Raw genomic sequence first — 539,807 nt, 5'->3', positions numbered from 1 at the left:
GGGCAAAAGCCTGGAAGTAGGGGGATGCATGGTATATCTTCAGAGAATTGTGGGTAATTTCAGTGTGGCTATGTTGGGGCTGGGTGGAGAAGCAGCAAGAGGAATGCTGTATTAGGTCTAATAGTCCATCTACATGGGCAAAAAAGGTATTTGTTTGCTTATGTTACTTAACAGTCTAGGGGGTCTAACTGCAGGTATGGCTGGATCTAGGCAGCAGGCCACCTCATCTGCTTTTTTCAGTGCAAGTTTCATCCAGTGGTTTCATCTAGTAGGTGCTCCATGATGGTAGAGCTGACTTCAGCTGTTCCAAGCTTTCATCCCCAGCTTAAATTCTGCAGTAGGAAGTTCCTCATGGCCAACTTCCAGCAAAAGTCCCAAGACAGACTCTCACTGGTTCAGACAAGTCATGTCATCATGCCTGAACCAACCACTGTGACTGGAGTGGCCAGGACTCCTCCTAGAGTTGGGACAGGACTCTACTTAGAGGAGTATCCCCAGAAGAGAGTCAAGATGTGAGGAGAAAGGAAACGGAAGCTCAACAGGCTTAGAGAGTAGAGGGCTGTCCAGTACAGAAGGGTGGGGCTTGTTCACTCAGGGCCTTGGGGGCCAAAGTGAGCAAGCTGGCCTTTCATCCAAAGGCACTGGAGCCATGGAAGGCTGTGTGCAGGGAAGAGGCTTAGTCAGGACTGAGCCCTAAGCTGAGGCATGGTAGCTTCAACCCTTGTCTTCTTCGTGGGACTGATAGAAATGTCAAATGAGAAATGAAGGGTGATAAAGAGTGAGTGTTCCGTGTTGAAAAATTCAGGGTCTGGGACAGAAATGCGTTCCTGTCACAGAGTGAGGCCAGAGCAGAGATCTGCTAAAAGGTGTTTATAGTTGAGAGGGCAGAAAAAGGTGGAGGGAACCAACCCTGTCTCAAAATTTCCATCCCTGAGGGCTTCCTCTGCCCTCATGGGGCTCACAGCCCAGCGAAAGAGGCAGCTGCAACCTCAGTGATGGTCCAGAGGTTGGGGAGGTCTAGAGGAGGAATGTGCCCCAGCCAGGGAGGGCTTCCTGGAGGAGTTGGCGCTAGCTAGACCTGCAGGGTAGGGCGTGTGTTCTAGGCAAAGGGAGCAGCATTTACCACGGCTGGGAAGCAAGAGCACCTGCCCTTCAGCAAATGGCATATGATTCATGGTCCATATAGAGCCACTGGGAGAGATGAGGCTGGAGATGCCAGCAGGACCTTGAAGGTCATGGAGGGAGGCAGAGGACATTGAGGAGCTGTGGCAAGGTCGTGAACATGGGAGAGGCAGGCGCACGTTGTGCTGTAAGGGAGGGAAGGAGGTCAAAAGAGCAGGGAAGTCAGGGACAGAAGGTGGGGAGAAAAGGATGGATTTAAGGCTTATGAGGTAAAATTAACAGGCAGGATAGCAGCTGACGGGTGCTCAGACCATCTCTCTAGCGTGGTCTGTGTGGCCTCGGAGGGTGGAGCTGGGATTAACGATGAGATCTTCAATTTGGGGGCAGTATTGTAGGATAACCCAATGTCTGACAGGTCCTGCATGCTTTGACCTTTGGGGTCTCTTCCAGCCTTCCTGTTTCAATAATGTCTCTGGGAACCCTTGGAGACATCCCTGGGCCTCGATTTCTCCCTCTTCTAAACGGAGAGATTCCTTGATCCCAAAAGTCTTTTTCTTTACCTGTGTTAAGGTTTGGAAAAGTGCCTCCTCCAGGTCCGAGAGTTCTGTCTTCTCTGCTCTGCTTACGTTGGCCTTCTGAAACCTTTGTCTTCTGGGTGCCCATCTGCAATGCGCTTGGATGGAGACCTCAGCCTATTGGTCGAGTAGGGATGATTGACGTGGCCAGCACGCAATACATGCTTTTTGAAGTCTTGCAGGCTCCTCCCACTCCCCCCCACCGCCCCTTCCTGCTCCTTCAGGAGACCAAGCTCTCAAACAGACCAGTTCCTAAAATTTTCGTGGGGATTCTCTGACCCAATCCCCAATTTGGAGGAGAAAACAGCTTGGACAAAGACATTAAGGTGGAAACTGCAGTGTGTTAGGAGCACAAGAATATATTGAGGAATAATAGGAAAAGAACTAGAAAGATGAGCTTTCAGCAAATGGTATAGATTTCAATTTGGTTAAAGAATGGCAAATAATAGGAGTGCGTCCTAGGAGATGTGGGGAGCCATGGCAGTTTCTTGAGTAAAGGAAGTTGAAGACTGGCAAAGAAGGAGGCCAGAGAGCAGCATACTGAGCTATGTGTGATGGGAGGTCTCAAACTCTAGCCCGGCGAGCCAAATTCAAATCTCACGGTTTGGCGTGTGTTTCTCCCCCTTGCGTGGACTCTGTGTTTGAGATCTGAACATGAGTGATGGGAAGCCAAGGCCCCAAGCTTGGCTATGTAACACAGGGCCACACCTCTCCGGGTCTCAGATTCCCCATAAGACCTTATCGGTTTTGAACTAGACTCCATAACCTCACTTTGCCTCGTTTTAAAGATGGGATAGAACATTCCTAGTACATGCCGAAAGAGAGCAAGACACTTCGAGGTCTCACAACGGTCAATTGTAAAAGTCCCGTCTTCTCTCAGATAACAAGCGCACACAAAGCTAAGGCCACCATTGCTTTTACTTGTTGCTTTGAGTGGAGAAAAGGCATGAGCTCCAGATGTGCTGGGGACCTTTCAGAGGAAGACTTGAGGGAAGTTTTTCATTGGCCAGAACCCAGAGGATGGATCCCATTGGTTGGAACTCTGATTGGAATTGGAACTCCGAGAAGGGTGGCTAGAGCCCCAGGTGATGGAACCTGAATAGGTGGCACTCCCAACCCTGGAAAGAAGGCGGGGCAAGGGTGGAGGGGTGGGCCTCCGCGGGGCCGGGTCTTCCCTTTGGCTGGGGCTCCAGCGGTCGGCGACGGGCAGGCTGGGCGCCTACTTCTGGGCGGGGATCATGTCGTCGATGGACTGGCCCTTTTCCAGCTTCTTCTCCATCTCCACCATGAGCTTCACCCCGTCCACCACCAGCTGCACCTGTTCTACCTCTGATGAGCCCAGCCGATCGGCGTTGGAGACATCGAACACCGAGCCCACGGCAGCCGTATCCACGCCACCTGCGGTAGTAAGAGGCATGGGCGTAAGGAGGGAGCAGAGGTGGGGAGCAGGGACCCAGGACGCGACCCTTTGCCAACTGCGACCGCGGCTTGTGTTGAGTGCTTACTGTAAAATTGAAGGCCTCCTACATGTCTCTCTATTCATGAGCCCACGTCTCCGGCTTAGTTACCTCACCCTTCAACCATCCAACATAAAAATCTAGCATGGTGGTTAAGAGTCTGGAACCGGCTGCTTGGGGTCGAGTCTTGCCCACCTTCCCCTTCACAGATGGAAAACTGAGGCCTCTAGGGGGCCGGAGACATACCCAATGTGTATTACGTAACCATGATGATATCATCTCCTATGAGATAAAGCCTGTTGATGCCCATTTACAGAGGAAGAAACAGGCTCACAGAGGGGGAGCCCTTGCCGGCCCCCAGAACTCGCGGGGATGCCCCACCTCCCCTTCCGCCTTCTCCGAGGGCCCGCCCCGGACGCCGCGATGTGGGGATGCGAGGGCAGCACCTGTGCCCCGCTTCTGCAGGCGCAGACGCTTGAGGATCTCCTCGAACTTGGGATGCTTGCTCAGGTGCCCCAGCTTCACATGCACACCTCCACGCAGCCCGGTGCCCAAGTTGGACGGGCAGGTGAGCACGTAGCCCAGGTGCTCGTTCCACATGAAGGGGTGGCCGGCTTTCTTGAAGATTTCCTCAATCTGAGGTAGGGGGAGAAGACCAGGGTCAGCACCAGCGGACGCCCCAAAATACGCCCGCAGTCTGGACCGGACTGTGAAGGACAGGGCATGAGGACGTGGGTGGGGGTGGGGCTCCTAGGGAGCAGGGCTGGAAAACCGAAGGTTGAGATTTTGAGGACACAGGTGGCAGCAGAATTCTCAGGGAACTGGGCTTGAGGGCGCTTTGGAGGCGGATAATTTCAGAGACGCGGTTTGGGCATAGGGGTGGAGGCAGGCCTCCCGGAGACCGGGCCTTGGAAAGTGGGCGGAGGTTTAGTTTGGGGAGGAGCCGACTCACGAGGGGCGGGGCCTTGTGAAGTGGGTGGGGCGCGTTTTAGGGGCGGGGCCTTGTGAAGTGGGTGGGGCGTTCGTGAGGAGTCAGAACTCAGCCGCTAGAGGTCGACTACCCACCTTCTGCAGCCCCACGCAGAAGCGGCGGAAAACCTCCTTCATATTGCCCCCTTTCTGCATGGAGATGACTCGGAGGTGGTCCTCCTCGTTCACCCACACCAGGAAGGTCTTGTTATCATTGTGCCTAGGGTGTGGCGCCGCAAGACGCGGAAGAATCAGTTCCGCGTTAAAACCCCGTTCCCACCCGCTCGCAAACACCCACCGCCAGAGGACAGCGGGACTGAGGAGCATAAGGTGCGGCTGTGGGATTCCTCAGAGCCGCCGAAGCTTAACACCTGTAACTCGAACGTCACAGGGTCTGTGAAATCTCCAGTCCTGGGATCAAGGACTCTCAGGGTCACACAGCTACCAAATGCCAGAGCTGGGATTTGAATCCAGGGAGTCTGGTACCAGTCCAAGTTCCTCACCGCCACTCCTCTGGTCCAAGTTCCCCAAAATGTAGGCAACACAGACCACAGGGTCTGCAGGGGTGGAGTATGAGATCATCTTCTGGGTACTTGGAAACGTAATTGTTTGTACAGTATTGATTTTCATGGAGAAGTGCAGATGGTCATGGGAGGAGGGGCAGGGGGGCCTCACCAGATGCCGCGGGCGTCCGGCCAGTCGCGGGCCATGCCTGAGGCGAGCAGCAGTGGGGACACGGGCTTGTCGAACAGGAAGTGATCATCGATAAGCTGCTGCTGCTCCTGCTCTGTCATGCTCTTCAGAGGGTAGTATTTCCCCTTGAACTCGTCTGTCAAGCTGTTGAGGGCTGGAGGGCCGCACGAGAGAGTGGTCAACAGCCTGGCCCACCTCAACCCAGGCCTGGGTCTTGGCCTCGTGCGTGTCTTAAAGTTGCCTGCACACTTGTCCCAAATTCATAACTTCTGCCCAAAGTGGGCCCCTCCCCCGTCTGCCCAGGGTCCAAGGTCTAGCCACACTGTGGGCTCAGTGGCAGCAACAGTATGCCAGCATCCCTCCTACTGGCTGGCAAGACAGATGGACAGTCTCAGAAATTTGAGGAGCCATCAGCAAAGAGCATTATAATGTAATATATATAGTATTTGTATATGTTCATATGTAGAAGAAATATATTATGTATATTTGTATGTACATTTGTATGTACATATGATATATATGTATGTAATGTATTTATGTTTATATGCATTTCTGTTACATAATTTACTGTGTAATATGTTATATATCACATCCTATATACTATATTATATTATGAAAATAATGTAGATAAACTTACAATTAAATTATATTTAAAACAAAGGTAATAACTCAAAACCATCACTGCCTAATTATTTTACATTTACTATTATCTGTGTTCTTGAGGTTATTTTCATCTATTGTCTGTGTGGGGGAAATATTATATAATGATGTGTTACTATGCATCTCTTCCCGTTTCTGTATGATGTCATGTTGATAGCTAAAATTGGCCAGCGCAGGAGAATTTACACCACAGAAACTGGCAGTCACTGCAAATCAGGGCTTTTTTGCAAGCTGGTTGTTAAACATTTACTGGAACAACACAGCTTGCAAGCCCTGATCAAACCTCCCAAATATACGTCTTCCCCTTCTTCCCATCCCACTGCCTACCCCTCACCCCTTGCCTGGACCATTGCACTTGTCTCCTCATAGTTTCTCTGCCCCCACCTTTGCCCACAGTCTGTACCCCTCTCAGCAGGCAAAGGGCCCAATGTAAGTCTGAACCTCTCCCTCTCCTGCTCACCACCCTCCTATGATTTCCATCCTCCCCCAGAGTCAAAGTCAAAGCCAAAGCCCTCCCAGCTGCCAGGAGGTTCTGCACAAACTGGCCCCCCATGCCCCTCCGCTCTCATTCCTCCCCTGTACCCCATGCCCACTTGGCTCCAGCCACACTGGTTTCCCCCAACACACTTACCCACCTCAGGGCCTTTGCACCTGCTTGTTCCACCTGCCTGGAATTCTTCCAGGTTCCTTCTTGTCAATCAACTCCTCCTTTCTAAGGGAGCTCTCCTAGTCATTCTGTGCCACACCCCTTATTTCTTGGCTTTATGGCATTTTGGAATTATCTTGTTCTTTTGTTCATGTCTGTTTCCTCTTATGTCCCCACCAGGCTGAGTGCTTTATGACAGCAGTGAGCTTGTCTATCTCATCCATCCTGGGAGCATTAGCTCCCCACACGAGACCAGAGCAACCATACATGTTGCTGGATGGATGGGTTGATAGAAGAGTGGATGAAGGTCAGGACCCTGGTGAAATTGGATGTCAGCATGGATCTGCTCAGGGCACCTACACTCTTGACAGTCCCCCAGACTTCAGCAGGGGCAATGACGCCAGCTGCCACTCCCCAAGTACCCGTGATGTATCAAGCTCTTTATATGTTTTGGAAAGTGGGGCCCAGGGGACCCAGGGACCTGCTCATGGAGAAGCAAAGCCAGAGCTGGGTGACCCTTCCACCCTTCTCACCTTCCACGGAGAGTTTCTCCACCGCTCGGCGCTCGGCGCGGGAGCAGTGCGGGGGCAGCGTGAAGCCCTTGATGCTACGGCCGGTGCGGACGCGGCTGCTGAGCACGTAGTTAGGGTCCAGGTCGTCTCCACCCTGGAGGGCGGGTGCGGGTCAGGACCCGCCGACCCTCCAGCGCGCCCGCGGCCCCTCCCCAGAACGTGCCCCACCCAACCTCCCGCCCCTCTGGGGCGCCCGCTGCTTGCTTAGGCCCCTCCCTCCGCACCTGCCGCCCAGCTCTCCTCCTCCCATCTGACACTCCATCCTCTCTGTGCCTGTTTCTCCCTTACCTCATGTCTGCTTTGTGCCGTCCCCCTCTCTTCCCACTCTGTCCCTTGCTGTCTTCTTTGCCCTTCTGTCCGTCTCTCTCTCTTCGCATCTCCCTGGGTGTGTGTCTCTCCACTGCCGTCCTTCTGTCCCTCTCCGCCTCTGTCCTCCCGCCCTCCTCGCCCTTCTGCCCCCTCCCCGATGCCCCCACCCCCGCCCCAGACAGCTGACCTTGAGGTTCTCATGGTTGAGGTCGGTCTTATGCTTGTCGGTGGGTTTGTAGCCCCCGTGCCGGTCCTGGATGATGGGGTCGAAGAGATCCTTGAACACCACGTAGCACTCCTCGTCACCGGCCACGCAGCCCACGGTCATGATGAAGGGGTGACCTGGGGGTCGAGGTGAGGTCAGCGGTGCTGGTCCCCAGCGAGGAAGGCCCGGGCCCCTGATCCGGGGTGGACTCTACGTGTGTGTGTCCCCGCAGGGGTTCATTCAAGCCCTGAGAAGGCTGTGAGTTGGTAGGGATGGGGAGGGGAGGCTGGGAGAGGCCAAGGTGGCTTCTGGGCTGAGGCAATGCTGGGGGCAGGGCAGAGGAGAGAGGAGAGTCTCACAGGGCCTGTTACAAGGCACTAAAAGTACTGCCACTTGAGTCCCAAAGTCATGGAATCTTCCCCCAGAACTTCTCAGAACCTTAGACTATCAGCTCCCGAGATTATAAGAGACCCGAATGCCTCTCTTACTTCCTAGATGGGCCAACAGAGGCGCAGGGAGCGGGGCTGGACGCCTGGCAGGCACCTCCAGAGCCCCCACTCCAGGTGCCTGTAATGCTCCACCTCAGAGGCTTACCTGGGTTGTCCACACCTGTCTGGATGATGTCGTCCAGAGTGAAGCCAGATGGGGTCTCCTTGTCCCGCAGCTTCTTGTAGAGGTCAATGGTCAGCACCTTGGCCATGTGGTTGTTGTGTTTGCTGAGGTCTGGGTACTCCTCATCAGGCTTGTAGTTCAGCTTGAATTTGTTGTGGGTGTTACCGAACGGCATGGTGGCAGTGTGGGGGGCCTGGGGGGAAGGCGATGGGGGAGGGTTAGTTGTCATCCAGCAGAGACCAGCAAGGGAACAGAGCGAGGCTTCAGTGTCAGGCAGGCCTGACCGCCAGTCCTGACTTCTGCCCAGAGGGGTCCCCTCTCCGAGCCTCTGCATCTTGACAGGATGCATCAGGGGTCTTGGGTTAGGATCCTGGCTCTCCCACACCCTGACAGGTGACCCTGGACTAGTAACCTTGCTAGAGACTCGGTTTCCCCAGCTGGAAAATGGAGGCGGGAACCTCTGAGCCAGAGAAGTGATTGTGGCATGGATAAGAGTGTAGGTTCTGGAATCAGACAACCTGAGTTTGAATCCCAGCTCTGCCGCTTACAACAAGCTGTGTGACCTTGGGCAAATGCTTAACTTCTCTGTGCTTCAAATTACTCCTTTGTAAAATGGGAGTCAAAATAGCAGTCACCTCATGGCGATGTTGGGAGGATTAAAGGGATTAATTTATGTACAGCACTTGGAATAGTGCCTGGCGCACAGTAAGCATTATTTTGCTTAGTTATTTTTAGAATGATTGTTATTATTTTAAAGGTCTAAGTGAGGAGCCGGTGAGAAGGTGAGGGTGTTGCTAGGAATGAGTGTGTGAGCAGAGAAAGGACATTCTCTCCATGAAGGTTCTTGGGTGCTCAGCCCAAGGAAGAGGGGCAGGGTGGAAAGAAGGGCTGGGTGGCTGTCCCCATCTCTGTTTTCCAATGGCTCTCCCACAGGACTCAGTTGAGAACAATCCAATAGACCTGGGTTCAAATCCCACTTAATGCCATGTCCCTGCTGGGTGACCCCAGCCCAGTTGCTCAGCCTCTCTGAGCCTCTGTCTCCTATGAACTGAGCCTTCCGCATGGGGTGTGCCAGGAGGATTCTTCGAGTTCAGGCATGTGGCCGGCTGAGCACGTGCCCTGGCATGGACTGGGGACATGATACCTAAAGAGGTGTCTGCTATGATTGTTTTTATTACTTCTATTCCCAAGACCCAGAAAGCAGGGATCCTTCAATAGTAAGAATGCAGACACCCACTCCCAGCTCCAAGAATGGAAACCAGTAGAATGTGTGAAGGAAATGGGGACCAGGACAAGCTGAAGCCTGAGGCAACAGCCCAGGAGATGGGAACCCACCAAAAACCTCTGGAGCTGCTGTCCAGGGCTGAGGATTATTAATAGAGTCTGGCAGATGCCTCCTCCCCACCCCCAGCTGCCACCCCCCCACCCTACCCCCCACATTCCAGGGGCTCGGCTTGCACAAAGTCAGCAGGCTAGAGACAGGTGGGCCAGGGGGGCTGGGAGGACACGCACTGGGGTTCAAGAACTTCTAGCCCAGAAACCCCCCTCCAGAGGGCATCCAGCCCCCATCCTGCTAGGAACAGGCCAGGGTTGGGCACTGAGGCAAGGTGGGCGAGTCCAAGAGAGACACAAACAGAAATAGCCCCAGAACTACAAACACACACACACACACACACACACACACAAACACAAACACATACACACACCCCTACCATGAACCCCCAGATCCCACTGCGAACGGAGTTACCCCCATGCACCTCCATGCTCAGGAGCATACCCAGGATATAAGCACCCAAGCGGGAACCACAGAAAATCAGACACAAGGTCACACTATTGTGGGACACAACAGGAACCCACACGTGACAAACACAAAGATCCCCCGGTGCCTGCTCTCACAGCCCTGACAAGTGACACACAGATACCTCCCATGGCTGGTGAAACCCAGTTCTGGTAACAAACCCTCACAAACACAGGCCAGCCCTGCAGCTCCTTGCAAGAGATGACAGCTGGCAGCTGTCAAGATTCCTTCCCTCTCTGGGATCCCTCCCGACGACCCTGGGCCACAGAGATCACAAGTTCCAGTGGGCCCCAGGGAGCTCGCAGATGGGGGGACTCCCAGACACAAGGTCTATCTTCCCATACACTGAGCCACCTATATGTAGGAGGATGGGGGTAGACACACGAAGCCCCTTCCAAAGCCAGGTGGGCTGCTGGCACCATGAGGACCCCCACCTGACTCTGAACCCCACCCGGATTCCCGCCCCAGGAGGTACCTGGCCGGGCTGCGCTGAAAGGGGCTGTCTGTATCCTGGAGGCAACACTGACCCAAGGGAAGGGCCCGCAGCCCTGGTCTTATATGGGGGGGCCGGGCTGGGCTACTGGCTGGGAGGGGCTGCCCCCAGGGAGGGTGGCTGGATGGCAGCTGAAACTCTCACCTCGCTGCCTGGGCATCATGCCCACCCTGAACCCAGGCATGCCTTGCACCCAGCCCCATGGCCTTGTATGGGCCTCCCCAGGCCTCCCCCACCAAGCTGATCCCCCGACTAAGTGCTGAGCTGGGCTGGTAGGTTACAGCTGGCCCCCCGCCGGGGACACGGGACAGTGTCAGGGAATGTCCCAGGCACGTAGAAGCCACCCTACCCCGGCCCTCCTGTGCCCAGGCCTCTCCTCAACCCCCAGTGGCCTTGACCCCAGCAAAAGCAGGTCCTGAGCCCTGCCCCTCAGGAAACCTTACACAGCCCCTGGAGGGCCAGGTATCTGGTTTTCCAGAGAAGGAAACACGTCCAGAGACTTGCCCGCTGTCACACAGCTGTGGGGAACGCATGACCAAAGCCAGGGCTGGAAGCAGGGCAGCCGAACCCCGGAAGCCTGTGCTTAGATTCATTTTCCTCCTGAGGAGTGACTGGGAGAGAAACTGAGGCTTGTCTGGGTTGAGGGGCTTCATCAACTTCGAGACCTGAGTTGGAGGTGGTGGTCGCCGTCCCCACTCTGTCCATAGGGGAGACCCTGGGAGACACCGGCAGCGGGGGCCACAGGCAGGCACTGAGCCTGAAGGGGAGTTTATTTTTAGAGCACGCTTTGCTGTCTCCTCTGCAGAGACCTAGACCCGGAGCGCTGGGGATAGAGGGGCACGGGGACAGGTGTTGGGGGGGGTCGCCACGTGTCCGGGTTAATTATAACCAGGCGGCTCTGCAGTCCCCGTTGCGTCCTTACAAGGGAAGCGCGGCCTGGAGGCTGTCCCCGCCCACAGGGGACGGGGCTGGGCCGCAACTGGGTCAGAGTGCCCAACTCTGCAGATCCCGGCAGAGCAGGAGCTCCGGGCACCTCCGCTGTGACGGGGACCCCAAGGACTGAGGAGGGGATCCTGTGGAGGGGAGCATGCATAGAGGAAGCAGCTTCCTTCTGGAAGGTGCCAGGATTGCAGGACGAGCTGGCACATCCGGGAAGCAGGAGGACGCCAGGATTGTGACTGAGGACATTCCAGTCCTACAGTTCGGCCCTCCTCCATCTTTTTTGGTGTCCTTTTATCGCCCCCCACTTCTTCCCAGACAGATGGGGACTGACCTAGGGTAAATGGGCCCTCTCTGCCTCTCCCCAGATTTCTGGGAGGGAGGGGGCTCCTTAAAAACCCTTTCCTTGGGACCCAGCCCCTGATCTCTCCATCCACTGTCCCTTCCCAGCAAAGTCAGAGTGGAAAAGTTCTCCTTTGTGGTCAGGGAAATTGAGGCCCAGAGAACTAGAAGGAATCGGTCTAGAATTGTTATGCATTTATCATTTTAACAATTATTTATTATGCACTTACTAAGGACACAGCAGAAAACCACTAAAAACCCTGCCCTCACGGAGGTGACATTTCAGTGAGAGTGAAATGTCAGGTGTGATAGGGATTCAAAGGAAAATGGAAGCCAGTAGGGATGAGAGTGATGGTACAGCGGGGAAGTCAGGTCAGGACTCTCTAGGGGAGGTGACATCTGAGCAGAGGCCTGAGGGAGAGGAGGGAGCCAGCCAGGTGGGGATCTGGAAGGGGCAGAGCAAGTGCAAAGGCCCTGAGGTGGGAGTGACTTGGCAGAGCTGAGAGGCAGGGAGGAGGCTGGGGGCTGGAGCAGATGGGGCAGAGGGGAGAGTGTGAGGAAGAAGATGAGGTAGGAGACAGGACAGGAGCAGTCCCGAAGGGACCCTAGAGGAGTTTCCATCCCACTGCGAGAGGGATGGGAGCCTGGCAGTTGTGAGCAGGGGAGGACAGGATCCAGCCATTCATGTACCTGGTAGGTGGCACAGCTCAGCTCCCTAGACCCTGTAGCAGCCCCCTATGGGGGCATTGATATTCTTATTGGCCACACAGCGTCAGAAGCCCTTTCTCTGAGTGGGGAGTTCCCCAGCATGTGACAGCTGCCCTTGAAGAAGCCAAAAATGTCAGAAACTCAGCTTCCTAGAATCCTTTGCTGTAAGAGTCCAGTCACATGACCTGGGCTGAGCCAGTCAGACACTCCAGCAGGACCTTGTGTCCTGAGTTCTACCTGCTTTATCATCTTTGAGTATCCTAGGAACAGTTGGCCTTGGGGAGCACTATAGCCCCCACCATCTATCTTCATCGCACCCCACAACCCAGAGCCTGTCAGTCTCCAAGGCCTGCCCATCTTTCCTCCTACCCTAGCTCCAGATCTCCTCCACATTCCCCCCTGCCCTAGCCTCCTCCCTAGCCCTAGTCTTGTCCCTCCCACCCACTCCCTACCTGGTGACCTCTCCTGCTCAGAACCTGCCATGGCTCCCCAGTGCCCTCAGAATAAATGAGTATTCGTTGGCTAAATAAATAATAGTAGATTTACCACTCAATTGGAAATAGCAGGTTTACCACTCCATCCAGTTAAGCAGAAAGTGCTTTGCTACCATATGTTAGGTGCTTACAAAATCACTGGGAAGGCTGAAGGAACAGGCTGTAGGCTAGGCCTCCAGGAATACCTCTCACCCCCAGAATTACACTCTCTCTGGGAAACAGGATGTGCTAGAAGGAGGTTAGCACAGAGGCTGAGTGGCCACTCCATAGTCCCCACTTGAACAGTTAACTCCTATGGAGCATGCTTATAAGTCAAATAATATGCTAAGTGCTTTACATATATTAACTCATTTAACACTCCCAAAAATAAGGCTCAGAGAGGATAAGTGGCTTGCCCAAGATCACAGAGCTGGGAAGTGGAAGAGCTGGAATCAAACTGGCACAGGGCTGCTGAGAGTAAGTTCAGGATTTGCTGGAAATAATTTTTAGGCCTCTCAGGAAGGCCATACTATATTGTCAGTCCAGAGCCCCTGTCCAAGTCTTTAGGCCCTGATAATTCATATCCACTTCCCCATGCCTCCATCACCCCAGCAGTCTGGCTTCAGGGTCCAAGCACTTTATGTGTATTAACCAATTTCATTCTCCAACAGTCCTATGAGGTAGGTACTGCAAAGTTTGCAAATCAGAAAAGTGAAACCCAGAGAGGTTGAGTCACTTGTCCAAAGTCACACTGCTGGGAAGTAGTGTGGACCAGGTAGTCAATCCCAGGCCTTATATTCCTAATCCCTTTCTGATACCACCTTTCATGCCAAAGCCCCATTTTACAGATGGATGCTGAGGCTGAAAAGGGGCAAGGGAACGATCCTGTCACTGGCAGTGACAGCCAATACTCTGGAATTCCAGAGCCTGCATGCTTTCCCTTCACCCTCAAGCCCTGGCATTGCACAGCAGCCCTGCTCCCGACCCCTCCCTTTCTCTCCCCCACCTCCCCTGTCCCTGTCCCTTCCCTGTCGATGAGGCTGCCACCTCCACCCCTATGGCCCACCACTCCAGAATGCTTTCCTCACACAGCACCGAATGTCCTCTCCCAGTCCTGGCGGTATATGATTCATGGAGGGCAAGTTGTGAATCAAAGCCAGCTGCAGAACTGACCGTTAAGGACCTGCCCACCCCTTTTTGTTCCCCAAGAGCAGGGCCAGGCCTGCAGTAGCTGTGTAGCCGACTGGGTGTCAGGCCCACATGGTGGGGTGGCAGGGAAAGACAGGCAAATAGGATAGTCTTTCATGGCTCCCCTACTGTCCCTCCCCAGTCCCTCCAAACTGATAGTTACTAATGTAACTATACATTTTCTTCTAGGTGCTGCTTTAGCTGCATCTCAGGGTTTTTTGTGTGTGTCTTTTTGGTTATTTATTTTTACATTCTGTTATCATTTCAAATTTTTTTTTTACACTGAGAATGTTATATTTGGAGTGTGTAGATGGTCATTTTTGTTCACATTTTAGTTTCTTAAACTTACCTTTTTATTGAGGTATAACTTATTTTCAGCAAAACACCCTAATCTTAAGATCAAATAACTTTCATTTATGTGTACATCTGAGTAACCACCACCAAGACCAGAAACCTTGAAAGGCTCTCTATGTCCCCTCCCAGCCAGTGTCCCCTCTCTTCTCCAAAGGAACCCCTATCCTGGATTTTAACACCATTAGTATAGCTTTGCCTGTTATTCGACTTCATATAAAAAGAATCACACAGGTGTGCTCAACCTTCTGTCTGTTAAGATTCATTCATATCATCACAGACAATAGATTTCTCTTTAGCAGTTGTTGCTATGTAGTAAATTTTATAATTTGTTATGATTCCTTCTTTGTCTTATGAATGGCTTTCAAAAAATCTTTTTATTAATGAATAAAAGATGAGACATCACCTACTGGAATAATATGCACCTGTTAAAAAGAATGAGGCTAATCTATAGGTACTACTTTGAAAAAACTGCCAAGTGTCTTAGTCCATTCAGGCTGCTATAATGCAGACTGGATGGCTTACAAACAACAGAAATACACTGAGCACAGTTCTGAAGATCTGGGTCCAGCCTAGGTGGGTGAGGGTCTTCCTCTTATCTGACTTCTTGTCTCCTTATGTGGCAGAAAGGACGAGAGAACTCTGTGGGGTCTCTTTCAGAAGGTCACTAATCCTATTTACAAGGGCTGTCCCTCATGACCTAATCACCTCCTAAAGGCCCCAAATCCTAATACCATCACCTTTGAGGGTTAGGATTTCAACATATGAATTTGTGGGGGGAGACACAAACATTGAGACCATAGCCAAGTGGGGAAAAAAATAAATATATACTTATACTTAGTCACAAAAATACCATGAAACACACCACCTCTAAATGTAGCAGCTTTAAAATGGATGTGGGGGTCAGCTGAGAGTTGGCTATCTAGGTCGGGCTCAGCTGGGAAGCTCTGCTCCATACTGTTACAAATAAGACAACAGGACCCAAATGGAGTCCTTTATGCAAAGCCCCATGTCATCAAACTGACTTAATGACAGTTTCAGCTCTTGCAGAAACGAAATCTTAAACCAGACAATAGGAATTGCCTGATCAGCCCTAGTTAGGTAATCTGCCTGGTAGACCCTGCCATTTCCTGATAAAAAAGTAGCCTTGCAATAACCATCCCACCTGCTTTTTTACCTAGTATAACTTTCTTGTTCCTGCTCCCTTCCAGCTATAGAAACCTTCCATTTTTCACAGCTCCTTGGAGCTCTGTTCTGTCTGCTGGATTGGATGCTGCCTGAATTAAACAGATTTTGGCTCATGTTAACTCTTAAAATTCATAATATGACTCAGTTTATCCTTTAGCATTGTTGGTGTGGGCCAAAGGGATGGCAGCCATGCAAGGGAAGCCTTTCTCATGCCTACGTCAGGATGCAAAAGAAAACGTTCAGAGCCTCTTAGGTTAAAGCTCAGAACTGGTACGACAGTCACCTGGGCTCCTGTGTGATTGGCCAAAATCACATGATGTCACCCAAAGTCAAGGCCATCATTCAGTCTACTTCCATGAGCAAGGTGTTTTTCCATTTGTGTTTTTCTTAAATAGGCACTCACACTCATACATCCACACACAATTGATACCCATGGAACATCTCTGGAAGGATTTGAGAAACTGGTAATCAGGTTTGCTCCTGTGAAGGGAATCTGGCAATAAGAAGAGACAAACCTGTTTTTCACCTAAGTCTTTTATTCTCTGGGGACATTGTTTCTGACAGAGTGTAACTTTTTTAATCAAAAAAAGAGGGTGCTTGCCATTCTTTCTTTGCCCCTGGCACCTGCTAGCAAGCCGGCTGTCCCTGCCATTGCTGCAGACCAGCCAGAGAGCAGCCCCGCCTACAACAAACACACAGCTTAACACAGAAGCTTCTCCCTGCATGCAGCTAACGGGCTCAGACCCAGAGGCTGCTCCCTGCATGCAGTTGACCAGCACAGACGGTGGACACAGGCGCAGAGTCCGGGAGGCATGAAGGGGCTCCGTTCTCATGACAGAACACATGCTGCTCGCTTGCAACCCCCACCAGTGCCCTAGTTCATCCTGAGGGCCACCCTGCCTGCAGCAGCCTAGGGGATTAACCCAGAGGCTGCTACCTGCACATGGTAGAAGGCACAGACAGAGGAGATGGGCTTGGAGACCAGAAGGCATGAAGGGGCCTTGTCCTTGCAGCAGACACACATTCTGCTGGCCTGTGAACCCTACCAGTGCCCTAGGCCATCCCAAGGGCTACCCTGCCCACGGCAGCCTAGAGGATTAACCCAGATGATCCCTGTGTGTGGTTAACTGGCAAAAACAGCGGAGACAGGCAAGGCGACCGGCAAGCAGGAAGGGAGTTTGTTCTCCCAGCTGACATGCACCACTTCCCAATGACCACTCCCATTGCCATGAAAAGGCAGAATAACCTTGTTCAGTCCAAAATCCCTCAAACACCAGAGAGAGGGCTTGGTGAGATTTAAATCACCAATCTTCCAGAAAAATAATTCAAAATAAAAGTCATAAGCATGCTGATGGGGCTACAGAGAAATATTCAAGAGCTAAAAGATGAATTCAGGAGGGAGAATACAGAAATGAAACAATGGAAGGATTTAAGAGCAGACTGGATGAGGTGGAAGAGACTGTTGATGGAATAGAAATCAGAAAACAGGAATACAGATAAACTGAGGCAGAGAGAAAAAAAAAGGATCTCTAGGAATGAAAGAACATTAAGAGAACTGTGTGGCCAATCCAAATGGAACAATATTCACATTATAGGGCTACCAGGAGAAGAAGAGAGAGAAAAAGGGATAGAAAGTATCTTTGAAGAAATAATTGCTGAAAACTTCCCCAATCTTCGGTAGGAAATTGTCTCTCAGGCCATGGAAGTCCACGGATCTCCCAACACAAGGGACCCAAGGAGGACAACACCAAGACATATAATTATTAAAATGGCAAAGATCTAAGAAAATGACAGAGTATTAAAAGCAGCCAGAGAGAGAAAAAAGATCACCTACAAAGTAAAACCCATCAGGCTATCATCAGACTTCTCAGCAGAAATCTTACAGGCAAGAAGGGAATGGCATGATATATTCAATGCAATGACACAGAAGGGCCTTGAATCAAGAATACTCTATCCAGAGAGACTATCATTTAAATTTGAAGGAGAGATTAAACAATTTCCAGATAAGCAAAAGTTGAGGGAATTTACCTCCCACAAACTACCTCTACAGTGTATTTTAAAGGGACAGCTCTAGATGGAAGTATGCCTTAGACTAAATAGCTGTCACCAGAGAAAATAAAACCATAGCAAAGGAAGTAGACCAACTAAATACTAACTAATTGCAAAATAAAATCAGTTATCCACAAAGTCAGTCAAGGGAAACACAAAGAGTACAGAATAAAACACCTAACATATAACATGTGGAGGGGGAAGAAAAAGAAGGGAGAGAAGTAATCATTAGACTGTGTTTATAATAGCATAATAAGTGAGTTAAGATAGATAGTTAGATAGTAAAGAAACTGCCCTTGAACCTTTGGTAACCACAAATCAAAAGCCTGCAGTGGCAATAAGTACATATCTATTGCTAATCACCCTAAATGTAAATGGATTGAATGCACGAATCAAAAGACACAGAGTTACAGAATGGATAAAAAAACAAGACCCATCTATATGCTGCTTACAAGAGACTCACTTCAAACCCAAAGACATACACAGACTAAAAGTAAAGGGATGGAAAAAGATATTTCATGAAAACAATAGGGAGAAAAAAGCAGGTGTTGCAGTACTTGTATCAAACAAAATAAACGTCAAAAAAAGAAAGTCACAAGAGACAAAGAAGGACATTACATAATGATAAAGGGGTCAGTCCAACAAGATGATATAACCATTATAAATATCTATGCACCCAACACAGGAGCACCTACATATGTGAAACAAATACTAACAGAATTAAGGGAGGAAATAGAATGCAATGCATTCATTTTAGGAGACTTCAACACACCACTCACTCCAAAGGACAGATCAACCAGACAGAAAATAAGTAAGGACACAGAGGCACTGAACAACACATTGGAATAAATGGACCTAACAGACATCTATACAACATTTCACCCAAAAGCAGCTGGATACACATTCTTCTCAAGTGCACATGGAACATTTTCAAGAATAGACCACATACTAGGCCACAAAAAGAGCCTCAGTAAATTCAAAAAGATTGAAATTCTACCAACCAACTTCTCAGATCACAAAGGTATAAAACTAGAAAGAAAACCAAAAGGCCCACAAGCACATGGAGGCTTAACAACATGCTCCTAAATAATCAATGGATCAATGACCAAATTAAAACAGAGATCAAGCAATAAATGGATACAAATGAAAACAACAGCGCAAAGCCCCAGCTTCTGTGGGACACAGTGAAGGCAGTTCTAAGAGGAAAGTATATACAATCCAGGCCTATTTAAAGAAGGAAGAACAATCCCAAATGAATAGTCTAAAGTCACAATTATTGAAACTGGAAAAAGAAGAACAACTGAGGCCCAATGTCAGTAGAAGGAGGGGCATAATAAAGATCAGAGAGAAATAAATAAAATTGAGAAGAATGAAACAATAGAAAAAAATCAACAAAACCAAGAGCTGGTTCTTTGAGAAAATAAACAAAATAGATAAACACCTAGCCAGACTTGTTAAGAAAAAAAGAGAATCTACACACATAAACAGAATCAGAAATGAGAAAGGAAAAATCACTATGGACCCCACAGAAATACAAATAATTATTAGAGAATACTATGAGAATTTATATGCTAACAAGCAGGAAAACCCAGAAGAAATGGAAAACTTCCTAGAAAAATACAACTTTCCAAGACTGACCAAGGAAGAAACAGAAAATCTAAACAGACCAATTACTAGCAATGAAATTGAAGGGGTAATCAAAAAACTACCCAAGAACAAAACCCCCAGGCCAGATGGATTTACCTCGGAATTTTATCAGACATACAGAGAAGACATAATACCCATCCTCCTTAAAGTTTTCCAAAAAATAGAAGAGGAGGGAATACTCCTAAACTCATTCTATGAAGCCAGCATCACTCTAATACCAAAACCAGGCAAAGACCCCACCAAAAAATAAAACTACAGAGCAATATCCCTGATGAACATAGATGCAAAAAATATTCAATAAAATATTAGCAAACTGAATTCAAAAATAAATTAAGAGGCTTGTACACCATGCTCAAGTGGGATTCATCCCAGGTATGCAAGGATGGTACAACATTCGAAAATCCATCAACATCATCCACCACATGAACAAAAAGAAGGACAAAAACCACATGATCATTTCCATAGATGCTGAAAAAGCATTTGACAAAATTCAACATCCATTCATGATAAAAACTCTCAACAAAATGGGTATAGAGGGCAGGTACCTCAACATAATAAAGGCCATATATGACAAACCCACAGCCAATATCATACTTAACAGCGAGAAGCTGAAAGCTTTTCCTTTAAAATCAGAAACAAGGTAAGGATGCCCACTATCTCCACTTTTATTAAACGTAGTACTGGAGGTCCTAGCCATGGCAATCAGACAACACAAAGAAATAAAAGGCATCCAGATTGGTAAGGAAGAAGTCAAACTGTCATTGTTTACAGATGACATGATATTGTACATAAAAACCCTAAAGAATCCACTCCAAAACTGCTAGATCTAATATCTGTATTCAGCAAAGTTGCAGGATACAAAATTAATACACAAAAATCTGTTGCATTCCTATACACTAATGATGAACTAGCAGAAAGAGAAATCAGGAAAACAATTCCATTCAGAATTGCATCAAAAAGAATAAAATACCTAGGAATAAACCTAACCAAGGAAGTGAAAGACCTATACTCTGAAAACTACAAGACCTTCACGAGAGAAATTAAAGAAGATACCAATAAATGGAAACACATCCCGCGCTCATGGATAGGAAGAATTAATATTGTCAAAATGCCCATCCTGCCTAAAGCAATCTACAGATTCAAGGCAATCCCTATCAAAATACCAACAGCATTCTTCAACAAACTGGAACAAATAGTTCTAAAATTCATATGGAACCACAAAATACCCCGAACAGCCAAAGCAATCCTGAGAAGGAAAAATAAAGCTGGGGAGATTATGCTTCCCAACTTCAAGCTCTACTACAAAGCCACAGTAATCAAGACAATTTGGTATTGGCACAAGGACAGACCCATAGACCAGTGGAACAGAATAGAGAGTCCAGATATTAACCCAAGCATATATGGTCAATTAATATATGATAAAGGAGCCGTGGATATACAGTGGGGAGATGACAGCCTCTTCAACAGCTGGTGTTGGGAAACTGGACAGCTACATGTAAGAGAATAAAACTGGATTATTGTCTAACCCCATACACAAAAGTAAACTCAAAATGGATCAAAGACCTGAATATAAGTCATGAATCCATAAAACTCTTAGAAGAAAAATAGGCAAAACTCTCTTGAACATAAACATGAGCAACTTCTTCATGAACATATCTCCCTGGGCAAGGGAAACAAAAGCAAAAATTAACAACTGGGACTATATCAAACTAAAAACTTCTGTACAGCAAAGGACACCATCAGCAGAACAAAAAGACATCTTACAGTATGGGAGAATATATTCATAAATGACACATCCGATAAGGGGTTGACATCCAAAATATATAAAGAGCGCATGCACCTTGACAAACAAAAAGCAAATAATCCAATTAAACAATGGGCAGAGGATCTGAAGAGACAGTTCTCCAAAGAAGAAATTCAGATGGCCAACAGACACATGAAAAGATGCTCCAAATCCCTAATCATCAGAGAAATGCAAATTAGAACCACAATGAGATATTACCTCACACCAGTTAGGATGGCCAACATCCAAAAGACAAACAACAACAAATGTTGGCGAGGATGCGGAGAAAGGAGAACCCTCCTACACTGCTGGTGGGAATGTAAATTAGTTCAACCATTGTGGAAAGCAGTATGGAAGTTCCTTAAAAAAATCTCAAAATAGAAATACCATATGACCTGGGAATTCCACTCCTAGGAATTTACCCTAAGAATGCTGCAGCCCAGTTTGAAAAAGACATATGCACCCCTATGTTTATCACAGCACTATTTACAATAGCCAAGATATGGAAGCAACCTAAGTGTCCATCAGTAGATGAATGGATAAAGAAGATGTGGTACATATACACAATGGAATATTATTCAGCCATAAGAAGAAAACAAATCCTACCATTTGCAACAACATGGATGGAGCTAGAGGGTATTATGCTCAGTGAAATAAGCCAGGCGGAGAAAGACAAATACCAAATTATTTCACTCATCTGTGGAGTATAAGAATAAAGAAAAACTGAAGGAACAAAACAGCAGCAGACTCACAGAACCCAAGAATGGACTAACAGTTACCAAAGGGAAAGGGATTGGGGAAGATGGGTGGGAAAGGAGTGATAAGGGGAAAAAGGGGCATTACAATTAGCACACATAATGTAGGGGGCGGGGGCACGGGGAAGGCAGTATAGCAGAGAGAAGACAAGTAGTGACTCTACAGCATCTTACTAAGCTGATGGACAGTGACTGTACTGGAGTATGTGGTGGGGACTTGATAGTGGGGGGAATCTAGTAACCACAGTGTTGCTCATGTGATTGTATATTAATGATACCAAAATTTTAAAAAAAGAGGGTGCTTTTTTGAACACTCTGGCCAAGAGGTGAAAATAGGAAAGCCCCCAACCCACCACCCATTTTCCTGACATGGCAAACTGAGGCCTTGACTGATGATTTTATTGAGTGATGATTTATCTTGGCTGTGGTCCTGGGCAAGGGATTTGTCTTCACTGAAGTCAGTTTCCTCATCTTTAGATGGGGCTAGAAAGAGTGCCTACCTCAGAGTGTGGCTGTATGAATTCAGGGGCTTTGCTACGTCTTGGCTGTGTGACCTTGGATGAGTCACTTAACTTCTCCATACCTCATCTTCTTCACCTGTGAAATGGAGATAATCAGAGCACCCACCTCATCAACCCTTCCCACCCACCCTCTCCAGTCCCTTTCCCTTTGGTAACTGTTAGGGAGTGAGGTTGGAGTTAGGACTAACAGAGTTAATTTACAAGACTTGGCATTGAACCCATCCTGGGTAAGAACTCAGAAATGCCAGCCCTCTTTGGTGCTTTTTGTGCAATAGGGCCTGTGTTTGGCATAGGGCCAGTCTAAAGAAATGACTGCCTTAGTTAACACATTTTTCCTTCAGCCCTTTATCTCATTTAATCCACACCACTATGCTGTGTGGTAAGCGTGCTTATCCTGGTTTTATAGATGAGGAAACAGGTGCTCAGAAAATCATTGCTTGCCCCAGGTTACATGGAAAGGAAATGGCAAGACCAGGGTTTGAACTCAGATCTACCTGGCCCAAGTCCCCAACCACCAAAACACACACACATCTCATTCACCATGTGTTCTAAGCCTTTTAGGGATTACTCATCAATCCCAGCAACCACCTCACAAACTAGGTTACCCTGTGAGTCCCGTTCTACAGACCAGGAACCTGAGGTGCAGAGAGGTTTGTTCCTGGCTCAGGGTCACACAGCCAGGAAATAACGGAGCTGGGACTTGCACCCAGGCTGCCTGGCTCCAGTCCCTGCACTGCCTCACAGTGTGTGGCAGACCCAGAACCCAAGTCTAATATCCAGAGGCAAAAACTGACGTTGGGAAGGGGTTCTACCGCACTCTCTTCTTCCCTAAGTGTCCATCAGTAGATGAATGGATAAAGAAGCAAATAATCCAATTAAACAATGGGCAGAGGATCTGAAGAGACACTTCTCCAAAGAAGAAATTCAGATGGCCAACAGACACATGAAAAGATGCTCCAAATCCCTAATCATCAGAGAAATGCAAATTAGAACCACAATGAGATATTACCTCATTGTGAGAAATACCTGGAGAAGTTAGAACAGGAGTTTGAGTTTTATTTTCCATCGTTCACTCAACACGCATGCTCCTGAGTGCCTCCCCTGTGCTCAGCCTGCGGTGGGCGGCCGTCGGGACCCAGTGACTGACTGACACTGCCTTGGTTCCGTGGTCCCCTCCTGGAGTTCACAGTCCAGTGTGAGAAACAGACCTGTCCTCAAGGCAATGATGACCCAGAGTGGGCAGGGCTGGGATTTGGGAGCGCAGGAGGCCGCGGGAGCCTGGAAGGGTCATCTCATCAGGCCTGTGTGGCGGGGTGGTGATCAGAGAGGGCCTCCTAGAGGGGGCATCAGCGCTGGGGCTCAGAGAACCGAGTAGCAGGCAGGCTGAGACACTGAGGGAAGGTTTGGAGCTCCTCCGGTGTCTGGGGCCTGGTCCATGAGCCAGCAGCGCCCCCTGCTGGAATTATTCTATAGAGCAGTGACCGGGCACTGAAGAGGTTTGAACCAGATTCTATGTTGAACCAAAGTTGAACCAAATTCTATGATATGATGCGGGAATCATGTTGTGCCCCAAGCTATGGCCAACTTATGCTTCTAGAACTTGACTAATTTAGTCAGTCTCTCAACAAATATTTATGGAGCGCCTACTTTGCTTCAAGCTCTGTTCTAGTTTTAAAGATACATTGCTGAAAATACAGAGCCCTGTCCTCGGGAGCTGGCATTCCTGCGAGAGAGAAAAAAGAACCAATAATTTCATAGAATCACTCGCCAATATTTGCTAAATGCTTCCTGCCCATATATTAAGTCATTCAATCTTCGCAGTCTTTGACTATCCCCATTTTGTAGATTAGGAAAAATGAGGCACAGAGAGGTTAAGCTACTTGTCCAAGGCCAACACAGCCAGTAAGTGCTGAAAGCAAGTTTGAACCCAGCCCCGTGACATTTGCTTTTAGTCATTTTAGCCACCACATTACTTCGCCAATAATGTGATGTAACATAACAATAATGTGGTATAATAGTGCATTAAATAATTTTACACCCTGAAAATTTTATGAACAAAATCAAGCTGGGTAGTGAGACAGTATTTTGGTGGGAGTGTGTAATTTAGAAGGTGTCATCAGGGAAGGCCTCTCGTAGGAAGCAGCCTTTGGGAAGAGACCAGACAAACGGACGGGATATGTGGGTAGACAGGTGCAAGCAGGGAGCACAGCCAAGGCTAAGGCCCGGAGGCAGGCACTGTAAGAATGGTCATCGGTCTGGGATCCAAAGTTTCCAAGGTTCCGAGTTGATCCAGGATTCCAGCTTTGCCGAAGCCCGCGTTTCCGGACCTCGGGTGAGCTGGAAACGTCCCGTGATTCGACGTGTCCTGGAAGCTGCGAGCTCGGTTGCGAGCTGGGCGTCGGGGTTCTGCTATTCTGGCGGGTCCTGGGACGCTGGGCTAAACCGGCCTCGGGCGGTGGGCGGGACCGGCCTCACCTGCAGGGGCGGGGCTCCTGGCGCCCCGCCCCTCAGGGGAAACGCCCGCGGCCCGAGACGCGGACGCAGCTGGGAGCGGCGGGGCGTACGGGACGCTGCCGGGAGCAGCGGGGCAGAGCGGGTCCCGGAGCCGGCCGCGGTCAGGTGGGCGCCGGGAGTGCCGGGCGGGAGTCCCCGGGGCCGCAAGGATGGGTTGGGGGAGAGCTGGGCCTGGCGCACCCCTGGGCCCCTGGCCTAGCAACGGGACCAGCCTCGGGGCCCCTGGAGGTCCCCTGCCCCGCCCTGGGGCTCCCCAGGGTCTGGAGACCCAGGTGGGACCGCGCCCCCTCCCCGTGCGCAGGTAAACAGGAGCGAGGACTGGGCGGGGCCTAGGGTGTGGGAGGGGGCCCCTGTGTTCGCGAAGCCCGGGTGCGCGGGGCTGCGCGGCCCCGCCTGGGTTAAGTTGTGTGGTTTGAGGGGCTTCCATAATGCGGGCCTCCTGCCTGCCGGGTGTGTGTGTATGTGTGTGTGGAGATGACATGTGCGTGTGTATGAGAGATGATGGGCGAAGCTCAGGTGTGTGTGTGATGGTGTAGGAAGCTCATGGGTGCATGTGATGGTGTCAGGCTGTGGGTATGGGTGTAAAAGGGAGATGAACTGGCCTGTAACCCTGCAGGGACTCAAGAGGCACTGTGTGAATTGCTTCAGTAAATGAAAATGTGGGCGACCTCTGTGGGTCCGCGATGTTCTGTGTGTGTCTGTTTTTGGGCGTTGAACTGTTTATAGAATTAAGTGTGGATGTGACCAAGAGGTGTGCGGCTGTGGTTGTCTGCCTGTAAGATGGGGTGGGTCTTAGGGAGGTGGGCATTGTGTGTGGCACAGGAAGGATGGGGGGAACGGATTACATTGTCAGCTGTGTGGGGCTGAGGACATGGAGGGGGTTAGCTGCCTGCAGGCCGTACAGGGGCGCGAGCTGCTGCGTGTAGAAGCAGTCTGAGTGTTGGGCAGCTGTGATCTAACTGTACGTGTCATGAGACTGTTACTGGGTTGTTGGTATGGCTGTGGCTGGTGGGTGCGAGGCTGTGTCTGGAGCATTCAGCTCAGCTGTATAAGATGGGGTGTGCGGTGGGAAGGTTCTTCACGTTGGCAAAGTTGTGTGAATAATGGTTGCAGCTGTCAGGATGACTCAGTGAAACTTCTGTGATTGTGAGTTTGACACATTATAGGGCTTGTGTGTGTAGGTATGATACACATATGTATACATATGTACATGGAGAGAGAGCAGTTGATTACATGCCTGCATCACTGCCTGAACATAAAAGATTGTGAGCATTCAATGAGCAGGTGCCAAAACCTCTCGGCTGCTTATGGTGGACACAGTAGCTTGAGTAAAGTAGGCCTGACAGGGTGGGTGTGGGAACCCTGGAACTGCCGATGTGTGTCACCAGAGCTGTCTGTGCTGTGGTGTCTATGACACCCACTTGTGACGGCATAACTTAGTCTGACTTCAGGGGTATTTGCACAGCCGTGATTGAACTCTATAGGTGTGTCTATGTGGATGCCACATACAGGCGTGTGGATGCCACAAGCATGCGTGTGAATCCCTGGCTGGCTTGGCACAGTGGGGGACAGCGGAGCAAGTGGGGAAGGTGGTTTCAGGTCCACAGTGAGTCGTGGGAGTGTGCGCAGGCTTGGAGGTGGCGGTGGGCGGTGGGGTGAGGGCTGAGTGTGGGTGGAGAGGGCATGCGTTGTGGGGGAGGTACAGGCGGTCTGCCTGCGAGTGATTGGGGATTTGGTTGTATTTTCACAGGTGACAGGATGAGGGGGAGAGCTAGTTTCTGTGTGTGTTGGCTTTTATTTCTGAGGAAAACGTATCTAGGTGTTGGGCTGTGTTTCCAAGAAGGGAGTGTAGATGTGTGTCTCTGAAAGAAGGGTAGGTGTGTGTCCCCCTGAGTTGGCAGGCTGCATTAGGTTGTATTTTGAAAGGCAGATATGCATGTGTGAGTGTGCATATTTTTATTTTTTAGAATTGAAAGAGTGTGTCCAGAGTGTGTTGTGTTTCTGAGTGTTTCATTGTTATTTCTAAGAGACAGAGCATATTAAGTTGTATTCAGAGAGGGGCATATGTGTGTATTTCATTGTATTTGAAAGAAGAGCATGTGTATTTTTGAAAATATGTATTGTGTTTTTAAGAAGGAGGGTGTGTTTCTGAGAGGGGAGTGTGTGCATGCCTGTGTGTGTGTGTGTGTGTGTTGTACAAGGGCTCCAGGGGAACCATGAGCTGTTCATTGACTTTGTCACCCACATACAACCACACAAAGTCCCATATGTGAGACCCCCACCCCTTATAATCTTGGCCTCAGACCCTCAGCTGTTGCATGGCCAGTGTGACATCCATGGGCCACACCTGCCACACCTGTGTCCCAGCATGCCTTGGGCTGACTGGGCCTGTCTGCAGTGAAGGGTGGAGATCCTTTAACTTCGGGATCTGTCAGCTCCTCAGGCCCTGGGAGCCAACACGTGGGGTTCCCTCCCTAGCCCCCCAATCTAGCACCTCCTTGCTTCCAGCAACCCAGCCCCTTGGGCTCTCATCCCCGCCCCAGCCCCAGTGGTCTGACTGGTTCCCAACAAAAACACCCTAAGAATGAGCTCACAGAGAGGCTGCTGCCTCCACATGCCCCACCCCACTCACCCAGCAGGGGAGGGCACCTGCAGTCCAGGTCACACGGCCGGGAGGTCTGGCCAGGGTATCTGGGGTCCTTGGGGTGGGGAGGATTGACCAGGTGAGCTGAGGACAGGTGGGACCACAAGACAGCTGTCTACCCTCTTTTGATTAGTTATACACAGGGTTTTGGAGTTGCCCTCAGGGCAGAGCCCTGCGCTGAGGACAGGAAAGGTGGCCTAGACTGTGCTGGCTGGGATGCTGGCTGTGGGACAGGATGCTGGCTGGAGTGAGGAGGGCACGAGGCAGAGGGCTGGCAGAGATGGCTGGAGAGGAAGACAGCTGGGAGAGGTCCTGCTGGCAGAAATGGCATGGAGACTGAAGGGTTGGCTCTTCTGGCCCCAGCAGTGATTCCCCAATCCTGGCCACCCTCAGGAGCAGCCATGTCTGTCCAGGTGGCAGCCCCTGGAGGCACAGGGCTGGGCCCAGAGCGCTTGAGCCCTGAGGAGCTGGTGCGGCAGACGCGACAAGTGGTGCAGGGGCTGGAGGCCCTGCGGGCCGAGCACCACGGCCTGGCCAGGCATCTGGCTGAGGCCCTGGCAGGACAGGGCCTGGTGGCTGGCTTGGAACTGCTGGAAGAAAAGCAGCAGGTGGTGAGCCACTCACTGGAGGCCATCGAGCTGGGGCTAGGCGAGGCCCAGGTATGAGCAGCCGCGTATGCAGGGAGGCAGGCCTGGAGGGGAGGCCGAGCGGGGCCAGGCCAGAGATGGGCCCTGGGCAGCACTGGGGGCAGGGGGTGGGAGGGGGGCTCGTGTGTGACAGGGAACCCTGAACCAGGTGGGGTCCTTCTGTAGAACCGTGGGTCCTGGACAGACTTTGGGGTGGCACGGGTGGAGTATGAGGAGTCCCTGCACGTAATTTATGTGCCTGGGTGAGGTGAGAAGGGTGCCTGGGCAGGATTTGGGATACCCCTGGGAGCCTCTTCACATCCTTAGAGTCACACTGGAGGGGTTGCTGCCGACTCTAGGGGAATCCTGATAGAATGGGGGTGCTTTGAGATCTTGGGCTGGACTTGAGACTCCCAAGCCCCGGCAGGTGCTGCTGGCCTTGTCAGCGCATGTGGGGGCGCTGGAGGCCGAGAAGCAGCGGCTGCGAGCACAGGCCCGGCGGCTGGCCCAGGAGAACTCGTGGCTGCGGGAGGAGCTGGAGGAGACGCAGAGGCGGCTGCGGGCCAGTGAGGAAGCCGTGGCCCAGCTGGAGGAGGAGAAGGGCCACCTGGAATTCCTGGGGCAGCTGCGGCAGTATGACCCACCTGCAGAGGGCCAGGTGCCCTGGGGGCCGCCCCTCCTTAGAGGCCTCACAGCCCCCAACCCTCCGCAGAGCCCCAGAGCCCTAGACAACCCAAGAACCCCAACCCTCTGCAGCGCCCCATGACCCCAGACCCACTAGGACTTCTGCAGAAGCCCCCATTTCCACAAAGCTCCAGATCCTCCCCAAACCCTCAGGAGACCCCTGGGGTCAGGACCACTACCACCCTGAGATTCAAGACCCTGGTCTCTGAAAAAGGTCCCCAACACTTATGACTCCCCACTCCCCTGTCCTTGCAGCCAGAAGCCCCCCTTCGCCGAGACAGCCTGGTCTCCTTGTTCCCCAGTGAGGAGGAGGAGAGGAAAGGTGGGTGTGGGGGAGCCCATCATTGTGGGGTGCTCAGCCATGGAGGACAAAAGGGCAAGGCTGGGGAGAGACTGCTGGACCCCAAAGTCTCCGAGCAGGAGATGGGGGAGGGCAGGGTGTCAGAAGCATGAAGCAAGTGGCTATGGTAGCCAGGTGGGCCCTGATGTTCATATCCCACAGGCCAGTATGCCTGTGACTCTGGTCTCAGAGGTCAGCGGGGGGTTCCAGGGGCCAGTTGGGCAAGGCAGTGGTAGCTCCCAGGTGTGTGTCCCCCCACGTGGGGCTGCAGAGGTAGGAGGCCTGTGTGACTCATGCCCACCACTCCCAGGTCCTGAGGCAGCGGGGGCTGCGGCTGCTCAGCAGGGTGGCTACGAGATCCCGGCCCGCCTTCGGACCCTGCACAACCTTGTGATCCAGTACGCGGGACAGGGCCGCTATGAAGTCGCCGTGCCACTGTGCCGCCAGGCCCTGGAGGATCTGGAGCGGAGCTCAGGCCACTGCCACCCTGATGTGGCCACCATGCTCAACATCTTGGCACTGGTATACAGGTGAGGGCTGTAGCCACTGGGGCTGTGAGGGGCAGTAGGGTAGGGACTGCTGGGCAGAGGCAGGGGGGATCCTGATACTCTGCCAATGTGCCTGGACTGGTGGTGGGGAGAACAGGGGTCTGGGGAGGCCACCGTGACCTAGGCAATGAGGAGTCAAAGAATATGGGTAACAGAGACCCCAACAGAATAGGGGAGACCTGGGGTGGCCAGAGGCTTGGCAGTGATCTGGGGGTATAGAGACCCTGTGCTGGGCTTGGGAGGTGTGGGGAGACCCAGAGGGGACCCCTGAAGGGTGCCACCAATGTGGTTCTGCCAGGCCCCTGGGCCTGCTGGGATAAGCCGAGCCATGGCCCAGCCAGGCTGACCCCCTCCATCCTTGGGGTCCCCCACAGGGACCAGAACAAATACAAAGAGGCCACGGACCTTCTGCATGATGCCCTGCAGATCCGGGAGCAGACGCTGGGCCCTGAGCACCCTGCAGTGAGTGACAGCCCAGGAGGTGGGGCTGTGGGGCGGTGCCTCCCACCCTGACCTGCCTCCCTGAACTCCACAGGTGGCTGCCACCCTCAACAACCTGGCTGTCCTCTACGGGAAGCGTGGGCGCTACCGGGAGGCGGAGCCCCTGTGCCAGCGTGCCCTGGAGATCCGGGAAAAGGTGCCACCCATTGGCCAGCCCCAGAGTCCCTTGTCCTCTGTGGCCCTTGTCACTTGGTCCTGAGGGTTCAGTTCCAAGGCTCTCATACCATCATCCTACGATGTCCTGCCCATCTGACCTGAACCCAACTTGAGCAGATTACCCAATCCCTTGACCTTCTGTGAGCTGTTTTGTCTCCTGACTCTGACCCCTCCTCATAACTCATCTCATATACCCCCCAACCCTGCCCTTTCTAACCCCATGTGACCACCAGTATAACCCTGACCTTGATCTACCCTTTCATCCCTGGTACCTGAGTTTCTGGACCACCTGACCTGATTAATCCCAGTTTGCCACTGTAACTTCTGCTCCCCAACCTCATGTTCTCTCCACTCTGATCCTATAACCCTAACTTACGGTCCTGCTATAGTGACTGGCACCAATGGCCCACCAGTCCCAGTGACCCTAATGGCTTGTGACCCCATGACACCTAGGTCCTGGGCGCTGACCACCCAGACGTGGCCAAGCAGCTCAACAACCTGGCGCTGCTCTGCCAGAACCAGGGCAAGTTCGAGGAGGTGGAACAGCACTACGCCCGAGCCCTGAGCATCTATGAAGCCCTGGGCGGGCCCCACGACCCGAACGTGGCCAAAACCAAGAACAACCTGGTGAGGGAACAGACCGGCAGGGGCCTACACGGGGCAGGCACCCAGTGGCTTGCGAGTGGGAATCTTTGGGCCCTTAAGAAAGGGGTCCCTTAAGACTCGGCCTCCAAGCTGGGCCCTGACTGGTGACATCACTTAGCACACAGGACACGGACACATCAGGAAACCTGCAAGTTGGTGGCCGGAGAATAGCTCCAGTGAAAAAAGCTAGAGACTGACCAGGAGCAGATGACAGCAACAGTATTTATTGAGCTCTAGCCCCCAGCCCCACTTCCTTGTATGCTTCCTGTGTCATCCATTTCTTAAAGGACCCTATGAGGCAGGTGCTCCTATCGGCCCATTTTTGCAGATGAGGGAACTAAGGCACAAAGAGGTTGTGTCACTGGCCCAAGGCCCTGAAGTCACCTGCCCTCGGTCCCCCAGGCTGGAAGTGGGGGACAGGCTCCAGACCCATTCTGCTGCAGCGCAAGGCCGTGAGTGCAGGGTTCCCAGATTTGCGCCTAGATCACCCAGGCCACGCCCTCCCCACAGGCCTCAGCCTACCTGAAACAGAACAAGTACCAGCAGGCAGAAGAGCTGTACAAGGAAATCCTCCGCAGGGAGGACCTGCCGGCCCCTCTCGGTGAGCCCCAGCTTCTCCCCCACCCCAGGAGGCTTCTCAGTGTCCTCATGGGTGTCCCCTTCCTGTTCCTCAGGAGCCCCCAACCCAGGCACAGCTGGCGATGCAGGACAACAGGTGAGGATGGGCTTTGCGTCTCTCAGGGTGGGGATGGGGGTACGGGACTGATTAGTGTCCCTGGTACCCTCCCCAGACCCTTCGTCGGAGCAGCTCATTCTCCAAGCTTCGTGAGTCCATCCGGCGTGGAAGCGAGAAGCTGGTCTCCCGTCTCCGAGGCGAGGGGCTGGTGGGGGCAGCTGGGTGAGTGTTGGATCAGAGCAGCAAAGAGCCCTGACGGCTGCAGCCCACCCCTGCCCCGGTCCTGCCATGGTGCCCACCTGGTGCTGGAGAGGTCTCCCCCAGAGTGGAAGCTAGCCACTCCTGGACTCACCTGACCTCACACCCCTTGCAGGATGAAGAGAGCTGTGTCACTCAGTGTGCTGAACACAGACAGCCCAGGGGCTGCTGGGATCCAGGTGACGGGGGACAGGGAAACCTGGGCCAAGGGTCCAGGTGGGGGGACCACACTGGCATGTTGATGTGGGAATGGACCCAAGGACAGGGGGATGGATGGGTAAGGCTGGATGTGGGGACAGGCAGATGAGCAGTAAGGCCAGTGGGAAGAACAAGCTGGCAGGCAGGATGCCGGGGGTGCCCGAGTACAAACGGGACAGCACTGCTCTGCCCCTCACCCACCCATCAACCCCCCCATGCCTGTCCCCAGGTCTCCAATCGGCACCTGGGCGAGGCCTCGCGGACCCTCAGCACCAGCACCCAAGACCTGGGTCCCAGCTGAAGGTGACAGACCACGAGGCTGCAGCTCCCAGGGGGGCTGAGGAGAGCTGTGGGGGAGTGGAGTGGCTTCCCCAGTACCATCTCCTGAGATTAAAGGCCTTGGCTCTGGTGGTCAGGAGTATCTGCCTGAGGTTTCCTGCAAGGACCTTCAAGTACTTTCCCCGAGGCCCCACGGTGCCTGGGCCCAGGGTCAGGCGAGACTCAGGAGTCGTGAGAACACCTTCACGGCCCTGCCCCCACCTCACACTACAGCTGCTGGGCGATCTGCTCTATCCTCTGCAGCGTCTCCTCCGATTCCAGCTGCTCCAGGCTGAGCAGGGACAGGCCCAGCTGATCCTCCTGGGGGAGGGGGAGGGGGAGGCGTCAGACCAGGGGATCCAAGACTCGAGGGCCAGTAGTGTATGGGCTACAAGACAGGATGCTCGACTTTGGAAACACCCGTACAATGCGAAGACAAGCCTGAGGGAGGCAGCAGCCTGACAGCTGTGTCTAAGCCAGGAGAGGATCAGCTTTCTGGAGGCCCTGCCTCCATGGTGTCCCCTGCACCTGCCCATCTGTAGCCCTCAACTCTCCCCAGGCCTGGCACACGGTGCACACAGTCAGCTTTGTTAAGGCCAAGGAGCCCTGGGGAGATAGGCCAGGGGATCTTCCTGGAAGAGGAGCTTAGCCTGGAAGGGTGAAGGGAAGCAAGGACAGGCCCCATTGGGCTCACCCGGTGGAAGGGCTGCGCCATCTGCCTCAGGAAGTATTTGGCGACCTGGACCCCCTCATCGACGGTCAAGTTGAGGTTGGCATCTGTGAGGTGCTCCTGGATCCAGCGGGGCAGTTTCCCCCGCTTGTCTGCCCGGGCAAACCGCTTTGAGTGGGAGAGAGGCAGGGTGTCAGGCCCCTGGTTTGAGGCGCCCAGGCCCTCCCCACCCGGACAACCACTGGGGGAACAGCCTGGATAGCGGAAGCCCCTGAACCTGCACCTTGTCCGCGAAAACCATGAGGCCATAGTCTGTCTTGCCCCTGATGGCCCGACCCACACATTGAGCAGCGTGGCGCATGGCGTCGAAGGTGAGAAAATCGTTCTCTCGAATCTGAAACTGGTCCCGCAGGTACTCCAGCCGTGCCTGTGGGTGAGGTGAGGGCACGGTCTCAGCCTGGCCACCCCTTCCCACTCCACACAAGGCCCAGGTGGGGGAGGGCCCAAGAGACGTGGCCCCAGGTGCAGCTCACCTTGAGAATGCGGCTCTGGGTGTAGACATAGGGGACACCGAACATGATCACAGCCCGTCCGTAGTGGTGCACTGAGGAGGTGGAGACAGGTGATCGTGTGGGTGGCCGCAGGGGCCAACCCTGTGGGGCCCAGGAGGCCATGCTGTTTGATGGGTGTGCTCGGAGGGCCCCACCAGGCACTCAGAGGGAATGGAAGGCCCGAGTGCACCCAGGCCACAGGTGGGTGGTCCCCTAGAAAGCAGAAATGGCCAGAGCCAGTGCTTGTGGAGGGGAGAGCCCAGTCCACTCACCGAAGTCGATTCCCTCGGATACTTTGCCTCGAGCCACCGAGAGCAGGATGGCCCCACGGCCATTCTCGCAGGCCTGGGAGGCCAAGACAGGAGATGGGTCCGCTCAGAGCTGCCTTGTTTGGCCTGTCTGCACACTGGTCTTTCCGCATCTCCCACCCCACCCACTCTCACCTCCTGGTACTTCTCCAGGGCGACGCTGGTCTCAGCTCCATCTTGGGTCTCGATAAAAAGCAGCTTGTTCCTCTGAATGTTTTCAAGGATGCCCTAGGGAAGGACACCAGGCAGGCCGTGGTGTGGGTTGGCAGAAGGTGGATTAAGGACACGGGTGTTCTGGCTACACTCAACTCTGCCCTGGATGTCCATATGGGAAAATGAACCTCAGCTCTGACCTTACACCAAGATGAACCTGGGGTACCTCACAGACCCAGATGTGAAGGCTAAAGCTATAGGGCTTCTAGAAGGAAGTGTGAGAGACTATCTTTGTGGCCTTGGGGTAGGCAAAGCTTTCTTAAATAGGATACACAAGGCACTCAGGATGTGGGGCTCACATGATCAGCAGCCACCCTTCCCACAGTGTGGAAAGAGCCCTTTTGAGGATAAGACCAAGGTCTTGGCTGGAAATGGATGTGGCCCCTGTCCGCTACCCCCTCCTTTCCCTGATGCTTGGATTAGCCAGGTTCCTCACTGCCCACCCTGAGTATCTGCTTTAACCTACCCCAGAGCTGGGCTCAGAAGCAGGAGACACAGCGGCCCCCTCCCCGACCCGCTCCTGCCGGCCCCAGGGCCCAGCTGTGGCGAGCCCCACTTCTGGAATGCTCCAGGAGCTCGCCCCACACTCCCCAGCAGGGCTCCTGAAGACTCCGCCTGAATCACTGCCCAACCTTAATTCTCCAGAACCTTCCTCTAATGGCACAGCACCCAGTTAGTCACTCCTGTTATCCAGTGTCTCTACATCCAGCCACATGTGCTAGGACAGTCATGAGTAACCCCAAGAACACCAAGGGAACAAGGAACTCAAAAGGTCAGGTACAGTCACCTCTCCTGGGAAGGAAGGCCCCACGGATGCTGCTAACGTCTGAGTTCTTCACCTGGACGTGGAGGGGGCACAGCAGTACACACTGCTTAAACCGTTCACATGTATTTTATACGCTGTCCTGTCACCTATGATGCGCACCACCATTTAAAACACACAAATGAAGCCAACACACAGGAAGAAAGCCAAGAGCTGACGAGGGGCCGTCCCGAGGAGTGGGCGGCCGGGCGTACCTGCTCATACCAGGAGGCCACGGTGCTCTCCATGTACTGGTAGCTGGTGAAGAAGGCCACAATGCCGTCAGGGACCACCGCGGACATCTCTAGCAGGAGGTTTCCGTAGTTCCGGATCACCGCTGGGAGGGGTCAGAGGTTAGGCCTCTCCTGGCCCGGGTCCTCCTCCCCATCCTGATGGGCGCTTTCCTGTCTAATGCCCTGTCTTTGACTTTAGGTTCCTAGAAACTCCCCTGAGGTCATCTGTGGGGTTGTTCACACACATCCCGCTTCTCCTTCCAGGCCCCTGGGAGGACCACCCCACCCCAGCCCCCAAAGTTGTTTCCATGTGACTTTCCCTGGCCAATGAAATGGCTGCAGAAGTGGCCATGTGCCACGTCCAGGTGAGCAACTTTATGGGGCACTGCGCAAGCCACCACAATCCCTCCTGTCTCATTCCACCACTGCAATGTGTCCAACAGTGAGAGGGACCTGGGGCAGGCCCCCGCCAACCCAGAGTGGCCCACACCGCAGGCAAGAAGTAACCGCTGGTGCCCAAGCCACTTTGACTTGGGGATGTTTGTTAGCGCAGTGTGACTCAGCCCGCTCTGACGCGCCTCCCCTCGGGGGCCCACGCAAACCAGCCCCACGGGCAGCATACCGATATCTTCCCGGGTCTCAAATTTGGAGCTGATAGCCACCTGGTCATTGCCGCGGCCAATGATCTGAGAGGGAGAGAGGTGGTAACAAGCAGAGCCACAGCCACGGCCCCGACACTCAGTGCCGCCTGCCTGCTAGCGCTGTCCTAGGCTGCTTACAGACCCTGTCACTGAGCCCTCAGCTACCCTGTTATCTGTGCTACACAGATGAATGACCTGGAGCTCAGGAAGGTGAGCTGCCTGCCCAAGGTCACATGGCAAATAAACAGCAAAGACGTTAGTGAACCCAAGTTTGTCCATGTTTGTAACCAGCAGTGCCCTCTGGCCAGCCCCAGCCTCCGTGCCAGCTGCTTCCAGGAGGGACGCTCCTCACAACCTCCACAGCCTCTGATGTGTTCCTACCGGCACCCATGATGCCGTGCACGGCCACCACCAGCCCGCAGCCCCTGAAGGGCAATTCCAAAACACTCTGCAAGCCCCAGGTGTTTGAGTCGGGCACAGACTCATACAGTTGCCGAAACTTCCCTGCCCTGAGTCTACTCAGAATCCTGACCTACCTCCCTCAGTCTGACCCTTCAAAACATTTTGCCGCAGAAATACAATATGACTTTCACTGGAGGGTGTTGGACAGACCCTGCTGGGAGTGCTACATACCCACAGCATATCCCTTGCTTCTAAGGTCTGGAAAATTCTGAATTACATTTGACCCAAGGGCTTCCGGAATAGACCGAGGGCCCATGCTGTGATGCCCATTTTACAGAGAAAGAGACTGAGGCAAAGCAGAAGGGTCGCCTGCCAAGGTCACAGCCAGAGGGTGAACTGAGCAAAACCATGCTAGCCAAGATGCTGACTGAGCCAGGCCTTGGACCACATAGGCATTTTACACCCATTACTCCACTAAATCCCCTCGGCCACCTGTGAGATCAGGGAGATGCATTCCCACCTTACAGATGAGGAAACCGAGGCTTGGGGAGTCATGCCCCCAGGGAGAAGCAGCACCGAGCCCAGGACTGTCTGAAACCAGAATCCGTGCCTTTTGCTGTAAAGCTCTCCTTCCTCGGGCACTGGCGGGAGTGGCGGGAAGAAAGGCTGCCCCGCCCCCCACCCTTCTACGCACCATGGGGCACAGGCAGACCCGGGCCAGCGTCATGGTGAAGGTGGCCAAGGTGACGGGGTGGAAGTCCAGAATCTTCGGGTAGATGTCCAGCGGGGACAGTGTCTGTAGTAGGGACAGCAGGAGGCATCTTAGCAGGACGGGGGCAGGAGCACAGTAGAGGGCTAGGGGCCGGGGAAGGGTCCTCACCCCAGACGTGATGATGACAGACTGAAAGCGCTCAAACACGGGTTTGATGGCCAGCGAGGCGTCCATGCAGCTGCAGGAAACAGATGGTGGGGTGAGGGCCAGGCCAGGGGGCGGGATCCCCATGGCCCATTCACACCCCCACTGGGATCAGGTCTCACACCCCTACTGGGATCAGGTCTCACCTAAAGTGAAGGATGGGGTTGGTGATGGTTGGGGTCCTGTCATCAAAGGGCTCGATGATGATGGTGAAACCTGCAGGGGCCAGTAGGGTTCCCCAGCACCAGTCAAAGCCATAAGCCCTCGGCCACCCCCTTACCCGCTCCCTCCTCCCAACCAGTTAGTGAATGGGACCAGCCACCAGCCACCCAAGCCTAAAACCAAGGCATCTGATTTCGAAATACACCTCGACCTGCGTACCTGGCCCCAGGGCTGACACCTGGGAAAAGGTGTGCATGCGGAGGATCCTGAGCAGGGAGCCCCAGAAGCTCCTCAGACCCCCATCCCACCCCTCACCCAAGCCTGGGCCCTCTCCCCTGACCTTTGTGTCTAAGCCATCAGGAGGATGGCCAGCTCTGCCACCAAAGTCTGTGGTCTGCCCACTTCTCCATCCCTCCCAGTCCAGCTGCCACCACTTCCTGACCAGACCACTGCAGTTGGCCCCTCACTGGACTCCCAGTTCCCACCCCTGTTCCCTTCCTGGCAGCCAGAGGAACCCTGGGAAATCCTGAGTCAAGACACATCCCTCCCCTGCTCAAAAACCCTCCACGGCTTCCCATACCCCTCCCAGGGCCCAGAATCATCTGTAGGACCCTGCTTCGCTGACCCCATTTCCTCCTTGCTCATGGACCTCCTGCCTAACTTTTAAAAACCACCAGGTTCACTCTACCCAAGGGCCTTTGCACTTGCTGACTCCACTGCCTGGAAAGCTCCCTAAGCTGGGTCTCTCTGGTCATTTGGGACTCAGCTCCTGTGTCAGCTCCTTAGAGAGGCCTGCCCGGGCCACTGCAGGAATGCTCCAACACAGCAACATATTTATTTCTTGTGAAAACCATTTCTTCCTAGAATTATCTTTATTTATTTGCATCTTTGCAGTCTCCCCCTCTAGAATATAAATTCCAGGAGGTCAGGAGTGGCGTCTCTCTTGGTTCCTACTTTTTCCCTAGTGCTGGATCTGGCATATTTATTGAACAAATAGATGAATGAATAAAATCACATATTCAATTTCACTTAAAAAAAAAAAGGGTCATCAATTCTTGCTGGGGTCATATCAGTGAGAAGGTCTGGCCCTGTCTTCTTGGGGTTCACAGTACAGTGATAGGGACACAGACTTGTCCCCAGAGAGTGACCACTCAGAATGGACAGGACTGGGATGAGGGAGTGCAGAGGAAAGGGCCTGATATGGCCTGGGGGTCAGGGAGGGCTTCCTGGAGGAGGGGACATTTCCACTGGGCCAAGAACTGAAGGAAGAGGGGCTAGTTGGGCTGAGGTAGCTAGCTGGGGAAAGATGTTCCAGGTAAATGAATGTGAAGTGCTGGTAGATGGGAAGAGAAAAGAGAAAGCCAGCCCCAGAGGGAAGATGGGACAGGACAGAGGGATGGACACAGAAGGAAGCATCCAGCAAGACTTGCTGCTGATGCTGGAGTCGGGAGATGGGCTCTCTGTCCTGCTGGGCCAGCCCAGCCGCAGGATGTCGGGCAGGCCTGACCTGGTTTCCTGGACAGAGGAGTAATCCCTGGGGATCGGGCTGAGCCCTTGGCCCACTTTAAGCCGAGGAAGGGGAGGGGACGCTGACTGGCAAAGCCTCCAGAACACTCTGCCCTCTCCCTGAGCTTCTCTCTCAACTCCTCCCTCCCGTGTCCCCCACACCCAGGCACCGAGTCACCACCTCTACCCCCCAGCTCTCTCTAACACCTCCCTTTCTCTTGTTCCACAGTGGCCCAGGCTCCTCCTCTCCCACCCCAGACCCTGCCAGAACAATCTGTCTAAAGCACAAATCTGCCCCTGCCCCCCGCTTGCTCAGAACCTGCAGTGACTCCCCACTGCCCTCACAAACAAAGCCCCAATCCTGAGCCCAGCCCTGCAAGGTTTTGAGTGTTCCAGTCTCAGGGATAACCCTCTGGACTCCACTGGGATCCTGACTGCAGCTGCTAGGGGGTCGGTCCAGCAGAAACAGGAAGAGGTGAGCTTACCCTTGGCATAGGTGCTGACGAGGGTGGCGAAGTTGGCGAGCAGGGTGAGTGGAGAGAAGTCGGCAAGGTCAGCGATCTCCAAGGTGTGCAGGAGGGAGCGGAGGCGTTCGGCGCAGAATCTGGAGCAGAGGTGAGATGGGTCAGGGGGTAGCAGCAGGTGTCACAGGACCAGCAGCCCCCTCCTCCACCATGAGAGCATGTGGCCACTCATCTGTGTCCCCAGGTGACTGGGTGAGCCCTGCCCCAGAAGGGCAGGCGCTGGGGACATTTCAGTCACCTCTGTCCCCACACTGTACAAATGCACATCACACACAGTTGCACAATGGCACACAGAGACAACCATACACTCCAGAGTCACGTGATGCCGTCACAGGTGGTCACACAATCCCATACACAGGTTCTCAGACAAAACAGGACCCACACAACCACACCCAGAACCCGGCAGCCACATGAATCTTGCACAGCTGCAGTCATACACACTCATGCCAAGAGTCTCTCCTACTGTCCGTCACACTTGGCCACCCTGGTGCAACACAGCATCAGTGTCCCCACATGCTCAGAGAGGACAACCTCACACACTCCTGCAGTCTCACACACACGCCAGGCCACCCAGTCCCGAACACTGGCAGTCAGGCTTGAGGCTCTCACCCCTCCGACAGGTCGTGGAGCAGGAGCACCTGGCTTTGGAGCCAGATGGACAGAGTTTAAAACCTGCCCCCTGAACGCCATTTCTTCAAGTCTGCCTTCTCTACCAGCCCCCGCTGGATGGCGTGCCGGCTCTGGGTTCCCCCAGCCCAGCCTTGCCCACTCTGGTCATCCCTGCCTGGGGACAGGTGCACCTCCCCTGCTAGACTGTGTGCCCTGGGAGGGCACGGCCAGGGCTGTTGTGGTCATTGCTGGGTCCCCAGCACCGCCCAGCACAGGGCTGCACGATGGAGAGGTGCGCAAGGAATGCACATTAGATGAATAAACACAGGAGGAAAGTCTGGACAGCCTGGGCCTTCTCACAGGTGGCCCATCTCCTCACGTCCCCTCCAGGGACTGTCCCATCTCTGGGCCCTGATCTCAATCGCATATTCAATGTCTCTTCTCCCAGTTCCCACCATGTTGGTGGGGTGGGACGACCTCACCCTCGCTCCCACTGCACCCCCTGCCAGAGGCCAGCTTTCCGGACCCTAGGCTGGACGAGGCGCTCTCTCTGTGCTGCGAGCCCTCGGGCCTCCCCCATTCTAGCCCTGCCCACTCTGGTCATCCCGGGTGGTGAGTCCCCGGACAGCAGGGCCCGAGCTTTCTGTCACCACAGTGTCCCCAGCAGAGCAGGCACTCGGGGAACATGGGTTGGTTGGCTAAGATCCACCTCTGTCCTCTCAAGACTCCCATCTGGGAGTCAGGCGGGGCCACACTGAGGGTCACCCCACCCCCGCAGAGGCAGAGCAGCCAGCGGCTTGGAGTCCTGCCGGCCTGGCTTCACACAACGACGCCACGCATGGGCAGTGGCCCCCACCCCTGGGGCCGCAGCGTCCTCCCTGCAGCTCAGGGACACCGCACTGAGATTCCCTGAGATGGGGAACGTGAAGTGCTCAAGACTAGCTAAGTCACTTGTGTCACTGCTTCTCATTTAACCACTCCAGAAATCTGAGAGGCAAGGTGATGACCCCTACCCATTTTATAAAGGAGAAAACTGAGGTTCAGAGAAGACCAATGACTTAACCGAAACAGCAAAGGAAAAGTGTAGAAAGCCTCACCCCGAGTCCCGGGTCCACTCTGCCTGCTCTGCCCCAGGGAGGTGCCGCACCCCCAGACTGCATCGTTGGGGAGGCAGTGACAGGCACTGGTGGGAGGAGACAGGGGCTCAGAGGACTGTGGCATTTCCCCCTGGCTCCTACCCTGCTGGTCAAGAACCCCTCTCCAGAGCTGCACCCTCCCCTGCCCCTGTGGCCTGGGGTGGAAATCTCTGTGAGCTCTAGCAAGTGTCCAGGGCCCTTGTCACCCCATCAGCCTCCCTGCCCTTCCCACCTGCTCTGTAAAGTCCATCAAACCTTCTTCAGGTAAATTATCTGATCAAGCCATGTGTGTGGCCAGGCCCCCGCCCACCACAAGGACCCAAGACCAGCTCTGACCTTGCCCATGGACCTGCCTGGTCTACCTACCGCCATCACACACGCTCCCTCCACATTCCTCGCTTACTCCTGATGCTGGCAACATGGTGCCTGCAAGCCGAGGCGTGCGGGACAAGGCTCAAGAGGCACTCGGGGCCTGCCCACCCCCCCATCCCCGGAATGCCTCCCCCAGCCGTGTGGGGCCACACCTGAGGGGCTTACGCTGGATGCACACACGCTGGGCCAGGCCGCTCAGGAAGGCGGGGGGGCTCTCCTGCACCACGTGCTGCACACGTAGCCGCCACTTGACATATTCCAGCAGCCGCCGCAGGAAGCCCAGGAAGTGCTCAGCCGTGCGGATGGAGCCGGGCACTGCCTCTGCAGGGACGAGGAGTCAACCGCCAGGCGGGGGAGTGGGACAGGGAGCAGGTGGCGGTGGGGCAGCAGCTCACCCTGCAGCACCTCATCGGGCAGCACAGGGTTAGCCAGATGGGCGTCGGTCTCCCGGGCTGCACTGGCCTCCCGCAGCCCCTCTACCAGGCGCCGGTACTCATCCCGCAGACGCTGCTCGTCCGTCTCCTTGATCCTGCAGGGAGACAGGGGGTGTGAAGAGCAGGGGACCCCTGTGGGTACCAGGATGGGGCTGGCATCCCAGGGGGCAGGTCAGAAAGAGAACAGGGGTCCAGGAGAGGCACCGAGGTCTGCCAGCCACCCGCGCCCCCTGCCTGAGCACTGTCTTCTGCAGGGTCTCCAGGTTGCCCTGGCACCGGTCCAGAGTCCGACGGGTGATGTTGACACTCATGGAGTCGATGCAGACATTGTCTAGAAAGGACAAGGGTGAGGGCTGGGCTCAGTCAGGAAGACACAGTGGCAGCCCGAGAGCCTGGCATACCTTGCCGCCCTGGCTTCCTCCTCACCAATGTTGTGGGCCTCGTCAAAGACTACGACAGCCTTGCGGGCCAGCTCCTTGGATACCAGGTCTGCAATCTTGGGGTCCAGGAGGTAGTGGTAGCTATAAACCACCACATTGGCGTGCAGGATCTGGGGGGCAAGGAGGACAGGGTTACCCCAGGCTGCCTGCCTCCCCATCCATGCCATAGCCCATCATCCCCTCACAGGCCCATGGAGGCAGGCATGGCACAAATATAAGCCAATGAATAGACAGACTGATAGACAGACATATGGTACAGACCAATCAGGAGATGCAGGCGGACAAACAGATGGGCAGGCAGTCTGTATCCCCCTCCGCGCATACCCGCCAGCCTCCTCACCGAGTAGCGGGCAAGGAAATAGGGGCACCAGCCCTGGCGCTGCCCCAGGGCCTTTAGGTCATCCAGGTTGTAGATACCAGCAGGGAGGGGCACCTGGCGCCCATGGATGTCAAACTCCTGGGGTGAGAAGACACCTGGGGGTCAGGAAAGTTGGCTGTCGCAAGTGGTCTCGCCCTTCCTCCTTCACCTGGCTGGGTAGGCACCTCATAGAAGCGGCAGTTGGGAAGGCTGGGGTCCTGTTGGTACTGTGCCCGCATGTAGGAGGCCGTGAGGCTGTGGCATTTCCCATCGACATCCTTCCCAAAGCGCAAGGGCATCACCTGGGGGGCCAGAGGGCATCTTAGCATCCAGAGAGGCTGAGGAGCCCAACCGCTTCTTGAACGTGAGGCTCTACATCCCCTGGTTAGGTGGGATGGGATGCTGTTCGGTCCTTTATCCGGTGAGACTCAGGGATTTTTGGAAAACTTGAACTTCAGTCTGTTTCAATATTACACAGTTAAGATACTTGAGAACTTAATGCGTGGATGCAAGAGTGGTAAACTTGCTAGACTCAGGTTATTATTTTTAAAACATTAAGCCCTATTTACAATGGAATATTACTCAGCCATAAAAAAGAATGAAATCTTGCCAATTGTGACAATATGGATGGACTTCAAGGACATTATACTAAGTCCAATAAGTCAAAGACAATACTGTATGATCTCACTTATATGTGGAATCTTAAAAAAAAACAAAAAAATCTCAGCTCATTGATACAGAGAACAGACTTATAGTTTCCAGAGGCAGGGGACGGGGAGTGAGAGAAATAGGTGAATGGATGAATGGGTAAAAAGGTACAAACATCTAATTAGCAGATAAATAAAGCATAGCACGGATATAAAGCATAGTGTGGTGACGATAGCTAACAATACTGTATTATATCTTTGAAAGTTGCTAAAAAAGATCTTAAAAGCCCTTATCACAATAAAAGCATTTGTAACTACATATGGTGACAGAGGTTAAATAGAGTTATGAGATCATTTTGCAAGTACACAAATATTAAATCATTATACTATACACACCTAAAACTAATATAATGTTGTATGTCAAATATACCTCAATGAAAAAAAAAAAATTAAGCCTTGAAAATCTTTAGTGTGTAGATTAAGGGTAAATGCTTTATCTTTTAAAACGCTGAAACTCCAGAACCTTGCAAGGTCTAGGAATTAGAAGAGGTTGTGATTGCCCAGTTTGAGACCCCGCCTTGCCCGCCGTCCTACTCTGCAGCTCTGTTGGTGGTAACAGCACAGGCTGCCTCTCCTCAGAGCAAAACCTTTTCCTTCACCAAAGGGAAGGCTCTAAGTTGCCGACCCTTCCTTCTCCCTTTTCCACTTAGCAGTCACCAAGGCATATGCTACTTCTGACTTTCATCTATCATATCTATAATTTATCATATATTCTTACAGAAATGCTACATATGTTTCATGAGTTACTACATAAAGCGCTTAGAATAGTGCCTGACAAACAGAGAGCCCAATGGTTTTGTAACAATTTAAAAATAACTCATGCTCTATTTGTCATGTGTTATTATATACAGTAATATAATGACAACTTCTAACACTATTTTAGCTCTTTGTACATGACAAGGGCTGTACATGATCTTTCTTGCCCCGTTTTTTTAATTATTGAGATACAATTGACACATAACATCATATTAGTTTCAGGTGTACAACATGATTCAATACTTGTATATATCGTGAAATGATCACAGTAAGTACCATAGTCACAATTTTTTTCTTATGATAAGAACTTTCAAGATCTACTCTCTTAGCAACTTTCAAATATACAACAGTATTATTAACTACAGTCACCATGCTGTACGTTACATCCCATGACCTATTTACAACTGAAAGATGGTACTTTTTTACCCCCTTCCCCCATTTCACCCACCTCTGAGCTCCTTGCCCCATCATACAAATGTATGAAGCAACTGACTCATTATCCCCATTTTACAGAAAGAAAGATAGACACCGAACTAACAAGTTTCAGAGCCAGGAAACCAGGCCTGCCAGATTCCAGGAACTGCCTTTTTAGCTACTCTCAAACTGGGAGAAAGTAGGAAGGCTCCCTGGACGAGGCATGCTTGCCTGGAACACAGTGAATCAGAATTTGAAGGGTCACAAGAGAATCCAGTGTGTGGTCCCTCTATGTCTCCCAGAGAGGTCTGGTCTGGGGATCTAGGACTCCTGGTGGGAGGGCAGAGTTTCCTCAACCCTGGGGCTTAGGGAGAGGGCGGAATGGGTGCTTACCTCAGGGTGAATACACAGGTTCTTCCGTGAGCTCAGAGCCAGCCCCAAAAATGGCAGCTTCTCACCCTCCTGCTTCTCATAGAAGTTGACCAACTTGCGTAGCTCTTCAATCACCTGTTCCAGTCGAGGAGGTGGGGGGACACTCGGCCTCGTTTGCAGCACAAGCCCCTGACCAGGCAGGCCCATCACCTTCCCCAGATCCCCAAACACCCCCCAAAGCTGTGATGGCAACCACCAGGAGTGCAGGGAGCATGGGGGACACCAGGACAGGCCCTGGCTCACCTTCTCAATTTCAGGCACGGTTCTCGAGCAGTAGATGAGTTTAGTCACCTCCAGCGGATACGCCTGCCGACGACAAGGGGCTCAAACCTTGCCTGGTCCCTTCCCTCTTCCCCCTCCATGGGCCCAGTCAGGGGGTCACTCACCCGCTGGTATGCCATGATCAGGGCCAACAGGGACACTGTCTTCCCAGTGCCGGAGGGCATCTCCAGGACTCCATGGCCCTGTGTGTTAAGGGCAAGAGGGACAAGACACAGGGTCTCAGAACCTCAGAGACACAAACTCTAGGGACCACCTCCCTCCAGAATGCCACCATCTTGGAACAACAGTTAAAAGTCTGTGCCCCAGTGGGTTTGAACCCCACTTCTGCTGCTGCTTTGTTGAGTGGTCTTAGGCAAGTACGTTCACCTCTCTGACCTTAGTATCCTCATCTTTTAAATGGGTCTAAGAAGCACTTCTACAAAGCCTGACTGAGGAATATCGAGAAACTGCAGGGGGCTTAAATATTTAGCATGGTATCCGAAATACAGTGACTCTTTTTTCTTGTAATTTAGTAAACACTTCTCTAGCACTTCCTCTGTGCCTGGCACTATTTACTAAGTGTCTTACATCAGGGTTTTTCGACCTCAGCTCTATTGACGTTTTGGGATTGGATAATATTTGGTTGTGGAGGGCTGTCCTGTGCACTGTGGGGTGTTCGGCGGCATCCGTGGCTTCCACCTACTAGATTCCAGCAGCAACCCCACGTACACTAGTATATCAACCAGGAATATCTCCAGACATCACCAACTATCCTCTGGGGACAAAATTGGCCCCATTTGAGAAACGCTACCTTCCTTGGTGAATTAACTCATATAACCCTCACGTGAATTTCCGAGGTAGATAGTATTACTATCCCCATTTTGCAGAGCCGAAAACTGTTGAACGGGGAGATTAAGTGGTTTTCCCAAAGGCACACAACTGTGGATCCAGGAGTGCAACCTGGGTGGCCGACTGCAAAGTCTATATATGGCAGCCTTTGATAAATACATGTTAGCTGCTATTATTAACCATTATTTTAGATAACAGGTTTGGGAGTGCTAGCTTCCCAAGGACCTGATTTCTAAAATCCGGACACCCTCCAATCTCAGTCTGAGACGCACGTGTGGCGGCCCCACCTCTCAGATGGGGCGCGGCGGGCCAGGCCCACCCACCTTGGCGTCCAGCGTGCGTTTGAGCTCCAGCATGTAGGAGAATTGCTCCGGGTAGATGTAGTCGTACGGGAAGTAGACCAGCACCCCGTCCACGTTGAGCCTGGAGGTGGGGGCTGCCGGGTCAGTCCCCGGTCCCCTCAGCCCCTCTCCAGCTCCCACACTTCCCCGTCGTCCGGCCCAGTGGGTTACCTGCCGGGCACCGGCCCGCCAGTTCCCCCGGAGCCTCCCGGTCCCCCCGGCTTCTCCTCAGACCATCCCCGTTACCGCCCTGTGGGTCCTGCGGCTGTCCCCACCCCACCCCTTGACCTCCCCAGGCGCGCCCACCGGTACCCCCATTTTCCGGACCCCTGTAACCCATCCCGTGCTGCAGACCCAAACCCCTCTCACTTCATGGCGCCCGCCGCTGCGTAAAGCTGAGTCGACCCGCCTCCCTCATAAACATTCAGTAGAGGCAGGATCCGTGGGCGATCTTGAGGTGCCGCTCCGCCTTTTTCACGAAGCCATTGGCTGATCTCGCCCGTCACTCCTCTGGGGCGGAGCGAATAGAGATGGCGCGCTTGCGCACAGCAATGCGGGGGCGGGCTCCCGAGAGGGGATCGCCGAATACGAATACCAAGAACAAAACATGGAAGGAAGAGAACCGAGAGAATCGATTCATTCATTTGGATTTGGTCTTCCTGCATCTGCCCAGATTATCCGAGCATCGAAAAGAGACTAAAGGAAAATATCAGGGAAATTGGGGGCCCCTTTGGGGCCTACGATTTAGGAATGGCTTCCCCGTACCAGACAAACAGGCACTTCAAAAATGCCTGCTATGTGTGTCCTAGACTTCTCTGGGATAAATACTCCTCCCACTTATTTAACTCCTGCTATTTGCCAGATACTGTCTTAATCAGGCAGTAATGGAAAGGCACTGTGGTTTGGTGGTTAAGATGTAAGTAGACTTTGGAACCAGAATGCATGGGTCCAAATCCTGGTCCCACTGTCTTATTAGCTGTGTAACCTTGATCAATTTACTTTAATTCCCTGGAGTTCCATTTTCTCATAGAGACAATGAGATTATCTACGTACAATGTAGACGATGCTGAAATTAACCCACATAAAGCAGTTAAAACTGGGCCTAACTAATACTGAGCATTTAATAAATGCTACTAACTTTTATGTACTCATTCAACATATAGCTATGTGGTATCTACTGTGCTAGGCCTGAGGACACGAAGGTGACGAAGACAGCCCTGTTCCTGTCCTCAAAGACCAGATATTAAACCTACAAATAAATATATAATTACAAGTAGGACAAGTGCTGTGAAGGGAAAATTCAGGCTACCATAAGCACTACTATGTACAGGAAGCCTGCTGTCAACTGTGGGGGTGAGTGAGTGTTGGCCAGCATGGAGTGGTCAGGAAAGGCTTCCTTGAAATAATGAGGTTTGAGTAGAAACCAGCCAAAGGGGACAGATGAGAGAAGTGGAAAGGGTGTTCCAAGTAGAGGGAACACTACAGACAAAAGCTCTGAGGCGAGAAAAAGCTAATGCATCAACGTGCTGGAAGGAGTTTTGTGTGGTGGGATTCAAAAGCAAGAACAGAGTAGAGAGAATGCAGCTGGCTAGGAGGGCAGGGCCAGACCAAAAATCTTTATGGTGGCCTACAGAATACTCTCTGACTAGCTTGACCACTCATCACCTCTACCCCAAACCACCTTACCTTTCTCTAATCTCCTGTCTCCCCCAGCTCATTCTGTTTCAACCATGTTATTTTACTTACTGTTCCCAAAACACAACAGGCACATCCTACCTCAGGGCCTTTGCATCTGCTTTTCCTTCTGCCTGGGGAGCTCTTTCCCCTGATGTCCACATGGCTGACTTCCTCACACCCTCCAGCTCTTTTTTCAAGTGTCACCTTCTCAGGGAGGCCTTCCCTTAGCACCAAATTAAACTCAAGCCCCCACCGCCACACACACACCACTGTATCTCCCTTTCCTGCTTTCTTTTTCTTCAGACCCGGTATGACATACTGAATATTTGACTTATTTATTTTGTTTAAAAGGTTACCTCCATAAGGACAGAGATATTATCCATATTATGTACAACTGTATCTGCAGTGCCAGCTACTGGACCCAGTACACAGCAGGGACTCAACAAGTATTTATTGAAGGAGTGAATCATCAGGGGAGTGAAATGGTCAAATTTCGTTCTGAACCCCTAAGTCACTTAGGGTGCCCTGTGACACATGAACTGGGGGGACTAAGACTGGCAAACAGGGGCTAGTCGGTGGCTAAGGCTGGGATAGTGGAGAAAAGAGTTATGTCATTTTAAAAAAAATAAACTTTATTTAATTTTTTATTAAGGTATGATTGATATACACTCTTATGAAGGTTTCACATGAAAAAAACAATGTGGTTACTACATTCACCCATATTATCAAGTCCCCACCCACACCCCAGTGCAGTCACTGTCCACCAGTGCAGCAAGATGCCACAGATCCACTATGTCCCTTCTCTGTGCTACACTGTTCTCCCTGTGATCCCCCCACACCATGTGTACTAAACATAATACCCCTCAGTCCCCTTCTCCCTCCCTCCCCACTCACCCTCCCACACCCCTCCCCTTTGGTAACCACTAGTTCATTCTTGGAGTCTCTGAGTCTGCTGCTGTTTTGTTCCTTCAGTTTTGCTTCACTGCTATACTCTCCAAATGAGGGAAATCATTTGGCACTTGTCTTTCTCTGCCTGGCTTATTTCACTGAGCATAATGTCCTCCAGCTCCATCCATGTTGTTGCAAATGGTAGGATTTGTTTATTTCTTATGGCTGAATAATATTCCGTTGTGTATTTGGACCACCTCTTCTTTATCCATTCACCTACTGATGGACACTTAGGTTGCTTCCATATCTTGGCTATTGTAAAAAGTGCTGCGATAAACATAGGGGTGCATATGTCTTTTTGAATCGAGAAGTTGTATTATTTGGGTAAATTCCAAGGAGTGGGATTCCCAGGGCAAATGGTATTTCTATTTTTAGTTTTTTGAGGAACCTCCATATTGCTTTCCACAATGGTTGAACTAACATTCCCACCAGCAGTGTAGGAGGGTTCCCCTTTCTCTGCATCTTCGCCAGCATTTGTTGTTCTAAAAGTTATGTCATTTAATCCTCAAACCAGCCCTATAAATCACATGCTTTTATCATCCCCATTTTACAGATGAAAAGCAGGCTCAGGTGAGATGAGTTGCCCACATCCCGTTTTATTCTAGTTTCTGTGTGTCCCCGTCTGTGTGCATGGTAGTTTCTGGAGTTGTTCTGGGCAGAGAAGGAGAGTGTCACTCTATTCCCTGTTCAGCAGGGATTAGGGAAAAGAGCCTGAAACAACCACAGGACTTAGTGGAAAAGGCAGGAGGGCCATGCCGGGGTTGTGACTTCCTTCATAATCCCTCACTTTCTTTCATTCATTCATTCATTAGATATTCCCTGAGCCCCTGCTCTGTGCACGCCCTGTGCTGGTGGCAAAAGGCACACAGCAATGACCGAGGTAGCACCAGCCCTGCCCTCCTAGGGTGCACAGTCCAGTGCAGGGGACAGAACCATCCCCAGACACTGAGGACCCAGAGTGGACAGGGCTGGGATGGAGAGCAGCACCTGACCTAGCCATAAAGCCTTGGCCAAGTCTTTCTCAGAGACTCCATTTCCCCACCTCTAAAGTAAAGATAATGAAATTTACATCAACACATGACATTGTACAGTCATAGAAATGAGACTATACTTCCGAAGTTAGACTTACACTCTGAAAATAGGCCCTAGGGGGCCTGTAGAACTCATAATGGTGATGATGGTGTGGGTGGGCATCAAGTCAGTTAGTGAGGTTGTTGACATGACCCTGAGCCCTAATCAAAGCCACACACACAGAGACACTCTTGCAGTGCCACATACAAGGAGAATGAACTGGGAAGGGCAACCACACATGACATCAGATGGTTGGAAGAAAAGCATGGTGATGCCCTCCATTTTGGAGGAGCTTGCATTCCACATGCTGCATTCTAGCCCCCTTGCTGCTTACTCCTCTGCTCTCTACTTGCCTCCAGTGGCATCTTCTTTGCCTGAAGTGTGGCCTTCCCCATCTTAGCCTGCCTCACTCCTACTCCTCACTTTCAGGTCTCAAAGAGACATCTCCTCCTCCTGGAAGCCCTCCCTGACTCCCCAGGCTGGGTCAGTCACCCTCTGGGCTCCTCCATCCCAGCCCCAGTTACTTTATTAAAGTAGGTGGAAGGGAGGGGAGACATCTTAACACCAAGTACATAATAAAATGAAGTTGGGAATTGGACTTACTCATGCCAGGCATTGGGCTAAGCATCCTGTCACCTTCTGACGTCATCTCCCACTCTTCTCCCCCAGCCCACTCCTACCAGCCACACTTGGCCTCCTGGCTCTCCCGCCCAGGCACGGGGTCTGTGTTAGTCAGCTAATCTGTGCAACAAATCACCACCAACTGTAATGGTCAAGAACAACTGTATTTATTATCTCACAGTTTCTATAGATCAGGAATTGAACACAGCTGTAGTCATGCCAGTGCATCTGGGAAATGATCCACCGCTAAGCTGATCAGGTGGCTGCTGGCAGGACTCATTTCTTTGCTGGCTGTTGGCCAGGGACTGCCCTCAAGCTCCTGCCACGTGGGCCTCTCTGAGGGCAGCTGGCTTCATCAAAGCAAGAGGAGCCAGAGAGAGAGGCAAGCAAGATGGAACTCACTGTTTCTTATAATGTCAGAAGTGACAGGCCATCACTTTTTTAAATTATTTAATTAATTGATTGATTTTTATATCATTAATGTACAATTACTTGAACAACATTATGGTTACTAAACTCCCCCTATTATCAAGTCCCCCCCACATACCCCATTACAGTCACTGTCCATCAGCGTAGTAAGATGCTATACAATCATTTCTTGTCTTCTCTGTATATACTGCCTTTCCCATGTCCCCACCTGCTACATTATGTGTGCTAATTGTAATGCTCGTTTTTCCCCCTTCTCCCTCCCTTCCCACCCATCCTCCCCAGTCCCTTTCCCTTTGGTAACTGTTAGTCCATTCTTGGGTTCTGTGAGTCTGCTGCTGTTTTGTTCCTTCAGTTTTTACTTTGTTCTTATGCTCCACAGATGAGTGAAATCATTTGATACTTGTCTTTCTCCAGACAGGCCATCACTTTTGCTGTACTGCATGCCTTAGAATGCATCACTACATCCAGCCCACGGTCAAGGGGAGAAGTCATTCAAGGGTGTGCATACCAGAAGGCAGGGATGACTGGGAGCCTTCTTAGAATGATGGCCGTCTGTGCCCTCCCAGCCTTTGTAGCCACCTCTCCCTCTGTCTGGAAGGCCCTTCCTTCAGATCTGAGTGGCTTCCTCCTCACCTCTCTCAAGCCTTCCCCAGAGGTCCTTCCTTCAGTGGGGCCTTCCCTGACTGTTCTACTTAAATTGCAATACTCCCTAGGGAGGCTGAATAATGGTCCCCAAAGATCCTCAGGCCCAGATCTCCAGAACCTGTTCCCTTCGTAGGTGTGATGGAGTTAAGGCTCTTGAGATATCCAAGTGCACCCTACCTGTAATCACAAATGTCCTGGTAAGAGGGAGATTCAATAGCAGGACAAAACAGGCAATGTGACACTGAAGCAAGATGCTGGCGCAGCAGGCTTTGAAGACACAGGAAGGAGGCAGAGCCAAGGAATGCAAGGAATGCGTTCCAGAAGCTGGAAAGGGCAAGAAAGCTGATTCTCCCCTAGAGCCTCCAGAGGGAATGTGGCCCTGCCAACACCTGAATTTCAGCCCAGTGAGTCTGATTTCGGACGTCTGACCTCCAGAACTATAAGACAATATGTGTGCTGTTTTAAGCCACTGAATTTGGGGACATTTGTTACAGCAGCCATAGGGAACAAATACACCTCCCAATCAGATGCAATATACCCACCTCTCCTGCTTAGTTTTTACCATAACAGTGATCAGCATCTGATGCATTTTTTTGCTTATTATTTTGCCTGTCTTTTCCACTACAATGTCAGCTCAGCAAAATCAGGGACATTTTATAACTGTTCATTAAGGACAATGTCAAATGGACACAAAAGTTGAGAGAATATATAATGAAGCCCCATGTACGCTAAGCTTCATCAGTTTTCAACTCAGGGCCGACCATGCTTCCTGTACTTCAACCACTTTCCTGTTGATTATTTTCAAGCCAACCCCAGATACCATTATCATTTCATCTGTAAATATTTCAGAATGTATCTCTAAAAGCAAAAAGTCTTTATTAAAACATAACAAAAATAGCATTAGCACACCTCCAAAGAAGTACTAATGATTGCTTACTATTATCAAAGGCCCAGTGTTTGAATTTGAGAGCAGAGACTTCTGTCTCCTGTTCACTTATTCTCCTTCGCTACCTTACGTGGCAAAAAAGATGATGCAAATTTGATGACCACTAAGGATCCTGAAATACGGAAATTATCCTGGATGAGCTGGGTTGGCCTGATGTCACCAAAAAGGTCTTTGTAAGTGAAAGAGGGAGGCAGGCATGTTAGAACCAGAGGAGGCAGGCAGTGGGCAGTGGAAGCAAGAGATGGGGGTGGTGCCAGTGCTGGCTTGGAAGACGGAAGGGGCCATAAGCCAAGGAATGCAGGCAGCTTCCAGAAGCTGGAAAAGGCAAGGGCTTCTTTCCTGCAATCTCCAGAAAGGATCTCAGCCATGCTGACACCTTGATTTTAGTTCAGTAAGACCCATGTCAGATGTCTGACATCTGACATAAGATAATACATTTGTATTAATTAAGCTTCCAAGTTTGTGAAGCAGGAATCCTTATCCACTAGGGTTATGTTCCAAGACCCCCAGTGGATGCACTGAAATTCTGGATATATATATAAAAATAATCTATCTATAAATATAAATGATATATATATATAAAATATCTATCTATAGGGAACCCTGTTTTTTCCTGTGTGTACATACCTATGATAGTTTCATTTATAAATTTCATTATAAATTAGGCCAGTAGCAAATACTAATAGAACAATTATCATGATATACTATAATAAAAGTTATGTGAATGTGTTCTCTCAAAATATCTTATTGTTGTATGCACACTTCTTGTGATGATGTCAGATGAGAAAATGCCCACATGATGGGATGAAGTGAGGTGAAAGACGTAGGCGTTGGGATGTGGTATTGGGCTACCACTGACCTGACAATTTGTCAGAAGGGAGATCCTCTGCTTCAGGACCACCTTGAAAAGTAGCTAATGTGAACTGAACCCTTAGTTTTTATTTAATTTTAATTAATTTAGATTTAAATATCCACAGAAGGTTGGTGGCTATTATATTGGACATTTCAGACCATGACAGTGCTGTAGCTTTTCTGATTTGTCAAAAGATACACTGAAGAGACATATACTTGTGTTTTGTCAAAAATTCAAGGAGCAGTTTAGGAAATAAAGTGGGGCAGAAGCAAAGGAAAATCACTCTTCAAGGTCGTATCCTCAACAAGACCACATGGATTTCTGGTAGATAAAGCCTTGTTGAAGACGAGCTCACAGTTGGTAATTTCAACACACGTGAGGAAGCGATCCACCATGAGTGAGAACCAGCAGGCAACATTTACAGAGGTAGATGACGGAATTATCAGACATATATTATCAAATAAGTTCAAATGCTTAAAGACATAAAAGAAGAATCCATAAAATGAAAAAACGATCAAGATAATACCAAAACAAACAAAGACAGGCATATTGGAAAGAGGAAGGACTGAAATTACATGAGGGAAATCCTTCAGAAAGGGGTTACTTTCACACTGGTATGCCAAAAACAGAAACAATGATGAGCAATTACAAAGTCAGAATGGAATCCAAAGAGAAGGAAGTCAATTTCTGTGCAAACTACCTTTATTTATAAAGAAAAACTTCTCCATTTGGTTATGAAACCAGTGCTGTGTGAAGGCACTTGATGGGGGAGAGGTGGGGCAGGGATCCTGGGAGAGACCAATGTCCCTCACCTGGCGCCCCACGGCTGCTGGGAGACATGGGGGAAAGGCAACTCTTAGGGGAATCCAGTGGAGGCGACCCGTCCTAGATGCCTCTGGGGTAGTGGGTTGGCTTGCTTTTGGGTGGGTGGGTGGGGGTTGGCAGTAGGAGTGGGAGGCACTTTGGATGGGATCTGATTTGGCAAATGGGGGGGTCTCTCTTGCTCCCAGTGATTTCTAGCCCCACCATGACCTCCCATGGCTAAGGCAGGTTTCTAAACTTAAGGCTGGGCTTCTCCTCCTCGGGGAAGCAGAGGGCTGGTGGCAAGGACCTCACCCCTGCAGGGGTGGGGGTACAGAGAGATGCAACAATCTTGGAAGGGAGGTCTGGAGCAAAGGCAGGGGTGCTTCCTGCTGCCTCCCGTGGAAATGTCCTCCTCTCCAGCTAGACCTTATTCCTCTGAGGCTTCACCCTGGGGAAGAGCTGAGGGAAGACGGAATCTTCAGACACCAGGAGCTCCCACCCACAAATTTAATGGAGTCATTTGACCCACCCCAACCATGCAGACTGTTTCCATCCTTCCATCCTTCCTAACGGACTCTCTCAGCATCTCCTAAACCACTCCTGAGTGCCTGAGTCCCCTGTCACCTCCAAGCACCAGATGGAGCCTTCCAATCAGCAGCACAATAAGTGAAATGGAAAATTCGGAGTCTCCCATACTGCCAAGTAGGAAACACCTGCCTCTACATGCCACTGCCATGGCTGTCTGGTGGGGACCCACTTCCACCGCTGCCCAAATTAAAAGAATCTCTTCTAGGAACACAACGGGATCTTCCTCGTCTCCTCCCCTATCCTAGTAGAATCTGCCTCCCTCCTAGTGTAACTTTATTAATGGATTCTTCGGCGCCATGCATGCCCAATGCAGTATAACTAAAGCTTCCTCACCATAATGCCTGTAATATAAAATCCTTTAACTTTCCCCCCGTGACCAAAATGGGATTCCTTGTCACTCCTCTTAGCTAAAATACCTTCTTCTTTACCTGCCCATTCGTATGATTAGGGATGAGAAAAAATGTATTTGAGCATGAACCAAATAACCAGCAGGCAGTTCTGATGACTACCCCACGAAGTTCCATCGGTAAGGGCCTCGCCCTCACACCCTCCATTACTGTAATGGCCTTTGCCTTACCTCCCACAGCCGATAAGGGACTCCTGAACCCGCCCCCTCCCAGCACCACCAATATAACGGGCTGTCCCTCTAGCCCCTGTTTTCCTGTGGGATCATCCCTTTCCCCAAACAGCCATCAAGAGGCTAGCACAATCTCTCCTCGGGGCTCACCCCGAAGTAGTTACGCGGCACGTAGCCCTCTTGGCCATGCAGAGCGGCCCACCACCAGTCGGTCTCTTCCGGCCCGTCCCTGCGCAGCACGGTGACCGACTCGCCCTCGCGGAAGGACAGCTCGTCTCCGAACTCAGCGCTGTAGTCCCAGAGGGCATACACGGCCCCGCTGTGCATCAGCCCCATGCTCTGCTCCACGTCTGCAACACGAACCATCAGGGATCCTGAGCGACTGCTCCAGGGGGGCCAGGAACGCTCGGGGACGCGAGACACGCAAGGGACAAGGACAGGCCCTGGGACTTGGCGCCTGGCCTAGCTGGGGGCCGAGCCACCTGAAAAGTTACATACCCCTATCTGGGGAGGGGCGCCTGAGCTCTAGTCAGCTGCCAGACTCTTAACATGCGAGAACACTGGAACGCATCAGACTGGGTACGGCACCCCCCGAGGCAGGGTCGGGGTCCCCTTTCCCTCTTGTACAGTTAAGTCCCTGTGTCACTCCCCGCTTAAGCGGTACAGTCTCCGCAGAGCACTCAATCCCTCCCTCAGAGGGTACAGCCCTCCGCCCCGTCCTCCCCCGAAGTGGGCCCACATCTCCCCTTCCAGACAGTGCAATCCATCCCTTCCCGAGTGCGAAGGTCTCCAAAGAGCTTGTAATAACTTCTGCAGATGGTACAGCCCACCAGAACCTCCCCCTTCCATCAGGTGATAAAATTCCCACCAAGGACTGAACCCCCTTTTCACGATGGTAGCGTCCACCCTGCTCCCTTTCCGTAGTGGTTCAGTCCACTGCGTCCAGTTTCTCCTCCCCTCCCGGCCAGGTGCGCTGTCCCAGGTCTACTTTCCCCTCACAAAACTCTCCGCCACCCAGGCAAGTAGGACAGTACCGCCGTCACATCTCACTGCCTCCACCTACCTGTGACAGGTGTAACGGCCCCGTCTCCCCCCAAAAGGTTATAGCACTTGCCCCTCTTCAGGGGGAGGTCCCAGGGGCCCAGTCTGTGTGAGACCCTGCTCGCCCTGCTCCCCTGCAAGGCAGGTGTCACAGCACCAGGTTCTCATGCACTTTCTGCTCTTAGGGGCACAACAGGCGCAGCTAGGTGTCCGGTAGGCTCGCCTCTAAAATACATTGCCCCACCCCCAGGTCCTAAGGCCTGCCTTATCCCAGCTCTGTGAAGTTCCCAATCCAGCCCTGACACAATTCCCCCTCCAGGTGGGCTATGCAGACCCTACGCACACCCCCATGGTAACTAGCCTGCCCCTCCTTGGGATATATGGTACAGCCTTGTAAGGGGAGGGGTCCGCAAGCTCCTCCCCAGAAGCCACGGCCGGCTCCTATGCCAGCCACGTGGTACTGCTCCTCCCATAGGTAGCACAGGCCGTCCGCCCAGCCCTCTGCCACACTCTTCTCCCCTGCAGGTGTCCAGCTTGCACATCAGGCCCCAGTGTTTCCCTCACCCTCAAAGATGGCACAGTCTGCTCCCCCCACACACCCTGCTTGCACCTGTCACCTGGGTGGCCCGGTCCCCACGATCGCCCCCTCCAGGGGTGGCCCATCCAGCCCGCCCACCGGGGCGCACCAGCCCCGTCTCGAACCTGCCAGGTAAGTGGCGCAGTCAGCGTAACCCTCGCGGTAGGGGTCGCACTTCTCGATGGCTGTGGCGCCATCGCTAAGCGTGGTGGCAAAGATTGCCGCGCCGTGCTGCACCAGCGCCGTGCAGATGGCCGTGTCGTTGCACGAGGCGGCGCAGTGCAGCGGTGTCCTAGGCGTGGGAGGTAAGCATGAGAGGCGGCGCGCTCGCCCGCAGGTGCCCAGGCCCCGAGCACCGTCCCCGCCCCACGCCCGCCGCGCACAGGTCAGGGCTCACCAGCCGTGGCTGTCGGGGGAGTTGACGTTGGCGCCGGCCGCGATGAGAAAGTCCACGATGGGGTAGTTGGCACCGCAGATGGCGTTGTGCAGGGCTGTGATGCCCTCCTCGTTGGGCTGGCTCGGGTCATTCATCTGCGTGGACGGTGGAAGGGTAGGGATGCGGGGGCTCAGTCCCGCAGCTGCCATCCCGCGTCCAGCGCCCCCACCCCGCCTGCCCTGCTGTTTGGCAGCACTCACTTCCTTCACCGCCTGCTGCACCACTTCCAGCTCCCCGGTTAGCGCGGCGTCCAGCAGTAGCACCAGCGGGTTGAGACGCGCGTGGCGAGCCTTGCGCGGGGAGCCCACCTTCCGCAGCACAGAGCGCATCTCCTGGGGGGACAGGGCAGAGGATTGTTTATATGCTCATTACTCGGAGTGGGATTTGGAGGTTCAGGGACCGGGAGGCAGCCACCGCAGAGCAACTAAACAGAGGCAGAGCCAGGGCTGGAACCCAGGGAGGCACAGAGCCTGAGTCCAGGGAGGACCGTCGTGGGTGCGTGTGCCTCAGTTCTACAGCCTCTGGTTCCCTGCAAGAATCAAGAGAATCGGGTCATTTGGGGAATCCCTGAGACCTGGTAGGGAGCTGGAAACCCAAGTCGATGACTGTGGGAGCCAGATAGTCAACATACAGTCTCACTTCTTTTATTTAAAAAATGCTATGAAGCACACAGAACAAAATGTCACCGTTAGTTTCAGATGTTTGGAATTAGAGTATTTATATTATTCCTTGTGCTTTAGTTTGATCTTCCAGTGTCCTGCAAGATTCACTTATTCTAAGCATGTGGCATTTGTGATTCTGGTCTTCGATGTCAATTATTTCAAGAGTCTGGAATTTGTAGATCCCAAGAGCCACTGCTTCAAGATTCTCTGATGCTGTTATTTCACATCCAGTATAATGTGAATCCAGAAATTCTAACCTGCACTAAATTGCTGGGGACTGAGAACATTGCATCCCAGGGTTCTATGACTGAGAACTTTAATGTTTTACAGTTAGGATTTCATTCCGAAAGATTGGAAGCGAATACTCCAAGTGTTAATCGTGGTTCTGAGTGCTGTGATTTGGGCTTCTTTATTCTACTTTTATCCACTTCCTCCTAGTTTCTATGGTGTTTGTGTATTGTTGATTTAAAATATAATTCTGTAGGACAACATACTAGTGATCTGTGATTTTATGATTTGAATGATAAAAGAATCTCTGATTTTCAGCTTTGGTGACTTCCACCATCAGTAATAACGAGGATTTGTGCTAATAACTTTGAAAATAAGACCTGTTCTTCAAACCTTCAGGGCTCTAGGATTCCGAAATTTCACTGTTCTACTGAGATTATGCTTCCAGAATTTAATTATTGAATTCTGGGAGTTTTCAAGTTTCTTTGTGGCCAGGACTTTGTGATTCTACAATGACCATTTCAAGATGTTGGTGTTCTTCCGTTCTTCATTTCAAGATCCTGAGCCTCAGCATTTCTGGCTTCACTCTCAGGAGGATCCGGGAATAGGCATTTTTTGGGGGTGTCCACCTGGTCTCCACTTCTTCCTTGGGATTTGATCCCATCCCTGTCTACCCACACCGAGCAATCAGGACTCGTCATGTTACTATTCTCCCTGACCCCAACCCTCATCCAAGATGTAGGGACTGGATCAACATCAGCAGGAGACCATCCCCTGCTCAAATTATATCATACAATATTAGCAGTTAAGTGCCAGCTACTATTCTAAGCACTATATTAATGTACTTAATCCTCAGAGCATCCCTATGGTTTTTCTCATCCCCGTTTTACAGATGAGGAGTCTGAGGCCCTGAGAGGCTAAGTATCTTGCCCACAGTTGCACAGCTGATAAGAGCCACGGGGCTGGTTTTCAGACCCAGGCAGCTTAGCACTGCAGCTGGTGTACTGACCCACCACACCCACAGCCTCAGAGACCAGAGACTTGCTCTGGAAAATGGGGATGTAAGAAGCTTCAAGTAGGGTCACAGAACACTATGGACTCGAACTGGGAAGTCATTTGGAGGCAGGGCTAGGTGGGCCATTTCTAGCCATGGAACCAGCTTGCTGGGGTATTAGAGGAGAGAGCAGATTCATTCCCAGAGACAGCAGACACAAGAGACTGTGTGGCAACCAGGGAGAGAAATGGTGACTGCCTTGATTCAGGCAGGTCTTTCAGGAACCAGAATAAACCCATTGTTGTACCAAGACACTCATTGCCAGGTTGTATGACTCTGAGATTCTGAAGGGATGCCCCCAGGAGCCAGCTTATTAAAGAGAAGCAGAGAAAGTCTCCGTGGCCAAGACGTCTGGATGCCCCTCCATATACATTTTTCCCTTCTTCTGAACACATGCATACTTAGATTAAAAACTACATTTCCCATCTTCCCTTGCAACTGGGTGCCCTGCCAGAGAGATGCAGAATATGTGGTGTGCAATTTCCAGGTTCTGTCCTAAAAGAGAAGGGGCACTGCCATATGCTGATTAATATACCCCAGTCTCCTCCATCTGACTTACCATGCTCTGTGGCTGCTCTGGTGGGCTGCTCTGGGGTGGGGCCACGGGTGGTATGGGAGCTGGTGGGGCAGGAGCAGGGGGCCCTGCCCTGGCCTCAGATCCCTCAGTGATGGAGGTCAGCTCGGGCTCAGGCCCCCCTGGCCCCACAGGCCCACTGTGACGATGGAAGAGGCGGCTGATGATCTGTTGGTACTGTTTCTTATGGGTGGGGGGTAGGGCTACAGCTGGGCTCTGTTCCATGGAGCCCCTGCGTTTGAGGGGTCGTGGAATCTCTGCCAGCACCCGTGCCACCTCCTCCAGTTCGGGGACTGACTGAGCCTCAGGTGGCAGTGCAGGCTGCAACCGTGTGGGGCTGAGGGGCCGAGTTACAGCGCCTTCATCTGCATCACCAGCCTCCAGTGCTGGTGTCAGCAGCCCCTCCAGCTCCGGCTCCAGCTCAGTGGGGGGCTTGGGGGGTCCTATGGAATAAAGCCCTGTCAGAGGAAGGGTCCCAGAGTGATCCCCAAGACTCCCTCCCCTACAACTTCCAGGACCAATAACCAGCACCTGATTTGCTGTGTGACCTTAGGTAAATTCCTTGCTCTTTCTGGGCTACACTTTCCTCAGACTGTGAATAATATACAATTATGCCATCTCTCATTTGTCAAGCACTTGGCATGTGCCTGGCACTTTACACACGTTTTATTGAATTCTCACCACTACCCTGTGAGGCACATATAGCTATCATCTCCTTATTACAGAAAGAGAAACTGAGTCTTGGAGAGAGCAAATTGGTTGCCCAAAGCGACACAAGATGGGATTTAAACTCAGTTCTAACTCCAGAATCTGTGCTCCTACCATCACGATAGACTTGACATTGTAAGATTCCAAGAATTTCCTCTCCTCGTAACTCAGGCAGAAAACTGACTAGCATTCTGGTGCTTACAGTCTCTTCTTCCTTATTCCTCTCTATCAGAGCTTCTAAAGAAGTCAGAAATAACAATGATTACTCTCTATGCATTACTTCATTGAATGTTCATCACAATCTATGAGGCTGATGTTATTACTCTCTCTTCACAGATGTGAAAATGGAAGCTCAGATAGTGTAACTGATTTTTCCTGTAAGTCTATGGTGGACAGGGGCTCAAAACCCACTCTGCTTTAAATCCAGGCCCTGCACTGGGCTCATACCCAAAAACATTAATAATAATTATACCTAATATGATACTTATTGAGGGCCTACTATATACTAGGCCCTATTTTAAGGACTTTATATGGATTAAATAAGCTAATACCATACCTCAGTAAGGTAGTTTCTATCATTATTCACCTTTTAAACTCAAGGAAATTGAGGTCCAGAGAAGTTAAGTGACAGCCCAAGGTCACACAGCATGGAGTCAGGGTCAGGGCCCATGCTACTCCTAGCTCCTAAGCAAATTCCCAAGCTCATCTGGCCTACTCCTCTGCAGGGACAGTGTCTGGAAATAGGTGCTTGGCTGTGATGGCTCCCCGAGCTGGTCAGGTTCCCAGACATTTGTCCTCCCTTTACCCAGCACTCTGGGACACCCCCACCACCCCCACACTGCCAACTTACCTTCACTCACAGGGGGCCAAGTCTGTTGCGGAGGCTGGGGGACTTGGGCAGGGGGTTGAGGAGGAGGCAGGAGCTGTGGTTGAGGCTGGGGGTGCAGCTGGGGCTGGAGGGGTGCCTGGGGCTGGGGAGGCAGCTTAGGTGGGGGAGCTCGAGAGAAGACAGGGGAGCCGGGATGCATGGCCCTGCTGGCCCCCTGCTCCCAGAAGGCATTCTGCAGCTTGAATATCATGCTGAGGGGGATAGGGCGCTGGCGGGGTGCACTGCGGGGCTGGGGGCTGGAAGGAGGCATGGGGATGCGGCTGACTGGCTGCCAGCTTCGGGGCAAAGTGCCTGATGGCCCCGCGGAACCTAGTGATCGGCGATAGCTGCCCACATCGGATCGCCTGTCGTTGGCCAGAGGGGAGACCTTGTAATTTCGGGGCAGAGTGGCGCTGGTGAGATTGTCCTGGGGGTGAAAGAGGGAAGGAGGGAAGGTAAAAAGGGGCTCAGGCGTGAGGAACACGGGTAAGGGAACCATAGGTTGGAGAGGGAAGGGCAGAAGGTGGTAAGTGAGAGAAGGTGAGAGAAGCCAGAGGGAGTGAGGGAGCGGAAGGAAGGGAGAGGAAAGAGGGTGAAGGAGGGGTGGAATCCAGTAAGAAGGGGGGAGGAGGGGCAGGAGAGCGGAAGCGTGAGACTGGTTCTGCCGCGGCTCCCCGCCCGCGCCCATCAACTCCCTCTCCGGCGGCCCCTCACCTTGCCCGTGGCCCCCAGCCCGTCCAGGCTGCTCTCTCTCCAAGGCAGCAGCTGCGGGCCTGGCGAGGCCGGCCGCGCGAAGACGTCCAGGCCTGAGGGGGGATAATCACTAGGGTCTGCGGGACACCGCTTCGGCACCCACGTCCCCGGCTCCCATCACTTACGTTCGTAGCTGGCTGTCTGTGAAGGCTTCTTCTCGTATGCCACGTCCAAGTCAGACTCATTCCAGGCTTTGGGAGGCCGCCGGCGCAGCATCAGGTCGTCTGGGGAGAGGGTGTGAATGGGGATGTGGGGAGCGGCTGGTCGCGGGTCCCGCACGCCTCCCGCCCGCCCAGTTCAGCCCCTAGTTCACCTTGAGAGCGCAGAGGCGGGGCAAAGGCGCTGCCGCCAGCGCCCAGCAGGGGGCTCCCAAATGCAGCCGGAGCGTCGTAGGCTGCGGTCTGGGGGCGCGGCGAGGGGACGCGCTCTGGAAAGAAGGCCTGGGGGCCCTCAACCAGAGGGCTGGCACGTGGAGAGCCGGCCCGGCCCAGGTAATCGAAGGGCGTGGGGGGACCCTGCTGGCGGTGCGGGCCTGATCCGGGCCGCGGGGAGGGCGCACGGCCGAGGGGGCTTCCTGCGCCATCGAAGGCGCGGGGCCGGGGTGATGGCGCACGGTCCAGGCTACTGTAGGCGTCCGGCTGCAGGTAGAGCGGGGTGCGCGGTGACGACGGCCGGCCCTTAGGGGACAGGGGACTGTAGGGAAGCAGAGCCGGGGCGCTCTCAGAGCGTCCGAACGAGGTGTCTGCGCCATCGGTGGCCACCTTCCGAAGGGACCCGCGGCTGCCTGAGTGTTCGGGAACCGGGCTGGAGCTGTACCGGGACTGCTGTGGGGAGGGCAGGGCATTAAGGGGCAAAGGAGACATTAGTAGTGGGGTTGATAAAAGGTCAAAAGAGGCCAACCAAAATCAACCCAGGGGAGTTGGACGGAAGCTGGGAGACTCAGGCACGGGGAGCCTAGGTGAGGAGTGTTGGGGAGCCAGCCCTGCAATCAGGGCCGAGGCTAGCTAGCCGCGGTGAACTTATGCCACTTAGAAAAAGACCCTTTTCCTTCTGGAATTCCTGTTAAATGTCCACTTCCCCTGGTCCTCTCTTTCAAGTACCCTTCTATAGCCCACAACCTGTACAGCCGTATGCCTGAACTCCAGGCTCACCCTAGCGGGAGCTCCGGCCTGCGAACCAGGAGGAGTCGGCGAGTCTGACCACAGCGACTCCAGCTGCTTGGTCAGTTCGTCCACCTTGGCCGCCGCCGTATCCAGCTCCATCTGCTTCAGGTCCATGTGCTTCATGGCCAGAGCTGGGCAGCGGGGGAGTGGCAGTAAGGTCAAGGGACTCGCCCCCGAGAGCCCCCCAGGCAAGCCCCGCCCCCACCCCAGCTCACACTGGAAGTTCAGGTCCAGTAGGTCCTGCGCACTTGGGAATGCCTCGCTGTCCATGGTGCCGACCGCAGCGGGGCGCCTGCGGGAATTGGGAAAGAGGGGCGGGGAGCCTTCTTAGACCCCGCCCGCAGGGGCCCTGAGGAGCCCATAGCGCCTCTCCTTTCCTCGTTCCTTCCACTGGAAGCGCTATGCCCCTCCACTTTCTGGCCGGGAAAATGCCAACTCCTTCAAAGTTGTCCTGGAAGGCTTGGGACAATTCACTCTCTTTACGTGGCTCTTTGTCCGTCTCTCTATCTCAGCCCTAAGAAGACTTGAAGGATTCCTTCAACAGTTATCCACTGATCACCTACTATGTGCTAGGCATTACAGAGAACAGAAGATGAAGTAATATCAATTACTGAGTGCCTGTTAGAACCAGAAAACACTACGTGACAGGCTGGAGATATTTTTTAAAATAATAATTGTGCTGCCTGCTGTGTGCCAGGCCCCATGCTAGTTGTCTGAGGGTATAATGAAATATAACCATTTTTTTTGAAAGGCCACTGCCTCCTAGAATTGTGCCAAGTACTGTGAACCCAATACCCCATTTGATGGTCAAACTCACCATAGCAGTCTAGAAAGTGGAGCTCAAAAACATTTGTTCAGGGTCACCCTGCAAGAACTTGGGAGTACTAGGTTTCACATCTGGATCTAACTTGTTATTTTGGGTCATTTCCACCAGACTAGAAAAGTCCCAGAAGGCATGGACCACTCAGCTTCCTCTCACCACAAAAAGTCCCCACACAAAAAAGACCTGGTTCACAGGGACCCAGTATTAACAGGAAGAACAGGGAAGCGGCCAGGAGCAGCCAGGCTGCTGTGGTCACCAGCGCAGTGGGAGGGAGCCAGACCACCAGGAACCGGTCAGGCCAGCACCATCCACATCCCCCTGGTAGCCGCCACACCCACCAGCTCTGCCGCCTCCCCGGGCTGCACTGAATGCTTAACTGGTGGTGCAGACACGGGCAGCAGGGCAGGCCGGGACATGCTGATTCCAGCCTCTGTCTGGGAAGCCCTGGAACAGAACCTGTTGGAGCAGGTGGCTCGTTTGGGTGTACTGGCAGTGTGTGTGTGACCTTAGGTGGTGAGTCCCTTTCACTCCTCCAGCCTCAGTTGCCCCAATAGTGAAAGAAGGAGACAAAGCTATTCTGAGAGGCCTTTTCTATCTCTCAGAGGCCTAGATTCTGAAACTGTAAGGACCTTGGGGCTGTAATTAAAGTTCTACAGAGCCTAAAACCCTCAGATTAAGAACACATTGTTGGAAAGTTCTGAGTCCAAGATTCTATCTTTGGAGCATCCTAGAACTCCTCAATTTTGCCAGCCTAGATTTTTCCATCTTCCTGCACTACTGTTCTCTCTCTCCTAGAATCCCGCTGTCCTAAAAGTCTAGGCGAATGCATGGTATAGTGGAGTAAGGAGCCAGTCTTCCAGGGTTCTGGAGGTACCACTGTTGGACCCAGACAAGAGTGCCTCTTGATCTGTAAAGTGAGGATATACTGCGGATCTAATTGGCCAGAACGTGCAAGAGGCTCTGAGTACTCAGGCCTCAGAAAGCAGGGACTACAGGAATCAGAATTCAGGGCTTTTAGAATCTCAGAAATACACAGGATAATGGTGTGTTAAAATATAAAATAGTCTGTTAAAATATAAAAATGAACAATTCTTTGCGTCCTCCAGTGCCAGCATTCTAGCAGCGAGAGGTTCTTTTGGGGATTTCACGATTCCCAAATTTCTAAGACTCTCAGACCCCATGCCGACATCCTCTGGCTCTAAGGAAATGCCAAGGCTGGGCGTGGGGCCGTCCTCGGGTTGGTGCGCGAGCTGGTGGAGGGAGTGTCGGGGCCGCCAGGGGGCGCTCGGGGTTACGGCCCGACCCTCGCAAGGCCGCGGGCAGCGCCTGAGCTCACATCCCCGGAATGCGCTACGGGCCCGGGCAGGTGCTCACCTCCCGCGGCTGGGGAGAGGGGGCCGGGCTGCGCAAAAGTGGCGCACGCCGCGCCTCTGCTTCCAGACCCCTGCTCTCCACTCCAACCGCAATCCCCTTCTCCCTTCTGCGGGCTCTAACCCACCCCCAGGTACCCTTCCCCGGGTTTCCCTCCAACTTCAGCTTCCTCTTTCCCCCTACACCCCACCGTTAGCTCTCTTAACCCCAGCCTCCTCTGCTGCGTGCAGCCAGATTCTTTCGGGTTAAGGATCCTGGGATCTTCCCGGAGGAATCATCCCCAGAAAGAACCAGGTCAGGCCAGGCTGGGCTGGGAATACCCTGGTTAGAATCCTACAGCTCTGTCGGACAGACTGACGCTGGGAGAGACCCCACGCTCTCTGGGACTTGGTTTCCCCCCTTGTGGACATTTGTGGAACGGGTTAGAGCCTTCCCCTAAGTCTCTACCTTGGGCTATTTAGCTTCTCTGCGCGTCAGTTTCCTCGTGTGTATAATGGGGTAATTAATACCTTCATCTCAAAAACAGTGTGAGCTTTGAGTGACACAACTTATGTACAGTGTTTAGAACAGCAGGGCATCAAATAAAGTTCATATATATCCTTCTTTGGCTGTTCCTTAAGACAACACAGAGTCCCACACAGTGTGAGGGCTCAAGACCCAGAGTAATATTTTTTTCCCAAAAGGGCCCTTTCAACTCTTCCTGAGATTGTAAAAGCTTAGGTTTTGATTTCTGGAGTTGCAACCTCCTGGGCCCTAAATTCTTCCCGTACATTCTTGAGTTACGGCCAGTGATCATCTCCAGAAATTTAGGCACAGGGGCATGAGGAGCCCTGGAAGATTCCAAACATAAAGTGGCCAAAGCCCAGAGTGTGGTCTGTGCCTGTTCTGTAGCCTCAGTTTCCCCACTAGAGTAGGGAGAAGTTAGTCCCTTGGGTGGAGCCACAAAGCAAACCTCACTGGGAGTGACACCTTTGGGTGGCTGCCTAAGGCTTCTGTAGACAGTGGGAACCATCCTGTCCACCTGCCAGTCCAGAGCCTGGCACGCTGTGAGCTTTGGCTTGGCAGCCACAGTTATTTTTTTTTTTAATTTCATTTCAGGCTATCACCAAAAGCCTTTCAAGCCAGAGCATTGGGAAGTTCTCTCTCTCATCAGACCCCAGGCCTCCCCCACCCGCTAGTTTAACCCCCTCACATGACCCATGGGGGTGGAGACCAGGAGGCAGACAGAGGGAGGCATCAGTCCCTGCCCTCCCCCAGCGTCAAGGACAGATACACACCTCCAGAATTAGCCTCTATTCCTCCCTTATCTCCCACACTACCTAAGGTCAAACAGATGGGGGTGGAGGTGACAATTTTCTCCTCAGGGTCAGGGCCAGAAGCCCCAGGAGGGAGAAGGTTAGTCAGAAAATCTGGTGAGAATGCATGGAATCCCATCCCCAGAGAGCTGTGGAAGAAAGGAAAAGCCACAGCCTGCCCCCAACCCTGCTGGGTGTGACCTCTAAGCCTCAGTTTACCCTTGTCTTCTCTGTAATGTCTGCGTAGTGTCCAGCCATGCAAACTTTCCAGAATCCAACCCCACTTTCTGAATTCTGCCCTGGGTACTAGAACGCCCTCTGCAAACCCCAGATATTCCCCACATCAATGGGGCAATGAGGGGCCTCGCCCCCGGTAGGGGGCGCCTTGGGGCAGAGGTCCCTCCTCTGGTTAGGCAGGTCTAACGCCCCGGTTAATGACATGTTGGGGATCGCACAGAGGCACAGAGGAGTTTGGAGAGCTGCCCCAGTCCCCCACCCCCTACTGGCCCCCACCCCAGAGCAGGAAAGTGGGGGAGAGCGCCGGAACAGTCTCCAGAGAGACCCTGGGGGCTTGTCCTGCTACATTTCAGGGACTCAGATTCCACTATCCCCACCCCACCCCTAATTCTACCCGAAGACCTAGAGGCTTGTGGAGAAGGCAGCTGGAGGGCGGCAGGGATGGCCTCCCATTCCACTCCAGAAGCCCGAGCCTCGCATTTCTGCCCAAATCTCAGGCCTCCGATACCCCAATTTTAATTAAGGTCTCAGGCTTCCGAGAGCCCTAAATTTGAGGGACTTAGAAGTCTCAGCTCCAACGTCCCCCCGGAACCAAGGCGTCCGAGCCCCCCATTCCAAGAACCCAGGCATCCAAGTCCCCTTTCCTTTTGCCCAGTAAATCAGGATCCGAGGTTTCTCTCCTTCGAAGGACCCTAGCATCTGTTCACCCCCCTATTCCGCTCTCGGACCCAGGGTCCGAGTCCCCTCCCAGTCCTCCCAGGGACGCGAGAGTCGGGCTCCTCCAGAGCCGCTGGACCCCACGGGGGTGGAACTCACGGATCCGGGGCAGATCCTGGCGCCGGGGGACTTCCTCCGGCTCCGGCTCGGGCTTCGGGGAGCGGAGGACGGGGCGGGGCAGGCGCCGTGAACAGGTTAGACGACGTGACTCCGGCTGGAGGGAGGCGGGTCCCGGAGGGGAGGGGGAGATGGGGTCGCTTCGAGCACCTTGGGACTTGTAGTCCCAGAGGGACAGGACGCATACTGAGACTTCCCATTTGGATTGAACCCAAAGTCCATTTCACAGACTGGAAGGGCGAGGTCCAGAAGCCGAGGGTGACCTGGCCCTGTAGATAGAGTCCAGACTCCTACCTCGCAGTGGCTGCAGGAGACAGACTCCTGAGTCCCTGACCCACTTCTCCAGGAGCGTTTCCCCCTTCTTGAATAAAGATTTGGACGCCACTAATAGACGCAGAAGGTTAGAAGCTGGGGGAGATTCACATGTGGCGAGAGGCCCACCCCTAAGGCGAGAAGAGGACCTCACTAAAGCAGTGCGCCCTCAGGTCTCTGAGCTTCGATCTCCCCGTCTGTAAAAAGACCAGGATGAATCTTCACAGAATTTCCCATCAACAGCGCTCAAAGTCGGAGGCTAGGACTACAATCCCCAGAAGCTTCCGCGAAGGACGTCGGGTGCCTCCCTGCCTCGCGTCCTCTGGGAATTGTAGTCCTGGAGCCTTTAGGGGCGGTGCCCCAGTGTTTCTCCCTCCGTGGGAAACTGCCAGGCGGTTCCAGGCGAAGGTCCTTTCCCCTGACCCTCCCTGGGAAGCCTCTCACCCTGAGAAGAAGGGCGCCCCAATTTTGCACTAGGATCCGAAATCTCGGCCGAGGGCGAGGGAAGCGGCGCTGACACACCGGTCAGGAATGCAGTCGGGTCGCCCTGTCTGGCCGCCGTCCTGCGACTCCGCCCGCCGCCCCACGCGGTGCGGTTCCTGCGGGAAGGGGCGTGGACGCGTCCCCCCCCCATATCTGCGTCCACGTGCCGCTGTTTACAAATGCCCAGGGGCAGGGAAGAGGAGCTGGGCAGGGCTTGTACTCCCTTTTCCTTTCTCAGAGCCTTGGATAATGTCTCCCACGCACTAGACCAAGTCTTCAGGGGCATCTACAGGTCTCATTTGATCCACAAGCCCCACCCCTTAGCCTGCATGGACCCCTGCATGTCTCGACGGAACGTCTGGAGGCTCCGCCCCAGGACACACCGGCTCCTCCCCCCGTGTTTCCCGCTACCCTGGAGTCCAGAAGCCCCGCCCCTGGCTGGTACTTCAGTCCCTCGGGAGGAATTACCTACATTCCTCCATTTTTCTACTGCTCCCACTCAAATTCTGAACTTCCTATGCACCTGAACCTCCCTGGAAGGGGCTGAACAATGAAAGCACAGCCCTGCCAACGAAGACTCTTACCTGTCTCTTTAAGAATTTCAGACCAATTGAGCTCCCTGTCTCTTTAAGAGTTGGGGTCCTCCCAATGTGGCCGCCCCTTTAAGAAGACGTTGGATCAAATAATGTCTGAGAGGCTGGGGTGATAGCCGCCGGGACCCGGTGAGGCTCTAACTCCCGCCAAGCAGCAAATGGCTGATTTCTGGAGCAGATTTTCGGGAAAAAAAACTTCTTCTCGGTTGTCTGCTCTGCACACGTGGAAATTTCTCCCAATTCTGCTCATAGAGCTAGCGGGTTCGCAGCGACACCCCCGCGCTTCCGTGCCACCTGGGCGCTCCCGGATGAGGCCCCACCCCTTTGGCTCCACGTGGTCGGCAGCGGGGCCGGAGCTACTGTGGCCGCTGGGTCCGTGTGAGCGGTGGGCCCCGGAATGGCGGAGGCCCTGTCCGAGGGTGCGTTGTTTCAGGGGGGGGCTGACGCGGTGCAGAGAGTTGGCTGGCGGGAGGAGAGGGAAGCACCCGGGAGATTTCGGACGAAAGAAGGGACATCCCCAGAAACAGGACTGCGGAGTGCATCCCAGGGAGACGGGGGACTTCGGACGCAGAGAGGGTACCCTGGGGGTGGGGGGAAAGGGCGCCCCCAGCGGTTGGACCGGTGGAGATAGGGGCGCCTCTGGAGAACAGGCGGGGAGAAACCGGGTGAAGGGGTTGGGGCGCTCAAGCGGTTGAGACCAGTGGACCGCTGCGGGCCTTGGAGGACTGGACCAGCAGGGAAGTGTCAGCAGACGCCCATTTCCCCTTCTGCAGGTGCTGCTCGGTTCTCTTGTCCGCCCAACTTTACCGCGACGCCTCCAGCCCCGGAGCCCACTCATTTCTCCTTGGAGGTGTTGACGGGCCCGGCAACGGAACTGTGGCTTATCCAGGCCCCTGTAGACTTCGCCCCAGACTGGTGAGTCCCAGGTGGTCCCAGGACACCTCCCGGGAACGTGCCCCACCCCAGTGGCTGAGCTTGGGAGACATTTAGAGGGGTTTTTTCAAGGAACCCAGAAATGCTGCTGCTCAGCTCCTTCCCCAGTTTCACCAAAAATCTACCCAAGCTTCTGCCTTTCCCCTTCTCCTTTCAGCCTAAATGGACGGCTTGTGCCTCTCTCTGGCTCCCAGATTGTGAAGGGCAAGTCGGCAGGCAAGCGGCACCGCTACCGGGTCCTCAGTAACAGTGGCCCCCAGACTGGAGAAGCAACCTTGCTGGCTCCCTCAGCAGAGGCAGGAGGAGGACTCACCTGTGCCCCAGCCCCCCAGGGCTGCCTAAGGATCTTTGAGGGTCCCCGAAAATCCTTATCAGGATTATCCTTGCAGCCTGTTCCAGCAAGGCTCCCACCAGAGATCCCCCCTGGCCTGAGGCCTCGCTTCCGTGCCTTTGGTGGAAGCCCACCGGTCACAGGGCCTGGGTCAGCCTGGGCACTGAAGTCACCAGCCTCAGGGAAGAAGAAAAAGAAGAGGCATATGCCCGAGGTATCAGTTCCTCAGGAGGCAGTGAATGGTGGGCATGGTGCCCTGGAACTAGACACAGCTTTGGGGTCCCCAGAGATGGATATACGGAAGAAGATAAAGCAGGAGCTGTGGGAACTGAAGGTGATGGAGCCAGTGACCACGGAGCCTGCAGCTGAGCTCTGGGAACCTGCTGGCGAGGTGTTCCCATCCACCCCCAAGAAGAGGAAAAAGAAGCCCAAAGAGGCAGAAATGGGGAGGCTGGAGCCAGAAGAAAAGCCAGTGAAGCTGGAATTCAAGGTTAAAACCGAGCCTGTGGAAGAGACAGCCCTCTCCCCAACCAGGAAAAGGAAGAGGCAGAAGGGGACAGAAGGGAAGGAGCCAGCGGAAGGGATGATGGTTGAATCTCAGCTGCAGGTGAAAATGGAGCCACAGGAGGAAGCCATCCCACTGCCATCCTTGAAGAAGAAAAAAAGAGAAAAGGGGTGCAAAGTGGTGACAGAGCCAGGGACTGGGGCTGCAGAGCCAGGTATGAGACCTCTGGAGCTCCAAGGGGAGACGGTGGTGCCTGAACGGCCACAGGAAGTGGAGCCCCAGGCTGAGGTAGCTCTGGTATCTGCCAAGAAGAAGAGGAAGAAAGAAAAATGGCAAAACACAATGATGGCACCAGGGACAGAGGTGATGGAGCCACAAGAAAAGGTGATGGAGCCTGAGCTGCCAGGTGGCCTTGGGCCACAGTCAGCTCTAGCATCCACCAAGAAGAAGAAAGAAAGAGGCTGCAAAGCGCCAGCGCCAGAGATGATTGACCCACAAAGTGAGATGATGGAGCTTAAGCTGCCAGAGGAGGGTGAGCCTGAGGCCCAGGCGCATCCACCATCCACCAAGAAGAAGAGGAAGCGGGCCCGGGAAAGTGGGGCGCCAGAGACAGCACCCCAGGACGAGATGCCAGAGGTACCCCTGAAGCTAGAGTCGGGGAAGGTGGCTCCCACAAGACAGGAGAAGCAGCAGCAGAAGAAACTGCAGCAGGATTCTGTGTAGTCTCCTTTGGGGACACTGATGGCTGTGCCTGAGACAAGCGGAAGGTGGCCCCGGGACACCACAAGGCAGGCAGAGGAGCCTCCTCCCATGACCACACCAGCAGGAGTCTGGACTAGAAAAATGCTTTATTAACACACTGCAGGCTTTCCTTCCAGTTGGGGTCATTGGGGCACCTTCAAGAAGGGCTCGTGTAGGACATCAAATAGCCTCCGGGCCTGGGTGGGAGGGAAAAGAACAAGGACCCGGTCATTAAATCAGCCATGTGTTTGATGCAACCTGAAGGAGCTTCTGGCCCTTTTACTCCCAGCTCGGAGGGGGCTCTGGTGGTTAGGGGAGAAGTAGCCCAATCTGAATTCCATCCCAGACACTGTGTGAGGCTGGGCTGGTTCTTACCCTCTCTGGGCCTTGGTTTTCCCCATCTGTAGGGGAAGTATGTTGGACCTTCCCAAACCTTAGAACTTGGGGATCTAAGATCCCACTTATTTGGGGCTCCCTCCTTCCACTGACCCATCAAGCTCATTCTTACCTTCTGGGGCCCCAGGCCCGGGCACAAGGCCAGATCTTCTCGCGACGCAGCTATAAGCTGTTCCAGAGACTAAGGAAGGTGGGAGTAAAGGCTCAGGGGAGGTGAACTCAGAACTCTGCCCTGCCCGGGCTGATCAGAAGTCTGAGGTGGTCCTGCAAGGAGTTGAGGTCCTGTGGGTGGGGTGGGGGGAGGGGAGGGAAGGATGGAGGCAGGCAGGAAGGTGGAGGGAAATGGGGCTTCTCTGAAATGCTTGTTGCGACAAGGGAATGTTCCATTTTTTTACCCCAAAAGTAGCCAGGAGGGTCTGACTGTCTGTTTTGTTGACAGACTTCACGGTGGTCAAACATTCAGTCACCTGGAAGGGGAGGCAGAGGCAGAGGTGTATTGGGAGAACAAAGGAGGACTGAGTGGTGAGGGCAGCGCTGGGTCCCTGCAGGGTCCCTAGACTGTCCTGCATGCAGGAGATGCCGAATAAATGCCTGTGGGTTTTTTCGATTGGTTAAAAGATTATCTCAGAGTGATGCCCAATTAGCTGAGATGGTGTCAGTAAGGTTATGAGAAATGCTGTTTATCGTGAGCTAGTTCTGCCCAGGTGAAGACTAGGCTTGGGAGTCAGGCACAGGTTCAAAACCAGGCCCCACTGCTTACTCCCTGTGAGACCCTGGGCAAGGGAATACCTTTCTGGTCCTACTTTCGGGTAAACGGGTATTCTAATACTACCCACCTTGTGGTGGCTGTGGACATCCACTGTTACTCTATCATTGGAGCCCAGATTTAGCAATTCACTCAGCAGAGGCTCCCTGAGCTCCCACTGAGGGTTGGGTGATGCTGGAGACAAAACAGGGACTGAGGCAGCCTGGGGCTCCCAGTCCACTGCAGGAGACAAATCTGCTCCAGACAGGTAGGGCTGGGGGAGCCCAGAGGGGCACTTGACCTGGTCTGGGATATGGGAGAACTTCCCAGAGGAGGGGGCATCAGAGCTGAGCTGTGACTGCTGGGATTAGGCAGGTAATGAGGCAGAGGGGAGAGAACTGGCACACAGAGGGGTGAGCTAGGCCTGGGAGATGTGACAGAATGCAAGGCCAGGGGGCAAACAGGGCTGTCAGACCAAAAAGGCTGGGCCTCAGAGAGCATGGGAAGGCAGCTAGGCTTCCCCTGAGGGCCCTGGGGGGGCCAGGATCTGCTGTGTGGGTGGGAGAGGGGTGACTGGAAGCTGAGGCTGGAAATGTGGCAAAGAGATCTTACTTGAGATCAGAACTGAAGCTCAGGCACCCAGGAGGGAGCTAGGGGAGGCCCAGGAGGGAGGTGAGGGGGCCTTACCCGGGACACAAAGTCCTGCTCCAGCTTCTCCATCAGCAGGTCTGCTGGCTTCTGCTCGTAGGCCTTGTAGGTCTCCAGGTATCTTCCGGCCTCCTCGGGGCTGGGGTGAGGGGGGTCATGATTTAGATTCATTTCATTGTGGCAATATAATTGCAGGTGTTAACAATTCCAAACTTTATTACAGAGGAAAATGACCGTTCTCAGCCATCCCCTTACCCACTGGTGGTAACCCCTGCTAGGCACATCTTTACACATCTTTCTGGCTAATGGCCAGAGCTTGGGAGCCTGACCAGTTGGATTCAGGTTCCATTTCCCACCTGAGTGACCTGGACCGGTGATTTTTCTCTCTCTGGGCCTCAGTTTTCTCATCTGTAAGGAGGAGTGGGTGGTAGAACTACGACAATTAAATGAGTCAACTAAGTGTTCAGAATCTGGCATGCCAATTAGAAGCCTGTTTAAGGAATGTTCGCTGTTCAAGTCGGGAAGTCAGCACACAGCATTCGTACAGCATTTGAGAGAGAAAAAAACAGAAACGCTTTTCCCAATAGCAGGAAGACAACCTTAAGAGGCATTCAGCTCCCACCACCAGGAGAGCTGGCGCTTCCAAAGGGGTTTAATACGGCACCCTCAAGAGAAAAACTAGGGGTGCTTACTTCTGAATCTTATGTAGCAACTAATATAATTTAGTAATCGCCATTAATTTCCACACAAGGCACTGTTTCTTGACATGTAATCGGCTGTTTCAAAAGTAGTTGAAACAACTGAATCATAAAGGTCTGCAGAGTAAATGTGTGCAGAGGAAAGTAACTCAGTTTATTGGCCCCTGGCAAAAGCTGGCCTGTCTCTTTGGAACTTGAGAATAGGGAACTGAGTTGAAGTAAATAAAGTATTTGTCTTGAGGCATTTTCTTAGCCATCAAAGTTCAGCTAGCAAGCAATTTTTGTTGATTAAATGACAATTTATGTTCTTGAAAGAAACACTGATTTTTCTAATTCTATTTTTCCCTATACGATAGGCTTTACCACATCTCTCACTGCGGAAGGGGCCATTGTTGTTGTTGTTATTAGCCATTTTTTCAGGACTCAAGTTAGCACACTACGTCCAGTTCCACAATTGTTCACCTTTGTGCCATGCAATATGATTGGGACATCTTTCCACATCCACAGATGGAGCTTCACTTCATTTATTTAAAGGTTGCAAAATATTCCATAGTTCGATGTAAAGACAGAAAATATTTCCTTTGTGGGGCCACTGTCCTAACGCTTTATGTTCAGAAGGTTCTGGACTCCCCCGAGAGATCCTATAAGGCAGTTACTATGTTCCAACTATTATACAGAAGGGGAAACAGACCAGCAGGGTTGAGCCACTTGCCCAAGATCACACAGCTGGCGAAGAGGAGGGACAACACCCTCAGTGGTCTGTTTCAACCAGCCAGGCTTGTAACGCTGCACTGTGCTACTTCCCACAGAAAAGAGTAATTTTAACACTTGCTTTTGTTTTAATATACAAGTAATACCTAAGTACATTCTTTCAAATAGTCAAACAGTTGAGAGGTACACACACCGAGGGAGGGCACAGATTTACAAAGACATTTACCCTTTGGCCTGAAATCCCACTCCTAGAGCTCAGAGCAGGAGCGGGAGGGTGGCTGGCCACAGTGAAAGACAGGAAGCTACCCAAGGGCCCACCGACGGCCTAGTGACCTGCTCCACCCACACGACGGTATCTGCTGAAAAGGAACGTGGATCCAAACAGTGGGATTATTCAGCAATACAAAATGAGCTACCGAGTCATGAAAAGGCTGGGAGGAACCTAAAAGCATTATCACTGAGTGAGTGGGGCCAATGTGCAAAGGCTATTGGGAGATAATAGAAAATACTGGTATTTTGTGGTCTCTGACACTGGTTCCTGGTAGAGCTCTTGAAACCCTCATAAATTCCTAGGTGATGAGAGCATTATGAGCATCTTTTGTTCTATGGAGGTGACTCTGTGAGCTCCTGCGTGACTCCTGGATGGGGGCTGATAATCAGAAAGTCCAAGTCATGATTAGGAGCCTGGAATTTTCAGCCCCACCTACCCAACCTTCAGAGAGGGAAGAGGGGCTGGAAATGGAGGTAATAATCGATCATGCCTCTGTAAGGAAGCCTCCATAAAATCCCAATTGTACGGGGCTGGGAGAGCTTCCAGGCCAGTGCATACATCCACACTGCAAGGGTGACACACCCCAGCTCCGCAGGGACAGGAGTGCCTGTGCTCAGGAGCCTCCCAGGCCTCGCCCTGTGTCTCTCTTCACCTAGTTGTTCACTGTATCCTTTATCATAGCATTCAGTAAACTAATAAACCCAAGTGTTTCCCTAAGTGCTGTGGGTCACTCTAGCAAATTAATGGAACTTGAGAAGGGGTCACTGGCACCTCCGATCAGCCAGGGGACAAGCAGCTCGGGTGGCAATTGCCTGGCTTGCGATGTGAAGTGTGTGCGGTGCGGCCGTCCTGTGGGACTGAGCCCTTCACCTGTGGGATCTGACGCCATCTCCAGGTAGACAGTGCCAAAATTTATGTAGGACACCCAGCTGGTGTTGCAGAATTGCTTGGTATGAGGGGGAGAAAGAAGACAGTGGGGGGCCAGAAGTGAAATGTTTTGTGTGAGTAGTCAAGGAGACTCCCTGGACAAAGAGCCCCAGTGGGGAAGAAGGGCTCTTCCCTGCACACAAGGGTTCTTCTGTCTCAGCTACAGACACCATGACTCCAACCTTATGATATTCTGGAAAAGGCAAAACTCTGGGGACAGTAAAGAGATCAGTGGTTGCCAGGAGTTAGAGGGAAGGAGGGAAGAATTCTGCAGGGCAGTGAAATGATTCTGCATAATACAGTAATCATGGACACGCCATGCCTCCCTTTGTGTCAAGCCCCATAGAGTGTACAACACAAAAAGTGAACCCTAATGTAAACTATGGACTTCAGTTAATAATAGTAATAATCATCTATCCATATTGGTTCATCAGCTGTAACAAATGTACCACACTAATTAGTGCAAGATAGGAATAACAGGAGAGGCTATGCAGGGGATGAAGGGGTATGTGGGAACTCTCTGTATTTTTCCATCAATTTTTCTATAAACTTAAACCCCCCCCCAAAAAAAACCCTTAAAGCTCTAAAAAAAAAGTCTGTTAAGTTTTTTTTAAATGGAGACACTATATTGGAATTCTACATAACTGTAAAAAAAGATGGGGGCTGCTCTCTATACTGATAAAAAATTTACTCCCTTCCTGATAAGTTATATGATTGATAATATTTTCCAGTGTTTTGGGAACCTGCCTTACATTATTTTCAACAACGCAAGGCGCCAAACAGTATATACAATATGCTTACTTCTAAGAAAGGAAGAAAAATTAGATGTTTTCACACACACTGGGCTTTATAAAAACATTGGGAGGTAACAAAAAAACAACAACAGTAGTTGGGGGAGCGGAGCTGGAGAGAAGGAGTAGAAGAGAGACTTCTTGGTGCGTATGCTGCTGTCTACCTTCAGTCAGAAATCCACGTATAATTTTGGACTCCCCCAAAAATGTAACTACCAACAGCCTACTGTTGACCAGAAGCCCCACCAGTAACATAGTTAACATATTTTTTTGTATGTTATATGTACTACATATTGTACTCTTATGTTAAAGAAAACTAGAGAAAAAAATGCTTTTTCAAATTGTCACAAGTCTCAACAAAAATCTACTATTACATGTACATATGTTAAATGTACTTATAAAATACATACTAAATATAAAAATCTGCATGTAAGTGGACCTGCACAGTTCAAACCTGTTGTTGGAGGGCCGTTTTTATATTCTGATTTTTGAACTACAGAACATCTTACTTCTTCTTCAATGAAACCATTTTATATTCAGAAGAAAAACAGAAGCACAGAGAGTAAAAGCCCCCGCCTCTCGGTGCTTACTCCTCATACCCGCCCCAGAGGTCGTTTCCCGGAGCCTGGAGCCTATGCACACCCCACGCGGCTGATCCAGGTACTATCTGTTCGTAAACACGTTCGTTTTCCTCCCTTTTACATATAAATAAACATAGGCTGCCGTTTGGTTCTGCAACTTACTGGCTCTCCCGAATCCATGCTGCAGTGCCGGCCCACAGCTTGGGGGGTTTGCTTATACAAGCAGAGAAAATCGAAAAGGAGAAATTCCCTTCCGTGTCAAAGAGCCGTGTCTATTTTCTGTTTTACTGGCCAATCAAGTCTCCCCTCCCAGCCAAACATGCAGGCATCCACTTCATATGAACTATCCTGACGTTTCCACCAATCAATGGGTGAAAACTGACACGTGCTTTTTTAAAATGTACCTTTTTCCTGATAAGCTATATGCTCAATAATTTTTTCAGGCATTTTTGACAACCTGCATGAGAATTTTTAAATTGGGCTATCTTTTTCTTACTGACTTGTAGGAGGTTCTTAATATGTATAAATATATAATATATATGTTTAAATAAATTCAAATGAATATAAGCATTGAAATATATTTCTACTGTATTATTTATATATATATATATATATACAAATTAGGGATCTTAAGTCTTTGTTAAACATAGCAAGTGCTTTTTTTTTTCTTAGTTTTCTCACTTGTCTTTAACTTTATTTACAGTATCTTAGCATCCAGAAGTTTTAAAATTTTAATGTTCTCAGTGGCTTCTGGGTGTTGGGTCTTGCTTTAGAAGACTTCCTATCCCAAGATTATAAAAAATAGTCTCCTGTAAGATTTCTTGGAACACTTTTACTGTTCTTCTTTATATGTTTATCATTTTGTAGTACTTTTTACAGTGTGAGGAAGGGATGTCTTTTTTTCCAATTAGGGAGCCCATCTAACAGTCCTTAGAAACCTAGACATGGGATTTATTATTCAGCCAGACTTTATATCAAACACATAAGTGCCTAGGTTCTGGGAATTTGATCTACATCACCTGCTTTTGTGCCTACGAGCCTACAAGAGGATAGTAAAACCCCATTTTATGGAAGAAGAAATTGAGAGCCCAGGGAGAGGCAGTACCTGGACCGGGCCGGGCTCACAGAGGGAGTTCACGGAAGGAGGAGGGGAGGGCTGGAAAGTGGGGAGGAGGTGGGGAGCTGACACCCAGGATAGAGCCGACCTGGGCAGGGAGCCTCGATCTCACCTCCAGGCAAGGACTAGGGTGCAGTCAGCCAGGATGCACATCTTGGCCAGCTCCTTGAGGGCCTGCTGAGGATCTTTCTGGGTGAAGAAGAAAATCAGAATCAGAGCTCTGGAAGAAAGCAAGGATGTAGCTTAGGATGCCAAGAGCCTTCCACTCAACTGACACTCTGTAAGCTCCAACTGAGTGCCTGGCCTGTGCTGGGTAATGTCGAGACCCAGCAATAACCCAGACAGCCCAGGCTCTGCCCTCTGGGGCTCACAGTCTGATGAGAGGGACAGACCTGTCCCCAGACAGTGATGACCCAGAGTGGCCAGGGCTGCAGCGGGGGAGGCTGAGGAACATCTGACCTGTCTGGGGGATCAAGGAAAGCTTCCTGGAGGAGGAGACATCTGAGCTGAGATCTGAAGGAAGTTGAGGAGTGAAGGAGACAAAAGGGAGCAGAAAAGGCAATTCCAGACATCAGGAACAGCATGTGCAAAGGATGGGAGGGGAAAGAAGGCTTGAGGGATTGTAGCTTACTCAACATCAGAAGGAGGATGTAAAAGAAAATATGACCACATGGAACCTTAGAAATGAACCCAGAAAAAAAAACAAAACAAAGAAATGAACCCAGAGAGTTAGGCAGGGCCTCATGGGCCACGGAGGGCACTGAGGAGCCACGGAGGTGTTTGGGCACCAGATCTGTGCTTTAGAAGACTTTCTGGCTGCAGTAGGATGGGAGTGTCCTACTAGACGGAGTTCAGGAGATAAGGCAAGAGGGTGGAGCAGGGGACAAGGGGGAGCGGAGGGGGCCTGGATTGGGGCTGGGCTGTGAGAGAAAACAGATTCAAGTAATATTAGGTGGCCGAGGGCTGGGATTAGCCACAAAGGAGGTGTAGAAGGTGGAGATGGATAAAATCTTGCCCTCTCACCTCCTTGCCAACACTGGGTGTCAATCTCAGATGTGAAAAACGGTTCCTCACTGAGGTTCAATTTGCATTTCTCCTTGGAAGGGATTCAACAGTCCCCTTGGCTAATGCTCCCCATTTCACAGATGGGGACACTGAAGCTGGCGGGGAAGTGACCCCTGCTTACCACGTCCACCTGGACGAGCAGGACCCGCAGGGCGAAGCTCTTCCCCAGGCTCTGCAGCCGCTCATGGATGTAATCTGGGTGGAGGTTGTGGTAGCGGAGGCTGGGGGGCAGGGGAGAGGCAGGGATTGAGAGGCCTCTGTCTCCCCAGGAGCCCAGGAGCCCTTCTTCACTCTCATCGGGACGCAGAGGGATTGGGAGGCACGGAGGACAGCTTGGCCAGGACCTGAGGCTCAGAGAACTTGAGACTTGCCCAAGTTCATCCTTCAAGGAAGGGGCACAGCAGGGATTGGCAGCGACTGCTGCCTGGCTCTGGCTCTGGGACGGTGGACCCCAGGTTCTTCACTGAGGAGGGGAGGCTTGGGCTTCTGGTGCAGAACAGGAGGACCAGCGCTCTAGGGTGTGTTCTGGGGGACGCTGCACAGCGGGGCTTGGGAAGCGGGGCCCATTCCTAGGCCTGTCGGCTTTGGCCTCAGAGGGCGCTACAAGGGAAGGGTAGAGTGGCTTCTGCACCCGAGGAACTAGGAGACACCTCTGCCCAGCAGCCACCAGCTCTCATACCCTGCAGGGAGGGCAGGCACTTCGAAGTTTCACTTCCCCCATCTGGCTCTGTCTAGGCAAGGGCCCCAAGAGTGGAGAAGGAATTTATTTAAATGGACTGAAGATAAAAGAAATCCTGGCTCTTGTCAACCCCAGCCCTGAATGTCTGGGACACGAGTTACCCAGGCCCCAGTTCAGCCCAACCCGGGAGTCCAGGCTCCCAGCGTCTCCTCCCTCACACCCAGGGGCTGGGTGCTCGGGGCACCTCCAGACCCAGGCCTCTTCCTCCCACTAGGAGGTGCAGCCAGAGCCATGCCAGAGGTCTCCTGCCGCATGGCCCAGAAAGCCTCCAGGCCTGTCTGGAGGGGGGCCGGCCGCCAGAGCTCACCTGAGGAAGAGCGCACAGGTGCTCTGGCCCAGCACGTAGTCGGGGAGAACGTCACCAAATTCCCAGGGCACGTTGCGCACAAACTTCAGCACAGGATTGCCCCTCTGGGGATGAAGTTAGGGCTGAAGCCATTAACAGGAACTTGGAGGCCCCTGCTGCCCCAGGGCCACCCTCCTGACCTCTCTCAGCGCCTCCCTGCCCCCTCCTGCCTCGCACCTGGGCCTTCTGCAGGCAGCTTCGCTCTGCTATTCTCCCAGCCTCCTCCTCAGCCTGGAGGGTCCTGGACGCTCCGGCTCCGTCCCAGGCCCTTTCCCACTGGCCCGGAATAACTAAAGGGTCCGTGGGTGTGTCTCCAGCTCAGCCTCTCACCCCGCCCCACAGAGGCCCTGGGTGTCCTTTGGTCCACTGGACACCTCCCCTGGGACGCACCTAAGGCTTCCCAACTGCCCTCAGCTCTGGCCCCCACACTGCTCCTCCTCCTGGCCCCAGCTCAGGTTCAGCCTCACCACCCAGAGACTGGGGGTGCACACTCCCTCACCCCCTGGTCCTCCACAGGGGATGCCTGCCATCTAAGCATCTTCCATGAGTGTCTCCCTCTCCACTGCCATAGCCCCAGGCCCCTACCCCACCTCCGCCTGGTCTCCTGCGCCAGTGGTGTTCCCTCCTGGCCACCCTCCAAACAGTAACCAGAGGGCTCTTCCTAAAGCACAAACCTGTCCCCTCTCCTGCTCTAAACCCAGTGCCTGTGGGGGGAAGCTTCAACATGGCCTGTGACCCTCCACAGGTCAGGTTCCCCCCAGCCTGGTGTCTGTTTTGCAGCCTCATTTCTTTCACCCTCTACGTTGAACAGACCCTGTAGCCCAAGACCAAAATTCTCTGAGCAAGTCAAGCTCTAATCCAGCAAATAAGTACTTACTGAGCACCTACTGTGTGTCTAGGCACTGGAGACACAGAAGTGATCAAGGCAAACAAAAATCCCTTACCCCATGGGGGACACAGACATTAAGCAAAATCTAAGGAATGAGTATGTCATCACCAAGTGAAGTGGAATTTGGTTCTACTAAGACGGTGGGACCTGCTCTCATAACGGGATGTGGGTTGGTCAGAGCAGCTGAGGCAGGAAGGGTTTGCAGGGCCTGAGCCATCTGACCTGGGCACCAGGGAGCCAAGGAAGGACTTTGAGCAAAGGAGAGGCAGGATGCTACTTTAATTTTTTTTTTTTCAACAAGAAAAAGGTGCTTTATTGCCAGGGTGGAGTGTTTGGGATTTTTGTTTGTTTGTTTGTTTGTTTTGAGAGGGCATCTCTCATATTTATTCATCAAATGGTTGTTAACAACAATAAAATTCTGTATAGGGGACTCAATGCACAATCATGAATCAACCCCAAGCCTAATTCTCAACAATCTCCAATCTTCTGAAGCATAACGAACAAGTTCTTCCATGGTGAACAAGTTCTTCCATGGTGAACAGTACAAGGGCAGTCATCACAGAAACTTTCGGTTTTGATCACACATTATGAACTATAAACAATCAGGTCAAATATGAATATTCGTTTGATTTTTATACTTGATTTATATGTGGATCCCACATTTCTCCCTTATTTTTTTTTTTTTTAGTAAAATGCTGAAGTGGTAGGTAGATGCAAGATAAAGGTAGAATAGATAATTTAGTGCTGTTACTTTAATTTTCAAAGGACTATTTTGTCCACTTCACACCCACTAGAATGGCCAGAATCATAAAGACAGATGATGACAGGTGGTGAGGATATACAGAAATTGTACCTTCACGTACTGCTGGTGGGATTGTAAGATGACACAGCATTTTAGAAAACAGTGTGGGGGTTTCTGCAAAAGTTTAACATGGAGTTGCCACATGACCCAGCAAATTCACTGTGAGGTACATACCCAAAAGCGAAAGCATGTATGTACACAAAAACCTGTCCACAGACGCTGACAGCAGCGTTTTCACAGTGACCCAAAAGTACAAACAACCCAGCAGATTGTCCATAGCGGAGAAACAAAATGTGGCGCATTGCCCAGCAGAATACTATTCAGCAATGAAGCAGCGAGAGATACTACAATGTGGAGAAGCCGAGAAAGCACCTTGCTGAGTGAAAAACAGCCACACGCCGGCGGATAAGACATTTGATTTGTTCCCACTTTGTGGTACTGTGAATAATGCTGCTGTGATCACATGTGTATTGGATTTTGTGTGGACGCATATTTTCCTTTTTCTTGGATGGACACCTAGGAGTGGACTTGCTAGGGCATATGGCAACTGCTTAAACGTTTGAAGAACTGCCAGACCATTTTCCAAAAGGGCTGTAACCGTTTCCCTTCCCACCAGCGGGGTAGGAGGTTTCCCATTTGTTCAGAGCCTTGAACGCCTTGTGCTGTCTGTGCCTTGGAATCCAGCCATAGTACTAGCCAGGTGGGAAGTAGTGTCTCATTGTGGTTGTGATTTTTTTTTTTTTTTGCATTGTGGTTTTGATTTGCCTTTTCCTGATGGCTGATGATCCTGAGGATCTTTTCCCATTCTTGGGTCCTATTCTTAGCTTTGTATACTGCGGCTCCTCCCAGCTCCGTCGATGGCAGACTATCAGTTTCCCTCTCCTCTACTGCCAGAGCCTAGGCCACCACCTGACAACCTCTGACCATAAAACGAAACCCCATTTTAAAGGCACAGATGGGCTACGCCACTTGCCCAAGATCATGCCGCTACTGTGTGGCAGAGCAGAATTTGAACTCTGGCCTGTGTTCAATAGTTTTCGAATGAATGAACAGACCTGGGGCCAGGAGCCAGGAAACTGAACTGCACTAACACAGGCATACCCTCAGCAAGAAGAGTCAGGGTGTCACGGACTGAGTGTCTGTGTCCCCCGAAAAGTCACATGCCAAAATCCGAGTCCCTAATGGCTTTAGCTGGTGAGGGGAGGTGATAAGGTCATGAGATCAAAGCTTCATGAATGGGATTAGTGCCCTCATAAAAGAGACCCCAGAGAGCTCCCCTGCCCCTTCCTTCACTATAAGGACACAGTGAGAAGACAGTGGTTTATGATCCTCCCTAACACCCAATCTGCTGGAGCTTTGATCTTGGATTTCCCAGCCTCCAGGACTGTAAGAATGGAATGTTTGTTGTTTAAGTGCCCCAGTCCATGGTATTTTTGTTATAACAAAATAAAAAGACAGGGACACCCCTCAGCCCACACAGGTTGACTGGATGAGTGTAAGAACATCACAGCCAAGAACACAGCTGGAACTCAGACCTCCTTCAGCTGCCCACTGGAAAGCCATCCCCATCACCACATCTCCCACCAGAAACCTCAAAGCCCCACTTCTCCAGCCCTCCTCACCTGCCGGGGGCTCACAATGATGCTGTTGGATTTTGCCCCCGGTTTGGGGGCTTGGTGAGGGGTCTCTCCTGCCACGGGTTCTCGGCCGGACTGATGCATGGCTCCAGCCCCTCCTGGAGGTCCCGAGATGGCATACTCAGCGTAGGTCTGAGGCACTGTCTGAGGGCAGGTCTCCCTGGTAGGAAGGCTCCGTGTGGATTTGAATAAGGGTTTTGCCTGTGGGGAGAGAAGGGTGAGGTGGGGGATCAAAATCTGAACCAGCCGCTTCTACCCCACTCCTCAGCCGCTACCCTGGTCCCAGCCACCATCCTCTCTCCCTTGGGCCCCTGTAGTCACCTCACCATCTCCCTGCCTACACTTACCCCCGGTCTGTCCCACATTGTCACACCATGTCCCTCCTCTGCTCAGAGCCATTAGGTGGCTCCTGCCATAGAGTAAAAGCCAAAGCTGTCACCACAGCCCTAGAGGCTCTAGGCCTGTCCCCACCTCCTTGCCTCAGGGACCTTTCCTCCTATTTCTCCCCCTTTCCTTTCTCTATCAGCCCCACTGGCCTTTTTGCTGCTCTCACATTTCTCAGGCTCTTTCTGATCCCAGGGCCTTTGGACTGTCTGTTCCCTCTCCCCACAATAGCTCATTCCCTCACCTCCTTCACGTAGCTGCCAAGATGTCACCTCCTCAGAGAAGCAGTCCCTCAATCATCCTACCTAAGGTAGTGCCTCACCCCATCACACCCTATATCCTCAGCCCACTTTCTTTCTCTTCATAGCAGATAGGTAGATGCCAGGACTCAGTGCCAGCCAACTGTTTTTCTGCAGAAATGAGATCTCAATGTTGCCAGATCCTTCTATTTGCCAAAAGATGTCAAAAACGCACTTCTTTTTCAATTTGCAAAACCTTCCAATTCTAAAGTGTTAGCAATAAATTCATGCCTTGCAAAACCAGGGTGCTGGCTGCACAGAAGACACTCGCTGGTGGCCAGTTTATGGCCTCTGCCCTGGTCCTCTCTTAGAACCACCATGACATGTACGGATAGGGAAACAGACCTGCAGAGAGGAAAGGAGTGTTCTCCCAAAGCGACCCAGGCCCCAACACTTCCTAACCCACACGGTCCCTTCCCGACAAAACCGCCAGCCTCGCGGTGGTTCCCCCCATCTCCTTGTCCTACCCCGGGAGGAGGGACCTCATCTTCGTCCAATGGTATGTGGAATTTCTTTCTTGAGGGTGGCCCAGCGGGCTGCCGCACTCTCTCTGCGTCCATCCCAAGGTTCTTCTGGGGTCTGAAAATGAAGACGCGGCGGCAAGGAGGGAGGGAGACCTCAGCGTCTGCATTCCCGCCCCCGCAGCACGAAGCCCCGCACACGGTCACACCCCCTCCCAAAAAAACCCAGGGCTCCGTAGCATCAGGCTCCAAACACCCAGTTCCTCCCCCTTTGGCTCGCCCCGCCCCTTACCTGTTCTCACCTTCCCCCTCGGGCCCCTTGTTCTAATTCGCCCCGCCCTCACTGTTCCCAACCACCATTTGCCCCGCCCTACCACCCCTCTGTTCTCCCCGTGCAGCAGTGGCACCCGATGCCCTCCCCTTGCTCCATCTCGTCCATAGCTCAGATACTGCAGTGATTGATTGGCTTCCCCGGCTGCCAGTCGCCACTGGTGGTCTCCACCCCCGACCTCTCTCGCACCTCCGAGCACCAGCCAACACCCCGGGAGAAACACTGGAGAGGGATCGAGGCGTCCTACCGTCCGCGCAGCCAGCGAGGCCCCAGGCTAACCGCACTTCCGGCCTCTCTAGCCCTCGAGTCCGCCCCCACCGTTCCCCAGAGGAGTAGAGCATCGAGAGGGGCTGGCCCGCGCAGTTCTCTATGGTCTTGGAGGACTGCCGAGTTATGGGTTGTAGAGAACTGTCGGTCTACCGGCCTGAGTTCCTCTGGCTGCCAAGATATTCAACAGCAGTTCTCTTACTGAGCGCCTTGTGTGCATCGCCCCCGGACAGGGTCCTGTGAAGAAGAAATGGTGGGCGATCAAACTAAGTCCCTTCTCTCAGTACAGACTTGGGTTTGAATACCAGTTCTGCCATTGGCTTGGCGTCGGTTTCCTCATTCATTCATTCATTCGTTCAGTTCATTTATTCCACACACATTCCTCTTGAGCCTCCGTTCCCGGCCCTGTGCGGTGCAGTGCTAGTGACACAGAGGTGACCGATGTTAACGATAGCCCTATGATGCCCTCCTGGAGCTCACAGACCACTGGAGAGACAGAGACCCCTTCCCAAACAGTGACGACCCAGAGTGGGCAGGACTGGAATAAGAGACCCCAGAGGGTAAAGGAAGGTATTGAGGGAGAGGGCACCTTACGCAGCCCGAGGGTTAGGAAGGGCTTCTTTGGAGAAAGGGACATCTGAGCAGAGACCTGGTTGATGCGTTAGTATTAGTCATTTCCTGAAAGGATAATATCACGCTGTTCTAACCTGCAACTCTCTGATTACTAAGGAGAGAGAACATCTTTTTACGAGTTTATTGGTCTTATATAGTATGTCTTCGGGGAATTGCTTGCTCATATCCTTTGTCCATTTTTAAAATGGGATTATATGCCTTTTTTATTAATATTAATTTGTAAGAGTACTTTACAGATTAGGATTCTACTTAGTCAGTTACATATATTCCAAATAGTTCCTCCTGATTTGTACTTTGTATTTTAATTTTACATCACACAGAAGTTCTCAGTGTTTATTCACACCTATTTATCAATCTATTCTGTCCTGACTTGCTTTAGGTGTGTTGTTTAAGAGGCCTACCATACCCTCAAGGTGATAAATATATTCCATCATTATGTTTATACTTCCTAAATCTTTATTTTGTTTGTCTTTAATACATACGAAGCTTATTTTTGAAAATGCATTAAGGTAGGAATTTATGATGGATGTAGCCAGTTGTCTAAATGCCATTTATTTTCAACTTTCCCCAGTTTTGATATTTATCCTTATCATGTACTAAATTCCCATATATAGAAAAGTCTATCTTGGACATTGCTATTGTGTTTCATTGATCTCTGTGTGTGTTCCGTGCTTCTATGCCATATTGTTTATTTTATTTTTATATGTCTTGATCGCACATCAGGCAAATCCCCCCTTTGTTCAATTTCCAATCTCTTTACCATTCTTGTACCTTTTCTCCTCTAGATGGATTTTAGCAGCTGCTTTTCTACTTCCATGAAAAATCTAGTTGAGGTTGAGATTGAGATTGGAATTGCATTGAACTGATTCATTAATTACAGGAAGGTTGACATTTTTTTCATATCTGTGAATATATTATCTCACCAGTGACTGTGGCTTTTGGTAGGAGCCTACTGTAAATATTTTTTTCTAAATAATTTTTATTTATTCAGCTGATTCACTAACACATTTTTGTACTAGTCTCCTAGGACTTCTGTAACAAAGTACCAAAAACCGGGTGCCCTAAACAACAGAAATTTATTGTCTCACAGTTCTGAAGCATAGAAGTCCAAAGTCAAGTTGTTGGCATGGCTCTGTTCCCTCTCAATGAACAAGGGAAGGATCTCTTCTAGGCCTCTCTCCCAGCTTCTGGTAGCCCCAGACATTCCTTGACTAGGAATGGCCTAGTAAATGGCCACCTTCCCCAGGTCCTTTCACATCATTTTCCCTCTGTGTGTGTCTCTTTGTCCAAATTTTCCCATTTCACAGGGACACCAGTCATATTGGATTAGGGCCCACTCTAATGACCTTGTTTTAACTTGATTAGCTCTATAAAGACCTTGTTTCCAAATAAGGTCACATTCTGAAGTACTGGGAGTTAGGACTTCAACATATCTTTTTTGGGGAGACACGATTCAACCCATAACAATTCTGTTACTTTTTATAACCTTCTTCCTTCTGAATTCATCTTACTTCTTGCCAGAGTGCATTCTCTTTTAATTCTTTCAGAGAGCATTGGGGATGATAACTTTCAGAGTCTTACTCATCTGAAAATACCCTTACTTCAATCTCATAATTGGAATCTCGAATTCTGGGTTCCTAGTTATATTTCTTGCAAAGTGAGAAGATACTAGTTCTCTATCTCCCCAGCTTCTTGGTCACTGATGAGAAGTCTACCATGCCCCTGACTCTCCTTCCTTCATAAACAGTCCCATCCCTGGGTGCAATTTTCTCCCATGGTCACTTATTGACAGTATAGACTTGTGCCAGCAATTCAGCTTGTCTGTGTGCGTCAGTTTTCTCACCTCTAAAATGGACATAACAATCCTATAATTATTAGGAGGATGGCATGAGTTAAGTGTAAAGTATCTAAAACAGTACTTGGTATACAGTAGGTGCTATATTTGGGTTTGTCATATGAATAAAATAGCCCTTTGAGCAAGTTCTGGGCAAGCAGGGGCTGAAGCTACTGTGGCCACAGCTGGATCACAGTGGCCCCCAAACAGAAGGGGCTGCCAAACTGTGCATTGTATGAAAGAACAGCAAGAGACTTCACCGCTGGGAGCCTCAGTTTCCCCATCTGTAACTGCTGAGGTCGTGAGGAGTCAGTAAGACCAGAGAGAGATGGTTCACGCTTTCTTTGAATAACCACATATTGAGCTCTTAGTATGTGCCGGGCACTGGGGACATAGCTCTGGGCAAATTAGGCCAGGTCCCTGCCCCGTGGAGCTGATGGTCTCAGGGGGGACAGACCATAAGAAAGAAACACACAAATAAGAGAGGTATATGTCTCCCAACCCAAGGGCAGAGAGCGTTTCTAGAAGGAGGCCAACCTGGGCCGGACTCAGTTTCTCCTACTGGGGAACGGAATTGCCAAACAAACCTGCAACTCACACCTTTTCCGCCAGGGGGCGATGGCGCCCCGCGAGGATTTGGGGTGTATGGGGCCAGGAGGGGCTCCGCCAGATCCACCCCGGGCAAGACCTCCGAGAGGGCGGTGGGGCGGCCCCCTTCGCGCCTTCCGATTGGTTTCTTTCTCGCAAAAGTGGGGCAAAGGCACCGCCGCAGGCAATTAAAGTAAATCAGCTTTTTACATTGATTAAGGAGTCGGGGGGCAGTTGCCCTCGGTTCTACATTTTCAACTTTGATTTCTGTACTTGAATTCCAAAACTGAACTTTCAAATCCCGAATTGGAGCCTTCCTGGCTCTCAAAGTTGCAAGTTCGAATCTTTCCGCTGTCCGCACTCCCGATTCCGCGTCCTTCTTCCAAACAAACTCTCCAAGTTCAAATTCCAGCCGCGTCCCGAGCTCCCGGCGACTCCTCGAGGCCGGACCTGCTCCCCTCCCAAACCTTCCCCTAATCCCAATTTAGTTTCCTCTGCGCCTCGGAAGGACTGCAATGGGGACGGAGAACATGGGGACCCCTGGGGACCCCGTCCCTTATTTCTCCGGCCGGCTCTGGGCCGGGGGCGGAAAGCCGCCGGGCCGAAAGCTCTGGAAGCGGGGGCGCGGCCGAGGGGCGCAGTGACCAGGCCCGCGTCCCCACCCGCCTCTAAACTTAGCCGCGGTGACGCGCGGCCCGGCGATCGCGGCGGGGCCGGGGACGCAGGGGGGCCTGAGCGGAGCGGGGCGGCTCCGCTCGCCGAGCCTCTATTTATAGCGCCCGGAGCCCGAAATAGCGCGGAGCGGAGCGGCCTGGATGACGCGGGAGCCGCCGGGGGCTGACTCACCCGGCCCCGAGCAGCGGCCCCCGGATGAGGGGCAGTGGACACTTCTGGCTGCGACCCCATGCCATCCCGGGCACCTTGTCTGCTGGGACGTCCCGAGTTTCCTCCGGTCACTGTGGATGGATATGCAGCAAAAGGGACGGGTTGCAGCATGAGAGGCTAAGGTCAGATCAGAGGTGGGACTTCCCCTAAGGTGCCCAGAATTGAGGAACTAACTTTATACAAGAAGAGGGGAAGGAGGGAAATGAACCACATACACATGCCTATTTTTTCATCAGCAATAGGACTGAGGCGTCTTAGGGGCAGAGAAAGGGACACAATAACCTGGCCAGTCAACAGGCCAGAGCTATCCCCCTCTCCACTTACCATGGTTCCTTGCACGCTGTTCCCATTCCCTAGAATGACCTTCTCTGCCTCCTCAGTCTCAAGAACTCATGTTCTGCAGGGACCTGGCACCAAGGGCAATCCCTGACAAATGAAAACTCTGTGACCCACTGGACTGGTAGCCCGATGAGGGCAGGGCCAGGCCCTTCTCCAACATCACCATGTCCCCAGCACTGCCCAGCACAAGACAGGCCCATGGAGAAATGAGCTGCATGAATAAAATGCTGGTAATAAAAATAAGATGACGTTTTCCACATTACAACAGCAAATGTTCGTTGTATACTACATTACAGGCACGATTTGGAGAGTTATTTCCTATGGGTCTCACTACAACTCTAAGAGGGAGGCGTTCTTATTTTTTTAATCATCATCATTCCCATGTTTGAAATGAAGAAACCGAGCTTCACAGGAGTCCAGTTGGCCCCAAAGGTGCTCAGCCTGTAGGTCCTTCAGCACCCAAAGCTAAGGAACGATTATCAAAGTGGCGTCCACGGAACTCTGGGGAGTTTCCTCAGCGCTGTTTCAAAACGTCTAAGAGGTCAGAATAATTATCATTAGATTAAGACACTCACCTGCCTTTTTCACTTTCATTCTCTCCTGAGTGTACAGTGCAGTCTGCAGAATATCACAACAGCCTGAACACAGAAGAAGATGTGAGAACCTAGCTGTCTTCTGTGGAACCAGATACTTATTTATTTTTATTTTAGTATCATTAATATACAATTACATGAGCACCATTGTGGTTATTAGATTCCCCCCATTACCAGGTCCCCACCATATACCCCAATACAGTCACTGTCCATCAGCCATAGTAAGATGCAGTAGAATCACTGCTTGTCTTCTCTGTGCTATGGAACCAAATACTTTTTTGCAAAAATTTGAACCCTCATCTCACTAAATTTTGGTTTTGTTTTGGAAAATACGGTTACTTTTAATTTAAAAGTATATTAATCTTAACATGAAATTGATTTTTTATTTGTAAACGAATCAACTATTTCTTAAATTCCCCAGTTTTATTTTCTAATACAGTGAGTGAGCATTGATAGATATAATCTACATCAACAAATACTCTTTATAGAGTCCTCAATCATTTTTAAGAACATAAGAGATTCTGAGACTGAAGAGTTTAAGAAGCACTGAACTAATAATCATACATATACCTGGTAAGTGTTATACGAAGGGCAAGAATGTGGAACATCATTGTAAATGGGGATGGGTAAAGGGAGGGCTAGAGAAGTCTCTCTGTCAAAGGAGCATTTAAAAGGAGATCTAAAGGATGACTGGGAATTTTGCTACATGAAGGAAGGGAGAGCTTTCAAGGCAGTGGGAATAACTTGCGGAAAGGCCCTGTGGTAGGAAATTGCTAGGTGAGAAACATAAAGAAAGCCCGTTAGCTGGAACACAGGGAGCAGTGGGGAAAGCGGCAAGAAATAAGACTGGGCAATCAGGGGACCATATCATGTAAGGCCTTGAAGACCATGTAAGTATTTTGGATTTTATCCCGAGTGGAGAATAGACTGTAGGAGAGTTAGGATGGAAGCCGGAAGCCCGGTGAGGAAGTGATTGCAGTTGACAAGAAAGATCAAGTGGTAGCCTGGACTATGGTGATAGGGAGTCAAAAGCAATGTTTAAGTGTGAAGGGCTCGCAGTAACATGAACCAAAAAAGCAGACTGGGGAAGAGATAGAGAATTTTGACCAAGACCCTTAGGCATGGAGAGACTTGCAGGACATCTTGGTGGGAATGTCAAGTAGGCAGGATGAAATTCAGGGCTCAGGATTGAATCTGACAGTCACAAGTGTACATGTAGGTGGTATTTTTCTAGTTTATTAACTCCTTATTGCTGTTATAACTTCTGGTTGGTGAATGCTATTTATTGTTGATTGACCTTCTAACAGGCAACCTAGCCAAATTCTCATATTAAAATAGTTTGTTAGTTCTCTTAGTTTTTCCTTGAAAACGATCCAAATGGCAGTGTTCTGTCTTACCTTATGATCTTTTTATTTTTCTTGTTCTATAGCATTTTCAAAGACTTCCAGGACTATATCCATCAGTAAAGTTGATTGATTCTCATACACTGCACATTACAACCCTGAGATAACTTATTTCATTATCCCATTTCATAGAGAAACTGAAGTTCAGAGAGGTTAGTCTCTTGCCCAAGGTCACAAAGCACATAAGCAACAAAATCAGGACTCCAACCAGCTTGTGTTTTCAACCTCTGCCTTAAAAGAAACTCAACAAGCATTCTATATTTTTCCAACAGGCAAAATACTCTGCAAGCTCCCACAGAGACCCCTGGGTCTTGGATGAGAAGCTGGGGGCCTGAGAACTGGCTCTGGCTCCACCCTCTCTCAGAGCTTCAGTTTTCCTCCTGTGAGGAAAACTGGAAGAGAGCATCTGAAAGCCACAGAAACTGCCTTCAGGGCAAAGGAAACAGGCCCCAAACAGATTGTATGCATTTCCTGCGGCTGCCAACAAACTACCACAAACTTGGTGACTGAAAAAAAACTGAAATTTATCCTTTCACAGTTTCGGCGGCCAGAAATCCAAAATCAAGGTGTTGGCAGGGCTGCACTCCCATTGAAGTTTCTAGTTAACAATCTTTCCTTGCCTCTGCCAGCTTCTGGTGGCTCCAGGCCTTCCTGGGCTGTGGCCCCATCACTCTGATCTCTGCCTCAGTGGTCCCACGGCCTTCTCCTCGATTATGTCCGATTACCTCTGCCTTTCCTTAATCACGACACTTGCTGTTGTGTTTAGGACCCACACAGATAATCCAGGATGATCTCATCCCAACATCTTTCATTACATTTCCAAATAAGCTTACATTCACAAGTCTCAGGTGGATTTGGGAGGGGCGGGGTGCACCATTCAACCCATTACACAGATCAAAACAGAAAAATGAGAACGCAGACTTACATGGCAGAGTTTAGATTGGGAGGTGTGGAAAGCTTTGTGACTGCACATGCCCATCCCAGCACAGAATGTCGGAGAGCTTACCCCAGAGAACCCAGTGGTCTTCATGCTCTACACGTGGCCGAGAAGTTGTGGGCTCCCCCTGTGCTCCTGGACATCTTCCACTTTGAGGGTGGGAAGTCTTAGGGAGAGTTTTCCATTCTTCAATTGTTCATTGGAGCTGAGGAATTTTCTCTTTCACAAAACTCCAAGTAACAATAAAAGCCAACACTCATACAGTACTTAATATAGGCCAGACCCTGTTCGAAGTGTATCAGTGTTTAGTACCTGTTAATCCATTTAATCCTCACAAAATCCCTATGGAGTCTTGTTGGTGATTCCCCTATTAGGACGAATAAACTAAGGTAGAGAGAGGTTGAGGTCACAGTTTGGAAGTTCCAGAGCTAATCTTTGAACCCCACAGTCTAGGGTCTTGGCCATAAACCATGCTCTCTAATGGAGGCAGCTGTTACCTGTTAAATCTGGACTTTGAGGAATCCACACTCCCAGATCCATGGACGGGCCACCATCCACTGCAGCCCCGCTGGACATGGCAGCCACTGGCCACATGTGGCTCTTAAGCACTTGAAATATGGCTAGTCCACAAAAATCTCATGGACATAAACATGAGTGACTTCTTCATGAACATATCTCCCCGGGAAAGGGAAACAAAGGCAAAAATGAACAAGTGGGACTATATGAAGCTAAAAAGCTTCTGTACAGCAAAGAACACCATCAATAGAACAAAAAGGTATCCTACAGTATGGGAGAACATATTCATAAATGACAGATCCGATAAAGGATTGACATCCAAAATATATAAAGAGCTCACACACCTCAACAAACAAAAAGCAAATAATCCAATTAAAAAATGGGCAGAGGAGCTGAATAGACAGTTCTCTAAAGAAGAAATTCAGATGGCCAACAGGCACATGAAAAGATGCTCCACAACGCTAATCATCAGAGAAATGCAAATTAAAACCACAGTGAGTTATCACCTCACACCAGTAAGGATCGCCATCATCGAAAAGACAGACAACAACAAATGTTGGCGAGGCTGTGGAGAAAGGGGAACCCTCCTACACTGCTGGTGGGAATGTAAACTAGTTCAACCATTGTGGAAAGCAGTATGGAGGTTCCTCAGAATGCTCAAAATAGAAATACCATTTGACCCAGGAATTCTACTTCTAGGAATTTACCCTAAGAATGGAGCACTCCAGTTTGAAAAAGACAGATGCACCCCTATGTTTATCGCTATTTACAATAGCCAAGAAATGGAAGCAACCTAAATGTCCATCAGTAGATGAATGGATAAAGAAGATGTGGTACATATACACAATGGAATATTACTAAGCCATAAGAAAAAAACAGATCCTACCATTCGCAAAAACATGGATGGAGCTTGAGGGTATTATGCTCAGTGAAATAAGCCAGGCAGAGAAAGACAAGTACCAAATGATTTCACTCATACGTGGAGTATAAGAACAAAGGAAAACTGAAGGAACAAAACAGCAGCAGAATCACAAAACCCAAGAATGGACTAATAGTTACCAAAGGGAAAGGGACTGGGGAGGATGGGTGGGAAGGGAGGGATAAGAGTGGGGAAAAAGAAAGGGGGCATTACAATTAGCATGTATAGTGCATGGGTGGCACGGGGAGGGCTGTGCAACACAGAGAAGACAAGTAGTGATTTTACAGCATCTTACAATGCAGATGGACAGTGACTGTGAAGGGGTATGTGGGGGGGACTTGGTGAAGCGGGGAGCCTAGTAAACATAATGTTCTTCATGTAATTGTAGATTAATGATACCAAAATAAAAAAATAAAAAATAAATAGACAGATAAATAGATAAATAAATAAATAAAAAGAAAAAAAGAAATATGACCAGTCCAAAAGGAGATGCTCCACTCGTATAAAATCTACACCAGATTTCAAAGACTTAATGCAATAAAAAATCACATAAAATGCTGATATTGAGTATGTGTTCAAATAATATTTTGCCTATATATGGTTAAATAATATACATGAAACAAAATCATTTTCACCTGTTTCACTTGACTTTTTTTAGGGTGGCTACTAGCGCATTTAAAGCTACACACATGGCTCACATCATATTTCCCCTGAACGGTCCTGGTCCATGGAATATGCCATCACCATATTCTCCCTCTGGGAGGGCATGAGATGCTGGCGTACCATTTTTTGTGGAGCCATTGAGCGTTGAGACTTCTTTTTTTTTTATTAAGGTATCATTGATATACCCTCTTATGAAGGTTTCACATCAAAAACATTGTGGTTAGTACATTCACCCATATTATCAAGTCCCCTCCATATCCCATTGCAGTCACTGTCCATCAGTGCAGGCAAGATGCCACAGATGCACTATTTGCTTTCTCTGTGCTACACTTTCTTCCCCATAACTCCCCACACCATGTGTACTAAACATAATACCCCTCAATTCACTTCCCCCTCCCTCCTCACCCACCCTCCCACATCCCTCCCCTTTGGTAACCGCTAGTCCCTTCTTGGAGTCTGTGAGTCTGCTGCTGTTTTGTTCCTTCAGTTTTGCTTCGTTGTTATACTCCACAAATGATGGAAATCATTTGGTACTTGTCTTTCTCTGCCTGACTTATTTCACTGAACATAATACCCTCCAGCTCCATCCATGTTGTTGCAAATGGTAGGATTTGTTTTCTTCTTATGGTTGAATAGTATTCCATTGTGTATATGTACCACTGCTTCTTTATTGATTCATCTACTGATGGACACTTAGGTTGCTTCCATATCTTGGCTATTGTAAAAAGTGCTGCAATAAACATAGGGGTGCATATGTCTTTTTGAATCTGAGAACTTGTTTTCTTTGGGTAAATTCCTAGGAATGGAATTTCTGGGTCAAATGGTATTTCTATTTTTAGTTTTTTGAGGAACCTCTGAATTGCTTTCCACAATGGTTGAGCTAGCTTACATTCCCACCAGCAGTGTAGGAGGGTTCCCCTTTCTCACATCCTCTCCAGCATTTGTAGTTTCTAGTCTTTTCTATGTTGGCCATCCTAACTGGTGTGAGGTGACATCTCATTGTGGTTTTAATTTGCATTCCCCTGATAATTAGTGATGTGGAGCATCTTTTCATGTGCCTGTTGGCCATCTGAATTTCTTCTTTGGAGATTTGTCTGCTCATATCCTCCACCCATTTTTTAATGGGGTTATTTGCTTTTTGGGTGTTGAGAGCCTCGAGACTTCTTGTGATGTTCTGGAACAATTCACGTCAGCACCATATTCACACAGAATGACTGATGCTCGTGTCAAAATTTGGCCTCTAAAAGATGCTCTGAAATCCCTGCCCTGACTATGCCCAAAGGAAAAAGCTACTGAACTGAGAGAGACCACACATAGGACCTTGTGGCCACCTGGTATAGGGAGTTTATTTTTTATTCATAAGCTATATATAGATGTGTGCTTCTATTGAGAATGTTATAATATGAAAACTTAGAAAGCAGAGGAGATAAATCCTGAACATAACTGGATGAGCCTGGTTGCAGCGGTTGCAGTGAGGTTCCGAGTTCAAATCCTGATGCCGTCCCTTCCCTGACTCTGATTCCTTTGGTGAATAATTTGTTCTCACTGGGCCTCAGTTTCTTCATCTAAAGTGTTTGTTCCTGTTCCCTGAGGGTTGCTGGGGAAATTCAATGAGATTGTGTGTGCAAAGGGCCCAGGAGCAGATGAGCTGCACTAACCAATTTCTAGAGAGGAGGGGGCCCACCTCAGGTGGAAGGTTTCTCTGTGGAGGGGATGGTTGAGTTGGACCTTGAAGGATAGAGAAATATTCAGTAGGTGGAGAAGGACGGGAAAGGTATTCCTGGCAGAGGGAACCGAATGCTTAAGGCTGGGAGGCATGCTGGGGCAGGATATTTGGGAAAAGGCAAGCAGTTCGGGTATTATTTGAAAGCAGAGTGGATGTGTGTTGGGAAAACGGGGAGAGGCAAAATATGGGGTTGAAGAAGATAGCAGCATTCATCCCACTGAGGGTCTCATAGGCCGGGAGACTGGAGCACGAAGGAGCCACAGCAGGCTCTGAGCAGGGCAAAGACTGACAGGGGCAGGTTTACGGTTTAACAAGATCCTTCTGGACAGAGGGGGCAGGACTGGACAGGAGAGCAGGGAGCACGGCAGGATGAAGTGGGCTTGGGGATCGGGGATCGGGTATGGAGCGGGGAGAGGGAAATCATATGACATCTTTCTAAAGCTACAATGGAGAGGAATGAGAAGACATGGGAAATAAGAGGAGGAAGGCATCCAAGATAAGACACAGGCCTCTGGTCCAGGAAACAGGCTCAGTGTGGGATGATGCCTGAGCTGGGGACCAGGGAGGAGGACGCACAGGAAAGAAGCTGTTGAGGTCAGGTGAAATCCTGTGGGATATCCAGGAGGAGGCATCCTAGAGTTGCTAGACACTTGGGTCTAGAGTGCAGAAGAGATGGTGGGCTGAGACGGGGATCCTCAGAGCTCGGACAGGGCTGAAATCCTGATGGTGGAAGGTGGAATGTACAGCAAGGTAAATTTGCCTTCAGCCACTGTTGACTATGGACAATGCCCAGGAAAGCAGCCTTGGTCCCCAGGTTCTTAACCCAGTTGATGCGTGGGGACATGGAGATAAGCAGACCCAGAGCCCCCACAGGAGTGCCTGCTCAGTGGGGGAGCCCAGATGCACACAGCAGACTGTGCTTCCACCCCGCCAGGGCAGTGTGTGATGAAGGGGGGCTTCAGGAGATACACTGATCCATTCATTCCCAAAGACTAGGGACATAGCGGCAGTGGAAAGTGTTCAAACCAGTTTGTGGGAGTGGGGGCGGTCTTGGAGAGAGAAAGTGAATTAATCAGGAATTTCTCAGTTTCAGATGCAAACTGGTTTAGGGAAATGTCTAAAAAGGGTTAAGGGGCTTCTACTGGCTTCAGTCACAGCTTGATCCAGAACCTCAAATTAATATGAAGTCACTATCCAATCTCTGGATTCCATGTATCTCTGATGTTTTCCTTGTGGTAGCAAACCTGGCCCCAGCAGCTCTGGGCTCACCTCCCACCTTCTCAGTGACCCCAGAAGGAAGAAAGGTCTCCTACCAAATGGTTCCATCCCTCACAGGTGGGGCTGAGTCATATGCCCACCCCTGAGCCAATCACTATCATCAGAGGGCAGAAGAGCTGGAATGCTCTGAATAGCTGGGCCTGGGTCATGTTCCCTTCCTGGGAAAGGGAGATTGGGGTGAGCCCCAAGACAAACAGATGAACTGAAATTTAGAAAGGATAGTTTCCCAAAGAACAAGCAGAAGACCAGCAAAGCTGTAGATGCCCATTGGCGGGGACGAAAGGGAAGTGGGGAAACAGGTCTCCTCATCTGTTAATTGGGCATGGGAATAGTACCTCACCGCCTCGGTGAAGGGTGAGGATTCGGTGAAATAATGCAGGTGAGCATTTGGCAGACTACTTGGCAAAGACTAGGTGCTGGATAAATGGTAACTATTATTTTTTAAATAGTAATGAATATTACTACCACCGATGATGAATGACATCTATATTCCGGGAGGTAATGAGCTCCCAGGCACAGGATGAGATCAACCTGAAGCTGAACAATCACACAGCGGAAGCTTATGCAATCTGTATCCGGCAAGCTCAGTTCCCAGCTGGCTCCTTTTCAGGGTTCTGTCTCCAGATCTATGAAATGGGATGAGAGGATTGAATGAAACCAGAAATTCGTTTCAGATGCCCCTTCTCATCGTTCAAGTTGCCGTTAAGTGTCACCTCCTCAAAGAAAGGCCTTTCCTGACTACTCTTACCAAAATATCCCCCTTTATTTAAATATATCATCCCATTTTACATTCTTTACAGTGCTTAACACAATATGGAATCATCTTATTTATTTACTGTCTGTCTCCCTCATTAGATCATCAGCCCCACGAGGGCAGGGATCTCTGTCATGTTCACTGCTGTGTGCTGATCACAGTGGCTGGCACACAGCCGAGCCTTGATAAGTATCTGTTGAATTTCTAGATACCTATTACTAAAAAAAAATACAGTGCCTAGTAGTCTCACAGGCAGTGAGTTCTCCATCAAGAGAGGTGTCCAAGATGAAGCTGAACGATCGCACCTTGCAATTCATACTGCTAGGCCCCAAATAGTTCCTCTCCCAGCCTCAGTTTCCTCATTTATAAAATGGGACTGTGGCGAGAGGGACTCCTGGCGTCTGCTATCCCCGCGGGGTCCGCCAGGAGGCGCAGCGCCTCTGCCCAAAAGTCCGCCATCAGCCGCTCGAGCCCTGGTGAACGCGTCCCGACGTTCCTGGAATATTCTGAGCGCCGCTGGCCTCCAGGCGCTCAGGAGCCCGAGAGGCTCGAGCGGATGCGAAGTGTCCCGGCCGACGCTACGCGCTCGGCGCCGCGCAGGAGGCGGAGGGAGGGCGGTGACTCAGGCGCGCGCCCCCGGCCCCCAGTTCTTGCGAGGGGCCGCGCACGGCTCGGGAACCCGCGCGGCGCCGAGTCCATTTTTACCCGAGCGCGGCTAAAAATAGTAGCCGCACTGGGAGCCGAGCCTGAAATAGCGGTCCCCAGATAAGGCAGGACGACTCAGCGCTTCCGGGGAGCGGAAGAGGGGGGCAGCGGGGGCCGGGAGGGGGGTGCTGGGCTCCGCTGGGCCTCGCCGCGCAGCCCCGGCCGGCCGGCCGGGCGGACGCCGCCGGCCCTACCCGCACCCCCGCGGCCTGGCGTCCGCCCTGCCCCCAACCAGACCTCAACCCGCATCCCGCAACCTGTCACCAGCCTCGCTTCATCCCTCTGCTTTCCCCGCTACCCACCACCTTCCCCATCTCCTGTCTCCCACCGCAGCATCAGCTTCCCCTCCATGCCTCATTCCAGACCATTAACCCTCTCCCCTTTCCCCACTCTAATCTTTGTTCCCTGCCTCCCCAGCTGTGTGTGAACTGGTCTTCATCCCCACCCCGAAGCCCTTTCCCTATTCCCGCTACACATAGCCCCAACGTCTTGCCTGTCCGGATCTGTCCCCCACCCCTATATCCCCCGTCGCAATCCCATCCCAGTGCTCAGCCCAACCTCTGGTTGCGGTTAGCATGGAGAGGTCACAGAAAGTCAGACAGGCAGAGGGCTGGGGGCAGGGGGCGAGACTTCGTGGTTTGTTTCTACAGTGCACGGGGTGCGCTGAGGTCTGGATGTGGGTTTGGGCCCGTTTCCTCAGTCCTGTGCCCAGGGTTGGGATTGGGGTTCAGGCTGAGGACAGAAGCAGATCTTCCATTACCAAGGTTGGGGGCTCTGTATCACTAGAGTCAGGGCACAGCCTGGCACCCCCTGTTTTGTTCGCCAGTCCCAATTTCACTACAGTTCTTTCCTCCCTTGCAAGTCAGTGATTAGACACGACAGGTCCAGGCAGTGGGAACAGCTGGAAACCCGCTCTCTGGGCCTAAGTGGAATGCCCCTTGGCACCTCAGATCTTCTAAGACACCTTCCCATTCTGATACCTGTGACTCGGTGCCTACTCCAAGAATCAGCCTCAAGGGTCTTACACTTTTCCATCCAACGGTTCAAGGGCAACACTGTTTACAGCTTCTAGTCTCTGAAATATCACAGCACAGAGGGACTGTCCTGTCTTGTGTGGCCCCAAGGAGCAGAGTGTAATAGACAAGACATTGTTTTAGGCAGAGCTGCCTGGCTGTGGAAGGGAGGCAGCCTAAAGTGGTGGTGAGGTCCCTTGTCTCTAGTGGACACCAAGCTTCAGCCAGGTGTCCAGTTATATTGTCCGAATGGCTGGGGGACTCAACTACCAAGCAAAGAGATTGAGCTGGAAGCATCTTTTAAAGAGAATCATGTATTTGGGATCAAGGAATTAGGTGGCTGCCAAAGTCAGCAAGGACTGGACCAAACTGAGCCCAATGGGCAGGGGTGAGGAGCCTGTACTGCTCCCCCAAGGGCACTGGGGAGCCATGGCAGGTTCTGAGCAGAGGTGGAACAGAGGCAGGTTTATGCTTTAGTAAGACCTTTCTGGCTGTCTTGTAGGGGTAGACTGAGGAAGGGAGGTGGGAGAGAAGGGGTCTGGACCTAGGAAGGAGGGAGAGGAGGAGAAGGAGGAGAGGGCCGATATGAGAGACAGTGAGGAGGCAGGAAGGCCCGCACTTGGAGGCTGAGAGACTGTGAGGGAGAGCAGCACCGGGGGTGAGGACCAGTCCCACCCAGGTGGCAGGGTAGATGATGGGGTCATCCCTGAGCTGAGGCCCCAGGGGGAGGAAGGAGCCCAGGTAAGTTTCAAAGGCATTCCAGAGATAGTAAGTTTTAAATAATTAAAAAAATATTTTTAATTTTTAGAAAATGTATTGACGAATACAAAGGCTATACCTTGAAAAAGTACTTTCCCCCCCTCCCTCTAATGTCCATTTCTCACTGTTGTCTATCTCTTGGGTATCTTTGCCAGTAGGATTCATTGAGCCCTCACAATGTCCCCAACCTGTGCTAAACCTATCCCAGAAGTGACCTCACCCAAATCATTCACCACCCAGTGTGTGGGCCGGACGCCATTGCTATGCCCATTTTAGAGAGGTGAGAACTGAGGCTTGGAGAAATGCAGGAATGGCTTTGAAAGATTTTCAAAATTGAGACATGGGGGAAGCAGGTGAGATCAGAGAGGGAAGGTCCAAAAGGCCAGAGGCCGGAGCCCTTGGGAACTGGAGGGGGCCAGCCAGCAGTTCAAGGAAGGCTGTCTGGAGGAGGAGTGAGGGTAGCCAGGAAGGTGCCTTCCAGAGCCTTCTGATGAAGGGTTTGGATGTAAGTAAGTCACTCCCTCTTGGGGAGCTGGGGGTGTGGGGTGGTCTAAGGTACCTCTGGCAGCAGGGCAGCCAATGAGGAGGGGTTCTTCTCAGGCCTGCAGGACCCCAGAGGTTTATAGGAGGAGACTGATGCTGCCTGACGACATTTCAGGGACACAGTGATAGCACAGCGGGCTGTTATGACGTCTGAGTGATTCGCCAACTGCCTGTTACGACCAGCATCTCTAGTCATGCCCCGTGGGGGGGGGATGTGGATAGGAGGAAGTGACAGGCCATGGGTGGGGGTGGAGGCAAAAGGGATGCAGTCATGCAAAGACCAGAGACTCAGGCGCTGAGAGAGGTGTTCTGTCCCCTGCACTGTGCAAGGGTTTTCCAGAGCATCCATCTTTTGGGTCTGTGCCTAGTGGCTGGGATGGATTCCTACTGGGCTCAGAATCAGGTGTTAGCCCAGCGTCTGCTGAGACCAGGGACTAATGTTTTGTTCACTGCTGTGTCCCCATCATGTAGGATGGTAACTGGCACACAGTAGGGGTTCAATACATCTTTATTGAATGAATGAATCAAATGAAAAGGGACTCAGCACTCTGTGGGACTCAGTTTACCCTCTTGCCTAACAGCATGGTCAGGCCTCCTCAGCCAATGGTGTGACTAGGGATATTCCTCCCCAGGCGGAATCTCAGATCCCAGACCTGGCTTCTCCTGTGGGGTCGGAGTGAGCAAGGAAACTAGCTAGCGCCTCTGGTGGGCTCCCTCCGCTTTTGATGTCATAGGCCTCTAGGTGATCCGGACCCTTGTCCCTCCCTTGGGATGGGGCGTGGAGAGGAGCCCGGGAGTCCTGACTCCGGCCCCTCCCCCGGGCCGGGCAGTGAGTGTTACACAACCCGACGTCGCGTCCCCAGGGATGTCGCCGGACGTCCTGGCCAGGCCAGGGACAATGGGCAGGGGGGACCCCTCCCGCCAGGATCTGGAAGTGGCTAGGGCGCCCCCTCCTCTGATTCACCTCTGTTTCCGGCCCGTTTCAACCTCCAACTTCTCAGGGATCCCTATCTCCCCCAAACTCTCTACCCTCATTTCTCGTATCCCCTATAATTCAGCTCTTCCCGCGACCCTGCAAATATCTGTTCTCTACACCCTGCCTTTCCAAAACACTCTGCTCTCACATCCGACACTGGTGATTCCCGAAAACCCTGAACTTCCTTCCAGTTTCCCTGCCTGCCTTCACTCACCCATCCCGGGCCCCTCTTCCGGCTCCCACAAACAACGCCCCACCTGCGAACCCCCGCCCTCTTGATCTCCTCCCTTGGCTCCTCCAAGATCTCCAAGCCCCTCTCCACTTCCCTCAAACTAACCCTAATACTCTTTCTCAATACCTATTCCCAGCCCCCCAAGTCTCCTCTTGTCTCCCCAAACTGCCCCAATGTCCCTACCTCATCCCCCACAACGCGCCCGCCCCAGGGCCCGGGCTGGCCGCGCCCCTCCCTCGCCCGCTCCCACGCCCGGCGCGCGTTCCCAGGCCGCCCTCCCGCGGTGGCCCAGAGACCCAGTTTGCGGCGGCAAAACATTGGTCTCCGGGCAACAGGCCCCGCCCGCCCCAGGGCCGCCCAGTGCGAGCTCAGCCGCCGGGGCAGGGCGGTCCCGAGGCAGCCGGGCAGAGACAGAGCGCGGAGGCGGGGCGGGTGCCCCGAACCCGGGGTCCTCACCCCCGAGGTCTGCGGGGCGCGGAGACCCGGAGACTGAGAGATAGAGACTCGGTCATCTTCAGGGACACGGAGTAAGAAACTCAGACAAAGTCGTGGCGGCTGAAACCACAGACAGCTGTCTAGATCGCAGTGGTGAAAGAGATCACGCGATAAAGCGAGCAAAGAAAAGACAGGGGCCCGAAATAAACACAGAGATTAAACACAGACAAACCCGGGCGAGCAGGGACGCCCCTGAAGGCAGGATAAATCCATCAGGACCTTCGCACTTCGGTCAAAGCAATTTCTCCTCTCTCCACTTCTAAGTCTGTAAAATGGGTAACACTTAGCAAATAAGGTTGTTGTGATGATTCAGTGAATTCACCTGTGTGAATAGCAGGATTCCCTGCACATGCCATTCATCATTCATTCATTCAACAGATATTGAGCACCAATTATGCGCCAGGCATTTTGGTAAATGCTGGGTATAATAACAGTGAACAAGACAAAGATCTCTGTCCTGGGAGCTTACACATTGGGAGTGAGGAAGGAGGTGATGAACAATACATAAATATATATAAGTAAATTTTAGAGCACATTGGAAAGAAATTAAGTGCTGAGGTTAGAGGATTGGGGTTGCCGTTTTAAATAGGGTGGGGGAATGGCCTACCTGAGAAGGTGTATTTAAGTAAAGACCGGAGTTGGTGAGGAAGAAGCCACACAGATCTCTGGGCTAAGAGCATCCCAGTTAGAGAGAGCAGCGAGTGCAAAGGCCATAAGGTGGAAACACGTCTGGCCTGTTGAAGGAACAGGGAGGAGGCCAGTGTGGCTGGAGCAGAGAGAACAGGGGTGGGGAGTGGCAGAGATGAGATTAAAGAGTGAGGGCAGATTGCGCAGGGCCTAATGGCCATCACCAGGCCTTTGACTTTTACTTTGAGTCAGGAGCCTTAGGAGGGTTTTGAACTGATTTGGGGACATGAACTGATTTTGATTTTAACATCATCCCTCTGGCTGTATGTGGGAAGTAGACTATAGGGGGCAAGGGTGGAGGCAGGGTGACAGGTGAGGAGCCCAGGGCAATGGTCCAGGCAAGAGGTGCTGGTGACTTGGACTGGGGGTAACAGGGATCAGATTCCAGAAGTTTTAGAACTTAGAGTTGCAGAATTTGCTGGCAAGCATATTCACAGCAAGTCCTCAATAGATGGCAGCAGTTACCACCACGTTAGGTGGTACTCAATACATTCCTTTAGAAGTCATTATCCCCATTTTATAGGTGCAGAAACTGAGGCTCAAAGAGGTCACTGGACCTGCCCAAGGACTCACAGTCAGTCTGGCTTCAAAAATGGTGTTTCTCTTTTAGGGTGGCTATTCCAGGGTCTATAACAACCTCAGTGCCTAGAGCCACACTCAAACTCTTATCCATGTGGGCCCCAGGATCCCAGAGCAATATCTTCATCGGCCACACCCAATGGGCGTGGAAAGTGGTGGCCTGATGGGAGAATGTTACCTGACTGGTGTTCAGGTTGTCAGGCAGTCACCTAGGCTGGCCCGGGACACTTGCTTACAGGCAGGCAGGTACACGTAGAGGGGGCCCACCCAGAACCTCCCAGCGCAGCACCTGCCTCCCACACTCAGTCCCAGCACTGGACCCGACACACCCCAGTGCTGCCTGCAGCAACCTGTTAAACAGTCACACACTCGCACGCAGGTTGGGGATGCGGCACTTTGATGTGGAGGTGCATTTTCAGGCAGTATGCAGAAAACACTATTTCTGTCTTTTTTTGTGTTTCCGTATCTCTCTGCCTCTGTATCTTTTTGTCTCTATCCTGTCTCCTATCTCTCTCTGTCTTGCTGCTGTTGTCTCTGGCCTGTCCCCACCCTCACTCCAGCTCTGTCTCTGTTACTCCTGCACACTCAGAGTCTTCTCCCTGAGGTGGAAAGCACTCTTGTCCCTGGCCATGTGTCTCCATAGAACCTCATCTATTATGTAGCATCAGAACCTGGCATGGGGACAAGTGTGTAGAGGCTCCAGGCCAGCAGTTCTAGCTGGCTGTTCAGAATCACCTGGTGGGGATCTCATATTATAATCTCTGCCACCTCTTTCTTTGAGATTCTGATCCACAACTTTTAGGTGTGGGACTGAGAGATCTACCTTTTAAAAGCTCCCCAGGGTGATCTTGACCCCTGTTGGCTCAAGCTAGTTACTCCACCTAATTTTGCACAGGGAAGAGCACAGGTCCGGAGAACAAAGGACCCATCCCATATCACACAAAAGTGAGCTGTATAGGGCTGTCCAGAATTGGTGGAATCCTTTTGGGAGTTATATTAAATAAATAAGAATCACAGAAAGACCCAGAAATGGCTAGAGACTCAGCCATTCTAGTCAGAGAAAGGGGGTCAGAGGGAGGCAAAGACCCAGAAAAAGACTCGGAAAAGAGAAAAAGAGTGACAGAGATGCACAGAAATGGTGAAGACAGAGACAGAGATAGGGGTCAGAAGGATGCAGAGAGAGACACATTAAGCAGCAGAAACTGAGAAAGGCAGGGATTTTTATCACTATATCCCATTTAGGGGGATAGAGAGATTCCCCAGAGAGGCACATTTTCTTTTCATTGAGGCAGTATACATATAGCCTACAATTTATAGGCCCTTCTTCCTAGAAGCAGCCAGTGCCATAAGTTGGCAATTGCAGGCTTACAGAGCCAGGTCCCCTCCCCTGGCCCGACATCCCATATGTAGCATGCACATTAAACACGTTTATATAACCTGCCCTCTGTGCAGGATCTAGGAGCTTTACATAACAGCCCTGTGAGTCATGCTGCAGACATGGGGCACTGACCTGACACACCCAGCAAGAGGGGACCCCTCACTCAGACCATTACCGGAAGTGACTCTGTGACTGTGAGGGATCACGGGTTTCACTGAGAAGGAACAGAGGGTCAGAGAGAGCAAGGCACTTGCTCTGGTCACATAGCCAGTAGGATAAGTATTTCAACCCCATCTGCCTGATTCCATAGCATTTGCACCCCAAGACACCAACGAAGACAATGATGCCCATGCCCTATCATATTCTCCTTTCCTGAGTGAAGAAAATAATAAAAATGCTGATAATAATACAACAGCCCCCATGTATTGAGTGCACTGTGCTTCAGTAAGTACTTTACACACATCATCTCAAGTATTTCAAAACCCAGTGAGGTTAAGCTGTTGAATAACATAATTATATGCATTATGTACTGAGCACTTACAATGTACTAAGTATTGAAAAGGGCTTCATACAGCCGTAATTCTAGAAATGGGTGATGTTATCTCTCCTATTTCAGGAAGGAAAGAGGCTCAGAGAAAGGAAGCCACAGGCGAAGGTCGCAGAGCGGGTATTTGAACCCAGGTCTCTCTAGCGTTTTTTTTTTTTTGCCACCCATTTCCCCTTGGATGTGCTCACAAGTTCACCTATGCACACGTGCAATCAATCTAAAATCTAACACATTTCAGACACTTCAGTTCAAATACCAACAGCTCCCGCCTCATATTCTTTCGCTACTCCAAGGGCCTAATGCAGTCTCCTACGCTTGGGGAGCGACCATCTTTTCTCCCCGCAGCGCCTCAGTCCGGCGGTGCGGCCAGAGACGGGGCCAATAAAACGTTCCTGCCACTTTAAGAGAACCAACAGTCGGCCGTCGTTGCCCAGCAGCGCGGCGGCGGTTGCCAGGCAACATCAACAAACGCCGCTGCCGCCGTCTCGTGCGCTCCCCCTCCCGCCCGCGCAGACGCGGTGACGCTACGGGCTGTGGAACGCCATCTCCTAGCAACGTGTAGGCTGTTTATCCACGGTCGGGCCGCGCGGCCGCACAGGGCGCAACCAGAACCGGCCCGGGCGGACAGACGGGCCGACCGGGAGCCCGGGGTGGGGGTGCTGCGGTGATGGGAGCGGGGGAGAACCGGGTCTCCAAATTACCGGTTTCCCTTTAGACAGCCGCCGTCTGCTGGTCGCCCGCTCCTCCTGTCTGACCCGGGACCGCCTCCGCTTGGGTATCTGTCCGTCTGCGCCCCGTCCTCCCCAGCATGTCTGTCTGTCCAGTTTCTCCCGCGCCGTGACTGTCTCATATTCCCTCAAACAATAACAACCAAAATAGATGTAACAACACTTCTCTGGCCTGCTGCTTTTGCCTCAGACTCCTGGGCTTCTGGGTGCACTGCTGCGACTGGGGTCCCAATCAGTGGAGTCAGACTCACAGTGAACAATCTGTGCACATACACACCCTCGGAGCTGCAGCCCGGGAGCTCCCTCCCATTCCTTTCCCTGCGCCCCTCGGGTTCTCTTGCCTGTTTTTCTTGAGCCTTCTTCATCAGACAGGCACCCCAGCGATCCTTCTATCCTGTGTCTGGGAAGTTGTCCACAGCTGGGAGGCTCTAATAACTCATCCCCAACACACACACCCAGCACCCCCCCCCCCATCTGGCAGCTTCATGTGACCAGGGCTGGGGCGAATCTCCAAGCAGAGAGAAAAAACTGAGAGTGTGACAGGGTGAATGGATGTGACGGTAGGTGAGTGGCTCTGCCGGTGACAGTATGGACATCTGGTGTTTCCTGTGTGAAAGTGTGATTATTAGAGCTTCTTCCTTGGTGTATGAGAGAGCAACTGCCGGACTGAGTGGTTTCCCTGGTATGCCTTTGCGTATCTGGATGTATGGGTATTTGGAGCCCTGCTGACTGTGTAGCTGTGTGTGTATAGTTGTGAGTCTCTCTGTGTGGTCATATGTGAAACAATGAGTATGTAAGTACCTATGGATGTGTATGGTTTTGCCTCTAGCTTGCATTTCTAGTTCTCTGTGTGGTTCTGGATCTCTGTGTATGTCATCTGTTGTACTGTTGTGTGATGAGGCAGGTACCTGTGTTTGTGAACAGATTATCTCTCATGATTCTCTTTATAGCCTGTGTCACAATCTCTAATAATATACATGTTTGTTTATCTACTGTCTGTCTTCCCCACCAGCTTGCGTGCCCCATGAAGGCAGGGCCCAAGGTCATTGTGGTCACCACTGGGTCCCCAGCACTGTCCTGCACACAGTGGGTACTCAGTGATTATTTGTTGAGTAAATAAATTAATGACTCGTGTGTCCATGTCAAGCGCACACGTCTGCGTAACTGTGTGAATGGTTCTGTTCTTCTGGGTGGTGGTCTCCTGTGTGTGCCTTGCAGCTTTGTGGGATGGGGCACAGGAGGATGTTGGTAGTTGTGTCTGGTTGTGTAGCTCTAATTTCAGTACCCACCACACTGTGTGCCACACAGAAGGGCTTCAGTCAATATTTGTAGAATTGAACTGGATGATTCTCTCTGTATTAGTATTAGGCTATCTATGTATCTCAGTTTTCTCACTGTCAAATGGGGATAATAATTGTACCCACTCATGAGACCCTTGTGGGGAGTAAATGAATTCATATAGAGAGTGTTTAGAAAGTGCCTGGCACAAAATAAACATTTATAAAATACCACTTGTGATTGTCAACAGTATTATTACTTCCTGTTTTGTGTGCCTGTATGCATGTGTCCAGAACACAAGTTACAGTCTCAGGTGTTAGCTATGTGGTCCTGAGCAACTGGTTACCAAAGTCCTTCTGAGTGTCAGGCTCCTTCTTGTAAAATGAGCATGATGACAGACCTCCTCTGGGGTGGCTGTGAACAAATGAAGCTGTATCTGTGAGTCTGTCTGCAAGGCCCAATCATGGTCATCACTGTGAAGCCCAGGTTCTGGGGAAGGCAGATAAGGGGTGCGAGTTTGGGAGCATAGGTTCAGATCATTCATGGGACCGGGAATGTGGACATTTGAAGAGGGAAGAAAGGGCACCTGCTGAAGCAGGTTGGTTGAAGGTCAGATTCCAGGAAGGACTTCCTCCAAGGACTCTTTGGTGGCTAAGGATTGAAAGAAGCCAGAACTGTTTGGATTGCTGTCTGGAGGAACAGAAACCAGCCTGTTCTGCAAGCTGGTGGAATCTGGGGAGAGGGTAACAACAGCAATAATAATAAGGTGCAATGTGCAAACTCTGGTAGGGACGACTATATGAGGAATTTGTTTGTCTTGTTGCCAGCTCTGTCTCCAGTACCTAGAGTGTCTGACACAGGGGAAGTGCTGAGGAGATGTGTTTGAATAAGCTGATTGAATGAATGAATGAATGAATGAACGAATGAATGAATGAATGAATGAATGAATTTCATCCCACAACAATGTGTGAGGCCTTCTCTTGCCGAGGGGTGGGGAGGGCCTGGGTGGCTGCCAGGACTGGCATGCAGCCCTAACCTCTGGGACCTGTCTGTGCCTGTCCCTCAGCCTGCTGTTCCCATAGCTCAGGGCTGCAGAGGGTGTGGAGGTGGCCTGGAAGGGAGCATCAGGCGGCCGTCCGCCGCCTGCCCTGGACAGATGCCCAGAGTGTCTGCAGGAGGAAATGGGTAGCTCAGGCGCCTGAGTCACCTAGGAGAAACCCCGGCCACCGCATACCTGGCCGCTGACATCACCCTGCCAGGGCACCCCCGGCAGCCCAGACAAGCCTACTGAATCACAGGCGGAATTCAGCACTGCGGGCGCGGGCACGTGGCCCTCTATGACCCCCTCGACACCCCCGCGTGGCCGTCTGGCTGCGGGGGCCGGGCAGGCCTCACTGGGGTCAGTGAGGGGGCATGGGGCCTGAGTCAGGCATGGGGAGGCTACAACCCGAGACCACCCAGCCGCAGGCGTCAAGGTGCGGGATGGAGCATTTGGAGAGGAGGGCCGGCGGGGAGGCCCCGGGCTGGAAGGAGGAAGCCCGAGTGGGTGTGACCGGGAGGCTGTGGGTTGCGGGCAGGCTGGATGACCCGCTGGGGATGGGCTGGGGTCTGAGTGTTTACGCAGAGCACCATGGGCTCGGGGAACAATGGAATCGCTATACTACGCGCTCCTGCACGCACTCACCTACTCACACCCATACACGCAGGCACGCTCAGAACACCTGTGTGGGGGGCCCTGCCTCCGTCCACTCAGGGACCCGCCATTCTGGTTGGCATTCGGGTCCCATTTCACTCAAGCCTGCAGGTCGGGCACAGTCCCTAAGGACACACCAGCCTCAGTTTCCTTACCTGTTGAATGCGGATAATAATAATCCTTTTTGCCCTAACAGCTTACACTTACAGGGAACATACTTTCTGCCAGGCGCTGTTCTAGGCATTTTACATATAAATTCATTTACAACTCAAAACAACGCTAGGAAGGAGGTACTGTTACTAAGTTACTTGCCCAAGGTCGCACAGCGCATGCCCTCTTTATAATGTCATTGGTAGAGTTAAACAAGAAAATATGGTGGGTCTGTATGATGTAGCACCTGGCACCTGGTTAATTTTCTCAAATAACTGTCAACTCTATTATTAATACTAGACATGTTTTCTCACCTTAAGACCAGCTGGAAAGGTTTCCAAAAGTCATCTTCACTACCTTGGTTTGGTCTTTCCTCTTAGCTTCCCACATTCTCTCCTGCTTCCTCTTCTTCAGTCTCACATGTCCACATTAGGAAGAGAGTGTTTCCAGGTTCTCCTTCCTTATCTAAATCTTGTCAGCACTTGACAATGGTTGTCCAGACCCACCTCTACCAGGAAGTCCTCCTGGCTTGCTCCAGCCTCACTGAGCATTCCTGCCACCCAATGCCTGGAGTGGGTAAAGCCAGTGGCACACCATCACACTGTGTGGGTCTGGGTTGTGCTGGGTAAGAAGCTGGCCCCCATAGGAAAGGGGTCTACAGCACCCAGGGCCCAGGGCCTGAGACAAAGCTGGCATCCGACAGTGGCCTCTGCTTAGCCATGTCTGCATGTCCACATATGTGAAACTGTGTGTGTGTGTGGTAAGCAATCACAAGAATCTTCACAGTAACGGGAACCCGGTGTGGGATTCTGTAGATTTGTGTGCCTTCTTCTGTGGGTTTTTATGCAACTCCAAGCAAGTCTCACTGTGCCAGTATGACTAAAGGTGGACCTCCATACAGATGTTCAAATATCTATGAAACTTTGTGAATCCACAGCTCTGGCGGTCTCACTGTGGGTGGGTGGCTGGGCCTGGCTCTGCCAGTGTGTGTGTGTGGAGTTGTGTCTGTGCAAAGGAGTGTGCCTGTCGGGATCTGTGCGGTTTGGTGTGTGCACACCTTTGTGTGTGTGTTTAGCTCTGTTTATGTGATTGTGCATTTGCTTAGTTATCCACATGTGCAGAGGGGAAAGATGTGTGGCTATACATCTGTATTTGTCTACATGCACATTTGTCTTTCTGTCTCCACAGTTTGGATTTTGTAACCCAAGACTCCTTCTTCCCACTCTTGACAAGTGTATCCACCCACCACACCCCTGGGAAGACCCAGGGTCCCCAGATCAACTCAGTTTCTCCTTGGGGACAAGCAGGAAGGACAGGCGGGCTGGCTATCCATCAACACCGGACCCAGGCCCCAACACCAATCACAGCCTTCCTGACCAGCCTGCCAACTGGTCTATCACATCTTCCTCCTGTGATCAATGCAATGGCAAAGGAACAGAGAGGCTCAGCTATGCTTCTGTCTGAATTTATGGATGAATAAATAAGTGAATGCTGAAGATTCATTTAATCAGCAAACATTTATTGAGCACCTACTGAGTGCCCAAACTGTGCTGGGGACATGGCAGTGGGCCTCAGCTCAGGCCTCAATAATAACCCAGCTCAGTGGGAAGAGATATGCCCTCAGACAGTGGTGAACCCAGGTAGGCAGAGCTCGAAGGAGGCTTCCAGTGGAGGGGTCCTGACCCAGGGAGGGCTTCCTGGAGGAGGGGATATAGGAGCTGAGACCTGGAGGAAGAGTAGGAGATAAAGGGAGCAAAAAGGAGGAGTGCTCCATGCAGAGGGAAGAACATGTACAAAGATCTGAAGACAAGGGAGAGAGACCATGGCACCTGGAACATGAAGAGGACTACAGAGAGGTGAAACAGGGGTGGCTGTGTACAGGTCAGTCATGCTGGCCTCATGAGCCATGGTGAGCTAGGAGTTTGAATGTGGATTGCAGGGATATTTGGAGGGTCCAGTGAGGAATCCCCAATCCAGACCACTCTGCTTCCCTAAAAACCAGAGACATCCCCTCCAAGAGGCCTCCAGGATTGCTCAGTGGAGAGCTGGCTCAGCCAGCCACTAACACTCACCATCCAGTATTGGGCACTGAGGAGCCAGCAGTTACAACCAGCCTGGCAGCCTGGCAACTATCCTCTCATGCCTCAGAAACACTCGCAGAACTGTCTCTTGGAGCTAAAATCTTGGCCTCATCCAGGGACTTGCTGGAAATGCAAAAGACTGCACCAGACCTGCTGCATAACCAGATTCCCCAGGTGATTCATGATCACATTAACAGCTGGGAAGCATCGGTCTCAGGCTTCACCTCCCTGTGCCTCAGTTTCCTTCTCTGTACAATGGGGATAACAACAGAGCCTACACTGGGGGCTGCTGTGGTGTCAAGGCACTGAGCACAGCTTGCTAAGCATTTGCTCTCAGCGTCCTCCTCCTCCTCCTCCTCACTTTTATATTAAATTTAAGAGCCCCAAAAGAATTTCAGAGCCTGCTGACATCCAACCTTCTTACTTGGGGAAATGAGCCCCACGCCATGCTCTGTGGGCAAGGTGTGTATGTCTGTGTGTGCTTTTGAGTGAGACTCTGTGTGTGTGTGTGTGTGTGTGTGTGTGTGTGTGTGTGTGTGTGTGTGTGTGTGTGTGTCTCCAGGACCAACTTTTCCTGTAGGCACAGAGGTCATGCTACTAGGACCTATGGTAATTTTAGGGGCCCACAAAAATTTTTAACTTATTTAAAATTAAAAGACATAACTGAACTTCTAGGTAAAAGAAAAAGTTTTAATACAAAATATTATTTGTCTTAATACCAATGCAGTTGTGAAATAGAATTTTAAAAATATCTGTATGGAGGGAGAGGCCCACAAAGACAAGAATGCCCAGGGCTCATGAGAGTAAGGCAGTCTGTGTGTCTTTGCTGCTGGGTGATGTCTCTAGGAGGGCCTTTGTCTGCAAAGGTCAGGATGGCTTTCTTTTAATAACAAAGTAAGTCCCTACAATGTGCCAGGCATGTTCTAAGAGCTTTACTGATACACTGTGTAATCCTCCCAGTAGCCTCATGAGCTAGCTGCTATTCCTGTCCTCCTTTGCCAGGTAAGGAAACAGGCTCCAGACATCACTAGCTCAAGTTCACCCCTTTACTAAGTAGCAGGGCCAAGTATGTAAGCCCAGGATGCCTAGATTCTGGGTCTGCCTGTCGCAGGCGAATAACTCGACAAACATAATTCATTTAATGATCATTAAAAGCACAGGCTCTATAGTCCACATGCTGCATTTGTATCCCAGCTCTGTCACAAATTCGCTGTGTGACTCTAGGCAAGTGACTTCACCTCTCTGGGCCTCCGTTTCCTTGCCTGTAAAACACTAGTTCCTACCTCATAGGAGTGTTGTGAGCATTAAATAATATGAGTGCTCAGGAAGAATTAGCTTTTGTTATCATTGTGTAAAAGGCATCCATGTGAATCTGTAGTGAAGGTGTGTCATGTGTTGATGGTCATGTGATGGTGTGCGTGGGTGTGTGTGTGAGGCTGTTTTTGTCTGTGGCCCTGTATGTTGCTGCTTGTGGATGAATGAATGACCAAGTGTGACCCTCTGAGCAGAAGCTGGTGGCTGTGTGGATATATGGGCACCTGTGTTGGGGCATGGAGGTCTTTGGGCAGCCAGGTAGGTATCTGTGTGTCTCCTTTATTCCATGGAGTGAGGGGGCACTCCCTGTCTGATGCTGGGGCCTAGTCACCTCCCTGCTGGTGGTTGCTGTGTCATCTCCCAGTCCCTGTCCCTACTTCCAGACTGATGGCAGACAGAGGGGGCGTGAGGGAACAAGGTGGAGGGCAGGCTTGAGGCTAGGCTTTTGTCTGGAAACCTCAACCTGCCTGTATTGCCCCCAGTTCCCTCCAGCCTTCCACATCTCCCTACTCCCTCCCTGCTATTGGGGCAGGGAATCAAGACTCTCCCAGGAATCAGGAACCGCCCACCTACTCCTGCTTAGCCTCGACCCACTATGTGATCCAGAGCCAGGGCCTCCCTATCTGTGGGCCTCAACAGTTACAAAGTGCTTCTCCCTCTATGTCCTACGCTGGGCCAGCCTCTGTACTGGGAGGAAAGTACTGAGATCTCTGACATTTGTGAAGGAGCTAGTTGGACCCTTCCCAGTGCATGCTTAAGAGTTGGGGGCTATAGCAACTGAAATACCCGAAGTAGACTCTCAAACCCCATTTCCTAACTGGCCAGCCTCAGGTAAGCAGCTTTACCCCTCTAGCCTGGGTTACAATAGTGTATACTGTGAGTAGACAGGGGTGGGTCTGCAAGGCTTATAGCTCCCAGGAATGGAAGCTGCTACCAGGTTTTTCAGGGAGTGTCACTGAACTAGGACTTTCAGAAATCAGGAAGAGAGTAGGAGCTCTGGAGTTTCACAATCCTGGGTTTGCATTTTTTGCAATGGGGCCTTGGCAGGGCACTTAACCTCTCCAAGTATCTTTCTCCTCTTTCATAAAATGAAGTTTCGTCCCTTAACCTTTAAGAGCTGTTGTAAGGATTACACACCGTATATTGAAAGGCTTAGTTCAGGAGCTGGTGCTTGGTAACTTAAAATACATGACACCAATTATTATTATTGTTGTTGTTGTTAATTATCTCCACCACCACACACACCCTTTCTGTCTACAGGCAGGACTTTAAAGCGGGAAGAAGTTGCTGACACCATCAGTAGGGACACTTCACCCTGTTTCGTTCCCCATTCCCTCGAAACCTCATACCTAAAAGCGCCGGACTGCGAGGCCAGCACACACATCCAATACGCACACACGTCCTTTGTCCAGCTCGGAAAACAGAAGCTAAAGCTCAGAGAGGGAAACATTTCCCGAGTTCGCACAGCGAGTCAGGGCAGAAGTTGCGAAGAACCTCGGGACTCCACCCCCACCTCCACTTTCACCTGGGGCGTCGGAGTCTCTCTCACCCTGCTCGGGACTCAATTTCCCCGCCTACGTGAACACCACACTAGCCAGGGTCTCCTTTTGGAGTTCTGGCCTTCCTCTCGAGTGGGGGCGCTGCACCACCGAGAGAATTGGGAGGGGCTGCCAAAGGTGAGGGGAACCCGCTTACTGGGGTCTTCCCATTCCAAGCCCTACCCGGGACCTTCCCGGGGTTAGTCTAATAGCCTATTAATACCAGCCCCTGGGACGGCGCAGCACTGCGCAGGCGCCGGTGGGTTCCGCAGGCGCGCAGGGTGCGCGCGCAAGCGAGCGAGGGATTCCCTCTGACGTAATTGCTAGGATACCAAACAAACACTCCGCCGCGCCGGCCGAGCTCCTTATATGGCTAATTGCGTCACAGGAACTCCGGGGAGGCGGGGCCGGGATCTCCTCCCGCCGAGAGCTCCGGGGGGGAACGCAGCCCCTGAGACCCCCAGGGCTGCTAGAGTGATGCAGGTGACCAGATCGAGGGTAGGGTAGACCTCTTGCAGGAGGGCGCGGGGCTGGGTACCGCAGGGCGGGAGATTTTGGGAAGTTTGTGAAGCGCGGGACGGGTGACGTAAGCAGAGGGGCCGGTCCGGGCATATAAATACAGGCTGGCGGTTCTGGGCTTCATTCATAAGACTGAGAGCTACTGCCGCGGCAGGGACACGCGGAGCTGGGACTTGGATTCCTGATTGTTATGGTTCTTCTTGGGGGTTGTGGAATTGTTTATTATTTTTTTTCGGAAAGAAAGTTCTGGGAAGTATTCTTCTAGATAATTCTACATTTTATTAAGGAGGACCGACTTACTTTTTTCATCTTCTTTATCACTCTCCTTCCTCCGTGGGACCCGCCGGACGAGTGGAGAAAGACCGCACCCGAAGCAGATTCTGTACATCAGGACCACGCTTTCGCCTCTGGGGGAGAGATCCCCCACGTCCCTGGGTCCTACTGAAGCCTGGACTTTCAGGAGGCACAGCGGCATCTTGTGGGGACCAGGGCACAACAGAGGAATTGCACAGAAACTTTGCCATTGTTGGAGCTGGACGCTGCTCTCACCCCGAGTTTCCTCGGAGAGAGCGCTTTGGGGACGCGCTAAGCCTCACCTCGGACTCGCACCTTCCTTTCTCCACCCGGCCATAGCCTTGGCTTCCCGGCGACCTCAGCGTGGTCACAGGGGCCCCCCTGTGCCCAGGGAAATGTTTCAAGCTTTTCCCGGAGACTACGACTCCGGCTCCCGGTGCAGCTCCTCACCCTCCGCCGAGTCTCAGTATCTGTCTTCGGTGGACTCCTTCGGCAGTCCACCTACCGCCGCCGCCTCCCAGGTAAGTTCTAGAGAGTTGGGGTGCTGCTCTGTGGGTTTTAATATTTTAAGTCAAGGGTGGAGCCAACAAGCCTCACATTCCCAAAGAAAGACGCGTCAAAACCCAGGTTCTGAGAGGGAATAGGCTCACTGCACACTTTGCAAACTGCAAAGTTGGGAGTCGTTTGCAGTTGGTTGTGTGCGTGGAGCTAAGGGAGAGAACACAGAGGGATAAGTTTGGGGGTGGGGAGAATGAGCGGGCAAGTGCAACGTGTATGCGGTAGCAGGGCTGAGAACTTTTAACCGGCTCCGGGACTGTTCCCGACTTGGTCCCCATAATGAAGCTAGCGCTTAGGCAGGTAAGGGAAATCCCGGGGAAGCTTCCTGTAGCTTGGAAGAAGCTAATTCCCTTTTCCTCCTCCAAACGAGCGCCTACTCCAGCGTCCGGCTGCGCTCGATCCTGTGGGAAAGCGGGCCTCGAACTCTAGGTTGGAGGCACTGCCTCCACCTCCTGCGCGGAGACGTAACGGGGGACCCGTGCGTAACGGCTGACGCGCTGGAATCCTCCGTCTGACGCGGGGCACGCACGGCGCGCGGCGCCCCCTTCGTCCGCCCCGCCCCTGACGTCCCGGGAGCGTTCTATTTTGGAACGCCGGGGCCACGTTGCTAAGGGAGGGGGCAGTCCGGCGTTCCTATTGGTCGTCGAGGTGTGGGCTTTGGCCAATCAAGTTTCTCTTCCTATTTGTAGGGCGCAATTCCCTCCCCCTCCTGGTCCCCGGAACTCATGGTTCCTCGGGTCTTTAGCGACAGAGCGAGGGGATTCCTGTCGCCACAGGAGCGACCCTCTGCAACCCCATGGGTCTGTGAGGACCTTTCGGCGATCCGTTCCCTCCGCTCTCAGGGGCCGAGGGTGTCTATTTGTGTGCTGGGGTTTCTTCGGGAGACATGGTGACCATCACCCCCTTCTCCAGGCATACGCAGACACACCCCCACTCCACCTGCTCCGGACACGCAGTCCCTCCGGAGTGTCCGAAGACAGAGCTAGAACCGCTAACCCTAGAGAAACCAGCCAGGTGGTCTCCAGGAACCCCGCCCCCTCTGGGCTTCCAGGACGCTGATTGGCCGGCCAGCCAGCCCATCCCTCACCACGCCCCCTGAGAGAGTAGTTAAGCTTTCCAAGCAGTTCCAGCGTTCCATTTGAGGGTGGGGGGAGATGAGCGCTCCCCGGCCTCGGGGCCTCAGGACGTACGCTATTCCCACTCCGCGGCAGTCTGAGAGAGCCTGAGTTGTCCCTTTTCTCTACCTGTCCGTCCACCCTAACATGTCACTCGTCAGTCTCTGTGGAGAGACAATTACTCGAAACGTTTGTTTTAAACTCCTAGGCCCGTCCCCAACACCCTTCAAACTGGCAGCCTCTACCCCTGCACGGGGGTCTCACGGACCCTCCAATTCACTCATCCCCTCGCTCAGAGGGGTGTGTGTATGTGTGTGAGTGTAGAGGGAGGCTTGGCCCAAGGCCTCTCCCTCTCCCTCCCCTTGCCTCTGGGGTGGGGGTGGGGTGTTGTGGCTGTGTGTGTGGCTGTGACTCCGTCCCGGGGGTTCTGTCACCCGGCTGTGTCCAGCCTCCTCCCCACCCCCCCACACCTAAGAGTCACCAACCCGGGGTGTGATTCACCACCCGCTGGAACTGTGCAACCTTTCCCCGAAGAAGAAGGAGGAGGTAGAAGCCAGTTGAGCAGAAATCCTCTCATTAACCACTGCGTCACGGTGTAGTGGAAGGGTGGGTGTTGTGGCTTTTTGCCTGTGACACACATATCCACACCTGCTCACCCTGTGCTCACTCACGGGGTCGGTGTGTGCATGTGTGTTGGGTGTGTGTGTGTCGGTTTCTCTGTTTGTGTGTCTACGCCTGTGTGTGTATGTGTCACCCCGTAGGAGTGCGCCGGTCTCGGGGAAATGCCCGGTTCCTTCGTGCCCACGGTCACCGCGATCACAACCAGCCAGGACCTCCAGTGGCTCGTGCAACCCACCCTCATCTCTTCCATGGCCCAGTCCCAGGGGCAGCCACTGGCCTCCCAGCCCCCAGCCATCGACCCCTACGACATGCCGGGAACCAGTTACTCCACGCCAGGCATTAGTGGCTACAGCAGTGGCGGAGCTAGTGGCAGTGGTGGGCCTTCCACAAGCGGAACCACCAGTGGACCTGGGCCTGCCCGCCCAGCCCGAGCCCGGCCTAGGAGACCCCGAGAAGAGACGGTGAGTAAGGGGCATCAGAACTAGGTCTGGTGGGAGGAAGGGGGAGAGGCAGGAACTTTCTCATTATTGGAGTGAGGGACCACTAGGGCTTTAGTGCTGCAGAAACCCTATCATCCTTGCCACACTCAGTGAGGACTAGAGGAGCCTTTTCTGGCTCCTGGGGGTCTGGAAGAAGAAGAGGTTTGGGATGGATGGAGGAGGTGCACCATGTCCCCAGACCTCATGGCCACTATCTCCTATACTCAGCTTACCCCGGAGGAGGAGGAGAAGAGAAGGGTTCGCCGGGAACGAAACAAACTGGCAGCAGCTAAGTGTAGGAACCGTCGGAGGGAGCTGACTGACCGACTCCAGGCGGTAAGGATGGTCCCTGGGGTGGAGAAAGGGTACCCTGAAGGGGGTTCTCTCCCCATCTTCGGTGCCCCCCCCACACCCCCACCACCTGTGCCCTCATCCTGAGCTGAGAACCAGAGGTTCCTCATAGGGAACTTGGTACAGGTGTGGCCAGACCGAGTAACCCTGTGCACACACAGACCCTCACATACTCCTGCCCTGGCTAACACCCCCCACCACCACACACACACACATACACACCACTCCCCTGGCCTTCACTTCTCCTGAGGGCACAGATGAGGGACCTTTAAGAGAAACAAGCTCCAGTCCTTTCTCCCTTTGGGGTTTGGCCAAGTAACAACCCATTTTTGACTCAGTTTCTCCCCCTCTTCAACCCCTCATCAAATCTCCCAGGTTCCTTCTAACTTTAACATTCTGGAGCTTCTGTACATGAAATATGTTTACCCTCTATCAATTCCCAGCCACCCATAGTGCTCAGACTGTGGGCTGGTGGCATCCATCAAGGCCCCTCTGTTTTTCTGCTCTACCTCAGTCTGAGAGTTTCCTACTTTGTGCTTGCAGGATGACCTGCTGCCCCTAGAGGAAATCGGGGAAATCCTGTGCTTTCCTGTGCTATGTGGTGTCTTCCCTGAGAGACAAGGGGGGAAGGGTAACAGGAGAATAGGTGGCATTAAAAACAAAAGTTGTTCATTCATTTAACAAACCTCTGAGTGCTTTCTGCAACCAGAGACTTCCATGTGCACCTAGCCACTTACCAACCATCCACTGCACAGATGGGGAAACTGAGGCCTCTAGAAGGCAAAAATCTTGCCTCAAGTCCCATAGCACACCAAGACTCCATCTGAGGGGGTCTTACTTCTCAGTCTGGAGCTTGCTTCCAGCCCTGGGCCTCAGGGACAAGATTAGGAGAGACAGTTTCAGCCCTAACCCACCTTCTCCAGTTGCTCACGGCCTGTTCTTTTTCCTCCCCCTCTTCCATGACCTGGCTTCGGGGCCTCAGGAGACAGATCAGCTGGAGGAAGAAAAGGCGGAGCTGGAGTCGGAGATTGCTGAGCTCCAAAAGGAGAAGGAGCGCCTGGAGTTTGTGCTGGTGGCCCACAAACCGGGCTGCAAGATCCCCTACGAAGAGGGGCCCGGGCCGGGCCCGCTGGCGGAGGTGAGAGATTTGCCGGGGTCAGCATCCACTAAGGAAGATGGTTTCAGCTGGCTGCTGCCGCCCCCGCCACCACCGCCCCTGCCCTTCCAGACCAGCCAAGACGCACACCCCAACCTGACAGCTTCTCTCTTTACACACAGTGAAGTTCAAGTCCTCGGCGACCCCTTCCCCGTTGTTAACCCTTCGTACACTTCCTCGTTTGTCCTCACCTGCCCGGAGGTCTCCGCGTTCGCCGGCGCCCAACGCACCAGCGGCAGTGACCAGCCTTCCGACCCCCTGAACTCGCCCTCCCTTCTTGCTCTGTGAACTCTCTAGACACAAAACAAACAAACACACAAGGGAGAGAGATTTGGAAGAGGAGGAGGAGGAGAGAGGGGAAGAGACATAGCGGGTGTGTGGCCTCCCTGCCTCTTCTGTTTGACCCTCTGCGCCGCTGCCATCAGACAGGAGGACATCCTTGTGTTTTGTGCCGCCTCTTGTTTCTGTGGCCCGGCGAGGCCAGAAAGCTGGTGACTTTGGGGGCAGGGAGTGGGGAGGGGATGGATGCCCCAGCTGCCTGTTCAACCCAACCTCTGGTGACGGGTGGGTGGGGGGATGATGCCCACCCTTGGGCTGGAGGGACAGGGCTGCTGGCAGTGGGCCGTGGGGTGGGCTAGAGTCCTCTCCAGAGAGGCCCAACAAGGAAATGCCACAGACACCCCCCACCCCCCGCAACAATGCCTCCCACACCCACCCTTCGGTGGTTCTCCCCGCGCCCCCCGCCCCTCGCCGCCCGACCTTAGCTTATTTATCCAACATTTCCATGTGGTCAGACCCTACTCTGAATTGAGCCCCCTTTTAGAGGGAAATTGATGCCCTCTATGATAATCTTCCCCCAACCCAGACTTAGTCTGAAATGTGAACCTCCCTCCCTGACCTTCCGGCCGCTCCCTCCCAGCAAAACTGACTCGGATCTGCATTCCTCGCCTCCTGAGGACTCCCCCCACCCCTTCAGCCCCAGCCCTCTTTTCTGATTACAGTGTTATGCATTCCAAGCCTCCCCCTCCTTCAGCCTCCCTCCTGGCCTTCCTCGTTGGGCCTCTCTGATTCAGGCAGCAGGGGGCGTTATAATGCCCGCCCTGCTGGAGCGCTTTATACTGTGAAATGAGTTGGTCAGATTTGGGGGTGGCGGGGAGCCCGGTAGGACAAAACACTTCCGGAGGGATTGTGCCCCCACTCCTCAAAGCCTTTCCTTGGTCTCCCCTGCCCCGATTCCTCCTCCTTCCTCCCGTCGACAGTGAGTTAGACTGAAGGGGGTGACAGAATTAAGAGGGGTGACAGTTACCCACTCGAGTGGCCTCTTTCCTCAGGACCCCTAGTCCCAAGCCCTGGCCTTTTTTTTTTAAGGCCTCTCACTCTATCCCGGCCTAGGACGCCAACTTCTCCCTCCCCTTGGCACCTCCAAATCCTTTCTAGAAAGGAAGCAAGGGGAGGTTGCCAAGGGTCTCCACATTTTTCCGGAGAAGATTTTAAGGCTGAGGCTTTGACCCCCAACCCCCAATGTTTTCGGACTGGCAAACTCGAAGAGGCTGGGCTCTCGAGATTCCGGCTTCCCTGCCCCTCACCCCCCAGCCCCAAATCTCGGTTTCGGCTCCCTCATCCCGCCTTTCCTTTGTGCTTCACCTCGTGAGAAGTTTATCATGAGGCAAATTGATATTTTTTAACTTCGGGTGGGCCACGCTGCCCTCCGTGCTGCATGGAGAACATTCCACGTGCCCCAACCCGCGCCTCTGCCCATAACCCAGGCCTTCCTGTAGCTATTTATCCCCTTCCTGGTTTCCGAAAGGCACTTATATCTATTATGTATAAATAAATATATTATATATGGGTGTGTGTGTGTGTGTGTGTGTGCGCGCGCGTGAGTGTGTGCGCACTTCTGCAACCTCGGCCTAGGTCACTTGGCCCCCAAAGCTGTGCCGTTGAATTGGAAACACTGCTTCTGGAAACTCTGAGTTGGCCGGTTTCTGGCTGTTTCTAGCCGTCTCTCTTCTGGACCCCTCTGGTTGTTTCTGGCACTCTCTGTCTGTCTCTGTCCTGAGTGTCTCTCCCCTTATTCCATCTTTCCTCTGCCTGTTTTTATCTGACCATTTCCATCTGTTTCCTTCCTGACTGTCCCTGACCCTCCAGCTGTCTTCTGACTCTGGGTTCACTGGGGACATGAGATTTTATTTTTGTGAGTAAGCTTGAAGGATCATAGATTTTTAAAATCTGTGTCTTTGAAGATTGTGGCTGTGAGTGTGAGACTGTGAGCAGGGCCTGCCCCTGCCGACCACAATTTATTGAAGCGCCAATCCCCCACCCTATGCTGTATTTGTGATTCCCTTTTTGTATTTTGCACCTGACCCTGGGGGGTTGGGGCTGTCTGGCACTGGGCCGCTGCCCTTCCCCTATGGTTCTGCACTGTCGCCAATAAAAAGCTCTTTAAAATGCATCCACCGAACCTCAGGATCTGTTTTCACCTGACAGTCATCACCTGGCTTCCTTTCAGCGTGAGGGAGTGAGGTTAGATTGTTGAGGGGATTATGCACACACATACACACACACTGGGACTCCTTCCAGTGAGTTAACCTGCAGCAGGATGGAGGGAGGCTAGACCATCAAAAGGACTCCCCATACATACAGTGTGTGCCTCCTAGAAAAAATGAGGCAGAATATAAGGTATGAGGTGCATGGTATTGAAATGCTGAAAGGTCACCAAGGCTTCCTTGTGAGGAAGGAACTTATACTGGACCCTGTATGCTCTGGGATGGACTGAATAAAAGCTACAGAGATAGAGAAGCTTGAAGTCATACATCCCAAATTATTAAAGATCACTTAGGTAGGGTTTTGGAAATCCTCAGAGTTATACAGACCACAAAAATGTGGATCACTTTACACTGGAGATGAGTTTCCTTTTGCCTTTTTACATGACCACCTTTTCTGGGTTAAGAACATACTGGGGCCAACCTAAAATTAATTAAACCAGAAATATTGCCACTTTCTCTGCCCAAAGATACGCTGAGCCATCTCCATGACAAAATTCAAGCACTGTCTTATTTGCATAGCAGCAAGTACTCTGAAAATTAAATTGATGATCCAGGGGTCATTCAGATGCGCTAGTAAATGAATAAGCAGGGGAAATTGTGATGAAATCACATAATTTGTTAATTAATTTTAAAACTTTGCTAAGCACCTGCCCTGTGTCCAAGCCTGTGCTAGGCAGTGTTGGGGCCACTGCAGGGACTGAAACAGCCCGGGCTCTCCCTTCCTATGATTCTCAGTCCAGTGGGGATAGAGACCTGTCCCCAGTCAGGGACAACCTGAAGTGGACACAGTTGGGGGAGTCCATGGAGTTGGGGGATCCCAGCTGGGCACCTAAACTGATCTGGGAGTCAGGAAATACTTCCTGGAGGTGGAACAACTGAGCTGAGTCCTAACAGCTAAACAGAGGCTGAGACCAACACAGTCATGAGTGCAAAGAGCTGTTGGTGGGGATAGGGCTTGAGACATCAAGGGAGTTAGAAGTCCATTCACCGTGGAGAGAGAGGTTAGCAGGGACCAGATTGGGCAGGCTAAAATTCCAGGCTAAGAGTTTAGATCTTCTCTTGAGGGCACTGGAAAGCTATGGCAGGTTTTGAGCATAACAAGGGCAGGGGCATGTTTGCACTTTAGAAAGACTCCTCTCGCTGCAGGGTTGAGGGCAACTGGGAGAGAAAAGATCAAGATGGGGCAGGAGACCAGAGAAGAGACTGGGGTGGAGACACTGGGGTGTGTCTTGAGGGGTGGGGTGGAACTGGAACAAGGCTAGGGCTGAGGGATAGCGGGGAGGGGAAGGACTGAAAAGACATTAGGAGGCAGAACAGACAGGACTTGATGAGAAGCTAGCTTGGGAAAGACAGCGCTGAAAGTGGAAAATAGAATGGTCCAGGGGTCCAAGAGCTCTGGGACTGGAGGCCTACCACAGCTGCTTGATCTTGCACAAGAGACATCATCTCTCTGAACCTCAGTCTCCTCAGCTGCATGCGACTATGAGGAGTCAGTGAGCATGCGCTTGCCAATGCTGAGTGCAGAGTGAAGGTGCAATTATCGCCATGCTCATTGTCACTGGGGCCACCCTGATATCCCCACCCCCTTCTGCTGACCAGTACCCTTGTATCCTTCAGGTATCTGCTCAAATGCTACCCTGACATCCCACCTGAACTCAGATCTCCTTATTAGATGACCTCGTATGTTCTGTACTTGCCATCCCAGGAGTATCACCTTTGCAGTTAATTAAGTGTGTAATTAATGATTGCTTTAATGTTTACTGCCTCTGTTGGATTGTGAGCTCCGTGAGTCCAGGGCCTGGGATTGTCATCACCACTGTGTCCCCAGCACCATCCAGTGCAGGACTCAGCACCAAGCAACTGCTCAGCAAATACTTGTTGAATGTGTAAATGAATAAATGAATAAGTATTTGATTAATAAATGCGTGAGTGATTAAATATATAAGTAAGCAAGTGAAATGAATGAGCAAACGAGGAGGGAGATTCAGAGTAATTCTTATATTGTGAACATCTTACAAGTGATTTTTTCCTCTGATAGGTGCATCCTCCCAAGAAGTACACACTCTAATAATAATTTTGAAGAGAATAAAAGAACGCCGCCCGAAAGGTGGAATTGAACCACTCTGTCGCTAGACAGCTACAGGTTTGAAGCCTGCACCCCAGACCACTGAGGATCATCCGGGCAGAGTAAGCGTCTCCTCTCACAGCTATATAAAGGCAAAGAATTTATTTCATTTTACAGTTATGACTACATACTTTAGGAAAGTGTGAAATGGTTGATATTTTAAATACTTATAAATTCTATTTATTGCAGGTCATGTCTTTCCAATGTTTTACCTTTGCCTCTCAAGGCATGAATCATCCTATCTTTGAAAAATCCTCTTATTTGCATAGCGCCGCGCATTCTGGGAAGCGGCGACCCAGGACGGGGCACACTAGCCTGAAGCTGTTAAAGAACCAGAAGCCCCCTTTTCCAAATGAGAAGTCAATTTTTTAAGAAGAGGAACTCATAATTCGGTATCCAGAAGACACTTCCCTGAAAAACGCGAATCCGAGGGAGCGAGTTCCTGCTAAAGTCGAATTTGGTCCAGCCGCGGAGGCTCCGGGTAGGCAGTTATAGGAATGGTACGACACCTGCTGTTCATTTTTGGAACTTCAACGAGCCCGCTGTTCAGTCAAATATTTGAGCGCCCAGAGTCCCAGGCACTGTGCTAGGTGCTGGGGATGACAGAAATTCTGACCGCACTGAGCTCAGACACAGAGATGATCAATTCTGCACCTGATTTTTTTTGTATCATTCATATACAATCACACGAGCAACATTGTGGTTACTAGATTCCCCCCATTATCAAGTCCCCACCGCATACCCCATTACAGTCACTGTCCATCAGTGTAGTAAGATGCTATAGAGTCACTATTCGTCTTCTCTGTGCTATACCGCTTTCCCCGTGCACCCCCTACATTATGTGTGATAATCGTAATGCCCCTTATTCCCCTTCTCCCTCCCTTCCCACCCATCCTCCCCAGTTCCTTTCCCTTTGGTAACTGTTAGTCCATTCTTGGGTTCTGTGAGTCTGCTGCTGTTTTGTTCCTTCAGTTTTTGGTTTGTTCTTATGCTCCACAGATGAGTGAAATCATTTGGCACCTGTCCGCCTCTGCCCTCTCACCTCACTGGGCATAATACCCTCTAGCTCCATCCATGTTGTTGCAAATGGTAGGATTTGTTTTCTTCTTATGGCTGAATAATATTCCATTGTGTATATGTACCACATCTTCTTTATCCACTCATCTACCGATGGACACTTAGGTTGCTTCCATATCTTGGCTATTGTGCTGCGATAAACATAGGAGTGCATATGTCTTTTTGAAACTGGGATCCTGCATTCTTAGGGTAAATTCCTAGGAGTGAAATTCCTGGGTCAAATGGTATTTCTATTTTTAGTTTTTTGAGGAACCTCCATACTGCTTTCCACAATAGCTGAACTAGTTTACATTCCCACCAGCACTGTAGGAGGGTTCCCCTTTCTCCGCATCCTCTGCACCTGCATTTTTTGGCCTAGGAAACTGAGGCTTAGAAACGGATAGGACCATACCGCAGTCCACACAGCCCATTCACTTAGAAAAATTGAACCTGTAGCATCATCATTTTTATTACATAAAAAGTGGTCCTTTTATAATCTAAGTCGTTGATCCCTTGAGAATAATATCATCCCTCCACATGAAACCTTTCCATGCCTCTCACCTCAGAGTCAAAGTCAAAGTTCTTACCACAGCCTTAAAAATCCCTGTATTCTAGCTCCTTTCACTCCTCCAACCCCATCTCCTACTCTTCTCTCCTCCTATACCTGGCTTCTGGCCTACGGAGCTCCTGCGGCACCTGTCAGGCAGGCTCCCTTCTCAGGGCTGTTGTATGTGCTGCGCCCCCTGCCGGAATCTCCTTTCCTCCGCATGTCCACATGACTCACTGCCTCCCTTCACTCTGGCCTCTGCTCCAGCATCACCCCTTAGTGAGGCCTTCTCTGCCACCCAGTTTAAAATAGCACATTCTGTCACTCTATCGCCTTATCCTGCTGGACATTTCTCCATCACCCTGATCGCCACCTACCATATTCTATGTCTATTTGCTTATTGTCGGGCTGCTCCCACTAGAATATCACTTCCACGACACTGATTCATTTCTGTGTCCCTAATGCCTGAAGAGTGCTTGAGCACACAGCAGATGTTCAGTAAATGCTGGTAGGATGAATGAGAGAATATGAGCACTATCCTTCTTTGGACCTCTGTTTTCCCACTGGACTAGTACAAATGCCTTCACTGGAGGAACCATAATGAGTAGATGGATATAAAAGTTTGGCACAGGGCCAGGCAACTGGAGGCACTCAATAAAAGCTGTTTCAATCTCCAGCTGGTTTCCTGCCTCCAGTGGGCATGCCAAGGATGGGCTTGGGAGCTTTAGCCATTTTGGAGCCCATAATTTTACCCAGTCCCTCTTCCTCCATTCTTAAATATGAACAACAGAACACTTGTCTCACAGAAATCTTTAGGAAATTTTGCTAATTTTTTAATTTGGAAATTAAAAACACTGTCTCTGCTTGGCAAGTCTAGATTCAAGAGAAGGCACCTTAGGCTGTCTTTCTTTTCTGGGCAACCCCTGTATACAAATACTGGGCTGAAACTGTTACTCCTACAACATCATTATCAGGCTCCTAAAATGTGACATGCATCGCTAGAGGCAGTGAGATAATTTTAGGTGATGCACGAACAAACATTTTAAATGTTAATAGTTTTGTATTTATTTTTACTGTTAACCACTTCTATTTCTGGCAAGTTATACTGATTTCCTTGGTGGTGGAATTACATTTCCTTTTAAAAGACATTTGTTTTATTTTTCATAAAGTAGTTTTTTTTTTTTACTGTTTTCTTTTTTTGTTTGTTTTTTAATTTTTTATTAAGGTATGGTTGATATACACTCTTATGAAGGTTTCACATGAAAAAACAATGCAGTTACTACATTTACCCATATTATCGAGTCCCCACCCATACCCCAGTGCAGTCACTGTCCATCAGTATAGCAAGATGCCACAGATCCTCTATGTACCTTCTCTGTGCTACACTGTTCTCCCCGTGATCCCCCACACCATGTGTACTAAATATAATACCCCTCAATCCCCTTCTCCCTCTCTCCCCACCTGCCCTCCCACACCCTTCCCCTTTGGTAATCACTAGTTCATTCTCGGAGTCTCTGAATCTGCATCCATTTTGTTCCTTCAGTTTTGCTTCATTGTTATACTCCACAAATGAGGGAAACCATTTGGCACTTGTCTTTCTCCACCTGGCTTATTTCACTGAGCATAATGGCCTCCAGCTCCATCCATGCTGTTGCAAGTAGTAGGATTTGTTTCTTTCTTATGGCTGAATAGTATTCCATTGTGTATATGTACCACCTCTTCTTAATCCATTTATATACTGATGGACACTTAGGTTGGTTCCATATCTTGGCTATTGTAAAAAGTGTTGTGATAAACATAGGGGTGCATGTGTGTTTTTGAATCTGAGAAGTTGTATTCTTTGAGTAAATTCCAAGGAGTGGGATTCCTGGGTCAAATGGTATTTCTATTTTTAGTTTTTTGAGGAACCTCCATACTGCTTTCCACAATGGTTGAATTAGCTTACATTCCCACCAGCAGTGCAGGAGGGTTCCCCTTTCTCTGCATCCTCGCCAGCATTTGTTGTTCTTAGTCTTTTTGATGCTGGCCATCCTTACTGGTGTAAAGTGATATCTCATTGTGGTTTTAATTTGCATTTCCCTGATAATTAGTGATGTGGAGCATCTTTTCATGTGTCTGTTGGCCATCTGAATTTCTTCTTTGGAGAACTGTCTCTTCATATCCTCTGCCCATTTGTTAATCGGGTTATTTGCTTTTTGATGTTGAAGCGTGCAAGTTCTTTATATATTTTGAATGTTAACCCCTTGTTGGATATGTCATTTACAAATATATTCTCCCATACTGTAGAATGCCTTCTTGTTTTGTTGATGATGTCCTCTGCCATACAAAACCTTTTTAGTTTGATGTAGTCCCATGAGTTCATTTTTGCTTTTGTTTCCCTTGCTCAAGGAGATGCGTTCAAGAAGAAGTTGCTCATGCTTCTATTCAGGAGATGTTTGCCTATGTTGTCTTCTAAGAGTTTTATGGTTCCATGACTTGCATTCGGGGCTTTGATCCATTTCAAGTTTACTTTTGTGTATGGGGATAGACAATAATCCAGTTTCATTCTCTTGCATGCAGCTGTCCAGTTTTGCCAACACCAGCTGTTAAAGAGGCTGTCATTTCCCTATTGTATGTCCATGGCTCCTTTATCATATATTAATTGACCATATATGGTTGGGTTTATATCAGGGTTCTCTAGTCTGTTCCATTGTTCTATGGTCTGTTCTTGTGCCAGTACCAAACTGTCCTGATTACTGTGGCTTTGTAGTAGAGCTTGAAGAATAAATCCCCCCTGTTTTATTCTCCCTTCTCAGGATTGCTTTGGCTATTCAAGGTCTTTTGTGGCTCCATATGAATTTTAGGACGATTTTCTCTAGTTCGTTGAAGAATGCTGTTGGTATTTTGATGGGAATTGCATTGAATCTATAGATTGCTTTAGGCAGGATGGCCATTTTGACAATATTAATTCTTTTTATCCACGAGCATAGGATGAGTTTCCATTTATTGGTATCTTCTTTAATTTCTCTTATGAGTGTCTTATAGTTTTCAGAGTATAGGTCTTTCACTTACTTGGTTAGGTTTATTCCTAGGTATTTTATTCTTTTTGATGCAACTGTGAATGGAATTGTTTTCCTGATTTCTCTCTATACTAGTTCATTGTTAGTGTATAGGAATGCCACAGATTTCTGTGTATTAATTTTGTATCCTGCAACTTTGCTGAATTCAGATATTAGGTCTAGTAGTTTTGGAGTGGATTCTTTAGGGTTTTTTATGTACAATATCAAGTCATCTGCAAACAGGGACAGCTTAACTTCTTCCTTGCCAATCTGAATGCCTTTTATTTCTTTGTGTTGTCTGATTGCCATGGCTAGGACCTGCAGTACTATGTTGAGTAGAAGTGGGGAAAGTGGGCATCCTTGTCTTGTTCCCAATCTTAAAGGAACAGCTTTCAGCTTCTCACTGTTAACATAATCGGCTGTGGGTTTGTCATATATGGCCTTTATTATGTTGTGGTACTTGCCCTCCATACCCATTTTGTTGAGTTATCATGAATGGGTGTTGAATTTTGTTGAATGCTTTTTCACCATCTATGGAGATAATCATGTGGTTTTTGTCCTTCTTTTTGTTGATGTGGTGGATGATGTTGATGGATTTTCTAATGTTGTACCATCCTTGCATCCCTGGGATGAATCCTACTTGGTCATGGTGGATGATCTTTTTGATGTATTTTTTAATTTGGTTTGCTAACATTTTGTTGAGTATTTTTGCATCTATATTCATCAGGGATATTGGTCTGTAGTTTTCTTTTTTTTGTGGTGTCTTTGCCTGGTTTTGGTATTAGAGTGATGCTGGCCTCATAGAATGAGTTTGAAAGTATTTCCTCTTCTTCTACTCTTTGGAAAACTTTAAGGAGGATGGGTATTAGGTCTTCACTAAATGTTTTATAAATTCAGTGGTGAAGCCATCTGCTCCAGAGATTTTGTTCTTAGGTAGGTTTTTGATTACCAGTTCAATTTTGTTGCTGGTAATTGGTCTGTTCAGATTTTCTGTTTCTTTCTTGGTCAGCCTTGGAAGATTGTATTTTTCTATAAAGTTGTCCATTTCTTCTAGGTTATCCAGTTTGTTAACATATAGATTTTCATAGTATTCTCTAATAATTCTTTGTATTTCTGTGGTGTCCATAGTGATTTTTCCTTTCCCATTTCTGATTCTGTTTATGTGTGTAGACTCTCTTTTTTTCTTGATAAGTCTGGCTAGGGTTTATCTGTTTTGTTTATTTTCTCAAAGAACCAGCTCTAGCTTTCATTGATTCTTTCTATTGTTTTATTCTTCTCAATTTTATTTATTTCTGTTCTAATCTTTATTATGTTCCTCCTTCTACTGACTTTGGGCCTCATTTGTCTTCTTTTTCTAGTTTCATTAATTGTGAGTTTAGACTGCTTATATGGGATTGTTCTTCTTTCCTGAGGTAGGCCTGTATTGCAATATACTTTCCTCTTAGCACAGCCTTGGCGGTGTCCCACAGATTTTGCAGTGTTTAATTATTGTTGTCATTTGTCTCCATATATTGATTGATCTCTGTTTTTATTTGGTCATTGATCCATTGGTTATTTAGGAGCATGTTGTAAAGCCTCCATGTGTTTGTGGGATTTTTCATTTTCTTTGTGTAATTTATTTCTAGTTTCATACCTTTGTGGTCTGAAAAACTGGTTGGTATAACTTCAATCTTTTTGAATTTACTGAGGCTCTTTTTGTGGCCTAGTATATGATCTATTCTTGAAAATGTTCCATGTGCACTTGAGAAGAATGTGTATCCTGCTGCTTTTGGGTGTAGAGTTCTGTAGATGTCTGTTAGGTCCATCTGTTCTAATGTGTTGTTCAGTGCCTCTGTGTCCTTACTTATTTTCTGTCTGGTTGATCTGTCCTTGAGAGTGAGTGGAGTGTTGAAGTCTCCTAGAATGAATGCATTGCATTCTATTTCCCCTTTTAATTCAGTTAGTATTTGTTTTACATATGTAGGTGCTCCTGTGTTTGGAGCATAAATATTTACAATGGTTATATCTTCTTGTTGGATTGACCTCTTTATCACTGTGTAATGTCCTAGTCTCTTGTGACTTTCTTTGTTTTGAAGTCTATTTTTTTTGATACAAGTACTGCAACTCCTGCTTTTTTTCTATTAGTTGCATGAAATATCTTTTTTCATCCCTTGACTTTTAGTCTGTGCATGTCTTTAGGTTTGAGGTGAGTCTCTTGTAAGCAGCATATAGATGGGTCTTGTTTTTTAATCCATTCAGTGACTCTATGTCTTTTGATTGGTACATTCAGTTTATTTACATTTAGGGTGATTATTGATAGGTATGTACTTATTGCCATTGCAGGCTTTAGGTTTGTGGTTACCAAAGGTTCAAGGTTAACTTCCTTACTATCTAAGAGTCTAACTTAACTCACTTAATATGCTCTTACAAACACAATCTAAAGGTTCTTTTTTTTTTCCTCCTTTTTCTTTCTCCTCCATTCTTTATGTATCAGGTGGCATATTCTGTACTCTTTGTCTATCCCTTGATTGACTTTGGGAATAGTTAGTTTAATTTTGCATTTGCTTAGTGATTAGCTGTTCTGCTTTCTTTACTGTGGTTTTATTACCTCTGGTGGAAGCTATTCCACCTTAGCAACACTTCCATCTATAGCAGTCCCTCCAAAATAGACTGTAGAGATAGTTTGTGGGAGGTAAATTCTCTCAGCTTTTGCTTATCTGGAAAATTTTAATCCCTCCTTCAAATTTAAATGATAATCTTGCCAGATAAAGTAATCTTGGTTCGAGGCCCTTCTGCTTCATTGCATTAAATACATCATGCCACTCCCTTCTGGCCTGTAAGGTTTCTGCTGAGAAGTCTGATGTTAGCCTGATGGGCTTTCCTTTGTATGTGATCTTATTTCTCTCTCTGGCTGCTTTTAATAGTCTGTCCTTATCTTTGACCTTTGCCATTTTAATTACTGTATGTCTTGGTGTTGTCTTCCTTGGGTCCCTTGTGTTGGGCGATCTGTGCACCTCCATAGCCTGAGAGACTATCTCCTTGCCAAGACTGGGGACATTTTCAGCAATTACCTCCTCAAAGACACTTTCTATCCCTTTTCATAAAGCAATTTAAAGAAAAATATTAGGTAAATAGCAGAACAGATGATACAAAGATCATGAAGGTCATGAGGGAATGACTCAAGTTTGGGCAATGTCACAGCTAACAGTCGCAGCTTCTATTTACTAGTCATTTACTATACACCAGGCCCTGTGCCAAGGACTTTACATGTAGGTATGGCTATAGTGGTAGTTTTCCATTTGAGGAAACTGAGGCCCGAAGGAGTGAAGTTACTTTATCAAGGTCACTCAGACAAAAGGTAGTGAAGCTGGGATTCAAATCCATGTCAGTGCATCTTTAGACCTGTTTTTTGGGCCTCAGTTTACAGTTTTGGAACCTGAGGTCCAGAGATGCCATGAGGCCCTGCACTTTGTTTCAAGTCAATTGGAATGGAGAAAAGTGATTGGATGAGAGACATTTGAGAGAGAAAATATTAATGGCTTCCTGCTAATTAGATGTGGGGGGTGAGGAAATAGGAGTCCAAGGGCCATACCTAGGTCTCTAGCCTGGTTGACAGCATGGCAGAGAGGATGCCCCTGAACTGGAAACCAGGTAGGACAAGGAAGAGGTTTGGATGTTTCTTGGGGGAGTCTGTTTCCTGGAATGACAGTTTATCTTTGAGTGAGTTATGTATGTGCATGTGCGTGGTTAGGGGTTGGACACATGGGTTTGGGACTTCGGTTGCCCAGCTGGCAGAGTGCAGGGGATGACTAGGGATGTCTGCCTAGAGCACAGGCGTGGAAAGCGTCTATCAAGGCTTGGCTATTCCTGGGATTGGTGGTCTCTCAGCATTCTCCCCTCAATCAGTTCATAAACAGACGGTAAAGGCTTCTTTCCTGGAGACAGGGAAGGCTCCTCCTTGAGTTCCCACTTAGCTGCTTTCAGTACAGGAAGGTGAGGGCTGAGTGGACTGGAAGCACAGGAGGCCTTGAGTTTTTCACAAGTCTTTATTACAATGTAAATCCAAGCTCAGGCCTCCCCTGGGCCCCATGCAAAGCCCCAGCGCGGGGCCTAGTGGCGTCCAGGAGACACCAACCCCTCCCGGCGTCTCCAGGGGCGGAGAGCCCTATCTAGGCAGGCCCAGCGGCCAAGGTGCTTCGCCTTTCCTTGACTCTTGGAGCAGAGCCTCTTGGGAAATGTAGTCCGGGCCACTCAGACAATGGAGCAAATTCCCAGGTTCGAGTGATCCTGACACCCACTGGGAAATGGCTCGGGGGGAGGCGGGGAGAGGGTTGGGATGGAAGGAAGACGGAGTGGGGTGGAAGGCTGCAGGGGATTGGGGCAGGCATCCCGCGGGCAGAGACACCCCTTTCATTCGGCTTTGGCTTTGGGTCCGGAGACTGCGGCTGGTGCCGAGGCAAGGGCTCCGGAGCCTGGGATCTTCGCTCGGATCCTGAGGGAGAAACAGGTAGAGTCATGACGTATGGCAAGAAACTGGGTAGGTATCTAAGAACTAAAGGGAAAACTGAAAGTGGGGGACGAGCTGAAAGCCCAAAGCCAGCTCCCGCTCTCCACCTAGTGGCCAGCATTGGAACTGTCTGTCACCCTTTTAAGAAGGGCGCATTCAGCTCCAGTAGATTTAGAGACAGGGAATATGGGGCCACTGGATGTGTGTGTGGGGGGGGGGTTCCCAAGCTTACCCCTGCCCCATCCCATGTATTTCCACCCCATGCCCTTACTTAGCTTTGATGTGGCTCAACTGATTGGTCACCAATCCCACATACTGGTCCATCTGGGCCTGAAGAGACCAAGAAATGGTCAAAGGAGAGTTCCCATTGCAGGGGGTTCTTCTTCCTAATTCATTCAGGAGGCTGCTTCCTCCTCCACCTCAAAAGTAGGATTTGGGGGCGTGGCCCACCACTCCACCTTCAACTCTAAACCTCATAAAATACCCTTGGAAGTTAGACATCCAAGTTGAAGTGTCTGTCAGTTGGCCCCCTCTGTGTGGGGAGTGATGTCAAGTAGACACAAGAATGTGCCAGTGAGTCTGTTTCCTGGGATAACAGTTTATCTTTGAGTGAGTTATGTATGTGCGTGTGCGTGTGGTTAGGAGTAGGGTGGTTAGAGGGCACTGGTGTTGGTTGTCAAGTCCTTGAGTGCATTACTTTAAATACTAGTTTAATTTACAGTTAGTTGACTTTGAGTCTTGGTGATTCCGGCATGTGAAGGAGTTGGGGCTATCTCTCTGACAGAGACATGTCATTTGGTTCTCAGCTGTGCTGCAGAAGGGCATGTCAGCCCATCTGCCTGTCTCTGGATGGGATATATGTCAGTCTGCCTGTCTCTGGATGGGATATATGTCAGTTGGCCTTGGTTCTGTCAATCTTCTGGGTAATAGTCATCCCACCCACCTGAGGTTGACTGAGATGTCGTTCCCTAGCAGTTTCAGGCAATGGGAGCATCAGTCAGTCCACTTGTTTGGTTGGGCTGTTGAAATGTATGTTAGACTCTAGCTGCATTGTGGAGGGGCAGCAGGCAGACCACCTGTGCCTGGTGAGGACATTTGTCCATTCATTCCTGACTCTTTCAGGAGTGGAAGTACCAGTTGGTCCTCCTATCTCCCACTGGGACATCTGTCAGTAAGACCCTGGCTGTAAAGGGTGGGACAGTCAGATGACTTGTGTTTGGCTGGGATGCTGCCAACTGAGGACCTGTCACACTCACCTGGTGCTGCCGATAGAGCAGGGGGATGGTGAATAAACAGATCACTCCTGTGGGCACAGAGATGGGGGTCAGGTTCTCCCAAGGGGTTTCCATCTAGATCCCTGCCCTCAGCAAACCCCAACAACCCACGTGCCCCCACAGCCTTCCCAGCTCACCCATAATGAGAAGAGTCAAGCCATTGAAGACGGCACCCACGAAGGTCAAGATGTAGAAGAGAAGGGCCAGCTGGGGGTGAGGGTCAGGGTCAGCAGATTCTACAGGGCACTCCCCAGGATGTGACCTTACCCAGCATCGGTCCTTCTACCCCCAGGGGCAGGAAGGTGAATGTTAGGAACCCAGGAGGGAGTGGGGGCTTCAGGGCACCTTGAGGGAGTCCACAAGGTCTTCTACCAGGAAATAATGCCGCAGCTGGATGGCTGCAGAGATCACTTGGGAAGCAATCTGCTGGGACAAACGTTCCATCTGCTCCTGAGTGAGGGTCAGATCCACATCCAGATAGGCCCTGAGAGGACCAAGAGGTGAGAGGTGACTCAATGGATGGATAGGGCCCAGGCTGAGGGGTGTGACTGGGACAAGACAAGAACTGGGAGTTGGGGAGCAGGCCTGGTGTAGAGGGCTAATGTCAAAGTCGAAGTCAGGAGACAGGATCAAAGATTAAGGGTAAGGGTTAGGATCAGAGGGTAAGGCTGGAAGTCAAGGGTCAGAGCCTAGTTTAAAGTCAGTGTCTGGGTCAAGTTGGAGTCAGAAACAGGAATAGAATTAGTCAGGGCCAGGGTGAGAAGTTATTTAATTTTGAATGCCATAGACATTGAGTTGGTGCCTGACTTGAGGCCATGGGTCATGACTTACAGTCAGTGTTAGGTTCTGGACAGAGGTCAGGGTTAGGGGCTGGGGGTTCTCACTGGAAGGGGTTGGCGCCATCCCCCCGGTGCACGGCCTGCAGCACTTTTCGGTAAACCCTGAGAGAGATGGTGGCGCAGAGCAGCAACAGGGCCACATGGGAAGTCACAGACACGATGCTAAAGTGCAGGAGGCAGAGCAGGGAGACCACGAGGCCTGTGAAGACCACGCCTGACGTCCTTGTGTCCTTCCAGTACAGCAGGTCCGCCACTGTGGAGGAGGGCCATCGGATTGGGGTTTGGACCTAGCCTGCCTGTCCTCTTGACTGCCCATTTCCTGTCTCAGGGCTGAACCATGACCTCTAGACACACCTGTCTGAGCTTTCACCTAATTTCCAAATTCTTAGTTTTTTTCTTTTATTCCTTACTTGCTTTCCCTCGTCTCCTTCTGGAAAACCCAAAGCAACCAACTAGCAAGTCCCCTGAATCTTACTCCTGCCTACAGACACAATTTTTGGTCATTATTATGAAAAATGGAATCACATAGACACTTTTCCTGCATCATGCATCTCTCACTTTACTTTCCCTCCTAGAGTCCCCTCCTAGTCAACTAGAATGGCTCTTCATTCATTCTTTTTAAGGACTCCACCATATTCTATAGTGTGGCTGCACCATCATTAATTTTATTTAACCATATATCTGAGAGTGGTTCATTTTGTTTCCTACCCTCCCCCATCCTCTACAAATATTCTTACCTCCCAGAGGTTCTATTTCTGAGACAGAATCCCAGGGGTGGAATGGCTGGGTGGACTAGTAATGTATTTTTGATTGTCTTAAGTATTGTCAAATTCCTTACTAGCAAGACTCTAACAATTTTTATTTCCATGAGCAACATGAGAGTGATCTTACCCTGCATCCTGCCCAGCACTGGGTGTCACTGTTCTTTTTATTTTCTGCCAACCTGACAGGTGTAAGGTGATATCTGCTTGGTACCCCTGCTAACACGTTTTTCTAAGTCCTAAATGTATTAACAATACCATCCTCCTTCCTAAGCCCTAGCTCAAATTTCTGACCCCTTTCTGAGACCCTAAACTCACCTCCCAAGCCCAACCTGAGCCCTGACCGTGACCTCTGGACTCCAGTGTTTCATCTCACCCACCTAAACCTTAACAGCTCTTCCGCTAATCCCATCCCATTGGAGTGCAGACTGGGAGCCAAATACCCTTCCATTGGCTCCCAGACCTTCTCCATCCCCCCACCCGCTCTCCAGTCAAACTCTGACCCATCCGGACTGGTCCCCCTCAGAGTCTGATTCTTCTCACTTCACTTCTGCATTCCCACACACGTCTTCCCATCTACTTCTAACTAGGGCAGGCCTCCCCTCACCCCCAAAGCAGGGCGCTTTCCGGCAGGTAGCCCGAGGCCGGAGCCAGCGGGTGGGGGGAGGGGCCGGGTCGCCTGAGGCGGGGGCTAAGTTTAGGCACGCTGGGGGGAGGGGGCCTCGCCCGCAGCTGTGCTGGCCTGTCCAGCTCCTGAGTGACAGCGCCGCCTGGGCCTGCGGTTGGGGGAGGGGGCCTCCCTGCTCTTGGGCCCCAAAGCGCCGGCTTGGGGGAGAGGGGACCCCACGTTCTCTCCACGCCCTTCCTGGACATTCCCTCAGCACCCCTGGCCCCAGCCTGCAACTCTGATGAATCTGGGACCAATAGGAAACACCCCCCCCCCCCAGACTTAGGGAGAAGGGCGAACCTGGACCCCTTTCCGCCGTCCTCCAGCCCGCATCCCACCGGCCCGCCCTGCAAGCTCACCTTTACTCCCCATCTCCGCTCCGAGTGAGAGGCTGCGGACACTGCTGCTTCTCGGGGATTTTGTCCACTTCAGTGGAACCCGGAGGGAGGGGATAGAGGGGCGGGGCCCCTTTGAACACAGCCAATGACTCTCCACAGAGGTGTGGACAATTCTCTAAAGGGGTGGCTTTTCTCTTTGCAAACGGCCCAAAGCAGTGATGTCTGTAACCAACCTATGGCCCTTCGCGGAGGCTGGGCATATTTTAAAGGAGGGCGGGGTGTATTTACAACTGGCCAATGGATGTGGTCAAGGAAGAGGAGAGTTTTTAAGAGGCATAGAGTTAACTTATAAATGTAGCATCGCCACCATCTAAAAGAGCCTAATTTTTTCAGGGATACGGCCTTTCCAAAATCAGCCTCTAGGGGGAGTACTCCAAAAGAGAAATTGTTTTTTAGCAATCAGCCAATCCTAATGCTCGAAGGATGGCTAACTTCTCAAAGCAGGAGGGAGAACTATATGAACAGAGCCCCTGGCAATCTTAGATAACGGGAGTACTTTTTTAAAGGACGGAGTCAGTGCCCAATAGCAACACCTCCTCCCTTCTCCACTCTGTTCCTTCGCGAGGTTGGTCCCTTTAAGTTCCAATCCTCCCACCCTTGCTGAATGCCAAAGGAGCTCCTCACACAGATTACCTAGGTGTGGTTCCAATGGGGATTCTGATTGGTCCATGCTATCGAAGCACTGCCCCACGATTGGCTCCCGCTCCAGTTGCCCGCACAGCTCTTCCTCCTTCGGGTCCAGCGAGGGATCATGAGGCCAAGAGTTCGAATCCCGGGAGCGAGAAGGGGATGGGGTTTGGGCCTGGGGGATTCCACAGCCGGGGCTGGGCTGTGGAGTCAAGACTTCGGGCGGTGAGGACTGAGAGAGTCCGAGTGGTAGGTCCAGTTCTGGCGTGTTAGAGAGACAAGGTATGAGCTTCCTCCTTGGAGGTGCCCTGAGAAAAGACCGACCACCCGCCCCTTGTGGCTTTGGTCCCAGCACCTCCAACATCTCACCTTTCCCAGCCTCTCCAGAATCTGATCCGTCGGGTTCCTCGTCTTCCAGAGGGGTGGAGCTACTCGTGGCAGAGTCCTCCCCCGAACCCGCTCTCCGGGCCGCCCAGCCCAGTTGGTCCAGTTGGAGTCCCAGGTCCTCCAGGGAGCGCTCGGCCGGAGGGGCAGTGTCGGGGTCACCACGGCGCCCAGGCTCTGGGGATTGGCTCAGGCTTGGGATGCTCTCCAAACTGTCTCCCAAGCCAGGCTGAGAAGGCAGGTCCCGCGGCTCTGAGACTGAGCGGCCCTGGGGCCTGGGGCGGCGGACAGCTGAATCCCGGCGAGCCCCGGAGCCCACTACGCCGTCAAAGGCGATGTAGGAGAAGGTCAGCTCCCGGGGGGTGCCCCAGTCCTGCGAAGTGGTCTCTTCCTCGTCGTCCTCCGAGAATTCCCGGGCTGTGTGCAGCTCCCGAAAATCCGAGTCGTCGTTCCCTCCTGCAGGCAAAGGAGGGTGTGAGCTCCCTAACCAGGACCCTGACCCGCTCTCCTCAGTCTCCGCAGCTGTGAGCCCACTTCAAGTCCTGCTCTCCCATATGGCCTTCCACTTACCTTCTGTGGAGTCAGGGGTAGAGGAGGCTGTAGATGGAGCTTCTTCTGCGGGAAGGTAAGAATCAAAGATTTAGTCACTTAGATTGTCCGAATCACAGAAGTTTACCAGTTCTGGAAACTTGGATGGCCCAAATTGAGGAATCTTAGAATAAATACTTGAATCACAGGCCCTTTAGAACATTCTGCATACATACAGACTGTAAAACCTTACTGTCACTGCTACTGAAAGTTTAAATCCAAGAATCTTAATCTCAGGAATTTCAAATTAAGAATTTTAGGAGATTTCAATTCTTTCATTCTTTCAACAACCATTTATCAACTGTCTACTATGTAGCAGGCACTGTTTTAACCCTAAGGATAGATACAACTGAACAAAACAGACAAACCCCACCCTCCTGAGGCTTACACTCTATGGGGAAGAGGGACAACAAGTATATGATGTTGGATGCTAAGTGTGTGCAGAAAAATAAAGCAGGGAAAGGGAGGAGAAAATGAGAGGGTGCTATTTCAGACAGGGTGGTCAGGAAGAGTTCTCTGATAAAATGACATCTGAGCAGAGACCTAATTGAAGTGAGGAAGACATGCAAATATCCAGGGAGGAGTCCTCCAGGAAGAGGGAGAAGCCCAGTGCAAAGGCCCTGAGGCAGGCACTGTGTTTGACATATTTGAGGAACAGCGAGGTGTGAAGGTATGACAAACAGTGAGTGAGAGAGAGTGGTGAGAGATGAGGCCAGAGAGGTAAGAGGTGGGGGGAGATCATGCAGGGCCTTCCTTTGCAGGCCGAGGTAAGGACAAGATCTTACAGTCTTATTCTAGAATGTTGAAATAACAAATTCTTAGAATCTTGGCATCTGGACTCCCAAGACATGCAAGTGGCTGGATCTGAGAGTGTTAAAATCCCCAGCTGTCAGAACCACTGCGCGGTGGGGCAGAGAATGTTAGACAAGGACCACAAGAGCCCTGGGCTCAAAGATCTTGAGGATCAGACAAGGCATTTTCAGTTGGGGACTCTTGCCCCTCAGAGCTAGCTTGGGGCTTTGCCTACAGGAGATGGTCAATACCATTTGGAAATTGAAATTGGAAGCCCTCCCCCTCCCCACCCCCACCTTGTTTCCTCAGCTGGGGAATTGGGAGGCTGGGAATCAGAGGCCCAGAGCAGAGTGGGTCTCTTCCAGGGTTACTACTACTCAGTGGTAAAGCCCACTAGGGACCCAGGAGTCCTGGCCCCAACCCAGGGATAGCTGTTTTCCCGGGACAAGAGGTTGGACCATTTGGGTGAGGTCGGGGCTGCCTCTGAGTCTAGGCAGAAAACAGAGGTGGATGCAAAGATGGGTGATTGGGGGTCAGACCCTTCTCTATCCTGGGTCTACTTCTCCATTCAGCTCCCTTCCCCGCCGGCTGCAGCCAGCACCAGGGCGAGGGGACAGCTCCCAGAGAGCTTCATCCCTGGGTGGGGCCAGGAGACATTCCGGCGCCTAGGGCGGCAGCCCCCAAACCATCTCAGTGCCCCCCACCTCCGCCTGCCCCTCAGGTCCTTCGGGTCAGGTCGCCCCGTAGTAGCTAAAACGCAGGGGGAGGGGAGAGCTTCCTTTGTCTCCTTCGCCTCATTCTCCATCCCGGCTCTCCCGCGGCCCGGCGCCGGGGGGCTACCGGGGGGCTACTGGGGAGGAGTCCACCCGGGCCTCTGGGCCCCATACCAGGCCTGACCCTCCCCTACTCACTGCAGTGGGCGAAGACCGGCAGGACCTGCCCCATGGCCCTCCTCGGGCCTGCATCAGGACCCCCGCCCACTCCGGCCACGCCGCCCTGGGCCTGGGGCCGCGGGCGCTCATCTCCGCCGCGCCCACGCCGCCGCCGCCATCCTCGCCACCTCCTCCGCCCCCGCCGCTCAGCTGCCTCGGCCTGCCGCCGCCGCCGCCGCCGCCGCCCTCTGCTCAGCTCGGCGGGGGCGGGCGGGGCCGCGGGGGAGAAAGCACTGCAGCGCGGGACTGGAGGCGGGGCCAGGGGCCGGGCTGGGCGGAACCTGAGGGACGGCGGGGAAGGGGGCGGGGAAATAACAAGGGGACGGGGAGAGGCGTGTATCTTCTACTAGAGGGGCGGGACTAGGAAGATAGGCCACGTGGGAGAGGAGTGGAAGGATGGGGTTTAGGCGGACGGGGGCGCGGCTTTTAGGGAAAGGGGCGGAGTTTGGGGTAGGGTGAGGGGCTCCGGAGAGAATGGTGAGGGAATCTGAAGGAGAGGATGGGGGGCGTGGATCTCAAAGAGGGTTGGGGTGGAGCTAGGGGTGGCATTCAGGAGAGGTTATTAAAGATTCTAAGGCTCTGAAGTAGGATCTGAGGGAAAAGGGGAGGGAAGAAAGAACTCAAAGTTTTGAGGCAAGGGGAGGATCTCGGACATGGGTGGGGCTTAAGCCAATTTAGAATTATTCGGATAGTTGGCGGGGCGGGGTGCTTCAGAAACACAGGCGCTAGAGGCGTAGGCGAGAGGGAACAGGAAAGGACAGGCAGGGGAGGGCGCGCGGCCCAAAAGGTGGGCGTAAACAGGAAAGAGGAGGCCAGCATTGGCTAGCCAGAGTGTGGGGGCTGGGCCTGCATGTAGGAGGCGGGGCTAGAGGCGGGGCCAGGCTGCGAATATTAGAAGCTTGTGAGGTAACGGGCTTGAATGGATGGGCAGGACCCGGAAAAGAAGCAAGACGAGACCCAGAATGGGACGAGTCAAGTAAAAAACAACGGATTTAAAGATTATGGAAATGTAGGCGGGACCACTGGGGTGGGTGGAGCTTGGACAAAGCGGGGTTTGTGCCGACCGGAGGCCAAGAGTGTAGTGTTAAGAGGGATTCTAGAGTTTGTTTCCCTGCAACGCCGTTTACTTCTACGATTCAGTTTCCTCGTCGGTAAAATCAGCTGTGATTGAAAAATAACGTGTATCATATGGTAAGTGTTAGTTTGCTACTGTTATTTTTCCCGGAGCCAGATTCCAAATCTCGCTTTAAAGGTGCGGGAGAGAACATCGGGGAGTCAAATCCCTTCTATAGTAACTCGACTTGGTTGCACGTCAAGGGCATCGGGAAGGAGATTTCGGTGGTTTAAAATCTTACAGTCGAGGGGATTAATAGAGTGAGGGAGCAGATCTAGAGGGTGGAGCCTCTTTCCGATCCCCGGGTCGATGGCGGCTCTTGCCCGCCTGCTGGAGCGTCTTCTCTGTCCAGCTAGCAAGGAAGATGGGGCGGAGGACGAAGAGGAAAAGGAAGAAGAGGGGCGCGGGACTCGAGAGGGGCCTCAGTTTATCCTGGACACGCCGCGATGCGCCCAGCGGCCGCACGGGGGTGTGGCGGCCTCTTGGGGACTGCGTTTCGAGGCAAGCGCCGCGCAGGGCTGGCGCCGCACATGGAGGACGCTCATTGCGCTTGGCTCGCGCAATCCGGGCTGCCCCCAGGTTGGGCTTTCTTCGCAGTCCTCGACGGCCACGGCGGGGCGCGAGCTGCCCTTTTCGGCGCGCGACACCTGCCCGGCCACGTGCTTGAGGCGCTGGGCCAGGCACCTGGCGAGCCTGAGGGCGTGTGCCGGGCGCTGCGCCGCGCCTTCCTGAGTGCAGACGCACGCCTGCACGAGCTCTGGCCCCGCGGCGAGCCAGGTGGCTCCACCGCTGTGGCGTTGCTTGTCTCCCGGCGCTTTCTATACCTGGCACACTGCGGTGATTCCCGCGCGGTGCTGAGTCGCGCCAGTGCTGTGGTTTTCAGCACCGAGGACCATCGGCCCCTCCGGCCCCGGGAACGTGAGCGCATCCAAGACGCAGGCGGCACCATCCGCCGCAGGCGCCTCGAGGGCTCTCTGGCAGTGTCGCGAGCACTGGGCGACTTTGCTCACAAAGAGGCTCCAGTACGGCCCCCTGAGCTACAGCTCGTTTCCGCAGAGCCTGAGGTGACCGCCCTATCACGCCGGGCTGAAGACGAATTCATGCTCCTGGCCTCCGATGGAGTGTGGGACGCGATGTCTGGCGTTGCCCTGGCAGGACTGGTGGCATCGCGCCTCTGCTTGGGCCTGACCCCGGAGCTTCTCTGCGCGCAGCTGTTGGACACGTGTCTTTGCAAGGTCCAGCGGGCCGCTCGCAGAATCATTGAGGGGAAGAACCTAAAGGATATAGCGAGTAGGGGCTTGAATGGAGGGGCTTTGAGTAAAACTAGAGGAGGGGCTGGGGCTCCGCTAAAGAACGTGGCCTGCTGGAAGAGGTCAGGACCAAAATACGGAGTGGGCGGAAACTGAGGGATGCCTTGAGGTAAGATGGAAGAATAGTAGCGCTAGGATGATCAGTGGTAGAGATTTAAGAGAAGGGGAGTGGTCTTTTGGAGGGAACGGCTGTGGCACAGAAGAGTGGATCCCGAGATATGATTAGTGTCTGACGAAGATAGAGCAATTAGACAGCGGGGTGGGAGAAGCTTCAGAGAGGGGGCGTCACTCTCCTTGTTAGGGCAGGACCAGAACAGTGAGGGGGCCTGGTTTAGACTGGCAGGTGTCTCAGACCTGATAGGGGCATAACCAGATTGAGGAGGAGGGCACTGAAATGCGGAACTGGTCGGGAAGCTCTGTTTCCAAGGGCACAGAGTTGTACCATGTTCCACCGGGCTCTCTTTTCTCCACCTTCTCCAGGGCAGCCTGGACAACATGACCTGCATCCTGGTCTGTTTCCCAGGGGCTCCCAGGCCTTGTGAGGAGGCGATCAGGAAGGAGCCAGCACTGGATGCAGCCCTGGGCCGCAGGGTGACTGGTGAGCAGGCGCCGGAGCTCAGTGGGAGGGGTGGTCGGCCAACAAGGACACTCCTCATAACCCTTGCCTCCTTCGCAGAGCTGTGTTCGTCTGCCCAGGAACCCCCCAGTATGAACACGGTTTTCAGGATTCTGGTCTCAGAGGACATCCCGAATTTACCATCCCGGAGGACTCTACTGCAAGTGAGTTGGGGTGGGGAATGGAAGGTGGGGAGCAGTGGACCGAAGAGAGTACCCACCTGACGACCTCTCTGCTCTCCAGAGCCACAGTCATCGCTGAAGCTTATTCTCAGTTCTGCCAAGCCTCAGGAAAGTGCTGGGAGGTAAGGACCCTAAGTTCTTGAAATTTTCTCTAGGAAGCATGTAATACACCACCCCCACCACCACTTCCTTTAGTGATGGGGAAATTGAGACCAATGGGGAAATTAAGTCAAGAGACTCATCTGATATAATAAATTCTCACTCATCGCCCTGAGGCATTGTGCTAGGCATTATGAAGGGGATGCAAAAGCAGCAGAGAAGAGACTGCTTCCTCTTCAAGAAATGGGCCCCCTGCATTGCTCTGTAATGCACCATCATCCCAAGCACCACCCCCCTTTATCCAGGAACGAGGCAGAAATATTCAAGGAATGTTGATGACCAATCCCAAGTCCTGGATGTGCTGCAGAGACCACCAGAACATCTCTGAGAATGATCTTTCATGAGAGAGGTTGCAAATTGGGCCCAGATAACTCAGAAGAATTTGGAGATGTCCCAAGAGGTGGTGGGTGGAGCCACAAAAACTAAGGCAGGGGTTGAGGGTCAGGGAGGAAGTGGGAGCAAGGAAGCTGGGGCCAGAGCTCGAAGTCCTTTGCATGGCAGAGAAGGGAGTTTGATTATTACCACCTAGAGGAGGAGGGATTGTTAATAGTTTCTCAGCAGCAGAAGAAGGTATTTGTCAGGATCGTTTGAACTGTGAGTGACAGAAACCTAATTCAACCTGGGAAAGCAAGACAGGGAATTTACTGGATTATGTAATTGAACAGTTCAGGGATTTAAGGCATGACTGCATGCATTTGTCAGATGATGTGGTCAGGAACCGTCTCTGAGCTGGTTTCGTTTCCAGGCAGTTTCCGCATGAGGTCACAAAGTTGCAACTCCAGCCTAACATCCCCAGCGCACGGAGTCCACCATTTTCCCGAGTAGTTGCGGCCTTGGTTCCAAAGCCGGCTCTCATTGGCCACAGTGGGTCACGTGTCTGCCCGCTCCCTGTCTCTGATTGGCCAGGCTGGGTCAGATGTTCAAGAGCTTAGGGCTGGGGTCCACTCCGCCCAAACCTCTTGTATTAAATAGTGGGGAATGATGGCTTTCCAAGAAAACTAGGAGCAGTGCTTCTAGAAGAGCGGGAAGTAGATACTGAGAGGCAGAAAGAGGTTCCTAGTCACTGTCTCCCATGTTTTGTGTTGCAGAAGGGACAGAACGGGGCTGGGAAGCCCACTGGCACCCATGCAAGCGCTGCCGTGGACTTGGAGACCTAACAGCTCTCCTCCTTTGGCCACCCTTTGCCCAGGTGTGGCCTCAAGAGAACCGAGGAAGAAAACTCCCTTTCTCCAGTTTCGCAGGCCAGCGGAAGGAAGACAAGCGGATGGAGGATTCTCAGAATGCTTATTTCCCCTTCTCCTACTTCCCTCACACAGAAAGTCCAGAGAGTCTTCAGAGGAGAAATTCCATCTGCCATCTAGACTAAAAAGACCAGAAAATAAAAAAATCAAATGCTTTTTGAACTATTTAGAGCTGAATCACCAAATTCAGGAACTTTCTCTTCCAATTTCTCACCTGTTTTGGCGGGATGTAGTGGGAAGAGTTTATTAAACTTTAACTACATAATTCAAAATACATTTTTCTTGTAGATAAAAACCCTAGTCATTTGGCAGATATGATCGGCACCTGCTGTGTGCAAGGCTCTGCTCACAGCCATCAACCAGATAGAACCACAGAAATTTCTGCCCCCTTGGGACCTACCTCTTAGTGTGTGGGTGGACACATCAAACAAGAGAACTGATAAATAAGGTCATCTCAGACACTGACAAGTATCTGGAGGAAAATAAAGTGGGGACATGATAAGAAAGTGTCTAAGGAAGCTAACTTGGGTTTTTTTAATTGTTACTCTTTTTTTTTTTAATGGAGAAGTTCGCTTGGTTCAAAATTCAAAGAATACAGAATGGTGTACGATGAAAAGTCTTTTTCCATCCCCCATCCCTCAGCCACTCAATTTTCCACTTGAAGACTGTTATGTTACACACATCAGGGAAACTCTCGGAGGAGGGGACAAATGAGCAGAGACTGACAGAGAAGGAGCCAGCCATGCAAATATCCCAGGGAAGAGTGTCCCAAGGCAGAAGGAAGAGCCAGTATAAAAGCCCCTGTACTCTGCATGCCCATTCGGTATATGATACCTCAGGTGCTTCCTCGACTTTTTTCATGCCGTATGTATCATTTGGCAGTTTGCTTTTTTTCCACTCAATAATAGGTTGGAGACTTCTTTCATGCTATTTATACATCCCATTCTTTTTTAGCTGCTGCCCAATACTTCAGATAAGGGATATGCAATGATTTCTCTATCCATCCTCCTCTTGATGGGCATACAGGTTATTTCCAGTTTCTTGTTCTCACATAATTGCTGCCAGACAAATCCTTGATCAGGCTCCTAGTGTATATTTGCAAGAGTTTATCTCCTATAGGGTCTTGCTGCTTGTTTTGTACAGTACTTGAGCTAAGAATGGTTTTTACATTTTTTAAGAGTTGTGGGGAAAGAACCCTATGTCTAAAATGCCTAACATATTTACTATTTGGACCTTTACAGAAAAAGTTTGCTGGCTGTAGTGCAGGTGGCACACACAAGTGCCACCCCTCCCATTTCAGAGATGAGAAAGCAGAAACTCAGAGGAGAAAGGACTTGCCCAAGGTCACACAGAACTGGGTAAATGTGTCTTGAGACGCTGTTCTGGGCCTGACTGGGTTGAGTGAGGCACAAAAGTTGATCCAGTCTACCCCTGCCCCCAAAGGACTCACAGCCTGAGGAGACACCCAGAGAAATAATTATAACCTAAGTGGATGAGGGCTCAAGATCTCCACAGAGTAGGGTAGAGATGGGGAGAGGATTACTGAATTCTTCAGAGAAGAATAAATGTGAGAGCATGGCCTAAAATGAGGTGAAGGAGGCCAGAACAGCATTCAGGAAATAGGACTGGCCTTGTTTGTACAAAAGCTAATTAGGTTGCCTTCCTCACCTGGTTAGCTGGGCCCTGAAGATGGGTGGTTTTACATGCATACCTTGGGTACACCAATGGGGTTCTGGGGGCTCAGGAAAGAGGACTATAGCCCATATTTATTCCCAATTCAGGCCTCAGTTTGCCCATTTGTAAACATCGAACTAATTATTTCCCAGGCTCCTGCCCCTAGCACTTTACCCGAGCCAGGTGGCGCTCTACGGGAGGGGCGTAACCACAGAGCAACGTCACATGGGGCGTGTCCTGCGGGTCCCGCTGCGGAAACTTCGGAGGGTCAGGGTTCTGACCCAGGGTGGCGCGTGGGGGAAGGGGCTTCCGGGAGCCGGCACTAAGGGAGGGTCTCCCCCGCTTCCGTGCCCCCCGATTGCTGGATGATCCCGCCATACTCTGCAGGCGAAACTGAGTCAACGGCGGGGCCTGCGTGCGTAGGGTCCAGGGGCTTTATCCACCCAGGAACCTAGAGTCCCCTCCCCACCCAGGTTCAGCTCCTCATCCTCCCGCCCCTGCGGCTGTGATTCAGCGGCGGGCCGCTCCCCTTTGGCCCACTTCCTCCTCACCTTCCCTGGACGGGCGGGGGCAGTGAGAGGGGTGGGGCCCCCTGGGGCCCTCCCCACCCATCCCCCCACTTCTGTGCAAGGTAGCGGATTCACCCCTTACTAACCCCTCATAAATTGGCCAAGAAGAGAGACATTAGGAGGGTCTGAAAGTAGGATTTAAGGGAGAAAATATGAAAGAATCTATGCTTAATCAGAGGGCCTTCCTTGCCCCACCCCAAATTGAGCAGAATGTAAAGAAATGGAGAAGTCGATGGGGTGAGAAATTCTGCCATAGGAATCCCCCTAAGAATATCCATCGTGGGAGAGGACGAAGGATCGAGGAAGGAGCCTTTCTCCTCCAAGCTTCTCCCTCTAATTTGGGGGTGATCACCTCCCGCGTGCATCGCTATGCAATCACTTGGAGAGGGAGGTAGCGGAAGCCTAGGGTTCCGTGTTGCCCCTTTAAGCGCCCTCCACCCCCCCCACCCCAACTCATAGAGGTGTCCACGGCCCCTTTAAGGCGCAGGGCATTGTGGGTGCGGGGAGTGGAATTTTGGAATCAAATGTAGCGAAGAGAAGTACAGTAGTAAGAGTAACATTGTAGCCGCCGCCGGTGAAGGGGGCGCGCCGGAGACGGGACGTCGCACCCCCCTTCTGCCACAGGGACCCCCTGATCAAATCCCCAGAGGGAAGAGGCGCCCGAGGACCCGCCCCGGCCCCGTCCACGTTCCCTCCAGGAAGCCAGACTCTATGGGGCGGGACCCTGGGGGAGACTGAGCAGAACCTGGAGCCAGCCCCGAACCCCTGAACCTACAGCCAGGGGCGCCCCGGGAGCACCCACCCGTGGGCGCGCCGCCCGCCCGCCAAGCAGCCATGAGGTGAGCCTCGAACTGCCTCCAGACCCTTCCCCGCCTGGCGCGGGCTTCCCGCCCCGCCTTTGTCCCCCTCCCCCCCAGCTTGCTCCGGGCTGGAATTTGGGGACAGGGCACTGGGAGCCTCGGATTTGAGACGAGCTTCAAGTATTGACCACTTCCCCATGACTCGCAAGGCTGGGAATGGTGCCGGTGAGATCCTCCGGGAGCCCTCAGATTTGGGGGCGCTCCGAGGACTCCCGAATTTTTTAAAGACTTTTTGAGAGGATCTCGAAGTTGGCAGATGGTCCCCACAGGGAGGCCAGGATTTGGACCGGGTTCAGACTCCCCCCGACATCTCAACTCAGGCTCCGGGAAGGATTGTGGGGGTCTGGTCTGGGGGGTCCCTGGGACCTGGGAGATTGAGACGTAAGCCTTGGTTTGCAGGGCCCCACTATACAGAGCACTGGTAAGTCTTCCCAAGTGGGACCTCGCTCCCTCACTTAGGGGGTACGTAACCCCCTAAATTTGGGGGCTGTCATCCTCCTGTGGAAGAGGTGCATGCGGACCGACCCACCGACCTAGACGCAGTCTCCCGGGTCTGGCTGGGACTCCCCTCCCCTTCTCCTTACCCACCCCATCTGCGCAAACGGGCAGTGCCTAGGACCGAGCGAGCGCTCTTTGCGGAGGGCGGCTCCCCGGCCCCGGGCGAGAAGGGCGGCCCCTCTCCCCCACCTGCGCGGCCCTGGGGAAGGAGGGGGCGCGGCAGCTGGGGAAAGGGGGCCTTTGTCTTCCTGACTCACCTGTCGAGACAGCTGCTCGGGGGGGTGCTGGCAAGGAGCGCTGTGGGCCGGCTGCTCTCCCCACCGCGGCGCCTCCCCCTTCTCTCCCTAGTGTCCCCCGCCACCACCCACCTCAGCCGACCGGAGCTGTGGGGTTGGAGGAGGGGGCGCCGGAAAGCTTCAAGGTCATAGCCCTCCCCCAGGCTTCCCACATAGTTCCAGCTATCTTACCAGGAATTTAACTCTAGGGTTGGGGGGCCCAAAGGACCCAGAGATTTTGTCTTTCCCAGGCGTGCCTCAAAACTCCCGGGCTCACCTGAAGGTGGGACCGTTGTGGGCTGGGGGACTGGACTAGGCCCCCCCCATTTCTCCCCTCCTCGTCGCCCCCCATAATCTCTCCCTTGGGGCGTGAGCCTGACAATACTATCTCCCTTCCTCCACTCTGAGGGACTTCCTGCCCCAAAGCCCCCAGCTTGAGGGGGAGGCCCCTGGGGACGACTGGGGATTAACCCCCTAGGGCCCACATTCTCCCACTACCCCCCCATTCTCCATTCCCCTGCCCTCTGACCTCAGGGTGGCATTCCATTTTTGACGAGTACAGAATCGCCCTCCCGCATGCATTTCTTCCTTCTGATGTGAAGGAGACTGTTGGAAAACTGGGGGCAGGGGGGCACCCATAGACACCCTCAAGACTTATGCGTATCTTTTCCCCCTTATGGTAATATCTCTTAAAGGGGGATGCCCTGAAGAGGGGACACTTTTCGGGAGCCAGGCCCTCTTCCTTCACGCCGTCCCCCGGGGCTCTCCTCTCCCGTGGCCCCAGCCCCGCCCCCGCCTCCCCCTCGCGTTTCCGGTCCCAGGCCCGGTGGAAGGCGGATGGCGGATGTCCGAGTTAGTGCTGCCTCACTCACTGTGAGACCGTAAAAGGGCAGGAGCAATGTCTGGGCCAGCCTCCTGCCCCCCCCTCCCGCAGTCCCGGGGGCTCTGGGCCTCCCGCAGGGCCCCCTACCGCTGGCCATGTCCAAACCTCCCACCTCCTGGGGGGTGGGCAGCAAGTCGAACTGATGCCTGTCCCACCGGAGGGCTCCCACCTCGAGAGGTCTTCCCTGCCACAGGCTGCACCCCCCACTCACTGGGCTGTGCCCTTCTCCCAGGACTGCTAGGATTAATAAAGACCCATGCCCCTGTATGTGGGCAGCTGGGGAAACTGAGTCTAAGAGAAAAGCCTGGCCCAGGATCCCTCAGAAATTCCTAGGTGGTGTAGACGGAAGGAGAGGACTGTCATCCTCTGATTTCTGGCTGGTTTGGCTGGGGACAGTCTCTGGGGCAGTAGGAAGAGAGGATGTTAAGATGGAAAATTACAAGATGCCGTTCTTTTTCTCCCAGTTTGACAAATATTTGTAGAGTGTCTGCTGTGTCTGGGACTGTGAGCTGGGATTCTGGGAAGGCCAGGAAGGAGGGGCAGAGGTCTGAGAATCTCAGGGCAGAAGGGTCTCAGGAAGAATTTAGATTGGTTTCTTTATTCTTCCCAATAGTAGTAATTATTATCTCTTTCTTTTTTAATTACAGAGCCCATTTGATCAAAGTGCATAGTTTGTGCCAGGCACTGTACTAGGTGCCTGATTGAGTTTACTCCTCAAAGCAGTTCTAAAAGATTGATACTATTGACCATTTCCCTCATGGGAAAACTGAGACAGAGAAATTAAGAACGTTGCCTGTTAAAAGTCAGTTCGGAAGTGGGCAAGCCAAATTGAACCCAGGGCCATCTCTGGATTATTATGCTATTAGAGCAAAAGTAAAATAAAGCCATAATGGTCTTTGGAAAAAAAAAAACAGGTAATATGCTTTCATTGTAGAAACACTTCAGATAATGCAGATAAGCAAAAAGTAACCCAGGTGGGAATTTACCTTCTGGTTCACTTACAGGAAACAGGCCCCATGGGGGCAGAGGAACTATAGAGTAACCCCACACAAGCCCCACTGACCCTAGACACGGTTCCCTATCCAGGGTTGCTTCAAAGATTTGTAATTTGGAAGGGTTGTGTGGGTTGGGGGTGGATCATAAGTTTTATGGTTTAAGGAAGCTATTTGGTAAATCTTGGAGCAGGCAAGAAGGGGTGAAGGAAAAGGCAAGCCTCTGCTCTGGAAGTCTGAATAAACCAGAATGACTGTGCTTGATTGCCTCCAGTGATGAGAAGCTCCCTTGTTTGGAGCCTGTGCCAAGTTTCAGGTTCTGAGCTTTTCTTATCTCTTGAATGCCTTACAACAAACCCAGTGTGCAATAGTTTCCACTGCTGGAAACTGAGGCTCTGAGGGATGAAGCCACACAGCAGGGGGATTACTTGAACCCTCTGTCATCCACCACATGCTAGAGGTTTCCAGAATGTGAGCGCTTGTGGAGAGAGGGATAGATCCTGGGCCGGTTGAGGATTAAGGCTCTTCTATATCAAATGGAGGGTGGGAGACAACGGTAGACCACTGGAGTTAAGCACATCCTATTTCAAGCCCAGTCCCTGATTACTGGCTGTGGGATTTTCTATTTCAATTTTTGCCTAGTTTATGGTGTTTCTAGTTGTTTTTGGAGTAATGAATTAGTTTTTTATAGGTAATACCAGCCTATGGTTAAAAAAAAGAAAATAAATAAGCAATACAAAAGGGTAGACCATATGAAATGTGGCCGTGTCCTCTCTCCTTCCTCAGGCCCCCCCCGCCCCTCCTGCAGGGCAGCCATGGTTAAGTCTCCTGAGAACCAAGCTTTGCATAAATCATCACTTTGTGTGCAGATGTATTTATATCCTCCCCACCTTTTTTTTAAGCCTCTGATCATACCACTTTATACCTTGCCTTTAAAAAAATGCAGCTTAGCTGTTTGCTCATCTTTAAATGTGGTTAAGAACTTAGGTGGCCTTGGGTTCGAATATGAGACCCTCTACTTACTTGCTATGTTACCTGGGACAAGTGTGTTCACCTCTCTGTGCCGACAGTTCCTCATCTGTAAAAAGGGCAAGCACCAGAGTCTATTTCATGAGGTCATTGCAAAGTTAATTGAGAGAATTGGAGCTCATTACCTAGAATGCTGTCTGGTCACAGGCTAACCAAGAAATATCAGATGGCTAATTTAACAACTTTTGAGTACCTACTATATGGTGGACACCATTTTAGATTCTGGGGACACAGCAGTGAACAGAAAGGACTACAGACCCTACCCCCACAGTCCTGACGTTTTGGTAGGAGAGACAAGGATCTGTCAGACAGGGATCCCTGCTGTAAATGTGGGATGCGAGGGAGAAGAGCTCTTCCAGCTAAGATAGTCAGGGAGGGCTTCTTGGAAGAGGCGGCTTCTAATTGGAGATGGAAGATGAGAATCCAGGTTGAACAAGTGTACAGGCCTGAAGCAGAAATTTGTCTGGCACATTGAAGGAGCAGAATGGAGGCCAGTGGGGCTGGAACAGTGAGCTCGGGGGAAGGAAGAGATGACATCACATAGATCACACAGATCAAGAAGGCCCTGGAGAGAATTTGTCTTTTACTCTGAGAAGAGGAGCGTCGTGATCCAACTTGTGTTTTAACAGGATCCTTCTGCTGTAATGGGGACGCTGTAGCCTGGAGTGGGGAGGACCAGCCTGGTCATTCAGCAGGCACCCCATTCCCTAGCTAGGCCAGAGACACAGCAGGGCAGGGCCACTTAGGAGAGCAAAGTGCACCCAGGGAGGGGTAGCAACAGCAGTGCTGGGCACCTGGCCAGAGTGGGACCTGGGCGTGGGTTGCAGGTGTGGGCAAGACCTTAACCCTGTCCGGCCACAGACAGTGGGAGCCAGAAACAGCCCCTGAGGCTGCACTTGTCTGGAAACAGCAGCTGCTGTTTGGGTAGGGCCCACACTGTCCCTGGTGGTTAAGACTGTGTACTGGGGAGCCAGATGGCCAGGGTTCAAATTTTATTCTGTTTAGTAGCTGTGTGACCTTGGGCAAGTCACACAGCCTCTCTGGGCCTCCATTTGCAGTCCTGACTTGCAAAATGAGAATGAAATAGTGCCCATCTTGAAGGGCTACAGTGAGAATAAAGTGAGTAACTCTGAGAAAAGGGCTAAGGGCACTTGACCAGCTGAAGTGCCTGCTAAGAGGGAGATGACACGATTATGTAAACATTGGGGGGCTGGGGCTCAGCCTCTGGGCCTAGGAACCCAGAGCCGGGTCTGCAGAGGGACTTTCCCTGCCTGTCAGGTCAGTGTCACACCCCAGCCCCCAGCCCCCAGCCCTGGTAGAGGCAGAGCCACTGTGGGGCAGAATTTCTCTCCCCGGAAATCTCTGACCACCAACTTCCTCTTTTCAGGAAAAAGTCTGCTGGGGGTGGGGTGGGGACTTAGTGCTTCCCCCTAGTCTGTATGTGACCTTGGGCAAGTCAGTTCCTGTCTGGGAGCCTGAGCTTCCTCATTCCGAGAGAGGGTATTGAACCCCTCCCCAGGAGGACTGGTGGGGTTCCGGAGGTACCTCCCAGCCCAGGGCCCCAGTGCTATCTCTTCGGGGTGCCCAGGGAAGGGATGCTGACAGATACTAAGCACATGATAACATGCCAGGTGCCGTGCCAAGCAACTTAGATGCCCAGGCTCATTTATCCTGGGGACAAACATTTCCCCCACTTGCAGGCGAGGAAGATGAGTTCTCAGGAGGAAGGTTGCTTGCCTGAGTCCCATGGAGTAGGTGTCTCAGCGAGGATTTGAACCCAGGTCTGCAGATGTCAAATCCGGAACTCTGAACCGGTTTCCTGACTCCTCCCCAAAGGCTGTCAGATGTGACTTCCTGGAGGAAGCCCTCTCTGATCTCCAGGCCAGGGCAGGTGTTCCTGGGCACCCTGGCTTGGCCCTGGGTTGTCAAAGTCAGGGGATGGCACTCTCTCCTGCACTGGAGGGTGGGGCTGGTGCTGTCTGGGTCACTGACCTAGACATGGGCCGGACAAAGCAGGGAGTGTGTACTAATGGCCATTGGTGCCCGGAGGGCCAGATGGACAGGGTGGCAGCAGGAGGCGGAAGAGCCTGGGATCTCGCTTTAGTCTCCACTGTCGGCCTCACCCTTCCCTTCACTAAGCCTCAGCTTCCTCCTCTGACCTGAGCAGGGGGTGGGGTGGGAGGAGGTCCAGGCGCCTTGGCAGATAGGGAAACTGAGGCTGTGAGAGAGCCAGGCAGGGACAGACTGCAGTGCTGCCTGGGCCCCCGTCCTGTTTCTCCCGGGTCCCTGCTCTAGCTCACACTGCTTACCTGCCTCTCTCTGACTCTGCCTAGCGGTCCCTCTGTCCAAATGTCTTTTTTTCTCCATCTTCCTGTCTCTCCCTCCTTACTTCTTCCAGTGCCTGTCTGTCCCTGCCTTTCCATCTGTCTCCCTACCAGTCCCTTGTCTGTCTGTCTTTCTGCTGATCTGTCTCTTCTTTGTCAGCCTGACTCTCCCTTTCTCACCCACCTTTCCATCCGTCTGTATGTCTTTCCCTTCCAGTCTGTCTATGTGACTCTTTCCCCATCTCTCTGTCTCCCTCTTCTGCCTCAGATTCCCAGTTTATCTGTCTGTCTCCCAGTCTGTCTGTGTCCCACCTGTCTGTTGGTCTCTCCCATTCTGTTTCTCTGTGTTTCCTGTCTCCCTGTGCTCCTTGGTGTGTGTCTCTCTCCTCCTCACACCCTTGGTCTCTTCAATCTCCTGGGGAGACCCAGGTGGAGAAGGTGACTGGCCCCTGGATGGCGGGTTGTATTCCCTCAGCTCACTGACTGCTTTTCCTTTCTCCCCCTCCGGCAGTGAGACGGTTATCTGCTCCAGCTGGGCCACTGTGATGCTCTATGATGACAGCAACAAGCGATGGGTACCTGCCGGCACGGGCCCCCAGGCCTTCAGCCGTGTGCAGATCTACCACAACCCCACGGCCAATTCCTTCCGGGTAGTGGGCTGGAAGATGCAGCCAGAACAGCAGGTGAAGACGCCCTCTCCTCTCCCTCTGCAGCCTGCACCCCTCCACCGTGCGCCCACCAGCCCTCACCCACCTTTCCCCTCCTGCCAGGTGGTCATCAACTGTGCCATTGTCCGGGGTATCAAGTACAACCAGGCCACCCCCAGTTTCCACCAGTGGCGCGACGCCCGCCAGGTCTGGGGCCTCAACTTCGGGAGCAAAGAGGACGCAGCGCAGTTTGCTGCTGGCATGGCCAGCGCCCTAGAGGCACTGGAAGGTTAGAAACAGTGGTGGAGGGGACCACCGAGCCCTGCCGCGTAGCCTTGGGCTGCCTCTCACCACTCTGGGCCTTAATTTACTCATCTGAAAATGGGGCTAATTCACTGCTACTGAGGAAAATTATTCTGAGGATTTCTGTGAGGTCCTGTAGGACCCCTGTTCATGCACATGTAAAACACATGATTCCTAAGAGTACAGGATGCTCCATGAATTTTTACACATGCACACTCCCCTGTGACTGCCCCCCAGATGTAGGTACAGATACTCCCAGCCTTGAGAAGGCTCGTTGTGCCCTTTCACCAGGTAGCCATTGTACCGACTTACATCACCATCAGTAAGTTTTTAGGCGTTGCTATTAAGAAAGAAATCTCCAGTTGTGCGCACAAATCATCTGGGTGAGACAGATTCCAGTTCAATTAGACCGGGGTGGGGCCCAAGTCTCTGCATTTCTAACAAGCCCCCTGGTGATGCTGAGGCTGCCAATCCTAGGGGCAGTACTTTGAGGAGCAGGACAGACAATTTGAGGAACTTCAGATCACCAAATGGCAGAGGTGTTTGTTTCCCAGAGTGCCGCCAGTACCCATGGGAAAGGGCTTGCTTGTCTGGGGGCCTTCCCCAGGGGTTCTCAGGCTGGGGGTCTGAGTGGCGGTGATGGTGGTTAAACGCCTGGACACTGGAGTCAGCCTGAATTCGAGTCGTGTTCCTGCAAGTTCTGGTCTGCAGGACTGGGGGCAAGCGACTGTCGCATCTGGGCCTTGGCCGTCCCACCTGTAATTTGGGCATCCCTGCAGTCCCCTGCTCATGCCAGCTCAGTCAGGGAAGTGGGTGTTTACCCTCATCCCAGAAATTCGGCCAGGTACCCCCACCCTAGCCGGGAGTGTCAGGGCGTGGAGGAAGGAATGAACGCCCCTGGGCAGGATTCCTGGGAGGCCTGGGAGCTGCGGGAAAGGGCCAAGGGGTGGGGCGGAGTTCTGGGTTGACTCATCCCCTCTGCTCTCACCTTCCAGGAGGTGGACCTCCGCCCCCGGCTCCGCCCCCAGCAGCACCTCCGACCTGGTCTGCCCAGAACGGTCCCTCTCCAGAGGAGGTGGAGCAGCAGAAAAGGTGGGGCCAGTCCCTCGGTGGGGGCTCACCACTGCTGGAGTTCCAAGATGTTCCAGAACCCCTGATTCCTCTAGTTCAGAACGCCCCACTTTCAGTTTCCAGAATGTTCCAACTCCCAGGGGATTAGAAATGAACAGCTTTCAGAAACTCCTGCCTCCTGGAATCTGAGACACTGCCGACTTCCAGACCTGTAGAACCTTCTGACCCCTCAAATCCTGGTCTCTGGATTCTCAGGGTCTAGAATTTGGTTGTTAAAAGGATGTTGGGCATTTTGTAATTCAAATGTTCTTGACAGTCTGCTGGCTAGGACGGTGGCATTTTGCTGTCACTGTGCCCCTGCCCTCCCTCTTAGTCCATTCCTGGGCTCCTGGGGAAGGAAGGCTCAGGTGGGAGTTAGGAGCCTGTCTCACTGGAGGCCTCAGAGGAAATGTGAGGTGGTGGCCATCCGGGGGCCCCGAGTGATGGCAGCTCCGTCACCCCACTCAGGCAGCAGCCAAGCCAGCCGGAGCATATGGAGCGTGAGCGCCGCGTCTCCAATGCAGGTGACTGCGAAAACGGCCGGGATGGGGGTTAGGGGGTGGGGGCTGGGGCCCTCCCCAGAGGGGGGCGAGGGCCAGCTGGACAACAAAGAATGCTGCTCTCTTTTAACACCCCTCTTTTGTGTTTCAGGGGGCCCACCTGCTCCCCCAGCGGGGGGACCACCCCCACCTCCAGGACCTCCCCCTCCTCCTGGTCCACCCCCTCCTCCTGGTCTGCCCCCCTCAGGGGTCTCAGCTGCAGGGCACGGAGCAGGGGGACCCCCACCCCCTGCACCACCTCTCCCCACAGCACAAGGCCCCAGTGGTGGAGGGGCTGGGGCCCCTGGGCTGGCTGCAGCCATTGCCGGGGCCAAACTCAGGAAAGTCAGCAAGGTGAGGGGGCCGGGGTGGGGGGTGGGGTGATGGAGGGATGGGATGGGCCAGAGCTGGCTGGAGGTGGGGATGTCCTAGGGGGCCCATCCATAAAACCCCTTTGTGTAATTTCTCCAGCAGGAGGAAGCCTCAGGGCCCCCCCCTGCCCCCAAAACCGAGAGCAGTAGAAGCACAGGTGGGGGGCTCATGGAAGAGATGAATGCCATGCTGGCCCGGAGGTGAGCCTGAGCCTGGAGTCCTCAATGCCTATGGAAAGCTCTAGGGACAAAACCCTCCACCCAGTAGTTATCTCCTGGAGATTCTAGTCTCGTAGGACCAGGCTGAGTGGAGGGCTCAGATTCCCATTTTTGTTTCTTTGGGTCAAAGCTCCCCTTTGATAGCCAGGTTTGGGATATGATGCTGGGAATTGCATTCTCCTCAGATCTAAGACAAGAGCCTTCCACCCTTTGCATTTTGTGATTCTCAAATGTGAGAATTGTAAAACCCTCCCCCAATTCGAGCACAATATTCTCTTTGACTCCTAATACTAAAGTTTTCGTAGCCTTCATCTATTCCAGAACTCTGCACCCTAGAATGCACCTTTCTAGAATCGGGGAAGGGAAATTGTTGCGTGACCAAGAGATGGCTGAAGGCTGGGGGTTTTTTTGCCTTTCCCTCCTGCAGAAGGAAAGCCACACAGGTTGGAGAGAAACCCTCCAAAGATGAATCTGCCAATGTGAGTGCCTTCTTCCTGACATACACACCTTAGGCTGTACCACTGGCGTAGGGATACTGGGGAGGCTGGTATGACAGGCCCCGGCTGGGTTTTGAAGCTGGAGGAGGAAAATGAGCAGAGGTGCGGCAGGGGCTGGCTCATGACAATTTTATTTTCTACCAGCAGGAGGAGCCAGAGGCCCGAGTCCCAGCCCCTAGTGGTGGTGAGTGGTCTGCCTGGCCCTTAGGAACTACGAGTCCCAGGATGCCTTGTTCTTATTATAACACCCTCATGGGAGAATATGTGCAAATAATGGGGATTGTAATACCTGAGATGGTCCTTTGACCAAGAGCGGTTAATACTCAGGGAGAAAGATCGAGTCAGGGCATTCCTGACCTTTCGGCTTTGTTGCCTGTCCCCCAGAATCTGTGCGGAGACCCTGGGAGAAGAACAGCACAACGTTGCCAAGGTGGGCCACCCTCCGTAAAAGTTGGTTTTGCTAATTTTATAAGGAGGAATATAACCTAACCCCTGGAACGGGAGGCAGGGGAGGAGGCAGGTCCTCCTAACCTTATTTCTGTCCCCAAAATACCAACTCTCCCAGGATGAAGTCGTCTTCTTCAGTGACCACTTCCGATGCCCACCCCTCTACATCCAGCTCCAGTGAGGAGTCAGACTTGGAGAGAGTGAAGCAGGTAGCTTGGGGGTAAGGTTTTAGGGCTAGGAAGGGAAGAAAGATCTGGATCCAAACTCTGCCACTGACTTACTCTGTAATTCTAGAAGAGGCCTCAGAAACGTCAATTTTCTAATCTGAGGAATGAGATTGCATCGGGTCAGGGATGACACGGACACCACAACCTCCTTTTCTAGTGGCCGTGACAGACCTTACTAATCTATCACTACACTCACTCCTGATGAGTACCCAGAATCCTTTGCAGCACATTGCTGCAGACATCCATCACCACTTGGAGTTGGCAGAGGACTGGCATATATTTGCCAGCCCTGTTACTGGATGGTCTCCAGTACTTTTCTTCTGGCCCCAAAGAATTCTCCCCTAGAATTCTCTAGTCATTCTCTGGCCTTGTTAGTGATGTCATGGTACGTGTGTTTCGATGGTGGGGGTGGGAGTGGGTCTTGAACCTCTTTCCTCAGGCCGTGTAGTCATTGAAAGGGAGGGTTCATTTCTGCAAGTCCAGGCACCCTTCCTGATTGGTTGCACCCCATTATTTTCAGGAGCTTCTGGAAGAGGTGAGGAAGGAATTGCAGAAAATGAAAGAGGAAATAATTGAAGGTGAGGTTTTTTATTTTAAACATTTAACTTGTTTTGGAGGCACTGTGTCTCTCGAAAAAAGTTTTGGAAGGGAAGGGGAAAGAGGCTCTGCCTCTGACCTCTGCCCCTTGTTTCCTTCCAGCCTTTGTCCAGGAGCTGAGGAAACGGGGTTCCCCCTGACCATAGGGCCCCAGAAGATCCCATTTTCCTTTCTAGCACACCCTGCCTGTTACCTTGCTTTCCTTGCCTCACTCGACTTGGAATTGGCCTAAGACTACACAGGAATGCGTCTTACCCACTCCCCAACCCACTTGGAAAGTTCCAAGGGGGTGTGGCTTCCCTGGCACCATGCCCACACCCATACTGGCTGCTGATTGGCTGGGGAGGCCCCCACCCTTTACTCCCTTTGGTCCTTCCCCTCTGCCATCCCCTTGGGGCTGGTTCCTCTGTTGGGGATGTACCAATTAACCCCACAGTAAGGGGGAAGGAAGGAGGGAATTTCACATTCCCTTGTTCTAGATTCACTTTAATGCTTAATGCCTTCGATTTTTTTTTTTTTTTTTTTTTTTAAGAAAAAAGATATATATATATATATTTAGGTTTGGGGGGAAAGGGAAATTTTTTTTTCTCTTTGGTTTTGATAAAATGGGGAGTGGGGAGTTTTTAAATGCTGTGCCCCAGGCTTTTCCCATGTGGGACAGCTATTTAAGGGGGGAATGTCCCACCAGGCTAGGGGTGCCTCCCCCACCCCAAGGACCACCCTTCCCTGTGGCTCCTTCCCCTTTTCTATGAGGAATTAAGATGCTGTAACTTTTTGGAACCTCAAGTTTTTTGGTTTTTTAATTTAGGTAGGTTTTGGGGTCTGTGCCATTTTTAGCTCTTGAGGGAAATGAGATGAGGGAGAAAGGAAAAGGGGAGGAAACCTTCCTTCTCCCGCCATGTTCACCTTTAGCTTATTGAAAATGGGCCCTGAAGAATAAATCTGCCAGTTTTTATAAACGCTATGATTTCTGGAGTGACTTGTAGGGCTGTTCTGATGAGGGTGGGGGGTGTATGTTCTTCCTCCATTAGTCTGCCTTCCCCTTAACCTCTTCCTTCCCACCCTGCCCTGTTCCAGGTCCCTCAGGCTCCTGTGGCCAGGTGGTCTCTGTCCCCTCACAGCCTCCCTGCCTCCCTCATGACCCTTACCAGGCAGCTTCCATACCGCCCGTCTCAAACTAATTCACCACCCTAGAGAAAGCCAGGGGCAGTCCCTTACTGGGTGGCCCTGGGAAAGTCCTTTTGCTTCCCCTGGGCCTGAGTTTCCCCATGTGGGAAAGGGCTCATAGGATGACTCTTAGCCCCCTACCCATCAGAACCCTTTCAGCTCTTTTTAATGAGTCTTATACCCATTTTGCAGAGGTACATCATGATTCTCACATTCTTAAAATGACTTCTTTACCCAAAGCTCCTTTAATTATATAACAGTTAACAGTCTAAAAAATAGACTTCGTAAGTCACAGAGCTCATACATACCCCCTTCAGTGGTTCAGTGGACTGGTAGGGGGTAGGTGGGGTAGGAGACACTTGCCTGGTAGAATATTCCTTTTGGATGGGGTGGGGAACCTCTGGGATGAGGGGCAGGTGGTCCCACTGGAAGAAGTCTTTTCATGAAGGAGGGCCAGAGGGACTGGGTAACAAAAGCCAAAATGCAAGGTAGAGGTTATATCCCTGAGTACTCTGGAGAGCAGGTTTGGATGAAAGATGGAGGATGTGACAGTGACCCATTTAGTAGGGGAGCAGGTGGGTCCCTATGAGAGGCCAGCAGAAGAGGATGGTGGGAAGGGAGAGCAGTAGGCCAAGAACCCTGAGACAGGTAAATGGGGTTTGACCAGAGCAGAAGGTTCAGCCCAGGGCAGGACCAATTTTTCCACCCCAAAAGGCCACATCATGCTAGAATAGACCACAGGAAGGGCAAGGGGAGATCTGGTGGGACGGTCTAGGAAGACTGCACGGAGTTCCCAGTGGCTTATGCCATAGGTTAAGGGTGTGTGTATGGGGGGGAACCATCCACTTGCGGAGAGGAGACTAACGGTGGGAGCAAAGGGGTGACCCTGCAGCTGGCGTATCCCAAGACCCATCCTCTTCCCTGCCCCTAAAAAGAGTGAGGTAGATGGAAGGTGCTGGTGTCAGGAATGCACTGAAGTTCCTGCGTTGTCATAACGGTCTTTACCCATGAAGAAGGGCAGGGCAGGGGTGTTCTGGGTAATGGGGTGGGGAGGGGAGGCCCACTCTTCAGGGAAGTGAAGGTGTGAGTGACAGAGTTGGCTGGGTCCACGTGGGGGTAGGATGGAAGACACCGCCGTTCCATTCCAAAGTCCTAAACCAGTGGGCTGGGGGAGGGACGTCCCTGTCGGAACGTTCCACCAGTGGGAGGGAGAGCACAGCGGACGGTACCACTGGCAGGTTAGTAGGGAGGCGACCGGAAGCCTGGCTGGACCAGCCTGAGTCTGGGATCCCTTTTGCCCGTAAAAGGGACCCGGTGGTATTAGCTGGGTCAGTTCAGGAAAGGACAGTGCGGACAGAGTACCGTGTCGGAGAGAAGACCAGGACCCTGAGGCCTCATACTCCACCAGCGTGGGCTCAGTTTGGGGCGCAGACGGCTGGTCCCTGGCACAGCTGGGTACGCACCTCCTGCATCTGCGCGTGCAGCTCCTCCAGGGCGCTCGGCGGCAGCGCCGCCTGCACCTGCGCCTGCAGGGCCTTGAGCGCCAGCGCCAGGTGGTCCACCTCATCCCGCATAGTGTCCCAGGAGGCGAGCCGCTCCCACTCCTTGCGATGCTGGTGCGCCTGGTGGCGCCGGTACTCCATCACAAGGTAGCTGCAGGCAACCACGAAGATGGTGGCCTCACCCAGCAGCTCTGCGCCCAGCTCGGCAGCTGCCTCCTCATTCAGGGGCTTGATGGATGCCGCATTGAAGCCCATGATGTGCATCTTGGCCCGCACCTCCACCCAGTGGTACACTGTGGGGGAAGAGGAGTAAAGGATCTCTTGCTGGGCAGCCCCCTGCAAGCCCTGCCTCTGGACTCCTCAGTGTCCTGGACAGAGCAATGGGGACGCAGCAGCCAGAACTGCCAGCGTTAGGGAGTGAACGCCTTAAAGAAAACCTGCGCAGAACCTCATACACGAATGCCGTGCCAAGTTAGTGAGTGATCTGGCCTGGTGTGGTCCAGAGGGCATCTTTTGAAAACGTCCAGAAGATTCTGGTGAGCAGGCAGGGATGAGAAATGCTGCCCTGGAGGGGAGGTCCTGAGTGGAGGAGGTTGCACCTCTGTGGGGCTCACGAGTCCAGGGCCGGTGGGAGGCTTGCTCCCTCAGCTCCTCGCATAACCCACCGCAGGGCCAGCCAGGCGCCCTCCCTCTCCGGCTGAAGGTGGCGCTGACGGCTTCTGAGCTGCCCAACGGTGTTCGCTTTAGGGCGTGGGGCTTGGAAGGAGCACAGGGCTTCAGCCACGCAGCTCTAATGACAACCCCTTTACCTGGTCACTTAATTCACCTGAACAAGGATTATCAGCATTGCCATGGTTTATAAATGCAACAGAAGCATAAAGTTGATGCTGTGACCTCACTCCATTAATAATATTCATCCACAGATAATATGAACTTAAGGGGAAAATAAAGCACCTTACACCCATTGAGATGAATTTCAAACACTTCATACTTAACCCCTTCCAACCATTCTTCACAGCAACCAGACTAACCTAATTACCTTTTCTGCCTTTTGGTTAAAAGAATTACATATGCCATGGGGGGAATTATTTAGACTACGTAGAAGGGGGTTCATTGAAAAAGAAGTCCACCTTCCCACCTCCAGCTTTTAGTCCTACTCCTCAAAGATTAGCTAGTTTTTACCTTTTCTGCATTTATTTCTTCCATTTCAACCCTATGAGACCAAATAACAAGCTTGCATCTTTATTACTTGATCTACTAAATTGAATTTTTAGATACATTATGGTTTCATTTTCTACTGCCACCCTCCCATTGTGTGACTTTATTACATATTCTATATCCATTCCTTCCTCCTCTCAATTTTTACAAGTGATTCTTATTTTATTTGTTAACCATTTATTGGTAACCTTTGTAATTAAAAATAATTATACCTCTTGCCAGCATTTAGGATGTCTGCAGCATAAGAAGGGAGCACTTGGCCAGACATCCTAAATGCTGGCTAAGGAGGCAAAGACACAATGACAGCACATTCCTTTCTTTACAAAACAAAATCTGTTGAGTGGTTAAAGGTATCTTTTACATTTTTAGGATACAATTTTATTCGATGATTTTTATCACAATTAAAAAAAAATCAAATTCTCTATTACCTCCAAAATCTAAACAGTCCCTTAAACGTAAAGGTTCAAAAGAGAAACTTAGTCTTAAATTGATAAAGGACTTGTATCCAGCACATATAAAGAGCTCTTAAAACTGAACAATAGGAAGATCAGTAACTCAAAATGGTCAAATGGTTGGAAGAGACTTTTCACCAAAGGAGATATTCAGATAACCAATAAGCACATGAAAAGATGCTCAGCACGTTAGTCTTAGAAAAATACAAATCAAGACCACAGTGAGATGCCATTTCACACCCAGTAGAATAACTTCAATCAAAACAACAAACAGTTCCACTTATGAAAGGAATTCTCATATCCCACTGGTGGAGATGTAGTGATGCACCTCACTTTGGAGAGAAGTTTGGAAGTTTCTTAAATAGTTACACATAAATTTACCATATGATTCAACAACCTCAGTCTTAGGTACGTACCCTAGAGAAATAAATACAATCACACAGTTGTGCATAAACATTCACAGTAGCCCCAAAGTGGAAACAACCCACATGTCCATTAATTGGTGACTGGATAAACAGAATCTGATACAATTATATGTGGAGTGTTATTAATATATAAAAAGGAATGAGGCACTGGTGTGGGCTACAACATGGGTGAACCTTGAAAACATTATGCTGAATGAAAGAAGCCAGACATAAAAGGCCACAGAGTATATGATGCCTTTTATATGAAAGGTTCAGAACAGGGAAATCTGTAGAGACAGAAAGTAGATCAGTGGTTGACAGGGATGGGGAGGGACTGCTTGTGGGCATGAGGGAGTTCTTAGAGTGATGGAAATGTTCTAAAATTGGATTGTGGTAATGGTTACACAACTATGGACATTTGCTAAAAATAAATTGTCTACCTAAAACAGGAATTTTATGGCATGCAGATTATACCTCAACAAAGCCATTTAAACAAGCAAAACACACCACCAGAGTTGTGGAGTGTCACCTGATGAAACTGGCAGGCTGATGGCAGAGACTCCCTGCCAAGCCTAAGTGGGTCCCCGCCAAACAGCAGTGACCTCAGGAACGAGTGCTTGTATTTGTGGGGAGTCCAATTTTCCAAAATCGAAACCCCTCTCTTGGGCTGGGGAACCCGCTGCTGCCAGCCAGGAACAGCAGCACGTACCAGAAAGGAGCATCCTATGGCTTCCCACAGGGGGATTACCCTTCTTCTACAACCACACGGCTCGCAGCCAGCAGCCAGGCCTGCCATGGTGGCCACATGATGACACCAGGGACCCTGGCTGCTCCTCTTTCAGCCTTACCTTCCTTAGTGAGGTGCCTTAAGCCCCTTGCCTCAAAGATGCCTGCTGTCCCTCTGGGCATCATATGCTCCTCCTTGGCAGGAAACAAGGGCAGGTGTGGTCAAAAAGCATGTGCATCTGATCTGTCCCTTCTTATGAAGCCACTGGATTTCAGGAAAACCCCATGGAGTAGATTTCCCTACATGTCATGTGGCCGCCCTTCACTGCAGGGGAGTCAAACATCCATGGTGGAGAAGATGGAAAGAATGGTGACTTGGCACAAGACTGTCTTCCAAGAGGACCTCACCTCCCTCTACAGCCACCAAAAAGACCCTGCTGCTCTCCCTCCCTGGCAACCAGCTCTCAGGCTTGTGGGCCAGGCTTGGTCATCTTGCTCCCTTCTGGGAACCTGGAATCTTGAGCAAGTCTTCAGTGATGCAAGGAGTGCCTAGGAGTCATGCAGGAGCAGGGATGGCACGGCCAGGGCAGATGTGGGGATGGTACCACGGTGCTGGCAGCCCTCTGACCTCGGGAGTCCACCGGTGCCTTGTGCTCACTTCAACCTGGTATAGACTACATGCTGCAAGGTGTCCACCCAGCCAGGGACTTCCCGGTGCCTCTTGCAGATAGGTGTGGCCAGGGTGTTGAGTCCTGGCAAGGCTAATCGAGCTGAAGTGAATCAAGCACCACCTCCAGTCATGGTCTGTAAACCTGGGCTATGCTCCTTCAGCGTCTTTACATGTTTCTCTGGCTGGAGTGGACATGACCCAGGATGACCTGGAAATGCATGTGCTGAAGAAGGCAGGGCTGCATCAGCCAGATGGACTGCATGGGGAAGGAGGGCTGCCTTGCCAAACGATTCTGCTGCCAGTACCGCTATATAAGCAAGAAAGGAACTCCGGTTCCAGGCACCATTACACATTTTGGGTCTCTTGGTGACAGGATTGGCATCCCCAACTTTGCACCTGGCAATTTCCTTAGCCATGGCCTCTGGTGAGCTACCTGATATCCTCCCAAAATATTTTTTTCTGCTTCAGTTGGCCCAGGATGGTTTTTGTTGTTGAAAATACAGGTTCTTTGTGGCTGATGACAAAATGCAACATTTTGCAACAGAATGTTTACTCTGTGCTAGGTGCCTACCTAAGTGTTTGCATGTATTAATCGCTTCGTTGCCACTTTAATCCCATAAAGGAAGTTATCAGGCACAGAGACATCCAGTCACTGGAGCTCACCCATCTGGTAGGAGGCACTAGGGCTTGAGTCCAGGAATCTTGGGGGTCAGAGCCCATGTTCTTCTCCATGATGCTCCATTGCCCTCCAGACAGACTCTGAGCCAGAAAAGATGGCAAATTACATGCACGTTCATACAGTAACCATAAGGTGGAAAGAACTCAAATGTTCATCAACAGATGTACAGATAAATTGAGGTCTATCCACACAATGGAATATTACTCAGCCATAAAAAGGAATGGAGCACTGATCCATGACACAACATGGATGACCCTTGAAAACATTATGCTGAGTGAAAGAAGCCAGAGACAAAAGGTCACATGTTGTATGGTTCCATTCATATAAAATGTCCAGAATAGGCCAATCATAGAGACAGAAATCAGATTGTGGTTTCCAGGAGCTGGTGGGGGAGGTGGGAGGGATGGCGAGTGGCCACCTGAAGTAACAAGTTTATTTGGGGGCTGATGAAAATGCTTTGGAACTAGAGGTGAAGGTTGTACAAGATTGTGAAATTTTGAAATTATTAATAATCTTAGTGTATAATGGTTTTCAGATTATGTGCAAAAAAGTCCTTATTCTTAGAAGACTCATGCTTAAGTTTTTAACGATGAAGTACCATGGCAGCTGCAAATTATTTTCAAGTGATTCAGCAAAAAAAAAAAAAAAATCTGCATATGTATAGAGACATAGATGCAGATGTAAACTGTTATGGACCTAACGTTTGTGTGCCTCCAAAATCCATATGCTGGAGCCCTAATTTCTAATGTGATGGTACTTGGACATGAGACCTTTGGGTGGAACTAGGTTTCAATGATGGGATTAGTGTCCTTATAAGAAGAGGCAGCGATACCAGGGCTTTCTTTCTGTCGTCCACGGGAGGTCATGTCAAGAAGGAAGCCATCTGCAAGCCAGGAAGAGGGACCTCACCAGGACCCACCAGCATCTTGATCTTGGACTTTCCAGCCTCCGGAATTGTGAGTAAATACATTTGTTTAGGCCCCCCAGCCTATGGTATTTTGTTAGAGTAGCTTGATCGAAGACATAAACATAGGTGTGGATGCAGATCCAGACACCTGAAGGGTATAAATGGCGCGCTGGGAACAGGTAGTGAATCCAGTAAGGGCATCTGGGTGTTCATTGTATAGTTCTTTCCATTTTTCTGTAGGTTTGGAAATTGTCCAAATAAAATGTTGGGGAAAACTAAAATACAAAAAAAGTAAAGAGTATATAAAGAGAATACACCAAAAGGGAAGTGCTGATTATTTCTGGAAGTTAGGTATTGGGAGGGTCTTGATGTTAAAATTTTTCTCCCATGAATACTGATGACTTGTTCAGTTAAATAAGAAGCAAATTCAAAAGGCATGCATGCTCAGATCCAGCAGCATCATTCCAGGAATCTCTCTTAAGAGAGCAATGATGGCAGGCACAAAGACTTAGCCCTGGCTCCCTGAGGACACACGACTGTCCCGTGTAGCTCTTTGGGGAGGTCCTTTCCTTCTAATCTCGAGGTGCTCTCCAGGGCAAGTAGGGGCTGTCTGGCGTGTGATGTGTCCATCTACTAAGCTTAAACCTAAAAACTCATGGAAAACTCGGAGGGGTGGGTGGCAAACACTGTCTCCTGGAGGGTTTCCATGAGATTAAGCCCCAGTTGGCTGTAGAAGTAACCTGCTCACCTCCTAAGGCTTCCTCCATTTCCCATTTCGCTTCCTTCCAAAAGAACATCTTGTAGCTTTTCATCAAAGAGTAAAGGGATAGCAGTAACTCCTTTGCCCTTTAACTACAGGGGTATAAAAGGGACCCTCCTTGTAGCAACAGAAAGTAACTTGATTGTTGAAGAGGCACAGAGTTTCCATTTAGAATGACAAAGAAGTTCTAGAAGTAGATGGTGGTGATGTTTGCACAGCACTGTGAATTGTACTTAACTGCATGCACACATAAAATGGTTAAAATAATAAATTTTATGTTATGTATATTTTGTCAAAACTTTAAAGAGAAGAGGTAACTTGGTAATGAGAAATTAATCTGTTTTATTCCCAACTGGTCAGTATCAGCTGGGTGGTTACTGCCATACAGTCTGGCGATAATAACCCAGAGCTAGGGAGACCCCACAGGTCAGGGCTCAGTCCCTCAGGGCTGCTGCCACTCCAGAGACCAGCTGCAAGTGGGGTTCCAAGCTACTTGCACTTCTGACTGACTGGCTATAAATTTGGGGGCTCCCACAAATCCCCTCAGGCTCCAAACTTCACTAGAATGAATTGCTGAATGGCCTGAAAATGCTACACTTACTTTTACAGTTTCATTATAAAGATACACAGAGGGGCAGGTCTAGGAGGGATGATGGAGCTTCCACGTGAATCATAAGGCTTCTCCCTCTGGCGTTTCAAATGTGGAGGCCGGCCCGGAAGTGCCTCTGTCTCACTGAGTGGGTAAGAGTGATGCAATCCCTGGCCCCGTGGTTGAACTCAATCTCGGGAGCCCCTCCTCTCCCAGAGTATCAGGCTGTTTAAGGTCACAACCCTAATCTTACCCTAGGTCTTTCTGGTCATCACCCCAACCCTGAATCACCTCATTAGCATAACAAAGATACACTTACACATGGATGTTTATAAAGGATTTTGAAGCTATGTGCTTGAAATGGTAAAACTGGGAAACAGGTGTATTCTTTATCATACTGCAAGTATTAAGGGAGTTACTCAATACATAGGCATTGAGAGGTGACTGGCTGAGCCTGGCGTCCTGAAGATATAAACTGTCCTCCTCTGGTGCTGTGGCCTCCACGACATGCACTGACCAGGGGCAGCCAGGGGCAGGCCAGGGTCCAGGACCCTGCCGGGAGCCCCAACTTCTCTTCTCAGGTTCGGGCCACCCACCACCTGCCCGCTCTGGCTGGCTCCCCAACCCTCACACCTCGCACCTCTCTCCCCTGCAGCTCCCATTCGCACAGGGAAGGGCCCATCCCTCCGAAGGTGAGCCTGGGCCTGGAGGAGGCCGGCAGCAATGGGGGCAGAGGATGGAAAGGGCTTTCTGGGCACAACTGGGAGGCAAATATCAAATATCAGCCGCTGCAATCGAGACACTGAGTGGTGAGCTAAGCCCCAATTTCTGAAGGAGTTGGGGGCCCTGAGCAACGACTGAGGGCTCCAGGCCCCTCAGAATCACGGCCACACCTTTGGACGGTGCTCTGCAGGGTCCCCACCCCCACGACTGCAGGTAAGTCACGGAAGCATCAGGGGACAGGCGGAGACCCTTGGGGCTTTCATACACTGGGATTCTGCAAACTCCAAATGAAAACTGTAAAGGCAGAGAGGCCCTAGGCCCGAGTTGCCGTTTTGTGCACCACCCTCAGCCCAGAGTGCCCCCGGACAGGGAAGGCAGCTGGTACAGGACGGAGCCCAGAGAGGAAGGGCCGCGTACCAGTAGGGGGAGCCGGACTGCCAGCTCCGTGTTCCTGCTCAGTGGCCGGCGGCCACAGCGGGGAACGCTGACCCACACCCCAGCCCCTGTGGGCCTGCGGTAGCCTCCGTGAGAATCCCGCATGCCAGCCCCTTGGGCTCAGTGTGGGTGCTGGGGGGCAGGGAGCCATTACCAGGAGGGAGCAGAGGTGGGGCATCTGCTGGGCTGGGAGGGTGCAGGGCAGCGATCAGCTGGGTCAACAGTCAAAGTCAAGAGCTCCTTCCTACCACCGGCCCAGCTGGTGAAGGTTTTCTATTAAAACTCCCTTATTTCAACCCCACATGGCACCTAATAACTGACAGTCGCTTTGAACCTTTGTGGCATCCTGAAGCTGAAAATCGCATCTTAGAGAATGGAAATGTGTGGCTCAGAGAGGTGAAGTTCATCCTCCTAGGCCACACAACAGGTGAGGGGGAGGACGGGCTTGAACCCTGACCCCAGCTGTGAGTCCTCTCCTACTTTTCTAATCAAATTCCTAACATGATGTGACACTGTTTCCAGCCCTAACAGGAGCCCCAGGCCCAGATAAGTGCAGGGGCTGTGGGGTGAGAAGAATGTGAGCAATAAGGCAAAGGAGGAAAGACAAGTGCCAAGTCCGGGGGCTGAGGACCCTGCTGCTCTGGGACATGTCAGGCCAAAGGAGGGCAGGGAAACGTGTCTCCCAGCTCTGAAGCCCGCGGGCCTGCCCCACAGTGGACGCAGTTGGCCTGCTGAAAGATGCTGACCTCTTGCCTGTCCGGCTTAAGTTGCTCTCCCTCCAGGGGCATAGGGGTGTCGCACCCAACTCCCCCAGTGCCCTGGCCCAGCATCGGCCTGACCATCTTGACCATTCTGCAAGGGCGCCCAGGGCCATGTGCCCATACTGGTCTTCTGTGACCTGAGAGAAGCGGATCATCCGTGTCCGACCGCTGGCTGCCTGCACTCCCTTGGCTGATGTAGAGCCCAAGGTGAGTGGTCAGCAACCATGCCCACGGGGTTAGAAGCCCACTGTGGGCCTGAGCGCCCAATGCAGACCACGTGCCTTGGGCCAGATGGAAAGGAGGCAGCCAGAGGAAGGCAGCAGCCCTGCTCTGGGGACAGAGGCAAATGGGACCTTGGACATAAGTGCTGGATAAAAGATGAATGGAAGCAGGAAAATGCAAATCAAAACCACAAGGAGATACCACTTCACATCCGCTGGGATGGCAGTCTATAATCAGAAAGTCAGATAAGAAGTATTGGCAAGGATGCAGAGAAATCAGCACTCTTGTGCACTGGGGTGGGAATGGAAAAGGGCACCATCAGCACCCAGAAAAGGCCAATCTATGGAGACTGCGCGTAGATGAGTGGTTCCCTAGGCCTAGGCGCGTGGGGAGGCTGGGAGGAAAGGGGGAGTCACAGCCAGTGGACCCGGGGTTTCTATTTAGGATAATGGAAATGTTCTAAAATTGACTGCAGTGATTGCATACTCCTGTAAATATGCTAAAACCATTGAATTGTACACTTTCAATGAGTGCATTATATGATGTGTTAATTCTATCTTAATAAAGGTTCTTAAGGTCAAATAGAAGATGCAACGGCAATAAAGGGGGGGAGAGAGCAGAGGCCCTCAGTCCAAGCTGGCCACGACTCAGGCTGAGCTGTGTCTGTCCCCCAGGTGAGGTGCTGGAGGTGAGAAAGGAGAGGTGGCAACTTTGCAGCAGCGTGGCCCTGGACCCCAGAGACCACAAGTGGAGCTGCTGCAGAGACATCTACCCCTTCCACCGCCTCACGCAGAGGTGATACCAAACCTGGGTTTGTAATCATCCCCATGGACCCCAAGAAGTCAGAGGCTGAAGACTGCAGGACATACACCCAGGAAACTCTAGGTAGGTCTTGGCTGTGCTGGCAGCCTCCCCTTCTGGTTCTCCTGTGCTCTGGGGGCCACTGAGACCCTTTTCTCTCTCCTTCCTTCCTGGGAGCTCTGCCCTCCATGGAGGGGCTTGTCTGCTGCCAGACAGGGGTCTGTGCCAATAACTTAGCTGTGTCCCAGCTTCCCATTGTGTGACCTTGATAAATGTCCTGCCTTCTCTGAGCCCATCTACTGTCACCAGGTGAGGGGTATGCATAAAAACTTCTCATCCAAAGACAGGGGGCTGGGGCCTCTGTGGTCCCTTCCCACAGCTCAGGAAGTGACACGCCCAGGGAGGGGTGTAGGAGTGGGGGTGAAGGCAAAGAAAAGGGGCTCATCTCCTGGTTGCTGGAAGTCATGAGCAGGTGGAAATCACCTGAAGCTCACCACCAGGCAGTGGCACCTGCAGCTACCTTCCAAGGTCAGGAGACAACCTGTTTCTGAACCTGGGCTGGTGGTGACCTAGCATTTGGTTTCTTCTTCTCTATATACTGCAGAAGAGAATGAAAATTGATTAGATTTATGTGTATTCTCATGCAAGGATTTCATCAATGGAACAGTGTGCTACTGAAGGGCATATATTATGACCTGGTTTTGATGAAAAGCAAATAATACTATTCACAGGCTAGAAATATGGGTCTTTCTTCTTTTCCTACCAGCTGATTGTATTTTAAATGAGCAGATGTTACAGAAGCAGGAAAAAATAAGAATGATCTTGTTTCTGAGGAGTGGAACCTCCATGGGTCCAAAAGTGAAAACCTCTCCTGGGGGCCTGAGCTCCACCCACCTGGTGGGAGGAGACCCAGGAACTGCGCCCTAACTCACAGTCCAGTGCATACTCTACCCACAGGGCAGCCCATCTGTCCACTTTCTGGGGGGCTACTGCTCCCCAAAGCCGCACTTGGGAAAGGAGGCAGAAACCTTGGAACCACCTGATGCTCTGAGTGTGACTCTCCAAGCCCCAGACACTGGCTCCCAAACTGCAAGATCACACGAGGTAAGTGGGGGAGGCTGGCCTTAAACATCGCGGCGCAAACAAAACTAACGGGAGAGGTTCTGCTCCCGAGGGCACTACTTAGGTGAGTGGTTGGTGTTGGGGGTCCTGGTCTCATGCTCCCCTGGAGACCCAGGGAACGCTGGAGCTGGAACACTCCCCTAAGCCCCCAGACCTGCTCTCCACTCTGGCCAGTCCTTTTCTGTTCCCAGGAGGCTTAACGCAGGATGGCATCACCCCCACCCTTGCCCTCTGTTTTCTGGCAGGCAGGGACTTTGGGCAAGGAGGGGATGGGAGAAAGTAGAGGGGGGCCATGTGCCCGCTGCTCCTGCTCTGCCTTGGCTGGGCCGCACAGCCGTGCCCTTGACCCAAGGCTGCAGCTTTTGCACCTGGCCATCTGGGACCAGCTCCTATGCCCTTCCAAAATCTTGGGGTAGTATCAGCTCTGCTTGTCCAGTCCCTGGGGGTCTCAGCATCCCTCCATAGAGCCCTTCAGCCTACCACACCTGCCCTGCCCACACTACTGTCCCACCCCAGACAATCTTCAGTAAACAAAACTAACACAGCAGACAAACAGGAAAACCTAGCACAGTCCCCAGGGCTCTAGGCTGTTAGCCTGGCCCTTGAGGTCCTGCCCAAACAAGCCCTTGCCAAGTCATCCCCAGCCCCCTGCCCTGCTCCAGCAGCTCTGACCACTCTCTGCAGCAGCTGGGGCTTTGCATGTGCGTGAGCTTTACTAGGGCACCTCCCCACTGCAACTGCTGCTTAAGCTGAAGTTCCTCTGGAGAGCAGCTCTTAAATCCACCCTCACCCAGCCAAAGGTGATGCCCTCGCCCCCAAGGCCCATACTGATCACTTAAACAACGGGCACAGAACACTCTGTAGACTGCTTCCCACTTCGCACATGTGTGTATCTGTCAACCCACATGCCATGCATACCTCTTTCTGCTATGTGCACACACACATTTAAGACATGAACACAGTGAAAAGCTAACAATGATCATCTCTGGGAAGGGGGCTTCCAGATAACTTTTTCATTCCAATTTATGTTTTCAGCATTGCTGAATTTTCTGTAGTAAGCCTGCTGTGCCTTGAAATTTAATATAGAAAATAATGATTGGGAAATGAAGAAATGACCAGAATAGACTTTTTTCTGAACTGACTTCTTCAACTACAGGCTGCCCAGGCCCTGAGCTCTCAGGTCACCCAGCCCTGCCTCTGCCCCATTATGCTGTGCTCAGCCCCAGGACTGGGGCATTTAAACAAATGATTTTGCACATACCCTTCTCTGGGCCTTTGCATATGGTGTCCTGCCTGCACCTGCCTTTCTGTGATTTTGATTTTAATCTGTAATAAGTAATAACACGAGTATATCAGCCTTTCTGAGTCCTTGTGAGTCTGTCTAGCACATCACTGAGACTGAGCATGGTTTTGGGGATCCCCAACACAAGGGAATTCAAGGATTCAAAGATACAATTCTTGAAAATCCTTCACACAGTGCCAGGAACCTAAGAAATGTGAAACGGGAGATTCAGTTCCTCCGTGACTCAGTTTCCCCCTCTGCAAAATGGGGGTCATAATCACCCTGCACTCTTAGGGTGGGGGTGTTTATAACCTGGAGCAATGAAACTCTTCCCAAACAAGGGAGGAAGAGGAAGAGCCATAAATGAAAAGATGGGAAAATCCGGTTTATTATAATTGACGAACTTTTGCTGGATGAAAGCACCGCAATCAATCATGGACGACAATTAATGTGGGCATTCCTCACAGGAAATCCAAATGTCTAACAAACAGCGGTAAATGTGTTCAATCCGCTAGGGATCGGCAGGGAAGCACAGACACACTCTCCAAGCCACTCTTCCTACTCCACGGCTCCAGTGAGCGGTCTGCCATGGGGTATCCCCATCTCAGACCAAGCGGTGGTATATGCAGATTCTATGAGGAGCACCTACAAATCACTTGGAGAAAGACTGACCAGCCTCCAAAAAGTGAATGTGGTTCATTAAATAATGGCCCCCACATACATCCACATTCCAAACCTTAGAACCACTGACTTCATACGGCAAAAGGGGCTTTGCAAATGTGACGAAGTGGAGGATCCTGAGACGGGAAGACGATCGTGGATTCTCCAGGCAGGCCCTAAATGCTATCAAAAGTGTCCTTGGCAGAGGGAGGCCGGGGGAGATCTGGTCATTGTAGGAGGTTGAAGGGTGGCCCCAGAAAGAAATGTCCGCATCCAACTCCCCGGATCATGTGAATGTCTCCCTATTTGGCACAAGGGTCTTTGGAGATATAATGAATTTAAGGATCTCAAGACGAGATCATCCTGGATTATGGGCTCTAAATCCAGTGACAAGTGTCCTCATAGAGAAACAGGAGAGGAGAAGACACAGACACACAGAGGCGAAGGCCACGTGCAGCTGGAGCCAGAGATTGGAGGGTGGCAGCCACCAGCTCAGGGAGGCCTGGAGCCTCCAGAAGCTGGAAGAGGCAGAAGCCTCCTCCCCGCAAGCCTTTGGAGGGGCACAGTCCTGCCAGCAACTTGGTTTTGGTCCAGTGATAACTGATTTCTCTTCTCTGGCCTCTCGAACTGTAAGTGAATAAATGTGCATCGTTTTAAGCCAAGTGTGGGTAATTTGTTACAGCAGCCACAGGAAACTAATACAATGGATAAAAGCCCTGAGAAGATGTGAAAAGAAGCACATACAAAGATGCTTGATATCATGGCTCATTAGAGAAAGATAAATGAAAACCACAATAAGATACCACTGACATATATACTACAATGGTTAAAATTAAAAAGAGAAAAAGAGGAAAAAGAAAAGACTGTCAATATGGACCACTGCCAGGGACGTGCAGCTGCTGAACTTTCATTTGAAGTCGGGGTGGGGGCAAGGGAGGGGGCGGGAAGAGAATGTCGTACCTTACGGTTGCATTCCAAAAACTGGAAGTTTCTCTGAGGGTAAACACACATTTGTCCTATGACCCAGCAATCCGACTCCTAATATTCCCAAGGCACACTGAACCTTGTGCCTGGGCGGCCTGAGCAGCTTTGCTCATTAAATTCATGCCAACTAAAAAAAAAGTAGACGAAAGGGGAAACATCTAGTGAGGAAAATGACCCAAGGATAGAAACAGAGCTCTGACAATCTGGAAAAAATAAACTGCTCAATAAAATATGAGCTAATAAAGGTATGATTTTACTCTTTCAAAGTACGACTTAAATTTGCTGTCAAACTACCCATGTCCACAGTTTGAGAAATTATTTTTTCTCCCATGCAACATAGCAGAAAGCCATGAGAAATCTCTGGAAAATCCTTCCACACCCCCAGCAAGGTGGAGTAGGCACGTTCTTCCTTTGAGAGGTCAGAGCTACTCAGCACGAGCCATCAGAGAGAGACTGCGGGAGTGTATTAGTCTCCAGCTATAACATAGTACCACGAACTCGATGGCTTATAACAGAAATTTATTCTCTCACACTTCTGGAGGACAGAAGTCCAAAATCTGCATCACGGGGCTGAAATCAGGGTGGGGCAGGGGGTGATGACTAGGTAGAGCACAGGGGTTTTTAGGGCAATGAAACCAGTCTGTGATACTATACGGTGGATGCATGTCATTATACATTTGTCCAAGCCCACAGAACGTTCAACACCAAAAGTGAACCCTAATGTAATTACGGACTTTAGTCAGTATTGAGGCATCGATTGTAGTAAATGTAACCACTAATGCAAATGTTAATAATAGGGCAACTAAGTATGTGTGAGGTGGAAGGGGATATATGGAGATTCTCTTTCTGCCCAGTTTTTCTGTAAACCCAAAACTGCTCCCCAAGAAAGTATTAAATTTTTTTTCCCCCAAGAGGGGTACAGTGTTCCCCGAGGCACTGCAATACCAAATCGATGTATGGAGGGGACAGAGCAAGCTCCTACTCTACTTCCTGGCTCCCAAAACCCACTTAATATATTGTCCTTGGGTAGAGGATGTATCGGATGTTAAACTGATAGGAACAGATTCTACACTTGATCTTAGCCAAAAGGCCGAGAAGCAATCAGAAAGTACTAACTTAAAAAAAAATGCATTATCGAGAGCAGAGGCACAACCACTCAGATATGAGAATAAGAACGGGACTGCCAGGTTGCCTAGAAGAGACCAAAATACATTTTCAAACTCTTGTCATTCAAAAAGCAATGGTGCTGACACAGGCAGACAAGCGGACAACCGAACAGGACTGAGAAAGCAGTGCCCATGTGGAGGGGACGCAGTGGCTGCTGCTGCTCAGCCCCAGGTGAGAAGCGGAGGGCCCGACTGTTCCACACACTTTCAAACATCAGCCGCCCATTCACTTGAAAGTGAAGAAAACTGATCCTGGCTTTACACTCATCAAAAACAAAACAAAACAAAACACGATGATTAATCTTAATGAATGACTTAGACACAAAGAAAACTTGAATAAAAATATGAGAGGAAAATAGAGTCAAAGATATAAATCTGTGAGGCAGAGGAACCCTTCTCAAATAAAGACAGCAAAAAACAAATGCCTGAAAAAAAAAGGTTAATAGATTTGGTTACTTGAAAATGAAAAACCTCAATAGGATAAAACACACCAGAAACAAACATCAAAGGGACAGACAGTGAAAACGGGCTTTTTTCAAAAGCACACCAATGTCTTAATAAATGGCTGAAAAGATGCCCAACCTACAGGTAAGTAAGAAAATGCAAATCACAAGAACCATGAAATCCCACCACACACAATGGCTTGAAAAATTGAAAAGTTTCATAGCTACAAGTGTTGACAGTTTCCCTGCCAGTCCACGGAGCTTTTAGGGGGCATTTTTGTAGTAACTACAAACATTTTTAATGCATTTCGTTCTTTAAGCTCTTGCTATCTGCCTAAGGAAATGCTCTCGCTGGCTGGAAAGGCACACGCAGGTGCTCAGTGCTGCGAGAGGAGAGGAGTGGGCAGCATCGATGCCCATACACGGGGGATCTTAAGGGATCCTCGCATGACCAGACCATCCCTAAAAGGGGTCTGCGGAAGTTCCCCCGAACTGTAGACAGGTTTCCTTTCAGGGAAGGGACTTCGGTTTCTCTGAAATGGCTGGATTTTTATGAAGAGACCGTGCAATTTAGAAAGAATAAATATCAAGGCCCAGGACATGCCCTTTGTGGGAGGGGGGTCATCACATCTTGGATGTGATGGAAAGCCCACTGTGACCCCCCCAGGTCCACTTCACCCTTACTTGGTGGAGGCTGGCCTGGGCACTGCCATTCCAGGGGTGAGGGGAGCCCTAAGGGTCCCAAGTCCAAGCCCACCACTTCCATTTGCCGACTTCCTCCAGGATGTCCAGTGGATATCAGGGGTGTCCCCTGATGGAGGAGTCAGCCAGACACAGAACGTCAGTTACCAGGCATGAAAAGGAGCTCGGTGATGTCACACAGTGGTAAAGACAGAAAGGGCTGTCTCTCCAGCTCCTGGAGGTACACTGAGTACAAATAACAAAAGCCTGCAGAGGGTGCTCAAGTCTGAGGCAACCAGGGGCTGGGGAAGGGCAGGGCGATCACTATCTCCCCACACCTGGTTCTGCGGCAGCCTCACCATCGCAGGATGGGCCAACATTTCCCTTCTAGGTGCACAGAGCAAAAACCCTGAAGCCATCAATGACTCCCCACATCTCATCGTCCAGCAAATCCTGTCTGCTTCACTTTTGAAATATTAACAAGCTTGGAATCCCGCTTCTTCCTACCTCCACTGTCTCTGCCTGGTCCAGCCACCATCACTTCCTGCCTGGACAGTCAGTCTTCACTGGGCTGGCAGCTTCCAGCTTCACCTCCCCCAGTCTGTCAGGGGGTCCTGATAACACTAAGTCAGCTCATGTCCCTCCTCCGCTCAGAGCCCTGCCACGGCTCCCACGTCACCCAGAGTAAAAGCTGAAGTCTTCACCGTGGCCCAAGGCAGCCCACTTTATGTAGGTTTGCATAATACATACACATGTATATACTTATGACATACAGTAAAGAGAATAGAAAATAACAGAGTGTTTTGGGTATGGTAAGGGCAATTACTGTTTGGTGAAAATTCTGTTCTAACAATATATATAATAGGCTGTATGAGATTTACATACATGTGTTCTATAATACAGGTAATGGGTTTTATGTTTATAATACAATTAGGTATATATGATTCACACGTATCTGTAGGTTTTCTTCATGAGATGGAATATAGGGAAGCATCAGACTGCACTGCACATATTAAGCATAATTAGTGAAACTTGCATTCCAATGATACACACACACACACTTAAGATACAATGTTATCGTCCGTATTACATATTTTCATATTCCATTATATATCATGAGTTATGAACTATGTGGTGATTATAACATGAATTATAATTCTAATGCATATAGTGTGAATTGTGATTATATAAACATGTATAGAACGGATTATATAAACTATGCTTCTTACTGGTTTGCTGCCACAGACTGGGATAAAGTCTGAGATCTGCGTGCAGAAGGGTCACCGCAGAGGCTCAGGGGAGCAGCTTCTGTGGGTGCGGAGTGGAGGAAACAGGCCTGGCGGGGAGAAGCTGAAGCACAATGCGGTCACAATCCTACGGGGCTCCCGGAGCTGCTGCGACCCTCCAGAGCTGTGCCAGCTGAGGCAACGCGGCCAGGCTTTCTCCCCCAGCCCCCCCAGCCACCCCTCTCCCCTTGCTCACTCTATTCCAGGGGTTGGAAAACTTTTTTTGTAAAGGGCCATACAGTAAATATTTTCATCTTCGAAGGCTGTGTGATGTCTACCGCAAATACTCAAGCCGGCCATTGCAGTACAAAAGCAGCCATAAACAACATAAAAACAAATGAGTGTGGCTGTGTTCCAACAAATCTTTACTTACAAAGACAGCAGGCAGCTGGATTTGGCCCAGCGACCTTAGTCCCCAAACCCCTGCTCTTTCTGAGAGCCATAACCTCTTGCTGTCCCAGAAACAGGCCAACCCCTCACCTGCCTTAGGGCCTTTAGTTACCGATAACCCTTGCCTGCTCCCTGGAAGCTGCCTTCAGGGCTCATCTCCGACCACCTGCCCTCAATCAGCCGTCCCCACTACTCCTGAACTCCGACACTGGATTAGCTCTGTCTCCTGCAGGTGTCGGCTCATGGTGGTGGGGACCTTGTCTCGCTGCTGGCTGATTCCAAGCTACGAGAATTGGGGCAAGGCACGCAGCAGGCACTTAGTAAACATTGTCTAGTGAGTGGGTGCATGGTGCCCACTCAGTTCTCCTTTGGACATGCTTCTCCTCTCCCTCCTTTGTCCACCGGGGCTGGGACCCAGGCCTGACCACACAGAGACACAGTGGCTAGCACAGGGATGGCTGTATGGGCCAGTGGGTCAGGCAGGGGCTTTATGAAGTCCATTTTCACCTGGGTGGCTCTCTCCAGGCAAGGGCCTACCCAACAGGGAAACCAACAGAGGGGACAAAGGCCTGCCAGGAGATGGGGATGCGGTTTGGGGCTTTTGCGAGCCTGTGGATGGGTTTCGGTTCCTTAGGCCCTAGTCCTGATTCCCTCATGGGGGGAGGAGTCTGGATTCAGCCCAGCCCCTTCCCAAACAACTGTTGAGACAGGCAGTAACACCGGAAGAGAAACGTCTGATTGCACCTGTCTGCCGGCTGACGGTGAGCCCTTGAGGGCAGGTTGGGGCTGTCTGGCTCCTGGCTGGGACCCCAGCACAGCGCAGAATGGGGCGGGACACATAATAGGCACATAAAAATGAATGTTTATTGAATGAAAGAATAAACAAAGGACATTTTCTTAAGGTTAACAGGGATTTTTTTAATATGAAAAAAAAGCATCACCTTGAAGACAACCTCATTTACAAATTTATTCTAACCCCTCTCCCCAAGTTGCAAATGTATACAACATTTTAGCTGGTGGGACACCACGGCGATGAACTGTCCTCCTGGCCTTGTGCGTGGTGAGGGGATTCCCCCCACTTCCACACGCTGACCCCACCCTGTGCCCTCGCCCGGCGGGTGAAACTGATGCAGTCTCAGGTCTGGCACATATGAGGACATGTCAGGGCTGTTCTGAGTCTGGGAGATGGGAGGGCCATGCCACGTTAGGGTCAGGATGGCGCAGGGGTTAGGCGTTTAGGCTCTGGCCCAGACTGCCCATCTTTACGTCCCTCCTCTGCTTCTTCCCTGTGTGACCTTGAGCAGGTGACATTCCCTCTCTGTGCCTGTTTCCTCATAAATGAAATGAAGAAATTAACATTATAGCAGCTATTTATTGACATGATGAGCAGGGAGAGGGGAGGCAGTTAGAATCCCTGGCCTCCAGCAACTGCTGCTCCAGAGAGGCGTCGGGGCCAGAGTGGACCCCAGGAGTAACTGTGGAAACGAGGCACTGTGCCTGCTCACCGGGCCCCATCTGTTACCCCTTCGTGCAGTGCTGTCTCCCTAGCCTTCTTCCCCCCATCACTTATCCACTCAGGTCACTTCCAATTTTAAGGGCAGCCCCGCACAGCATCCACCTCAGCTCCGTCTGTATCAGCTTCTCCCCTTTTTCCAGAAGGAATTCAGTTGATGTTTAGAACCTGTTTCTTGGTTTTCTGTCTGGGTGGGTCTTGTGTCCAGATCCTGTTTACCCCTTAGGGAAGGGAAGTGAAGCAGAACGGAAGTGAGAGAACGCCCGCCACCCCCCCTCCGCATCTTTGCCTGTAGCTGCTTAGAAACGGGCCCAGGTGGAATGGATCTAACCATGTACTAAATGCTGAGATGTGGGGCTGCTCTGATGGGGACTGAAGGCCCCCTCCTCTCCACACTACCTCTGGGCTGCCTTGGGTCTCTGCATATTCCTGCCCCGCCCCGTGATCAGCTCCCACCCTCCTGCTCCTCCTCGCCCTGCTCCGGTGCTCTCGGGCACCCTGCACCCCTTCTCCACCCCCTCCCTGTGCTCCCACTCTGCTCATACCACTTCACCACCTTGGATGGCCAGTCCCCCTTTGGCTCCTTAGCCTCGGGCAAGTCCCCTTGCTTCCCCTGGGCCTCGATGCCCCATCTGGGAGAGAGTTCATAGGCTGACTCCGCCCACTCAGAACCCTCTCAGCTTCTCTCCTAATTTTAATGGGATTTGTACCCACTTTGGAGATCCACGTCATGGTTCTCAGATACATCCTTAAGATGTCTTTCTCACCTGGGGCTCTTATAAAATTAGGAAACATCTACAGCCTGAAATATAAGAACGCAGAATGGTGGGACCCACAGCCCTCCTGCATCACTAACGATTCCTGGAAGAGAAACTACAGTGAAGGTGGTTGCTGGACTGTTCCTCTCACCCTCACGGGGAAGGCCGAGTGTCCCGGTGGCTGGCAGAAGTCCCAGCATACTCTTGGGGTAGGAGGTGTAGTGGGTTAAGTGGCAGTTCCCCAAAAGATATGTCCACATCGTAACTCTTTGGAACCTGTGAATGTGCACTTACTTGGATAAAGCATCTTTATAGGTGTAATTAAGGATCTTGAAATGAAACCATCCTAGATTTAGGGTGGGCCCTAAATGCAATGACAGGTGTCTTACAAGAGACAGAAGAGAAGGCCACATAAAGACAGAGGCAGAGGCTGGAGATATGCAAGCCAAGGAGTGCCTGAAGCCACCAGGAGCTGGAGGAGGCCCGGAAGGTTTCCCCCCCACTGGAGCTCCAGCGGGAGCACGGCATGCCAACACCTTGATTTTAGATCTCTGGCCCCAGAACTGTGAGACAGTAGTTCCTGTTGCTTTAGGTCACCAAGTCTGTGGTCATTTGTTACGACAGCCCCAGGAAACTGATGAAGAGGGTAAGATGAACTGACAGCCTAGTCTTCTGGGAGTGAGTAGGTTTGGGGCTCAGGGGGCAGGAGGAAACCACTGTATGAAGGGACTGCTGACCAGCCCAGAGCCCCAGGATAGGAGGGCAACAGCACACAGATCCACAGATGTGGATGGAAACTGGGGCTGTGACCATATAATCCATGGCTGACAGTCTCCTGAGAGAGGCCACTGGAGAAGACAGTCGGGAAGGTGGGTAAGCACACAGGTCAGGAAAGGCCCAAGGACTCTGAGGGCAGGTAAGTGGGGGGCCAAGGCTAAAAGACAGGCTGGACCAGCTGTAGACAGGGTCAAATTTTCCACCACAAAGGTGGGTTGGGAGGGCACTGCCCCACCATTCCAGTGGGTTGTGCCACAGACTGAAGGGTGAGGAGGGTTCTGCTAGAATATTCCACTTGGCGTCTCAGGGTAAGACATCACAGATCAGGCTGAGAGGGGAGACTGAACATTCCGTGACCAAGCCAGCACACCTTTTATCCCCCTCCGGAGAGCAGTGATGTCCCAGTAAGAGCCCACCTTAGAAGCTGAGGGGGATGGAGTTCGCTGAGAGGCACGGGAGCTCCTCATGATGGTCTGCACCCACTGACCGGGGGAAGCGCGAGTTCCTGGGTGAAGGATGAGCGTCTGGGGAAAGGTAACACTGGTCAGGTAAAGAAAGGGGTGTCAGGTCGATTACGCTGTAGTCCAGGTCCCACATTTTTCTTCTGCCAGAAGAGTGAGCACGTCTTGCAGGCTGGGACCTTGTGGTTTGCCGAGGGAGGAGATGAGCCCTGTGGGCTGCACCAGTGAGCTGAAGGCTGGAGGGGGCTATGCTGAATGCCTCACCTACTGGAGGCTGGTCCCAGCGGAAGGCAGGTACCACTGGTCAGTAAGGGGCAACCGGATCCAAGTTCCATCAAGATCCAGGTGGTTTCCTCTGGATCAGCACAGGCAAGGGCAGTTCAGGGAGAAGGCCACATCAGTCATGTCCAAGTTCAGGCTTCCGCAGGCTCCTATTCTTTGGACGGGGACACTGCTCGGGGCGTGGACCTGGCCTCCTCGGTGCGGAGCTGGGCGCGCACCTCCTGCATCTGTGCCTGAAGCTCCTCCAGGGCGCTCAGTGGGGGCACCGCCTGCACCTGAGCCTGCAGGGCCTCGAGCGCCAGCACCAGGTGGCCCACCTCGTCCTGCATTGCGTCCCAGGCGGCGCGCTGCTCCTCCTCCTTGCGGCGCTGTTGGGCCTGGTGGCGCCAGTACTCCAGCACCAGGCAGCCGCCCCCCACGATGAAGATGGTGGCCTCGCCCAGCAGCTCAGCGCCCAGCTCGGCAGCTGCCTCCTCATTCAGCGGTTTGATGACTGTGCCCCGGAAGCCCATGATGCGCATCTTGGTCCGCATCTCCACCCAGTGGTATACTGCAGGGGGAGAGAGGGGTCAGGTTGCATTGCTGGGAGCCCCTGCGAGCCCCACCCCTCCATGCCTTGGTGTCCACAAGCCAGAATCACCCGGGGCGCTTTAAACAAGACCGGCACCAGGCCTTGGCTGGGTGACACCAAGTCACCTACGTGGAGTGACCCCCGAGGCATCTTTTTAAACCACCCAGAAGGATTCTACAAGCAGCCAGGAATGAGAAACCCTACCCTGGAGGGGGTATCCTCAGACTGAGGGGCCACGACCCTGGAGGGTGACAGGGGCTCCCAGAGCACAAAGTGCCAGGTAACTGTAGGGACTCAGTTGCCAGAGCTTAGCTCCCTCCATTCCTCCCTCAAGCCTCCAGCCAGCCTGCTGGGCGTCCTCCCGCTCCCGGGCTCTGTCGCCCCCTGCCCATTTGCCAGGGGAAAGGCAGACTCCCTTTGTTTCTGAATCTTCCCCAAATGCAGTTAGAGCTGCAGCAGAGGGGGACCTTCTGAATCCAAAGAAAGCGCAGCTGAAATGCTAAGCGACTGTGAGCATGTGACCAACGGATCTCTTTGCAAGTCTGGTGGCTCCAGTCCTAGACTTCATCATCCCTGAAGATGGACCTAACAGCTGTGAGCTCCTCACGGTGAGGTTTTGGGCATATACCTTGGAAGAAGCTCAAGACCTGGCTGGTGCTGCTGGAACAGAAAGTTCCTTGCCTAGCTGCTTCTTTGTGGACGAAGGTTCTCAGTATTTGAATCTTAAACACCAAGGCAGAATTGATGCTGAATGCTCACTCCTGCAATAATTAATATTCGTCCAACAATACATGAAATGATTGGCGATGCTCTGTCTAGCTCATTTGGAGATTCATTTCCAACATATCAGTTTCCTTTTAATGTTTAACTGTTTTCCATGACAATGGATAATATATGAAATGTTTTAAATTAACTGTTCATTAATAACTTTAAAGGTAACTCAATCCAGAAGAAAATATTTTAACATTTAGAATTATGGTCACAGGAAACTATACAAAATTAAAATTTGTATTTTACTTGCTGTTACATAATTCATTAGACAGAGTTCTGGAAAGGAATTGTAAATACAAGTTCAAAGACAAAAAGCAACAATATAAAATTTCTGACTGTAAAAGAAGAGTTTATTTATTTTTCTTTTAAACTGGACATTGGCAGACACCAAATCACGAGAGTACGTGGACTGCATTAGATACTTCAAAGGACGGATGCACCAGCTGTTTGAAACTATCAGTATTCATAACATACCCAAAATTATGTCCTTTGCACCTACTTGAACTTGTGGGAAGTTTTAGCTGTCAACCTGAAAGTGCACTAGAAGTATACAACTTTTCATTTTTTTAAAGGGGTAGCAAACATGTCTGAGGAGCTCTGCTTGGAGCTGGCAGTAAAATCCAAGGAGGGTACCCAGGGCCCTCTCAGCGACTGCCAGCTGCTGCGGCCACTCTTACTACTTTGTAACCCAGGCCCTGGTGTTTCTGGGCACTGGGGCCCAAGCTGTGGAGACCAAGCTGAGGTCCACCTGGGGCTCAGCCACTTACTGCCTGGACAATGCCAATCCACTCTGAGCTGCCTTGTGAAATGGGATGTGATGACCACACACAGCCCTGGTGCTAGGCCGGGCACCGGGCGCCTAACTGACACCAGCTCCTTCACGTCAGGACTGCAGAGCACAGGGGCCAGAGCACGGCAAGGAGAGAGAGACAGGACCAGCTTCTGCTGGCATCCCTGGGGGAATGTGCTGGTGTCTCGGTGTAGACCAAGCACGGGGACCTGGGCAGTAGGTGGGTCTGGGAATGGGCACCCGGGGGCAGCACACATCCAGGGCAAAAGTAATTGTATGTGTGTGTGTGGCAGGGATACTTTTCAGAACAGGAGTTAAGAGCAGTCTCTCTTGGTCTGGTAGCGAGATTTGGGGTTCAGGAACAAGGATGGTGTGGGAATGGAGGGCTAGAAAGAAGAGGTGGCTGAGTGCAGCCAGGCCGGGACAGGACTGAGGACTGCACACCTGGGTGTCCACAGGCCCCCGGACATCTCCCAGACATAACACACGCACTGCATCCAATCTGAAGCCGCTGCCCCCCGCCCACAGTGGTTCCTCCTGCTGGGGCCATACTGTCACCAGGCCAGAGACCTGGGACTCAAGTGTTCCCCTCCACTACAGCCTCTCAGCCCTGTGTCTTGCCCATTCTGCCTCCTGTGTGTCTCTCTCAGACTGTTCCCACTGCGCTGGTCTGGGCTCCGTCTCAGCTCTGACCAACGTCCCCTCCCTGACCTCCCTAAGCAGGGACCCCCTGCCCTTCCTCTCATTCTGTGTATTCCCTTCGGAACACCTATCACAACTGGGAATGACCCTGTCATCCAGGCACTTGCTTCTACTCTGTCTCCTGCACTGGACTGTGAGCCCCATGAGGGTGGGGCCCAGGGCTGTCCCAATCACTCCTGTGTCCCCCGCACTGTCCTGCACCAGGCCAGGCACACAGGTGGTACTCAGTATCTTGCTGAATGTGTCCATGGGTCGCTGCCCGGCTTCCTCCCCGTCCACTGGCTGCAGCCTCACGCCCTGCAGCTGTACTCCATGCGGCAGTCGGAGTCTAGCTAAAAAACAACAAAAACCGAAAGCCTACCATTTTATGTGCTACATACTACCTCAGACATGCCCCCTAATCGTGCCCTAATCAACCTTTGTCCCCCAGCCTCATCCCCCTGACATCCGATAATAAGTGTCCATTCTCATCTCTATTTCAGAGATCTTCAACGGGAAGTCAGCTTGTATTTTACACAATTATTTTCTATTGACCCCCAGCCCCACTATGAAAGACGAACACTGTCTCATGCAGCTTGTCTTTCCTCTACCTTCCCATTTTTAAAGGTGACTTGTACACATTCCATATTCCTGTATCACAATCTTTTCAGTGCCTCCCTGCCCCCGCCACCCCCATCCCTCCCCCACCCCCGTCCTCTCCCACCCTCTCTAGGCCATAACATTCTATTACACTACCAGGGTATAACACAGGCTGTTTGGTGACCCCATGCGCTCTGTGAGAAGTTACACAGCAAAAATAAACAGCAGATACAACGTGATGGTCACGGAAACACTGTTGGGTGTGACATGACTAGGCCAAAAAGAGCACCTCGCATGCTGAGTCATGAAGGGGGCGGCCTGGAGGACAGCGGCCTCCAGGGGAAGGTCGGACAGCTTCCCTTCTCCGACATCCCAGCATGGCGCTTAGAACCCCACATGTATCAGTTTGCTCTGAGCTGGACAATTGTCTTCTAGAATGACTTGGTCATCCCTCATGTGCTATTTCTAAAACTGCAGGTCTTGTCCCATTTGTGAGTCATGAAGTCAATTTAGTTGCACAAACCAGCATTAAAAATGTTGTCAACATAATGGAAAATATTAGATGGACCTTGAGGGCATTAAGCTAAGTGAAGTTAAGTCAAAAAAAAGAGAGTGACAAATACAGTATAATCTTACTTATATGTGGGATTAAAAAACAATAAAACCAAGGTCACAGATATCAAAAAAAGGAAAGAGAAAGAATAGAAAACATCAAAGCAATATGGAGTTTCCTTAAAAAACTAAAAATAGAAATACCATTTGACCCTGGAATCCCACTCCTTGGAATTTACCCAAAGAATACAACTTCTCAGATTCAAAAAGACATATGCAGCCCTATGTTTATAGCAGCATTTTTTACAATAGCCAAGATACGGAAGCAACCTAAGTGTCCATCAGTAGACGAATGGATAAAGAAGAGGTGGTACATATACACAATGGAATACTATTCAGCCATAAGAAAGAAACAAATCCTACCATTTGCAACAACATGGATGGAGCTGGAGGACATTATGCTCAGTGAAATAAGCCAGGCGGAGAAAGACAAATGCCAAATGATTTCCCTCATTTGTGGAGTGTAACAACGAAGCAAAACTAAAGGAACAAAATGGCAGCAGACTCAGAGATTCCAAAAATGAACTAGTGGTTATCAAAGGGGAGGGGAGGGCGGGTGAGGAGGGAGGGAGAAGGGGACTGAGGGGTATTATGTTTAGTACACATGGTGTGGGGGGATCACAGGGAGAACAGTGTAGCACAGAGAAGGCACATAGTGAATCTGTGGCATCTTGCTGCACTGATGGACAGTGACTGCACTGGGGTATGGGTGGGGACTTGGTAATATGGCTAAATGTAGTAACCACATTGTTTTTTCATGTGAATCCTTCGTAAGAGTGTATATTAATCGTACCGTAATAAAAAATTAAACAAATAAATAATAATTTTAAAAAAGGTAATTGAAACCAAGTGTTAGTTCTTTGAAAAGATAAACAAAATTGACAAATAGTTGGCTAGATTTCCCAAGAAAAAGAAAGGACTCTAATAAATAAAACCAAAACTGAAAGTGGAGACAATACAACTGATACAACAGGAATAGAAAGGATCATAAGAGACTGTTATGAAAAATTATATGCCAACAAATTGGACAACCTAGAAAGAATGGATAAATTCCTAGAAATAGACAACCTTCCAAGACTGAATCATGAATAAACAGAAAACCTGAAAAGATTGATAATCAGTAAGAAAACTAAATCAGTAGTCAACAACCTCCCAACAAACAAAAGTCCAGGGTCAGATGGCTTCCCTGGTGAATTCTACCCAAGATTCAAAAAATCAACACCAATCCTTTTTAAACTCTTCTAAAACATAAAAGAGAAGGGAACATGTCTAAACTAATTTTATGAGGCTGCATGCCCTGATACCAAAACCAGATAAGAACACCAGAAGAAAATTACTGGCCAATATCCCTGATAAACATAGATACAAAATTCCTCAACAAAATAGTAGCAAACCAAATTCAACAGTACATTAAAAGGGTCATACACCACAATCAAGTGGGATTTCTTGCAGGGATTCAACGACAAGTCAACCTCTACAAATCTATTAACAAGATGAAGGATTAAAAATCATACAATCACCTAAATAGATGCAGAAAAAGCATTTAACAGACTTCAACATCCATTAATGATAAAAACTCTCAACAAAGTGGGTACAGAGAGAATGTACCACAACATACTAAAGGGCATATATGACAAACCCCCAGTTAACATAACACTCAACGGTGAAAAGCTGAAAACTTTTCCCTGAGATCAGGAAGAAGACAAGGATGCCCACTCTTGCCACTTTCATTTCAGCATTTCATTTCATTTCATTTCATTTCATTTCATTATTTCATTTCATTTTATTTTATTTTATTTATTATTTTAGTATTTTATTTTATATATTGGAAGTCTAGCCAGAGCAATTAGGTATGAAAAAGAAATAAATCCTAGAAAATGCAAACTAGTCTCTAGCAGGCAGTTACTGGCAATTGCAAAGTGGCGGGGGGGGGGCATGGGTGGGGGAGGCACTGGGCTTCCGAGGGGCCCAAGGATACCCTGGAGGCGGTGGATATGTTCACTCTCCAGGTCATGGTGAGGGTTTCACAGCTGTACGTGTCTATTAAAACACCAGATTGTATACTTTAAATATGTTCAGCTTATTGTATGTCAATTCTACCTCATAAAGCCATGCAAAATAAAACAGAAGAGAATAAAACAGAACAGGATAGACTAAGCCAGCCACGAAGGAACAGTAGTGGGCTCTAGCCTGGTGAACGGATGAACCCAGGGGAGATAAAGGGCAGCTCCCAGAAGGGAGATAAAAGCTGAACTAAAGTGAGGAGGGGACGGGTCCCAAGGCAGCCCCAGCCTGGGAACCCTGCCTCCCAGCTCTCTCCAGGCCCAGGCTGGGCTGTTTCTGACTCCCCAGTGACATGCTGGTGACCCAAGGGGAGGCCTGGAGATGCTGTGGCATTATGGCCTTGGTGTCCAAGGACAGCATGTGGAACTGCTGTGAGCTCTGCTGCCCCTTCCTCCATCAAGGTCCCCAGAGGTGCTGCTCAACTGAGAAGGGGTTCCTGGTAATCCGCAAGGCAATGCCAAGTTAGAATATGACAACCACAGGAAATACAACAGGAAGAACATCCAGGCCCTGGGAAGCATCCTCCCCTGCCCCCGACCCCCCAGACTTTCCTCCCAGGCCTTTCACTTCTGAGGATTTGGTATTCACCTAGGGAGTCTTAGAAGTTATGGGTCACAGGTTCCCATGGCGTGACCTTGGAAAGAGGCTTGAATGCAACAGCTGAACTAAGCAGCTGTCTTGGCCCTAGCTGGGACTCAGCACGGGAGAGAAATCTCTTCCCGTCTTCCCGAGGAGCCGAGGCAGAACTGGGGCAATGCTAAGGAAAGGCTCCAAGAATAGGGGCCTTAAGAGTCACCGGGTCTCTAACTCCCCGCAGTGGCCAGAGATGAAGGTGCCATCACTCCCTCAGGCTCCCTCCTGCAGGAGAACCTGCTGGTTAAGACAGGCTTCAGGGCATGCCAGGCTGAAGTCCCTACTGTGCTCCCTCTCCAGCCTCAGTTTCCTCCTTTATGAGATGGGTTTAATAATCCTTACCAAGAGCGTGTGTGAGATCCAAAAGACTATGCCTGGCTCCATCGGAAGATTTCAGTACAGAGCAGCCATTGTTGTTATAATTACGCCCAGGCAGCGGCCACTGACTCTCAAAACTTAAAAGCTTTCATCTAGTCGGCAAGATGACAGAAAATATACTGGGATGTGCTGCGAAAAGGCTGGGAGGCAAGGTCCCAGTTAACAATCCCCAGAGGGTCCTCTTTCCTCCTGTGACTCCAAGACCACAGCCTGGAGACAGGCGGGGCCAGATTCAGACCCAATCCACTTCCTCCATGAACCCCGTTTCCCTCATCAGTAGAATGAGTGGTAAAACAACTCGCAAGAAGACAGGATCAGTCTTCAGACAGTAAGTAACCTTTCAATTACGACGTGGAGAAGGACAGGAAGAAAGAGAGAATCACCGTCAGGCAACCACTGTTAACCACAAGGGCTGCAGACAAGATCCCCCCTGAATGCTAAAATGAGTGGCAAAAGTTTGAAAGAAACAGATACACACAGAGTCTCAAAGTGTCTTCTACAAGATATTTGTGAACTACAAAGGGGAAAACAGTAGCTTCAGAATGGACGCACCTAACAGACACCACCAAAGACTCGTGGCCAAGGCCAGTACGACCAGAAATAAGACCTTTCGATGTCAGGAACCCCCTGACGGGGTCCACTGAGAAGGATACATCTTTTCTGTGGTATTCTTGCCAAAAATGCAAAATCTCTTTCCAATCAAGAGAAAGCATCAGACAAACTCAAATTGAAGGACAGTCTGCAAAAGAAGTAACCTTCAGAAGGGTCAAGGTCATGAAAGAAAGACAAAGACCGAGAAACTGTCACAGATTCTTGGGGACTAAAGAGACATGATGACTAAATGCAACGTGGGTAAGATCCTGGGACAGAAAAAGGACATGGGTGGAAAAACCGGTACAGTGTGAATGAGGACTGCAGCTGCACGAGCAGCGGCGGCCCCTGCTCATTTCCTGGGTTTGTTCTCCGTGCCAGGTTTATATACGATGCTGTCATCGGGGGCAGCGGAGTGAAAGTATGCAGGAACTCTCTGTTCTGTTTTTACAACTTCTCTGTAAATCTAAACTTAGTTCAAAGTAAAGAGATTAAAAAAAAAAAAAAGAAAGCTTCCAGGTGGCAAGACTGAAGAAACAGACCTCTCGAACCCCTGCTGTTGCCAGTGTAACTCTGCTGCGCGGACACCCTGGCGGCAGTCATTCGGCCTCCTGTAACCGCTGCCAGATTCAGCCGCCCCCGGGTATGCGAAAGGCTCGCCTGGCACGTTAGTCCTGCAGCACTGCTTATAATAACAATCAGAAAGCTGGGGTCAAGACTCGACCAGACCCTCTACAGCCTTATAAATGACGGTCATTCTGTCAGCAGCTGAAAAGGAGTGTGGAAGTTTTTATGAGCTGACAGATAATTCCCTCCAGAGGAACACGGTCAGTGAAGGCAGTGAGGACTACCACGGTGTATGTTGCTTGCCTGGGATTCATGGGAAAAAGGGGATATCTGTATTGGCATTTGTTGGGAAATGCAGTTTCTTGGGTTTATTTCTAGAAAATATACAAGACGACAGTGGTTGCTTCTGTGGAGGGGAACAAGTGCCTGGAGAGTAGAAATGGAGGGAGACTTTTCCCTACACACTCTTTTGAACCTTAAACCATGAGAACTTATTACTTATTATGAAAAAGAAGTACATAATTAAAACTTTTTTCTAAAGAATCATAAACAAGGTGCCCCAGCACTTAGGACTCCAGGTTAAACCTGTTAAGACTGAAACTGCTCGAGCCCAAGCCCCACTTTTAAGGCAGTCAGGTGGAAGGGAGCCAGACGCCACAGCAACAGCGGGAACTGGAGGGAAGGGAGAAGGGACAGGGACAGGAGCCACGGACAGCTGGGGGAGGGGGTCGGGGCAGGGCCAGGGGCCACGGACGGCTGGGGGAGGGGGTCGGGGCAGGGCCAGGGGACACTGACGGCTGGGGGAGGGGGTCGGGGCAGGGCCAGGGGACACGGAGGGCTGGGGGAGGGGGAAGAGGCAGGGCCAGGGGACATGGAGGGCTGGGGGAGGGGGGAGGGACAGGGCCAGGGGACACGGACGGCTGGGGGGGTACTGGCTGGACCAGCAGGGAGGCTGACCTAGGTCCCCATGGATGGCATGTGGCAGAGGGCAAGAGGCAGCTGAAAGGAGAGACAACTATATGTGACAGGTCACTCAGCTGGGTGAACTGAGGACCCCCAGGACCCCTTCCCAGTCTGACAGGAGATTGCAGTGGGTGAACCCGGGGAAGCGAGGCACAGCCTGGGGGCCAGGTGCCATGCTCAAACATGCCCACCTCTCTGGCATGGGGCTGGTGGCCACTGCAGAGGTCAAGAGTCCGTTCGTCCTTGGCCTTGAACCCCGGTGACCTTGGATAGAGGTGCTGGGGGTAAAATCATACCCTCTACTGAGATACAGAAAGGGGCTCTCCTCAACCATGAGCCTCAGTCATCCCGGATGGGAAGGATCTCGGCCAAGGACACCCCAGAGGCTCCCAGACCCCTGCACTCTCTCTCCAAAGCCACTGTGAAGTAAGTATCTGTTGGTTTTGCTGGTCCGGCATCTACCTCCTTTCTCTGGAAACTGCCCCGGTGCTCCTTTGGGGGAGCCCCTCCCCCACTGTGCCTCCATGTTGTTCAGGGAAGACCAACCCCCACACCCAGCTTCAGGTGCTGGCATTCAGCCTGGGGATTTTTCCTCAAATTTCAGAAACAAGGCCTTTACTTTCCAACTAAGGGTTGCTTAGTGAGCGGGATGTGAACCTTGGGCTACTGAGGCCATTTTGTCCCCCAAAACAGAGTGCTTGCCTAAGAAAGAAGACAGTACAGAGAATCACAGGGCCCAGGGATGGGATGGTGACTTCCAGGCATTGTCTGAGTTCTGGGATCTAGCTGAGCCTAAGGCTGTATACTTTGGAAGCTTTTATGCATCTGCCCATTAGAGTAGGTTTCTGTCCTTTGCAAGCAAGAGCTGAAGGGAAGAGCCAGGGTGAGGTCATCACCCCTTCTTGACAAACAATAAGAGAGGAGCTGCACTGCAGGGGAGCTTCCCAGATGGGTGTGTACCCAGGAGTGTGTGTACAGAACAGGGCACCAACATCACAGGAAAAAGCCTAGGACATACATGGATAGGTCTTCTGCCTGAGCAAGTGTTACTTTTATGAGCAGAAATTAAGTTTCTTTGAAAAATACAAAGTAAATTAACTCCTTTCTGTCCTTGGTTTCTTTTGTGACCATGACACAGGGTCCTTGCTGCCCTCCAGATCAAGTCCCAATGTGTTGATGTGGCCCTGTCATTGTCCCTAGATGGCTGCCCAGTCTCTCTCTCATCACATTAGGTCTCACTGTCTCCATCTCAGCCATGTCGGCTTCCTGTAAGTGCCCCCTGTTCACACCTTGACCTCTGCACATGCTGTTACCTGTGCCTCCATCTTTCCACTGTCTGGCTCACTTCCCCTTGAGCTCCGAGCCATTCCTGTCTCCTGGAAGCCCTCCATAGAAAAAAAGTCAATGAAACTAGGAGCTGGTTCTTTGAGAAAATAAACTAGATAAACCCTAGCCAGACTTATCAAGAAAAAAAGAGTGTACATACATAAGCCGAATCAGAAATGAAGAGGTAATAATCACAACAGATACAGCAGACATACAAAGAATTATTAGAGTATACTATGAAAAAGTATATGCCAATAAATTGGACAACCTAGAAGAAATGGACAACTTCCAAGAAAATATAACCTTCCAAGACTGACCCAGGGAGAAACAAAATCTGAACAGACCAATTACCAACAATGAAATCAAATTGGTAATCCAAAAACTACCTAACAGCAAAACACCAGGTCCAGATGACTTCACAGCCAAATTCTACCAAATGTTTAAAGAAGAGCTAATACCCATCCATCTTAAAGTATTCCAAAAAGTAGAAGAGGAGGGAATACTTTCAAACTCATTCTATGAGGCCAGCATCACTCTAATACCAAAACCAGACAAGAACACCACAAAAAAAGGAAATTATACACCAATATCCCTAATGAATATAGACGCAAAAATCCTCAACAAAATATTAGCAGATCAAATTCAAAACTATATTGAAAAGATCATTCATCATGACCACGTGGGAGTTCTTCCAGGGATGCAACGATGGTACAATATTCATAAATCGATCACATTAACAAAAAGGATAAAAATCACATGATCATCTCAATAGATACTAAAAAAGCATTTGACAAAATTTTCCATTCATGATAAAAACTCTTAACAAAATGGGTATAGAGTGTATGTACTTCAACATAATAAAGTGAAGACCACAGATGACAAAGAATTTCCTTAAAACTCTCCATGTTGGAGTGCAGGGGGTTGGGTGGACATGGGGCACATGTACCTTGGCATAAAGGCCATCTGTCAAGTGACACAAAGGCTGGCAGCATTCTTTGGGAGAGCATAACCCAGAAAAAAGCTAAATATCCACCGACAAGCGTGTGGTACATCCACACTGTACCAACTGTTAAGAAAAAGAATATGGGATGGATTTTCAAAGTATGCTGCTAAGAGAAAAAATATTGGGCATAGAACAGGTGGATAGTATACTACTATTTATGCAAATTAAACACATGCATGCCTACAATAGCTTGATTATGCACAGAACACCTCTGGAAGGTGGCTAGGGGTGACCTTTGATGGTTCTCTCTGACCTCTGACTTCCCACTCTCACACACCCCCTCTGCCCCAGCCACACCAGTCTCTCCATTGTTCCTGGAAACCAGCAGGCATGCTCTGGCCTGAAGGCCTTTACCTTCACTATGCCTTATGCCTGAAACACATTTCTTCAAGTATCTACACTTCCTCACTTTATTCAAGCCTCTAACCGAACATTCACTTCTTCAGTGAGTCCTTCCTGAACCTAACCTAAGATAGAACACACTTTCTCCTATTATATACCTAATCCTTCTTTCCTGCTTCATTTTTTCCTTATTACCACTGCTAACCTTAAAAATAAAGCTGTCAGTCGGGTAAGATTCCTCAAGGGAGGAACAACCTAAGACAGGCACAGTCGCAGGGGGCCATCAGGTGAGAAATCGGGAGAACAACGGTGGTAAAACTTAGAACCTCACCCCCCTCCTGTTTTGAGAGAAAGCTTCTGCATCCGTGGATGTTTTAGTGCCCTTGTCTAGCTCGGATTAGCACATAGTCTACAGGCACACACCTGATCATCTACATTTGCCCTCTTACAGCACTAAACTATGTTTTCTAACTTTATCTTGCATCTACCTACCACTTCAGCATTTTATTGAAAATAAAAATAATAATAATAATAAAGGGAGAAATGTGGGATCCACATATAAATCAAGTATAAAAATCAAACGAATATTCATATTTGACCTGATTGTTTATAGTTCATAATGCGTGATCAAAACCGAAAGCTTCTGTGATGACTGCCCTTGTACTGTTCACCATATAAGAACTTATTCACTATGTAAGAATTCATTCACCATGTAAGAACTTGTTCGTTATGCTTCAGAAGATTGGAGACTGACGAGAATTAGGCTTGAGATGGATTAATGATTGTGCATTGAGCATTGACCCCTCTCACTATGTAAGAATTCATTCACCATGTAAGAACTTGTTCGTTATGCTTCAGAAGATTGGAGACAGGAGAATTAGGCTTGAGATGGATTAATGATTGTGCATTGAGCATTGACCCCTCTATACAGAATTTTATTGTTGTTAACAACCATTTGATCAATAAATATGAGAGATGCCCTCTCAAAAAAATAAAATAAAATAAAATAAAGCTGTCAGTTATTTTATTATCAGCAAAATGGTCTTATTCAGAACTAGCACAGAACTGCAGTTTGGAACAAGCTATGGCAAAACCACATGTATGTCCTGGAAAACAAAGGAGAAGATGCTCTTTTCCAGAAGAAAGGGGAAGAGTTGGGGGACTGTACTAAGCATATGGTCCACTGGAGGAAACTGGGAGTCCCATGTGTTGTGGCAGCTCATTGGCTGAGTTGTAACAGTCCTTCATTGGCTGGGCTATTACCTGTCTGTTGCTGGGGGAGGCAGAAACTCTTCCCTCCTGCTACTGGGTTGTAAAGTAACCAAAATAGTAGAGCAGCAAGGTGTCCTCTTCCTGTGGGGTCTGCAACTGACCAGGAGTGGTGGGCATGGGTGCTCCCCCTGCAGGCCTGACATGTCAGTGAAGTTTCCCTTTATCAATTTTCACACCACCTAACAGCATATATTTTACTTTCTTTTTTATGGTGTGTCTCCTGTCAGGAGACTCTCAACTCTACAAGGGCCACAGAGACTCTCTTTTCAAACAGCTGTATCCTGGGCACCTGGCAAGTAGTAGGCATTCAGTAAATATTTTTTAATGAACAAAGAAAAGAAGAAAGACCATCAGGCAGGCAAGCAGGTAGGCAGGGATGGGAAACATTTACTTTTCATCACATTCCCTTTTGTGTCATCTGAGTTTTTCTATCATGTGTATTATTACTGATCATAATGGAATTAAATTAGAAATCAATAATATGAAATCTAAAAAAGTCCCAATATTTGGAAATTAGACAACGCACTTCTAAAATAATCCATTCATTGAAGAAGAAATCACAGGAGAAACTAGAAAATTTACAGAACTGAATGACAATGAAGACACAACATATCAAATTTTGCTGAATACATCTAAAGTAGTACATAAGATAAATTTATATTTAAATGCATATATAAGAGGAGAGTTAAAAAATAAAATAAAATAAATATACATGTAAAATAAATAAATAAAATGAAAAGAAGAGGAGAGTTTAAAAACAATAATCTAAGATTCTATCTTACTAAAAAAGAGCAAGTTAAACCCAAAATAAATAGGATAAAACAATAAGGGTAAGAGCAGAAATAAGTGAGATAGAAAATAAACAAATAAGAGGAAATAAAAAAGCCAAAAGGTGATTCTTTGAAACATATATTGATAAAGAATATCAAGAACAGCAGGACTAATGATCAAGAATAAAGAAAAAATATATATAAATTAACCACTGTCCAGAATGAAAGAGGGGACACCATTATAGAGCCTACAAATACTAAAAGGACACCAAAGGAATATTATGAAAAACTTTATACCAAATAAATTCAATAACTTTTATGAAATAACATATACTTTGAAAAACATAACTTACTAAAATTAAGACAAATAGAAAATCTGAATAGCCGTATAACTACTAAGGAAATGGAATCTGTTATTAAAAACCTTCCCTTAAAGAAAACCACAAGCCTAGATGGACATTTATATCAAATATTTAAGGAAGAAACAATTTCAATATTATACAAAACCTTGCAGAAAATAGAGAATGAGGGAACATTTTCCCAATTGTTTTATGAAGGTGGCAAAATCATGGTATTAAGACCTGTCAAAGACATTCCAAGAAAATAAAATTACAGTATATGTCACTCATGACCTCAGATCTAAAAATCTTTATAAAAATATTAGCAAATCATGAAGAGCAATAGGTAAAATGGATAATATACCATGACCAAGTGGTACTTATCCAGGAATACAAGATTGATTTAAAATTCTCTTAAAAATCGGTAATTTTAATTCACGGTAGTAATAGAATTGCAGCAGTCAGACTCCAAGATGGCATCCAATTGTCTGTCTCCCGGTATTTACAGCCCTGTATAGTCTCTTCCCACATTACCCTAGGGTTGATCTGTATGACCAATAGGTAACAGCGAAAGTGATGGTATGTCACTTCCAAAGTTACGTTATAAAGACCATGACTCTTCAGTCTTGGTCACTTTCACTCCTGGTAAACCCTTTTTGGAGGAAGCCAGCTGCCAGGTCATGAGTAGCCTAAAAAGAGGTCCATGTGAAGAGCAACTGAGTTCTCTGGCCAACAGCCAGTAAAGAACTGAGACCTCTACCAAGAACCACATTAGTGAGTGATTTCGGAAGCAGACCCTCCAATACCAGGCAAGCCTTCTGTTTGAAAGACTGATCCTAAAGAAGCCACTCCTGAATTTTGGGTTCTCAGGAATTGTGTGACATAATAAATGTTTGTTTATCATCACATGAAAAAGTACTCAACATTGCCACTCGCCAGGGAAAAACTAACAGTTGCTGTCTTGCCTGATGGTTTCAGCCCCGGGGAAGTTTACTATGGACTTGGTGAGATTGAGAAATAAAAATGGAACTTTCTTGGGGTAAAAGGGTTTATACTCGGCTTTATTCTCTAGGCACCTGGGTGAATAAACCCATAGGTTGAGCATTAGAATCGTGTCTGCACCCAGCAGTCTGCAGGTCTGTAATCCACTTCGGTCTCTACCTCCGCCCAGAGCACTGGGTAGAGCTCTTTATATAGTGACTCAGTCAGTAATAGCTTATTGCCTTTGGGTGTGGAAGTATTAGCCTAGTAGTAGGTGAATTACATCATCAAGTAGTTTAGGGTCAGGTGAGGATCCCGGCCATGGGAATTTTCATTTCCCCTGCAGTTGCCATTTTACACCAACTGAAATAGCTAAAATTAAACTATGAAAACACTAAATATTGGCAAGGATGTGGAGCAACGAGACCCACAATGGAAAACTCTTTGGTAGCTTCCTATACAATTAAGAATACCTTTATTTTTACCATGTAACCCAGAAATTTTACTCCTAAGTATTTGCCCAAAATAAGTGAAAACACACACCCACATAGAGACTTGAACAAGAATGTTAACAGCAGCTTCACTAGTAATAACCCAAAAAACTGGCAACCCAGATGTCCATCCTTAAGAGAGTAGATAAAAAAACAGCATATTCATATACTAGAATAAAAGAATACACACTAAAAGCAGTAAAAGACATGAACTATATGCAGCAACAAGCAAATACCTTAAAATATGTGAACAAAAGTTAGAATAAAGTTCATACTGCATGACTCCATTTATATGAAGTTTATCAGCAGGTAAAATGGATCTACAGTGAGATAAGTCACATAGGGTGACAGAAAAAGGAAGGAAGGAATTTCCCGGGGTAATGGAAATGTTTTATATCTTGTAAGTGCTTATACACAGATATATGCATTTATCAATACTCACTAAACTATACACTTTAGATCTGTATGCTACATTGTATAGATGTTGTACTTCAATAGAGAATATGCAAAAAATCTAATATAATAACTAAATATAAGAGGAGTTTGAGAAACCAAGGGGCTTGATTTCTTATTCTGTGTTGCTTCAGGGAACCTGCTTCTTCCTCTTAGGTATTTCCCCACTCATAAAGCCAAGATGACCCTGTAAACTCCCTAAATAAGGAGGTTATTATCATTTGTTGAGATCACAGAAGACACAACAAAGAAAAACCGTTATTACCTATTAAGAAGCCCTGTCTCCCCATCCGGGGGCCAAAGGACTTAACCCCGCCCCTCACACTGGCCAATCAGAGCACTGCACTCCCTGGGCCACAGACTGGTTCAATGATGAGGTGTGACCTGAGCTGGACCACTGAGATTCAGCCTGGGAATTTGGGTAGTACTGGAAGGAGGACCCCTCAGTGCCCCTGGAGTCACTAATACTCTCAAACGGTGAGCTCCATGAGAACAGGGCGTTTCGTGTGTTTTGCTGACTACTGAGTTAGTCATACTCCTAGAACAGTTTCTGGCACACAGCAGGCACGAAGCAAAGATTTGTTGAGTGGGTGAATTGTGCAGCCCCTTAATAGACTGAAGCATGTCCTTGTCTCAGAATATAATCCCACCTCTACTCCCTGCCCAGAGCTGGAGAGATCACCTGACTTAATCCAGATGGCATTTGGGAATTTAAGAGGTACAAGCGAAGCAGCTAGCAGAGAGGTTAAGAGACGACTGTGCTCTGTAGACTGGTGGGCCTGAGTTCAAGTCCTGGGGCTATTTGCTGTTTAATATTGGGCAAGTTTCTCAACCTCTTTGCATCTCCATTTCCTCTTTTCAAAATGGGGATTATGGCCCCTGTTTTGCAGGGATGTTGGTGCATTCAAGTCCTGTGCGTAAATTGATGTCAGGTTACTTAACAGCTCTGCTCAGTTTCATCTGTTAAAGTAATGTTAATCATGGTAATCTACCTCATGGGGTATGGTGAGAACAAATCAGTAAGTGTAAAGACTATAACAGCCTTAATGTTTACAATTATTAATGCTACTTTATGTTATTTTTTACTGTTTCATCAACAACATCCACCCATGCCATTAGAGTCTAGAAGTGATATTTACCACCCTGACCTCCGCTTTAGCAGTATATGACTCAATTCTGGCCGGTTGGCATTGAGGGGGTGATTTCTGAGGGCTTCTGGGAAAAGATTTTTTTTCTCCTCCAAGACTTGCCTTTATTTCCCTGGGTCCTTCCATCCCCCATACATATACACACACATGCACACAAAGTCCCTCTCTTTGGACACTTGCAGTCTGGAGCCCCAGCAGTCCCCTTTGAGGTCTTGAGAAGAGTTACTGTCTGAACACAGAGATGGTTGAGCCAGAAAAAATCTTCAGGTACCTAATGACATTCCTAAGCCATCAAACCAACCACAGAGCCACCTTTCTCCACCAACAATGAACATTTTTAAAATTTAAGTTTGGTAAAGATTTACTGGCTGAGTTTTAATCTCAGATGAGTATAAACTGATCTGTACCTTGCTTCACAATAAGCATATAACACTTCCATAAGTTTAGTAGATCCCTCCAAAAAACTTTGAAGGAAAAAGCCCCTAAAACCCAGAAGTAAAATTTGATTAATTTTTAAAAGAAAATATGGCAAACATAAAAATGGCAAACATAGTCAGCACACAGTTTGGCACACCAGCCCTCAGTAGAGGGTAGCTGCTGCGGCTGTATGCTCGTCAAAGGCAGAACCGGAGGACAGCTTAGGAAAGAGGGGAGGGAGGGAGGTCTGCGGACATCACCGGCTATACGCAGGCTCCGGGGTCTGAGGTGGGACCAGCTAGAGCCCAGAGAGCAGGAAGAGCGAGGAAGCCAAGAAACTGGAAGTGGGGAGAAGACCCCAGTTAGGAACAGGAGCACATCCTAGGGGCCCAGGACATTGCGGGCCTCTAAGGAATTGACCACGGAGCCTCAAGAAGGGGTGGACAAAGGGACGTGGACAAGGTGTTTCTTTGAGGCAACAGGAAGAAAATATGAGAACTCATGGTTATGTTTTGTTTTGAAGTAGGAGGGAAGGAAAGGGAGAGGAAGGAAAAGGAAAGAAAGGAAGAAGAGATGGGGAGGGGAAGGAGAAGAAACTAAGCTCTCCTAGGCGTACAGACCCCGAGGTCCTCTGCAGAGATGGCCTCCGGCGCTTCCCAGGGTACCCGACCAGGATGCCCAAAGGGCGACGATGGCGCCCTCTTGTGTCCATTTAGCATACTGCGGCCCAGGCTAACATTCCTCAGGACAGTCTCAGGTTGCAAATCCACCAGCCCTCATACCAGGGCTTCTTAAAACGACCACTGCGCAGAAACCACAGGTTGAAGATTTAACAATGCGAGCATAAGCCAATTCCAACAAACGTCTCTGCGTATTAAGAGGGGGATTGAAAAATAAGAAGTGGGACTAAATGCGGGCGAGGCACACTTCTCTCATTTAGATCTCTGTGCCTTAGGTCTTTGTCAGCTGTGACAGCTGTACACAGAGAATGTCAAAACTAGACTCTCACAGAGGGTTACACCAAGAGTTTTCAAATGCATTTAACAATGCCTGTATATGAAAACATTTTTAGGGAGAGCAAAAATATTTGGGGGGCCATGGACACATTAAACATAAATCTTATTTTTAAAATTGTAATTTCATCCCTTCCAATTTTTGAATGTGTTCAAATGCACATAATATATTCACAGCATTATATGTCAGCACTATACACGACTGCTAAGTAAATACACACACACACACACACACACACACATTCCAGGAGAGAATGCTCAAAATGTTTCCTTAGTAAGAGAGCATAATAAACACATTTGGAGGTCACCAGCAGCGGCCTGCTGTCCTGTAACATAACTGATGTGGTGCTCTGGAGATTATAAATAGACTCCAGGGAAGTGATTTTCAAACGCTCATGCACAGGTTCATGTAACTCAGAAGAATGTTAAAAATATCCAGGTGACACTCCTGGACAGCTGAGGAGAGTGGGTTTTGTAAAAGTGGTCCCCTGCCTAGCTTTCTCACAGATAGGAGACAGGATATATTCACACACAGGACACATTTAGCCTCTGGACAATAATACCCACATATGCTAAGAACAGATTCTACATGTGCCCCTAGGACTAACAACCAGATACATATGCTCTAGGCCAGGCCTTAATATCCACTGCCTCCTGGATCCTCACAAGAATCCTGAGAGGTGAGTTCTATCATTACCCTCATTTGATAAATATGGAAATGGAGGCTCAGGGAGGTCAAGCTGCTTGCCCAAAGTCACACAGCTAGTAAGTGGTGCCGAAATTCAAACCCGAGAGTGTCTACTCTGGGGTGGACTGCCTTTGGGGACCCTCCATATCAGGCCCTGTGCGGCCTCCTCCCACACTTACTTTGGTCAGTGCAAGAGCTGCTTTGACGGATAACATGGGTTGGAAATGACACTGTGCAGTTCCAGGCCTTGCCCTTCAACTGCCTGCAGCTTCTGCTTCTTCCCTCATGGAAATATGGCTTTTGGGAGCCATGAGCAACCGTGCAAGAAGTTCAGCTACTTTGCTGGAGAGACCACACGGAGAAGAGAGGTCCCAAGACAGTACTAAGGCACAGAGAGGGAACTGGCCATTCCAGCGACCCAGTCGAGCCTCCTCATGACTTCAGGCCTCTGGCTGAAACCCCATGAAACATCACCAAGTAAGACTGACTGAGGAATTGTCCAGTTGAACCCAGTCAAGCCACAAAATTGTGGGAGAAAATAAAACAGTGACTGTTCTAAGCCACTCAAACTCTGGGTCAGATTGCTACATAGCAACAGAAAACTGAAACCAACTCCAAGCCCTAATTTCTAAGAATGACCACAGAGCTAAAGTCTTCTGAAAAATTTCTCCCAGCAATCTGAAACAATTATGTGGCATACTGGTTTCCCATTGCTCCTGTAACAAATGACCATGAACATAATGGCTTAAAATAGCATAAATGTATCTATAGTTTCCAGAAGTCGGTCAGGAGTCAGAAACAGGTGTCTCACCAGGCTAAACTCAAGGTGTCAGCTGGGGAGAGTCCCTGTGCAGAGGCTCTAGAGCAGAATCCATTTCCTTGCCTTTTCCAGTGTCTACAGGCCGCTTTCATTGTCGGCTAGGGGCTCCCAATCTACCTTCAGGGCCAACCGGGTGGCATCTTCAAATGGGTCCTTTCCTGTCTTCCTCTCTCATTTATAAGAACCCTGTGATTACACTGGGCTCATCTGGATAATCCAGGATACTTCTGTAATCCCCAAATCCTTGATTTAACCACAGGTGTAAAGTCCCCTTTGTCTCCAAGTTCACACAGTCAGTAGGTTCCTGGAATCAGGGTGTGGACATCCTCAGGGGCCTCTACTCTGCCCACCGTGAATAGTAAACTAGAAAAATGGCCAGCAGAGTCTAAAGGAAGAAGTAGCAACGACCTGGAACTGTCCCACTGCCCAGATATCCCGCAGCTCCCCCGGACGCGTCAGCAGTGTACTTTGCAAAAGTGGCCCTGGCCTGCGTGTTATCACTAACCCCTTGTATTTTTTCTCCCTCAGAAATCTTGGTTTAAAAAGATCTCTGCCTCCCCAGCATTGTGCATCCTGGATGATTTATGCTTCTCATGACTCATGCATTTTCTGTTCTTCCCTCAGGCAGACACACCTACTGCTCCAGCCTCTACTCTGAGAAGACCAACAGCCAGGCTTACCCTGCTGAGTCGGAAGAACCTCAGCCAAAGGCACAGACGCGGGATGTGCTGGTCAGCTCGGGAGGCCCAACTCGGGAGAACGCACAGCCGCTATCGGCTCTGCGAAATTCCAATAGCACAGGCTGAGGTCCAGGGCAAAGGGCAATCAGCAGCGTGAAGACAACACCACAGTTAAAAAAGTGTAAGTATAAGAAGTCACTGCACACCAATATCTAACAGCATCTCCAATGAAACTTGTTCCTGCTCCTTTCTGTCCAGCCTGCCCCTCCTCCACTCTGCCATGTCACACCCACTTCATGGGAAATCCTGCCCGGTGCTACCTTCCAAACAATCTACTGGTTATTCATTATTAAAGGGAAAAGGAAAGGTTCTTTTAGTGGTCCCACCTAATCAAGGGATCCAAGTTACCATCACAAATGACGGAACAAACAGCCATCAGCCCCCTGAGGTGATGTCCTGGGGACACCATCACATCTGTGGCATTCCTGCCAAGGATGCTCAATGTGAATCAAATCAGAGGAAGCGATCAGAAAATTCCAGACTGTGGGACACTACAGGACAACTGGCTTGTACTCTTCCAAATGTCAATGTCATGAATAACAAGAAAGGACAGGGATCCTACTATAGAGCAAAATCAGTAAACCTTTTTCTGTAAAGGGCCACAGAGTAAATATGTTAAAGTGAAGACAAAACAAATTTGTCAGAGGATAATAACTGATGAACTAGGTGGTGAAGGTTATATAACTGGTAACTATACCGTTCTTTCAACTGCTCTGAGGGTTTGATGTTTTAAAAAGAAGTTGGGAGAAAAATACCTCCCAAAATCTGACCCCTCCTCCCCACTCACCTCCCACCTGGACCACTGTAGTCACCTTCTACCTGCATCCACCCTTGCCTTATGATTGCCAAAAGGATCCAATTAAAATATAACTCAGACCCCGTCCCTCCTCTGCTCATACCCTCCAGTGAGTCCCATCCTCTCAGAGTAAAGCCAAGGCATCTGCAGTGGCGCACAGGCCCTGCTTGATCTGTCCCTTTCCACTATCAGTTTCCCCTCTGCCTTCAGTCTCTATTCAGTCTCTTTGCTGGGCCACACTGGCCTTCCTGCTGTTCATCACCTCAGGGCCCTTACATGTGCAGAACCTTTGGGCCAGAATGCTCTTCGCAAGATGCCCGGACTGCCTGCTCCCTCCTCTCCTCATATTTTCAGCAAGGTCTCCCAGATTACCCTATCTAAACTTACAACCTCACCCCAACACCCCTCCTTCTGCATCCCCAATGTTTTCTCCACAGCAGTTACTGCTAATATACTTCATATTTTAAGTATTTATGTCATTGGCTAGCTGGGTCCCTGTCCTCCCTGCAGTGTAGGGTTCCTGAGGACAAGAATTTTCCATTTTCTTCTCTGCTGTGCTGCACAAGAGCCCTAATTCACTGCACAAGTGCCACACACTGACTTAACATTGTCTATCTACTTCTCACAATGTAAGTATCGTTTATGCCATAAATGTATATGCACAAAATGGGAATAATAACAGAGAAAATAATAATGAGAAAATATTTCTCATAATAATTTGTGAGAATTTAATGCTAGGCCTGTGAAGTGCTTAGCACACTGCTTGGCACAAGTGAGTGCCTACTAAATATTGCTATTATATAATGCCCACTGTACTGAAGAGGAAACTGAAACTCAGAGGGGTTAAGCGACCTGTCCAAAGCCACCCCGCTGGGAAGGCCTGGGGCTCAGACTGGAACCCATGTCCATTTGACTCAAGAAGCCACTTTCAAAACCACAATGCTAAGACAGAACAGTTTGGAAGAAAGGCAGTGGCAGCCAGCTCTGGAAATGCAGAGGGTAGGATTTAAGGCCTGCCTCTGGCACAAACTCCATGTATGGTCCCAGCAATTCACTTCTGCTCTCAAAGCCTGTTTGTTCATCTGTAAACTGAGGAAGCCATTTCCCCATGGGGAAAAAGAGTGTGAAGGTCAAATGAAATAGCTGGTATGAGAACACTTTGCTAACTGAAACCCTACTTCTCCATTCTAAGACCTACACTCTGGGAGAGGCCTCACCAAACACCAAAGAACCAGGAATTCCAGGCCCTGGTAAAGCAAGCCCCTTAACCATCTGGCCTTTGCACATGCCCCTTCCTCTCCCTCATTATCCCTGTTCCCATGTCGTCTGGTGAGATTCTCCTCACCTTTCAGGTTCTAGCCCAGAGTTCTCCTCCGCCAGGAAGCCCTCCTTGAACCCAATGCCAATTCAGGCATCCAGTGGGCTCCCCCAACCCAACTCTGCCCATTCGGGGTCGTCACTCCTGCAGGATGGGTCTCTCCCCACTGGACTGTAAGCTCCTTGAAGGCACTGCCTGGGGCTGGCTTGATAGCTGCTGTTTCACCATTATTGCCTAGCACAAGGCCATGCACAGAGCAGATGCTCAGAAAATATCAACTAAATGAGTAATGTATGTTTGAACGTATTAATGGTAGTTCGCTGACCCAGCAAATTACATTAAATTTCTTTATTTAATGCTCCCACAAGCCTATAACACACAGATCATCTTTTTAAAGTAGCTTATATTTTGAGCGTTTACCATGCCCCTCATATCTCAGTTCAGGTGGCCATCCTCTAGACAGCCTTTCTGACCCCAAGCACCTGGATCAGAGGCCTCTCTGAGCTCTGGAATTCCCACCACTCTGGGTTGACATGACGGATCACGTGTATGTCTCCCAGTGCCCAACAGTAAGCCAGCACGGTCTGTCTACTGAACGAAATGGACGAACAAACACGGTTAATGAACAGACGGATGAATACCCACTTAGGTCACAATCACTCCTTTGCCAGATTCGCAGACCACGTCCCCAGACTCTAGACTTCTCCCCCGAGCCACGTCCGTAGCCCAGACCTATTTCCCGGAGTTAAGTTGGGGCAAACCGATGTCTTAAACGTACATGTCCCAGAAGGGGAGAGAAACGAAGCACAAAGTGGAGTTTTGGAAGCGAAGCCGCTTCCAAAGGATGGCCAAAAGACAGCGGCGGTTCTCTCCTCGGCCCCGCCCCTACCCCCGGTACTGGAATATCCCGCCCAAATTACTCAAGTCCCCAACACTATTGGCTCGCCTGAACATCAGTCTTCAACATTCTCTTCTCCTATTGGCTAGTATTTCTAAAACGAGTGCTGGCCGTGCGCCAGCCCTCACCCAAGCCAGTTCTATTGGGCTATCTGCATGCCCCTCTCCCAGAAGCTCTCCCTATTGGCTGCTGGACTTTGCCGGTTCGAGCTGTGATTGGTCGTGAACAGAAGCCCATCCCTTGAGCAACCACCTGAGAGGGGTTAAGAGAATGGAAAGGTTGGAGGGACGTAGGGTCAGACTCACGTTGAGCCGGCGGGAGGCAGACATAGGTCTTGAAGAACTCGCTTCGACGGGCGGCTTCCTTAATGCGGTTGGCCAGTGGCTTGCTGACCTGCCGGATGCCCAGGTATAGCAGCTTCGCCATAGGGAATGCGCCCACTACCATCTTTGCGGTTGCACGGGGCACGCGCAACCTCGCTGACAGGGCGAGGCGCCTCGAACATGCCCTCCTCCCTGTGCGTGCGCGCACTCGGAGGGAAAAACTGCCGGGACGCTCCCTAACGTCACCGCGTCGACGCTGACGCCCCGACGACCGTCGCTGAATATGCAAATAAAGCGGAAGTGAGGCAGGCAGAGGGCGGTGCGGTTAAGCGGCTGTGCTGAAGAGCGTGGTTAGATTCCCACGCCCGCCTCCACTTATGTCACCGCGCTCCTTCGTGACGTCACGTACCTAGGTGGCTTCTTCGCCCAAGGCTTTTAATTAGTCCTAATTAGGACTAATCAGTCCCAAATACACCTTACGCCGTCCGTTTAGCGCTCTCACTCGGAATAAGAAGAAACTGGGCATGTAGTCATATAGACTTGGGGTGGGATCCCAGCTCCACTGTTTACATGCTGGGTGATACTAGGCAGGTGACTTAACCTCTCTGGTTATCCATATTCCTGTCCACAAAATGGGAATCATAATAGCAACTTACCTTGTGGGGAGTTGTGGGGCTTGCATGTGAATCTTAAATGTAAAAACATAGTGAACCATGTTAAATGCTTAGAATGGTGCCAGTCACATACTAAACACTCCATAAACAGACCCAATTCCAGGACCTATACAGGTGTTAGTAGTAGTATTGCTTACTCCAGCGTGAGGGTGCATTTCATCTCCAGAAGCAGCTAATCCAACACTTTGCCAAGTAACTTACAAGTTGATACCCAGAGAGGGGGCAGAGAGCTGACACAAGGTCTCCTCAGCCAGCATCTTGGCTATTAAAATCATACCCGTTCTCAAGCATCCCCACTTCCTCCACTGGGGGGTGAGGTCCCGAGGGAGATGGCTCAAGAAGGAGTTTAAGGACATGTCCCAGACTGTACTCCTTTACCCAGTGGGGAGCAAAACCATATAAACAAGGTCAGGAAGGGGTTGAGAGAAATTCCTGGGTGATGAAGTGCTGATGGGTAATAGAGATTCTAGGAGAACCCGAGGGAGAAGGGAAGACAGAGGAACAAGAGTTGTGGTGTGTAGGAAAGGACCATTTGGGACGCAGTCAGGATACATGGGCTTTCCTCACTGACTCCCTGAGCATCCTCTGTCAAATACCTGGCACCAACAGACCTGTTTCTGTAATTATGATGATACTGGTATGCTTGACCTCAGGTAGTCTAAATTACTAAGAATGTCAAGACTCCGTAAAAACAACCCTGCCCTGGATCCCTTCTAGACTGAAGGTGTGACAGAGCTTGGGGCCTGTTCAATATCCATTATCTCCTTGGTACCAACCCCCTTCCCATTTTATAGATGGCTAGCCAAGGCCTGCAGATGAAAATAATTTATCCAGAGATCCTGGGGTAATCAGGATGGAGCTCAGATTGGGATTTCTTGCATCCCAACCAAGAGTCTTCTGATCCCTGGGGGTGTTAGCTAACCCTGTGATGGGTTTACCAACTTGAACATAACTTTTTTCTGTTTAATTCACTGATGTTTTCTCGGCTCCTTTAACAGTGCCTGACACAATCAGTGCTCAATACGTATTTATCGAATGAATGGAAATGAGCATTTGGTAGAGAGGTAGTGTGCAGGCTTTCACCTGATTCTCTGAAGGGACAGTGTTCAAAAAGGCTCTGGCCCCTGCATCTCTAAGGCCCAGTAGCCTTATGGTGGTGAGACAGGATGGGAAAATTACTAGGCCTCCCAGCTCCCAGCTCCCTGTTTTCTCTCCCCACCAAAACTAAAGCACCAACTTCCTGCGTCTCAGTAACCCCCCTCCTGCAAAACCATTTTCCTCATTAAGTTCATTTTTTTCTCACTCCCCTCCTCCCTCCTTTTTCTCTCTCTGAGAGGGGTTTCCAGGAACCTCTTCTGGGAACGTCTGGGATGAGGGTGTGTGTGTGTGTGTGTGTGTGTGTGTAGGAGGATCTCCATATCTCATCAGGAGCTTGGAGCCTGTCACACACCCATGGGGAGGAAGGGAGGGAGGTCACCTACCAGGGGGATGAAGCCTGTCCAGAGCTGGCAGCTTCCTCCTGCTCTTCAGCTTGGTTCTAGAAGAATGGCCATTCCTGGTGACCCCGAAGGGGCAGGGTAAAGAGGGGGATACAGTCAGCTGAGGCAGGAAGCCTTGGCCACTCTGGGGCATGGGAACAGAAGCAGAGATGGGGAGGGGAAAGTGCAGGAAGGCCCAAGCGCTGACTCACCAGCTGTGTGACCCAGGCCTAGTCACACAGGCGACTGCCCTGGAATAGGGCCTGGGATCACTCCCAGAGGTCCTTCCAGCTCAGGCTTCTTGGTCACCCCTTTCCCGGGATGGGCAAGGGGTTGTGTTATACAATCGCACAAGCTCCTGTGCTTCTACCATCATGGTATTCCTCCAAAATAAATCCCAGAGCTGACCACTGTTCCAAGCTCACTCCTCCACCACCACCACCACCCACCCCAGGCCAGCCACCGGCATCTTCTGCCTGGAATACCGCAGCTGTCTGCTTACTGGGCTTCTGCCCTTACGTCCCATGTTCTGTGCCCTGCTCAGCAGCCAGCGGGATCCTACTAACATTTAAGCCAAATCACATCTCTCCTCTGCTAAAAGCCCTCTGGTGACTCCCACTTATCTCAGAGTAAAAAGCAAAATCCTCTGTGGGACTTACAAAGCCTCCAGAGATTGGCCTCTGTCCCTCGAAAGTCTCATTCCCCATTTCTCTCACCCTTCCTCCGTCTGCTCCAGCTGTACCTGTTGTACGTGCTGTCCCTCAACATGCAGGCACGCTTACTCCAGGGCTTTGCACTTGCTGTCGCCTCTGCCTGCAGTATTCTTCCCCCAACAGCCGCAAGGCTGACTTCCGTCAGGTCTTTGTTCAAATGCCACTTTCTCAGTGAACCCTCCCTAAACCTCCTTATCTAGATCAGACTCCATGTCACTCTCTGTCCTTTCAATCAGCTTTTTTCCCTGCATTACCCTTATCAATTTCAAGAAGCATTATATTTATTTTTATTTATTCACCATGAGCCATGGGAGGGTGAGGCCTGAGCTGTCTTAGTCACCGATGGGACCCCAGCCCTGGCCAGCACAAGGCCCAGCAGAGAGTAGGTATAAACAAATCTCTGTTGAATGAATGAATAAATACCCAGGCTTGTTCAGAGCTCCCTTCCCAGGCCTGCCCTGCTCACCGCTCCTCCGGTTAGTCTGTCCCAATTGCCCTTCACTTGGTTCTGACATTTTCCCTTCCTCCTCAATCCAAACTTGGAGAATGCTGTTTATCTAGCAACGCAGAATTGCTCTGTATGCTCTTACTCTCCTAAATGAGTCGGGGCTTCCCAAGGGCAAAACGCTCGCTGTATACTCAGTAAATTTCCCCTCTGCTTTCCCCTTGAGGCACAGAATTTTACGCCCTTGTTGGAAATAATCTTCTTTTTTTTAAATCTTTACCTCTGGAAGTGAAATATTTGACTTAATTTACTTGTCCCCTCCTCTAGGAAGCCCTGGCCCCCAGACTGGGTCAGATGCCCTGTAAGCTTCCCTGTTCGAACCCTGCCCAGACTGGGTCATCACTATCCAGGGACAGGTCTGCCTCTCCCATTGGAGTGGGACCGTGTGAGGGTAGGGTCAGGCTGTCATTTGTCACCCTCTTGTCAGTAGGCTAGGCACAGTTCAGCTGAATCGCTAGGGGGTTATGTTGGAGGATAATGGTTGACCAGTAACACACCAACCTTGCTGGTTTCCTATTTTCTTATATTAACACAGCCTTATTTACATACAGTTTACATACACCAGACCAGGAGGGAAGGCTGTGCAGGATGGGGCTTGCAGAGGTTCACTGGGCTGGCGGCAGCATCTTTAGCTGCACCTGGTCCCCCTGGGAAGGCAACGCTGCCACCCAGCCAGTTGCCATGGCCTTGGCCATGCTGTTCCTCTTGGAAGTGAGCGGGGTCTCCAGGGTGAGCGAGGCATTGGCCATCTCCTGTGGCTTGTCACTGGCCAGGAAGCGGAGCAGGTTGTGTAGGGCCTTGGCCACATCGCTGCGGGCACCCTCGTTGACAAGGCAGTAGAGGATGGGGTCCGCCACACAGTTGAGGCTGGTGAAGGCCAGTGAACTATGGTATGCTGAGAAGACACGTTCCTCAAAGCCACAGTCCCACGGACGGCCCAGGTAGACGGCGCTGCGTGAGAGCAGGAGCACGTGGTAGGGCGCGAAACAGACCAGTACAATGGCGATGAGGCTGAGAGCCAGCCGCTTGATCTTGGCCTTCTCCTGGCGCTCCGTGGACACGCTGCCCCGCACAGCCCGCAGGATGCCACGGTAGGACAGCAGCATTAGGGCCCACGGGAAGAGGAAGCCCACGAAGACCCGGTAGAGGTTCATCCAGGCCACCCAGCCTTCCATGGGAAACTTCTCGAAGCAGAAGGTGTGATTGTAGCGGTCACGAAAGAGCTCGTCATGGAACAGGGGTGCCGAGTTGGCACCCAGCTCCGTGGCCCAGACCACAGAGCTCACAGCCACAGCCGTCTTGACGCGGCGCAGGCGGGCGAACCGCAGTGGGTGGGCGACAGCCAGGTAGCGATCCACTGAGATGCAGCACAGGAAGGCGATGCTGATGTAGATGTTGGTATAGAAGATAAACCCGAAGAGTTTGCAAGAGCCGGGGCCGTGGATCCAGTTGTCGTGGTGCAGAAAGTAGTCGACCCACAGCGGCAGCGTGCAGATGTACAGCAGGTCAGCGATGCTCAGGTTCATCAGGTACACACCCAGCTCGTTGCGTTGCCGCACCTGGCGGTAGGCGGCCCACAGGGCCAGGCAGTTGGTGGGCAGCCCCATGCCAATGACGAAGATGTAGAGGGATGGTGGGAAGAGGTGGTCCACGCGTGAGTCCACGTGGCAGCCCTCCCACGTGCGGTTGCCCATGCTCGGCCCTGGGGCTTTCGAGGAGCTTCCCCTGGCCCACGGGGGCTGTAGGGCCATGGGAGGCGGGAGGCCATCGGGCCCCCAGCCCCTCCTTAGAGGCTCAGGGGAACATAGTTGGACACAGTCCACAGAGAAGAGATGAGGTTGACCGTGAATCGTGGGCCAGGCTAGGCAGGGGAGGGTGGAGCTTGAGAGGGGAAAGTTGGAGGAAGGGATGAATTATGACAGGAGGGAGGTTTTGGGGATGGCAGGATTAATAAAGGGCTTTGTCGAGCGGCTGTTTATATATCCAGTCAAAGCATAAGTGAGGGATTATTGGGGTAACAAAAATTGGCTGAGGGGAGTGTTAATAAAGGGATGAGGGCGTCGGTGGACAGTGTAAGAGGGAGATATTTGTATAGGCTGTAGGGAGTGTGGCCAGGCCAAGTAACAGTGGAGTTGAATGTACTAGAAGACACACCAAATATATGGGAGAGAGTTGCAATCTGACAGAGTACAGTTAGGGGGTGTTGAAAAGAGCAGACAAGGTGGGTGGGGTGCTGGCATTTCCTAGGACCCCAATAAGAGATAAGGAAGGAAGGAAGGTACCATGAGGAGAAGACTACGGAAAAGGAGGTGTCCCACGGAGGATGGACACAGAGGAAGGGCTGAGTCTGGAGAACGTGGGAAGGTTTTTTAAGCAACAGGAAGGAGGTGAGTAAGGGTTAGATCAGGGGCAGGTCATGGTTGGAGGGGACAGTCTCCAGTTTGGTCCTGGTGGTGGCTGAGCAGTTGGGATGAGGAGACCCCACCTCACAGATCAAAGCTGACTTTGCAGTGCCTGTAGGGAGAGAGGTCTTCAATGAGGGGAGTCATGAACCGCCCCCTTCTTTTCCAACACCCCCCATCGTAACTCCTGTGGGCTATAGAGGGTGGACAGCCTCATTCTAAGCAACAGATCTCTGAAAACACAAATTTAGGGTTCCAGATATATTTTTCCCTAATAGATGTTAAATTAAAGGCCCAATTCATATTTTAGAGCTTTCTTCCAGGAACCATGTAAAACTGGCACAACTATTGTATCAAGAATTACTGGACTGGGGTAACCCTATCATTTCACAGACAGGGAAATAGAGTGCAGAGAGGCTGGGTCACTCCCCTAAAGGATGCACAGCAAGTCAATGACAGAACCAAGGCCAGGAACAGCCTCCCACTCCTAACCCAGGACATGCCATTCTTGACAATGATGACAACGGATATGAACAACTAAAGCTTATTTAGTCCTCTACATAGAAGACCCTGTCCTAAGCACCTCTGTGGGCATTAATTCATTAAATTTCCAAGAACCCTATGAACAAAGGACTGATATTCTTTCTATTTGACAAACTGAGGCACAGAGCGGTCCAGAGACCTGTCCAAGGTCCTGATGAGGAAGCGGGGGGGGAAGTCTCCCCTCTCATCCGTTTTCTGCAGCCTGTACTTGATTCCACACAGGGATGACTGGGCAGAAAGGGGCCCTGGGCTGACAGTGAGGGCTGGAAGTCATAGCTGCAGAGGCCAGGGAGGGGGAGAAAGGAGGAGCTGCTGGACTGGATCAAGGTCAGGGAGCAAGGGGAAGCCAGGGGTCTTCCAGCAGTCTGCTCCCTTCATTGCCTCCCCCAATCCACTGCCAGCTTTCCCAAACAGGAACCTTGGGCCTATCACTGCCTTGACCCTGGGAAGACCCGCAGTCACTGGGCAAAGGACAGTGGTGGACCATGTCTCCGACCATTGGCAGCCCCAGAGAGAAAGGGAGCAAATTCCTGAATCAGCAGCATCTTGAGCAGCCACTCCATCCAAGGCTTTGCAACAGGTTGAGTTTTTTAGGCTGTGAAAGCTTTAAAAAAAAAAAGACCCACAGGATCTTAACTGGAAACCCCATCTAATACAGTGAAAAGGGGAAACTGCTCTGTGCTCTTGATGAGACTGGGGAAGAGGGCCACGCTGGAAGAGTCCCCAGGACACACTTAGAAAACGACTGGATGAGGTGATCTGACAGATGAGGAAACCAACGCCCAGAAGGGAAGTATGAGCTCAAAGCCTCCCACCCAGTCCTTGGGAACCCCCCAGATGCCTCAGCATCTTTCTATAGGAAAGTCCTCATGACTGTACCTCCACAATAAAGCCTGAATCCATGCATGTCTCTGTAAAACTCCTGCCACTGCCTGCTCTGAGCCCTGCAGTACCCTCCTCAACTGGTTTCCTGGCTGCCATTCTGGCTTCTTTCAACTCACTTCTCACAGAGCAGCCAGAAAGGTCTTTCTTAATGGAAGTCAGCTCTTGTTACTTGGCTGCTTGAAATCCTCCAATGGCTTCCCAATGGACTTGGGGTAAAATCTAAGCTTCTTGCCCCAAGTGACAAGGCGATGCCCACCCCGCTTGCTTACCTTTTCTCTCCTCTCAGCAGGCTCAAGGCCAGTGACCTTTTTTTCAGCCTCAGAACCTTTAGGCTTCCTTCAGATCTTCTTAGGACGGGCTCTCACCTCCTTCACTTCCCCAGACAGGCCACCTGCCCCCAGGGCTCTCTCCTCACATCACCTTGTATCCTGTTCCTGTCTGGCTATCTAGAATGGATGTCCCAGGAGGGTAGTAGCTTGTGTTGACTGCTGTATCCCTGGCACCCAGGACAGACCCAGCGTATGGTAGATGCTCAATGAATGACTGTGGACTGAAAGAGCACTCACTGGCCAGCCCATCCCCCAATGCAGTCTCCCTCTGCCCCTGAGCTGGCACCCCCCACCCCCCACATAACCCCCCCACCTCCATTTCAGGTTCAAACAAGTCCCTGTAGGGTCCCAGGAAAAGAGATGGGAAGGGAAAAAGTGAAAAGGGCAGGATCTATCCGCTACATAATTGACTTTGAAAGGTCAGGGCTGAGTCCTGCTTAGTAAGTCCTACCCCCTGCGGGTCCTCAGTGGCAGAGCGGGCTGCCCCAACCCCAGACACAAAGACAGAGGCTCCTGGATCCTGTGGAGATGGGACGGAGGGGGCTTGCTCCCGGCTGGAATAGTGCAACCCAGTCCCTCCTTCCGAATAGAAACCAAGTCACTCAAAACACCTCTCTCCCCTCCCTCTGCCCTCGGTCTCCTCTTCTCTCTGACCCTCCGTCTCCTCTCTCTGCCCTCAGTCTCCCCCTCCTCTTGTAACACTGAAGGAATTACTTGTTTTTCAGGAGCCTCAGTTTCCCTTGCTGTATCAAGGTGTGGCACAACTTTATACCAGTCATATCACAGATGTGAAAATCTTTGGTAGAACCAGATATCTGTAAAATGTGCAGTATTTGAACAACCATTATTATTCCATGGGCACTGGAGAGCTGAGACAAGAAACAAACCAGTTTGTAATGAGGAGAGGCACTCAGAGTAGGGAGCTTCCTTTGCCCCACCCCCTGGAGACCCTCTGGGTTCAGCTGAGGCTGGAGGGGTACACAGGAATGATGCTTCATTTGAGCAGCCAAAGGAAATACACTTCCCATTGCTAATTTCCTTGAGGGGGAACCAGTTAGGCACTCACCCCTTCCTCCGTCCCTTCTCTCCTCAAATCACCTGCTTCTTGGGGATGCTGGGTACTGGGGGGTGTGCTCAGAACGCCCTTTCTCCCCCACCTGAGATCTGCCCACCCCTGAACCCCCAGAAGGCCGCAATTTGATCAGCAGACTCATAAAATTCCACAGTACAACAGGCTTATATGCGACAACTGGAGATGTGAGGCTTTTTCTGACCCCTTCCTGGGACAGATGGGGAAACTGAGGTCCAGAACAGCGAGGCCCTGAAGCCACACGATGTCAGGAGTGGGCAGGTCTCCTGTTGTCCTCCGCTCAGGAGCTTCCCTTTCCCTGAATGTCTCCTCCCTCCCTTCCTGCACTACTTTAATTTTTCTCAAGTCTTTCTGGGCTTCTCAGCCAGCTTTGAGAATCTGCTGAAAGATACAGGAACTTTTTCACCACAGAAAAAGCAAGGGGCTTGGTGTCTTTTGTGCCCCTCTGTCACAGACTCCCTTGCCTGGCCCCCTGGGGTCCAGACCCTCTTCAGCAGAGACTGAAGTTGCCTCCCTTACTCAGCTTTGTAGGGCGTCAACCCCCAAATCTCACAGCTACCACAAAAATCTCCCCCTGTCCAACAGCCACCAACTCACCTCACAGAGGGGCAGGGAAGAGATAATAAGCTCAAGTGTAGAGCAATAGTGGGGGGCAGGAAAGACTGGTCAGACCCCAGCCCCCACTTTCTGTCTCAGCTGCTCAAGCCAGATTAAGTCCCTGGGCCCCACCAGCCACCCCTAAATCCAGCAAGGCTGAAGAACTGAGGGGAATGTTCAGAGGACAACAGGAAGAGGTAATGCAGCTCCCCATAACCCCCACGTCCCTCGGCTCACTTACCGGCCTCCTCCTAGAAGCCACCAGGCCACCTCTCCCACCATCCCTCTTCAGCAGGCTCCATCTTACCCCTTGGTCTGCGGCAGCCCCCCCACCCCCCACCGCCAGGGACCAGCCAGCTCCGGTCTGCTCATTAGGGGATGAAATGTGATCACCGTGCCTCGCTCCCCACCTGGTGCCCTGGCGGCAGGCGGAAACCAGGGGGCAGTCAGGCCACCGTGACCACCTGGCTGGCCCTCAGTTTCCCTGTTTCTATGATGGGGTCTCCATCTCCCACCCCATGCCCACACCACCCAGAAGGGACACCAGGGTCCTCTTACTCTACCCTCCGACATTCTAGATTCCAATGTTCTCAAATCCTCGGAATCTATTGTTAGTCCAGTTCATGGTTTACTGTTCTATTATTATAACATTCTAGAGCTTTCCTTTCTTCTGTTCTATTATGATTTTCATAGCAGCTTTCCATACCCTTACCTTTCTAAGTTTCCAATATTCCAGGAGTCTCACATTCCAAAATTCTAAAGTTCTATTGTTAGAACTCTCTATGATGTTTTTAACATTCTATGACTTTCATAATCTATTATTAAACTCTCAGTGATTATTATCTTTGCCCAGCAAACATGAATACGTATTTCCCTTTTCCTTTTTACAGAAATGGGAACATACTCTATATTCAGTGAACCCCACTTCCTTTTTTCCCCTTATCTATTCTGTTCTTCTAACACTGCAACAGTCTGAAGTTCTAAGATGGGGCAGAATTCTAAGATACTAAAGATGCACAGGAGCGGGGATAATTGGTCTTCACCTCCACCTAGCCCTGAAATTCTCACTGCCTGGGGGGATACTCAGAGCCTAGGCTGTCTCCCTACTCCTTGCCCAGCGGGCCTTGCCTCATCCCTCCCGGCTCACTCACACCAAATGAGTTATTATTTGTCTAGACACAAACCAAATTATAGGCCCTGTCCCAGGGGAGCAGTGGGCTTCATGGCAAGGGTCAGGAGACAGAGGCAGGCCGGAGTTAATCCCTATCCATCCCACACCCCATCTCCCTTCCTCTCCTCCCTCCTTCCCTGAAACTCCACCCCTTCCACCCAAACCAACTCTTGTCCCCTCTCCCTCCCCACCACCAGGGTCTTAGAAATATTTCTCTTTCTGGTTTCTAAAATGCTCTCTCTGGATTTCAGCCATTCATACTCACCCCGCCATTCTTCCCTCCTCGCTGTGAAGACCTCCTTTCCCATTAATCCGATTTAGCAAAAGAAGCCATTATCTCTGAATTTAGGCTTCCATTGAATTGGAGTCTCAAACCCTAGCCTGGCACCACCTGATTATGGGGACTTATACTCCTGAGCCTCAGTTTCCCTATCTGTAAAATGGCTGCTAGGCCTAGATGGCACCGCAAGCCGTTCTGAGCTCTCTGCTTCAAAGCTGAAAACTGCTAAGATTCCACCACTAATCTTTTGGGATTCAAGGATTCAAGTACCCTGAGGACCTTTGATTTGAAGGTTGGTGCAGTCTCTGTCTTCCCTCTGATCATTCGCACATCCTGCGTCTTTCCATTCAAAGATTTCACATTCAAGGATTCTGGATTCTATGATGCCCAACGTTCGGGTCCCCCTCAGACTTTCTCACCTTCTCCTATGGAAACCCCCCAAGAAAGGAAACCTCCCCATCCTCACCCCAAACCTGAAGTCGGGTTCAGAGCTGGGGGGACCCCTCTTGGTGGGTTCTGGAGGAGTGGGGCTGGTGGTGGGTCCTGGAGGGGGCGTTGAGGAGTGTGGCCCCCAACATCTCCTGTGCCAGCAAGTGAACCCCTCAGTGCACATCCCACCTGAATACACAACACACAGCCACAACCAACTGCCTCACAGAAATTCCAGAGCTCTCTTTGGCTTTCGGGGTGGGGGAGTCCAGTTCAAGGAAGGGGGGGCGGTGAGGCAAGGCAGGAAGGAGTTAATGGTGACCCAGCCAAATCCTGGAAGGGAGGAAGTGGGGGAGGAAGTCCACCCCCCAGCCAGGAATTCCTGAAATTGGAGGGTGGAGTGGGTGCGACCTCAAGAGCAAGTGGGGCACTCCGTGAAGGGGGCGCTGTGTCACTGAGTCCACCTGCCCCAGGTGGTAACCTTACTGCCCCCTACCCTACTCCCCGGCCGTCCTCAGCCCAGGGGAAAGCTCTGGGATGCGTAAGGATTTGGACTGAGATGACAACGACGAGGTGAAAGAGCCAGAACGGGGTCTAAGATAGAGAGAGGCAGAGGCAGAGAAATACGGAGAGAGACGAAGGGAAAGGGCAGAGAGATGCACGGAGACAGGGAGAGCGGAGCTGGGGGCAGAGAGACCCACGGGGACTGAGAGTTCGTCAAGAGACTGAGAGAGGCAAACAGAGACAGACAAGCGCTACAAAAGAAAGAGAGACAGGGATAGATGGAGAGGCAGAGATACAGAGAGAGATACAGAGACATCCAGAGAGGTAGGTGCGACACACCCAGAGGAAGAGAGAGATCACAGACACAGAGACCTCAGAGACCGGCGGAGAGATGGAGACAGATCAAGACAGTCAGCCGCGGCGACCCAGGGAGAGCCTCCCGGAGACAGCGGGGACGGAGACGGCGGGGGAGACTGAGGCAGCCGACGTGGGGACGCAGGGCCCCAGGGGCGCGCGGAGGGACAGCGCGGGCAGGGGAGGGACGGGCGCCTACCTGCGCGCGGCGGCTGGACGGGGCGGGCGGCGCCTCTCTCCGCTTCCCCCGGGTCTGCGCTCGACGGCGGCGCAGGGACCCGGCGGCGACTCCTCCCGGCCCCCGATCCCAGCCGCCAGCCGAAGCCCCGCCCCGGCCGGGCCCGCCCCCATTAACCCCTCCTGGGTCGCTCCCCTTAACCCCTGAAAGCCTTCACCCCACTAGAGGTTTCTAGCCCCGGGGAAATTTCACCAGCTGCTGGAACACCCCAACCTTTCAAAGTCCCAGCCTGGAGGACCCCATCTTGTTAACCCCTTTGCTTATTCTCCCTCCAACCCCGCACCTGCAAGCTGATTGACCCTCCTTGAGTTGAACCATTTCCTCCCCTGAAGACCAGAGACCACAGGACCAAGACCCTAGCTTGCATATGCCTCTCCCTAAGGGATGGGAAAAGGGGGTCTGTAAAGTCCCCACTCCCAGGGGCAGGGAGACCCCTGGAAGGAGCTCAGGCTCCTGCGGTTCCAGCCCTGCCTCTTGGCCAGACCTTTAGGCTAATGACCTTTCTTTGTCTCAGTTTCCTTTTCTATCAATATGGTCACTCACAGTTCCTTTGTCAAGGGGATGTCATTTCCCAGTGCCACCCTCTCACCAGTGCCTCCAGGCCTTCCTGCTTTATTTACCTTTCCTCATAGAACTTGTTGCGACCTAACATTCTATTTTTTCACTAATTTTTTCCTAATTACCTGCCCCCAGTTCCCCCAGTTAGGAAGACAGTTATTTTTGCATATGGTTTATTTACTGTTGTATGTCTGTCGCCTAGAAGACCGCTAGGCACATGAGAGGTGCGCCATAGACATTGTTTTCAGGGAGTGAATACATGAAAGTTCAATACATTCAAAACCCTTTGTCAATTTTTATTATTATCATCATGTCCTTCATAAACTGGCCATGGAACTTCATTCTTGGTCAAGGGACTTCAGACAGACCTGGCGTATAGCACTCAAAAATGACAGCTATTAGGTTTGCCGAATCTTTATTTATTTTTTTAATAAAAATGCCCGGATCTTAAGGAGACAATACAATGCGTTGTGACAAACAGATACACCCCTGTGACTAAGCACTCAGATCGAGCAGAACCTTTCCATCGCTGGAGAACTATGTTCACACTTCACTTCACCCCAGAGGCAACTCTGTGCTTTCTTTTTCACCAGAGATTAGTGTTGCCTGTCTAGAACTTTATATAAATGAAGTAATAACGGTTTTTGTTTGTTCGTTTTAGGGTAGCTATTGTTGTAATCATTCACTGTGAGGCCTTGGACAAGTGACTTCAACTCTCTGAACCATATTAACCCCTTCCTCTTGTTACCGGACCCCCAAAGACCAGGTTCTTTAATTTCAACGTTAGAGAACTAAACACTGAACGCGAGAGAAAGAAAGCAGGTGGAGTTTATTAGAGATAGCAACATACCGACAGAAAAGCGGAATGTTGCTCTTTAAGAGGTTGAGCGTGGGGTTTATAAAGGCAGGTTCAGAGGGTGAGGGGTTTGGGAGAAGGGAGATTGATGAATTATTTTATAATGGTATCTCCATTATTCAGCTTCTCGTGGCGCCACTTCGTGGTCAGGAGACATGGACTCACTGGCTTTCCCACCATACGGTCAAAGCTTCCTTCTTTGATGTCGCTATAGTATGAACCAGCAAAAATTTTTTTTACAAATTCTTCCTCCCTTGAGGTAATTATTGTTGCAAAAACAGGGACTGGCCACTAATTCTTGGGAGTGAGTGTATGTTCTTGATCGTTGACTGTATGGGTGGTTTATGGCTTACCCCACATTCTCCTTAAAAGACATTTTGAGAGCTTTACCTTTTAACCTTTAAGCCCCAAGATGGAAGTTAACTTAAAATGGAGTCCCTCTTGCTCTTCCCTCTGCTGGCTCAGGGCTCCTGAGGGAAACAGAAATTGAGAGTTAACTAAGGATCCAAGAGTCCTGCGATGTCCACAGGAATCAACTTTTTCCTTCCACACGAATGACCCTGCAGACATCCTATTAACTTCAAGACAACCCCACGGAGCCCTCCCTTGTCAGCCCTGTCAGCCCCTTGGCCATTCCAGGCTTCCCCTGAGGAGAAATCCTCTTCTCTCCCAGACTCACCTTAAGTTTTTGCTGTGATTCAGTCAGGGTCCTGGCAGGAAACAGGTAGCCATTCAGAGTTTAAGTGTGAGCATTTATCCAGGGACATTTTAGAGGGGTGGGCAGGGGGAAGGAACCCACAAAGTATGGGGAGGCATCGGGGAACCAACCTCAGTGAGAAAGCCAAGCCGTCACCACCCTCAAAGCAGAAAGTTAGAATTTGGGGAGGAGCCTGTAGTGCTGTAACTCTAGGTAGACGAACACAGCTCCGGTCCGGACAGCGGGGCTGCAGGGAGGAGCTGCAAAATAAATACTCTCATGTCTGTCCTACCCTTGGATTTCACGTCAGTGTCTCTGACTGGCAGAACCCAACCAGAAGGCGGAGGCAAGGGACCCTCGTGGATGGAGCCCACACAGGGCACTCTCTCAGGATCCAGAGCAGGAGGAAAGGCTGAGAGTGACCCTGAGGGGCAAGTGGAGAATCACCAGCGCTATTTCCATAGAACTTTCTAGGCACATTTCCCATGCAGGTCTAAGGCTGGGCACAAGGGGGCGATAGTGCACCAAGAGACTCAACGAAAGGGCTGCTTCAATAGCGGCGGTCACTTCTCAAGAACTTGCCTAGTGGGGAAGGGTTTTAAGGTGGGGGACAGAAGCGGAGACTTGGATCCATGAGCAGCAGAACACTGGCCTCTGAAAGCTGGGAGTCTGGAGGGTTGATATGATTTCTGGGCAGTGCTGGCTGAATAGTAGTTCTCCAAGTGGACAGGTTTAGAAAGGGTGTTCCAGCAGGGAGGGAAAAGTATGTGCAGAGTCTCAGAGGCAGGAACTGTCACAGGGAAGGTCAAATACTAGTGATTCAAATGGCTGGAGATCAGAGATGGGGACAGGACAGGACACTGGCTTAAAAAGTGAGGGATCAGAAATGACTGAAAAATAAGCACAGTTAGCATTTAAGGACCACTTACTACATTCCAGACACCATTCTAAACACTTTATGTCAACACTTCCTTTAAGGCTCAAAATAACCCAATGTGGAGGTGAGACAGGGACCATGAGCTTAGACAGAATAGGACGAGGGCCTCTGGGAAAAGCAAGGCAAGATATTTACAGTCAGAGCAATGTAACTGCATGCAAGGAAATCTCCCTACTAAAACGCTGTGTGAAGCATTAAGTTCTAAAGTCATTTTTCAGTGAGATCAGTTAATATTCCCCAGATAAAGAAGAGTAGCACATGTTTTTATTATGCTAATCATTTGTAATCATGTGCAAGATTCACCTTAGCATGCTAAAGGCCCAGGCCTATGTGCTGTCTTTCCTCCTTCAGATCTGATGAGGTGATTTGCAAACTGGGCAACTAATTTAGCATGCAGACCCAGCTGTAAACAATATAGTAAAAGCAGGAAGGATTCCACCTTAAAGATAAGACTGCATTTTAACACCCAGGGAGCTTAAGAAGTAAGATTCTTAACTTACTCCTTAGCAAACAGACAATAACTCAGCCCACCTTGGGGGCTGGGCAGCCGGCCTTGTTTGACGTGCTCCCTGATCAAGATCCCAGTATCCCAGGGAGAAATCAAAGCAGGAAATTCCTTATGTTAAATTCATTCTAAATATTCAGGGACCACTTAACAAGTCCACACCGCTAAGCCTTTATCCGTTTCCCCAAAACCCTCAACTGCCTATAAAACCTCTAGACAACACACCACTACGGGCTCTCTTGTCCCCTCCTGGCATGAGCCAGGAGCGCTGTCTGTCCTCTCACTGCATCTCTCAATGAAAGTCTCCCTGGCTCTCCTACCTTGGGTGTTTGCTAAGTTCATTCTTCGACTCTGCAATCTTAAAAAGCCAAAATCCTTGCCCTCATGGGCAACTAATCAGTGAATGACCAACTTCCGGTCATATTAATTAAGATCCTTGGCCAGAAAGAGGAAGGGGATGGAACTCTTCGACAAGATTGAACACCCTCCTCTTGCTAGAATTTCATATTCGGCTCTGGGGGCTGTCATTTCTGAACCCTGGCATCAGAGGTACCATTTCACAGATGAGCACACTGAGGCACAGACAAGGAAGTGGAAATGCAGGAATCCCGCAATTGGACTCCAGCGTTTTAACTGCTGTTATGTCACTCCTACGGGTGGGTAACTGGGGGTTGAGGAGTTTGAACTTCGATCCCCTTCCTATAACACATTTTCAACTACTTCACACACATAAACACATACACAGCACTCTATTATTCTAGGCACTCCCTGAGTCCCTGTGCTAGGCAGTGCTGGGGACATGGCAGTGACCACAACAGCCCTGGCCCTTCCCTCTAAGGGCAGGCAGTCAGTGAGGGGGTGACAGATCTGTCACCAACACAGACACATGAGGGATATTGGAGCCCAGAGGGCACTTTGTCAGTGTATTGGGGGAAGAGGAGGAAGGAGGGAGAAGAAAACTGTCAGAGTTTTCACTTGTAACACTCCCCTCCTTTACTTAGTTTGTTCCTTCCTCATCCTCGGTCTTCCTCTGCCCAGCCAGGGTCGTCCCTGTCTGAGGATGAGTCTGCCTCCCCCACTGGACTGCAACTCCCTGGAGGGCGGGGCTGGGGCAGTCTCACCATTGTGCCCCAGCACTGAGGAGCCCAGGCCTTCACTTAGAGTGAAATATTCCTTACATATATTGAATCAATTCATTCATTCATTCATCCATATACATATATCTGTCAAGCATTTACAGCACGTCAGACACCATGCTAGGCACTGGGGATACAATCTTAAAAAGCCAAAATCCTTGCCCTCATGGGCAACTAATGAGTGAATGACCAACTTCCAGTCATATTAATTAAGATCCTTGGCCAGAAAGAGGAAGGGGATGGAACTCTTCGACAAGATTGAACACCCTCCTCTTGCTAGAATTTCATATTCGGCTCTGGGGGCTGTCATTTCTGAACGATATTGATGTTTGAAGAGTTAGATTTTAGGGAGCTGCTCCTGAAGACACATGGACGTTCCTGCTTACTGGCCAAAGAGGGCTTAGCAGTTTTCTCCTATAATTGTTCCCTCTTTTAGGAAGGGATGGGCTTGATAAACTGTCATTGTGAAATTGCAAGGCACTGAGCTTTTCATCCCAAGAGATCATCTGCTCAGCTGAGACGAGGAAAGGAAGCTCAAGTGTGTAATGTTCTACATAATTCTTATGGATTGTCTTGTCCAGAAAAATTCGGTTTGATACCTTATAATGTTACTAGTAGAGCAGTAGTTCTCAAAGTGAAGCCCTCACAACCTCAGTATTATCTGGGAACTCTTTGGAAATGTAAATACTTGGGTCCCACCACAGACTCATTAAATTAGGATGAGGCTACATTTTCATTATAACAAGCCCTGCAGGTGATTTTACTGCTCCTTCAAGTCTGAGAACTACTGAATGATAGAGTAGGAAAAAAGGAGAAGGAGGTGGAGGGAAAAGAATAAAACTCTGAGCACCTCAAACATTAAAAAAAAAAAGGTAATTAGATAGAATCACTATAAATTATCTTGGCTGTAAAAGATGAGGAAATCAGAACAACTCAGTTTCCACCCCCAACTTTGTACATTCACAGTTGATACTCAGCTGATTCATACTGCTAGGCCTGTATCCATTGTTAAAATATTGAAATAGCCTCATACCAGGCAATAAACAGTCACTAACAGGAACAAAGTCTTATCCTCTTCGTCCTAAGGCAATAGCTGGGGCTGCAAAACTTGATGCTTCTGCTGAGCTAGTTCTAGATGCCCTGCTTGACCTCACGATTCCTCACGCAGTACAGACATTGCTACTGACTACAAACAATGCTTTCAGCCTGCCAGTCAACCTCCTTTGAGATTCTGTTACACTCTCCCCCTATTTTTATTCATTGCTGTCACACCCTGAATCCTGCCACTCCTCTGGCCCCACTGAGAAAGGAACCTTGCTGTTTACCTCAATTGGGTAACTTTATTCACCTTGCTCAGATTTATTAGAGACTCTCGCTGAGAACCCTGACGGATTATCCCTTCACTGATGGATCATACCTGTGTTGGTTAATTTTATGTCAACTTGACTGGGCCATGAGCTGCCCAGATATTTGATTAGCATTATTCTGAGTGTTCCTGTGAGGGTGTTTTTGGATGAGATTAATATTTAAATCAGGAGGTTCTATATTGCTCTCCTCAGCATGGGTGGGCCTTATCCAATCAGTTGAAGACGTGAGGCGGACAAAAGGGCTGAACTTCCCCGAAGAGAGAAATCCTTCTGCCTGGCGGCCCTCAAACTGGGTCATTGGTTTTTCCCTGCCTTTGGACTTGAACTGAAACATTGGATCTTCCTGGGTCCCAAGTCTGCCAGCCTTCAAACTAGAATTATACCATTAGATCTCTTGGTCTCCAGCTTGCCAGCTCACCTTGCAGATCTCAGGACTTGTCACTCTCGGTAAGTGTAAGCTGATTCTTTATACTAAACATCTGTTTCTATACACACACGCGCACACACACACACACACACACATACACACACACACATCCTATTAGTTCTGTCCCGATAGCAGAACTTATTGCACTTACTAGGGCTTGGCAACTAGATGAAGACAGACAGCAAAGAATAGGAATGCTTTGGAAATATTTTGAAAACAAAAGGGAGTTTCTAATCTCTACTGGAGTTTCTAACCTCTCATAGCCTCTTGTCCCTTAAAAAAAAAAAATCGACCTGATAAAATTGCATTGAACTACACACACACAAGTGCATGTAAAACTGATGAAATCAGAATACGGTCTGTAGATTTACCAGTGTCAGTCTCCTAGTTTGGATATGTACTGCAGTTATAGAAGGTGTTACCACTGGGAGAAATTCGATGAAGGATACCAGGGACCTCTCTGTACCACTTCGGCAACTTCATCTGCATTTATAATTATTTCAAAATGTTTAAATAAAACCACACAAATCAACTACACTTAAACACAGATATACATGCAAGTTCCTCGGAAAGTTAAACGTAGAATTAACATATGGTTCAGCAATTCCACTCCTAGTATATACTCACGAGAAATGAAAACATTCATGTACATGAATGTTTATAGCAGCATTATCTACAGTAGCAAAATCTGGACGCAACCCAAAAATTCATCAGTAGACAAGTGGATAACACTGAACCACGAGTGATAATTAATGGTTGTGTTTAAGCCATTAACTTTTGGGATGTTTCATTCTGTAGTCACAGATAATGGGAAAAGAGATCTTCAAACTCCCACAAACATCGTTGAGCCTTCCCACCAGGATGTCACCCACATTGATACGAATATGCCAAGGTTGCTGGTAACCTCCATGCCTGCTCACACGTTTTCCCACCGCCTTTCCCTAGGGGGAACTTACCGCCACCTCCACCCTCCACCCCTTTACCGGCCCCGCACTGTGCGAGGTTTGAGCCGGGATCAGTCCTAGAGCTGGAACACTAACCCCTTCCTAACCCTAAGGGTGGACACGTGACTCAAGCCTGGCCAATCAGATGACCCCATTCCTTGGGTCAAAGAGGTTGGGTCAAGGGTGACTACATGAGCCACATAAGCCAATCAGATTCCTCCTGGAGACACTTGCTCTAGGACTTCCTTTTGCTTTGACATTTCATTCTCACAGTAATCCTATGTAGCAGAGGCTATTATTAACTTCTGTCTTATGCATGGGGAAACTGAGGCTTTGGGAGACTAAGACTCACTCAAGGGAAGAAACCAGACCCACGGGAGTTCATACCCCGTGGCTGCATTTAAAGCAAAGGTTGGCAAACCGCCACTGTGGGCCAAATCCTACCACTGCCTGTCTTTGTGTAGCCCATGGGCTAAGGTGGTTTTTACAGTTTTGAATAGTTCAAAAGAAATGAAAACAAGAGCATCTCGTGACATGGAAAACGAGAAATTCTAATTCTAGTACCCAATTTTATTTGAACACAGCCTAGGTCATTCATGTATGTATCGCTGTGGTTGCTGTCATACGTCAGAATTAGTTGGGTACAGACTGGGTGGCTCACAAAGTCTAAAATATTTACTATCTAGCCCTTTATGGGAACAGTTTGTCAGCCCCTGATTTAAGGTGCAAAAATGGGTAAAACAATTATCTCCTGTGAGAAGTCAGGGTAGTGGTTACCCTCAGGGGACAAAGACTGGGATGGCGCACAAAGGGACTTTTGGCGGGGCAGGAAATGTTGTTTCTGGGAGCTTGGATGAATCAGTTTGTGAATTCAGCAGATTGTATATTTACGATGAATGTATTTCTCTGCATTTATGTGAAACACCAATAAAAAGTTAAAGTTAAGAATTTGCTCAAGGGTACAGATTCCAAGTTGGGATATCCCCAAGAGCAGAACCCCAACAACCACATTTGCACCCCCTGAATCCGGTTGGGCCTCCTGGACTACCCAGTTCCATGACCTGGCAACTTCTTCTCATCGTGTATGCCGGATGGAGTTGGGTTTCTGCGTCTTGCAACCCAGAGTCCTCACACGCCATCTCCCAAACGTCTATTGTGTCATCGACCCACTTATCTGAAAACTTCCCTTGTCCTACTTCAATCTTGTGGTTCAGGTGGAGGCTTCCAGGTTTGTACACTATTCCATCTCTGGGACCACAGTCATTGGTCGAGGGCTGGGCTTCAACCAAGTGGAGCCAATCACAGTAGGTCAACCATCAGGACAAGTTGCTTGATCTGCAGATGGGCCAATCACAGCTGTTCCCTGGGATTTTTGGACTCGGGGCCCAAGGCTGGTTTGATACAAGCTTTGAAGCTGCTATGTGCCAATTTTCTTTGGTCTGGAGAATGTTGATCCCAGAAAAACATGCTGACTCAAAGGTCAGAGAAGGTATGGAGAAAGTATCCTGGTTGCCCTCAAATCCTTGGTTTGATGGCCCCGAAGCCTAGAGTCATGCCTGCTCTTCCTTATTGGCAATGTGGGCCAACTGAGTTCACTCTTGGCCTAAGTTAAAGCAAACTTGGTTTCTGTCAAGCTTAAAGACCTGAGTAATACTGGTCCCTCATTACAAACACTGTAATACACCCCCACATACCCCATATACATTCACTTATAGATGCTCTCAATCTATTGACACACATCACAGACCCTGACACTCCACCTCAGTGCATGTGTCTTTATTTTTGGATGATATAAAAGAATAAACTTAAAAAACACCCCAAATCAAATATCCTAATGGTTCCCCCTGAAGCAATGTGACCCCTCTTCCCACCCCGATAAATAGACACTTCTGTCAGTCCACCCTCCCCCCATACCCCCTCTGCTATAGACATACTCTGGGTATATATTACTCTACTCGGCAATAGACATCTCCCGAAAATAGAATTCCAGCCCTGCCACCTAACTCTACCCCGGCACACCGTCTCCACTTCAGACCACCCGCCACTGCAGCACGCTGGTGTCCTTGCCCCCTGTGGTCAGGGCCATGCTGTCATCCCACAAGAAGGCCACATTTGTCACATGGCTGCTGTGTCCACCATATTTGTGGCTGAGGGCCTGTAAACAGGGAAAGAAGAAAGTGAAAGGAGGTCATCTGTCTTGTTCACTGCTGTATCCCATGCCCAGGCACACAGGTGCTCAATAAATATTTCTAGACTTAATAAGGATAAAAGAACCAAAGATCTCCCAACTGCAGGAGCTCAGAGCTTTAGCATTGCAGACTGAAATTTGTCAACTTTCACATTAAGGAAGGCCCTTGGGACCAAGCCATTGTCCATTTGTACAGAGTCCCCAGGTCTGGAGAGGGCTGCCTAAATTATGCCCCGGATGCTGTTTATTACCTCCATCCTGCCCACTCCCCAGAGGAACTCACTCGAGGCTGACAGCATGGGTAGCTAAACAGGTGGACTTTGCCAAAATCATCAGCTGAAGCCAGCAACTTGCCATCACGGGAGCGGGCCACGGCATTGATGTCAGTGCCATCCGCTCCCTCGGACCAGATCCCTGTGGGCGAGATGGGGGTGAGATGTCAGCTGGGGCCAGGGCCCCCCAAGATGAGCAGCCCCCCAGCCCTAGCCTCCCTGCCTTCCTCTCACTTAGCCCGTGCCTAGTCACCAACGGGAGTTGGAATCTTTTGTAAATGTCTATTGGACCTTGAACCCTTCAGTGTTCAAAACCCTTCTGTGGCTCTTCACTGTTCAAAACTCTCCTGAGACCAGGAGAAAGCCCAGGCATCTCACCGTGATCCCCAGACTCTGTCTGGCCTGGTCCCCACAGTGCTCCAGCCTCATCCTCACTAGTGCTTCTCTTTAATTCTGCAATGATTTAGCCACCTTGCCTTCTCACATTTTTCCAAATGCCATGCTCTACATCACCTGTGGGTTTCTGTATGTTATTATTCCCTTTGACTAGAGACTGTTTTCCTTCTTCACCATCCTGGAATATACCTTTTTATCCTCCAGATGCATCTTTAATGTCCCTTCCTCCAGGAAGCCCCCCCAGACTTCCTCCCAGGCTGGGGACAGACACTCCCTCTGGGCTTCCTTGTCCAAGTCCAATCGTCTACTCTGGGTTGTCTGGGGACAGGTCTGTCTCCTCCACTGGACTTTGAAGCCCATTATGGCAGGGCCAGAGCTGTCCTAGCACTGCTTAGCCTAGGGCTGGGCAGAGGCGCTCATGGTGTATGAGTTGACTGCCTGTGTCATTTTTTGTATTATTAATGCCTGTGTGTATTATTAATGCCTGAATAAATGGGTGGCTGGGACACTGGCAATGTGGAATTCTCTGAGGCAGCTGCCACCACCCATTTGGTCTCATAGATTACAGACCCAATGGACCTGAGCAGTCATCTCACCCTGCTCTTTCCTCTTCCACAAATACTGCCCAGATGTATAAAGGGGTGTTTCCCATCCGGGAGGCAACCAATCAGAGACTGTGAAAACCACCAGTCAGGGATGTGTCTCGGGACTCCTCACTGGGACCTTCCCCATTCCAGAACTTACCAAACACCCCAAATCCCAGGACACAAGTAGCTGTGGCCCATTCCACATTCCTCACAGCATCTGCATTAGTGATCTGCTTACAGGTGGCAGGGTCCCCTGGGCAGAAAACAAGAGGGGTTCAGAGCGGGAAGAACTACTGATTCAATCCGTCCATTTTACAGGCAATGGGACGAGGTCTGAGACAGGGGACAAAGGTCTAGGGCTTACTCCACCTCTCCAGACTGGCTGTGGGTCTAGATTCTGGGTGGTGACACCCAAAGGCCTGAACAGGATCACATGCTTAGAAACTTGTATTGTACCCATCCAACCAGGAAGAGGACAAATCGGTTAAAAGTGGGGTCCACCAGGGAGGAAATCAGCCAATCAGAACAGTCCCTGAGCACATGGGCCAGAGGAGACTTGAAGTATAGCCTCCCCTCTCAGAACTCAAGGAAATCCATGCAAACCGCACACGTAATAGGGAGGCTTAAGGAGGAATGCCTTTGGATTTCAGAGAACTCACAGTACAGAATCTCGTAGTCCCCAGAGTTGGTGACAAAGCAGCTGCTGTCCTGGGCCCAATCCAGGTGGGTGATAAAACTGGAATGGCCCTGCAGGGGAGGGAAGGGAGAGAGTTAGAGCTGGAGGCCGTGGGATTAGACCAGGAAGGGAGGAAGGCAAAATACAGAGGTACGGTGAGAACACAAGGCAGCTAAAGGAAGGATACAGAAGTCTTTGGAGCATGGGGGCGGGGCCAGACCACCATGGGCGGGGCCAGACAAAAAGGGCTTCGAACACAAGGGGAGTTTGGGACAAGTGGGCAGAGCTAGACACAGAGGGTGGGCTTTGATGCAGGGGGTTGGGCTACACAGAGGGAGGCTCAGAACGTAAGGGGCGGGGCTACACGAAGAGGCGGTCTTAGGATGCAGGGGCGGGGCCACACAAAGGGGCGGGCTTAGAACATAGGAGGGCGCGAGGCTAAAACTCCTGGATAAGATCAGGGCAGTCAGTTGTGTTGAAGCTCTGCTCCCTTGAGGTAGAAAATAAGTTAATTTTGCACCCCGTGGATCGGGTGGCGGCACGGGCTGGGGGCCACTGCCCACTCACCGAGCACTTGCCCAGGCGGCTGACCTTGCGGCCACCCTGGTCCACCGTGTACACGTACACCAAGTTGTCATGAGAGCCCACGGTCAGGTACGCCCCGTCTGGGGGAGGGGGAGGGGGCTATGAGGAGGCACCCAAGGTCTACCCTCTCCTCTCTCAAATTCAGCCCCCAACTATCCCAGTTCCAAGCTCCACCCCCGCTATAGTCCTACACCCGCCCCTAAGCCTTGCCACACAGGCGCCACCCCTGTCTCCTGCCAGTCACTCTGGGCCTCGGTTCCCAGGTCCTGCCTCTCCAAGATCCCCAGCTCTGAGCCTTACCTGGAGAGAAGCTGACCACTGAGATCTGCTCATTGCCATCTGTATGGATAGCCACCAGGTCATGAGTCTCCGTGTCCAGCAGCAGCCATCTTTAAGGAGAAGGCATGGTGGAGGGAGGACAGGTGAGTTGATCTGGTAGAGAGGGTGGCAATCTGTGGGGCCTGGGGGAGGACCCCACAGATTTGGGAAAGGCTGACTCCAAAGGAATGTTGGAAGATCAAGGCCTGGTAAACAGTCGCTACCTAATTAACGTTCTCTGTGGGCTTTGGGGCAGTAGGGAGATGGGTGGTGGTCAAGGGACAGTTCCCAGAGGAAGCAGAGATGTCCTCCCCAAATGCCCATCTCAGCTGTACCTGCCAGTCACCGTGCCCACGGCCAGGACAGAGCCACTGGGGTGAAAGCCAGCAGAACGGGCAGGGTCCTGAGAAGGGAGAGGAGGCCGGGCTGAGAGCTGGGGTCCACCTTCCATCTGGCCTCTCCCCGACCTCAGAGCCAGCTCTCAGCTTGGCCTGAGGGCTCTCACCTCCCTCTGCTGCCCTCCAGTGACCTGCTGCCACAGACACCATGGAAACCATTTTCCTTTTCTTTAACGTGTCAACTTGAACAGGAAACATCCCTCCTGCCTGTTGATGCTGGATCCACTTTCACTCCTGTTCTAAATTCCCACAGCTTTAGTCTTCCAAGATAATTTCCTTAGGTAACTATCTAGACATAAGATTTTGGGGACAAAGGATATCCATATTTTTAAGATTTTTGATATATGCCAAATTGGTTTCCATAAAATACCAACTTATCACCAGATGTGTCTGACAGCCTGTTTCCCTACATCTTTATCTAACACCCAGGACTGAGTATTATTATTACTCTTTAAAATTTTGCAGGCATTTGATTAGTTCATGGACCACAGAGCATCATGGAATCAGACCTGAGTTCAAACTGTGGTTCTGACACTTCCCACTTACGTGACATCAAATAACTTCCTCTGTCCTAGCCTCAGTTGCCTCACCTAGCAAGTGGAGAATATCACTTCTCAGGACTGCTATAAGCAAGGTATAAAGTCCTTAGAATAGTAAGATAGCCCACAGGAAGCACTTGATAAAGGTCAGCTATGATTATAATTATATTGTGATGATAGGCAACTTATTTTACCTAGGCATGAGCACAGGGCCTGGCATATAGTAGGTGCTCATAAGGCAGCCAGAAGGAAGATTACTATACAAGGCCCTAACAATTTCCAGGGTACACCATCCTGGATTCACAGAAGTTCAAAGTCCATCAAGTGTTCAGGATTACAGGTAGTCTTGGATTCCTGGAGCAAAACCTTGAAGCATGTGTGGAGGTGTGATGAACTGAACTACACAGGCAAAGAATGAACTGAACTACACAGGCAAAGGACCTTCAAAACTATACTGCCCAGAATCCCCTGAGGCTAGGGTTCTGCTCTACTTTGGGTCCAACAATGGTGCATTTTTGTGGGCTCCGGAAGGCAAAAGGTAGAGGCCTCACTCTGCCACTTCCAGTGATCATTTGGGTTGTGAAGGCAATGTCATCTGTGATGCTAGTGAGTAGTCACTAGTCTAGAAAGGCGAGGGCACAGAGTATCCATTTTTGGCCAGTGCAAACGAAACCAGCATGGGCTAGTCTAGAGCAAGACAGACCAACAGAAGCTTCCGCAGTCACGGAGATGTTCTCCACCAGTGCTTCCCAAAATGGTGGCCACTGGCCACATGTTTGAAAAGTAGTTAGTGCAACCAAGGCACTGAATTTTTAATTCTATTTACATTTTAAAACTAATTCACACTTGAATAGCCCCATGGATAGGACAGTGTAGTGCTAGAGCCAACACTTGCAGGGAACTCATCTTCCAGGTTCCTGGACTGCAGCTATGATGACTGCATTTTCTTGAACTAGTGGCTCCTGCCTCCCCACCCTCCTGACTGTGGGAGAGGCAGCAGCTCCTCTTGTGGGTCAGTTCTGTGGTGTTCTGGGCTTCCTTCCAGTTGAGAACCCACTCCCCTAGCCCCTCCCAGTTTCTAAGCACCCATTCCCTACATTAAATCCTTTTCTGCTTAAGTAGACCAAGTGTGGTTTCTGTCTCATGCACTGGGCCTTGACACACTGAGACAGGTGGCTGTTAGGACAGTATGTGGGTCCCCTGTCCCCTTACCTCAATGATCCGACTCCAGAGGGGCTGGTGGGACTCCGCACTCCACAGATGCACCAGCTTATCCTGTCCACATGTCACAAACTGTGCCTGGCTCGGGTGCGTGGCCAGGCCCCACAGCTCTTCCACGTGGCCCTGGAACGAAGGGGAGATGGCAGCATGGAGACTGCCCATCCAGACCCCTTTTCCCCAAAGCCTGATGCCAGAAAGAAGTGCTGGACTAGCCCCAGCAACACCCCCCCACACCACAGGGAATCCAGGGAAGAACCCTTCCCCAGTTTGCTGAAAGAGGCTGCAACTGGGCAGACCCCAGCCCCAGTATGTGGCTCGAGGCAAATGCTGCCCATCCGAGCCTCTGGGAGGCAAGTGACATTGAGGGTAGGAGCTTGACCTTGGGAGTCAGATGGTGCTCAGAAGCGTGTGGGATCCTGGGAGGGTGCTCAGCCTGGTGAATCTGACCTCAGCTCTCTCTCACTGACTGTGGCAGTCACCTGGGCAGGTGACCAACAGGCAGTCTGCCAGGGCATTTACCAAACGGCCACCACCCTGGTCAGAAGGGCAGAGCAGCACAGCTGGAGCCGGGCCCCAGTGACCCTCTGCTGCGCTAGCAGGTAACATGTTGGGGGCTGGACCATGGGGTGTTCTGGGGGGTCCTAGGCCACGGGTGGGGTGATGGGGCAAGAGCAGGTGAAAGGAAGACCGATGGTGTTTGCCAGGCCAGAGGAAAGGGGATGGGCGGGAAGAGAGGAGAAATGGGAGTGGGAAGAGAGGAAGGGTAGGTGGTGCAGAAAAAAGATAGCTGCCGAGGGAGGGCAAGATGCAGAACAGAGACACGCACCTGGATGAGCAGCGAGAACCCGGTGTGGACAGAGCCCTGCAGGATGGAGTTGCGAGTGGTTCCCACGTACAGCGTATCTCCCCAGCCCTCAGCCACTGTCCGCACAGGGCCGAAGTCCTCGGGTACCTGAGCAAGCAAGGGGGGTGAGTGAGAGGATGCAGAGGTGGGGGTGAAGGAGTCATGGTGGGGCAGGGTCTAGTATTAGGAGTGTGTTGGGGGGGTCTCACCTTCACAGCAGCCTCCCCCTCTCCTCACCTCCACCTCCTGCAGCTTGCTGTAGTCAGATCCCCAGACGACCACCCGCCGATCGCGGCCCCCTCCGGACACCAGCGTCCCGTCCCGCAGGGCGCAGAGCCCAAACACACCGCCATCGTGGGCTCCCAATACTACTTGTGTGATGCGGTTCCCACCTGTGGGGTGGCCGGCGCAGGGGTCAGTGTGGGGAAACTTCTGTACTGACCCCTGAAAGCACTTCAAACTCTCAGTCCTACATCCAGCCATTCACCCACCTTTCCTTCTACCCACCTACCTACCTACCCACCAACCATCTACTCAAATACCTTATCAATCATAAAGCCATCTGAATGAACATCTCCCCATCCACACTTTGATCCACCTACCCACTCACCCATCCATTCATCCACTCACTTATCTACTGGTCTGTCCACCCATCTATCCGCTCACCCATCTATCCATTCTTCCACCCACCCTTCCTTCCTTCCATCCATCAATCCACTTCTCATCCATTCATTCACCCTTTCATCCGACTACCCATCCATCAGTCAATCCATGCTTCTATCCAAACATCCGCTCACTATCCATCTATTCTCCCTCCATCTACCTACTCACCCAATTATCCACTCACCTATCAATCTAACCACCTATTCATTCATCCAGTAACCCATTTAATCAACAATTATTTAACTGGCATTGACTCTGGGCCCAGCCTCATGCTGGGTGATATTAGGGACAGAGGGGTGACCAAGACAACCTCAGATCTTAACTTTATGGAGCTCACAGTCCAATTTCAGAGACAGACCTACTGCCAATCAGTGACAACCCTAGGTGGTTGGGACTGGGCTGGGGAAACCCAGGGGACTGTGGGATTCCACAGAGGGCACCCAACCTGGTGTACCAGGGTGGGCTTCCAAGAGGAAGGGATGACTGAGCAAGGACTTTCAGGTTAAGTAGGAATTGGCTAGGACAACAGAAGGTAGGAAAGTGTTTTAGGCAGAAGGAACAATGTGTGCAAAGGGCAGAGAGTAGGAGAGAGTATGGACTACTTAGGGAACTAAAGCAAATCTGATGCGACTAAGTGTAGCGTGCAAGGGGCAAGAGAAGGCAGGGCTAGACCACGCAGGGTCTTAGCGGTCTCAGTGGGAATCTGGGCCTTGTCTTGAAGGAAACAGGGAGTAAATGACTGCCTCAGCATAGGAAGGAGAGATCAGATTTACATTTGGTTCTGAGAATAAACTGAATTGGAGGGGGCAAGACTGGAGGCCTGGAGGCCAGGGAGGAGGCTGGGGAGGGACTCAGAGGAAGGAAGAAGGAACCACCTGCTTAAACTGCTTTCCTTCAAGACTCAGATGTGGTGCCATGTGCATGTACATCATTTTGCATCTATCTGCCCACCCTCCCACCCACCCATCAAACACCCTGATGGGCCCAGTCAGTAGCAGGACTGGGGATAGGAACAACTAAGACCCAGTCTCTGCCCTCAGAGAGCTTATAGTCTGCTGGGAAAGATGCACTGCCAGTTATTCAGAGTTTATTCTCAGCTGTCTAACCTCAAGAGAAGCTCAAAACAACCCTGGGAGGGAGACAGTGATACTACGCCCATAATACAGATGGCGCCAGTCTCAGAAGGACCAGGACTCTGCCGGCCACACGGAGAGCCCACGGCACTGCCCAGACCTGAACCCAAGACCTGCTCCCCTCCGAAGACCACTTCCCTCCTACTACCCCTCCTGGTGACCCCACAGGGGCCCAGACTAGCACTTAGAGAAAATCCCCATCAGTTTAGAGGTAGAAATCCAAGGTCCAGAGAGAAAGCCTTTACTTGAGGTCCCAGAGTGACACTGGGTTCGGGCCTGTCTCCATATATGTACATACACCCACATGCAGTGAGATGGGTGCGGTAGGTGGCCTGAAAAGGGCAAGGCCTTGGAGCCCAAGTGCCCTGACTCTGCCCAGATGGGCCACTTACCGGGTCATTCCCTTCTCTGAGCCTACTGATTTTCATCTGTGAAATGGGAATAATATTCAATATAGCCTTGACCAAGGAGCATAATGGATATAAAAGCTAAAGTGTCCAGGCAAAAAAACTCACTCATTTGTTCCTACCATCCATTGTCTGGGCAACCCACTCATTCCTTTATTCACAATTCACCCAAAGGCTGGGCCAAGCTTTTATTCATCCCATTAGCCTTGGCTGAGGCAACCTATTAATTCATTGGGTGGGACAACAATTTATTCATCCATCCACTGGCTCGGACAATCAACTCACACGTTCATTCAGTAATCAACCCACTTCCTGGAACAATTCATTTTCCATAACACATTAATCATTGTCTGAGGTACCCATTCATTCATTTGTTCACTCATGTATTCACTGATTTACAGATCTGCTGCCTGGGAAAAGATGATTCATTCATTACCAACGTCATCCATTATGGGGATAACCATTCACTTCTTCAGTTGTTTATCTACCTGATCATCCATCACTAAAGAGGACCGCGCCTTCACTCACTCATTCTCCCCACCACTGGCCAGAGCAGCCCCCCTTCATCCTCCCATTCTTCATTCATTGCTCTGGGATAAACCACCTCTCCATCTGTCCACCCACCCACAACTGGGCTAGCCCATTTGTTTAGAATTCGACTTGATTCCCACATGGGATCTGCAGAGGACGAAAGTCGGACATGATTTCATGGCAGCGAGGATCCTGGAGCTGAGCCTTTGAAGGGGCTGTTGGAACTGGACAAGTAAGGAATTAGCCTGTTTTATCATACATTCCACACAAGCAGGGTCAGGGAAAGGGAGGCACAGCCAGAGGGGATTAGGGAAGACTCGGTGGGGACCCAAACAGGTGGGGTGACACTGACCTTTGCCCCAGACATAGAGGTTCCCCCCAGAGTCCCCGGTGACCACATCGCCACCCTCCAAGAAGGTCACACACAGCACGTACTTCGGTTTCTCATGTTTCTAAAACAGGGCAGAAGCGGAAGGTGGCAGAAGGTTGCTGAGGCACGGCAGCCTCCCCGAGCTCACCCATCATCCTGGATTATGGTCCAGGGGACCCCCTCCATGATTTGTGGTGAGGCCCCGGCTGGCACACCCCCATCTCCAACCCGCCTCCATGGACTGTTCGTGTTGCCTAGAGTCTCTCTTATCACAGCGGTCTCCCTTTCCCACCCCTAGACCCACTTCCTGCCTCCTGTCTCTCCTCCCTGCTTTCTGTCCCCTTCCCTGTCCTGTGTCCCCTGCTCTCTTCCACTTGGATTCCTCTCCCCCTGCCCCTTGGTCTCCTCCCCTCCTTGTCTGTCTCTAAATCCCTCTCTCCGCCCCACGGCACTCTCTTCCTAGTATCTCCATCTCATCTCCATCTGTGCCTGGTGTTCCCAGGGCCTCCCATTTTGGGGTGGAAGCCCCACTGGCACCAAAGGCAGGGGAACCCTCTCAGAGGAGCCCCTGCCTCTTGTTTCCCACTGTTTGTCTCCGTGTATGCTTCTCCCGGCCAGGTGGCCTCTGATCTCTCCATGTTTACCCATAATATGGACAACCACAGCACGCAATTCTTGAGCGTTTTTTATCTGCTAGGAGCTGCCATACTCTTGTCCCCTTGAATCCTTACAACTTCAAAGAGCTGGGAAGATCTCCCCATGGTATGGATGAGGAAACTGAAGCCCAAGCAGGCAACGTCGCAGCATCCATGTCTCCAGCCTCTGGGACCATCTGTTGTGTCCTGCTGTCTGCCTTGGTGTCCCTGCCTACCTCCTTCGGGGCCAGCCCATCCCCGTACCCTGGCACTCACCTCAAAGAGGCCCTGCCGCTTGCTCAGGCTGCCCCCCTCCACGTTCCAGAAGTAGATGTGGGATTTCCCGCAGGTGATGAGCACAGTAGGGTCTGTGGGGTGGAAGGCGGCCACCAGCACGGCCTCGTTGGAGCACTTTGGGGAGCAGGGAGATGCTGAATGAGGACCTGCAAGCTACCGGGGTCCCCACACCCAAGCCATGTAGAATTATCCTATACAGCAGTGTGGGCTGTGCACTGTACACCCTACCTGCCTGTACCTTTCTGATCTGGGCAAAGTACAGGAGGGAGGGGCAGCCCCAATAAAGCCTCGCTGCCTTCATCGCCGTAACAGCAGGTGCCTGGGGACCCTACTCTGCAACAAGCACTGTGCATAGCATTTTACATTTATTAATTCACTGAATCCTCAAAACCCCCTGTTAGGAAGGCTCATTACTACTACTCCCCCTCCCCATTTACAGATGAAGAAATGAGGCTCAGAGAGGGGAAGTCACTTGCTTAAGGCCACACAGCCAGGTAAGACCTGTGTCCAAAATCAGCTCATGTAGGCCTGACTCCAGAGCCCAGCCTCTCAACCAGTTCTCCTTCCCCAAACCGTGGGCCCAGTGCAGACTGGGTCTCCCACCCCTAGCCCAGAATGGGTGTGTGACCTTGGGCAAGGATCTCTCCCCTCCCCATGCCTCAGTTTCCTCAGCTGTAAAACAGGCCACTGCCCGAGACGAAAGTTAGGTCTGTCTCGGACGTCGCAGGACTGCAGAGTCAGCAGCTGTCTCATACCAATCCTTCTGTCTGGGTCTGGTCCACCCATCCTATATCCCAAAATCAAAGCCAAGGCCCCATTATCCCCATTTTACAGATAAGGCAACTAAGGCCTAAAGAAGGCAAGCCACTTGCCTTAAAGTCACACAGCCAGTAAATGGAAAAGTCAGGACTTAAATGTGAGGCTGATTCAAGACACCTAACTACTAGCATCCGGCGAGTCCTACAGGACACCCCAAGAAGAGAAGACGGGAAGAGTTCCCCCACCTTGCCATCCACCACCTTGGCCTCCTTGGCCCAGTCCCACACGGAGAGCACGTGATCATTGGATTCATCCACCACACAGAGCAGGTTGCCCCCATTCTAGGACAGGAGGGGAAAAGGACAAGGTGGGTCAGGATCCCTCCCGCACCCAATGCCTCACCCCCACTGCGGCCTTCACCACTCGGGCCTATTTTAAGATTCTCAAAGGCCCTGGCTCACGTCATGGGAAGCACATTAAAATACACTCCATCCAGCAGCCACACAAATGTTTTAAAGAATTTTTATAATTTTCCCTTTGAAATGACTTGTCCCTAAGAAACTCATCTAATTTATCCTCAGCTACAATTTCTCTGTAGCTACCACACAGTCAGGAATTCTTACTGAAGCCATGTATCTGCATTCTCATAGGGAATGATTTTTAAGTATCTGAAATTAAACAATAAAGTTGGTAAAATGTTGGTTTTTTTATACCTTTAGCTCAACACAGGTTAATTCTGATTTTGCAGGGTTTTCCCCTCACATACCACTTTGGCAACAAAGTAGGTTTTTCCCCCACCAAAGCTCTCAAACGTCTCCTTAGGCCTCAGAAAACCTGTGAAGCTCTAACCTAGTCCTTAAACTATCTGTGGGAACTATCTTGCTTTTTAATCCCCCAATCCATTACAGACCAATACTTCGGTAAAGTATGTTAAAAATGTAAAATATGATTAAAAAAATAAAAAGTCCTCCAATCACATACCACAACGTTGTGAAAATGTCAAATTGCTCTACAAATTCCTAAAGGCTTACTCTCGATTTCTGTACTTATCTTGCCCAGACCCGCCAACACCCATCTAGGATGGTACAAGATGCCCTACAGCCCTCGACACTGGGCTTAAAATGGCTATGGAATAAGAACCTTTTGAGAATGAAAGCTGGTGCAAAAAAATAATACAAGTATTGACTGACTATAAATGATCACTGAAGCGTTTAGGGGCAATCAGGACATATGCCTCCCCTTCACAAGGGCTCACCAAACAGGCCTGTGAGGCCATAAAAACGGAAGAACAGTCTGGAGGGCCTGGAATTCTGCTGGGGGTCATGGCCTACACCTGCAACACCACCACAAACCATGGCCTCCATCCCAAGGGGTGGCTGGGAAGGTGAATCACTGGCTCCAGATTTTGGGGTCAGGTGAGGGATCTCGGAGGACTTACGGATTTGGAAAAGCCCACACAGCACACAGCTCTGTCAAACACCCCCAGGCCCAGCACATGTAAGGTGGAGAGGGAAACTGAGTCCCAAATGCGCACATGGGGTGGCAGGGGCTGCAGGAAAGAGAGAAGCATGTTACCTGGGGGGCCCAGCTGCCTCCGTCCCCACCCACCCACCAGTGTCCAGGAGCTCCATGCTGTTACCTTTCCCTCCTTAGTGGTGCCTGCCACCTGGCCGGTGGCGATGGTGACCATGTCAGGGTGGACAGCCAGGCTGAGGAGAGAGGACACATGTACAGGACTCAGGGGGAGGAAGGGCACTCAGAGCAGTCCAGGACATCTCCCACAGCGGGCCACGGTCACAATGCCTGGTCCTTCACAAGTTGGTGGAAGGAGTTATTTAGTCAATTAGCATTTATTATTTAGCCTTTCAGTAACAATAAGGGGTACTCTCTGGGTACCCAGATTCAGAAGCAAGCCTAAGACCTGGGATCTTCAATGCAAATGCCTGCAGGCCTCAGGCCTGTACCACAAATGGCAGTCAGGAAAGTGCTCCCACTTAAAGGGGCGCCACTACCTGTGTTGAATGCACTGCAGATTGTCTGGGACTCCAGCTAGGAGTTTTTACAAGTAAACAATCTGGGCATTTGAGTGAATTCACTGATCTTTAAAATACTGATAATCAGTCTACACTGTTTTCCCGGAATCCAGCCTGCATGCCCAAGAAAGGTGGACCCGCCCCACAGCCCCTATGAGTCCTGAGCAGGGCCTCTCCCAGGCCTCACCACTTGATGTCATCGTTGTGCCCCAAGTAGTGCCGCTGCCTCTGCTCTTCCACGCTGTACAGCACGGCCACGGAGGCCACGAAGTATACTATCTCCCCTGTGGGCAGCAGGTGAAGGTTGGCCCGGCAGTCTCGGCCTCGGTAGCCATAGCTGGAAGTACCCCAGGGAGGTTAAGGAGCCTGTTTTGCACTGCATGTGCCGACTGACTATCCAACTGATGAACCATCTCAACAAGGTAGTTGGAGTTAATTTTCCTGCTTCCACTCTTACCCCTGTAGGGGGTACAATGATAGTCGTCGCTCCACCTTGCCAAAATTATGTCCACCAAAATATTAACCCATGGAACCTGGGAATGTGACCTTCCTTGGAAAAGGAATATTTGAGATGTAATTAAGGATCTCAAGATGAGAACAGCCTGGATTATCTGGGTGGTCCCTAAATCCAGTGACAATGGTCCTCATAAGTGACAGAGAGGAACAGACACAGACATGGGAGAAGGCCATGTAGAAGCCAGACACTGCAGGCATGTGGCTACAAGCCAAAGAAAACCAAGGGTTTCCAGCAGCCACCAAAAGCCAGGAGACAGCCATGGAATAATTCTGCCCCAGAGCCTTGGGAGGGAGTGTGGCCCGGCCAACATCTTGATTTTGGACTTCCGGCCTCCAGAACTATGAGAGAAAATTTTTTCTTGTTTTAAGTCACCAAGTTTGTGGTCATTTGTTACACAGTCACAGGAAACAAACATAACCTCCTGTTCACTTCCCTCCCTCCCACCATAGGGATCCTGTTAAAACCCATTTAACTTAGCTCACATCCCTCTTCAAATCAGAACCTTCCCTTGGGTCCCATCTCACTCAGAGCAGAAGCCAAGCCCTTATGAAAGCCCCAGCACAAGGCCTGGCCTGACCTGGGCCGATTCCTCACTCCCCTCACACTAGCCTCCTCCTCTCACCTCAGGACCTTTGCACTTGCTGTTCCCTCTGAATACTCCCTCCTTCCTCTTGCCACGGCTCTATCCCCTCCTTTGGGTCTCCGCTCAACTCTGTCAGCCCCCGGCAGAGGCCTTTCCTGCCTATGCTATTTCAAACTGCACACTCATGCACTCCCTGCCCCCGCCTCCCTTCCCTTCCCCTTCATGCTTCTGTCGTGCACCCGTCATCATCTCAAGCACTATCTAACTCACCTGTCTCCCCAGCTAGGGCGGCTACTCTTGGAGGGTTAGGGATCTGTTTTGTTCACTGCCGTAGCCCTTGTGCCCAGACCCGGGCCTGGTATACAGCAGACATAAGAATTCAGTATCTGTTGAAGGAACAGCTGACTCTCCTCTGTTAGAAGTTCCTGTAGCTCCTCAGGGCTCCTAGGAGAAAGCCCAAGCTCCTCCCATTGGCCTGGTTGGCCCCTCCCTGACCTTAGCTCAGCTTCTGCTCTCCTTTGCCCTATGATCTGTGAGTTTCTCAAAATGTCACCCCAGGCCTTGGCACTAACCTCTTAATTTGCCTAGCACACTCTACCTGCCACCCTCTTCAGCTGTCACCTCCTTAGAGCTGCCCTCAAGCTCTTTTCTTCAACTGGACTCATCCCCCTTAATAATCATCTGGTCCATTTGTGAACTGTTCCTATTCCCCAGAGAGACTGAGTTCCATGGTGGCCAAGACTGAGCTATTTTGTTCACTTCTATAAGTTCTCCTCTGGGAAGCCCTCCCTGACCCAAAGGCTGGGTCAGCTGTCCCTTTTGGGTTCCCCTCTCCCACCCATCCATGGTGGACTGTCACTGTCAAGAAGTCTGTCCCAGTACTACAGTGTGAGCCCTAGGAGGGTAGGCAAATGCTGCCATGGTGACTAGTGGTGTGTAGCACTTGGCCCAGATGTTTAGAAAATATCTGAATGAATTCAATATGTGAATCCTGACCCATAGAAACTGCTCTACCAGGTAGTCATTTTAGTGATGGGGAATCTGAGGCCCACACTGACTTTTGCAGTCTCGGCTGCCTCTCATCTGAGTCAATCCCTAGGATGTCGATCCAAACATCAGTGGGCATTTTGAAAGAGCTTCAGGCCCAGAGTCAGAGTTCTTGCTCAGATCTGCTCCGACTCCCTAAGAGAGGACCCAGTCCCCTCTCTTGGCCAGTTTCTTCATCCAGAAAGTGGGGGTAATAATTCCCAACCTGTAGGCTTCAGGGAGCTCTCAGAGGCTATTGGCTGCAAAAATATATCCTCAATTCTACAAAAGAGAAGGATATCATTTAATGTACTTATACGTGAAAAAACTTAGAACAGTGCCTGGCATATAATAAGCGGTGAATAATGATTAATATTATTTTATCAATCCCTGTTTATGGGGTACCTTTACACACTGTTTCACAGACCTAGGATTCTGAGATCGTGAAACCCATTTTCAGTGGAGGCCGCTGAGGCACAGGAAGGCAAGGTGGCTTGTCCAGGCTCATATAAGCAGCTGGAGGCCAGGCTGGGGTTTCCACCCATTTCTGGCAGGCTCCCGAAACAGGATTCTTAACCATTACCAACTTCCATTTCTCAAATACTCCAACTCACTCTGACTGCAAGAAGTTCTTCCTACTCTGGCTCCTAACTGTTCAATTCTCAGCTCAAATGCCCCCTCCTCAGAGAAACCCAGGTACTCCTCTCACATGAGCTTAGGTCACTGTATTCCCAGCATTTATTACTTAACTGAAATTATCTTGTTTAAGCGTTATCATCTCTCTCACAGCTGGCACATAGAAGCGAATCTGACATACTGAAGGAGCTCAGCAAACATTCGCTGCTTTAATGGATCATAAAAGGGCATCTCAGCTGATCTGTTCTCATCTGCTCCCTCCCGACTCCAGGGCCCTCAAGGCTTAGATGTCTGGGAAGCCCCACTTTCGTTCAGTACAAAGACCTTTCCTACCTGCTGAAGTTCCGTACCAGAAGGGCTTTTTCCCCCTACTTACTGGAGGGTGGGGAGTGGGGAACCGGGAGGAAGGGATCCAAGCAAAGGATACACCCAGTCCAGCTTGAGCCGGCAGGAAGGCAGCTCGGAGCGCGTGTCCAGGCTGTAGGTGGGCGCCAGCTCGTCCGGGATCAGCATGAGCACAGGGCGGCCCCTCAGGAACATTTTCACGGAGCCCTCCTCTGCCAGGACACCCCCGGCCACCAGAGGTCAGGAGCTGACACTAGCCCCCATCCCTACTTCTCTCCCTATCAGGCTTCACTTTTTTAAATAAACAGGTGGGGAAACTGAGGCCAGAGAGGCAAAGGCTCAATAGTCCAGTCTCCTGACCTCTAGCTCTGGGCCTCTTCCCCCAGCAAGCCTCCAGCCAAGACCTTTCCCATCCCCACTTACCCATGCTGAAGATAACTTCTTTGGTTTTGCTGTCAGAAAAGGACCAAAAAAAAAAAAAAAAAAAGCGCCCTAATTAGCAGGCAGGTCAGAAAAGGGGAGAAACACTCCCCCACCCCACCTTCGCAAGTTTCTGGAGAATAATGGGGGCCGAGTAAGGAGCGGAGCGCTGCCTCTCTGCAGGCCGTGTGCTTTGCTCGGTTGATCTTGCAGAGCCTAAGACACAGGCCCAGAGAGGCAGTGATCGCCAAAGTCACACAGCACGAAGTGGCAGGAACAGGATCCTGGAAGAGGGGAGTCATTGGGACCCCTCCGTCCTAATCAGCATAGCTCTCCCAGGGCTCCCCACCCGCAGTCCCACAGCGCCCCAAACTTCAAGCAGCAATGGAAGCGGTAAAAGTTTAAGGGAAGGGGTGTGTCTCCACACTCCCTCCTCCGGCGGAAAGGGGAGATGCTCGCAGGCCTGGGTCCCTGGCGAGAGGAAAGACCTCGGGATACAGGCCTCGGGAGAGAAGGGAGGAGGGGATCTGCGAGAGGGTCTCACCCAGCTCCAAAGCTACTCATGGCGGCGGCTGGCGGAGCTTCTGGGCCGGGGGTGGAGCCCAGGCCGACTCCGCCGCTTCCGGCCCTGGGAGGTGCCGGAGCCGCCGCGCCCTGCCCCGCCCTCCGCGGCCGACCCCGGGAGCGGCGGGTCACATTGAGTCTCAGATCCCGAGCTGTGGGGTCCCGACACCAGGCTCTTTTTTGGGGACGGGGGAGAGTGTTGTTTGAGAACATGGACTTAGGGGAGTGTCTGCCTGAGTTCAAATCCCAGCTCTGCCGTTTCCTAGCAGTGTGGACAAGTTCCTAACCTCTGTCTTGGTTTCCTCGTTTTTTTAAATGGGAATAATAAGAGTACATACTTCCCGGTGGTTGCGAAGATTACGTTGACTAATTCATGTAAAATGCCTGAAATAGCGCTATGTACGTGTTTGCTATTGTTTGCGCGGGGTTGAAATGTGTGACTTAAAATATCTCGCCTCATTGGGCCGCACAGCCCTGGCTACGCCCACTGCATCATGACTCCACCCTGAAGTTTTTACTCGGCCTGGGTCTTCAGTATGGCCCCGCCTACGACGTTGACCACGCCCAGCACCTGATCAGACCTACCTCCTTCTGATCCTGCCCCAGAACTGACCTATCTCTTGGCAAATGACCTCCCCTCGGGCCCTCCTGCCTGCCTCTGGTTGCCCCCAGCATTTTGACTAGGACTACTGTCACGTGATCCAGTCCCTGCTTTGACTCCGCCCCCTGATGTTTGGTCACGCCCACTGTAGTCCCGCCCAACGTTCAAACCACTTGTTTCTGCCCGGCATTGCCCCGGGCTCCTCTCCGTCCGGCTTTTGTCATCTGACACGCCCCCATCTCGTCGTCAGCTCAGTGACCCCTACCCTAGGTTCTGGTTCTGCCCAGGCTAACACTCTGACCACGCCCTCAAATTCCAATCACGCCCTGCCCTCTGCCACCCCATTCCTCGCAGAATTCCCCCTAATGCTTACGAGCATCGTGGGACCCCAGCCCTGAGATTCCCGGGAACTCTCCTTTACCTTAATGGCCACGCCCACAAAGCTGGCTGCTCCCTGATTTCTACTCAGACCCACCCGGGAGACCTTACCCATTCACGCTTCGTGTGTTCTAGCCCAGGCCTTGGCTTTGGCCACCCCCTTCATTGTGGGCTCCATCTTTATCGGCCTTCCATTTCGACCGTACCTCAAGATTAATCCCTCCAAGCCTCCCTCACTGTCTCCTCTTTCTGAACTAGATGACCCCCTCTAGGTTATCACTTCGTGACCTGGGGCATCACTATATAACTCCCCCTCCTTCACATGCCTATCTGGGGTTCTGGCCCCACCTTCTGTGACGTGACCCCGCCTCGGACACTTACCCTTCCTTTTTGGCGCTACAGTTACTGCTAGAGGATGTGGTACGGCTCCGGGGGTCTTCGCGGCGTACCGAGGCGAGGCGCTCTGGTGACAAGTAGCGGCGGGCACTGCGAAGGGAGAGCACACAGTTCGAGGTGGAGCCTGGAAAACCAGTAAGCAATTGCCTGAGGCTGGCGAGAAGCTCCCGGCACCTTCCACTGCTGGAGTTCAAGCACATGAGTCCATCCCTCTCCATAAAAGCCGCCTCCATCTCCCACAAGGTCTTGGAGGAGTCTGGGGACTTACCTGCGCCCAGAGGTCGCCTCCTTCTTGGGGGAGGATGGGGATGTGGCATAGCCGCCCACACGCCGCGGGGGTCCTGAGCCATTGAGGGGCGCCCTGGTGGGAAGGCCTTTCAAAAGCTGACACACTAGAGAGGATGGAGTTAGATGACAGAAAGGGGTGAGTGTGAGGTCCCGGCCAGTCCCTTCCCATCTCATCCCTTCACTCTGGTGACCATACCCGAGGCCGTGGTGCCTAGCCGCGGAGGTGCCCGGCCCTTGGGAGTGCCTCGCGCGCGCAGCGCAGCACCCTGCTCCTCGCATGCCCGCAGGCGACGCAGCGCGTCAGCCAGCGCCGCCTTTAAGACCGCCAGCTCGTCTTCCTGCAGCTGCAGCCGCTGCTCCAGCGCCGACACGCGGTCGTCCACCTCCATGCCGCTCGTGCCCGACAAATTGTCATCTGAAAGGCATGGGAGCGCTAGCTGCGGGGGCCACCCAGGAGCTCTAACGCCCGAGGTGTCCCTCCCACCTTCTCGGGTCTAAGTGAGGGCCAGCCACGCCCCCTTCCTCTCCAGCAACCCGGGGCTGGGAGGCTTGAAGGTGGGCCAAAAAGAGGGCGCTGAAGGGGAAGGAAATCCCCACGGCCCTCAGCCCTTGCCCCGATACTCCTCTCTCTGCCGCAGCGCCCTGGAGGTGTGACCTTAGGGAAGTCCCTTCCCCTCTTACCTTCTAAGAGTCTACTAATCAAGAGCCTACCAACTCTAGTTTTAAGAATCTGTGACTAAGATATTAAATATCTATGACTGATAGCAACATTTTAAGGATGACATCGATTTACTCTAGTGACACCAACGCTCTGGAATTGATCCCCAAATCTAACGTATATCACTATTTTATTGCGCGTGGTACTAACTTTCCCTATTTCTAAGACTTTCCAAACCAAAAGGTCATGCCTGGTCCCTCCCCTTCCCATTCTCTCTTCACCAAGGGGTTCGACCCTAGCGACTGCTACAAGGACAGAGTTTCTACGGCCCCTGGTGGCAGACTTTGGGGTTGCAGGCAGTGTATCGCAGACCCAGGAGACCCGCGGAAAGAGATGCGGGCTAGGATCTGACACTCAAACTCTTCCCGAGCAGAAGCTTCTCTCATCTGTTCCGCGTCTTTATTTCGCTTCTCCAGATTCGGCTCTCCCTCGCCTCTCCAGCCCGTGCGTGCTGCCAAATAACTCTTTCATCATCCACAACCCCCACCCCCGCCTATTTTCCCGAAGTGGGAAGGGCGGAGGTCTCAGGTGGTCACCATGCCCCTGCCCCCTTCCCTCCCAGACCACTCAACAACTGAAGAAGCCCCAGCCCCCAGTCGGGTGGAAGTGGTAGCATTAACACGGACGGGAGTGGAGGTCCCACCTGCCATCCCGCGTCCGTAGGCCTCCCCGCCCGTCCGCTGGGCTCCGCAGTGCAGCCGTCCGTCCCTCCCCTCCCTCCCGCGGCCGCCCAATCGCCTGCCGGGCCTCGCCCTCCCTGCCCCCACCCAGAGCCTCTCTGGTCCAGTGCCTGGACCTGCAGAGGAAGGTGGGGGCCTCCCGAGGTCGGAAGGAGAAAGCTGTCAGGATTCCGACTTCATAAGAGAAGGGAATTTCAGGGTCTGTTGGCATCACTTTTGCAATGGAGGAAACTAAGGGCTGCATTAGGAGGGTGGGCAGACTGGCCAAAGGTCACACAGCCAATAGATGGGGGGACAAAAGGGCCCAACTGCCAACTTGTGCTGAGTCCCCTCTTCCTGCTAGTAATAATACTACCAAAAAAAAATAAGATTTGTTGTAGCAAGATTACATGGGGCAGTCACTGTTCATTCAAAACACTTAGCAGTTTTCTGGCTCATGGGATGTGCTCAGTATATATCCAGAATACAATTAACTATTATATGGTGCCCAACGCTCCTGGCAAGTGTGGTAGTTGTAGTATTATAACCAATTTAAGGGGAGGGGACAAGGAGGGGGATTGAGCCCTGCAGAGATCAAGTTACTTGTATATGGATAGCCTTTCAGCGGCAGAACTCGTACTCCACCCAGGTTTAGGCACCTTGTCGTTCTGCCTCTCTAGAGGGGCAGAGAAAGATAAAATGAGCATTCTGGCCCTCTGCCATCTCCAGTGGTCCCTGGCACTGGCTTGTGTGCCCAGGGGACTGAATCTCCAAACTGGAAGATAGCTCCATCTCAGGGCCTCCTGAGAGAAAGGGAGGAGTTTTTACCTTGGCCCTTCAGCGCCCACCCAGAGAGACCAGCTGCATTCCGAGGCCTTGGCCTGCCTGCCACCCACCCAATGACTCAAGTCCTTTGCTCCCTCCAGACCACTCCCCCACCCTCGGCCCTTTTTCCCAGACAAGAGCTCCCACTTCCTACTTCTCCTCATGTCTCCCCTCCCCTCTGCCTTCAGCTCTCCTCATCTGGGCCTGACACCCCAATGGGCCTTGTGGAATCATACCAAGTTGTCTAGGGAGAAGGGGGGAGTCCTAAGGGTGGGAGGGACAGGACCTAAGGATTTGGGGAATATAGTGGAGGCAAAGTCCTCTGGTGGCCCTCCTCTGTCCCATATCCAGCCCACAAACCGACACCAAATCCCACCCTCCTCCTAATCTATCTATCCCTCTGCCAGGGAGATGGGGAAGGGTCTCAAAACACTGAGAGAGAATAGGGAGGCCTTCCCCTCCTTTCAACCCCAAGCTCCTGAAGCTTCTGTCCCCTTCTCTCTATCCAGATATCTCGAGAGAAGGGGAGGATTAAAGTGGATGGGGGACTGGGATCAGGGTTTATGGAGATTAGGGACCTTGCTCTAGGGTCAAGGTCCCGTTGGGGGAAATCTTCTGCAAGGGGTGAGGATGGGGACTTGAAAGGAGGAGGCTGGAATAGGAGGAGATGGGTCCAGTCCTGGGAGGGGCCAGGGTCGGAACCGAGGAGGGGTCTCACCGTTGCAGTATTGAAGCAGCGAGGACGTGTCGTAAAGACCGCAGAAGGCCGGGCCGCGCTCCGCCATCTCCCCACCACAGCCACCGCCGGCCCCTGCTGCCCCCGCCCGGGACCGGTCCCCCCCCCAGGCCCTGCCTCCCGTTGCCATAGCAACGCCCTTCGTTCCAGCATCCCTGGCTCGGCCCGCCCGGCATCAGGCGGCCGGCGCCGGGCCTGGCACCGGGGTCATCCCCCAGGATGCCCAGAAAGTAGGGGTCGGGACACCCCCTGCTAGGCCCCCCAACACAATTCTCGGCCCGGGATTGGTTGCTCCGAGATTCCCCCTAGGTACAGTCTGGTCCCGCCCATAACCGGCGCGTATTCACTCTAGACCCCCTCCTCGCCAGCTCTGGGCCAATGAGAGCCTGTCGCCCAGGCCCCTCCGCTAATAGGGATGCAGAAGGATTGGAAGGGGCAGGGCCTTCCCTGCTTTTTAAGCGTGAAGGCTAGCCCCAGGCTCGGAGAGGGAGATAGGGACGAGGAAGACACTGCAGGATCCGTCAAATCTCGTCCCTAATCTTTTACTGAATTTTCCGAAAGCCCCCTCGCAAAACCAGGACCCGAACCTAGAGCCTTAATTCCGCCCAGATCTCCATTAGCTCCTCCCTTAACTCTTATTCTAGACTACTTCTTAGAGCCCTTGTTTATTAGATCTAGACCCACCCCCAGGGCTCTTAGCTCCACCCCACAAACCCCGCGGGAGCTAAAGCTCTGTTCCCGCCTGCAGGGCCTTTGGCACCGCCCCCTAGGCTTCCGAGGGTTAAAGTACTTTGCCCAGGGCGTATGACTCGGCCCTCTTACAAGTTAGCTCCGCCCCCAGGGTTTAGACCCCTCCCCCAAGTCCTCTGTCCCTTCCTAACCTTTCCTTCCCCTTTTTTTGGCGGCCCCTTAGTTCCTACTTACAGCCCTCATCTCCCACAACTTCATTATCCACTCCGGGTTTTGACAAAGGCCCAGCTAGACGCCTGGACAGCTGGCGGTATCAGTCGGAGCTGGCTCAGATGTTGGGGGAAGAAGAGGCTGTAGAAAAGCGGACAATGGATGTAAAGGATAGGGGACCACCTTTCCCAGGGTGGAGATGAAATCCCCATTGAGGATCAGCATCTAGCTGTGACTCAGACCAAGTTCTGTAGGGAGCAGAGGTCTCCCTGCTCAAACCCAAAGCTGGGAGAGGTTTGCATCTGGACACACAGGCAGATGGTGAAAACACAGGGCTCTGGAACTAGATTGACTTGGGTTTGAATATTGACTCTGCCATTTTCTGGTTGTGACCCTGAGCCTCAGTTGCCACATCTGGAAAGTGGGGTGGGGGAGGTCATATCATGTCTATCACTTTCCTTTTTGAAAAATATTTACTCAGCACTTCCTTTATGCTAAGCTCTGTTCTAGGTGCTGCAGTTTCAGTAAAAACCACTTCAGCCTCAGAGTTTGCACTCATGGATCTTGCAGTTTGTGGAGGAGGTAAGCCCCTATATGCAAGAACAGCTTAATAATAATTGCTAACATTTACTGGTTCCGAGCACTCAGTTATCTTCACCACAAGCCCCATTTTCATCATCATTTACAGATGAAGAAGTAAGCACAGAGTTGATGAGATAATTTCAGATCCTGATATGACAGAGACAAGACAGAATGATATGCTCAAGGACAAGAGGATGAGATTAATTTAGAGACAGTGGGGCCAGGGAAGGCCTCTCTGAAGAAGTGACATTTCAGCTTTGATGTGAACAAGAAGAAGGAAGCAATCATGCATGGAACTGGGTGGGGGGGAAGCTTTTTAGGTAGAGGAAACAGTAAGTGCAAAGGTCCAGGGGTAGGTAAAAGTTTGGTGTATTCCTGGGGCAACAGGAAGACTGGTGGGGATAGAGCTGCAGAGAGAGAGGAGAGCAGAAGGTAGATGAGGTCAGGGCAGTGATGGGTCCTCCAGACCTTGTAGGGCCTTGAAGGCTGTAGGAAGATGTTTGTGACTGTCACTGTATACTCCATGAGCCCGTAGTAAATCACCCATGAGTACAATGTCTGGCATGAAGTAGGTGCACATAAATGATAGCATCCCCTTATTCATTTCCCATTGAACACCTTCTGTGTAAGGCACCCAAATCAATAATGGGCTTAAAGGGATGGCCAAAATAGATGTGGCCCAATATCATTCTATAATCACAGCTAGTTGTGTTAGTGAGGAAAACAAAGCAGAGACCCAGATTTTCTGCCTCCCAAACTCCCGTCCTCCACCCCAGGAGCTCAGATTCTAGGAAGTGGGAAATCAGACTCCTACATACAGAACTATGAGGCAGGCTTCAGTGTGTTAAGGGCTGCTACTGAAGTTCCCCAGAGGACTGTGGGAGCCCTGGAGAGCTCAGATCTAGCTGGAAGGCTCCATGTGTTGGGGAAGGGGAATGGAGCAGGGTGGGGATGAAGGAACTGCAGGCAAACGAGTTTAGGCTGGTGAGTTTGCGGGGAGCAGGGGTGACACACGAAGATGAGTCAGTTCTTGCCTTCAAGGTGTCAGGGTCCCTGTGAGCACGCAGTGACCTTGGTACAGTAGCTTGGCTGTTCCTTCTCTGCAAAATGGGACTCACCACAGCACCCACTTCCCAGGGGAGATCAGGTTCAGTGAGCTCACGCCTGTCAAGTAATCAGCAGAGTGGCTTCTGGGAACAGCTAATGGAGCTAGTTTTACTACAAGTGCTTTCGCAGGGAGATGTCAAAGGCTTGGAAGACAGGAGTGGGGAGAGGGAGGCTCTGCAAGCAGGTAGGGGGTAGGGCTTATAGTCGATCTGTTTCCCTTTGTCTATTCTCTCTGCCTCTGGGTCTTCCTCTCCATGCTGCTTTTGTCTCTCATCTCTGTCTCTGTCTGGAAACTGGGTCCTTGATCCATCACTTGTGCACTATGTCACCTTGAGCAAGTAACCTTCCCTCTCTCTAAGCCTCAGTTTCTTCATCTGGAAAATGGAGATGAAAATATCTGTGTTGTAGTAGGTGTGTTATGAGGATTAATATATATACATGTGAAATGCCCGACATATGGTACTTATTATTATTATTATAACTACTAGTACTATTGCTACCTCTGCTCTTGGACTGTTTTACTCTTAGCCTTTCTTTTCCTCCATCTTTCTGACTCTTTCTTTGTGTTTCTCTTTCTACCTCTCCCTCTGTTAGTCCGTCTCCCTATTTGGGTCTGTGCCTGGGCTGGAGGCTCCATGAGGACAGAGCAAGAGCTATCTTGGCCACCTGGGCCCCCAGTATCGCCAAGCTCAGAGCCTGATACGTAACAAGACTTTGGGAAAATGAATTGAATCCTGTGCTGTGCTGAACCAGTGTTGGGCAATGCTGGTGAGCCAGTGGTGACTGGGACAGCCCCAGCCCTGCCCTCACAGAACTCACAGTCCAGCAGAGGAAATAATTATTTGTTGAATGAATGAATAAGCTAACTTTGAGGTGGGCACAGAAAACTCAACAAAAAATTGGATGCAGGCATCTGAGCAGAGAAATGGCTGGAACCAAGGTCGTGGGTCTGAGAAGAGTTTGAAGAGTTAGGAAGTCATGGAGAGAAGTCTGGGGACCTCAGAAAAGGCCTTGATGGCCATGAAGAGCAACCTGAGCTTTCTCCTAAAGGCACTGGGGAGCCATGGCAGATTCTGAGCAGGGGAGGGACAGGGCAAGTTTAGTGTTTCAGCATAACCACTCTGGCTGCCCAGCTGTCCTGTGGTTGCGGGGTGGTGGGAGGGAGAGAGGTGAGACTGGGGTAGGAGACCCAGGAGAGAAAGGTCCTGTACCAGAGTAGGAGCTGGGGGAGAGGGAGGGACCAGATGCTAGAAACCTGGAGGAAAATGCCTGGGGCCAACCTGCTCCTCTTCACACTAGGAAAGGGGCTTCAGGGTTTGCCCACCACCACCAGGGGGCAGCCAGGGCTACAGGTTTGAATCTCTCAGCAGCTCCTTCCAGGTTGGGGAAGTTTGCACCCCGATTCAGAGGTGGGGGCAGGTTGAAGCTGCCTGAGGGCCTGCAGCTGAGAGCCCCTGCCCCCCATCCTAGCTTCTTGGGCCTCTGGAGCCCCCACCCCACCGGTACAAGAGATTATGTCAACACAGCCCCGCTGTTTTAGGCCAAGACAATATTTGCCCTAAGGATCTGAGGAGGTTGCTATGGAGACAAGCTGCAGGGTGGGGAGAAGGGGGAGGTGGGGTGCGGGTGGGGTACGCCCTTTCCGGAAGAGGGCCAGGGGAGCCGGGCGACTAGGACTCATCTCCATCTTTGGGAGAGTTTGCCCCCCCTTCCCGTCTATCTGCATTCCAAGTCTCTGCAGCAGCCCCCCTTTCTATGGACCATCTCTTCTCCCCTGTCTCTGTTTGTCTCCCTGGGTGCCTTTCTCTGTTTCTCCAGGTCCTGGGCTCTCTCTTGGTTTTATGTCTCTGTTTTGGTCTCTGTTTGGGTCTTAGTCTCTTGGCTCCCATGTTTTTTTGTGTTTGTCTTGCCAGGTCGCTGTCTCTGCTCTGTGTGTGTGTGTGTGTGTGTGTGTGTGTGTGTGTGTGTGTGTGTGTGTGTGTGTGTGTGTCCGTGTCCGTGTGTGTGTGTGTGTGTGTGTGTGTGTGTGTCCGTGTGTCCAGAGTGCTGTCTGTCTCCCTGGATCTGTCTCCCTGGATCCTATGTCCCTGTGTCACAGGCTATCCATCTCTGTCTCCTAAGTCTTCTCTCCAAGTCTCTGTCTCCATCTCTCTGTCTCTTTGCATCCCCATGTTTGTGGGTGTCTCTGTCTCTGTCTCTCCATTGCTCTCTCTCACACTCTCTGTATCTTTCTTTGTGTATCTGTCTGGGTGTCTCTTTCAAGCCTCAGATCTGCAGTTTTGAACCTCAGGGGGCCATCTCAGTCTCCCTTTTTGGCCTCAGTCCCCATGGGGCACCCCCTCTCCCCATCTCTCTCTGCCTCATTTCTCCTGCACCATCTGCCAGCTCTCCAGGCCCCCGCCTGCTCCCTGTGGGCTCTGCTGGGCCAGGCAGCCCCAGGCGGGAAGGCTAACCTTCCAGCTTCCTCCCCTGCTGCATCCTGAGGGGGAGGGGCACTGCCTGGTCATTGCTGGGGGTGGGGGGCAACAGTCTGGAGACCCAGGATCTGGGGCAATGGAGAGAGAGAAACAGATAGACACACTGAGAGGAGGTGGGTAAAGAGGGGAAGCGAAAGGAGAAAGCTTCAAGATAAGCAAAAAGACTGATCCAGAGAATGGGAGAGAGCAAGAGAAAGAACAGAGGGGCACAATGGAACCAGAGGACAAAGCCAAGCAAAGGGAGCCTGGCAAAGAAGAGAGGAAGACAAACAAGCTGGGTGTGGGCTCGGAGATAAGGGGCAACGGGAGGCATGGAGCAGAGAAAGAGGGTGGCATGGAGAGAGATGGGCGACAGAAAGGGGCGTGGGGAGAGGCCCTCGGCTTCTCTGCCTGCAGTTTCCAGAGGCCCTGAGCTTGGGGATTGGAGAGGACCCCCTGAGGCCCTGCTGTCCCCTCCCCAGGCCCTGGAGACTGCAGAGGACCCCCGAAGGGCTGACCAGGCATCTCCCTCCCCAACCTCCCCGCCCATGTCCCACGCTGAGCTCCTCTTGGCCCTGTGTTCTCCCAGAAGACGTCAGGGTGGGTGAGGAGCCTACTCGGCTCCAGGCTCCTGTCTCGGTCATCTCTGCTCATCTCTTCTCTGGGCCGAGGTTCAGGCTCTCCCTCCCTGCACCCCTTCCCAACTGTACCCCAATGTCTCTATTCTCTCCTTTGTATGTCTTCTGTCTCTCCCTCTCTCCATCCCTGATTTCTCTCTGTCTCCCTCTGTATATTTGTTTCTGTCCCTTTCGATTTCTTTCTGTCTGTCTCTCGGTCTCCCCCATCTCTGTCTCTTCCGGTCTCTGGTTGTTCTTTTCCTGTCTCTCTCACCACCTTCTTTCCTCTTCCCTGCTTCCTTCTCCCTCCCAGTCTCTCCCTGCCCCTTTCCAGCCTCCCCCACCATCCCAGCCCTAGTGAGTGACCCCCAGGCTCTCCTGGGGCTGAGGAGAGACTCCCTCCCAACCCCAGCCTCTTCCTGAGGTGCTGGCCATCCAGACCCCTGTCCCTCTCCACTCCATGAAAAGAGCCTTTCCCAGGACCCAGAGGGCGCCAGGAATGTGGGGCAGAGAGCAGGGAGGCCAGATGGAGCCCAGGAAGCCAGGACCACCCCCCGCGTGTCACACCCCTCCCCCAGACTTGTCTCCTTCCAGCCTCTGGTGCTGGACAGCACGCCACCCTTTACTCCCTGCCCCTCCTGGCGCACTGGGCCTCAGCTTCTCCTCTGCAAAGTGGGAGACTCATCATCTCTGTCCCACTTATCTTACAGTCCCAAGGGAATATGTGCTCAGGAATGTCAACAGTATGATTGATGTGCGTGAATTGTTTGTATTACAAGGAGGTGAGGGCACCGGGAGCTGGGACTGGGTTTCTAAGTCTCCACCCCTCACATACAGATATTCCCCACATTTTAGGGCAAAGGAAGAGACTGGAGGTGGAAATTGTGGGAAGGTGTGTGATTCAATAGCGATCATGGCCATGAGACCGTGTGAGGCTGTAGGTTTGTGTGACTGTGGGATGGTATGTGGGCTCATGTGCCACAGTGTGCCTGTGTGACTGTGTGATGTGGCATTGTGGTGTGTGATGTGTATAACTGTATGTGACTTGTGAGCACAGGTGAGGCTGTCACGGAGAGTTGTGTGTCTGTATGACCATGGGCTGGGTGTGACTGTGTGAGTGGGAGTGACAATGTGACACTGGGACATTGTGGGGGTGTGTACCTCAGTGACAGTTGGGGAATGTGTGTACTTGGGATGTGACTGTGGACTCCGCAGGTGAGCATGTGAAGTGTGAGCAACAATGTGTGAGGTGTTAATGAGTGTGGTTGTATAACATTGTGTGTGACCCACAGATTGTGTCATTAAAAGATTAGATGACTGCGTGAGGAACTAGCTAACTGTGTGTATTTATTTCATTGACAACCCTTTGAGCCTCTGCTCTGTGCCCAAACCTGTGCTGAGTGACACTGGGGACCCAGTGGTGACTGGGATGCCCTTGCCCTGTCCCCATGGGGCACATAGGCCAGTGGGGGAAAACAGATGGTGTTTGTGACCTTGTGATTGTGTGGATGTGTGTGTGATTGACTCAGTATGAAGGAACTGAGAAGCTGTGAGGTGTTACTGTGAGTCCACGCTCCAGGCATGCAGCTGTGTGGCACTTTGGATGGCTGTCAAGCCGTGGGTGGCAGCTCCTGGCTCTGGGTGTGACTGTGGATTATCCGACTGTGAATGAACACGAGGAACAGTGTAAGATCCAGTGTTACGTGTGACACTGTGACTGCGTGACTGTGGCTCTGTGTGTGATGGCTGGGTGGGATGGGTGGAACAGGGTGAGAGGCTGTGACCCTGACTCCATGACTGCTCCCACGTGACCTCGAGTGACTGTGATACTCACACGCGACTGGCCCCCTGCTCTGGGTCTCTGCCCCGAGCTCCCCGCTCCTGTTCCCTGGCCCCGCCCCCTCCCACCACCCCAGGCTGTCACCTCTTGCAGCGCCCAGGCAAGGCAGTGGAGGAGGCAGCGAAGGCAACGCCTGGAGCAAGGGATCAAGAGCAGGGCTGGGGACAGGTGAGGGCTCCCCACTTCCCAGCCCACTGCCTTGCCCCCATAGCCCCCTCAAGTCTCTGAGTCCCTCATTCTCTCTGTTCTTAGCTCATGCCTTTGTCTCTGTTTCTGTCTCTGCCCACGTTCTCTACCTTCTCTCGATCTGGCTCTTGATACCTCTGTCTCCACGTCTCCCCATCTCTGTTTAGCCTCTGGATGGCTCTGCTTGTGTATCTCTCTCTTTCCCCCTTTTTCTGTGTCTCTCTCCACATCTCTATCTCCTCTTTGTCTCCTACCCACATTTTCGTCTGTCTTTTCCTGTCTTTTGGTCTCTGGTTTCTTCCTGTGCATCTCATTCTCTCTCATTCTCTGTGTTTATATCTCATGCATCTTTGACTCTGTATCTTTCTGGGGCTCCCTCTGAGATCCTCTCTGCTTCCCCCTTTTGCTACATGGTGCAGTTGGGGGTGTAGGGGTTAGACCGACTCCCAGGCATCCGGGCCCTGCAGACCTCAGCTCAGGGTCTGACGCCTCTCTGGTCCCTGAGGAGAGGGTTGTCCCATTGGCTCTGGGCTTTATCCACAGGGGAGAAAGTTGTATAAGGTCGGGTTCCTATCCGCGATTTGAAAACCCTCTGGGCCCCAGAAGTGGGAATTCGGAGGGTCATTTCAAGCTCCGTGCCAGACGGTCTCCTCTCCTAGGCGGTCCCCAGGTTCCCCAGAGTCTCTAGGTCTAGACTCCGGGTGACAGCGCTTCCGCCCAGAGCAGCTCTAGGGCAAGGGCGCCCTCAGCAAACACCCCCCTTCCACCGCCGCTGCCCGAGCGACAGCTATGGGTGGGCCCGGGAATCACGTGTTGGGTCTCGGCCTCGCTCACCCCTCTCCCCCACCCCCCAAATCATCACGCGGCAGGGAGAAGGGTGGGAGGAGGATGGCACTGCCTCCCAGTCCGCCTCTATGAATCCCAGAGCCGGGTGGTGCTGGATCTGGGGGCGCAGGGCCAGGCTCCACACTCTGCCCTCGGACCCTACAGGCCGGACTGCCGCCTGCGTGACCTGACCCTTCGCCCCCCATGCCCCGCCGCCCTCACGATGCCGAACTATCCGCCCTGGCGGCTGCTACTGCTGCTCTCGCTGTGGGGGCCACTGCTCCGGAGGGCGGAGGTGAGGACCCGAGGAGCCATAGGACTTCAAGGCTTGTTGGGAGGTCTGGGGACGGTTTTAAGGCTTCCCCCACTGCAGAGAGAGTTTTAAGACTGCCCCGCTTGCCCAGGTTCAAGTTTTGATGGTTGTTTCCAGTCTCTTCTTTGCTTTCCAATTCTCCGGATGATTTCCAGCCACTTCCTCCCCAAATTTTCCTGAAGGTTTTCAGTCCCCCACAGCAACTCCCTTTACTGGTTTCTAGGCACCCCTCAAGACTTAAAAGAGGTTTCTAAGCCACCCAAGGTTCCCGGGCAAAATAGGGCAGCCCCTCCAAGTCCCTCTAGAGTGTTTCTGGCGCACACCAATCAAGCTGCCTGGGAGCAGGGGTCGGTCGGGGGGTCCTCCCTTCTCTCTTTTAGTAGACAGGCTCTGAGGGGCAGACGGCGGGGGAGCTGTACCAGCGCTGGGAACGGTACCGCAGGGAGTGCCAGGAGACACTGGCGTCCGCGGAGCCCCCAGCAGGTGTGACTAAGAGGACTGGACGCAGGGGAAGGGCTGGGGCTGACGGGGGTGGGCTTGAGGCGGGCCTAGGACTGAGGGGCGGGCCTGAAAGAGAAGTCTGGGGTCCCTGTGGGCTGGGGCGGAGAGGCCTGGGGTGCGGCTTGGCTTGGGAAGGGCCTAGACCTGAGCGCGGTGGAAACGGGGGGGCAACTCGAATTAGTGGGAGAGGCCCGGGAAGCTCAAAATGGGCAGTCTTGCTTGGGATTGCACTAGGTGGGAGAGATGTGAATTGGACCACTCAATGCAGGAAGCGGAGTGTGGGCTGGGGCCTAGAAAGAGTGGGAAGAAGTGGGGAGCCGTCTACGGAGGGAACTTGTTCGGTGGGAGGAGCCCAGAGTGGGGCGCAGAGTGGGCGGGGCCTTGCCGCCTGGTGGGAGGGGCTGTGGTGGGGCAGGGGCCGGACCATTCGGGTGGGCGGGGCTAGGGCACGTCTTGCGTGTGGAAGGCGGAGAATCATTTAGGCGCGCGGTGCCCAAGGTCCACCCGACCCCTATGTCCACCCCAGGCCTCGCCTGTAATGGGTCCTTCGATATGTACGTCTGCTGGGACTACGCTTCACCCAACGCCACTGCCAGTGCGTCCTGTCCCTGGTACCTGCCCTGGCACCGCCGTGGTGAGGTGCCCCCCTGGACCCTTCCCTGACACGAACAGCTCCTAACCCCTCGCCCCAGACACCACTCCCCAGAAGCGTACCTACGCCCTGTCTCCTTCTCTCTGTCCGGTTGGGTGTCTTCTTCTGTCTGGCCAACCCTGGTTGGGTCACTCTGACGTACGGTGCCTCTTCTCTGTCTCTGTATCTCTCTGAGGACCATGGGGTTTTTATTTTCTCTCCATTTCCTGAGTCTCTCTGGGCTAATTGGTAACTTTTTTATGCCTCAAATTCCTCAACTGTAAACTGGAGTTGATGATAGTACCGATTTCATAGGCTTATTATGAACATTAAATTATACGTGTAAAATGCTATACAAAGGTTTGTCATCATCGCTTTGGCTCTCTCTCTCTGCCTTTGTCTCAGTTTGTCTTTCTGTCTCCATCTCTATCGCTGTACCTCTGAGCCCCTCCCTTGTTTTCACACAGTGGCTGCCGGCTTTGTCCTCCGCCAATGTGGCAGTGATGGCCAGTGGGGACCTTGGAGAGACCATTCTCAATGTGAGAACCCAGAGAAGAATGGAGCCTTTCAGGTAAGAAGAGGTGAAGGATTCAGGTTAGGATGTCCTAGGAAAGACAAAAAGGCAGCAGCCTCAGGCTGAGCCTGAAACCCCTTGTACTGTTCAATACTCTGAGTCCCAAGCAATAGAAACTCAACTTAAACTTGCTTGGTGGAGAAAGAAATAGATTGGCTTCTGTGATTGAAATGTATAAGGCAACAACTTCAGGCACAGCTGGATCTAGGTGCTCAAATGATGTTGCTTGGAATCTCTGATACTGAGCCTCTGTGTTGATCTCATCTTTTCTGTGGGGTGAAAAAGGTGGTCCCCATTAGCACCAGGCTCACATCCCCCAATCAAGCAACACTACGGGGAAACTGAGCTTGGTTCTCTCTCTCTCTCTCTCTCTTTTTTATTAAGGTATCATTGATATACACTCTTATGAAGGTTTCACATAAAAAACATTGTGGTTCCTACATTCACCCATATTATCAAGTCCTCCCATACCCCATTGAAGTCACTGTCCATCAATGTAGTAAGATGCCAGAGTCACTACTTGTCTTCTCTGTGCTACACTGTCTTCCCCGTGACCCCCCACACCATGTGTAGCAATCATAATACCCCTCAATCTCCTTCTCCCTCTCTCCCCACCTGCCCTCCTCCCCTCCCGTTTGGTAACCGCTAGTCCCTTCTTGGAGTCGGTGAGTCTGCTGCTATTTTCTTCCTTCAGTTTTGCTCTGTTGTTATACTCCACAAATGAGGGAAATCATTTGATACTTGTCTTTCTCTGACTGGCTTATTTCACTGAGCATAATACCCTCTAGCTCCATCCATGTTGTTGCAAATGGTAGGATTTGTTTTCTTCTTATGGCTGAATAGTATTCCACTGTATATGTATACCACTGCTTCTTTATCCATTCATCTACTGATGGACACTTAGGTTGCTTCCATATCTTGGCTATTGTAAATAGTGCTGCAATAAATATAGGGGTGCATGTCTTTTTTTTAATCTGAGAACTTGTTTTCTTTGGGTAAATTCCTAGGAGTGGAATTCCCGGGTCAAATGGTATTTCTATTTTTAGTTTTTTGAGGAACCTCCATATTGCTTTCCTCAATGGTTGGACTAGTTGACATTCCCACCAGTAGTGTAGGAGGGTTCCCTTTTCTCCACATCTTCGCCAGCATTTGTTGTTCCTAGTCTTTTCAATGTTGGCCATCCTAACTGGTGTGAGGTGGTATCTCATTGTGGTTTTAATTTGCATTCCTCTGATAATTAGTGATGTGGAGCATCTTTTCATGTGCCTGTTGGCCACTTGAATTTTCCTCTTTGGAGAATTGTCTGTTCATATCCTCTGCCCATTTTTTAATAGGGTTATTTGCTTTTTGGGTGTCGAGGCATGTGAGTTCTTTATATATTTTGGATGTTAACTCCTTAATAAGCTTGGTTCTTAATAGCTCCAACATAATATCCCAGGACTGACTCTTATTGGCCTGGTTTGAGTTAGATGCCTGTCTAGTCTAATCACTGTGTTTGTGTGTTAGTGGGTTGGGGGGGGCTGATTGGCTGGTCACATGCCCAGCCCTGGAGCTGAGGGGAGGAATCAGTATCACTCAAACAAGGGTAGTTAGATTCCCAAGAGAAAATCGGGGTGCCTGGTAGGAACAAAGAGGAGATGTCTGTTCAGCCCCTTTCTGGCCCTGGGGGAAGAGCTGAGCTCTGTTCCTATGTCTTCCCCTCACCTCCCCAGGACCAAAGACTGATCTTGGAGCGGCTGCAAGTTGTGTACACTGTGGGCTACTCCCTGTCCCTTGCCACACTGCTGTTGGCCCTGCTCATCCTGAGTGTCTTCAGGTGGGACCTCTAGCCCTGAGGGACAGCAGCAGAGACTGGGCCTGTTTGCCCAGTAAGATGGGGTGGTCAACCTCCACCAGTAACAGCACTCAATGGCGGTTCTGTGGCAAGGGTTGGGAGGTGGCTTAAAGGGGCTCTATGTGGCCAAGGACATGTCAGGGTCCCCAGACTGCCTCCTGAATCCCCCAGGCGGCTGCACTGCACTCGCAACTACATCCACATCAACCTGTTCACGTCCTTCATGCTGCGGGCGGTGGCCATCCTCACCCGAGACCGTCTGCTGCCTCCACCAGGCCCCTACCCTGGGGACCAGGTCCCTCTCCTGTGGAACCAGGTGAGAATCATTTCTCTCCTCAAATCAGGATTCTGAGGTCAAGAGGTTCCCAATCCATTTACAACTTTCTGCACTACCAACAGTTTCTCTCTCTTGGCTGCTCCAAACATATTTGGAGAGGGACTCTCCCAACTCAGCCTCCTCCTTCATTGACCCCATCACGCCTTTACTGGAATTTTCCATTCCCTTTCTCTCATTAAAAAAAAAATTTTATTTTATCACAAGGACATCACAGTGGTTCAACAGTCTGCCTCCCCCACCCCTGCCTGCCCATTCCCCTCCCCCTTGGTAACCACTAGTCACTTCTCAGTGTCTGTGAGTCTAATGCTGCTGTTTTGTTTCTTCTGTTGTGCTTTGTTGTTATTCCACAAACAAGTGAAGTCATATGGTATTTGTCTTTCTCTGCCTGGCTTATTTCACTGAGCGTAATTCCCTCTAGATCCACCCATGTTGTTGCAAATGGCAGGATTTCTTTTCTTTTTATGGCTGAATAATATCCCATTGTGTGTATGTACCACATCTTCTTTAACCATTCATCTATTGATGGACATTTAGGTTGCTTCCTATCTTGGTTTCCCATTCTCTTATTTTTCTCTCATTGCCTCATCCACCTTTGGACTTTTCCACCAATGAGAGAGTCCCCTGCTGGAGATGAGGTGGGTGGCGGGATAGGAGAAACTAAGGGGGTCATGAATTTGGTAGATAACCAATCTGTCACTGGGAGACAAGGAGAGAGACTAGAATCTGGGGGCAGAGGGGAGAAAAACTATCTAAAAGCAATTTGGGCTATGGCAATTCAAGGGCTTGGAGATTTCAAATGATGGTGGGAGAGTGGTGATAGAATGGGAGAAACCTTTTGATAAGTGGAATAGTTGAGTTCAATTCTTAGAAGGCGAGGTGAGAGAGGCCATACTTGGAGGACTGGCGGGGGTGGGGATAGCAAAATGGTAGATACCAATTGTTAAAGAGGTGAGAGTGGGAGAGTTCAAACAGAGGAAGGGAATAGGGTGAGAGAAACCAACCACACATCCCATTTTTTGATGTCACAAAGCCGGAGGAGAATATCTGATGGTAAGAGAGGAGGGTGGAAGGACACCAGGGGGAGGATGGCTTCGGGACACCCCGTTTGCCCTGACTGACCCCTCCCCACGTCTGGCCACCCCTAGGCCCTAGCTGCCTGCCGCTTGGCCCAGATCGTGACCCAGTACTGCGTGGGCGCCAGCTACACGTGGCTGCTGGTGGAGGGCGTCTACCTGCACAGCCTCCTGGTGCTGGTGGGAGGCTCCGAGAGGGGTCACTTGCGCTGCTACCTTCTCCTCGGCTGGGGTGAGCCCCGACCCCGTCCCCTGCCCAGCCCAGCGCGCCCCCGCTCCCCCGACTGCTCTGCCGGTTCACCTGATGGGGTCTCCCCCCTCTCTAGGCTTCTGCCTCCCCACTCCGGCGGGGTAATTCCGCGGGTCTTGGGCATGGCAGGGCCGTGCGCGCGCTGACAGCTGCGGCGGGGTGGGGGGCGGGGGTCGGGGTCTGCACAGGGGCCCCCGCACTTTTCGTCATTCCCTGGATGATCGTCAGGTACCTGTTCGAGAACACGCAGTGAGTCGCAGGGTCTGGGGGCCTGGGAGGTGGGCGGGGCTTTAAGGGACGTGAGCGGGATGTGATGGAAATGTGGGTGGGTCTGATGGCCCCGAGGGGCTTGGGAGAAAAGTGGGTGAGGTCTAAGGGACGGGAGCTTGGAAAGATCGTGTCTGAGGACTACTGGGAGCGGCGGGAGGAGGACCGGGCCCAGTTGGCAGCAGGCGGGGTTTTAAAGGAATGTGGGTGTGGCATTAAGGTGGGCGGGGCCTGGGGAGCGAAGGTGCTTGTTCGCGTGAGTCCAGTTTTCTCTCTCTTAATTTACTCCCCCTCCACCAAGGTGCTGGGAGCGGAACGAGGTCAAGGCCATTTGGTGGATCATACGCACCCCTATCCTCACGACCATCTTGGTACGGTCGGTCCCACCTCCTCCAGGTCATCTTCAGGATTTTCCCACCTTGGGAAATCGGGCGCCATCCTCTGCACCCCAGAATGGAATCAGGCTGGCTCAGCCTCTCTGTCTCCCCGCAGATTAATTTCCTCATCTTTATCCGCATTTTTGGCATCCTCGTGTCCAAGCTGAGGACGCGGCAGATGCGCTGCCCAGACTACCGTCTGAGGTGACGGAGAGCGGTGGGTTGGAGGGGAAGGTAGCTGATGGAGAGATGGGGGACCCGGGGCTGCGGGAACACTGCCACCTTTTACCCTTCAGGCTGGCTCGCTCCACACTGACGCTGGTGCCCCTGCTGGGTGTCCACGAGGTGGTGTTTGCTCCTGTGACAGAGGAACAGGCCCGGGGCACCCTCCGTTTTGCCAAGCTCTGCTTCGAGATCTTCCTCAGCTCCTTCCAGGTGCTCAGGCGGGGTGCAGGGTCTACACCCCTCGACCTGGAGTCCTCCCCAGAGGGGCAGGAGGGCTACAGTCCTCTGATACAAGCAGTGTATGGGGTGTGAAGATGGGATTCTGGTCATACATTCTAGATAAAATACTAAGGGAGTGCTGTCCTGAGCTGGGAAGCAGCAGGGATGGAGACAGGAGACCAGGTAGCCTCAGCAGTACTGCTCCCTGGTGAAGATCCAGGCTGTGAGGCCGGACAGGGCTGAGGCCAGATTCAGGTTCTGTCACTTCCCAGCTCTGTGGCCTTCACCTGAGGGTCAGAACTAGAGTGAGGCAGATGGGGTGCACAAGTCACAGATTGAAAGGAAGCACTCACTCCAAAATGTAAGGCCAACCCTGCATTTGCTTGCCTTACTCTAGTTCCCATACTGCTTTACCTTGTTTGGCCTCAGTTTTCTCATCTCTGAAGTGGGGACAATACCAGTCTCACCTCACAAGGCTGTTCATTGATTAAAGTCAGCAAAAATTTGTTGAACACTTACTATGTAACAAGCACTCTTTCAGGCTTATTATGGGGATACAGCCAAGAACCAAATGGTCCCCACTCTCTAGTGGGAGAGACAGATGTTAAACATGCTAAGTAAAATATATGCAATGGCAAATGGTGACATGTGCCTAGAGGGGAAAAAAAGCCAAATAGAGGTGAGGAGCAGACAAGTGGCAGTCTGTGGGGTTACAGACGAGGGGTCAGGGAAGGCCTGATGGAGGAAGGCAGCATGCCCCAAGCAGTGGGAGCCACAGGGAGCACAGGGGAGACAGGACAGAGAGAGGAGGCACCTGGGCAGATCCTTGGGCCAAGTACATCCCTTGGCTTTCCTCCGAGTGAGTCGGGAGCCAAGGGAGAGGAGGGATGTGGTCAGTTAGGTTTTTAACAGGGTCATGGAAAGTAATAATATGATATATAACATCTTAATAATAATACATAATACATTTAATTATAATAGATAATACATTTAATAATAATAAATGTAAGTAATTGACTTGTATTAATTTATTAAGTAATTTATTAATTATATATTCTATATTTGTGCATAAAATGGATAAATTTATATAAATATGAAGCTAACTCTTAAAATGGGTTTATTAATAATAATATATATTATTACATAATAAGTTACACCAAGATTAAGAAAAAGGTTTACCTCTGTGTGCCAGGCACTACAGTGTCTTGGATATTAATACCTCAATTCTCACAACCAACACTCTATTATTACCCCATTTTCCAGATATATAAAGAGGGGTTAAGCACCTTGCCCAACTGGGGAAGACAGAGAGGAAGCGCTTATCACATCTAGGGAGCCTACCCCTGGGGTTCCGTGTTCTTAACCCTACTGCTCAGCAAACCCGGAAGGCCAAGTGGGAGCTGGGGTCCAGGGAGATGACTGAAATAGTTTAGGACCAGGGTGGTGGCAGCCAAGGTGGTTTGGGGCCTGGCAAGGGCTGGAGCTCATTAAGGTGGTGTTTATAATCCTCCCTCACTTGCGATTTAACTCCCCACGCCTGTCTGGCAGGGCTTCCTGGTCAGCGTCCTCTACTGCTTCATCAACAAGGAGGTAGGGAGAGCCCCGGCCTGCCGCCCACGCCCTCTGGCGGCCACGCAGGGAACGGCGCTCCTGGCGCCGCCTCTGAGCGCCGTCCGGTTGCAGGTGCGGTCGGAGGTCCGCCGCGGCTGGCGCCGATGCCGCCTGCGCCGCAGCCTGGGCGAGGAGCAGCGCCAGACCCCGGAGCGCAACTCCGGAGCCCTGCCCTCCGGCTCTGGGCCCTCTCGGGTCGTCACCGGCCGCGCCTTCTCCTCGGAGCCCCTCCCGGGGTCTGGGGGTGAGGTCGATCAAGTCATGGAAAGTTCCTGCTAGGCAGCGGGATTCCTCTGCCTGTTCAGTTAGCACGTATTTACTGAGCACCTACTGTGTACCAGACTCTGAGTGGAGGGCGCTGGGGAAATGGGGGATAGGGTAGGCGAGGAAACAGAATACAAGGTCCCTGACCTCCTAGAGTTCACAACGGAATGGGGGAAACAAACGTTGAAGACAAAACATCAAGTTATATATACACTGTGGAAGAGCTTATGAAGTCAGAAGAGCCTGGGGTGGTCCAGGAGGGCAGCTCAGAGGGGGTGACATTTAAGCCATGCCTGCAAGAGGTGAAGGACACAGCTCTGGAGAAAATGGTGGACATGAATCTAGGCAGAAAGAACAGCATCTGCAAAGGCCCTGGAGCAGAAAGCAACTTAGCCCTGTGTGAGGAAGAGAGGCTGCCTGTGTCACTGGAGTGAGATGAGTCAGAGCCAACAGATGCAGGGAGAGAGAAGTGGGCAGGGGCACAAGAGTTGGGATTTTATTCCAGGTGGAGATTCTTAGCAGGAGCATCACATGGGCTAATGTTTTAAAGAGATCCCTCTGCCACGTAAGTGAACGGATTATTAGGGGCAGGGGTGGGACAGTGAGGAAGAGACTGCAGGCACATGATGGTGGCAGCCACAGAGGCGTGTGAAGCAGTTAGATTCTGGAGCTGTTTTAAAGATAGAATTGAGGCTTTGCCAGTGCATCACATGAGGAAAGTGCACCAAGGAGAGAAGCCAAGACTTGCAGGTCTGGAATGGAGAGAGGAGATAGATCAGGTTCAGGGTGGGGAAACCAAGAAGCTCTTTGGACATGTTAAGCTGGGAATAGAGCCTGGAGCTCGTGGGAGGGGTTAGAGTTGGAGATGATGAGAGTGGCACCAGGGTCCAGAAAGGATTTGGGACATATGAACACAGGTAGTTCAGGGCAGGCCTCAGAGCTGAAACCTGACATCCAGAGGCCAAGACCACTGCCAGCTGGGGAGAACCTCCCTCCTGAATCCTTCCCCCACACAGATATACACCCAGATTCAATAAGTACCCTGATGTTATGTTCTTTGGGGTCCCCAGCCCCCGAACAGATGTGCCTCATAGCAGCTGAACTCAGAATCCTTCAAGCATGTGCCCTACTGGGTACCCCCTTCTGGGTTTGAGGTGGGGGTAGGGGCTCTAAGGCAGGGACCCTGTAAAAAAAGCATGGGGAACAGTTGTTTTTTGTGTGGGGGAGGTGGGAGAATCTTCTTGGCCAGGCCATAAAGGGAAACGAGACGGCCTACATGGCCGGTTGCCTGTGATGGGCTGGCCACTTCTGGAGGGTAATACTGCTCTTCAGCCACATGCTGCCATTGTCCCCTATGCTTAACAGAAACCCCAGTGGAAATGTTCATGTGATCTCCTGATGCTTCAGTATTTGCAATGTATACAATTAAAATTATACGTGTGTGTGCCAAACATCTTCCAAGGGCTGCTTCTCTAGAAAGGGTAGTATAGGAATAGTAAAACTACAGAAACCAGACTGGTTCAGATCTTAGTGTGGCTATATACTAGTTGTATGACTTGTGGAAAATGCACACCTCTCTGCCTCCGGTTCCCCTCGAAAATGAGTATAATAACAGTACATGTCCCAGGGCTGCCCGAGATTCTGATGAGCTAGTTAGGACGCTGCCGGTGTCTGGTACACGCACAGCCAGTCTGCTAGTGCTTTTCCAGAAACCTTTGCTTTCACCTTCACCCAGTGAAGAATGACGTGATTAGAAACCATTTGGGCAGTGGGATGGGTGAAGAGGTGAGGGAGGAAATTCAGATTGATGCCAAGCAGGGTGCCCCACACTGGTATCTGCTGCAAACCTGCAAGTTAGTAAACCCATTCCCATTTCCTGGGGGAGAAGTCAATGACCAGTGGAAGGCAGGCTAGGGATTCCACCCCAGGACTGACTCCAGGGCTTGTGCTGTCCCAGCTCCTGTACAAGAACCAAACCCCAGGGGGAGTCTCCTAAGGCAGCACCATCGCCCTCCTCTAATCAGGAGATTGTGCTTCCATCCTGCTCCTTGGCAATCTGCCTGGGTTTGCACTCAGCTCCATCATTTCCTGAGTGACCCTGTGCACATCACTTACCCTCTCTGGGCCTCAGCTGTCTCATCTGTAAAAGGGGATGGCTCTAATATCTACCCCCAAGATGGTTGCTGATTAGATGTGCACCACTCAGTAAATGTGTGCCTTTATAACCTCACAGATGTCACCCTGTCTGTGTCAGGCCTTCTCCTGCTGCAAGGTCCCTAGCTCTGTCGCTACTGGGCTCATGGGGTCAGACATCTCCTTTGGTCCTCACCTCAGACCTGTGAACACTTGCCCTCGCCTGGAGTTTGGTTCCTATTTGGAAAACAGAGATAAGAGACGTAGGCATAGACAAACGCAGACATGGGTGGGCAACATCGCAGTGTGCCGGCATCAGAGCAAGACAGGATCTTCCTTAGTCCCCCAACGTGTCAGATTTCTCTCAAGGGTAATTAAGTTGTAATTTGAGGGCAGAACTCAGGGGCTAAGCCACAATCACAGCATCACCACTTTCTGGCTGGGTACTCCTGGGAAATGCCATCGCCTCCCTCCTCTGGAAATGGAGGTAATAGATGACAGCGCCTCCTCAGAGTTGTTGGGGAGAGATCTGAACAGCAGGAGCCCAGGACCTGGCACCCTGAGAGCTCAGCAGGTGTCAGCCACAATCCCTATCTGTACCTGGGTACCTACTGCTTTAGCCGCATGTGTCCTCTTCCTGTCTGTGAGGGCAGGTCAGGGGCTCTGCAGAGTCTGCTGTGTCCCTGGCATTGCAACACTGGGCTGGGCACAGAGGAGGCACTTGCTGGACTGTTTTCTAACAATTGGGAAAAAGGCTCAAAGAAATTCTGAGTGAGATCAACTACTGAGAGAGGGGCAGGGAGAAGGGAGAGAGAGAATGACAAAGAGAATCTAGAAAAAATTAAAATAGAAAAGAGAGCAACCTATTTACATCACATATGGGGAAAGAGAGGCCCGGAAGGGGTTGAGACAGGGCTTCTTCACCTGCTCGGAGGTCCTGATCCCAGTGCTTGCCTACACCCCCAACCTAGCACCCTCCTTGGATGCCCTGAGTCCTCCCCAGTCACAAGGCTCTGAGAACAGACAGATGCCACTAGAAAAAAACACAGGACTTTATTATTCCCACCACAAAGGGCAGGCCTTTGCAGGACAAGGGATGGAGGAGGTCTGGCGGCAGGGAGGAGGCCCCTATTTGCCAGCGATGAGCGGATTCCGCAGGACCACAATGACTGAGTCCCCACGCAGGAACATCTTGGAGATGTAACGGTCCTTGTTGACTGGCTTGGACTTCTTTTTGCCCTTGCCACTCTTGGGGACCTCGGTCCACATCTCCTTTACGTTCTCCAGCACCATGTTGCAATGCCTGGTGGGGCAGGGGGCGGGGAGACACCGGGAATGGGGGGGAGCCTCTGACCACCCCTCCTCTGTCCGGTACTGCCTCCCCAGCCAGCAGCATGCTGTGCGGGAGGCGCTGGCCCCGGGACCAGCTGGGGCCATCTCTGCAAGTGCTCAGGTTGAGGCATGGGCAAAGGACTTCACCCAGTGCCTCAGTTTCCTTTGAAAATGGAGCCATTCACTTGCCTACCTCATAAGGCTGTTTTGAAGAGTAAATGAACAAACACAGCATTCTTGTAAAGTACTTAGAGAGATTATAGGATTATAGTAATTATACCTCAGTAAAGTGGTTAACAAACATCACAAAGGAACCCCTGGATGTGGCAGGATATACACCAGGGTAGCAGGCTGGACAGGAGGCTGGTACGGGGGCAGAAGAGGAAGTGAGGGGAAAAGGGAAAAAAGGCAGCTTAAAACCCAGGTCTATCTGCCTCCTGCTCAGCACATCCTGCTGGTCTCATTCTCCTCAAGGGGAAACTGAGGCTAAGTCAGACTTGTCATGGTCATAGAATAGCTAACGGCAGAAATGTTCTAGAATTAAGCCTCACCACACTGCTGAGAGGAGAGCACCTCCCAAATGTTAACTGAAGGTTGTGGATTATATTGAGCATTTATCATGTGTTAATCCTCACAACTGTCGATGAGGGGCATTATTAGGACACACATTTTGCAAATGAGAAAACTAAGGCCCAGAGAGGAAAAATCACTTGCTTTTTCTTTTGGCTGAAACACTCGCGCCCTAGCCAGCCCCTTCATTTTATTCAGGTCCGTTCACTGCAGCCTCTTCCTCTGGGACCTCCAACGTCACCATCTCAGACAGCACCCCCTCCCCTGTACTTCACCATCTTACCTGGCTTTATTTTTCTTTACGGAACTTATCACTTGTCATTATGACACATCATTTATGTTCTTGCTGTCAGCTTCCCTACTATTGCTTAAGCTCCCTGAGTACAGAACCATATTTGTTTTAGCCACTGCTGTGCCTCTGAAGCCTAAAGAAGTACCTGGCATGAGCAGATGCTCTAATTATGTAGTAACTGTGAAAACTGATTAAGAGCATCCTGGGTGCCAGACGCTGTACTTCTGATGACTTTCACATCTATTTAGTCATTGAATCTTTGCAACCACCAGGATTACTGCCACTGTACGGAAGAGATAAAGTCACTTGCCAAAGGTCTCATGGCTGCCACGAGGCAGAGTAGGGACTCAAACCCATGAAGAGTGGACCCCAAGTCCATGCCCATAACCACTGCACTGCACAGCTGGAGGGGCAACAAGAAATGGTCACACCTTGGGAGTTTTAAGATGCTTATACCCCAGGCTCCTGAGGCTGGAGCTGGGACTGCTTCTCCAGGACAGGACAGGGCCCCTCTCAAGACCCAGGCGCTCACCTGTCGAAGGCCTTCACACGGCCCAGGAGCTTCTTGTTGTTGCGGCAGTTGATGAGCACTTGTGTGTTGTTCTTGACTGACTGAGTGAGCACGGAGAGCGGACCCGTGTTAAATTCCTCCTCCTCCCGCTTCTGCAGCTCCTCCGGGGTCATCTCACTCTTGGGCTTGTTGAGGAGGCTCCTGAGTGGGAAATATGGAACCCATAGGTGAGAGGGCCTAGAGCCTCAACAGGTAGTCATGGCATTGCACTGTCTCCCCAGTCTTACCCAACACACCGACTTCCTGCTAGGTCCTCTTGCTTGGCATCACCCCTCAGATGCCTATCGGATATTTTCAATCTTGCATGTCCTAGGTTGAGCTCAACATCTCCTAACAACCCCAGACTACTCTATCCACAGCCTTCCTCATCTCCATCCTTCTAGTTCTTTGAGCAAAAACTCTGATATCAACTGAACTCTTTTTTCTTTCTCTCATATCCTGTAGTCAGTCTGTCAAATCCTGATAGCAAAATCCTGTCAACTGCCTCTAAAATATATCTAGAATCTGACCACTTTCATCCTAAATCACATTGCCAGTACCTCCACCAGCTCTTTCCTAAAGTCTTACTGGTCTCCCTGCTTCCATCCATGCTCCCCGATGACCTGTTCTCGGCAGAGCAGTCCTGGCAGTTGTGCCAAGGTCAAACTTGTACCATCTCACTCTTCCAAATCTTCCCATAGCTCTCATCTCAACATAAAAGTAAAATCCAAAGTTTTAAAAATGTCCCACACCTGACCTCCTCTCTCACTCCGTTCCAGCCAAGTGGCTTCCTGGATGGTCCTTTAAGATATTAAGCAAACTTCCATCTTGAGCCTGTGCATTTGCTTTTCCCTCTGCCTGGATACCTCTGTGGGTACTTTTGCAGTTTCACTCTCTCACTTTCTTCAGGCCTTTGCTCAAGTGTTGCCTTCTCAATGTGTCCTTCTGTGCTAGCTAGTTACTGTCGCTCAAGATTGGTATTCCCCGTTGTTTTCACGTTGGTCTGATCTGTATTCATAGCCCTGGCCACCAAACACCTGTTTATTATCACTATTTATTGCCTGCCTCTCTCCACCCCATAGGCTTCATCAGGGGGTATTTTTCCGGGGTGGTGGTAGTATTCACTGATCTATCTCACGTGTCTAAACCAGTACCTGACACATGAGTACTTAATAAATAATTGCTGAATGAATAAATAAGTAAAATCATTACGGTGACTCGTTATCCGTTAAAGTCTAGAATCAGGTCTCAAAGCCAAACCCCTGAGCGCAAGTGATCCCGATAAGCTCCTTACAGTAAATCGTTATTCCTTAAAGTCCGCACTCCCCTCTCCCATTGTTTATTTACTCTTAAAATCTTCCCCTTAAAATTCGTTTCATCAAGACTATTTGGGGAAGCCCCCAGTCCACTATCCGATAGCTCTGCCCCCCGACCCGAGCTCCGGATCCGTCAAAGGCCCCATGCAGGTTCTCAAATTCATCAGGGAAAAGTATGCACTTGACCCCTGCGATCTCCGCCTCCGCCCCCGCCCTGCCCATCCCCTTCCACTGGTAAGTGTCCAAATGTACACCCTCAAGCCCACTCCCGCCGCCAAACGTAGCCCTGCCTCACATGGTAGCGGTGGGGGTGCTTCCAGGTCACTGCCGTCTCCTCCGCGTTGCTTTGGCCTCTGAAGATAGAGGAAAGGAGAGGAGGGACTTCCGCTTCCTGCGGCCTACTTCCGTAGGCGCCTGCGCAAACCCAACCAGAGGATGGGGCGTGGCCTGTTGCCATAGAGATCTCCGCCACCTGGGCGCAGAAGTAGGGTAAAAGCTTTGCGTAGTGTTTGGAGGCCATTCAGGACCATACGGGGCGGATGTTCACGACAATGGAAAGAGAAAGAAGGCGGGTCAGACTGAAACCATTTAGTTGTAGAACAGCACAGGTTAAAGAGGGAAAGGACACTCCATTTCCAAATACCCGCCGGCCCTGCGTTCGGGGGCGCGGCCTCTCCGAAGCCAATCAGCTCCGCGCTCCAGGGACGGACACCGCCCCTTTACCTTCGGGGACGACTCATTTACGTGTCTATTGACCTTTCCGACTCCAAGTAACCAATCCTTTGACTACTTACGGGAGAGGCGGGGACCTGCGCGCGGAAGGTCGAATTTTCCAGGATCAAACGCTTTTCATTGGCTTTACCTCTTCTGCTAAGGCGGAGCCTTTACCCTGTCGCGCTCCCATTTGGGCTGTGCAATACTCAAGGGAACCAACCCCGAAAGCCCCAGGGAAGCAGGGAGGCGTGTCCTCAACTCTCGTCCCCATTGGCTTCGCCGCCTACAGGAGGGTGGGATGGTGCAGCCGCTCTTGTTTTTCATTGGTCTGACTGTTCCAGGGGGTGTGACTTGGCTGGGCCTAAACTAGCTCCGCGGTCCCCGACCGCTTTCAGCGCGAAGCTGCCATGCGTTCCGGGGGCCGCGGGCGACCCCGCCTCAGACTCGGGGAACGCGGCCTCTTGGATCCACCCCCGGCCCCCAAGCGTCGCCTGCTACCGCGGGCGCAGCTGTTTCCCCTGCTACTGCTGGCGCTGGCAATGGCCTGGGCATTCTACACCATCTGGAGCAGCTGGCATCGCGGGACTGAGGAGCTGCCGCGGGGCCGAGAGCTGGGGGTGAGGCCGGGCGGGGTCGCGAGAGCCCTCATTTCCCGCCTTCCCTTCCCTAAGGTCTCCGGTTGGCGTGGCTTTAATGCTATGGCCCTAGGCACAGGTGCCGCAGTGTCGGTCATCAGAACGCACGCCCCTTGATAACAGTATGAGGCTTCGCGCTTTTCTGTTATTAGTGATTCCTCCTAAGGGGAAGGGGAAGGAGGAGGATTAAGACTGGAAGTTCTGCGTTCTAATCCTAAAGTCAACTGTTTGGAAGAGTTCCTCCTTTCTGGGCCTCGATTTCTCTGTCAGGATTGGGGTGGGCTGGACCTGAGTGGCTTGGAGGGATTTAGTTCCTGAGTCTAAGATTTATCCTATAAATATCCGATGCTGGAGGCCGGGATTACGAGGAAATCTAACTTCCTAGGGAGGACGGCACCCAGAGTAGAATCGGAATGGTGGTTGCTCTCACGCTCCGCTCTTCTCTTCTTCCTTCCACCCTCCCAAGGGCCGGTTGATCGGAAGCCTCCCCGAAGCCCAGCTGCGGAGGGTGGTGGGGCAACTTGACCCACAGCGTCTCTGGAACACGTTCCTGCGCCCTCTGCTGGTTGTGCGGACGCCGGGCAGCCCAGGCAATCTCCAAGTCCGAAAGGTAACGGGCCCCACCTCCAACCCCTCACCCTTCAGCCTGCCAGGGAGTGGGAAATAGGCGTTCTGCCTCAGATCCCAAAGCGGCTAAGAGGGATTACTGGAGCTAATCTGACTCTAGAGTCCTACCCTGCTAACTACCAGGCTGTACTGTTTTCTGTACTGCCCCTACCAAAAGCTTACTATGTGCTAGACACAAGCAGCAGTCCTATGAGGTGGGTACTAGTGTGATCGTCATTATGCAGATGGAGAAACTGAGCCCAGCCGTTAGGCATTTTGCCAAAATCCCACCCCTAATAAGTGGTATACTCAGGGTTTCAACCCAAAAGGGTGGGTTCCAGAACTGGTGCTGTAACATCTCTATATTGCCTCCTGGAAAGCACTGGGAGTCGTTTGATACTGCTGGTATTCAAATTCCACCTCAGCCACTTGGAGTGTGACCTAGGACTAGTTTCTTAACATCTCTGTGCTTCAGTTTCCTCATCTACAAAATGGAGCCATTGATAGTCCCTACCCAGCAGGGTTCCTAGAACAGGGCTTGGCACACCGTGAGTGTTATTGAAGAGTGAGGTTGTGATCAGTCTTAGCATCAAGAGGTGGGGTCACTACATGCCTGGCACTCAATAAGTACTCAGCAGAAGTGTGTCAAGGGAATGATTTAAACCAAAGCGGGACTGTCCATGGCTGAGGTCACACTGCCCTTCTCCCAATCTCTTGCCCAGTCCCCAAGGACTCTCCCACCTCTTTCTTGCCTGTAGTTCTTGGAGGCCACACTACGGACCCTGACAGCAGGCTGGCACGTGGAACTGGACCCCTTCACAGCCTCAACGCCTCTGGGGCCACTGGACTTTGGCAATGTTGTGGCCACGCTGGACCCGGGGGCTGCCCGTCACCTCACCCTTGCCTGCCATTACGACTCTAAGCTCTTCCCTTCTGGTTCAGCCCCCTTTGTGGGGGCCACGGATTCAGCTGTGCCCTGTGCCCTGCTACTGGAGCTGGTTCAGGCCCTTGACCTGGAGCTGAGCAGAGCCAAGAAGCAGGTGAAGAGTGGGGGTAGGGTAGTGATGGGGAGGGTGTGGGCCACCTCTATCCTGGTCCAAGCCACCACCCTTCCCTGCCTGGACTTGTCTTCCTGCTTCCACTCCACCCACAGAGTCACAGGGGTCTTTTTACCTGCTGAATGTCAGATCCTGTCCTTCCTCTACCCAAAACCCTCCCATGGCTTTCACTTTGTTCCAAGCATAATTCACTATCCTTGGAGTAGCCATGAGATGTGCCCTGTGACCTCTCAAGTCTCACCTCCCTGATGAGATGGAACCCTGACAACCCCTTACCTCTCACTCACTCCACTCTATCCACCCACCTCCTCTGTGTTCCTCAAACCCACGAGATTCCCACCTCAGGGCATTTGCACTTGCTATTTGCTCCTCCCTAGAATGTGCTTTTCTCAGATTTCTTCCTGGCTGGCTTCTACGCATCATTCCAGTGTACACTCTGACGTCACCTACTCGAAGAGGCCTTCCCAACCACCCACCCTAAAATAGCTCCCTGTCATTATCCCATGCTTTATAGTGCTTTATGGTGGTTTGCTTGTCCAACTCCTCAAGTAGAATAAGCTCCGTACGGGCAGAGACTTGGCTGCTTTGGTTTCCTGCTGTACTCCCTGGACCCAGAACATTGCCTGGCATAAAGTGGGATGTCAGTAAAAATGTGTGGGATGAATGAATGGAAACATGAACTCCAGTGCTCCTGTAATACAACCCAAGCTCCCTGGCCGTTGCTGATCCCTCGGGCCTCTTCTCAAACCTCTGGCCCCAGCACTGGTCCTTGTTGCTTCCTTGCCTGGGAGTGCTCCTCCCTCTGTTCCACTATGTCAGGCTGGCTCCCGCTCACCATCAATGCAAACGTCCCTTCCCAACAGACACGGCGTGCTTCCCAGGCCCAGTTGTCCCCCACCTGCGTACTGTGCTCTTTCAGGGCCCTGTAGTTCCTGGAAGCATCCATCCCAACTGCTTTGCATTGTCTGTATGATTATTCACTTGTGGGTCTCTCTTTTGCTAAATGAGCTTGAGGAATAACAGTATAATTACAGCTAACATTTATTTAGTTACTGTATGCCAGGCACTGTTCTAGGACCTGAATTTGAATCCTATCCTGATTAGAACTGTTATTAAAACTGTTATTATTAGAACTGTGGTTATTCTACATAAAGAAACCGATGCTTTGAGAAGTTAGTAATTTACCCATCACCACTCAGCTGCAAACTGGCTGAGCCAGCATTTGAACCCAGGCAGTCTGGCTCAGTCTGTACTCTTGGCCACCAGCTCTACAAGCGAGGAGACCTAGTTTGCGCTATTCAGCTGCACAAACGGGCAGGAAACGTGGGTGGGCTGAGGCCGAGGGTGGCACTGAGGTGGCCCTGACAACCGGCTCCCACAGGCCACCCCAGTGACCCTGCAGCTGCTCTTCTTCGACGGTGAAGAGGCGCTGAAGGAATGGGGACCCAAGGACTCCATTTATGGCTCCCGGCACCTGGCCCAGCTCATGGAGTCTGCACCCCACAGTCCTGGCCCCACCAGGATCCAGGCTATTGTAAGACCAGGGCCTACTGGGTTCTGGCCAGGGAGGGGGAGAGGGTGTCAGTGAGGTTGGCAGCATCCCCCCTGGACTCTCTCTAGGAGCTCTTCATGCTTCTTGATCTCCTGGGAGCCCCCAGTCCAACCTTCTACAGTCACTTCCCTCACACAGCCCGCTGGTTCTATCGGCTCAGGAGCATCGGTAAGGGTGAAGGTGGAGGCAGACACCAGCCTGGGGTGCGGGAGGGAGCCAGTGGGGCAGACACTGTCTTCTCAGGGGTCATCCAGGCTTCCCTCTGCCTCCCTAGTTTTTTTCTAAGGCACTAGGGCAGAAACAAAAAGATCCCACAGCAGTCACAAACGGGGGCCCTGGGTGAGCTAGCCCTGGGCTCGACGTCTGACTGCTTCTTACCAACCGTTTAAACTCAGGCAAGTGGCTTCATCTCTCTGAGCTTCAGTTTCCTATCTGTAAAATGAGCATGATGGCAACGATACTAGGGTATCTCCTAGACTCAGAGGGCATAAATGAGGCTGGGCACGTAGTAAAGCAGTGAGGGATAACTACCCTTCATTCCTGTTGGGATCATCAATGCTTTACCCCCAGGTCCCCTGCCTTCCTCTGATCCATAAGCAGGGAAACCTTTGACTCCTGAGCAGCTAACCCTTGCTCTCTATTCCCCACTGCCTCCAGAGAAGCGCCTGCACCGCTTAAACCTGCTGCAGTCTCATCCCCAGGAAGCGATGTACTTCCAGCCCGGGGAGCCCCTTGGCTCTGTGGAAGACGACCACATCCCCTTCCTCCGCAGAGGTACTTGTTACAGGAGGTTGAAGGTCTGAGGGAGGTACTGGCCCTGGCCCTTTCCTGGGCTGGGGACTGGTGACAAGTTGCTTAATGGCTTTATGCCTCAATTTTCTCATCTGTAAAATGGGGATAATAATAGCCCCTGAGTTGCTGGGGGGACTGAATGCACTAATATGTATAAAGGCGTTACTTGGACTAGTGCCCTGCACATAGTGAGCATTCAGGAAATGTTAGCTATTATTGTGCCTCAGTGATTGCAGAGTTTTTTCTAGCTGTTCCCCTTTCAAGGCTCTGGGAGCCCAGCAGAATCACCTGAAGAGCTTAAAAAAATGTCCAGTCATGTTTCAGGCTGACTCAACTGCAACCTTGGGCCTCTGTGTTATATTTACAAAGCTCCCAAATGATTCTGATGTAAAGCTAGGGTTGAAGACATCTGGTAAAGGAGGTCAGAACACAAGTTCTAGACTTGGACAGGTCTGAGTTCTAGGATCTGCAGCTTACCACTGTTTGACCTAAGGCAAATCACTTAGCCTCTGAGCACGTTTCTTCTGGAAAATGAAGAGATGTACACATACCAACACCTATGTATGTGTATATTCATAATCACAGATTTGGAGGGTTAGATGAGATTAGGTATATACAATGGCTGCTTACACAGTGCTTGGCATATAGTAGGTGCTAAAAGCTGCTTTTTAAATTTTTACTCTAGTTTATTCAACAAGTCTGCATTCTTGACAGTGGCTTCTTTATTGATTCATTCAGTGAGTACTTCCAAGGCAGGTACTGGGCTAGGTGTCAGGAATACAGTGATGAACTATAAGCTGCCTGACTCCTGTCTGGTGGGGGTACAGATAATGAGAAATCTGGACAAATGACAGAAGGAATTGCTCTGAGGATGGGAACCCCTGTTCCCATCACAGGAGTTGACTCTGGAGACAAGTGGTTTGGGTTCCAATTCTGACTGTGCTGTTTATTAGATGCAGGACCTTAGGCAAATCACTCTGCCTTTGTGCCTCAGTGTCCACCATCTATAAAATGGGAGTAATTATAGTACCCACCTTAGAGGATTATTGTAAGGATAAAATGGTGTGTGTGTGTGGCCATAGATTAGGGCCTGGAACAAGTACCATATAAGTACTATTAGTAAAGACAAGGAAAAAAGCCTAATGTGTGCCTAGTGAGGAGGGTCAAAGACATCTTTTCCTTCTTGTCATCCATGTCCATTAACTTTTGAGTTTCTCTGATTTGGGTTATGAAAACAATAGATATACTGGATATATTTTTTAAGCTAATATGTTGACCTCATACACTTAAATCATTGCTCAGAGTTCAAGTGCCAAAACAGAGTATCTTCTGGGCAGGGCGAGGCAAGCTTATCCAGGCCTGGCCTGGAGTCCTGGGTCAGCCAGCGGGCCCGACTGAGCCTCCTCTTTCCCCACCAGGGGTTCCGGTGCTCCATCTCATCCCCACGCCCTTCCCTTCTGTCTGGCACACGCCTGACGACTCTGAGGCCAACCTGCACCCACCCACGATACACAACCTGAGCCGCATCCTTGCTGTGTTCCTGGCTGAATACCTGGGGCTCTAGCCTCCCTGGCTGACTCTGAAGGAGAAGCACCCAGTGGGGGACGTGCCAGGGGCACCTGGAGCCAGCACAGCTTAGGCTTGGCTCGCCTTGGGTGTGCTGGCTTATCCTTTTGGATACCTTCAGCTCTGCTTGTACCGTGATTGGGAGACCCTCGCTCCTTTGACCTTCTCAAGTTGTCATCCTTCAGAGAAATGGAGACCACAGTGTGGTAGAGCCAAAGGAATGTGTTTGACTCCTTCCTTGAAGGAAACACTTGGTCTGAAGATTTGCAGGGACCATGCTGTTCTGTTTTAGTCAACCATGGACTGGCAACTGGACCAGCACCACCACCCAACCAAGTGAATTCTCCTGCTACTGCTGCAGACCCAACCTAACTCACACGGATGTGCCATGTGGGGTCCACAGAGGACCTGCTGGTAAGCAGGAAGAGATGAAAGCCAACGCTTGCAAACTCCAGTCTGCTGGACCCAATCAATGGGCAATATAAACCAGTATTTTCACAGACCATGTTCTGCAGAATTAGCATAAAATAGGTGTTGCATGGAAAGGGATCAAAACAGGGTGAGAAGACGTTAAATGAGTTTCTTCGTTGCACAATGTGAATTTTCGAATGTGCAGTGTTTTCCAAAAGTATTTTCTATGGAACTCCTTTACTGGGAAGCACCTCATTGAACAAGGATACCTCAGAAGGTACTTTGGGAAACACTGGATTTTGATAGTGTGAGTGCCATCTATGAAAGGAATGAATCAGACAGACCTGGATGCATTGCAAACTAGTTTTACCAGACTGTTCTTTCTCTCTCAGTTGTGGGTAGAGGAGTGCAAGATGGGTGTTAACTGCGACTCTAATGATGGCCTAAGAACAATTTCCCAACCCTCATTTTCAGACTTGACTAGGGTGCAAAAATGCAGACTCCTGGGTTCCACCGCAGACCTCCTCGGTCAGATCTCCAGGGACGGGATGGGACTCTTAAGAAGCACCTGAGGAAGCCTCTTGGTCAGCAAGTTGGGGACATGCTGTCCTTATGGTTATAGTTTGGTGCACTCACAGCTGCTCGGCAGACCTACCCCGAAGACCATAAAGTGGAGGGCCCCTGGGCTCTGTGCCCGCGGTTTTAATGGAGATTCTGGTGGGCAGCAAGGATGCCAGGCCAGGATGGAGGGTTACTAAGTAGTGATGGCAAGCACTGGGCTTCCCAGCCAATGTGAGGCTGGAGAGGACTCAAGAGAATCCCCAGACTATCAGAGAGAGAGGATAAACAGAAGGTCTTCGATTCACATTCTTCCATGGTAGCTGGCATTAACTGGGCATCTGCAATTTGCCACGCACCATGAACACTTTACATATATCAACTCATTTAGTGCCCCACCCTTAAATCCTGAAAGGCACAATTTCAGTTCTTGTTTTGCAAAGGAGGTAGCTAAGGCTAAGATTTATGACCTGGTTGTTTATTAGAGGGTCCAGATTCTCACCCACTTTACACCCGTGGCCTACCTCCCTCCCCCAAAACATCTCTGCAGGACCAACAGGCTGTTGACAAAAAGTAGCTCCTCCTGAGGCCCTTAATTGGCTGCAAATTATAGTGCATGGAGTAGGGTGACTAATGACCTCTTAGGTGCAAGTGGTGGAAGTCAGGGTGCAGAAATGGAAGTTGACAGACACCAACAGCCAGAGTGGCAAGAGGGTCTCAAACCTGTTTGACAGTTCCTGTTTGTTCATTGTGGCAGGTATGGTGCTGGACACTTACAAATGTACCATCTCTCCTTAGCCTCACAGCCATCCCAGAAGTAAGTGAGACCCTCATCTGTTTTAGAGGGAAGGCCACGTGTTCACTTATACCCCTGGCCTTCTGTAACTCCCTGCAAGGTGAGTGTACTACACACCAGGCACTAAGCAAGGGGGTCTGATGCACATTTCCCCTTGAATCAGGGTAATAAGGATTGTTAGCCCCATTTTACAGATGAGGCTACTGATGCTTGGCAGGGTGGTATTTCCCCCAGCTCCCATTTGTTCCCCAAACTTGGGCTCCCCTGGCTTCATACTATGTAGGGGCCCACTAGGTGTATTTGCTAAGCACAGTCAAGCTCTCTAGGTGTGATGTCTCACACATCAATCTTTTGAAGAACTGTCAGTATTCCCATTTTTCAAATTAAGAAGCAGCTTCAGAGACATCAATTGCTTAAGATCACATAGCTGGATACTTTCACTGCAACATGTCTAGTTGTACATTTCTGTTTAGCTTGTTTATGACTCACTGGGCTTATTAGTGTCACTTATCAGTCTGGAACCACAACCATCATGTTTTTAAATATCTTTGTACTGTTCTCCTGATTCTAGAATGACAATTACATGTTAAAACTTTACTACTCTCTTCCATAATCTTTCCTTCATATTCCGTGTCTGTGCTACCTTTTGGAACTAACTCTAGTTCAGTCGGTCTTTCTTTGGTTGTATCTAATTTGCTGTTTAGCCTAGCTGTTGAAATTTTATTTCTGCTTACCATGTCTGTAGGTTTCCCTTTAATATATCCCAGGCCATTATTTAGTTCTGGGTCCCTGCAGATATTCCCAAGCTTTTGTTGTACAGGTTTCCCTTGCATCTTAAAGCTGAGAGTTTCTATGATGCTTTCCATGAAGCCAAGATGGCATAAAGCCAAGAGTATTTCCCAGCTTTCCAAAGTGCAAATTAGGGCACTTCACTTTTACAAAAGCCCTACATTAGTAGGGAAACAGCTTCTGTTAACCCTGAAACTCTTCAGATTTCTTTTGGTTAGTGAAAAGTTACAATGTAGAAGGGAAGTGGCTGTAACGAATACTTTCAGAAAATAGGGGATACCTGCATTCTAATCTGTGACTGAGTTTTACCACCTGAAGCCTCAGTGGGTCTGTTTTTGCTAGTCTCTGCTGGTTCTTGCTCATGCTCCTTTACTCCAAGCATTTGGTTATTTGACTGTGTACTACTCATTGTCCGAAAAATTTCTAGGGGTTATACTCAACAGTTCCTTCCAACAGAGGATTTATGGTTGTTACTGCCAGACATCTCAGCTAGAAGCACCCTGGAACACATGTGATGTGAACCTGGGCGACAAATCTGAGCCAAGGGCCAGCCGGTGACCGGAAATTCTCAGGGTACACTTTTTTCTTTCCCCTGCTCTGTGCTCTCCACACTGTTTAGAACATCTTCTCTGCAGTCTTCTGGGTCACCCTTTCCTGAGTTTGTGCTTTGGTGGGATCTCAGCCCCTATTAGATTCCCTACCTTGGGCAGGCTGAGGTCTTGAGTTCTGCCTGCTTGTCCCAGTAAGTCTACAAATAGAAAACCCAGGTTTGTCCACATCAGCAGATGCCCTCACAGCAAAAGTGGCTTCAGGATCCCACATATCTTCCCCTTACATTTTTGGCTTCATGTGTCCTTAACTGTATTTTACTGGCTATTTGATGCTTTTAAGATTTTTTTACTTCCTGTTTTCAGATGGAGAGTCCAAATCATCTGGTCTTCCCTTCACAGGAAACTGAAGTCCCATTAAACCAAGTCAAGATTCAAACCCAGGTCTCTTTTATTCTAAAATCTAAGCATTACATAACTACTACAGTATATCCTGGTCTCTGGAAATTTTGATTCCCTGATAAGAATGTCAGAGACTTAGTTGCCTGTAAATATCCATTTTCCCCTCATCTTTTTCAACTTGAATTTTGAAAATGTCTTAATTGCTTTTATTTAGTAACTGAGTGGATATTTTAATCTTTAATTATAGTGATCTTTAGTAAAAGAGCTTTTTGCTGGGACCTAATGGATCCAGGTAGAAGACTGCATTTCCCAGTCTCCCTTGCAGCCCTTCCATATGGCTAAACTTCTGACCAGTAAGATGTATACAGAAATACAGTGTAGTACTTCTGAAAAGAAAGGGGCCTTCCTTCCTGAAATGGTGATGGCTGGAGTTCTAGCAGCCATATTGGACCATGAGGACAAGGGCCACAACCAAAAAATGACGGACTAGTGCTTAGAAAAGGAGCCTGGGTTCCTGATGATTTCAGGGCCACCATTCCTGCCCAACCCTGGATTTCTAAAGAAATAAAAACTATCTTGTTTAAGTTACTACCATTTTAAGATTTTTGAATCCAAACTGACACAAATGAAAAGTCGTAAGTACTTCAGGCTAAGAATTCTCTCACTCTTACCCATCGTACCACACACTGACCCATGACTCCCTTCTCTCCCAAAACCCCTCCTGGAACAACACACAAACCAGTCTGGGCCCAGCCTTATAAATATTGATTTTATAGAAAGGACCAATTCAAAATTGGTCAGATGCCACAAGCTAGAAGCTTCCAGAATCACAAGGATGAAAAAAACAAAAGAAACCCCAAACAGAACAAAAATACCCCAAACTGCCTGAAAATCAAGGTCCAGTTGACCAAAGGATTCTAAAGAAACACATGTAGCTGGGGAAGGAGAGAGACCCCAATGCCTGAACAAGTACCCAGTGGAAGGAAAAACCACCCAGAAAATCCAACCCACAGTCCCTGCCCACTGGCCCCCCACGCTGTCAAGAGCGAGGCAAAGGGCTTCACAGCTTTTTGTGGGAGAGGAGAGTGATGGTAATAGTTTAAATAATGGGAGGAGGGGAATTTTCTACTTGAACATTTTTTTTTCTCTTCCCCCTTAAGGGAAGCGGAGAGACCGGTAGCTTGAGGTTAAGGGGAAAAATACAGTGATTTTTACTGTTTCAATGGGGAAAGCATCTAGAAATGGCAGGCTGCCATGAAAAGTGCCAAATTTAATCTCTGACCTGATGCCCCCCCAATTCCTACAGGGGAGCCCTGGTGTGGTAGGTCAGGAGAGGTACCAACCTTGGGTGCTGCAGCCTTTTGGGAGGATACAGCTCCAGAGGTGGAGAAGGGGGGAGGGCACAGAAGGGGGCCGGAATGGGGGAACCCTTTAGTAGTACCGAGATTAGCTGCCGTCTGCTCCCTGCTGGTGGGTCCCTAGGGTGTAGAGAGTGGCAGGGAGGTTTTGGGGTTGAATAGAGAAGAAATTGAGATGCTGATAAAAAACACCCTACTTGAGGGTCCATGGCCCTGGGTCTGAAAAGTAGAAAACCAATAGGGGTAAGTCAATCAGAGTGCTTTCTTGGGTCACCCCCCCCGAACCCCATCTCAGTTCTGGAAGGGGATCAATGCTGCCTGGACTGGGGGTATAAGCTGGTGACCCAGTCCTGGCCCTTGACTCCCAGGGAGAGGGGGCGGGGGTGGGCATGGTGGGCTCTCCCCCCGCCTCCCCCGGCTTCACCTACCCTCCTCCCGGCCAGTCCGGCCCCCACCCCCACCCAGTCCATTGCAGGGCAGCACCCAGTTGTTATCGTGCAGACCCAGGCGGCAGCCAGGTGTCTCACGATCGGCTCTGCGGCAGCACATCCAGTAGGAACGTCCATAAGGCAGGTCATGGTGGTAGGGCTTGGGGTGCCAGCGGCAGAGCGACACATCGCCCTTCTCATATCTCTTGCGGCACTGCTTGCAAGGGTCATCCCGGTACAGTGGGTCTCGGCTCCAGCGTGAGTCTGTGGCACGCACACCAAATGCCTCGATGATGCCCTTGAAGTGGTGGCAGGTGCACTTGAGGGCAGCCAGGGCCCGTGTGGGCAGGAAGCTAAAGATCTTGACCAGCACATGCTCGGGCAGCAGCAGCATGTACTGTCTTGGCTCCAGCAGCCGCTGGATCTTAAAACGGATCTCCAGGAAATCATGCGACACGTGCCGGTACAGGCGGCATAGGGAGGTGTCCGCTGTCCCCTCTGCATCGTCCGGGCCCGGTGCAGTGGTTGGTGAGTCAGCTGGGGGTGGCTCCGGGGGCCCATCTGGCCCACGGGACTGGAGGAAGAAAAGCTGGCCAGGTGGGGGTGGCTCCTCAGGGCTGACAGTCAGGCACACTGTCTCCTCCTTCACGTTCTTGGTGCCATCCTTGCCAAAGAAGATGCACTCGTCCACCACGCCTGTCACCACCACATCCACGTGGAAGCCTGATGCTCCGCAGTCCCGGGCAGGGGGTGGAGGGGGAGCTGGGGGAGTGTCCTCGGGCCTGCCAGGGGCTGGGGTCTCACCCTCACTGGCTTCATCCGCCCTAGCCAGGAGGAACTCCACGTTGCTGGGGAGGGCGTCACGAGAGGGGCTGATGAGCTGGTATAGGTCGCAGGTGATCTTGTCCTTGGCTCGGGTCCCAGGACCTGGGCTGCCAGGGTAGGCACAACCGGGCCGGCCCCCGCTCCCATTGGGCAAACTGCCATCTGGTGCCCGGGGCTCTCGGCCATTGGAGATACGGAAGGCGATACGTACCTCCCCAGGGCCTGGCCCAGGCCTCTCCTCCTTGCGGAGGCCCTTGGCTGGAGGGTTGTCCCGCTGGGCCTCAAAGTGGGCCACTGCCTCTGCCACACGGTTGCAGTCCCCACCACCAGACCGCCGTTCAGACCCCAGGCCCTTGGCAGGCCCACCCTGCTCAGCTGACACAAAGACCACAGGGGCTGGGGTGCCAGGGCGCGGGTAGTTCTGCAGGGCCAGGGCAGCCCGCTGTTCCACCAGAGCCACCATCTCGGCCACGGAGAGCAGGTCTACGTCCTCACAGGCTGAGGCTGGGGCCCCCTCAGCAGCAGGGGCCCCCTCCCGGCCCCCTGGGTCAGGTGGAGCCTTGGTAGGCTCCAGACAGCGCCTCCTTCGCTTGGCCTTGGAGCTGTCACTGCCCCAGTGCCCCTTGACCTTCATGGAGCTGGCCCGGCTACCCCCACCACACTGGTGGGCCACAAAAAAAGCCACCTTCTCCTTTGTATTTCCAGGCTTGATAACATACCATGTGTCCAGCAGGACTCGACCCTCATCGCCAGCAGCTGCTGCTGAGAGGAGAGGGGCAGGCTGGGAGGCTGGGGCCTCAGTGGCCAAGGCGGGCGGCGTGTTCTCTGAGCGAGCAGGCCCATGGTCTGGCTCAGCTCCACTGCCTGGCTCAGGGCAGGCTGAAGGCTTGAGGGCCGCGGAAGGTGGGCGTGGCTGGTTCTGTGAATAGGTGCCAAAGGGCCGGGGACACCACAGCTGGAAGGGCAGGAGGCCACCACGGTCCATTCTGGGGAATGGCAGCCGAAGGCAGGAGTGTACTGCCTCTCAGGACCTGGATGGTAGTGGGGGGCTCCAAAGGCCACCTGGAGACAGGAAAAGGAGGTTGGGGAACAGCTTGCCCTCTCAATACCACTCCAACCTCAACTGCTCCTAAGGGGACAGACCAAATTAGATCACCAAAGACTCCATTCCTGCTCCACCGCAGAAGTGAGTAAATGGAGGGTTGAAGAGATGGGATGTGGTCTTTAAATACCTAGAGCACAACCAGAGCTGGCAGCTTGCTCCAACCCTACAGGTCATACCCCACTCACAATTCAGAACTTAAGTGAAAGTACCAACTGACAGGCAGCTCCTCCTTTTCCTATTTGCTCACCCTGTAGGCAGTTCCTGAAAAGGCAAGAATTCCCAGCCCTGCCCACGGCTATGGCTGCTTGAGCCCACACAGGAAGGAACGAGGTGGGGTGGGTGGGGGAAGAAAATATGGGGTCAGAGCCAGATAGGCCCTTAAGAAACTGGCTCTTCACTTTGTTCATGGGGTTCCTTGATAATCTCAAAGTTGCGCATCCTCATCCAGAAAAACGCACACACTTGCACAAGACTGTGCAGGTAATTCTCTTCAGCATAGCCACAAATCCCTGGGATAAGAAGGCCTGCTAGTCTAGCCTCTTCTTCAAGTTGTACACAGGGAAACTGAGGCTCAGAGAAGGGCAGGGTTACACGGCACAAAACCAGGCCCTCCAACTTGGGTTTCTCCACTTTTCAATTCAGGGCTGTCTTATAATGACCATTTTATTTTGCAATGGCTATGTGTGCATGAGCTAATCTGCAGGCAACCGTGTTAAGGAGTCTGACATGATCACTTTCTACTACAGGACCAACAAGTGGCACATCTCTCAGTCTCAATCCTTCCCTGCTCATCTCCCTCCACACATCCTGAAACCAAAATACCCTCCAAACCTCGAACCTTCCACAAGCCTATAGACCAGGGGTCAGCAAACAATGGCCCACGGGCCAAATCTGGTCCACTGCCTGTCTTTGGATATTAAGTTTTATTGAAACATGCCCATCTGCTTATAGTTACTTTCATGCTGCAATGGCAGAATTGAGTAGTTGCAACAGAGAACATATGGCTCTACAAAGCCTACAATATTATTTGGACCACTATGGGAAAAGTGTGCTGACCTCTGCAATACAGACTGTCTCTCTAAATTCAGGCAATTCCACAGATGACATTAAAACCCCATCACTTCATGGTCCTGTAGACACCATTCAGCATCTAGATGGCCTCCAAACACCCACAGACATCGGTCACAAAGAGAATCCTAACCCTAAAAATCCTGAGCCCCCATAATCCCTAATCCTACCTATCCCTCAAATATTTACAGCCCCTGCTGAAATCACTTTCTTGCTAGACAAATCATACAGCTCCTAAAACTAAGTTTTTGGCTAAGTTTACCAACCACCAATACATCTAAATGTCCAGGAATAGATGCTAACACAGCAAAGGCCATTTTCTGTAGATCCTATTACTCTATAATTGGCCACCCTTGAATTCCCCCAATCAGTTCCTACCCTTATCTACAGAATATCAGTGCCCCCCAAAATGCCCCGACCCTTTCAAATCCTACGTCAAACCTCCAAACTTATAAATAGCCCCTCCAGCATGGAAAGCCCCAATCTCATGGGACCCCTCACAAATCTCATGCCCACCAAGAACTCCAATACACACGGCAATTTCCCAACTACACAGATGCCCCAAACGACCAATTTCCTGAAATCCTATGCTCACCTCTGAACCCCGACATGTGTTCTCTTAATTCCACAGAAGCCCTCCAACCACAAAATAACTCACTGAAACATAAAACCTTCCTAACACATAAGACCAATTCCAAACTTTGTAGGACCTCCCCAAATACTCCTAAAGAAACCTCACAAGTGTTGTAATAGTAGACACAAGCTCACTGCATGCTCTCTGTGAGCTTATTAGGTACTGTGCCAGCAATTCCTCCTAACCTTCCCTGGTTCCTGTGAAGCAAATGGTGTATTAGTGTCTCTGTGCCCAGATGAGGCACAGAAAGGCTGAATCCCAAATCTGGCGTCAGACAAGGTGGAAAAAAGCCCAGGCATTCTGGCGCCATAACTGGTACTCTTGGATTCTTCACTTCTAACTCTCTCCGTGAGCTCCCCAAATCATGTATCACCAAATATCTGGAACCACAAAGGAGACCCCTACAGCACAACAGAACCTTCCACGACAAAAAAAACCAAACAAACCCAAACCTCAAGGGAACCCCGAGTATTCCCTACACCTACACAAACATTTCCCCAAGCCCAAATACATCGCTTAAATGCAAAGGGAACCCCCAAATCTTATAAATCCCCCCAGAATCCGCCAGTCCCACACAAGCGACCCTGGAAGCCTAGACACGCCCCTAGAGCTCCCTCACGCGCGAGCCCCGCCCCCTGCTGCGGGAGTGCTGGTGGCACACATGCGCAGACGAGAGAAGAGAGCCTGCCCCGCCCTCGCTCCTTTCCTCAGGCTGTCGCGCGACTAGTTTCCCCTCCGCCCCTTTGTTGACAGACGCGCGCGTGTGACACTTCCAGCCAATGAGCGGCTGCCGTTCGGGGCCGTGCCCATATAAGGAAGGCCTTGGCGAAGGGGCCCAACTTCGAAAGAGGGAGGAGTAGGCGAGAGGTGACGGAGAGGGTGTGGAAACAGCAGAGTGTAAGAGAACGTGGAACAATTCCTAACTTCCAGCTAAACGGAAGAACAAAGCCAGGACAGAGGCCACGGCATTCAAGGAGAGGTTATTACATGACATTCCCTCTAAACAAGCCACGATTGACAGTTGAGATTTAAAGGGCTAAGCAGCTTGGGGATTGAAGACTCCAGGGCGGAAGGAAGAGAGCAGAAAGATCTGAAAGCTTTGCTTGGGAACCCTGGGGGCCGAAATTTCTGGCAGAAGGGAAATGTCAGTGGGATCACCTCACCCTGAAAAACAACTGGCAGAACCCTGCGAATGGCTCCAGTGGCACCGAGTCTAAGCCTCTGGGCCTGGCATTCAAGGCTCAAGCCATGTGACCAAAAGGACCTCTCCCTACAGCCTTTCTAACCAGGCGCCCCAGATCCGACTCAGATTTAGTACAGGAAAAGAATATGAAATAACTCAATAATGATCTTTGAATGCTGATTACCTGTTACAGTGATAATATTTTGGATGTATTTTAAATAAAACTAATTTTATCATCTCTTTTTGACTTTATAAATGTGGCTACTAGATTTTAAATTTCACATACGGTTTGCATTATTTTCCACTGAACAGCACTGGTCCAGATCCCTCCAATGCCAGGTCTATTCATGAGACACACAAAGTTGGCTCTGCTGCAGGTACCTATCTGGGCATCACCTATATCCCCCACCACTTTTCCCCAGCCTTGTCTTCTTCCGACCATGCCACAATCACAGGCAGAAGGGTCTTCTTCAAGTATAAACCTGACCCTGTTCCTAACCTGCCCAAAACCTGCCATGGCTCCTCAGTGCCTTGAGGAAAAGCCCAGGTACCCCATTGCTCCAGCCTCAGTCCTCCCCACTCCTCCACATCCTCAGTGCGCCAGGCAGGCACCCGATCTGGCATAGAGAGTAGACACTCAGGCCCTGTCTAATCTTCAGTAGCTGCTGTCATCCCTGTTGCATAGATTAAAAAAAAAAAAAAAAAACAGAGGTAAGACAGGTTGCCTAACCAGCCCAAGGTCACAAAGAACTGGTGTGAGTTGGAGAAGGGATATAAGCCCAAGGAATCTGATTCCAGGTCACTGTGCTCTACTGTTTCACTATATATTCTTTGGGGTCTCAGCTCAGCCATCCCCTCCTTCAGAAGCTAACAACCCCCTGACTGCCCCTGCCCTCAGGCTCCACCTATGGCCTCCCACACAGACCTCCTTGTTTTCTATTCCTCAGAATCACCAAGCTCTTCCTTTAAATGGTCTTTGCACTTGCTGTTCCTGCTAAATGAAATGCTTTTCCTCAGATCTCCACATGGATTAATTCCTTCTTTAATTAGGGTCTTTGCCTAAATGTAACCAGAACAGAGAGGACTTCCTTGAGCTCCCTTCCTGGAAACCTTCCACCTGCCCAGAGGGGAACCTCTGTGATTCCAGGTCCTGGCCCCGCCCACTCTGAGTCATCAGTGTCTTGGGCTGGATCTGTCTCCACTCCACAGGATGTGCAGCCCAGGGAAGAAAGAAGGGAGGAAGGGCCAAAGCTATCACGGTCATCAGTGTCCCAGCGGCACTGCCCAGCGTGAGACTGAATGGATCAAAGCTCCCTTCCCTGTGGCCCTGTGGCCTAAACTTCCATGTGGCAGTGTAAACTCTGCTTCATACCTAGGTTCTGTCTGTGTCCTAGGTCACTGGGGCAGAATTTTCTCACTTCCCACACACTGAGCCCAGCACAAGGCCCTATATTAGGTCAGCTTTCACAGAGAGCTCCATGAAGATCCAGTTATTGTAAAACATCATGACCCAGAAAGACTGAAAATGAAAAGATGGAAGAACACTGATCAGGTAAATATAAACCAAGAGAGAAGTAGAGGAGCGACATTACCACTTAAACAAAAAAACTAACAAAAGGAAAAGGTATTATTAAAGACAAAGATGGTGGCAGAACAAACTGATCCATTATCCACAAAAGTTCTCAAGATACATGCTCCTAATACTATGGCCTCAAAACGTATGAAGCAAAAACAGAATGACAAAGAGAGTTTGGCAAATTCACAACTGTAATGGGAAGCCTGAACTTATCTTTCCAAAAGAGATCGACTGAAAAGATAAAATTAGGAAGGACCCGAACCACACAGTCAACACACTTGATGGAATGCCCCCAACAATTAAAGAATCCAATTTTACATCCTGAGTCTTAACATTCAGAGGTCCTCCTGTGTGCTGGCCCTTGGTTGGTACTGGGGACACAGAGATGACACTGAGCTCACCAGGAAGAGCTCATGGGAAACGGGGCAGACATCCAAATAAACAATCATGACCAACATGAATATATTAGAGAGAAAATGATGATCACAACAGCAGTTAACACTTGAGCATTCAATGTGAGCCAGGCTTTGCTCTGAGTGCTTTACAAATATTAACTCACTTAATTCTCACATCATTTCACTATTTTTAAATATCATTTCAAAGATTAGGAAGTGGAGGCGTAGCATAACTAATTGTCCTTGGACATGGCTATGGCAGAGCTTTGAGCCAAATGAGCTGGGCTGACTCCAGAAAGCAAGGAGTTCATGAAGCTCAAGCAACTTCATTTATTGAGGGTATCGAGCACTCCCGATAGATCATTTTTTCGGTCCTTAAGGCCTTTGCACTCTCCGTTCACCTTGCCTAGAATGCTCTTCCCCAGGTATCCACAGCGCTTGGCCCCTTACCTCCTCAGTTTTGTTCAGAAATCAACTCTCTACACCTTCCTTGATATGAAACTGCAGCTCTCCACCAACACCATGTACCCTCTCCTTCTCTGACTTAGTTTTCTCCTTAGCATGCATTATTATCTAATATACTATAAACTTTGTTTATGAAGTTTATTGTCAGTCTCCCTTCATTAAAATGAAAGCTCTGCTAGGGCCAATATTTTTGTCTAGTTTATTTCACTGCTATATCCCCAGCTTTTAGAACAGCACCAAGCACTTAGCTGCTGGAAGTGTGGTCCCTAGAGGCACAGCCTCTGGGAATGTGTTAGAAAGGCAACCTCAAGCTCTGCCCTACCCCTACTGAATCAGAATGTGCACTTCCACAACACCTCCAGAGGATTCACATGCACATTTAAGTTCGAGAAGCGATGCTGTAGCACATCATAGGTGTGCAATGCGTATTTGTTTGAACAAATTCCTAACACTGCCATGCTGTCCACCTTCTGCATATTTGCTACTGGGGACCTCCTGTGAAAAGCTGGCTGGTTCCAGCCAAGGCGAACTGTGGAAATCCTGCTCCCAGGACTGAAGCCAGATGCCACCTCCTCTAGGAGCATCCCAGTGTCCTCCCAAGTTATGCAGATCTCTTCCTCCTAAGACCTCCTGTTGCGTCGCCTGTCACCTGTCACTGCTGAATGACAATGACCTGGATGAGGGCTTCTTCCTCCTCTACTCTGTGAGTTTCTGGAAGGCTGGGACCTCCCCTCAAAGGCACAGCTGGTCCAGCCTCCACACTTGGCTCACTGGCCTAGTTTAGCTGTTCCTGCTTCATCCTTTCCATGGTAGCCAGAGAGATCTTTCCAAACACAAATCGGACCATATTACTCCCTCGCTTAAAATCCTTCCATGAGAGATGCAAGCTTGTAAAACAAAACAAAACATGTCCACAAACCCTTTCTCAGGAAGCTACTGGAGATTTGCTTTACCAAAATGAAGCAGTAAACCAAGAAAAGGGAAGTTATCAGATCATGGAAATAAGATCTAGCCCAAAGAGAGGCAAAAGGACTCCCCAGATGAAGGTAAAGGGAGCGTCTAGGAGGACAGCTGTGCAGGACTGCGGACAGCCTGCCTTCATAAATGAACAAGGAAAGGAAGGGCTGACAGCTAACAAGGTGAGTGGCAACGTAAGCTGGAAACATCAACAACAACAGAACAAACCAAAGAGAAGGAAGGACATGATAAAAAGCAGAGGCCTGACTCAGATGACCCACCAACCTTGGGGAGCCTCTGGCTCCCCAGGGTCCCGGCTATCAGGGCCACACCCGGCATGGGCTGGGCCCAGAGCAGGTGCTCAGGGAATGAACTTGCCCAGTCACCCAGGAATCATGGCGGGACACCACGGCTCTATTCCTGGTCCTGCACCTCTTGCCCTCTTGGCCCTGCCACTCCTGGTACCACTGTATCTACAGTCTTGATTCATCCATACCCCTTTCTTGGCTTTTTGGTCCCCGGGTCTGCTGGCCTCTCTCCCTCTCAAGCTTTCCTTTCTAATAGTTCCCAAATGGTAGGAAGCTTCCAAATCTCCAGGAGCTAGAGGTCCAGGATGCAGACAGAATCCAAGCAGGGCCTGTGGGCACCCCAGCTTTCCCACTTCTGGGAATGTGACTGTAGGCAGGGTACTTCATCTTCTGTGCCTCCGTTTCCCCCCACTAAAAAATGCAAATAGTAACAGGATCTGCCCTTGGGCTGGTTGACAATTTACAGAGATCAAACTAGTAGAGCACTAGGGGCCAGCTGGGCGCTGAGAAGCAACTCAATATCCAGGTGCTGTGACTATTAAGAAAAAGTTAGACTACCTGAAAGTTTGAAAATCAGTACTGAGCCGAAGACTTTTCCCCTCTTCATTTCACATTCTGAAATTAAACGTATTCTAGTCCCTCAAAATAACCAAAATACAGCAATTCCTTTGTTACTGTTGGGTATTGGGTCTCACCTATTAAGTAAGCAGATATTTACAGAGCAGCTACCGTGTGCCAGGCTGTTCCCAGCATCAGGGATATTCAGGGAATAGGAGACAGAAGTCGTTGTCCTCACTGCACTGATATACTAACTGGAGAGAAAGAACAATAAATATGTAGTAAGTTTCAAGGTGGCAAGTACTATGGGAAAACAAACACAGCAAGTAAGAGGGACTGGGAGTGAAGGGGGTGTTATGACCTTAATGGAGGGATCAGGACAGCATCACCGAGCAAGTGACAAGCCAAGCCTTATAGAAAACCTGTGCTTGTAGAATAATAGAGCTTTACCAGAGCCGCTAGAAATGGTAAAAATATCACTTCACATGAGTAAGCTTCAGACAAGTACAGGCTGAAAACACATTTAAGATTTTAAGAAAAGGCAAAATAATTTGGAAAGCAGACACATTCTCAAAGACAAAGATGGAAAAGGAAGAAAAAAAGTGTCATATTATGCCCCAGGCACCCAGATGTGACATACAGGAACAAGGATGAGTGAGAGGTTGGCAACTTTCCCCCAAACCAATCCGTTTTTAGGCAATTCGCTGGGAGCTAGAGACAAAGTGTTAAAAATCCACTGAAGTCATAACAGGCAGGCAAAGCTAGCATGAGGGGCTGAAGATATCCATCAGTAACAGAGAAACCCAAACCTGAAAAATGAGCACCAATGCCACAAGAGCCGCAAAACTGGTCAGCTTTGTGACAACAGCGAGCTCCCCACAGGCGGGCTGTCAGCCCACACCTGGTACAGGCCCTGGCACATAGTAGGTGCTCTTATCAACATATGGGACTACTCAAGAAGTGAAGCCCTGTTTTCCAGAAAAGGAAGCTGAGGTCCAGAGGAGTTAAGTGACTTGGACAAAGCCATACAGCTGGTGGGTGATAGAGCCAGGATCCATTATCTGGGTCTTCTGGTTCCAGAATATGCTCAATAAGTTTTTCTTCAAAGGATGAAAATCATCAAAAGACCTCATATTTATTGAGAGCTTCATATGCACTAGGCATTTTATATGTTACCTCATCAACTCCTTACAAGAGTCTCGTGGCTGGGTTGTGGCCCAATTTTACATATCAGAAAACCGAGGACCGGAATGGGAATGCAACTTGGCTAAGGACAGAAAGCAGCCAATGGAGGGACGTGTACCTGCGTCTATCTGATGTCAGTATTTTTAACCATAAGCTTTGTCTTATCCAGAGGCAGAGAATGTATGTGATAAACTCCAGGAAGCCTCAGATCAAATGAACCAAACTGTTTCAAGATGAATTACACTGTTTCAAGATGAATTACAAAGTTGCCAAACTACCTGTGAGGCTGGAGTGACCAAAAGGTTGGGACTGGGTGGGGCTGGTGGGGGAACAACTGTTAGAAATATTTCCTATTTGCTGAAATACCTGGAGTTGGGCCAGGATGGGCACCGACAAATGAATTATTTATATTTGGCTGGGGATAAGGAGGGAAATGGGGACAGACTGAGTTTCTAAGCACCCCCTCAGGGAACTACCCATACCCTGGGAGCCCAGGGATGGTAGGGTAGGGAACTAGAAAAGTCAGGATATGGGGGTGAACTGGGAGAGAGAAGAAAGGGGGCAGCCTGGCTGATGTCTCCCTTGCTGGTCCCTCTCTACTGCCTCCTTTCCTAGATCTAAATTTCCCATTCACGCTAAAAAAAAAATCACAACTCACATGCACTGAGCACTTACTTACTCCAACCACTTTATGCGCTCACCTCCCCGAACCCTCTAAACTTCCTATGGTTACTGATCCTGCTTTATAATTGAGAAGAGGCCAAAAGACTTGCCCAAGGTCACACAGCAAGCATACGGCAGAACTAAAACCCAAACTGAAGACTGCTCAGTTCGTGAGTCTTTACCATTGTATTTTCAATACAAGGAGAAGGGACTAAATGACATTGGTGAAAGCACAGAATCTGAGCCAGAATGTTTAGGTTAGAATCCTGAGTCTACCATTTAATTTAATACTGGATGACCTTGGGAAAGTTAAGTTCTCTGTGCCTGTGCTTGCTTCCTTTCTGTAGAATGGATATTAATAACAGCACCTACACCTTAAGGATGTTCTCAAATAAGTTAGTACACACAAAGATCTAAGAACAGGGCCAGCTCTTCCTTAAACGATGTTAGCTGTAATCCACTGTGGGGAGCCCCTGCATGCTTCAGAGCTGGGGTGTACTCAGATCAGTTCCAGGTTTTGAGAAACCACCTTTGGGGCTAGACTGATAAGGAAGGAATCCATTAGCACCTGTGACCCAGTCACATTCCTGGGGTGGGGAACTTACTACTAGCAGCTCCGAGACTGAGGACCTATTTCCAGCTAGGGTAACAATCTCATATAGCCTCTCCTCAGTGATGACATATGTTCCCACAGTACGGATAAGAGCACTGAGTATCCGAGAAGGGAGACTTGCCTGGATCACAAAGGAGTGGCAGAATAAGAGATCTGAAAGCCGGACTGCCCACACATATAACCACTCCACTTTTCTAAATCCCACTGGAGAAATGGGAGTGCAAACGGTTGTCTCTACGGTCCCTCTGGCCATATTATCTTACAGTTCTGTGACTGTCCAGCTTATCCGGAGTCTCTGGCTGGACCAGGCAAACTATGGCTACATCCAGGCCCCGAAACTCATGCTCCCCAACCCCACCCCCAGTCCTGGAGCCTAACCCACACAACCATTCTACCACTGATTTTTCTCACACCATCTCAGCTTGCCCTCCCGCCCCCAAACCAATCCAGAGGCCCCAACCCACAGCACCCACAGCTGGCCTCTCCCTCAGAACCTCCGGAAGCCCTCATTCATGCAGCCCAGACCCCTATGTCTTTCCACCTTCCCCAGGCTAAACCCCTCGAAACTGGGCCTCTGCCTGGACGCCAAGCCCTTTCTCCAACTCCGGACTCCCTTCCCCAGATCTGAGCTCCCTTACAAACAATTCCAACGCTCGACTCCGTCTCCCACCTCCAAGACCCCTCCCCAAAACCTATTCTTCTACTGCTCCCTCCAGCTCCGTCCTCCCAATCCCCGCCCCCAAGCGATCTCCCCTCATCGAGCCCCTTCTTAGCCCCTGCCTCTTCCTTCTTCCCACCGCGTCCCGAACCCCCGCCCCGGTTCTCCAGCGCCCCCAGCCCCCGCTGGGCGTTCTCACCGTCTCCCCGCGCGGTAGCTCCCTCGGCTACGCGGGTTTCCCCCACTCGCTCCTCTTCTGCCTCCCCTTCCGGGTTCCCGCCCCGAAGCCCGCTGGGAATTGGAGTCCGGGCGGTCACGAACTACACCTCCCAGAAAGCAGCACTGTCAAGGTTGAAGGTGGGGAAGGAGGCAAACTGAGCCGGCTGAGGAAAGAACGACTCTACCTCCCAGGAGGCGGAGAGGGCGCCCCCGCCTGGCGTGCTGGGAGATGGAGTCCAGCCTCCTCCATTTTGGCCCCCGGTCCTTGTAAAGGAACCAGAAAATTGCGCAGGGGCGTTTGTGACGGGTGGGGAGTTGGGAAAGCAAGTTTGTTGATTTACTTGTGTTGATTAACATAATAGTTAATCAACATAAGCAAAGCTTTCGCAAACTTTTCATTGCTTCTCTCCCAACCTGATTTTCTTATCACTAAATCCCCTGATTCGCAAAAGAGAAAATTAAGCCTTAGGAAGGGGAGGAAAGGAACTTGTTCCACGAACAGGGAACTAGTCCACATCATAGAATAAAAGCTCTACGAGCACAGGCACATTTGTATATTTTGTCCAAGCACCCAGAACAGTGTAAATAAGTGTTGGGTAAATATTTATTTCATACTAACTATATGCCTGAGACCCCGCATACAACCCTGGTAAGAATTATCCTAAATTTTTAAGTTAAGGCAGAAAGAGATTAGGTCATTTCTCCATGGCAACACAGCAAGATGCTGATTTGAACTGGAGTGTGTTGGACGCCAGAGATGCTACTCTCCACTCCGTCGCTAGATCGCTTCTCCTTATTTTCCAGTCCATCCTCCTCACGGGTCGTTAATAAGCTTTCTAAAATGGAGAGTTCGCTATATCAAGGAACATACACCGTTGTGAAAGGACTGGTTATTAAGGCCCGATTCCGATGGCCTTCTTCTTTTAATCTTCTCTCAATTTCTGGCTCTTTAATACAGCTCTGCATCACTAGATTCTCACAGCGCGTGAGCCTTTCCGACTGCCTTGGGAAGACCGCGCCTAAATTCCCAACTTCCAGCTTGGTGCTTGGCACGCAGTAGGCCTTCCTTAGATAAGCGCTGAAGGGAAAAGACTGGAAGGGCACACACGAGGGGTAGAAATTGCACGCACGAGGGCCGGAAGAGAGACTCCCGAGAGTTGGCCGTTGAGGAGACTCCGCCTCCTCATTAGGAGCCACCCGGACAGGGGAGGGGGTGTGGCCCTCCGAAAAGGCGGGCAGGAGACTGAGCGCTGATTGGTCAGCACTTTGGCGCGCACGAGCAGACGCCTAGCTAGGAGGCGCGAGGCCAGGCTCACGCTATGCTAGAAGACTGAGGCCCGTCCCTTGGCGCGCATGCGCACAGCCACTTGCTTCTTGGTCCTCTCCGCTCCCCAGTCTCCCGTCCAGCTCACCCTGGTGGGACCTGCTGGGGGCGCAGCCTGCCTGCCGTCAGGGCTGCTCTCTTGCTCTTCTCCTCAGGCTTCGCGCTCAGGAGCCTCGCGCCGAGGGGATTCGCACCCACCCCCGCGCCCAGACCAGGAACGCGAGACGCTGTCTGATCAGGCTCCCAAGTTGTTGGGCTGATGTGAAACCAGAAGTGGGGGGACTCACGCCATTTTGCACTTTCCAAGGCGGGTGCTGAGGCTGAGGGGAATGGGGCGGGGGACACCCTGGCCCTAGCCGGCTGTAGGGGAGCCTGGGGACCACTCTGGAGTGGCACTTCCTGGCACTTTGTGGCCCTGGCCCTGGGGGGTTTCAGGCAGGCAGAATGCGGGTGTGCCCAGGGTGCTCTGAGCAAGGCAGGATGGGGCAGCAGAGCCAGGCTTTGGGTTTGAAGCTGGGACTAGGTTTTGGGATCCGGGCTCAAGTCAATATGGAAGGCTCTGTCTGAAGAGCGTTGAGGATTTGGGGTCACAAGGTAGGTTCCAGGGTCTCAGGATTTGTCTGGGTATCACTAGTTTTAGAACCTGAAGGTCTTGGGTTTTCTGACTGGTAGCTTTCCTTTCAGAATCTGGAGATCCTCATTTTGGGATCTGGAATCTTAGCTTTGAGTTCTGGGGTATCATTTTGGGGGCCTGGGGCCTTGTTTGGGGGGACTGAAGCCTCAGTATAGATTTAGGTATGAGGTATAAGATTTAGGGTCTGGAGTCACAGTTTGGGGCTTTGAAAATAAGTTTTAGGGCCCTGAGTACCCACACTGAGTATGGCGCTTCGATTTTAGAGTCTGGGTCTCAGAGTGGGACTTGGTGTGAGATCTCAGTTTTAGGGTAGGGTCACAATTTGAGGGTCTGAAATGACAGCTTTTGGGTCTAGAGGTTTTAATTTTTAGGATCTGAGGTCAATTTGAGGGGCTGAGGTTTGCTGTGAGGGAGCTCAGATTTCTTTAAGATTTGGGTTCTCTTAAAGTTTGTGTTCTATTATCTTAATATTAGGATTGGGGACATACTTGGGGATCAGAAGTTGACAGTGTGGGGGTCCAGAATATCTCAATATCAGAGTTCAGGGTTTTTAGGTTTGGGAGGGCACCTTTTGGGGTTGTAGGTCCTCACTGTGGAAGTTTAAGGTCATTGCTTCATTGTGTTAATATCATAGTTTTGAGCTCTCAGGCCACAGTTTTCAGGCCTGGTGGTCTGATATCTCACTATTAAGACCAAAGTTCTGAAGTCAAAGTTTGGAAACTTGTTGCTTTTAGTTTCAGGTCCAGAGCATGACTTAGGGACCCAAATTTACAATTTGGGATTCATGGACTTTGGTTTAGAGTTTTAGGGTTTTATATGGGTCTCTAGGCTCATATTTGTAGGGGTTGGGGACTCCATTTTAGAATCTCTTGAGTGCTCAAAGGAGCACCATGGGGGAAATGAAGCCTTTCTATAGTGTTGCCCATTCCCCACGGAATCCCAGGAGTCACTAAGAACTCTTTTCTCCTCTGTGCAGATGTGGAGTTCCAGCATACACGTGTGCTCTCCTGAAGTGCCCAGAGCCAGTTCCCTGGGTCCCAGTGATGGGTAAGGCCTCTTCCCCACCTACCTCCCTTACATATCCACCCACTCTAGTTTAATAATAATAATAGTAATGTTTACTGAGCATTTACTGTTCATCGGATTCTTTGCTAAGCCCTTTGTTTATATGATACCCTTTAATCCTTACAATAACCTCATGAGGAAGAAGGTGTGAATATTACTGCAGTTTTCAAGATGAGCCAACCCTGAGGTGGTTGGTAAAGATCATCTCTGAGGCCCACGCAGGCCTTGATGTTCTCAGTTTCTTAAATGACCTCCCATCCTTTCTTTTCTTCACATATTCATTCATCCATCAGGTGCCTACCAAGTGTCAGGAATCTCACAGTGGGGATTTTCACAGCAGATTGAGGGGTGGATCAGATTTTGCCCTCCAATGTCTGAAGAAAAGAAAGCCAGAGTTCATTTCATTCCCTGCTGTCTCCCCCAGTGACTTTCTATCCATCCATCTCTTCATTCACTTACTAACTCCAAAATTAAGCATCTGCTTTGTTCAGGTTCTCTGCTTAGGTACTGGGCTCAGAAGGAGCACCATGAAGAAAATGAAGAAGGCCTGTCCCGCTGCCCATTCCTCCTGGAATCCTAGAGGTCACCAAGAGCGCATGCTCTTTCCCTTTTTCTAGATATAGGGTCATTGTATCAATAAAGACTCTTAGTTGCAATTAACAGAAAAACAGCTGAAACCCACCTAACCATAAAAGGGGATTTATTCGATCCTTTAAATAAAATTTCAGGGGCAGCAGGCTTTGCTGGTTCCAGGCGGGGGTTAAGTGAAGTTGCCTGGAATCTGCCTCTCTAGGCTCCACCGTTGTCTGTGTTGGCTTCCGTCCCAAGCAGCCTCTCCCTCTGTGAAGGCAGGATGGATGCCAGCCGCTCCAGGTCTATATTCTGCCAGCCTGACAAGCCCAGCAGAGAAACGTCTCTTTCTAGAATCCATTGACTCTGATTGGCCAAAGCTGGGTTATGACCCCACTCCTGAACCAATCACTGTGACTCGACTGGAGCTTGGTTCTGTGCTCCCTAGTGGAAGGGGAGGTTGAGGTCAGCCTCCCTGAATCACCTGTACTGGGAGTGGGGGAGGGGTGGTTCCCCAAGGAAACTATTACCAGAAAGGGGGGGATTGGATGTTGCTCATCCAAAAACAACAGTTTTCTCAACCATAGCCTTCCGATATGATACCTTCACCCCATTCTCCAAAATCCCTTATCCTTAAATCATTCTGACAAGGGGCTATCCAGCTTGTCTTGAACTAACATTTCGTGAGTATTCCCTATGTGCCGGGTACTGTTCTAAACACCTTCCAGACAAGACCAAACTTCCTAGCCCACGTCCACTTTATAAATGAGTTAAAAACAGGCCTGGACAGATGAAAGCACTTGTCCAGAGTCACACAGCTAGTGGCCGAGCTTGGGTTTCAGTCCAGGTCTGTCTGCTTCAAAAGCTGGTGGTTATTACCAACTTATGCTGCCTCTGGGGACTGCCCTCTGCTTTGTCCCACTTTGGGGCTGCTGTTACTCTTAAGTTCCTGCGCATGTCAAGGCAAATTAGGGTCTGGGCCTTGGTTTTCCCATGTCTAATGTGAGAAATTTGGACTAGTTCTCGGTTAAGGCCCTTTCCAGCTCCCGTAAAATAAAGAAACTAGAGTGTGTTTAGGCTGACTAGCTCTAAGAAAAAGACACCCAAGAATTAGTTATTTGCCATTTCTAAGGCTGAGAGGCCATTATAAAACAGAAGGAATATTCATTAACAATTTTTTTATTGAACACCTACTAAATGCTGGGCATTATTCTAGGAGCTAGGGATGTAGGCAGGGCCTCATTATGACTTTCAGAAGCCCAAAGCAGTTTTGCTTTCTTGGGCTCCCTTCCTCCATGAAAACCATATTAAAACTTATAGTTTATGATAGCATTGACATAAAGACGAATATAATCCAGGTTGGACTATATTCACTTTTTTTCTTCAGATTTTAAAAGAAATTAGACATCTTCATGAGCCCCTAAAAATATCACCGGCTTACTGTGCCTCGTGGATAGGTTAGCCTGGGATATAGGGGTAATTAAAAAAGGCAAAAATCCCTGTCCTGTGGAGTTTATAATAGAGAAAGAAGGGAGATTTCACATGCTGTTAAATGATGTGGGGATGTGACAAAGAATGTGCTTGTTTAGATAGGGTGGTCAGGAAAGGCTTCCCTGAGGAGGTTACATTTAGGCAAATGCATTGAATGTCAAAGAAGAAACTAACCATGCAATAATCAGGGCAAAAGCCTTCCAGGTAGTAAAAGCCCTAAGGGAGAAATAAACTTGGCAGTTTAGAGAAACAGAAAAAGGACTCACATCACTGGAGCTGACGTGTTCCCTGCCAACCCAGAGGGCAGAGCTGGGACCAGTGTGTGGAAACTATAGACACTAAGAGGAAAGAACTTGCCTGAACCCAGAACCATCTAGCAAGGAAAGGGGCAGCCTTGGAAGGGAGTGCTCACCTCCCAGGGGACCCTATGGGCAGAGTCCAAGGGGCACCTGTTCAGGACTGCGTCCAAGATGAGGAGGGTTTGCGATTCTTAGTCACCCCTTTTCTTTCTCCACATTTTTTTCCTGGAATTTCTGTGTTTGCACAGAAGGCTCTCTCGGTGCTTTGCAAAACCCAGAGTAAATACCTAGGGACTACAGTTGGGAGGCAACCTTTTTTCTTAGACATGGTCAAATAACACCTTAAACGTAAATAGACCTGGTTGCTTTTCTTCCTTGCTTTCTATGTAGCGTCTTGCTGGGGCATCCAAGGGCTCCTCCAGAATGGAAGGAAAGTGGAATGGAAAAAATAAATGTCAGGGCTAGACAGGACGTGAGAGGTCAACCTAACCAGTTTTTCTTCAAGGACAGAACCCCAAAACCCTTGCCCCTCAAAGTTATAGTTTCTACTGGGAGGTAATGAAAGACCAAGTGGTGATTTTTTTTCTTTTATGCCTTCATTTAGTTGACTAATAAATATAGTCTCATATTCATAGCACTTTTGAGAAGGTACGCTAATGATGTTATCTCCTACGTAAAGCCCTTTAATGGCTTCCTGGTGGTCTTTAAAGGCAAAACTGTTGCCTAGAGGAGCCTGTAGGACACTACGTCTTCTAGCCCTGCTCTCTTTCTCCAGCCTCATCTCACCCCACAGGACTCCTTGCTTTCCATGGTCCAGACACTTCAGCTTTGTTTCCCTTGAATTCTTCATGCTGCCTTGTGCCACAGGGCCTTTGTGCATGTTCCCTCTATCTGAAAGATTCTCTTTCTCGCTTCTACATTTCCCCTCATCCTTCAGAACAGGTTCTGGCCAGGTTTACTTCCTCAGGGAAAAACCTCACAGATTAGATCAAAGCCACCTGTTACAAGCTTCAACAACACCCCTCCTCTGTCCCCATCAGGGCCACTTCATGGGCATGTGACTCGTGCAGTTACAGGGCCCTGTGCTTAGAATAGTCCCGTGCTTTGTGTGACGCTCTGCTCTCAGCATCTTGAAATTCTTGTTTTGAACAAGAGGCCCACATTTTCATTCACAGTGAGCACCCCCACCCCAGTAATTTATGTAGCTGGTTCTGATCCCAGTGGCAATATTATGTTTGTTTGTGTGACAATTTGATTAATGGCTTTATCTCTGACTATCCTGTGGGCTGTAGACAGGGCTGTGTTTGTTTTTTATACTTTTGTCCCTGTTGCCTATCACAGTTCCCTGACACATAGGAGGTGCTGAATGAATGAGCGAGCTGGATTCTTTTAGGACTTCAGGGTTTGGTTAGGGGGATAAGTGTGTCTCTCACACTGCTCCTGGAGGGCAGTGGCAGTCATGCCTCTCCCACTCTGTGGGGTCCAGCACAGAGCCTGGCAAAGAAGAGGTGTCAGTTCATGGGTGTGATAGAAACCAAATATACATACAGAATCGGGGAGGAAGACAAGGGGATGTGGGGGAGGCTTCTTGGGGCAGGTGGCAGTTGAACTGGGTCCTGAAGGAAGGTGAGATAAGGTTTGGCGGAGATAAGTGGTGCCTGGGCATTCCCAAAGGAGTAGTGGCCGTGGTGTGTAATTTGGGAGAGAGACTCCAGCGTCTTTGTGTCTCCATCTGTAAGGAGAGGGGGTGGAGGTGTGTGTGCATGGATGTATTATGAATTATGAATTCAAGGATTAGATCCCAGAAGTTCTGCATGTGCCAAGGAGTCGACTTCTCTCATGTCCTTATTTATTTATTCATTTAGCAAAACGCAGCAAGTTCCCACAATGCACCAGACCCTGTTCCAGGTGCTTGACATACAGTGGCCCCCCCTTTCCCCCCCAGCTCTCAGCTCAGGGCAGGGATCAGAGGCCTGCATGAGCTGGGGGTCCATAGCAGAGGCACCTCACCTGCCTGAGAGTTAGGTCAGCTGGTGGGAAAGAACCAAAGGCAGTAGGAGAGATACCAGAATGGTCAGCTGGGCCAGGCCATGAGCCATGAGGGATGGCAGTGAGAGGTCCAAAGCACTTATTAGGCAACTAATGGATCAGGTTCTGTGCTGGGCAGTTTCATACATAGTAATTTTTTCAGTCCTAGTGATAATCCTCTGAGCCCGAGTGAAGAGCCTCATTCCCATTGCACAGATGAGAAATCACAGTCAGATTTGTGTTCCAGAAAAGATCACCCTGCCTCTAGTAGAGAGTATGGACTGGAGGAAGCCGATGGGAGTTCAGGAGAACTATAAGGACGTCAGTGGTGGGGATGGGGAGAAGGGATTGGAGGACGGTTGGGCAGGATTTGGTGACCAACTGAACAAGGGGATGAGGGAGACTGATGAGACAAGAGGATGCCCAGGATTCTGTCTTGGGTGCCTAGGGCAAGGGGGGGTCTCTGAGATGGGGAACACTGAGACGGTTCTTTGGGGCTCAGATGCCAAATTCCATTTTGGATGTCCTAACCAAACCAGCTCTTGTCCCAAAGCAGGAGGCAGAGGAAAAACCACACTGGCAAACTTCAAGAGCTGGCACTGCTGCTACCTGTGGCCCCGAAGATAGGTCCCAAAAAGCTCACCAAGGTATGGGCACTGAAGGAGAGGAGGCGAACTGGGAGGCAGATCTGAAAATATCAGTAACCCGGCTAACCTCCCTCGTCCTGGGAAACCCAGACAGAGCCTTTCAGTGACACCACTGAGATGGGAATGGTCCTGCTCTGAATGCGAATTCCTGGGACTCTCCCATCCCATGTCTAGAAGCCTGGGTGATCCTTCCTTGCCCAGGAGGCAGAGGAAACTGGGAAGGGAAAAACAGACAAGGAGCCGGGTTGAGGTCATCCGTCTGGGAGTCAACCAGCCACGGGAGCCCTTCAGCTCCACAACGCGGAGCTCTGGGCAGGTCGCTGCTCAGCTCTCAGCCTTCCAAGCCTCAGGTTTCTCAGCTATAAAATGAAAAATGATTCCTACTATCCGGTGATATTATGAGACCAAAAGACATGAAAGCCATGTCAAACTGCCGGTGTTGGGCCTCTGAGTCCCTTGTTTTGTGACCTGTGGGGATCATCTCCACAAGATAGGAATAGATAAATCTTCCAGTGGCTAGTCAGTAAATGTATGTGGTGCTGCGCTGACACCCCGCTCGCAGTGGGAACAGCCGAATGTGGGGCTCAGAGGCCCTGAAGGCTTAGTGTGATGTTTCCTTGCTATCTTGCTATAGTTCCTCTCATTCATTCATTCATTCATTCATTTATTCATCAGTCACTGATGGAAAGATTGTTGAATGTCAGAAGCTGTTCTGGTCATGACAAGGGGAGGCAAAGAAATTTGAGACCTGTCCTCATCCTCTGGGAATTCAGAATCTGGTCAGGAAGATGGAGATTTGAACTCAGGAGTAACTGATCCCAGCTGGAATGTGCTACTTGGTTCAGAGAGGTTCAGAGGAGCAGGTGTTTGGGGGAGCTGCCAGACCCTAACCCTGATCTCCCTGTCACCGCATCCCATCATTCACTGGGTCATGTTGACCCCTCTCCTGAATATCTCAGTCATAGATGTTTGTATTAATTTCCTATTGCTACTGTGACAAAGTACCATGCATTCAAAGGCTTAAAACAACACAAACATGCACTCTTACAGTTCTGGAGGTCAGAAGTGCAAAATCAGTCTTGCTGATCTAAAGTCAGGGAGTCAGCAGAGCTGGTTCCTCTTGGAGGCTCCAAGAGAATCTGTCTCCTTTTCCTTTGCCAACTTCTGGAGGCCAACTGTGCTCCTTGGCTCTTGCTCAAAGCCCGCATGTAGCATCTTCAAATCTTTCTCCCTCTCTTCCTCTGCTCCTGTCATCACTTTTCCTTCTCTGCCTTTGACCTTCTCACCTATAAAGACCCTTGGGATTGCATTGGGCCCACTCAGATAATCCAGAATATTCTCCACATCAAGATCCTCGCTCAATCACATCTGCCAACTTCACCTTTGTCATACAAGGCAGCATATTCACAGGTTCCAGGGAGCAGGACATGGGTGACTTTGGGGCATTATGCAGACCACCACAGTGATAAAAATATTTGAGGAATTCTGTCCTCTGTCCTCAAACATTTGACTGTTTGGTGTGCATAGGTACTGCGATAAACTCCTGGGAGCAGAGATGACTGGGACACAGTCCCTGCCCTGGAGGAATGGTAGTCTAGTCAGGGGACAGGAAACATTTCATTACTGACCAGATGACCACTTTGCATGGAATTATCCCCAGGCCACAGCCCACTTTCTTTTTTTTTTTATTAAGGTATGATTGATATACACTCTTATGAAGGTTTCACATGAAAAAACAATGTGGTTACTACATTTACCCATATTATCAAGTCCCCACCCACACCCCAATGCAGTCACTGTCCATCAGTCACAGCCCACTTTCTTTAGCATTGAATTCTCTGCTGTCTCAAGGATCCCTCTTCTTCCCTGTCTTCATCCTTCCTTACCTTCAGTCCTCAGTCCGCTGCTCCACATGTACCCTGCATCCCCGTCAGTCCCCAGCCTCCCTGACCAGTCTGCCCGAAGTGCATCATCCCACCTCATGCCAGGGCTGTGGGACTCGCTCAGTCCACTGCCCAAGGAACTAACGGGAGCGAGTATGTGTTGCCTCTCCCATGTTTGGGCTTTGGGATGCAGATCTATGGGATCGTCCTCACCATCCTAAATGCCCCCTGTCCCATGTGGTCCTGTGGATTCTCTCTCTGACCATCAAAGCCCTTAGCATATTTCTACAATGGTTTCCTTATCTCTCAGTCTCTTTAGGTGAAGAGTGCTGAGAGGATAAGAACCATAATAGAAAAATCTCTCCCCCGAGCACCCACAGGGCTTAGCACAAAGCAGATAACAGTAACAATTACTCCCAATTTACTGAGAGTTCTACGTGTCAGACTCTTTGTGCCGAGCATTGTGTATGCGTTTTCTCATTCAGTCTAACCCCCAAGGCCTGTGAGATGTGCATGGGTATGCTCATTTTTCAGTCTGAGGAAACTGGAGGGCTCCATAGTACTCAGGGGGGACACAGCTCATTAATGGCAGGTGGGAGAGAGAGTCAGCTGTGTCTCATTCCACAGACCCACATCCTCAACCACTGTGTCACTCAAGGTTCAATCGATGTTTGCTGAATGAATGAGTGAATTCCCTCTGTTGGGACAGTTACAGGTCCCGTCAATCTTACATTCAGAAGCTTTCTGAGATAACCTCTGGTGTAGGCTCCAAGCTAACCTTGTAGGACCTGATACTTCAGGTCCCTGAAGTATCAATTATTGGGCCTTCTGTCCTGAAATCTGAGATGATGCCCAATTGCCTTCTGCATAAAACCTTTATACTAGTAAAAATAAGTAACATTTTATATTACTTTACAATTTACAAAGACTTCAGCTTAGTGAATGCTGACCATGTGCCAAGCCTGGTGTTGGAGATGCTAAGCTAAAACACAGTCTCAGCTCTTGAAACCATGGCCTAGTTATAAAAAGGTATAAAAGGTCCTCATTTAATCCCTTGAGAACCCAATGAAGGCGACTGTGCATTAGATATGTATCAGGCTCTGTGCTGTGTGATTTCACATCCACTGACTTATTCAGTCCTAATGATCATTCTCTGAGCCTGAATGAGTATCCTCATTCCCCTTGCACAGATGAGGAAACTAAGTCTCGAAGAAGAAAAATGACCTACTCCTAGCACCTGGCCAGTAAGTGGCAGATTGATTGGATCTAGGTCCTCCCAAATTAATGTCTCTTGGCTGCATCATGTGTATTCCTTAGTTAGACCGTGGCTTCCTTCTCAGGATCAGGTGAGATAGTTTTAGTGAATTTTATGGAATGACTTCCCAGAAGTCCCCTTATGAGACCACATTTCCTGATTTAGGGTTTGGAAGGTTACTGCTAATGGTCTTATTGTAAATTCTAGGGATTCAGTTCAATCAGCGCAGTATGGACCTCTTCGCTCCCCTTCTCATCAGGCTAACTCCCACCATTATTCAGGTCTCAGGTTAAATGCTGCTGCTTCAGAGAGGCCTTTCCAGATGCCCAACGCTAATTTCAGAAACTCTTGTTATACTGTTATTCATAATGCTTATCCCACAGTCAATCAGTTTATGACTTAGGAGTTTATTACAGCTCACGTTCTCCTGGACCCCTGCTCCTGTGCTCAACCTTGTCTTTCTTTTGACGGCAGAAGGAGATTCTGCTGCACATCCTGCACTACATTCAGCACCTCCAGAGAAGCGCTGATGTGACCAAGGCCCTGCTCAGACGCCACATCTCCAGCGGGGATGGTGGGCTTGGGGGTAAGTGAGTTTGGCCAACATTTCCCAGTGCCTGCTACATGTCAAGCATTGTCCTGGCTGTCAGGGACACCGACTGACTTAGACAAGCCCAGGCCCTCCTGGATCTCAAACCTGGCAGAGGGAAAAAGTCAGAGACGTGCAAGATGCTTGGAACTCAGAGGAAGGTGTGTGGGAAGATTGGCAGGGAGGTGCCTTGGCACTGGGCCTTCGAGGGCAGTAAACGGGGAACCCCGCCAGGCAGAAGAAACAACGTGAGCAAGACTGTGCAGGCATGAGGAAGCATGCTTGGAATGTTTGGGGGCAGCAAGCAGTTGGGTGTGATGGGAGGGACTGTGCAGGGCCCGTACAGCATTGAGACAACACATGCCAGCTCTTGAGGGAGATCCTGACCCAGACACATCTTCTGACCTAACCTCTCTGTGCCTGTTTCCTCATCTGCAAAACAAGATCGATACTAGTACTTCCTTTCTGTGCTTGTTGTGAAGAGTCCATGAGTTAGTACACATAGAGGGTGCTGTAACACCTGTGTCCAGGACGGGCTGGCCATCCCGTACTGTGTGTGCTGGGTGCTGTCATTGTTCCTGGTGCGAAAAATACATGGCACGATGGTGGAGGTGAGGCAGGTACAAGATCCTGAAGGGCTTCGAGCACCTGGCTGAGGAGGGAGATGAAGGTGAGGAGAATTACGGAAGGACTTTAAGCCAGGGGAAAGCCGTGATCAGATTTTTTTAAGGAAGAGGTCCCTGACATCTAGTGGGAGGACTCGTTATTAAGTGAGGAACAAGTCAGGGAGCTCAGCAAAGGTACTTTTAAGAGTGATCTGGACAGGAGGCAGTGAGGCCTCATCTACCACTGCCATTGAAATGTGGACAGAGGTGGGTAAATTTGGATGATGTTAATGAGGGTGGGTGGTGGGGCCCTCACTGTCCTAAGGAAGGTAGGAGGAGGAATCAGGAAGCATTGAGCCCGTCTTCCCTCTTGGCCAAGGCCCAGAACGGCTGGCTGTGCCCCCTCACACCAGTCCAATCTCCTCCCAGGACCTCAGTTTCCACATTTGTAAAGTCAGCCTGGACACCATGGCTGTCCCCCTCCCTTCTACCCAGGATTGAAAAGCATTGTCTGGAAGGTAGGAGACCTTCTTTTCCCGTTAAGTAAACTGAGGCATTTGATCTGATCTGCCTCTTTTCCCATCCTGCGCAGGGCTGTACTGGAGCCCAGCTTTGGGCCCGGTGAGGCGGAGACATTCTACCCCATCAATCTCCCCATTCTCTCAAAAGTCCCATCTTTGGGGAGCCTGCCAGAAACCTTGGAAGAAGAAACAGCTGGTAGGGGCATCAGGTACAAGCTATCAGTAGCAGCAGACAGGCAGCAGAGGTCAGTCGGGCCCCTTCTCCCAGGGGGTCGCCACTCCAGAGAGGCTGGGGCAGCCAGCCTGAGCCCCTGACCAGGCTTTGGGGTGAGATGCATCTGGGTTCAATTCCTGGTTCCTCCTCTTCTTTCTAGCTCTGAGGCTTAGAGTGGTTACTCTCCTCCTCTGAACCTCTGTCTCCCAATCTGGAAAGAGTAGTACCTACCACGGGGTGGCCTAAAGGATTAGGAGCCTATGTACATCCTACTCAAGCAATACTTAAGTGCAGAGGCACATGGTCAGTGCTCAGTGAATGGAAGCTGCCATGGCACTTACTGTCTTTATGCCCAGTCATCCACCCCTGGGCCCAGGCCTCGGGAAGCATGGGTGGCGGAAAGACGCAAGCATCCTAGGTCCAGCCTCAGCCTTGCTACTAACTCCCTGTATGTCCCTTCCCCATTTGCAGGCCTCAGTTTCCGTGTCTTTAAAATGCAAGTTGGACCTAATCAATGATTTCCAGCCCTGGCTGTCTGTGTGAATCATCCAGGGTGCTTTTTTTACAAAACCCCGTGCCTGTGCCTCACACCCAGAAACTTTAGTTTCAGTGGTCGGGGTGGAACCTGGGCATCAGTTTTTGTTCAGAGCTTGCAAGGTGCTTCTAATGTGTGGGCAGAGAAAGGTTGTGTCAGACTAGGTGATCTCTAATTCAGGACCCCGGCTTACCCAGGAAGGGCTGGTGAGAGACCAGCCCAGCCGAGGCTTTCGAACAGGTTGTTGGGTCCTGAGCAAAGAAGACCTCTGACCTGAGTCCTCTTCTGGTCACAGCCAGGCCCCAACCCCTCTAACACCCATCCCTCTGCTCTCTCAGAACATCAGACTCAGGCCCAGAACCCTCAATGCTGTCCGGCCCTGGACAAATCCAAGAAGTGGGTGGCCCCATGCCCAGGCCAGCAAGGAGGAAGTGTTGGGGGACCCACCACCCCTGCAAGAGGCCCCAACCCATGCAGTCACCCCAAGGCTGTGTCATCTGCCCCTCAGTGGGACAGAAAGGAAGGAAGATCCTGGCTGGTGTTGCTGGATACGGCTGAGGACAGTGCTAGGCTCTGACATCTCAAGTTGGTCTCTCCTCACCATTAACTTAGCCATTTATATACTGCTTAGCAGCACCTGTGACATCCCGGGCACAGTCGCAGTAGCCAGAGTTTCAAGGGTGGACAAGAGAGACGGTGTCTCATGGTCTCTTCCTAGTTCTCTCTTCCTGCTGATCAGTGCCGCCCTCGTGCGGGGCTGCGGGTTGCAGAACTGGGGTGAAGGCAAGGCCTCCTCACAGGACTTAGAGGCTTCATTTGAAGCTGCCAGACGCCCTCGTGACTCCCCGTTGCTGTGTCAGCCTGAAAAGGCGTGAGGCTGCACCCAGCAGAGATGATGAGAAAGGGGGTGATTGGAAGGCAAGGCCTTGAGTCCCCCCCTTCTTCACCCACCCATTCAGCCCTACTCCCTGAGCGTCTCCTCCGGGACCAGTCATGTGCACGGTGCTGGTGACACGGTCCAGAGGAGGAGTCCCACACTATCACCGTGGTCCAGAGTGACCCAGCCACCCTGGGGCTGCCTAGGAGGCCGTGAGGGCCCAGGGGAGGCGCCTGGCCCACCTTGGGAGGCAAGGCTTCCAGATCTGCTGGTTGTGTGGCCTGGTGCAAGTCACTTATCACTCAATGCCTCAGTTTACTTAACTTGACTATAATAAAAGTTCCCTTTAGCAGAGGGTTACTGAATTGTATAAAATGATAAAACCATGAGGCCTGACAAACACTGTGTGCTTGTTCGCTCTCATCATCTTCACCGCCAGGATTCCACCTAAGGGTTTTATCTTCCTTAAGCTTCTAACAGGGAAGGGAGACTCCAAAAGCCTGGGGGTACTTCAGGGCCATCCCTAAACCTTACCCAGAGCCAGGCAGCCAGACATTGGCTAGGATGAGGGAAGGAGCGGCTGTAGCAGGCCCTGGCACCTCTCTGTCCCTGAATCTGAGAGTCCGGAATTTGGCCCTGTCATGGGACTGACTGTCCTGACTTGCCCCCTTAGGCTGCTGTGGCAAACGGAGTGCCCAGGATGTTGGGACCTACCATGCCTTCCAGGTCCAGCAAGGGCCTGAGAGGATCCGTTTTCTCAATAGGACACAGACCTGTTCTAGGTAAGGGAGCCCCGGGGCTGTGAGTTGGGGACGCTGAGGTGTATGCTCTGGAACGGCTGCCGTGGGCCTCACTTTGTGCAGGTGTGGTAGGCTCGAAGCCTTGCTCTGTCTGCTGGACCAGGGCCACAGCCCCTCACCAGACCCCCTGCACCTCCTGTCTCACCTTTCCAGCCTATCCTCACTAGTTGCTGGAGTGGCTTTTCTAACACAGACCTTGACCATGTCAGTTTGTAGCTCTATACCCTCCTTCAGTGCCCATAGGGAAGAGCCCAAATATCTTAATTGGCTTCTGAGACCTTCTCTGGCCTTTTCACTCTCTGATCCCTCTTCCTGGCAAGCCTGTTCCCCTCATCAACCTGAAAAACTGCCATCCTTCGGGCTGAGCTCAGGGGTGTCCTCCCTCCTGCCTGCCTACCATCTCCTTGGCCCATCACAGCAGTGGCCCTAGTGGGCAGCATCTCATCACAGCTGGAAGCTCCTTGAGGGTGGGCATGGCAGCTGACTAAGCCTTCTGCCCCCAGCAGCTAGCACAGCCCCATCCTTGTCTTATTTCATGGTGGGTGACACTGAGACACCCGAGGGGGAGCCAGCTGACCCAGCCACTCAGCAGCTCCCAGCCCAGGGCTCCAGATCCCTGCCTCTTGAATTCCACTTCTTGCAGGCAGAACCTGGTGTTCTACGATTCCAGTGAGGAGGCAGACAAGGAGTCCCGGAATTCTGACCCTTGGCTTCCTGCCTGGATCCCAGAGGGCAGCCCCCATGGTGACTGAACTGTCTCTCCTTGTTGGCTGGTGTGGGACCTCTGGGTACCTTCCTTCCGAGGATTTCTGTGGGAGGGAGACGTGGGAAAGGGAATGTCTGCTAAGCACAGGGAAGGCAAGCACACAGTGAGCTCTGTCCGGGAGCCATTGGTTGCATGGCATACATTGCTAATCAGTCAATACTCAATGCTGATCCCAGACCCTGCCTCAGAATCTTCATTATACCAAGTCCCAGAAATCTCCAACCAGTGTATCGGATCTGGCATATCACATCATGATACTGATTTTTTTTTTGTCATTCCTGGCATAATGCCAAACATCGTGCTGCTTTGTTTCCTTTACCAAGCCCTCAAAATGAACAACTGGCAGTGCCACCTTCCCTTTCCCCAGTGCCTGGCACCATCTTCTCCAAGCCAGCTGCTGTGCTGAGGGAGAGGGCGATCTCTTGACAGCCACCTGGGCCTGGCATTTCCTTTTCAGGGAGCCCACTGGCCTTGGAACCTCCCCAGATTAGCAATTGGAGTGTGACAGGCCACCCGAGTGAGATCCTAGGATTCAGCCCCACCCTCTTCAGCTCACCAGGAAAACTGCTGTCTGAACAGATCTTGGAGGATGGCACTGAGTGCCTGACCCAAGGTGAGCGTTCAGGCCGGACCCTACACTTAGCTCATTCAAAAAATGTGGTGATGCTCGCCAAGTGCGCAGCCCTATGCTGGGCAGTGTGGGGTATGTCCCCATCCGGACCCAGTGGGGGAGCAGCCCTAGGAGGGCATGGTGGGTGGAAGGCTCCAGGAGCCCACAGAGGAGACCCATCACTCTGTCCAGCTTGGAGGTGCCCCAGGGGAGCTGGCCCATGAGCTGGATTTGGACATGGGGCACAGGAGCTCAAAGCAGAAAGCCAGGGCACTGTACTCCGGCCAGCAGGGACGGTGGGACAGAGCCCGGTGCTGCGAGGGGCATTTCCGTTCCAGCCAGCCCTCTGGTCTCCCCCACTGTCCCCACAGCTCTCTTTGAGGAGGTGTTCTCAGATCCTGCATTGTCACCTTCTGCCTGCATGCCCGAGGCACCACGGAAAAAGGTAGGTTTCTGTCCCCAGGCACATCCATCCTTCCCACACACAGCGCTCACCTACTTGGTTCGCTCCTCCATCTCCTCCACTTTTGAGTTGCCTCCCACCCTCCCGCCCACCTGTCCAGCCACTTGGGCTTCTCGTCTTTCCAGAGATGCTGGCTGTCTGTGCCCTCACCTGCCCACTCTTTGGTCACTCACTGCTGGCTGTCAGGCGCCCCACTCTGTGCTGGGCACTTGGGATGAACTAGGCACAGAGAATAAAAGCTTGAAGCTGCCAGGTGCTCATAAGAGACCCCTATAGTTTTATAAATGCTCTATGAGACAGGGTCTCTTGTGACCCCATATGACAGATGAGGAAACTGAAAAAAGCAGAGTGACCCCAGGAATCCTTAGTTGGACAGAACCCCCCCCCACCAAGCCCTGAAGCAGACTTCAGCCACTGTCTGCTCCAGCAGCTCGCCATCCGTCTGACAGAGCAGCAGCCCCAGCTCTGGTCACCAACCAACTCTTCCTCCAGTGGGTGGGGTGCAGGCCCTGCCTCCGTGAGTAGCTGGATCTGTGGTAGAAACAAAAACAGACACCCTTAGTGGAGTTCTTCATGAGCACCAGGCACAGTGCTAGGTTCTTCTCAGCCCTGAAAAGGACATCGGTGGCCACTATTCTGTAGATGCTGCTCAGAGAAATTAAGACTCGCCCAGGCCTCACAGCTCCCCCATGAAGTGGGAAACTGATAGGATGAAGAGCTATTGCCACAGGATGGGAGGCAGAGCCCCACCCAGAATCTCTCTGGTATCCTGTGGAAACCTGGGGACACTTGCTTAAATGTCCAGGGCATGTTTGGGTGAGGCTGTCTTGAATCCCAGCTGTTTGTTATTCTCATGTTAGTGGGGACATGAAGGGACACTGCTGTGCCCCCTCACATCTACTCCTTTTTTCCTCTTTCCCCCTCAAGGAGACATTTCCTGAGGCCCCCAGAGACCCTCCTGACTTCCACAGCCTGTGCCAGCCCTCTGTCTCACTAGACAACTTTTACCTCTCGCTGGATAAGAACATCGTGACGCAATCCAGCTTCGAGGACCCAGACACAGAGTTGGTGTGGAATCAGCAGGAGGTGAGGGCAGACAGCCATCCTTGAGGCTGGTGCTGCGTCTTGTGCCCACTCTCATCTCTGTGTTCCCCACCCAGAATGCTCCAGCCAACCCCCAGGGCCTGCAGTCTTCCAGTGCTGAGGACAGAGACTACACGTGGACCACCACCCAGAGGATCTCAGCACTGAGCACAGCTGGGAGAAAGGCCAGGAAGGGCCAGGGAGGCAGGGGCCCCATGAAGCTCAAGGAGAACATGAGAGCTCCCTGCCCAACCCAGAGGAAGAAAAAGTGTGTCAATGGCTTCATCATGTTCTGCAGGATGAACCGGAAGCAATACATTCGGTGGGCAGGGGGTCCTCTTTGGTCCTATGTGGGGCCTGCCCTTCCTTGTCCACCTGCCCTCAGAGCAGGTTGCCCTGCTGTTGTCAGATACAACTGCCCTCCCAGAAACCACCCACCCACCCTTGCTCAGCCACATTCTCCCCCAGCATTTAACCTGGCCCTGTGGCACTGGTCAGGCCCAGTGATTTGTAAGCAGTGAAACCCAGCTCAGGTCTAAGGAAAAAAGGAAATTCATTGGCTCATGTGACCTGAAGAATGGGGAGGCGTAGTTGTCTTCAGACGCACTTGGTCCTGGGGCCTACGAGATGCTCTCTGGAATTTATCCCTCCTTCTGCTTTGCTCTTTGGGGTTGGCTTGGTTCTCACCCACCCCGGGTGGGGTAGGGGCAGGGTCACCCCAGGAGGTTCAGTGTCCTATGGCCCACCCTAGCGACCCCATGGGAGCAGAAACCTCATTTCCAAGGTTTCAAGCAAATGTTCTTGGGGCTGACTTGATGGACCAGGTGCCCAGCCTGGATCACTACCAACCTGAAGCCAGGGGAGGGCTGGCCACAAGCCAGAGACTGGAAGAGCTGGTGCCCTTACAGGAAGATCCATGTGCTGGTACCAGAACATGGTGTCCCCTCCCAACCATTTAGTCCAGCTGTTTGACAACTCAGCTCAGAGGGAGCGTAACAGGCCTTTCAGGCCAACACGGATAGAAAAGATAAGGTGGGAAAGCTGAGGCTGAGAAAGCAAGGGAGCCCCAGGGTCAGGCTGCTGGCCTTCACCCTGCTGGCCTGTCCTCACCTCTGCCCTCCTGTCCCAGAGCCTCCCCTGGGACTCCGTCCACGGATGCCACCAAGGAGCTGGCCCAACTCTGGCGGGGGATGACCGTGCAGGAGCGGAGACCGTATTGGTGAGAAACGCCTGCCCAGAAGGCTGCCTAATGGGGGCCCTCCTTGCTCCTTACCCCTGCTGTGATTTTCAGAGCCTTGAGCTGCATGAGATTGGAAACAGGTGTGGAGTTTACTGGGTGGGATAATTGGGTGTTGGAAACTTTCATGCAAGGACAACAGAGAGGGGCCCCACCTTGTAGCTCAGAAAGGAATGGCTTACCTGGGGATCTGAACCCTTCCACCCCAAATTTCTTTTGCTCTCTCTGCCATAGGGAGTTTCTCAGAGTGGGGGACTGGGTCTTATTTCCCTGTCGCTTGGCCTCCTCGTTTCCTACCTCTCTTTGAGCCCCTCTCCCTCCCTGCAACCTTCTCTCCACCATCTTAAGAGCTGCCACCTGCGTGTTTCACTACTGGCCCCTGGAGCACACATGTGTGAGCATGATGCTTAATAAAGGATTCACAGAAGTGTGACTCTCCAGCAAAGAGCCCTTGGCCAAGTCCCACCATCTAGATGGGGACTTGGAGGCCCAGAGGCTCACTGGTTGGACCATAAAGCCCTGGCCACCCCCACCCCCACCCCCAGCCCAGGCCCTGATTAGTGCTGGGCCCAGACCACCAGGGGTGGGCCAGGTGGCCAGCGGGTAAGTGTGGAACCCAGCCATCCTGCCACCTCTCTCCCAGCATCAAAGCTCGAAGGTTCAGCCTCCGGCACAACCGGATTGTGAGGCAGGACAGCTCCAGCAGCGAAGATGAGGACTGGGAAACCCCCAAGCCCTTCTACCAGTTGCTGGCTGAGAAGGCCCGCAGGTCCCCAAACGTGTCCTCCCGGCTGCCTCCTCACCAGGACTGAGGGTAACCCTGCCTCTCCCCTCCTCCCCCCACCCTTGCAGCTCTTGTTTGTGGGCCTCACCCCTGCTAGTGCAGGTCCCCTTGACCTGTTGGGACTGATTTATTGACCCTGATGCTTTGTGTTTGTCCTGTACTCAGGCAGCTTGAACTCTGCCTGCCCTGGGGCAGCTGCCCTTCCCACAGCCCCATTCTGCCCCGTGGCCAATCAGAGGTGCTGCAGGGTGGAAGGAATCCCTGAATTAAATGCAGGGAAGTGAAGTTGACTGGGAGGGTTTCACCTCTGCCCTTCCTTTGCCCACTGCAGAATCCAATGGTTTCAACCCTGTTCATACTCGCTGCACCTACTCTTCCCTCCCGTTTTATTTATAGATTATTTATTGTTCTCAACAAAATAAACTAAGTGGAAGCCTTGTTACCAGCAAGAGACAAGGCGGTCTCTCCGGGTCCTGTTTCCTCTGCTCCGGGCACTCCTCTGGCTGAGCTGGAGGACCCCTGGGCCGCAGGGCCTGTAGTTTGAGAGACCACAGCCCCCCCTTCCCAAAAAGCACCTTAGATCTGACCCTTGCCCACGGCACTATCAGGGAGCAGTGATCAAAGAGCCAGAATCTCAAATTGGGCTTTTTGTGGTTTTCTTTGGGCAAGTCATTTGGAAGGTAACCCAGACCCTTGGAGGTTCTAGTTATCTTGTTAACTTTATTTTAATTGAAATGGAGGCATAACATGTCCTAGAAAAATAAAGATTTAGGATATAAACTAGACACGGATCAGGTTGCCCCAGGGTGAGGGGATCTTTGGTCTGGGGCTGGATGTGACAGGCGCTCTAGTCCAGGAGGAGCTTGGGGAGGATACTCGCTCAGGCCTCCACACCTGCAGCTCTCTCCGCAGAAGGGCCCAGCTGGGAGGGTCTGCATCTCTGGGCACAGCACTGCCCGTCCTCCGCCCTCAGATTCCAAGCCATTCTGAGAACGCTGGATGTCAGCGGAGCTATTAATAGTGTTTCAGGGAGTGATAGGGCGAGGGCTCGAGGGGGCTGGGAGTCCGGCCACTTGGCAGAGCCCGAGTCAGGACCCCAAATCTCTCCATATATAGGGAGTGGGCAGAGCAAGGAGAGGGCAGTGCCCCTGGACAGGAGTGGACAGGGGTGAGTGCTCCCCAGCACCTCCAGGCCTAGGACAGGGTAGCCGCTCAGGGGGTGTAGTGTGAGGAATCTTCAGATTGCAGCAATCTTGTTTCTGAGAGGTGCCCTATTCTGGGGCAGTCCTGGATCTTGAGCACCATTGTCAGGAGAGGTGATAGGGTCCAGCAGGGTCACAGTTCCAGGGGCTCTTCCACAGGCACGGACTGTAGCTGAGTCAGGACCTTGGTCTCAGCTTCCAGCCCCTCATCAACCTCGCCCCCAGCTGTGGCCCCCAAGAGCAGCCCCTCAGAGTCAGGGTCCTGCAGCCTCAGCACAGTGTGAGGAGCCTGCGTCCCCAGCCCCTTCTCCACTTCTAGCAGCCCCTCTGTGCCTGTGCTCAGTTCCAGCCCTGCTGGCCAGATGGGCATGGCTGCAGGTGACAGCATAAGCCCCTCAGGTGGGGGTGCTGGGAAGCTGGGCAGGAGGCCTGAGGAGTCTGAGAAGGGCAGGCTGGCAGCAGCAGTGGCGGCAGGGACAGCTGGTGGCTGTTGCACAGAGAGTGTGCTGAGTGCGTGGGCCTCCGGGAGGGCAGGGCTGGGGGCCACCGGCAGGGCTCCTTCAGGCACTGAGATGGCCGTGTCTGGCTTCAGGGGCAGGGCCAGGCTGGGGGCAGGAGGCAGGACCTGAGAGACCAGCATGCTAGTGGGGAAAGTGGCCGTGAGGATGATCTTGCCTTGCTGCACAGCCACTCCTGTCACGATGGGGCTGCCAGATACAGGGTTGGCCAGGAGGAAGTTTCCTGTGGGGAGAGGAGAAGGGCCAGGCACGAGGTGAATATTAAGCGGCTAGTGGGCAAGCAGGGCAGTCTGGGACAGGACTGGGATGAGCTGCCCCTACCCCCAAATCCCTTCCTCAGTTAACTGCAACCCCCACCCAGGCCAGAGGGAGGCAGAAGCCTGTACCTGGGGCAGTGGCTGAAGGCAGCTGCAGGGCAGTCACTCCCACCCCGGAGTTTATCAGGTGCACATTAGCAGGGCCTGCGGCAGCTGCCACTTTCACAGGGCTGCCTGGCCCAGCTGCCAACAGCTGCAGTGGCCCCACAGCCTGGGGCAGGGTCACCACCTGTGAGGTGGGTACCACCTGGGGCAGGTTCAACAGTGGGGAGGTAGGGCCCAGGCCTGCAGGGTACCCTGGGGGTGGGGAAAGTGGCACCACTTGTGGAGCAGCCACAGAGGGCACTGGTCCTGAGGGTACAGGAAAGGTGGCAGCAGGTGGGTGGCCAGGTACCACTTGGGGCAGAGGCGCAGGGACCTCCTCTCCGCCTGGCCCTGAAGCAGCCACCTGGGTACCTTTGGTCTCAGGGACCTCAGGCTGAGCCTCCTCCAGTCGAACCTCCCCGGTCTGAGGGTCCAGGACCAGGGAAGTCTTGCCCTCGCTGGCCCCCTGGGAACTGGGCTGTGGGGGAGGGGCACCCCCAGCCCCTGTGAGCAGCAGGGGGCCCAAGCTGGAGGCCTCGCCCAGGGCCAGGCTGTTGATGATGACAGGACTCCCATTGAGGAGCACTGCTGGAGAGCTGCCCGCAGCCAGGAAACTCCCATTCACCAGGATGGAGGAGGAGGCAGGCCGCGGTGCAGGAGGGGCAGACCCGGCCAGGAATATGGAGCCCTGGGCCGGGGTGTCAGCAGCCATAGGAGCCACGCCCCTCTCCAGGTCCTCCGGACTGGGGCTGGACTCGTCCTCTGTAGCGGGGTTCCCATCAGCCTCGCTGGCCGGAGAAAGGGTTGTGAGTTGTGGTCCCAAATGCTGTGTTCCCCAGTTGGCCAGCTCGACTCCTGCGCAGCCAGCTACAAGCTGCTCAGCAGGAGCACAGGCTGACGTTGCCACCCCCTCCTTTTACGCACCCAAGCTTCTGCGGAAAATTTCAGGGGGTTATGATGGACCCAAGAAACAGAGCCTCTGCAAACCCTGATTGATACCTCCACCTAAAAGCTAGAGCTGGCCTCATCTGGAGGGAGGAGGCCCTCCCTCCCAGCCACTTGGCCTTCCGGGCATCAGAGGCTGAGCGCCCAGGCTGCCCGTCTCTCGGGGCAGGCTGAGAGCTGCCTACTGGCTTTGGAGAGAGTGAGGAGGCAGCCACCCGCTGGGTCCCCTGTGCCCTCCCCCGGGCGGGAGTGAGAGGCCGGCGAGCAGGGTGGGAGGAGAAGGGCTTGGGTTACAGGGAAACCGGAGCTGGGGAAGGTTCACGTTTCACAACAAAGACAGACGACAGACCATGCTGTTTGGGCCCTGGGGGGGTAGGGGGGAACGAAGAGCCACGGTCAGGTAAGGGCCAGGCGGCGAAGGGGCCTGAAAAAAGCCCCCACGAGGGATGGAGTGGACAAAGACCCCTCCCCCCTCCCCGCAGCCCCTCGTTTTCACACCGCCTCCCCCAAATCCAGCCACGAACACGGATGGGACTTGGGATGGAGCCCTGAGTGGGGCAGTGATGTGGCGGAGGGCCCAGGGCGCGTGCCTGCTTGGTCTACACGCACTCCCGGCGCTGGACTGGCGCCTGAGGGTGCGGGCGCGGTGTATCGGAGGAACACGGCACGCTTGACTTCAGCCATGGGCAGGGGGAGGGGGCGGTGGACATCAGGTCCCTAGGAAAGGGAGACTTGTGCCGCCCCGATCCCCTCACCTCTTGCAGGGCATGCTGCCGCCGCCCCCAGTCCGATCGCGCTGTCGTCGGTTCTTGAACCAGTTGCTGACCTGCGTGAGCGAGAGGCCGGTGAGCGTGGCCAGCCGGCGCTTCTCGTCCGGGGTGGGGTAGCGGTTGCCCCGATAGCAGGCCTTGAGCGCGGCGCGGGAGCGCTCCTTGAAGCAGTAGACTGTCTCCTCGCCGTCCCATATGGTCTTGGGCAGCGGGAACTTCTTGCGCAGACGGTACTTGTCCACTGCGCCCAGCGCGCGGCCGCGGGCCCGCTCGGCCTCGTGGTAGCGCGCGCGCAGGTAAAGGTCCTGCAGGAAGGCGTGGTGGGCGGCAGGGAAGGGGCGGCTCTCGAGCAGCCGGTAGAGCTCGGCGTACTCGCCCCTCTGGAAGGCCACCAGGGCCCGAGCGCGCAGCACCGGATCGCTGCCACGTAGGCGCTCGGCCGGGGGCAGTGCGCCCAGGAAGCGGCTCAAGCGGCCGGCGTGGCCCGCCTGTAGCAACGCCTCGCATACGCACGCCACCTGCTCGGGCGAGAAGCGGAGGCCCGTGGGCGGCTCGGCAGCGGCCTCGGGGGGCGACCCGGGGACGTCTGGGGACCCCGGGCCCTCCGCTCCCGCCGCCGCTTCGCCCGCCCCGGCCCCGGCTGCCGCCGCCGCCTCACCCTCGGCCGCCTGCAAAGTCTGCAGGAGCTGACGCGCTTCCTCCTCCTCCTCTTCGGTCGCGGCCGCCGCCACCGCCTCCCCCCCAGCCGCCGGCCCCGCGCTCGGCTCCGCAGGCAAGGTAGCCATGTTTTGCAACTTTGGGAAGTTCCTCCCTCCTTCTCCTCCTCCCTCGGGCTTTCCCCGGCCCACTCCCCCGCCCGTCTCCCCTCTCCGCCCGCCCCCCACCCCCCTCTCCCCAACAGCCCGCTTCGCGCTCTCCCTTTGCCAACCCCGCGCCTCTCCCCCAGTGCCAGGCCCAGCTCTCCACTAGGGTCTCAGTCCCAGTGTCTGTGTGTGTGCCCGTCCTCCTCCCCGTCTGTCCGTGATTCTCCCTTTGTTTTCCCTCCGCCTCAGGCCGCGTTTTTTGCCCCCCCCTCCCCCCGCGTGTGCCTCTGGCTCAGGGCCTCAGTTTCCCCATCGGGACAACGGAGAAGGTAACGGGCCGTCCGGGAGAGATAAAGGCGCGAAGCCACCTCCACCCCGAGACTGAGCTTCTGCACGCCTCCGTCTCCAGGGTCCTCTGAAGGCGCCCCCACTCCCCATCTCTGCAGGCGCTCCGCCCCTCGGAATTCCCGGCTCCGCAGAGGGGCGGGTCTGGCAGGGAGAAGGGGCGGGGGAAACGGGCTAGAAAGTTTGCAGCAACTTTTCTTGAGAGTTAAGTCCTGGAACGGATACGCGTGGCCTGCGCAGGCGCAGTGGTAGAAGGATGGCGGCTCGCGCTGCAGGCCCAGCCCCTTTCTTCCCTGGGATCAGGTGGCACAGCTGGGTCACAGCTGGAGAAGAGGCGGTGCCTCCGGGTGGTCCGCTTGCCCTCTCCTATTGGTCGGCCTCTGAGCCACGCCCCCGGCCCGCCGCCCGTTCGCTTGTCCCGCTAGCTCCCCTCAAAGCTATTGGCCGCCTCCGCTCGCCTTCTGATTGGCCCACTGAGCAGCCTCCTTCCTCCACGCCAACAGCGGACACCACGGAATTCAGAGCTTTGGGAAGACGAGAGGGCCTTTTATTTCGCGGGGACTGGGGGTGGGGTCCCAGGTGGGGAGAGGCAATAAATACCGAGGAATGTCGGGGTCTCAGTGCATCCAAAACGTGGATTAGGGTGCTGGGGTCCTGGAGCCTGTCAGCGGGTCGGAGGACAGGTCAATAAATACCCAAATCGCCGAGGCGGGAGAAGCTGGCTGTGGCTCCGAGAGCAGAGCACGAGAGCCCCCGAGAAAATGGGGCTGCCAAAAGCAAAAGTTTCCCGAGAGCAGGGTCTCATGCACAGAGGATTTGTGGACTGCAGACCGACGGGGGAGCGGGTACGTGGAGTGTGAAAAACGGATGTCCGAGCCCTGGGCCCTGCTGCCTTCTCTAGATCGTGGTTTGCCCATCCATGTCGGGGCCTCAGCAAGGCCGGAAAAAGGAAGTGGCCCACGATTCCCACCAGCAGCAGCAGCATTCCCGGCTACAGGCCTCCCGAGAGCCCGGTGCTCCGGCCGCGGCCCGGCTCTTCCCTCCCCGACCGCCAGGGAGCGGGCCCGGATCACAGGGCTGAAGCTGGGACGGAGACGGTAGCTCAAAGTGATGAGAACCGGAGGGCGGTGGAAGTGGCCTCTGGGCCAAGCCAGATCACTCAACCGTCCAGCGCAGCCCGAGTGGAGGACAGGCTGGAGTACTAGGGTTCAGGGGGCGAAGGCGGCTCCCGGGAGGCGCCAGAGTTGGGTGAGGTGGCCGACGTAGGCCACCAACCCAGAGCAGCCCAAGGCGGCGGCACGAGCCAGAGCAGCGGCGAACAAGAGCAGGGAACGCGCCTCCGATACGCCAAGCCTAGGGTCCTGCGAGAGAGGGCGGGATCAGAACCAGCGATACGGGTTCCAGATTGGCTCCCAGGACTCGCCTTGCCTACGCCCACCCCCTACGCCAGTGCGGGCGTCTGGTTGGCCGGCTTTCAAGCCTCCAGTCTTGTCCGAGCTCGTCATTGGCCACTTCCTAGATGTCTGTATTGATTGGCTGCCCGAGCATCCCTCCCCTCGACAGGCCCAGCCCCTCACAGGCGCAGCTAAGCAGGGGTGGCTTGGGGTAGGTGCAGCGCGGCGGGGACGCGGCGGCGGGCGTGAACAGCCGGACGTACCCTGGCAGGGAGCAGCAGGTGGCGGCGGTGCATGGGGCCTGGCCCCACCAGCGGGCACTGGCCCAGAGCCACGGCCGGGGGGCCATCTAGCTGGAGAGAGAAGGGACAGGTGACCCGATCGGAGCCCACCTGGCCCGGCCGCTGTAGGCAAAGGACTAGAGACAACGAGGGGAATTAAGATATAGGAGAAATCTAGGGAGATCCCAGGCGGGATTGGGATTTCGTAAGTGGCCTGAACCAAGGGAGACCTCGTAGATGTGGGGCTGAATGGAGGGTATCTGCCGCCTGGAACCCCAAAGAGGTAGGTGAGCCCTATATCTGGACGGGGAGACAAGGACCGGGTCTGCAGAGGGGGCACAAGTCTTGACGCAGAGGAAAAAGGGCTCTTACATGGGAAGGTGGATCCGTAGCCCGGGGACTGGGGACCCCCGTGACAGCTGGAAGGAGAAGAGAGAGGCGTAGGGTGCGTGGAGGGACGGAGGAGGGTGGTGGCGCGGCGTGCCCCAGCCTGGGCCCCTCGCCCTCCCCACCAGGTGTCCACACAGGCCGCGGCCCACCTCCCCACCCGCCACCTTCAGCGCCCTCGGGGTAAGGGCGGACGAGGGACTTGCCTGCGGCCCCTTCAGCCTGCAGCAACTGCATCCGCTCCTGGAGCTGTCGGACGTGCGCCTCCAGGTCTCGATTCCGGGCCTCGGCCTCGCGGAGTTGACTGCGGGGAGGTAAGGACTGTGAGCCCTTCGAATCCCGGCGGGAGAGGCTGCCCAAGGTAGCGACTTGCACCTGAGCCCCAACTCCAACCTGGCGAAGTTCTGGTTGGCCGTACGGATGGTCTCCAGCTCCCGGCTCAGGCTCTGCCGGGTAAGCACCTCCTTCTCCAGGGCCTCCTCGAGCTCTCGCAGCGTCACCTCGGCCTCGGCTTCTGCTGCCTCAGGCAAAGCCTCCGAAACTGCTGCTTCGGCCTGCGTATAGGGAGTGCGTTTAGGGGTGCCTGTGGCTCCTGGAGCACTGGAGACTTGAACATAGGTTGCAAGCCTGGGGTCCCCCCTTGTCCTCTCCTCCCCCATCCCCTAGATCTTCCTGGAATCCCCACAGCTCCCTCAGTGATCTAACCCCTTCCTTCCCTGATCCAGCCCTCCCCCAGCTACCTCCCCTCCAGCCATTCATTTGGTCCCTTCCCGTCCACCTTTCACACAGGAACTGAAGAGCTGTTCCTAAAACACTAACTCAACTTGATCTTGTCCCTCCCCTGCTCAAAATTTCTCCAGCCCCAACGTACCCTCAGGAGGAGACATGCACACCTGAAGGCCTGTTCGGTTTGTGTTCCGCTGGCCTCTCCTGCCTTCCCACCCCTCACTATCCAAACCCCTTGGAACAGCCCTGCTTTACTACCCTCCTTGCATGTTCGCGGACAGCCAGCCGGCCCCCACCGCAGAGCCTCTGCCCTTGAGGTTCTCTCTGCTGACCAATGAGCACCTTTCCTGCCGCGGGTGGTGCTCCTCCTCCTCTTCCTCCTCCAGGGCTTCCCCTTCCCAGAAAGCCTCCATACCCTCAATGGCCTGTTCTCATTTCTTCCTAGGGATCATTAGTGACTGTAGTAACCCCTACTCTTTTCTATCGCCTGTCAAGCAAGCTCCCAGAGGGCTCAGCACTCCATGGCACCCGCCACCCCCCGGAAGCCCTCGACTCTGCTCTCTAGTCCCCCCCCCACTGACCCTCTCCAGTGACTCACAGTCTCCTCTGGTAGGGGCACGGGGAGCTCTGGCCTGGGTGCTTGCTCGGGTGGCTCAGGCAATTGCTCGGCCTCCAGTTCCATGGGCCTGGGGCCTGGGACCTCATCATCCCTGGGGAAAGGAAGAGGGGGAGAAGCGGAGCCAGTCACCCCAGAGAGGCTGCTGAAGCCCTGGGTTTAGAGCCAGGACTCCTTGCTGGCAAGGAGACACACCCTCCCTAGGAAAATGAAACTGCAATAAAAGTGGATGTCTCCTCCAACCTGGCAATACCGCTCATGGAAATATGTCTCAAGGACTTGGTGATACTGGACATGCACAGAGACCAGCCTATGGTTGTTCATCCAGCCTGGGTTATAATAGAGAGGACAGGTTAACCAAGTGCTGACTTACCCAATAGGCAGAATACTACACAGTGTAGGGATCGTGTGCAGTAGTTTCTTCATAATCAGAAATGGGGTTTGCAATATATTGGCCGGTAAGAAAACAGACTAGAATACAGCATGTTCTATGTTCTCAATTGTCCAGTACATGTGCACTTGTGTGAGCCAGGGACCATCACTAATGGTAGGATTCCTTTTCCTTATCCCTGTTTTTTAATTTACTTCTGACAAGCCAAGCATTATTTGTATAATTAATGATTTAATAAGCTTGTGCTTTGAAAACTGATTTTAAAATTTAAATTTAAAATAATTCAAATTATTTTCTAAGATTCTGAGTCCCACGGCTCTGTGTACCAGAAATCTCAAAATGGAAGGCTGTAAGTTTCTAGAAGGCCCAGTCTCTGGCTCTGAGGTTTAAGAACTAAATCTAAAATTCAAAATACTTATATGCTCCAATATTTTAAGGCCTTGCAGCTCTGGGCACTAGAATCCTGGGTCCCAAGACAAGGTTCTAAAACTGATCCTGCAACACTGCAGGGTGCTGATGGGCCAGGATACAGTAACCCCAGGCAGTCCCGGGGCTTTGGGAGGCTGGGCCCCCAACCCACCACTTGAATGCTTCACAGAGCCAGCGCTTACCTGAGGGCCATGCAGGAGTAGGAGTAGCCCACGAATGGCAGGTGGACTCCCAGCGGCATGCCTTCCTGCATGTCTGACAGTGTCTCCTATCCAAGAGGCACAGACCTGAGGTGACTGGTGGGTGTCAGGGTTAGCCCTTCACTTCTTCCCAAAATTGGCTCAGTGTCTCCTCCCACCCAAGCCCACCCACCACAGCTTGGGGCCTATCTAAAGTGGTTCCTCCCTCCTTTTATTGTATCCTGCGGTTTTTTCCCTCAGGGCACTCACCATAGTAGGAGTATAGACTTCTCCAGACTACAAATGAATGGGGGGCTGACTTAGTTCACGTGTTCCCAGCAGTGCCCAGCACAAGGGCCCCCAGGGAGAGAGAGAGAGAGAGACAGGAGCCCCGCTCCCTACACTCCCCCATCTTAGCCCTGATTTCGCTGAAGCATCATTGTCTGGGGACCAGTCTGTGCCCCCACAGACTATGAACCTAGGGCCTTGGGCAGGAATGATTTCAGGACCCCAGGAGATGGATACCATCCTAACCCTGACTTTACGGATGAAGGATGGGGAGGCACGGTCAGCCAAGCGGTGGTCGCAGGTACCTACCCCGCCCCCGCTCACCATGGCAGTGAGCCCGTCCTCCACCACATCGAAGTTGCACGTGTCAGTGGCACCCTCAAAATCTGGCGTAAAGGGGGGCACGCTGTCACGAACACCCTCCCAGTCGAGGCCAAAGAAGAAAGGATGCTTCTGGAAATCGCCTGCTCCACCCTGGCCCAGCCGCATCTCCGGGGGACAGAGTAGCCTCTGGATGAGGTCGCGAGCCTCCTCTGGGACCCCTGCATCCACCACCGGTAGAGACAGATGATCCTGCTCAGAGGGAGAGGGAAAGTGGGGAATGTTACTTGGCTGCAGGTGCAAAGGAAGACTGTGGGCTCCCCAGGCTCTGCTCACCTTGTAGTGCACTATCTTCCCATAAGTCTCGGCAGTGGAGTCTGCGTAGAAGGGCGTCTGGCCGTAGAACATTTCATAGGCAAACACGCCCAGCGCCCACCAGTCACACTCAGGCCCGTAGCTGCCTGTCCCGGGTCCGCCGCCCACGGCCTGCAGAATCTCAGGGGACAAGTAGTCCGGGGTACCCACTGCCACCAGCGACCGCACCTGAGCCGAAAGGCACTGGGCTGAGTCTGGGCTCCGCCCCCTCCTGACCACGCCCCGAGTGCTTAGTCCCTCCCTGTTCTAACCTGAGTCACACTCACAATAAGCCTGAGTCGCCTCCTCCCTTCAAACCTAGTCCTCCCGCACCCTGGATCTGCCCACGCCGCCACCGGCTCCCATACCCCTGCATCTGCCGTCCCAGCCCTGACTCCACTCGTAGTGGCCTAAGTTGCCCGTGGCGGCGCACCGCTCACCGTTCCATCTGCCCTCAACTTGAGGCAGGAACCAAAGTCGGCCAAGCGGATGTGGCCACAGCGGTCCAGCAGAATATTGTCCGGTTTGATGTCCCTGCGCAAAGACAAGAAGGGGAGTGGGAGAAAAGTGAGCCTCCCTCCCTCCCACCAGCCCCCCAGGCTCCAACCCTCTAGGAAGCACCGTTTCAGGACCCACCCTCTTAGGGCTCTCCAGTTCCTATCCCTCCAGGCCCAGCCCTTAGGCCTCACATCGTCGACTTCTGCCCTTTGGGGATTTTACAATTCTGGACCCGACACTCTGGCCCTATCCCCAGTGGGCCCCAATCAACTAGTCCCTCTCTGCGCTCCACCCACTCTGGGCTCCAAACTTCCAGGTACAACCTTTGTTATCCCTCTGGGGCCTGCCCCTCAACCCCTGCAATGCCCACCTGTGCACATAGCCCAACTGGTGCACCGAGTCTATGGCCATGACAATCTCGGCCAGGTAGAAACGCGCCATCTCGGCCGGGATCCGCTCCTCAAACTTGCTCAGCAGCGTTAGCAGGTCCCCGCCCACGTAGTACTCCATGACCAGGTACTGAGAGAAGGGTATGTCATGGGGGGTCGGTAGCCCCCCCATGTTCGGATCGCTGATAGGCCAGGAGAAAGACTCCCAGAGACACCCTATACCTCCACAGCCCCAGCCCCAAGAGATCCCCCAGGCCAAATCAGACACCACCACCACCCCTGGCAAAAAAAAAAACAACAAAAAACCCCTCCCATTCCGCCAGGATATCTCTGAACAGATTCACTCCCCCGGTGAAAATCTGGGAAAAAGAGAACCCAGAGGCCTCCCAATGCCCAGGGTATACGGCCCAGACACTCCCTACCCAGGTGGTTCCCACACAGACTTCAAGAGAGCTACCCCATTCCAGGTAAGGGATTCCCCCACGGCAGCATCTTAACTGAATACCCCAGAATCAGCCCGGCAAAAAGAACGCTAAGGGACAGCTTCCATTCTGAAAATGAAGGCCCATTCCTACCACACACAGCGACTCCCGCAAGCATTTCCAGGCCGCTCCGCAATCCCAGAACTTCCTCTCCCTGCCTCCCGCCTTGTTAACTGACAGCCTCGGGGGCGGGAGTCCATCCTTCTAGTCGCCCCAGCTTGGGTCTCACCAGGTAGTTCTCATCCTGGAAGGCGAAGTGAAGCTGCGTGATCCAGCGCCGGTCCCCGTTCACCAACACATCCCTTTCTTCGCGGAAGCACGACACCTGCGGGGCACCGGAGCTGAAGCGAGTGGGGGCAGGGGGATCCTCAGCGCCCTGCACTTCCAGCCCCCGCCCCTCACCTCGCCTCTCTTCAGCATGTCCCACTTATTCATGATCTTCATGGCGTACACTTGGCCTGTCTGCTTCATCTTCACCACCGCTACCTGAAGGCCAAAACAGGGTGACTGGGGCAGAGCTGGCGGGTAAAACACCAGGGCTGGACCAGATTGGACCCCACCCCTAACCCCGCCCCAGCCGTGCCGGGTCCCCACTTGCCACGCCCATCGCCCTCAAGCCCCGCCCTCCCCCGCAGCCTCTGTCTTATATTCCAAACTCAGTCATTCATCAATTTCAAAGGCCCCGCCCCTAACTCATATGCTCCGCCCATTGCACAAATAGTCGCGTCTCCAGCCCTTAGGAGTTGCCGCAGCTGCTCAAAGCTCACCTCGCTGAACGCTCCGCGCCCGATCACCTTTAGAATCTCGAAGTCATTCCTCTGTAGTCTGGCCTCCTTAAGCCTCGCCGCGATGGGCTCCACTGTGGGGAGGCAGGAAGAGGTGAGAATAGCAGGTCACTGGGACTAACACCCAAAACGAGGAGGAAGTTCCACCCTTATGCCTTGGTCGCCCCCTGTCCCAGCCCCTTGGTTTCAGACTCCCCTTCTCTCTGCCCCTCCCTTTAGGACTGTCGCCTCCTACAGGCTTCCCCACATTGCCCCTGTGTGGCCTGGGGACCCAAAACTGCCCTCCTACAGAGAGATGAGATGCTGGGAAACCCTCTTTGAGTGAGGGCAGGGCACTGGGCCAGTGCTCTGGTGGTGCGATGAGTGGGGTGAAAAGCCTGCAGAGGAGTGGCCCTAAAGGACAGAGGGCAAAGATCTAAGACCCAGTCCCTGGAGCTCCAGGCTCCACTCCCACGGTGGGGGGAGCCCCTGGTGAAGGTGCCCGCACCCCCCTTTCTCCTTCTACCCTCCCCGCCCAGCCGCCCCACGGTCGGTCTTGGGTTATAGCCCAGAACAAGTTTAAGACTGTGCCTCCAGGTTTAGATGCAAGTGGCTCCTGGACCACACTTTGGGAAAATGTATTGGGGCTGCGAGAAGCAACGCCAGGAGACAAAGCTAGCCAGACCAAATCCGGGCTCCAGGCCTGCCTGCAGGCAAGTTTCAAGTGCGTTATCACTTTCCTCTCTGCTCCAAGAGAGGGCTTGATTATTATTACCCTGAAGGCTCAGAGTGGTGAAGTCATTTGCCTAAGGTCCTACACCCGCTAGAAGGTTAAAGAAGGCAGTTTGGGAGGGGGTAAGGTGTGTGTGTGTGTGTGTGTTTAAGCAGGAGATTCAAGGGCCTGGGGGAGAGGGAGGCCAGGACTCCAGGGGGTGGAAGAAGCTGGAGACTTGGGACACAGGATGGAGTGGGATGGGTGAGAGCAGGGATGAGTTGATTCAGTGAGTTATGGAGGGGAGAAAGGGACCCCCCCACGGGGTTTGGGGAGAGTGGGCCGGCAGGGAAGAACTAGCCAGGGCCCAGGATGGGGGAGGGAGGAGAGAGCCAAGACATTGAGCCCTTTTAAGGCAGCGGGAACCCAGGCCCCCTCCCCCGCCCAGCAGCCAGGCAGGGGAGGGACGGCGGGATGCTACTCCAGCCACAAAAGGAGTGATTCTAACCAGAGAGCCAGACCCCTGCCCCCACCTAGGGTCTCAGTTTACCCTGCCAGCCACCTTCACCTTCTGCCAAAGCAGGGCTGAGAGAGTTACTCAGAGCTGTGGGAAGGTGGGGAGAAGGTTCTTCCAGGGACTGAGTGGTCTGGCCTTTGGCCTCCACCATCTCATCTGTGAATGGGAGGAGGGAGAAGAGCAGGGCCTGGGGTAGAAAGAGATGGACACAAGGGGGAGCAGGAGAAGGCAAAGAGACCGGAAATAGGGCCAGGGACACGCAGCTCCCAAGGCCCAAGAACCAGCCACCGAGGGGCAGACCAGAGGACGAACAGAGTGGCAGAATGTCAGAGACAGAGACCTGTGAGCCTGAGTCCTGGGCCAGCGGCGGGTAGGGGCAGATAAGGAGGCTGGGGTTGAGGCAGCTTCCTCTGCCCTGTCTCCACGGGAAGACCAGACAAGAAGGGGCATCGTGGGAGAGCTGCAAGGTTGGTCATGAACTAGCCAAATGAAGGGACCCGGGAACTGGAAGGGACTCAAGGCTGACCCATGAAGACTAGGAGGGAGCAAGATGGGGGGACAGGCAGAGAACCTACAGGGAAAGTGGGCACACCCAGAAGAACCCTAAATTGTTCCTCCTCCAACCAGGGGGTGCTGGGTGGCACCTGTCTGCAGAGCTGTTTTCCTCCAGGGCCTGCCTGAGTCACTGTGCCTCCCAGGGCCTGGGCACCTGTTGGGGCAGCTGGAGAGGCTGGCGCCGAACACCTGCCCATCAGCCGCGCCCCTGGCAGCTGCCCCGTGCTGTCCCTTCCGCCTGCCCCTGTGCTCTGGGAAGCCAGAGTGGAGGATCACAGGTCCCATTTTGGTGGGGGCAGTCCCAGGAGACAGGGCTTCCAGCAGGTCCTTAGGCCTAGTCTCGGGGAGGGGTTTCAGGCGGACTATGGGAGGCTGGGCTGGGCACAGCCTCCCATGACTCCCAAGTCATGGTTCTGAGTCATGGTTGCCTTGGCCTTTGCTGACCCACTCTGGCTGTCAGGGTGGCACAGGGGCAGGGGCCTGGTGCCCCACGACCCAGGCCTAAACCCTAGACCTCTGAATGGGACGCTCTCCTCATGTGTCCTACCCCCACAACCAGTCCCTGCACCCAGACCCGTCTCCTGCGTCCGCCCTGCCCTACCCCTGCCAAATCTGGGGGAGCCCATGCAGGCAGGCACTCACCCCACTGCAAGAAGTCGGCCACGTACTTGTCCTGGGCCAGGTCGGAGGCGCCCAGCTCCTGGTGGACGCCCAGGAGAAGGTCGAGCAGGGGCTCCAGCCCCAGGAAGCCAGGGTCCAGCACCAGCTGCTGGAGTCGCTTCAGCCGTACCTCGGCTGACATGTCGGGCAGGCAGCACCATGGCCCTCTCCCCGGGCCTGGGGCTCGGGGTCCTCCTGTCACGGGGCCCTGGGGCCCCTATCCAGGCCCTGGGGCTCTGGCTGCATGTCTGCCTGTCCCTGGCTGTCCCCTGGGCCTCTCTGGCCACTTCTCTCTGCTGCTGAGGCCTCCTCCCCTTCTCCCCACCCCTCGGTCCAGCCCCCTCCTGCCTCCCAGCCTTAACCCCTCACAAGCCAGGCCCCCAACTCCGTCCTTCCAGGGCCCCTCTGAATGTTTCAGCGTGGGATGAGGGGTATAGGATTTCAAGTCTTGCACTCCCCTCACCCAGAAAAAAGGCAGAGCAAAGAGGAAGCTACAGGTGTGACAGACGTCAAAGCTGAGCCCTCCCATTCCCCAGAGGGGGCCAATTGAGGTTCAGAGCAATCCGGGTAACACCCTCCCAAGCCCTGGAGTTGGGGAGGGGAGGGGAGGAGAAAGGGGTGAGGTCTGGGAAGGGGGCAGCGAGAGGCCAGGGCAGCTTTGTGGGTGACTCAGCCACAGATTCAGACTTTGGGACAGTTTAAATTTAGCCCTCAGGCCTGGTGCCTTACACTGACTTTTTTTGGCAGGAGGTGGGGAAGGGGTGGCGAGAGAGACTTGGGAAGGGAGGCCCTCAGGAGCCAGGACCGGGGGTGACCCACTGGTCAAAGCCTGGGGGAGGCAAAGGAGCCCCCAAAATAGCTCCTTGGACCCTGGCCGCGCAGCCACATTCCTGCCCAGGCTAGGATTAGAAACAGAAACATTTCGGGGGGTGGCGGGCAGAGCGGGGAGACACGGCTCCCTGCAGCTCCAGAAGGCTGGCCAGGAGGGATCCGCGTTGTTCTCTGCCGGGGTGGACAGCTCTCTTGAGGAAGCCATGGTCTCTAGCTGGCTTTGGACCCCTGCGCCTGACTGAGCCTGGCCTGGGGTACAGGAGGCCATGCTCTGTACGCAACAAAGCTCACTCCAGGCCCCTGTAATGTCTGGTTTGGACAGTTTGGGCCCTTCCGAGGGACTCAGGGGCTTGGAAGAGAAGCAGGCTCTGGCGGTTCCCTTCCCAGAGTTGGGGCAGGGGAATGCTCACGGCCTGCGGCAGGGACGCACCGCCCTGAGCTGGGCGGGGCCGAAGGGCCTGGCTAGGTGGACGGAACCTAGAACCACAGTGATGGCACACACCCGCTTCCCCCACACCTCAGCGGAAGGGAACAAAGACACTGTGAAAACGGGGAACTTTAGTATAAATAAGAGGTCTTGGGGGACAGGGAGGTCCCCCAGGGGCTTCCATAATTTAACATTTCAAAAGCACAAACAATGGCAAGGGTGGGTTGGGGCCAGGGGAGGGGCGAGCCAGCCCCCGCCCTGCCCAGAGGACCGAGGGGCACACTGCGGAGCAGTGGCTTTTGTGGGTGGGGACTTCTCCCCAGGAGTGACCAGTCACGTGCTGGGGACAGGGATGAGGCAAACACTGATATTTCAGAGGAAGGAGTCATTGTACTTGGCAGTGGGTGGGGACAAGGCTGAGGCCACAAGGGCCACTACATCCCCCCAGTGTCTAGGTCAGTTTGGGGGACCCTCTACCCCTCAGATTTGTGCAGGGTGGAGGACTGGAGCAGCCCCTCCGTCGTAGTTAGTCTTGTTAATACGTTGATCCATGAGGTCAGCAGGGAGGGCTATGGCTAGGAGGCAGGGGACATGGAGTGGGGGACCCCGACATCCATGGCTTCACACCACTGTGCCACTTGGGGAGTTGCCTGGTTGGGAGGAGATGCCCTAGGGAAGATGAGAGGGGAAAGGATGGTTAGAGACTGCCTGGGGTCCCCACCAGTCCCACAGGGAGACAGCTCGGGGTCCCCAGGGCTGCTGCCAACCTGGCCTTGCCCTTCAGTCTGCCCCAGACTCCCAGAGGCCGCTGCTCCCAGCTCTGTAACTTAAATCTTGGCTAGCTTCCCTGTCCCAGCAGGCTGCACATTTATACAATAATGAAAGTCCTCAGGTAAATAATCCTGGGCAGACAAGATGGGGTAAGGGTGGAGGTGGGAGGACAGGGAGAAACTGGGTCCGCTTCTGACTGGGGCGGTCCTGAGATTCTGGGATCAAGGGGAAAGAACTCAGGGACAATCCTACCTCTACCACTGACTTGCTGGGTGACCTGGGCCAACCTCCTTCCCCTGTCTGGGCCTCGGTCTCCTCATCTGTGAACTAAGGAGACAGAGGGGTCTTTTTCAGGACTTGTCAGACCCCAAATCCCAGAGGCCCCTGCCTCTGAGGCTCTGAGACTGTGCTCTTAAGTTCTAAGGATTCAGGACCCTATGATGTCAAAACTGATTTTCTGAGGAACCACGTCTCGGCCCTCAGATCTAACTTCCTGGGCACTGGAGTCCAAACACAGGGGAGCCAAGCCATCTGCGAACACAGCTCCAAAGTGCCAAGCCAGGCCTGTGTTTCACCCACTGGGACCTTCCTGAACCTCACGGCCACTCCAGGAGGTATGCATATCCACGCACTGACCATCTTCAACCTGCCCTGTCCTAAGAGGTGACAGAGGCCAGTGATGGGCAGTGATTTGCCCAAGGTCACATGGGGAGCAAAATACAGGGCTGGAACCCCAGCTTGGGATTCTTCCAGCCGTGCTATCAGCTGTGGGCTCAGATCTGGAGTCTGAGACCCACATTGGAAGCTGAGCCCACAGGCTCGATCCTGTCTATTGAGCTTGACTGGCAATATTCAAGAGGTAACCATGCAAAAATCATTTTCTGCAGAACATGGATTCAGCTTTGAGTGACAGACATTAAAAGCTGGCCATGCTGGGCCCACTGGCTGCCCCTCAGATAGTGGGCCATGATCCTCACCACCCCCAACTGTCTCTAACCCGGCCCACTCTGCTGACTGTGACCAGGAGTTTTAGAAGCCCATTAACTCTTTTAAGATCTGAGAAGTCTTAGTGTTCTGGGGCACTAAAATTTCCCTGCTTGCCCTCATTCCACAGGGCTAGGGGATGTGACAGTACAAACCCCTCTGCCAATGCCCGCCTCTTCCTGGGTCCCAGGCTGGCAGGTGTGGAGTGACTCACCGCCTTGCCGGGCCGGGCCCAGGTGCAGATGAGGCCCTCCTGGCAGGCGGTGATGATGCAGTCCTCCAGGAAGAGGAGGACCGTGAGCCGCTCCTGGGCGATCTTCTTGCACACCAGGGGCTCCAGCAGCGGCACCTCATGGATGCGCGGGCACAGCGCTGTGCCCAGCACCTTGGCTGGGTCCAGCCGGCTGCGGGGGGCAGGGCCACTGGGCTTGTCCCCCCCGCCCGTGCCCCCACCACCGCCCCGGCTGATGTTGCCCAGGCTATGGTAGCGCTTGTGCTCTTTCTCGGCTCCCCGGTCCCGCCGCTCCTGCAGCGTGAGTGTGGCAAAGCGGCCAATGCTGAACGGCGTGCCCGGCTCAGTCGCTGTGCTGGCGCTGCCCGCCTTGCCGCTGCCCGCCGGGTGTGGGAGGCTGTTGGAGCGGGACAGCGAGCGGGGCAGCGGGCCAGAGCCTGGCTCACCAGGCTGCGAGCTGCTGGTGGCAGGCGGTGTGGTGCCAGGCGTGCCGGGAAGGGTTCGGGTGCGGGCCAGGGGTGGGTGGGGATACAGCACATCCTCAGTGAGGTCCCACAGGCAGAACTGTGTGTCCTGGCCGGCTGAGCCGAAGCGGTAGGTGATGGGGCTGGCTTTGGGCAGAGGGGAGAGGGGAGCTCCCCCGCCCGAGCTTGTGCCCACAGCCTCAGGCTCCTCCTCCTCCTCGCAGCTCCGCTCCATGTCACCACTGGCTGCCACTGCCACCTCCTCTGCCCTCGTGGTGTAGGGGTCAAAGGCCACAGCATTGACCCAGGACTTGTGGCCATGGCCACGGGCCACCACACGGCCTTCAGTGAAGGACCACACAGTGACCAGGTCATCTTCACCCCCCGTGACGACATAGCGCCCGTCTGGGCTCCAGCACACACAGAGCAAGCCCCCAAAGTAGCTCTTCATGAGCCCCCGCAGGAGCATGGAGTCGAAGTGGAAGATGCGCAGGCAGCCATCCTGGCTAACGCAGGCCAGGTGCCGGCCGTCAGGTGAGAAGGCAAACTCATTGAGGGGCCCCTCGCCCACTGCCCACTTGGCCAGCGGGTTGCGCGGTGCCTTGCTCTTGGCGGCGTAGACGGCAAAGCCCTCCCCCTGCTTCAGCAAGCTGTACTGCGGCGGGGCCGAGGCGCACGGGTGGCTGACGTTGTACAGGTACAGGTGGCCACTGGCATGTGAGGCCAGGAACAGGCTCTCCGACTCAGGCAGCCACTTCAGATACGTCACCTTGGTCTTGTCAATCAGCCGCTGCCAGGGGAGACAGTGGGGGTTGCAAGGAGGCAGTCCACCTCTGAAGACCTCCCTGGCCTGCTTCCCCAGAGAAGGCCTCAGGCCTGGCTGGGCCTCCTTGGATAGGGCCCCCCCACACTGTGGGAGTCGGCTGGACACAGGGGATGGGAATGCAGGGGAAGAAGGGCAGCCTGGAGCAGCCACAGGCTACTCAGTGGAGCTCTGCTGTCCCATCATCGGCAAGGAGGCAGTCCTGTCTTCCAGAGAACTGTCCTCTACCTGTCTCACCCTCTCCACTGTCTTCACCACATCAGGCTTAAGGTAAGAGAGAGAGTCACAGAATACCAACCTCCACCCCACCCCCACCCCTGCACCCCCAAGGAAAGGGTCTATTTGCCTCATGGTTCCTGCCCAAAACACAGAGCTGTGCATACAGGAGGCTCCTAGAAAGGCTTCCCTGGACACATGAATGACAACCCCATCCTACCAGCCAAGCATCTCTGCTCCTGTTTTCCTCAGGACTCACATCCAATCCTTCAACTGAATCCAATCTCTTCTCATCCCTGCCACCCTGGTCCCAGCCACCATCAACCTTGCAAGTGGCCCAGCCAGCCTCCAGGCCACCACACGGTAAACTAGAGATGCTGTTAAAATGGAAGTCAGTACCTGGCCCTCTCCTGTTCTGACCACCACCACAGCCTTCTGGACCAAGGTTACCTGGAAAGAACTAAGCCCCAAAGCCCTTAGGCACCTGCTGCACATGAGTTAAATGAACATTTTTCCAGGCATTTAAATTGCTTCTTTCTTGGGACAATTTAGAAAATAATCATTTTTGTGTTCTCTTGCTCAGATGCACCCCAGCTGATAAGGCTCTAAAAGCCGAAGTCTTCCCCATGGCCTTCCAGACCCTATACGGTGGCCCCAGCAGGTTTCTCAGAACTTATCTACCACCATCCCAGCAGTGGCTGCTCTGGCCCGTGACCTTTCTGTTGTCCGGCTTTTGTCCTCGGGGCTTTTGTCCTCACTGTTCTGTCTACTCACAGAGTCCTCTCCACCTGCAACTCTCGTGCCTCCGTCTTGTCTTTACTTCGATGTCCCTTCCCAGTAAGGCCTTACCAGACGACCCTACTTAAACCTCACCAGGCCCTCCCCATCCCCCTTCCTGCTGGATTTTCCTCCAGGGCACTCACTCCCCTTCTGAGCCTTGGCATACTTCTTATTCAGTAACTTGCCTCCCCAGCTAGATGAAAGGTCCACACAGGCAGGGCCCTCTGTTTTGCTCACTGAGATGTGGTATCCGCAGTGCTTAGAACACTGCCTGGCACAGAACAAATGCTCAATAAATATTTTGTGAATGGATGAACTAGTGCTTTTTAATCCATTCACTGTTCCACTCACTTCTGCCTGCCATTCACATGTTCTGTGTATTTGGGACACCTCCCCTGAACAGAGAAAGAAATACGGAACAAGAGTAATCCCTGACCATTGGTAACGTCTCTCACTGGCATTTCCTTTCGTGCCAAGCCTATTCAGGACTGGGCAACCTTCACATATGATTTTACAAGTCCTGTGAGGTAGGGATGAGAATCCCATTATGCCGAGAGGAAAACTGAGGCTCAGGGACGAACAGCCACCTTCCCAAAGCCATATGGTAAATCAACGGGGCAGCAGGGATTTGAATCCAATGCCCACAGGGCCTGGAATTTGAAGAGCAAGGGCTCTGGCTTCACACAAGTCCTGACTGGTGACTAGCCTCAGTTTTCTAATCTGCAAAATGGGCATCGCAGCCCCCAATCCACTGGGAGTCACGTGTTCAGCACACGGCTAACACAGCACAGGGCCTGGGCACAGTAGGTGCAGCTGTCATTATTCACTGTGAGCAACTCACTGCTGTCACCCCATCCCACATACCTGCCAGTCCATCCCCATCTTCCCCACCCCCTGCCCCCTTCAGGCCTGCACTGCTCCCCAGGCAGCTGCAGTCTCACGGCAAGCAGTATGTGCGTGGGCAGTTGGGAAGAGCAGCACTTCCGGACCCTGGGGCCCACCATCACCTCTTCATTGAAGAGCTTGCTGGTGTCCTTCTTGATGAGATCCAGGTACTGCACCTGGCCGGCTGAGAAGCCCACCAGCAGGGAGATGGTCTCCGTGGCAGCAGTGAACTGGTTGAAGTCGTGGCAGGTGGGCTGGGTGCCCTTATAGATCCGCTTGTCAATTGGCTTGTTGAGGTCAATGGACTTTGAGCAGTGGGAGAAAAGGAGTTAATGGCTTCTGCCACTGAGAGGAAGGAGGAAGGTGCTGAGGTTGGGGTAAACCACTAAGAGGAAGCTGGGTCACATCCCTGAGGGAAGTGGGTAGATGGATGGGTGGGTGGGGAGGCAGGGGGCAACCACATACAGGAAGGGGGACTCAAATCACAGGCTAGAGGAAAAACAGACAGGAAGGTTCCCCAAACCCTGCATGAAAGCACATTCTTCTCCCCCAAAGCTGGGCCCCCAAATTCAGCGACATCCTTGCCCACAGTATCAGGGTTCAGGGTCCCCACAGTTACAATTCCTTTCCAGTCTGGGCCCATAACCTCAGCAAACTCCCTTGAGTCTTAGTGCCACGATATTCCAAGCCCTTCAAAACTCAGGGTCACCCAGATCCCCAGTCCCAGGATTCTCTTCACTTTGGAAATCCTAAATCTCAGTTCCCCCATCACAGTTTAGAGACCCATTAGACATCACGATCCCCCACATTGTAGGTACTTTCACCACCTCTGGGCTCTCAGGAGCACCATCATTTCCCGGGACCACCATAAACTCCAGGGGTCTTGTTCCTCCAGGACCACACTCTTTAGAGACACCCATCACACCAAGGGATGTCCCCTCTGGACTCTCATCACCTCCACATCTCCCATCAGCTCAGAAATGTTCACTTCCTCTAGGACCCATTTTCTCTAGGATTCCATTAACATTCAGGATCCCTATTACCTCTAAGTCCCCCATCACTTCCAGAATCCTCCTTACCTCTGGGCCCCCCAAGTCTCAAGACCCCTCCAAACACCTCTGGACAGCAATACCCCTGGGTTCTCCATCACTTCTGGGCCTGCATCACACCTCAGGATTCCCCATCAGCGGCAGGGTGCCTGCCACCCAGAACCCTGGTCAGACGCTCCATTATCTCCAAAATACCCACCATCCCAGAACTCCTACGCATGATCTGGGGATCCCACAGGCCCTTAAGGCTTCCCATCACCTCTAGGGTGGCCAGCTCCCGGGGGGCCTCCTCTCTCCTTCTAAAGTCCTGCGTTAAGCCCCGAGAACCTTCACCCCCTGGGATGTCCATCACGTCCAGGATGCCTATCTCAGGGCCCATATCAATTCGGAGGCCCTCCTATCACTTCGGCATCACCTCAGGGACCCCCATCCTCTCAGCCAGTTCCCAGGATCTCACGATGCAGGCCGCTCACCCGTTGGCTCCCGCGGCGGCAGCAGCCCGGGTAGAAATAGAGCTCGCGGCCCAAGTTGAAGCAGACGCGGTCTCCTCCAGCACCCAGACCCGCGGGAGTGGCGGGCGGCTCCCCGGTCCCGGCGCAGTCGGGCTCCCCGAGGCGCACGAGGCTGAGGCGCACGGCGGGCAGCGCCGGCCCGGGTCCGGGCCCTGCGGGCGGCGGGGACTGAGCGGGGCCCGCGGCGCCGGGGCCGGAGGCAGAGGCAGGGCCCGGCGGGGGCTGCGGCGGCTGGGGCGGCGCCGGGGGCTGCGCGGAAGCCGGACCCGACCTGCGAGCGGCGCCGTCGCCGGGGAGCAGCTTGTAGAAGCCCTCGCGGGTGCGGAACTGCGACTTGATCTCCGCGCAGTCCCCCATGGCGGCGCCGGGGCCCGAGCCGCCCTCCGCACCGCCCGCCGCCATCTTGGGCGCCCCCCGGGCCCAGCCGCTGCCGGACCGCCGCCCGCCGCCGGGCCCCTGCCGGAAGCCGCGGGCCGGCGCCGGAAGAGGTGGGGTCGTCGCCTGGACAACGCCTCTTCGATTGGCAGCAGAGCCGGGAGGCGGGAGGAGCTCCAGCCGTCGCTCGGGTAACGGTTCTGGGGTTGTGGGCGGGGAGAAAAGGTGGGTGCAGCCTTCGTGCCTGCTACCGCCGTTTGATTGGCTGTGGAGCGGAGCCGAAGAAAAAAAAACCCCCACAAGTCCCTAGCAACGGCGCCATGGGAACCGCTTGCTTAGCAACGGAATAGAAGCCCTTGTACACATCCTGGCCTTCCCTTCACATCCCAGATGACCCCAGGTGACCCTCGTGTCTCCTTAGACTCTCAACATGCACCCACCCTCCTGACCACCAATGTTTCCCACTGACATCTTAAGGCCCCACACTGGCCACCACATCTCCAACCATTCTTCCCCACTCTTGATCCTCCAAATCTTGCCGATCTCTGGTGTCGCCATAAAATTCCAAGGACTTCCTGTGGCCCACTACCTGTACTGATGAATGCTAACCCTAAACATCTTCACATTTCCCACCAACATCTAATACATATTTCCATGACTTCACTGTCTTCAGCGATCTCACGCGGTCCTCCAACACTCACCTCAGATTCCAAAAGTTATCTCACTAGTAACCCCAAAGTTTTTCCTGATCCCAACAGACCCCACTGTTAGCCAGCACCCTTCACTTCTGCTGAAGCCACCCTGCTCCAATCACAGACCTTCCTAGACCCACTTATTCAGTGGCCTCCCAGATTTCTCACCAGAATATTCCAGAGGCATCTCACAGTCAACAAGGGCTACAGTGAAATTGACATCTTATTCCAAATCCTGCTTCTCACCCGTGTCCCCATCTTAGGGCCAGCACTGCCATCTCCCCCAGTCATCCAGGCACAGACCTCAGCGTCTCCCTATATTTGTACCATTTCCCTTTAGACCCTGCTTCCAGTCCCCAAGTCTTTTGCTTTCTGTCACCTGAATTCCTCTTTTCCAGTCCCTTCCTCTGCATAGCCCTGGCCCAAACTCCTCTCCTACTCAGGACCTCCCTGTATCATCCTTGTCTCTGCTCTCCCAGACTCCTTCCTGTCTCACCCCTCTATGTCTAGAGAGGTTTGTTCTAAAGCACAAATATGATCAAGGCCCTCCCCAGCTCAAAGCCCATCTGTGGCTCCCTAGTGTTCTTAAGGCAAAGTGAAGCCCAAAGTGATGTGCTCATGCCAAAGTCTCTTTCCAACCTCATTTCTCACCACTAACTCTTCACACCATGTCCCCAAAAAATGAGGTTTGAGAAACTACCTCAACACATAACACTCTCTCTTGCCTGTGGGTCTTTGCACATGCTGTTCCCTTTGCTTTGGAATGTTCTTTCCTATTCTATTCTTGACCTTTTAAGAGTCAGATCAGGAGCTGTCAGTCCTCTGGTTTCCCCTACCCAGGCTGTCATTGCCTGGGGATGCACCTGTCTCTTCTGTAGAGTGTGAGCTCAGCAAAGCAGAGCTGGGGCTCCTTAGTCACCTCTGTGCCCCCTCACCAGTGCAGTGCTGGGCTGACAGGAAGCACTTCAGTAGTTGTTTGACGGCCAGAAGAATGAATAAATGAAGCAATGGGAGGCTGGTTAACAGACGTGCCAGGAAATGTCTATGTTCCCAGCAGAGCAAACAGTCCTGACTTGGAAGCCATGTCAACATAGGAGGTAGACACATGAATGAGTGACTTGGCTGTAATGCCATGGGGAAATTTTATTGGGAGCAGCTGCCTTTGTCTTCCACGCCTGCCCTCCAGGGGCATCAAGCAAAACAGCAATGGAAAAACAACCCAAACCTCTCTATCTATAAGGGAAAACTTTCCATCTACCTGCTTGGGGGAGAGGGTTACGGGGCTTCAGTCATCCAGGTCCTCCTCCTCCTCCTCCTCTTCCTCCCCAGCTGCCAGGGCCTGCTCCTGGGCAGCCTTGAGGGCCTGCTCCTCCTCCACTGTGGGGTCACTGATCTCCATGATCTCTGGGCTGCTGGGGTACTCTTTCTGAATGGGGGGTGGCAGGGGTGGGTTGAAGTTCTCGGGACTGTACTTGTGGCCCCAGCCGATGTAGATGTTCTCAAACTTCCTGGAGGGGCAAAGAGATACTGGGAAGCTCTCCCTTAAAGGCCCCAGTCTGGACGTCTGTGAGGGATGGCCCCAGAGTAGGCATTGCATGATTGCCAAGTTGTGGGTGTGGTAGGGGGAATTGTGCCCATCAGTTTTCTCTGTTCATTTGTTCATGCAGTATTTATTGAGCATCTGCTAAGTGCTAGAGTTGCATTGTCCAGTAACACATGTAGCTATTGAGAACTTGAAAGGTGGCTAGTGTGACCAAAAACCTGCATTTCTCATTCTATTTTTCTGATTTTGCTTGTGAATTCTTTTTTGACCCAATTGTTTAGGAGTATGTTGTTTAATTTCTTCATATCTGTGAATATCCCAAACTCCCTTCTGTTATCAATTTCTAACTTCATTCCAGTGTGGTCGCAGGACATATTTTGTATAAACGATTCTCTTGTATTTATGGAGCCACGTTTTATGGCCTAGCATATGGCCTATCTTAGAGAATGTTCCATGTGCACTTGAGAAGAACATGTGTTCTGCTGTTGTTGAATTGAGTGGATTTTGTTTTAATTCATCTAAACAATAAAACTGATACTGAATCCAGTTATTGAAAAATGTCTGGGACAACTTGCATACATGAATCTACTTTTTCAACTGTAAATGTTGTGAAATCTGAATGTAGGCCAAGGATTCCTGATGAAAATTTAGCATGCAAATTGAGATATGCTATAAGTGTAAAGTTCACACCGGATACTGAAACCTTAGTATGGAACAAAGGAACCTAAAATAGCTCATTAATAATTTTTGCATGATTGATTTCATGTTGTAATGATAATATGTATGCTATTTGGGCTTAAATAAAATAAAAAGTTCACACCGGATACTGAAACCTTAGTATGGAACAAAGGAACCTAAAATAGCTCATTAATAATTTTTGCATGATTGATTTCATGTTGTAATGATAATATGTATGCTATTTGGGCTTAAATAAAATGTATTATTAAAGTTAATTTTGCCTGTTTATTTCTACTCTTTGAATGTAGCTACTAGAAAATTTTAAATGACATATGTGACTCATATTTTACTTATGTTGGATACTGTTGATGCAGAAGTGGGAACCTGGCAGGAAAAAACAAGACCAGAAGCCCTGATGGAGCCTTCATTGTTGAGCGAGGAAATGGATAATAAGCAAGGACGTGCTGGTTGGGCCTCAGCCCTGCCAATTCACGTCTCCCCAGAATTTTAACTAGAGAAGGAGAGAGGAGTAAATGGGAGAAAAGATGAGACTGGGATAAAGGGAGAGAGGCAGAGAGGAGCAGTGCGGGGAGAGGGGAATAAAGGTCTGGCTATGGGGAGTGGTTTGGCTTTGACCTTATTTTCACAGCCTTGCTGTTCCCGAGAATTGGTTTACCTCTGGGTGTTCCTCAGAGACTTCAGATACACTGCCTGCTTGGAGCCCCCAACCCCTGCCTGTCCTGGTTCCTGTGGCCCATGAACCGGCCCCCTCATCCCAGGGGTGAGCTCACGAGGAAGGTAGGCTCTCGGGCTCCAACCCCAGGCCTCGCAGCCAGACCTGGACTTCCACCCGATTCCTGGCGAGGCTACACACTCCCAGCTTTTGAAGCTCTGGTCTAGAACCTTGTGCCTGTTCTTCCCCCTGCTACTTCTTTCTTTCCCCAAAGATTTCAGATCGAGGCTGTTTTTCCCTGGAGTCCTTCCTCGATCCCCTCAAGGCGTGACAGTTATGAGAAGTCACTGGTCTGTCCATTCTCCTTAGTGGTACTTACCTTCGTTTGTAACGGTGTATTTGGGATGGGGTGGGGAGGGGGTTTGGGTTGAGGGTATGGGGCAGGGGGTGTCACAGGATGGAGGAGGAGAGAGGTGCTATACAGTTAACACCTGTGCTCCCAGGGGCCGGATCCATATTTGCCTTTCCAGAAAAGGGCCTGGGGCCCAGCAGCTAGTTGGCAAATAGTAACACTCAAGAGTTTTTTATAAAGAAAAAAACAGATGGGTGTATGGACGGTTGGGTGGTGGATGGGTGGGTGGTGGATGGGTGGGTGGTGGATGGGTGGGTGGAGTTCCAAACTGGGATCTTTTGCTTTCAGAAGGATGTTGGCAAATTAGGCAGAAGAAAGGGGTTTGCAAAAGCAAGTGTGCCTCTCGCCTACTTCTGGGAAAAAAAACCAAAATCGCTAAGAATGTGGTTAAGGTATCAAGGTGGAATCCGACAATAATGAGCACAGTGCGGGGACATCATTGAGATGGAAAAGGACGATGCATGAAAGCTCGCCGTGCCATCTGGTGGACAGAGCTGGTAGTGTGCCCGCCCGGTAGCTGCGGAGGGCGCCCTCCGGTGGCTGAGCAGAAAGGACGGAACGTGCCTGGAGAGAGGCTGAGGGATTGGGAGCACGTAGCTCCCTTTCTAAAGTTGCAAGAGTGACTTTGGCCTGCAAATCTTTTGGATGCAACTGGTGGGGGATCCTGGTGGGGGAGACTTCTGCCCCATAGAGGGAAGACACTTCAAATTGGAAGAACTGTCCAGGGGGCACAGGGAAGGAGTTATCTTCCTGAGATGAGACTGCCCTGTCATGGCTGCTTGGGAGGGGACTCCTGAGTCCTATACAGCTCCAGACCCATAGAGCAGGAAAGCCTGCGCCAGGGGGGCCAGCCAGAGATCCAGGTTTGAATCCTGCACATGCTGTGTGACTCTGGGTCAATTCCTTCCCTTCTTTGATCCTCCATTGTCCTCCATGAAGGGTCACACTCTTCAGTCTGGGATTTATCATTTCAGCCCTAGTGGAACTCCTGGAGCTTAACGAGGGGGCCAGCCCTGGGGCTTTCTGAAGGGGGTCCTACCAATCTCTGCCCACCCAAGAGTTGCCCCATCCCCCTGGTTCTGAAGGAGTTGTAGGGGCTTCCTTTGCCGGGAGGGACCAGAAGACCTACTTGCCACTGGCATAGGCATAGGCGCCCGGCCAGAGATTGGAGCTCACGACAGCCACGGAGTACTGTGGGCAGATGCTGCAGGATACGCGGGCCGTCCAGGGTGACATGTGCATGATTTCTGCAGGGGAGGGGAGAGCACCAGAGAGGTCAGAGGCTCAGCACTTCCGCCCTGCACAGACCCCTGGAGGGGAGGCAGGAAGAAGGGAGGGAGGGAGCAAAGGGGGAGGGCAAGCTGGGGCATGAAGGGAACCTTCATGGTGAACAGCATGGCAATGACGCTCGAACCCTGGCTCGGGACCACTCTCTTGCTATGCGGCCCCCAGGAGCCCACCTCACCTGCCTGAGTCTCAGTGACAGCCCCCAGAAAGTGGGGATATTTATCCTTCAGGAGGCGGTGAGCCTGGGGGCCCCCAGACAGGGAAGCTGCTGACTCTCTTTCCAGGGTGGCCATAGGTTTGGACCAGGGGGCAGAGGGCAGGACACAGGCCCCAGATTGCTGGAAATCTGGGTTCAAATCTAGGCTCTGTCCATTTACCCAGCCAGTCTCTCCTTCCTCCTTCCTCCGGTTGCCTGAGGTCCCAGCCTTGGAAAACTCCCGTTTAGTCTTCCAAAATCCAGCTCAGACCCCACCTCTCCTGGGGAAGCCTCCCCCAGCTATCTCTCTTTCTCCCCAAGCACAGGCAGGACCCCAAAGACCGTCTGCCACCATCTGGGCCATTGCCACATGTGTTCCATGCCCTTATGAGGAAGGCACTATCGTGATGCCCATTTCATAGATGAGAGAACCCCTGAGGCTCAGAGGACCCCCCCCCCCCGGCAATCTGCTGCCCCTCCCTCTCTCCTCAGGCTGGCAGGCTGGTGGTGTGCGCAAGAAGAGGACCCTTACTTGCATCCTCTGAGAGTGGCGTCAGCAGCGGGGGCCCCACTTCACGCTCCACCTCCTCTAGCCCCTCATCGGCCTTCTCTTCCTCCTCTTCCAGCTCCTCCTCCTCCTCCTCCTTCTGCAAAGGGTTCACCCAAGTGCAGCGGCCCTGGAGGTGGGGGGAAGGTCAGTGGCTCCCCTGGAGGACAGAGCCAACCTGCACCCTAGGAGGAGGTAAAAGGCCAAGCAGGACACTGAGGACTGGCCCTGTCCTCAGCGACCCAGGTGTGCCCAGGAGGACAGGGTCAAGGACTGAAGGACAGGAGCTGACACAGGTGGGGGGCTGCTGAGAGAGCTGTAGCGGTGATATCGAGACGTCTGCCTCCCGCTGGCTGTGTGGCCCCCGTTTCCGTGCATTCATTCATTTATCATATATTTAATGAGCACCGACTATATACAAAAGCCACTCTAGGTGCTGGGGATATATCCTTGAGAAAAGAGACCCCAAGTCTCTGTCCCGATGGAATTGACATTCAGCGGCCCATATGATGCTCTGCTTGCTCATCTGTGAAGTGGGGGTATCATGGGTGCCTCATTGGATTGTTGTTGGGCCCAAGAGGTGGTGAAGAACCCTTATTTTTTTTATTAAGGTATTATTAATATACACTCTTATGAAGGTTTCACATGAAAAAACAATGTGGTTACTACATTTACCCATATAATCAAGTTCCCACCCACACCCCAGTGCAGTCACTGTCCATCAGTGTAATATGATGCCACAGAGTCACTATTTGCCTTCTCTGTGCTACACTGTTCTCCCCGTGATCCCCCCACACCATGTGTACTAAACTTATTACCCCTCAATCCCCTTCTCCCTCCCTCCTCACCCACCCTCCCACACCCCTCCCCTGTGGTAACCACTAGTTCATTCTTGGAGTCTGTGAGTCTGCTGCCATTTTGTTCCTTCAGTTTTGCTTCGTTGTTATACTCCACAAATGAGGGAAATCATTTGGTACTTGTCCTTCTCTGTCTGGTTTATTTCACTGAGCATAATACCCTCTAGCTCCATCCATGTTGTTGCAAATGGTAGGATTTGTTTCTTTCTTATGGCTGAATAGTATTCCATTGTGTATATGGACCACCTCTTTTTTATCCATTCATCTACTGATGGACACTTAGGTTGCTTCCATATCTTGGCTATTGTAAAAAGTGCTGCGATAAACATAGGGGTGCATATGTCTTTTTGAATCTGAGAAGTTGTATTCTTTGGGTAAATTCCAAGGAGTGGGATTCCCAGGTCAAATGGTATTTCTATTTTGAGTTTTTTGAGGAACCTACATATTGCTTTTTAAAATGGTTGAACTAGTTTACATTCCCACCGGCAGTGTAGGAGGGTTCCCCTTTCTCTGCATCCTCACCAGCATTTGTTGTTCCTAGTCTTTTCTATGTTGGCCATCCTAACTGGTGTGAGGTGATATCTCATTGTGGTTTTTATTTGCATTTCCCTGATAATTAGCGATGTGGAGCATCTTTTCATGTGCCTGTGGGCCATCTGAATTTCTTCTTTGGAGAATTGTCTGTTCATATCCTCCTTCCATTTTTTAATCAGGTTATTTGCTTTTTGGTTGCTGAGGCATGTGAACTCTTTATATATTTTGGATGTTAACCCCTTGTCGAATATGTCATTTACAAATATATTCTCCCCTACTATAGGATGCCTTTTTGTTCTGTTGATGGTGTCCTTTGCTGTACAGAGGCTTTTTAGTTTGATGTAGTCCCATGTGTTCATTTTTGCTTTTTCTTCCCTTGCTCGAGGAGATGAGTTCAGGAAAAAGTTGCTCATACTTATATTCAGGAGATGTTTGCCTATGTTGTCTTCTAAGAGTTTTATGGTTTCATGACTTGCATTCGGGGCTTTGATCCATTTCAAGTTTACTTTTGTGTATGGGGATAGACAATAATCCAGTTTCATTCTCTTGCATGTAGCTGTCCAGTTTTGCCAACACCAGTTGTTGAAGAGGTTGTCATTTCCCCATTGTATGTCCATGGCTCCTTTATCGTATATTAATTGACCATATATGCTTGGGTTTATATCTGGGCTCTCTAGTCTGTTCCATTGGTCTATGGATCTGTTCTTGTGCCCGAACCAAACTGTCTTGATTACTGTGGCTTTGTAGCAGAGCTTGAAGTTGGGGAGCAAGATCCCCCCCCACTTTATTCTTCCTTTTCAGGATTGCTTTAGCTATTTGGGATCTTTTGTGGTTCCATATGAATTCTATAACTATTTGCTCTAGTTTGTTGAAGAATGCTGTTGGTATTTTTATAGGGATTGCATTGAATCTGTAGATTGCTTTAGGCAGGATGGGCATTTTGACAATATTAATTCTTCCTATCCATGAGCACAGGATGTGTTTCCATTTATTGGTATCTCCTTTAATTTCACTTGAGTGTCTTGTAGTTTTCAGAGTATAGGTCTTTCACTTCCTTCATTAGATTTATTCCTAGGTATTTTATAAGAAAACATATGTTTTTGAATGAAAGAACCTAAGTACATAGCCGACTTCAATTTCATCAACTATGAATTGGGAAATGATGATCATGCCATCTCAGAAGGACTTATCTGGATTCAATAAAACATTGTGAATTCAATAAATGTTTACTGAATGAATGAATTAATAAAAGTTCCTAGCACACAGCAGGTGTTTCCTTGAATGAAGAAATAAATGAATATAATGTTCAGAGACATTAGGCATTCAGTAAATGCAGGACCACAATCTCTTAGGCACAATTCCAAATTCTGAAAAGCTTTGGAAACCAAAAGTTTTTCATGAGTCATTTGGTGGCAACCCTCACGTGAGCTGATGAGAAGCTATACAGTTTTGCTGCAGAAATAATGGAGCGTTTGAACACCGGCTGCAGCCCCAGCGCCAGCCCCAGCCCCAGCTCCTGCCTGAGGTGTTGTGTGATGTATGGTGTATGTACTATGTCACCTTTTTACAACCTGAAAAATTCAGAATTCCAAGAGGGATCTGGCCCCAGAGGTTTCTGACAGGGTATTGTTAACCAGCAGGCATTGAATGAATGAAACACCACCTGAAGAAATGCATACATGAATACCACTCAGCACAATGTCTCGCAGAGAGCAGGTACTTGATTGTCATTGTTTCACACCTGTGCCGCCTGATTCTGCGGGCACGGGTGGGGAGGTGGGCGTCCCCAGTCTCACCTGTGGCAGGATGTGCTGCGTGTGGTGCACCCAGTTGGCCATGGAGTCCACCATCTCGAGCACCGGAATGCCCTCGAAGTCCGGGTTCTCCTCATAGGAGTCGCGCCCCACGCCGCCCTCCTCCTCCTCGTCGCCCTCCTCCTCGTTGGACTGGTAGAAGCCGAGCGGGCTGACGTGCGTGGCGGCCGAGATGCGGGCGATCTGGGCCCGCAGGTAGTTGGCCTCGTTGCCCGGAAAGGGTGGGTAGCTGACGACCGGCGCGTCCAGGCGGCCGGTGAAGAACTTCCTGGTCCGGCGGGCCTGCACGATCTGGCTGGGGGTGACGTGCGGCAGCCGCGTCCACGGCCTGCCCGGCTCGTTGCAAACGAAATACAGGTACTTATTGGTGCCGGAGCGGCTCTCCTCCTTGGGGATGGCGGTGGGTGGCTTCCACACGGGCTTGGGGATGGTGTCGGGGGCCTGCTCCTCGCCCTCCTCGCCCTCCTCGCCGTGGGCCTCCATGCCCTCACCGCCCTCTGTCGTCTCCTCCTCCTCCACCTCCACCTCCTCACCTTCCCGGAATTCCACCTCGGCCACCAGGTAGCTGCCACTGAGCCCCAGGATCTTGCCCCAGAAGCGGCAGGTACGAACGGGCTGCTGCTCCACCAGCTGCCTCAGGGCCATGAAGATGCGGAAACTCTCATCTGAGCTCAGGCCCACACCCGCCTGTTGGAAGTAGAAGGCAGCCTCCATGATGTTGGGCAACGCCATCTCCACCTGCAGAGGGTTGGGTAGAGAGCCGAGGAAGAGAGGGTGAAGCCCTGCTCCCCAGCCTGACTCTTCTAGAGTCCAGAGAGCGAAACACTCTGTAACTCAACTGCTCATGCAGCTGCTTCTAGCCGGGGGATGTAGAGGTAAGTCCTTGGAAAGGATGTCCTTTGCTGGAAAAGAAAAGGCAGAACACTAGGAGAAAATCCTTTGCTTCTTCATTCTTACCCTCTCTTCCTGCCTGGAAAAGGACGTGAGATCTGGAGGCAAAGCAGCTATTTTGGGACCATGAGGCAACACATGGGAGACAAAGTCTGACACCTCAATGGTGGTGAAGCTGAAAGGTGGAAACTTCCCAGTCCCCAGTGAGCCGACTTAGCTGCCCTAGCTTTCTTGTTCAATGGGACAAAGAAGCCACTTTTGGTCCTGGTTTCTGTTACTTGTACCCAAATGCATTCCTAATAGATATTCCAAATGATACAGCAAATCTAGGGAAAAGACAGGTCTGAAACCCAGGAATCAGGATGGCGGCAATTAAGTCCTGCCCCTCTTGCCACCTTCTTCACTACCTGTCGTGTTCACAATGCCAGGGAGATGGAGGAAGGGAGAGGGAGAGAAAGGAGGCCCAGAAAGGGAGTGAGAACAAGCAAATCAAGGGCTGGAACTAAAATGCACTCAGGCTTTGGGTCGGCCACTCCAACATCCACAGGGCCACCAGGCTGTCCCCAACACTTTCATTCAGTCAGTCTAGAAATCTTTATGAAGGGTCCCCTGAGGATCAGCCCTGAACGAGGGAAGGCCGTTCTGATACGATGTATCAGAGGACAAAACAGACGAGGGCCTTCTTCATGAGATCAGCATGAGCTGCCCTTGGCCAACCTGGCAGGTCTGGGAAAACAATGTCCCCACGCAGGGAGACCACATGCTCTCTTGCCAGAATCTGAAATCAGAATGGGGTGGGGTATGGTAGGCAGAACCATCCCTCCAAAAAATGACCAGGTCGCAGTCTCCGGACCTGTGAACATGTTATCATATATGACAAGAGGGACCTGGAGGTGTGATAAATTAAGGCTCTTTTGATGGGGAGATTATCCTGGATGATGTGGGTGGGCCCATTGTAATCACAGGGTGTAGATAAGTGGAAGAGGAAGGCAGGAAAGTTAGAGAAGATGTAATGACAGGAGCTGAAATCAAAAAGAGCTTTGAAGAGGCTACACGCTGGCTTTGATGGTGGTGGAAGGTGCCAGGAGGAAGAACATGAGCAGCCTCCAGATACTGGAAAAGTGTCTATCAGTAGATGAGTGGATAAAGAAGAGGTGGTACATATACACAGCGGAATATTATTCAGCCATAAGAAGAAAACAAATCCTACCATTTGCAACAACGTGGATGGAGCTAGAGGGCACTATGCTCAGTGAAATAAGCCAGGCGGAGAAAGACAAGTGCCAAATGATTTCCCTCATTTGTGGAGTGTAACAATGAAGCAAAACTGAAGGAACAAAACAGCAGCAGACTCACAGACTCCAAGAAGGGACTAGTGGTTACCAAAGGGGAGGGGTGTGGGAGGGAGGGAGAAGGGGACTGAGGGGTATTATGTTTAATACACTTGGTGTGGGGGGTCACGGGGAAAACTGTGTAGCACAGAGAAGGCAAATAGTGAATCTGTGGCATCTTGCTGCACTGATGGACAGTGACGGCAATGGGGTGTAGGGGGGACTTGATAATATGGGTAAATGTAGTAACCACGTTTTTTCATGTGAAACCTTCATAAGAGTGTCTATCAGTAATACCTTAATAAAAAATTTAAAAAAAACAAAACAAGAAAGGCAAAAAAGGCAATTATTAGTGAGCATTTGAAATAGTTGAAAATCCAGCAAAGATGGATGGAAAAACAAAACAAAAAAAATCATTATGCTGTCTTAAGCCATTAAGTTTGTGGTAATTTGTTACAGCAGCCATAGGAAACTAATACGGGTCCAATTTCTGCATGCGGCTGAAAGTGAAACGTGTAAATGCGGCAGCCACACAGTGGATGATTCTCTGTGTGTGGGTGGACAATGGAGGCCAGTTTGCAGAGAGAAGGATCAGAGCAGGGGCAGATGTTGGTCATCTTGGGTCCAGCTATTCCTGAGGTCCATCTAAGTGCCACAATTCTGGGGAGTGCCTTGCATCTTTCTGGTAAATTCCATCCCTCCCTCCACTTCATTTCAGCAAGCTCTAGGTGTGTGTTACTGGAAACCAAATAGTCTTGACTCAGACACCTGTTCATCCCTGGTAACTGTCCAAGGGGAAAAGGCTTGCATGTGATCAAAGACAACAACATCATAATAACAACAGCAGAAGCCTCACTTCTGTTGGGGCTGGTGAGGGGGGGAATTGGATCAAAGACATGAGCTTCTCATTGGGAAACTGTGCACGGCTTCTGGAAGGTACAGTGATCACCACCACACAACTGGAAGTCAGGGCAGTAAAAAGTTCCAAGTTAACACATTTCCAGCTCCTTTATATGGCCATCTGAGTCATTGGCCATTCTTCTTGAAGAAGATGAGAATTCTGGAGATAACTGCTAACTTCTGTTTGGTGCACTAAAAGACTATTTGTCTCTTGTTTCATATGTACTGAAATACTATTCAAAGAGTTCGTAAATTCTGAAAAGGTAGTGTAGTACTTTGTTGGGGCATGTTAACAAAGCGCCACAAACTGAATCAACAGAAGTTGATTGTCTCCCAGGTCCGCAGGCCAGAAGTTGTGAGCAAGGTGTCCGCAGCGCTGTTTCCTTCTGATGCGGGAAGAATCTGTCCCAGCCCCTCGCCCTGCTTCAGGTATTCTGCCAGCCACCACTGGCCTCGGCTCGTAGCAGCAGGTCCCAATTGCTGCCTTCCCGTCTACATGGCGTTCTCCCTGTGCGCGTGTGCCCAGACTTAACCTTTTATAAGAACACGAGTCGTCTTAGACTAGGGGCCCACCCTGCTCCAGTGTGACCTCCTCTTAACTAATTACACCCACAATGACCCTACTTCCAAACAGGTCGTATTCTGAGGTACTGTGGGGAGGGCTTAGGACTTCAACATGTAAATCTGGGGTGGGGGGGTGGAGATACACAATTCAACCTGTAATAGACAGTTAGTGTGAAAATGAACAGTGATGCTTAAATTGTACCAGCTGATGTAAAAGATTTGATGACAAGTATACCAAGGTTTTTCCTAAAGGTACTACATTCCCCTTTTTTAAAAGGTCCATTTGTGAACACTGTTAAAATGAACAATTTATTACATCTTTTTCCTCTTCCTGCTAGACTCGACTGTTGTTCCAAAATGTTTCGTCCCACTCCAGGGGGTCTACATTCCCACCCCTGCCCTCTCTGTGCTCCGAAGTGACATGTCACTTGCTCTGACCACCTGAAACGGCAGCGAAAGGGACACATGTCACCTCCAAGCAGAAGCTGTAAGAGCCCCTGTGTGGTCTGCTATGCCCTCTTTTTCATCCTCTGGAGCCATGGAAGCCTGTGTCACAGTGGGGCCTCCGACCCCCTGGGTTCTCAGGTGGCCGATGAGCAAAGCCATCTTCCCGGCCTGGATGGGCTGGTAGTGTGGGTGAGAAGTAAACTGCCATTTTAAACCAGAGAGACTGTTGGGCCATCTGTTATCTCAGCTTGATGCGGCACACCCTCATACTCTATAGCTGGAGAGTGGTTATTTTGCAAGTAATCCTGGCGGTTTCCCTTGATCTTAAACACAGTGCACTTGCTTGTTTGCCTAACTGATGTTTAGCCTGGCAACTCAAGGGGTAAAGTCAAAACTTAGCCCCAAGACTCACCTTGCTGCCAGGAGGGAAGGTAGGGGAGTGAGTGTAGGAAACTCTTGGAAGTGGATGCCTGGCCCATGAAACAAAGGCCATCACCCTCTTTCTGGATACCCCTCCCACCCGTCCACATGGCAGTGGAGTGACCTCCTCCATGTTTAAATTGTATCATCCTGTCTTTCTGTCCACTGCTGACTAGAGCAAGAGTGGCCAACTGCCCCAAGATAAGAGATCAGACTGTTTTCTCTCCCTCTGCAATTTGTGCCTGGGTGGAGAGAAAGTACAGCTGGCATCCCCCCTGCCTAGACATGACCTCTTTGGTATGGCTGGGTTTGAACCTAGGTTAGTCTGGCTCCAGAGGCCACATTCTAGCCCCTCCTTTATAACTCCTCCCTGTGGCCAAAATCTTTCTTTTTTCCTCCCAGTTCCCAGTCATACCCTACATATGATATGGGAAAAAAGATTTCCTAGTGGCAACTGGATGGGATATTTAAAAAGTAAATTCAGGAGCTGTGGGTTGCTGTATACTGCCAGGGGGAGGGGGTGGGGAAGAGAGAGGAGCAGAGGTCAAATATGGGCACTGGGATCCCTGCATACCAGCTGAGCCTGGGCCCCGCCACATCCCTGCCCTTGGGTTGGAAGGAGGTGGTCACTGTCAGCATGCTGAGCCAGCACCATTCCGGACCTTCTTCTCCATCGCTTGCCTTCCGCGGACTGGACAAGCTCTGTGGTCACTTTCGCAGCCTCCCTGGCAGTCAGGGATGGTCATGTGATCCAATCTGGCCAATAGGATGGAAGCAGAGATTTTCTAGGCAGCTTCTGGGAAACTTTTGCTCCCCAGATTTAAAGAAAGAAAAAAAAAGGAGACACACAGGGGAAAGCTCTTTCCCTCCCTTTTTGGGGCACTGGTGTGTGGGTACGTGTGCGGCTGCAGCAGCCATTTTTTAACATAAAGTGATGAGCTCAAGGACCAAACATGGATATGCTTGAAAGTCTGATGAAGGCGGCAACATGGAGGGGAGGAAAGAGTCGGCATTCTTCATGACGTCACAGAGAGGCCACCCCAACTCCGCCCACTCTGGGTGATGTGAAGTAATTAAATACTTTACTGAATTGCTTAGGCCATTTTAATCAAACACTTGCAGCAAAACTCAAGCCTTACTGACTGCACTGGCCAGAGATGGGGTTTATTCCAAGGCTTCTATGTTGACGTGAACTGCCCTCTTGGTTTACAGACAGGAGGAGGTTTGGAGGTGACGAGAGAAGGCAGCCCTCAGTGTCCCCGCCCTGGGGAAACACCTTGCCAGCCCTAGACTGCTTGTACCTGACTATCAGGTGTGAGAGAATCTTTGATCCTGTGTAAGCCACTCGCCTCCATTTCTGTGACATCATCTAGTTCCTGCTTTAAAGTGACCTGTGTTGTCACACAAGTACAGTTAAGTGTTACTTTTTGGAATGTGACAGAATAATTCTAAAGTCAGTCTAAAATTATACGTGCAAGAATAGTCAGGAACTTTTCAAAGCAGAGGCACAGTGACGGGGAGCCTTGTACTAGCAAATAACCAAACCTGCTGCAGGGCGTACACAGCAAGCCGGAGAGTCCGAGAGCAGAAAGCCACAAACAGGGCAAAGGCACAGGGAATCCAGAAACAGACAGTCCAGACAGGCGTTAATAAATGGTAGAGGCGGCATTCCAAAGCAGGAAGAATGGATTATTCCATGCGTATTGGGATCATGGCTAGCCATTTGGAAGCAATAGAAAATGAGAGAAATGAGAGCTCTACCTCCCATCAGACAGAAAAATAAGTACAAAATGCTGAATCACCGATCTCGCTGAATCTCTTCCCAGAAACACACACAGGCCACGAATGCCCACAATATTGATCTTCAACAAGGCCTCACCCTAAGGACTCCAGCTGCAAGTTCTAAGGGGGTGGGGCCTCCAGGGACAAGGTCCTGGAAAGAGATGCAGCCTCCTGTGCAAATTTCAATGGGGCGGAGCCTCAGGAGTCCCGGAACTCTAAGGGGGCGGAGCCTCCAAGGACCAGTCAGATGGGGATGCGACTTGGAGGGGGCGGTGGAGAGGAAGGGTGCAATTTGAGGGGGTGGGGCCTCCCAAGGAGAGAATGTTGATCTGAAATTCAAAACCATATTCTCAGGTAAAACTCTTATTCCTCCCTAAGACTTGGGTCCCAGTCTGCGCTCTGCCCAGGCAACGGCCCCATCCTTTGTCAGGTCACCGTCCCAGCTTTCTCTCAGCGTCCCCCCGACCGTGGCCCGAATCCTAGAATCTCAGGCGTAGGAGGAGCACAGAGCAGCTCCACCTGCAGAGAGGGCGGAAGGCGGCACGCGCTCCGAGGTCAGGTCCCGCCTTCCTAGTCCGGTCTCGGCACTTCCTAGCCTCGGGTCCTCCACAGATGGGAGTAACAGCACTTGCCTTGTTTCAGGGATGAAACAAGGGGCGTTGTCCTAAAGTTCTTAGCAGGGGGCCTGGGAGGTGTCAGAATGATAAAAAACAGAGTCTTTAACAAATTTTCCTTGAAAGAGGAAAAGAATACCTCACCTGAATTTTAAGCAGTTATCCAATTCTGGAAGCAGAATCGTGGAATTAAATATTCTGAGGATATCAGAATGTTAATGAGTCACGGGTAGAAGAGTTATCAGCGGCTCTCGACTTTCAAAAGGGGAAAGTGAACCCAAGGGATAGCGGGCAGTCCCGTGTTGAGGGACTCCAGGGGGTTTCACAGGGAACGTCTGCAAAGCAGTTACTTTGGGGAGGGAGGAGTAAGGTTTGGTAAGAAAGGCCAGCCTCCACCCCATGCTGACGCTGGAGTCAGCTTCCTAAAACGCCGAGCTAAGCAGCCCTTCCTCTCCTTCAAGCCTTTCCACGGCGCCCCAGCGGCCTCAGCAGCAAGCACAGGCTCCTCAGCCTAGCGTTCAAGGCCCTCTGTGACCTGGTCCTGGCCCCGACCGCAAGGCACACACCCTAGATCGAAATCATTTGTGTTTTCTCGGGGTGCCGTGCGCTCCCTCACCTCCAGGCCTGGGCCACTGCGGGTCCCGCTGCGCGCTACTCCCCCCGCCCCACTCACCACCTCCTCCTCCATCTCCTGTTCTTCCTCGACACTGCCACTCCGGACGAACAGCGCCTTCTGCTTCTCAGCCATCTCATAGGTCACCTGCAGCTCGGGGTCATCCCGCAGCGTGTCCAGCTTGGGGTGGAACCACTCCCACTGCGTGGTTCGGTTCAGCGACTCCAGGATGGACAAGGGGTCCTCGGGACGCTGGTTCAGGATCTTGGTCAGCAGGTTCACCAGGTGTTCATACCTGCCTCCCGGAGGGAGTGAGGGGTGGGGTACAGCACCCGCTCAGCTCACTGAGCGCACTGCTTTGTGCCTGGCCCTGTGTGGGGCGCTGACATGGTGTAGAGAAAAGGTCTCTTTTTTGACATTCTGATGGTGGGGACAGACATTAACTAAATATGTAAAATAAATCGTGTCAGGGGTGGTAATATCTCTGGAGACAAATAAAGCAGGAATAGGGGACTGGGAATGCCAAGGATAGGAGATGGTTTGTCATTTTAAAGGGAGGCCAGGGAAGCCCTCACCAAGATGATATTTAAGTGGAGATCTGAATGAAGGATCAGGCTGATACTGGGGAAAGGGTGCTTTAGTCAGACGGAACAGCAGGTGCACAGACCCTGAGACATTTTATGAGACTAAAGTAATCTTGATACCAAAGCTCAAGAAAACTAGGAGAAAGGAAAACTCCATGCTGGTCTTATTTAGAAATATAGCTACTGAAATTCTAAGCAAAATATTAGCAAATGACATCCAGCAATTTCTCATAAGGATGCACACCATGATTAAATTGGGCTAATAAAAGGAATGCAAGAGTGGATTTTCTTCTATTAGAAAAATAGAAAAAATATAATTTATCATGTTAATATATTAATGGACCTATGTAAGACGACAAGAGGTGCAGAGAAATTGTTTGATAACAGTAAACACTCATTCATGATTTTTAAAAACCTAGCAAATTTGGAATAGAAGGTACTTTTTAACAATTTTATGAAGGGTAGCCACAAGTAACGATAGCACACACCAAACACCGACGGTAAAAGACCAAGTCTTTTCCCTTATGAGATTGGGAATGAGGATGGCTGCTTTCACAACTTCTGTTTCACACTTCACTGGAGGTCCCAGCCCATGCAATCTGACATGACAAAGAAAGGAAAGGTAGGACTGGAAAGGAAGAAGCAAAATGGTTTGCAGGTGATATCACTGCAAGTGACATGCAAAGGCCTTGAGCTGAGGGTGTGCCTAGCATGTTGGGGGAACATGAACTTGGCTGGAGTGGAGGGAAAGAGGGGGATTATGGGAGGAGAGGAGGCCAGAGGGATAACACTGATGGCTTTCTTCCACCTGAGCCAGGTGCTACACTGGGTACTTGCCAGCAATGTTTAATTCTCACTACAATCATTCATCTGAGGAACAATTATAATCCCCACTCTCCCCATGAGCAAACGGGGCCTTAGAAAAGTTGAGGTCGTTAAGTTACACAGTGGTAGCATAGCCAGGATTTGGAACCAGGTTGGTCTGACTTCAAAGCACATGTGTCCAACCTTCTGCAGAGTGGAAACCCTTGGGCAGTAGTCTTGGGTGTGGTGAAGGGCCCTCATTGAATTGCAAAGGTAAGAAGTCAGTCTTTGACTAGGGCTTTTCAGTAAGGGACCCTGAAGCTCCTGAGGGCTTGGACTTGTTGGGGAGAGTTAGAAGTTAATTTTGACTGGACTCTAGACTCTGAGGTAGGCACTGACTAGAGATAAAGCTTGGAGAGTGGGCAGGGAATGACCTATAAGGGATTTGAAGGCTGTTGTGAGGAACATGGAACTTCTTTCTTGGGGCACTAGGGAGCCATGGCAGGCTCTGAGCATGGGAAGAATGGGGTCAACTTTGTGCTCTAGCAAGACCTGTTACTTCTCCAAATGGGCAGAGGATACGAAGAGACAGTTCTCCAAAGAAGAAATTCAGATGGCCAACAGACACATGAAAAGATGCTCCATGTCACTAATCATCAGGGAAATGCAAATTAAAACCACAATGAACTATCACCTCACGCCTATCAGGATGGCCAGCATCGAAAAGACTAAGAACAACAAATGCTGGTGAGGATGCGGAGAAAGGGGAACCCTCCTACACTGCTGGTGGGAATGTAAGCTAATTCAACCACTGTGGAAAGCAGTATGGAGGTTCCTCAAAAAACTAAAAATAGAAATACTATTTGACCCCGAAATCCCATGCACCCCAATGTTTATCGCAGCACTTTTTACAATAGCCAAGATATGAAAGCAACCTAAGTGTCCATCAGTAGACGAATGGATAAAGAAGAGGTGGTACATATACACAATGCAAAACTATTCAGCCATAAGAAAGAAACAAATCCTACCATTTGTAACATGGATGGAGCTGGAGGACATTATGCTCAGTGAAAAAAGCCAGGTGGAGAAAGACAAGTGCCAAATGATTTCCCTCATTTGTGGAGTATAACAACGAAGCAAAATTGAAGGAACAAAATAGCAGTAGACCCACAGACTCCAAGAAGGAACTAGTGGTTACCAAAGGGGAGGGGTGTGGGGGGGAAGGTGGGTGGGGAGGGAAGGAGAAGGGGATTGAGGGGTATTATGTTTAGTACACATGGTGTGGGGGATCACGGGGAAAACTGTGTAGCACAGAGAAGGCAAACAGTGACTCTGTGGCATCTTATTACACTGATGGACAGTGACTGCAGTGGGGTATGGGTGGGACTTGATAATATGGGTGAACATAGTAACCACATTGTTCTTTCGTGTGAAACCTTCATAAGAGTGTCTATCAATAATACCATAATTTAAAAAATTAAAAAAAAAAAGACCTGTTACTTCTCCAACCTCATTTGCCCCTACACCCCCTCTTCCTCCTGGTTCCAGTCACACCAGCTTCCTTGCTGTTCCTCAAACACAGCAAGCCTTCAAGCATTTAAACTTGCTGTGTCTCATACCTGGACACTCGCCCTCCATTTACCTGCAAGGTGATCTCCCTTACCTGCTTCGGGTTCCTAATCAAATGTCATCTCCTCAGACAGGCCTTCCCTGACCTCACTCCCTTTTCCCCTCACCCTGCCTTCTTTCTCACCTTATCATTTATAACATGTATAGTCCATGCTCACTAGAGTGTGAGCTTCACAAGGAGGTAATGGGGCTGCCGAAGGTGTGTAATGACTAGAGCTAAGTGGCCTTGGCAAGTGCCTTAGTCTGGCAGGAAAGTTAAGTGGATAACAGGGCCTCAGGATCCAAATAACTTGCCCTGGGATTCTGGATCTGCCACATGCTAGGTGTTATCTTGGGCATGGAACCTAATTTCTCTGCGACAATTTCCTTCTCTGTAAAACAGGGACAGTAGATATGCAACATCTCAGCTGTGACCACTAGATGTCAAGTACTGGCACACCTGTCTGGTAAGTGACTGTGCTATTTGTTGGTATTTATTCTAACTCCTACGCCGAGTTAGAGTTAGATGCCCCAGAGCAGTCGAAGGCTCTCCGTGAGAGGCATTCCCAGAACCTGAGCAGGGCCTTCCCTGTCTGAGTTCTGCCCCCTCCCCACTATGGGCCCCCTCTCACAGGCTGAGGTCGCAGTTGACGCTCGTCTGCAGCAGGTAGGCCTTGGCATTCTGTATGGCCAGCTCCTGAGGCTCAGGCCCCAGCACCTCCATACTGAAGGGCATGAAGCGCGGCTCCGAGGGTGTGAACTGGAGGGCTGGGTCATCTCTCATGTAGGGCCCATGCTGGGCACCCTGGCTGAACTGCGGGTCTTCTCTCTGATACCTGTTGAACTGGCCCAAGAGGTCGGACTGGGGCTCCTGGTAGGCAGGCTCCAGTTGCTGAAGGAGACTGCTGCGGCCCTGCTGCAGCTGCTGCAGCACTAGGCTGGCGTGGCGGGAGGCCTGGATCCTGTCCTCGTCCAGGTAATGTCGGGGCTGGCCATCTGAGGTAAAGACCACATTCTGGGGAGGGTACTTTACGCCACCGGGCTGGGCTTCCTGGGCCTGGAACATCGTTAGGCTCTCACGTCGGCTCGGGCTGGCCCCCTGTGACCAGTCCTGGAGACTGCTCCGCCAGGGCTGGGCGTGGGGTGGTATGTGCTGCACCTTGCCGGGGTCCATGGGCCCAGCCTGACTGTAATGCTGACCGCGCGGCTGGAGGGCCTGGGAGCTCCTCCTGCTAGAAGACTGCTGAGTAGGGGGCTCAGGGTCCGGTGGTGAGTCTCCCATAGTTTAAAAGGGGTCGCAGACTTCTGGGAGGAAGGCTTGCAGACAGGCAGGCAGGCCACACGGGTCGCCTGCCAGCACACACCCTGCAGCCTCCACGCCAGCTGCGCCGGTTTCCAAGGAGGGAGGGGGAGGCCGTTGGTTGGGGTGGGGGCGGCGCGCCGGACGTCGGGGCCAGGGAGTTGGTCTCCGCGCAGGCGCAGCCCCAGGCCCCGCACGCTTCCAGCCTTCCCTCCGGGTCCCGGGCGCGCCCCTTCGGGTACCGCGCAGTCCCTCTGCGGGCTCGGAGGCGAAGAGAGACGGCACCGAGATCCCAGGCCCGCGATCTTTTAATTTTTCTTAAACGCAAAACCCTGCCCACCCCACCCTTCCCGGGCTCCCCATCCCACCCCCCTCCCCATCAAGCCCCGTCAGGTGTTCCCCTTGGTCTCGGGTTCCCCGGCTTCCTCTGTGGCGGGGCTGGGGATCTTCATGGTGTCTTCTGCAGGGGTGAAGGGCTGGGGGCTCCGCTCCTCCTTTGAGGTCAGCCCGCCCACTGCTGCCTCCTGGTGACAGAAGGGGGAGCCGGTCACAGAGCGTAGTCCCATCTCCAAGCTTTCCTTCAGGCCATCCCTCCGGGAACCCCCACCTTCGTCACCCCGCCCACACGCTTCACCCTGGGGTCCTGCCTTTCTTCCTTTGCTATTCTGAGGTTGTCATCCCTACCTTAGGTAGGGGCCCCTCAAGACTAGAGTCCAGCAGTGCAGCCTCGGTCAGCCCCGAGTCGTCATCCATGCTGATGAAGATGGCTGGGGTCTCACACTCGGGCCCCTCCTCTCGGAAATCTATGGCTTCCTCCGGCTGGGGAGGGCCTGGCCGGGCCAGGGAAGAGGAGGAGGAGGACGAGGGGGCCCCCACTCCCCCAGGCTTCAGCTTCTGTTCCTCCTCCAGCTGCCGCTTTAAGGCCTTCTCCTGGGCCAGCCGGAGGCCAATGAGGTCCTGAGGGGGTCGGGGGGCTGGGGCTGGTGCCAGGGCCAGGGGCTCCAGGTCGTCCTGGGGATGGGGAGGGGCACACAGAAGCTCAGAGGTAGGTAAGGGGCTAGAACACTGCTGCTCTCAGAGGGTGATGGGAGAGAAGAGACACGACCCTGGTGACTACAGGGTGGGCACTGGAAGTAAGAGCACATGTCCCCAGCCCTCCCTCCCGCCCCTTCAGGAGGAGCTTCCCCACAGAGACAGGTGACCGGCTTTGGGAGAAAAGCCCTGCAGGGCAGGGTCTTGCTGCCCTGGGTGGGGGAGCTGCAGGCCCTCACCTCTTCCAGGGGCCCTGCAGCTACTTCCTTGGCCTCCGCCTCCTGCTTGCCGGTGGCCTCCAGGATGGTCATGATGGAGTTGGGAATGTGTGCTTGCTAGGGGAAGAGCAGGATGGGGTGCTCTGGACAGCTCTGACTCAGAGGTCCTCTGGGGACACCCCTGATCCCTGACCCTCCAGAGTCCCTGACTGGTGGCAGGGCAGGGCTCCCCTCTGCCCATCCTCCTCCAGTCCCCCAGGGCTAGATGCATGGGCCACCCACCCGACCCCACCTTGGGGTACCTGGTGGGGGGTGAAGGAGCGGACATGGGCCAGCAGGGGCTCCCGGAGCTCTGGGCACTTGTCAAAGACAGCACCCAGCTGCTGGGGTGGCAGCTGCAGGATGACTTGGAAGCTCTGGGGCTTGGTGCGTTGACAGCACTTGATGAAGCCCTCCCACACCTTGGGATACTTCCACACCTGTACAGGGCAGGGAGGGAGCAGTTCTGAGGGAACACACAGGCAGCCCACCCCCCCCATGAAATGGGGAAAAAGACCTTGCCAAGGTGGGGTCCTACTAGGGCCCAAACCCCTACCACCCAGCAGATTCCTCTGGGCTACAGTCCTGCCCTCCCTCCAGAGCACGTTCTGACTTTCTCTTCCTGATCCTGCGCAGCTGAGACATGAGGGCAGCTTGGGAGAAGGGGAGTTAAACTGAGAGGGCCCCCCCCAAGCTGCGCCCCTGGGTCAAGCCCAGGCCAAGGGCTTTGAGAGGGGTCTCAATTCATTCTCATGGCAGCCTCAAGAGGGCGACATTAACTGCTCAACAGACGAGGCCCAAGGAGGTACTGGCACTTGTGCAGGGTCACACGTGTACCACGGCAGAAGAGATTTATTTGAACCCATGTCTGTCTGAATCTGCATTTAACCTCTAAGCCAGATGTTGCAAAGTGGCGGCCTGTGGACTGAACCCAGTCTTCAGATGGGGTTTATTTTCTGTTTCATCCTAGTACTTCTAAAAACTCAAGACTTCGAGCTTCTCTTGAAAAAACGGAACTTTCAGCTCTAGTTTGCATCCTGGCTTTCGTGGTGGGAGGCAAAGGGCAGCTGTGCCTCTCCTGAGATGCGCACCCCCTGAAGTCTGCTGCCTGCTCCTCCCACGCACCCGCCCTTGCTCATCACGTTGCCAGCCTCTAGCTGTCTGACTGGTGACCCCTGGTCTGCCTCCTGGACCGAGGGCACATAGGGGCTGGCTGGTCTCAGCAGTTTGCTCTCCTCATCCGGGCTCCCTAAGGGGGGTCGGAGGCAAGCAGGCTGGAAAAGCCTAGGGTTCTGCCTCAGATCCACCTTTCGTGTGTCCTGCTGCAGTCCCCTGCCTGGGGGACAGGGTGGCCAGGGCCAGGTTACCTGCTTCATGATGAGGCGGGACAGGATGTTCATGACGAAGCCCCCCAGGCGGGGGTACATGGTCAGGGACTGGATGACGGTCCTCATGAGCAGCATGGGCAGGGGGCTCTGCTCCATCAGCTGCTGCATCACCACGGCCAGCACCTCGGATGTGTACACGTTCCGCTCCGCAAAGCACAGGTTGGTGGCTGCGAGGAGGCGGAGAGTGGGCCTGTCCTCTCTGCCCAGCTGCCCCACTGGGACATGGGCGCCCCACCACCCTTAAAGAGCCTCAGCCCCGTTATCTGTCCGTGTGATGGGAGACCTAGCCCTGGCTTCTGGAGCTCCGGGCAAGACACAGAGGTCCCCACCCAGCAGGTCTTTTTCTGAGGTGACCTGTGGCTTGGTCCTTGGAAAGGCTGAGGGTGTAGTCTAAGAGAAAAGATGTGTCCAGCTCTGGCTGAGTGGGCAGGCCTTGGCCCTGTCTCTTTGGGGACAATCCTCAGAAAGGCTGAGGTGCGGAAGATACATTGTCAACCCACGGGGACCCTGGCTTGACTGGGGCAGCATGGCTTCTCCACCCCATCTCCAGGCAGCTCTGACTTCTCTACACCCCACACAGGGCCAGGAGAGAGGGCCCTCCACCAGCAGCTTGGCCAAGGGACTGCCCACTCCCAGTCCTGACTGCGACATAGGGGCTTGTGCGGGTGCTGGGGGCGTTATCAGGCCTGGAGTGATGTGGGGGGGAGAGTCCACAGAGCAGTAAGGGAGGCGGGGGAGAGAGGAGTAAGCCTGAGCATAAGGTGAGCTCCCCCCGTTCAGCAACCAGTGCCAGGAGGAGCCCAGGGAGGCCTGCATGACGCAGGTAGGCAGGCCAGGGCAGGTCTGGGCCCCGGGGAGTGGGCTGCAGTATCCTGAAACCAGTGGGATCGGCGGTGCTCTGACCCATTGTACTAACAGGAAGACCCCAAGAACTGCCTCTGAACCCCTTTTTCCCCAAACACCACTTGCCAGGTGAGTCTGTCAACCAGGAAGTCTTTATTGAGCCAAAAGAGAGGCCCCCAATCCTTGAGAACATATAGGGTGGGTGCCTGTAAGGAATGGGGGTGCCACTATAAGGAAATGGGGGAGGATAGGGGATTACAGGTAGACAGGCAGGGAAGCTGGAGGTGGGACAGGGTGGGTGTGTACTTAGGCCAAAGGGGCAGAGGAAAAAAGTATAGAAGGTGAGGAAACTGCCAGAGAGGCCCTGCCAGAAACTAAGGTCCTCCCCCTCCTTTCCAGGTGATCGCTGGCTCCTGCCTGCTCTGCCCAAAAGCCTCCAGAACCAGCCCCTTCTCCTTTCCTCCCCAAACTCTGCCCCAGCCTCCTCTGGGTCTCCCTCCCATCCCTCTAACCCACCTTCCATATAGCAGCCGAAAGGGTCTCTCAAAAGTCAACCTGACCTCAAACCCCCCTGAGGCCCTCAAGAGATCAAGTCCAAACTCCCACTGTGGCCTAGGAGACCCTACTGTGGGTGGGGCTCAGGCATGGTTTTCTCAGTGGTTACAGCCTGACATCACCTCCCGGCCAGGTCCCTTTGCCCAAGTAAGACAGCCAGCTTCGGCTCTGCAGTTCCAGAACCGGGTCGTGCTGGTGCATCTCTTGGCCTCTGCAAACATTCTTCCTTTCTCTGGCATCATCCTCTTTCCTGCTACCTCACCCTTCTGTGGTTTCAGCTCAGGTGTCCCTCCCTCCACGAAGCCCTCCCTGATGTCCCACACCGAAGAGGGTCAGGTGGCCCCTCTGGAGTCCCCTGTCCCAACCTTGCTCACTCTGGGTTGTTACTATCTAGACATGGACTGGGAGCCCCAGGGGGACAGGGCCAGAGCTGTTTCCATCCCTGCTGTCCCCGCCCTGCCCAACACGGGGCTAAGCAGAGGTGCTCAGAGAGTTTTGCTAATTACTGGACCAGATCATTGCGGGCAGGTCGTTATAAAAGAACTCGCCAAAGAAAGGGTGGTTTAAGGGGGTTGTAAATGCTAGGAATGACTGACTGGTTATACTATCAGGCACTGGGGATTTCAATGGTGCACAGAACAGACTGAACTTTGGAACTGGAGTGGGGTTACTAGTGGAACCAGGCAAACCACTGGTGCCTGGGCAGAGAAACGTGCTCTGGGAGCTGGCTGGATCGGGTGCTGGGGAGGAACAGGGTGCAGGAGACCAGCTGGAGGGCTGCTGGGAGCTCAGCAGGAGGCGAGGCTGTGTGCGGGTCTGGGCTCGTAGGAAGAAACAAGTGGGGTTCTAAAGGCCAGGCCTTAACAACAGATCTAGGGGCCTGGCTGCCGGCTCCTGTGTGCCCTGCAGCAAGGCCCTTGTCCTGTCTGGGCCTTCGCTTCCCTGTGTAAGATCAGAGACTCTGGGCCCATTAAAGGGCTGAGCGGGCAGTGGGGTTTCTGTGAATCCCTGCAAACTGTACATAAAACTGTGAGCATTCCATCCTTGGGAACGGGCCCGTTTTTCCTGAGATCCCCGAAGAGCCCACCTTAACAGGCCCACATAAAAAGCACTCCTGGCCTCTCTAAGCGTGGAGACCGTTTTCACTTTGCTGCTCTTCCTCCAGCGACCTCAGCTCCTCCTCCGCTGTAGTATGGGTTTTAAATTTTCACAAGCTCCTCTCTTGGCCTTAAAGTTTCTCAGAGAACTTGCAGAGGAAGGCCAGGAAATAAGTCGCTGAAGAAGCTATTCCAGGCCGGACATGAAACTAAGGGGCAAGGACAGGAGCCACCCCGCTCTTCTCAGAAGTGAGGAGGAGTTGGGGGACAGCTGACTTCCGAGGAGGGTGGGTGACAGTAAGGGTTTCCACGTCTGTGGGAAAGGATGGCTTCTCGGGCCAGAAACCTGCTTCAAGGAGGGATTGAGGGGAGCACAGAGGAGAGCTGAGAGAGGTCTTCCCGCGGGAGGCGGCCTTGAGACCTGGGGCACCGTGCACGGGCAGAAATGGGCTTTCCACTCAGGTCCACCTGACTTCAGGGTGTTCTTTCCACTACACCACTTAGCTTCTGTGTGGCCCTGAGCAAGCTACTTAACCTCTCTGGACTCTCCATGTTCTCATCCACAAGAGGAAGTCAGCATCCTCGCAGGCAGCAGGTGGTCTGGACGGGCAGACAGGCCTGTGAGGCCTTAGGAGAGCCTGTCTCAGGGTCAGCGCTTGGTAAACGAGCTGCTCATTGCGGTGAGCCAGCCAGTTTGTCACCAACCCCCCAGCCCTGGAGGCAACATTTTCCTGCCTCAACTGGAGCCAGACGGGACCTGGCATCTCCTCCTGGTCCAGGAACTGCCCTGGTGCACACCTGCTCTGCCCGCTGTGCCTCTGCCCCAGCTGAGCCGTGGGCTCTGCATCCTTCATTCTCTGGGCCGGGGCTGGGGCAGGAGGGGCTCCCCACCTTTCCTGAGGACTACTCTGGGCCAGGGCACAGTAGGTCCAGCCGTTCCTTACAGGGAGGAAGGCAGGGAGGAGGGAGAGCGGTAAAGGAATGAGGGCAGGAAAGCGAGCCTGGAGCTCTGAGATGGGGCTGCGGGTGACACCATGTCCGACTTGGCAGATTCCAGCACAGGCACGCGGGTAACTGAGGTTCTGTCCACAGTGGCCAGGCCACGCGAGGGGGAGGGGGAGCGCCTCACCTTTGATGATGGACTTCATGTCACACTTCACCGAGTCGATGTTGTGCAGTGCAATCAGCAGCTCTCCGGGGTTCAGCGGGGACAAGGCTGAGTTCCCTTCTCCTGTAGAGGGAGGGGAGGGGCAAGGGAGGAAACAGCACAGAGGCCTGAGCGAAGAGGTGGGTGCGCCCCCAGACTGGAGTGGTGGTCAAAGATGAGGCATCCTCTGATTCGATGGGACTGGGGGACAAAAGGGCTGGAGTAGGGGAAGAAAGAGACTGAGAACACAAAAAGGGGGACTAAACGGTTTAGCAGCTGGAAAGCTAACCACCCCCAGCCCCCAGGAGGCCTTCCCTTTCAACCCAAGGCCTCTGTCTCCCTCTCCTCCTTCCCAACACTGAGTACTCTGCAGCATCTGAACGTGGTTCACCGTTTCCCTCCCTCCCCTCCGGCCTGGGCACCCATGAGGGCAGGGCCAGGCCGAGCTCACTGCCAGGTCCCAGTGTATCACTTGCTGGGCAGGACAGGCTGGAGCCAGACCCACACTCGGTGCTGCCGTGGAGGAAGCCCAGGAGACGGCCCTCTGCTGGTGACACTTGCATGTGTGTTTTAGATCACCAGGTTATGTGCGGGACAGACAGCTGCTACCCCCTCCCTAGCTCCAGCCCCTGGGGAGAGGGGAGAGGAATCCATTCAAACTACTTTGCAGCTTTTACTTTTCTTTTTTCTGTTTGACCATGTCAAACAAGATGCGCCTCACCCACGGCTTGAGGGGTTCAGGCAAGAGCTGAGGAAGGGTGGGAGTCGAGTACATGCCCAAGGGACACACAGTAGTCAGGTCCTCAAAGGGTGGACCCTTACAGAGTCAGACCACAGCTCCACAATTTTGTCCCCTGCTTTAGATGCCATCACAGGAGGGACAGACGGTCAGGCGTGGCCAAGTCAGGATGACAGCCCCAGGGAGCAGGATGAACCCCATTCTCCCTTAAGGAGGCACAACAGGCTCCATCGGCACTCTGCTCCTCAGCTCGGGGACACCTTCCTCTCGCCCAACCGCCTGAGGTGAGGCCTCCTGGGGGAGCGGGGGCACAAGGAGCCCAGGGGCAGGGAATGAGCTGGCCCTGGGGTGGGGAAGGGGCACATCGCCTACCATGCTGGGTGCCCAGGAGGCGGTTGAAGACCTCTTTCACCACGATGGGGTTGAGTTTGATGAGCTTTGGCAGGGCCTGGATCACTTCTTTCTATCAGGGGGAGGGCAGGCGAGGCAGGTCAGGTGCGCCCTTCCCTGTGCAGACGGGCCACCCAGCGGCTCCTGGGCAGCTCCAGCCTCCCCAGGCTGCTCCTTTCCCCCTCGCTCCCCCTCCCCCTCCACTGGGCCCTCTTTATCACGTGGCCCAGGGCCAGCCTGCTGACGCCCCCGGCAAGCGGAGAACATCATCATCCCCTCTTTCCACACCAGGAGCAGGCGGCTCATCAAGTCCCACAGCCTGAGGAGTGAGACCCGCGCAGAGGGGAGCTCGGGCTGGAGGGGAGGTGCTTCCCCGCACGGCAACACTGCTGCCTCTGCGGTCTGGTTTTGGCCTTGCGACAGTCAGTGGGAGGGGGTTTGGGGGTGATGGGAGGTTATCACTGTGATCCCCACTTGACAGAGAGGGACACCAAGGCTCAGAGAAGAGAGCGGCTTGCCTGAGGTCACAGAGGGAGATAGGCAGAGCTGAGCTGGACCCCTGGTCTGACAAGCCCCGGAATGTGCTCACGAGCGTCTGACACGGGTGCCTGGTGCCTGCCTGCACCCGCCCCCACCCCTGCCCTGGCAAGGCCCTGTCACTGGGGGCATCTGGGCACCCAGCTCCATACCTTCTCCAGCCCATTGAGCACAGGGATGAGGAAGCGGACGTCTGGCAGGCGCTTGTGGTAGAGATCCCGGACCCGCTTCACCAGCTCTGGGGAGGGTGGTACTGCAGGCAGAAGAATAAACAGGAGGCACAGGTGTTGGGGCCAGGTGGGGAGGGTGGGCACCCAGGGAGGAGAAATGGTGGTGGGTGTGTGGCAGGGGCAACTCCATTCCAGAGCAGGAGTCCTTGGCCCTTGGTTTCTCCAGTGCATTTAGCAACACACTGTTCCAGATGGAGAACCGGAGGCCAAGGATGGGGAGAGACCTACGAGAGGCCCAACTACCTGGGGACCCAGCAGCTCTGACCTCCAGGTCCTGGGCAGGAGTGGGGAAGGCCTGGGTGACGGAGGAAAAGATGAAGGGTGGGGGTCCCGGGCACCTTTGTCAGTGAGGCTGTGCAGACATCGAGTGACCAGCGTCTCTGCCCCCTTGGGACAGTTTTCCACCAGCAGGAGCAGCTCTGGTGAGTTCATGCCCATTCCTCGGATCTCGGGGCAAAGAGAGGGATGATAGGGAAGGCTGGGGAAGGGCCTGGGCGAAGTGGAGGCCAAGGGGGCTCAAGGGGAGAGCCCAGGGAGGTCCAGGTGTCAGGGGAGCGTGGCTGGGGGATGCTGGGACTCTGGGGTAAGAAATGGTGACAGAGACTAACTAGATCTCAGAAGTTCTCTTAATTAGAAAAAAAAACTATCTATGTAAAGTGATGGATGGTAACTGAACTTACTGTGGCGATCACTTCCCAATACATATAAATATCAAATCATCATGTTTTACACCTTAAACTAGTACAATGTCATACATCAATTACCGGGATAGAATAAGTAACACTGGGAAGAAAAAGAAAACAACTGGTGAGCTGGGGGAGACCTGGGTAAGGTGGGAGAGGGGTGGGGCAGAGCCCCTTGGTTGTCCTACCCAGGCTCTCACACGCAGACCTACGGCAGCTCGAGCCTGCAGCAGTACCAGCCTCCTGCGTGGCAGGCCATGCTGACCTTAGTGCCCACGCTGCCCTTCCACTCAGAGATGGCTTCTGAAGGCCTGTGACCTCTGCCCACACCCTCCGTGCTGCTGGGGCCCCTGCGTGGCTGCCAGCTCGGACCACGATTCATCTGCTGCTTCTGCAGCACCTGACCTGGGGGTCAGGCTTCAAGGTTTCACGTTCATGCCCTCCTGGGCCCAACACACGTTGACAACTGAGTGGAACTGCCAGTCTTTGCCCTCGAGGGCTTTGTCCTCACACCAAGCCTATTATCCAGATGTTACAGGTAAGGACACTGTGGGAGTTAACATTCTATGCTCTCTCCTTTTGTTTATGTTGGAAATTTTCCATAATAAAAACATTTCAGGGACAGAGATATAAAAAAAGATTTCAAATCGAGCTGCAAAACGGAAGGGCAGACATTCCAAATTTCAGATGCTCATTTGCAGCTGAGTCGCTTCTCCTGTGGGTGACCTTGTGGCTCCAGAAAGAGGGCAGGAGGGGCTTACATAACAACAACTCAAGATTCCTGCTAGCAAGGCCAGCTCATAAACGCTAACAGTGACACAGCTGTTTACATGCCCGAGTCCAGGGAATCCCTGCAGTAAGCTTGGGGGACTGAACTTCACTAAAGTTGGGTGTGCAAGTGTGCACAGGGAGAAAGCGAGAGGCAGTGTGAACTCCCGGCCCGCAGCTGCGGGCCATCTGTTGCTGTCTCATGGGCAGACGGACCTGTGAACCAGCCCCAGGCTACAGAGCCACTCAGCCTGGGGTGACATCCCTTAGTGCTTAGCATATGCCCAGGCGGAGATACCAGGGGAAGGGCCGGAGCTGGGGACGTGGCGGCCTCACCGGCTGTTCGATGACCCTCAGTACTGTCCGCTTGATGTCAGCGATGGCCTCAGTGTACACAGCTGCCAGCTCATGGATCAGCTTGTGGTTCTGAGGCAGGAGGGCCAGGTAGAGGTACAGACACTGCTTGACCGTCTCCTCGGTCCAGGGCGCTGCCACCTCTGGTAGGGCAGGGGGCAGGAATCAGGCTGGCCCCAACTCCCCTCCCAACTGCCTCCCTTTCCCAGGGTCTGTTCCTTCTTGAGGGGTGGGCACAGAAGGGAGCCGGGCCTGGGAAGCAAACTTTTCTAGCCAGGAAGCCAATCACCAGGGACCTGGGGTGGGACCAGGACTGCTCCCCTTTCAGATGCCTCTGCACTGAATTCCTGCCTGTCTGACCATTGCACCAACCAAATGCAAGCTCTCCCCATCTTCCTCTCTTGTGCAGTGCTCCCTGGACTACCCTGTGCCCTCAGAATAGATCCCCGGACCTCACTGCTCCTCCTATGGGGCCCTGTTGGGGCAGCCCCTGCCCTCCCTCCCAAGGGCTACGTGCTCTGCGCACACCCTACTTCAGTCCCTGGGGTCCCCACTTGGGAGCCTCTGAACTGCAGCTCAGTCTGCTTCGCCGCTGCCCAGCTCCTCTTTCTGTACCTCTTGTCCTCTGGTCTCACACAGGATGCCCTCTTGGCATCCAGGCCACACAGGGCTCCTGTGCTGCCCGAAGGCGGCGTGCTCCTGCCACAGCCTGAACCTTGTAATCTAATGGTCCAGCCCTTGGGGCCCAGGTGTCCAGACCTCTCATCACAGGGACCCGGGGCTTCCCTAGGGAATGGGCCTGTGATAATCCTGCCCGGCCCTTCTTGGAGCCCCATCACTGGCTGGCTCTCCTTGTCCCCTGGCTCTCGGCCTAACAGCCCCCTCTTCCAGGCCGTTCTCCCTGACCCTTTCGGCTGCGTCAGGCATCCCCTCTGCTCCTGCAGCCCCTAGGCCTGCTCATTCCAGGTATTACTGTCTGGCTGTCTTTCCCAGTAGTGGGGCAGGGCTCAGCCTCAATCCAGCTCTGTCCTGGGTCCCAGCCCAGAGCCCGGGACACGGCAGGCACTCAGCCCGCATCTGAGGAACCTGCACCAAACCTGTGTCCTTGTCGGCTCCAAACAGCACAGATGGGGGGTTGGGGTGGACCAAGAGCTGCAAGTAGTTGAGGGCAAATTTCTCCACATACTCTCGCAGCTGCTCCTTCTCATACATGCGCTTGATGAACAGCAGGGCCTGGGAGCGCACCTGAGGAGAGTGGGAGCAAGGGGGTTAGTGGGGGCAGAAAACTGTTCCAAGCTGGGCCGCATCAGTGAGGAAACAAGCCCACGCTGCAGAGGGGCCTGGCCCAGCTGGGTTACTTGTGCCTAAGGCTGGTCACTGGCTTGGGAGAGGTCTCCTGGCTGAATTCACGGCCTTCACTATCTCCCTGTTTAGCTCCATCTCTTGACTCTGTCTTGCCTTGTTTGCTACAATCCATTCAGAATGTGCTCTCCTCGGTTCCTCAGAAGTGATGGCACCCTCCCTGGCTCTGAGACTTGGCACAAAGATTCCCACTGCCCGGAATGCCTGACACTGGCTATATGACCTATTTCACTCAAGACAACCCCTGCCAGGAGCCATGAGGACAGAGGCCGGCCTTGGGCACTGCTCTGTCCCTAGCAGCACCAGGACTGAGCCAGAGTGCGCAGTGCGCGTCTCCTGAATGTGTGAACACGTGTTGGCGTAAGGCTGTAGTAGGGTGGACCAGGGGACCTCTCGGTCCCACACATGAGCGCTGTTCCCTCTGTCCGAGCATACCCCTCTGCTCATGTCTCAGGCCTCAGCTCAGGGTGCCTCTCCTCTCCATCCCCCAACCAGAGGCAGCCCCAAGCGCTGCCTCACCCCTGGGCATGCTCTCTCCTCACTGCTCTGAGGGGTCACACCGGCTCCTCTCCTGTCCGGGGCCCCACAAGTCCCAGCCCAGCACTGTGCCTTACGGGGGGCTCACCAACACAGAGGGAGTCACAGTGAGTGGGACTGCCCTTCCTGAGAGGGTGAGTGTACGTTGTGTGCATACACTCAGCGGCCTCCTGTCATTGTAAACAGAGAAACATCAAACACCAAATAACTGTTGCAAGACGGCGGTAGGCCCGGAGAGAAACTTTCAGGGGATGTGGGAGAAGCTGGGTGGTTACTCAGGAGGGAGGAAGGACTGAGTGCAGCCCAGCACAGGGAGGCAGGGATCACCTTGTCTTTCTCGTGGGAGCTGAGGTCTAACAAGACATGCAGGTACTGGAACTGGCGGGACGGGCGCTTGAAGATCAGGTCTCGGAGGGTGGCCATGCCCAGGTAGGTGCGACTCTGTGGCAGGAGGGAGGGAAGCAGAGCTCAATCCGCTGGCTGGGTGCCTGTGGGATGTCTCCCCACCTTGCTTGGACTGAAGGGCCCCGTCCCTCACAGAAGCCCTGGCCACAAGGGCTAGGCTATGTGCCCGTCAGACGCCCCCCACAACACAGGGGCCTGTCCCCCTGCCACAGGCTGCGGAGAGGAGGGCTCCTGCCTGCGCCATGACGCCAGGGACAGAGGGCGGTCCCCTGGCGTAGTCCTCCTCACCTCGTCCTCGCAGTACTTGCGAATCACCTCTAAGGCGCTCTCGGTGATCAGCGGCGCCTCCAGCACAACCTTGGTGAAGATCCTACAGTAAAAGGAAGGACAGGGACCGGCTACAGAGGAGTGGCCCCCCGACGCCCCCATCCTGCTGGGCCACAGCAGCTCGGAGCTGGCAGGGCCCTGGCTCACAGAGCTCACTCAGCCCCCGGGGAAGGGGCTCTGGAGGCGAACAGAGCAGGCTTCAAATGCTGCCAGCTGGGGGAGCATGCCCGCTGGGCAGACTCCACCTCTGAAACTGTTTCTCCCCTTTGTTACAGGGGGATTCCTGATTTTACTCATTTAATACAGCAATGAGGAGTGGGGAAGGATACTGCTATTTTAGATGGGTGGCCACAAAAGGCTGCTTTGCGAGAACATTCGAGTTGACTCTGGTGGATGAGAGCTGACAGAGGGGCAGAAGGAGGTTTCTGCCCACAAGGGTTCACAGGGCACACAGTGAGGCTGCACTTTGCCCTAAAAGCGATGAAGAACTATTAAAGGCTTTTAACGGGGAAGTAATAAGACAGGATTTACATTATAAAATGTTACCCAGGCTGCTGCATGGAGAATGGACAGATACTCTGGAGGCTGAGAACAAGGAGAAAGCTAACGGGACTGATTCAGGTAAGAGATGGGGATGGTGGGAAGTCAACTTCCAAAACAAGCCGAGTGAAGCAGGCACTGTCATTTATGCATGAGAAAACAGAGGGTGAGTTTCTCCTCTGTAGCTGAGAAAACAGAGGGTGAGTCACACAGATCACTGAGAGAGCAACTGGCACGGCTGAGCACAAGCCTGAGAGACCCAGAGCCCACACTGAAACTACCTCGTCTATGCCTCCAGAGAGCAGGGAGACGGGAGGGCCTGGGACTTAGGTGGTGAAGGGGGAGGTGGGCAGAAACCAGAAAGGACAGGCAGGACAGAGGAGAGGGTCCTCTTGGGGCCGGGGGGAATGCAGGTCTGTCCCCTCACCCATCCTTCTGGTCCGGCTTCTCCTGCAGGCCGGAGAGCAGGCGGATGAGACAGTCCTCATACTTGTCCAGGGCGCCTGAGACACCAGCTGCCAGGTAGGCACTGTACTCCTGGTAGAGCCAGGCGAAGGCCAGGTCCAGGCGGCCCCGCACGTCCTCCAGGATGAAGGACAGGACCTCGGCCTTCAGGCCCGAGTCGAACTGTGTCACCAGGCTGGCCAGGATCTTGACGCGCACCTGGCGGGAGAGTGAGCATGTACACTGGCGTGGGGATGGGCAAGCCCAAGCACCCCACAGCTGTGCGGTACGGTTCCTCCTGCTGAGGCTCGGGCCTCCCTGGTGAAGACCCAGCGTTAAGGGAGAAAGGCAAGCTGAAGAACCCTACGCCCAGTGGGCCTCGTTTGTGTGAAAAAAGATGAAAAGGGAGAAAAAAAATCAATCATCACAGAGAAAGACTATGAGTTTCTAGGAACAGTCCCTAATAATTAAGTACACAGAACAAGATCCTGAAGGGCTCCCCTGACTTGTACACTGGTCACCTCTCGGGAGGGAGTGGGATGCAGGTGGGGGCCAAGGAAGACTTATGGTACCTCTATGGCCGGGAAATATTTTTTAAGAAATAGCATGCTCATGCATTATTTGGTTAATTAAACTGAAAAAAAAAAGAGCGGGAGGAAACAGGCCACCTGACTGAGGTCATGAAGCCAGCAAGTGGTGGATGTTAACCACGAAGAAGAAAGAACACAACGGTGGCCCTCGCTTGTGCGGCCCCTCCGGGCGGCCAGGCCTGTGCTGAGTAAGAGCCCGTGTGAGTGCACTTCTTCCTCCTCGGCACCTGTGCGGGTGCCGTCGTCTCCACTTTATGGAGGAGGACAGAAGGGAGGCTTGGAGGTGGCCGATTGAAGGCCAGAGCCTGGGAGGTCTGACCCGGGACCTGTCTCTTCACTGGGATGTGAGGTAGGCTCTGGGGAAGAGGGACTGGAGGACGGGCTGGTGGGGAGAGGGACACACCTGGGCCGCCCCGCTGCAGGCCACGGCCTTCTCAGCTCGCAGGATCCGCTTCACAGCGCCCAGCTTCATGGCCTCAACCTGGGCATCGGTCAGGGGCTTCAGCACATCACTCAGTCGGAAGATTTTCTTGCGCCCGCCAGCTCCTGCCAGCCTGAGAGAGAGCAGGCGGAAGGCGGAATGACGTGGGACATTCTTTTTGGAGCCCAGGGTCATCCAGTGACTCTCCCGACCCCAGGCCGCCTCCCTGACTCCCCAGGGATGCTGAAGCACGGCAGGACGTGGGGGTAACAAGAAAGGATGCTACTTTGTTTCTGTAAAGGGTGTGTCAGGGAAGGCTTCCGCGAGGAAGCAACATGTGAGTGGGGCTCTGAGTGGAGCGAGGGGCCGAGACAAACATCTATGTGGAGGATGAGCATTCCAGGCAGAGAGAATAGGAAGTGGCAGGGGCCTTCAAGCGGGGGCCTGCTGGGCTCCCCAAGAACTAGCAAGGGGCCCCTGCAGCAGGAGGAGGAAGTGAGCAGAGCAGGGAGCTTGACGAGGCAGCACGCTGGGCCCTCCTGGCAAGCCCGGGTTGGGTAACATGAGGATGATGATGGCAACAGCCAGCAGGCAGCACTCACTACGTGTCAGGAGTCATGCTGAATGCTCTTCATCACTGACGACCCTTCAGGAGTTAACTAAATGAATTATCTAACCATCACTGTGAACTCACTCAATTCTCCCTTGATCCTTAGAGAGATTATCATTCTGATTTTAAGCATAAAAGAGCGTTTTTATGTAAAAGAAAACAACTAAGGCTTAGTGGTTATGGCATGGACTCTGAATCAGACAGACCCTTGTCCAATCTTACCTGTGTATCTGTCTTTGTCTGTCTGTCTGTCTCACACTCCTCCCCCCTCACCCCCCAAGAGCCAGGCCCCTAGTCCTGTGCCACCACCTGCAAGGGGACTCACCGGGTCTGCGTGACGGGGATGATGGGCTCTGGCCTCCTCTTGGCCTGGGGTGCCTCCTCCTCTAGGGTGCACATGGAGCTCAGGGAGCCCACCACGGAGATGGCCTGGCCCTGGGCTGACAGGCGTCGCTTGATCAGGACGCTCTCCGGCTTTACCACCTTCTCCTCCTTAGGCTCCTCCTTGCACAGTTTGGTCTGTTCCACACCTGAGAGGGAGGCGCGAATGGGCTCCAGGCATGTCAGACCCACCTGCTCCCACCCAAGGACCTCCTGTGCACCAGGCTCTATTCAAAGCCGTGTACACACAAAACTCATCGAAACCTACAGAATGCCCTTCTGGAGCAGGTACCCTTGTTATCCCCATTTTGCAGTGTAACAACTGAGGCTCAAACCAGGAATGCCATTCACTGCTGGGAGGAACACCAAATTTGGAAAAGCTAATGAGCATTTTCTAATAACCCTGAACATACCCTAACCCATGACCCAATAATTCCACTCCAGTATATACTCAAGATAAATGAGGGCATGTGTGCATCAAAACACTACAATATGCTCTGTGAAATAAGCCAGGTAGAGAAAGCAAGTATCAAATGATTTCACTCATCTGTGCAGTATAAGAACAAAGAAAAAACTGAAGGAACAAAACAGCAGCAGAATCACAGAACCCAAGAGTAGACTAACAGTTCCCAAAGGGAAAGGGACTGGGGAGAGGGGGGAAGGAAGGAATAAGGGGGAAAATGAGGCATTACAATTAGCACACATAATGTAGCAGGGGGGGCCACTAGGAAGGCAGCATAGCACAGAGAAGACAAGTAGTGATTCTATAGCATCTCACTACACGGCTGGACAGTGACTGTGATGGGGCATGTGGGGGGGGGACTTGATAATAGGGGGAGTCTAGTAACCACAATGTTGCTCATGTAATTGTACATTAATAACATAAATAAATAAATAAAAACTACAAAAATGTTCATAGCAGCTTCATTCACAATGCCAAAACTGGAAACACAGGTCCACCAACCAGAGTATGGAGAAACGAAGGCAGCCTAGTCACGTAAGGGAATACTACTGAGCAATGAAAAATAAACCACTGATTCACGTAACAACATAGAAGAATCTTGAAAGATTATGCTGAGCAAAAGGAGCCAGACTCTGTGATCCCACTTAGATGAAGCTCAAGACTAAGGAAAACTAACCTATGGAGATAGAAATCAGAATAGGAGGTGTCTCTGGAGGTTGGATGCTGTGAATATTGACTGGAAAGGAGCAAAAAGGAACTTTCCAGAGCAGCTGATATAGTCTATATCTCCACGAGTGTATTCACCTTATGAAAATTCACTAAGGTGTATATACTTTAGAGTGGTGTGTTTAACTGTACATAATTTATATCTCGGCAGTGGTATTAAAATTGGAACACTTGGGCATCAAAGAGGTTAAGTGACTTGACCAAAGTCACCTAGCTATTAAGTGGCTGAGACAGTATGGGTCACCTCAGACCTCAAACCCAGGTCTGTTGGATTTCAAAGTTCAGGACCTGAAAATACCGAGTACTCAATAAGTCTATAGGATCTCTAATTATTTATACCCAAGATTGCATGTGTTTTTCATTTACACCACCACAAGGAGGTACTCTTCCAACAAGAAGAGCTCAGCAGCCCCAGTGCCAACCCCTGATATGGCTCAATGTCATGTGACACTCACCTGGCCCCAGTCCTGCAGCCGTCATCTGTGTGGCCATGAGCCGAGCCAGGTGCTTGATCTGGGCTTCAGTGCCTGCTGACTCCACTGGGGTATAGATGGCTTGGAAGGAGGCAGGCATGGCCTCGGGCAGGTACACCATGCTGATGAGGACCTGCAGGATGCCCAGGAAGAGGAGCCTCTCCTTACTCGATGACTAATAAGCATTCATCCCATGCCCAGGCCAGTGGGGGGGAATGGCGGTGACTACGACAGACCCCCGGACCTGCTCTCGTGGAGCTGACTCCTGGGGAGTCGGAGAGAAAACGAGTGCTACGTAGTGTGGTTCATGAGAGGGAAGTGATGGGAGCCGCGAGACGCTTCAGGAGGGTGAGAAGCAGACTGGCGTAGGGTGAGTCTTGCAGTGGGAGGGGGGTATGTATTTCAGGTACAGAAACTACACAGGAGAAGGCTAAGAGGCAGCAGGGCTGGCACCCTGCCAGAGAGCGGGTGGAAGGAGGTTCACTGAAGAGTGTAACATGGATCAGAAACTGCCCGGCCTGGGGAAAAAGAAACCAGCATCCAAGAGCACATCCGTGTCTGTCAGGAACGGGTAACAAAAGATAGTTTCAAATTCTCTACATGCTTGGAAGTCTAGCTGCACTCTAAATAATAAGGTAATCAGAACAGAAAGATAATGAAATAGCCACAAATTAAAATGTGTAGAATGTTGCTAAAATAGTACTTGGATGGAAAATCAGATCCTTAAATGCTTACATTGGAAAGACGACTAGAAATTAATAAGCCAAGCATCTAACTTAAAACTACAGGAAAAAACATTCAAAGAAAACATCAGGACTTCTAGGAATTTACCCTAAGAATACAGCAGCCCAGTTTGAAAAAGACAGAAGCACCCCTATGTTTATCACAGCACTATTTACAATAGCCAAGAAATGGAAACAACCTACGTGTCCATCAGTAGATGAATGGATAAAGAAGATGTGGTACATATACACAATGGAATATTATTCAGCCATAAGAAGAAAACAAATCCTACCATTTGCAGCAACATGGATGGAGCTAGAGGGTATTACACTCAGTGAAATAAGTCAGGTGGAGAAAGAGAAATACCAAATGATTTCACTTATATGTGGAATATAAGAACAAAGAAAAACTGAAGGAACAAAACAGCAGGAGACTCACAGAACCCAAGAATGGACTAACAGTTACCAAAGGGAAAGGAACTGGGGATGATGGGTGGGAAGGGAGGGATAAGTGGGGGGAAGGAAAGAAGGGGAGGCATTACGATTAGCATGTGTAGTGTTGTGGGGGGGTACGGGGAGGGCTGTACAACGCACAGAGGACAGGTGGTGATTATAGAGCGTCTTGCTGCGCTGATGAACAGTGACTGTGGTGGGGTGTGGGGGGGACTTGGTGAGGGGGGAGAGCCTGGTAAACATGGTGTTTTTCATGTAATTGTAGATTAATGATAGAAAAAAAAAAAGGAAGGAAAACATCAGGAAAGAGATTAAAGACAACAGAAATAAACCAGAAAAGGTTATGAGAGAATCTCAACAGAATTTAAGAGCCACTTCCTTGCAATAACTGAAAATAAGTCAATCTATGGCAAGATTAAACAAAAAAAAAGAGTAAGGACACAGTGTTAGGGACAAGAAAGCAGCTCATTATTACAGAGATAGCAGGTATTATAAAAGAATCCTATGAACAACTTCACGCCAATAATTTGGATAGGAGAATTTCCCAGAGTGTGAGGAGGGTAGATGAGGTACGAGTTAATGGGAGTCAAATCAGACAGGCCCTAAGGCAAGCTGAATTTCAGTTTCATCTGGAAGGAAACAGAGCCATAGCAGGGATCGGAGCAAGGGAACTTCTTTAGTTATACTGGAGGTGCCTGTGGAACATCGGAGGAGAGAAAGATGCAGAAGGTGGCCACAAATTTAGGCCTGGAGCTCACTGAGGTCTGAGCTGGAGAGAAAACTCCTTCTTGCCACCGTCATGACAAAACATGCAGTCCATTAACCCAACTACTAAGCCCCTGGAGCCTTGAGGTGGAGAGAAGGGAAGGCTGAGGGTGACTGCGTGGGGCATGGCAAGAGGCACTGTACATGAGCACCCAACAGAAGGGTCTGGGTGCTGCTGTGGTCAGAAGACTGATGTGGGAACCACCCCCATCAACTCAAACCAGTGGTTCCTTCACTTTGGAGCCGGATGTCTTTTGAGAATCCGTGGAAAATGCTGGCCATCCCACTCCACCAACGCCAATCCCACATCACTTAGCAAACACGCTATGGGATCCAGTCTCAGTTAACAGCCCCACCTTCAACGAGGAGGAGAGAGAGAGAGTGCGTGGGTCTGGATGGGACTCGGCACACCCAAAGTGGGGACTGTTGGGGCAGGTGACAAATGGCCTCCTGAAGAAGTGAACATCAGAGAAGAGGTCCAAGGTTATTAGGGCCCACTGGACACACTTCCCAACACTGAGAACTGAGAGGTATTCTGGGATGGATGCCATCTGGAAGAGGTGGACAGTGTGGAGTGGGGGGGCAAGTTAAGGACTAGAGGCCCTTCCTCCTGTGGGAACTGTCTCCACTCATCCTCACCAGATTGGCCACATTGTCGGGCGTTAGGAGAGGCTGCAGGAACTCGGCTGTGATGTCTGTGTCTGACTGGCCTGAGATCTGAGCAGAGGCCTTGGAGGTCCCCGACGGGCCTGGCTCCAAGTCCTTGTCTTCGTCATCTTCCCCCAGGTTGGGCTCTGGAATAGAGAAGGAGATAAGATGCTGGCTCTAGAAAGAAAAGCAGGTCCTTCCTCCCAGGCAGCCTCAGCAAACAAGAGTAGTGCAATGCATAAAGACCTGGGCTGCAGCCCTGATTCTGTTGTCAAAGTGCCATATGACCCTAGGGAACTACCTGTCTCTCTCCAGGCTTCCGTTCTCCTCATCTGGGAAGTGGGAATAGGCCATACTAGCCCAGCCGATCACATTAAGCTCCAAGATTAAAAGGTTAACTAATAATTTCAGAGTTTCTTGTTTAAAAACCTGTCTTTGAAATAGTGTTCCTCACTAGGAATCAGGAAAATGTAAAAACCTAGTAAGATAGCATTTTTGCCTATATGATTGACAAACAATAAAAAGGCTGGTGATCACAGTTGTTAGTCGGGGCGTAGACTGCGGAAATGTAAACTAATAGGCTTTTTGGAAGGGAAATTTGACAGGTGGTCAAAATTTTAAACACACACACCTCTTTGACACAGCAATTCCATTTCTGGATGTCTACCCTAAAAACACATTCACACATACATCTAAGGTAAAATGTACAGAGAATTCATGGCAGCAATGATTGTCCAGAGAGACGGCACATGATCTCCATCAGTAACAGGCTAATTAAATACAGTACAGTGCTAAATAAGTACAGTGGCTCTAGCTCAAGGGAAAAAACTAATAATTTGAACCTTAAAGAAAAAGCTGTATGTACAAAGATGTTCCTCCAAGCAGTATTTATAAAAGTGGAAAAGCTGAAATGTTCAATAGGGTGATGATTTAAGTAGATTAGGGCAAAAATATGAAACGCAGTCTTTAAAAAAGTTTGCAACACATGTAATAAAGAACTGGTCTCGTGCATTAACCAAGAGCATTGTAATTCAATCACAAAAAGTCAACCCAATAAAACAGGCGCTCCACAGAAATGCAAATGGCTAATAAATGTAAAACAATGTGCAGCCTGACTCCAATATGTGCAAGAAAGTAATTCAAACCTAGGGTACCATTTCTATGCAGCAGATTTACAAACTGTCCAGGGCTGGTAGGCGCGGGGCAGCTGCTCACACACTGCTGGGCTGGCATGCACCAGAGGGGTATTTTTGGAAAACAGCTGGCAAGGGCTATCACCAATTTAAAAATGCACCCAGTAGCAAGGGCCACGTTCAGTGCTCAGATCTGGATTCCTGAAATTGTTCCCTACTTAATAAGAAACCAGCGCTCCTTAGAGAAATGGCTGAGTCCAAGGTTGCGGTAAGGAAAGTACAGGATGAGTCTAGATTATCTTGTTAAGCCATAAAATCAGAAATGCTCAAAAAAAATATATGGGACACATTAGAAGGACATAGGAGCCACGTCAAAGGCTCTCACTGGCTAAATATGAGGCAACTTGAGCAACAAAATGAGTAACAATAGTAACGGATTACAGCCCAAAGAATAAATAAGAATCCCCAAGAATCCCCACTGATAACAGAGGAGGGAGAAGAAAAGAAAGGTCTTCCTGATAACAGAATGCCAACTAAAAAATGTAGAAGGCAGTCTTTTCATAACCATTATGGCAGTGACAGATGCAGGCACCGATGGTCAATGGACGCTAACACCACGGGGAGAAAGTACGAAGAGGAACAGGTATTTTCCATACTTTCAAGTATTTCCCTCAGCTTATTATTTACAAAGGGGAAAAAAAGTACTTTGCACTAGAGGAACATGGTGGATACCACGTCAATTGACCACGTGACCCAAGTGCCCGTCACCAATAATGGGACAAGTTGGTAACATGGGCCTCCTCATACCACCGAGGGCTCAGGGCATCACTTTCTGCCGTGTTCCTGTCAAAGGTGCAGAACCCGAACCCAGTGAGGAGGCAAGAGCAGACAGACCCAGGGCAGCCTTCGAGCGGACAGCTGTCCGAGGCTCTTCACGACGTTAGGATCGTGAAACAAAGGCAGGCGAGGAACTGATCTGGGAGACGAAGGGGGCGTGACAACTAAACGCGCTGAGTGGTTCCACCCCATAGAGGGCACACAGCGGTTTTCAGTATCCTTGTGACCTAACTGCAAGGGCAAAATTATTTCAAAATAAAATGTTTAAAGAAATAGAAAGTAAAAATTGGTGGGCAAAAACTAACTTTAAACAGGCAAACCTTTTACCTCACCAGTCCCACTGCCAGGAATTCGCCCAACTGGACATGCGCTATTACAGCAATCTTTATGCTCAAAAAACATGGACGCAAGCAGAATGTCCATCAACAGGGGGGCTGGTTAAAGAGGGTCAATTCACAGGCACTATTACACCACCTTTAGAAGGACACAGTGGATTTCTATGTGCAGAGACAGAAGGGCTCCAAGATTATTACCAAAGTACAGAACACGCTGTTTTGTATGCTTAATAATGGGTCAAAAAATCGATTCCTACCTCAGTTCTAATATCAAAAAATTCCTTTTTTAAAAAAATGAAAAACAATCAAATATTCTGGAAGGAAAAACATGATTTTAAAGAAATTTTTTGGAGTGAGAAAGGCTCCCATGATTGACACTACGGATAAATAATACAACCACTAAAAAAACCACTTCAAAATGAAAATCCACTTATCAATCAAACAGAGGAAAGATGAACTCTACACATAGAAGGCACTTCTGAAAGAAAACCTAAGTTTCCTTACTACTTGCGGAATGGTTACTTTTGGGGAAAGGGATAAGAGGGGAGACAATTTTCATTCTGGTTTTGTAGAATTTAAATGATTCATAAATAGTTCTAAGTATATTATATACCTTAATAATTCCATTTATCATTTATATCATACTTATACAATGTAATTTATAATACAGGATTAGCAGAAATTAAATTTATAGCTTCAACATTTTAATTATTTACTACTATTAATATCAGCAGGGAGTATAGTATTTACTAATACTATCAGTAACTGCTAGTTATTTATTAATCGCTCCCTGCCCCCACCTCCCGCCAGGCCTGACGGGCTCCACAGCTCACCGAGCTTCATCTTCTTGAGTGTGGGGTCCGAGTCGTCCCGGGGCCGCTTGCGGGCGTCCTTGCTGCTGGGCATATTGCGGGCGATCTCCGCCTGGGGTGTGCCCAGGTCCACCAGCAGGGTGGTGATCTGGGCCTGGAACTCCAAGGAGGCCGGGTGCTTCAGCACATTCAACAGGTGCAACTTGAGGTTCTTGCGAACGCTGCTCACCTGAGACTTGGCCAGGGTTGGGGGCAGGTTGGCTGTGAGGGAAGAGGCGGGAGCTTCGGCTGTGGGCAGAGCACACGGGGCCGGGCCCTGCTAGGCCTGGGCAGTGGTTGCCGCCATGTCCTAGAAAAGTTTCTTTACCGTCAGATCTACTGTGTGGCCTTCCCCCTGTACAAGCTGAGGCTTAAAACCCTTGAGAGTTCTCCATCAGTATTAGTCAACCTTAAAACAGAGAAAAACGCATTCTCCCTTTTATTAAACATAAAATCCCATCTCCCTCCATCTCTGGTCCGCAAGACTGGGGAAGGCTATGATCGCCACCTTCATCTTCAGAATGTCCCAAATCAACTGCCGCAACAGTTCGTCACTGGTCCCTGCCACTAGAATGGCTTTCTAATGTTTAAGAGTCACCCTGATGCGCGAGCGTCCTCCACGCCACAGCGAAGGAGGCCGCCTGTAACTGTGCCTGCCTGCCGTCCTTGCCCCCTTCCTCAGCCAACAACGCTGGGTTTTCCTCTGAGGGAACCACCCAGGCTCCTTCTCAGTCCAGGTGGGCCACAGACTCAGAGCCAGTAAGAACACTGCGATCCCTCGGCCACTGTGATTGGTTCAGAGTCAGGCTTGTAATCCCTTGGCTAATCAGAAACAATGAGTGTCAACCCTTAGACTTCTCTTCCCCCTAGGGTTGCCAAGGGGATAGAATGGAAGCTCAAAGCTGTCCGAGGCCATCTTTGCTATCCCAGAGAAAGAGACACAGAGCAAAGCCAAAAGAGAGACAAGTAAGAGCCAAGAGATGGAGACAGAGCCACGAAATGCACACACTCATGCCTGAACCCCACTCTTTTCAGTTTCACACATGCACAAAAGCAGAGAAAACAGTATAATGAATCACCATGTACCCATCAACATTTTCCTTATCTTGGCACATTTGTCCTTGCTTTTTTGGGGAAGGAGGGTGAGGGAGAACTCTTTTACTTTTAAGGTATTTCACAGACATCATGTCATCTCACCCACACGTACCTCAATATTAAAACCCAGCTCTGAACCAGATTTTTGTCACATGCAACCAAAAGATTCCTATCTAGCGACTCCTTCCTTACACCCACGACCTACTGGATTGATGATTAATACCTGAGGGGCCCACTACCTCACGCTTCCTCAGGAAAGAGAAGACTGACCAGTGGAGAGACAGAAGGGAGAGGATCAACCTACCATGCAGGGTTTCATAGGCCTGGATCACCTCAGACATGAACATGGGCCTCTGGCGAGCGATATTGGCAAGGGAGCCCAGCGCAGTGGTCAGGTTGATGGAGGAGATGGCGGGGTGCACCATGAACTTGAGCAGCTGCTCCAAAGCTGCCTTGCCCTCTTCCCATAGCACATCTAATGAGGAAGAGAAGATAATCCGTTAGTAGGGACCTTTCTCCTGATCTCTGGAGGAAGCAGCCTTTGGGGCCAAAAGGAAAAAAATTCTTCTACATGGATGGCTATGAATGGTTGAAAAAAACCCCAAAAAACAGAAAACTCAGTGGCTGAGACCTATGAGACTATTAATGAGTGTAAAAATTCAGAGATGGCGCTCAAAGCATGGGTTTTCAATAATGAAAAACTAGAAATAATTTTAAATATCAAACTATAGAAATCTGTATGAACTATGTTGATATAAAGCTTTGGATATGTATACAGTTGACCCTTGAACAATTCAGGGGCTGGGACACTGACCCCCATACAGTCAAAAATCTGCATGTAATTTTTGATTCCCCAAAAACTTAACTATTAAGAGCCTACTACTGACTGGAAGCCTTACCAAGAAGGTAATTAAATCATATTTTGTATGTTACATGTATTATATACTGTATTCTTACAATAAAGTAGGCTAAAGAAAATGTTAAGAAAATCCACTTACATTTACAGAACTGTCCTGTATTTATTGATACCATAAGTTTACACTGTGTTTATAAGATGAATTATCTTTCATCAAAACTGTCATCAAAAGACCCACATCAGTATTGTCTTATACAACACAAAGCACTATGTTATATTTATTATTAACTCTAGACATCAAAGATGAAAAGAAAATGTGAAAAATAAATTCATATTGATTTACAAGTATAATGACTCATGCACTGATAACGAAGCAGCAGCAATATGACTGCTTTGTGGCAGCCTGGTGTAACCGACAGGACTGCTTCACAGTAGCCTAGTCTATATACACTTATGAATAGTCATAAAACTGTTACGGCATGCAGCATTACAATCATATTCCCAACCCAGTAATGGTAACATCACGTTGTTTAAAAAAACACTTACATGTGATGATAGGCTGTTGTGCAGTGTCTCCAATTACGAAAAAAAAAGAGGCATACTGTACAATAATGTGATTCTTTGCAAGCCAAGCTATTAAACAGTAAGAAAACCAACACAGCATTCATTAATTTTATACTAAATACCACATACCTCACGCCTGTGTAAGGACAAGCTATTCACCTCCATAGAAGTCCTGCACACCACGTTCTACACAATGGACACTTAGGCGTTGTTGATGACGACACAAAAACGTCTCACACACTTCTGGGCAGTTATCAGACCTTCGCACGAAGACACTCACATACACCACAGATGACCTTACTCACTGCATGGCATGATGATTGTTTACTATTCAGTAAGTGGATGTGGACCTTCATACAGGTCTTCATCCTTGTTGTCTACATGTTGCACAGGCTGAGGAGGAGGAGGGATGGCAGACACCGCAGAGGCAGAGAGGTGGAAGGGGAGGCAGGCGAGGCACCACCTTGGTGTAACCTCGTGGAAATACATCATAATTTCTGACTTTTTTGCTTTTTCATCTCTCTAAAAATACTTCTGTATGGTACCAATCCTCCTTCCGTGTTTGCTTCAGTTTTGGTGCCCATATCACAGAAGGAGCCACGTTGCAGAAGAAATTGAAGTTGTCTTGAATGACTGGAACCCTTCTGCCAGATGGTCTAATTAGTTGATTTGTCTTCTGGCACTGCTTCTACATCTTCGCCCTCATCGCCTGGCACTGGTTTGGACGCACTTGTCTCCACCAAGTCATCTGCTAATTCCTCTGGTGTGGTGCCCATTAGCTCTTGAATTTCTTCAAGATCCGTATCTTGAAAACTTTCACCCCTCTTCTTTTTTGTCATATCTGTAATCTCTTTCATGATTCCTTTGATTTGCACAGGTAAATCCTGTGAAGTCACGCGCAGCACGTGGACAGTTTTCTCCAGTAGGAACTGTTTCGAGCTTGACAGTTTCCATTGCTTTTTCTCTAACAATGGCATCTTCAGTGGCGTAATCCTTCCAGACTTACATGATGTTCTCTCTATCAGGGTTCTCTTCCATAGCTTTGCCAATCCTTTCCAGAGTACTGTGTTAATGAACCTTAAAGATCCTTACAACCCCCTAATCTAAAAGCGGAATTAGAGATGTGTTTGGAAGCAAATAGACTACTTTGATGCTTTCAGTGTTGAATTCATGGGGTTCCAGGTGGCCCGGGGCATTGTTCAACATCAAAAGAACTTTAAAAGGCAGTCTCTTATTGGCAAGGTACTTCCTGACTTCAGAGACAATGTGCTGATGGAACCAATACAGAAAAAGGGTTCTCAATATACAGGCCTTCTTGCACAACCACAAGACTGGCAAGCTGGTGTTTATCTTTGCCCTCCACGGTTAGCAGCTTTACAGGTAAAGACAGTTCTGATCGTAAACCCGACTGCATTTGCACCAAACAGTAGTTAGCCTATTTCTTTCCTTAAATTCTAGTGCTCACTTCTCTTCTTTACTAATTAATGTCCTTTGTGGATTTTTTTCCCCCCCAGAATAAGGTATTTTGTCTGCATTCAAAACCTGTTCAGGCCAAGTATCATTTCTCCTCAACGATTTTCTTAATGGCATCTGGGAATTTACCTGTTGCCTCTTGGTAGGCAGAAGTTGCTTCTCCTGTTATCTTGACATTTTTAAGCCAAACCTGTTTCTAAAATTATCAAACCATCCTTTGTTGGCCTAAAATTCTCCAGCTTTAGATCCTTCACCTTCCTTTTGTTTTATGTTGTCATACAGACTTCAATTTTTCTTGAGACTTCAATTTTTCTTGAATAATATTAGAGTCTATAGTTATGCTTTCCTTATAGCAATCCCGCATCCACATATAAGCTGCATTTTCAATACAAAATAAAGAGTATTCTGCAAAGAGTGCAAGGTTTTCATACCTACTGGCATAGGTGCAATGGCTTCATGCATGTCCTTTAACAATGGTCCTTAACACAGGGTTCACTTATCTTGAAATGGTGGGCAACTGCAGCCGCAGCCCTCAATCTATGCTACATATTAAGCATCTTCTTGTGGTGCCATGACTTCCAGCATCACTAGGGGCGCTTCGTATGGGCCCCGAGGTGTTAGTCAAGGTTTATGACATTGCATTGCACACAATGAAAAACACGCGAGAGTCGCAAAAGATCACTTTCCACTGTAATACACAGTTTACTAGAGAGATGATTAAGCGTCACTGGCATCACACGGCGTTTTAAGTGGATACTCACAAAACCTGAGCTCACCACAAAGCAACAGGATGTGGCTACAAAATTACTGCAGTACTACAGCATGTACTACAGTTAATCTTACAGTTATGACTTAACATTGCATCTTCACATTTCTCATCACTGCAAATGGCACCACGCATGGTCTGTGTTTATGTGCCTAAGTTTTGATAAATTCGAACTTTTAATAATAGATTTGTGTATGTTTTATGGTAGTATGTAGTAAATGAAACTAGTATCTATGCATTCGTGACATACCTAACATTTTCTTTTTTCTTTTTATATTTCTAGGCTACATGCTTTGTCTGCTATTTGTTCAAATCTCCAAAAAATTTTCTAATATATTTACTGAAAAAAGTCCTCATATAAGCAGACCCAGCAGTTTAAACCCATGTTGTTCAAGAGTCAGCTGTGCATGTTACATCATTCTATGTTGCCAGACAGTCACTACATCAGTTGGGGTGAGGATTTAATAATGTATATGACTGTCAAGACACTATGTTGTATGCTTGAAATCAATATAATACTGGATATGAACTATACTTCAATAAAAAAATACCCCCCAAAAAAGTCAGCTATATATACGTACATGCGCATAGACAAAGAACTCAAAGTCTTTGGTACCACCACTCTCTCTGATCCAGTCTCCAAAAATGTAATCCTTAACAACTTTGGTGGATGCCTTCTCTGACATTTTCTATGCAACAACATACGGGATGCCACATTATTTAAAACAGCGAATAAAAAATAGACTGTGATGCAACCATACTATGGAATGCTGTGTAGCACCTGAATGTGACTTTGATAGGGAAAGATGCAACTTAATATTGTTGAGTCCAAAACGTTGCCAAACAATATATAAGAATAATATTTGTGGAATGCTTACTATTTCAGCCATGTTAACTTACCAAATGCTTACACCTACACCCTAAAATTACATGCCCTAAAAATGACCCCTAATTTACCAAAGAAGAAACAGGCTCAGAGAGAACAGGTCGCTTGCCCAATGGCAGAGCAGAGATTCAAACACAAACCATTGTACTCTAATGCCTCTCAGATGAAAACAGAAAGCATAGTTCTGTTTTTTGTAAATAAAATAGAGAACAAATGCAGACACTATGAATATATATACAAATATCAACCTCTACATAGAGAAGGTCTGGAAGGAAACAGTATTCTTAGCAGCATCTATGTCTAGGAAGAAAGACTGGGGGAGGACATATTTTCCCTTCGTACCCCTCTATATTTATAGCTTAACACTTAAATAGTGTGCATGTACTATTTTTATAATTTGTAATTAAGAAAACAGTAAAACTAGCTAGCATTTACGAAGCGCTCACATCCTCGTGGAACCTTATCACAAACCCATGAAAGGGGTTCTACCATCACCCACCTCCACTTTACAAAAAGAAGTTCAGAGAGAAATAACTTGCCCAAGTGCACACAGTGAGTAAGCGGTGAAGCTGGGACCTGAACCCGGCATCAGCACTCTCAGTCCCTGCACTACCCTGCCCCAAGAGAATAAGAGCCGCGAAGGACAGGTGGGGAGCGGGGGAGGAAGGCCAGTGGGGTGACTAACAAATGGCACCAGATGATGATCGGCGGCACTCACTGTACTGGATGTAGGGGTGGTCACGAGGGATACGGTCCAGGCTGATGTCATGCTCCTGGCGTCGGGGCACCTCCGAGTCAGCCATACGGGGCGACAGGGTGATGATGAGGCCCTCCACAAACTTGATGGCATGGATGCGGATGCCGTCGTTGTCAGAGTCCAACAGCAGGATGATGTCCCCAGCCATGGCAGACACCATGTCCCAGCAGGCCTCCTGGAGCTCGCTGATGACCCGTGACTTCACCATCCACTGCAAGTGGGCCAGGGCGGGATGGACAGACAGACAGATAAGACATCAACTGCCAACTCTACCCACAAATCCATAAATAGTGACAAATATATTCATTTGGGAAATATTTACTGAATTCCAACTTGTCCCCAGCCCCATGCTAGGTGATGCCAGGGACGGGACCCAGTGGTGACTAACCTGCCCTCATGAGGTTACAGACAATGACAACCCAGACTGATGAAGGCTCAAATCTTAAGACAAAGTAATAACAATGCTGACCTCACAAGGTGGCAGCAGAGTTTAAATGGATTCATTCATTTCATTAACACTAATGATCACATCCTAGGGTGCTCTTTTTCTTACAGTACTTAGGACAGTCAATTAACGTTTCCGTGACTCTGTTTAGGGTTTGTCTCCCTTACGGGGCCGTGAGCACCGTGAAAGCAGGACCTGGCCCATCCTGGTCACAGAGAAGGTACCCAGGGAATGTTTCCTGACGGCACAAATGAATCAATGGGTAGATGGAAGGATGGGTTGTGGCAATTCCCTAACTGTTAGACACCATTAGATACCCTTGTTGTCTCTTCTCAAAGGTCAACAGCACATCTGTCCATAAAAGAATGTGATCCACCCCTGTTTTTGGACTCTCCCTGGTCAGGATGAGACCTGCCCGGTTAGGATGCCCCCAGCTGGGGAGGGGGCCCTTACCTGCAGTGCCACCTTGTAGAGCTGAGTCATGGTGAGGATGGCCTTCTTCACCACATTCACATTCTCATCCCTCAAGAGCATGTTGAGGTTGGCGATCAGTTTCAGCAGTAACTCAATGTCTCGCTTGCTGGGGGATGGAGGAAAAAGGGCAGGGTCCAGGTGATCTTTGGGTAGCTGACAGGACACTGGGGTCCGTAAGGAAAGGGAAATCAGGGGAGTCACTGTGTCAGGAGGCTGGAATGGAGGCAGAGAAAGTCAGAGAGCGAACCTGTCGTTTGCCAGCACATCCTGAAGCGGAGAACAATGCTGGGGACCCCTGGATGTGGCCTCTCCTGAACCCTCTATGCAGGCTGGTCCTGCACCCACCACTCCATTGCTCTAGGGCCCTGCGGCTCACGTAAGGGGCAGCAGAGCCAGACAACTGTGTGAGTCCTGACAAGCTACTTCCTCTCATTCAGACTGGTACCCACCTAACAGCTTGTGAAAACTGTAACAGTACATAGAAAGCGCTTAGAACAGTGCGGAGAGCATTCAGTAAATATTAGCCATTATTAAAGCACTTCACTTTACATAATCATTACTTTTGTTTACTAATTTAAGTCTGAGGGCTCTGAAGGTGGGGACCCCTTCCAGTTGAGTACCGGCAGAGTCTCCAAGTCTCCTTTTTTTGTTGAAGGAAAGAATGAAAGGCCTCCAGTAAATATTCAAGAAGGCCATACTTAGAATTCCGAATAGGAACATAATTTTCACAGCATGTTACAATCTGAAGTTAAATATCACGGCTGTCGAGTAAAAATTATGAAACTCAACTGTGAGCTACATGAAGGCGGAAACAATGTTTCTACTCGTTATATTCTTATAGCCTGACACAAATACCTGGCACAAAGGCATAGGACACAAATCTTTTGCACAAGTAGTTCTTGCAAACTCAGAAAATTTACCACAAATTCTCCTAGAAAAAGCAGAGAGTGAGAATTTGGGCAATGGTATTACAGACATGGGGTAAGAATCCCAGCTCTGCCACGTACTAGCTGTGTGACATTAAGAATTCACTTCACTTCTCTGACCCAGTTTTGTGTTCAAATGGGCCAAACAACTTATCCAGGGTTATTCTGAGGATTGAATAACATAGAATTTAGTAAAGTGACTGACAAATAGAAAACAGTCACTAAATTGGGGTTCTTTTATTTTCTCATAGTCACAAAGCATCCAGTAAATGTTTATTGAACAAATGACTCAGCTTGAACAAGTCACTTTACCCTTCTGAGCCTCAGTTTCCTTTTCTGTAAAAGGAGGATAACAAGGTCTCCATCCCCAAGGCCTCTGTGAGGATTACAGGGAGTAAGAGAGAACATGATTTAATACAGTGCATGACAGAAGCAACCCATGTGGTTACTATGGATTAGATACCTGTTCAATGAATACTAACTCAGCCTGTCCTATGTGCCAACACTGTCCTAGACACCAGGATACAGTGGTCCACGATACAGAAAAGTCCTGCCCTCATAGAACTGATACTTTTGTGGACCTGGGAGGGAGTGTCCCTTGCATGCACAGCAAGTGGAGAGGCTGTGAAGAACAGTGTTTTTTTGGGGGAATAACAGGGAGGCCGGAGGACATGAGTGAAGATCAAAGAGGCCACCAGGAGATGAGGCGCAAGTAAGGAGCTTGGCTTTCAATCTAAGCAGGCCAGAGGAGGTCTGAGAGTCAGGGAGCGCCAAGGTAAGATTATGTCTTAGCAGGATCACTCTGGCTGTTGTGTACGAGAGAGGAAGCAGGGAGTGTACGGTGTTTCCTTCTGGGGGATAAAAATGTTTAAGAACTAGATTGTGAATGTGTAAATGCCACTGAATCGGTCACTTCAAAATAGTTAATTTTATGTGAATGTGAATTAAACAAAGAAGAGAGTGCTAAGAGGGCAGCCACTGCAGTCGCCTAGGCAGGGGATGGTGGCTTCGAGCAGCATAACATTATAGCAAGGGGAACGGCTGGAAAACGGCCAGGTGCTGTTTACATTTTGAAGGTAGAGCTAACAGCCCTTACTGATGATGGAGAAGGTAAGCGTGAGAGAGGCAGTGGAATCACACATGACTCCAGGCTTTCGACCTTACGAAACATTTGCTGGGGAGTCAGTGTGCAGGAGGGACACTGGGCCTCAGAGGCAGAGGGCAGGACTCTCAGGGCAGGGCCAGGGTGGGAGCTGAAGCGGCGACTCCACCGGGGGTGCTGCCAGGGCTTCCTGCCTCTCCCCCTACCATGCCTCCTCGATGAAGCCGATGACAAATTTGCGCACTTCAATGGACTTGTCTGCTTGGAAAGCGATGATCTCCTGCCAATATCAGCAAGAAGGCGGGTCAGGGTTGCACCAGGATCCGTACCCTGCCCCTATACCCACCCCCTTTCTCTCCTGTCGGTCACTCACATCCAGGAAGTTGTCCAGGAGTGTGGGATCTTTGTTGATGATCAGTTCCTGGACCTGGAAGGAGATTGGGCATGGGGAGGAGGAACACACATATAAAACCAGAGTCCAATCAGGCAGATGGGAGCATGTGGGGGGAGACAGCATGGGGGTAGGCGGCAGATGACCTCAGCACAGGTCCTGGCTCTGCCACTCCCTATCGCAGTCTGGGCAAGTGCCTTGCCCTGAGCCTCAGTTCGCTTTTCTGTAAGACGAGGATCTTAAACACCAGCTCACAGGGCTGTGAGGCTTCGGTAAGATCCTACAAGGTACGGGTCCTGGTTGATAGTGGTACACGATACACAAAGGGGTTGAAGGGAAGAGGGAAGTGCTGCAGGACCCCTACCTTCCTGAGGCTCGTCCATCAGTTACCCCCTCTCCTGCAACCCCAACCACAAGGCCACAATGCAGCAGGTGTTTGATGACAGGGAGAACCTATTTCCTGGGGCCCTTGGACCTGCCAAGCTTTGGCAGAAGCCCTTCCCACAGACAGTCTCAGATAAGCCCAGTTCTGGCATAGGGCCTGGCTCCTACTGAGGCAGAGCTGGCTAACCAAGGCCACACACTGAGCAAGTAGCAGAAATGGGGTTCTCACCCAGGAACCTGACCCCCCCACCACAGAACTCCACCTGCCTCCTATTCTGAGCCACATTCAGCGCCCCCATGTCCTCTTCTGCCTTTGCACAGCAGTTGTGCCCTGTGTTCTCCCTCTCTTACTTGGCCTGCTTGTCTCCTTATCCTCCAGGCCTCAGCTCAGATGTCCCCTCTTCCAGAAAGCCCTCCCTGACTCTCCATCCCTAGGCTGGGTCAGGAGCCCACTCTGGGCTCCTCCATCCGGACCCTGCTGACATGGGTTCTGCCCTGCAACCTGCATGCCTTCCCCACCAGATGGGACCCTGGCAGAGAGGGAATACAGAGATTAAGAGCACAGAATTAGGAGATGGGACCCAACTCCTCACTCAGCCAGCTCCTTGCAGCATGACCTTGGGCTTATGATTTAAGTTCTGAGCCTCTGCTTCTTTCTATGTAAAATCAGGATGAAGTTACCTGCCTCACAGAGCTTCTGTGGGAATTAAAAGAGAGAATGCCCGCCCAGCACTGAGATGACAGCAGGAATAGCCCAAGTGCTGAAAAGTGGGCTCTACTGTTAGTACGTGTCTTCTTTTATCACAGGTTCCCATCCTCCCTCCCCCATCCCACTTCGCCCAGCCCCTGACCTGTTTGAGCACTGTGATCTTTGAGTCGTTGGTGATCAGTGCTGCCTGATTCAGGAGATCCACCACCTGGAAGGAGGGGGAGAGGCAGGTGAGGCGCCAGCCTCGCCGGCCCAGCCCCTTCGGCACTCCCTGGGCGTGGGCTGCCCGAAGGCAGGGCTGTGCCTCCCACTCCAAGCCCTTCTCTCCATGCTCACTCTCTCTGAGGTGGTCATGCCATCGATGCCGAGCCCCTCCTCCTGTGTGAAAAACTGGGACGCCACGCTCCGGCGAGTGACGCTGTCCCCACCACTGCCTGCCATGGCTGCTGGCCAGTTCTCCCTGGAGAAGAGGAGGGCTGATGAGGCGCTGAGTGCCTGTGGAGGGGCTGGACCTTCATCCCACCATCCACAAAGGGCTCAACCCTCTCCTCCCGCCGGTCCTGTGTCTGTTGGGTCTTCTGAACCCTCTCCCTCCTCCAGGGCCTGTCTCAGACTGTGTCTGTACATGGAAGTTGTAATTTGGGGAAGATACGTCTCCCAGGTCAGAGGCAGTACCTCGTGTAATACCAAGCCTCACCTCCAGTACCTTAGACGTAGTGGGCTGACCACAAACACCTGCTGAATGACTGAACAAATGAATACACAGCAGCCACCTTGCTGGTCTTAGTGTCTCCCATCTCCATCTGGGCTGCACTAGGGACCAGACACCATAGCCAGCTTCCTAAAACACACCTCTGAGGAACACCAGTCATAGAGTCCTCCACACAGTGTGGACTCACTACATCAGAAAAGGCCTCATTAAGTAAATTATGTTTCGGCCATTTTCTTTAATACTATGGAATTATTTTTTAAAAGGGAATGAGGGAGGGGAGACTTTGGGGTATCTATAAAATATTATGCAACTGTAAAAAAGAATAAGGGAGGGGGAAAAAGTAATGAGGAAAATCTCTATACATTGATAAACAGTGGGCTCCAGCATGTATTAGGTGAAACTGAACAAAGTGGAAGACAATGTTTACTGAGTCTCTTACAAAAGAAATGGAGATATGAAGATAAGCTTAAAAAAAACTGAAAAAGCAGAAGAGGGACGAAACAATATACATATATATATATTTGGTGGATCTCAAATGCATTATCATTATAAAAAGATATCCCTAACAGCCTGTTCCCCCCCACACACACTTCCTCTTTCCTTTTAACAGCTGTATAGAATTTTATCATGTGGATGTTAACCAGTTTTTTTCTGCCAGTCTCCCTATGAAATCGATGCAGTTCAATCCACTTTTGCCAAGTTTGTGTATGTATATACTGAATGACCTGAGGTAAGAAACACACTGGGTCTCAGTTTCCTCCTGTAAAAAACAGGGATGGTAATGTCGTTTACCTCCCAGGACTATTTTGAGTAGCTGAATGAGTACACATAGTAAACGTATAGCTACTACTTTTATGTGCACAGGTAAATGTCTGAAGGATACTGTATAAACTCAGTAATTTGAGGAGGCTAAAGAAGATGCAATTTTTTTTTTTAAACTGAACTTAATATACTCTGCGCAGTAGTGTCTGCTGAATGAATTATACAACAGCCTCCCTCCTCATCTAGTGTTGCTTTATTTTACTTCATGGCATATATTATCATTAACACACTATGTATGATTAAGTTCCAGGGCGGCAGGCATTTGTGTGTATGTGTGTGTGTTCACTTTCCCAGCACGGAACATTATCATCTAAATTATAATAATCAATTATTATCATCTAATAATTGCTCAGTAAATACCTGCTGAGTGAATGCCAAAGGGATTCCCCAATCACTGGACTTAGTATCCCAGCTCTTCAGCTCTAGAATGCTTGAGAAATAAGGGCTTGTATTTATCGAACATGTAATACATGCTGGCCACCACTCTAATACACATATTCACGAAATCTCACAACACCAACTCTTTGAGGTAGAAACTATTTTCCAGCTCCATGTTACAGATGAGGAAATGTAATGACCAAGGAGGTAAAGAAAGGAATTGTTTCCCCCCCCCAAGTCTGTTAAGGCAAGCCTAGGGATGTGGCCACCCCACAACCAGCATACTGCTGTCCCCATAACATAATTAACCTTTTCATGGCGAATTTTCCACTCTTTACATGATGATATGTTGAGATCCACCAACATTTTCTTACCCTGTGAACGTCCTCTTCCACTTCCTGGTTTATCCTTTTGTTTAACATGTATACATATTTCCCTTTCTTTTGTAAAGAAGGGAGCGTGTAATAAACACGGTCTTCCATTTTGTTTTCACTTAATATATGCTGAGGCCCACTCGCTTCATCAGTGCATAGAGATTTTCCCATTCTCCCCACCACTTCCTCTTTCCTTTTTACAGCTGTATAGAATTTGATCATGGGGATGTTAACAGTTTTTTTCTGCCAGTCCCCCTATTAAAGAACTTTTCGGGTGTTTGTAGCTTTTGCTACTACCAACGACCGTTCCCCCTTCCCACCCGCTGTACTCCTTTGGTAGTACCACTGCCCCACTCTAACTGGGGAGTCAGATGACACGCCTCATAGACACAGAGTGGGCCTAGGGGTTACTTCTCATTCACTCTCCGAACATTAACCGGGCGTCTTTAATGTGACCGGCGCTGTACCGGGAACATGCGGTGACCAGCACACACCCAGCCCCGGCCGCCTAGGAGCTCGTGGCCACAAACATAATCAATCAGCCAACAAGTCCAATAACAAATTAGACCACGTGACATACGGAAAGGCATAGGAGCCTATGAGAGCATTTAACAGGAGGACGTCGGGTCAGAGGGCGGGAGAGGAGGACTTCGCAGAGGAAGTGACGTTGGCGCCCAGCCGCAAGATGAATGGGAGGTAGCCAGGCATAATGGGTAAAAGGATGTTGCGGGGATAAGGGGCGGCGTGTGCAAAAATCCCGAGGCGGGAAGGCGCGTGGCGAATTTGAGGAACTGAAAGGCCAGTGTAGCTGTGCTAAACGGGGGACGAGCAGAGGCCGAGCCAAGGCCCGCGGCGAGGACGCGCCTTGGGGTCCACGTTGGAACTTTGCCCTGAGAGCACTAGGGAGACACGGGAGCGTCCTGAGCTGGGGAAGAAGCTAGAGTCCCGAGCATCTCTGCTCTCCTCTCCTTGCAGCGCCCCCACTTCCCTGCCAAAGCCTCTGCCGTTCAAGGTCCCTCCTCCCTTCATCTCCAGGCCCCCACGCCCTCCCCGCTCACCGCGGCGCCGGCCTCCGTCCCCCTCGCGCCCCCTCAGCAGTGCCTCTGCGCGGACGCCGCCGCCATCTTCCGTGCGCTGCTGTGACACTGCGCATGCACCGCGCACGCTGGGTCTCCGGGAAATGGAGTCCACACGTCGGCCCGACCTCTTCCCCACGTCCTCCAACGAGAGCGGCCCTCAGCCCTCCGCAAGACGGCGCCGGGGCGGCCTCGCATTTCCGGCCTTTGAGCGCCATGCCTTTTGGAGAATGTAGTCCCTTAGCTGAGGCACAGGGCGGCAAGAGAGAGAGAGTTCTGGGAAATGGAGTTCACGGTGGCTCGGGGTCCCTGGACGGCTCGTGTCAGAGAAAGTGGGAAACCCGGGCGGCGGAGCTCCTAGGTCTCGAAGGTGGTCCGTTGCCCACTGGGGACTGATCAGAGGCCCCGATCCCCTCCATCTTTGGTCCTAGCCATTTACTCGGCCTGGAGCATTTCCAGCTGTCGGAAGCTTCAGTCTTCCAGTCCGTCCAACGGGAATGTGATTTACAGGGCCTCTTGCCGTTCGGAGTGGCATATTCTGACCTATGGAGTCCACGATCTCTTTGAGTCTTGCTCGCGCAGCGGTCATGCTGGTCTCTGCTCTGCCTATTCGCCTTCTCCTGTGTAGATGATGAAGCCCCCTGGGTGAAAAGGTCCCAGAATTATGCCTTACGGGCCCTTAGTATAAGCAGCGCCACCCACCCATAGCTCCCTCACTCTTCAGCCGCCTCCCGCTCTGGCGTCCCCGGGCTGCGGCTCTCGGCGCCTGAGGTCTATCTCCTCGCAATCCCGCAGGGGGCGCCCCAGTCCGAGCGGGAGGGGAGGCGGGAGGGGAGCCTGGGGCGGGCAGAGGCGGGAGGGCGGGGTGGGGGGGTGTCCCTGCTATAAAGCGCAGCCGCCTCCCGCGGCGCCCGGCAAGGCTGGGACCCCGGGCGGTCGGACGGGACGGCCCCGGTCGGACCTCGGAACGTGCCGGCTGAGAAATTCGAAGCCCTCGGTTCCCCCCGGGTCGGAGCGGTAGCGGGTGGGGGCGCAGGCCCGGGGGATGCTGGGCTCGGTGAAGATGGAGGCCCATGACCTGGCCGAGTGGAGCTACTACCCGGAGGCGGGCGAGGTGTGTCCTCGGGGATGGCGGAGCGGGAAGTGGGAATCAGGTTGCGGGCTTGAATTGGGACAAGGATAGGGGTATGGGATCAAATGGGGTTCCCAACTAGAGTTGAGGAGCGGGTGACTAGACACACCGAGACCAGGTGTAGGAGGCAGCGACGGGGGCAAGGCATCGGAGCTCGGTTTAGGAAAGCTCGTCGGCTTAAACGGGAATCATGAAAATTCAGGCAAGGGTCAGGTCATAGTTAAACTTGAGGGCTATGTTGGGGACCGAAAATCCGAAAGATTTAAATTAATAAACCAAAGATAGGACTTAGCTCCGGGATAGGGGACAGAGATGGGGGATTAGGGAATGGGGTTCAAAACTGGGGGAAAAGACATGAACTAAGATGGGAGAAGGGAGGTCACCATTAAGGAAAGTCTTAAATGAGCGCTCAAGGTTAGAACATAGTGTTAAAGATGGGGGTTCTTGGGTAGAAACCAGAATTGGAGTTCATGGATAAGGAGCCCCGTGGTGATCTAAGATAAAGTCAGAAATAGGGATTGGTGCTCAGAGATAGATGGAGGTGCGCAGAGGTGAAGCTTGGTTTGGGAACTCTGAAATAAAAGGTGGGTTAGAGTTGGGGCTCAGATAGATGGTGGTCCACATGGGGTCAGAGTTGAAAGCTGGAGGAGTGGGCAAGAGCCTTGGCAGGAGAGGGGTCAGTCTTCTTCCACCACCCCATCCCTATTCATGACCCTCACCCCTCTCAACTGAACTTCAGTGGTTTAATTGTTATTAGAGACCCTCAGCAGGGATACTCCTTGTTGAAGACTGGGAAGTTTCAGATTTTGGGTCTCCCTCCCCCTCGCTTCCCGCACTCTCCAGTAATTGCTAATGTCCTCACCAGCCCCATCTCTGACTAGGTTGCCTGGGAGTAGGGGGCGGGGTGTATCCTCACCCCAGCAGACAGAAAGTCCTTCCCCAAGTCTTACTGTCATTCCTCTTGCTGCAAGAGCTCCTTCTTAGTTTGCTCTCTCTATGGTGGAGTGGGGAGCTGGATCCCTGTCAGAAGGTTATGGAGGTCTGGACGCTTGGGTTCCTAACCTGGAAGGGGACTGTGGGCTTCAGATGGGGGTGTGGGGCTGGAATGGCCGAGTTCTCTTAAGAGACCGGATCTGGGAGTTACAGAAGCCCCAGCGTGTCTGAGTCCTGGATCTAGGATTGGAAGTTATAGGGTGGGACTCCTGGATCCCCAGGCCCGCAGGGCTTGGAAGGGTGCCCAGGAGGGGCCAGTCCTGGGACTGTGGAATTGTGAAGTGCCCGTGAGGTGGGGTAGGCTCACCAGAGAAGGGATGGGGAGTGTTGAAAGGTGGAGGTGAAATGGCTGGAGATGTCAGTTGTATGGTGGGGGAAGGCAGAGACCAGGTTGGAGGGTGGAGGCTCCCAGGACAGGGTATCCTAGTTGAGCTTCCAGAGAGTTCAGAGCCAGGGAACATGATTTAAGGAGACTACGCCTTAGTGTTGGGAGACAGATCTTAAGAAGTAAATTGTGGATGTCTAGGATGGAGAAGTATTTGGGGCACAGTCTGAAGTTTAGGGGACAATTTATGTGGACATCATGTCAGAAATCGAGAAGCAGTCTAGAGAAGATGAGAATTATCAGAATTTGGGAGCAAATTTTGAGAGTCAACATAAAGGGGGCATAAGATGAAAATACTGCCTGAGAGTCTCCCCAGTCTTCCCATCAGCGGAGCCACCTCCTCCCCTTAGGTCAGAACAATGGGGAGAGAAACATCTGTACTCACTCAGCCAACTGAGAACTGTGAGGGTCCCCCAACTGCTTCCTGCCCCTAGCCCCCTCCTGCTGGGGTGATTGACACCCCCAGGCTGGCTCCCTGGCTGGAAGGAAATTGGGAAGTTATCACCCTGGGCTGTCCCCATTGGCCTGTGGTTCTCAAAGATCAGCTGGACCAACTGCTCCCCCATTTTTAGAGATGGAAAATCTGAGCCTTTCTGGGTGTTCAGGGCTGGGACTGGGACTGGAAACTAGGCTTCTAGCTTCATACTGCCTGCCCCTGCTCCCTGTCACACCCTTCCACCCTTCTCCAGAGACAATAAGGAAATGAAAGGGGAGAAATTCCAGTCTCCTGGGGTGGGGGTGCAGGTCCCCTGAGGGCTTCCCCCCAATCTCAGCCCCGCCCTGGCAGGGGAGATCCGGCTCAGTCCCGGACACTGGGGGTTCATCCCAGCCCCGGGGCGTGGGAAAGCCTAGGGTGGATTAGGGCAGCTGGAGCACTTGAGGTCAGACCTCAAGGAGGACTTCCGGGTGGGTGGGGAGCCAGAAAAGGAGGACCCTGGAGTCCTAGTCTGCCTTCCTCTGTGATAAAAGAGAGCCTGACTGGGTTAGGGGGGTGCTGAGGGATGTGGGAACTCTGGAACCCTCTAGTCCATCACTTTCTCTTCTCATCTCTGAAGGACTCTCTTCCCTTATTCTGGGTTGGGGGGCAGAACCAGCAACCCGGAAGGAGACCATTGCATGGGAGAGGGGAGTAGCTGTGGCTCCAGGGTCCATGTGAGACTTCTGGGGAGATAGTGATGCTGAGGAAGGGAGACAGAGACAGGGAGAGAGGTGGGGGAGGAAAAGGGGATAGAGAGACAGAGAGAGGGATAGTGCCCAGGAAGGGGTGGGGAGAGAGGAGGGCGACCAGGAGAAGGAGGTGCAAGACGCAGAGGAGACCGAGGGAGTGTGGAGAGGAAAAGTGAAAGAGATGGGGCTGGTAGAAACAGAGAGGGCTCAGTGGATGCGGGAAAGAGAGAAGAGGAGAAAGGGAGACATTGCAGGAGGGAGACGTGGGGACAAGGAGTGGGTACAGAGGTAGTGAGACAGGACAAGAGGTGGAGGGTGACCTGCAGAGCCAGTGGGGAGATCAGGGACCTGGGAGAGCAGAGCCGCCTGGACAGATGGAGCAGAGAGAGTGGAGAGTTGTTCTGCTGGAATTCAGAATAGGGTTAGTTGCCACCTGTCCCTCATGCCCTGAGTGACCCTGGTGATTCACTTTTCTCTCTGGACCTTGGAACCCTTCCAGTGACAGGGGACAAGAGGGGACCCACTGACTCACAGCTCTCGCCGGAGCTCTAGCAGCACACCAGTGCCATGAGACCCCAGCTAGGGAAGGGAGTGGGGCAAATAAGGGCAGATGGAGGGTTGAGGGAGAAAGGATGGAACACAGTGGGTGGGAGGGGTAAGTATATGCAGAAAGGGAGAAATCACCATTCACCAGGCTTCAAGATTTGTTTGTTTATCTTGTTTTCTTCTTGCTAGACTGTCAGCTCCATGATGGCAAGCATTTCAGTCTGTCTTGGTCACTGCTTTTACAGCATGATCCGAAACAGTCTGGAGCCGGTCTCCCTGGAGTCAGAATCCCAGTTCTGCCCCTTCCTTGCTGTGTGAGCTTGGACAACTTCTCTGGGCCTTAGCTTACTCAGATGTACAGTGGGCATCACAATAGCTTTTCCTCCATAACGAGACCCTAATAATTAAAGACCTTTCCTGTGAAGTGCTTGGAGCAGTGCCTGGTACAGAGTAGGTGGCCAATAAATATTTGTTCATTGAATGAAAAAATATATAAAGGGTTAAGGAGACGTAGTAATGTCTACCATATTTCATTGAGCTAAGATGCACGTTCTTTTCCCCACTTGAACATTTCTGAAAATAGAATGGGTTTTACAGTCAACTGGGCATCGAGGGATTATAAATTGACAGTGTTTGTTTCCTGTTCTTATTGATACCTAAAATTACACTGTAGTTTTATGTCTTAGATTTGATGACATATAGTAAATAAATGATACAAGGTTGATACATGATTTCTGATACTGCAATGTTTTTGTCGTATAAAAACTGCCATTTTATAACCCAAATGACTGATAGAGAATACACGTAGAGATTAGATTAGTACATAAATCAGTGGTCTCAGGACCTCTTTACACATGTAAAAATAACTGAGGACCCTAGTTTTTGTTGATGTGGGTCATGTCTATCAATAGTCATCACATTCGAATCAAAACAAATTTAAACATGGCAACGGTTTGTTAGTATAAATCATGTATTTTTATTAAAATAACTGTATTTCAAAACAGCGAGGGGAGAGGCTCCGTTCCATTTTTGCAAATCTCTTTGGTGTCTGGTTCAGTAAGAGACAGCTGGATTCTCATAGCTGCTTCTGTATTCGGTGTGTTGCAATGTTAACATGTCATACGGCTTCTGGAAAACTCTGCTGTACGCTCATGAAAGAGAGGGAAAAGAGGCTAATAATACCTTAGAACTGTATGGAAATAGTTTTGATTTAATGGACACTTTGTAAAAGTGTCTCGGAGGCTCCACGGGCTGTCCGGGACCACCCTTTGAAAACCATGTGAAGCGTGAGCTCCAGTATATGGGAGTCTGGGGTGGGGTTGCGCATGTGGCAGCGGAGGAGAGAGGGACTCCGAGAGACAGCTCTCCAAGACAGAGGTCAAGATGGAAGGGACATGAAGAGGCAAGCGGACAGATGGATGCACAGTGCCGTCCAGCGACCCTTGCCAACAAGCAGAGTGAAGATTTACTGATCCCCCCCATCTTTCTCTCCCTGCAGGTCTACTCTCCAGTGACCCCAGTGCCCACCATGGCCCCCCTCAACTCCTACATGACCCTCAACCCTCTGAGCTCTCCCTACCCCCCAGGGGGGCTCCCTGCCTCCCCACTCCCCTCAGGACCCCTGGCTCCCCCTGCCCCCACTGCACCCCTGGGGCCCACCTTCCCGGGCCTGGGTGCCAGCAGCGGTGGGGGCAGCAGCTCAGGGTATGGGGGCCCGGGGCCGGGGCTGGTACCTGGGAAGGAGATGCCAAAAGGGTACCGACGGCCCCTGGCACACGCCAAGCCGCCGTATTCCTACATCTCGCTCATCACCATGGCCATCCAGCAGGCGCCCGGCAAGATGCTGACCCTGAGTGAGATCTACCAGTGGATCATGGACCTTTTCCCCTACTACCGGGAGAACCAGCAGCGCTGGCAGAACTCCATCCGCCACTCGCTGTCTTTCAACGACTGCTTTGTCAAGGTGGCCCGCTCCCCAGACAAGCCGGGCAAGGGCTCCTACTGGGCCCTGCACCCCAGCTCAGGGAACATGTTCGAGAACGGCTGCTACCTGCGCCGCCAGAAGCGCTTCAAGCTGGAGGAGAAGGTGAAGAAAGCGGGCGGTGGGACCTCCACCCCCAGGAACAGTGCAGCCACCTCGACCACCGGCTCTTCCGCCACAGTCACCTCGCCGCCCCAGCCCCAGCCTCCACCCCCCGAGTCTGAGGCCCAGGGTGGGGAAGATGCGGGGGCTCTAGACTGTGGCTCACCCCCTTCCTCCACACCCTACTTCACGGGCCTGGAGCTCCCAGGGGAGCTGAAGTTGGATGCTCCCTATAACTTCAACCACCCTTTCTCCATCAACAACCTGATGTCGGAACAGACACCGGCACCTCCCAAACTGGACATGGGGTTTGGGGGCTACGGGGCAGAAGGTGGCGAGCCTGGGGTCTACTACCAGAGCCTCTATTCCCGCTCTCTGCTTAACGCCTCCTAGCAGGGGGATGGGATCATGGTGGCTGGAGTATGGCTGGAGCTCACGACATCAGGCTCTCGGGGCTTGATCCTCCTGGTGACACTTTGCTTGTCCCATCAGTTAACATCTTGGTTGGTCTATTACTGTGGTGACTGCCATCTCTGCGGGCATCGTGTCCATCCTCTGGGTACCGTGAAGACTGCTGTTGACGCCCTGGTGGGCCCATTGGGTACCGTGAACACCGCCGTGTTGATTGATGGTATCGGTGACCCGTTGGGTGCTCTGATGGCTGTCATCTGGGATGACATCTTGGTTGGCCCTTTGGGCACGATGGTGATGCCATTTCAGTTACATCTTCTTTGGCACGTCGGATGCTGTGATCACTTCCTTTTTGGTGGACTTCTTGGGGTAGTAGATGCCAAGTTGGCCACCAAACTGCATAACATCTGTCTTGACCTGTTGGGGGTTACGGTGGCCACCACCTTGGCGGGTCAACCTAACCAGTGTACCATGGTGCACCGTGATGGCCACCGCAGCCCATGTTGGCCATTCTTCACTGTCTCTTTGGTGGGAGTTGAGTGAGGGGTGGAGATGAGAATACTCCTTGGTTTCTCTGGAGCCATTCCCCCTCTGGATCAGGAGAAACCAGAAAGGACTGGTTAGGGGGAGGGGAATTTCTACTGAAGTCTGGCTCTTGCCTGGGAAGTGGGATACTGGCTGTCTTTGACCATTAAAGGCACCATTTCTGCCTCTTACCAAATGTCTCTTTTCCTTGGTGGGTGGGCGCTGTGGGGCTTCACCACCAGAATTGTTGTTCCTCTGTCTTCTTCCTGCCCCCAAAAGCCGGCTGCCTCTGGGGGAGGGGATGGGGTAGGCATCAACCTGACCTTTGGCTCTTTGCTGTCCCTGACCCCAAGGACAGTTTACTCACAGATAGCAGCCCCCGCAGCAGTGGGGCCAGGGCAGCAGGGGGAGGTGGCTTTGTGGTGACCAAGGCCACCTCCCCACCCCCACTCCCCAGACACACATCGCTAGCTCTGAGGTTCAGGGAGCCTGGGAGCTGCTCAATTTTTTGTTAAGCTGGGGAGGAGGAGAAAGGACAGACGTTGAAGGAGACAGCGTGTGTTGGAGTTTATCTGTGTGTCTGTGCCTCTGTGGGTCATAGGGCATCACTGTGCCCACTGAGGTCCCTGTGGTCTGCTACAGGATGTTACCTATTTGTATCCCTCAATTGTGTGGGTCTGTATGTCTGTCCGTACTTCGGGTGTATGCTTCCTGGGGTGTCTCAGGATATCAGACTCTTGCATGTGTGTGTTTATGGTTTTGGGCGGGGGTTGTACACCTATCCCTGGGTCCCTCTGGGTCTCACACTGTTGGGTGTGTGTCTCTATGTCAGTTTGTCTGCGTCCCCGCTGCCTCAAGAGAGGCTGTGTTTGACTCCATTGGTACAGATCAGCCTGTGGTGTGTTTCATGTGTACCTCTGAGAATCAGCATCTGTATATTTAAAAGAAAGCCTGCCTGGGTTTGCATATATTGCCTGTCACTCTTGTGTGGAGGGTCTGCCGGCCCTGGCATGTGGCTGTCACTTTTGAAGGCAGGTATGTGGGGAGGGGGCTGAGTTCTCCTTTGGCTGCTGCGCTCCTCTGGGGTTGGCGTGTGGGTGTCTCTGGTCCTCCCTGTGTCTCCCTGGGCTCTGAGTCTGGTGCCTGTTGCTCAGCTGTTGGGAGGGCCTGTCTCTCTGGGGAACACAACTGTATACTCCATGCCTCTCATTTCACAGAGTGGAAACTGAGGCCCAGATGGAGAAGGGACAGGGCCAACCATATTCAGCCAGGATGGAGCAGGTGGGCCGCACCGGTCTGATTTTTGTCTTTTCCTTATTTTGTGTTTGTCTCACTCGACCACTGGTTCCTTAGCCACCATTCAGTTGGCTCATTCAAAGACCAAAGGCTGTTTCCCCGTGTGTAATGTGTGTGTGTGTGTGTGTGTGTATGTGTGATGTCTCTCCCAGTTTCTGCGTGTCCATCTTTCTCTTTTATCTCTTAGTGTCATCCCTGTGTGTGTCACTCTGTCCCTAACTGTCTCTCTGGGCCTTCATCTCTGTCTCTTGGCTTTTTTGAAAATGTTGGCTCATCCTCTCCTGTGGTCTGCCTCACGCTTTCTCCCTCCTGCCTCCTCTGACTTGACTACGTCCCTCCCTCTCTCTGGGCCTCTGGCTCTGTCCCTCCTTCCCTCGCTCTCCTGAGGTTGGCCTCCCCGACTCCTTCTGCTCTCTGGTCTTGCTCCTCCTTCCCTGGCCTCCCTCTCCCAGCGCCCTGAGTTTCCGCCCCTACCTGCCACCTCGCAGGCCAGGCCCTCTATTTCTGTCACTGTGCCCGCCCAGCGGGCTGCGTGTCACCCCCGCCCCCTGCCATGCTGGCTCCAGGTCAGCCACCAGCCTCGCTGTCCTGGGCAGGCCGGGGAATTCCTCCTGGTTCCTGGAAAAAACAACTGGGGCAGAGAGAAAGGCCCTCAGTCTCCCCGGGTGCCCGCCCCCCTCCCTTGGGCCCAGGGGTCTCTCCCAGAGTCTGCCGGCCCGAGGCAGGAAGCTCTGTGGTTTCTGGCTTCTCCCAGGCGGCCTCCGGATCTGGCCCCCACCCCCCGGCCAACAGCCCAAATATTATTCCGCAGGAGGAGTCGGTGGCGGCGGGAGGAGGCCCAGGCTGAAAGAGGCTTTCAGGGCGGCCAGGCCTGGGGCTTCCTGTCCCCAGGCTCGGGCCTCAGGCCGCCCCAGAAGGGACCTCAGGTGGCCGTAGGGGCGGGTGTTGTTGTAGGGTCCTGGGGGGAGGGTGGGGCCATCCGTCAGGGCGTCTGGTGGCCACTGGCTAGGCTGGCGTGGGCAGGTGTGACCCCCACCCCAGGGACAGCCGGCTGACGTCCAGCATGGAAAAGTACCATGGTCAGACATGGGATGCATGGACAGACATGAGGACGCCAGGCATCAGGATGGAGGGACAGCCAGGAGGACACAGGGAAGCCTGGGCTGTGACAGATGGCCTGCACCCGGCCTGTGGTCCCCTGAAGTGACATGGTCCAAAGGAGGCAGCCATGGATAGGGAAACAGGGCCAGGACAGGGTCCCAGCTGTGGGCAGAGGGCCACTGGGATCCCAAGGCATGAAATAATAATGATGAAAAGACTCATGATAATAATAGTGACAGCTACTAGGGCTTATTGTGTCCAGCATTGTGTGAGCATTTAATAGACTGACCCAACCCTTTCTACCTCCTATTTTATTATTGGTGAAACTGAGGCATGAAGTGGTACAATGACTTGCACAAGGTCACACAGATAGTAAGTGGGGGAGCTAGGATTCAAACCCAGGCAGTCTAGCCCAGTCAGTGCCCTTCACTGCCATGCTGTTCTAGAACAGGGCAGGGCAGCCGCACGCAGGGGTCCTAGGGTCCCGTGCCTGCCCTGACCCTCTGCCACAGGAGGAGGAGGGGCACGCCCAGAACCTAGCAGTCTGGGAGGCTTACGCATGTATGTGTGCACGTCCGTGTCACTGTGTGCGTTGCTGGATGTCATACATCTCTCTCGGTGTCAGTGTGTCAGTACTGTGTCTGCAGGCTTACTTGTTACTCCGTGGTGTGTCTCTGGTCAGTGTGTTAGTGTGCGTTGTATGTGCCTGTATGTCCGTGCTTCAGTGTTTGTCACTGGGTTGGCATCACTGTGTGTATGCATGTGTGTCGCCATTCTGTGTCTTCTATGTGTCTGTCACCGTGTCCTCTGTCACTATGTTTAATCATTGTGTCTCCACGCTGACCAACACGTTTGTCTGTGATTGTGTCCAGATGTCCATCACTGTGTGTGTGTGTCACCGTTTGTTGCAGTGTGTCTGTTACTGGTTCTGTGGGTCTATTTATGTCTCTATCACTCTGGGTCTGCCTATATCTGTCCCTGTGTGTCACTGTGTCTGTCCCTGTATGTGTCACCATCTACCCAGGTGTCACCGTGAGTGTTACTCACCACCCAGGCCACAGGTGGGCGTGTCGGGCCCTCTGGTGCCAGGGCTGCGGCCCAGCCCATCCCACCCTCGCCTGCCATGGGACAGGCTGGGCGCCTGTTTGCAATGCCTGCCACAGGTAAACATCAAGATCCGGAACCCAAGGGCCACCTCCCTCACCTCCACTCCCTGGCCCTCCGCTTGCCCTGAACTGGGCTGGACCAGGGCCCCGCAGGCAGTGCCCCCAAACTGGAGATGTGCCCTGACCCTCTCTCATCCATGGTCACCAGCCTCCTTGAGTCTCCAGCGCCGGCCCAGCCCTGTCTGCTTCTTTCCCTCTGTTCTCTGGGTGTCTGCTGGCCTCTCTGATTCTTTGTCCCTGCTTCCTCTTACCTGGGTTCTTCTGTGTCTCTTCTTTTCTCTGAAATGACCCTTGTCTTCACTTCCACTGTCCCTCTACTTCTGACCTTTTCTGTCTTGTCTCAGTGAAGTGTGATTTCTCTGTTTCCCTGATGTCTCCAGTTAAGTCAGCTTTTCCTCTCTTCTGCTAGGTTACTAACTGGGCATCTCCTTGCCAATCTGTCTCTCTTTTGCACCTCCTAAGTGTCTCTTCCTCCTTCTGTCACCGTGTCCCACTCAGCCCAAGCCTCTCAGTCCTGGCCGCTACCTCCGAGCCCCCAGCCCCCACAGAGCATACCTCTGCCCTGCCCAGGCCCTTAGGGAAGTCTGTGGCCCCCAGCCTCCCATCCCCAGCCTGCTGGTATATATATAAAGGGATATGTACATATTATTTATATCTGTACCCAGGGACAGGAGGGGTAGACACTGGGACCTTTGTGTAGCTGCTGCCCGCTGCCTGCCTGCCCGCCACTCCTCTCCCTTGGTCCCTGCTGCCCGCCCGCCGCCACCCCTCAACCCCCCCAGCACAGAAAGGTTCCTGTGGGGCCTGCCAGCTTCCTCTGCCTGAGGTGTGAGTGGGCATACCATGGGCGAGGCGGGCAGGAGGGTCTGGGGGTTTTTCCAGCTCCAGGGAAGCTTTCTGGGTGGGGAGCTCTCTGGAAGGAATGGGACTTCTCAGCTGGGCTGTTGTCTGTCTGTCTGTCTGTCTGTCTGTCTATGTCTGCTGTCCCTGGGTGTCCTCGGATCCTTACCCGGCTTCTCTGTCGGGGGACTGTCCACCCATCTAATGTCATCCTGACTTTTTCTCTGTCAGTTGGGTCTCATTCACTGGTGCGCCTACCATCTTGGGGCATATGTACGAAGTCCTCTGATGAATCCTGAGTGCACAGATGAATGAGGTGCTGTCCATCCTACCTGATTCTTTGCCATTTCTGTCTCATTTGCTCCATCCTTTCAGTCAGTGCCTGAAACCCTCAACCTGTTCTCATTAAAACAAAACCCAAAGTCCTTACCATGGCCCACAAGGCTCCTGATGCTCCCCTGCCATTCTGATGACCTCATTCTTACGACTCTCCCTCTTCCCATAGCTGCACTGGCCACCTGGCTGCGTTTGTAACATGCCAAACAAGCTCCCACCTCAGAGCCTTTGCACATGCTGTTCCCAGATTTCCCCAGGCTCCCTTGCTCCCTCCCTCCCTTCAGTTCTATTATCTCCTCAGTGAGCCCTTCCCTACTTCCCTCTTTAGGATAGCAATCTCCATCATTCTCTATTCTCTTTTCCTGGCATATTTTTTTCTTCTTAGGACTTACTGCTCTATGGCTGTCACATTTGATGGTTCCATCTCCATATCCCACCCAAATGTCAGCCCCTTGAAAGTAGGGGCTGCATTCTGTTCCCAAGCATCTCCACAGTGCTTGTCACACAGAGAATGCTGAACAAAGATTAGTTGAGGGAAAGGAGCCCATTAATTTATCCATTCTTTAAACTAGCCCTGTGCTGAGTAATGCTGAGGACACTGTCATGACTGAGACACACACAGCCCCAGCCTGCCCTTATGGGGCTGACAGTCTAGTTCCTAGACAATGATGATCAAGAATGTGTAGGGCTGAGATAAGGGAATACAGTGTCTGTGAGAGCCCAGAAATGGCACCTGATGCAATCTGAGGGTCAAAGAGGGCTTCCTGGAGGAGGTGTCAGCTGAGCTGAGACCTGGAGGATGAGTAGGAGTGAGCCAGGCCTTCCTGTGGGACCAAATGACCAAGGTAAATGCAACCTTGCTATTTTTCAGTCTCACTCCATCTCATAGAACTTCTGAGTCTGAGGATGTCTGAACTCTCTAGTTCAGACCTATACCTTTCTCTGCTTTCAGTGTTTCTCTCTCTCATCTCTTTATTCCTTTCTCTGAACCTCGGGCTCTCTGCCCTCTTTCTTCTATGTCTCTACTGAGTCTCTCAGTTGGCCTCTCAGTCCTCTTAACCTACCTGGATTCTTCTCCAATTAATTCTCTATTCTGAACGTCTGTCTGCCTCTCACTGTTTATGCTTCATCTCTCCCAACTCAGAGGGCCTCTCAATCTCTCTCATCTCTGGGTCTGTCTTCTTTCCCAGTGAGCTGGTCTCTCTTTACATCTCCCTCTCCACCTCTCATCTCCCATCTTCCCCTGGCCTCTCTCTCTGCACTTCTGTCTCTCTTTTCTCAAAGTCTCTTCACCTACTCACTGATCCCCAAATAAACCCAGAACCCCTTCACTCTGGCCCCACCCTAGTGCTGGGGGAAGGGGGACTGATCCAGCCCCCCACACCCACACAGGTCAGGCCGTCTACTGTGTTAATGGTTAACCCAACCTCTATCTAGAATACACACCAGCCAGGCTGGGGGTGACTCCCCTGCCCCCCACCCACCCACCAGCTGTTCTTAAAGGACCAGGTGTCCTTCCAGCTTTTTAGCCCCCAGTGGGGGGCCCTGGTGTTTGCAGGCCTCTAGCCCTGAGGATGGGGGAGGAGGGTACCCAGTACTTGGGTCTGCAGAGCTGGGTCAGGGTAGGCCACAAGATTGCCCGGGAGAGGTGCCCAGGTATGGGACTCCATCCGGCGTCTCCCTTGCCTCAGGCTTATCGCCTGGTGTATTTAATCAGGGGTGGCTTTCCCAGCCCTGCCCAGAGCTCAGGCTGGCAGTGCCAGGGGTAACAGAACACCTGAGACCTGTTGGCGAGGGGAGAGGGGGTGCTGGGACCCCTCAGTCCAAGAACTGGGGGTTTAAGAACTGAGGATCCTTCAGATGTGGAGGACAAAGCCCCAGGGCCCCTAATATTTGGGGTTGGGAGAGCTGCAAGATGTGTGGGTGAAACACCTGGGTAACCACAGGATGTATCAGAACGTTAGGGTCTTCCCAGATTTAGGTGAGGTAACCTGGATTCTGTGATCTGGGGCAACCTTGAGCCCAAGTTGTATGACTGCTGTGCAGTGGCGGCGCACATTATCACCCCCCCACTTCTCCGTCCATCTGCTGCCCTCTGTGCCCGGCATTCCCCCTTCCTGGAATCTCCGCTTCACGGTTGAGGGGGAGGCGCTGGGCTCTTGGGGCGGCCCCCTCCCCTTAACCCCTGCTTTGCCACAGCACACTAAAGCTCTGCGTTATGACGCCAGCGAACAGGAAGTCCTGGTTAATCATCAGCTCACCTGGACAGGTGCGGGACAAGGCCGCGCACATCACAGGAGGCCGCGGGGGGAGTACCTTTTACTCCGCCAGTCACAGCGTTTTAGGGTGGCTGCCATTTAGGCTGGTTTCCCAAGATGGGCACGAGGAACGCAGTTTATGGCACCACCAGTGGTGAGAAGCATTCTGATTTCCAAGAACTCCATTACTGTACCCCGTGGAGGTAAACTTTCTTTCCTTGGGCAGTCCCTCTAGCAATCTAACCTAATTCTCTCCTTGCCCAGAAAGAACCTTCTAGGCAGCCTCCTGTTGCCCCTTTCCCCTCCCCTCCTGTGTTCAGGAGTCCTCCACATTCTAGGTACACGGGATGAAACAGAAGAACCTAATTCCCGAGCTTGGCTGTGTCTCCCACCCAAGAACCAGCCCTTCTCTGAGCCTCAGTTTTGTCACCTGGAAAACGGGCTGATGAATAGACCTTTCGCTCAATGGCCAGCATTTGTAAAACCAGCCAACAGTCCGCCTAAGGGAAGGGCGCCACCTGGAGGCTACAACAAAGCGTTCTCTCCCCTGCAGGATCAGTTCGATCCCAAAGGGGGCGCAGCATCTCACATAACTAAGGGACCAAGAAAGAAAGAAGAAAAAAAAAACCATCTTTCGGTTTATTGAAGGAGGAAAAGGAAAAGGGTCGGGTGGGGATGGGGGGGTGAGATGGGGAACAATAAAATGCTTTTGCTTCATTTATCAGAGTGAGATTTCAGGAGGCTCCTTCTCAAGGAGGAGGGGGGCATCTCTCCTCCAGCTACAAGCAGCAGCAAAGCCAAGCCAAGGAGAGCAGAGGAAAACTGGAGGGGCCAAGGGACCCCCAAATACCCCCTCGGACAGAAGCCACAAGCGTTCTCCCCCCACCCTCAATGCATCTACCCCAGGGAACCCATCTGGGAAGAAGGGGGGGGTATGTACACAGGAACGGGTGGCACTGGGCTGGGTGGGGGAGGGAATAACTTATCCGCAGCAGCGGTGGGTGGCAAGGGGGTGGGGGATAGCAGACTAGTGGCAGTGGTAACCTAGGGGTCTCGTTCCTTCTTAACCTTGATATCTCCAGCAAGGATGGTGGCGATCTCGCCCTGCATGAAGGCCCAGGGGACAGAGGAGCCCACCAGCGGGCACTTGTCTCCACTGGGGCAGTACACCTCGCCAGCCGGGCCCTGTGCCTTGATGAATTCCCGGGAGCAGGGAAAGCAGAACTTGTGTCCGGGCACAGAGGGGCACTGGACGAAGTGGGTGTCTTCCAGCCGCTCCCGGCATAGGGTACAGCACAGGGGGGCTCCGGGGGTCGCCCCGGTGCTGCCACCACCCACGCTAACAGCTTCCGCCCCCGCTGTGGGGCTGACTTCTGCCTCACCGTTGCGGGCCACTAGACGATGCTGGACTGGCGGCTGGGCTGTGGAGGAGGCTGCAGGGCTGGCACCCCCAGCACGCACAGGGCCCCCACCCCCACCAGGGTCCTTGGGGGAGTGGCCCAGGGCCTCAGCCACATTCTTCAGGGCAGCAATGGGTGAGGGCACACCAGGGGTGTCAGCAGAGTATGGGCCACCTGGTGCTACCCAGTGCCGCTGCTGCTGTTCTTCGGTGGTCATCTTCCCAGCCCCCTCACCCTCAGGCTCAGGGGATGCCTTGCGACGGCGGGGTGTGGGCGCCAGGTTCCGGGATGGGGCTCGAGGGGGTGGGCCACATAGAGCAGCAGGGGCCGGTTCTGGGTACTGCTGGGGCAGGGCCTCGGCCGGAGCTGGTTCGCGGAAGCTGCGGACACCATCTGTTAGCAGCTCCCCCAGCTGGCGCCATTCCCCTGAGCCGTGTCGGCGTTCATATTCGAGGTACTTGAAGCCTGATGAGGCCAGTGCCTTGCCCGGCTCCCGAAGAGCATCATGAAACATCTGGCGAGCCACGGCCAGGACTCCTGCATACACGTTGCCAGAACCACAGGGGTATTCGGTGAAAAGCTTCAGCTCAAACTCATAGCCTGGCGGGCGGGCAGTGGCATCGAAGGCGAACACCCGTCCCACCAAACCGTGATCCTTTTTGAAACGGACGTTGAAAGGAGCACAAGCAGACAACGCCAAAAGCTGTTCCCGCACAGCTTTGGGGCGCCCATGCCACTCCTCTGCCCGGCCCCGCATGGCCTCGTTCAGTTCTGCCAGACAGTCCGCATTCCTCTGCTGCTTCTCCTTCTCGAAATCGGAGCCGAAGGCTGGACGGACAGGACTCAAGCCGGGTGCCAGCGTCAGGCCTCGGCTTCCCAGGCCAGACACTGCAGCTGCCAGCAGCCCAGGGGGCATCAAGCCGGGCATGGAGCCAAGCAGGGCCCTCCGCGCCCCCTCTGCCACGACCTCCTCGCGGCCCAGCCCATTGGCTAACCGCGACCCCAGGGTGTATTCCAGAGCGGGTGAAGGCAGGGGGAGGCGGCCCGACGATGTGGCCCTGTCATAGCGGTCCTGGGCCGAGACGCCGCCGCCTGTCCCCGACGGCTGTGGCTGGGCCTGCGGAGGCGGCAACTGAGGCCCCTGTGTGGCGGCCACCGCCAGGTCCTTAGTGGCCGGGTGCTTGAGGGCCGGGGGCCCAGGCGAGCGGCCCTCAGGGAGCACGTGGCTGCGCTTAAGCTGGCGGGCGGCGTCGATGAGCAGCTCAATGCGATCCGCGCCCTCGAAGTTCACACAGCCGCGGCACACGGCCTCACTGAAGTCCCACACCATGGCCCACGGCATCTTGGGCAGGTCGCACAGGTAACACCACTGGCGGCGGGACGCCTGCACCGACGCCATGGTCCCCGCGAGCGCGCCGCCGGGCCCCCGAATTCCAACCGCCGCAGACGTTCGATTCGCGAAGCCGACGGTCGATTCGTATCCCCGGGACCGCGCGAGCCACGGTTGGGCCTCCGGCGCGGCCTCCCCGCGGATCCAGGTCCGGCCCCCCTTCCCCGCCCCCTGGGCCCTAAGCCTTTTTCCTCGCTCCCGCCTACTTGGAAAGGCAGGCAGAGTCACGTCGGCGACCCCGCCCGGTCGGGGCTCCGGGCCGAGGCGCACACAGCTCGCGCCCCGTGAAGGGCCGCGGGCGCGCCGCCTCGGGGTCCCGCCGCTCCCGCCGCCGCCGCCGCCGCCGCCGCCGCCGCTGCAACGGCCGACGCCTCCACCTCCTTCTGCCCCAGAGGCCGCTTCGCAGGGAAAGTTACATAACGCGCAGGCAAAGCCTTCTGGGAAATGTAGTCCCGTCGGGGTCCCTTCTTAAAGGGGACGGCAGGCTGTGGCGCTAGCAACTGTTACCGCTCTTCGCTGCCGGGCAAGCAGTTCAGTGGGCTTCGGAGAGCTCAGTCACATGGGATGGAGGCGGAGAAGTGTTACGAACTGTGAGAGCTACCATGAATTCAGAAATTTTAGGGAGCGGACAAGATTTCGCGCGTCCTGTTTCTGCTCCGACTTGCTGTGCATACACGTTGCTTTAGGCAAATTATTGCCCACTCCGAAGCTCGGTTCCTCGCCCATCGAAAGTGGGCCAATGACTAGTTAGGAAGGAAGCAGCTCCGGGGGCTGAGAGCTGGCAATTTGGTGGAGGGGAGTTGGCCATTTGGCACTTGGTTTAACCCCAACTCCTGGTTATCAGCCTTTAACTGGGGCCGGCAACAGCCGGAGACAGAGGAGGACTGAAGGCCTCCCGCCAGTTGCCTCATCTGCTAACGCGAATAGCTGAGCGTATCCCAGCTCTGTTGCAGTCTTGCCGTCGCGCTCTGGTTTCCAAAGGGTTACGCGGTCCAGTTTCTCAGCCCCGCAATTTCACTACAGTTCCCAAAATGCTCTGCGGGGAGAACAAACTGACGCACTTCCGCTGTTTAGGAGGTTGGGGGAGGCCTTCCCGATTCCGTCTGTCCTCCCACCTTCAATTTCTGGGGCCCCTTTCAGTGTTTTCGGAGAACAGGGTAGAGGGTATTCTCACCCTTTCCTGTCCCAAATTTTGGGGAGGGAATGGCGACCAGAGAAGACGAATTGAGTTGTAGGGAAAGAGACCCAAGCGCCAGACCACCTTACTCCAACCTTGAGTGCTTACTGATAGGCCCGAACAGGTCCTGGGGACCCGTTTTTAATTCCTGGCCTGGGGAACAGCGCTAGGCAGGCTGAGGGTAGTAGGTGGGGGGAAGAGAGACAGGTCTGTTTCTAACCCCCACAGCCTCTTCCTCTTACTAGGCCTGGGTACGTGTTAAGCGCTCAAAAATATCTGAATGACTTATCTGATGAGTTGCATTCTTGAGTGGTTTTCGAACCAGTCAGGGGCTGCCTGTCGCCCCCCACCTCCTTCCTATTGCACCCATAGCCGCTCTGATTTTATTATCCAAACTTCAGTCCCAGCTTCACAATTCTACTTAACACCTGTAGTATTTTAACACTTTTCTTGAAATTGACTCCTCTTAAAAAAGCACTACCTACTTTTGCCTCACCCTAAGCAATACAGGCATACCTCAGAGGTATTGCAGGTTCCCTCCGTTCCAGACCACTGGCAGTAAAGCAACTGTCATAATAAAGCTAGTCCCAGTGCACATAAAAATTAAGTTTATGGTATACTGTATACTGACTGTAGTCTACTAAGTGCTATAGCATTATCTCTTAAAAAGAATGTGTACCTTAAAAATACTTCATTGCTCAAAAATGCTAACCATCACCTGACCTTTCAGCAAGTCATAATCACTTACCACAGATTACCATAACAAATACAATGAAGAGGTTTGAAATATTTTGACAATTTCCAAAATGTGACACAGAGACATGAATTGAGCAGATGCTGTTGGAAAAATGTTGCAGATAGACTCACTTGATGCTAGGTTCCCACAAACCATTAATTTGTAAAACTGCAGTGTCTGTGAAGTACAATAAAGTGATGAGTAATAAAATGAGGTATGCCTGTCTTATGTGCACAATCGTGGGTATGTCTTAGCTATATTTTTAGGAAGTAAGTTAAAACTACATCTAGAACCATTATAAAGGCCATCCATTGTATCACCTAAAATTACCCTTGGGCCATGCCTTAGTAAGAGTCAAGAATTCTGGCCAAAGGCTGGCGTCAGGGATTGGCCCTGAGAAGTTTAGGGCAAGTCCCTAAACTTCTCAGGAAAAAATAGGCGACGCCTAGGGTCTGCTTTTCATTGGATACCTTGAGGAGATAATGTGAACATGCATAGAGAGGCTTAGCACAGTACCTGGCCCGGGAAAGGAGCACCAAAAATAGAAGTTTTTTAAACTACCCATTAATTCAAAGATTCAACCCCTTTTCCATTCTGGGCTATGCTGAGAACACAGCAGTGATTGAGACAGGATCAGGCCTTGACCTGATCAGGATTGTCCTGGTGATGGAGACAGACATTCATTTAAATATACTGAAATTATTACTTAATGCATTTTAAAATAACTGCTGGGGGAGAGGGTTATCAGGAAAGGCTTATCTGAGGTGGTAATTTGAGCTGGGACCTGAAAATGTAGTTGTAGAAAGTAAAGACTCCTAACTAAATCTTTAAGCCCATTTTACAGATGAGGAAAATAGAGGCCCACAGTCACACAGGTGACTAGGGCAGCACCAGGGCTTGAGCCAGATCTGACTGAGTCCAGGGTGATTACCTACTTTGCCATCAGGCTTTGCAGCAGGTCTGGGAGTGAAAAAAAAAAAACAACGAACCAGCTCCTGCCCTTGTGAAACTAGGGAGGAAACATGCCTTAAACAGATGAAGGCACATGTTCATTTCGGAATCACAGGACACAGAATCTAAGAAGCAGACCCATCCAAGGCTGGGAGAGGGAATCTGGATGTTATCCTGGAGGAGATGACATCTAGGCTGGTATCTAAAGGATGAGTAAGTAGTAGTAAGAACTGAACATAGGACTTGATAGATTTAAGGGGAAAAAGAAAAGGCTGGAAAACCATCAACTCCAACTTCAAGGGGTGTCACCTGCCCATGGAGGGGTGGGGCAGATGTAGGTGCTGGAACCCCAGGCCTGTCTCAGACAGAGCTCCAAGTAATTGTATTAAAAATAAGTTTATTGATATCTTGTCACCACTGGTGAGAAAGGAGGGGGTTGAGCTCTGCAAGGGAAGGCAGAGGGCCCAACCCAAGCCTCCCAATGAGAACTCCACCCCCCTCTCCCTAGGGTACAGACTGCTGTATCCTCTCTGTCATCCATATTCTGATTTGTCTTGCAACTGCCACCCCCTCCAAAGTCTGGGTTGGGGAGGTGAGGAGGCCCCTGTGGGCCAACTCTCTTCAAGTCAGGACCAGGAGTTGTTAGGGAAGGGGCAATGTACACACCCCAGAAGTTCCCTCCGCAACCCACAATGGGCAACAATAAATAACATAAAATTGATGGCTTAGAAGTCAGGGTTAAGGGACGCAGCCAGGCAGACAGCGCTGTACTGAAGGGCTGGGGGACTCATCAATGAGGCCCCCTGAGAATCAGGCACTAACTAGTACAGGGAGTGGGGTGCTCACGTCCCTGCAGCAGGGGGCCAGGGTGCAGCTGGGATGGGGAAGGTGCATGGTCCTCCCCACCGGTCTAAGCTGGGGGAGAAGGTGCAGGCAGGAGCTTAGCGAACCCAACATCAGATTTCACGGAGATTTCCATCGCCCCCGCCTCTTCCTCATAGGGAATCCTTTCCTTCTCTTATGTGGGGGTGAGTCATGAGGAGGGAGTGGGGCTGGAGGCAACCGGGGGACCCCCTCCTCACTCCTAGGGGCGATGATCACCCCCCTGGCTGCCACCACTGCCCCGTCCACGACAGTAGCCACCACAGACACAGGCTCTGGGGTGATCTCCACCTTGGGGACAGGTGGGGGCAGGAGAGGTCTGGGGGGTGGAGGCGGGGGTAGGGGTGGGGGCGGAGGCGGGGGCAGCCGGTCCACTGGGGTTCCTGGTAGAAGGGGCAGGAGAGCGCTGAGGGCCTCACTCAGTTTGGCCAGTCCCTGCTGAAGGGTGCCAGCCAGCTCCCGGATGGCATTGGCAGTCTCCTGCTGGGCCCGCAGGAAGTCCAGGGAGGGATCTGGGGCCGAGGGCGTGGGCGGAGGCAGTGGAGGGGGCGGGGGGCTGGGAGGCGAGGGTGCCACTTGGATCTGTTGCGGTGGCTGGGGTGGTGGCGGTGGAGGGGCTGGGGGCGGCGGAGACAAGGCTAGGCGGGGCAGCTGGACCGTCTGCAGGGCTGGAGGGGGCGGGGACTCACGCTCCTTGGGTAGTGGGCAGCCCCCTTCCTGGGGACTGCAGGAGGGCCCAGCCCAGGGGTCTGGGCTGCTGGAGCCCCCCTTGCTGTGGGCTGGCGTATCTGTGGAGAGACAGACAGATGTAGGTAAGTTGTGTGTGACCCGAAATGCTTTCCCTTTCTATCTCCCACCACCCTGGCTCCAGAGACGTCCTTTTAAAACCTAAGGCAATCCATGACTTGGAGCAGAAGCCCCATGACAGGTTAGTCTTTGTACCCAGGGCAGGGAGTCAATATATTTAACAACAACCTGGTGGCCAAGATGCCAGCCTTAGTGAAACAGGGTTGTGGAGGTCCCCTGCTGAGCCGGACAGCCATTGTTCTAGAAGGCTCCTTAATCATCTGGACACTCTGCCACAGACACCTCTCAGGCCACATTGCTGGATCCTGCGGTCTGTGAGGTCTGGGAGGTCTGGGAAAGAGGTGGGGTGGCTGGAAGAGTAGTGGGACTTCTGCTGGTTGAAAGTAGGGGTTCTAGCCAAGCAGGATGGCAGGGTTTCAATCTCAGCTCTGGTCTGTACCAGTTCAAGCCCATGCCTGCTGGGCTTCCTCCTCTCCTCTCACCTGGAATCTTATTCATGCTCATGAACTTGAAGGCTGTCTGCATACAGAGGCTCCAGGCTGGACTGAACCTCTCCCTCCAGCTGTGTACCTGTCAGAGCCCCTCTCTCATCTAATGCTGCCTCAGACTCGCCTGGCTGCCCTGAGCTACTGGTCTAGCCCAAGCCCATCCAGCTCTCCCCTCAGCCACCTCCACCTCAACTGATGGAGGCTCCACCCTTCCAGCTGCTCAGGCCAAAAACTTTCACTCTTTCCCAAGACGCGATCCATTGGCTAACCCAACATCTAACCTCTTCTGTCCACCTCCATGATCCCCAGCCTGGTCCAACCCCCTCATCTCCAACCTGGGCCACTGCAGTTGCTTCCTTGTGGGGCCCCCAGCCTCCACCCCTGCCCCTTACAGTCTGTTCCCTACCAGAGCCTCAAGGTCCAACCAAAATAACATGTCAGTTATACTACCGGGAAGAAGCTACTCACAAAGTAGTAGCTTTGGACCACATAGCATATGACCCATTTATATGAAATATCTGAAATAGGCAAATCTACACAGACAGAAAGCAGATTAGTGGCTGCATAGGGCTGGGTGGAGATAGGGGATGAGTTGGGGGGTGATGGCTCAGAAATGTGGGGTTTCATTTTGGAGCAATGCAAGTGTTTTCTAAAAATTGTGGTGATGGCTGCACAACTCTGTGAATGTACTAATGCCAATGAATTGTACACTTCACAAGGTTGGTTGAATGGGACAGGAATTCTCTCAATAAAGGTGTTAAAAAATATAACTTAGATGTTGTCTTTCTCTGCTCAGAACCTTCCTGTGGCTCTTATCCCACTCAGAGAAAAAGCTATCTTCAAAGCCCCCAAGGCTCTTCACCACCTGCCCCCATTGCCTCCCTGACCTTGGCTTCTACCCCCTCCCCTTTTTCCCTTGGCTCTTGCCACACTTTCTTGTTGGTTCTCAAACACATTAGGCCCACTCCTGCCTCAGGGCCTTTGCACTTTGCTGTTCCCTTGGCCTGGAAAGGTCTTTCCCCAGACATCTGCCTGGATTCCTCCCTCACTTCCTCAAGCTTCTTTTCAAACATGGCCAACTTGGGAAGACTTTCCTTGACCCTCCATCTAAATGAGGTCCTATCCCTTCCTTCTCTCCCTCCTAACCCTACCTGATTTCCTTTACAGCATCCTTTATCTCCATCTGGCATGGAATCACGCTGTTTCCTTCTCCTGATGTCAGCTTCACCAGGCAGGATTTTGTTTTGCTCACTGCCAGTTACCCAGCACCTTTAACAACATCTAGCCCAAAACTTCTTTAATGAGAACATCACTGTGGCTTCCAGAGAGTCAGCACTGATTGGGTACAAGATCCCAAGTCTCTGTAGCAACCCCTCACACTGTTCCCCAGCACTCATAGGGGATACTCAAGCCCTTCACTAGGGATACAAGGCCTCAGCTCTTGGACCTTTCTGTCCCTCTTCCTTGCCTCGGGGCTAGTGCATATACCATTCCCTCCACCAGGGTCACCTACCTCCTGGCAACACCTGTTGGCCAGCTCAGATGTTCCTTCTAAGAACAGCCTGCCTCGTGCTCTTAGGCCAAATCTGATCACTCTGTTCTTCAATCTCAAAAACCGCCAGTCACCTCCAGCCCTGAATGCTGGGAGGTCCAGCCTCCCAGGGCTGGCCAGATCGGGGAGCTCAGGGAGGGCCAGGAGACGATAAGTAGAGCTGACAGTTGCTGGACTTTCTTGGCCTGACTCTGGGCAAAGTGGCTGAGCTCTCCTGTGTTATTTCACCGAGTCTTCTCAGTCATTCTCTGGGGTAGGTGCTATCATTACCACCCCATTTTACAAATTAGTAACTGGCAGCCCAAAGAGTTGTCACAGAGCTGGTGAATGGGAGAAGAGAGATTTGGACCCAGGCAGGCTCCCATGCTTTTAACCAGTCTTGGGCAGGGTCATGGGCCCAAGGGCAGTGAGTGTCCCTCATAAGGGGTGTAGGAATTGCTATCACTCAGCAATAGGACTTTTCTAGTCTTCTGAGTAAAAACAGTGGCCCAGTCTTTGCACCCACAGGACTCACAGAGGTTGGGGAAGGGCCACTATAAGAGTTAAAATCATTTCTTTGCAACCTTTGGGACTGTTTCCCCAGCCTGTAAGACAGAGAGAGAGAGAGAGAGAGAGAGAGAGAGAGAGAGAGAGAGAGAGAGAGAGAGAAAGAGAGAGAGTGTGTGTGTGTGTGTGTCTGGCTGGCTGGCTCCATGTGTGTGTGTGTGTGTGTGTGTGTGTGTGTGTGTCTGGCTCCAATGTCAACAAGAATACCTCCAGCTGTCCCTGTACAAGTCCTTCAATCAGAACAGTACCTCTTTCATGATTTTACACTGTAGGTAATCTCTGTGTGAGATTCTAAGCAAGGATGCTTTAAGCACATTCCTGCTTCAGGGCCTTTGCACATGTTGTTTTTTCCAGCTGGAGTGCTTTTCCCCCAGATATCCACTTCACTAACTCTATCCAGGTCTCTGCTCAAATTTCACTTCTGTCAAGAAGCCCTCCCTGACTAACCCTGTCTATAGCAGTCCTCCCCACCGACTTTCATCATTCACTATCTTCTTAACATGCTTTATTTTTCCTCTTAGTTTTTTATTTTTTCTTCTTACTGCCTCGTGGTTCCTGATCTATTTGGGGATTAGTTGTTTGTGGTCTGTCTCCCGTAACTAGAATGTCACCTCCATATGGGAAACTGCCTTTTCTCCCCAGTATCCCCAACATTTAACCCAGTGCCTGACTCAGAAAAGGTGCTCAATAAATATTTATTGAATGAATGAATGAATGGGTGAATGAATGAATGAATGAAGGGGTTGCACAAGTTTTGAAAAAGAGTGCCATCTCTGCTCTGGTTCAATGGGGCCATTTCATAGACAGAAACAATGGATTTGATTCATACTGAGAACAAGGGTCCCAAGTGTTTGTCTCTCCTGCTCAACACACTTCCATGCCTCCCAAATGCCTACATATAAAGTCCAAAGTGCTGACCTTTGCTTATAAACCACATGTGATCTAATTCTGGCAAACCTATGAACTCTCAGTCAATATTAATTGTTGTTATTTGCCAGGCAATCTAGCCTAGTGGTTAAGTGCATGCACTGTGAATAGAACACAACCTGTATTTGACGCCCAACTCTTACTACTTACTTCCTGTGTGACCCTGGGGGTGGTGAATGAACCTCTCTGAATCACAGGATCCTGAACTGCCTTGTTTGATCATGTCCATATCCCTTCCTTTCTCAAAACCTTCAGTGGCTCCCCATAGCATTTAGAATAGAATTCAGACTCCTTACCCCAGCCCAGAAGGCACTGCATTGCCTTGCCTTTGCGACCTCTTTGATCCCATCTCAAAACATTTCCTTTCTTCAGTCTCTTCACTCTGCCCCTTCCTCCTCCCCAAATTTGGAAACTTCTCTCAGTTTCTAAACTTTCTTGCCTCAAGGCTACTGTACATGCTGTTCCTTCTACCAGGAACACTTTCCCGGCTCTTCTTCATCCTCACTCTGTATCTCAGATCTGATGTCTCCTCCTCCAGGAAGCCCTTCCTGACCTCCCAGGCCAGGTCAGGTGCCCCCTCTGGACTCCTACAGCCCAGCCCTGCCCACTCAAGAGTCATCACTGTCTAGGCACAGATCTGTTTCCCCGACTGGACTGCAATCCCCAAGAGGGCAGGGCTAAGGGTGTCTCAGCACTGGGCAGGTGCTCAGGAAATAGCTGTAGAAGAAATAATAATCCAGAGTCAAGGCTAAGTGGGAAGTCTTTGTACTCAGCTCTCCACACACCCCCTCGACTCATGGCCTGACCTTGGGAAAGTTACCAAACCTCTTGGAGTCTTTGATTTAAAAAATGGTGAAACAATTTGTACCTCACAGCATCGGTAATATATCAAAAGCTAACAATGGACGTTCAGGAGGCACTGAACTAAGCAATTTATACATATTAACTCATTTAATCCTCCAGCAAGCCTTTACGGTGGTGACTTTTTTATCCCTACTTTACAGATGCAGAAACTGACCTGCAGTAACTTAACCCAAAAATGACAGCTGGGTGACAAAGCTGTCATTGGACAGTCTGCCTCCATAGTCCCCACCCTACACTTGTTTAATGAGATCCTGCCTGTGCTGATGATCCCGGGTGTGGACACTGGAACCAGGCCTCCTAGGTCTGCGTTCCCTTCCTGACTCTGAAGCTGGGAGACTTGAGACAAGGCATTTCACTTTTCGGATCCTCAGCTTCCCCCGACATGAAATGAGGATAACAACAGCATCCACCTCGCAGAGTTGTGGTGAGGATGTGATAAGCCACGTAAGGGGCTTGGAACAGTGTCGGGCACGCAGCAGACTCTGCTCTCGCTAAAGTGATGGTGAAGGAACTCACCTGCCCGTCGGTCTTCTCTGCGGTCCTCTGACAACATACAGCGTTGGGTGCAGGTGCTTGGGGCGGGTGGCTGTGAGGAGGCAGCCGCGGAGGGCTGCTCGGCCCCTGTACCAGCTCCTGGTCCCGCCACACCGGGCCCCAGGATGGCAAAAATTGTCTCCTCCTCGGCAGAGAAGGCGTCCTCTGCTGCAGGCCCCGCGCCCTGAGTTGAGTGCGGCACGCGAGCCAGCTTTTCCTTGGTGCGGCGCTTGAAGTCGTTCCAGCGCTTCTGCACCTCCTGGCCAGTGCGCTTCCAGCTGGTGATCCCGTTGATCTTGGCGGCGATGCCGTCCCACACGCGCCGGCGCTCGGCTACGCTCACCCGACGGCTCTGCGCGCCGTAGAGCTGCGGGTAGTGGGCGCGCACTTCGCGGATCAGAATCTGGTTCTCCTCGAACGAGAAGCGCGGCTTGCGCAGCCGGGTGGTCTCTTCCGCTTCGCCCGCCGCCGCCGAGGCCATGGCGCCCCCCGACGCCGGCCGCGGGCCGCCAGGCGCATGGGGGGCGCCGGAGCTGCGGGCACAGGGCGCAGGGCGCTGGCGGGGGCTAGGCGTCCTCGCGCCGCCCGCCCCACCCTGGCCGCCCAGACACCGGGCTCCTAAGTCCCCGGGGCCAGGGGTGGGGTCGGAGGGTGGACAGGGAACACTGGCAGCAGGGAGCAGAGTACTTAATACTAGCTGACACCGCTGAGCGCGAGTTCTGTGCCTCGCCCAGCGCAAAGTGCCAAGCTGTGGAGTTAATGGAAATGGGGGGAGGGTCTCGAGGGATGGTGGGCATGAGGAAAAGCGAAAGAAGAGGGGGTGTCTGCAGGAGTTAGAGGAGAATGGGGGCATAGGAGAATGCGAAATGGAAGATGAATGAGGGTGTCTCGGGGGTCGAAGAAGCTTGGGAGTGATGGGAATAAGGAGATATTGAAGGCGAGGTGCAGCAAGAAGGGGGGATCTGAAGGGCTCTGAGGGGTGCTGGGGCAATGGGATGTCTGTAAGACCATATGAGAAGGGGTCCTCAGAAAATATGTCTAGGAATAACAGTGAGTAGGGGGGCTCCTAGGACAGTGGAGGAGCTGGGACTATAAAATATTAGCGACTAGGGTCTGCAGCGATTGTGGGGGCTCTGAGGATTGCCAGGAATTAAGGGGAGCTCTGGGGATAACAGGGGTTTGGGAGTAGGAGGGGATAACGGAGGCTATGGGGGACTCCAGGAAGAGTGAGGGTCGCGGAGGGTGGGGACCGAGTCGGGCCGCAGGTCACTCACCGGCGCCGCCGCAGACCCCGCCTGCCCGTCGGTCAAGCTCGGGCTTCTGCGGCCTCTTTCCTCCCCCCCGCCTCTCTCTACCCACTCTGGGCCCCGCCCCCGGCCGCCCCGCGAGCCAAGGCGCAGGCGCGTATAGCGCTAGTCGGCCCCCAAAGCCCTTACCACTTGGGTTTCACGCCCCTCCCACAGCGCAAGCGCAGAATTACCTTCTACCGGCCGCCAGAGCAGGCCGCAGCTGCGCAGGCACAACATTAGCGCGGCGTATAGCCTCCTGATGCCACCACAGCGCACGCGCAAAACTCTGTCGAACGCCTGCGTACCTCTCCCTCCGCGCTAACCAAGATACCGGGGGCTCTGTCCCTGAGCAGTCCTTGGAGGAGGTGGCAGAAGTGATGTAGAGAGCGCTGCGACCCAGCGGTCTCCCCGCCTTTCGGACAGCCTTCCACCCCACCCAGCACTTGATCTATGCATGTGTCTCTTTCTCTTCGAGAATGGGGAGGGAGGCGGCGCTGGAGGACAGAGCTTCGTTTCCATGACAACTGCGTGGGTGGGGTGGGGGTGGGTGGGGGTGGTGCGTAAGAAAATAGGGTTGTGCCATCCCTTCATACACGGCTCTGCGCGGGATCTGCTAACCATCAATTACCCGTAGGGGCGGGGCACCCTGGGGACAGTCCACCCGTGGCGAGTGCAGTAACCATGGCAACTCATCAACCTTCCAACCCTGCCTGGGGTGGGCGGGGGGCTTGTCCACACATTTACGTCGTGGCGCGGGGAGAGAGATCATAAATGAAGCTTCTTAGCGAGTAAGAAGGTAAATCCTGGCTCAGGCATGACTTTAAGCAAATGCCGGGCGGCAGGAAGGAATCTACAACATGGGTTGGGTGAGCTGGAAGGCAGGATGGTGGAGTCAAATCGATTTAAAGATATTTCTAGTTTATCATCCGGCGGTAGTCCTCAAGGCCATTCAACAAACGGTGCTTCATCTATTCAACAAGTACTTTTTAGTGCCTGCATGGTTCTAGGTGCTATGAATACAAAAGATAAAAATCTATACCCCCATGGAGCTCACATTTTAGCTGGAAGAAACAAATAAGATATATAAGTGAGAAGGTGAGAAATATTATGAAAAAAATCTAAGTAGGAAAGGGGATTGGAGAGTATGGTGTTTGTATGTCTGTAATTTTAAAATGTGAATAGGTAAGGCTTCCCTGAGAAGTTGACATTTGAGTAGAGATGAGAAGGAGGTGAGGGATCAAGTGCTCCCAGGGACGGGACTGTGCCTGCTGTGATCCAGAGGAGGGTGCAGAGTTAAATCGAGCAGAGTCCTGTGGGTTACTGTAAAGGGTCTGTCCTGTACACGAGGTGAGAGCCGTGGGACGGTCCTGAGCAGAGGAAGGACATGATCTGACTCTGGTTTTAATAGAATTCCTCCAGGGAACTGACTCTGGGATGTGAGGGTGGAAGCTAGGTGCCCGGTGTGGTGTGGACTACAGTGGTTCAGGAGAGAGGTGGTGACTCCACCCACCATGGTGGCCGCAGATGTGAAATGAAGTGGAACCACATACAGGAAGTGAGAAAGAGAGGAATCCAGCATGAATCCAGTGTCTTTGGCCTCAGTAACAGGAAGGAAGGGGGCATCAGATGCAAAGATGAGCAGGGCTGCAAGAGAATCTAGAAGTTCAGGTTTGCCCAAATTTGAGGTACTTTTCAGTCAACCAAGTGCAAATATCAGGTAGGCAGTCTGATATTTGAGTCTGGATTTTAGGGGAGGGGTTCAGTCTTGAAATAGAAACTTAGGAGTTATCAGTGTAAACATGACATATGGATCACTAAGATTGGGAGAGGTTAGCAAGGGAGCAAATGTGGACAGAAAAGAAGTCCATGGGCAAGGCAGGCATACTGCAGTGTGGAGGGCTGGGATCAGCAGGAGACTAAGGAGGAGGAGTTGGGCGAATTGAGAGGAGAAACAGGGCTGTCTACTGTCCTGGAGGCCAAGTGAAGTGCACAAATCAAGAGGATCAACAGCGCCAAATGCTGCCTCGAGGACAAGTCCAGTGAACCTGAGAACAGCCTCCCGGAACTAGCAATATGGAAGTCATCAGTAATCTTGAAATGAGCGAGTTTGGTGGTGTGGTGGGGGCATTAGCATGATTGGTGGGTTCAAGAGAGTGTTTAGAGAAAGCAGGTGTAGATGATCCTTTCTAGCACACAATGGGTGTATCTGGAAGGGGGCATGGGATCCTGAGAGGTTTATTTAAGATGGGAAATGTAACAGTATATTGTGCGCCAATAGGGATGATCCAGAAGAGGGGAGGTGGATGCTTCAGAGGAGAGGAGAGCGTTGCTGGAGCAATGACCTTGAGTAGGCATGGTGGGTGGGACCCAGGGCACAAGTGGAGGGTGGTCTAAGGGGCATGGGCTATTCAGCCACAGTAAACAGTGGGACGAGGAGGGCAGGGAGGCAAGCAGGTGGCAGAGATGTGGTGGCAGGAACATATGAATGTTCTCTTCTGGTTCCTTTTGTTGTCTCAGTCATTAGAATAGGAATCAGGGTCAAGGGTGAGAGGGCTGTGCTGGAGGTTAGGGGAGAGAGAGGAGAAAGCTTGCAGTAGTGAGTGAGTGGCCAGGGAAATGTAGGCAAATAGAACCAGTCACTTGAGGTTATTGGATATTAGTTGAAGTGAGATGAGTTTTCCTCTCATTTCTCACATTAGTCTGAGTGGGTGCAGGTGCAGAGTGGGTGACAAGCTGACTTTCACCAGGGCTGGGTTTATGTATGATATACGCCGTCCCACACATACCATGTCAGGGCTCCGGGTCCAGGAGTGAGGGGCAACCCATGCAGGGCCTAATGGGCAAGCCTAAGAAGCTCGAATGCAATCCTACGTGGGTTCTAAGCAAGGAAGAACAGAATCTAGTTTGTGCTTCAGAAAGATCCCCACTTGCTGTTGTGTAGAGGCTGTATGGGAGGGGGCCAGACTATTGGCCAGAGTCAAGGGAGAGATCTGGGAGCAGACACAAGGGGGCAGCGAGGAGACTGAACCAAGCAGTGGTAAGACTGGAAATGAAAGACGTTTGAGAGGCAGGCTGTACAGAGCGCTGTGACTGTCAGGCTGGGGAGAGAAAAGGAGGACATGCAGGTGATGCACAATCCCTCTGACCCAGGTCCTGGTTAGGAGCATGGGGTCAGTTAGGTGCTCAATGGGTGCTATGGGTTGAGTTTTGTCCCCACCCCCACACACAAAAGTAACATTGAAGTCCTAACCCCCCACTGCTTCAGAATCTGATCTTATTTGAAAATAGGGTCGTTGGAGATGTAATTAGTTAAGATGAGATCACAATGGAGTAAGGTGGTCCCTAATCCGTGACTGGTGTCCCCCAAACTGGGACCCAGAGCAGGAAGGGGTCCTGGGTTCCTCCCATGACATGCCCCCCCATACATTCTCTGACACAAGCCACCTGTGGACTGGTCCCTAAGTCCCAAGTTTGCATACACACAGAAAACAAAACATCCATCATGCACCTCATACTATGTCCTAACTGGTCCTATACCCCCAACAGGGACCTGACTGTCACCCGGATGTCTCCCTCCCCCTGGGCAGCCAGGGGAGGCAGCCAGGATGCTGTGGCTCCGGAACAGTCTGGGCTGAGCTGGCAGTTGGGTCTAAACCTGGTCGGGAGCTCATGAGAAGGCTGCAGGTAGAAAGCCGGGGTCAGGAGGGCTAGGGGAAAGCGCCGGGTCAGGGCACACTGCTCCTTCAACTCCTTCCGTGGTACCCTGGCACTTCATTCCCCTGAGATAATCACATGGCTTAATTCATTAAAAAACCAAAAACCCGAACATTTGACCACTAATTGTTTGTCTCCAGCCCTCTCCTCTGAGCCCCAGACCTGGGTGACCAGCAGCCTCCTGAATGCTTCGCCCTAGATGTCCCCAAGCCCTTCCTGTCCACACCACAGACCAACCTCAGCGCCGTCTGCCCTCCCTTCCAGGTCTAAATTCCTGGTCCCACCCACTGTAATTCCCTGAGGACACCACCCCGGGTGCTTTCCATAACTGCTGCCCATGCTCTGCCAGAGTTGCTCGCTTTATTAAGCTATTAAACTCTTCTTTGCCACCCGTCTTAGAGCCATCAGTTTCCTGCCTGCTGTAGCTCTCCCTCTGTCCAGGCCTCCCTCTAGGGCGCCCCTGTGCAGGCCTCAACCTGCTGTGCCGGCATCCCCCAACTCTGGGGGAGACATGCGTCTCTATTTTTTGGCTTAACGTGGGGGTCTGTGTTGTGGGCAGCGCTGCATTTTTGGAAAAGGACCTGTGAGCAGAGGTCCCGAACTGGGGTCTCCCGTTCTCTATGTGAGCAGTGTGTGTGTGTGAGAGGAGTCCACGGTGGGGCAGTCAGAGCATGCACAATAAAGTTCCAGTTCTCCTGGGGTCTGCAAGAGTCTGAATTCTCTGTCCACCCCTTCTGCCCCTCTGATCTCACCTCTTACTCCCTCAGCCTCATGCTTCTTCTGCAGGCACACCAGATTCAGGCTTTTGAACTCACTGTCTCCTCTGTCTGGAATGCCCTTTCCCAGATAGTCTCCGCTTGCCTCATTTCACCTGGATTCTGTTCAGATGTCCCTCCACAGAGAGGCCTTCCCTTACCACCCCTATAAAATCCTCTCCTTTCACTCTCCATCCCGCTATCCCGCCTTCTCTTCCTTCATTGCGCTAACCACCACCCAACCTAATATATATGTATATATATTATATGGGTCGTTTGATTGATCTTCAGTGCACCCCTTCCCAACTAGAAAACCAGTCCCCTGAAGGTGGGGGTCTTGTCTGCTTTACTCAGCTCTGTCCCAGCCAAGCCTGGACAGTGCCTGGCACAAAATACATGCTCAATACATACCTGTGGGCCAGTGGGATAAAAAAATTAGTATCATATGCAACATGCACGTGTGCATTTCCCCGGGGAGGTGAGGTGGGAGTTGGGGGGACCTCTCCAATGGGGTCTGGAGCCCAAAGTTTAAGAACTACCATGAAGTCGGTCATGGCAGACATGTGGTCTAGCAAGGCAGAGGGGGTATCCCAGGACAGAGCCCCAGGAAGGCTGTGGAAAGGGAATCTGGGATCCAGGTGGAGGCTGGGACTTGGGGACCAGTCCACAGGTGGCCTGTGTCGGAGAATGTATGGGAGGGCATGTCATGGGAGGAACCCAGGACCCCTTCCTGCTCCGTTTCCCAGTTTGGGGACAGTTGTGGATCCCCCACTCCCTCTCCCAGACTCGCTCAGAGGGCAAGGCCAGGTGAGAAGACAGAAACAGACAGAGCGGTTTCAAAGACAACCAGAAACACTCTTTATTCACCAAAACTCAACACCCGGGGCCCCAGCCCTGAGACAAAAACCAAACAACTTAAAATCTGACTGGGGCTCTTCTTTTTCTTCCCTGCTAAAATAAAATCTAGGCAGTTGCCATTCCCATCCGGGCACTAAAGCCCCCTTCTTGTCGGAGCATCACTGATTTAGCTATTGGAGGATGAGAAAAGGAGAGGGAAAAAAAACACCCAACATTTAGCAAACTATTGTGATTTGGGGGTGGGTAGGAGATGGTGGAGAAAGGCACTCTCGCTGGGGGAAAACACCCATGGGTGGTTTGAGATTGGGGTTAGGTGCGCAGGGAAACTGGATGAACAATGGGGAAGGCAACCAGGGGAGGGGAAGGCTGTCAGCTCACCCCAGGGCTCTCCACTCCTAGATAAACCTTCGAAGACATGGTGCCCCTTGCAGTGTAGCCCCTCCCTCCCCCAACTCCTGATGGATGGGCCACTGGCAGCACGGAGGGAAAAATCCAGGGTGGTCCACAATGAAACCGTGGGTCCACAGGTGGCTGAAGAAGGTAGACAAAGCTGGGGTTAAGTCAGAATCCCTTCTTCAAGCTCTTGAGCTGGAGGGTCGAAGCCACGGAGGTCAGGAAGGAGGCCATTCCCTTTGTTTCTGGTGGTGGGACACACCACCATGCCTTGTTCACTCTCTACAATTCTGAGGCCTGGCCTGCAAGAGCACAGGGGGTTCCAATAGGTCCAAGGATCCAAGAATTCCACAAGGAAGGGAACCCAGGCTCTGAGAAGTTGCAAAGGGCAGGGCTAGTGTCACCAGAGGGCCTCAGAAAGACTGAAGATTCATGAACTGTTGTCCAGAAGAGCCATGGGGTGTGTGGTCCAAGGGGCAGGGGACCTGTTGCACCAAGAATTCACAGTCTCCCCAAGGACAGAACCCCAGGGGCTGAGAAGTCCCATGGCAGGGCTGGTCTGGCCTCCCAGCAGCCTCCATTATTTCAAGATCCAGCAGGGATGGAGTTCTGTGGCCACAGGTTCCAAAAGACTGGGTGGGATGGAGAGGGTGGTCCAGGGAGTTGGTAGGGACTGAACAGCAGGGTAGGGTGCGAGGGGGTGGGCACCTCGCGGTCTTCAGTGCTTGACCTTGCGGCCAGACGAGTTGCGCCCGCTGCGGCGGTAGAGAGACTGCTGGCCCCCATTGAGCGGGCAGTACTTGAGTGTGTGGGCCTGGCCACCGGTGGCCCCACACAGGGGACACACATAGTGCCGCAGAATGGGACACACCACCACACCTTCTGGTGTCTTCAGTTGGTGTGAGGAGTAGACGTGGCGAGACTCCCCATTGTGCTTGCAGAAGTTGCATAAGGGGTCTGGGCCTCCACTGCCACCCAGCCCTCCCAGCTCCTGATCCTGCCCCAGCTGGAGTTCAGGGCTTGGATCCCCCATCCCTTGGGCCTCTGACCTTTGCCCCTGAGTCTGGATCAGTGACAACACCACCTGACTCAGGTTGAAGTAGTCCTTCCACATGTCGAAGGCTGGCAGCTGCATGGCACCCAGGCAGGGGTGGTGGGTGGCTGGAGAGAGGCCGGGCTGGAGGCTTGCAGGCAGGAGCAGCAGGTGGTTTTCTGGAGCAGAGAGGAACTGCACCCACTTTTATACTCCCCAAAGACCCTTCTAAATGAAGGAGGAGCTTAAATTTAAAGGGCCCACTCCCTACTCTCTACTCATGATTCCCATCTGATTTGAATCCCCCACGGAGGTCAGGAAGGAGACCATTCCCTTTGTTTCTGGTCCTTGCTCTGCCTCTGAGTTGCTCTGTGATCTCTGGCCCTTCCCCTCCCTGGGACTCAGTTTCCCTGTCCATTCAATAAAGCTCCATGCCTGCAAATGCCCCTCACCCGCATCCTTATTTCAAGGCTGGAGGCATGTTCTGTCCATATGCTCCAGAGCCACTCCTAATAGCAGTAATAGCTCCTACTACAAGCCAGAGCCTGGGCTGCACAGTTACCCTCGGGATCTGCCCTAATCTTCACAAGTCCATGTAGGAAACACAGTTACAAGCCCATTTTATAAATGAGTACCTGGAACTCAGAGAGGGGAACTCGTTGGCCCAGTCACACAGCATGTAATTGACAGAGCTGGGGCTCTAACCCAGGTCTGTGGGACTCCAAAGAAAGTGCTCCTCCTGCCTTTTTGGAGTAAAACCTCACTTTTGTCAGGTCCTAAACCGGGAGCCACTTTTTCAACAAATATTTACTGAGTGCCTACTACAGTGTTCAGTGTTTTATAAATGAGATCTATATGCATAATTTGAACCTCATAACCATTCAAGGAGGTGGGCACTATCACTTCCATTTTTTAGAGGAGGATATGAGGCTCAGAGAGGTTAAGGAATGTACTCAAGGTCACACAGTAGGGAAATGGCAGACTTGGGATTCACACCCAGGTCTGGATCCAGAAACACTGGAAAGTGATCTTAGAAGCAACAGAGGACATTGGCATGGTACAGTCTCACATAGAATGCCCTGCCTTGGCCCTGTGCACTGTGTCAAATCTTTCCTGACCTTCAGGACCAAGCAAGGGCCTTGTCTCCTGTGCACTCCACCTCCAGGAATTCTCCCACATGGCAATGATCTCCATTTATCACCTTGACCACTCAACACATAGTCACTGAGGCCTCTTGTGATGGGCACTGGAAATTCAACACTGACCATGGCTACCTTGTATCTGTTTCACGAGCAGTGAGTACGTCAGGGGTACAGTTAGCAAATGAGAGAACAATGGACTGAAAAGACCTGACTACATTAGACAGGGTGCTCTGAGAGAGGCTGGGTTGGGGAGGTGACCTGGAAGCTGGGACCACAAAGAAGAATCTTTCAGGAAGAGGAACACAAGCTATGGAAGCCTGAACTCTGGGGACAGCAAGGGGGGCTGGGGTGGCTAGAAGGAATGAGGGTCCCAAGATAAAACCAGCCCAGTATGCAGGGGCTGGATGCCATGACTATGGATTTCCCTCAGGGGAGGTTTTAGAAATGGTGGGGCCATTTGGGGTTTGTTTCAATGACTGGAGGCATGACTGGTTTTAGTGGACAGGGCCCAGGGATGCCAGATATCTTGATAACCCATGCAACCAAGATCTGTCCTGGTCCCCACTTAACTTTCCAGTGTCCCACTGGATACCCATGTAGGTAGATAAATACATTTATGATGATCTGAGACTAGAAATTAACTGTGTTTTTACAGATAAACACTATGTGCTTTTGCAATATTTTAAGATACATTGACTTGTCCTGGAATGCAACTACTATGTGCATCGTGGCCTGCCTATTTTTGGTTTTGTTGGGAACTTTATCCAGAGTTGTTCATTGTTTCTAGAAGCCCCGTCACCCCCAGGCAATGCTGAGTAGCCAATGGTAGCTGTCCAGACACCACAGTTTGTTCCCATCTCATTCATAGTGAGTCTACTCAGAGATACTAGTACTTGCCTGATGAGACTAGTACACCTTTTTTAGAGTGGTTGTGCCTGAGCATTTGTACATAAAAACATAGAACTATTTTATTATAAATTGCTGTCTTTTAATTTTTCCTTTGTGGTTCCATTAGGATACAATTTAAATTTTTGAAAATAAAATTTATGTATTGGTGGGCTATGGCCTATGACTTTAATTTCAGAATACTAAAGGGACATTTATATCCCTTTAGTGATATAAAGAGGGTGTTGGGTCTCATGGGGTTAAGAACCAGTCACGTAGCCCCAGGTCAGCCCATTGGTCTTTGTCTTCAGAGCAATAGGGAGCCACTGAAGGATACCTTCAGTGGGGGACAGACCTATGAGAATTATGTTTTACAACACTCAATTCTGGTTGCTGTTGATTGAATAGGGGAAGTGTGGCTTTCGCCATCAGCTTACATTGTCTTGGTTTGGTGAGGGAGCAAAGTCTGAACAAAGTGTGTTGAGAACTCCGTGATGGCAGACACTTATTAAGAAAGAGCTTAATAAATGCTTACCGAATGACTGTATTATTTTGGGGGATCAGCTCATGATTGGGGGAAGACAAAGGGAGGAATTCATGAGTGTCACAGGAAAGGTCTTGGGTTATCATTTCCCAGCTTTCTGTAATTTCCTTTTGAAGCTGAGCTGTATAATGCCTATGCCTATTGTCATTGTGACCTCCTATGAGCCCAGGTACATCTTGATCACTTAAGTGTTGCAGCGCAGGCCTGGGCAGAGAACAGAGCAGGGGATATTAGCAGGGTGAATGAATGGATGGAGATAACCTGACTCCAGACCATGTTAAATTTCCACATTCTAAATGTCTGCCAAAAATCCATCTTTCACGTGGGTGATTCCTGTGTCTTGCATGTTTATGATGAATTCCACTGCTCGGCTCCAATGTCTCCTCCTCCAGGAAGCCCTCCCAACTCACTCTGAGTAGTCACTGACTGGGGATGGGTCTGTCTCTCCCTCCGGACAGTAAGTTCTCGAAGGCAGGGTTGAGGCTGAGCCCACAAGGCCCCTTATCCGTCTCATGTCATTTAACCTTCATCACTTCCTTCAGTTAGGTACTATGAGCCAGTACTTATTATTATTCCTGACTTGCTAAGGTGACAACTGACGCTCAGATAAGTTAGGTGGCTTGTCTACAGTCACACAAGCAGTAGGTGGCAGAGCTGGGATTCCAACCTGAGTCTGACTGAATCGAAAGTCCTTGCCCTTAACTACTGCCCTACACTGCCTCAATAAATACCCCTCAACAGAAAGAACAAATAAATGAATGCATCCAAAAGCTACACAGGGTCTTCTCTAGTTCATCCTATTTTCTTAATTTACAGAGGTCGAAATGAGGCCCCCATGTGGGAATGAGCCGGGTTTCAGTCCTTTAAAGCCGTAGATCCTGGTCAAGTTCCCTGGATTCAAGGGCACCCCAGGCACTTTCTGGAAACCTGTGAAGAAAAAAACGCACTCATGGTCAAAGGTGGGCTGTGACGTTTGCTGCTGGTTCACCTCCCTGAAGAGACGAGTCAGACTCCTCTGTCCTATAAGATTGGGGTCATTGGATTGGCAGTGGTGCGACTTGAGCACAAAAAACACCCCTCAGTTTAGCTGGGGGTACTCAGCTCAGTAATGCTTAGTAATCAGCCCTAGTGCAAGCCTGGCTCTACCACCTGCTTGCCAAGTAACTGTGGGCTTATTACTTAACCTCTCCTGGCTTCACTTTCCTCATCAAAAGGGAATGAAGTCAACTTTACCCAAAGCATGGACTGTGATTGCAGTTGTAAATAGCACAGAGCCTGGCCCCTGGGATGTGCTTATTAAATGTTAGCTACAATCATTAAGACACAATTAAGGCAGATTCTTAAGGGCACTTACGTACTGAATGTCTCCTCTGGGACAGCACCTTGCTCGGGGCTCTATCTGTGTCATCTCCTTGAATCCTCCTCAGAGCGTGTGAAGTAGGGATCTATTAATAGCCCCATTTTACAGATGAACAATGGGAGGCTCAGAGAGGCTGAGGCGCGCTTGTCCAAGGCTATTTGGACAGTGAGCAGTAGGCTGGAGTGGAACCAGGACCCAGGACGTCCTCCAGCCCCCCTATAATAACCGGCAAGAGTGGTTACACGAAAGCAGGGGAGAGTGGAGGGACTTGCCAAATGTAGGGGCAGAATGAGGTGGGAATGAAGAAGGATGTGGGTATCCGAGTCAAGCGGACTCTCACAGGGAGAGCAGAAGAGAGCTGTACGCCATCAAAGGGCATTCTTCTTCTTTTTTTGTGTGCATTGTATTTTTTTAATTGAGGTATCATTGATGTACAATCTTATGAAGTTTTCACACGAGCAGCATTGTGGTTCAACGTTCACCCGTATGATCAGGCCCCCACCCCCACCCCATTGCAGTCACTGCAAAGGACATTCTTGAAGGCAGAGGGGACCGGAATCTGCCGTGTGATGGGCAAGGCTCCTGAGGGGAGGAAGCAGCGTGAATATGGGGACTCTGTCCGAAGTGCTTTCTGCAAAGTTGCACCGGAGACCTTTAGCTCTGAAAGTGTGAGTTCCCTGCGTGTGGCACAGCAGGGACCTGGGGACCCAGTGGCATCTGCTGGATGTGTTAAGAAGGACCAAGGAGCAGTGGGGGTTTCGAGGTTCCAGGACCCTCGCTCACAATCTACTGCTGGGAGACTCTCAGTTTCAGTGGCTTGTAGTCTGGTTTTCGTTTTTTTTCTTTATTATGTATTTTTTCTCCAGTTGTTTTCCTCTAGGAATCTTTATAGGGACCGTAGCTACTCTTCCTATCCCCCCTGGGTGTCCTTCAGATCAGTGTTTGAAGGACACCTGTCCTACAGCAAACCCGCTACAATGTATGGTTACTGCCACTTACTGAGGGAAAGTCAAAGATGATACTGATGAGAAATTCATCAGCTGTGGTGTTTACTTGATCACAACCTCCACCCCCACTGGGGCCAACACCGCTCTCTTCCCACCAGACTCCACAGCTGCCCTGTTTATTTGTGAGTTTCATCCTGAGCCTGGAGCCAGGCAGAAAATTGGCTGGTGGGGGGAGGAGGAGAGGAGAAGGGAGGGGAGGGGAGAGGGGAAGGGGGATGGGTCAAGAGAAGGGCTGCGAGGTGCAAGGGAGAGTTAGGAGAGAAACCCTGAGAAAGAGGGGAGACACAGAGAGAGGTGGCAAGGACAGACGAACACATCTGGGCGGAGACCAAGACAGGGGATGGAGACCAGGGGAAAGTGACGCCCTTCAGGACCAAGGAGGTCACGGCCATTGTCCTTACAGCTTCTGTTTATTGCTGGTCTGTGTGAAGTCATGAAACTCTCATGACAACCCTATCGAATAGTCTTCTAATATCTGCATTTTACAGAGCAGGGAACTGAGACCCAGACAGATGACATCTATCGATATCATCCAGTTAACCTGGATTCAAATTCCAGGTCTGCAGAGAGAGAAGAGGGACATACTCACAGCCATCACAGCCATCAAAAGAGACAGGCTCCCAGAGAGAAAGATGGAAATGAGACAGAAAACAAGAGTCACATGACACGTTGCATGGTGGTTAGGAGGGTGGCCGCTGCTGTCAGAGAGCCTGGGTGAAATCTCAGCGCTGCCACTTCAAGCTGTGCGGCTTTGAGTAAATGATGTCATCTGTCTGGGCTCCCATTTTCCCTGATTCACAAAAAGGGAGATCACTGCAGACCCCCTGTGTGGGACTGCTTTGAGGATGACAGCTGACAACACAGGTAAAGTCATTATTATAGGTACTACTGAGTGTTAGCTATTATGTTTAATTTTATTCCCTCTCTAAAGATTTACTGGAGTGCTAGGCAGAGAGGTGTAGGGATACAGAGAGATGGGAGAAAATTTGCTCATTCATTCAACAAATATTTACTGAATACCTAATGGGTGTCTGGCATGAATGGTGCCAAAGCTACAGCCATGAATGAAACATAAAATTCCTGCCCTCATGGAGCTAGAATTTTTTTTTTCTGAACCTAAGCATTTTTTAAATTAAGGTATTATTGATATACACTCTTATGAATGTTTCACATGAAAAACAATGTGGTTATTACATTCACCCATATATGGAGCTGGAATTTTATACAGATAGCAAATAAGATATACAAATGAAATAGAGTAAATCAGGTAGGGCTATGTACTGTAGAAAAAAAAATAAAGGGGAGTAGGGAGATACAGAATTGTCAGGGAAGGCCTCTTGGAGGAGGTGACATTTGGGGAGAGTCTTGAAGGAGGTGAGAGAGGGAGCCTTGTAGATATGTGGGGAAGTCTCAGATAGAGGAAGAGCCAGTGCAAAGGCCCTGAGGTCAGAGCATGATTGATGTGTTCAAGGAATACTGTAGCTTGGGTAGATTGAAAAGGAGAGTGGGAGGAGGTGAGAGATCATGTGGGACACCAAGGGCTACTGTAAGGACTTTAGCTTTGCTCTGAGTGAGGTGGGACCCATGGGAGGGTTCTGAGCAGAGGAAGGATGTGATTTGACTCAATATGGAAGTCCCCTGGCTTCTAGGTTGGGGTAAAGTTGAGGGCAGAAGCTGGGAGCCCAATGCAGTCTGTGTGAGAGGTGATGGTGGCTGGGCGAAGGGTGGGCAGAGGAAGTGGAAATGGACACTACATAGCTGCAGAAAGAGGTCTAAAATGTAAATCATATCTCCTGCTTAAAATCTTCTCTGATTCTCTGTGAACCTCAGATTAAAGTCCCAAAACTTAGCCATGCCTACAGGTCCCTAAGTGCTGTGTCCACACTCCCCCTCACCCCTACCACCCCCACTGTTCTCTCTCTGACCTCATCTCTTAGTACTCTCCCCCAGACTGCTCACTTCTCTCTCGCCATTCAGGCCTCTTTTCTGACCCTAGAATGTGCCTCAGGGCCTTTGTTACTAGCTGTCTCCGCTTCCCAAACCTCTCTTCTCTTCCTGCTTTTTTTGTGAGACCAGATCCTTAGCATGATCCAAGTTTCAGTCCAGCCCAAAGCAGCCTTTCATGGCTATGCTCTCCACAGAGCCCTCACCTTCCCAGGTCCTCTGTCTCTCACCCTTCTTATTTCCTTCATCTGTAATTCCCCTGCTTATGTATCAGTGTATTTACTAGACATGAACCTCACGGGGTAGCGACAAGCAAACATTCTCAGCTCTATTCCCTTGCATATCATGGATAGCACAGATGTGTGAATGAATGCAGACCATCACAGCCCACAGCTTACCGAGAGTCAGCACAACAGTACAATGAGCTCCAGAGTCACATGTTTGAATCCAGCTCTCAGTTCTTACTGTGGTCAGACCGTGATCCCTGGCTCTGCCTCAAATGGGGAAAAAATGCACCCACCTCTTAGGAGTTGTAAGGATCAAAGGAGTTAATGTGTGCTAATTGGAGTCAATAGGGGCTTAGAACAGCTTCTAACACCTACTAAGTGCTCAACAAATATAAGCAATCACTTGGATCTTTACCTTTTGCCTCCAAGGAGTAAGGAGGGGTGATAGCAAATACAAGGAATTCAGGAAATCAGGGAAGTTCTGGCTCTAGGTTTACGTGTGCATTTGAGTAAAACCCCGTGCAGTGGTCCCATTTTCTGAGGATGGTTCTTAAAACACCTGAATTTTTAATTAGCACTCTGGGGCATTCTGATGCACATGGAAATTTGAGAATTCTCTTTAAAAATTTCACTTTTGGAAAATTTCAAACATACACTGTTATGGGCTAAATTATGCACCTCCCCCACACCCCACCATATGTTGAATCCCTAACCCCCAGTGGGATGGAGATGGGGGTCTTTGGGAACTTGATTAAGTTCAAGTGAGATCATAAGAATAGGGCCCTAATGTGATGCAAGTGGTGTCCTTAGAAGACGAAGAGAGAGCTCTCTCCTCTCCCTCTCTATGCCTCTTGTTTCCATCTTTCTCTCTTTCTTCCCCCACCAGCACAGAGCAAAGGCCATGTGAAGAAAACACAATGAGAAGGTGCCTGTCTGAGGCTCTCACCAGAAACCCAATCAGTTGAAACTTGATCTTGGGCTTCTAGCTTCTGGAACTGTGAGAAAATATATTTCTGTTGTTTCAGCCACCAAGTCTGTGGTATTTTGCTAAGGCAGCCCGAACAGATTAACACATACACACATACATGGGAAGTAGAGGAAATTGTGAAACCAAATGTATCCATCATAAAGCTTCCACTATAACAGAACATGTGGCCATTCTTGTTTCATCTCTGTTCCCACCATGTCTCCCACATCTGCTAGATTATTTAAAGCAAATCCCACCCGTAATTATCATTTTGACCATAAATACTTCAGTATGTAACTCTAAATAAGATTGTTTGAAAGCATAACAATATTAGAGATACAATATTATACCTAAAAAGTAATCATAATTCCTTAATATTATTCAGTATTCAAATTTCAAATCATTCCAGTTTTCCCCAGTTGTTTTATAATCCCTATGGCATCAATAAAAACATTTTCATGCAAGCACCACTGGGTATGTTTATTTACAAATTACATACGTAGTTTTTCCTCTACTGACACTTTATGTGCGTTAGAAATTTATATCACCTGAAAAATTCAGAAATTAAAAAAGACTAGATAACAATCACCAGTCAGGCCAGATTCTAGTGTTTTCTTCCGCCCTCCTGCTGGGTCATTTTACACACCTCTGTTTTGGACATCACTCATACGGACCAGGCATTGGTATATCATTTGAGGGGTGCTCCCCATTCAGAATCATCTTGCAACTGTGGGTCCATTCCCCTAAAGTATTCATGGACATCCAAGATTTTTATGGACAACTCAGGGGAACCTGGACCGCCTTGTCAAAAGTCTGTGCTCCTTAAGTGAGAGGCCCTCTGTAGAAAGGGTCTCCTGTCTGTAGAATCTTCCTGGGTTGTCAGTTTAACTGAGAATCTAATGAAAGCTGTGGCTACTCCCTAGGAAAAGCCACCCCCGCCCTATACAATTTCACACATGGATACTATAGCCTACCTTTATAGAGCAAGGTCCTTGATGCATTCTCCTCTCAATTGTTTTATTTTTCAAACCTATAGATAAGTTGCAACATAGTACAACCAAACCGCCTACAACTTGAGGCACCAATTTTTAACATTTGCCACATTTGTGCTCTCTCTCACAGATGTGTGTGTATGAAACCTATCATTACAAGTTTTATGTAAATATTATATTTATATATAATAAAGTGTTTTTTCTTGTCGTTGAACATCTGAGAGTTCCAGACATCACGACATTCTGGTCAGTGTTCCAACATGCACCACCTTGGAACAAGGAGCGCGCTCTCCTAAACCCAGTACAGGGATCCAGTGCAGGGAACTTAACACAGCTGGACTGCTAGGATCAAACACATATTCAAAATCTCCCTACTCATTCCAATCATGTCTTTCATAGTAGTGGGTTTTTTTTTCTGCTTCCTTAAATGCAGGCTTCAACTCAGGATCCCTGCTACATTGAGTTACAGTATCTCAGTCTCTTTTAAAAGTCTAGAACAGTTCCTTCCCCCTTTTTTTTGTTTTTCCATGACTGTCTTTTAAAGGAAGGCCAGGTGTTTATGGTGGAGTGTCCCTCGGTCTGGATTTGTCTGACAGCTCCTCATGAATAGATGCATGCATTTGGGGCAGTCATAGTGCATACGCGCTATCCTGTCCTTCCGTTCGGGGAGGTGTGTCACATTGTGGGGACGTGATGTCAGTTAGGCTGGTCAGGGGACGCTGACTTGGATCCTCTGTTAAGGCAGCGTGCACCCATCTCACCGCTGGGTGTGTGCCTTCTCCCCTGCGTAATTACTAGGCAATCTGTGGGATGGCACTTTGGGACTGTGTGAAGTCCCTGCCTAGGATACATTTCCAACATTTTGTTCTTGTTAAACCAGTAGACAGAAAGAGACAGGAATGCTCCTAGCTCCGCAGGAGCAAATTTTCTAGTCGGGGTGGGGTGGGGAGAGGAGGGCAACAGAAGAGCAGAACAAACTAACAGTCTGGCGAGGTTCCGGGTATGTGTTCTGTGAAGGCAGGGACTTGGTCTGGTTGGCCGCTGGGTTTGTGCCTAGAGCAGCACCTGGCACACACGTCGATAAAGAGAGCTCAGAGTGAAGGGATGAGCAGTGTTAAGTGCTCTGCAGACTCTAAAGCAGGGTATTCATTAAAGAGACTCTGGGGTGGGGTGGGTTGTGTGGCTATTTTAGGTATTTAGGTTAACACCCCGCAGGATTAGGGGTGTTTCGAGTTGGAAAGAAGGGGAAAGCAAATGTAAAGGTCCCTGAGGCAAGACAAAATTTGGTATGTGACGGGCGGAAAGAGGGCTGTGGGTGGAAGGCAAGGAAAGCAAGTGAAGTTGAACCCGGGTCCCCTCAAGGTCAAGCTGGTGAGTTGGCTGGTGGAGGGGCCTTTTCAGACCACAGTGGGCAGCATGGACTTTACATGGGAAGCCACTGGGATGGGTGTGGGAGAGGGGTTGTAAGCAGAGAGTGATGGGATCTGAGGTCCCCCGCTGTAGAGAGCAACATCTCTTTGTCTCTGCCTTTCTCTGTGTTTCTCTCACCATTTGGGGGACCCATTGGGGAATCTGATAAAAGCTGTATGTAAACATGCAACTTCGTGTGCGATTTCAATGGGTTCACTGTGTGCTCAGGTCCAGACTGTCTGGTTTGGTCTATGCCACAGCCCTCAGACAGGGAGATTGTAATAATTAGCACCTATAGGGCACTTAGTCTGGCCAGGCTCTGTTCTGAGTGCTTTATAAGCAGGTAACTCAGGCTTCACAACAATACAAAGAGCAAGGTCCTTGATGACCCCCATTCTACAGATGGGAATCAGAACCAGAGAAGAGAGCTGCTTTTCTCACGACGTTAAGTAGCCAATGACAGTAGAAGGGTGACAAACCCCAAGTCTCTTTTCTTAGCTGTTAGGCCAGGACTCCCTCCAAATTAACTCAATCTAAGGGGTCAAGGACCCCTGGAAGTCCCTCCTGGGTCTTTCCAGGGGTTTCAGGCTCAGTGGCCAGACTTCTGGTGGGTTATTTAACCCCAGCTGGGCCAGGAAAGGTGGGCAAAACAAGGGCTCTCACTGTCAGGTCACGTTAGGACCCCAGCCTTGGGTGGGGCTGGGTTGGGGATCCCAAGCTGGCAAGGTGGGCACAGGGACAGGATCATTCAGTCTGGGATGCTTTGTGGGCATCGGTGGCTTGTTTCATTGCGTCTGCTCCTAGGGTCTCTGGGAGTGTTTGAGTCCTAGTAAATCAGAGCACAGGCTCAGGAAGGAGGCTCATGTCGCACTAGGTGGGCCACTCTGGGCAAGTTTCTTAAGTGTCTCTGTGCCTCCTTTTCCGTATCTTTAAAATGGAGATAATCACAATTTCTACCTTATCAGGTGTTGTGAGGATTCAAGAAGATGGTGCATGTTAGGTGCTGGGCATAGGGCACAGCCTATCGTGAGGGGATTCTTAAGGGTGGCCAATTGGATTTAGTTGTGTCTTGATATTCCATCAGCTTCACTGGTGTCCATTGGGTATTACTGTTTGCCATCTTGAGTATTCCTGAGCTCCTGGAGGAGCCACCTCGCTACCTTCCGGCTGTTCTGCTCCCAGCAAGTAAGTTACCAGATTACCACGCAGCATCCTCCCCGCCGCCCCTGAGCGGACCCGGCCGTGCCCCGGAACCACACCGTCTCCCCCACAGCCCTCCAATCCCGATCTAAACAGCGTTAGCTGTCTCCCCTCTCCCGGAAGCCAGCTTTCCGTCGTCACGCCCACACGCCTGGGACAGCCCCTCCTCCCTGTCAACACCAGGTTTGGGGCCGTCCCACCACCCCGTCAATTCCAGGTCTGGTTCCCCGCCCCAACCACCCGCAGAAGCCACGCCTCCCGCCCATCCGGCTATGGCCACGCCCCTCCTCGCCGGGTCGAGCATTCAGTCCCGCCCCCTCAATGCCGTAGACCTTGAGCAGTCACTAGATTGTGGAGGGGTGTGAGTCCTGGAGACTTTATTGGCCCCCAGAAAGGTCTTGCCTACCGGAATTGGCGAGGTACATTCTGCCCTAGGGCCACATCATTTCCCGGCCTCGTGGGAGACTGAGAGGGTCACGCGATCCAGATACCTCTGCCCACCCCTACCTACTTTGTCCCTAAGTGATCTGTCTTTCAAAAACATCTCCGGGGATCAACTTTCTGGTGGGGAGAAAAGAGCCGAAGGCACCTGGGCGTGATGTGGGGCTTTCCCTCATCAAAGGCGACTTGTCTGCTACATTCACCCTCAAAGTTATACTGAATTTCTGGACTCTACGAGAGGAAAAGTTGTTACGGTTGTTTTGTTTTGTTTTGTTTTTTAAAGAAGGATGATTAGAAGTGGACTGGCTCCTTCCCTTCCCTCTAAGATACAAAACTTGAAAAGTTAAAAAAGGAAAAGAAAAGAAATGACAATTAAAATCGACAAATGAACTACATACAGACATCACTCAAAACAAGCCGGGTGGGGGTCCTGCCTCAGTGAGTGTAGACAGAGGACAGTGGCTCCAGTGAGGATGAAGAGGGGGTTTCTGGGCTCTGCCTCCACCCCTCCCTGGATTTCTCTATTTTGGGTTTTCTTTTTCTTTCTTGATCTCTGTCTCCCTTCCCTCTGGGTCTCTGTGTCCCCTGTCTCTCTAGGTCTCCATCTCCCCCTTTCCCTTGTGTCTCTGCCCACTAGTCTTTCGGAGTCTCTGTCCTGCCCTAATCGCTCTGTCTCTGAGTTTCTCTGCTTTCTCACTCTCTCTGCCATCTGTCTGAACTTGTGGACATTCCTGTTCTCAGCCCTCCAAGTCCAGGGCTAAAGCTGCCAATTCCTTTTTCTCCTCATCAGTTCCAAGGCTGTTATTCCACTCGTCTCATCCCAGAGTGCCCTTCTGCATCACTGGTATGAGCCATGTGACTAGTATTTCCCAGTGGAAGATTAGCAGAGGTGCTGTGTCGCTTCTAGGCTGACAGACGTTAAGAAGGCTTCTCCATCTTCCCTTCCCCTTCTTTAGGCCACAGGCATTGATGATGGTGAAGCCCAAGTAGGGACATCTCCTGCTTTAAACCTGCATTTGTCTTGTGTGAGCAGGACCTGACCTGTTTTCTTAAGCCACTGAAATGTCAGGGTTTGTTACAGGGTTTGTTACCTAGTACCATTCCCAACCTACATTCCCACACAGAAAGCTGACGGGACCCCAGCACTAAAATTCTTGAATCTGTAATGCACATTCATATCCAGTGTTTGGACAATGTCCTCTAACATTAGGAGATTAGTCCTAACTAAACCAGAACCTTAACCCAACCCACATCCCGCCAAAAGCTGAGTCAACATTTAAAGGAAAACCTACCCCAATCTCGGTTTTAACTCTGCCTTTCACCTAACCTGACTCAGACCTCAGGTAAATCCCTAACTCTGTCTCTGTTATAAACCCAATTTTGGCTTGTCTGATAATCCCAGCACTGTCTCCCTAAATCCCCCTAAACCTAGGCCCATTCTTAGCCACGATCCCCAAATTGGCTAAATTCTATCTCTAATGAACTTGTCTCTGATGCTAACCTTAACTGTAAATCTGATGATCATGACCCACTCATACCCCAGGTCTATACCTTAACCTTGGTCTTGACCAGAGATTCTGACCTTGATCCCAATGATAACCCCTATCCAGTCCTAGTTCCAAACCCATCCCTGACCTTAGCCATAATTTCTAGCCTTGATTTTGATCCTAGCTCTAACTGAAATATTAACTCTACACCTAATCTTTACATGATCCTATCACTTAACCCTAACCTTAACTATGGCCATAACCCAAACACCAGGACTAGTTCTCATCTTTACCTGAATCTCAATCCTGTCTTTAACCCCAAACCAAACTCTATTGACACTAATTGCTATTGATCCTTAATCTTAGCCTTAGCCTGATTCTTAATGTCTAATCCTAATTGGAACCAAAGTCCAGTCCTTAGAGCTTTATGGGATGCGGAATCATCCTTGACCCTTCTTTCTCTTTCACTCCCCACATCCAGTCTGCCAGCAAATGCCGTCAGTGCTACCTTCAGATTCCATCAGTAACCAACCATTTTTCTCCACCTCCCCTGTCCCCATCTGTTCCAGCCACCATCATCTCCTGCCTGGACTACTGCCCTCTCACTGGGCTCCCTCTTTATGCCATCCTCCAAGCCCCCATCCCCTACAGACTTTTTTCCACACAATGACCAGAGGGATCTTGTTAAAATCTGAATCAGCTCACATCTCTCCACTCAGAAACCTCCCATGGCTTCTGTCTCACTAGGAGTAAAATTCAAAGTCCTACATTGATTCCCAGGACACTAAATAATATGGCTCCCTTAGTCTCCTTTCAGACCTCATTTCCTCCCACGCTCCCCTTGCTCACACTCTGCTCCATCCACTCTTGCCTCCTTGCTATTCCACACGTACTCCAGGCACACCCCAGGGCCTTTGTACTTAAAGTTCCTCTGCCTGGAATGCTCTTTCCCCAGATACCCACATGCCCACTCCCACCTCTCCTTCAGGTCATTACATGTCATGTTTTCAGTAAGCCTTTCCATTCACCTTATTGAAAATTGCAATGTCCTTCTCTTCCAGCACTATTTCCCTTTTCTGGTTTATTTTTCTACATGACCTGTATTATCATCTAGTATACTGTATAATCTACTTATTTACCTTGTTTTGTCTGTTTCCCCCAGTAGAGTGTAAGCTCCCCAGGAGAGGGAAATTTGTTCTCAATTGTTACCCAAGATCTAGAATAGTGGGTGCTTAATAAATACTTTTTGAATGACCCCGTGCTTCCTGAGAAGGACGTGAAGCTCCATTTCCCTGCAGTTCTAAGATTGTTGGGTAAGAGGAAGAGCAGTGAAGAGGAGAGTGTTGAGGTAGTCACAACTTCTAATGACATCTGGCCACAAGGGGGCCTGGCTCTGTCCCCAAATCCCTGTGGCCCCTCCAGCTCTGGCCATGAACTTGCCAAACTTTCAATTCATGTTGCCCACCTGCAGGGACTGGACTTGCCCCCCTGCAGGGACAGCAGCTGAGAAATGCCAAAGCCTGGGTTCTCTTCCTGGCCTGTCTCTGGAACCAGGGGACATCCACACCCTCCCTCCCTTACAATTATGAGCCTCCAGTTCAGCAGAGAATGGGGACCAAGAGGGAGACACACTCAATACTGTAGCTGCAACTGGGGATAGGGATGAGGGGAAGACAGGGCGACTGTGGGGCTCCGCACTGGTCGTACAGCCAGAGCAGGAGAGGACAGAGAAGGCCATAGAGAGGGCAGGACTGAAATAAAACTGGATAGTGACAAAGAGGCAAAAGAAGGGAGACAAACAGAAAGATTGAAAGTGAGAAACACATGCTGATGGAAACAGAAGTGAACAGAGGAAGGAAGGGAGTGCAAAAATGGGAAGAAAAGGAGCCCCTCGATATGTGCTCCTTATAGTGACCATTCCACTCTAACTGAACCTGATTGTGACCGCTGAGGTTAGCAAGTGAAAAACTACATTTCCCAGAATGCTTGTGTACTGAGAGCCCGGAGGAGGTTTAGGTTCCACCAATCAGATGCCTTTCCGGGAAGCTTGAATTTCTAACCAAGGTTAGCCGGGACAGAAGCCACCGTAGATCCCAGTGACCCAGTGTGGTTGCGCAGCCAGTGACCGACTTCCTGATTATGCAGGGAAGGAGTAATTCCTGGCGGCCCCTTCTGGGTGGTGAGTTTGGGAGTTCACTCGAAGCTCAACCTAGAGTCTTTCTTCTGACGGGCTGTATGTCCCTTGACAGGTCCCTTTCTGTTTACCTGGCTCTAGTGGATTCTGTCCGCTGCCACTGAGGAGTAACATGTATACCGACAGCAAGGAAGATGGAGACACGGGCAGACAAAGGGAAAGTGATTCAGAGAGGCACTCAGAGACCCCATTCCCCAGCGGAGACAAGGTGAGAGACGGAATCCTGCAGGGATGCAATGGGATGAGATTACCAAAAAACAACAATGACAGGCTTTGTAAGGAGAAAGATGTGATGAGACAGACCCCCAGAGAAATAATGAAGGTAAACCTAGGCAGAGAGGAACGGAAGAAGAGGCAAGGGCAGGGGGCCACAAACGGTGACAGAGTGCTCCCCTGAATGTTGGAGTGGGAGTGTTGGCAGAGAGAACCCTTAACAGATTAAACTTCTCTGGAAAGCACAACAGTTGGAAGCAGAAGGAGACATCGGGGACCCTGACTTGCCAGATCCTCCAAGGCCTGGCCCTCTGATCGAGCGTTCTTCAGTTAGAATGCCTTTTCCCAATACCTGCTCCCAGCCCCAAGCTTCAACTGCCCCGACGGAAGCAGGAGTGGTACCCCTGAATGCACCTGCCACCTCTGTTACTTACTCCTCAGGCTAGGCCCTGCTTCCAGAGACCAGCCCGCGTGACTTGGGAAGGGGTGACTCAACCACTTTTGATGTCTGAGGCAGATTCCTGAGGGTAGAGGAAAACTGAGGAGCTAAGAGGAGTGGTCTAACTCCTAACAAGGTCTGCAAGGGAACGGGAAACTGAGGGGCAGGGAGGGGGTGGTGCACTAGGCTTGCAGATTTAGGGTTCCAGATACTGGGCTCGGATGATTTGGCTCCTCTGACTAGCTCTCCTGGCTTTACTGTTGCCCCTCAGATCTTTGTTCTCCACCGTCTAGCTTTGCCAGATAAAATACAGGACGCCCAGTTACATTTGAATTTTAGGTAAGCAACAGTATTTTAGTATAAATCTGGCCCCAATATTGCATGGGACCTAGTTGTATTTAAGAAAATTAAAAAAAAAATCTGTAATTCCCATCTCACCAGACCTACTGTATCTGGCAACTCTTATCTCCAGCTCTGTCCTGCTTCTGACTTTTTTCCATTTCCTGTATTTGTCTTTCCCTCCCTGCCAGGCCAGTTTCTGCCTTCTCTGTTCTCTTAATGACCGTGTTCCCATGTGCTATGGCTTCTCAGAGCCACCTGGACCCTCTTCCTTCTCCATCCTCCCACCCAGCCCTGTCTCCAGGACCATTTCTTTCCTCCAAGCAACTCCTCCATCTTTTCTTCATTTCTCTTCTCATTGAGGCCCCACCCCTACAATTCCCCTTGCCCCTACCCCCCACCAAGGGAGAAGGCTTGGAGGGAGTTAGGAATACCCCATTACTCACCTGCATCCTGACCTCATCTCCCTTCCTTTCCATCTCCTGGGCCAGAGAGGTCATGAGAGTTTCCCAAAGTCACACAGCAGAAGAGAGGCTAAACTCTCCCCTCTCCCCTGGATCCTTCCCAAGTTCCCAGCTTCCTGGTGGAAAATTCTCCTTCTTTTCCTGAAAACGGCCTGGCTTGGTGATATTTCTGAATACCATAAGCCAGGACCATAAATGCCTGTAGCACACAGGATGGGAGGCTTTTGTACACCTACTGTGTGCTGAGAGTTGGGGACATGGCTTGTGGACAGCAAACATGAGAAACAATCCCATGGTTGTTGACACGTTCCTAGGCCTGAGAACATAGCAAGTGCTGAAAAAGTGTTTCTTGACTGCATGAGTGAGTGAATGAATGAAAACACACACCCCAAGCACTTGAAGCTCCTCTCCATGTCTGCCCTTCATCCCCATTGCTGTCTCTTTTTGGCTTTGTCCTAGCCTCAGTCTCCTTTTTCCTCCTGTCCCCTTCGCTTGGTTTCTGTCCTTCTCTAGGATCATGTTACTGTTATTTTTCAGCTGAAGGGGTCTCTCCAGTGACCACTACATACCAAGCATCAACTCTGTGTCACTGGTGGGGTGATTCACTTGTGGAATCTTTCTGGAATATTTCAGAAGGTAAGTACAGCATTGTAGGGTATTCTCCAGATGTGAAGACTGAGACCCAGAGAGAGGAAAGACATTCCTATCAAACATTTACCGCACGGGTTGTAAACTCAAATGTGTCCAGGGGTCAGGCATGTAACACAAATGGCTGATGGGCAGGAACTGCCATATTCCAGCCAATGAGGGTCAGATGGCAATCACCACCCACAGATGCATATCCGATTTCTTGAGGACTGGAAACCCACATTTTCAGAGGTCTCCCAAGCACAAATGCTGACCCCAAATTCACATAAAACACTGTTCAGGCCAAATGAGATTACGTTATGCACCACATGTGCCCGCTGGCTGACGGTTTGCAACCTTTGAATTGGTTTTTAGTCCCAGGTGCCGAGGAAGAATTTCCAGATCCCTGTAGAACGTATGCTCAGTGAAGGCAGAGATGTTTGGGTCTTTTTTGTTAACTGCTTTATCCCCAGCCTCTAGAAGGGTGCCTTACGCATAGTAGGTCTTCAGTAATTAAAAAAAAGTGAATGGTGTATTGAACCCTAGTGTAAACCATAGAAGTAACATTAAAAACATCTCCATTTTCCAGATAGGGAGATGGAGGCTCAGAGGGCTGAAGTCCTGGGGTTACATAGAGACACTGGGACCTGAACCCGGACCTCCCCTTTGACTCCAAAGCTTTAACCCTAGGCTATCCTGATTTTGCTTGGGGTTGTGCATTTACAGTGCTGTGTGTGGGGATGTGTGTCCAGGAGCGTTTCTGGATTGTTTCTGGATTGTGGTGCCGTGTGGGTGGCGGCAAGTGGCATAGTGGTGGCGGTATCCACCCTCCTGAGTGGACACTAAGGCCCTAGAAGCTAAACCTGGGACTCCTGCTCCCCTCAGACACACTTGCTTTGGGTGCTCACCCAGTCCAGAGAACAATTCACCCCCTCTCCTTCCCTCTCCTGGGCCATCCTCAGGGGTCTCCCCGCCTCCCCTAGATGCCCAGAGCCCCAGGGGAGAGGGGGAAAGAATCTAGGATGAAGGTGGAGGTGCGGGGAGGAGGGAGAGGGAAGGGGATGGGTTAAGGAGTGTGTGATGTCAAGCAAAAAAGACAACATTAGACACAGATGCTGAGATGGCGTTTATCGCGGCAAAAAAAGGTGAAATCGCCGAAGGAGAAGGCGGGGGAAAGGGGGTGTGGTGGGGGCCGGGGTAGGGGCCATGGAAGCTAATACATGGTGCACTAGGTCACACGACGGACACTGGGGTGGGGAGGGGTGGGTGGGCGTGGCCCAGGCATGGCAATGCAGGGAGGGGGAGAGGAGAGGGCAGTGGGCCCCAGCCAGGAGCTTCTGGGGGTGGTGGGGAGGAGGTGGGCGGCGTCTCTGGTCTAGAGGATGGAAGGAATCAGTTAGAGGGATTGAATGGAGGCACTGGAGGCATGGCCACATGGTGGATAGTCTGGGCCCAAGAAATGGAATGTGGGGGTCGGGCAGCAGGCACGGGGCCAGCCCTGGGCTCAGGCCTTTGATCTGAGGATTGGGGACACCCGTGGGACCTTACAGGTCCTCCAGTCCCGTTTTCCAAGGGAGAGAACAAGCCTGGGAGAGGCTAGCTTAAGGTCCTAATAAGGATCTAGCAATCAGTTCTCTGAAGACAGCCATACCCCCAACCCATCCTTCTACCCTATCTGTCCCAGACAGAGAAAAGCGGGAAGAGATTCTCTTTTGACGCCATTATCTCACTGAGGCTCCTCAGGGCTTGGGAGGACGAAACCACTTCGTAGGTGGAGGAAGCTGAAGTCATCCCATCGGACACCTTTCCACCCGCCCTCCACCACCCTGCCCATCCCTCTAGGGATAATACTGACACCTTGAAATCCTTAGCACTGGTGGGCAGGGGAGGGGACAACAACAAAAATCTTGGGCTTCTCCCAAATCAAACCAGGATGTGAGCCATGCCTCCAGTGGCCTGAGATGCCAACACAAAGAAAAAAAATGACTCCCCACATCCCCTGGCTCAAACCCAGTACAAAAGTGACTATTTACAATGAAAGGGTGGGGAGTTGAGGGGGGGCACAGAAAGGGGGGGCCAGAGTGAGCACTCCACTGGAAGGAGGCCACGCCCCCGGCCCCACCTTTGAAAGGGATAAAGCCGAACAGCATAGGTATTTATAGGGTCTCCATCCCCAGGGCGGGGAGGACCCTAGGGGTGAGGGATGCGGGGGCATGGGATGGGGTGGGGAGGCGTGGGCGGTGGGAGGAGAGGGAGGAAAGGTAGCTATGCCTCTCGCCTCCCCGCCTCCCCGCCGCCGGACACACAGTTTTCCGTGGGATGAACACAAAGGGTTAATCGGAGTTCGATGGGCGAGCCTGGCGGTCGAGTGGGGCGGGCTGGAGCAATGAGGCCGCAGGTCCCGGTGGCCGGTGGTGATGGAGTCACTTAGAAGATGAGAGGTTGGTGGTTTTGGGAGTGGGGTGAGGGAGAGAAGAGGGGAGGGGAGGCGGATTGGGCGGCCCCCCGCCCCGCATCATCTCTGGGAGCCAAGTGTCCTGGACTGGCTGAGAAGGGGGTGAACACCAGCAGCCTTCACCACCCCCACCGCCGCAGACTTCCCCCGTCCCTCCCCGCCATCCAGCGAACCCCAACGCGCCTGGCGGAGGGCACCGAGGGCCGACCACGCACACCAGCAGCGGCGCCGCGGAGCGAAGCCCAATCCCCCGGGCCGTCCAGACAGCTGCCTGCAGCGCGGAGGGATCGCGAGGGCTGCCCTGGCTGGCGCGACTCCACGAGAGCCCCCACGCCAGCGTCCCCGGCCCGCAGTGCCCGAACTTGGGCACCGCGATCCCGTTCTCCCCGTCGCGACACCCAGTTCAGGCTTTCGCGGCGGCCGGCCTCGGGCCTCCGGACGGGCGGGCAGGTGCGTGGCTAACAGCGAAGGCCTGCCTGGCTGTCGCGATAGGCCTGCGGCCAGCAGCACTCTGGACGCCCCAACTGCCTTGCTCATCGCCACTCTTGGTTAATACTTTTTCCAAGGCTCAGTCTATCACCTCTAATTCTGGTCTTGGAACAGCAATGACCAAACTCGGGAATCCTCTTACTTTCCAAACAGTACGCTACCATTCAGAAACCATATAAGGAGGGTGTGGGATGGAGGAATGAGAAACAGAACACCGGGGTAATCGGGGATTTGCGGGTTAAGAAGGGGAGATGAAATACCACTATGAAAAGCGGTACCGTATTCTTCCAAGTATAGGTCCCCAACCGTCTATAAATCTACTCTTAACCAAACTCCATTTGGGATACTCATTAATTCCCACCTTCAAGTCCAGGGCAGGCGTTAGGGCAGATGAAGACGGCACGGTCTTTGCCGACTATCCCTTAATAATTATTGCAGCGAAGCCTCTTTGCCCAAGATAGAGATGGCTAGGACCGGGCAGAGGAAGGTGGCTGGGGCAGGTTGGCTCAGAGCCCCCCGAAGAGGGGGATGGAGGAGGTGAATTTGGCACATTGAACCCCTTCTTCTCGTAAGTGCTTTGAGGTCCTTCTCCTGAATCCAGCTAGCACCATCCTTCGGGCCAGCAGAAGAGGGTTTGGGTTTTTCTCTCTCTCTCTCTTCAGTGTCTACAGATTTGCCCGAAGGAGGCAAGTGGGGTTCTCCCCGGCTGGTGGAATCTGGGGGGGATTCAAAAGGTTACGGGTTAGCTGAAGGGGTGTTTTTTTTTTCTTTTTCTTGTTTCTTACAAAGATTCTAAGAAAAACTCAGGGCTGGAGGGGTGAGGAAGGGGGACCCAATTTAGCAAAGTGTCCACAGACTTTTTCAATGCCTCTTAGGGGCCTCCTCAGAGAGAGACAGTCCCATTTCCTCCCCTCTATCTGAGGTTCCCTCCCCCCAGAGCGGCTCAGTTCCAAGGAAGTTTGGCACTTTTTTTTAATCAATGGGGAAATGGGAGAGGGGAGAGAGTTGAGGAGAGAGGGACAGACAGACACAGACAAAGATAGAGACAGGACAGGTGACACTGGAAGCCACAGGGAGAGAAAGTAGGAAGCCATAGGGAGCCACAGAAAGAGGGAGACACTGGGGGAAGGTGTTGGGAGCTGGAGGGCAAATGGGAAGGAACAGCGAGACAGTTTAATGCAGCAAACACTTACTAAGCACCTAGTGGGTGCTGAAGAGCAGGGTGCAAGGAGGCCACTCAGTCTCTGAGATCTGACTGGCTAAGAGGGAAGAGGGGAGAAAAAGAGGCAATGAGTTTTTCAATGGTCTCCATCCCTGACCCCACATCTGTGTCCCCTCTGGACAAACTGCAGCACAAAGGATTGAGGTCAGATTGCAGAAGGAACTTTCAAAGGATGGGGAAGATGGTAGAGTGGGGGTCCTAGGGTAAAATGGGGAAAGGTGTGTGGCTCTCCACTCACCAACGGGAGTGAACTAGCTCACTTAGCTAGCAAACTATCTTTCAGATAGCCCTGGCTGGCGGGGTAGAGGGTCCCCAAGAAATGTGAATAGGGAGGGAGTGTGACACAGATACCCCAAGGGAACACTTTTCAGGAGGCCCAGCCTCCGGAGATGTGTCTGTGCGAGAAGAGTACTGGACCCCGCTGACTGGGACCCAGGCTTCCAGGAATGGGTCTGCAGAAAGCATCTGACAAGGGCTGCTGAGGATGCAAATGATACGTAAATGAGTGCCTTCAAATCCCACCCCTCCACTCCCAGACCTTACTTTACTTTTCCCTGGCTCCTTCCTTTCCTTATGGGGGCCTGGAGAGTTGTAGGGGGGATATGCTGGCTAGATACTGCAATATCCACATGTAGGTGGAGATACTGTGAAATACTGTAAGGTCTTTTGAGAGGCGGAAGGAAGGTGACCCACAGGGCCACCTCCACCAACTGCAGAAGATATGTACAAAGTTACATCAAGAATTGTTTTGGCACTCAGATCTCCATCTGGGTTCAGTCTGGAGATTAGGGGCAGGGGAAGCAGCAATGGGAAGTAGGGGATGGAGAAATGGGGCCACCCTGGAGATGAAGAGGGCATGGAAAACGTCACCCTAGTGCCCAAGCTACAGCCTCCCGACAGGTGGAAGGTCTGGGGTGGGAGATTCAGTGCAAGGTACCTTGAAGGCTATTGCTTTCTAGGGATTTTTCACATTTTGATTTGGGGGTGGCTCTCTAGCGAGGGGCAGGGGTCTCTTAGGCTTTAGGGGTGGGAATTGTCTCTGGCTTTTCTTCCCTTCTTTTTTTGGGAGAGAAGGAGAGAGCAGGCCGGATTCCCCCAAAGCCATGGAGAAAAGGGTCTGGAAGACCTAGGAGGGGAACAAATGGGGGAGAGGGGTGGGCATGGGATGCCCCTCCCCCAGAGATGCTGATGATGGAATCAGGGCGCTAGGGCCCTGCTTAGAGTTGGAGGAAGCGGAGGTGGTCTTCAAGGGGGAGGGGAGACAGACAGGGGAAGAGGCGGGTCTCAGCTATCCCAAGTCCATAAGGTCGTCAGGAACTGCAATCTCAGCTTGCCAACAAGGCCTTGGAGCTGACCAACCAGCTCTTAGGGCTGCCTGACTGGGCAGACTCCATCAGAACATTCTAGCTCCTTGGAGCCCCTGGTGAGAGCACCAAGACATTCTGACCCATCAGATGCTGCTGAAGTACTCCAGCTTGCTGGAAACCACAAGCAATTAGACCATTAGAAGCATCCGGCTCAAGGGATCCTACCACGGCTCTCTGACCTCTACACTGGGCCATAAGGGCCTGACAGAGCCATAACACATTTGGCTCACCGGACTCAATGAAACAAAGCCACGCAGACACAAGCATGCACACAAAAAGGTGGGGTGGGAATGAGGGGTCTTTAACAATTTTCACTAGCTCCATCACCCACACCCTTCCCTGCCAGGTTGAGTTACAGACTTGGTGTGTTTGGATGGAGATGACCCTGACAATACTGGGTCCTTTTCCTTAGAGTCCTCCAGATTGATCCAAGTCCCACTCCTCATTCTCCTCCTAGGAAGACCTCCTGGCCAAGACTCACCATAGAGGGATGTGGATGGAGAAGGAAGGTCAGTGACCATGGCCCAATACAGGAAGTACATGCTTCATCCCAGTGATATCACAGGAAAGAGCCCGGAGATACTACAGGAAGTACCTGCCCCCATGATGTCACTGAAATAACCCTCAAGGAAGGCTCAGTGAGACATCAGAGGAAGTACCTGTCTTTCCTATCATTACAGGAAGTGACCCCTGGGGAGCTACTTCCTGTGACATCACATCATTCCCATTACTCTAGGAAAAGCCACAGGGATGCTACAGGAAGCTGTCCAGCCTCTCACAAGTCTTGCCAGTCTTGCCCATGGGGCTGGCGCAATCCCAGAGCTGGTCTCCTTCCCAGCAGCATCCCACCCCAGATATAACCTGACAACAAACAAAGAGAAACGTCCCATCTAGGAGGGGCAACCCCGGTGGGGGGTGAGTAGCTGAAAAAATCTGGGAACTCCGGGGTTCCCACTCCAGATGCCTCATTTTGGCTCAGACACCTCTGCTGCCTCTACTCCCGTCACTTGCCTCAGATCTGGAACTGAAAGCAGGAGAGGTGTTGTTTGGGGAGGCCCCTCATTCTAGGTGACCCAGAGGCTCCCTCCCCTCCCATACTGAAACAAAAATTTATGAAGGGGGAAAAATCCTTACCAAAGACAAAAGGAAAAAAAAAAAGGAAAGAAAAGAAAAAGGAAAAAAAAAAAGGAGGGAAAGAAAGAGAAAATAACGCTTTGTTTTCTATTAAAATCAACAAAATGCAATATATACAGATATCACACAGACCTGGGCCCTGGAAGAGGAGGGTCAGGCCCAGTCAAGCATAGGGAGGAGGGAAGAAGGGGTCAGTTCAGGGCTGGGGAGGGAGCTTCTGGGCCCATCCCCAGCCATCACTCAATCCTGCCTATGACTACCAGTAGGGGGCGGGTGCAGTCAGGCCTACCCCAGCCCCATCCCAGGAGGACTACACCGAGCTGAGGTCAGGAGTTGGGGGGGGAGGGGGGCGGAGGGGGAGGAGGGACAGGGAGGAGGGTGGGAGCATACACCACAGGCCTCATCCCACTTTCTGGGGGTTTGAGGCCCTCACTCCCTGCTCGTAGGTGACCCGCTGGCTGATGAGGTATTGAGCGGCTTGCGTGGCCGCGGGGCTGCCCGTGATGGTGACCCGCCGGTTCCGCGTGCCTGGCAGGAACTCGCCCTTCTTGGAGATCTGGATGCGGGCGCCTGTCAGCTCCTGGTACTCCACCAACGTCTTGCCCCCCTTGCCCAGGATGGCTCCCACCAGGTTCTCAGGCACCGCAATCTCCACCAGCTCCTTGGCACTCTCAGCTGCCAACTTTTCTGCCGTCAGGAAGCCCCCAGCGGCCCCTGCCGCGGCTGCCGCGGCCACCAGCGGGCCACCCCCTCCGCCTGCCCCGCCACCTGCCCCGGCCCCGAGGTAGCCGTTGGCAGCCGCGGCCAATGCAAAGGACCCCAGGGCTCCGGGGGGAGGGGGCGGAGGTGGGGCGGCCCCTCCGGCAGGCCCGGCCCCTGCCTCACCCGCGTAGGAAGCCAGGAGGTTGGCAGCAGCGGCTGCAGCAGGGTTTGCACCGGCGGCCACAGCAGCCAGGACCCCGGAGGCTGCGGCCGAGTTGAGGCCCAGGCCGAGGGAGTTGGTGTTGTAGCCATAACTGGCCAGCGTGTTAAGCGCCGTGCTGATGGCCAGCAGGTCGGTGCCCGAGAAGGCGGGCAGGGCAGCGGGAAAGGCACCCACACCGGCCAACCCTGCAGGACCCAAGAGGCCAGAGGCGGCGGCAGCTGAGGCGGCGGCGGCAGCAGGCAGCACGTCCGCAGGGCTGGCGTACGGCGAGCCGGTGGGGTTGGAGTTGGCCACGGGGCCGGCCACGTTGGCATAGCTGATGTTGAGGCAGCTGCTGCTCTGGGGGTCTTCCTGTACCTTCTGCACGATGGCGCTCACGGCCTTGTGCACCTGCTCGGGTTCCCCGCTGACTGTCACCACACGCTCCTGCAGGTTGATGCCCTCTGGCTTCTGGGACAGCTGCACCCAGGCTCCAGACTGTTCCATCACGGCCTTCACTGTTGCGCCACCCTTGCCGATGATCAGGCCTGCTGTGCTGTTGGGGACGATCAGCTTGGCCTGTTGTGGAGCAAGAGGGAGGGTCTTTGAGGTGGTAATTGGACACTGAAAGGTAACGTTAGTCTAGGCCTTGCAGTCATCACAAGTCATTCCCACCCTGGCTCTCACGTGTCCAAAATGAGGCCTCCCCCTTGGTATGCACCAGTACAGACCTACTGCCTAAAAGTACTGAAATACTTCCACAGTGGCTATAAGCAAAGAGTACTCCAGGTCCCCTCAGTAGCCTCTCAGCTACCTGTCCCATGCCCATGGGGCCCCTGGGACCTTCCATCCAGCAACTTACAAGCTTAATAGCTGACGCAGTGGGGGTCTCCAGGACTCTGCTGCAAGCTTTCACTGGTGCCCCTGCCTTCTGTATCATTACGTACTCTGACTCCAGGCCCAGAAAAGACATCATCAGTCTCACTTTACAGGTGAGCCACTTAAGGCCGAAGGGGTCAAGGAACTTGCCCCAAGGTCACCCAGATAGTGGAGAAGGTGAAATCCAGCCTCCTGGATTCCTGCGATCCATTGTGCTTTCCGCCCTGGACACAACCACCTCACTCTCACTTAACCTCTTTGTTGTTGTTCTGGGCTGAACTGTAACCCCCCCACCCCCAGTCATATGTTCAATTCTAACTCCCAGGACCTCAGAATATGATTGTATTTGGAAGTAGGGTCTTTAAAGAGGCAATCAAGGGTAAATGAGGCCTTGAGGGTAGGCCCTAATCTAGTATGACTTGTGTCCTTATAAGAGGAGGAGACTGGGGGACAGACACACACAGGGAGGGAGGGAGAGCCGGAGACCATGTGAAGACACGGAAGGTGGCTATCTATGAGCCAAGAAACCAGCCCTGCTGACACCTTGATTTCAAACGTCCAGCCTCCAGAATCATGAGAAAATGAATTTCTGGTGTTTAAGCCACTCCACCTGTGGCACTCCGTTATGGCAGCCTTAGCAATGTACTACCGTTGTCTTATCTGTAAAATGAAGCGAATAAAACCTTATGTCTGAGAAGGCGGTGAGAAAGCTGATCTCTGCTGCAGAGCAGCCCATTCCTTGCAGCCACAAATCTGATTAATCTCAATTCCAGTGTGGGTATTTAAAAATTAAATGTCTCCTTTCAAATCTCCGAGAGCATTTTTACACATAGATTTCCTCTCCATCCTTACCACTCCCCTCAGACCTGTGGATTCTACCCGCTGAAGAACTCACCTCTGCCTCGCGTCTCCATGCCCAAGCCAGACCCCAGGGGTGTTTGGGAAAGGGGAGCAGTTTTTGTTGCAGTTAACAACCGAGGACAATCAGTGGGGAGGACCACAGATGTCTGTACTCCTTAACATGGAGTCAGTTCCTCACAAGCAGGAACTAGCCCAGGTACTGTATGACTTTTGAATGTCCCTGTCATTCATTTGGTGAAAAGTCTGACCATAAATCTGAGACCAGAACTGAACTCCATGATACATGTAAGTACCAAGGATTTGTGGACACGGTTTTAAATTTGAAGCTTCCAGGGATGCAGCTATCAATAACTCCAGGGAAGATTGTACTTTGTTTTGTTTTGAACTTTACCAAGAGTTATTCATCGTTTTAGAATGCCATGACATCGGTAGTAATGCCACTTGTATCATTTAAGTCTCCAATACTACACTCCAGATCACTGATTTCGCCACTGTCTCCTCCCTCAGGCTATGTCACATTTGAGCCGCTGATTATGTCCTTATTTCTTCCACTCTGGTCCTGGCTGGGAATTTGAAACACATTAAAATTCATCTTACTTTACCACAAATCACCTTTTTATTTTATTTTAAAAAGCCTTATAGGTTAAAGAAAATGAACATCTGTACAATGGAATATTACTTGGCAGTCAATTTAAGTGAACCAAGTACTGATGCTTGCTGCAACATGGATGAACCCAGAACACGTTCTGCCGTGTGAACAAAGCCAGGCACAAAGACTGCATATTGTATGATTCCATTTATATGAATGCTCAGATCTATAAAGACAGAAAGTAGATTGATGATGGCTTAGGACTAGGGGTGGGTGCACAGGGAGGGACTGAGGGGTGGTAGCTAAGGGGATCAAGATTTCTTTTTAAGGAAATAAAATGTTCTAAAATTGACTGTGATGTTAGACACACAACTAAACATAATAAAACCACTGAACTGCATACTTTAAATGAGTGAATCGTGTGTATGTGAACTCTATCTCAATAAAACTGTTAAAGAAATAAAATGATTTCAGATGTTTTTTATCTATATTATCTGCCTAATTCCAGAGAGTAAAGTGGGCATGGGAAAATGTTTGTAGGAGAAGAGGACACTGACAAGTCTGAGAGCTGCTGTGCTACGTGTTCTGTTTCCTGTTGAGCCCTTTGATTTCAACTCTTCCCTTCCCTCCCTCTGTGACTCCACTGCAGACACACTGGACTCCCTCCTGTTTCTCCAAGTTCAGTCCAGACTCAGGGCCTTTGTACCTGCTGGCCCTCACTGGGACCGCTCTTTCCCAGAAAAGGAGGCTCACCCTTCTCTTCATTCAGGTCTTTGCACATATGCACCTCCTCCAAGAGGCCTTCCCTGTTTCCTTATTTTATGTCTCTAGCACAGACACCTCTAGACTCATATCCAACTGCTAACCTCACATCTCTAGCATGAGGCTGAATGTCACTTCAAACTTAGTGCATCCACAACGGAACTCCTCCCCTTGCTTCTCACATGTATTTCTACCATGGTTGGCCTTTCAGCACAGGGACAATGCACCCATCTACCAGCCAGGCCCAAGGCTTAGGGGTCCTGTCGTTACTCATACTCAATATCCAATCAGCAATTCTTTCGGCTCTGCCTTCAAAATCTATCCTAGGCTACCAAAACACTAATTAGGTATAACACCCAAACGCAATGCATGAGCACTGAATGAATCTTGGATAGGAAAATACCCTTAGTTATAAAAAATATTTTGTGGCAACTTGATTATGTACTTTTTATTAAATAATACTATGGAATTAGTGTAAATTTTTGTAGGTGTGATAATAATAATATAATAATATAGGAGACTACCTTTATTCTTGGGAGATATATGCTGAAGTATGTGGGGGTGAACAGTTATGAGGTCTATTTTTTCCAAATGGATCAGCAAGAAAACCCTAAACCAATAAAAAGGAAGAAAAAAGACCAACCAGTGTGTGTGTGTGTGTATGTGTGTGTGTGTGTGTGAGTATGTAAAGAAATAAAGCAATGCTAACCATGGGAGAATCTAAGTGCAGTATATAGGGAGTTTATGGTACTATTCTTTAAACACTTTCAAAATAGAAAGTTTAGAGAAAAAAAAAATGACCCAATATTCCTTTACCTGCTTCTCTGTATTTTTCTTCTGTATTTTCACTCTGACATCCTATACATTTACTTATTTACTTGTTTATTTTCTGTTTCCCCATGAAAGAATTTAAGATCCACAAGGGTAGAGATTTTTGTCTGTATTGTTTACTACCGGGTTCTCAGTGCCTAGAAGAGTGCCGACAACACAGTGAGCTGAGGGTGGGTGAATGAACAGTTGGGTGACAGAATGACTGATGACACAGCCACAGGACCAAGCAGGAATGCGATCAAGTGGAGGCAGCCTGGTGGGGTGTGTGTGTGTGTATGTGTGTATGCATTTGTGGTAGGGTGCTGTGCATTTGGGTGACCAGACTCAGCCTGATCTGACTTTTCTGGTTAACTGGAAATTCTGATTTGTAAAATGTGCAGCATCTTAGGTTTTCAATATTGGCACCTCTTCAAAATGTCTAAGAACCACTGTGTAGCAGGTGGGCCACCAGTCTGCAGTCTGTGCACACAAATCCCTGAAAAGATGTCTTGGACTCTGGAGACACCTGCTCAGGTTTGAATCTTGGCTCCACTACTGATGCTGGATAAGGGACCTAATCTCTTAGAGACTCAGTTTTCTCATCTGTAAAATGGGGATATTCATACCTCCTCTATTGTATTATCGTGAGGCCTAACTGAGATCATTCATGAAGCAATGAGCTTGAGATTCAAGCACAGCCACATTTAGCCAAAACAGCTATGGCTGTCCTTCTGGTGACTCACAGAACTTACCACTGCCAGGACACATCTGGCTATATCCCCTTAGGTATATTCCTGCTCAGCCCTTGTGGGCATTTCATCATCCATTCACTCAAACAAGCAACGTTTGCTGAGCACCCACTCTATGCCAAACATAGGTACCACATGAATATGCAACTTGTATGTGCCCAGCGTAGGTACTCAAGAAATGTTTGTTGTCATTGATACTGGGGGCAGACCTGGATTTAAATCCCCTATTGGCATGGCCAGGTTGGAAAAGAGTCTGGCAGTTTTTCGAAAAATGTAACATAGATTTATCATATGACCCAGGAATCTACCCCTGAACTAGAAACATATGTCCACACATATGTTCATAGTAGCATTACTCATAATAGCTAAAATGTCTGTCAACTAATGGACAAATAATCCATTCACTCATATAATGGATTATTACATCACTCTCATAATACATCTATACAATGAAATGGTATTTGACCATAAAAAGGAATGGAATTTTGATATATTACAATATGGATGAATCTTCAAATATTATGCTAAGGAAAAGAAGCCAGACACAAAAGGCCACATATTCTATCATTCAGTTTATATAAAATATCCTGAATAGGTAAACCCACAGACATCAGAAGTAGATTAGTGGTTGGAAGGGGCTGGGAGGGGGAGCTGGGAGGATGGAGTGTTACTGTTATTGGGTATGGGGCTTCTTTTTTGGGGTGGTGAAAACGTTTTGGAATCAGACACAATGATCACCACACCACTTGGTGACTATACTAAAAACCACTGAATTGTATGCATTAAAATGGTAAACTTTAGAGTATATGAATTATATCTCAATATAGCTGTTATATTTTCAAAAATCATCAGGAAAAAAAGTGACAAGTCAAGGGGCTTGAACAGATGTACAAAACCAGACCTCACAGCCTCAGTATTTCAGAGGAAAGGGGGAAGGATGGAACATTTCCACCCAACTAATGGTGCTCACCAAGAAACGGTGAGAGCAAACGCCTTTGCTCGCTCTGTGCCTCAGTCTCCTCAACTCCAACAATGATAAAACCACAGCTATTCCATACAGTTGTAGGGGCTATTCAATGACTTTGGTGACTGCCTACCTAGTGCCCGACATGGGAAACCCTACAGAAATGGTAGTTGCCTTCGTAACGGGCCCAAATTATAAAAGCACAGCATCTTGAGAGATCACAGGTGAGGAATCACAGAGTCCTAGAGTCCCAGGATACTGGAGAGTAGTACCTTAGAACAATGTATGCCTAGAATCTTGGAATCACAAAGCTGTAGAATTGTGGGAGTTTTAGTGCCAGGAAGACCTCAGAGACCATCTGTCCCAGTGATTTATGAGTCTGGAGATTTTCAAACACTAACAGTAATAATAATATAGCAGCAGTAGCTAACAGTGCTTACCATTTGCCACTTTTATAAAGTGATAATAATAATAATAATAATAATAATAATAATAATATAGCAGCAGTAGCTAACAGTGCTTACCATTTGTCAGACACTTTTCTCAACATGTGCATATAGTAACCTACTTAATCTTCACAACAACCCTATAAGCGAGGTACTATTATTAGCACATTTTTATGGATTGGGAAAGGAAGGCACAGAGAGGTTAAGGAACTTGCTCAAGGCTACACAGAGAGTGAATAGTGGAGCCCAGATATGATCCCAGGTCAAAGTCCATGGTTGGATTCCCAGTCCTTATCCCCAGAAATTATGATCCAGTGTTTCCAGGCTGGGACCCAGGAATCTGCTTTTAAGGTACTTAGATGATTCAGATACCAGACAGGGTTGAAAACTACCAGTCTAGTCTAGAGGTGGCAAAATGGTGGTCCCCAGACAACAGCCAGTCTACAACCACATAGTGAAACTGAGCCAACCTTTTAAAACTAGTTGATTTCAAATATTTCTGGCTTCTTTTGAAAAATTTGGAAGATGTAGCAACACTATGTCCACATTCCCAAAGGGTAAGAACTGAGTGAAACTGAGTAGCAGCTGCCCCTTTTAGGGACGGCATTATATCTCTATGAGTAGGTCATAGACATCAGTCCTTTCCATTCCCTTTCTGAATCCTGGAGGCATTTCAATTTATAATCCCTGGTTTGGCCCAGCTTCTGTGCTGTAAGGGAAGGGAAAATGGGACTTGCAGAAGGAAGAGGATCCAGAGTAACACAGCAAGTCCAGGGTAGAAAGGGGGTAGGCCTGTCTCCTGACTCAAAAATCCTGTCACAATAATCACAACAGCTAACGTTCTTTGCAAACTGTCTATGCATTAGGCACATGTGCTCAGTGCTTTTCAAACACACTAACCCCCGGCCTCAAGCAGGTACCATAATGAAGCTCACTTGGCAAATGAGAAAAGTGAGGCATGGAGAAATCAAGGCATTTGCTCAAGGTCACTCACGTAGGAAGTATCAGAGTAAGATTCCAGAGACTGAACCTTCAGCCATGATCTCTCTCATTCTCTGGAGCCCCCTAGTAACAAGCAGAAGAAAAATCCTGATTCTATAACCTTTTGACTCCACTATCTCCGCAGAGGATGGGGCTTGAGACTCAGGGGCAAATAGCACGGACTCCATTTTCTCTGTCACATGTGCAAATTCTTCACGAACCCTAAGCCCTTTGTGGCTGTGACCAAGGCAGAGGGAAGAGGCAATATTCCCACCTTCCTGTAAACTGGGTAAACTGTGGCCTCCTGGTGGAAAGGGATTTGGAAGAGGCCTGGCGGAGCCGCTTCAGCACCAAGGACAGCGCCCACACTGCACGCTCGAAGCCTACAGTATCTTTTGGGACTGATAGGCTAGGCAGCCTTCTTCAGGGCCTTCCGCCCACCATTCCTTCATGAGCTTAGCGGAACTCAGGTCCGTGGTCTCCCCCACCTCAGGGCAGCAAGAATTCCCAAGAATTCCAAGTTCCTCTTACCGAGGGCCTGTCTCTCATCTTTGCCTCCAGGCAGAGGTTAGGGAGCCCTCACAAGAGACCTGTCAGCCTGCCTGGGGCTTCTCCTGTGTGTGCACATGTATATGGGAGAGAAAATGGGCACGCGCAGCCGGGAGCGCTCCCCTCCCCTTCACCTCTTATTCTGGCAGCACAGCCAGGGGCTTTGCAGCAAGCCCACCTGTCCTGGAGCATTGCGGTCCTGGCAACTGGAGAGCTCCTTAAAGCGATTGGTCCACCCCCTACCACACCCCTATGCCACCACTTCCCTGTAGCTGAGGCAAGGAGAGGCATTACCCTCCTCCTTCCATCTCTCCAAGAGAGGGATGTGTAGGACAGAGATCTGCCCCCTCTCTCGCTAACAAAACACCATTTCTCCAAAATGGTGGCTACTCCCATTCAGTAACTGATGGACAGAGAGTGCATGAGGCCACTTCTAAACTCTTCTGGCTTTAAATGTCACTTCCGGTGTCATTGAGGTCACTTCCGGTGAGAACAGGAAGCGGGAAGTAGGTTGCTCTGAGACAACGGGATGAGACAGAAGGGAGGAGAGGATCTTGAAGATCTGAGGAAGGAGGGATACACAGTGGGGTCTGGGCCAAATTTCCCCAGACCTTCACTCTCTCAATCAGGCCCACTTCAAGAGATCTGGAGTCCCTAGGCTGACTACCTAATACTATTAACCAATACCCTGTACTTGAATAAACGTTTTATCAGCATTATTCCATTGAACCCCCATTAGTACTCCCGAGATGTGGGAGAACTGTCTTCTCCAGAAGCTCACCAGCTTTACAGAAACCCCGTCTCTGGCCCTGCTGACCTGCTTGGCTCTGTCAGGGTTCATTGTGGTTTGGGGTTGAAGGATGTTGACCACTTCAGGCTTGGTCATTGCTTGTGGGATTTCTCGGACCTTCTCAGCAATAAAACTGTGCACAGCATTCAAGGCCTCTGCTGTGCCCTGTACCAGGCATACTCGCTCTGTGGTTCCTGTTGAGCAAGGGAGAGGGCACACTTATCAGGCAGGAATGGGGACATTCTTGAAAGACAGGCGCCATTTAATCGTAAGAGAAAATTGATGTCCATAGACTGGACTTAAACTGGCCCCAGGTCACATGTTAAGCCTGGGCAAGCTGACATGGGCTCCCAGGCCATGATGGGTAGCTGGGAGAGTGCATGGAATCCCAGTTTTATAATCTGTCCTTTATCTCCCTTCCAAAAACAACCCCAGGGGATGGAAGAATGATGCTTAAGTGCTTTGCGATGCCCACAGCAGCCCTGGGCAGGGGAGACAGGGCTCAGCTGCTTCTTCCCAGTCTTTGCCGGCTCCCGGTTGCTTTGGCAACCATTCACTCGATTCCCCCTCACCCCCCTTCTAGAAGCTGAGAGCTCAGGCCTGCAACGGTTGCCACAGTAACTGGAACCCCCTTATCGGTCTGGCTGGCCCGGTCCTCAGCCCACCCCCAGGGGGATGAGGGACGAAGCCCCGTTGCCATGGCAACCCCTGAAAGCCTGCAGCGAAGGCCTCTGGGCTTTTGGAGAGGATGGGGAAGGGCTGGGGGATGGGGGAAGCCAAAGAGAGGCCTGAGTGCCTGCCTGGACCCACCAGATGGAGGGCTGAGGGGTGGGGGCAGGCAGAGGTGTGGACAGGGGAGAGCAGAGTGGGTCAAAGGCAACTGTGGAAGAGTGGGAATTGGGGGATGTAGAAGAGAGGGTGGGGTGAGTGCCTTTGCTGGAGATTTTCCAGATATTGGCTGTGGTTCTGACCTAGGCATCCTTACTGTGTGTATATGGACTGGGCAGGGGGTGGGAGGGGCAGCAGGGAGAAGAGAACCTAACTGAGTGGTGTCGGGATATATGTGTATGGGAGGGAGACTCTGGGTGACACTGTGACCAGTATGAGTGTATCTGTGAAGCTGTTTGGGTGAGTGGTGTGTGTGTGTGTGTGTGTATGTGTATGCACACGCATGCATGTATACACTTGGGCAGGAGCAGGTAAATTATCTTTACCTGTATATGTGTGTATAAGAAAGAACAGGAAAAGCTGAGATATAAACAGACCATATGACATAGTGACTCTAGCAAGGATGCTTGTGGCACTCTTCTGCATGGGAAAGACTGAGGGGTCACGACTATGTTCAAGGTTATATACACTGTGTGTGAGAATGAGGGTGCAGGAGAGTTTGAGAGAAAGAAACCACCTCACGAAATGGCATCTAGGTTGTATAATAAATGTATGCGCATTGACACGGTATGACGGTGAGTGTGTTGGTGCATGGTGTGTACAGGGAAAGTGAGTAAAGGAGACAGCCAGACACCTCTAGGGGTGTGGTATTAGTGCAGATATGTAATGGTGTGTACACAGGAGACGGACAGACAAACAAGACTCTATGACTGGTGTGTGTCAATGTGAGAAACAGGGACATGGAGAGGCAGACTCAAGTGTCAGGACGTAAGACTGGACGACCAAGTGATTGTGTGTGTGTCTGGGTGTACACATTACAGCCAGACAAAGGAGACTACCAGGACTGGCTGGTGGGAGAATGTGAGCGGCCGGGTGAGCTGGGCACGTCTGCTGTGTTCAGCCTGCACGTCTTTCTCCCTGAGTGGGACTGTCTGCAGGATGGCTTAGCTCCCTGGGTCTGTACAAGGTCTTGAATGTGTGCCAGGTTCTATGCGCCTGCATGTCTGGGACACTTGGGGTGAGTGTCCACTGTACTGTGGGCATTCCAGTACAGCAGGCCAGTGCTACCACCTGCTTGCCATCGCTCGGTTTGCATGCCAGGCTTGCCATGTGTCTGGGTGTCACTGTCGTGGGTGACTTGTGTAGCTGACCCTCCTTTGGGCCACTGTTCCTCACTCTTGTTCCCCTTCACTCCAGAACAATGGGTTGGTCTGAGCCAAGGGTGAGTCAGCGGGCAGGCTGCCTCCGTCTGGGTGTAAATAGGAAAGGGTGTGGGTCAGGGTGGGAACTGGGGGGGGCAGGGTGGCCCCAGGGAGAGCCTGGCTGAAGTGACCAGTCTATCTTTGCAAGGTTCCTGTCCAGCTCAGGGAGTCTGTGATCTCCCACCCTCCGTAGCTCTTAACTAGGACCCACAGGAGCTTTGTGGGCCCAGTTAAACCCCGAAAGAAAGTCCAATAATAACAGCTGGTGCTTACATAATACCAAGCACTAGGCACCATTCTAAGCACTTCATATATTTTTTGTCACTTAACATATGAGGTGAGCAATACTGTTATTCCCGATTTACTGCCAAGGACACTGAGGTACAGAGGAGGCTTGGGATCTGGCCAGGTTCACTAAGTCAGGCACGAAACATTAGGGTTTTGAACTTAGGTATATGGTTTCAGGATCTGGGTTTTTAGCTCCTGAACCCCCTGTGCTAAATTTGGGGGTGCTTGTAGTGTGTGTGTTGGGGGAACACATAAAATGATTGCAACTTTCCTGTGCATTTTTGATGGTAAAAAGAATGTACATGCACATTAAGCAATCACTTAAGATTTTGCACTTTAGTGCAAATACGTTATTAGTCAATACAATTTTTTTAAAAGCATATGTGTCTTCTGGGGATAGGACCCAGAGCGTCAAGGCAGATGCTCAAAATCAGAGAGGCTCAGAATCATTAGAGTGTCTGGGTGGGTGTACAGGAGTATATGTGGCCTTGGGCTGGTACCTGCCTCTTTCTGGGTCTGGATTTTTCCATATATGACCTGGAAGGATTCAATCTGGGGCCTGGGGTTTCCCGTACCAAAAGAGGACACCCTTTGTGTATTCTGCCCCTCCCTTGGGGTTAAGGGCCAGGTAGATTTTTGTTTTATGTCGTAGACTCACAAGTGCAATCTGTGTGTATGTGTGTGTGTGTGTGTGTGTGAACCTACAGGGCATAGAGGACCCTCGCAATTTCACCAGGCACTTCTCATTTCTTCTTTACGCTTCAGTCACCCTGAACAAACTACTCCTCTAGCCTCTGAACACACAATTTCATCTTCCTAGAGCACCCGTCCCTGCTGTCTGTCTACCTCACTCTTACTTATTGCTCTGATTCCTCCTCCAGGAAGCCCTCCCTGATTTCCCCAGGGCAGTCTGGGTGCCCTGTCTGGGCTCCCACCATCCTCTGGCTTCCTCATCCCAGCCTTGACCATTCTAGGCTGCCACTGGTGCTGGGTCTGTCTTCCCTTCTGGGTTCTGAGATCTGTGAGGGCAGAGGCAGGGAATCTCAGTAACTGATGTGTCCCCATCTCTGTCCAGCACAGAGCTGGAAGGTGTGCAGAGAATATGTGTTGAATGAATGAATGAAAGGGTGTCAGTCAGGAGTGGAGAGGGAAGTCCTAGGGATGGGACTAGGAAGTAGGGGGCTGTGTCCTGCATCTCTTGAGCCAGGAACTGGCACATGCCATACGGTCAGGAGTGCAGAAGGGAGCTGGATGCCTGTCCTGGGGAGAGATGCTGGTTCATGTGGCTTATCTGAATAGTGTTTGGCCCAGGAAAGCCACGGACTGTCCCAACCTCTGGCGTTCTCAGTTGCCTGGCCTATAGGATGTGTCACTGAATTGGGAGGGGATGACATGTCTCATGTCACAGAATGTGATCCCAGGGTAAGGAACTAAGTGTCCTCAGATGAATGTCCCAAACAGCGGTCTTATCCGTATCTTGTGGGCTAGAGGCATATGGGGGAAAACTGGGCCAGGGTGGAAGAGAGAAGGGGCGGGGTGCCTGGTTCCCTGGACTGTTCTCTAAACCTCTTGCCAAAGCTGCTTAGTGAGATGAGGCAGGTGGGGAGAGGGAGGAGAGAGGCGTGGAGAGAGAGAGAGGATATGAATGTGTCTTGACCCTGGGCTCCAGTTCTGGTGTTTGACCTAAAAAATCCAAGGGGATTAAGAATGAACTAGAACCCGCGCTGGACCAAAGATGCAATTCAGGGGACCTTCCCTGGATTCCTAGATGCCGAGCACAGGCATTGTCTTGGGAAGGAGATATGGTGGGTGAGAGATATTGAGGGGTATTAGACAGAATGGAGGGGTCTTGAAAAATGTATGGTTGGGGAGAGGGAGTCGGAGGAAAGGCACAAAAAGGACTGGGTTTGGAGAGAGGGGAAAAAACTACACGAAGGAGCTGAGACTTAGGAGAAAGAGAAATACACAGGGAGAGATGAACAAGCACAGGCAGGAGGAAATGAGGGCAGCCCCAGGCGGGATGACCCTACTGAGCGGTGCTACTACGTATGGGCTGAGCGGGTGATGGAGCAGAAAGGGAGCGTGAGAGGGCAGGAGGGAAAATGTGAGACTATGAGAGGCGGAGGGAAAGGAAAAGATGGGGAGACAGGGAGGATGGGAGCCTGAGAAGACAAGAGATGGGGACCATCCAGGCAGAACCGGAAAGACAGAAGCAAAAAGAGCAGGAGTCCGAGGCCAATGGGAATGGAGACTAAGGGAGCAAGAAAGCCCACGACAGAATGAAAAAGACGTGTGGAAAGTGACAGACCCAGAAAACCAGCAAGACTCAGATTAGGCAAGATGGGGTGACAGAGAATCCAAAGGGAAAGAGTGAGGGTAAAGGAGTGGGGTAGTAACATGGATGCCTGGCCCCCCAAGTCCCAGGGGATGCCCTGACACCTGCCTCCCTGCCCACCCCCTCCAGCTTCTCCAACTGACCCAGAGGGGCAGGTGTGTGGGAAGGGGCACATCTGCCAGCACATCATGCAAATGAGCTAATGAATATGCAGCAGCCATTGTCCTGCCCTGCCCCCACCCCCATCTGCTCGGGCCTGGCCCCTGGGGCCAAGGGCAGCCACATCCCCTTAGGGGGAGGGGCGGTTCCCCACCCTATCACTGCCCCTAGGGCAGCCCTTCCCCCTCCTCCTGGGCCCAGGTGGGAGGGACAAGTCTAGGGCAGAGTCCCGAGACCAGGCTCACCGGGATAGAAGTCTTTGGACTTGGAGAGCTTGATGGTGGCTCCTGTCTCCTTCTGCAGCTGCACGATGGTCTGCCCGCCCTTGCCAATGATGGAGCCTGCTGCGTAGCTGGGGATCAGCACCTTCAGGAAGTATTCGCCTTCCTCTGCAGGGGGACACAGCAGGGAGGGGAATCAAGAGGGGGGGTCTTCACCTCTGGAGGCGACCCCCAGGGAGGCAGGGGCATGGGGTGGGCACAGGAAAATGCTGGATCACAGTAACAAATAGGAGCAATGACCATGAGAATAGTAGTAAGGAAAATAATGTAAATCACTCATTCATTCATTCATTCCACAAATAGCTACTGAGCACCTGCTACAACGCATTGGCACGGGTCTAGTGAAACAGCCATGAAGAAAACAGACACAGCTCCCTGATTTTGTGGGCAAATGAGGCAAATAAGGCCAAAAGAATTTTAGTGATTCAGCCAAAAGCTCATTCTTCTACAAGGGGGGGACACAGACAGTATGTTTTATGTCAGATGGTGGTAACTACTAAGAAAACAAGAGGCAGAAAGGGGGTTGAGGAACATAGTGGGTGCAATGCCAGATCCAGCGGCCAGCAAAGCCCTCCCCAAGAAAGTGGCATTCTTTATCAAACACTTCTACAGCACCTGATACGTGCTAGGCACTGTTCTCTGCAAATACCAGTTCATTTTCATACCAATGCTGTAAGACCAGTACTTTAAAAAGCCTCCATTCTACAGATGAGGAAACAAAAGTGAAATAATTGCCCCAGTTCACATAGCTACTAGATGCAGGGCTGAGATCTGAACCCAAACTGGCTTTAGAGTCCATGCTCCAGACCATTATGATCCACTGTCTCCAGGCTGTGCAGGAGGGAACCATGTGGCTACGTGGAAGAAGAGCAAGTGCAAAGTCCCTGGGGTGCGATTGTGACTGGGTTGTTTGAGGTGGTTGGTGGCTGGGGAGAGGAGGGCAGCGGGAGGAGATGAAGGCTGGGAGGGGTGGTGGTAATGACGGGGTGCTGAGGCTGTGGGCCACGGTGAAGTCTTTGGTTTTTACTCCCAGTGAGATGGGAGCTGTGGGAGGGCTCTGAGCCGATGAGGGATGTGGTCTGCCTTGGGTTTCAGGAAGATCCCTCTGCAGCCTGAGAGCAGGGCCCAGCAAGGAGGTGACGGCAGTGAGCCTGCCTGGATCTGATTGGTGGTGGCAGCACCGAGCAGAGGAGGGCTGGACTCGGACTTCTCAACCTCACCATCGACCCAGTGTCGCTGGGCTCAAGCTTGACCTCATCCACTCCTCACAGCCTCCCCATGAGGTGGGCAGGCTGAGCCATTTTTACCCCAGAGGAAACTGAGGCAGAAAGTGAAAGCAGCAGCCCAAGGTCATCAGCCCAAGGGCACCAAGACAGTGGCTGCCATGAGATTCAGTGCAATCCTGCTTCCTTGTGAGCCCTCTCTTAAACACTCTACTGCTGGTGGACAAGACCAGGTGCTCAAGGACAGTCTCCAAGCCCAGAGGCAGTGAGGTGGTGCCAGCTGTTTGTGGGGCTGTGTCCACTCTTTGTTATGGGTCAGTCTTCTTTGTTAATGCAGTTTCAAGGCACAGGCCTAACCCCTCCAACCTCAACCAAATTGCTGCCCCTAAATCCTCTGGAGATAGGAGTTCGAGAGCCTTCTCAGTATAACCTGTGATTTGGCACCATCCACCTTTCCAGTCTCACATCCTCATCTTCCTCTATGCTCACAAGACACTCTTTCCCTTTTGTTCCTCAAACATTTCCTCCTCCCTCCCACCTCAGGGCCTTTGCACATTCTCTTTGCCTGGAACTCCCCTCCCCAGTGAATTCCTCTTGTATTTCAAGTCCCCATGCAAATACTGCTTTTCCCCCTGAAGGTTTCGTTTCCTTTAACCCCGAGGAGGGGATGGACCCCCGGTCCTTGTCTTCAGAGCAAGGTACCACAGCAGTCATGTGATTTTTGTCACTAGAGCTCACCCTTGTGATCCAGGGACTCATGTAGTGCCCAGCACATGGTAGGCACGCAATAAACACCCGAGAAAGGAAGGGAGGAGCCAGGTCATTCTGCTTCCAAAGCTTAAGGTCTTAAACCAGCCCCCCAGTGGTTTTTCAATTTTTTCTTTTAAGCAAAGGAAACCTATTTTTTAATGTCTCAGATGAAACCCCAACATACAGAGCAGATAGAAGGGAAACTGCTCTGGTAAAAGTGGGGGCAGGGCAGCGTAGGCCCTGCCCATCTCCGCGTGACGCCTCAAGATTGAAGGTTCTGAGCTCCCTGATGAGTTAAGATGGGAGTTCCAGGGCGAGGGGCTGGATGTGGGTTTGCAGGCCTGGGGGGTGTGTGGAATAAGGGAGTTTCCTTGAGCCCAAGGCAATCCTCTTACACTTGCCTAATCAGACCATTAAACCTATTAGGTCATTAGCCTCCCAGGGAGCCTTCCCATCAATCATCGGACCCCCATGAATTCACTTTCTTCTCCGGGCTCACAAAGGTAGCCCCTTGCCTGTCTCCTCCCATAAACCTGTCACAGAGATGGGAGCGGGGAGGGCAGTTTTTCATCTCCACAAGGCTCAGAAAGGCGAGGAGGTGTTCTCACAAGGATGCCATCCTCTCTCTGCTTCTTTACCTTCATTTCCTACCTTCTTTCCAGCCAGGGCCTCTTCCCCCTGGGATTCATTTGCTCTGCAGGGAACTGGGCATGCCCCCCATGCACCCCATTTTAAGCACCCCATCTCACACTTCCCCAGGCTTTGTCTGAGCATCTCCCTAGGTAAGGGCAGAAAACAGCCCCAGGCGGGAGTGACTTTTGTCACTGACAGGCTGTGTGGCCCTGGGCAAGTCACTGCCTATCTTTGGGCCTCACTTTTCTCACCTGTAAAATGGGCACATGACAGCACTGCCTCATAGGGCTACTGTAATTAAATAACGGTAAGTTGTAAAGTACTTAGAATGGTCTTGAGCACTTACAGCATTTGAGAAACATTTGGTATCATCGTCATTATTATTATGACCTAATTCCTCAACACAAGCAAAGTTCTTACAGTGTCTGGCACTGGGAAAGGAGCTCTCAAGGTTTGTGGGTTTGTGGAAAAGTTGGAGAAGGGGAAACCTCACTGGGGTCACTGTCTTCCCCAGGGGCTGCCCAGGACTTTCTCTGCTTCTCTGAGAGGAACACTGACATAGGTGAGATGCTGCTCCCCTACCCGGGCCTCGACAACCAGCTCCCTCTTTCCTCATCACCTTCTTGAATTTTATCCTATGGCATCCCTCTGTACTGTTACTTCCTCCCTTCTTCTCTTTCCTCCAAGTCCTTCCTGAGTGCCCACTATGTGCCAGGCCTTGTTTTAGGTGCTGGGGATAAAGGAGGGAACAAGACAGGTGGTCCAGTTCCTACATTTAAATGCATCTCTTTGAAGAGGACATATAAAAATCACTGCTGATAATCCGAGTTTGAAGGGCTGGTTATGTCCCTCCCCCTAAAGCATATAATATAAACACAATGGCCAAAAAGTTTGTCTGTTGACCCCCTTAGACCACCTTGTGGATGCTCCGTGGTCCCTGTATCAGGCTAGTAGAAATAGGGAGCCCCTCCTCGGGCCAGTCTCCATGGAGAGTGACCAGTTGAGACCTCCGGCTTGCAGGCGCTCAGAACTCTTAGGTCCCAAGATTCCCCACTGTGGCCACCACGCTGCTCTGCACCTTTTTTAGAATCTTCTGCGTGTCCTTCCTGTTTGGGGGCATTTCCCACCATGTTGAGTCCCCCTTCCCCAGGGAAGAAGCCAGGCCTCTTTCCCAGCCTGCCTTGCAGCAAGAGGGCACACGTGCCCTCAGCTGAACCCGGAGCCCCCAGGCCTCACACACTCCAGCCTTGTTTGGGCAACCAAGGTTCTGCCTGTGAAAAGTTCTTCCTTCTACGTAAGTAGAATCTAGATGCCAAAACTCTGCGCCCACCTACCACCCCATCCCTCACACACTTAGCTCTCCCCTTTGGGTCCGGGCAGCTCTCTCTACCTGTGACTAGGACTGAAGGGCTAAAGACGACAACTTCAGTTTCCCTCCTGCCGCAGTTTCAGGCATTTCTCACTTCGGGAAGGGGAGGTCTCTCCTCTCCTGGTCACCTTGAGTCTCTCCTGTCCCGTTCCTGTTTGTGCCCACCATCCTCAGGAATGCTTCTGGAGGTTTGCAAAAAGCAACAAATACATCCCTGCCCCGTAAGTAATTTGGGGTGCGGTGGTAGGAGTGGCATTCTTTACTGACAGAGTTGACTGGGAAAGGCGGCTCTGGTCTGGAGTGGAGGGGGGGTCATTAATGACAACAGAGCTGAAGGGGTGTCCGTTGGAAGGGGTGTTGGTCTGGTGACTGTATGTCTGGGGAAAACCAAAGTTGGGGTGCTGCACTCAAGGTATCTGGTCCTGTCTGGGGGTCAGGGTGGAAGCGTTGATGTGTTCGGTGGAGATGTGAACAGGCTTCTGTGGTGTCGATGTCGTCGCAGAGATGGTGGCGCTGCAGTGTGGGAGCCGTGTGGCTGAGGATGGTGGGACGTCAGGCACAGGAAGTCCTTCTGTGAACACCGGTGTTGCCCGTTTGCGTGAGAAATGTAATACAACTGGGGCGTGCTTCTGAAGGGAAGGTGTGAGGCTGTCTTTGAGTTGTGACACTGTCTCTGAGTGAGAAAGGTGGGTGGGTATGACATCCTCAGGGGTAAGAGTAAGGGTGGCAGGTTTTGTTTATCGAGTGCACCATCTGCCAGGCCCTAGGCTACATGCTTCACATACACAGTCTCCTTTAACCCACATCACAGCCCAGAAACGGTGAGGTAGGTCTTATGGTTCCCATTTTCCAGATGAGGAGACTGAAGCTTAGAGCACAGAAGTAACTTGCCTGAGGGTCCCATACCAAGAGCGTAGCTTTGATGAGATGAACCCTGGAAGGTCTCACTCTAGGGCTCTGACCTCTGTGACACTATCTGTGTGTTAACGACTGAGTGATATTGGGAGCAAGACCTAGCTGGTGTGAGCTACAGTGGGGGTGAGGTGTGTGTATGGGGCACGAGAAGCTGCTATTTGTGTATATATGGGGGTGACAGAGGTGAGAATATAGTCAGGAGAGGTGGGAATACATGGGGGCTGGTCTAGTGGCACCTTACAAGTTATCACGTGTACTCAAGGGAGACTCACATTAACTGTCCCACCACTGGGTCACCTGTTTCCCCAGTGACTTCCTAACTGGAGTTTCCATCCAGCCTTTTCACACAACTATTCCTGTCCTTGGTGCCTGTCTCCTTCCCGGGGGCGGCTGCCTGCCCCGTGTGGTGCCCAGAAGCCACCTCTGTCAGCCCCCGAGGATGGGCACGAGTGGCAGCTTGGCACCTTGGGCAGGAGCTCAATCTGCTCACTCGGCCATGACTCTCACCCCAGAAAAGTCTCTCACTCCCCTGAGCCTCAGTTCACTATAGTGTCTAGCCACACAGTGGAGTCAGTCTTCCCAGTTCAACTCCCAGCTCTGCCTCTTATTAGCTGACCAACCTCAGGGAGATGACATAACCTCTCTGTCTCTCGGTTCGTCATCTGTAATCAATGGGTAACATAATCCAATTGTGAAGATTAAATAATTGGACCCTGCCAAGCATTTTCCATAATACTTCCCAGTGCACTATAGACCATAAATGCTAGCGATTATTATAATTTATTATTATTATATCACAGAGTGTTGGGAGAATTAAATGAAATGTTACATGTCAGGCATTAAGCAATAATATTGCTAGCTGTTATTATTATTGTTCTGGTTATTGTATTTCCCCACTTGGCAGGTGGTGACACTGAGGCTCAGAAAAGGGGTGAGGCTGACCAGCATCCCACAATCAGGAGAGCATTACTGAGGGGTCTCCTCAATCTGGAGATGGAAGTTCTGGACCTTTGCCCAGCTCTGTATCTGTTTCTGTAAATGGAGGGCAGTTCTTCTGCATCTCCAGGCCTCAGTTTCCCCACGGGTCACTGGGAGGAGAGGCGGAAAAGTCTGAAGGAGAGGGCCCCTAAGGGCTCATCCTAGTTTCCCTGCTGCTGAGGGAGGCGGCATGCACAGTGGTTAAGCACATGAGCTGCCAAGCCGGGGAGTTCAGTGTTTGACAGATTCCAGCTTCACCGCTCACGAGCTGTGTGGCTCTAGGCAAGTGGCTTCGTTTCACTGAGCCTGCTTTCCTCCTCTGGAAAAGCTCAAACCACCTCCCCTGAGGGCTGCTGGGGGATGAACCTGTATCTCAGAGCCTGACTCCCAGCAGGTACTGAGCACTTGGACTAGACTGTCCTCGGCAGCATCACCATTGTTAGGCTGTGTGGCTCTGAGTGATGAGATTTGGGGCCACTCAGCCCCTTTAAGAGAAGGATGAGACACCCCCCACCCCCACCAGGGGGCTGCGTCTGGACTGCCACCTGGGTCCCCAAACCTCTCCAGGGCTGGGAATGGCAGTGAGGCAGGAAGGAGGGAAGGAAGTCTGTGGGGACACATTCATGTGTGTGCTGGGGGTGGGGGAGCAGGAAGAGGGACAGGAAATTCCCTCCCACCCCTCCCCCGACTTCCCTTTCCTCCAGTTGCTGCTGGACACCCTCACAGGCAGCCAGGGGGTCCAGGGGGTCCCACATTCCTGTCCCACCTGGACAGGGCCAGGGGGCTGGGATAAGAGGAAGAGAATCAGCTTGTGTTCCTAGGAGGGAAGGAGGTCCCCACCCCACCCACTACAGTGCCCGGAATGGTGCACTCTGCCTGAGGTCATCTCTCTCCCATCCGGAGGAAAAGGCCAGAGGAAGCAGAGATTTGGGCCAAGGTGACCGCTGGGAGGGCCTCGTCTGTTCTGGGGTCTCCCTCCTTTCAGGGGCTAATGGGGTGGGCTCTGAGGACCCCAACAAATGCTCTTCCAGTCCCCTCTGCAAGACAAGCTCCCAGAGTTCCCAGCCTGTCTTTTATTCTCTGGTACACGCAGCTCAGGTCACACACACAGTGAGGGTCCCTCCTGTCTTACACACACACCTTCTGTGTTGTCAAACACGCAGCCATCACACACACACACGCACACTCGTGTCATACAATCATTCCTACATCTGTGACACACTCATCCATTTTACACACAGCCTTCCCATTGCTACACATATATACAACCTTGGGAGCCACACACACACACACACACACACATACCCCTTCTCTTTTCACACCCTGTGCTTGTCACATGCACACGTTCCCTGTTCCTTGTCACACGGGCATCCATCCTTCCCTCTCCTCGTTACACACCCTCGTGCAGTTCATCCCCAGCCCCAGCCTCTCCCATCATACACCCACCTTCCCTGTCGAACACACCCCCTCTGATGTCACTGTTGCACACCTCCATGTGTCACACCCAGCCACAGCCTCTCTGGAGTCACACCCACACCCTTTTCTTGTCACATACCCTCACCAGCTTCTCCTGCTGCCACCCCACCCCAGACACTCCTGTGTCATACACACTGAGCTAACTGCCTTCCGCCATCCACACAGCTCTCATGGCTCCCAGAGCTGGCCCATTCAGCGTCCCCCACACACCCCCTTGCATGTCACACACCCCCTCTCACTTCTGTGACATACACTGCCACAGCCCCCTCTGGGGTGACATGCACATACTTTCCTTGTTACAGATACCCCGTAAAGGGTCTTAAACATGGAGCTAGACCCTCTCAGTTCACTCTCTCTCTTACACATACACACACACATACATACACACGCACGATTTCCTGTCACATCCATGATCCCTAATGTCACATATCCAGGCCTTACAGGGCCCACACACACCCTTGTCCCAGCCACACATTCTCCCACCTGGCTTTACACACCCACCCTTTCCTCCATTCCACCCAACACACCCACCCAGCATGTCCCCACGCACAATCCCGCCCATGGCCCATACCTCCCTCTGGGACAACCCTTGCTCAGGACATCCCCCAGGAGGGCGGCTGGGAAGCTCCAGGTCCACAGGCCTCCTCAAGTCCTTCCCCTGCCCGCCCAGGACACACCAGTCCAGGGACACCCTTGCCCCGAAAGGGTCAGTCACATCACACACCCCTCAAGGACATAGAGACACCCGCCGGAGGGACCCACGCCCCCCATCCTTTGCGCCCCCCCCCAAGGACACTCACCACCCCTCCCCCCCACCCCCTCTCTTCGCAAACAAAGCTCCCAGCCCTGGGCAGCTGCGAGAGGTGGTGGCGATCCGGCCCCCTCCCCAAGTCCCCTCTTGGTCCCCGGGTCTAGGGAGGGTTGTCCTTCGCCTCTCCAGAGCCCTTGCACCTGCCATGGCGGGGTAGGAGGATGGAGAAAGGCGAGGCCCCCTGCCCGCTCCCCGCCACCGAGCCGCAGCCCTTTCTCACCTCCCGTGTTGCTGCGCTTGGTGCAGACCACCTCGGGGGGCGTTTCGAGGGGCCTCTTACGGGAATCCGGGGCCTCGGGCTCCATGGGGGGGGCCTGGGGCGGCGGCTGCTGCTGCTGCGGCGGCTGCGGCGGCGGCGGCGGCGGCTGCTGTGGTGGCGGCGACGGCTGCTGGGGAGGCTGGGGTTGCGGCGGCGGCGGCGGCGGCGGGGGCGGCGGCGGCTGCGGGGCCGCGGAGGCCGTGAAGAGGCCGTGCACCGCGCCGGCGGCCATCATCCTCATGGTCGGGGGGGGGGGCGGGGAGTGGGGGCGGGGGGCGGGGGAGGGGAGGGAAGGGGATGTGGGAGGGGGAGGGGGCGGCGGCGGAGGTGTGGGGGAGGGGGAACCCCGGGGAGGGGTTGGGGAGGGAACTGGTTCGGGGAGGGGGTGCTGACAGAGGCTGGAGAGCGGATGTGAGCAGGATGGGGAGCGGAGGGGGTCTCCAATACGGCCCGTAGAGAACTGAGGGGTGGGGTCTCTCTCAAGATCACAGATGCCGGGGACTAGCTGCGCCACTTGGGGGACGGGACCCCCTTCTTTGCACCCCGGGACGGAGGGCCGAGCCCCCCAGACCCTGTTCGGGGCGGGGGGCCGGAGGAGCGCGGCCGGAGGTGGGAGGCGGAGGCGGCCGCTAGTGGGGACCCGGGGGGCGGCGGGCGCGGGCGGCAGCGGCGGCGGGGCTGGCGAAGGCTGTTGGCCCGAGCATCTTCTTCCCGGAGGCTCCCAAAGCGGCCTGGCCCCACCCACCCGCGAGAGGGCACGCCCATGCCGGTAGGACCACGCCCTTCCGCGGTCCCATTGGCCTGCCCTTGAAGCCTGGGCCACGCCCCTCTGGGTTGGTCACGCCCCATCCCTAGCCCGGAGAGCGGCTGGGCTCCCTAGACTGCCCTAGGGGCCCTGGGCTCCTCCATACCATTCCCATCCCTCACCTGTAATGAACGTTTATTGAGCACTTACTACGGTCCAGATAAACTAAGCTTCTTAAACATAATCACATTTAATCCCACAGAACAACCAACTCTGAGGCAATCTTATTATCATCCCCTTTTACAGATGAAGAAACTGAGCCTTAGTGAGTTGCCATCACTTGGTCAAAGTAAGTCCCGTTTCACGTATCTCCCACCCCTGACAGCTGGGAAGTTCCCCCTCAACTCTTTCATCGACTTCTTCAAGAATCAACACAAGGGTAGTACAAGGGCTCAGGGGATTGAGTTCAATGAACATCGGGGTTAAAGCAAGCGCTACCAAGCCTAGCACCCAGCTGGCACTCAAATCAATCAACAGCACTTATGAACCACCTACTAAGCGCCAGCATTGTCACAAATGCTGGGATACAACAGAACAAAACAGTTTTGGCCTTTGTAGAGTATTACTATTTATGTCATAGAGAAAATTTGATTTTCAGATGACAAAATGGAGGCCCAGGAAGGTGGAGTGTGGCTTGTCCAAGGGCACAGAGTTAGGCAGAGGGTCAACTGAGAGTTGAACACAAGACAAGCTTAACTTCGGAGCCTGAAGTCATTGGAAGTAGGGAGCCCTTTCTTGGAGTGGATCATTGCAAATATTCAATGTTCTTTGATACATGAACTTTCTTCTCCCTGGATTCCTGGTCCCCAAAGATTCTTTCCTTCCTGGGTCAGCCAGAAGCAAAGTTAGGCTCAAAGGGGGCTGGATGGGAGTAACTCTGGCAGCTGGGGTTGGGGGTCTCTTCCTCTGCTCCATCCTAGTCCTGGCCCTCTCTTGCCGAAGTCTCAGATCCCTGGATGGGGAGGGTAGCAGATGGCCTGGGGTGGATAAGGTGGCTGCCCATCTGTCCCCTCCCCCCCATTGTCCCCAGAACCAAAGGGGATTGAAGGGGGTTGTGGTCCAGTGCAGTCTGGATCCTCCCACTCCATCTTCCTGGAGGGAGCTGAGAAGCTGGTCGCCATGGAGACAGGGATGAGGGGAGAGGGATCCAGGAAGATACTGGGGTCAGGCCGAGATCCACACCTTTCAGGCCTTTTAATCACATACACTCACAGCACACAAGTACATATCCCAACATCCATGGAGTAGGGTGTGAAGCTCCCCCCACAACACACACACACAGTCACACAGGCCCTCCTGCAGACCCACAGGTGCACACTTTCAACAGTTTCATTCGGGTATACCCCCTATTACATATGGGGCGCAGGCAGACATGCACACAGACAGACAGACAGACACACACACACACACACACACACACACACACACACACACACACTCCCCCATAATGCATAATGAACACACATTTGGTCCTGCAGACCCAAAGCCACACCACAGGCTCTCTAGGACAAATAGATAGACACACACTGAACATCTAACATCTGAGTATGTCCCGGGTGCACATATTCAGAGTCAAAACAACTCCACACTTGGCCACACACACCCTGAGAAATTACAAGTACATGATCAAAGCCACAGGGCATAAGCAGCCTATGTTACATAAGGCATACATGTTAGTGACATGTGATATATAGACTGATAAACAGATTCAGTCATGTCTTCTACGAAAATGTAGAAGTGTGGGTGATCGCACACATTTAGACTCATGGCCCGGGTAGTCTACTGCGCAAAATGCATGGTACCTCACAGACCACTCAGTGATACACATGGCACACAGAGTCCCGTGTGCTGCTCAGCCCCCACCGAGTCATCCTGCAGCCCCAGCTGTACCCCCGACCAAGCACTCCCATTTGGACACACACAACAGCACGGGTGGTCACGCACTCACACTCACACACAAACACAAACCTCCTCCTAGATATTTTTAAACCCAGGCTAGTTTTGCTGCTATGGCAACCGCCCCAAACCCATTGCCATAGCAACTGAACGTCAGCTTTCCAAGCACCAAATCCTGGGGGACTGCAGAGCCCCAATCAGAGGCCAGTTGAGGGGGCAACTGCACCCTCTGACATCATCTGTGTCACCCCAGTACCCCTACCCCAGAGCATTTAGGGAAGGAGTTAGCCTAGGCTGGGCAGGGGCTGGAGCCAGGGATCCAAGACCACCGGACGGTGCTGGGGTAAGGGCAGCCCTCAACTTGCTTTTTCCTCCTGTTCCCTCAGAGCTTTATGGAGGGGCTCATGGGGCAAAGGTCAGCCTGCGTCTGGACACATACAAGCCTGGGTTCGAATCCTAGCTCTGCCATTTACGAGTTGTGAGACTTGGGCATGTCCTTACCCTCTCTGAGGCTTGGGCATGTCCTTACCCTCTCTGAGGCTCATGTCCCTTAATTCGGAAAATGTTACTGCTGTTGCCGTCAGTACTAATACCCCAAAGGATTATGTGACTCAGTGCTTAAAAGCCCAGGCACATTGCATCTACATTCTGACTCTCCCACTTTCTATCTGTATGAGCTCAGTCAAGGGCCTCCCCCTCTCTGTGACAAAGCTGGGGGGCAAATCGTAGTCTAATTACATAGGGCTGCTGGGACAATTCTCAGCAGAGGGGTATGGCCACTGATCTAAGAACTTTGCATGTATTTCAACTTATTTAATCTTAAGCATGGCCTCATGGGTAGCTACTGTTATTATTCCTATTATTTTGCAGAAAAGGAAATTGAGGCCCAGGGAGCTTGGTCTGGGATCTCACAGCTATAAAATTTTGAAATGTGGGGTTTGAACCCAGGCAGTCAAAGACATGTTCTTAGCCATTTCTCTCCCCTGCCTCTTAAACAGGGGGGTTTGGAGAAGTGTGATAGAATGGTGAGTTCTTGGAAATGCTGCCTAGTCTCAGTTTTCACGCCTGCAAATGGGGGTTCAAATAATACTGCCAGCTGTGGTGTTGGACGGCCTAGAAGGCAGGTTGTGCCTGGGGGCTCTGAGGACCGGTTGGCAGACCTGGGTGCTCTGTGGGGGTGGGCAGTAAAATAGGAGAGGCAGGGCAAGTGGGCAGGCTCAGGAGGGAGGTTGGCTGGGGCTCAAGCCCTGCTCTTCTCCTTTCCAGCCAGGTGACCTCAGGCATGAGCTATCTCCAGTTGGAGCCTCAGTAGCTCCGTCTGTCAGCAGGGAATCACAATGGTGCTTAAGATGTGCCAATCAGTTCAAGCCCCAAAGCAGGTAAAACTGCTTGGCCTGGGTCCCAGAGAAGAGGGAAGTCTGAGCAGATGCTAACATCATCCATCTAGTCTGTACATGGGATTTTGGAGAGGCAGGATTGTGTAGGGCAGGGTTTTGCAAACTTTTCTGACCCACAGTGAGAAAAAACTTATATCACGATTCAGTGCACATAACTGAAACCGAAGTTCCGTGAAACCTACTTCACCTATACCTTAGCCTATGTGCACCGACTGCGCTATATGCTCAGTTGCTGATCTACGTTTAGTCTATTGAAAAGCGTTGGTTGATTTTCACAGTCCGCTATCAGTCGAGACCAAGAGTATGAAGAATCCTGGTGTGGCGGTTACGAGGTGAAATCATTGGAGGATTTTAAGCACATGAGTCACTTGGGCATCAAAGGGGCAGTGAGGGGAAGGGACCAGACTGGGGGATGAGATAAAGCCAGGACAGACTCCAGGGAGGAGGGGTTCTTTGCCTGAACCCCGTCAGAGGCAGGGGAGATGGAGACAGATGATTGGAAGCCAAGGCATAAAGCAGTTTGCGCAGTGTATGGACACAGTGGATGGCGGTCCCAAGCATTGAACCTGAGGACAGATCCTAACTCATCCAACTGACAAAAATATTTACGGAGCCCTGGCTGTGTGTTTGGGTGCTGTTCTAGGCACTGGAGATACAGCAGCAAACACCACAGACACAAAATCCTGACCTCATGAGCTCACATGCTAGGGCGCTGGACAATAAACTAGCAAAAGAGGTAAAACATATCCTAGGTTGGGTGATGATAAATGCCATGAAGGAAAATACATCAGAGAGGGGGAATGAGGGAGAGGGGGTACAGGGTAGTGGAGCAGGGGGACTGAAGTGTTTTTTTTTTAATGAAGTTTTAAATATAGTAGACAGGGAAGGTCCCACTGAGGTAACATTTGAGCAGAGATCTGAAGGAGGAGAGGGAGTGGGCCATGTGGGTCTCTGGGAGAAGAGTGGTCCAGGCAGAGGGAACAACAGGTGCAAAGGCCCTGAGGCAGGAGTGTACCTGGCATGTTAGAGGAAGAAAGAGTTGCCCAGGGAAGCTAGAGAAGAATGGGGGTTGGGAGAGTGGGAGGGATGAAGCTAGGGAGTTAGGCAGAGAGAGCAGGTGTGTGGGGCCTTGAGGGCCGCTGTAGACTTAGCTTTGACTCTGAAATGGGAACCATGGGAGAGTTCAGTGCGGAAGAATATGAGGTGATTTAAGTTTCACCACAAGATCCTTCTGGCTTCATGTGCAAAACACCATGTCAGGGGGTGGGGTAGAAGTAAGGAGCCTGATGGAAAAGTGATTGTGACCATCCAGTGAGAGGTGCCGGTGGCAGGACCAGGGCTAAAGACATCAGTGCGAGTGGGAAGACATCACTGGGGTCCTGAATTTCCCATGTGACTTCAGGAAGTCATTTCACCTCTCCAGACTCTCAGTTTCTCCATTTACAAATGGGATAATTAAGCACCTGCCTCTCAGGGTTCTTGCCTGGGCTCAGCAGGAGAGAGTGACTGTGCTACGTGCTCAGACTGCGCTATGTGCTCATGAATTCGCACAGAGTATGTGCTCAACAAGTCTTACCTACCATTGCCATTTGACTCTATCCTCTAGGCATCCAGACCAGGGAAATTCCATGTCCTGTCCAGTGGGGCAAGGATGGGCTTCAGACAGAAGGATGAAAAGACGTTTGACCTTGAATAATGATTGTGTTTATATCTGATCCTGGGGATATTTGAGTCAGAGAATCTTGGGGCAAAAATACATGCCCTGAAAGGACCATATAAGGGTCTTTTATTTCTAACAGCCTCTTTATAGGATGGGAAAATGGAGGTTCAGATAACAGTTTTATCTTGCCGAGAAGCTCACAGTGAGTTGGGGGCTGAGCCAGGACTAGAATCCATGCCTGGGGCCTCTCAGACCTGTGTTCCCGGTCCTGGCTGCTTCCTTAGTGATTATGGCATCAGACTGCCTCCCCTCCCCCCAGCCTCAACATCTTCCTATGACTTCCTACAGCCTCTGGGATAAATTCCAAACTCTTCCAGTTGCTCAGGCCAAAAACCTTGTCTCCACCCTTGATACTTCATTTTCCCCACACCTACATTCAATCCATCAGAAAACCCTTTCTGCAGTGCCTTTGATGGCAAATCTGACCCCATCTTGCCCAGGTCCGAGTTATCTCCCCCCTCCCACCTGCACCCCCGATCTCCCAGGATCCTCTTCCTGGGCTCCCCATTTCCCCCTTTGCCCATCCTTTCGACAGCACCAGAGTCATCCTTTTAAAAGACAAGTCAGATCACACACTGCATTGTATCCAAGAGAGATCAAAATGGGATCTCTGTAACCACCCTGAGGAGTAATAAAGATTTCTGGTGGAAAAAGGAGCTTACTGTGCACCTGTCTGCAGCAGAGTGTAGTTTATAAATATTATGGACGGGGAAACTAAGGCCCAGGGAGGTGAAGTCACTTCCGCTATAGCTGGGATTTGAACCCTGGCAGCATGGCTGCAGGGGTTACCCTCTTAACAACCTTCCCATGCTGCCTCCCCTTCTCAGTTGCCCTGTCCTCTCAGCCTAATTTCTTCAAGGTACCTCCCTGCCATGTCCTCCCTCCCCAGAAATCCTGATGCTTCTCTAGTGCACAGACTGATTTTTTTTTTTTGAGAGGGCATCTCTCATATTTATTGATCATATGGCTGTTACCAACAATAAAATTCTGTATAGGGGACTCAATGCACAATCATGAATCCACCCCAAGCCTAGTTCTCAACAGTCTCCAATCTTCTGAAGCATAACGAACAAGTTCTTACACGGTGAACAAGTTCTTACATAGTGAATAGTTCTTACATGGTGAACAGTGCAAGGGCAGTGCACAGACTGATTTTATGCAATCATCTTTGATTGAATTTAATTTTAGTAATTTCCTCCCTGCATCTCCCTCACGTCCAGAGGCACCCACTCTAGCATGCTTAATATTTGGCCTCCAATCCTTATCTTTTAATAAGATCCATGTATATGTATCCTTAAAGTAGTTTTGTTGTATGTGTTCTAAATTTGCAAAAATGTCACCAAGCTGCAAACCTCATTACCTTTCTTTCATTGTGCTTTCTGAAAGCTCTCTAGGTGGTTATGTTTATTTCTAGCTCTTGATGAGGACTCTGAGAGGTGGCTTGGGTTTAAGTCCTGGTCAGGCTGCTCAATTGCTCAGTGATCTTGGGCAAGTTACTTAACCTCTCTGGGCTTCACTTGCTGGGATTGTTAAATAATGGCTCGTTGCACGCTGTCACCTTAAAGCATTTATCACTGGACATTTACTAAGCAGTTCCTTGGCATTAGCTTCTCTCTTTCGTATATTGCTGCGGGGTACTCCACATTCCACTTCTGAAGCCTTAACGACGGATGACGAATTCCCTCCAACTCCATGCTGCCTAAACTGTATTCAGTGTTCATCCTCATATAGACTTCACATGTGGACCCTGGAGAGTCCAAGGGATCACTGAGTTATCAGGCATCCTCATATTTAATTTCTCAAAGTATTGCCAGATTGCTTGTCATAAAGAATGCACCTGTATCTTCCCACCATCAGTGCCGAGTGATCAGTTCTTCCACATACATCTCCTGAACTTCGGTTGTCTTCTTGAAGTAAAGAATTAAATCAACAGACAGACTTAGAGTAGTTTGAAGAGGCAGGAATTTATTTTTTATTTATTTATTTTTTAACTTATTTTTATTAAGGTATGATTGATACACACTCTTACGAAGGTTTCACATGAAAAACAATGTGGTTACTGCATTTATGCATATTATCAAGTCCCCACCCATACCCCAATGCAGTCACTGTCCATCAGTGTAGTAAGATGAAGAGGCAGGAATTTATTAAGCAAAGTGAAAGTACAGTCTTAAGACGGGTGGACAGCAGGCTGTCTGGAAACTAGCAGCAGCCCTCTATTAGGGTTAGGGTTGTTTTTCTTAAACGGTGGAAAGTCCCTCCCCTTCTTACATCATTTGATTGGCATACTGATGGACAGTTTCAGGTTATATAACCATCTTCCTAGTGTCAAAGGGCTTACTGGTAAGTACCTAAGTGAAACCACAGAGGGCTGGAGTGGAGGGGAAAACTGCAATGTAAATGTATTATAATTAGGGCATAATGAACCCCAAGGAAACTCTGGGTCACCTCTGGGGTCTTACTGCACCTGTGTCAACCTGTGTTGGTGGTCTGGAAGCCCTGTTGAACTTTGTACATCTTGTTTGGCCCTCATAGGGCAAGACACCAACCATAGATAGGAAGGGATTGGGGAATGTTCTGCCATCTGGTGACAAGGGGATAGGTGGGGACTGGGAGGATCTTGTCCAACATGGGGCGGGACTGCTCACCTCTGCCTACTACTACTTGACATTTCCCCCTCAAGAGTTGGGGCCCCCCAAATCTTTGGGATAAGGGGCATCATTTTTCCCTAGCTACTTCCTGCTGATGGTGCAGAGGGATTTGTTTTTTTAAGGGTCTTGCCTCTTGCTGACTGTCTCAGCTCAATTTCCTGGATGGTCAATCCAAAGGTCCCCCAATAGAACAGCGTCGTCTCCTGGGTGTTGACTGGCTGACACCCTTGGCTGAGGACCATCTGAAGTCTGATGGATTCTAACAGATTAAACAGACAAGGCCCAAACAGAGCAGATCAATATTAGCACTAGTAATGGAACTATAGGGGTTACCCAAGGTCAGACCCAATTGGCTAGGGGTCCAAGTAGCCTTCTTAACCAAGAATTTGAGGCTTGATTTTCATGAATTCTTAAAGACTGTCAAGAATTTTAATGTTGTCTTTTTTTACACCTTTCCAGAAGCGTTTAAGTAAAAACAGCATTTAAGTTTCATTTAGCACGGCACAGATTGCTTCAGCTTCCACAGCGAGCACGTCTAAGGGTCTCCTATTTTGTAAGACTAGTGGGCTAGGGAGTCTAGGGCTCACTGCTGGGCCTCAATGGTGGCCTTCCAAGTGGTCTGCTTGATCAGTGAAATGTTTCTAATGCCTGGTTCTAGCTGTGAAAAGCCAGCAAATCAGAAAAGGCTCTGGGAAATGGTGTGCCTGAGGCCATTATGGGTAAGTGTGGGGTTGTCAGTGGCCAGAGCTACAAAGGTGGGTATTTCAAGAGCTTGTCGTCTTGATCTGTACACAGCTGGATTCAGGAAGGAGCCGAGGTGTGGAATGCTTCCCAAGGAGGGGAAGTCAGGGGCGTTGCAGACTCAGACGGTGGGAAGGGCTAACACAATGGTGCAAACCCCCCTCTACCTTACAGATGAGGTTAGGTACAGGTTCGGGCCATCTGGGGAAGTAACATCTGTTCCCTTCAAGAATACACCCGAGCTAGGCACGTGTAAGCAAGCGTACTTCTCTGTGGTCTTTAAGGTGGAGAATTGACCTAGAATAGAGGGATCCCAGGGTCTCCAAGGATTTAAAGGAGCTAGGCCTTGTTCCCTTGAAAAAGGCATCTACACAGACTGGGTGGAAACTGGTCTGCTGTGCTAAGGATGCTGACACACCCAGTTCCGGAACACAGGGTCAGAAGAGAGCAGTGGGAATCTCCCACTGCTGACCTACTGGTATTGCTCAATAGACATCCCAGCTCAATTCTATCCCGGTACTTTCTTCTGACTGAGAGTTGCTGATGGGTAGATAAGAATCGGTGTAAAATGTGGAGACTCTGGCTCTGCTGTTCCCCCCACGTGAAAATAACATACATCAGTATCGTGTCACTCTCAGTGTGTGGGTCTCTTATGAGGAGTGACTGACTGAAGTTGCAGGATGTGACTGCAATACTAAGGGATCCCAGGAAGGTCCCTGTGCCTTCCAGATTTGGGGAACAAAGACTTGCTTTGCCAGTTATTTCAGTGATTTTTGCCTGCCTCCCCAGTATGGTCTGGTCCATACCATTTGGGATTTAGAGGTGAGAGTCCTTCCCCTTCCCCTCTTGCTGGAGTGTCTGTATAGGTGGTGTAGGAGAACCTAGAATACTGGGCTTGGGTTAGTATAACTGACAAGGGCAGGCCTATTAGGGAGATGTCATCTTCTAGTGACTTTCTTTTCGGGCATACCCGGCAGTTATTGGTGCGAATTAACTGGGCTATCTTATTTATAACAGGAATTAAAGGATGTTGACTGGTTAGGCTGAGGGCGCACAGGATTGGCACACTAAAAGGAAGTACCAGGGCATGTTAACTAGGGCAAGGGTATTTGTAGCTCTACCCCCGTGGGAGCAATTTGTAGCTAGCTGGGAGGTGGAGTGCAGCCAGTAAAGGCCGAGCTAGGCCCAGTACACCAATGAGACACCAGGACGTCTACTTATCTTTAGGTTGGTTTTTTCTCTTTAAGAAGAATTTAAGGTGTTCTGGAGGTTCACACGAGTATTCCACGGTGGGGTTTTCTTCTGAAGGCGCCCTTCTCCACAGCTTGACTCCTGAGTGACATATCCAGCTAGCAATGTCGAGTACTTCGATGGCTGTAGGGGTAGAGGGTTAGCACTGTGAAAGGGCCCTTCCATGTGGGGGTCAGCTGGGAGCCCCGAGATCCATCCCTACAAGTTTTTATAAGGACTTGGCTCCTTGGTAGTTTAATGAGGTGATTCATCAGCAGCAGCAGGCTTGGGTAGTATCTGACGTGCACAGGCCTGGAGTGCCCGTTGTCTCAAGGCTATTATAGATTGGGCCAGGCCTAAGGCCCCAAGATCCACCATGAGGTCTGCATACAGAAAAGGTCTCCTGTACAGGAGTTCAAAGGGGCTGAGTTTTAATTGGGCCCTTGGGGCCATGCGCATCCTGAGGAAGGCAATTGGAAGGGGCTGTAGCCAAGACAGGGAGGTTTCTTGGCAGAGTTTATTCAGAGTGTGTTTAAGAGCTTGACTGGCTCATTCCCCTTTCCCTGAGGGCTGAGCTCTGGGACCTATGGAGAAAATATTTAATCCCCAGGCCTTTGGACACCTGTTGAATTATTTGTGAAACAGAAGAAGGTCCGTTATCCCTTGTAATGATCTGGGCAACCCAAATCTAGGAATGATTTCTTTAAGAACAGCCTTAGCTACTTCTTGAGCCTTTACCAAAGTTCGGATTGGGAAAGCCTCAGTCCAGCCTGTAAAGGTGTCTGAATAAACCAAGAGATATTTAAGACCCCTGCAAAGAGGCAACTGGGTAAAGTCAATCTGGTAATCTTCCCCCCCGGGTAAGACCCCCGACCGATGCTGTACAGGTCGGTTAATGGAGGGGTTTGACCCCTGGAGGTGTAAGTGCACAGAGGACATACCTGACAAACCTCCTTTATAGTGTTGGATAATCCCTTTCCAGTAAATAGTCCCCAGCAGAGCTGGTGGAGGCTGTCACTCCCAAAATGACAAGTGTTGTGTACAGCCTTTAAGACCTTTCATTGTGCAGACTGGGGAAGGTGTCAGACGCCACCCGTGGTGTACCATCCCTCTGGGTTAAGATGGCAGCCTTTCTTGTGAGCCCGGCCCTCTTCTTCCTGGGTAGAATGGGGTTTATGAGAAGAGCAGGTATGGAAGGGATGAGGGCCCCGAAAAAAGGGTCCTTGGTTTGGGCAGCCATCCAAGCCGGTTGGTCAGCTCTTCAGTTTCCTTTGTCTACACCGCCTTGCCCTTTTTGATATGCCCTACAGTGTACCCAGTGAGTTCCTGTGGTAGACAAACTGCCTCCAGCAATGGCAGAATTTGAGGTCCATATTTAGCAATGGCAGAATTTGAGGTCCATATTTAACAGGAGTGTTTTCTGCTGTTAAATATCCTTGTTTCTTCCAAATGGCAGCTAGGGCACATAGCCCCAGGAATGCACACTTAGAATCTGTATAAATAGTGGCCCTCTTGTCTTTAGTTCTGATGCTCTAGTTAAGCAATCAGTTCTGCCAGCTGGGCAGAGGTGCGGGAGGAAGGGCTTTTGCTTCTGTCATCTCATACAAGGAGACTATTGCACATCCAGCATGTCAGTCCCTTCTGTATAGAACTACTGCCGTCTGAGAACCAGATGACCTCTGGGGTATCTAGAGGCTGACTTTCTGGGTCATTTCTGCTAGCAGAAGTCAGGTTAAGAGTTTCAATGCATGAAAGGATTGGTGTATCTTTCCGCTGACTGGCATAAGTGTGCCTGGGTTTAAGGTTGCACACCTCTTGCACTGAGATACCAGGATTTTCTAACAGGACCTGGTATTTAAGTACTGTACTGTTTGTGGGGCCCTTTGAGTTCTAATAGATTAGTTATCTGGTGGGAAGTACAAACCGCTAGGGGCTTGTCCCATAATGAGCTTGGAAGCTTCTTCGACCAAGAGGACGGAAGCTGCTACTGCCTGAAAACAGCAGGCCCAACCCAGTGCCACTGAATCTAGTTTCTCTGATAGGCTACTGGGCATTGGTGGGACCCAAGGCTTGGGTGAATATTCCCAGGGCTACTTCCTGTTTCCCAGTGGTATATGGTTGGGAGGGCTTATCTGTTTTGGGCAGGCCAAGTGCAGGAGCCTGAAGCAGCTTTAATTTTAATTCATGAAAGGCCTTCTCCTGCTCAGGGTCCCAGATGAGAGGGTCTCCATCTGTCCCTTCCTTTAGGGCTTCATGTAGGGGTTTTGCCAATAGCCTGTATCCTAGATCCATAGTGTGCAGGAGTCAGTAAGACCCAGGAAGGCCCTAAGCTGTTTCCTGGTGGAGGGTGGAGGCAACTGCTGTATAGCCTATACCCTTTCCCAGGAAAGTTTACATTCTGAGGTTAGAATTAAGCCCAGATAATGGACTTCTTATCTCACCGATTAGACCTTTATTTGAGAAACCTTATATCCCTTGTCTGTGGAAATACAGGGTCTACACAGCAAGTTGTTGTGTCCGTTCTTTAGCAGGGGAGCAAAAAGTCGATGATCTACATATTGTAGAAGCAGTCCCTCTCCTAGCGTTCAATCTTTTAGGTCTCAGGCAACGGTTTGCTCGAATAGGTGTGGACTGTCTCTAAATCCCTGAGGTACAATGGTCCAAGTCAGCTGTTCTTCCCTCTTTCATCCGCCCATTAGAAAGCAAAAAGGTATCTTGAGGACAGACCGAGGGGAATGTAAAAGAAGGCATCCTTAAGGTCCAGGACTGAAAACCACTGGGTATCAGGAGCAATTTCTCCTATTAGGGACCATCAGAGAGATGGAACTCACAGCCTCATTAATGGCTCGGAGATCTCAGACCACTCAGTATTCACCGTTGCTCTTTTTTACTGGAGAATGGGGGTGTTCCAAGGTGAATTGAAAGATACCAATAATCCATTTTTTTAAGAATTTATTAATAAGGGGTTATTGTACTGCCTTAGCTTCAGACTTCATTGGGTATTATTTCTTACTGGGGTGATATATGGAGTCCTTGTATCTTAACTGGGAGTGCATCCTTAGCCCGTCCTAGGACTTCATTAGCCCAGACCTCAGGGTTAATTTTATCAAGGATGCTCTCAGTTTCTACCATCCCAGACATTTCTGCCATACAAGCACCCAAGGCCTGAGGTACAGAGCCAAAGGTCAAACTGGCTCCCAGCTTTTGAAGTATGTCCTGTCCCCAAGAGGGGACTGGGCAGTCAGGCTTGACTAGAAACTGGTGGGAAAAACAGAATTTCTTCCCACAAACAACTTAGAAGAGTATATTTTTTTTAGCAAGGGCTTCCCATCTTCCCCTACAACTTGATAGGATTTAGAGGAGAGGGAAAGGGGTGAGAAGTTAGTACTGGGTAGGTGGTTCTGGTACCCAACAGAAAACTTGCGGTCCTACCTGCCGTGTCCAGAGTTGCCCTGGGATCCGACCCCACGATGATGATCTTTGATTCAGGAGCCAGCTGGAGCTGAGGACCGCTGCAGCTCAGGGCTGTGATGTGGTCAGGGGCTGACCCACGGTTCCTTCAGACCTTGGGGCAGCCCATTTCCAGTGGCTGACCTTATTGCAGTGGGGACACGGCTCTTTCTCCTGGCGATCCTTCAGTGTCCTGGCCTCCCACAGTGGTAACAAATGTGGGAGGTAGGGGGGCCTCTCGGGGGCGATGGGGAGTTGGCTGTCGGACTGTAATTGCTGCCAGTTAATTGGGCCTGCCTCCTATCTTCATACTTTTCTTTCTTTTGATCCCTCTCCACTGCCTCTCTGTCTAGGTGGTAGAAGACAGAGAAGGCAGCCTTCAGAAGTTCTGTGGGGGTGGTATTTGGTCCCGAAGCCATCTTTTGTATTTTCCTCCTTGTATCTGGGGTAGCCTGGGTAATGAAATAGTTAAGACTAGCTTCCTGGCCTCTGAATCAGGATCCAGGTTAATATGTTTTATGAGCGCCGCATAGAAGGAGGGTGGATTTTCCTGTGGCCCCTGTGGTGGCCAGTTGCCTGTAATTAATAGGTTTTATTTTACACTGTTTCATTCCCTCAACGAGGCAAAAGAGAAAGTGGCTGTTAGCCCTGCTGAAGTATTCCAGCCCCGGTTGGGGAATGGCCATTGTTCCCACGGGATATTGCTGGGGGCTTGTCCTGTGCTGGCCATCTCTCAGCTGAGTGGCGGCTTCATATATAGTTGCACTTTCCTACAGTTGCCTGGGAGAGTGTCTGAGCAAAGATTAAATAAATGTCCTTCCAGGTTAACTCAAAGGTCAGTCAGGTGCCTAAATTGGTCTAGATATTTTTCAGGGTCATCTGAGAATCTACGTAACTCCTGTTTTATTTGACTGAGATTCTCTTTGAGGAGCCAAGGGACCCTGAGTATGGGGGCGAGGCATCACAGGGTTCTAATGTTGGGTATAGTGAAGAAGGGGCTCATGGGGTAATGGCCTCTCCTTTGTCTTAGAAGGGGGCTTCAGGGGACGGGGCTGGTCGACCAGCTGATGGTTAGTATCACCGGGAGAAGGGGAGGAACTTTGGTAGACAAATTAAGCAGAGAAAACACAGAGGAGTCTATCCTGCAAGGCCTGCAGGGCTCAGGGTTTTCCCTTAAGACAAGAACAGCTCGGATATAAGGAATCTCACTGCATTTGCCCATCTTTCAGCAGAAAAGATGGAGTTGGAGAATGGTATTGTTAATCCAAACTCCCATTCACAGGCCAAATTTCTCCTCCAAGTTTATATTGTGTCCATGCTGTATGACAAAAGATTGGGGATCAAACTCAGCCCAATTCTTTAAGATGCATCCTAAGGGTGAATCCTGAGGAATAGGCAGTTGGTTGACCAGCTGAAAGAGTGAAGACAAATGCCTGCAGGGACTTGAGGCAAACCTCGAGTCCACCCCTGCAGCCCCTTGTGAGCGAGGCGACCTTCACCCACTAACTGGCCGGCACGTCGCGGTCCTTGCCCCCCGGAGCTCCAGTTTAGCGCACCTTACCGTGTGCCTCACCCGGAAGGCGCGAATCCTTCCTCTGGGTATCGCCTTTCCAATTCCATCCTCCTCTCAAGTCCTGTTGGCCCTATTTAAGGTCGACCTCAAGGATGAAACACATGGGCAGAGTTTCCAATCTGGGGATTTGGCCCTGTAATCCTTTACAGGATGGGGCCTGTAGAGCCTAAGGCTGAGGACGTCCTCAGTCTCATTGCCCTTGCATTCCGTCCAAGCCACCCTGGGGCCCAGGCCTCACATCTTACTTGCAGAGTGGCAAAAAAAAAGCGAGACGTTTAAAGAGGCAGGAAAATAGGCAGAAATCTGCTTGATCCCCGTCCAGAGACCGAAAGAAAAGGCGCTGAATCCCAACCACTCGTGTCCAGCACAAATACAACAATCAAAGCGTCCGCGGAGTGTCCGCCCGGTGGCGAAGGAGAGAACAGATTTCTGGGCCCCACTATCAAAGAAGAGGAACAATACCTGGGTTGTAAGGAAGCCGAAGCCAAGCAAGGCTGCTCGCATGGCGCCAGGGCGAGCAAACGGAGAGGCGTAGCAGGCAAGGAAGTCTCTTGTACGAACATATTAAACACTTTAGGGATTTGCCGCAGGGTTGGAAGTGGGTGTTTCTACAGCGTGCCTCCGTTGCACTGACCGCGGGGGTGCCTAGCGCAATCTTGCCAGTCCGCGACCGACCTACCCTAACAGCATTTAAGTGCTCAACCAGTGCTACCGGTTGCGGCTGTTTCTGTCCAGGAGAGACCGCTGGAGGGAAAGGACCCTCGGAGGCCAGGAAAGTTGTGCCTCCAGCCAAGGGGGCGAGGCACATGACTTACCGGCAGGAGCGATCTGAGCCACGGCACCAGCAAGATTACCGGTTCATCTAGACTTCAGCTCTTTATCTTCTTCAAGGAAAGAATTCAATCAAGAGACAGACTTAGGGCAGTTTTAAGAGGCAAAGGTTTATTAAGCAAAGCAAAAGTACACGCACTCTGCAGGAGAGTAAACGGCGCGTGGTCTGGAAGCCAGAAGCAGCCCTCTGTTAGGGTTAGGGTTGGTTTTTAAAATGGTGGAAAGTCCCTCCCCGTCTTACATCATTTAATCGACATGCTGACGGACAGTTTCAGGTTATATAACTTTCTTCCTAGTGCGCAGGCGCTCACCCGTAAATACCTAAGGGAAACTCAGGGGTTGGGGAGTGGTGGTGCAAAATCGCAATGTAAATTTATTATAATTAGGGTATAATGAACCTCAAGGTAACTGTGAGTTCCCTCTTGGGTCTTAGTGCACCTGTGCCAACCCGTGTTAAGTGCTCTGGAATCCCTGTTGGGCTTTTGGGCTTTTTACACCTTGTTTGGCCCTGATAAGGCAGGAGACTGAGGAGGTGTTGGGGCGTTTTCTACCACCTGGTAACAAGGCGGTCAAGGTGGGGAAGGGGTTTTTTTTGGCCCGGACAGGGTGACCCGCTCACCTCTATCTAGCTGCCTTCTGTAGATGAGCTTAGCTTCTTTCGGTTTATCTTTATTTCTACCCAGAATTTACTACAAACTAACTCATACCTCCCTGTGTGTGTGTGTGTGTAAGCTTTTGAAGGGTCGTTAACAGTACCTGCCTCCTAGATTGTTAAGAGGATTCTGCTAGTTGGTAATGGCCACTGTTTTAGAGATGTGTTTATTCCATGGCAGGCACTGTGCTGGGCATTTCTGTATTAACTCATTTATTCATCACAACAATACCGGAAGGCACATGATACTGTCTGTCATCACCCCAATTTTACAGATGAGAAAACTGACACACAGAGAAGTTGACTATATGGAGCTGAACTGGGGTTCAGACCCAGGCAGACAGGCTCTTTAACCACTTCACTGCCTTTCAGGGCTGAACACATGCTCTGTATTAACCAGCTGTAATAATCAGACAGGCCAGTCCAGAGTGGGTGGGGGAAGCCTACTGATGGCCTCTGCGAATTTGATAATGGGTTCGCTACTGGGACATTTTACAAGCATAATAACGATAGCACTTCATATCAATAAAAACTCATGTTTGTGAAACCTGCAAGGGACTTCCCCAGGCCTCTGTTTTCCCATCTGTAAGGACACAGGGTTGGATAAAACCCTGTCCCTATTCTTTTCATAGCCCCTCTGTTTCCCAAGTCAAAGCACTTAAACCTACGTTAGTTGACCTCCTTTCTGGCATTCACTGGATACCAGGCCCCAGCTTTTTTGTGAATGAGATTGGAGGCAATTCCCACCCAACTCTTCTCCTACTCTGTGCCTGCACCCGCTGAATGTGGCTGGTCAAAAAGATGCACGACAGTCAGACAGGGCTCCGGTAATTTCATGATCACTCACTCTCCTGGGGGCTGCCTGCCTGCTCACACCCATTCACTCTCCCACACTCCTGGAGGACTAATACACACCTTCTTCTCCCTCCTGCAGCCTCTACCACTGGCTCCCAGACCTCACTCTCCCCCTTGACCCTGCTCCCATTTCATGGAGAGAAGGGAAGCCATCCGATGACAACTTTGTGCACATTCCCCGGACACCTACCCCCTACCTGCACCTGAGACCCTGTCTCCGCCTTCCCTCCTGATAACAGTCAGAAACCCTTCTAATCCTCTTTATTCCACCCTCTCTCACCTACTCAGGGTCATAAATCAAGCACTTCTCCCCTGCCACTCCTATATCATCAATTCTCTCTCTTCTGGATCATTCTTGTTAGCAGAAAAACACACTCTAACAAGCATGCTTTATCAACCTCCTCTAACTATAGCTGCAATGTTTTGCTGCTCTTTACCACAAAACCCTCAAAAAAAGTGATCTGTACTAATGTCTCCCGTTCCTTTCCTCCAGTCCTTCTCCGGTCATTGCAATCAGGGTCGGCTCCACCACTTCACCAAATCAACCCTTGAGGTTACCAGTGACCTCCATGTGGCTCAACCCGGTAAGTCCCGCGATCTGCCCCCCTGTTATGTGAGCCTCTTGCTGATAGTCACACCCTCTTCCTAGGTTTATTTCCTTTATTGTTTGTTTCCCTTTCACTAGGGTATGGGTTTTTTTCTGCTTGTCACTGATATACCTACCCTGGGCACCCAGAAAGGTGCCTGGAACAAGCTCGGTAAATGCTTGGTAAACCAACCAATGAGCTGAACTCTATTTATAGATTAAGTGAAACTCACGGGAGAGATGTGACTTGTGGGAGGTCCCACAGCTGGTGAGAGGAAGCCTTGGGATTCTTTTTTTTTTTTCCATCTGCCTTGGAATCTAATTCAGGTCTCTCTTCACTGGACTGTTGTGTGAACTTTATAGTTGCGCCTTGTTGGGGAGGAAAATTTTTCCTCTACCTTTCAAGGTTCTCTAGTCTAAGAATCAAATTGACGTGAGACAGATTAAAAAGAGAAATCAAATTTAATTTTGTATGTATGGGCACTTTACATACACGAGAGGCTCCAAGGCAGAAAGGTAAAATGAGGTATCTATGCCACCTTGAGCTAAGGAAGGGGTAGAGGCCTGGGGCTTCAATGGGGAGGAGGGCAAGATCACATGGCAGTAAGAACAGATGTTTGGTATTTAGATGTTCGCCCTGCCATACGGATGAGTACTCAAGACTTAAATTTATCTCAGGTAAAGACTCTTATTTTGGGAAAGACTCCTTTTAGAGTCTTCCAGGTAGTTAAGGGAGGGGCAAAAGCTTCTCTTTGAGCCCACAGGGTCTTGGTTGCCTTCAGCTCGATAGTCCACCTGCCAGAGCGGCACATTCCTGGAGGCTTGTTCTGAACTCCTTCTGCCTCTTAACAGCCCCAAATGTTAGTCCTTTAGCAATACTCAACTTACAGGTGGAAAAACTCATACCCACGGAGGGAAGGGGTGCCCATCACCAGTTGGTGGCAGTGTCAGGACTGGCTATTATTCTTCAGGGCAGCATTTCTGGCACTAGCCTCAGACACAGAGTGAATACTCAATAAATGCATAACGACTGGTGTTCAGGGAGGGTTTATAATAAATCTCAGGTAAGCTTCAGGGCCTCTTATTTGAATAGACCCTTCCAAGACCCTAGCAGTGTGGTCCTATGATCTGATATTTTCATAAAATTTGCAAAAGGGGGATATTAAAATACAAGGGTCTTTTTCCAGTTTACTTCCCCCATTGCACTTTTCTTATCATGCATGGTGCTGGAGTAGCCTCAGGCATTTATGGGGTCTGACTGAAGGAGAGGTGAGTTGAGGATACATTTAGGTTGGGTTTCATGGGATATTTTGATGTTGTTCATAGACACTTTTTGGTACACTTAAATTACCTGACTAGCTGTCCTGGTGTAGGAATGACTTCCAGGAATGCTCCTACTGTCCAAGGTGCTAGCTCACTAGGTGTACTGTGGCATGAGCATGTCCTCTAGTGGCTCAATCTAGAAGCACCTGCCTAACAATGGAGGCGAATCAAGAATTAAAAGGACTGAGCCAGAAACTAGTGTGTGGAAACAATTTCGAAAAGATATAGCTAACATGAGTTAAACTTCAAGGAAGTTTTCAAATTTCCAAAAACTTTAGATGACATCACCAATACTGACTTATGAAGCTGAAACTTTTTCTAAATTATCATGATTAAAAAAAGTTCCATCAAGCATGCTAGAGGAAAGATAACATACTCTTTCCTCTGGAGATAAGGATATTATGAAATAAGTACATGCAGCCAAAAAAGTGGGAAACATACCACGGAGGTGTGTCAAGCGGTAAATTAATTAAAACATTGCATTATCTTTTAGAATTTTGCAATGTTTGTGGTATTTGTCAGCTCTTTAAAATAATTATTTCATACTCTACATTTTCATGTTCATACCTGAGTTTGTGTTAGTGACTTTATATCCCTTTTCTTAACGCTTCCCTCCCCTGCTCCCCCAACAAATTCTATAAGCTGTATCCGTCCCGTCGATGACTCACTGGCTCAAAATATGGGTCGTTCTCAAGCTGTGTGACCCCAGACCAGTAACTACCTCTCTGAGCCTATTTCTTTAGCAGCAAAATATGGCTCATACTAGCCGTTACATCGCAGGGACGTTGTTAACTTTAAATAAGCCAAGGCCCTTAGTGCGCTTAGCACAGGCTTGGAAAGCACTGAGCGACAATACATCAACACGATTTTAGACTGACAACATTTCCAATGGGCTCCGGACCGGCAGGCAATGCTTTCCTGTGCGCATGCGCGGGCGACTGTCCCTCTCCAGCCTTCCCCTCGGTGGGTGCGGCCTACTCTGCCGCGCGGGGTGACCGGCGGAGTCAAGGGCTACTTCCAGGATTTCCTCTCCTTCCGAGGGAAAACAAAACAAAACAAAACAAAACAAAACAAAACAAATACGCCTCTTTGAATGACTGGCAGTAGGTATCAGCCAGTAGTAACTGGAGAGGAGACCGAGGACCCGACCCATTTTGGAAACTCTCTTCCGAGTTGGCCAATTGTAACCTTTGGGGGCGGGTTCTTTTCTTGGGGCGGGACCAGGGCGACGGGCGTCAGTTTTGACTAATAAGAACGCGCCTATGAGTAAGCCAGGGCCAATCAGAAGCGAGAAGGCCGGATCCTGGGGCGGGACTGGAGCTTCGGCAGTTGAACCGTTCACGAGGAGGGGCGTCGGTAGAGAAGGTGAGAGGCTGCGGGAGCTACGGGTGCGCGGGCCTGGGTGGCGATCCTGGTGGGGAGGGGGTGTTCTCGGGGGGTGTGGGCTGCAGCGGACAGCTGACCCGGCAGTGTGGGAATCGGGAGGGCGGTGACCTTTTGCACGGGTAGGCGCTTTAATGAGGCAGAGGGCAGTACGTGAGGCCGCGGTGGGTGTTCTGTATTTCGGAGGAGGGTCTTCACTAGGGAACGTGTGTAAAGCAGGTGACAGCAGATAGTAAAATATAGAAATGCCCTTGTAATATAGCCTTGTGATTTAATGGGAGGTTTAAAGAGGGCAATAGCTCAGTGAGGGGCGGAGGTCCCTGCGATGAGTTCTAAACTTTGATTTGGGTTGAATAACATTGAGAGAGAGAATGAATGAGGACTCCGGGGATGAGGGTGTGCTTTATGTGCTTGTGCGAAGGCATGTGATGCACGTAGCATGTACTGGGGGGCTTACATGATGCCGGGCACCTACTAACTGTTTCATGTGAATTAACCCTTAAACTTAGAAATAACCCCACCGTGGTTAAGAGTGTGAGCTGGGCGTTGGGGTGCCTGTGTTTGAATGTTGGCTTTGCCACTGGCCCTGCCAGTGAAAGATCACTGGTTGCTGGCCAGTTGTTTAACCCTCTGTGCTCCCGCTTCATCCCCCAAATCTTTTGGCTTCAAATGCGCTTTATAAAATGACATCCGCAAGTGTCTGTCTCCAGTGTGGATTTCTTCCCTGAACTCCAGACTCAAATGCCCAATGGCCAATTCTTCTCCACTTGGAAGTGCAACTCACATCCATCATTTAAAGACGTGTCCCCTTGTAGTTTTCCCCTTCCCCTTCCAAACCCAGCTGAGGGCAATCCCATCCTTCCAGGAACTCAGGACAAAAACCTCGGAGTTGTTTTTCACTCCTTCCTTTTCTCTCACTCACATACCATCTGTCAATCAGCAAATCTCATAGCCCTACCGTCAAAACACATCCGGAATCCAGCCGTGTGTCACCACCTCCTTTGCTGCTAGTTTGGTCCAAGCCATCTCTTGCTCTTACCTGGTCTGTCACTGTGTTCCTGCCTCTGCCCTTGACCCCACAGCCAGGACTTCCAAAACAAAAGTCAGATCATGTTGCTCCTCTCTTGAGAGACTGTCGTAGTTCCCACCTCATATAGTAAAAGTCCTTGTCAAGCTCACAAAGCCCTGCTGGATCCAGCCCCCCTGACTCCCTCTCTAAAAATCCTACCACTCCACTTTGCTCACACTGCTTCAGCCACCCCGGCCTCCTTGTCCCTCAATGTAGCAAATATATTCCCACCTGGGGAATGTCCTTGCTGTCCTCTCTGTCTCGATCATGCCCCCCCCCATCACCTCCTTCAAGTCTGTTCAGATGTCAGCTCCACAGATAGGTCCTCAGTGCCACCCAAGCTAAAACAGTTCCTGTTACTCCCTGGCCTCTGACTACCTGGTTTATTTTTCTTTATAACACACATATATTAATGTTTGTTTATATCCACTGGGCTTCTGAGACCCCTCTACTAGAGTGTTGGCTCCTTGTGAAAATAGAATTCAGCACCTAGAAGGGCATACAGGTGCTTAAAAGGTGTTGCTTGTAGTATACCAGCATTACCGCCATTTGTGTGGGGTCTCCCTGTGATATAGGGCAGGGCTGTGGGGCTGTGGGGCTGGATGGGGTGATGGGGCCTAGATGGGGTAATAAACTGGATCCAGCAGGGCTTTGTGAGCGTGACAAGGACTTTTACTATATGAGGTGGGAACTATGACAGTCTTTCAAGAGAGGAGCAACATGATCTGACTTCTGTTTTGGAACCCCTGACTGTGAGGTCAAGGGCAGAGGCAGGAACACAGTGACAGACCAGACTGTGGTGACTGAGGGCTGAAGACCTCAGATCTAGGTAGTGCTGGGGGGGCTTGTAAGAAATACACATTCCTGGTCCCACACTCAGAGATTCTGCCTCTGTAGGTTTGGGACCATGCCTAGGCTCCTGCAGTTTCATCAGGCCCTTGTGTTGATGCTGAAGTTCTGTGGCCCTCACTTTGAGAAACAGGCCAGTTCAGAGCCTGGACTGGAGCTCTCATTAAACTCCTCTGTGGCCAGCCCCTTGCTGGGCAGTGTCGGGGACATTATGGTGATTGAGACAGCCCCTCACCCAGGCAGGGAGTCAGGGAAGGCTTCCTGTAGGAGGTGACATTGGAGCTGAGATTGGGAGCTCAGAAGAGAAGACCTTGGCTGTATCTCCGGTGCTTAGAACCCTGTTTCTTGGTGTTGTACATTAATTCACAAGCAGTTCCTGATCTGTGCCAGGCCCAGGGTGCTGAAGATACAAGAATGATCAAAGTGGCTCTGCCCTCACAGGCTTCTGGTCTGTCCGCTAACCACCACTGGTTGCACCGATGGTAACAGGTGACCAAGTGCCAGGTGCTGCTTGAAGCATTTTCTATATATTGACTAATTTAATCCCCACAACAATCCTCTGTGAGGTGGGAGCTCTTAATTATCCCCATTGTACTGATGGGGAAAGGCCTTGCTTGCGATCACATTGTGGGTAAGTGGTGGAGCTGGGATCTGAACCCAGGAGTCCCCAGCCTGCAGCATGGGTCATGGTAAAGGTGTGAGGCCATATTTGGATTAGTGTTGGCGGGGAAAGGAGCAGAGAGTTGTGGGAGAAAACAGAATGTGGTCTTGGAAAGGCAGCTGGGTAATGAGTGGGGGGACACTGTGCCAGTACCTCACTACAGGGTCCTAGGCAAGCCTCAATTTCATTCTCTGTAAAATGGGGGTGGTGGTGGTTACAATTCCTACCAGAGATTGGAACTAAGGGTGAGTCACTGCCTGATAGATGTGTTTAGTTCTTATCTAAGGCAAAATAGTGAGAGATATTGGGGGAGGGGGTTCTGGACACCCCAGGGGGTGGGGTTGGACTGCTGTGTGCACTATGGAGGTGTGGATTGTGGGGTTTCCTAAGTGGCTTTTGTGTCTGTACATTCCAGGCGGCCGATGTGGAAGATAATGTCCATATTCTGGGAGAGTGCAGGGCAAAGGGGGAGGGAGTTGTGCTCAGCTCAAATTCATACACATGGAGGAGGGGTGAGCCCAGAATGGGGGTGAGGAGGGGTCACCCAGGGCAGACCATGTGTGTGCGCGGTGCGGGGTGCGCCGCATTGGAGAGTCCAGCTAGGTCATGGCTAGGCTGGAATGTGCGAGGGGGTGGGGAGATGGGCTGTAGTATATGGGCAAACAACCATCAGAGGTGGGGGCTGCCAGGGCTGGTGATTTTCCCACCGTCGGGTGTGGGAGATGGTGATGTGGATGTGTTTTGCGGGAGCCTAGCGTGGAGGATTCTGGCGTATGCACTGTGCAATTTTAATTTTAAATCTGGGAGCACAATTTGGGAGGAGGAGCCAGGGGCGGAGATGTAACGCTGGAAACGGAGAGGGGTCACGTTAGTGAGAGGAGAGGGTGAGGGCCAAAGGCTGGAAAATTGTGAGTGTGCGTGCGTGTCTGCTGAAGCTGTGATGTCATGAGGCCCGAAAATGGGGTCGGGTGTGTGCGCCAGACTGGGGCGCCGGCATGTCCTCGCCAAGCGCGCCAGGTTGAAGTGCACACGTCACGGGCTGGCGGGGGCGGGGCCTCGAAGGCCCGGCCGTGCTGCGGGGTCTAGAAGCTGAGGCGGGGAGCGGGAAGAGACTTGGGATTGGAACAAAACCAGCGGCCAGGATGGGCCACCGGTCACAGGGCAAGGATGGCGGCTGCAGGTGGAAGGACGGGATCTGCGGGGGTGGGCGGGGAGGAGGGGCTCGGGACCTGGGGAATCCCGGAATTGTTGCTGGTGGGGGTGTTCAGGAAGAGCTCTCTGAAGGAAAGACGTGAAAAAATGCGTGTGGCTGGGCGGAGTGATATACCTAGAATTTGAGAGGGAGCAGAATGCAGGCGAAATATGAGGATGATGGAATACTGGCTGAAATGGGTTGTGTGTGGAGTAGAACCGCGGGCAAATGTGCAGGCAGAATCCAGGCAGAATAATGGGGGTAGCAACATTCAGGTAGAATATAGAGGGACCCCTAGGAGAACTTGAGGGCTGGTGTGGGGAGGAGGGTGCCCCTTTGTGCCCAAGCTGGGAGAGCAGAATGGAAATAAGGGATATGATGGGGGAGTGGAGGAGAGGGCTTGTTCGGAAGGGAGCGGGGACGGGACTGGAATCTGATGGGAGAGAGGTTCTGCAGAGGGGAGAGGAAGGGAGCCCGAATCTCGAGGCCGTCTGGGGAATGAGAGGTGGGGAGCTGGGGTCAGGAAGGGAGTGTCGAGCTGGCAAGGGCGTGGGACATATTCCATCCACAGTTGCCGAGCGCTCGCGCCCTGCCTAGAAGAGGTGATGCGGGGCGTGGGAGCGGGCAGTTTGTGGAGGTGTGGGAAGCAGATGTGTAGAAGGGGAAGGTTGAATTCGCGGAGAATATTCAGAGGTTAAGTATCTGGGGATTGCGGTGGAGGCTCATGACATTAGGGCGGTTGGATGCGGAACGACAGTGTTAGTGAGTGAAGGGCTGCTATTCTTGGGGTAAGAATTGGTGGGGGGTATGTGGTGGAGTGGAAAGAGAGGAGGGCAGGGCCGGGTTGGCAGCGGCAATGGGGTGGGGCGGCCCCCTTACTCTTCTGTGTCCTCCCGGGAGTTGGGTACCGCGAGTAGGGTGGAGAATCTCGCGGTGAAACTGCCCTGCTGCTCAGATGCCCGCTGGTGTCCACATCGCCTTGGTACCGGGACGGAGCATCCTCTGATTGGCTCGAGGAGGCTGAGGGGCAGGGTCTAGGGCATCCGGTGGGGCGGAGCCATCGCTGCCTGGCACCCGCTTTGGGGACCAAGGAATGAGGTCTGTGGTGAAATGTATAGCTGTTGCGCATTGACCACGGATTATAAACCCCGACCTCTGAATCTCCAGAGAAGAAAAGCACAATGCGAGAGTGGGAATTTTTCGGGGGAAGTAGTTCTCCGATTTTATCAACTGCTCCAAAGCACCAGAGACAGAGGGGTGCCTCTCACGACGTCTGCGGTTCAGGTCGTTGTCCTTGGGCCTTTGAGAAAGGGATCTGTGGATGGGTCTGGGGGCAGGATCCTGGGAACCCCTGAAATGACTTGCAACAGCTTATGGGACCTGTTCATTTAACTGGGTAGGGTTCAGAGATCTCATTAGATTCCCAAAGGCTCAAGGACTCTTAAAAGGATTAAAAATCACTGACCTAAAGTGTCAGGACTCATCTTTTTCTGCCTCACAGTATTATATTCTCCAGTATTCAGATGTCAAGAAGGACTTCCTGGGGAAAATGCGAGGACTGAAAGAGGTGGTGGGGGCAGAGGGAGACCAGGCCTTGGAGAGGGCCTGATGATCTGGGTTGGGGGCAGTCCTGGGTAGCCGTCTCTTTGGAGCAGCTATGGGACGACGGATAGGACCCCTTATCTTGCTGAGCCTTGGTTTCCCCATTTGTACACTGGGAAGGGAGTGGGCTTGTCTTTATAGTCCGTTTCAAGCTCAGAAACAACAATAATAATAACCACAGTAATGATGATGATGCCAATATGAGTGAGTGTGAGTGCTTGCTGTGTGTCAGGCATCGCTCAGTTTCTCCAAGGACTTTAACTCATTTCCTAACACACCAATGCAAGAAGACGAACACTGCTGGCCTCCTGTGGGCTTACACAGGTCTGCAGGAACAGCATCTGGCCCTTTGTGGCTCTGATCTCATCACTGAACCCCTCCTTCCCTCCCGCCAACCTTGCTGTTCTTAGAACAAAACAGGAACATCCCACCTAGGAACCTTTGCCTGGTTGTTTCCTCTTGGGCACCTGGACACTCCTCCCCCAGATAGTCACCTTCACCCTCCCTTGCTCCAGGCCTCCGCTCAGAGAGGCCTTCCCTGGCCACCTTAGCTAGAGAGTCCCCCATCCCCACCCCACCCCCACCCCACCCCAGCATCTCCTTTTTCTACTATTTGACATCTTTATACCTCTGACTGTTGTCACCCTCTTAAGGGTAGTAGCATAATCTGGCTTCTCATCATGACCGCAGCACCCAGGACGGCACAGGCTTTAAAGATAAGGAGTCTGGCACCAAGAGGGGTTAAGTACCTTGCCTGTGTGTGTGCACAAAGCTGAACTTGGCTATAAGCCCAATAGCCTGGGGCTCCATTCTGAGCCACCGCCTAAAATCCAGGCTGAGGGTGGAGGCCTGGGCAGCTCCTCCAGCTCCTCGTAAAACTAACAGTGAGTAGTAGCCATCTGGACTAAGGGAAGGTACTCACGCTTACAATAGACTAATTAATAATTCATTAACTCAGTGTAAATCACTTAAGTGTATCGTTGATGATACGCAGCACTGGCTGTGCTCTTGACCTGGAGCACTTCCGCTAGGTGAGCCACGTGGCTTGCTCCCAGACATTCAGTGTTCTGTCCAAATGTCACCGTCTCAGAGAGGCCTGCCCTGACCCCCTGTTTAGGATCTCTGCCCCACCTGACCTCAATACTGTCTGCCTCCCTTTTCAGCCTGATTTTTCACCACGAATGTCTGAATGAATGAATGCCTAATGAATGTAAAGATTAATAAATTGTCAATGGTATTAATCACGATTCTCTTGTTAGATGTCATATATTCTAGTAGCCAGCACGTATTGGCATAGGAATGTTCAGGACACAGTTCTAAGTGCTTTTATGTATTTTGTCCAGTTCAGTAACTCACAGCAACTCTATGAGGTAGGTGCCCGATTGTACCCATTTTCCAGATGAGGAAAGCAAGGCAGCGAACAGCAAAGTCTCTTTCTTAAGGTGGTAAATGGGTGGAGTCAGAATATGAATATGAAAGCCTGGACTCAGCCCCTTTGAATCTCTGTCTCATTCCCGTCTCCAGCGACACTGGCCATGGACCAACCAGCTGGCCTGCAGGTGGACTACGTCTTCCGGGGTGTGGAGCATGCCGTGCGGGTGGTGGTGTCTGGGCAGGTGCTGGAGCTGGAGGTGGAAGACCGGATGACAGCCGACCAGTGGCGGGGCGCGTTTGATGCCAGTTGTGAGTGTGCCCATCTGGGGTGGGCTCTCCTGTGGTTCTCTGGGATCAGTTTTTCCCAGAAGATGAGGTCAATCAGGATCCTGCCCACCTGCCTTTTCTACCTGATCAGACTCTGTAAGTGGGGGAGGTTGTGCACAGTCCGTTAGGCCAGAGGCACTGGACTCAGGGAGAGTCGGAAAGCTTGGACGCATCGTCCTTGGGCTGGGCCACTGGTCAGACCTCAGGAAGGACTTTTCTCCTCATCCAGTCATTGAAGATTTGACTCACAAGACAGGGAACTTCAAACAGTTCAACATCTTCTGTAACATGCTGGAGTCGGCCCTCACCCAGGTAGGGGCCAGGGTTGGGGCCTGGGGAGGTTCTGTCCCCTGTATCCCCTGTGGGGCGGGGGCAGGTACGCCCCTGAGGGAAGCAAGATCCTTCACCTTCTCATTCTGTGGAGAGACAGGGCTATCTTTTTCTTCTCTTTTCCAAATGTAAATGGCTTACTCTGATTCTAATGATAGTTCTTCTCATTCTTGTCACAGAGAAATGTAAAGAAGAAAATAAAAAACACTCCACTCCTAGTGCTCACTCCTGGTAATATTTTATTAATATTTTTGGGAAAATCACTCCAGCCGTTTCTTTGTTCTTTTTTTTTTTTTTTTTTACATTTTTATTAAGGTATCATTGATAGACAATCTTATGCTCAGGTTTCACATGGGCAACATTGTGGTTACTACATTCCCCCCATTATCAAGTACCCCCCACATACCCCGTTACAGTCACTGTCCATCAGCATAGTAAGATGCTATAGAGTCACTACTTGCCTCCCCTGTGCCCCCCCTATATTATGTGTGCTAATCATAATGCCTCTTAATCCTTATCCCTCCCTTCCCACCCCCACCCCCACCCCCACCCCCCACCCCCTCAGTCCCTTTCCCTTTGGTAACTGTTAGTCCATTCTTGGATTCTGTGAGTCTGCTGCTGTTTTGTTCCTTCAGTGTTTGCTTTGTTCTTACACTCCACAGATGAGTGAAATCATTCGGTACTTGTCTTTCTCCGCCTGGCTTATTCCACTGAGCATAATACCCTCTAGCTCCTTCTATGTTGTTGCAAATGGTAGGATTTGTTTTCTTCTTATGGCTGAATAATAGTCTATTGTGTATATGTACCACCTGTTCTTTATCCATTCATCTACTGAGGCCCACTCATGTTGCTTCCCTATCTTTCCAGCCATTTCTTCATTTCTCTTTGCACTTGTGAACATGTGTTTATGTGTGTATAGATTTGAAGATCTATAATTGTATGTAGTTGATAGATTTCCCAAGGTATTCTGTAACCTGCTTTTAAGAGATTCAACCATATTTCATAAAAATTCAGTCACATCCCTGAAAATAAATAATCATTCATTTGATTTTCTGAGCCCCTACCTACAATGTGCCAGGCACTGTGGTGAGCACTGGGGACAGCAGTGAACAAAAGAGAGAGAATCTCTGTCCTCATGAAGCTAACATTCTAGTGGGAGAGATGGACAACTGAACAAGTGTATAATATCAAGTATTTATAGCAAAGTATTCATAGAAAAGTTACAAATATTAATATGAAAAAAATCAGGTTGGCATTTAGAGTAACGGGTGCAACTGAGATGTCATTTTAAAACTCTGACCTACATTATTTCTCTGATTACAGATAAAATATACATTCACAGAACAGTGACAATATTAAAGCAATGTGTGACTTAGAAAGCGAGTCTCTTGTAATCCTTTCTATCCTCACCCCAGACTAATATTTTAGTATCTATAGATGCTATAGCATAATGGCCAAGAGCGTGGACTAAGGTCAGGCTCGTTACTGCTACTTACTGGCTGGGAGCCCTGGCCAGTTACTTCTCCATGCCTTAGTATCCCAAACTGTAACATGGGATGATAGTGGTCCCCATTAGTGTTGTGAAGATTAAATGAGTTCCAAGAACTTCAAAGTTTAGAATAGTGCCAGGCTCTTGCTAAGTGTTATACAGGTGTTGCCTATTTTCATTGTTATTAATATCAACTTTTGGGTTTGTCATCTTGTTAGTGGTTGCTTAGTATTCCATTGTACCCATGCATTATGGCTTATTTAGCTCAGTGGTTCTCAAACATTTTGGCCTCATGACCCATTTATACCCTTAAAAATTTTTGAAAACACCAAAGAGCTTTTGCCTGTAGGTTTTATCTATCAATGTTTGTTTGCCATAGTGTAAATTAAAACTGAGAAAAATTTAAAGATATTTATGAATTCATTTAAAAATAAAATAATAAACTTAGTTTGTTGTAGTAGTTTAAACATTTTTGTGAAAAATGTATTTTCTAAAAATAAGAAATGTAGCATTGTTTTACATTTTTGCAAATTTCTTAATAGAAAATTACTAGATTCTCATATGTTTCTGCATTTCATCTGTTGTGATATGTTTTATTTGAAGCATATGCAGAAAAATCTGCTTCACGCAGACATTTAGTTGAAAAAGGGAGCCCCTTAACAGCTCTTTTAGGTAATCATGCATATCCTTCTTTGCTCACACACTAAAACTGGACAGATGGTATCTTCTTAAAGATTATTGCCATGTGGAATTTGAAACAGGATCAGTGAATTTTTCATAGTCTGGTACATTAACATCTTTTGATGTGTCTTGCACATTGCGTGGATCTCTTAGCCATTTTGTAACATCATGCATTGGTCATTTGGAAAATATTGGTTCACTGAGTTATGCAGATCTTCCAAATGTTGACACATTTCATTATACAATATCAGGAAGTCACATTTGCTAATATCCCGACTCATCTCACCAGGAAAGTCTTTCAACATGGAGAAGCTATTGAGCACGGTGGTAAATAGAAGTTTTCCAGAATTGTCATTTTTGCTTTGCAGTTTGAATTTTATCATTGGCCACAAATATTGTCAGCTGTTTTTCTTGAAGTGACAGGCTCCCTTTGTTCATTTTTGAGACAATACCTGCCGAACCTCCAAGTCTGAATAACCAGAGTTCGGTCCTTCAGTCGGTCTTGCAAATAAAAATAGCGTTCCATGAGAAACTGGCTAATTTAGCTCAAAACTCGATTACATAAGTGCTTTTCCTGAGGCAACTGTCACGCTTTGGTATGTGGCAGAATGTAGCCTTCCCATTTGACACACAGTGTAGTGAAAAGCTGTGTACTGAAGGATCGAGATTCAACAAACTTAATAACCTTTAGAGCTTCCTCGAGAACATTCCCGCGGTTCATTTCCTGTGTCTTGTTTGCGTGTTTCTTCCTCCTTGTCCCCGACGGAGGCGGCATGGCAGTGGGGAAACACAGCTGCTAGCACACTGGAGCTGGGGCCTTGCTTTCTGCTGTTGGGCACCAGCAGTTTCGCCCACAGTGCTAATGTCAGCATGGCAAAAAAAGCGTATGACATCTTAATATTATGATGCAAATTGTTTTGGCCTCGTGGACTCCCTGAAAGGGTCTCAGAGATTCCCAGGGGGTCTGGGGACAGCACTCGGAGAGCCACGGAACTGAGCTGCCTCTCTGGTTGAGCAGTCAGGTTCTTTGCAGTTTCTCCCTGGGATGGTGTCCTTGTGGCGGCCTCTGGGGCAGGGCCATCTTGCGCGTCAGCCTCGGTGTAGGAAAGGCAGCTCGCCCACGGAATGGATGGGGCCCAGGTGTGTGGGTTGTGTGTTGTCGGTATGGCTATGTTGGGTCTTGTGGCAGTTCCTTCCATCCTGTCCCAACAGAGCAGTGAGTCAGTCACCCTTGACCTGCTGACCTACACAGATCTGGAGTCCCTGCGGAACCGGAAGATGGGGGGCCGCCCAGGCCCCTTGGCCTCGAGGTCGGCCCAGCTCAACTCCAAGCGCTACCTGATCCTCATCTACTCCGTGGAGTTTGACAGGTGGGAAAAGAGGCTGGCACCAGGCCCAGGATGATGGGCAGGTGGGAGAGGATGTGGGTATTGCTCAGGAACCCCTGGTGCTCAGGGCTTAACCTTGCCTTTGGAATCTTCAGTGTTGAGGTTTGTATCATTTAATATTGAGTCTGACTACAAGTAGAAGACTGTGCCATTACCAGAGCCTTAAACAATAGTTTATTGCATAACAAAATGATTAGGTAAGGTGGCTGGTCCTCAACAGTTTCATTAGGGCTCAGGCTCCTTCTGTTTTTGTTTCTGTTTTTCTTTTGACATCCCTGGTTTTTTTAACCTCATCCTTATTTCTTCATGGTCATAAGATGGCTGCTGGCCCTCCAGGCATTGCATCTGTTTCAAAGCAAGAGGAAGATGAACAGGGCTGTGCTTGCTAGTTGCATCTACTGTTTTTATCAGGAAAATAAGTGTTCCTAGAAGACTCCCAACAGATTTCCTATGATATTTGGCCAAGAAATGGCCACATGGCCTTTCCCATAATATTTGGCCGTAAGTGGTCATGTGCAAGGGATGCTGGGAAAAGGAATATCTGGCTTTCTACTATTCATAGGAGGAGGAGGCAAGGGAGAAGGAAGTTGGGAAGGGCTGTTGGGTAACCAGGGGACAGTATCTGCCCCATTTGTTAATAGCCCCTGGATTTCTTAGCAGGAAGTTACCAATCTTCCATGAATAGCATCTGTTGGGGCAGCTAATCAAGGTGCCCTACCTTTCCCCAGCCAAGGGGTGACCCAGGTCAGGCCGTCTAGAATCCCCCAATATGGAATCTGAATTAAGGTTTTGCTTGGCTGCAAGTAGCTTGAAACCAGCGTCCATTCCACTAGCAGTGTGGACAAGGAAGTTATGTCAGCCTTCACCACACCTTCAATCCCAGTGTTACCAGTATTATATAAGAGGGTTTTGGGGTGGCTAACTGACAGGTAAAGAGATATGGGGGCAGAGAGGGGGCTGGAAGCTGCATTTAGAATTTAAGGCTTTAGGAATGTGAGGTTTTGGGAACTGGGTGTTTTCATACTCGAAGGCTCTCAGGGTTTGGTAGTTACTCGCAAGCGAATTCTTGGCCTCTGAGATGCCACGGTTCTAATCCTCCTTCTCAGGATTCACTACCCGCTGCCCCTCCCGTACCAGGGCAAGCCGGACCCCGTGGTCCTGCAGGGCATCATCCGTTCACTGAAGGAGGAGCTGGGCCGCCTCCGCGGGCCAGACCGTCAGGACGCCCGGCAGGCCCCGGAGACTGAGATCTGGCACCTGCGGGAACAGTGAGTTTGGGAGGGGAAGGCGGTTAGGGCTGGAGGAGCACACGCCCCAGGAACTGCGGGGCTCCATGCCCAACACCATTGGGAGGACACCAAATATTTATTCCGGGCCCTTCCTCTGTGCCCACCTTGTGTGGGATGGTGTTGGGGACACAGCAATGACCGGAACAACCCTGGCTGTGCCTCTTGGGGCGCCCAGTCCAATGAGGGAGACAGATCTGTGTGCAGATGGTGAAGATTCATAGTGGGTGGGGCTGGGGAAGCCCAGAGGGGAGAGGTGACCTGCCTGGTAAGGGAACAGTGTTTTAGGCAAAGGGAACAACATATCCAAAGACAGGGCGGGAGGCAGGGCCATACTCAGTGCTGCTTTTGTGCTGGCCGCCTCCCTGCTCTTCATGTAGTGGCCAGCCCAGGGGACAGACAGGCATTGGTCACATAACCACCGAATATATCCTTGCCAACAGAGATGGGATTAGGCAGGAAAGGGACCCTGGCCTATAGGAGGCTGTAACAGGAACCTGATGGGGTCTTGGGGTGGGGTAGGTGGAAAGGTTGGGGAAGACTGTTCTAGACAGAGGGAACAGCATGGGCAAAGGCCTTGTGTCAGAATGTGGTGACAACAAGAGGCCTGAAAGAGTAAAGTGGAGAAACCATGGGCTTTTGGCATCTAAATTGAGTACCTGCTGTGGGCTGTGGGCTGTGGGCTGTGGGTTGTGGGGATGCTGAGTCGGGGACTTCATCTCTTCTTGAAGGAGTCTCCACTCACTGGGGAGGGCTGATAATATTTTTAGTAATAACAATAATAACCATAACTAACATTTATTGAGCATTTAACTGTGTGCCAGGGGCTTTGCTCGGTATTTTATGATTTAATTCATTCAATCCTCACAAGGTAGGCACTGCTATCATCCCCATTTTACAGAAGTGAAAACTGAGGCCCAGAGAGATTAGAGAATTTATCCCAGGTCACACAGCGAGTGACATGGCCGGGCCAGACCCAGAATCCAGGCAGCCAGCGCCAAGACCCTTTTGTTTCTCCAGCTGCTAGCAGTAAACTATTGGCAGGTGCTAGCCCAGGACTGAGCTCCCAGTACTGACGGTGGGAACAAGAGTGGGACCTTGGGGCTGCAGAACCCTGTGTGTCTTCCTAGAGGACCTTGGCCTTGTGCTGCTGGGAAGCAGGATAAGTTTTATCCTCAGTTCATCCTCAGAATCATCCCTCAGGCCTTCCGGGTGCATGTGTGTGCGTGCGTGAGTGTGTGCAATGTCCCAAGCTGGCAACAATGTGATGCCTCTGCCCTTTGGAACCAACCACAAACTAGAGAAGGGGCTGGAGATCCCATGGTCATTGACTTCTTACCTTTCCCTTCCCAGCTTGGAGTTAGGGAGTTTGGGAAGGCTCCAGGATTCATTCATTCATTCATCCAACATTTATCAAGTTCATACTGTGTGGTAGGCACACTGCCCAGCCCTAGTTCTTGCTTATTGAGCCCTTACTCAGTGCCAGATATGGTCTAAGCACTCTTCATAGATTCCTACAACCTATTATTTTTACAATCATCCCACTTCACAGAGATGTGAAATGAAACTGCCCGAGGTCACCCAGTGTGTAATAAGTGGAGTAGAGTTGGATGCAGTCAGCCTGGCCACAGAGCCCGGGTTCCTACATAGTGACCAGACAGCTGGAGTCAGGGTCCAGACAGAAAGCTCATAATCACACTGATAAATGCCAGCTCTGCCATGGCCGGTGCTAGGAAGGAAATGTACACAAAGCCGGGAGACAGAGAACAGAGGGACATGACCTAGCCTGGCTGGAGGCAGGAAGGCTTCCCCCAGGAAGGTGATGTTGGACGGAGGAGTGGAGTACCTGGCAGGAGAAGGAGGAGGAGAGAGTGTTCCCGGAGGAGGGAACTGGATTTGCAGAGAAGTTTGCTGGAGCACCCAGGGTTGGGAGGTGGGTGGAGAGGAGTGGGGGGAGGGCAGCTGTAAGGGACTGAATGGAGAGCTCCTTGGGGAGAGTATGGAGGAGCCATAGAATTTTAAAAAATGTTTTATTCAGAAAAATTCCAAGCACACACAAAAGCATATAAAAATGTTTTATTAGGAAAAATTCCAAGCACACAGTAGTATAATGTGCATATTCTTATACCCCAACTTCTAAGGTTATTTATGTTTTGCCCATTTTATTTGATCTGTACCCTCCCCTCCCCACTGAGAGGCAAATCCCAGACATCATAACTCCTCTGAAACACTTCAATATGTATCTTTAATACAAGGACATTTTTAAGAAACAAAAGCGCTGTTCCACGTCCGACAAAATTAACAGCAATTCCCTAATATCATCTGATACCTAGTGTGTATGTGTTGACACTTCACTGATGATCTCACAAATGTCTTTTTGTAATTGGCTTGTGAGGATAAGAAGCAAAACACAGCCCATGTCACAATTTGTTGCAACTCTTTTAATTAATTTCAGTCCCTGCCACCCCACCTTTCCTCATTTATTTGTGGAAGAAGCCAGGTTATTTGGCTTGTAGAGTTTTCCACAGTCTGGGTTTTGTAGCTCTTACGTCCACGGTTAATGTATATTCCTGGCTCAGGAATTGGTTGTTAAACCTACGGGCAACCAATCAGATTGAAGTTTCTGGCGAGGCACCTTCCTCGGTGGTGCTGCCTGCGTGCTGTTGGGACTGATGACATGGGATGGTGGGAGCAGGGTCCCTTTCTTAGAAAGTTCCCAGCAGCCTAGCAACTCTTGGTAGTTTTCATTTGCATTTTCTGAATTATTGATGAGGGTGAGTCAGTTTTCATATGTTCCACAGCCATCTGGATTTCCTCCTTTGTCAGTCGCCTGCCTAGTCACCTACCTTGCCTGTTTTCCTTCTGGACATCTTATTTCTTACTGATTTCCAGGAGTTCTTCATTTAGTCTGGATACGAGTCTCTTGTTGATTTTATGTGTTTCAGAAACCTCCTCCCCCAGGTAGCTGGCATTTTCACTCCCTTAATTGTGGTGTCTTTTTATAAGCAGAAGTTCTTAATTTTTATGTAGACCAATGTACAAATGTTTTTCTTTGAAGTTAGTAGTTTTGTGGTCTGAGACAGCTTTCTCCCACTGTCACGAAGAGATTGTCCAGTATCATCTATGACTCTTTTGTGTTTTGCTTTTCAAATTTTGTTTACAATCCACTCAATTGGGTCCCTACTTGATTGGACTTAATTTTTGGTGAGGTAGATGTCCTTTCATATTGTTTCATAAGATTACTAATTATCCCAGTGCTGTTTATTGAAAAGAATGGCCTTTCCCTACTGCTTAGCCTGTGTCACCCTTATCATAAATCGTGCTTATCTGTAGGTGAGGTTCTGTGTTCTACAGTCTGTCCTTGTGCTATTGTTATAATTACTATAGTCTTATAATTAGTCTGATTTTGGGTAGAGTAAGGCTTCTCAAGTGTTCTTTGGTTATTCTTTGGCAGTTTGCTTTTCTGTATAAATTTTAGAATTAATATTGGCTTTTCAAAAACAAAATTTGTTGAAATGTTTACTGGTATTACATTGAATCTATATCACAATTTAGGGAAAGCATTATAATTAGTGAATATTCTAATCTATAAACAGAGTATATCTCTACATTCATTTAGGTCTCATTTCATGTCTCAATAATGTTGTTCCATCATACTTTTTGTTAGATTTTTATGTCTTTGGGTACTTTAGTTAATTGTTATTTTAAATGTAAGTCATATTGATACTGTTTAATTGATATTTATATGTTGACTTTGTGTCTAGTAACTCCGGCTTACTATTTTTAATAATTTATCTATAGATTTTTGATTTTAAATGTTTATAATCATTCCCCGCAAATGACTGCTTTGTTGATTCCTTCTCAATTCTTATCTTTCTTTTCTTTCTTTCTTTTTTTTTTGCCTTATTGCCCTGGGTAGGCCCTCCAGTACAGTGATGAGAAGAAGTGGAGGCATCCTTGCCCTGTTCTTGACTGCAAAGGATAGATTCAAATTTTGCCAAAAATGTAGGCATCAGTATATTTTTCAGATCCCTACTCAATTGAAATTTTTAAGCACGGTGAGAACAACTGTGATGTAGTTTCAGTAGCTATTGATGATCAGTGGCTAGATGGATCTTTTCATTAGGTGTTGGTAAAAACTACTGACCAATTCTGTGATTCGTCCTGCTTTTATTAGCTGGAATTCTTCAGTTAAGCATTCTCTCACCAACCATTTCGTTTCCCTGAGGTGCATTTCTTCTGAGAAAGGCATGATTAATGCTTAATTTTTTTCCCTTTATTTATCTTTTTACAGAATCTTGAATAACCAACATCCTCCATGGAGATCAGTGTTTTATTATCATTATGAACTCCCGAATTTAGACTCAATCGATGTTAAGTTGGTTTCCTATAGCTGTGGTGAAAAACGACCACCAACTGGGTGGTTTAAAACAACAGAAATTCATTCTCTTGCGGTTCCGGAGGTCAGAGGTCCAAAGTCACTTTCCCTGGGCTGAGGTCAAGGTATCAGCCGGGCAGTGCGCCCCACGAGGCTCTAGGGCAGAATCCATTCCTTGTCCCTCTCAGCTTCCATCTGCTTCCTTTGTTCAGTTGTGACCACATCACTCCAGCCTCTGCCTCTGTGGTTGCATTGCCTTCACTGCTCCCAGCTAGTCTCCCTCAGTCTTTCTCTTATCAGGATACTTGTGATTTTACCTAGGGCTCACTCTGATAATCCGAAGTCATCTCCTCACCTCACTGGGCCTTAATGTGATCAGATCTATAAAGTCTTAAAAAAAAATTTGTCCATGTAAGGTGACATTCATAGGCTTTAGGGATTAGGACACGGATGTATTTTGGGAAGCTGTTATTCATCCTACCACAGATGTGTTGTTAGTCTGCTGTTCATTGCAGGTGTTCTCTCTGATGCTCATATTGTCTTACCTTTGTTCCATAGGAATTACCTTCATGTTGGCCCCTCCACTCTTTTCCAAATGACCCCAGTCATCTTTGGTGGCTTCCTTGTTTTCTGGCTTCTCAAGATGTCTCAGATTTTTTTGTGCCTTTCCAGCCTCAGAACTGGTGTAAGTCATTTTTCCAAGGAGCTCTGGTTTCTTTTCGTGGGAAATTTGCACTTAGAGACAATAATCTGGTCATTAGGGGTGCTCACTGCCATTGGGTTGACATTGCTTTTAGGCCTTTTTAGTGAAAAGAGCCAGAGGAGATACATTTTTAGAAAGAGAAGGATGATATCTGTGCTTATCTGAACTTTGATTTGTCTTTTCTCACCCTGATGAATTTGTGTAAGTAGTACCATAATTATTTATTTGCTTTATTCTATTAATAACAATATAATTATTAATAATATAAGCACTTGAAGTTTAAAATTTCTTTGTAGTCCTTTTTATCCTTAGGCTATATTCTACTTGCTAGAAGTTTCTTTTGTTACTTGACATAATTCTGCAGTATCCAACAATTTTGATATAGTTAGATATGTTGGAGTCGGTTTCTTTTACAATTTTAGGGATTGCTTTTATTAAAACTTATGTAAAATATATTTCAAGTTCCAAAGTTAAAAAACTAAAAAAGGGTGATTCATAGAGGTCCAGCTTGTATCTATGTTGCCATCTGTTTTCTACCTTTCTCATAGGTAACCTACTTTTTAAAGTTTTCAAATTATCCTTATATGTGTCTGAAAATGTGAACATATATAATTTATAATTCCCCTCTTTTCTTTTACATAGAGAGACATACTAAGCATGTTCTGTACTGTTTTTAAACTCACATTATGGCCATCATTTGGTGACAGAACATAGAGATCTTCCTCTTGCCTTTTTACAGTTGTGTGAATCCATTAAATGGATGTAGCATTGGAATTCAACTAGTTCTCTACTGATGTATGTTTTGGTATTACTGCTCTTATGCTATTACAAATAGTGCTGCAGTGATGTCCTTGCATGTACATCTTTTTCTCAAGGAAGTGTTTTGAGAGCAATAGTGACCCAATTAGATTCGCATTTTAGAAAAATCTTTGGCAAATGGAAGATGATGGGACCTGTCTGGGAGGCCAGGGTGGAGGCTGGGGTCAGAACCTCAGGGCTAGTCTTTCGGGGTATGGAGGACAGATGAATAATATATATTGGAATTAAAACTTACAGGGCTGTGTCCTTCCCATGGGACGGATGGGGGTGAGTGGGGTGACTATGTCCCTTCTCACGTGGGGGAGATAACAGAGGGGAGCTGGTGGGACCATGGGGCGGCTGGGAGTGGCAGGGCCGCATTCCTGCTTCTTGGGGGAGGTGAAGTGTGGCATACCCCCGTGGAGGAGTTGAGGACCCCCTCTAGCTCTCGCTGGCTTCCTTCTACTCCCTCCTAGGGTGTTGCGCCTGGCGTCTGAGAAGCGGGAACTGGAGGCCCAGTTGGGCCGAACGCGCGAGGAGGCGCTGGCCGGGCGGGCGGCGCGCCAGGAAGTCGAGGCCCTGCGCGGACTTGTGCGCGGCCTGGAGCAGGAGCTGCGGCAGGAGCGCGGCCTCGGGCATCGCGGGGCTGGCCGGCGCAGCCAGGATTGCCGCCGCCTAGCCAAGGAGGTGAAGTGCGGGCGGATGGGGGGGGTGCGGCCGGCCCCTGTCCTGGCCAACCCTCAGGCTGGACTTCTGCCCCCCTGTCCCCTTCTGGCAGCTGGAGGAGGTGAAGGCGTCGGAACGCAGCCTGCGCGTGCGGCTGAAGACGCTGAACGGAGAGCTGGCGCTGTACAGGAGAGGGTGAGGGGCGCGCCCGGGGGCAGGTGGGGCCTTGGAGCTGCGGGCCGCCTGCAGGGTCTTGGGGCCGGCGGGCGGGGCCTGGGGTGGAGGGGCGGCCCGAGGGAGGACGAGCTGGCCCAGGGTGGGCGGGGCCCTGGGTGGGGGGGCGGCCCGAGGGAGGTCGAGCTGGCCCAGGGTGGGCGGGGCCCTGGGTGGGGGGGCGGCCCGAGGGAGGACGAGCTGGCCCAGGGCGGGCGGGGCCTGGGGTGGAGGGGCGGCCCGAGGGAGGACGAGCTCGCCCAAGGTGGGTGGGGCCCGGGCAGGTGGAGAGGGCGGGGGAACCGGAAAGTGAACCGTGGAGGAGGGACTTCATCAACGAGCGTGGAGACGGGCTTGCATAGTTGGAGACGGTCGACGGGGTCCGTGGAGAGGCGGACCAGGCTTGAAGGGCCCCGCAGGGCCTGGAGATAGCAGCTGGGAAGGGGCGGGGCTGAGGCTCGAGCAGGGAGGAAGGGGGTGGCCCGGCAGGTGGGGATCGGGGGGGTGTCCCCTGGCACCTGTTGGTGTGGGTGGTGGAGAATTGGGACAGGTGTCCTGGGAGCTGTGGGAAGAAGGGTAAAGGAGGTGTGTTGGGATGTAGGGGAGCGACAGATGGGTTCTTTCTGGGGGGTTGTGTGGGGCTCCGAGAGGAGCGGAGCTGGAGAGCGTGTCTGTGAGGGTCCTGTGCCAGGGCGTGAATGTCTAGAGGTCGGTGGGAGGATGGACCCGAAGGTTCGGAGATGGTGCGATCCAGGGAGAGGCCTGGGATAGGAGTGGTCCTGCTGACGGGTAATTGACAGTGGGTCTTCCGCTCCCAGAAGACGGACTCCGCCCGCGGTGGTCCTCTCGGCCCCGGAAGATCGGGTCTCGTCGTCCCGGGAGCGCTCCACATCGCGCGGCCGCTGCGCCATCCGCTCCTCCTCCCAGGAGAGCGGCCGCGGGGGCCGGGGCCGGGGTCTAGGCCGCCCCACCCGCCCCTCGCCGTCACCCCCAGGTCTGCGCTGGCCTTGCCCGGCCCTGCCCGTGGGAGGCGGTGGGCGGGATTAGGGCCGTGGAGGCGCGGTTCTGGGACGCCAGCCTCCCTTCCCCAACCTCCCGCCCGCACCCCGCCCTAGGTGGTCGCGTGACCCGTTTCGACCCCACAGCCTTTGTGAAAGCCAGGGAGAGGAAGCAGAGAGAGAGCAAGATGCGGTCAGCGCCCATTGCCTCCCACCCGTCCGCGTCCCCTGCCCGCCGGCCTGCGCTCCCGTCCAGTCTGTCTGCCTCGCTGGTCACTTGCTCTGTCGCTTCGCCTCCGCCACCTGCTCAGGCTTCTTGCCTGACAACCCGCCCCCCCGCCCTGCTTGCTTGTTTCTCCCGCCCCTGCCCGGTCTGTCTCCGCACGCTTTTTCCCTTCTTGGGCCTCGTGGCCCCAGGTGGGTCGCCGGCCTCGGGCTGTGACCCATAGGGGCGCAGCGACGCCGTTCCCCGCCTTAGTTGTACGCACAGGCGGGGGTCTCCTTTTCTCCCCCAGAAAGCAGCAGCGGAACCGACTGGGCAGCGGAGGGAGCGGGGATGGGCTGTCCATCTCCCGGTCGCGCCAGACTCGGCCCCCAGCTGTCGTGACCGGCCGAGGCGACGCGGTTAACCGCTCCCGAAACCGCAGCTCCTCAGGTACTGGGCTAAGCGCGCCGGGCTGACCAGAGGGCTGGGCGGGCGTGCGGTGCGGGAGGCTCACGCCGCCCCTCTCCCCCTCTAGTGGACAGTTTCCGCAGCCGCTGCTCGCCCGCCAGCTCCTGCAGCGAGTTCGAGGATTTCTCTGAATCCCTCCCTAGAGGGTAAAACTTGGGCTGGGGAAAGGACCACCTCCAGTGGGTGTCTGGGGAGACTGGAAACAGTCTTTCGCAGGGAAATTAGGTGGTGGAGGCTGGAGCCTTGAAACCACAGAGAGCGAGGTGGGAGGTGCCAAAGACTCCTCCCATTAGTCCTTGATTACTGCCTCCTCTTAGCTCCCGCCACCGTCGGGGGAAGCCTCCCAGCCCCACAACCTGGAGTGGGTCCAATACGGTGAGTGTCTTTCCTCGGGCCTTGGAGGAGGTAGGGACAGCACGAAACCACCAGAAGCGGCGTGCCTTTCTCCCATGAGTCTATTCTGGAAGATCAGGCTCTTAATGCCTCTGGATGCAGTGTTTTGAGGTCATTGGATTGATTGGAGGAGGGGATGGGGTGGAATGGGGACAGGGGATGGTGTTTAAGAGCACCAGCTCTGGCCTCAAACTGCCAGGTGTTAAAACCCGGCTCCCCTTGCTATCATGATCTGTGCGATTCAAGGTAGTTACTTAGTGTCTCTACCTATTTATCCCCATTAAACAGTATTCCCCTCAGAGGGTTCTGGCGAAGATACAAGGTTATTTGGCGTTTAATAAGGACCCAGTTAGGTGTCAGCTCTGTTTTTCTGAGACCTTCTGGTTCAGAATTTCTGGTGGGGTTCGCACGCTCCCTGACCCCCTTTCTTGTTTTCCCCAGCAGCAGAAGTCCACCCCCCTGGAACACGGCAGCCGTCAGAGACGCCTGGCCAGTTCGGGGGGCTGGGTACCCATGAAAGGTGAGCCTGGGACTCCACATCCCTTCCTCACTTGTGCCAGAACCTGGATGGAACCAAGGGCAGCAAACTGGGCCCTGGAACATCCTCTGGTTTCAGGCCGTTTCAGCCCCTCACAGCCACACCTGTTCTCACAGAGTACAGCTCTGACCACCAGGCGGCTGACATGGCAGAAATAGACGCCCGCCTGAAGGCCTTGCAGGAATATATGAACCAGCTGGACACACGCTTGTGACCTCGAAGAGGGAGCACTGACCCTTCACCCCCTACCCACCCCTGGATTCAGTGTGCCTGCCCAGCGGCCAGGGTGTCCTTCTAGTGGCCCAGGTCCCACCCGTCTGGTGCTCACAGGGCTGCAGGTGTGTGAGGCCTTGACCCTGGCCTCTCCACCAGGCATTGCATGCTGGGAAGGAGGGTATTTTGTAAATAAACAGATTTGCTTTTGGGATTCCTCAGTTTATGACTGAAAGATTGGGGGTGAAATGGGGAGAAGTAAGGATTGGTTGGGGGTGTAATTGGGACCTGGGTATATTTCTGGGCATGTCTGAGACTGGGAGGCAGACGGGCTGAGGCTCAGGAAAAACCACTCTCTCCAAAGCAGTGAAAGGAGTGCTCTGAGGGATGGTAGTGAGCAGCTCTTCCCCAGAGGGGTCCAAGCAGAGATGCTGCACAGGATGTCTTGGGCTGTGTGGTAGAGAGAGGGTGTCCTGCAGCGTGGTTCACTGCCCAAGAGGATCTGCCTCCCCGAGTTGCTGTCAGTGACATCTGGACCAACCTGGTGCTGATTCCTGCCCTCTGACCTGAGATCTGTGGGTTCTGGGGTGGGATGTTTCTGAGCTGAGATCTCTGGGGACTTGGTTCAAGGTTGGCCTCTGGGTTCTGAGCACCAGAGAGGACAGAGTGCTAGGGTGTGGGGCAGACAGGGGGGTCTGGTGGGAGGGAGGGAGAGAGGGGAGGTGGGCGGCAGGACATAGAAACAGTTCGAGCTGCACCTTTATTCGAGGAGAAGGCAGGGAGATTTCTGGCCTGGACAGTAGAAGGGCCTCACTCGCTGTAGTGTGGCCAAGTCCGGATGATTTCGTAGAGCTGGTCACCTGGGGAAAGTGTCTGCTGCACATCCCGGTGTCCTTTGACCTCGTATTTCGGGCTCAGGGCTCCCAGAGCCACTCCACAAGCCAGCAGACTCTGGGCTGCCCTGAGGGCCCGGGGCGGTGGTGACCGCTCTGGGGGGGGTGCAGAGGCAGGCGTTAGGCTCCCACGGAGGGCAGAGGTCGTGTGGGGTGGTGGTTCTGACTGTGCTCCCGGCTGGCCCCCCAGGGCCTGGATCCGGGTCTGCCACTCCCTAGCAGTGGCCTAATCTCTCTCTGCCTCAGTTTCCTCATCTGGGAAAGGGGGGGGAAATAATGGCACCTGTCCACAGGGCTGGGGGACAGTGAAACGAGTTACTTTATATAAAGCCCACAGAAGGGTGCCTGGCCCAGAGCAAGCCCGCAGTAAGTGTTGCTGTCAAGAATATTGCTGCTTCCTCCTCAGTCCTCAGACCTCTGGGTCCTACTCAGAATAGCTGCTATTATCAGGCTCTTCTTAGGGGCCATGGACTGGCCTAGATCTTTTATGTAGATTAACTAATCCTCACCCAAACTGTAGTTGAAAGTGGTCATTATCTACAGGAGGAAATGAGGCTCGGAAAAGCAGTCACTTGCCCAGAGACACAGAGTTGTAGGTGGCAGAGCCTCTCAGCAACTACACACCACACTGTGCCATCCCCATAGCCCATGTCGTCCCCCTCTCCCGGCGACAGGACAGTCACTTACCCATGTAGTTGCCCATGAAGGAGATGCCGATGGACATGGGGTTCCAGGTGCTCCCTGTGTGGGCGCCCTCGGTGTCCCAGCCCCGGCCCTCATACACGAGCCCATCTTCTCCGATCAGGAAGCTGTGCGGGTGGTCGTGGGCTTGGTTGAGTGCGGGCGGGCTCCCTGGGGGAGGGCTCCTCCCTCCTCTACTCACCGCACCCATGTTCCTGCTACCCACACACAACTTCCCAACACCCTCCCTCGTGCCACCTAATCTTCCACAATAGTAACAATGACCGTGGCGCCTGGCATGTGCCAAGTGCAGCTCTACATGCACCTTTTTTCATCCTCACAGCAGCCCTGTGAGTCACTCCTGTATCCATTTGGTAGATAGAGAATCCGCGAGGTAGAGATACCTGTCCGAGGTTACACAGCTGATAGGGGCGGAGCTAGGATTCTTCACCCAGGTCCCTGTGACCCACCCACGTGATCTGATTCCTCACTTTCTCCTGCTTTCCTGGAGGATTTGTTGAGCTCTTGATTTGCTGAGTCCCCACCTGCAGTCCTCAGAGGCAGGTACTGTTGTCATCCCCACTTTAAGAGCGAGAGACGTGATTTGCCCACAGTCGCGCCCCAGAGACCCCTGCCTCAGAAATCTCCACCGAGAAGCTCTTGTGCTCTGCTTCCGGCTTCCTGTTCCCTGCCCGGGGCACACTGAGTGTCAGGATCAGGGACTCGGGGGTTGGTGTCACTACCAGACACAGACCCTGGGGCCCCATTCTGCCCCTTGGAGGTTTCCAGTCCTGGCGGCAGATCTTGAGTGAGGATTGACTAGATGGCAGCATCTCGGTGCTACAGTATCTGCCACCTCAGCCCCCTGGCTCATGGGGTCACTTCTGACGCACAGACTGGTGGCACTTCTGAATCTTGGGTCCTGAATCTGCCCTTTAGGAAGCCAGACTCTCAGAATCTGGCTCCGAAGAGACTAGGAACACCAGAGGTGACGCCAGCCCCCGGGAGTGGGCCAGTTCTGGCCTTGCCACAGCCCAGCAATTGGCACTCCGTGCTCCCTGTGTATGTATCAGATGAACACATCTGACTTCACTTCACCCGGCCTCACCAGGTGGGTACAGTGGGCCCATTTTACAGGGGAGAAAACTGAGGCTCAGAACGTGATGGGACAAGGAAGGGGGATTTGGAATGTTTGATTCAGACTCTGAATCCTAAAATCTGAGAGACAGACTTCAGTCTGCCTTCCTGTAAGGTGATTAAGGCCAGAGGCCGCAGAGCCAGGCCTGAGGGCCTAGAGGGTTCAACCCTTCTCTCTCCCTACAGAAACTTGTGCTGAACCCAGCCAATTACCCCAAAAAGGGAGCTGGTGGGTTATGGGCCCCAGAGGCGGACCTAACCAGTCCTCATCCCTGTTTTTGCTGACACCCCCACTACAGTCTGGGCACAGCAGCCAGCGGGAGCTTCTTACACCTCAGCAGGCGCCCCGGCCCCTGGCCCCTGGCTCCCTCAGAGTAGGACTGAAGTTCTCACCGTGGCCCCGAGGCCCTGTGCCATCTGGCCCCTGCCGACCTCTCCCTCATTTCCTATCACTCCTCCTAACTACTTCCAGCCACCCTGACCTCTGCCCTTTGGGTGTGACCGCTCAGCCTCACAGCGCCGCTGTCCCCCAGCTCACAGCCACCTCACTGTTCCTTTTTTCCACTGCCTCTTTCACCACCTGGATTCATTTTTGTTGACTTTGCTGTTTCTCCCTGCTGCCAGATCCCTTGGGGCTAGCCTCGCACTGCTCTTGGCTGGCCCCATCCTGGCACCGGCACACGGCCTGGCACATAGTAGGTGCCAAACAGTCCATGGACCTGGGGCTCTGACCACATGCCAGGCGGTGTCCTCAGTGCTTCGCGTGTATTGGGTGGTCTGGTGATCAAGTGAGCTGCTGTCCCACTGAATGCAGAGGAAACAGCGGCGGGGGCTTGGTGACTCGCCCCAGGCCTCTGCCCTCCTGGAACCACACTTAGCCAGCCTGGTCACCCACGTCCCAGCCAAGGCACCAGCCTGACTGAGGGGACTCCAGATGTGTTAGCAGAGTCTGTCCCTCCGGGGAGCAGGGCTCGCACTTGCGCCTTCGCCCTCCTCCTAGCGTCTCTGCGCTGCCTGCGCATGCCCGGCCCTATTGGCCACTCTGGGGAGAAACGGGGACATCTTGCGGTTGAGGAGGCCGGCCCGGCGGCTCTAGAACCTGCCCCGCGGTCTCTGGGGCCTGCACGCCTCTCTCCCCCACTACCAGGCCCGGCCCCAGCGTTGCTTCCCCTCTACACTCACTTGTAGCCCACGTCGCACCAGCCCAGGGTCCGCGCGTGGTAGTGCTGCACGTTCTGGACCTGCTTCAGGCATGAGGCCGGGGTGTTGCAGTTGCTGCCGGCCGTGTGCGACACCACCACGTATCTCACAGGCAGGCTCAGGCGCTGGGAGCACTCGGACGCCAGGGCCTTCCACTCCCTCCGGGGCACGATGGGGCAGCAGGTGTTTGGGTCTTCTCGAGGCGCCCCAAGTCCGAGGAGGGCGAGGAGGGCCCAGGTGAACAGCGCACAGCGGCGGGACATGGCAGGCAGGGCGCGCACGAATGCCTTGGGGCTCAGGCTCGCAGGGCTTCCTTTATCTGCTGGGGCTCAGCCGCAGGGAAGGCCTTGCTTCACACCTGGCAGGACTTCCCAGGCGGGTCACCCTGGGCCCCAGACTCCACTTCCTTCTCTGGCTGGGCACCAACAGGATGCAGTGTGGTTGGAGGGGGCCGGTGGGGAGGGGTGAGCCCATGACAAAGCCAGGGGGCCCCTCTCCGAGCCAGGAGTGGAGGTGGGGAGGGCCACACAGGCCCACTGGGCACTTCGCCTGGGGTTTCTGGAACACCTGGTTCCTTGCACTGCCCCTCTTCTCAGTGGAGCATCAGACAAGTCACCAGGAACTTAACATGGGGGAGAGAGAGCACGAGGCCCCGCCTGGGGTAACAAAGGCTCCTGTTTTACAAACACCTCCCCCAGGCCCAAACCCCATGTCATTTGACCCTTACCGCAAACTGAGGAGGGGAGTACTGGGAGGCCCATTCCACAGTGGAGCAACTGAGTCTGGGCATGTGGGAGTCATCTCGCTGAAATGTGGGAGATAGTAGAGCCTGGGGGTCCAGAGCCCCAGTCCAGGGCCTGGCTGCCTGCATTTGAGTTCTGGCTACATTCCAGGTGGGAACTCCCACCAGGAACTAACCTTTCTGTGCCTCGCTTTTCCCCACCTGCAAAATGGGGACGAGAATGTAAAGTACCGAACTCACAGGAGTCGATGTGGGATTGGACAGGTTGACAAGAGGCAAGCGCTCAGAAGATGTCTGGCTCACAGTACCACAAATCTGCTCCGGTAGTAAGCGACGTGCTTAACGTGGGTGCCCCCGGCAGCTCCGTTCTGCACAGGAGGGACTCTGAAGAGAGGAACAGCCATTTGCCCAGGGCCACTCAGTGGCTTGGGGTCACCTCCTGGGGAGAAGTCTCTCTCCCGGGGCCTTTGACCAGCCCAAGCCCCTGTCCCCACTTCCTCCTAGAGCGCCTGTGAGTTCAAGGCAGGTTCCTCATTCTGCTCTTCCTCTCCTTCTACTTCAGTGGACTTTTTATAAAAATTACAAAAGTATCACCTGCTAGCTGTAACAGGTTGAATTAATACAAAATGTTAATTGCCTGTGTCCCATTCCCTCCAGCTCTGCCGGTCTGAGGTCACCAATGAGAACAGTGGGGTAAGTCTTTTTTTTTTCCCTACAATATTTGCCATGCCCAGGTGGATCATCCTCAGACCCATGATATCACACATGGCCCGCCAGCCATCTCTGAGTACTTTTCATGAATTATCTCAAAACATGCTCCCAACAGGTCTGTGGGATAGATATTATCATTGACCCCCTTTTATAGGCAAGGAAACCGAAGCCTGGATCCAGCACCCAGATCAGGAAATAGAGCTACATTAAACATTTTAATAGATACTACCAAATATCACCCCCCAGAAGTTTTACTATTTATTTTCCCCCAAAATGTGGTCAGTGAAATGCTTTATCAATCCAGGGAATGGTATCTCATTGTTTTATTTGCATTTCTTCAAACATCACAGAGGTGATTGGCTCTTTACTTATTTGTGGCTGTTTGCATGCATCTTCTTGACCTGTTCATCTCTTCCAGTCAGTGTTCCTGTTGCAACCATTGTGGTGTATGGGGGATATGAACTCTACATTTGTCAAATGTGCTGCAGACCTTTTTCTTCAGTCTATTAACAAAATCTATTTTTTTCTTTTATGTTTTCTGTATTTCCTGCCTTGCTTTAAGAAGATCTTTCCAGACCAGGATTATGAAATTTCTTCTATTTAAAAAAAAAATATTGTTATCTTGTGTTCTATGTTTAGACCTTTATAACTGCATACGGTGTGAAGCAGTGGTTTAACTTTGTCTCCAGATGGCTAGCCATTTGTCCTAGTGCCATTTATTAAATAGTTAGAGCTGGTTTTAAAGTTCAGCCCTGCCACTTATTAGCTAGATGACCTTGGGCAACTGGGCAGCATTTGACATAGTTGGCCGCTTCCTTCTTGAAATGCTCACTTCCCTTAGCTTCTGTGTCATAAGACTGCAGACTTTCTTTTTTCTCTGGCTGGCCTTTTTGCTCCCTGTCAGACTGATTTCCTCCTTGACCATTATACTAGACCTTGTCTGCCAGGTGATCTTACGCAGCTAATAGCTTCAGCCACCACTGAAATGCTGATTATGTCCAGATGTTTATGTCCAGCCCAGAGCTCTCCGCTGAATTCTGGATCAGTATATCCACCCGGATCTGTGTGACATCTCCACTTGCATGTCCCACAGGCACCTCAAAGGCAACATTCCCCAAATGGCTCATGATCTGCTCCTCCAAAGTCAGCCCTCTGCCAGGAGTCCCTGACTAAGGGAACAATACGATCATCTTGGAGTTACAAAAGCCACACCTCTGCGCATCATCCTCGACCAACCTTTGCTTTCTCTCTTCTTGTTTCTGGCACCCAAAATAACACCCAGCACATAGCAAGTGCTTAATAAATACTTATGGGATGACTGAATGACTGTCTAATTCATCCCAAGTCACGTCACTACCTTCTAAATGTCCTATGCATTAGGCTGTTTCCATTCTCTCTGCCCTGGTCCAACCACCATCTCCTCACACCTGGATTTTGCTCCCCTAGGTGGGTCACTTCCTTGGTGACCTCCCAGCATGCACCCTGGCCCCTGTGAGGCCACAACTCAGATCTGATCAGGTCTTTCCCAAAGGTCACCCTCAAAAGTGAGTCACATTTTTCTGTGGCTTCTCATGACTCTTAAGATGAGTCCCAAGTTCCTCACCATGGCACCACATGGACTGCCTTCGCCCCAGCCTCACCTCTCATTCCCGAGACCCCCTTCCTTAGTCCCCCAGCCACCTGCCCTTCTTGCTGCCTTTGAAGATGCTTTGACTACCCTGCCCCCGGAGGGCTTGGTACACACTGTGTACAAGTTTTAAACAGAGGAACCTTAAGAAATTCAGGAACTTTGCACTTTACTTTTAAGCTTACAAAACACTCAGCTAGCCTTTTGTAAAAAGACAGGGGTATTTACACATCCAATCCCTTAATGATACTAAGAATACAGTCATTAGCTGGATGGGGTGAAGTCTTCCCTTGTTAAGAGTTTTGTTTAGTCTGAATCTTGTCAGCCGAACATTGAGACGTGCCCTGTGAGCGTTCACTGAAACTACAGTGTGTAACTGTGATATTGCCTTTAATCCCGAGACTATATTATATTGTGCACTTTTTTATAGGAGGAAATTAGACTTAGTCCCCATATACTTCAGGAAGTTGAATTTTCAAATATTTAACTTATCACCTGACTTGTTTTGATCCTGTTGCAGTTCATTCAGCCAGTGTAAAACCTCAGATTCTCTTGCAGTTAACAAAAAACACTCATTTGTTGTTGTATCAACAGTGATAGAAGTCAAATTAAATGGTGACAATAGCGAGGACGAGTTTAAAACACAGTGCAAAATCTTCAGTTTTTCCCCTGGCAACCCCAAGCCTGGAATGCTCACCCTCCACACTTACCCCATCCTAATTGTCACTCACTATTGCTTCTGTGCCACCTCCTCAGAGACAGATCCCTTTCTTTGCTGTCCTGACATAATTTCCTCTCCTTCATATTCATCACAACTGTAGTTATTAACCACTATGTAATTCCTCGCTTAACTCTAATACAAGTGAGGTCTATAAGTACCATCATAGCATATACTTTATTGTCCAAACCATGGCCCTTGAGAGAGAGGAAGCTATGAATAATTATGCTGGCTCAAGAGGTGTACATGGACTGTCCCAAATATTCCAGAATGTACAACTGCCTCATTAAAGATAAAGAAGGGGCTGGCAATTTCCCCCTCTCTCTTACCATTATGCACCAGTTTCTAGCATATAGTTGGTGATAAATACCTGTGAACATCACAGATGAAGCCACTCTCGGTTTCTCCATCTGTGAAATGGACTGGATGCCAGTTCTTCCCTCTTCAGGCCGTTGTAAATGTGTGTTTCTCCGCGAGTACAGACAGCGGCCTGTGTACCCCATACCGCTACATATGGGACAGTTAGATATCCCGCTAACAGCAGATGATCTACCCTCCTCACCAAAGCACCTTCAAAAAGACAAAACAGAGAGATGTGTGCAAAGCGACAGTCCCCACCAAATGGTTGTGATTAGTGAAATTTCGAAATGGATTTCCCTTTCTGCCAGAGACCACGGCTCACTCGGGGCACCTGGGGAGGGCAGAGGGGTGGGCGCAGCTCTCCCACATTCGTTGGGTCAGTCCCTCCTTTGGTCATTCGGGAACCTCACGTGATAAGCGCCCATTTCTCGTTCCTCTTCTTCGGGGGAGGAGACTGCTCTCCGCTCCCACCTCCGTCCCCGTCCTGTGGGCATCTCCTCCTTTGCTGGGCTAACCCGAGTGACCTCTGCTCCCAAGTGCTTGCAGTCCCCCCGTCCTGCCGACAACTCCCTTTCGAGTTCCTCTGACCTGGAGGCCAGAAGCCTTGGGATTCAGAATTCCTGGACACCTTGGAGTTCTGCTCAGGAGCACGGAGGCGGCTGGAGAGCGGGCCCCTGGCTCCCAACTGGCAGCCCACTCCTATTCCTTCCCACCATCCCGCCGTGGGGGCCTCCTGCGCACCCCACTTGTTTGCTCCAGCTCTGTCCACAGCAGAGACTGGGGTCCCCTTGGGTTGAGAGGAACCCCGATCCCCTCCACTGCTAATTCAGGGAGGAGGCCCATGCAGGTTTTGGAAGGAGGCTAGGGGCTGCCTGTTCAGGGAATTCTGAGGTCCTGTGTATGTCCAGAGGCAGGGGCACATCTTACTCCTGGGGATTCCTTGCCCTGGGGGAGGCTTGGGCCTGAGTCTAAGGGCAGTACTGATGCTAATTCCATTCCTCATAATTTATTGAGCACCTACTGTGTGCCCCATTACCTGCTGCAGGGGCTGGGGATTCAGCTGTGAACAAACTGAAGTTCTTGCACACACATTCTAGTGGGGCAGACAGTATATAATAAATGATTAAGTATTTTTTTAAAACCCAGATACACTATATTTTACATGGGTGGCGCGACTGTCGTGTGCCTGGCGGTAACAGGTGCCCAGGAAGCAGCAGCAGCAGCTTTGACCTTGCGGTTGGCCTTGGCGTTGGGGAACGGATGGGCGTCCTTCTCCGCGGTCCCCTCTTTTCGCCGACAGAGGGCGCGCAGTCCTCGTTTGTTCTCACCCGCCACGGCGCGCTTTCTCCCTAAACTTATAGTCAAAAGGGCGGCCTCTTAGCCGTGCAGGGGTCCTGTTCTGTGATTTTCCTGGGGGGCCTGCCTGTCCCAGGGATTTTGCTCCTAAGAACAGGAATGGCAACTATAACATTAAGAATTAAGAGCCAAGAGTTACTGAGCTTTATGCTGCTGTCGAAGATCACACAGCGCCTGAGTCCCTTAGATCTGAGTCTGTAGGTACAGTTAGCCAGGGTGCAGAGAGAGGAGGCTGTTGCCGCAAAGGGACCAGCACAAGCAAAGGAATGGAGACGAGAAGGGGCAGGGTACTGTGTGGAACTTTACAATGGCTGATGTTGCACAGAGCACGTGGGGTCCAGGTCAGCAGGACTTGTTGGGCACAATGATTTCCTGCTGTGGGCACTGGGGAACCACAGAACAGCATGTAAGGATGGGAATGATGGGAATGATATGAACTACTTTGCACTTTTGAGAGGTCATTCTCGGGAGCGGAGAAGGGAGCGCGTGAAAGATAGCAGACGCTATTGGAGGATGCCTATAACCACAGAAACTTCTGGAAGCCAGTTTTCAACCACGAAGGAAGCCAGTGTGGACAACACTTCAAAAAGCAGAGAAGATGCAGAAAGAAACCAAGTCTGTGATAATATTGCTGAACCACTGGAACTAGCCTCCCCTAAGTTCAGCCCTCTTACCAAATTCTTCTGCCCTCTGACACTCCATGAATTAAATTATCTTTGCTGTGTCCTTGTTTCAACCTCCCAACCAATGAGGACTGTTGTTTTTACTGTATCTTTGAAAGGTTCTTAATGCAATGGTTGTGGTAGGCTGAAAAGTGGTCACTCCCAAGGCACCCATATCCTGATCCCTGGAACCTATGTGTGTTACTTTCTATGGCAAAACAACAGCCCCAGAAAGGCTATTTGCAGATGTGAGTATGTTAAGGATCTTGAGGCGGGGTTATCCAGGATTATCCAGGCAGGCCCCAAGGACAACCTCATCTATCCTTGTAAGAGGGAAGCAGACGGATGTTTGACTACAGACAGAGGAGGAGGTGAAATAAAGACAGAGGCAGAGGTTGGAGTGATGTAGCCAGTGCCCAAGATACCAGCACCGACCTGAAGCTTCAAGAGGCAAGGGACGGATTCTCCCCAGGCCTCCAGAAAGAGGCAGTCCGCAGCAGCCGAGCCTGTCCATACCTTCCTGCTGAGCACGACTAAAATCCAAGCCCTGACTGCTCTCTATCCAGGCCCTGTCTTAGGACTGTGTTGACAGCAGGCAAGCAACCCAGGAGAGCGAAGTAACATTTCCCCCCAGAGAAAGAGAAGGCGAGCGTACTGCCTGTATAAAAGTGGTGGATTCCCCCGGCTCAGTGTTCTTTGACTGTGATACACCCTGAGGTATGTGCAGCAGACTCCTGAGTCCCTCTGCATCAACCCCATGGGCGGCGTATAAAGAGAAATCCAAACAAATTGTGTTAACGTTCACACTTCTGAAGGGCTCCTTGGACCAAAAAGCCCTGTGTCTCTGACCCACGTGTTTTGTGTCTTGTGGCAATATTTACAAAACAATTACAGAATCATTTTTCACGTAGTAAGTACTTTCACCTTTCACTTGATGCAAAGCGCATACCCCCAAACCACCTCCTTGACCAAGCTCCCACTTGGCAAATCATTATTTCTTGGCCAGTCTCCTGCCCATTCACTCCAGGGCCAGTTACCAGACAACTAGGGACAGCTAGGGACCTGTGCCCCAGAGCCCACTGAAATGATTCAAACTAGTCAACCTAAATCTGCCTGACTTGCTTCACCTGCCTCACTCATTCCTTCCTGCAAAAACAAAAATAAAGGCTGTTGCCCGCATTTTCCCCTTGATATCAGATCTAAAAATCCACTGCTAAATCCAATGTTGTGAAGACTTCCCCCTATGTTTTCTTCTGGGAGTTTTATAGTTGTAGCTTTTATATTTAGGTCTTTGATCCATTTTGAGTTAACTTTTTATATACGGTGTGAGGTAAGAGTAAACCTTCATTCTTTATTTTTTATTTTTGTATCATTAATCTACAATTACATGAAGAACATGTTTACTAGGATCCCCCCTTCGCCAAGTCCCCCCCACAAACCCCATTACAGTCACTGTCCATCAGCATAGTAAGATGCTGTAAAATCACTACTTGTCTTCTCTGTGTTGCACAGCCCTCCCTGTGCCCCCCCATTATATATGCTAATCGTAATGCCCCCCTTTTTTCCCCACCCTTATCCCTACCTTCCCACCCACCCTCCCCAGTCCCTTTCCCTTTGGTAACTGTTAGTCCCTTCTTGGGTTCTGTGAGTCTGATGCTGTTTTGTTCCTTCAGTTTTTGCTTTGTTCTTATACTCCACATATGAGTGAAATCATTTGGTACTTGTCTTTCTCTGCCTGGCTTATTTCACTGAGCATAATACCCTCTAGCTCCATCCATGTTGTTGCAAATGGTAGGATTTGTTTTCTTCTTACGGCTGAATAATATTCCATGGTGTATATGTACCACATCTTCTTTATCCATTCATCTATTGGTGGACACTTGGGTCGCTTCCATTTCTTGGCTATTGTGAATAGTGCTGCGGTAAACATAGGGGTGCATCTGTCTTTTTCAAACTGGGCTGCTGTATTCTTAGGGTAAATTCCTAGAAGTGGAATTCCTGGGTCAAAAGTATTTCTATTTTGAGCTCTTTGAGGAATCTCCTATTGCTTTCCATCAACCTTCATTCTTTTGCATCTGGATGTCCAAATGTCTAGCACCATTTGTTGAAGAGACTATTCTTTCCCTATGGAATGATCTTGGCATCTTTATGAAAAATCAGTGAGCTATAGATGCACAGGTTTATTTCTGGACTCTCAAATCTATTCCACTGATCCATGTCTATCCTTCTGCCGGTACCACACTCTTTATTTTTGTTATTTATTACAGTATCATTGATATACAAACTTATGATGGTTTCACATACACAAAACAGTGGTCAACATTCAGCCGTATTACCAAACCCTCACCCCCTCCATTGCAGCCACTGTATATCAACATAGTAAAATGTTATAGAGTCATTGTCTTCTCTGGTACTACACTTTTTTGATTGGCATAGCTTTGTGGTAAGTTTTGAAATGAAGACATGTGAGCCCTCCAACTTTGTTGTTGTTTTTTGAGGTTTTTTTGTCTATTGTTAGACTCCTGCAACTTCATGTGAAGTTTAGGATCAACTTGTCTGTTTCTGCAAAAGGCTGTTGGTATTGGATAGGGATTGTATTGCATCTATAGGTCACTTTGGGGAATATCAGTATCTTAACAATATTAAGTCTTCAATCCATGCACACAGAATGCCTTTCCATTTATTTAGGGCTTCTTTAATTCCTTTCAACAATGTGGTGTACTTTTTAGTGTTCCATTCCTCTGCACCTTTTTTAAATGTATTCCTAATTACCTATTCTTCTTGATACTATTGTTAGTGGAGCTGCTTTCTTACTTTCACTTTAGTGTTATTCATTGCTGGTGTATATAAAGAAAACTGATCTTTGTATGTTGATCTTCTATCCTGCAACTTTGCTGAATTCTTTTATTTGCTCTCATAGTTTGTAGATTTTTTGGTATCTCCTATATACAAAATCATGTCATTTACAAGTAGAGATAGCTTTATTTCCTCCTTGCCAATTTGGGTGCTTTTTATTTCTTAAACTTGCCTAATTTCTCTGGCTAGAACTTCTTATGCAGTGTTGGATAGCAGCCTTGGAAATCTGGATTCTGACACTGTGGATCCCTTCTTGGTGTTTTTCTAACCCCATCTTCATGGTGGACTTGAGACCCCTCCTGTTAGCCTGCTTAGGGCAGAAGTCAGCTTTTCCATCACTTTTGCTGGAGTGGGTAAGGACGGTTTCACAGTTTTATTTTTGTTTGGAGTAGAGATGCTG

At 51.4% G+C, this 539,807-nt stretch overlaps 30 protein-coding genes, 6 long non-coding RNA genes and 2 other non-coding genes across 112 annotated transcripts; 14 read left to right on the top strand and 24 right to left on the bottom strand.

Moving 5' to 3' along the window:
* Positions 1-2,597: 2,597 nt before the first annotated feature.
* On the bottom strand, positions 2,598-10,243 carry CKM (creatine kinase, M-type). The gene is made up of 8 exons (XM_017650384.3): positions 10,094-10,243; positions 7,803-8,013; positions 7,191-7,345; positions 6,656-6,788; positions 4,799-4,970; positions 4,220-4,343; positions 3,601-3,790; positions 2,598-3,095 (listed from the first exon to the last, which is right to left on the bottom strand). The coding sequence occupies exons 2-8, from the start codon at positions 7,993-7,995 to the stop codon at positions 2,917-2,919; spliced, it is 1,146 nt and encodes a 381-aa protein (XP_017505873.2). The 5' UTR covers positions 7,996-8,013; positions 10,094-10,243; the 3' UTR covers positions 2,598-2,916.
* A 14,312-nt stretch (positions 10,244-24,555) lies between these two features.
* Positions 24,556-32,263, top strand: KLC3 (kinesin light chain 3). Of its 7 annotated transcripts, none has more exons than XM_073225275.1 (13): positions 24,556-24,674; positions 27,580-27,872; positions 28,258-28,497; positions 28,779-28,845; positions 29,174-29,393; positions 29,786-29,873; positions 29,947-30,048; positions 30,522-30,695; positions 31,224-31,314; positions 31,388-31,428; positions 31,505-31,611; positions 31,763-31,826; positions 32,075-32,263. In XM_073225275.1, exons 2-13 carry the CDS (start codon positions 27,615-27,617, stop codon positions 32,144-32,146), a joined length of 1,524 nt encoding a protein of 507 aa, XP_073081376.1. In that variant the 5' UTR covers positions 24,556-24,674; positions 27,580-27,614; the 3' UTR covers positions 32,147-32,263. The 7 variants fall into 7 exon arrangements, with proteins under 7 accessions (XP_073081376.1, XP_073081375.1, XP_073081377.1 ...); XM_073225274.1 differs by having other exon boundaries at positions 24,557-24,674; positions 27,607-27,872; XM_073225276.1 differs by having other exon boundaries at positions 24,668-24,870; positions 27,607-27,872.
* On the bottom strand, positions 30,922-46,718 carry ERCC2 (ERCC excision repair 2, TFIIH core complex helicase subunit). Of its 3 annotated transcripts, none has more exons than XM_037005444.2 (24): positions 46,570-46,718; positions 46,183-46,282; positions 45,136-45,213; positions 44,993-45,055; positions 44,711-44,878; positions 42,626-42,742; positions 42,423-42,539; positions 42,069-42,192; positions 41,877-41,973; positions 41,604-41,737; positions 41,361-41,529; positions 39,053-39,171; positions 37,046-37,115; positions 36,864-36,933; positions 36,678-36,779; positions 35,563-35,626; positions 34,923-35,044; positions 33,828-33,920; positions 33,657-33,729; positions 33,367-33,437; positions 33,117-33,260; positions 32,858-33,001; positions 32,386-32,484; positions 30,922-31,594 (listed from the first exon to the last, which is right to left on the bottom strand). In XM_037005444.2, exons 1-23 carry the CDS (start codon positions 46,572-46,574, stop codon positions 32,392-32,394), a joined length of 2,337 nt encoding a protein of 778 aa, XP_036861339.1. In that variant the 5' UTR covers positions 46,575-46,718; the 3' UTR covers positions 30,922-31,594; positions 32,386-32,391. The 3 variants fall into 3 exon arrangements, with proteins under 3 accessions (XP_036861339.1, XP_073081372.1, XP_073081373.1); XM_073225271.1 differs by having other exon boundaries at positions 44,711-44,824; XM_073225272.1 differs by lacking the exon at positions 46,570-46,718 and adding an exon at positions 46,372-46,390.
* Positions 46,719-54,070: 7,352 nt separating this feature from the next.
* Positions 54,071-68,117, bottom strand: PPP1R13L (protein phosphatase 1 regulatory subunit 13 like). Of its 2 annotated transcripts, none has more exons than XM_017650392.3 (13): positions 67,966-68,117; positions 63,639-63,715; positions 63,412-63,554; positions 62,574-63,084; positions 62,386-62,484; positions 62,222-62,313; positions 61,490-61,934; positions 59,917-60,374; positions 57,614-57,745; positions 57,375-57,508; positions 57,103-57,269; positions 55,510-55,709; positions 54,071-54,653 (listed from the first exon to the last, which is right to left on the bottom strand). In XM_017650392.3, the coding sequence occupies exons 2-13, from the start codon at positions 63,691-63,693 to the stop codon at positions 54,615-54,617; spliced, it is 2,475 nt and encodes an 824-aa protein (XP_017505881.3). In that variant the 5' UTR covers positions 63,694-63,715; positions 67,966-68,117; the 3' UTR covers positions 54,071-54,614. The 2 variants fall into 2 exon arrangements, with proteins under 2 accessions (XP_017505881.3, XP_017505882.3); XM_017650393.3 differs by having other exon boundaries at positions 62,574-63,081.
* A 1,541-nt stretch (positions 68,118-69,658) lies between these two features.
* On the top strand, positions 69,659-72,147 carry POLR1G (RNA polymerase I subunit G). Its single transcript, XM_017650395.3, has 3 exons — positions 69,659-69,790; positions 70,145-70,286; positions 70,462-72,147. Exons 1-3 carry the CDS (start codon positions 69,769-69,771, stop codon positions 71,861-71,863), a joined length of 1,566 nt encoding a protein of 521 aa, XP_017505884.3. The 5' UTR covers positions 69,659-69,768; the 3' UTR covers positions 71,864-72,147.
* ERCC1 (ERCC excision repair 1, endonuclease non-catalytic subunit) lies at positions 71,970-108,115 on the bottom strand. Of its 11 annotated transcripts, none has more exons than XM_073226091.1 (15): positions 108,038-108,101; positions 98,769-98,926; positions 90,841-90,903; positions 90,251-90,352; positions 89,888-89,997; positions 85,909-86,223; positions 85,395-85,506; positions 84,230-84,445; positions 80,878-80,981; positions 79,953-80,052; positions 78,879-78,955; positions 73,710-73,809; positions 72,673-72,744; positions 72,390-72,458; positions 71,970-72,078 (listed from the first exon to the last, which is right to left on the bottom strand). In XM_073226091.1, the coding sequence occupies exons 6-15, from the start codon at positions 86,058-86,060 to the stop codon at positions 72,025-72,027; spliced, it is 1,056 nt and encodes a 351-aa protein (XP_073082192.1). In that variant the 5' UTR covers positions 86,061-86,223; positions 89,888-89,997; positions 90,251-90,352; positions 90,841-90,903; positions 98,769-98,926; positions 108,038-108,101; the 3' UTR covers positions 71,970-72,024. The 11 variants fall into 11 exon arrangements, 9 of the variants coding, with proteins under 9 accessions (XP_073082192.1, XP_073082197.1, XP_073082195.1 ...); XM_073226096.1 differs by having other exon boundaries at positions 98,832-98,926; positions 108,038-108,059; XM_073226094.1 differs by lacking the exon at positions 108,038-108,101 and adding an exon at positions 104,385-104,498.
* An 8,262-nt stretch (positions 108,116-116,377) lies between these two features.
* Positions 116,378-122,691, top strand: FOSB (FosB proto-oncogene, AP-1 transcription factor subunit). 3 transcript variants are annotated; one of them, XM_017644980.3, is made up of 5 exons: positions 116,382-117,084; positions 118,998-119,318; positions 119,565-119,672; positions 120,670-120,825; positions 120,966-121,104. In XM_017644980.3, the coding sequence occupies exons 1-5, from the start codon at positions 116,959-116,961 to the stop codon at positions 120,966-120,968; spliced, it is 714 nt and encodes a 237-aa protein (XP_017500469.3). In that variant the 5' UTR covers positions 116,382-116,958; the 3' UTR covers positions 120,969-121,104. The 3 variants fall into 3 exon arrangements, with proteins under 3 accessions (XP_036861388.2, XP_017500469.3, XP_017500467.3); XM_037005493.2 differs by having other exon boundaries at positions 116,378-117,084; positions 119,115-119,318; positions 120,670-122,691; XM_017644978.3 differs by having other exon boundaries at positions 116,383-117,084; positions 120,670-122,691.
* Positions 122,692-125,486: 2,795 nt separating this feature from the next.
* Positions 125,487-125,573, bottom strand: TRNASTOP-UCA (transfer RNA opal suppressor (anticodon UCA)). Its single transcript has one exon. It is a non-coding gene; the product is annotated as a tRNA-Sec (tRNA).
* An 8,588-nt stretch (positions 125,574-134,161) lies between these two features.
* RTN2 (reticulon 2) lies at positions 134,162-142,101 on the bottom strand. Of its 2 annotated transcripts, XM_017644983.3 has the most exons (10): positions 141,883-142,101; positions 140,162-140,206; positions 139,577-140,047; positions 139,214-139,468; positions 136,800-137,007; positions 136,261-136,399; positions 136,053-136,122; positions 135,898-135,944; positions 134,913-134,971; positions 134,162-134,626 (listed from the first exon to the last, which is right to left on the bottom strand). In XM_017644983.3, exons 1-10 carry the CDS (start codon positions 141,914-141,916, stop codon positions 134,545-134,547), a joined length of 1,410 nt encoding a protein of 469 aa, XP_017500472.2. In that variant the 5' UTR covers positions 141,917-142,101; the 3' UTR covers positions 134,162-134,544. The 2 variants fall into 2 exon arrangements, with proteins under 2 accessions (XP_017500472.2, XP_036861328.1); XM_037005433.2 differs by lacking the exons at positions 139,214-139,468; positions 139,577-140,047; positions 140,162-140,206; positions 141,883-142,101 and adding an exon at positions 138,542-138,699.
* A 999-nt stretch (positions 142,102-143,100) lies between these two features.
* PPM1N (protein phosphatase, Mg2+/Mn2+ dependent 1N (putative)) lies at positions 143,101-146,690 on the top strand. The gene is given in 7 exon segments (XM_017644981.3): positions 143,101-143,540; positions 143,543-144,252; positions 144,808-144,925; positions 145,004-145,088; positions 145,090-145,107; positions 145,187-145,247; positions 146,373-146,690. Coding segments are annotated over 7 exon segments (1,275 nt in total). The 5' UTR covers positions 143,101-143,326; the 3' UTR covers positions 146,442-146,690.
* Positions 146,512-154,289, bottom strand: LOC118970059 (uncharacterized). Of its 2 annotated transcripts, XR_005057871.2 has the most exons (4): positions 150,931-154,289; positions 150,384-150,509; positions 146,926-146,997; positions 146,512-146,646 (listed from the first exon to the last, which is right to left on the bottom strand). It is a non-coding gene; the product is annotated as an uncharacterized lncRNA (long non-coding RNA). The 2 variants fall into 2 exon arrangements; XR_005057870.2 differs by lacking the exon at positions 150,931-154,289 and having other exon boundaries at positions 150,384-150,923.
* On the top strand, positions 149,271-161,111 carry VASP (vasodilator stimulated phosphoprotein). Of its 8 annotated transcripts, none has more exons than XM_037005437.2 (13): positions 149,271-149,607; positions 156,141-156,312; positions 156,400-156,565; positions 157,575-157,671; positions 158,158-158,213; positions 158,341-158,582; positions 158,703-158,800; positions 159,246-159,297; positions 159,460-159,499; positions 159,700-159,745; positions 159,881-159,971; positions 160,510-160,567; positions 160,689-161,111. In XM_037005437.2, the coding sequence occupies exons 1-13, from the start codon at positions 149,603-149,605 to the stop codon at positions 160,724-160,726; spliced, it is 1,161 nt and encodes a 386-aa protein (XP_036861332.1). In that variant the 5' UTR covers positions 149,271-149,602; the 3' UTR covers positions 160,727-161,111. The 8 variants fall into 8 exon arrangements, with proteins under 8 accessions (XP_036861332.1, XP_036861334.1, XP_036861335.1 ...); XM_037005439.2 differs by having other exon boundaries at positions 149,272-149,607; positions 159,460-159,496; XM_037005440.2 differs by having other exon boundaries at positions 149,273-149,607; positions 159,463-159,496.
* Positions 161,112-177,561: 16,450 nt separating this feature from the next.
* LOC118970063 (U2 spliceosomal RNA) lies at positions 177,562-177,752 on the bottom strand. The gene has a single exon (XR_005057875.2). It is a non-coding gene; the product is annotated as a U2 spliceosomal RNA (small nuclear RNA).
* Positions 177,753-181,460: 3,708 nt separating this feature from the next.
* Positions 181,461-209,033, bottom strand: OPA3 (outer mitochondrial membrane lipid metabolism regulator OPA3). Its single transcript, XM_073226488.1, is given in 3 exon segments — positions 181,461-184,594; positions 184,596-184,957; positions 208,748-209,033. Coding segments are annotated over 3 exon segments (576 nt in total). The 5' UTR covers positions 208,890-209,033; the 3' UTR covers positions 181,461-184,522.
* Positions 209,034-212,390: 3,357 nt separating this feature from the next.
* Positions 212,391-221,030, bottom strand: GPR4 (G protein-coupled receptor 4). 2 transcript variants are annotated; one of them, XM_017652082.3, is made up of 2 exons: positions 220,919-221,030; positions 212,391-214,649 (listed from the first exon to the last, which is right to left on the bottom strand). In XM_017652082.3, the coding sequence occupies exon 2, from the start codon at positions 213,884-213,886 to the stop codon at positions 212,741-212,743; it is 1,146 nt and encodes a 381-aa protein (XP_017507571.1). In that variant the 5' UTR covers positions 213,887-214,649; positions 220,919-221,030; the 3' UTR covers positions 212,391-212,740. The 2 variants fall into 2 exon arrangements, with proteins under 2 accessions (XP_017507571.1, XP_073081907.1); XM_073225806.1 differs by lacking the exon at positions 220,919-221,030 and adding an exon at positions 216,235-216,502.
* A 933-nt stretch (positions 221,031-221,963) lies between these two features.
* LOC108392087 (uncharacterized) lies at positions 221,964-223,632 on the bottom strand. Its single transcript, XR_012126693.1, has 4 exons — positions 223,200-223,632; positions 223,051-223,081; positions 222,762-222,841; positions 221,964-222,579 (listed from the first exon to the last, which is right to left on the bottom strand). It is a non-coding gene; the product is annotated as an uncharacterized lncRNA (long non-coding RNA).
* Positions 223,633-229,263: 5,631 nt separating this feature from the next.
* EML2 (EMAP like 2) lies at positions 229,264-252,185 on the bottom strand. Of its 2 annotated transcripts, XM_037005453.2 has the most exons (22): positions 251,911-252,185; positions 249,187-249,405; positions 248,971-249,094; positions 248,688-248,792; positions 246,767-246,795; positions 246,426-246,555; positions 243,424-243,573; positions 242,843-242,912; positions 242,642-242,752; positions 241,449-241,544; positions 240,424-240,558; positions 239,495-239,594; positions 236,646-236,800; positions 236,391-236,516; positions 235,556-235,687; positions 233,742-233,809; positions 233,389-233,477; positions 233,071-233,168; positions 232,487-232,574; positions 231,985-232,080; positions 230,856-230,986; positions 229,264-230,539 (listed from the first exon to the last, which is right to left on the bottom strand). In XM_037005453.2, exons 1-22 carry the CDS (start codon positions 252,056-252,058, stop codon positions 230,414-230,416), a joined length of 2,526 nt encoding a protein of 841 aa, XP_036861348.1. In that variant the 5' UTR covers positions 252,059-252,185; the 3' UTR covers positions 229,264-230,413. The 2 variants fall into 2 exon arrangements, with proteins under 2 accessions (XP_036861348.1, XP_036861349.1); XM_037005454.2 differs by lacking the exons at positions 248,688-248,792; positions 248,971-249,094; positions 249,187-249,405; positions 251,911-252,185 and adding an exon at positions 247,308-247,433.
* Positions 252,186-259,462: 7,277 nt separating this feature from the next.
* On the top strand, positions 259,463-271,957 carry GIPR (gastric inhibitory polypeptide receptor). 7 transcript variants are annotated; one of them, XM_073226381.1, is made up of 12 exons: positions 259,463-259,598; positions 260,607-261,237; positions 261,782-261,889; positions 262,354-262,457; positions 264,173-264,276; positions 264,466-264,610; positions 265,777-265,936; positions 266,143-266,203; positions 266,523-266,592; positions 266,714-266,802; positions 266,895-267,033; positions 268,591-271,957. In XM_073226381.1, exons 3-12 carry the CDS (start codon positions 261,808-261,810, stop codon positions 268,930-268,932), a joined length of 1,296 nt encoding a protein of 431 aa, XP_073082482.1. In that variant the 5' UTR covers positions 259,463-259,598; positions 260,607-261,237; positions 261,782-261,807; the 3' UTR covers positions 268,933-271,957. The 7 variants fall into 7 exon arrangements, with proteins under 7 accessions (XP_073082482.1, XP_036861393.2, XP_036861395.1 ...); XM_037005498.2 differs by lacking the exon at positions 259,463-259,598 and having other exon boundaries at positions 260,460-261,237; XM_037005499.2 differs by lacking the exons at positions 259,463-259,598; positions 260,607-261,237 and having other exon boundaries at positions 261,729-261,889; positions 268,591-268,632; positions 268,726-271,957.
* Positions 271,958-272,078: 121 nt separating this feature from the next.
* Positions 272,079-275,557, bottom strand: SNRPD2 (small nuclear ribonucleoprotein D2 polypeptide). The gene is made up of 3 exons (XM_017652099.3): positions 275,406-275,557; positions 273,777-273,956; positions 272,079-272,353 (listed from the first exon to the last, which is right to left on the bottom strand). Coding segments are annotated over exons 1-3 (357 nt in total). The 5' UTR covers positions 275,408-275,557; the 3' UTR covers positions 272,079-272,178.
* A 437-nt stretch (positions 275,558-275,994) lies between these two features.
* QPCTL (glutaminyl-peptide cyclotransferase like) lies at positions 275,995-286,125 on the top strand. Of its 8 annotated transcripts, none has more exons than XR_005057864.2 (9): positions 275,995-276,441; positions 276,926-277,069; positions 277,824-278,105; positions 279,505-279,657; positions 279,744-279,843; positions 280,333-280,449; positions 281,886-282,447; positions 283,801-283,898; positions 285,015-286,125. XR_005057864.2 is itself a non-coding variant. In XM_073226382.1 (7 exons), the coding sequence occupies exons 1-7, from the start codon at positions 276,232-276,234 to the stop codon at positions 282,029-282,031; spliced, it is 1,152 nt and encodes a 383-aa protein (XP_073082483.1). In that variant the 5' UTR covers positions 275,995-276,231; the 3' UTR covers positions 282,032-286,125. The 8 variants fall into 8 exon arrangements, 1 of the variants encoding a protein (XP_073082483.1); XR_005057863.2 differs by having other exon boundaries at positions 281,886-282,592; XR_001851940.3 differs by having other exon boundaries at positions 281,886-283,898; positions 285,015-285,160; positions 285,502-286,125.
* Positions 286,126-286,289: 164 nt separating this feature from the next.
* FBXO46 (F-box protein 46) lies at positions 286,290-299,818 on the bottom strand. Of its 4 annotated transcripts, none has more exons than XM_037005420.2 (2): positions 299,716-299,818; positions 286,290-289,210 (listed from the first exon to the last, which is right to left on the bottom strand). In XM_037005420.2, exon 2 carries the CDS (start codon positions 289,131-289,133, stop codon positions 287,316-287,318), a length of 1,818 nt encoding a protein of 605 aa, XP_036861315.1. In that variant the 5' UTR covers positions 289,134-289,210; positions 299,716-299,818; the 3' UTR covers positions 286,290-287,315. The 4 variants fall into 4 exon arrangements, with proteins under 4 accessions (XP_036861315.1, XP_073082480.1, XP_036861316.1 ...); XM_073226379.1 differs by having other exon boundaries at positions 286,290-289,277; positions 299,716-299,757; XM_037005421.2 differs by lacking the exon at positions 299,716-299,818 and adding an exon at positions 296,535-297,828.
* Positions 299,819-301,118: 1,300 nt separating this feature from the next.
* MEIOSIN (meiosis initiator) lies at positions 301,119-320,577 on the top strand. 3 transcript variants are annotated; one of them, XM_073226375.1, is made up of 12 exons: positions 301,119-301,366; positions 302,670-302,740; positions 307,703-307,793; positions 311,406-311,517; positions 314,946-315,054; positions 315,716-315,816; positions 316,296-316,451; positions 316,820-316,893; positions 317,839-317,997; positions 318,072-318,316; positions 319,124-319,213; positions 319,875-320,577. In XM_073226375.1, the coding sequence occupies exons 2-12, from the start codon at positions 302,670-302,672 to the stop codon at positions 320,041-320,043; spliced, it is 1,377 nt and encodes a 458-aa protein (XP_073082476.1). In that variant the 5' UTR covers positions 301,119-301,366; the 3' UTR covers positions 320,044-320,577. The 3 variants fall into 3 exon arrangements, with proteins under 3 accessions (XP_073082476.1, XP_073082477.1, XP_073082475.1); XM_073226376.1 differs by having other exon boundaries at positions 307,700-307,793; positions 317,839-317,979; XM_073226374.1 differs by having other exon boundaries at positions 307,700-307,793.
* Positions 320,578-320,715: 138 nt separating this feature from the next.
* Positions 320,716-324,713, bottom strand: SIX5 (SIX homeobox 5). Of its 2 annotated transcripts, XM_017652097.3 has the most exons (3): positions 323,837-324,707; positions 322,122-322,924; positions 320,716-321,958 (listed from the first exon to the last, which is right to left on the bottom strand). In XM_017652097.3, exons 1-3 carry the CDS (start codon positions 324,634-324,636, stop codon positions 321,351-321,353), a joined length of 2,211 nt encoding a protein of 736 aa, XP_017507586.3. In that variant the 5' UTR covers positions 324,637-324,707; the 3' UTR covers positions 320,716-321,350. The 2 variants fall into 2 exon arrangements, with proteins under 2 accessions (XP_017507586.3, XP_073082473.1); XM_073226372.1 differs by lacking the exon at positions 322,122-322,924 and having other exon boundaries at positions 321,691-321,958; positions 323,837-324,713.
* On the top strand, positions 324,489-327,319 carry LOC118970053 (uncharacterized). Its single transcript, XR_012126814.1, has 3 exons — positions 324,489-324,628; positions 324,904-324,983; positions 327,190-327,319. It is a non-coding gene; the product is annotated as an uncharacterized lncRNA (long non-coding RNA).
* Positions 325,525-335,256, bottom strand: DMPK (DM1 protein kinase). Of its 11 annotated transcripts, none has more exons than XM_017652096.3 (16): positions 334,925-335,256; positions 333,090-333,145; positions 332,502-332,593; positions 332,137-332,220; positions 331,964-332,059; positions 331,234-331,382; positions 330,806-330,899; positions 330,348-330,554; positions 330,000-330,263; positions 329,406-329,491; positions 328,386-328,497; positions 327,455-327,615; positions 327,268-327,365; positions 327,047-327,093; positions 326,657-326,746; positions 325,525-326,360 (listed from the first exon to the last, which is right to left on the bottom strand). In XM_017652096.3, the coding sequence occupies exons 1-16, from the start codon at positions 335,101-335,103 to the stop codon at positions 326,208-326,210; spliced, it is 1,968 nt and encodes a 655-aa protein (XP_017507585.3). In that variant the 5' UTR covers positions 335,104-335,256; the 3' UTR covers positions 325,525-326,207. The 11 variants fall into 11 exon arrangements, 10 of the variants coding, with proteins under 10 accessions (XP_017507585.3, XP_073082474.1, XP_017507579.3 ...); XM_073226373.1 differs by having other exon boundaries at positions 326,657-326,742; XM_017652090.3 differs by lacking the exon at positions 333,090-333,145 and having other exon boundaries at positions 330,015-330,263; positions 334,925-335,253.
* On the top strand, positions 332,480-339,006 carry LOC118970054 (uncharacterized). Of its 2 annotated transcripts, none has more exons than XR_005057860.2 (3): positions 332,480-332,613; positions 337,455-337,585; positions 338,876-339,006. It is a non-coding gene; the product is annotated as an uncharacterized lncRNA (long non-coding RNA). The 2 variants fall into 2 exon arrangements; XR_005057861.2 differs by lacking the exon at positions 332,480-332,613 and adding an exon at positions 332,648-334,194.
* Positions 336,312-343,395, bottom strand: DMWD (DM1 locus, WD repeat containing). Of its 2 annotated transcripts, XM_017652074.3 has the most exons (5): positions 342,878-343,395; positions 341,478-341,660; positions 338,170-339,441; positions 337,224-337,298; positions 336,312-336,869 (listed from the first exon to the last, which is right to left on the bottom strand). In XM_017652074.3, the coding sequence occupies exons 1-5, from the start codon at positions 343,316-343,318 to the stop codon at positions 336,822-336,824; spliced, it is 2,019 nt and encodes a 672-aa protein (XP_017507563.3). In that variant the 5' UTR covers positions 343,319-343,395; the 3' UTR covers positions 336,312-336,821. The 2 variants fall into 2 exon arrangements, with proteins under 2 accessions (XP_017507563.3, XP_036861314.2); XM_037005419.2 differs by lacking the exon at positions 337,224-337,298 and having other exon boundaries at positions 342,878-343,394.
* On the top strand, positions 339,050-340,428 carry LOC118970055 (uncharacterized). The gene is made up of 4 exons (XR_012126815.1): positions 339,050-339,185; positions 339,668-339,744; positions 339,943-340,053; positions 340,274-340,428. It is a non-coding gene; the product is annotated as an uncharacterized lncRNA (long non-coding RNA).
* Positions 343,396-345,083: 1,688 nt separating the features above from the next.
* RSPH6A (radial spoke head 6 homolog A) lies at positions 345,084-364,689 on the bottom strand. Its single transcript, XM_037005474.2, has 6 exons — positions 363,715-364,689; positions 360,147-360,381; positions 352,507-353,262; positions 349,305-349,449; positions 348,419-348,536; positions 345,084-345,491 (listed from the first exon to the last, which is right to left on the bottom strand). Exons 1-6 carry the CDS (start codon positions 364,362-364,364, stop codon positions 345,269-345,271), a joined length of 2,127 nt encoding a protein of 708 aa, XP_036861369.2. The 5' UTR covers positions 364,365-364,689; the 3' UTR covers positions 345,084-345,268.
* Positions 364,690-364,738: 49 nt separating this feature from the next.
* Positions 364,739-401,755, bottom strand: SYMPK (symplekin scaffold protein). 4 transcript variants are annotated; one of them, XM_037005429.2, is made up of 27 exons: positions 401,598-401,755; positions 398,590-398,713; positions 398,396-398,461; positions 397,143-397,196; positions 396,976-397,049; positions 394,721-394,847; positions 393,784-394,033; positions 388,825-388,995; positions 387,408-387,647; positions 384,261-384,415; positions 381,664-381,814; positions 379,964-380,168; positions 379,011-379,161; positions 378,001-378,236; positions 376,995-377,076; positions 376,629-376,742; positions 375,500-375,647; positions 374,385-374,545; positions 372,936-373,044; positions 372,520-372,620; positions 371,813-371,903; positions 370,684-370,785; positions 367,039-367,226; positions 365,935-366,111; positions 365,654-365,749; positions 365,067-365,393; positions 364,739-364,906 (listed from the first exon to the last, which is right to left on the bottom strand). In XM_037005429.2, exons 1-27 carry the CDS (start codon positions 401,690-401,692, stop codon positions 364,772-364,774), a joined length of 3,930 nt encoding a protein of 1,309 aa, XP_036861324.1. In that variant the 5' UTR covers positions 401,693-401,755; the 3' UTR covers positions 364,739-364,771. The 4 variants fall into 4 exon arrangements, with proteins under 4 accessions (XP_036861324.1, XP_073082898.1, XP_036861326.1 ...); XM_073226797.1 differs by lacking the exon at positions 398,590-398,713 and having other exon boundaries at positions 401,598-401,656; XM_037005431.2 differs by lacking the exons at positions 364,739-364,906; positions 365,067-365,393; positions 365,654-365,749; positions 365,935-366,111; positions 367,039-367,226 and adding an exon at positions 368,033-370,192.
* A 751-nt stretch (positions 401,756-402,506) lies between these two features.
* On the top strand, positions 402,507-409,194 carry FOXA3 (forkhead box A3). Its single transcript, XM_017652081.3, has 2 exons — positions 402,507-402,729; positions 407,337-409,194. Exons 1-2 carry the CDS (start codon positions 402,661-402,663, stop codon positions 408,312-408,314), a joined length of 1,047 nt encoding a protein of 348 aa, XP_017507570.1. The 5' UTR covers positions 402,507-402,660; the 3' UTR covers positions 408,315-409,194.
* Positions 409,195-416,479: 7,285 nt separating this feature from the next.
* IRF2BP1 (interferon regulatory factor 2 binding protein 1) lies at positions 416,480-419,024 on the bottom strand. The gene has a single exon (XM_017652084.3). The coding sequence runs from the start codon at positions 418,651-418,653 to the stop codon at positions 416,899-416,901; it is 1,755 nt and encodes a 584-aa protein (XP_017507573.1). The 5' UTR covers positions 418,654-419,024; the 3' UTR covers positions 416,480-416,898.
* A 2,852-nt stretch (positions 419,025-421,876) lies between these two features.
* On the bottom strand, positions 421,877-429,819 carry MYPOP (Myb related transcription factor, partner of profilin). 3 transcript variants are annotated; one of them, XM_073225681.1, is made up of 3 exons: positions 429,589-429,819; positions 428,091-428,641; positions 421,877-423,178 (listed from the first exon to the last, which is right to left on the bottom strand). In XM_073225681.1, the coding sequence occupies exons 2-3, from the start codon at positions 428,587-428,589 to the stop codon at positions 422,472-422,474; spliced, it is 1,206 nt and encodes a 401-aa protein (XP_073081782.1). In that variant the 5' UTR covers positions 428,590-428,641; positions 429,589-429,819; the 3' UTR covers positions 421,877-422,471. The 3 variants fall into 3 exon arrangements, with proteins under 3 accessions (XP_073081782.1, XP_036861364.1, XP_036861363.1); XM_037005469.2 differs by lacking the exon at positions 429,589-429,819 and adding an exon at positions 429,383-429,500; XM_037005468.2 differs by lacking the exon at positions 429,589-429,819 and having other exon boundaries at positions 428,091-429,465.
* Positions 429,820-435,213: 5,394 nt separating this feature from the next.
* NANOS2 (nanos C2HC-type zinc finger 2) lies at positions 435,214-436,252 on the bottom strand. Its single transcript, XM_017652070.2, has one exon. It carries the CDS (start codon positions 436,250-436,252, stop codon positions 435,836-435,838), a length of 417 nt encoding a protein of 138 aa, XP_017507559.1. The 3' UTR covers positions 435,214-435,835.
* A 17,115-nt stretch (positions 436,253-453,367) lies between these two features.
* Positions 453,368-484,263, bottom strand: NOVA2 (NOVA alternative splicing regulator 2). 2 transcript variants are annotated; one of them, XR_005057874.2, is made up of 5 exons: positions 483,512-484,263; positions 475,101-475,244; positions 470,011-470,177; positions 458,170-462,182; positions 453,368-457,692 (listed from the first exon to the last, which is right to left on the bottom strand). XR_005057874.2 is itself a non-coding variant. In XM_037005455.2 (4 exons), the coding sequence occupies exons 1-4, from the start codon at positions 483,789-483,791 to the stop codon at positions 461,100-461,102; spliced, it is 1,674 nt and encodes a 557-aa protein (XP_036861350.2). In that variant the 5' UTR covers positions 483,792-484,263; the 3' UTR covers positions 453,368-461,099. The 2 variants fall into 2 exon arrangements, 1 of the variants encoding a protein (XP_036861350.2); XM_037005455.2 differs by having other exon boundaries at positions 453,368-462,182.
* Positions 484,264-504,522: 20,259 nt separating this feature from the next.
* On the top strand, positions 504,523-526,678 carry CCDC61 (coiled-coil domain containing 61). 6 transcript variants are annotated; one of them, XM_073225921.1, is made up of 14 exons: positions 504,523-504,625; positions 511,541-511,699; positions 511,947-512,029; positions 515,430-515,587; positions 516,712-516,873; positions 523,247-523,457; positions 523,549-523,631; positions 524,468-524,643; positions 524,765-524,840; positions 525,163-525,302; positions 525,388-525,466; positions 525,638-525,695; positions 526,158-526,233; positions 526,368-526,678. In XM_073225921.1, exons 1-14 carry the CDS (start codon positions 504,523-504,525, stop codon positions 526,463-526,465), a joined length of 1,662 nt encoding a protein of 553 aa, XP_073082022.1. In that variant the 3' UTR covers positions 526,466-526,678. The 6 variants fall into 6 exon arrangements, with proteins under 6 accessions (XP_073082022.1, XP_073082024.1, XP_073082021.1 ...); XM_073225923.1 differs by having other exon boundaries at positions 526,330-526,678; XM_073225920.1 differs by having other exon boundaries at positions 526,155-526,233.
* Positions 526,679-527,205: 527 nt separating this feature from the next.
* Positions 527,206-530,742, bottom strand: PGLYRP1 (peptidoglycan recognition protein 1). Its single transcript, XM_017667891.3, has 3 exons — positions 530,358-530,742; positions 528,045-528,166; positions 527,206-527,453 (listed from the first exon to the last, which is right to left on the bottom strand). The coding sequence occupies exons 1-3, from the start codon at positions 530,636-530,638 to the stop codon at positions 527,275-527,277; spliced, it is 582 nt and encodes a 193-aa protein (XP_017523380.1). The 5' UTR covers positions 530,639-530,742; the 3' UTR covers positions 527,206-527,274.
* On the top strand, positions 528,184-533,418 carry LOC108401751 (uncharacterized). Its single transcript, XR_001854259.3, has 3 exons — positions 528,184-529,149; positions 531,775-531,810; positions 532,922-533,418. It is a non-coding gene; the product is annotated as an uncharacterized lncRNA (long non-coding RNA).
* The last annotated feature ends 6,389 nt before the right edge of the window (positions 533,419-539,807 follow it).

This window comes from Manis javanica, chromosome 17 (assembly GCF_040802235.1).
Source record: "Manis javanica isolate MJ-LG chromosome 17, MJ_LKY, whole genome shotgun sequence".
NCBI classification, from domain to species: domain Eukaryota; kingdom Metazoa; phylum Chordata; class Mammalia; order Pholidota; family Manidae; genus Manis; species Manis javanica.
Note: the sequence above shows the minus strand (reverse complement) of the source record. Positions and strands in the feature narration are given on the sequence as shown.

Coding starts and splice junctions, on each gene's coding strand:
- PGLYRP1 (XM_017667891.3), bottom strand. CDS start 530,638: ATGTCCCGCCGCTGTGCGCTGTTCACCTGGGCCCTCCTCGCCCTCCTC. Junction 528,167..530,357: donor TGGTGCGACGTGGGCTACAA/GTGAGTGTAGAG, acceptor CCACCCGCACAG/CTTCCTGATCGGAGAAGATG. Junction 527,454..528,044: donor CTTCATGGGCAACTACATGG/GTAAGTGACTGT, acceptor CACCCCCCCCAG/AGCGGTCACCACCGCCCCGG.
- NANOS2 (XM_017652070.2), bottom strand. CDS start 436,252: ATGCAGCTGCCAGCCTTCGACATGTGGAAGGACTACTTCAACCTGAGT.
- DMWD (XM_017652074.3), bottom strand. CDS start 343,318: ATGGCGGCGGGCGGTGCGGAGGGCGGCTCGGGCCCCGGCGCCGCCATG. Junction 341,661..342,877: donor GCCGCCGCGGGAGCCAACGG/GTGAGCGGCCTG, acceptor CACTGCTCAAAG/TCCATTGACCTCAACAAGCC. Junction 337,299..338,169: donor GGGCCCGGCCCGGCAAGGCG/GTGAGTCACTCC, acceptor CTGTCTCCTTAG/TTCACAGATGAGGAGACCGA.
- DMPK (XM_073226373.1), bottom strand. CDS start 335,103: ATGGTGCTGCCTGCCCGACATGTCAGCCGAGGTACGGCTGAAGCGACT. Junction 329,492..329,999: donor CCATGGTGAGCGGGGGCGGG/GTAGGTACCTGC, acceptor CCTCTTGGATAG/GAGACACTGTCAGACATGCA. Junction 326,361..326,656: donor ACCTGCTGCTCCCTGCCAGG/GTACGTCCGGCT, acceptor CCTCTCTCGCAG/GACCCTAGGCTTGGCGTATC.
- FOSB (XM_017644978.3), top strand. CDS start 116,959: ATGTTTCAAGCTTTTCCCGGAGACTACGACTCCGGCTCCCGGTGCAGC. Junction 117,085..118,997: donor CTACCGCCGCCGCCTCCCAG/GTAAGTTCTAGA, acceptor GTCACCCCGTAG/GAGTGCGCCGGTCTCGGGGA. Junction 119,319..119,564: donor GGAGACCCCGAGAAGAGACG/GTGAGTAAGGGG, acceptor TCCTATACTCAG/CTTACCCCGGAGGAGGAGGA.
- MYPOP (XM_037005468.2), bottom strand. CDS start 428,961: ATGCCCCCATTCTCCTCTAACTCCTGCAGACACCCCCTCTTCTTTCGC. Junction 423,179..428,090: donor CAGAGAAGACCGACGGGCAG/GTGAGTTCCTTC, acceptor GTCTCTCCACAG/ATACGCCAGCCCACAGCAAG.
- KLC3 (XM_073225273.1), top strand. CDS start 26,100: ATGCGTGTGAATCCCTGGCTGGCTTGGCACAGTGGGGGACAGCGGAGC. Junction 27,873..28,257: donor TGGGGCTAGGCGAGGCCCAG/GTATGAGCAGCC, acceptor GAGACTCCCAAG/CCCCGGCAGGTGCTGCTGGC. Junction 31,827..32,074: donor CAGGGGCTGCTGGGATCCAG/GTGACGGGGGAC, acceptor GCCTGTCCCCAG/GTCTCCAATCGGCACCTGGG.
- VASP (XM_037005434.2), top strand. Junction 159,500..159,699: donor AGTCCCAGCCCCTAGTGGTG/GTGAGTGGTCTG, acceptor CCTGTCCCCCAG/AATCTGTGCGGAGACCCTGG. Junction 159,972..160,509: donor ACTTGGAGAGAGTGAAGCAG/GTAGCTTGGGGG, acceptor CATTATTTTCAG/GAGCTTCTGGAAGAGGTGAG.
- GPR4 (XM_017652082.3), bottom strand. CDS start 213,886: ATGGCCCTACAGCCCCCGTGGGCCAGGGGAAGCTCCTCGAAAGCCCCA.
- FBXO46 (XM_037005420.2), bottom strand. CDS start 289,133: ATGGACCGTGGTGGCCTCCTGCCCTTCCAGCTGTGGTGTCCCCGGCCC.
- SYMPK (XM_037005429.2), bottom strand. CDS start 401,692: ATGCGCAGTGTCACAGCAGCGCACGGAAGATGGCGGCGGCGTCCGCGC. Junction 398,714..401,597: donor GGACGGAGGCCGGCGCCGCG/GTGAGCGGGGAG, acceptor CCTCTTCTCCAG/GGAGAACTGGCCAGCAGCCA. Junction 374,546..375,499: donor TGGAGCCGACAAGGACACAG/GTTTGGTGCAGG, acceptor CTGCCCTACCAG/AGGTGGCAGCGCCCTGGACC.
- RTN2 (XM_017644983.3), bottom strand. CDS start 141,916: ATGGGGCAGGTCCTGCCGGTCTTCGCCCACTGCA. Junction 137,008..139,213: donor CCCATTGGAACCACACCTAG/GTAATCTGTGTG, acceptor CCTCCTCCACAG/TGGCGGACCTGCTGTACTGG. Junction 134,627..134,912: donor TTGAGCCACATCAAAGCTAA/GTAAGGGCATGG, acceptor TTTCTCCCTCAG/GATCCGAGCGAAGATCCCAG.
- GIPR (XM_037005497.2), top strand. CDS start 261,769: ATGTCCACCCCAGGCCTCGCCTGTAATGGGTCCTTCGATATGTACGTC. Junction 264,611..265,776: donor TCCCTCTCCTGTGGAACCAG/GTGAGAATCATT, acceptor GGCCACCCCTAG/GCCCTAGCTGCCTGCCGCTT. Junction 267,034..268,590: donor TCTTCCTCAGCTCCTTCCAG/GTGCTCAGGCGG, acceptor CCTGTCTGGCAG/GGCTTCCTGGTCAGCGTCCT.
- SIX5 (XM_017652097.3), bottom strand. CDS start 324,636: ATGGCTACCTTGCCTGCGGAGCCGAGCGCGGGGCCGGCGGCTGGGGGG. Junction 322,925..323,836: donor GGCAGCATGCCCTGCAAGAG/GTGAGGGGATCG, acceptor TTCTCCGGCCAG/CGAGGCTGATGGGAACCCCG. Junction 321,959..322,121: donor GCCTTCAGCCACTGCCCCAG/GTACAGGCTTCT, acceptor CTCTCCCCACAG/GAAACTTCCTCCTGGCCAAC.
- FOXA3 (XM_017652081.3), top strand. CDS start 402,661: ATGCTGGGCTCGGTGAAGATGGAGGCCCATGACCTGGCCGAGTGGAGC. Junction 402,730..407,336: donor ACTACCCGGAGGCGGGCGAG/GTGTGTCCTCGG, acceptor CTCTCCCTGCAG/GTCTACTCTCCAGTGACCCC.
- POLR1G (XM_017650395.3), top strand. CDS start 69,769: ATGGCGGAGGCCCTGTCCGAGG. Junction 69,791..70,144: donor GGCGGAGGCCCTGTCCGAGG/GTGCGTTGTTTC, acceptor CCCCTTCTGCAG/GTGCTGCTCGGTTCTCTTGT. Junction 70,287..70,461: donor GTAGACTTCGCCCCAGACTG/GTGAGTCCCAGG, acceptor TTCTCCTTTCAG/CCTAAATGGACGGCTTGTGC.
- PPP1R13L (XM_017650392.3), bottom strand. CDS start 63,693: ATGGACAGCGAGGCATTCCCAAGTGCGCAGGACCTACTGGACCTGAAC. Junction 63,085..63,411: donor AGGCCGGAGCTCCCGCTAGG/GTGAGCCTGGAG, acceptor CCCTCCCCACAG/CAGTCCCGGTACAGCTCCAG. Junction 62,485..62,573: donor CCCGCCTCTGCGCTCTCAAG/GTGAACTAGGGG, acceptor CCCTCTCCCCAG/ACGACCTGATGCTGCGCCGG.
- CCDC61 (XM_073225920.1), top strand. CDS start 504,523: ATGAGTAAGCCAGGGCCAATCAGAAGCGAGAAGGCCGGATCCTGGGGC. Junction 515,588..516,711: donor TACTCCGTGGAGTTTGACAG/GTGGGAAAAGAG, acceptor CCTCCTTCTCAG/GATTCACTACCCGCTGCCCC. Junction 525,696..526,154: donor CCTGGAGTGGGTCCAATACG/GTGAGTGTCTTT, acceptor TGTTTTCCCCAG/CAGCAGAAGTCCACCCCCCT.
- ERCC1 (XM_073226090.1), bottom strand. CDS start 86,060: ATGCTCTACTCCTCTGGGGAACGGTGGGGGCGGACTCGAGGGCTAGAG. Junction 85,507..85,908: donor GTGTTGGCTGGTGCTCGGAG/GTGCGAGAGAGG, acceptor CTTCATTTTCAG/ACCCCAGAAGAACCTTGGGA. Junction 72,459..72,672: donor CCCTCCTGGCTACTTTTGGG/GTAAAAAAATGG, acceptor CACCTTCCTTAG/TCTCTGGAACAGCTTATAGC.
- SNRPD2 (XM_017652099.3), bottom strand. Junction 272,354..273,776: donor CGTGTGAAGGCCTTCGACAG/GTGAGCGCCTGG, acceptor CTGCCCCACCAG/GCATTGCAACATGGTGCTGG.
- ERCC2 (XM_037005444.2), bottom strand. Junction 36,934..37,045: donor AACCCCATCCTTCACTTTAG/GTGAGACCTGAT, acceptor TGTTTCCTGCAG/CTGCATGGACGCCTCGCTGG. Junction 35,045..35,562: donor TGAGACCCGGGAAGATATCG/GTATGCTGCCCG, acceptor GACCCCTCCCAG/CGGTGATCCGGAACTACGGA.
- EML2 (XM_037005453.2), bottom strand. CDS start 252,058: ATGGCAACGGGAGGCAGGGCCTGGGGGGGGGACCGGTCCCGGGCGGGG. Junction 249,095..249,186: donor GCTAGGCACCACGGCCTCGG/GTATGGTCACCA, acceptor CATCCTCTCTAG/TGTGTCAGCTTTTGAAAGGC. Junction 236,801..239,494: donor CCTCTATGTCTGGGGCAAAG/GTCAGTGTCACC, acceptor GCCACCCCACAG/GTGGGAACCGCATCACACAA.
- RSPH6A (XM_037005474.2), bottom strand. CDS start 364,364: ATGGGAGACTCACCACCGGACCCTGAGCCCCCTACTCAGCAGTCTTCT. Junction 348,537..349,304: donor GCCACTCTCAGAGGATGCAA/GTAAGGGTCCTC, acceptor CCTCCCCTGCAG/AAATCATGCACATGTCACCC. Junction 345,492..348,418: donor TATGCCTATGCCAGTGGCAA/GTAGGTCTTCTG, acceptor TTGCCCCTCCAG/GAAGTTTGAGAACATCTACA.
- QPCTL (XM_073226382.1), top strand. CDS start 276,232: ATGCGTTCCGGGGGCCGCGGGCGACCCCGCCTCAGACTCGGGGAACGC. Junction 279,844..280,332: donor CTATCGGCTCAGGAGCATCG/GTAAGGGTGAAG, acceptor CACTGCCTCCAG/AGAAGCGCCTGCACCGCTTA. Junction 280,450..281,885: donor CATCCCCTTCCTCCGCAGAG/GTACTTGTTACA, acceptor TTTCCCCACCAG/GGGTTCCGGTGCTCCATCTC.
- NOVA2 (XM_037005455.2), bottom strand. CDS start 483,791: ATGAGGATGATGGCCGCCGGCGCGGTGCACGGCCTCTTCACGGCCTCC. Junction 475,245..483,511: donor CAAGCGCAGCAACACGGGAG/GTGAGAAAGGGC, acceptor GTCCCCCTGCAG/AGGAAGGCGAATACTTCCTG. Junction 470,178..475,100: donor GTCCAAAGACTTCTATCCCG/GTGAGCCTGGTC, acceptor CTTGCTCAACAG/GAACCACAGAGCGAGTATGC.
- IRF2BP1 (XM_017652084.3), bottom strand. CDS start 418,653: ATGGCGTCGGTGCAGGCGTCCCGCCGCCAGTGGTGTTACCTGTGCGAC.
- CKM (XM_017650384.3), bottom strand. CDS start 7,995: ATGCCGTTCGGTAACACCCACAACAAATTCAAGCTGAACTACAAGCCT. Junction 6,789..7,190: donor TCAACCATGAGAACCTCAAG/GTCAGCTGTCTG, acceptor CCCGCCCTCCAG/GGTGGAGACGACCTGGACCC. Junction 3,791..4,219: donor TCTGCGTGGGGCTGCAGAAG/GTGGGTAGTCGA, acceptor CCCCTACCTCAG/ATTGAGGAAATCTTCAAGAA.
- MEIOSIN (XM_073226374.1), top strand. CDS start 302,670: ATGTGGAGTTCCAGCATACACGTGTGCTCTCCTGAAGTGCCCAGAGCC. Junction 307,794..311,405: donor GTCCCAAAAAGCTCACCAAG/GTATGGGCACTG, acceptor TTTTGACGGCAG/AAGGAGATTCTGCTGCACAT. Junction 315,055..315,715: donor AGGACACAGACCTGTTCTAG/GTAAGGGAGCCC, acceptor CACTTCTTGCAG/GCAGAACCTGGTGTTCTACG.